The sequence below is a fragment of the Falco cherrug genome, chromosome 1 (assembly GCF_023634085.1).
Source record: "Falco cherrug isolate bFalChe1 chromosome 1, bFalChe1.pri, whole genome shotgun sequence".
Lineage (NCBI taxonomy): Eukaryota > Metazoa > Chordata > Aves > Falconiformes > Falconidae > Falco > Falco cherrug.
In genome coordinates, this window is record NC_073697.1 from 124,030,250 (window position 1) to 124,606,965 (window position 576,716).

The window sequence follows — 576,716 nt, forward strand, 5'->3', positions numbered from 1 at the left end:
AGTGTTTGAAGAAACATTTCATGTTTTCAAAGGTCGTGATTGACTTTGGGTACTTCAGTTTCCAACACAGCTGAAGAAGTGTAATTTTTGAAGATGGGTTACATGGGATCTTTGCAAGCAGGAAACCAAATAATCTGATACCCTTAGGAATCTGGGTAAAGTAAGTTCCTGCAAGTCCTCTGTGGAAGAAAAACAGTCTGATTAACACTGTAAGTGGAGGCAGAGGTGGTTTGAACACATTAACATAGCTGCACAAGAGAGTGAGCAAGGGGTGAGCTTAACTCAGCTTCCAGAGATGCAAAGCCTGGCTGAACAGTCGTGACCATGCTACATGTTAACCGATGAAACACAGTTGGCAAAACATATTAGCATCTTCCGCTCTGATAATTAGTTTAGTGAAAAATTATTGCATTATCTGTTTGGTTTCACTAGCGACCAATTGCAGTCTTAAAAAAAAAAGGGCTCACACTAGATGCTTTTAATAAGACAATAAACTCTACAGTGTTTCCAAACAAGATTTGAAACCCATTCAGCACATGAGTAATTAGCACAGGTCAGGTTGGAGGCCAAATGCATTATTTAGTAATGGAAATAAATTTGCTTAGAAAAAAAGAAGCCCTTTACAATCCACAGAAATGCCTAAGTGTCAAGGCAGTGTATTTAAAACATACTGCAACAGAACTGCTAACCCTGCGCTGGGGTGTGGTATATTTTCGCAAATATACACCCAACCTTGTGGTCAACGATGGAGATTTTACTCCAGCTATACAGGGAGAAATAACCCTGGCAGAGCCATATTGCACAGCAGGTGTTCGTCTTGCAGATGGGTTGAAATCAATTAACAACACTGACTGCCATGCCATTGGGCAAGAAGTCGGAGATCCTCCAAATTACCCTCAGATTGTCCATATTTGCATCCCAAAGAGACACTGGAGATGGTTTTTCTGGTACAGAAAGCCCTTTCCCTAAAAGAACAACCTGTCTTTTCTGCAAAGAATGTGACAAAGCTGTATTTTTTTTTTAATGATGTGGCATGGGCAAATGTACTTATCAGTACAAAGGATTCAGAAAAAATAGACTATGCTTAGCAACCTCCAGCAAAACGAGCAGAATGCGCTCAACAGAACTTGTGCTCTATAATGAAATTCCTATGAAGGCATTCAGCTCTTAAAAAAAACTAGGACAAATTATGCTGTAAGGAGTAGAATATGTAAACGTGGCAAGGAGCTTCATTTTATATTCTGGCTTCAGAGGGGTTACTTCCAGTTGACAGCAGCATAAAGGAGACAAGGATAAGACCCATACCAGCAGAAAGACAAAGCTGTCTTTGTATAAGAGAAATACAGGAACATCCCTCAACCAGGTCCGTGTGCAGGGTATTCTGAGAAAGCAGGTGGAGCGTTTGCCCCTGCCATGAGTACATTCAGACCCTCTCTTACACAGCAGCTTAAGAACTGACAATCTGAGCCAAACTACCAGCTCAAACACACCAGTGCCTGGCCAGCTCATCCCTGTGGTAACTGTGCAAGCCCAGCGGTGCGTGCACCCTGCATCCGCAGTACTAACAGGATGGGATAATTTCCATAATAGTCAGCCAGCAGTGACAAATAGAAAAGAAAAAAAAAAAAGAAAAAAGGCAAAAAAATACAGCAGCCCACTTGAACCAGAGACTGGTGGCTCTGGGAAGGCAAAGGGATGGCTGCTGGTCTCTGGTGTAAGTGCATGAGGTTTTCAAGTCCCCCTGCAGACCCCTTGGCTGTGGGGCTTCTCCCGTAAGCATGCCTGGCTGTGTGTGCCTTTGAGGCTCCTGTGTTCCTTTGCAAATCAGCAGCAGACCTGGGAGGGAGACGAGGTGCCTGGCTCCCCAACAGGACTCACAGATAAGCACTTGCTGCAGAGTCATTTACATTTCCAGGATTTGGACATATTCCTGCCTCCCTGGGGCAGCTGTTTACTTTCAGAGCCAATTTCCCTGATGGAGCAGGGATATCCACATCTTGCTTTTCTTTCCTTTTTCTTCCCGTCCCCGCACAGGGAGCCAGGGAAGGGCCTGTGTGTTACCTAGAGAAGAGCAGCTCTCCCCCAGCCACACGCCTGGGTTCCAGAAGGGTCGCTGCCCTCACAGAACGCAGAACGACTCTGGGCTGATAGAAAATTCAAGCAAACCAAACAGCTCAGACTGCTGGCATCTTTATTTGCCGCCTACAGTCAAACTTACTTACTTCTCCTTCAATGATGCCAATGATAATGCAGCGCTGGCTGGGATGCACCCCACCCCCCACCCCCGCAAGCCCCGGCCAGACAAACCCACAGGCTGCAGAAAAGGGCTTGGGTCCGCATTGCCCACCCAGCCCTAACAGCCTCTGCTCCAAGTTCACAGCAACACACCCGGACACAGGCACCCCTCGCTGCAAGGTCTGAACAAAGCTGAAGCACAAACCAGCCTGACAGTCCTGAAAGAAGTCAGTGATCTAAGGAAAATGGGTTTGTAGGTGATGCAAAGCTCTCACAGATTCACTCTGAAGCTGATGAGCCTCTTAATGTCTTCAAAACCTATTTTCTCCTCTGGGGTCACAAAGGAGGCTGCGTTTCCTGGAAGGCAGCTTTGAGGCTCTAGGAAAGCCACGACATTAGCAAATGTCCTGCCACAACCACTTGTAAAACCAGGAGACCCAGCTCTCCGTAGTGCATTCATCCTCCTTTCAGACACTTGCCCTCATTTCTGAGCTGCCACTGCAGTGAGGAACCATCCCACCAGTGATACTGAACTCCACAGGCAGCTTTATGCTCCATTTTTTCCATCTTGGCCCTTCAGGCAAGTTCTCCAAAGGCAACATCCTTGCAGGGGCCTTCTCCTAACAGTGTCAAGCTGGCAGCAGCTGGACTAGGCAATGCATGGTGAGATGGGGAAGTAGCACATCCCCCCAGCATCCCTTCGGCACGTCAGGTCAGGGTCTCGTCTCCCTTCCAGTGCCCAGCTCCCTGCTGGTCCTGGGAAAAGCTCAGAGATCAGCCCAAGCTGGGGTGGCAAAACCTCAAGCTTTGGGCTAAAAGTTATCATGGCCATAAAAGCGTCTCACCAACTGCAGAGTCAGTCCAGTTTTTCCAGCAGCTAACCTATTTAATGAGGGCCTTGGAAACGTGACCAGAGGTGAGAGCATGGCCTGAAGAGCAGTTTTGCATGAAGCGCCATCAGCTCACACACCAGCAAGAGCCCCTTCCCCAGCCATTTCTGTAATGAGTTCAGCTGCTGCATAGCTAATGACTGTCACACACCAAAACCCAACCAGGACACTTGGCTGGGGACAAAATCAGACATTTCCATCATCACTGTTACTAAAACAGAGATCTGTGAAGGATTACTTGCATATTATGGCAAACTTTGGTTGAAATGGACCATTACTTACCTTGTTAATATTTCAGGTGTGCTTGAATGCACTATGGCAAACACGTATTACTCTGAAACAAATTCAGGTAGAAGGAAAAAACCTCCACAAAACAAGTGTCATTAAATAATGAACGTGCGCTACACTAAGCCATCCTGAGATTCAGCCCAAGAGCATCAAAGACAAAAAAATCCTGGTGTTCTACTTATTTATAAAGCAAAATTATCTACTCAATTAGGAAAAAGTAATCATGCTCAGTTAGACACACCAGGCAAGCATGCGAAAAGAAAAATGGCTTTGAAGCTGCTCCTGGTAGCAAGCCTAGACAGCTCAAAAAGAAAACTCTGCAATCCAGGCTTTTTTAAATTATTTTTCAAAGTATACATTAGAAAGTCTATTAATAAAGTGGCATGAATGGACAATTTTTTGTTGCATAACATTTTCAAATCTTTAAGAGAACACCAATGCAATGCAGTTCCTTTTTCCAGTACCCACGCACTCCAGCTGAAAACAATTCCCAGCTGAAGGTGTTCTTTATAAATTGGATATTAGCAGGGAACCAAATAGAAGATACACCCCTACTGCTGTCCTCTGTCTCTAGATGGAGCACGGCTTATCAATTTTCCAGAGATACAGCATATGAAAATTACCTTTCGTTTTAAAGTTTTGAACTACCATGAATTAGCCTAACTTCAGTAGGGAAGGCTCGTTACTTACCTCTATTTGTTCATATGTCAATGGGTATTGCTAAGATCAAGCATTGAAGAAATGAGGGGTTTGGTCAAAAATTTCCACTGGGGATCTCAAAGGATCCTGCTCTCTGCTAGGCTCGAGGGTCTCCATCTGAATTTGCACAAAGCCATAGATAAACAAGAGAAAAAATAAAAGTATCTTGGTACGGAGAGAAAGCACAGCCAGAGTTTTCCATCATCACTTGGAAGCATGATTATTCCTTGTTCTGGGAGACGGCAGCTGGAGCCAAACCTCCCCGAAAATTGGATTTGCCCCCAGATATGATTTTGCAGTGAATGACTGACAGTTCAGTCCCACCACACAGAGGTAAAGAAGCAGCTCCCTCCACACATGAGGCCTGAAGAGACTTCTCTGAAGCTAAGAAATCAGTTTCTTGGGATGTTGATGTTATTTTTTTTTTTTTACCATCTTTCCTTGTTAAAGGAAATTAATGGGAGATGAGCAACATCAAGCTGCACCCTGATGATTCCGTGGGAACAGAAAGTCCCAACTGCAACATGGGCTTTGCCACAGTGGCTAGAGGAACTGGTGGCCTGGTTTACCCACTCAGGAGTTCACCACCTGATTACAGTATTCTCTGGTTGAGAGTTGGAGGAACTCATGAGTATTTTTTAATCAAAGTATTCTTCACCGAGACCATAATTATTTCCTCTGGCCCATCTCCCCCAGCCTGCTCCTGCTTAGGGAGCAACATCTCTCCTTTTAATCCACACATGGTCCATACACACGCCAGGAGAGCTTTGCTGTTGTTGCAAAGACAGGAACTTAAAAGCTGTATCTTTATAAGCAAACAGACAGCAGCTTTCACATCACTTGAAGCCCTTCACATCAACAAACCCTCTTCCTTCCCATTGTGCCCATGACACAGCCCAGCACAGGGGGACCCCAGGGAAGCCTGGACCTCACCACAGCTGAGACCCCAAGACACAGGGTCTGCAACCCCAGTTTGCCTGATCTTTCCCTAGGCAAGCAGCTCTTCGAGGAGGCTCAAACTGCAGCCCCAGCAGGTTCTCCAGCACCCCTGGGCATAGCAAGAGCCCTCTGCTGATGCCTGCAGAGGCTCCTGAGATAAACTTCAGTCAAAAAGCAGCAATGCTAGAGCAGGGAGGAGGACCCTTACCTGAGCTACTGCCCTCAGCCAGCCAGGCTGCTGCAACTCTACCAGCCAGAGCAGAACCTCCTCACAGGGAGCACTGCAGACCCTTTATAGCCCCACTGCTTCCCACCTGCCAGCAATCATTAAAGGGGCCAGAACCCTCTGGAGCCTGAAAGCAAATCCAGCTGCCCATGGTGGGCAGGCAGCAGCCCAGGGGGGCCCAGGAGGGGAGGCTGCCAGCCCCCCATGTGGAGGAGCTTTGAAGGGGGCTGGGGGGGTCGCGGCAGACTGACGCACCCGCCTCGCGCCTTTGCTTTGCCCTTTCTCACTAATGAGACCCACTGGGGTGCCAGCCCTCGGCACATGGAGCAAAGCCAGCCACAGGCAAGTGGTGTCTTCTCTTTTTCTGCACCGGGCAAGATTACTGTCCTGCACAGACGCATTGCAAACAAGAGGAAAAAAAATGCAGCAGTTTCCTTCTGCTGCACTGGATGCATTGGGGTACTGCCTCTTGCGTGGACCATGTCAGGGTTAGCTCCATCACTCCGTTCTCAGATGTGTGTTAGGTGCTGGCTACATGAGCACCTTACAAAAAAAAAAGCAATTACTGAGAAAAATGTCTTAAACTGAAAGGCTTTATGATGTCCCAGTTTTCCCAGTTTATTGCTCTGCCTGTAGTTTAAACACTAAAAGCTAACAAATAGCAGGTATCTTGATTTTACAATAGAAACCCTCTGAGCTGAGCAATCCCGGGCCCGTTTCCAAGGTTAGCACCCTGGCGGGTAGGGTGTTTCGCCAGCAGTGCCGTAACAGAGGCTGTGCCAAGCACCCGTACACCCGAGAGCTCGTCACCCGCTGCCGTGGGTGCATGCTGTGCACCCAGAAATTAAGTGCTTTAAAACTTAGTAATATCACAGCTACTTCTGCCAGGCACTCGGAGCAAACTCGTCTGCCACCTTCTGTTCCTGGAAGGATATAACGTCCATGGAAGAGCATTTTCCCGTTTTTCTTTGGGCGGGGCTGGTAGGCAGGGACAAGGGAGAGGAGTTTTTGGAGTTAGGGGCTGATGGCTGGCTCCTGCACCCCTGTGCCGGAGCCTGGGGCACAGCCACAGCACACAAACATGGTAAGCAGCAAAAGCACTTGCATTTCAAGGCTAATTTACAAACAGAAGGAGACAGATAAATGATGGGTGCCAGGGCCTTGGCTTCCAGCACACGTGCTGAGAGGCATTTCCCCCAGGTACATTTGATGGTGATAGGAATTTCCTTCCAGGGAAAGCACAGGCTGGTTTTGCATTGCAGCAATGCAAAATGACAGCTGCACATGGCCATATGGCTGAAAACTCAGTTGCCTTTAGCCATATTGATGAATCACTGTGTTTGCTTTGTGATGGACTTGCTTAACCAGGCAGGAATAACCTTGGGTACCCAGGAATGCCGCGTCACCTTTGCTGATGGGATGCGAGCTGCAGCCCAGAAAGCGTCTCGGCACAGCTCTGTGTGGCTCCTGGGAAGGCACAGGAAGAAAAAAACCACCAAAGTGGCATTTTCTCTGTCCCCAGACTTGTGACTGAATGGATAATTGAGAAAAATAATCAAGAACAATGACTGCTCGACAATGGCGGCAAATTGGGTTGATACTCTCAGTAGTCCTCAATTACTCTGTACAAATGCTAATTGGAATAGTTCCTTTCTGTGGTGCAGTCAGCACAAATCTCCAAACCCGAGATAGTTTTTCTTTTTCTGCAAGCCATCTGTCACGCTAATGTATCTTGTTGCTGGGAGTTGGTGCTTGGTTTTTTCCTTTAGCACCGTTCCGAAGCGAGAGCCCAGCCCCAGCCCCGCGCTCCTCCATGGCTGATTGTTTCTGTACGGAAACCCGCTAAGGGCTGCGTGGGGAGATTCATATCCAGGGAGCCCGGTGCCCTCTGGCACACCTTGGCATTGCTCTGGAGGGGAGTTGCAAATATGACCCTCAGCTGATGCTTCTCTTTCCTGGGGATTGATTTATCCTGATAGCTATGACTGCATCTCAAGGTGCATTTAATGATTCATTCTTTTTAATAATGCAAACAGATATTGAGGAGGTCTTCAGTTTCCCGAGATGGGCTCTTTTAATAATAATAATAATAAAAATTTTTTCATTCGTTCTCAAAATAATAACAGGAAAGCTCAGGGGAGTTCTTGGTCTTGGCACATCCTTAGTTTATAAGGAATTTTTTGAGCTCTCTCCTCCTGCCATGCTCTTGTCCTCAGCGAGCTGCTATTGGATGTGGGGGGATGCACTGATCTGTCCTTGCACAATGATGGACATTTTCTGTTCCATCTCCCCTCCTCCAGCCTTTGTCAGGTAAGGTGGTCGGGTCATTTCCCTTGATCCCCCTGCCCCAGTCTGTCCGTGTTTAAGCGGGAGCAGCCCACCTTTAGCTGCCCAGTGTTGCAGCCTGGCTGATGCAAGGCAGCTTTTATTAGGGCAGTATTTACCAAGGTCAAGTCTGTCCACACTGAGGCATTCAATTCTTATCAGCAAAAATCCATGCGTTATGTGTAGCTGTATCCCCGAGGTAGTTGCAGAGGCCATGCAAATCAAAGTCCAGCTGCCAGAAATTGCACCAAAGAGGCGTTTATTGACAGATCTCTTTTGCCAGAATAAAAACTGTTCCATTATTATATGATAAAGCTCCTGTCCTGGAGCTATGGACCCAGAGAACGGCAGGATATTCCCCATGGCAGGCTCGCTCTCCTCTGGGGTATTTGTTCCCATTATGCTTTCCCCTATCTAACAGTGTAAACATTGAGTACCCTGAATGTCTAAGCAAAGGCAGGACTGTGCTAGCTTTTTCTTGAATGTCATAAAAGCAGCATCCCTACAGAGCAGAAAGTCCAGGTACACCAAAGCCTTCAGTAATCGCATGTGACAGCATCTGGCAACTGGAGCCTGACACCTGCAGTCGGCGCGTCACCCAGGGTTTCCTGCCAGAGCCCGTACTCAGAGCCACTGACAAGTGAAAAATACAGAACAAAATCAATTATTCAGCTCCAAGATGCCCTCCCCGGTGCGTGGGGCAGGAGGGGTGGGAAGACATGCTGAAGTTGGTGGGACCACCCATGCAGCGGGTTCTCAGGCTTGCAGGAAAACTTTAACCTGGTTGTTTGCTGCTGTGTTTTTGCTGCTGTTTTGCAGAAAGTTCTCGATTCCTCCTTTCTACCACCACCAGCACAGGAGTGGGTGCTGCCCCCATTCCCTCCTGCTGCTCCATGCCGGTTTAAGTGTCTCCTTTGCTTTTGCACTTTCTGCTTCCTTTTTCCAAGCCCACACTCTTATTTGGTTTTGTCTGCTTGAACGTAGTGTATTTTCCCATCATAGTACTACTTAAGTGGCACTTTAGAGATCCTTCATTCTGCCCCAAAGCCCTTTCATATTGTATTTCTGTTCACAGCGTTTCCCTTGTCTGCTAAGAATTCATAAGAACTTGAGCCGCCTTTTTTTTTTTTTTTTTTTTTAAACCCTTCCTTCCTAAGAGAACGTGGTTTGTGTGATCAGTCCGCAATGCTGGCCCTCGGCTTTTGAATATCTGTAACTTCGCATAACTGTTGACCTGTCAGTCTCTCTCCACACCTTTTGAACCTTTGAGCTGTTTCAGCGTGATGTAGGATACAAGCTGGAACACCATCAGAGTGCTACAAGTCACTGCAAATAGCTGGATGAAAGAAGATGAGGATGCTGATGCATCCCTACCAGACATCAGAGAATCTGCCCACAGGTTCATCAGCATCCAGGCTCTGGTCATTATTTTGCTGCTTGCAAAAGTGTTAATTTCCCTAAAAAATAAAATTCACATCCCTCCAGCGCCCCAGGTTTTCTGCTGATTCAGCAATGTGGCTAGTGTAGCTCAGAGCAAGCACATCTGCGAGAGCTTGCACCACGGCTGGGCCAGAGCACTGCAAGGGGATGGTGATGGTGTCACTGCCTCTTTGGTCACTGCTCGGTCCCAAAGCAACACTTTTTGTCACCGGCCAAAGGACTTTACACGTCTTTGCCTGTATTAATTGCTCCAGCCGCACAGTGTGCCACTATGGCAGCAGGTATCAAGTGGGTGATGTTCATATCATAGATATATATTTTTTAGCTGAGCCTAACCCAGTCCTTGGGTTTTTTTTAAAAAAATGTTTTGCCTCTGGCAAAATCCTGATAGTCTACCGGGGTTACATCTCTGAGGAGTCTGGGCTGTACTTTTACTATTAGAAAAAAACATTTTCTGCAGGCGAAACATAATTTCTGAAGGCAGCAGCACCCCTGCCTCCCCAGGAGCTCCAGCCGCTTGCTCAGCAGCCTGCGCTCCCAGGCATTAACCGGGGGGCTCGGTGGCACTGGGAGCCTTTGCTGGATCCCTGGAGATGGGACAAGCGGTTCCTGGGATACGGTCCCAGCCTGCCCGGGCTGCAGTTCCCCGCAGGAGCAGGAGGGGGCGCTGCGGGGCTGCGGCTGCTGCCGCTGGAGGCGGGGGGGCGCGGGGGTACCACCTCTGCTGTCACACAGCCCGTCAAGTGTCCCAACGATGGGCAGCTCAGGGTGGAAACTGCTCATTCCGTAAAAATTTTAACTAAAAAAAGAAAAAAAAAAGGTTCATAAACCCACAGTTTAAATCTAGTTCTCAGGTTTTCTGTCTCTGGGATTAATGATTAATTTTGCAATCTGTTGTGACTCTCATGAAGGAGGAACGGGTGAGGATTCTCCTGTGGCTGTTATTTATTTATATATATATAAAAATATATTTTTATATATAATATATTTTATATATAAACACAGAGAGAGAGAGAGAGAGATAAAAATTATTAACCCATGCCTGGAATAAGTGCAAACTCTGGGAGTGGCAAAAGTTACTCACACGGGTGCCAGGCCAGCAGCAGCGCCCGGTCAGGCTGGGGCTGTGCCCTGGGATGTGACTTTCCCATCTCATCCCACCAGTGATGCTGCGTTGGGCACTTGGCATCCAGGTACCCTGGTGCAGTTTGCAAAGGAAAAACAAATGTCAGGAATTTTCAGTGCTGAAAACCAGCACAACCTGGGCAGGGAGTGCAGGGATCACGCTGAGACCCTGCTTTATCCACGGAGCCCGTGGCAGTGGGATGCACCGGGCAGGGGCAGGCAGGGAGCCTGTGCCCTGGAACCGCAGGAGAAATGGGTTTCATTTTTTTTTTTTTCCAGCTTTTTTTTTTTCTCAGCTCCAGCTATTTTTTTTTTTAATTTCAGCTATTATTATATTATATTCAGATAAATAAATATTTATCTATTTATTTCAGCTACTTTCACTGTAGCTCCTTGCACAGAACCTATCCGGAGCAAGAAATCCCTGGGGGTGTTAGGGGAGGGAGGCCCCAGTGGGAGCAGTCTGGGGGTGCTGGGTGCTGTCACGCAGCCCCAGCTGATGCCCACACAGCAAAGGATCCACCAAGTGCTGCCCGTCACCATTCGGAGCTGCTGAGCTGCTCTTGGGAGGCTGGTGGCTGCAAGCGCGTATGGAGCTGCTGCAGAGCTGCCAGCGCAGGGCTGGTCTCCTCGGGGTAGTTACAAGGGAACGGTCCTGGCTGCTCTTAAATATTTCAATCTGTGGGGCTCCCCCCAGCCTCGATAGCGAAGGTCCCTCCAGTCCCTTCCCAACAGGCGCTTGCCCAGGTCTGACGCTGGCTGTCAGGGGTGCAGCCTGCCGGCGAGGTGGGCTGCCGGAGCTTTCTTCATCCATTTGGATCATGAATATTGGATGCGGTGAGTGCTCCAGCTGGGCTGCCACAGAAGCCACTGGTTTTCCCAAGCCTGCTGCTGAGCCTCGCTGCGTGCCCAGGACGTGGTGAGCAGCCCAAGCCTCAACGCTGGCACTGCTGCAGGGCCGGAGCTGGGAGCGGGAGCTTCTCTGTAATGGCTGCAAGTTTTGGTTGAATTTTGTCCCATTCCAGCCTCCTCCAGCCCAGCAGTGTCTTTTTCCAGTAGACTGAAGGGTCCTCTTGTAGCCAACGTCTTCTGTGCTGTGACCCATGGTCTCCCCAGCTTCTCTCTGATGTTTTAAATAGCTGCTGCTTTGCCTCAGTTTCCTTGTAAATTGTGAAAATCTTTAACTCCGTCACTGAGGGAGTATGAAATAGGGACCATACTTCGGGGTTTCTTACCCTTCCACTCTTCCCATGGGTTAGCCCACTGATGGGAAGTCATCGCCCCCAGGGCGGGATGCGCGGATGCCTTCCACACGCAAGCGCTATCAGCAGAGAGACGCGCCTGCTCCTTCGCATTTCTAGGGATGAGGTTGGAGATGCAGAATGAAATTGCTTTAAATGAGACAGGCTGGAGTAGCTGGTGATGGAGAAAAGCTCCCCAGGGAGAAGCCCACAATGTTGCAGGTTAGGGATCAGCCGGAAGGTCATGAAGGACAGTTAGAGCTGGCCGATGCAAACATGTTGGATTAATGGCCTCACCTTCAAACGTCCCGGTCTGAAGGGCTCCCAGCCAGACTAGGACAGTGAAATACAAAGGTACACATCATTATGTGCCAATCTTTTAATTGTTTTGCCTAAATGGGCCCTGACCATTCCAAGTTTTAATTGTTACTCTGAGCTAAATGAAACCTAATTTATTTTCAAGCATCTTTCCTGACATCTTGAAAAACCCAGCCGAACAAAAACCCAAAGACCCTCCAGCAAACAGGGCAGGTTGACAGATCTTTTTTCCCCACGGTACTTTAAACTGCAGTTTAATCTTCCTGACCTCTTGTTTCTTGTTCCAGCATGGAGCAGGAGGAGCATCCCTCGCTGGCTGGGAAAGGGTGCTGTGCGTGGGGAGGACAAGTCTACCCCTAACACAACAAGGAGACATAACCAACCAAAGGAAAACCCCAGCTGAATGGCACCACCGGGAACAAGGACAGGCCTGTCAAAGAGGGGAGAGGAAGAGTTTCTTCCCCCTGTCCCTGACCCATGATGCCTGCAGCATTGGTGCTGCCCGAGGTTTGCCTTGGTGCAGCTTGGGCTGGGGTTGGCGCTGTGAAACCCTCCTTGCACACCCCTCTGGGGAGCTTCAGGGCATCACCGTCTCCCCTTCCTTCTCAAATAAAGGCCACCTGGACCTAAACCCATTTTTTTTTTTTTTTTCTCTCATTACAAATAAAGTACCAGAAAAATAGGAAAATATGGTAGAAACCCCCATTCTTTCTAGCTCTTTTTCTCCTCTTGTCTCTGGTTTAGGCTCCTCATTTTTTTGGAGGTGCAGGTCCCTAGGACAGCCCTGACATCCCTCGTATGACAGCTTCTATAAGCAGCTCCAGTTGCTGTTGCAGTGGTAAAACGAAGCCCCACATCGGGCAGGGAGCATCTTGCAAAAGAGGAGCTCAGTGCTAATCACCATCCAGTGCAAACAAAGCATTAAACCCCCACAAACCCCCATTACTAATTAACCGTATGCATACTAAGGGCAACAAATTTCATCCAAGGTTCCTAAAGTACCAAGATGTCAATCAAGAATATAGTTTCTGTTTTATAAGTAGGGAAACTGAGACAGCCAAGCCACAGTTTACCGCAGAGGTGTTTTTCCCCGTGGGCTGCAGCCCCACGCACGCTGTGGGTCATTGCACAGGGTGCTACCTGTGGGTACCCATCAGAAGCAGCTCTGATTTGCCCCAAAGTATTTTACGGGACCAGATGAAAACATGGATATTGCTGCTGAACACACTCTCGGTACACACCAGGAGAGGGGCTAATGGCATTGCTGTTGCACTTCTCCCCGCGTGCCAAGCAATTCCCAGCTTGCTCAAGAGCCTTTGGAGAACGGTAACAGGCTTGAAAAAAATGCAAATATACCAGAGCTGAAAGAGGGGAGGGGAAAGCAAAGAAAAAGCCCCCAGCAGTGCGGAGGTGGCAGTGTTATAATCTCAGGCTGTCATCGGTTTAACATTATTAAACAACTTCTTAAAATAGCAGACATAATTATTCCTATATGAAGCTCAATCTGGAGAGCTTTAAGGGCTTTCGCTGCTCTCCAGCTTTGCTGCTCCCGCACGGTGGGCTGGGACCCTTGCCCAGCCTGTCCGGCAGCGAGGCTGTATCCCGAGGAAGCCTGGGCATCAGCCCTAACCCAGTTTCATGGGCTCAGCTCTGCTGACAGGAGCATAGTTTTTTGTTGCATTTTTAATTGTAAAAAAAAGTATACATGAATAAAATACAGCTCATTTGGGGATATGACCTACTTCTTATGGGAAGATAAAACAACCACAGGTTTGTTTTTTTATTTAATTTATTTCAGCTGTTCTAAGTCAGATTGAAGCAGATCAATAGGAAATCCATAACTACTAGGATGCTTTTTTCTGTAAATAATCACTATCTGATTGAAATGATAGGGCGCTGTTACATTTCCATGATGAAGCCTTTAAACTTCAGATCAGTAGAGCAGTTTTGACAGTGCATAATTTATATGGAAATAAATAATTTGATGGGGATTTTATATGTACGTGTTCTGCACTGCTAGAGAGTCCTTCTCTGTTTACCTAAATTATGAATAATAACACTAAATAATGTATAATCCTATCGTCCTGGACAAACACAGGTCATTCTGAAGTTCGTTAAGCACAGCAGGAGCTGCGGATGCTCTCTCAAGAAGCAGACCCTGTAATTCCTGCTAAAATAAAGCACAATTTGCTTTTCAAGAGTAAATAAGAGCTTTCACTCAGATATTTGAACTTGTCTAACACTGAAGCAAGGCAGCTTTAACAGCCGCATTATTTCAGTGTAAGATGTTGGCTGGGCACTACGCAGCCTCGGGAAGTGTTGCTTGCCCCCTCACTGCAGCAGCCTCTGGTGAGCTGAGCTGGAGATGTTAAACCAGCATCGAGGTGCACACAGCCCTCAGTTATGCTAAATCTAAATACCATAGATTTACTTATTAAATATGAAGAAATGAGCAGGATCTGGCCCGCGCTGACATGACAGCATGCTGAGACTTCAGACGCTGCTGCTCCTTGCTTGTGAGCATGACACCAATAGTGTCCCTTGCCTTCAGAAATGTCCCATTTCTCCATGGAGGTGAAATCACCAAGCTCACCTCCGGAGAAGCTGAGTGACATTTCGGTACTTATTCAAATTAGCTGTTATTAATTAAATAACACCTTTCAGCTTTCTCTGCAGATTTTCTCCCTGAAGTTGCAGTGGGAAGCTGGCGTGTGTCAAGATGCCAGGAAGATGCAAGAACCTCAGGGTTATATTTTCATGAACACGCACCTCATTAAAGATGTTATCACTGTAGGAAAAAGAGAAATGTATAGTCATGCCTCTTTACCATCTCCTCTTTTGTGCTTTCCATCTCCTCTAGCCCAGAAGCCCACCACCATATGCTTTTAAACACGCCTAGAAAGGCAGGTCTTGTTCAGCAGCACTTCGCTTGGGCTTTGTTTTGGCTCTGATGTGAGTCCTGGGGTCCGAGGGGTGTCAACATGTGTCGATACACTTTGTGATCAGCAACGGAGAGCTGCATCTCAGGTCTGGGGCTTTGTTTATGTGCAGATTTACAGGTGCTTGATGGTATCTGGGACTGGCTGGGGTAACAGGGGCTTTGTTCCAAAGCCAGCGTTGGCTCACGCAGCCCTTGGAGCAGATGGAGCCGCATCAGCCCCAGCTCAAGCAGCCGCCAGCCTGAATGGGCCCAAGGCATCAAACACCTCCGCACCCCAGCCACACGTGGCTTGCCTCTTAGAAAAATGAATTCCTGCTGCCCTAACATTAAAGATTAAAAGCAGCTGCATCTCATCACAGCCAGAAGATCTATCTGGAGACGATGACAAAAATGACTTATTGGGGAATAACCTTGAATGCTGGTGCTGCGTATTCTCAGGGCATATTAATCACAATTAGTGCGTGAATACTTCTCCTTTAACTGGACATGGAGAGAAGGGTGAGGCCTTGGGGATTTCGGAGATGGTTTGATTAAAAATGTTGGACAGAGCCTGCAGAACACCATGGTACAGACTGCTTGGGGCTTGAAAACATCCAGTTAGAGCCAACGGATTCCTCAAATACAGCCCTTGGGATAGGAGTCGGGCAACACAGCGGAGCGGGCTAACCTTTCGGTTGATATACTGCTTTCCTGTGTTGCAAGTTGTAGTAATAATAAAAAATAATCTTTTCCCTATAAAGTATACTGGAAGACTGAATTGGCCAGAGACTTGAAGATGAAGCAGTGTAAAAACAAGAAGGATGCTGGCACAGTGACGCCACATCCTGACTGCAGCTGCTGCGGTGATGGGCACCAGGCTAAGGACAGCAATGCTGACGGTGTCACCTCCTCTTCATCCATCTCTCTTTCCACTGGAATTGTTTGTGGCACAAGCCAGTGTGACTGACTGGCTAAAGGCCCTTCAATACATCACCCGTAGGGACACCGGGGTAAAACTGATCAGGGTACACAGCACCGCAGTGCCCGTCACTGAAATCAATGTGACCTGACACTTATTTTGCTAATGGCACCTATTTTGCTAATGGCACGTTCTGCAGCCGTGGGGAGGGCCAGGCGAGGGGCAGGCCCACGCCATCCACAGCCACCTCTCCTTTCCTTTCAAGGCTCACATCTGAGTGGCTGGTTTGCGATTAAATGTACATGGGGTAATCGCTGCAGCCGTCACCTACCCATTATAACCACTGCCCGCTGAGGTCACCTTAATCCAGAAAACTAAGGTATATAAAACCTTACATGAAGATAAAGCAAAGAGGCAGCTCTTCCCTTTCTATAACGTCCTGTATCCATGGGAACAGGTTGCAATCAGATATCTACACAACAGCGATAGGCAGAAACCCTGCGGTGCACGGAGGAAAGGTCAGCCTGGCACCCTGGCTGCCGTGGGGCACTTGGGGGCACCCACCGAGCAGCCGGGATGCTGGGGACACCCTGCTCCCTGCCATGCGAGGCACAGGTTTAACACGTACAGCACGGCTGTGGGGCAGCCAGTTTGCAGAAAGAAAAGCTGAAGTGCCGATGTGGTTGTTCTCAGGGAGGGAGAGCTGGTGGGGCAAGCAAGGGATGCTGCCGCTGAGTGAAGGAGACCCCACCAGAAGACCCTAAAACTGGGTGAGAAAAAGCAAGGAGGGAAAATGCTATTTTTTCTAGTTATATTTAAACACCAACCTTTTGTGGTTGGAAAAAAAAATAGAAGTAAATAGATAAATCTCAGAAGGAAGGAAGAAGAAGAGAATAAATATCTCTCAGCTACTTCTCATTAGTGGAGGAGTATTAACTTGGGTGAGTATTTTGCCTGTTGACACAGCATCCCCACCACAGACGCACTGGTTCTGCACAGCTAACAAGCTACCAGCAGGGAGGAATAAGACTATTTAATTTCTTAGCACACCTTGAACAGCCCATGGGGCTAGCTCACATTTGGGAAAATGAACACACAGCCCTGACAAATAGCATTAATAATGCAACACAAGGACTTGTGAGCAGACCACCGTGTGCTAGAAACCCCCAAACCACATACACGGCACCTGAGTCAGCTCTTTACCCTGCCACAGCCACGTGTGGCTGAAACCCACCCTCATAAAATACCTTTGAGTCTTGTCTCCTTGAAACTGGTGAAAGGTCTTCAGTCCTATGTCCAGAGGAGGTAACAGTGAGGTTCACATGCAGGGATTTGCAAGAGCTCCACGCCGTCCTCCTGGGCAAAAGCAGGACAAGGATGCCCCAAAACACTTGCCCAAACCTCACGTCACCACAGCAGCAGCTTCCCCAGCAGCCTGAACAGCTCAGCAGTGCTCTTGGTGCCCATCCCTGCAGGATCGGGCCGTTGCCTAGCAGGGGCTCTTGCCTTACCTTGACCTTCCCAGTGGATCCTCACCTCTACTAGCAACACAAGTGTAAGAGGAGCAGCACTGGAGAGCATTTCAGCTATACCTAAATGTATATTTATAGGTATAATGATATTTTTTTTCCACTGGGTAAAAAAGGTCTCTAGAGCCACAAGCTGCTCCAGCAGCAATTAAAGGAGAACATGACCCATCACAGCCTTATTATTCCTGGCTACTTGATTACTGCTCATGATTGGTCTCTAATGAACCTCTTGCACCCACACCTCATGATTCAATAAGTGTTTTCAGGACACTCCTAACTAACGGGCAAATGGAGCTGGTTCCCACCGGGCCCCCACCACACCTGGGGCCATAGGAATGACGTGCTACAAGGGTGCAGTGAAGGCAGCATGTCCTAGGGGTGGGAGGAGATGCTGCCAGAGAGGGTCTTTCATGTCCTGGGAGATACAGGCCAAAAAATGCCTTCCTGAGCTTACAGAAAGGGGATTGGATTTAACCCCCCCCTAACACACAGTTGGAGGGTGGCCCCCAGGAGCTCGCTGAGGTCTCAGAGTGCCCATCTTCCTGGCCAGCCTCCCCCGAGCTGCGCGGGCTGGGGGCTCGCTTGCCTCCCACGTGGAGTTTCTTGGGTTGCATCCCTCGCTCCCGGTGCTGTGCACTCCATATGGCACCCCGGCTGCGGGATGATGTGTGTGCTGTGGGGGAGGCTGATGGCAGGGACAGAAGCAGCTCCAGCCCGCTGCAGTCCCGAGCAGCTCCAGGGGAGCAGTGAACTGCCCGGGCATCAGGCAGCGCCGGGTTTTTATTTAACCCTTCATCCCAGTAATTTGCTCTGATGCTATAGTTCAAGCAGACACAGCTGCACGCACGAGAAGTCTGACACCAATTAGTTGTTCATGCAAAACAAGATATTTTTTTTGCTTCTAAGTGCAAACAATTTTCTGCCAAGTGTCAGATGAGCAATTACCTTCCTATGGGCCCAGAGGCGGCTTGACTCGTCCCATCAGGCAAATTTAAGGACCTCAATCTCCTAGGGGTTAAACCTCTAATTTAATTGCTAGTTCATCCTTAAACTTCACTTTTTATTTATTGCAATCCAAGCAACAGCCACAGAAAAACACAACGGGAGGCCAGCATGGAAAGAGAGGTGGAAGGGAGACCAAAGGAGGCAACTGAACCGTGGTATTCAAGGAGGGGCGTGGTTTTAACGGGGATTAAGGTGTGGTGAAACCATGCCAGATGACTAGAAGTGTTTAAATGACAAGTAGGTATTACATTTATTTACTCAGTATTTATTGCTGTGGAGAACATCAGCCCTGGGGTGATGCTCAGCGGAGAAGGACCTCGCAGGGTGGCTGGGTGAGGTGCCGTCCATGCTTCGGAGGCTCAGGAGAGGTTTCTCCACAGCCAGCAAAGGTGTGACACTCACGCTTCGTGGCCCACAACCATCCAGGCCAAGAGCTGCTGCTGTGCAAGGTACAGTAACACCACCCGGCGGCACAACCGCCGCTGCTGGCGCTTCACCGCACACCACAATCCTGCCCCGAACCGGCGTTTGCTGAAAAAACAGCAAACAATTAATGTGACAGATTTTGTTCGTCAGTCCTGTGATTACAAGGGCTTGTGCTCACTGGGTGAATGTGCGAACTCCCGGGCTCATAAATGCAGCCACATGATGACAATCTCTCCAATGAATTAAAATAATTACTTTTCTAATTCGCCTCTGGACTCTGCTAAACCTTTTGGGGCCTTGAAGAAGGCATGAAGGTTTTTTTCCACATCTTCTGCTTATGTAGGCAGACGTTTTAATTTATAAAATGAATAATTCTGTATTTAATCAGTACAAAGGAAAATTCCACTTGGGGACAGGGATGTCTCATGATGCTGCAGAGGATTAACCACACTAAATGACTCCCCAGTGTGGAGGAATGTGGCCGTGTGGGACAGCCCTCGCTCCTCTGAGCACCAGCGATTTTGGTGATCCTGGAGGTCTCCCTTCCAAGAAGGACTGAGAATATAAAGAATCCATCAAGGGGGAGACACAGAGGTAACTTTGAGTTGTGTCTTTGAGCCACCAGAAGCCACTTACACTAAGCCTAGAAAACTAGACCTGGCTCTGGGAAAGGCAAGGTCATCATCACTTGTGAACTCCAGCACTTTCTTGGAGCCTAATTCACATCAAACATAGAGATCCCAGTGGAAAACTGATGGTTTATCTGGCTGGGGCAAACAGATGAGGACCAGCAAACTTTGTCGCTGGATGGTGGGGCTGGGCTGGGCTTTAACGCTTGAACCTTCCCAGCAGCGAACCCATCATGTAGCATGCACAAACTGGGTTATAAAATGAGAACAGAGATGCTTGAGGGTAATAGAAAAACTAAAGGTAAATCAAACTGTGTCTACCAAAAGATGCCCTGGTTTTACAACTTAGCAAATCAGGAGTCAGTGACACTAGATAGATACTAGATATATGTTACCTGCTTATCCAAAGGAACTGGAGAGGAAATAATTGTTCAAGAGGTGGCTGGATGTGTGCCTGCGCTGAGGTCCCACGGGATGGGCATCACAGTCGATGCAAATAGTGGTGCTGCACCACAATTTGGACCTTACTTTGGAGTAATTTATACATATTTAATAATAAATAATAAATATTAACTAATAAATATTAAATTACAACAAAGAGGTGAACCATTCATTACACAGTATGCTACAAATGAGTTTAAAAGTGCTTATATTGGATTTCTTTTAATTACAGTAAGACAAAACAAGCTAAACTATACCAAGGATCCCTACAGGGTTTTGTTTTGCAGAAAGGTAGTCTTCAGAAAGGTGTAAAATAACAAGAATAGAAATAAAGTTTGGACAAAGCTCTTCCTCCTGCGAGGTGACAAGCTGGTGGCTTGCACAGGGGTGCACGAGGGAGCACTGCCTTTTCCTTCCCTGCCCTCCGTTGTCAATCAGAGTGATGCTTTCACCCCAGCATCTGTCTAAGACCAAAATGCCAAGGCATCATATGAAATTTCAAAACTTAAAAATCTCAAAATAAGATTTATACATGCACAGAAAAAGCAGCTAAAATAGCATTTTCTTGCCAAAATGAAATGTAAGCCAACGACTTTGCTACAGTGGACTCGCTACAGTGCTACATCGCTTTACATCGGTTTGGGATCTTGCCTTTCACTGAAATAACTTGCAATTCCGGCTATAATTTCCCCTAAATCCTGCACCTAATGTTTCCTATGGGAAGGTTTTAGGTAGTTTTCCACTCAACGCTGCACTGAAATTCTCCCAGTTGCTCCTCAGACCTCCAGTCTATGGGGTGACGGAGGAAAAGGAGGTGCCTGAGCCCCCTCAAGAGCCCGTACACCCCAGGGCTGTAGCACCTCCATCCTACCGCGGGATGTTTAACAACAGTTCGCCAGTGGCCATAGGGAGACCGGCTGAGGTACAGTTGAGAAAGATGGCTATTTCCCATTACAGCCTGGTTAAAAGTGAAATCCAGCAGTGAGAGATATCAATCACCAAATACTGAATCAAGAAAAAATTTATGTTTTTCTAATGATGGTTATTTCTTGGAAATCTTCTATGCCTGCTTGCGCTGAGGCCAGTGAATCTGCCAGTAAATCTATAATGAAATGACCGTCAAATGCACAAACTTTTGCAGCCTACCTAAACCAAAAAGTAAACTTTTTTTTTTTCCTTAGTTCTACTCTATTTTCTTTTTTCTGCTGTCGAGTCCAGCCCTGGATTTATCCCCCAGGCGGAACTGCTGCTTGCTCAGCGGGATGAGCTGAAATAAGAGGACTTTGGAGAGATTTTTAGTTATGCAGGGAAGAATAAAAAAAACAACCCTAAAACCAAGAAAGGAAAATATCCCAATTCTTTAGGTTACATTACTGGTTATATAACCAATTTCTCTGGTTATTTTTATGTCCTATTGCCCTGAAAGAGTGGCCTAAAAAAAAAAACCAAAACCAAAAAAACCCCCTACAAACGTAGTGAGGATGTGGCCACCCTGGGCACGGGGGTGGCGGGGCTCAACAGGGGGACGAGGACATCTGGTCGTAGTCGGGGCACTTGAGCAGGGCCGGGTAGTTACTGTTCATCTGCAGGGACGCCTCGCTGGAGATATCCGAAGGGCTGCGTCCCCGCGCCCACGCGTCCGGGTGCAGGAACTGCCCCGAGTAGTCCGAGCAGTTGCTCAGACGGGGCCGGTAGAAGCCGGGGTGAGGTCGGTAGATGTCCTCGGCCGTGTACCGCTTCATGAACAGGTAAACAGACATCACCCCGGCGCTCTGCAGGGGAGAGAGACACGGCCTGACACTCACCCTGCTAGTGGCTGCCTTCTCCGCCAACAGCAAAAGAGAAAAAAGATTTAATGTGCTTTTTTTGTGCTGTGCTGACGATACACAAGAGCTTCTCAGGGCAGCCCCTTCCCTGCCCTGTGCCTTGGATCTGTGCAATAAATAACATGGCGCAACCACGTCTCCTCCTGTCACACTTGGCATCAAATTATGATCAAACGCCCCATCAGAGTTCCAGGCCTGGGGTCTGTCCCCACTGTATGTCTCCCACCATACTATCCATTACCCACCTGCCCTCATAGCCTGCCCTTAAACCCCGTCTGCGTCCTTTTCTTCCTACCAGCCCCAATGCCCCCCGCCCCAGGAGCATGAGATGTGAGAGCTACTGGTACCTCCGTCAGAAGGAACGAGATGGCAGAGAAGGCAAATGACCATCCGTATTTGTAATTGAAGAACGTTTCCGAGTCCTTGGTCCTGTTCAGCATCTCATCGTTAATGCTGGATATGTAGAGCACCAGCCCCACCACCAAGGACAGACCTGGAGAGAAACCAAGGAAAAGGACAGTAGGAAACGCTTCAGGGATGAAGCCGCTGAAGAAGCACCTTCCTTTAAGACCTGGCTTGGGGGTGAAAGGGTGAAACTGTGGAAATGTGCTTGAAATCCCTGGGGAAAGGAGCTGCTTTCCTGCCGGGCTAACCCAGGGCACTCCTCATTTCAGCCAAACTGATACCTGCTCAAGCAGGTCCATGTGCACTGGGTAGGAGCTGGCTCCAAAGCTCGGCCACCACTGCTGTTTCTTTAACACCAGCACAACACCATGAATAAAACGTGCACTTGTCTCATGTAGAAGCCTCCCAGCTGAGCAGTTCAAAGTTTCAGGTCTCTCCTGTGACGGAGGTGCTGTGAGAGATGTCCTCTCCCCCGGCACCTGCTCCTGCAGGGCTGGTGTGCGCTTGGCCCTGCATCTCCATCTCCCTGCCACCGCCAGCGGCGAGTGCTGCTCTGGGTGATTTTCCATCCTGCAAAGCCCGAGCAGGCTGCGGGGCTGAGCCGGGAGCCCCTGTGGGTGATGATCCCCCAAGGAGCCACCCCAGCGGCTTAGGAGAGCTCCAGCAGCTGCAAAAGCAAAAGTGTTCCACCCTCAAGGATTTCCAGGAGAAAATCTGGCTAGCAAAACTCACCTGACAGGATGAAGAATATCCCCGAGACGAAGGCGAGGATGGTCCTGTGAGGCCGAATGTGGCCAATGTTGCTCAGGATGAAGCCGATGAACATGAAGAAAAGGCTGACCAGAGGGAAGGGGGTGGCAGAGCGGATCATCTCTGGTGGGAGAGGAGCAGAGGAGAGTGAGAACGGGTCAGCCCTCCCCCCACAGCACAAGAGGTGGGCTTGGTGGGGTGAGATGGCTCCAGCCCTTCTGCTCTCTGACCACCCTGTGTCCTCCCTCGCTCCTGGTTAGTGTGGGTGCCTCTGCGATGCTCCCCAGCCCCTGCCAGGGGTTCCCCTCTTTGCTAAGGAGCTGAGTAGGGATGTGACTCGGCTGTGGGAATGCCTGCCAAGGACTGACTGCATTTCTGAGAGTTTCTGTGGGAAGCGTTACATAGGAAAAAAACATTGGAACATGCGCTTTTCTCTGGCTTCACTGCAAAACTGTTTGTGGAACACTTATTTATTAAACCAGAAAGGGCTGCAGAATTCATCGTGTGAGCTGCGGCGCTCCATCCTTCATTCATCCCACTGTGTAATGTGTACAATTGACTGCTACAGAATAAATACAGCTGCAAATTATGGAGAGGACACTATAAAGCCAAACACTTCCATAAACATAGACTCATAGAATCAGAGAATATCTCAAGTTGAAAGGGACCCATAAGGATCACTGACTCCAACCCCCTGCTCCTCACAGAAGCCTTACCGAAACCCAAATTACAGTCTTTACAACCATGGTAAAAAGTCTAAAACCATAAGTGAAGAGCACCATGAAGGTTCAAAACCAAATGCCACATAAAAGAAACAAAGAATGCCTGTAGTTTTTAACCCAGTATTTTTTCAGTCAACTTTATAATCAGTGCTGCATAGGCAGTGACGAGAAATGGTACAGCTCAGAGCCTCTGTGAGCATCCTGCCGTCAGAAAGGGATGTCCCCAAATGGTTAGGAGTGCACTAGGTAACTCTCACAGTAAAAGATGTAGTTGCACCCTTGCACGGTAGCACTGTCGAGGAACTAGGAGCTTCTTCAGCAAGGACACAAAGAGCATTTCTTGGGGAGATCCCGTGACCCCTCGGTGCTCTGCAGGATGCAGAGGGTAAGACCCCACCGAACCACTTACTGAGGACATTGACTGTGGATTCAGACGTCAGCTGGATGTTCATGGGCATGACGTATTCGATAGTGAAGCACCGGCCACGCTCTTCACCTGCAGCAGACACAGACCGAGTCGCACCCGCAGTGTGTTCATCTGATTGTTTTTGGTGGGGGAGAGGATGGCTTTAAAATTAATTTTGGTGCATGCATAGAAACAGTCCTGCTTTTTAATGCTGCTTCCATCTCGGCTGTCGGTGTTTGGGACTGAAGAAAGGCATCTCTTAACTACCATCTCTTGCGCACAAGGATTCCCTTGTATACAAAACCATGAACCCTGTGGCCAGAGAGTTTAAGGTCACCCCAGGGGCGGTATGAGAGCTCCTCAGTCCCCTGACTTTTTCAAAGCGGTGGTTGAAACTTGATGACATTTCAGATTAGTCACTTTGAGATTCCCATTCCCTTGGGTTTTATTCAACTCCGTCCCTGCAGCCAAGTTGCTTCATCAAACTTGGCGCAGAGGGAGGGAACGGTCCAGCTGACATGAATCTAAATTTTTCAGGGACAAAAAGGAATGTTTTGAGCTGCTGCCCAAGGCATAGGAGTGGGATGGGAGGCAGCAGGGTCTGGCACGGCAGCAGCAAACTCACCCAAAGCCTGCAAGCAAAGGCACATTTACCCATCTGGCTATTAAAGCCAGTCGTGGGGTGATAGTGTTACTTGCCAAAGGTTGTGCCTGAGTTTGGAAGCAAAGATGGGCAGAACCTTTAAAACTCCTATTTTCCCCATCCCTTTCCCACAATACGATGCTGCCACGCAGTGAGCATCACCTGAGCAGGGGGTGTTTTTGGGAGGGAGGCCGTACCTGCCAGAAAGCAGACCCTCCAGAGCCCCGAGTGCAGCGACAGTTTGATCTCCGCCGTCTGGTTCTGGGGCTGGACGATGCCCTCCTCCAGGTAGAGCCAGTAGTCGGTGCTGACGGAGATGCCCAAGAGGCCGAGGCCGCAGACGGCGAACACGCTGCTGAGCAGGGTCAGCGCCCTCCTGCCGCAGGCGCTCATTCCCGGCAGCGCGGGGGGCCGAGGCGGGGGGCACGGCTGCCAGCGGAGGGGATGCGGCCGTCGGCACGTCTACCGCTTCACAGGGGAATGGATGTGTCAAAGCTTTGCCCTCTGCCCTTAATTGCTTCTATACGTCGAGCTGAAATAAGCCATTAAAACAATCACAGCCAGCCCTGACAGATGGAGAGTTTGAACCAAATCCCACCCGACTGCTGCCCCGCGCCGGCCCAGGGCTCGGGAACGGGCTGGAGCCCCGCTCCTGGGGCAGCAGCGGCACGGGGTGGGCTGGCCAGGAGCAGCTCATCCGCTCCCGGTTTATTTGCTGCAGGTGAATTCCTGCTGCTCCAGCCAAACCTGGCGCTTGTCACCCCAAGGACGTAGCCAAACCGCAGCACAGGAGCCTGCTGAGGCTCATGGAGACCACATCAGCAGATCAGCAAGGATACTTTTAGCTGCCGGACCAAAACCCACTCCCAAGCAGCTCCGGCCATCACCCCGCCCCCCAGTACTGCCATTTTTCCTCTTCCCGGGTGTAGATTTACTCATTGGGGGATCAAGATCCCAATTTTGCAAAAATCACGCTACACTTCTGCACGCTGAATGGCATCACCAAACGCCTCCAAGCAGAGCAGCACGATGCAATAGTTTGCCTTTTTTTTGCTTGTTATTGCACTTGCTGGGTCAGAGCTGGTGGTGCCGGTATCGGCCGAACGCACAGACTGAACCGCTCCAAACCCAGCTTGTTCCAGGTGGGGGCAGGGAGCTGCGGTCAGGCCCTGGGCAAACATGAGAGGAGGAGGCAAAAAATCTTCCCTTGTCCCCATGTCGCTTATGGATAGAATATTTTTTCCCCTTTCCTTCTCTTCTTTTTTTGCTAATTTGTGGAATTTAGCAGTTCTCATGGTGCCCTGCAGAGTGATAAAATGTCACCAGAAAGAAGAGTTCTTGGCGCAGCGGAGAAAAAGTGCAATTAATATGAGGAGGAAAAAAGCCACAGAAATGAAAGATTAGAGGAATAAGAGCAAGAAGGAAAAGATACACACAAGAGACAGTCTTCTGGGGAGTGGGAACAAGGCAGATAGCACTATTGACTGCTTTCATAAAGGCAGTATGAATCACGGATAAGTGCCATGTCATGTATATTTTCCAAGGCACAATTTGCTGTTGTTAGCAGTGCAAACAATAAGGTAAAAAAGACTAAATCCAGCTAGACAACAAAAGCTACCAAATTTAACACAGTAGCAGCAGGATGCATCTTCCTCGGGCTGTCTTCAAAATGACACGGGCCCCATTCACACTGCGGGAAGGTTCGAGGGGCGACAAACGGAAGAGGGCTGGGGGCAGAGCAAGCTCGGGAAGGAGGGCAGAATCCTCCCAGCCACACGCTGCACTTGGAACACCAGTTCCCAAAATAACAGTGGGTAGGCAATGGCGCCGGGGCAGGTGCGTCGTGCATCTCCCCAGGTGCCAGCTTTGGAAGAGCCCCACCACGCCTGCACTCACGGCCGGCATGTGCTGTCATGGCAGGTGGCAGAGACGTCTCCTTGCTGTATCCCTGCAGCGAAGGTGGTGGGTTTTAGCGACTGGATCTGGAGATGTGGCTCCTGCCTGGGCCGGGAGACCAAGCCTGGCTGTTCCCACACATCTGGGTGGGTGAGCAGCCTCGCGGGGGGGCTTCATTCCTTGCACCTCTGATGCAAATATATTAATGCTTGCTTGCTTGCAGTGACTCTCAGAGATGCCAAAAGTCCTCACAGCTTGCACTTTTACACTGGAAAGCCTCCGAAGATAACGCTCTGCCATAGTTCCCTCATGATTAATAGGTGCAGACGATGCTGATCGTTATGTCCTGCTGCCGAGCTCCCAGGGAACTCCGTGCTCTTGCAGTGTCCGTCCCTGGCACATCCATGGCAAACGCACGGCACCAAGCTCCCTGGCAGCCCGGCCCTGGGCTGATCCTGCAGCAAATTTCATACCAGACTGATGTGAAGGAAACTTGCGGTTACTGTGGAGTCCAAATAACTGCATTTACTGCACAGAGGCAACACCCAAGGCCTGCCTGTACCTCCAGCTCGCTGCTCTGGGCAGCAGTAAGAGAGAAAAGCAGGGAATGCTGCTGCAGGAGTTTCAGTGAAAGAGAGAAAGGGAGAGAGAGACTTTTATTACCATGTCCCACCCTGAGTCCAAAGCAGACAAGTACATCTTGGTAGGAAGCAGATGTACTTGCACCCTCACACTGCAACAGCTCTGACAATTCTCTTCCACATGAAGTTAAGGATTTGGCTCTTCCTATGTTCACACCGAGACATTTCCCAGAAGGTACCAACCTACGGGGCGTGCTGTTGCTTACAGACAGCCCAAGCAAATGCTCCAGCTCATGCTACTGCAAGCTTTCCACCTTTGGCTCTGCTAACGAGCCTCATTTTTAATGCCCTTATTTAATGTTTCCCTCAGCTCAAGAAAATCGGGACATTTCCCAGGAGGAAAACCTCCCTGCCAGGGGTCCGAGGAGCAAGATGCGCAGAGGAGATGCTCAGCTTTGCTTTTTCCTGTGGAATTAGGAGGCAGCAGCTAAAGAAGAAACTGGTAGCTATGGGGCAGAGAAGCACGTCCTGCAGAGGTAGCCCTGCACCTTGGTGGCCTGAGGACAACCTTCCTGTCAACAGGAGCGACCGGCACAGAGCTGTAGATGTTAGGACACCGCTTTACCCCTTCACTGGATGGGAATACACCATTTCCCATCTCGTTACAGGTCCCATTTGATCCAACAATATGACCAGGCAAAGCACAGATCCTCTGGCTCATCCATTCTTCTCCCTAACTCAGTCAGAGCCCTATTTTCTAGTTGCTGCCACAAAATGAGCAGTGTTTACTACAGGGTGTCTCATCCCTCTTGGCATTTTGGTGCCAAAATGGTACGAGGAGCTGGAATCTATTCTTGGCTCATGTATCATCAACAACCATCCTCCCTGCATATTTTTCGCTAATAAGGAGCCAAAAATCAAAGTAGGGAGTACGTGAAGGTCCAGATAAAGCCACTCAGGGGGAAATCGCCGAGTATTTCCTGTGATTTGTTGTCCATCAATACCAGGCACTGGAAAATATACCTATTTGGCATCATTTATATTGGTCATTGGGGTGATGCTAGCAGCAGGGAGAGGGGTCAGGCGTCAGTCATGCCTCTCAATTGCCTCATTTCTTTTCTCTCTCACACTTCAATTTCCATGTAATCACGGATGCAATAGACAGTGATACCTATTACTGCCTTGCTGGCACATAAAATCGAGCCCGATGTGATGGGGAACAGGAGGCAGGGATGGTGCGGAGCAGCCACTCAGAACAGACCTTCCCCCATGTCCAATGCCTGGACAATTAGCCGGGCTCCCAAAAGAAAGATTTTTCAAGGACACAAACAGGAGCTGGCTTGATTTTCAGCAAGGCTTTAGTCCCCAGTAACCTTTACCGATTGTGTTATGCTTCTTACAGCTGAAAAGGTGATGCTGTTTGGTTTCCAACAGTAGCTGTATTTTAAATTAAATGAATCTAGCCCCAAAGATTTCCAAGAAATAGGACCTTAGAACTGTTCCGGCTCCTTCAATCACACTGTGCCTTCTGGTAGTAGTCCAGGGAATAATAAAGGCAGTCTGCAATGTAATCTGCAGTCCTCATAATGAATTTCTTTTTGTCTTGGAGCCATAGCTTCTGATAGAAACAGCACATGGCCCTTGCTGGGACTGACCCCTTCAGAACATGAGATGAATATTGGCGTTGTTCCTAATGCAGTTCACCCAGGTCTAGGTGTGAGAGAAGTCCTTACCTATTGCTCCATGGTCACAAAAACAAAATATTATCCTGGTCCAGATTTCTGAGCCCACCTCTCCGTGACCTAACCCCCAGCACAAGCCACCACTCTGGGCTACATGGATGGGCTAAGAAAAATAAATATATTGCTGGTCAGCTGCCCAGACAGGATGGGTCACGTCAATAAATCACGGCTCCGAGTTCAGCAGAAAACAAAGCTCCCTCCTGCCCTGGGTAAAGGTGGAAAGAGCAGGGCCAAGCCAGGCCAAGGAGGCAGCTATTGATTTTTATGTGGCTAGAGCATCATTTCCAATTTCCTGACATTTGTGAGGAGGGGAAGCACTGCCAAAGCTATTGGAGCAGACGGGAGGGAAGATTTTGTTTGTGGAGGGATGCTGGGATCCAGGACAAGCCTGGCGACCTGCCTCTGTGCTTGTGAAAGCATGGTCCCTGCTGCAAGCCAAGGGCAGGGGGAAAGCAGAGGTTAAGCTGTGGACCTGGGGCAGTGGGAGAGGCTGGGCAGAACGTAAAGAAAGAACAATGCCTGGTGGAAGGGGGGTGGGGAACCCACTGAGTGAGCGATCCATACAAAGAGCATCAGGGAATTGGGTAAGTCGGCAAACGCAGGAGAGAGTGAGCTGTGATGGAGCTGAGCTGAAAGGACCAGCTCCCACTAAGCTGAGACAAGAAAATTGGGCTGGCTAAAAATAAAGGGCCTCCAGGCAGCAGAGTCTCTTCCTCCGGACACAATGCAGGCCACAAATGTGGGCAAAATAAATAGGTCAAGGAGAGTGGCTCTTTCAGAGCTAAACTTCTCAGCACTGGCATCACTCGGGCAGGCAGGACCACGCCGGGGGAGCTGGACGAGGCCACCGCCGCATCATCACCCTCCTTCAGACAGTGCAACAGCACCTTGGCTCCCTCCTGGGCAAACCCAGAAAAGCCGAATCTGGCCTTTAATAACCCCAATGGAACGGAAAGGTGGTGGCAAAATGGCATAGCGGTTCCCACCGAGCGTACGGGTGCAAATGCTCTGGTCCTAGAACAGCGAGTGCAAGGTGCAGCTGCATCCAGCTGCCTCGAACCGATGCTCTGTCGGTTTGCAGGGAGGGTTCTACCAGTGGGAGGTGGCTTTAGTCACAGCTGGGCGTATGCAGCTCAGCAGAGAGGAAGAGGAGGTGGTTTGGGCAGAGCCTGCTGCTCCATCTGGGGACGCAGGAGAAGCAGATCCACAAACCTGACCTGGAAAACTGGGCGACTGGGAAAGATAGTTTTGGGTTTGGAATTACCTCTTGGGAAGCAACAGTCCCTCCTGAAGCCTGGAAAAGGTGTACCGCAGGCAGAAGAGAAACACCAGACGGCTCTGCTTCCATGTAACAGCCAAAGGGGAGCAGGGATGGCTCCAGGGAAAAGCAGCATCTCCTGCTGGGTACACTGGGAAGGAAATGGTCCAAGGGGATGTGGGCTGGACTGGTCTGTAGGATTCCCAGGAGCCCTCTCCTGGGCTGCTGGCACCCGCCACCTCCCGTGGTACACGGGAAGACAGAAATATATATGGCAGCTTTACAGAGCTGCATTAGTGCCATATAGAAATGTCAGCTAGATTTCTGGGAGAGAAATTATGTATTGGAAAAATTAAGTACAGAAATAAATCTTTTTGATGCGGAGGAGGTTAAGGCTGATATTAAGAAATGAAGCAGTCCATCTCATGGCAGTTTGAACAAGCACTAGTAACTGCCACTACGAGCAGCCATAAACTTCAAAAGGATCAATACTGGACTTGAAAGCTTCCCCTCGGCTGCTAACAGCGTGCTGCACGGCCAGCCCCGCGCGCAGCACTGCCATTACAGCCCGATAGACACAGCAGCATCGACTCAGTCAAGCACACTGGGCTCACAGGCTCTCCAGAGAGGTGGTTTCTTATTAAAAAAAAATTAAATAATTAAAAAGGCTGGTTATGAGTTATTTAAACCTACATTGAGCCACAGCAATCATAAACCTATTAATTTTTTGCTTGTCATCAGACACAAGGAGCAGCTGAAAAATAATCAGAAGAAACAATGTGTGACTGCCACACACTGTAATGCTCACCACTGATTTTACGAGTGGGATTACTTGGGGTTTTTCTCTTAAACTTGACTTCCATCATTTTTCTGAGATATTTCCCTTTTCCCTAGCACTTCCCATGTTGCATTTCTTATCCAAGTTCTTTTTAAGCTTGATCAAAAATCCTTTCACGGCAGCATAAGAGTGAAGGAAATGCTGCATAGGCAGTGCCGTATTTTCCTGCCGAACCCACAGCCTGCCCAGCGAACCCCCCAGGCTGACCCCCAGCTTCCCTCTCCTTCTTCACCACGCACCAGCCTTTTTGCTCCAGGCTGCTCAAAATCTGCCCTTTTTGCCTGTGCTGGGTTTGCAAGGATGGTTGTTACCGATTGAGCTGGAACCTTCCGCTCCAGCACCAAAGACCAGGAGATCAGATGATATTCCCAAGGTCAAAGGAGCAGCAACTGAGATTTATTTCCCCATCCCAGCCCTCTAAGCAGACACTTCCCTGCATGGACTGCCCCTGCCGTGCCCACACCGCTGTGCTGGCCAGGGTGATGGCTCTGCTCCAGCTCACTCCCACTAATGGCTTCGGGTGATGCCAGCAACTTTCAACAAATAAAATCATCTACCGAACAGCCCCCCTAGTCCCGGCTCACACGCTGCTGGCGCGGCGTACAGCTGTGTGCGCACTGCTAGTGTTCGCTCACATGGTCTTTCTGGATCCACAAATATTCCCCCCCCAAACCTCTCAGAGAGCACATCCCACCCACGTGCCTCCTTTCTCCTTGGCCTTTAAGGCTCTTACCTCTTTTAACCCCAGCTGAGGCGATGCTTTGGCAAGTGGAAAGCCTGCGATGTTGGCTGTGAAGGTGGGAAGCTCAGGTTCTGGCAGCCCGACTGTGAAGCACGTGGCACAGCGAGGAGGGTCCTGGATGGGTGCTTGGGCTACTGGGCAGCACTGGGAGGAGCTGGGAGTGGGGTGGCTTTGGCAGCGGGCGGGGGAGACCTCCCGGGCTGTAGGAGAGGGCACTGCCTCAACTCTCCACCTCCAGCCGTCTCACATGAGGGATGCACGACGCTGGGACACGGGGACAGGTGGGTGGCAGGCAGGTCTCTGTATCCACGTGCCAGCAGCTCCTACCCTGTGGTTTTGTAGGAAAGCGTTACTCCAAGTGCATTCCTCACGAGGGAAGGAGGAGCTAAAGCTCTGGGCTTGCAATATCGCCTATATGCACCCAGGTCCAGTTCTCCAGGTCTGAACTATGTATATACACACTCAAAGTTTCCATCACTAACAATAGCTGAGCCCTTTCCTTTGCAGAGCCCTTCCCAGCGCCCTCTCACCCTCTGCATATCAAAGCTGACATACAACGTTCACCTACTTGCAGCGTGTCAGAGTGCTCGCAGTCAGCTGCTGGTTTCCATACCCTACAAAGAGCTACAAAAGCAGAATAAAAGGGGGACTGCCTGGTGCTGCAAAGCAAACCAGCTGGGGATTTCGCTGTAAGAGCTGCAGAAATCTCGTCGCTGTGTGCAGTGCAGAGCAGTGCTTGCCCACTGACCTCTGCATGCTGCGTGTTACAGGTTGTACTTTATATCCTAAATACATAAACTCCAGTAACCCGATGATCTAGTGACCCTCTTTTGGCTTCGGTGTAGTGCTTCCCTCTGCTCCAGCCAAGGTGAGCGGAGGGAGCCCCAGCACAGCCAGCAGCAGGGATAAGTAAAGGCAATGTAACCTCCAACAATGGCTGGAGGAGAGCAGCTGGCTCAGGTGCAAGCAGCCACTTCACACCAGGATCAAGGCTGGGCTGATCTAGTGGAGCTGTAAATCTTTAACAGCTGGTTCTTGTTCACTTCGATGTGTCATTTAAGCTGGCAAGAAATCCTGCAATGGCTTTGTATATTAAAGAGAGGCGAATAAGCCTTTTCCTTGCACAAGCTCTCTGTGTCCTTCCAGGAGCAAGGCAGGTCACAGCGTGGTTGAAGATCTCGGGCACCTTTTCCATAAGGTATTTATGTTGTTTTAAACTGAAGTGGGTATGAAGAGAACGCACAAATGCACCATAAGCCCTGCAAGAACCATGTATTACGAACGCCAGCACATTAAATTTCTCTGGGCTATAAGCTTTTCCTGCTACAGAGGTCTAAGAAAAGACTCTGTTACCAGCCCAGGTTGCAGGAGATGAGGCTGCTCCCACCAGGCTGCTCAGCAGAGAGGGGCCAACACCCTCCTTTCCTTCTTTTCCCCTTAACGCTCAGTGAATGACAGCTTGAGCTAAATTAAGCAGTGCTGGGGGGGTTAAAAATAGCATCAAGAGCTAATTAAAACTCTCCCACCTCCCCCGTGCCAGCGCTGGGGTGAGGCGAGCCCCGGGTACCTGTGCCGTGGAGGCAGGGCAGCCCGCCACAGCTCTTCCCCTGCCGCTGCAGCTCTTCTCACCAGCGCTGGCAGCTGGAGTGCTTTTATGAACACTTTCAGTGTGATAAATGAAGAAAGCAAGAATTCCCCCGAGTGCCATTGGCATCTCTGAACGCTGAAGGCTGCAGACAAGCGGCACGTTGGGCAGGCTGCATGCAGCGGTCACAGCCACCCAGACCTCCGTCGCCTCGGTGGGATTAAACACAATTGCCAGCGTAAAGCAGATGCCTTGTTATCCAGGAGATTGCCTTCCCCCTTCCTTCCCCTTTCCTCGCTTAGAAATCCACTTTACCACAGAGCCTCCGAGTACTGAAACAATGGCATAAAGGAAGCAGACAAAGGCTGTACCGTCCGCACCTCAGGCAAACAGCTCAATAACCCAAGTGCCATTTGGGGCTGCCATTCAACCCGGTTCCCAAACACAACGGCTGCTCCATCCCTTTGCTTAAGCGGTTTGGGACGCAGCTGCTCAGATGCCGGTGGTGGTGTCGTCGTGCACGAGCTCTCCAGGTTTGATGCTGAGCAGCCTCAGAAGTTTCATCCCATCCTCACATGGAGATGGTCTTTGCTTTGTGCAGCTTGTTGGGTTTAATAGTCAGGAATATTAAAGTACATAATAAGCGTTTCTACAGCACTGGAGATACTAAACTTAGTACCACCCAGATTTTAGCAAGATTCATTGCCAGTTCCAGGAGTTAATGGTAAAATGTCCCGGCAGACAGGGTAAGACAAATGAGGCAGGACATGGAGCAGCCTGAGACCACCACAGGCAGTGTGACCCAGCCAGAGGAGCTCTGCTCGGTACCAAGCCCAGCATGGCCCCAGGAGGACATCAGCCTGCCCTGCTCAGCATGGGAAGCACTGCCACGTCCTGGGAACGGGCGGGGAACAGGCTTGGTCTCGCCCTTTCTCCATCCTTCCCCCAGGCCAGCACCTATTACCAGGTGAAACGCTCCGGCTGCGTGTATCTGGTCCTTACCTACACCCCACCCCTACTCCCACTGTCCCTTTGCATCGCCATGTGCTCATTCCTGCGCACCCACCCAGCAGTGCCCCTCCGGCCACCCATACAATGACCTCCTATTTTCTTCTCCGTGCAGTCTGTAAGATATTTTACCGTAAGAACTGTCAAACAGTTGACACACAACACTGACATTGCTTTCCTCTTCAGCTCTCCCCGCTTTCCTTCTGTCACTGTACAGAAAAGGGCAGTTTTGTCCCAGTTTCTTTCCTGCCTGTAGCCCACCTCTGTGCTTTGGGAGGGATGTGCAGCTTCCCAAGCAGCAACTCCAGCATCAGAAGGGTTTAACACAACTTTCCAAACCACCCGGATTTCTAGGTGGGGTTTGCTGTGTTGCTTCTGGCTGTCTGCAGCTTCCAGGCTCTCCCAAAGGCATCCAGGAGGGGATTATTTTCTATCGAATACAAAGTCAGTGCACTCTGAGCATCCCCCCAAGAGCCCCCAGGAGCCACCACCGCTCAGCCACCATGGTGGCAGGAACTGGGGAAAATCTGGCACAAGGGAAGCTGGGGTTGGCAAGAAATAAAAGCAGAGCCCCAGCTTGGGTCAGGTATTTTGGCAATGCCAAAGGCAAAGCTTTCTGTTCCTGTAGGAAGCGATGGCACCCACCCTTGCTCAGGTAAAAGGCACGGCCGCAGGAGGCGAAGGCAGAGCAGTCACCAGTCCCACCACAGCTTCACCCAGACCCTGTTGCGGTTCTGGGAAGTGCTGTCTGATAACTGGCTTTGAGTCGCACCTTCAGCTGGGAGACCAGCAGGATGTTACGGTCCATCCCTCCGTGAGAGTGGATAGAGAATGCTCCAGGATTTGCCATCCCACCTTGTGCCAGCACCGGCCATGAGCCCTCACATCGGTGCCTCTCACCTGGCTTTGGTACAGTCTGTGGTGTCTGACCTGAGCATCCCCTCGGTATTTCCCAAAGAGTTAAAAAATTTTCTCCTGTGATGTACTGTGTCTCAGTCCCTGAAGTACTAACTCTTACAGCCAGCCAGCTCAGCTTTTCCTTGCGATGTGGTACCCAGGGAGCAACTCTGTCTTGAGAAAGGGAGGACTGGAAAACTCTTCCTACCTGGACATGTCTAAGCAATGGTTGGAACATCTCACCTAGGCTTGGCATTACGGTATCCACCTCTGCTGCTGAATTTTTAACAACCAAACCCACACAGAGACTCTCCTCCTACCTACACCCAACTTTCCGACTGCTGCAGAAGGGGAGGTTTCCACCCGCCATGCCCGCAGCCCTGCTCTCCTGTGGGCTGGAGAAGGTGGTGGGACACGGATGCCTGGCTGGGACCCTGCTCCCATCCCACCTCTGCCAAACATAACCCACCACACCTCTCTGAGCAAGCAGAGAGAGTCCCAGGCAAAGCTGCCACAGGGAGAAGGGACATCTATTTGTAGCCGAGGGTTTGATGCCTCCCGAGGAGAAGCCAGAGCTGCGGGGTGCCCACCTGAAGGGCTTTGAGGGTGCACAAGGTCCTGCCCTGGCAGCCCTGAGCCTCTGCTCCCTGCAGGTGGGGATGTCGCCCAGCAGCACTGACGGGCAGCGAGTGGGAAAATGAATTATCTGCAAGTTGTCTTGGGTCAGTGGATGCCATCTGCCACGCTGCTCAGCTAATCCCCCCTCAGCGCAGCCGTGAGAATCACTCTAACGAGGTTTTTTCACTAATGAGCAATGATACCCTCCTCATAATAAAGGAAAAGCTGTAAGTCCCGTCTTCCACAGGGACCAGACACAAACTCCACTCAACGCTAACAGCCCATTTTCTCAGCCTCATGGTGCAGCAGTGTCATCCTTTGACAAGTTCTTTTCCCAGTAAATATTTTACTATAAACATCAGAAACTTGTGGCTATACAGCAATAAAATCTGTGTGACTGACTCCAAATCCTCTTTCTAGAACACACCTAGAACCCAAACGCCCTTTAATTTCAGTGAGATTAAGACTCCCAGACAACTTTTGACCTAGCCCCCATCACCTAGTTATTTTAAAAATGCCACCTTAAAACCAGGGCTTTAAATCTTCCCCGGCTGACTTAGGAAAAGCTCCCAGTGCTCGCTCCAGCCGTACACTTGCACAGCTCACAGCTTGCCGGTACTGTTGAAGCCTCTGCAGGCTTGTGCATTATTTCCCTTTTGCATTTTATATTCCCTTCCCTCTCCATAAAGGAAGCTGAAGCTGCAAATGCTGCGGTATGGATGCTGCCAGGTGGGGATTCATTCAGCTCAATGAATATATTCAACAGCCACAATAACGCAGCGAGGGACTGGAGAAATAAACACACAGAAGCATTTCTGTCCCCGGGATGCCACGTGGGGCAGCCACAGGGGAGCCGTGATGGCAGCAGGACGGGCTGCTGAGAGCTGCTCTCCTGCCCTTTGGCTTTTTACACAGGTCACGATGTGACAGACTGAAGTGGTGCCCCCAAAATTCAGCAGCAGATGAGCCTCTGAAGGGAGCCCGGACACGTGGCACTTGTGAAACCAAAGGGCAGCCGTGATGGAAACGTGGGAACGCTCCTCCAGCAAAGCTGCCTGCCCGGATCACGCCACTGGCACCCTGCTACTGCACAACACTCCGCGGGAAGATCCTTTTTAGCCGGAATACTGCTCTCGGCTGCTCCTGCTGAAGCAGGGCTATTTTCAGCGAACGCGACGCCCTTGCTGCCCCTCCCAAAGACTCACCTGCACCATGCGGCCACCTACCAGCTCCGGCGAGGCCCCCTCTTTGCTGCCCTCTCCCCTGCGGGGGGTCGTGGGGTGTGAGGGACACGGTGGGGACAGTGGTGGGGACAGTGGCAGGGACACTGGTGCTGCAGGTTAGACCTGCTCCGTGGACACCACCCAGGAGCCTCCTGCTGCTTCGTGCCTGGAAGACCCAACCCTAAAAGCTGCAAAAAGCATCTCGCGTCAGGGGCTGATGAAGTTGTACAAAATGCCGAGCAATTAATCAGCGGCCCAGGGCTGCGCCAGCCCCCTGCCCTGGCCGCGGGAGCGCCCGCCTCTCACCCCCTCTGGCAGGGTCGCAGTCAGGAGCATGTGGAGAAGCGAAGGCAGGTGCCATGTCCCCCCACCCGCCTGCTCGTTTCCCACCCCCACGTTACTTCACTTAACCGGGTCAGGTTTTTCGCAGCTGGCCTCACCTGAATCCGCCACCCCCTCACGCCCCGGAGCGCCTCCAGCCCCTGCCGCCCGCAGGTCTCCGGCCCCGGGCGCACACACGCCCCGAGGTCGGGGGGCGCAGGCGGGGATGCGCCCAGGGACCGCCCGGGACCCCCGGTGCCTGCGCAGCCGGGCGGGGGCAGCCCCGGGAGCGGGAGCGCTGGGCGCTGCGGGGACCCGCGCCCTCCGGCCGGGCAGGATGCGCCCCCCGCGCCCGCTTCGGCTGCGGGGCTGGGGGGGGTGCGGAGCTGGGGGGGCTGCGGGGCAAGGACAGGGCTGAGGCTGCGGAGCAGGGACGGGCTGAGGGGCTGTGGCGGCTGCGGGGCCGGGGCAGCTGCGGAGCACGGGGTGGGGGGCTCGGGGCCGCGCTGGGGCTGCGGAGCCGCGGTTTCGGAGCCGGGGCTGCGGGGCCGGGCTGGAGACGCTGCCCGCACCGCTGCCCTCCCGGAGCTACCGAGGGCACGGCCGGCTCCGACCCCGACCCCGAGGGGGGCCGGGAGAGCACAGGAACACGCGCCCCAAACGCTGCCCCTCCGCGCGCGGGCGGCACCTCCCGGCTCGCCCCCCGCCCCGGCTTTAAACTTTGAGGGTGTCACACCCGGTTCGCCCCCCCGGCACCCCCCGCAGGACGGTGCCCCCTGCCCCGCCCGCACACCGAGGGTGGCCGGCCCCCCCGCCGCCCCCCGCGCTCACCGGCCCCGCGGGCGCTGCTCCGGCGGCGGGACGCGCCCGTCGGCCCCGGGGATGCTCCGCGCCGCGCCGGGGAGGGCCGGGGAGCCCGGGGAGGAGAGGGCATCACATGGCGCCGGCGGGGACAGCCCACCGCTCCCTCCCTCCGTGCCCCCTTTCCCTCCCTCCTTCATCCCTCCTTCCCTTCATCCGTCCTTCCCTTTCTCCATCCTCCCCTTCTTCCCTCCCTCTTCCCTCCCTCCCTCTCTCTCCAGCCACCCCTACTCCCTCCCTCCCCCGCCCCCCTTACTTCCCTCTGTCCCTCCTTTCTCCATACCTCCCTCCCCTTTCACCCTTTCCCTTTATTCCCCCACTTTCCCTCTGCTTCCCCCTTTTTTCCTCTGGTCCCCTCCCTTCCCTTCTCCCTGCTTCCCAGTCCCTCAGCTGTGGCTGGTGGCTCCAGTTTAACACCAGGGCAGGGGTGGGAGCCAGCACTGCCCCTCTTGTGCATCCTCCCCTCCACGCACCCCCAGCTCCTCTGAACCCCCCACCTGTAAAATCACAGCCCCCTCTGCAGTGGGACTGGTCGGGGGAGTTGCGCTCCTGGGTCATGACTCTTTTGAGATCTGGGGAAGGGAAAACTGGCTCTGGCCACCAGTGTCAAACGAATCCCCAGCTAAGGACACAGCAGACACCGGGGAGGATTGGAGGGCAGCGAGCCAGAGTGCTGGAGAGAGCCAGCTTGGCAGAGCTGGGACCAGGGCAGGGAGAAAGCCAGGGCTAAAGGAGAGAGGGACACAGGGGCAGATGCTCTGGGCTCTGGAAACCACCGCCAGACGGAGTGATTCAGCCAAGACACATAGAAAATTAGCAGCAGAGCCAAGAATAAGGACACAGCTCCATCAGAGCGTCCAGCAATGGGACACTTCCTTGGATACAGCGGGAAGGACAAGAAAAGGGTCACACAGCACGCAGGCGACTCCTGCTTCATGAGCTGCCAGCCCAGGCAGCAGGGCCGAGGGCAGCTCACGGCCACCACCGCAGCTCGCTGCCACCATCGCTGCTCACTGCTGCTCGCCGCCACCACCACCGCTGCTCGCCACCACCGCAGTGCCTGAAGCTCGGGCTTGCACAGCAGTTTCTGCAGCAAGAGCTTATTCTGTGCAAGGGCTTTGCATGTGCCATGGTCACTCCTCCAGCCGGGTCCCTGCAGCCAGGAGCAGGGCAGCAGCAGCAGCAGCAGTGCAGGACAGCAGGGTGGCTCCAAGGGAAGACACAGCAGGAGAACAACAGAAGCAATTTATTAATTACAAGCCTAATAAATTCAGTCTCTAATAAGTACTGGGTCACCAATTCCCAGTGCTCTGGCTAAAACGTGCCGCATGTCTGCCCGAGGCGCCCTCAGTTAGCCAAGCTAAATGGAGTAATTCAAAGTAAAGTGAAATATGAGATGTGGAGGAGGTGTCTGTTGGATGGCTTGTTTCAAGTCAGCGGAGCCATGTGCTCCAGCTTGTTGAGCTCTATTTTGATTTATAGAAATAACAGAAGCTGATGCAGATGTGTAAGTTTTCATTTCTCCACCGAGAACACGGTGGAGTCTAATATAGCGAAGCCTCAGTGAGATCCAGGCTGGTGAAAACCTGCCTCCCAGAAGGACCCCAGCTGGCAGCCAGAGCATACTGGTTATTTGTCTTTGAGGGACTGCACCTCTGCACATGTTCTTTTGCACAAAATTACAGCGATATTTAAATTATAGCGAGTTCAGCATGTTTTCCTGGGCTCATCTCTCAGCCCCCTAAGGAAAAACTGGCTGGCGTTGCAAGGATGCGCCTTTCAGTGTACCCTTCCTTGCAGCTGGAGCTCTCGGAACAACCCCCAAAGGTATTTAGTACCTCTCGTTCGCATTCAAGCAAGAACCAAAGGCAGCAAATCCATCGGGGGATGGACAGTAAGGAGAGAACAGGGATGCGGTCAGCAGAATGGATTCTGCAGTAGAAAAAGGTGGTCGAAAGGCGATGCCCTCTGGGACCCCCGGCCCCACGCAACCCCAGGGAGGAGGAGGCTTCCCTGGGGTGGAGCTAATCAGCAGGGAATCAGCAATAAAGTCAAAAAGCTACAAGAGGCAGGTTAGACCTGGACGTTCATCATGTTCTGTCAGCGTACATTATTTTAATACAGTAATTGGCTGTTCATCATTTTTCTTCTCTCGATATTGTTAAAAAAAACCCAAACAAAGCAGGCCTTCATTTTTCTCCAGGCAGGCAATCTGCTGTATTAGCCGCCTGGGCACTGTGCAGGATTATTTGAATACAGCACGTATAAAGGCTGCAGCGCGTACTGCCAGTGACATAATTAACCATTACAGTGTAAGAGGCCCCCAGCAGCCATGCGTATAATCAATTAGAAATACACATTTTGGCCTTCAGTCTCTCCCCCTCCCCCCTTGCTTCTATGCAAATGTACTTAGGCTAAAACACTCGGATGGATTTTCCGTTGCTGCTTGTCTCGTACAGCAACTTCTGCTGAGGCGGTGAAGTGCGTGCACCGGGAGCATTTCCCACCGGCATGCCCAGGCCAGGCTGCCAGAGGGTACCAGTGATGCCTCCCCAAACCCAGGAGCACAGCTAAGCTCTCCTACCTCATTAGCAGCTATCCATAATTCCTTCCCATCACACCCATCTCCTTGCTGACGGCAAAAGATGGTGAAGACGAAGCAGAACCCCCTTCTCCAGGCCAGGGGCTCAGCGTGGCTGTCCCAGGCAGGACAATTAGCACTTTGCATCTTCTCAGCATTTTCTAAAACTGGGGGCAGGGCTTTGCCAAATCCTGCAACAGCTGCTTTGGGTTAGTTGTTTGATGCAACCCCAGCTGGTGCCATCCCAGGCCCTTCCAGAGTTGCTTCCCTTTGACATCCCCACTCTTCACTGCCTCCTGCTGAGCTCTCCCCTCCCCGAGAGGGAGGATCCTCCACACAGCCACATGTGGGGTGAGTGAAGCCGGGTGGGATCTTGCACATCACAGGACGCCCTGCAGCTGTGCCAGCCCTGGTGGGGCTGGAGCCCACCCCAGCCGGAGCAGCTCTGCCAAGCCCCGTGCTGCTGCAGCCGCCTGTCACACCACGCTCACACCCGCCATGGAAGCATGCAGCATCACGGGCACTGGAGCAGGCAGCTTTTGGGATGCACCCAAAGTCAGATCTTATTAGTGAGGAGGGACTGAAGCTTTAAGAATGGCTCAGGCCAGAAGCAATTCCTTACAGCAGCATCCCTGGGCTGCCAGTGGTGCAGAGGGGTGCTGAGGGCCTGTCTCCTTGCAGCTGCAAGTGTTTAATTCCTGCAGGTGACATATACAGGGAACCTTTTCCCTGGTCTTTTCCCTTCCAGCAGAAGCCACCTTGAAGGCACTCAGGACACCATACAAGAAAAGGCCTGGTCCTGTCAACCTGGGCCATGAACCGACAGCAAACCTCAGGTTTGCCTCCCCTCCCATCCCCCTCTAATTTGCTCTATGCCTGATTACTCAGACAGCAAATCTGCCCAGCAAACAGGCTGGGATGAGCCGCCCCACGGGCAGCCACCCCTCGAGCCCACGTGTGGCTCTGGTCTGGTGTCGGACAACGGGCATCTTTAATTTTTCAATTGTATCTGGGGCTGAAAGAGGCGTTCTGGGCTGGGCGCAGGAAGGGAAGGTCTGCACCAGCCAGAAATTGCAGCGTTCGCCTGAGGAAAGAGGAGAGAGAGCAGGTAGATGCAACAAACCGGCGACGCGGTGCCGAAGCTGCTGTGACTTGTGTGGGAGGTGACGGATGCTCCATGCCAGCTGCCTCGGCACTTGCTATTTTTTGTCGTTTTGTGGGCAGCGCAGCCGGGGAGAGGCTCGGGGAGATGCCGGAGCACGGCAGAGATGCGCAGCAGCCCCGGCACAACGCTTGGGGGAACCCGCTGCTGCCCCACTGCCATCCCCGTGTGGCTTCCAAATGCTGAGAGCCACTTGCTAGAGAGACTATGGAGATTTTCTCTTTCCATGAGAGGGTGTTTGCGGGACAGGTTTTGCACCGGGTGGCAAAACTGGCATCAGCGGCCTGGGTTTGGGATCCACAGCCACAGCGCTCCTGTGCTGGCAGGATGCCACCTTGGGATGGGCTGCTCCAGCCGGGTCCTGTTACGTGGCAGCAGTCAGTGCACGCTCGTATGATGTCTGCTCCTTATTCCAGCAGCAACATTATTATTTTTTTTAGCTTTCCAACACTGAAAGTAGGAAAAGAGGGAAAACTCATGGCACCAAAGAACACCAGCCGCTCTCTCCTCTCTGGGGAGGGTTTTCATCTCCTGCTTGCACCGTGACTAAATCAGAGGCATTAACTCCTGTGGGCTGTTGGAGCTGAAGCTCCGTTCGCTGTTTCTCCTGCACATCCCTCCGCCTGGAGTTGCTGCTCAGGAGGAAGCGCAAAGAGAGGTGCAACATTATTTTTATCTCTGCACCCACATGCTGTGCGAAAGCTTGAAAAAAAAGTGCAGCGCCTTTCGCAGCCAGCCTCCCCGAGAGGCTCTGACTCACAGAACAACAAAGGCGCACGTGTGAACGGAAGTTGGATCCTTTATTTGAAATAAAATACCCTCTGTAACCATATGGGACTAAATGAAATGAATAAAAGCTGAGGATGCAGCCACTCGGCCGGTTGCATCCCTTAGCCCCACAGTGGTCCGGGGCCAGCAGGCACCACTGCCTGGCTCGTGCAGCCCCACACCGGAGGGAAGGGGGTTTGAAAGGGCATGGAGTGCCCACGTCCCACCGCTTCACTGGGACAAGCTTGCAGAGGTGCTGCAGTCAGTTTTCTCTCACTGCTGGTGTTTTCTGTCAACCCTCTGCGAAAGGAGCAGAGGTACCAGCAGCACCACCCCTCTCACGCCTGGTGCCTGGGATGGGACCTGTCTGGGTCCCCATCGCTGGCCACCCAGCCTGGCTGGCAAACAGGCTGCTTGCAGGATGAGGGATGGCTCCTGCCAGAGCAATCAGATTTCAAAGGTCATGTTTTGGAAAACAGTTTAGATGACATTAATTATTAAAGCCTCATAATGCTTGTATTAAGGGAGTTTTCCATGTGATTTATACAGCACTGAAATTCATTACCAATCTTTTAATGATGTTAGGGTCAAGCAGGCACAGGAGTGCTAAATGACTTATCCCAAATGGACCGGGAACTGATCCAAGGAGTTTTGGGATGCTGTCTTTGCTGGCCTGTGCTCTTTCCCTCCTTGTGCCCTTGCGCTCATTGCTGGTTGCTTTTATAACCACTTCTGATGAATTTTTCATGAAATCACCCCTAATCAGTGTCTTGGGCATGGTTACACTTGTAGGAGAAGCAAATGAATCCTGTTAGAAAAGAGTGTTTCTGGAGGTGTCTCTGAAAACGTTGAAGCTTTGATGAAGTTTTATGGACATTGTTGTGGAGTGTTTTATATGGATTAGGAAACCTCCCTGTTGGGGGCACTGGGTTTTATTAAGCGCTTTGAGTAGAGGAGCAAGGTAAGGGCTGATGGATCAAGGCCTGAAGGTTAAATGAAAAGCAGCGCAGATGTGAGCCGGACAGTGGCTGGCAACCTGGGCAACATCTGGGGTGGGTGCAGGCTGCCCGGGTGCCCGCGCCTCCTGGCGCCACAGGCAGCGGCAAGTAGGAAATAAGCACAGGTTTGCTGCAAGGCTGATCCCTGAAAACCGGGCGCCACTGGGCAAACCCAGCAGCTGAAACGCTGCTGCAAACATCCGAGCGTCCTGATCCCCCAGGCATCCCTGCCCAGCTGGGTGCCGGTGGACACATGTACAGCCGGAGCTCGCAGGAGCGGGGGTGGGGACGGGGCACAGCTAACACGAGGGAGGTCAAACCAGCGGTTTTGTAGGAACGAGGATTGCCGCAGACCCCCCTGGGTATTGCCAGCCCCTACGAGCGCTGTGAGCCCCTCTGAGCAGCTCCGGCTCACCCTCGCTGCGCGGCGACGGAGGGGAATTTGTCTTCATTAAACTAACGCAGGGAACATCAGGATGTATTGCAGCCTCCCATAGCGCAGCTCTTTTAAAAAATAGTTTTACCAGGAAATTTGCAGTAACCCAAACACTCAGCAGTAACTACAGCACGTGCATCTCATGCTCCCAAGAGGCAGAGTCAGGCCCTTACTCCATCTGCCACAGCATCCAGCCACAGGGACCAAATGCTTTATGTGACAATAAAATCTCCATCACCAGGTCAGCCGGCGGCCGCGGTGCCGCCGCCTTCGGGGAGCCGTGCATGTTTGCTCCCAGCTGAGCCCTGGTGCTGTGGGGAGGGGTCTGAGCCCTCCGAGGAGAGGAAAATTCATTCTCGGCATGGGAGTCCCTGGTTCCGTGGCAGAGAAAGAGATGGGTGAATTTTGCCAGCCTTGCTGGGCAAGAGTAAGATCTAAACCACTCCTAAGCACACTTGCGTTGCGGGTTCCCCCCCTCCCTCGCTCAGGTGTTGTGCTTTAAATTGGTTTTGGAATTTCTTTTTCTCCTCCTTCATCAGACAGTCCTACAACATCTCCTGAGGCAGGACGCTGGGTGCTGACTCAGAGACCAGTAATGAACACTGGAAGTGGCAGCTGGTGTCTGACACCGTCACCCTGGCAGCGAATGCAGCAAGTCCCTTGAGAAGGAGACAGTGTTGACTCATTTCCCATGAGACCCGCCTCATGTCATTCTCCTCCTTTGGGAAAAGCAGGAAAAAAACAAAACCACCTGAAAAGAAACCCTTGCCGGTAACTCCATGGGTCCAGACTTGCCACCAACTGTTCTCCTGGTCAGATCCCTGCTTCTATGGGTTTACCATCACTTTGGGAAGGTGACAAGTGACAGATGCAGCTGGGGAAAGCATCTCTTTGAGGACAAACCATCCACACATGGCAAAAGCTTTCCTGATTTGCGCCCCTCGTTGTTTTGTCTTTGCTTTACCATCGCTCTCCAGGCTTCCTTGGGGCTTTTTTTGGCCAAGCAGCAAGAATTGCCTTTGCCGAAGCAGGTGGGATTGTAATTACCTTGTGGTAATTAAAGCAGTCATCATTTTAGCTACCCTAGCAGTTCTCAGAGGAGACGGTTATATTTGCAGCTCATGTACCAACGCTGTAAAAATATTCTGCGATTTCTAAGTCAAATACCCAAATCTCTAAAGAGAAATTGGGGCTGGAGGAGGCTGCCACGACTAATTGCTGTGATTTATCGAGCGCTGGGTGCTGCAAGTGTTTTCTCGTGCACGGGCTGTGGCGGGCACAGAGAGATTCAGCCTCTCCTGCAGAAACCTTTAACTCTTTGTTTTTCCCAGAACCACCAGCCTGGTCATGCCTGCTTAGAAAAAGTCAACACCACCCCCCGCCCCCCCCCCCCCCCCCCCCCCCCCCGCACAGTTTGTGCGCATCCCCTCTGCTGCCCACTCATCCCGGTGGGAGCCATGTGACTGTCCTGCTCGTGAGACCACTGGCATGGGAAGGTGCAGAGTGTGCCCGGGGGGTGGCCGGGGGCTCTACCACCCCCAGGGATCCTGGCCAGGGCAGCAGGTGCCTGCAGCCGCCTGCAGCTCCTCAGATGCCTGTTACTGATACCCGGGTCAGGCTGCAGTAATTTCCACGCACGCCTCCGCCAGACTTGCCTTGCCCCAGGGACAAGTCTGGGGGGTGTTTAGAGGCTTTCACCTAATGAGCTGTCACCCAAAAAGCCACCGACCCCATGAGGGGCTGCTGTGCTGCCCGTGCTTTGGTTAAGCCGCAGCTGGAGAGGGCGACATGTGTGCGCCCACCGCCTGGGTGCTTCGCTGGCAAGGGGAGCAGAAATGAGCTACAAACGTTAGTTTTTTTGGTTTTGTTTTTCTTTTTCCTTTTTTTTTTCCTTTTTTCTCCTTAATAGCCTGATATTGAGACTGCAAATAGCCTTTTTGCATTTGGTACAATATTTCTGAGAGGTTGTAAGGCTGCGTTGAGTGTATTGGTCAGCAATGCTCATTTAGAGCATTAGGAGCCTTGACACATCCAAACATCCCAATGTTGTGTTTCTGGGGAGCTGAGAGCTCCCCTTGCAGCGAGGCCAGCTCCTGAGTCCACCCTGGAGGTCACAGCTAGGGATGAAATCCCACCCAGCCCCTGTCTAAACAGCCAAGGTGATGGGAGATGCCGGTCTGGCAGCACGGAGCTCTGAGGACCCCTTTCCTCTCGCCCTGGAGGCACCGACGCCACGTGTGCACCAGCTCCGGGCAACACTGTTTCCTCAAACACCCTCTTCTGCTCTGCAGAAAGCTTGCAAGGGCTGAAAAGAGACGTGTTCATGGGCTTCAGGAGAAGCCCAGCACGGTAGGTGAAGGCTGAGCAGCACGTAGCAGCCTGCAGACTCTGTGCCTGTGAAAAAAAATAATGAATTTCCACCATTCCTTTGGGCAAACTCTGCCAGAATTTCCTGCAAATTAAACTAACCCAATTATTGAATTAGCACGAGATTTGATACATTTGAGAGCAAGCAAGGAAGTTCTCTGTCAAGTTGTCACAATATTTGTACCTTGCTTTCAAATTTTGAAAATAAAATGATGGCACCTAAACAAGGCAAGTGCCTGGAGCCAGGATGGGTACGGCTGGTGGCACTCGGAGGTCGTAGCCTCTCCGGGAGCATTGAAACAAGTATTTCATGGCAAAGGTGGGCCCCTGAGTGTCATCAACCACCATGAGACAAACCCTCTTCCCGGGAAGAAGTGGCAGAGGGTGGAATGAACCTGCTGGGGCTCATGCATAGAGTGATGTGAGAAAGTGCAGTTTGACTTTTCTTGGGGTCTAACTGCTAAGAAGGAGGGTGCATCCCTCCCCCACCAAGTCTCACAACAAGCTTTGAACCAGACCCTCCGACCTGAGGCCTCGCTTGGCTCCTGGGGCCGTTTTTCCCTGTGGTACCCATGCCTGAAGGGGCTCAGAGATGCCAAGCCCAAGCAGGTCAGCCAGGGACCTGCTGGCTCAGCCACCAGCTCACCTCTCAGCATGCAGAAATAATTCTACATACCCTTTCCCCAGTTAAACCTCTTTTTCTCTTGATTTATTAACAGGAATTTTAAAAGAGTCCAAGTTAAAATTTTGAGTATGAATGGAGAATCAAGGTCTGGACCTGGGCAGCCTCTGTGGTCGCTCGTGCCATCATCTTTGCAGTCTCTGGACTTTGTGGAGTCAATTTTGAAATGCAATTTCATAAAGGCAGGCCAAAGTCCCACAAAAATAATGATCAGTATTTTTATTCATACACCTTGGTTTGAAACTACAATTAATATTTAACAAAAGCATTTCATGCAAACAAAGATTGAAGATATTGTGGATTAAGAAAAAAAACCTGCTGTAATTTATACTTCAGTCTTGCCCACTATACTTCTGATGATTTTTTAAAATTATTTTTTGAAAAATGGATGGCTTCTTCAAATTTTCTGGTAGCATCTTGCAGATAAATGATAAGAAAATAAATAATGTTCTCCTCTTCATAAATACAAAATTTGGGTCTTAAAATAATATTAAAAAATATGAATGAATTCAAGTCGGGATTACTCCTTCTTTAAAAAACGATAAAGTAATATACAATCATTTTGGAAGTTTCCAGTGTGGTCTGTATTGTTGCGCAAAACCATACCTGCGTTGGGAAATGCACGTTTTTAGAAGAGACAATGAGCTTCAGTTCGTTGAAATTATTTTCCTTACAATCATTTTCACAGCACATGAGCGAATACATGAAAGGCTTCACGGGGAACAAGCCCCCAATTAAATCTGTGTTATCACTGCAAGAATGTTTTTTTTGCACGGCCTCAGAGGAGTGACTTCTGCGGGAGGTGCCGCGCTGCCAAGGGTGAGCCCGAGCTCCACCGAGCAATGCCGGGTGCCCGCACGTGCTCGGGGTTTTGCTGCGTTGGGGCTTACAGGCTTTGTGCTGCCCGGTGCTGGTGCCGTGGCAAAGCACGTGGCGCACGCGAGCTCCGAGCACGTCGGTTCCGCTGGGCGCCTTGGAAAACTGGGACAGGAGCATGTGGACCTCTGGAAGGATGGAGCCATGGGCAGTATCGCCTCTCAGGGCTCCAACAGAAGGGAAATCAATACAGTTCAAATAGCTCTTAGGAAAAAGTTTATCAAGATCAGACACATAATTTTCCTTTCTATCAGAATGTTCCTGTCATCAATTTATGGTTACAAAACTAAAAGCGGTAGACTTCCCAATGTATCCCATTCCATGGAAGCAGGCTGGGGCTGGTTATCAGTGCTGTTGCTACTCTTCCTGCATGTCACTGTTTAAATTATTCATAGATTCCTGATTTTTTTTTTTTTTTTCAGTCAGCCAGCATCAATGGAAGAAACCCCATAGCTTCTAGGGTGGTTTTCTTTCAAATTTGAACTACAGTGTCACACACAAGGAAAAGAAAAGCATGGAGACATATGACACAGGAATACATTAAAATATCAACGGAATAAACCTGTCGTGGCTGGAGCAGCTGCGTAAAGAACATCGCTTCTCCTTCAACAGGAGTCAGCATAAACATTACTAGAAAACAGCTGTGCTGAGGTTATCTATCCATAGGGAATCTCACCCTTCAGTAACCAGTTCTGCTAAGACTTCCATTTACATGGAATCCTTAAATTGCACATAGAAATCTCTGTAAGTGGAGAAGAGGTAAGAGCAGCTGAGCTACACGACCAGCGAGCATCGCTCCCCACTGCACCCTGGCTCCACTTAACAAAAGCTGGACTCCAGATTCTGTAAGAAATGTATCAGATCTGATTTTATTTCTCTTCAAACGGTTTCAGCAGAATTACTAAAAATTCTATTAAAAAAGTAGAAATAGCATGGTATATCCAGCCATACCACGTGAATCGAGTAAGCTGATTTAATATTAAAAACGATAATAATACTTACACAACTCTTTTCAGGTTAAAAGTGTATTAGAAACGTTACTCAAGAAGTCCTCACACCTGCCGGTGAGGTAAGTAAGTATTATTACTCCCATTTTACAATGGGGCAACTGAGGCAGAGAGGTTAACAACTGCCCCGCTCTCTCTCAAGGTTGTCCTAGGAACAGGAGGGCTGTAGCGCACTATGATTATTCATTATAAGGCTATTTAATTACCAGTCAGTACTGGCTGATGGGAACCCACAGCCGTTTATGGAATCAATTCTTATTTAATTCTTCCACTGAACTCCTTCAGATTGCATCTAAGAGTGTGGAGCCACGGAAAAAAGTGCTTTTAGCTTGCCTATTTTTTTTTCCGACTGGGCAGCGCCGTGCCTACCCGCCCAGCAGCGCCCAGCACCACCATGCGTGGCTGCCAAGGGACAAAACCTACGTACCATAATTTATGTTAGTGACCAAAAGAACCAAAATGCACATTAAACGCTTCCAGGAGTTTTGTGGCAGGTCCGAAAGCCCACTGTAAACTTGATACTGTAAATATGGCTTCTCCTCAGAGCAAAGCTTCATTATTGGATGATTGTTATTGTTATCTCCAGTGATGCATTTTGCTTCGTGAGGAGGATCTTCCCCCTCTGCTAAATGCACGTGTCTCCCACGGCGTTTATCAGGGATTGCATCCAGACGCACTGGCTGATAAAACAGACTGTGCAAGTGGTCCCACTCAATCCCGGCCCTTGGCTGGGTCATCTGTCCAGCCAGAAGACAAGTTCCTCTCTCACTTGACCGTATTAATTTTACAGGAGCCCAGCATTATTCAATTGCATTCACCCCAAAAGACAGGATGGATTTCAAAGGCCACCAGCATTTTGGTATGATGAGTTTCTTTTAAACTAAGAGCTGATTGCCAGAAGAACTTTCTTCAGTTTGTAAAAGGAAATTCAATTGTATTTCTGGAAAGAATGAAGGCTCAGAAAGCTAAATTGCATTTCTCCTCTAGATTGGATTAAGAGGGGAGTATTTTATTATGGGAATGTGCTCTCGCCTTCTCACATATGTGCAACCCTTGCTAAGAGCACTGAGACTGGCCAGCGGGCAAAGCGGCTGTCCGGGAAACCCACCGCCCTGCTGGAGTGACTCGAAGGTGGATAAAAACAGCCAGATGCCTGAGTAACAAAAAAAATGTGCCTAGAAGCCAGCAAAGTCCCATTTCACCCCTGAAAACAGCTTGGAAGTTTTGTGTGGCAGATCTGTGCCCCTCCTGGCAGGAACGGGGTTGCTCCGGAGCCCCTCGGGACTGGAGCACACGTGGGATGGAAACGGCTCCTCCAACTCCCACCCCAGCTTCAGCGTATTGTGATTTGCAATTTGACTTTTAGAAATCTTTGTGATAACGTGGGCGTTCAGATTAGAGTTGCTGTTGAACACAAATGAAAGAAAAGCAGTTCTAATGCCTTTCCCTCTGTTGATACATGTTCTCTAGAAAACAAAATTTGTGAAAAATATTATATAGATAACATCTGTATTTCAAAATCTATGAAAATGCTTGCTGGTTACTCAAGTTTTTACTCTCCATTAGAAATTTCAATTTATATTGATAATAATAATATAATTTTAATTATATTGGATAATAAGCAAGCCACTCGGAGTTCTCGTTAAAGGGCTGGTCCAAGCGTGAGTGCTCACACATGAGTGCATTGGGCAGAGCAGCGAGGGGTCACCCAAACATTGAATCCCTGCTCAACATGACCGCCTTGTTCCTTTTTGTAGGTGTTCCAGACACCTACCGAAGGTGACACGAGCTGTCGCAAGCTCAGGGACTTGAGGTAACCAGGTTCAAGAGGAACTTCTGCGTCTACAGCAGAAAAACTGGGGGACAAACGGCAGTGCCCAAGCAACGGGTGATGAGAAGCAGACAGAAAACGAGCAGCTCTCTGAAGGTGTTGGACCAGCTCTTTAACACCGCGTTCTGGTGTGAACAGCCCTGACCGTCACAGCTGCGCCAGCAACGGGACCTCCCGGTACAATTCACATTTTACCAAGGAAACCAGAAATGCTGGGGAGCATCAACCCACGGGACCCTCCTGCCTGTTTCTGGCTCGGCTCAGCCCTGCCCCCGTACCGCTCCTCTTCCTTCCCAAACCTGTGCGCTTGTATTTCTCCCAGTATTTTCCTTTTTCACAAGCCTCCATTTCGCTTCACATTCTTAAAACACCTGTAACGCTGCTCTCGGCAGACTGACTTACTGGAGAGTCCCTTCAAAATTCAAAATCTGAGCCTCAGTCATCTGTTGAATTTATTATCTTCTACAGCACGATACTCGAGTCTCCTAACCTATGGCAGGCTAATAATATTCAGAAAGACATAAATAGTCATGGTTACTGCACTAGTCCACATGCTCTACAGTGAATACCATAATTTTTGAAGTATATAATATACAAAGAAGAAAATGAACTCCCGGACATGGTTGATAACATATTTGACACAGAACGGTTTCAAAATTTTACTCCTAAAATGTTTTAAAAATTTTGAGTTCTGTTTATTTAGGCAACAATCTGAGTTCTTGTTGGTGGGTCAATGCCCCTCGTTAGCCGTGGGATTCCCCGTGCCTCAGAATTGTTTGGGTCGCCCACGAAAGCCTGCTCACTTCTCCCCGGGGAGATGCTCCTTGCTGGGAGCTGGGGCTGCAAAAGGACCACGACTGGGCAAAAGCCAAACCTTCCGCAGCGCTGCTGGCACTGGCGCGTCCTAGGCACCAAAGGGATGGCTGAGGGCACCGCGGGGCACCCACGGCTGCCGTTCATCACCCAGCCGTGTTTGACTCCCAAACCGTCCCACTCCACCACAGGTCACCCCCGTCAGTCAGACCCATCCACTTGGCTACCAATTTGCAGGACTGGATCTTTCTACCAATCTTTGGCACAGGTTCCATGGTTTATTGTCATAAAAGATGACTAAAAGCAGATTGCCCACCTCCCCCCCACCCCCCACCCCCGCCAGTTACAGATTCTAGTATAAATGTAAGTCTTTTATGGCAAATATCTTACTTTTTGAATATGTTTACATGCTGGAAAAATTGTAATCAGTCTGCATGCAGCAACAGAGACATCATGCTTCTGCTATCGTCATGCACATCTGACAGACAAAAAGTGCCTATGGCTGCTAACAGTAACAAGGCAGAAGGAAAAAAGAAAAGGAAAAAGCACTGAGTACTATTTTACATGCTGTAACAAAAGCAAAATATGCACAAAAAATATTTACTGATATTTGGATTAATATCTTCTGGTAAGTTGTAAGAGGAAATATCAAAATTTTTTTTTATCTAAGTGATAGGAGAGGAGAAGATTGCATTAATTACAGTGTTCATCATTGCAAATAAAGTCTATTTCCTTCTCTGTAAGTAATAAGCAGACGTGAAATGAAAGCCTAATTGAACCTCGTATAAAACCTGCAGGTAGTAATTATTGTTTAAAAGTATATCTACTTTTAAAAAAAGAGATTATACCCTAAGCCATTAACAATATCCAAAACCTAAAGTAAAAATCAAAACAACAGCAATAAAACATTTAGCTAAATCTAAATGATGTCATTCAGAACAAGAACTTTCACAAATAAAGCACAATTTGTTTTATAAAATTTTTATAATACTCCTTATGCTTGATATGATTATGTCGATAATATAGATCTGCTTATTATTAACCCTTATTATTAAGAGTTATTACTAAACATGCAAAATTCATTGCATGAAGCGTATGTAAAATGTATTAAATTCCATTCTATCAATAAAACAATTTTTAGGTGCTGCTTCTTTCAGGCTTGATTATTCTACAGCCCAAAGTTTTCTGAATTAAACCTGATTATTTTAAGACTAAATCTCACTTGATTTTCATGAGTTATTCTGGAGAAATCAGGAAGTCACTCGGGGCTGCATTTTTTGTTAATTTAGTATACATAATGCTTTCTTCAGTTTCCTGCCCTATACCGCGGACCATAAATAAACACATGTAAATAACATTTAAAGGATTACAGTTTGTCTGACATTCCAGGTTAACAAATTTCATAGTAAAATACTGGTATTAGAACTGGTTAAGAGTAAACTTGAGAAGCGGTGTAAATTAAATTAACTGAACAAACAATGGCACCCTGGATCACAGAATAATCTCATGGAGATTAAAATTCACAAAAATATTATTAAAATTATTACTATTATTATTACTATTATTATTATTATTATTAAAGACAACATTTCACCCTTGAGTTTATCACATGCTACTCAGCAAAGATCCTAAAGATCTGGCCACTGCTGAAGTGTGTTTAAACTTGGTGCTGATACAGGATCGCCTGACGAAGCCTCAGGGTCTAATTTGATTTCATCCCCCCCTCCCACCATGTTTCTGCCACATTTGCAAAGCAACTACTTTCCACATTTTTTTTGCAATGCCTCTCCTGCCCGGTGCCGCCGCCGTTCCAGTCTCTTTGCGCTGGTCTCCCTGAAGTCACCCACCGGGAAGGGCAGGGAGCAGCGGTCCCTCGAGGCCGAGTGCTCCATCTCCCAGCATCCACACGGACGGGCCAAACATCTGAGCCGGTTCTGTTTTCAGACCATGTGTCAGACTATTTCTAACCCAGCAGAGCGGAAAAGGGAGCACAAGGACAGTGGGAAGTTAAAAAAATATATAACGTACCAAACCTGGGGAAGTTTAGACAAGTCAGGGGTGACTTCTAGAGGAATAAGTGGGCACTGGACATTAATTTATCTCCCATTAAGACAACATCGCTGTTGCAAAGCCAAAACCCTGACTAAGTGGCCCTTCCCCATCTTACACTTTCTAACCCTACAGTTTCCAGGCCCAAATGGAATCAACAAGGCAAAAGCCTAAAAATTGTAGGGTTAAAGGACAGTTCCCCACTGCAGGATTTGTTCCTGTTCTGCTTTTTCATGCTACATTTTGTAAAAGGGGGTGTACGAACTGGGGGTTGACGTAAGAGAACCCTTCAAAATCTGTTTGGTCTATGTTAGCAATGACCAGCTGATCCGGAGGTGTTAAGACCGGCTGTCCTCGTGTAAAGAATTTATCGAAGTTTTCGGCACCCTTGCCACACTGCAAGAAAAAAAAAGGAAAAACAGAAAAAAGGCTGAAAAAAGTCAGCAAGACATCAGCAGTTCTAGCTTTTTGCAGATTTTTCAGGACACATGCAAGACTTTCCCTAATTTCTTATGAGTAGTTAAGAAAAAATTTCCTTTTTAGCTATTTTAAGAGAAAATCTCAAGCAAACAGAGGATTTTTAATAGATGAATTCTGAGGAAAAACAGTCAGAAGAGTTTCCATCCATCAGCATAAGGTGATGAGGTAGAGAGGCCTAAGTATTTAGACTTACTGGGACACAGAAGGAAAATTAAAGTATTTTTACGGACATGTACTGGCAAGAGATACTTTAGCTGTCGTCATTTCATTCTTCCCAAAACCTTTACGATGTAAATTAAATTTTCGTGTTAAGTCTGTTTCCTTCACAATCTGCAGAAAGCTTAACGTAATTCATTTAGATGATTTGATTCTTCATTGCAGAGCCTATAAACTCTCGTAGATTCATAAATGACAGCGGAGCTTTAGTCCTGGGGACTGCACGAGGGAGCTGGGGCAGGGGGTGCAGCCTGGGAACAGGTCCTCATCACAAAACACGTTATCACAGGTTTCCTTTTTTTTTTTTTTTTTTTTTTTTTACCTAAGAGGAGAGCCACGTGCTCTCACAAAGCCCAGCCGAGGCGGGGGTTATATGTAGCTACACGCTGAACACAACTCATTCAGAATGGAAAACAAAAGAAAGCAGGTTTGCAGAAAGGATAGTTTTGAGTAATGCAGAAAACACTTGAAAGGCAGGGAAGTATGATTAGAGGCAAGTTAAAAAGGTGGAAGGTGGGACCAGAACAAAATTAGCTTGGGCACAAGAAAAAATGCAATCTGAAGAAAACTAGGCATTGAAGATTGTGGAGAGGTCTAAAGGAAACTGGTAAATCTGCTTATCCCCAAACTATCCACTATAACAGATCTTCGAACAACGTGGCTGTATAACAAAGGCGCTGACTGTTTCTTCTCGTTGTCCCTGATCCTGTGCTCTGTCCGTCCCTACAATGCAGCTACACGTGGATTACATCACACTAGTATCTTCAGACTTAGAGGATAACTTGGAAAGGGTGTAATATGGCACGTACGATAGACCAATATTAAACATCGATTTTCCTGAACTAACACAACACGAAGCAAGCTGTGCGTTTATAGGAAAAACCAGCTGAAGAGGGACCCGTTAAGGGAACCCGCGGGTGAGATATTTGGCTGCCTCGAAAACAGCTCAGTCACCGTTTCCAATCTTCTTGCAAAGCACCTGGCACGTCCTGGACTGGGACACACCATCCAATCTGAGCTGCAAAGGACTTTTGCTGCCTTGGGCACACGTTGGTTTATATTTCAGATGAAAAATGCACGCTCAGGTACTGGACCGCACTGGACACTTGTTCAGCCTTGGGAGAACACAAGCAGAGGAACACTGCAACGGGTTAAGGGCTAAGGCAGTCTGCTTTTCCACCTGGGGTTCTGCACTCACCGAATACCGTGGTGCCCGGTGAAGCCAATGCATTTTGGTACAGAATCTTTGGAGAACAAGAATGGATAGAGCTGAACTTTGACAAGGGGGAAACTCTGCATCATTGGGATGAAAGTCGATGTGTCTCCAAATTAACAGTCAAATTTATTTAGAGGCAGTACAGTCAACTCAGAGCAGCAACAAAAGGGCTATTTATACAGAAAGATCTTACTAAAAAGATGTTCTATAGATATGCATCATCCTTCCACAAAACTATGCTCTTTTTTCTTTTTTCTTTTTTCCCCTCTTCTTTTTCAGCAAATGGAAGATATTCAAATAAGCTGTACATTGAAGCCAAAGTCCCTGACTCCATTAGGTCTCTCGCTATTGTTTGTACTAGTAGAGGTCAAGAAATAACTCATGCAAAATTCTGGTATTTTTTGTGTGCGAATATAATCATTTATCAATAAATTTGCATCTACAGTTATGTATTTATCTTCGCATGAAAGAGCAGAATTGCTATTGTGAGTGTTAATGCAGTATTAAAGCAGAACTGAAAATACAGGACTCCCAGAACTCCTAAACTTACAAATAGGAATAAACCATCCTTCTTGCCAAATAATCAATTTATGCCTATAGACTGTGAAATGTTGGTCTGGAAGGGAACACATTCCTTAAACTGACCAGCTGCTGACCCAAAATCTGCAGCTCCATGTTCAAGTGAGAACCATGCCTGTGTGCAAAAGCAGCAGGATTATTCCTGCAGCACTGCATTTTCTAGGGAAGATGCACCTACAAATGTTTTCTGAAAAAAACCCACTCCAAACAAAGCCTATAAATACATCCATATCTTCAAACAGATTAAAGGTTGTGTGTTTTTTCTTTTTTAGAATCAATACCCATCCCTGGAGGTGTTTAAAAGATGTGTAGATGTGGTGCCTGGGGACACGGCTCAGTAGTGGACTTGGCAGTGCTGGGTTAACGGTTGGACTTGATGATCTTAAAGGTCTTTTCCAACCTAAACGATTCTATGATTCTAATATAAATAGAATCAGAAATCAAAATAAATGAGTTATACTGAGGGTATGTAAATATCAGGCTTGGATTTTAAATTATTTTTGTCTGGGAAAGTTATGCTCCATGTGAATAAAACTTGGTGTATTTTAATAGCAGCCTATATAAACAAAACAGGTCATGATAACCATGGAGATAGAGCACAGCTGCTCTAAACCGGAGCCAGGATCTGCCGTGAAACGTGCTGGGATGGAACCAGACCGTATTTTAGTACCTTCATTTTGGTGTTACTTTTAACTTCAAGGAGAGACTAAGCAATCGGTTTCTGAGCTAATAAAACTCCCAGATGTGAAGGCAGACTTGCTTTATGATCAGCTTTAAATTTGCCTCAAGGAGCATGCAATGCAAACCTCCCACAAGATGTGCTTTAACAAGGTGCAGGGCGCCGTCGGCCGGACCGCTCCGGGGTCAGCAGCACCAGGCATGTCTCTTCCTTACTTACACCCTTCCCTGCGTGCAAAATCCGCGCCATATGGACAGGGTATCTTCCCTAGCATCCTTTCAGCCTGCAGCTCTCCTCCCGATGATGCGAAAGAGTCATTTGTATGCAAAAAGAGAGGAATATACACTGCCACTGGATAGTGGCCTCCCTCTGTTCATTCGTCTGTGATACCACGCTAGCGTGCCTGTATTGGTAAATAAATCAGTGTACAGACCAAGGACCCAATACCCGCAGTGCTACAGCCAGCTCACACCTCAGCTGAAACAAGGAAAGTGTTAGAGAAGAAAGATTCAACGTTAGGACATAACAATTTACAGCTGTTCCTGAAAACGTGTATTCTGGTGTGCAAACATCTTTCTTTGCCTGTCAATCAAGCAAAGCACATGCTGAAAGAAATTCTGTATCAACAAATGCGGCTCTTCAAATTCTATGATGCACACGATTCTCACGGTAAGGACATCTTTCAGTTGTTCAGATTTCTGAAATATTCCTACAGATACATGTGTGCAAACCATAACAAACATCAAAAATCAACCAGGGATTATTCTTGCAAACTCAGCAGTTGTCACTCTAGGATGGGGAATACAAGCCCCCTGTGCTGTGTAGCCCACTGTGGAGCAAATATTAATACCAGTAATTCAGATACCTTTAATCATGGATTTTAGATGTTGTTCGGAGGAGACAGTTGGGAACTGCATTTATTACAGGTCTCAAGTGGCCGATGTGATTATGGCAATTTTCCCTGTTCTCAACTTCTCACGCAGTGCATGACCATCCAGTCAGGACTCCAAGCACTGAGCGACTTTTTTTGCAAGGAACAAAGTACACTGAGTTATGCCACAAGGTGCCAAAACATTAGCAGAGTTAGAGACTGCTCTGCCATCATCAAATTGCCTTATTTTAGAAGTGTCCCAGATTTGCAGCACCATCAAGCCAGCATTAATCTCACCCCACAAGCAGGCATGCCTGCCGACACATTTAGCGAGGGAAGTACTTGGCATCGCACTCACCACTTTAGGTTTGAAAGGTGGCTGAATCTCTCTGTTTTCCAGTTTTTCCCAGTCAATTCTCCTGAAGAAAGCGTGCTCCCTGATGTCTCTCTCACCTTCAAGGCCACAGCCAAGGCGTTTTGCGGGATGTTTAGTCATTAGCTATTAGGAAGAGAACAACAAATGGTTAAATTTAACACTGGAATGAAAGCAAGACAGACTTTCCCCAGATTGCAATGCTCTGGCTCCTCTCCTGAAGACGCAAGTTGCTAATAAAATTGCTCTGAAAAGCTAAGATTCATTTTTTGAAGATTAGTTTTCTTGTTTGGTCACTGGAGATGGCATGTCAGCAGCAAAACTAAGGGTTGCACTTGAGAACGTTTTCCCATTCGGCAGAGGTGGCCGCTGGAGGTGGGGGGGCAGGCGAGGCCCAGGGCACGCTGCCATCCTATTCGTTCACAACTCCTGAGTTTTGCCTTTGGTCTTTCAGTTCAGTCTTATAAATCTCCAGAACAGCTTCTGCCCTATCTCAACGATCAATGAAATTTAATAAATTCCAATATACTAAAGCTGTACAAAGTACACACACCACCCCCCCCCCCCCCCCCCCCCATTTTTCTGGACTTGTTTAAGACATCTCATTACAGACCCTACAATTTCTTGGCACCCAGCTGAAAATATCTAATCTGTGTTTCCTCCCTTGCATCCTTAATGACATCTTGGTCAATACCATACCCAGTTGCATAGATTAAGCACACTTGGGGATAAAAAACCCACCCCAAACCCACCAGCATCACACACTTGGAAACAGTAACATGCTCCCTAATTAACAAGTTCCTCAAAATGTTTTCAATTGATATGTACGTAAGGAATTGAGCAATGTAGCCTTTAACCCTCAGTTCCAGTATTGTGCGGACTTTTTAAAGCTCTTTTACAAATGATATATGATTAATGTACTGCTGGGAGTGATACCTCAACGCAGCTTTTTAAAACCTCAGCTGTACCACTTTAGTCTCCCTCCAAATGTTGAGTTGATCAGATTCCAAATTCGAACCTAAAATAAAAGCGGCTCTAAGCAGGCTCTGGGAAGTCAGCTGTGCACCGGCCTAGAACCACATTCTTCAAGCTTGACAGCGGCTTTCTCATTTTTGTTACCTTCTCTAAACCCCTTGCTTTACCAGCAGGTGAGATAAGAAAAGGGCAATAATGATTCCAGCAGTTTTAATTCTTTCCAAAGCTACCGCATTTAACAAACCCAACCGACTCTGCATCCGTGGGAGACATCAAGCAGCCAACTCCATTGCAAGAGCACGGTGAGCACGTATGTTCACCTTGCCCAATGGATCCCAAGGTCCAGAGGCTCTCTCATACTGACTTCTTAGCTCAGGTGTTTAATTCCTTAGTTTAATAGAGGAATGAACATGTTATTATCACAGAGATGTGACCTTCAACCTAGCGGTGCAGTGCAGTTTTAGCTTTCTGACCTCCCTTTGCATAAGCACCTAGCAGAAGAGCAGCAAGCAGGAGAGCTGAAAACAGGATAATTAAATCAAGTTCAAACTGTGCTGTTTGAATGTATGTTTCTCACGACAAGGCATCAATCTGCATGTACTTTACAAGAATATATCCTGTTCAGTTGCTGTTGGCCAGCACATCTACACTGGGACAGGCTCCAAAACTAGTGGTCTTTCCTTTTACCTTGTTGTTCTAAATGGCTTTTCTTTTCCTTGCTGATTTTTCCTTAAGGGATTAATATCCAGCTCATGTACAATCCTTCATAAATGGTTGAAAAGGAAAGGAAGAAAGTAAATACCAAATTAACTGACACTAAGTGCAGCGATATTTTATCAGTGTAAGTAAGACATCAAATAACGCTTTATAGACGGCGGTTTGGAAAATCTGCAGACTGACAGTGCTCTAGGGAATCACACGGAGTCGAAGTAAAGTCAAATGAATTCTCTTTTCCTGAGATAATGCCCTGAAGTCAAATCTATTCTTTTCTTAAAAAAAAAAAAAAAACAAAACCAAAACCAACCCAAAAAAACCAACTTAGACTCTCAGATCAATTTTAGGCCAGACAGGTTACCACAGGGTCAGGATTTCCCCGCGGTTTCCTTGCATTTTCGCTGAAGATTTTCACATAAGCTCATCTTTACCTACATTTAAAAATGATTCTTTTTAACTCTTTTGCTCTGCTGCTGTCATGAAGCATACTGGGCTGAGGATTTGCTGGAGTATCTGGTATCCATCCAAGCTGAGAAATCTCCTCACCCTGCAAAATTGGGACTCTGCTGCCAAGGGCTGAGAGGCAAGGCGGGTAGAGGTATTGCACACCATTACCCTGTTTATAAATCCTGCTTTGGATTTGGCAGCTACTGATTCTGACATTTGTTCTTACCAGAAAACAAGCTGCCCCAGTGGGAAAAGTTGAATACTTACCAGTGACACCAAGTGAGGAGCACTTCGTGACAACACAGCTTAGCACTGCCTGACACAAGTCGCACTTCAAAATACTACAGTGCCACATCAAAGCCAGACAAATGTAGTTATTCACCAGGATTGCCAAAAAGGAACTTAATGATAAAGAAGCATCTATCTCACCCCCTTGCAGATGGAGACAGCTTCTTTGGACAGTGATTTTGGATAGGAAACATTATGCTCCATTATGGACTGGAAAAGTTCATCTTCATCTTCTCCATCAAACGGAGGCTGTTGAAAATAAATCACAGGTAAGTTACTTATTGTTTTGGTTTGGTTTTAAAAATTCTCTGGTTTTTATGAAATGGCATGACAATATTATGGCCACACTGGGTCAGGGAAAGGTGGATCCAGCCCAGCAACCTGCCTGCAATCACTCATAGATGTCCAAAGGGATTGGTACACAGCAGCAGCCCTTGCCCAGGAACACAGCAGCCTCCCAGGCACCTCAGCCTGGGGATCTTCTGACCCAGAAGTTTAGCGTTTAACAGTCTCAGGTAGAAATCGAGGATAAATGTTCATTTCTGCCCTCAGCATGGCAGCCAGGTTAATGAAATAAATGCAGGATTATCTTTTGATCATCTTTAATCAGCTTTTAAAGCCAGCGTATACCAGACAGACAAAATACTTTCAAGGGTGAAGTCTGGAGACTGTAACTTTCAATTACCGTGTGCTAAGGTATATCCATTCCTCACTTAATTCCAGTTAAACTCCAGTTTGTTTTATAAAACATGGCTGTACGCTCTGCTTCTGTAAAGGGGAGACAATCACAAAAAACGGCTGCATTTTATTTTTAAATGTACGTGATGGAAAAGTGCCTGTGGGTGAGTCCCCAGGACACGGGCACTGTGCAAGGCTCAGCTAATGGTAAATCTCATTTTCGCAAAGGCATTCAGATGCCTAATATTTGCAATGCAGACTGCAAATGTTAACAACTGCAAGTGCTACACTTTAAAAACTTTTAAAACGTCACCTGGAATTTAGTAGAGAAACTATTTAAGGCATTTGTTAAAAATGTATCTTTTAAGCTTAGGAAATGTATGCCTTTCAGCCAACGTTCATTGGAAGCCGACTGCAGAATTCTTTTCCAACACAAGACTAATAGAATTCCTTACAGGTGGTAGTTATCTGCCATTTACTGCAGAACAGGGTTGCTTTTCTACTTGAGTGACTTAGAGAGCAGCATCTCATTAGCTGTGCAGAATAAGGGGTCTGTAACGGAGCATATTTCAAGTGGCAAGCCCTGTACTTTACCCCCTAGGACAAACCACACAAAAACTGTATTCTTGTGACTTAACTGCAATGCGGGGCATATACACACTCTTATTATGTTTCCCTCCGGTTTCAAACTACTAAATGGTATTTCTGCCATTTGACATGCATTTTCTGGCTCAAGTGTCTCCCATTCAATTTTGAGGTGGCTGTTTATAACATTATTACAGTACAAAGAAGCCATATTCAAAGGCAGTGCTTGATTATGTGGGCGCAATATAAAGACCTTCAAGCCTAAATACATTCTCAGTCGAGTCACTCAAGTGTACAAGGAGATAATAGCAGTACGAAAGGCCCCACTCTTGTCTTCTAATGGCCTAACCCTTCAGGAAGCCTTGAAACAGAGCGTTGTGTGGCGAGGCGGGAGGAGGTCACAGCGCACACGGGAGGGTGGCTCTTACCTGGCCAGCTAACATCTCATAGAGCAGCACTCCGTACGCCCACCAATCCACAGACTTCCCGTAGGGCTGGTAAGCAATAATCTGTACAATCACGAAAAAAAACAAACAAAAAAACCCACCCCTATGTTAACTGACACCTGGTGACATATTAGATAAATAGCGATATACAGAGATGAACTTATTTCCTTGAAAAAGCCCAGAAAGCCAATCCCGTAATCCTCACTCCCGTTAATCACTGGTTTTAGCGGGAGTTGTGTTGTTTTGCAAATGTTAGTCTAAATCTGCCTGCATCTTTTGGTGCTCTGATATCTTGGGAAATGCGGCTCTTAGGAGACCTTGGGATGCACGTTTGAAGGCAAAGGAGGAGGTACTGCAGCACAGTGTAGGAGACAAGGCAAAAATGTTATCCCTCCATTCCTGTCGAAGCTTGAAATCATGACACTCACTTAACTTACAGACTATCAATAATTAAGCTTTTCATTTCAATATTTATATTTTTGTTCCACTGTAAAAGGAATGAAAATTTAAGAAAAGGGCAAACCGCTGAAAAGCTCGGTTCTGTTTTTCTAAGTTGCATGATGAAGATACTCCATATGAAGCTAGATACCAGTGACACCAAAAAGAAAGGGGTTTCTGCTGCTCATCCCAGTGGAAATGTCAAGTAGTTTGCATCCTCTGGGTTGGCATCTGACTCACATAGAAACACAAATTGAGGGCTGACACAACGGAAGGCTGCAAGTGCCAACAGCACACAGGTCCCCTCGTGCGTCATTTTCTTTAATTGAGGCCTCTTCAGAGATCAGTGTTAATTTATTTAAGAGATGCATTTGGGCATGCTATAGAGGAGTTCTGAAGTGCAGACGTTCTCCTCTCGGATCTCTCGCTAAAGAGCTGGGAAGGGATGTTCTGAGGCGTGAGGGGATGCAGGTGGTCCCAGCCACTGCCCATCTACCTTGGGGACGGCAGTGTCAGAGCCTCCAGCCCCAGCGCCACCGCTCCACTGAACAAGCAGAGAACCGAGGCAGGCATTACTCGAGATGGGCTTGCAATTCTTTTCTTCTCTGCATGTGTTTTTATTCTTTGTGAAACACATTGCTAAGACAAGTACACATCACATATCCTAGATTTTTTAGTTGCCTGAAAGAGAAGTTCAGCAGTTTCTCAGAAAAACTGTGAGTCACCACTCAATAAAGCAGGACAGCCTGGCTACTAAACAAAATTATCGTCTCTGTGTGAATATATGTTCTTCCCTGGGATAACAGCAGCGCATGAATTAAAAATTACTGCAATGTTTCTATGCAACGGATTTCAAAATCAATCCCACTTTGAAATACATTGCCCAACCAGAGGTAATAAGATTCTCAGCTGGAAGGTCCTGCATAAAGGCAATCTTTATGTGTTGCCTTTTAGTAGCAATATGGGCTTTAAAAGACGTATTTGGGACATTCGTTTCATATTATAGTAGTTGATGTATTTGGTTACTTCCTCTCTAATTTCTACCACCAGTAAGTTCCCAGAGGGCCACTGGAATTGATGTTGCTTCTTGGAAGACCAAACACTTCCAAAATTTTATCCAGAAAAAATACCGGTGTTTACACACAGAAAATGATAAAACCTCACCATCCTCAACCCTGCCCTGACAATCTCTCCTTGCCTTATAGAAAAAAGTATTTTTTTTAAATCAATAAAAAGGGGTACTTTTCAGCTCACTAATATATAAGGGCAGAACGTTTTGTACAGTAACTGCGCTTCATGTAGGTGATTTTGGTAGGAACAGTTTATTTCAATTAGCAAATGAGAAAACGATGGATCTGTAGCAGTGGGAGAGAAAATGCTGCTGTGTTGTCATGGTTCTCAGCCTGGCAGTCAGGTCTGTCCAGGAGGCCACAGGCTGCTCCTTTTCCTACTGTGAAAGCCTTTGATGGGATTATTGAGGAGAGGAAATCTTTGAAATATGGCGAGGCAATGTCATCAAATGAAAGATGTAACGAAGCACGGACTCAATGACGCTGTTTGTTTATCCAGCAAGAGGTGAGTCAAGATTTGGTTGTTCTCTAAATAGCATTCTCATCAGCAAATGTAATCTGCCGCAATTAAATCTGCCTTTGTGAGAGAATATCAGGCAGAATCATCAAGAGAGACAGAATTAACATGAAAAAAGCTCCTGCATTTAATCTAACATATGGTCAAAGTCACTAAAATTTTTGTCCTATTTGATGCCACATGTCAACATCAGCAGAAGCACCCGATGAACAGGCCAGTGCCCCCTCTGAGCTGGCACACACCTCCCTTGCCCGAACCGGTTACATGATGAAAGAGAGGGACTCGAGAAATAAATACAGACATCAAGACTGGAAAGGTCCCACGGCAGAAAAATCCCACTGAAAATGCAATGAAAACACTTGTTTCCTTGAACCTACCACAAAGTAGGAAAAGGTGGCACTGGTCTGCTGCTGGACACTGGAAGGTTTTTTTCATTTAATCTTAATTAAATGCACCCAATTTGAATCACCAGCTTAATCCTGATAAGGATATGATACAAATGAAACACAAAAAAAGCAATATGTCATGTTCTTTCACCAACTGCATGTCATGTACGGAAACTGGTGGTTATACTCATCATATTGGGAGCTATTCAAGGCATTAATTGGACAATGTAAACGAGAGGAAAGATGGCTCACTTCAAGGAAGGAATTACACGTGGGAGGAAGCAGATGAGTTTTCAATATACAGTCAAACATGCATTGGTACAAAGTCAGCAAGTTCTCAATGCTGTATTTTCAGTAGCTCCCTCCTCCTCCTCATGTATTACCTACAGCTGCTGTGCTCAAAGCCATCCCTGGCTGTCTCACAGCAGCTGCCAAAATAATCCCATCCACACGTACATATTCTGGTACCTTTTAGAACAAAGAGGGCTGTATTCACCGGCCCTCCTGCTTCCCCGCAGTGTGCACAGCAGATCCACAGAGCGGCGAGGGAGCTCATGTGCCTGGAAATGAAGACCTGGACCTCCTCCAGCTACGATCTCTGCTTCCTACTGGCCAGGGAGGAGCGGAAAGTTGCTAGGACCCTTCCCTTCCCCTCAATTCCCCATCATTAATTTAAATGATTGCCTTTTTAATCTCCTTTTGCATTTCAAACGTCTCATTTTACCTATCTATTACTCTATTTTAAGAGCTCTGCATTTTCAGCTCTGCCTTTTCAGGTTCTGTGGATTTGAGAGCTCAGGAAGAACTTCTCTCACCAAGCCAAATTGGCAGAGGAATGCTGATTACTGCTTTTTCCCTTCCTTTCTTCTCCAACCCACCCACCCCCACCCCACTCCACCTCCCCCCCACCTTTTGCCTTCAAGGAAGGCACAGTTAAGACCAGGACACTGAGATTAATACCAGCAATTTGTAGGAATGTTTAGATCATTGCAGCTGGTAGCCAGTTGGGATGCAAAGATTATATCCCAGGGGCAAGAGAAAGTTTTTCGTGAGCGTATCTTATGTCTACTGGAAAAGTTAAAACTCAGTTATTAAAAGAAATAAATATTACTATCACAGGAAACAGTCAAATACACACTTTCCAAACCTTTGTAATACCTATTAGCCTCCATAACCTTGGCCAGCGCAAGGTTGGAACTTAAGGTTTTGAGGCTATTAGATGGAGGAGAAGGGAAATGGAGTTTCTAATTTAAATTCTTCTCAAAATGAACATCGGTGCTCTAGCTGCTGCAGGGATGCTGATGGTGGGGTTCAGGACCGCACCAGGGGCAGCTGTGCTGGCAGAATCCCTCCCTGCTAATCCTCTTGACATCCATCTCCTCCTGTCTCTCTTGACTGGTCAAGGAAATACAAAGTATTAATTGATTTCACAGCTATTTTAACACTCTGACCATAAATATTTAAGTTCAGCACATCAATAAAAATTCTTTACCGGATAACCACTTCCTGCCTGACAGAAGTGATCAGACCTGGGATTCTACCAGTTTAACCTCTGTGCATTTCTCAGATTGCACAGGATAAGAATATTAATTTCAGTGCATTATACACCTAAGTAAAAACAAATGCTTAAAATAATAAAAAAGCATTATTTTATAGTACACCAAAGTGTGCAGGTCTGCTTTGCTGAATGCAGCACCACATTCCCCTGCTTTTCTGCCTGGAGACCATACGTGTGAAGCCAGTCGAGATGCCCCTGTTCGGTCCTTCCAGCCGTGTTCTCTCTGCCTGTGGGTCGCTCGTGTCGAGGCACCGTGGGCTCCTGCACTACAGTCACGACGTTATTTTCCCAGAAGTGATGAAAAGAGCTCGTTTTCTGTCTGAGCACAGCACACTCGCAGGACTGCTCTACCCTAGGTACCTTCCACAGTTTATTTAGATTTAGCTCATTTATCGCCACCCAGCAGGGAATGGTACTGTGTACATGCATCCTCATTATAATCTATTATAAATTTATAAATTTTAGCCCACGGAAACGTGCTGAAATGCTCTTGCAAGGAAATCATGAACCTAACTTTGAAGTTTACCACAGACACAGTTAGCAATTTGTCAGTCACAATAAAGAGAACATCAGCCAACTAAAATAAATAAATAAATATCTGTTTGTGAGATAATAGAAAGACTAATTTCCTCCCAGTTACTGAATGTTTTGGTAAAAGGTTTATTTCTTTATATGAGATTTCCAAATAAAGTGAAATAAATCATGCCAGCACTGACCCATATTGAGCATTTTGGCACTGAAATCACATTCTTTGGTATTAACTGGCACAAGACTATTGCCACAGAAAGGACACTTTTTAATTTGTAATATTGGCTTCACTTATGTTTTGACAGAAGAAAATGAAATACTGCTCTGGTTGTTCCGATACCCTGCTGCAAGCAACAGCAATTTGTGGAAAAACAAGCTTTCATAATACACAATATTTCAATCTGAAAAGCACGAATTAGGAACTGGGAAAAAAAAACAAACTACTTTTCATTCCAATTTCACAGAGACGACAAAATTCACCTTAGACACTAATTTACTTGTCCATGTATAAATCACCCATATTCCAACAAACATTCAATTACAGCCAGAAACGTTCCAGCCAGAGCTGCCTCTTGCCCAGCACTCAGCGAAAAGCAGAGTGAAAAATCTTGGATCAGGATACAGCCTCTTGTACTGAATTTGCAGCCAAACAAATCAAGACTCCTGAAAGCTCAGTATGCACAAATACCAGATTTCAATACTCATATATTTGAATCAACTCCAAATCACCACATGTGCTCTTTTTTAGTGTTTTATACCTAAACTATTGAAATATAAATCATATCCAGACTAAAAATCTTAACTCTAAGCTTGCATTTATCACAGTGCTTTAAAGTAGAACAGTGTTTCTCATGATCAGATTTCCATTTTAGACCCTCTGCAGTTAGATTCATGTTTGTGTGTGATTTTCAGTGGCTCGGACGCAGCATAGGTGTCACCAGGTCACAGCAAAGCCTAGGCAAATTATGGATTTATGATGTCAGCTCCATTCAAGCCCTGATCTTACAGCTTTGTTCAGGCTTTCAATGACTGGAGCTTTCCTGAGATGAAGAACTCCCGACACCTGTGTACCATTTGTAGGACATGGCTTGGAAAAGACTACAATAGTTTTGCAGGGAGGTCAGCGAAAAGCTTCAAGACCTTGTGAGTCCCTTCCCAAAAATCAATGAGGGATCTGTGATTTCCTGAAAATGCCAAACAATCCTTTAAATCTATATATTTTGGCAGCTGTGTGAACCTAGGAAGAAATACATTAATGAAGCTATGTTTGCTCCCAATAAAATGTTTGCTGACCTCATTGACAACCTCAGCAACACCCATGAACTCTCTATGGCTTCACAAATTGAAGCACAAAGTTTAGCATAGTAACATTTCCAGGCTACAAATTTAAAACCATAAGGTGGTGATCCTGCTTTTCAGTCTTTTGCTAGTATGATCGAAATCGGAAGCAGAGATGACTTGAAAAGTTAGGTTTTCTATCAACTAGATATTTTGTCAAATAGTGAAGCCTTACTGATAATACCGTATGGATTCACCAAGTTATTCAAAATACCTGCAGGAGTATAAATGGTACCATCCACCGAGTATCCAGAGTTACAGCCATCCAGATCGGTGGTGTGAAATTTGTGTAGGGACAATTTTCATCTGAGAGACCGAAAGGTTCATGAAACGGTAGGGAGTTACCTCTGGTGCAATGTAGTCTGGAGTGCCACAGAAGGTCCTGGTTGTTACTCCATCTAACATGTGTTCTTTGCACATTCCAAAATCAGCAATTTTAATGTGTCCTTCTGAATCCAACATCACGTTATCTAATTTCAGATCTCTATGAAGAATCACAGTAATTTAATGTTAATGTTTAGGATCAACTAGGGCCAACTTAGCTACTTGTGAGGTCAGGTGAGGAATATCTGCAGCTGGGGGCGGAGGGGACAGGGGTGCACAGGGACAGCAGTCCACAGCCTGCAGGGAGCTGGGCACCTCACTGTGGACACGTAAGAATGACCACAAGTCCTGAAATGGGACAATTAATGGAGAAATAGTTGTACATGACCATGAACACACTCACACCGAGACTTCAGAACGTATACAAGTATTAAGCATCCCACAGGAATGCACAAGATAATGTTTTACATCGTCAAGAGTTTTCATTTGAGTTGGGCAGAGCACAGAAGTCGGGAAAGCTCACAACAAAAAGAACGCTACAGTGACTGCTTTTTAGAAAATGTTTTAAAAATGCCCTGAAACATTAAAGAAACCGATCCTTCTGGGATTTCAAAAACAGTTCAGAAATTACTTATGTCAGATTATACTCACCTATAAATAATCCCTCTGTTATGGAGAAAGAATAACCCAACTGAGATCTCAGCTGCATAGAACCTGTATGAAAAAAAAACCCAACAGATTTCTTACTGCCTCATGATTTCCTTCAGACAAAATATTTTGGAAATGCATCATGGTGAGGAATGATTGTATAATAGCATATTAAGTATATAATATATAGTGTGTGTATATGTATATTAAAGTATAAGAATATATATTACAGGCAGATTACATAAGACACCTTATGTCAACCGGACTTTAACATACACATTTTGAGTATTTGATGATAAAATAATGCAGAATTAAAAAAAAAAATAAATTGAAAATGTCTCCCTAGACCACAAAAAAATGGTGCAGCTGGGGCACAGCATTTTGCTGCACTGATCTAACTGCCGGCAAAGGTCATTATCTCTATTCACATATCAATGCTGAGTTCAGGATGCTGCTCAATTTACACTGCAATTCGCATGGTATGAAATAATTTGTAGAAATAGTATTCCTTTATACAGGCTGTTAATGGATGCATTACATACAGCTAATTAAAATTATTACCATATAAAATATAATTGCCGAATGTAGTTAAAAGATACATAATATCGATGGATGGTTGAATCCAGGTGCTGTGGAACTGTGCAAAATATAGGCAAGAGGATTATTTAAAGATGAGGTTAATTTTTTAGGCCAGCACAAGGGAGAGGAAGGCTCAGCTCTGACACTTGATCAGAGGTGTTTGGGAACGTGTGTGCTGGAAGATGCTCTACAGGCGTAAGCTGTCATAAAGCACCATAGTTTTCAATGGGTGTTGGCAAGTTACATTAGCTGGGAGTCAGGGATGATCTGCCACCATCTAGTTTATATTCAGCGAGTTGTTGAAATCTTGTTTTATATCTCAAATGCTTCTATTTAGAAAGCCTCTTATTCAAACAAGCCCTGATTACTTAAAACGAAATGAGAAATTATTTCAGCTGAATTCTTAGAACAGTTGGTCACACTTGATTTTAAAGTTTCGTTGGTAAATGATTTATGAAACACTAATAAATGATGACGAGATGTTATAAGCATGACTAAAATGTTACTGATGGATCTAGTCACATTTGAAGATGCTACAGTTCATTATCAGCTGCTCACTGATATGTCAGATGTACAATTACCTGAAAGGGACCATGTATATCAGCAACTTCTAATAATTTATTAACTCGTCACAAATAAAACTTCTATAAAAAACTAGGATCACAGAAATTCTTATAAGCTATGCACTGAATTTATCTCGTATAAACTGTAATTTATATTGCAATGCTGACCCTATTTGTATTGCCTTTCCCTGTAACATTAATTCAGACTGAAATGTTCTAACCACTTTTTTTTTTTTTATATTCAGTGCTAAAAACACCAGAATACCAAGTAACATCTTTAATTTCCTGTTGCCTTGTTTAAATTCTTGTCACTTTTAAAGCAGACATTGCATGCCTTTGTTTGTGCTGTGTTTTTGAACAAAAAGGCACAGCTACCTTTGGTCTATGTGTGCCACCAACATATTTGACATAAACTTCAGGTTTTGGGGGCCTTAGAAAAACACACTCAAAACCCACCAGCCTGGACTTCATACTGAACCTGGGAAGAAGACAGTAAAATTCAGATGATGACATGATTTAAATACATAAACACGAACACTCACACTGCTTGTGGCTCCTTAAATTTTCCTACTTGCTGAATGTGATACATGAGATCACCACCATTCACATACTCCATAACGAAATACAGGCGGTCCTAGGGTAAAGTATTAAAAATGCACATAAATACATTAGAGAAAATATTAGATATGCATTGATCAGCAAAAAAGTCACGAATATGTTATTATAAAGCTTTTAAGATTATTAGGACTGGTTGTACATTCTGGCAAAATTTATAGATCAGGAAATGGAAGTGGAATGTTTTGTAAAACGGGCAAGAGTAAATGACTGATGAGATCTGCCTACGTTTACTAATTTTAGTGATGTTATTTCATATATTATTTGTCTACAATGGTTCCCACAATTGTCCACATATAGTTCTGTCTGAAAAATCTATTTCTCTAAAAAAAAAAAAATTCTAAAAAGAAAATTGGAGATGGTTGAAAATTCTTGTTTTGAGACCATTTCTAATCCTCCCTAATAAATTTTCCTTTGGAAGATGGCAGGTATTAAATAAATATATTTTTTTATTATTATTAAAAGAAGGCAAGAAGAAAAACAATTGTAGGGTTTACAAAAGTATCTGGAACCTTTACATGTGACACTAAATTAACTTCTTGTAGGCACACATTTCAGCTAGCGGGAGATGGCAATACTGTTTTGGAGGGAGAGTTTTCCTGCACAGTGAGGGTATTTAAAGGCCAGATCCAGCTGTCTCAAAGCAAACGTGACCGTAACATATTTGAGTGCACTCAAAAGTAGTATTTTCCCACTCAGTGACCTTCAGACAATAAGACTTAAAAGAGTGGGTCTGTCTCCCAGTTTTTAGAGGACTAAGACTGGGCTTTTCCAAGTGACTTCAGTAAGAATACGTTGATTACACTCTACAGACACCTTTGACTTAGGGTGGAAGATTTTGACCACCTAACATTAACAATTCTGGTGGACAATATCATGGCAAGCTTACTACCTGCCATTACAACATGACCCAGACAGTGTACAAGATGCATTAAAAGTCTTCCTCCCCGTTATGGAAGAAATATTTTTGGCTTCCTCTGATTTTCCTTTAGATATTTTGGACAGAAACATTATCCTGAAGTATCTGTACAAAAGTTCCTACCCAATACTCTGATGAGAAAGAGACTCGTTACTAAGATGCTCTGGTTCAGTCTCTTTCCTTCAGCACTGATTGAAAGTCTCCAATCATCCAATAACTAAGATTTCAAACATTAACATACCTTTAAAATCTGTGATTTCCTAAGCTGGGCTCAACAGACCAGCCATGGGCAAAATGCTTAATTAGCCAGAACGGATTTATAAAATTTAGATTTTTATATGAATTGTCTTTATTGTAAAATCCATGGCAATAGCAGCCTGCATCTAAAAGCACTAACCAAAATTTAGTAATTTTTCCTATGGTCATACAGTCTATGCCTTTTCTTCTCTTTATACAATTTCTCATTTTTGTAGCTAATATTAATCCCACAGAATATTTCATAGCACCAAGCACAAACTACTCAATGCTTTGGAAAACATTAAGTAGATTAGGCAAAGGCAAAGCTGTTAATGATTTATCTGGGCCTTTATGCAGCTCCACTGCTTTTGTACATGATTAAAAAAATAAAAAGTTAATGTAAATACTAAAAACCCTCAATTTTTTTCTTTCATTCCCCTTAACTAGAAAATACTAGACATTTGTACTTTTAAGATTTTACATTTAAAACGTACTTGCTCAAAAGATAAGATTAAACAAAGTGTTTTTTTCATTTACTGATGAGACTAAGCTTTTTGGCTACTAATGAAGTTATCTAAAGATAAAGAATGAAAGGGAGCTAGAATACTATTTCTACTAGGACATCTCTTACCTTATTACAACCATCTTCATATTATAAGTAGAGGTAGGAAATACATTTTAGAAAGCAAAAATTACCAAATGTAATAGTTCCCAGATTCACATTTTCTTGTGATTAATTATGTCTGCAGATCTGTTGCATTCAGTCCATTTTCTGTCAGAGACTGGCAGACGTTAATTGGAGTTTGAAAATGCCTCTAACACCACAGGGAATGATGCTGTGAGATGCTAGAAGGGTGACGTGGCTTGTTTGTGGAATGTTGCGATGTTATTACTGCAAACTACCGGCTGCTTGGTTGTTCACTTCTTTTTAGATTAAAACCCATCAACAGTGTAAGAGGTAAAAGATATAGAATAGTCGAGTGGAAAACCAAGGTATGTCCTTTCATCGCTGCGTTAGGTAACAATCCAGCCCTGGGGCACAGTTCAAGGCCTTAGCTGTAAGACGGCTACCAGGCGAGGCAGGAAGGGCCTCAGTTTCTTGTGAATAAATACCTGTAGCCAGCTCGGGACACCTGGAGCCAGGCCGCTAGCCCCAGGGTGTATCCATGGCCGCTCGAAACCCAGGCCAGCTGCCTGCCACGCAGCTTTCCAGGCCATCCAAGCGACCGGCACGGTGCTGCCATCCCACAGGCTGTCCCTGGGAAAGGTTTTGCAACGTGATGGGGAAACGCCGCTTCACGTATTTATAAGAATTAAAAAAAACCCCTCAACGCTTTCCTCTGTGCCAAGGGGTGCCAGAAAACTAAATTAAGTTCATCAACATTGATTGAGGACTAATCACCTCACGATACAGTAACAGCCACTGAGACTTTTCATGTACTATCCTCAGATCCTTAAAAGCATTTAGGAATGTTTGGGGATCTGGGCTTAAGGCTCTGACGCAGCAAAGCACACGTTATTAAATTTATGAATTGTCACACTGCTCTGCTTGAATTAGTGTATGAAGAAAAATCTTTAAACCTAGGTTTTATATTAAAAATACTAGCGGTAATTACATGCGGTATCTCCTTCTTTACCATCTCCTATGCACAGAAGCTATGATATATACGTTGCATGATAATACATATCATGGAATGGATAAAATCCATGACCATATGGAAAACATCCAGGTGACAAGAAAGACAGAGCTCACGTACAACTGTTTGGAAACAAGAGTGAAGCTGTGTCAGGAATGGTGGTTTATCTTGCAATGCCAGGACTCGTTTTTCAACCATTGTACATTCAACATCATCATCCTGAATCACCACATCTTTTTTCAGTATTTTTATTGCATAGAGCTCCTCTGTCCCCTTCCTGTCTGCCAGCATCACCTGCGCAAAGAGAAACAACAGGGTGAAAATATTCCTAGCTGCCAAGGAGGGAAGGTGACTCATACGCCCGAAGATTTGTATAGATGGCAATCCAGCTTTTTTTTTTTTTTTATTGGTATAGACTAACTTGATCAAAACTCCAAAAATATCGTCATTACTCACCCACTGCAACGAGCTGTACCAGTCATTGCAGACAAAGCCTGTGCCAAACCCCTCTGGTTAATCACAGGCACGCTGCCAAAGGGTTGCTCAAATGTTAAGTCCTGGGGGACACTTCAGTAAAGGGTACTTGAGCACGTAAGTGGTTGTTCAAACAGACAGAAAAATAGCAACCCCTTCTTTCGACTAAGAGGTTTCAAATATACATATATATATGCTACTCCTAGTTTTTCCCTATATATTCAGCCCTACTGATGCTGGTGACTTCCAGAACTGGCAGAATGACCTAGGTAGTAAAGCCAGAAAAGTAGATTTCACTTCCTTGAAACTGCCGGGAAGTGAGGATCTAAAAGTCACCAACTGTTTCTTACATCCTGACCAACAGTCTGAGGGCTTTTAAAATTTTTTTTCAAGAAAAACTGCCAAATGTGACTGAAGCCTGCTAGTCCTTAGGGAATCACCCTACTCCATGTTGAGAAATCCTCCCTCCAAAATGCACAGCCTTTTGGCTCTGGAATTGGCTTCTTGGAGAATTAGTCATGCATTCTTCCTCAAGAAAAATAAAAGAAAAAAAAGAAAAAAAAAACCCAAACAAAAAAAAAACCAACGCGAGTGGAATAGTTATCAAGAATTCTTACCTTCCCAAAGCTCCCCTTTCCAAGAACCATGAGAAAGTTGAAATCTGTCAGCTTCACCCTGTCCAGATTGTTGGACGGCACACTTGAGTTCTTGTCTTCTGTTGGAGTAATGACTTTGTTACCAGCTGGCCCAAGTTTGGCTTTCTGAAGAACATACACACACGTACACACACAGAAATAGGAAAGTAAGAAGAGCAGCCTGTTTCCTTGCCAGAAGGGATCACTGGGTGGAGGTCACAATTGGAGATGACCCTATCTGAGGTGGCATTCCCAGGAGAAAGGCTGCACAGCAACATTTGCGCAGACACAACTTGGAAGACTCATTCCAACGATACTTTGACACTACTGAATTAAAGTGGAAAACTGTGTTCATGTATAACCAGATAAAAGCAGCTACACTTATCTGGTTAGAAGAGCAAAACCAAAGCAAAAATCAAAGCCAAAGGAAAAAAAAAATCACTTATTTTCATGCCAAAAGCAGGCTTATCTGGTGCTTTTGTTTTGAAATACAAAAAATGCTTTCCAAAAATACCATGCTAGATTCTACATAAGGTATTTTAGGACATAAACAGTCTCTTCAGTACATTCTCTTTTAAAATGTAATTTTTAAGTCACTGCATAGCAAGAGTTAGGAGATTTTTGACATGCATTAAGAAAAATAACCTACATTAAAAAAACCCAACAACACACCACATGAGAATTAATGCAGATGAACATGGCCACTTTCAAACTAGCAATACAATCAACTTTGATTTTCAATCAAGTGTTGATCTGGAAAAGGAAGGAAGGGAAATATTTCATACAAAAGCTCTGCCTTGGCAAGACAGTCTGGTTTGCAGAAGGTTGCAACAAAGTCTCAGTATTTCATATGAGACACCATGTAATTGCTCAAGTAAGTTGCACTTCAAATCTCAAAGTTAACAAGAGAGAAAAAAGTAAGACTCACCGAAAGATAATGCGGGCTACAACATAATATCCCTCTTTTTCTCAAAATAATCCCATATACCAGCAGAAGCAAAACCAAGAAGGTTTAATAATACTTTAGGATAGAACTGCTTTCCCCCCATCTATCCAGTGTCTTGGTCTCGTAAATAACCTCTAATATGGTTAATTTACTTTGTGCCATTGACATATGGTTGACATTTAAGGATAAATACTTTTCTCACTGCACCGCAAAAGGACAATGTTTGCGTATTAGAGCAGCCTGCCAGTACCTAAAGGGGCTGATGAGAAAGGGGCATGCAGCAACAGGACAAGGGGGAATGGTTTTAAGCTGAAAGAGGGGACATTTAGGTGAGATATTAGGAAGAAATTCTCCCCTGTGAGGGTGGCAGGACACCGGCACGGGGTGCCCAGAGCAGCTGTGGGTGCCCCATCCCTGGCAGTGTCCCAGGCCAGGCTGGACGGGGCTGGGGGTAACCTGGGCTGGTGGGAGGGGTCCCTGCCCAGGGCAGGGGGGTGGAACCAGATGATCTTTAAGGTCCCTTCCAACTCAAACCGTTCTGTGTTTCTACGGCATTATCACTGTTTTGCAGATAAAGAAAATTATAGAAGTTAAAGTTTATTCAAAGTCACACAATAAATCACCTCCAAAGCCTGGTCCCGCATACACCTTTGGCAGCTCATTGCAAACTGGAAGATAAAAACTTTCCCCTCCCCAGACAAGTTTAAAACTTGATGATTGAAAGGGGTGACTCAATTCATAGACTCCAGCCTTCTGCTACTGCAGGCAGTAATGTCAAGTAATCATCTGATAAAATAACCACACATCACTTGAAAAGCACATTCAGATTGGATGACTCTTCCTGCAACTTTAGAAATGCAGGAAGCCTCATACCTGCCACAGGGATATGAATTTGGGGAGTTTAGATATATTTTTTTTTGTGTGTGTATGTTTGGTTTGGATTGTAATACAGATTAAAACGTGGAATTTCTGCTATCGCTAATATTACTTCCTGGCATGAAAGCAGCACTTGGAGATGCTAAGCATGATCATGTGCTGTGCAAATGTTTAGGAAGAGCCAGTCCTGGGAGTCAGCCTAAAGTCCCTGATCCTGCAAGGGATGGTCCTGCAGCAGATCCGGCTGCTGGCACAAATCCAGGGTCTGCAATGGCCCTCTTTGTCGGGACAAAGCTCCTTTCAAGGCCACAATACAAGACTGAGCCATAAGCAGAACAAGTTAAAAAAGAAAAATCCTAATATCCTTTATTTGTAGGGGGTGAGTGGTTTAAAGGAGCAGCTTTGCTGGCCAGGTCTTTGTGATGCTCTCACATATGGGGTCTCAGATAACAGAACCTGCTTTTCTGATACAAGAAGGAATTTCAGTATCTGCCTTTTCACCCAGTAATGGAGATCGAAATCAGGCACTGAGTGGAAAACACTGGCTTTATTTCTTACACTTAAAACCCCCTGGGTAGGTTGTTGGCAGCCTGTTTGAAAAATGTATCACTCGAAACAACAAACTGCATTTTGTTCCAAGGCAGATTGTGTCTCTGGGTACAAACCTGCCGCTCGGGCAGGGGGTGCTTTCTGCCACCCCAGGCTCGGGGCTATCAGCAGATTTTCCACAAGAGAAGAGTGGCAGATCCGTCAGCAGGCTCCTGTGCCCTCTGCCGGCTCCCGGAGCCGAAAGCACCGCGCTCGCTGCGATCAAACACACGCGAGACAAAATTGTCAGCATCTGACGGCGGCGCCTTGAAATAATATCAGAGAACCAAGCCAAGGCCTCCCTGTGCCCTCCAAGAAAACCCTTGGATTCAAAGAGCAACAGAGACATGCTCCTTTTACTTCCATTTTCTATCTTTTTTGAATTAGATGTCACTCTCAGTTTGGTAATTTCTTTTTTCATACAGTAAATTTTTAAGGAGAACATCAGGCGCCTGCTGTTTGGTCAGGTGGGCTTCTGTGCCATCTGCTGCGGGTGGATGGCTAAGGCAGGCGGGAGCTTATCTGCCTGCCCTTATCCTGACGGGAAGCCGCCGATCCTGGTTATCACCTCGCTGGTGCTGAGCTAGCTCCGTGCGTTAGCCCCGGCGGTGGTAGGTGTAAAGAGAGAACACTGCTGCAAACCGTCTATAAGGAAATACAGGAATGTGGCATCCATGAAATGCTCAACAGCGACCAGGCTGACTCAATGAAAGCACACGGACCCAAAGGGGAACGGCCTAATGACCTGATTAAATTGTCACCACCTTATCAGAGGTCCCCATTTCCCTTCAACAGGGCCACCAACCCTTGTTGGTGTTGTTCATGAGCACGCCAATAAAAGTTTTTCACATTTAGCATGTGAATTCCTTTTACTGCTTTTTGGCTTCAGGACCTACTGAAAGTATAGTCGGAATTTCAACACTGGCAAACATATACTGGGAGGCAAAAAAAAAAAAAAAAAAAGAAACAGTAATAATCCAAAACAAAACATTTCACAGATGATCCATTAAGATCTTCCCAAAATACTACCGCAACATGTTTTGATTATGACTTAGCCTCAGGCATATCACTTTGTTGTCTTAGTACTACTTAAAAAAACTTTCCAGAGCTATTGGAACAGAATTAGGCTATGGGCATGGAAATAAAATTAGGTAAACATGGTCAAGCCATTACAGATGTTACATGTGCCATCAAGATTTTGATGGGACGGTAAGACATCTTTATGAAATAAATCCTGAAAGATCTAGTACTTAATACCCATCTTCGAGAATTAGCTGCTGTGTATATTCCGTGTTTTTCAATTCATCCTGAAGTACAAACCCAAACCAAAACATCACTTACACGCTGCATGGAAGTTTCTACACTCAGCAGAAATGTCACAAATCGTCACTAACAATTGATGTTGATGGATTTAAGGAAAGGCTTTAACCTTACCCCTTTACCGCAGAGCCTAACCCAGAATATGGGGCAAGACAGAAGTATTTCAGAAACTCAACTGACGATTTATAGTTATGATTAAAAGATTAGGAAATGTCGTCAAGTATCAACATTGCTTTACATTAAACTACAGAAAATCTACAGTGGACGAATGTTGTGCCTTATTGCAAGCAATGGGTGAAGATACAGGGAAACAAGCATTTGCTTACCAGATTTAGCAAAGGTTTGGAGCAAACACATCCGAAATGTGCTGAGCTCAGTGTGCGTGTGGAGCAGACCCCATCCACCCACATGCTGTGGCCACTTCGCAGGTTTCCTGTCACCTGCGTGAGCCTTCCCCTCACCCGCTGGGTGAATATTTAGTTGGCTGTGCCCACTGGAGCTGTTTAATGACATTCTATACAATGTGATGACTTGCAAACTTTCCTCACACACAGCAATGTTAATTTCTTACTATGTCCCACATGGGAAATAACTTGCTAAACATATTTTGCTAGAAAACCGCTTTTCCTCTGTTTTTTTAATACCTCAACATGTGGGACGTTGTTTTTTCACATAAAGTACAATTTATATATTTTAGATACTTCAGATGGGGAAGTACAAAATAAAACTACTGTTAAAATGCAGTCAAGGAGAGGAGCACAATAAAAATAAATATACTAGAGAAAACATTACATTACTGGTGCATTTTAATTTGAAAAAATGAAATGTAAAACCACACAGCATCACTTTCACGTCACCTCTGCATCCAGGATTGCCCACGATGAATAGCTTTACTGTTTATTAGAAGGGAAGAGAATCTGTTTGAGGCTTGTGCTCTGTTAAGACCAACTTAAGAACTAAAAATAGGACAGATATTGGATAGAAGTGATTTCCAGAGCTCCTGGGGATGCTGTTTCAACTAACCACAGAGGAATGAAGAGACGCGGGGCTCTGCTGGCTAGAGAAACTGCGTGTAAGGACAGCAGTTTGTGATGGAGAGCTTCACACACACAAAACTGAAGAGCAGGGCATTGGAACTGGGACATACACAGGTCAGGGCACCTGATGTGACACCACAGGCAGATGTCTTGTGCCCTAAAGCTGTTAAATGGTGTCCAGATCTTTCTCGATCTTGCACAGAGCCATCATTCTCTCTTCAAGCTCTAGCCTTATAAACAGCCCCAAAAATGTATTTTCTCAGGTATTTATCTAAACAAACTTTGAAGAGGATCAGGTTTTCTTACGGTTGGATATAGCTAGAAAAAAGGAGGAATATGGAAAACACCTGGACCAGGCAGAGAGGTGGGTCTGAAAGGAGGAAGAGCTCACCAGAACCACAGCCTACTGCTTGCTGGCTTAGAGGAAAGCATATTTCATAAAAAGCAGATTTACTTAAAATATTCCGTATTATTTTGGGACCTACTCGTTCTTACATCATTACAAATATCACAGTTCATTTAACTGATTTTATATATTAGGGTGTTTTATGCTTGTTTTCTTTTTTTACAATAGCAGGAATGCCTCAGCTTGCTTTAAATTCTCCACAAACTCTTTTACAACAAAGAACTACTTTTATTCAGATTAGTCTAACGTAGCGTCCAGTGACTGTAATACTTACAAATCTTCTTTTAGCAGCTGTAGAGGCAGAGCGCAAAAATGGGAATTCTAATTTCTGTGTGCCCACAGCCAGCTGCAGCGTATGTTAGTGTACTCTCATGAGCTCAAGAACATAAAACATTTTAACGTGCTCTTACTGAGCTCTGCCATAAGTTTTACATCTGATATGCCATGAACACTGCAGAGAGAAAATGCCATGCAACCAACACACTCTTCCAGATTCCTGACGCAAAACCAGTTTTGCAGCTACAGAAGGGACATAAATTCAAATGATTCATAAAAGCTTATTAGAAAAGAGCAATGATATTTTGCTTCTTCCTACCATGACTAAAGTTGAAAATGGCAGAATTCTACTTGAATTCACCTTTATTTTTTTATAGATATTCTAACTTGCTGAAGTTGAAGATGGCATTTCAGGCCTTGGATTAATTTTCAATTTACAATCCGACTGCTTGGCTTAATATCTTCAATAAAAACACAGTATTGTTACAACGAAGCCAGCTTGCAGCAAACAAACCAGGAAAACAGTTCGTTAAAGGTAAATTAGTCTGCACTGGTAGCAGAAGAGTTAATCCAAAGAGAAAACAAGACATGCACATCATCTTACTTCCTTTGGGTTGGACGCACCTTATCTCGGCCCGTTCTTTTACCCTGAAACCACAGGTGAGACACACTTTATATATTCAGCCCCGATTTGCTTCTCCATGGAGTGTTACAGAAGTTACAGTGTGTTACATGGGAGACGCTCTTGGAATTTGGTGTGCGCTTTCTGGAAAAGCTATCTCAGGTTTTGCTGTAAAAATAATTCCTTTTTTTTTTTTTTTTTAATCTAAGTGTAACAATTGTTCTTTTAATTAGATATGGGGGGGGGGGGGGGGGGGGGGGGGGGAAGACTTCCAAAACCTAATCAGAAGTGTGATGCAAAGATCAGAAGTGTGATGCAAAGAAGAAAAAGAAATGATTTAGGGAATAGTAATCATTATTGCACTCAATTTTCCACTGCAGTAAAGTTCTCATCGAGTCTTTTCAAAACTTTCTTTCTGATTTTTTACTGTGAAGACAACCTAATAGGACAAAACAACAAATTGGAACATATCTGAACATTGGCTCTTCTGCCCTCCAGTTATTACCTACGGAGCAAAAAGATGAAACTGGTAATTTTTCCCATTAGCCAATAAATAAATAAAACTTGTAAGAAATTAAACCTCCAAAAAATCTACCCAATTCACTTTCCCACCCTCAGTCTCTTTAGGGGAACCAGCTGCATATCACGATGTTAGTGCTTTAACACCTTGTAATGCTCACCTTCATTATTCCTCCCCTGTTGCTGTTTGCAACATTCAGCTTTGTTCCCATACAGAAAAAGAAGCGCTGGATTCCCAAACTGCCCAAACTTGCGGCCACCCCCTGCCACCCCCAAGCACAGCTTCAGAAGGGAGAAACCCACATCAATTCCCGCGGAAAAATATTCCAGCCAACAAAAGGCCTGGCGACTGCAGTCACTAGAGGATGCACTTTTCGGTTGCCAAGGCAACTCGCTCTTAGCAAGTTCACAGATGCCCAGCATGGATATCTATTGGTAACAAATTTTCAAGAGGAGAAAGTGATAAACGAAAAAAATATTTAACAACAACACTGAATCCCCATCACGTGTGTGGAGGTATAGACACAGACAGCACACGCAACCGCGGTTTGGAAGCAGCGGGTTTATCGCCACATTTCATCTGTTACTTATTGGCTCCGCTGACACCTGCCGGGAAAAGAAATGAAAGGGAGAGCTTTGTTCCCGGCAGCCGAGCCTCCTCCAGACTCACAGCGCTGCCGCACATCACACACCAGCATCCTCTCCCCTCCTCTACGGCAGGTTCCTCCCAGCACCCACCGCTTTGCCCATACAGTCGCACTCAGCTGTAAATAGCACACGAAGGGTGGAACGACAGAGAGCAGCACTGGCTCCAGTCGCCGCTGCAAAAACCCACGATGGTGACAGCACGAGGGTCAGAAATCTAAGGGCTGACTAAGCAGGCTTTATTTTGGCTCCCGAGACTTTCTTGGGATCCGTGGAGCAGGAATGTCCTCTGGCCACAATTCAACCCCTCTGCAAAACTCTACAAAAGTCCTGCCTCTCATGCTGCAACAAGTTCTCACCAGGTCTTTGCTAGGGCCCAACACACTCTTCAAATGTCACTGGTGATGGAACCAGCCATCTCATGCTAGTCTGCCTTGCTCCCAATGTTTCTGCTCCTAATTCTTAAATTAACCCAAAGCCATAGCAGAGCTGCATGTAACACTCTGCATAACACATAAAAAAAAAAAAAAAAAAAAAAAAAAAAGCAAGCAAAAGGCGTGGTGAGAAGTGAGGAAAGGAACAGTCTGAACAGTAACATTCCAGTTTCGCTATTACAGCCCAGGAGGCTTCGGCTGCAAGTGTGAAATTAATGCTCAGTTCTGTCTGTCGCTACCTGGATGCTCCGCAAGAAGCATCAGAGCAGCTCAGATCTGAGACAAACCATAGAAAATGTCACTGACAGAACTGGCAAAACTCATCCTAAGGATGTGAGAAGGAGAAACTGAAATAATTTAGCCAAGTCTCAAGGAAGGAGAAAAAAAAGCCCTATTCAGGTTTCCAGTCATGAAAGCTCAGTGGGGATTTTGATCAACAAGTTGAGCCATTAGCAAGCCTTTAATAAAGTAAATAAATCCAATAAATTTCAAGTCAAAATCTGGAGGAAAAACCCTCCCATTCACTGAAAAGTTCTCCATCATTGTGGCAGCTTGTTTCTTACATTATTGCATTTCCAATTCCATGTAATTATAGATGCTATAAAGGACTATCAATTTCCTGGTTTATACAACTCAATTATCAGGATGCTGAGAATTTGAAATGAGAAGAGCCCATTTCTGAGCCCCAGCAAGACCTAATTCTTCACCAGGCTGAGTTTTAAGCTTAATACCATAACCTAATGCAAGCTTATAATTCATTAGCGGGGAGTTCTGTAGTCATGGAAACAACAGAGGAAAGAGAAAGTTCGAGCCTAAGCTGTGGATGGTTTAGCAGCTCTGAGCGCAGAGGGGGTGGCACCAGTGTCACATCTTGGTCCAGTCCCAGCTCATGTCTCTGCTGTTGCAGGTCACCAGAGGGAAGGAACTTCCTTGGCCATTTTACCTGTTTCCCTACAAAACCTGTGCTGAGCAATCTGGGGAGATGCTTTGGCATTAGATTACCCAAGAAACGTAACAGAAGAGACCGTTTCTGTTCTTTCCTTGGCTTAAATGCTTCTGAAGAAGGTGGCAACACATGGCTTTTCCTCATCTTACTGCGCATTCTCCCTGATTCCTATTTGTTTCTTTCAAGGGCAAACGAACTAATGAACTAAATTACGGAACTGCATTGCACTAACGCCTGTATAGACACATATTCACCCATATAGAAAGCAGCACTCTGGGATTAGCCTGCAGCAGACTGACGATGCCTACGCAAGACACTGCAATACAGCAAGACCCACCGTACCAGGGGATGCACCATGCCACGGCCATTATCCAGGCTTCGTGAGGTTTACACAGACTGTTTTTCAGCTGTGCATTCCCCTGGTGAAATTATATTCTAGCAAGACTTCTTTGCAGCAAGGAGAACACTGAAAAGATGCAAATAAGCAGAAAGCTGTTCATGTGCACTCAGGTTTCTTTTCACGACGGCAATATCACTGTGGTGAACTATGATGTAATTCACAAAAAAAGGCAGTATCTAAAAATGAAAGTGCATTTTTACTTCAATAGCTAAAATAGTTATTGAAAAAATAGCTAGGAAAAAAACTTCCCATCGTGCCCATTGCTAATAAAAAGGCATGAAGGCAAACAGGATGTTTCATACAAATGCAGACGGGGAGGGTGATAAAACTGTACCTGGCAGTTAAATATGGACTATTTTATGTCTTTAATTTACCTTTCCCCTCATCATTTCCTCTCCTCCTCCCCTTAAACCTGTGTCATATTTACCTTTTTGGTTAGTAATAGCAAATTTATTTAAAGGATCTGCCTATAAAAACGTTTGTGCCATATGTGAAAAGGATTAAAAATGCCTTTTTGCAGAAAACATGTCCTAGGACACAGGACCCCCTTCCTGAAGCCCACGCACGTGCTGTACTGCTTTGCTCATCACGTAGGAACGCTGACATCGAGTGTCCACGAGCTAACCTGGGTTACAAATAGCATTGCGTCCCACAATGAATTCTGGATGATTAGTAAGACTGAGTTACTTTGTCTAATCCTACCAGGAGCTGTGTGTTTGGAACCCATGCCTCTTCTAACACCTTGCAGGCTCACAAAATTCATGAGATAATTCCACTTAGTGCCTGGGAGATTGCTGCAGAGGTCCGTTTCTCTCGCCTAGCACATAAAGCTGGGCACAACGGAGGCAGAAAGGCAGGTAATTACAGAATTCATGAGGCACCCAATGGCAGAGATAAACTGAGCAACACAGAGGTGAGCAGAGGCAGCACTCACTTTTACAGCTGCAAATTATGAAATAATTCGATCAGAGCAAAAATTAGCATCAGTGCCAGATAAAAGCCTTAAATGAAGGGCTGTATGAAAAGCAGCATACTGAATATTATCAAAAGAGCGGTTTCATCTAACAGGTTTGTATCTTTCTACGTATATACAAACAAACGATTTGCATTATTTCATTTCTTTCAGGACTTTGCCAGAGCTTGCTTGCAGCTTTGGGAGCTATTCTGTGTTCTTTACTGACCCCTCGTGGATTCTCCTCCGAGGAGAAATGATTTTCTCAAGCTCAACATTATGTTAAATGGATGTTTACTTGGGATAAAGGCAATAAGAGAATCCTAAAGGACAATACAACAGTTTAATATACCATACAGCATCTCAATGGAGCTGCTTATTTGGGGGGTTTATAATCACATTCCCTATTCAATATTTTTTTTAAATATTTTTTTTCTGTGTTGCTGCATAGAAGTCAAAACTGTGTCAAGTACATAAATACATGATTTCTAAAAAACTTCCCAGATTTTCCAGGCACACGACTGAGGTAACCATGAGCCCTAGAAAATGCAGACAATGAAGTCAAATGACTATGAACGATACTAATTTGAAAAGGGATGTGTGTATCCTACAAACAGCAGTTCCAGGGGATATTGCCCTGGACAACGGATATCTGGCTGTAAGCAGTGAAATCTGGAGAGGGAAGAGTTTCCAGTTACCCATTTGGCACTGTCAATATGTTTAATCTGTTTAATAATCCTGTGGCCACCTGAGTCTACTTTGTTTTCTGCCTTTATTGCCAAACATGCTACCCCCTGCAACAGAGCAGTGTCTAACTAGATGAAATGTAATTAAAGAGGCTGCCTAGGAATAATATTCAAAAATTCTTGCAGAAATATCCTGTGGTAGTGGTAAAAAAAACCCCAAACGTGATACTAGAACTGCAAATCCCTAAGTGTCAAAAAAAAGGATTGCTTTTATATATGCTCCTTTATTTTTTAATTATGCAAATGGATGCTAACTTTCAGTAATAAAAAACCCTAGCATGTAAAATTGCTTTTGAGGATAACGCTCATTGCAATATGGACAAAAGAATAATAAAATTCTGCTCTAAATTCATATTTAAGGACTTCAGTTCTACTTGATCTCAGCACAAATCCCTGCAATCAACCACCACAGCCATGAAAAGCTGCAGACCAGGACTGATCTTAAAACCTTGGGATTCTGTATCCAAGTCTTAACGTGCTATGGAATTACTTAACGCACACAAGCACACACACAAAGATGAAAGTGTTTTCTGCATGACGTTGTGAAAATAATCTATTTAAACATACTCTTTGCTGGCAAAAAAAAAAAAGCAGCATAAATGCAGGATCCTTCTCAGTATCTGATAATTTCATAAACAAGTATTTATACTGTTTGACCTTGTTCACAGCATTCTCAAATTTGCCACGATAAAATAATTTTTGTACATTTTGACTGGTTTCTAGCTCAGAAGTGTCACATTATCCTCAGGAACACAGCCTGCCTTCTTCCTCTGCTCCTGCTGTTTCCTTTCAATTCCAATCTTGTAAACTTGGGAACACAACCTCCCCAGCAGTCCCACATAAACTGATTACTTACAAAATTATTTCCAAAGACATGCTAACGTCAGTGGCGATTAGCATGCAGAATGCAGCATGCAGTGACGCTTCTGAGCTTAGGTTAGTGATGCTAAGTCACTGTCAGCAGCAAGCAGAATGGGCATTTGTTATCATTCAGAGAGAAAAGACAGACAATAAACGAGGAAGCATTTTTTTTTCCCATCAGAAAAAGAGAAGTCTTGAGTCTCCTCTTCACATCAGAACAGAGTGCAACTTACTTTGTTGGAATTCATGTTTATAATTCACAAGGCCTAAGTACGAATTTTGCCCATGGAGCAGCAGCTGTAGGAAACTGTTCAGCTCTTTTTTTAGGTGCACTCCTATGGTGAGAACACGAATTGACCACAGACTTTGGTCAGTTTATATCAGCGCACTTCAGGGTCTGGGTTTTACAATGAAGTGACAACACGGTGTTAGATGTAACTTTGTATTTACCCCAGATGCATTTTTTCAGGGTAGCTTTTGCTCTGGTTTAAAATACATTTAAACAGAGAAACTTGCAACTTCCCTGCATTAAACAAGTTTCATCAATGAAACCACTGTGTGGTTTTACTTTCAAATAAGCAGAGGTGTAAAGGATTGAGGAAGGGCAGTCCTCTTCTGTACAGGCTTTTCTGAGATAAAGATACCAGATAAAGAATCAAGGTTAAGAAAAAATAAGTTACTGATTGCATGACAAATGATTACTGTGTTAGGAAATATTTGGCAATTGACAAATAGTCTTATTCTTTGTTTTTATCATTCACTATTAAATCGTTTGGTAAAATCATGCATTATAATATAAACAACTCTTCAAAAATGAAATCTGATTTTTAAATTCTAAGAATTCTAAGCTCTGAGCTATAACATGTAAACTGCTCTAGATCAACTTACAGTGTAAAAATACTATTTGAAGATGATAACGGCTTCAATAACCTTAGATTCTTAAAACAGTTTACAGCACAGGGCCTTCAAGTTACAATCTAAATTAAAATTTAATGAATGTGTGAAACTGAAAGTGTGATTTGTGTCAGTAACCTTTGCCCTAATAAAGCAAGACAATTTGTTAGAGATACATGCAAATAAAAAGTCCATACATGTACGTTTGCAATGCTGATATATATCTTTTATGGCAGTAATTATGTGATGTGGTGGTTAGTGAAAGAAGTAAAATGGGAATTAAACAGGTGAAGTGGTATGTCATGTATCAGAGCATCTGTGCATATGGGTAATACCTCTTATGATATAGTATACTCCAACTAACATATAGCAATATATGGTGTATATTATATCATAAACCATGCATGCTATATTATGTAAATTTATATATATATAAATATACAGTGAACATGAGCATTATTTGATCTGTGGAAGTGATTTAAAGTTCCATGAGTATCTTTCCAATTAAAGATGCACCATTTTCCATTTGCCATGAGAAGGCAGCATTCATTTCACTAACTCTTTCCAAAGGAAAGGCACACTGTATCAGCTGAGGTTCCATGACTCCTTTTTTGTAAGTAAACTTCTAATCTGGGGAGCACTTTGTGACAAATTATGGAAGATTAATACTTCAATTATTTTTTTTTTAATCCATTAGAAAAACTTAAACTGGGGAAAAAACAAGTGCATCCTTAAAACATGGTGAGAATGAAACTGAATTTAATATACTTCAAACATTGGTAAAGAGGGTTGTGTGAAGAGAAAGGTGCAGAAGAACACCAAGGAGAAAACTACCTTGAAGAAGCGGCTATTTACATGACAGTCCTGGAAGAGACAGGAAAGGGAGAAACACTGCTTGGTTAGTGACGGGCTTGCGAAGCAAAGCAACAACAATTAGTAGCAGAAGTAAACAAAGACACAGCAGCGAGAATACAGAAATGGACACATCTGTTATGCACAGAAAAATCATGAAAAAGAAACCGTGGTGTTAATCACCCTAAGAGTAAGGAGCACAGTGCAGCACAGCACGGTGAAGTACAGATCTTCACGTAACTGCGCGGCAGCGTTACCTTAGCCTTGTACATACATCTGCTTCATGCATAACACATTCCTCATGTTAAACCACAGCAATGCAGAAAGCTACATGTATGTACAGATGTGTGGAGTCTGGGCTCTTAACAATCAAGGAGCACTGTAAAGGGGTGACAGTACAGAAGTTCGGGGTTTTTTTTTGCCTTGAGCCACACATTTAACCTTTATAGCAGGGATACAGAAACCCCTGCTATCACTACAGTTTTCTACGTACATTCTTCACCTTAAATCGTAACACACAGACTGAGAAGAGCCTTACAGAATTCACAAGCTGATAGGAACTGAGACCAGAGATGTACGTCATCTGGTTAGGAAATTTCAAGTTCTCTAGTTTCAGATACGGTGAGTAGATGAGAAACCTCCAGATAACTGCATATGGGAATTCCCCACACCAAACTATAGTATGGAACAGATGGAGTCATCTAACAGCAACTCTATAATGCTGCAAACTATTCTCTAATGATTAAATATGCACAATTTAAAAATAGGAATGAGTGCCATGGCCAAAAAAAGCAGCTCTTCTTTTTATATCACTGTATACATAATGAGTGTGGATTGATGTGCCAGTGATATTTTGGCTGGTCATGATTTCAGTGTAGCTTAGTGTCTTTCCTGAAAATTAAATTTAGTCTATTCATTTACGATTTGAAGTGTCAGCAACGTTATTTCTCTTTTCCATGTCACCTTTACTGAACTGTCTGAAGTTACAGTTATTGCTTCAAAGTGGGAATGCATATTGGCTAGATATAGAGATCATATATTTTATTTATTAACATACATACACAAAAAAACCCCCAGTGAAGTAGCTCTGGGGCAAAAATGTCACCATCCTTCAAAGACTTCAAATAAATATCTCCTTCCCAGCCCTTGCAAGACTTTAACCAGAGACCTGAAGAACTTAACTCACAAAACAACAAAATCACAAGCTCCTGTAGTTGTGGGTCTTTTTGAATGAAAATATCATACTTAATTAGAAAACTCATTGGATTCTTAAGAAGCTACTGAAACAGTTACTGGAGCCTTCTGCTAAGGGCCTCCTGGCTGTGCAACTGCAGCATCTTTATCCAGCCTCCAGCTCAAAATTAAAACTGCTCGAGGATGTCCTGGCCGTTGATTAAAGAAAAGAAAGAAAATGTATTTTTGACTTAAAACTGTTGTGAATATAGAAAAATGCCAGATTAATGCAGAAAGTGCTGGCCTTCTCCTTTCTCATAAAGCAGCCAGAAACTGCTTAAAAAAAACCCCAATCTAAAGCGAGTGTTAAAGATCTAAGAAATACAGTACTGGCAGTGAATGACCAGAAATGATGTACTGACATTCCGAAAGGGAATGAGACAGGTTTCTTTAGCATTAGACTATAGCAACATCGAAACTCATCAGAGAGCTTTAATTGTGCCCTGAAATCTCTGGACATTTCCAAACACAATTTAACTCCAGCTGTACTGCCACAAAGCCAGGCCCGATGGTGTAAATCAGTGTTAGCTCTGTATGCAACAGGTATATACATACAGACTGAGATACGCTACTTGTTTGTAAATCCACATCTGCACAAGGATTAACACACAAGTTTGGTCAAGCAAAAGGCTGCCTTGCATCCTGGAGGAGTTCAGTAGCACATCAGACGCAGAAGCTCCTGCGTCACTGGAGAGGTTCTAGGTATTTATAACCAAGCCTGATGGCCAAGCACCACATTGTCCCCGTTCTCATCTTTAAAATGGTAAGGCATTTAAAAAGATGTTTTCTTTAGGACGATAATAATAGTTATGTTTAGAAGCACTGAGATGTCACCAAAATGTCATGACAACTGTACGCTTCCAGTTTGCAGATACAGCACCTACCCTGCCCCCTCCCTCCTTCTGCTTCGATCTGTTTAGCCTGCGATAGGAAACTACGGGTCTCACTGCTGCACAGCCTTCATCAGCGATCCCACTGGCACAAAGCCGCTCAAGACGTGAAGTCAGGTAATGGAAACCCGACAGCAGCCAAAGCAACAGCACGGGGGGTCCAGCCCCACCAGCTACAGCCCTGGGGAACCGCTGCCCAGCTGGGCACGTCACCTCTCGGCGGCAAAACCAGCCCATCAGGCAAGTGGGCAAGAAGCAGTGCAGAGCTGCTCCTGGATGGGTGAGCTCGTCCCTGGGTCAGCCCCAGGAAGGGGAGGTGGGGCATACAGCACACCACCGGCACGGCCACTTTCCCTGGATACCTGGTGCCTTCCCACCACACGTGCCTTGGGTGGGTCTGCCCCACAACGTTGACTAAGGCATAATCCAGCACCTGCTTTTACTAACTGGGAATTATTTTGCAGAAAACGTACTTATCAGCATAATGTCGTCTTATTGTGGAGTGATTTTATTGTTATTCACTTAATTAAAGGGAATGATACAAAACTAACAGCCATGAAAAGCCACTCGCACCTGATGTCTCAGATGTCTCGACCACAAAACCAGCTGGAAGCCAGCAGCCGTGGTGTGGATGTATGTCCTCAAGGAAGCACCTCCCCTGGTCCACCAGAATGGCCCCGCAGGGATCCCCACAGTGGGGACACTAGTCTGAGCTCTCTCAGAAACCAAGGGAACAATTTTGTCCTACTGAAACCCACACAGAGCACTATGCTAAAGAAAATAATTAGAAAAAAAGAAAAAGCCTGACATCTTCAGAGCGCGTACCAGGAAGGCCGTTACATACCTTCCCCACAGACGCCTTAAAGTGAAGATTCTATGAGCCGTAACCTATTCCCGCGTAACAACTCGCTTGGATCACTTCAATTACCAAAGCTGGCTGTAGTGACTCACATTGCTCCCATCACGTAACGTATCTTGTACTTGGTAAATGTAGCCACATGTAAGGATTATAGCTACTCTGTTCTTTTTTTAATTAAAAAAATCATTGATATGGACCATAACAGCCGCTTTATTTTTAATAATGTTTGTCGTGATGATGATGTGGAAAGAAGGGGACAGACAGAGTAATTAACCAGCCTACTTTTAAACCAGCATTATCCTATTGTTATTCTAAGGTGATATTTAAATATCAAGAAGTGCTTTACTAAGCAGCAAATTACAGGAAACAGGGCTTGACAAAACTGAAATAACTTCCCACAACAGAAGTTTTAGAATTTTCACATTTCTTTTCCCCAAATAAAAAACCAGAACAAAGCCCTGAAAAGCAGAAATATAGCGCTGCTCGCATCATTGCCAGGTATGAAAAACACAGTACGGTCGCATTATTTCAATATTCTGCTTTTTTCTTTGAGTAGCCAAATACTGTAAGAGGAAAACAAGTATATAACAAATAGTAGACACTGCAGCTAAAAGACTTGCTCGTTTGGGTCCATGGAGCCACCTGGGACTGTTGGGAGTTCCCATGGCAACCTCAGCATGGACAATTATGGAGCAGCTCCAATTATTCACAATATGCCTGCTGAGAACGGAGTTTCATTTTGAGCTGGCCACAAATAATGCCATTCTGGAGAGAAAATTCACAACCAAAGGTTAAAACGAAATGAAAAACAGTGACAGATTTTATCCTGCCTCCACTTCCTACAGGAGTGTATTTTTATCTCTAAATATTAATGATGATGTATCATCTATAAATCACTGAAGACAGATTTGGTCATACTGCTAAATGAGCAGATAATTGATTCGTAAGCTTTAGTGATAGGTGAGATCCAGAAAATATATAGATTGATTAAAATTTGTTGTATTGAAAATACTGCACCATACCTGTGGCATAATATACCTCAGTTTCTATATACTGGACAACCTCATATAGATAATACATAGACAGTACATAACCCAAAAATTCCTTGCAATAAAATCTAAAAATACTTAGTGAGGTCGCTGCGTGGTTCCATTAATAAAACCACCATCCTTCTCAACTCTTCTCTTGCCTTTCCAAATGTGGTCCCGTTGGTCGGATCGGATCTATAACCTCTGGGCACAAGTGAGGTGTTAATTTTTCAACCGGTTTAGATCTGGCAGAATGGGTCACGAGGAAGCTTTGTCTTGTGACTAATAGCTTTTACTGTTCAATTACAAATGTAAGTGAAGAGAATGTTTGAATATATCATTTATTTACTTATTTATAATCTCTACCGCTATTTTATGGTAGATTTACATTGAATAAATGACTTAAAGAATCTGTGCCAGAAGGTCCAGTAAGTAAAGCAGCACATCAATGAGATTTGTGTGACTAATAACCACATTTAAGTAAGAAATCTGGGCTGTTAAAGTGGAGCTAGAAGGACGTGATAGGGTTGTGTAAACAGTTTAAAATCAATGAGAGCCTGAGGCCAAACCTTAAAAGATGTCTGTTGAACTATAGGCACAGGCAGATACTTTAAAAATTCTCACTGATTTAAACGGGAGGTAGAATCTTGGAGATTCTACTAAGCACATTTCTGAACTGTAGTCAAAAGGGCAAACTCAGTTTTAAGAATGACTTAGGCTTTTTTTTTTTTTTTTTTAATTTTTAAGACCAGAAACTGGTTTCAGAAATTTCACATCTACCAGTTTTCTGTTCTTTTAACCTGAAAATATTCTTTCTCATTCTGAAGTTTTTCTGTTCTTATATATAGCTTAGGTTTGTGTACAGCCCTTTACTCTGAAGACCACCATTACTCATTTTAAGTATTTGATATTAGTAATGCAATACTTTTGTAGCAATTGTTGTAATTTTGTACTAAAAATCAAATCAATGTAGCCTGGATATCAATCACACTGTCATATATCGAAAAGTAGACCAAGCACCACAAATACAGACTTGATTAACAAGCACTCTGAAGTTACTCTTTCCTATAAACTGATAAATGAGAAGATAGCCCAGTATGACCTCTTGGTCTATGTATATTCTTAATCTTCCTGACAAGTACACTCCCCTAATGAAATGGCAGCCAAGACCTGCAACCTTTCGGTAAGGTTTCAAAGCTGATTTCAGCTCAGTGGAAATAATTATTTAGATGATGTCATTGGAGCGCTGCAACAGTTGGCTATAAACTTCCAGAAGGGACAGGCGCAGGAGGAGAGGTGGGGGTAGCCCTATGTTAGGGAGTGCTTTGATTGTCTAGAGCTTAATGATGGTGACGATCACGTAGAGTGTTTATGGGTATGAACCAGGGGAAAGGGCAACAAGGCAGATGCCGTGGTGGGAGTCTGTTATAGACCACCCGACCGGGTGAAGAGGCAGATGAAATATTCTATAAGCAGCTGAGAGAAGTCTCACAGTCGCTAGCCCTTGTTCTAGTGGGAGACTTCAACTTACCAGATGTCTGCTGGAAATACAGAACAGCAGAGAGGAAAATCTAGGATGTTCCTGGAGTGTGTGGAAAAGACCTTCCCGACAGCTGGTGAGGGAGCCAGCTATGGAAGGCGCCCACTGGACCTGCTGTTTGTGAACAGAGAAGGACTTGTGGGTGATGTGGTAGCTGGAGGATGTCTTGGGCACAGCGATCATGAAAGACAGAGGTTTTGATTCTTGGAGAAGTAAGGAGGGGGTCAGCAGAGCTGCCACTTGGACTCCCTGAGGGCTGCCTTTGCTCTGTTTAGGAGCCTGGTTGACAAGTCCCCTGGGAGGCAGCCCTGAGGGGCCAAGGTCTCCAGGAAGGCTGGACATTCTTCAGAAAAGGAAATCTTAAAAGGTGCAGGATCAGGCCGTCCTCATGCTGAAAGACAAGCTGGTGGGGAAGAAGACCAGTCTGGCTGAACAGAGAGCTTTGGCTGGAACTCAGGAAAAAAACCAAGAGAATTTATGGCCTTTAGGCGAAGGGACAGGCAACTCAGGAGGACTACAAGGATGTCGTGAGGTTACACAGGGTGAAAATTAGAAGGGCCAAAGCCCAGCTGGAACTTAACCCGGATACTGCTGTAAAAGACAGTAACAAATGTTTCAATAACTACATCAGCAACAAAAGGAGGGCTAAGAAGGCCCAGAAGGAGTATCTGTGGAACTACAGGCCTGTCAGCCTGACCTTGGTGCCAGGGAAGGTTATGGAGCAGATCATCTTAAGTGCCATCACACAGCACATCCAAGGCCCAGTCAGCATGGGTGCTGAAAGGCAGGTCCTGCTTGCCTAACCTGATCTCCTCCTGTGACAAGGCAACCCACTTAGTCATGCTGTCTACCTCAGCTTCAGTAAAGCTTTTGACACTGCTTCCCACAGCATTCTCCTGGAGAAACTGGCTGCTCGTGGCTTGGACGGGGCTACTGTTAGCTGGGTAAAAAACTGGCTGGATGGCAGAGCCCCGAGTTATGGTGAATGGAGTGACATCCAGCTGGTGGCCAGTCACACGTGGGCTGGGGCCAGCTCTGTGCAATACCTTTATCAACGATCTGGAGGAGGGGATCGAGTGCACCCTCAGTCAGTTTGCAGATGACGCCGAGTTGGGCAGGACTGTTGATCTGCTGGAGGGCAGGAAGGCTCTGCAGGGAGGTCTGGGCAGGCTGGACTGATGGGCCGAGGCCAGTTGTATGAGGCTGAACAAGGAGAAGTGCTGGGTCCTGCCCATGGGTCACTGCAGCCCCACGCAGCGCTGCAGGCTGGGGCAGAGCAGCTGGGAAGCTGCCCAGTGGGAAAGGACCTGGGGTGCTGGTTGACAGTCCGCTGAACATGGGCCAGCAGTGTGCCCAGGTGGGCAAGAAGGCCAACAGCATCCTGGCTTGTAGCGTGGCCAGCAGGACCAGGGCCGTGAACGTCCCCCTGTGCTCAGCACTGGTGAGGTCGCACCTCAAATCCTGGGTTCAGCTTTGGGCCCCTCACTCCAAGGGGGACGCAGAGGGGCTGGAGCGTGTCCAGAGACAGGCAGTGGGGCTGGGCCATGAGTCTGATGGGGAGCAGCTGGGGGAACTGGGGTGGTTTAGCCTGGAGAGGAGGGGGCTCGGGGGGACCTTATCGCTCCCTACAGCTGCCTGACAGGGGCTGTAGGTGGAGGGGTCAGTCTCTTCCCCAGGTAACAAGCGACAGGACAAGAGGCAACAGCCCCAAGGTGCGCCAGGAGACGCTTAGATTGGAGAGCAGGAAACATTCCTTCACCAAAAGGGTTGTCCAGCACTGGAACAGGCTGCCCAGGGAGGTGGTGGACTCACCACCCCTGGAGGCTTTTAAAAGCCCTGTAGATGTGGCACTTAGGGACATGGGTCAGCGGTGGCCTTGGCAGTGCTGGGTTCGCGGTTGGACTTGATGATCTTAAAGGTCTTTTCCAACCTAAACGTTTTTATGATTAAATCACAAATAGCAGCATATTTCTCAGTGGTATTTACTTGTTCCTTAGTATAGAGTACCTAAAATAAAATAACTGTGTAAAGCAAGATATAAATGATAAGAAAAATAGCGTAAAAGATGATCAGAGTCAGCACCACTTCTGTGCCATACCAGAATAGCTGATTAGTTAAATACCACCATCCAGACATCTGTGCTGTTAATTTTTGTAAGCCATCACATTAATTCCCCTTGAAACCAAGTAAGAACATTACTTGGAGAGAGCTGATTCCCTCTGTTCCTTCTCACAGCGGTAAACTTTGAGAGAGAGTAAGAGGCTGAACCTAAATCCTTTTACCACGTAGTACTGCATTATACGAGCCTTGGTCTAGTTACAATTACATGTTTTGTTTGGCTACCAATATTCCCACGTATCGTCACCAAGTTTCAAAACTGTCCATTACGCAACTCTCTAAATACTCCTGGAGACACGCGTGCTCAGGGAAAACCTATTCCCTTTCTTTGATTAATTCAGACCACTAAAATAGCATCAACCAGGCTACTTCCAGAACTGGGAAAGCCTCAAATACACACTGCTGAAGCTGAATTAATTAGACTTTGAGACAGACTAATTATTTCTGAGGCAGAGGTGACCCTATGTGAAGCTGCCATTTCTGGGACTCAATCCAGGAGCTGCACACGATGCAACCTCTCAGGATTTCTGCTCCACTCCAGTGCAGGACACAGATAAATCCTGACTATTCATTCTGCAACCAATGTATTTACAGTAGGCTTAAGAAAAAAAACCCTAAGAGACTGTAAATTCAATATGCAAACATATTGCATATAATAACTGACACTTTTAAATAGACAGTTTTAGTGATTTGTCTCTGTCCTGAGAAAAAACAGGTAGATTTCTATACCTATATCAACAGCATATACATATCCACCTAATTTCAGACTCTGTACATTGCACAGAGACGCGTAGGGGGTGCAAAGAACTACTTTTGAAGCTCTTCTTTCTAGAGAGGATAAAAAGTAAATATGATCTTGAAGAGAAAATGACCTAGTGCAGCAAAATAAAATCACACTGGTCAGATCACAATTGTAAAGAAAGGAAAATGGAATGGAGATTCAAATACTTCTCAAATGTGTAACAAAAATCATAGTTCATGCTGCAGACAAAAGTATGGTAGCTGATCCAAATGCGTTCAGAAGAAATTGATGCACCTTTTCTTTTTCTTTCTTGAAAGTTGAACATGTGCCGTTTTTCCTCACTTTCTTGGGTTAACCCATCTTTTATAATAACAATGTAGAATTCTGCCTGATGGTGAACATAAAAAATTGCTATTTCAGGTTGAAAGGAACAGGCGTAAGTGTTTATGCACAACAGGTATATTAATTACTTTTTGGATTAACAGCTAAAGTTGTAAATGTTCAACCAGAAAAAAGAAAACAATACTGTGGCCTGTGATATTTCAAATTCAAAACTGAGTGCGCAGCTGGAAAGAGTAGTCAAGTCAGATGAGCTGAATCCAGTACAGCCATTAGCAAAACACTTCCCAAACCATCTCTCTCCCTCTTGCTGGGTTTAATGGCCAGCGAGTATTTTGCTGTAATACCAGCTGTAGCAGTCAGAAGAGGGAGAGTTGCTGGCTGAGTCTCTTCATTAAGAAACGATTCCTTTGCAGGGCACGGTGAGACCATGCTTGTGACCACTAACCACTCCAATTTGCACCACAGAAAGCAGGATGACTGTGGGAAGTATTGCTTTTCTTCAGCATCTCTTTTCTGTACAAAACCAGCAATACCTCTTATCCTTAAAAACATCCACACCCTCATTTAAGGTATCAGAATTTCAGATGACAACCTTCTACAAAGATTCTGAGGCTCCAAATAATCAGCAATTAACACTGTCAATATTTTCTTTAAAAAAAAAAAAGAAAAAGCATTTAGTGTGAAACATTCTAAGTATTAAAATATTGTTTTGGAGAATTTCATTTGTCAAATAACATAGATACTAGTGATGACTAGCAGATTTTGCAACAAGTATTAAAAGACACTGAAATTATTACATATACTTGACGTACAATGTTTTAAAATACCAACTCCACAAGTGTCATAGCAGAGAAGCTGAACTCTCAGAAAAATGCTACCACTACTGAATTAATCTATTTGGTCCAATCTTCAGGAAACCCAAAGGCACATACTGCTGTCACAGGCAACAGAAACATAGATAAAAATAAAGATAGCACTCTAATATAGATCTTTTAATGAACTTTTTTTTTTCTTGGTGCAATAAAGTGAAAAAATGTATGCAATATATAGTTGCACCCATCTGTATCTAATCCTCACCTCAAACTTCTGCCGGAGCTCTGCATTTCCATCTTCATCGGCATCTGGAATCGGAACATTATAATATTCACCTTCTTCTTGATTCAGCAGCTTGTACCTGTGGAACATTTGGGGAAAAAAATGGTGACTTAACAGTTTTTTTCCTGTTAGATTTAAAATCTGATTTAGTTGTTTGTGTGTGGTTTGTATCAATGTCACAGGTATGTAAAGAACTGCTTTCAAAGATGTAAAGCAAACCCAGAAACTGAATATATTTAACCTAAAATTAGATCTTTAATCCCAAACTATCTACCAAGGCAGTTTAATGGACAAGGAAATTCTTCCCACTCATCCTGTAATACGATGGGAGACATCAACCCTGAAGAACCTTTCCCTCCAGTGCACCTGTCGCCCTAAACAATTATTTTTGACGAAAGGTACTTTTTGAGAAGATGTGATGAGCTCTACCCCTAGCTTGGTAAGTAATGAGATGGCATTTTATAAAATCAGTTCCCATGTACTTTGAATTTGCAGAGCTATATATAACATGATGTTATAACATAACTTAGTAATGAATATATCGTATTTGAGATAAAAATAAAATTCATATCACAAGGCGATGTACACAGAATTGAGTTTGCAGCAGCTCTTGGCTCCAGCAGAAGTTTCATGAACACCAGTTCCTTTTGTTATCATCCTTTTTTATATATAGACTGTGTTTCCTAGGTTTAGTTGCATATTCAGTGAATTTATAGTCTGAGATACAGTGAAAAGCTCCCAAAAATGTAGATTATATTGAAGAAAAATATTGGGTTTAAACTTTTTCCACTCTCTTTTCAGAAACTCTTACCATCCACTGGCTGGCATCTTCATAAGCTCTGACACCCCGAATGAAAGAGATCCCATGAAATCATTTCTGGTTGTTCGATCCCAGTCCCAGACCTCTACAGATAACCGTCGATCTTTGTCTGTAGGTTTTAATTTACTAAAAAGGAGAGAAATAGAGGAGTTTTCAATGCCACACTGAAATGGATTCAATACATACAAATATACTTCATTACAAGGCATTAAAACTTACAATGTGAATGACTCATTCCAGTCTGGATTCAGAGTAGAACGGATGGTTTTTGTTTTTTGTTTACTTTCATTCTTAGGATCTGGGATGAGCTTCAGTTTAACGTAAGGATCGGAAAGTCCATTTGGATCCATGGGAATTAGGTTTTTCGCTTCTCGCACTGTCAATATAAAACACCGCTAATTTGTATAGGATTACAAATCAACATTAAGCAAGCAGTGACGTGTCAAATCAGAGTTAGTGAAACGTGTTGAAAATAAAACAAGTCGTGAAACCTGCTTGTCAGACTCGGCATGGAAGGAACTACTCTTTGTAAAGTAAAGCTGTGCTCAGTGATATTTATCAGAACAGTAGAGAGAAATGACAGGAGAGAAGAGCAATTGGCAAATGACATGAGCTTCCAGGCAACTCTTTTCCCTGCAATGGAATGATTAAATGTCCAAATCCATCAATATAAATTTTTAAGCAGGTAGCAATTCTTTGTGCATTTATTTCTTCTTAGGTTATATAACTACAGGACTATCAGCCAAATACTTTAAGGGCACTAGCCAGATCACAATAGATGTCAGGAAGATGGGTTATTTTATATTATTTGATACAATCCCTCATTGGAAGGTATCTAACACTAAACTTCCGTCAGATCCATGGTTTGTTAGTTGTCAGATGGGATCGCTGTAAGCATTATGTCACGACAGCAAGCAAAGTTAACAGCGCAGAGAAGACAAGTTTAACTTCAGCTTCACAAAAATGTTAATGCAGCTTCTATTTTTACAATGTCAAAAGAAGGCATAAAGCGAGTTAATATATCTCATGTTGCTACCAATCCTCAAAGAGAGAGAGACAAGAATAGGCAGCAATGCGCACGGGGTGCTGTTCCCGCAGGGCTACATCCCGATGTGGAACCAGGCAGGCAGGCAATGGTGGGTTACAAAGGCATCCACCGGGGGCTTGGCAGCTTTCGGGGGTTCAGCCCGGCTGGAGTTACTGCAGCAGCTGCCAGGTTCGTTAGGCAGCTCACACGTCACCGCAGGGCAGTGGAGTATTGCAGCGGACGAGCAAAGGCAGCACCCCTCTCCCTCTTGCAGAGGACCAGTAACGCCCACGTAACCTACATACAGCACGTAGGGTTTCATTCTGTGTTAACAGCATTCAGCCATCAGCTTCTGCTGCACCTCAGAAGAAGAGGTGGATTTTCCTCATACCGAAACCCCGTCCCACCCAAACTGGTCACGCTGTGATGAGCTGTGGTGATTGAGTTGGGATGGGGAATTCAGACCTCACAACTGGGCATCTCAAAACCTACTGGGAGCAGCAGTAACCCTCTGGGCTCAGTTTGGACAGAAAAGAGCTTTGCTCATTTGGAAATTCTTTTGTGAGATTCATAGTTGTAGATTAGACTTGTTTCTGGAAGGAAAATCACAAGAAGCTTTGAGGGTGACGGTTCCTAGGGTATGAAGGCAGGCCAGCATTTAAGGGTCACCAAAGAGATTATTCCGGATCAACAGTGGCCTCAGCTACTGCTTTCTCAGTGTCAGCATCAGGAGGGCTTTTTTGATTTATCTATGTGACTGAAGAAATCAGAAAGAAAATTTAGGAAGGGTCAACCCTTAAGTCACCTAATATTTCTTGGTGGAAAGCATTTCCTTAAAAATTCGAACTTTAGAGTCACTTAACTCAATCAGAGCTAACATGAAAAACAACAATAAAAAAAAAATGCTGCCAGGATCTTCAGCAACAGATAGTTTCCGTTTGCTGAAGGCTCCCTGCTCCATTCCCCCCAGATTAAAATGGCATTTTCATATAACAAACAGAAATTGTAGACTTTCCCAGGATTTCAACCTGTTATTTCCCAGCACGGAGGTTGAAAGGCATCCAAGCAATACAGATACTTTATAATCTGTTGTTTACTCTCATTATTTATAAAATAAGAAGGGGACGGTTTTCAGGCAACAGTCTAATGACGTAAACCAGCTAAGTACCTCTTTTCAAAATGTCTTTTTGTTCTCCCTTTAGAAACAAAGGCAGGACCGTGGTGGATGAGAACTGTGCACTAATGCTTCCGTCAGAAGGAGAAGGGCAATGAATTAAAGCGCAGGACATATTATTGTGCTTTACTTAAGGACAGTGAAATGAAAGACTGTGGTGTTGACAACACCCCCGCTAGAACGTAGCACTGAATTTACTAAGCCGTGTAACGGTTCTGTTCCATTTCCTAGACACCAGGTGTATTGACAAGTTGATGTAATTAGCTCTAGGCTGATATTTTATTTGTACAGGATGGAAAGAGTGTTTGAGTGTTCATAATGATTATGCTCCTTCAAAGGACATAACCGCTTGTCCTGGTTTCAGCTGGAATAGGGTTAATTTTCTAAGTAGAGCACTTTAGTGCAAATCTACTGTGGTAGACGGAAAACCGGGGGGGTGGGGGTGGGAGGAGAGAGTGCCCACTGCAATAGAAAACAATTTCAAAATGTTTTTGACCTGCTCTTTTTATTTATTATTTATTTACTTATTATTTATGCATTTATTTATTTATTTAATGAGAGTACTAGATGAGGGAGAACAAGTTGGAAGAAAGAAATACCAGATACAACTGGTACCTTATAGCCAAAATAGCTGTTGAAAAAAAGGTAGCGTACAGGAATGCAAGCTACTTATTTGGAACACACTGGTTTGTCAAGACAATTCTCATGCAGAACAGATATCCTGATGTAAATCAATTATTGAAATTAGATCACGGCTGGCAGGGAATCACATCAACTTGAACAAACAGTTGATACCGATCAAGTTATGTTTCTTAAATTTGTGTTTACAAAACGAGAGACAGAAAATGCTCATGGGCTAAAATTTTAAAATAAAATGTAATTCTATTCACTAACTATATTACTTAAGTAATTCTACCAGAAAAAATACACTGTGTTCTAAATGAACAGAACAGAAACAAGCATCTTTCTTGCAGAGCATCTCATCTGTAGTTTTTCACAACCCCGTATAAAGCTGACCGGGCTTTGAAACTGGAGAAATGACAGCTGTCCGTGCAGGGAAACTGCCTCCACTCTCAGCTACTCCGAGTTTTCCTCCACACCCAGCGGTCAGCTGGAAAACCATTTCTGTTTTCAACCCACGAAAAAAATACCCCACCCAATATTAACATTTAGCCCACTGAAAACGGTCTTCAAATACTTCTGAGGAATAACATCAAGATTAAATAACTTATTTTAAATATTACCATCCCAAAGGGACTAAGAGCCATAAAGTGAGTGAAGGATGAAGTGACAATACAAATTGCTCTTTCCCTCATCCTATATTTGGTTTTATTTTTGTTTCGGGGGTTTTTTTGGTCTTCTTGTACATGGCACTTCTGATTGCACTGCCAGGTTTGGCACATCAACTATTACTTCAAAATCCACTTTCTGATTTTTATTTCTGTACTGTAGTTTGGTGTAAGTGAGGAGCAGAACTCTCAACATTTCACAGCTTTCCAGAGATATACATTAGTAAGTTTTTCATTAAAATTCCTTGAACAAAACTGCTCTAATTTTAACATGGCCTCTTCACAGGGATCCTTTATGCTTAATTTTTACCTGGATGCTCAGTGTGAAACCAGGCAGAATTTTGAGAAATTGGCTGGGTGGATGCAGAGCCATTCTCCGCGGCTCTGCTACAGAGAGGTCCCTGGAGAAAGCCAGCACTGATTAGCCTTGATACCTGCTGCTGAGCCTAGAAAACACCACCGACAGCAGGAGGGCATGGCAGCCTGGGCAAGGCTACTTTTCTTTTGCAGCAAACACAGAAAAAGAAAAAAAGCCCTCTAAATACAAGAAAAAAAGAGAGGCTCAGAGATGAATTGGGATGGAAAGATGCAACATATACTAAATACAGGCTGCCAAAGAAGTCATTATCTCACTCCTTGTTTTAAGATATCTGGCCTATTTGTACTTTTGTCTGCATAATTAGTACCTCTAGACATCTTTTTTCAACTGACTTAGCACTTGTTTTATGGAGGAAACAGAATGATGATACTTGTGCTAAAGAGTGCTTATAAAGAATTAGCATCTAAGTGGTCCACCTCTTTAAGAGCACCCTATTTTTAACAGCCTGGGTCAGGTTTCTGTAAGAGGACCCGCAAGAAGAAGAGATTTCCCCTTCCCACCAAAGGCATTCCCTTCTTGTGTGTGGTTGAAACAGAAAAACTTAAATAAACAACTCCAAGAAAATATATCAACTCGGACTGGCTGAGTTCTGCTATAGCTGTAATGATAGCAAGCACTCTCATACTGCTTTAGAATTATTAGTTGATTAAACTCAACACTGTCATAGAGATGCTACTCTGATTATTAGATGGTTGAAGTGAGATACAGTTCAGCATCACTTACAGCATAACTTGGACAGAAACCTAAAATACTACTTGCCAGTTTTCTGTCGCAACTATTAAGCATGATAATGACCTCTGTACTGAGAAAAGTAGCTGGTACTAGTTAAAATTCCTAACATTTTGTCCAGATTAGACTCTTCAAGGGGACTGAGAAAGCACACAGATGAAAAGACAGTGAAGACGAGTATATATTGAAGTTTCTAGCAAATCCAACCTTGCCCAGGTTTTCCTTCTAAAAACCAGAAATAGATGTCAACTTGCCATAAAAAAAAAAAAAGGTGCCATTTTCCAACTCATTGTTAATGAAGAAGAGATCATAAATGTTTATTCAACAGAAGATGCAGACTATTTGATGACTGTCCTATGGCTGTTCTGTTATGTGCTGCTTATAATCCAGCAGTATCCATCCAGAAGCCCCGTCTAAAACTGGGACGTCCACCTTTCCAGGAATAGTATAAAGACATAAGCAAATACAGAGCTCATTCTTAGGTATTCATACTTTAAATAAATATCTAAATAAGACAGAGTGGGCTGGCAGAGAATAACTGTCATTTTATGTAAAGAGAAGAAATTCAGGCAGAATGTTGAGAAATTCAGAGCAAATAACAAAAACGGAATTTTTTCCATGAGATTGTATAGGTCAAATGTTGCAATCCATATGCACTTACGGATTTATAACTTCTTGTGCTACCAACAAATAAATTTAGTCATGGGAATGAGTACATAAATGTTTCTGTCCCTACAACAAAGCTGAATTATTAGCAGCATGAGTTTACTCAGTTCCTTCTCCAGTGAGTCACAGCTACCTTTTTCCTGAATTCCCAAATGTTGACAACAAAACAGTTTACTAATCACAGCAACCATTTCTGGCCAATCTTTGACTCCCTACAGGCAACTCAGATGAACAGAAATCTCTCAGCTGCACAGGAATAGCTGTTTTTAGAAGATGCTTCAAGTCTCAAATGGTGTCGTCTGGCAAGCTATCCAGCGAAAAGGAAGAGAAGGGAGAGCGCTGTTAGCGCCAACACAGTGTAAAGTTTCTGTCTGCCCACAATGAAGCACTAGTAAATTATTCTGTAATTCTCATTATTTCCTGAAGAAGACTCTGGTAGAGATTCCAGTGATCTGCCCAGTTTACAGATGACTTAGGTGAGCGACAGAGGATCTTGTACTCCCAGCCACGGAACTTTCTTCCAGCACCTTAACGCACGCTTCATCACAGTTTGAAAGTTTCACCTGGTACTGAAAAGTCTTTCTCACAATTTGTGTGCATGTCCTCTCTGTATGCCAAGTCCAAAGCTGCCTCCAAAACTGCTCAGCTTTCATTAAAGATTTATGATTTCACTAAAACTACCTCTGAATGCTTGCTTTCTGGAGCTGGTTGTGACTCACAACTGGTTCCAAAACAAATCCTACTTTTCAGGCAATTTCCAATTCTATACAGTTTTCATCACTAAAAGGGCTTTCAAGAGTGACACTTTTCACTATTCCATAACTACTCACCTGCCCAGCCAAAATTTCTTTTAATACTCCTTCCGAGACCAGCGCCTACTCATTACACCCCATTTCCTGAGTACTGAGAGATGGCAAGGTAATGAGTGTACTATTGGAGCACCTGCACTTCACAGGTGATTTACACACAAGAAACAGATTATTAACTTCCTAACCTAGAACAAGATGAAAAATAAACCAATGTTGCATGATACTTTATTCCTTTGCATTTCTTAAGATACTCTCTCCTACCAACAAAAAATGTACCACCATCTCTGACGCAACTTAATGTCTTGTGCCTGCAATAGGTTTAATTTCAACTAGAAATCTCATAGGAGCAACTGTATTTTATTTTTAACATAAGGTTACCTTTATGAAAATTATAATTGAAAAAAAAAGTGTACTACTGGGTAGGACAGCTACTTAATAAAACATAAGTTAACACAGGATGTATCAAGCCATCTGAAAAGGGATCCAGACTGTTCTTGTCTATTCATATACTTAGATAAATACGTAGCATTTTAGTTATATTTTATGGACACTTATGAAAAAAAAAATGTTTATTTTAAATACTATGCATTGCCTATTTCTTCATGGTGAAGTAAATTTAATGAATGAAATGGGAAGCATCCAGTTGCTACCGGGGTTGGCACTTGTTAGAGGCACAGCTCTTTCTGTAATGAATGCAGCAACCCTGCAGATTCTGGGAATGCCAGAAAAGAGATAAAATATTAGTGAGGTAAAACATGAGATCTGCATTTTTTGGAGCCATCAAAAATGCTTCCCATGTGCAAGTAATTATTTGGGATCACTTTATAGGTACTTGGTACTAAAAGCTGGTCAAATAGCTAGAATATTCAAGTATGTTCCCTTTTAAAATCATTTGCAGGTATTATGAAATTAATGCTAACAATGGCAGACACTAATACTAACCTAGACAATCACAAATAAAATTATTTGAGTGTGTATATGTGTGGTGGGGTCTTTTAAGAGAATCTAGAAATGTGCCAAAATTCTCCAGTTCATCTCTCGGGCTGCTCGGGCAGAGGCTCTTAACCCAGCTGTCCACAGCAAGCCGTGTGACAAGACGTCAATATGCAGTGCCATAGGGTGGCTCAGCATTCGTACATGCATAAATCATTTGAAAAATGTACGGTGGGGAGCAGAGAACTCCTAGGAAGATTATTGTTGGAGAGCCTGTTACATGCTCCCAACCTCTGCAGAGATGACTGCTAGGTTTCCTCTTTTAATAACAGAAGCATCACTGAGGAATAAAAGCAGATTTTCTGTATTCTTTCAGCTAAGAAAAACACACTTAGAAACCCTGAAAACGCTGGGTTGTGTGTATATATAGATATATTTTAATAATGTTTATGTAACAGTAGGGTGCATTAGCTGACAGCGAGTCACTAACACCCTGCCTCTAAATCGGTGCCTGTGTCGGGAGGGCAGTTCTGCAGCGGCAGCTGCTGTCAAATCCAACTCCCAGCAACTCACAGGTCACAGTTGAGGATCCCAATAATGTGGCAGATTTGCATGTCAGTGCACCAGATGGGGTTATTTTCTCACAAAGGTTATTATTTACTCACTCTAAATATAATTCAAAAATCAAATAAAAAATGAAACCTGTGATTCAACCACCTACAAAGCTGCTCAGAAGGGCCCCAAATTATAAGATGGGCCAAGAAGTAAATGTAAGAGTGACAAAACTTTTAATGCACATCAGGAGGAAGAAAATTCAGTGCAAAAAGCATAGATTAAGAATAGCTAAAACTGCTTCACTATGTCTAAAAGAAAAAACCCCAAGTCAGTTCAACGTATGAAAGGGTCACAAATTCAGTGATTTCAGGAAAAAGCAATGCAGGAGCGTTCCTATAAAAAGAAAACTACCATGTTGATTTACTGCAAGTGCAATGAATTATTAATATCCAATGCAACTCTCAAGCTAGCAGCTATAAAATAACCCACTGATATTTAAGAACTGCAACACAAATAAGCACCGAATGTGGCATATTGACTAGCCCGGGGAAGACGGTGAGGTTTTGGCCAAGTATACCAATAGAAAATTCCTACTCGGTTGTGAAAAAGTGTTGCAGAGTCTCTAACATTCACACAGAAAAGACTGTATGTCTGCCTTCAAGCACCCAGACTGAAAATCCGACCTAGCAAACTGGAATTAAGTTTGTTTACATATAGGACTCAATCATTCCCACTGTTAGTTCAATTCAAAACCTGCCAAAGTACTTAGATATAACCTGACCGAAGCACTGGCCAACTCCATGTGGCAGCACTCTGCCTTGCCTCCTTCCCAGTAATCACTGGGAAAACCCCCAGTCCTACTTACCTATTTTATCAGGAACACACTTAGTAAGTGTGCGTACTGTGGCCTTTTTTGGAAACAAAAGCCATCACAAAATCCTCAAGGCAATTATGTAGCAGACAAACTGCCACGTACTAAACAGTGTCCCCTAAACAACTACCTCTTGCAGCCGCCATCAAGCACGCTGCATCCTCGACGGGCTGTCCTGGCTGCAACCGGGATGGTTGAGTTGCCTATCAAAATTATTTGCAAGATGCCAACCAGAGTGGCACGTCTCCATTTAGCAGCACAAATGTTTTGCATGCAATCAAGGCTGGCTGTGAAAGAATCAGCAGGAGCTAATTAACAACCAAAACAGGACGCAGAGCAGAGATATTAAGGAATTCAGCTAAAGGAGTTCAACACCTATAAAGTATTTCCTTTGAAAAAGGTTCAAACCAAAAAGGCAGTAATTGATTATTTTTCCTGATATTCCTAAGCCTCCTGGGCATTTAATTCACCTCCTTTCCTGAAGCTGAAGGCAGAGGTATCATCCTTGGCAGCTCTGGGAACCGTATATTCTAACAAAGGTTTTGTTAATAAATATTTTAGAAGCAATGCCATGCTGAGAGAGAAAAGGAGTTCAACACTTTTGCATAGCAGTATATCCATAAGCTAACAGACAACTGATAATTTCATTTTCAGTTAAACATGCAGAAAAGGTGTCTGAAACTTGACCCAGCCTGGGCTTAGTCTGTATATATCTTTTATTTAAAAAGCTAAAAAAGCTTACTTTCAGGGCAACTGCCCTTTTTATTTAAAGAAATATTCTGGAAGCTTGGAAATGCTGACAAGCCTCACTCAAAACAACCTACCAGTTTTATGTATCATTATTATATACAGAACATCATTATTATATACATAACAAAGTTAAAGTAAACATTTTTCGTGTGGACCAGAAAGCTATTTAATTGTGGGGTGGAAATGTTTCATTTATAAACACAGAAGTAACAGCATTTGCCAAGTGCACTCACACCAAAAAGGGCTCATGAGGAAAACCTAGAAAATACCCGTAACAGCATCACCATACCCATGTCTCAGACAAGACCTTTACAAATAAAATTGTGACCTCAAAGAGCACCCACTTGTGTAATTGGTTTATAGTGCTTTAGTACCATGAAGACTTGTGACAAACATTTTTGTCCCTAAAAGGATTATAAACGTGCTGAATCATCAGAAAATAAGTACATGTTATTTGTCAAATTCCGTGCGTTATGGCAGGAAGTTTAAGCCGTATTTAAGAACCTTGCTGCCAAGTGGCCTAGAATAATGCAAATATTAAATTTTGTCACTTGGATGATTTTCAGATTAGTTCTCTCTCGTGGTACAATTACTTTCAGCACCTGCATCAGCATCTTTGAAACGCCTCACTACTTAGCAAAACCACCTTTCTGTTAACGACAGGAGCTTGGACAAATTTACCCCTCCTACGTTGACAGGAAGCTATTTGAAAAGTTAAGCTACAATTAAGTACCGCTTGGGATCCGTTCTCATCCTTTCTAACTAAATTTTATCATCCTTCTCCAGTTCATTTTACAAGGTTTGACAGGAGAATATGGAGGTATTTGGATTCAGAGAGAACAAAGCCATGAATGAATACAGTGCCAGGAGGGAAGTTCGCTCGTTCTGCAAGTGAAAATTCAGTGTGATGGTCTGAGTTCCTTTATGTTGCCTGCAAGAGGCTATGGTTAACAGTTGGACTAGATGATCTCAAAGGTCTTTTCCAACCTAAATGATTCAATGGTCTCTGTTGAGACTCATTCCCCGAAGAGAAGGGCAGAGGCAGAAGGAACAGCCTTTTGCCATATAACAGGCTCTAGCCTTCCAACGGAGCAGTGCTGAGCAACACAACATCCCCAGCTTGCCAACAACTACATGAAGAAACAAAGTCAGAAGCCGAGACCGTCCAGGAAACCTCCCGCTTTGTCGTGCTCTAACTTTGCCCTTGGATTTAATTCCATTTTCCAACACCCAAGGGGCAGACACAAGCACTGTAGCCTGTTCTTTCATAGTGTGCACACTGATTTCAGTTTCTTGCTGTACTACTCTTAAAGATGTGTCAGTGTGCATCTATTGTCATGTATTAAGATTTGTTGCCTTCAAGTTTTCTTCACTGAAGAAGCAGTTTTGGTCACCTGTGATGACACACTAACCAACCCACTCTCCTGAGGTCAAAGCTTTTGACAATTTGTGTTTTACGAGTGTCTCCTACTGCACCTCCTACATTATATTATATTTATTTTGGTTCTAGTTACTATGGCACATATTTGAAATTTCCTTAAAGTTTTGAGCCATAAAAAATTGGGACTTTCTTTCAGAATTTAATTTGTTTTGCAGACTTGCAGACCTATTAAAAAAAAACATGAACAAAATTTTCTGTTATTCCTTCCCTTATTTTATTTCTGTCCACCCTAATTCTTGTCCTGTGCTCTCCCTTTGAGTAAATACACTACAATCTGATTGGCAAAGAACGTTTTTTGCATATTTGTGTCCAACAGAATGGAAAAATCAACAATAAAGTTCACTACCAACTTCACATTTCGGATATCAGATACACTAATTATCGGTCGATCCCAGCTAAAACAGAAAGCATACACAGAACAAATATAATAGGCTGTAAACACAAATTCTTATGTAAATTCTGAGCAATAAACTCCAATCTTGATACCGCACAAGGAAGTTCTGCTGGAGGTAAACAACCTATTACATGTCTATTTAGGAGGACAAATAGTCCTTTCCTTCAACTTGTAAAATACATTTTCCACAATTTTTTCTGCAACTTCAGACTCGGAGTGGGTCGGGGTGTGTGTGTGGGTGTGCGTGTGTGCACACAACCGACGCTTACTCATAAATCCTGGGACAAACGCTTCCAAGGAAATGAACTGCCACCCTCTCCTTCCTTCCTCTCCCTCCCTCCTCCCCATTTTGGTAACCTTAACCTTACAGAATGTGATAATTTATTTTTTTTTATTTTAAAACTCACTGGGAGTAATATTTGGGATTGAATCCAAGTTGCTTTTATTTATCAAATACTCTGAAATGCAGGAAACAACTCCTCAGCTGATGAAAGCTCAGAGTATTTCTTATGTTCTGAAGATGATGGCCAACTTCCTGAACAGCTAGCTATCCCACTGGGCTGCTTTCTACACAAAAAACTGACATTACAGTGATCTTTCTAATTAATAGTCCTGAGTTTTTAACACTATTATTACAGCTTTCATTTTTCTATTCATTTTTATGAACACCAGTTCGTAGAGTTTCTCGATTCAAGGACATGTTGAACGAAATCCTCACACTTGTGAAGGGAAATACTCTTGTCACTGGCTTTAATGCAGAAAGATCTGACCAAGTTACATAAACCCACAGTGTATATTACACATTTATATAACCCTCAAAGTCCCCAAACGAGTTGTTTACCTGTTACTTCCAGTTTGTCACCAGTGACTTCAGCTTTCAGGTAAATCCTTCCTCTTTTCTCTGTGTGATCCATGCCGCAGAGGCTTGGGACGTTAATTACACATTGCTTATGAACGTTCATATCACAGGCTGTGGATATAAAAATGATGCAGACAGCTATGAGAAGATAATAATTTGATTAAACTGCAAACACTGAGCAAAGTGAAAGTTAAGATTACAACGCAGAACTGTTGGCAAGACTTCTGGATACAGCTGCACGGTTTTCAACTGAATGGCAGGACTAGTTTCCATCTTACAACACACTTAATAGACAGTGAATGAAACGGAGAATAAAATAATCTAATACAGAAACCTAAAGAGAGCATTAATGAAGTGCAAGGAAATAAAAGTGAAAATGGAATACAGACTTGCTGGGAACATGACGAAGAAAAAACAGTGCATTCATGCCAGTGTTAGCAATGAAGGGAGTTAGGTTTAAATTGATTATTAGGTTTTTCTAGCAGGAGACTTCCAAGACAAATGAAATACAAGGAAATGGACCTTGGCTACCAGTTGAAGTGACATTTCAGTTTTCAACAGTGCGTTCAGCAGAGCAGTCCCAAAAAAGGCCTTTGCAAAACCGCCATGGCAAGGGCTCTTCAGCCACATCAAGCCGAATACACCACGTTCTCAGCAACAGAAGTGATTCTCATTAGTGTATTATTATAGTACAGAAATATCCACTTGAAATATAACAGTACTATAAATAGCTGACATTTGAAATGGTATTTTCCGCAGAAAAGAAGTAAGAAGCTGCTACTCAGTGTTTCCACTGACTTTCTAAAATATCCTTTTGGTAACATAGAAAGATTTCACTTACTGTCACATTTCATCCCTTGGTGCAGAAGCCCATAAAGCAGTGACCCACAATGGTCACAAAAGGTTGGGCTCCCATACGTGTGGATCTTAAATTTGTGCTTGCTTCTGGGATCCTGAAGGATAAAAAAACCAAAACAAAACAAAACAGAAAGTGATTCTCAAGTCATAAAAAAAAATAATGAAAAAATTATTAGTCCAAATAGCAAAAAAATTCTGGCTCTGCAACTTATGCTACAGAAAAATATATCTCAGCATGTGGCTTAATCACAACCTACATCGGTGCAGGTACCTTGGTTCCTAATTTTCCTTTGCTTCGGTGGTGTTAAGAAAGAGCGTGTCAGCTCAGAGAACACAGGCTTGTTCCTGTGATTCACCTGCACAAAAACTTCCATTTACCGACTGTACATAGACGTAAAGTATAATGACATATGTATATATGACATATGTACATGAAGTATAATGACAGCATTCAACCTGTAGCTAAAGTGTCGTATAGTTTTTGACACTTCTTTTAATACTTTTTAATACTTTTTTTTTTTTTTAAATACTTTTGGGTGTTATCATCACCATTCTGAAACAATGTCTCCAAATACAGCAGGAGAGGAGGGAAGTAACGGATAATGGGCTGATCTGAAATACAGTCAAATGGCTGTGAATATGGCATCATCTTGAAATGTCGCGAATTTGTTATCTATATTGCAAATGAAAGTGAACATATTCTAACTTGGCATGTAGTAAATATTTTACAGAGACAGCTACTCCCATCTGCTTTTCGAACAGAGAAACTTATAGCGAGGACATTTTAAGGCCAGCAGCGGAGTGGAAATGGTTTCTAATTTAGGACCAGTGAAAGGAAATACACCCAAATCACTTAAATGTATGACACTTCCAAATACATTTGCTGTTTCTCTAGGCATAGAGGTCCCGTTTGAAAACCCAAGAACATCGATATGAAAAAAAGGAATCACATCTTCAATATGTCAGGCTCATTGCACATAGACACAGCCCCAGAACTCCGTGCAGCAGGCTCACGCAGCTCCCACCGCGTGGGGATATGCACTGCCAAAATAAACAGTGTGAAAGCCCTAGACTTCTACGCACAGCGTCTACATTTTGGTATTCTTCATGACCACTTCCAGCCCCAACTGTATTTTAATCAAAACTACAACTGCGCAATCTTGATCAGAAATTGAGAATAGCAGTAATTCTTCTTCATGAAAAAAAAAAAATACACTGGGGTTTGAAATCAATTCTTGCTAACGTTCTTTGAGGAAGGATCATGGAAATTATGAAATGCCAGGTCTTTCGTGCATTACCACATCCTCAACAAAAACACAACTGCCAAATGAGACATCAAAACATTCTTCTTCTGTTTACATTTTATATTAATATACCTTTATATTAGGTAAGATTTATTAAATTGTCTTAAAGCATAAACTATTTTTTCAATTTGCATCTGCCAATAAAAGCTTTCCAAGAAATCAAAAGCAAAGCACAGCATGTTATACAAAATGGAAAACCTGCCAAATCCTTCTTCAAAAATAAAAGATTCCTCCAGTTTAAATGCTTTCTCAAGAAATTCAAGCAATTTGGGGACTTCTAACTGTAATTATCATAAAAATGTGACTATGAGAAGGCAAAATCTTGCCTTCAAAATTTAATATTTTACCATACTATACTTTGTGAAGGTTGGTGGTTTTTTGTTTTTGTTGTGGTAAGCATTCTCTGTGTGAATTTATTTGGTACCAATTCTAAGTTTTATGATAAATCTATAATCACTACTTTTACTGCACAGATAGAAATTATATAGCATCAAGGATAACAAGTAAAAACTTTACAGGAAGAATTGGAATTGAGACTATTTCAATAGTTGTGTTTAACAAATAGCCCGAGATATGAAATGCAAACTGCTACCAACCATATTTATTTTGTAAACAGAGTTAACCTAAATGGAATGACATTCAAGGCTCCAGAGAACATCTGTTTCGTTATTTATTAAAGATATAGCCAACGGGTCTTGTGCTGCAGGGTCATGGGAACGTTGCTTTACTGAAGGGTTATCTGATGGATCGACTCTAACTATATGCCTTCCAAAAAATTTAAAATGCATTTTCAAAGCTAATTCTTTCTTAAATTGTTTTGTTAGAGGACATAAGGGGACTTGTTGCCTTATGAATATATACACTTAAACATCAGTCTGGTAAGCGCATCTGTCGCTGAGAAGGACAAAACCCACACCTTCTAAGAATGACACTGAATAAACAGATTTTTAAAGTTGTATTTAACATCTGACATAAGTGGTATTTATGAGCATGAAGTTTACGATATAGAGGGGAAAGGACTATGGGAAATTATTATAGTGAATGTCTACTAAATACATTGAACTTGTATATTATACTGAAATTATATAACAAACACTACCAAATAATTCCATTCCAATCAATGGAATATATATGTAATTAAGTTAAGCAGGGGTATGTGGCTTTAAAAGGTTGTGACATGTGACAACTACACTGCACTCACTACAAAGCAGCACCATATGAGCAAAGGCTCGTGCACTCCTGCACCTAGTTGTAACTGCAACATACCAGCAAAAGCATTCTTATAAACCAAAGAAATAAAACCAGTCCCGTGAATAAATACATATAGTTGGATCAAACTTCGAAGCTGACCCTGCATGAATCCGTGTACATAATGTTAATCATCATGTGCTTTCTGTAATAAATGTTAGTTTTCTATCATCATGTGAAATGCCTACTGTATGATGTTTAAAATGAACGATTCCATACATACATTTATTTTTTAAAGAGTAGCAATTATGTTCTGGCTATTAGTAGTTATTATTCCATATGCACACGCGAAGTTCCTTATTCCAGACAGAGCATAAGAGATGAGGACAAAGGAAAACGGTACCAAAACTGCTCCTGAACGAAAACTTTGCATGTCAGAAATCTCTTTTAAAATCCCTTTAATAGAACTAAACAGAAGAACCTAAAAAAATATTTTAAAGCTAACAAATAAGAGAGTGTAGTCTCCATCAATATTTAATCCTATTTTCTGTGTCAATCCTATGCATTTTTTTATTTTTGGTCAACTGAAGTATACAAAACCTTGTTATTTTGCAACATATAGAGAGCACCAAGAGATCGCTCTACACACATCATAGACGTTTAAACCTTTTAATTTTTTTCCCTATATTAACACAGGCTTCTCATGCACTTATACTGTAAAGTATACATTCAAGGGTAGTTCTAAGTCACCATATTAATAATAATTACTATATTGCCTGTACTAATTACTAAGTATCATTAACAGCAATTAACTTACTGGTTGTTAATACAGTTTAATACTTCCCAGCGTTAAACATGCTTTAAGTGACATACGAATTATTGAGGAAATAGCATTGTCTGTAGTATTTTTCAGCTAGAGGTAAACTACTGAGTTCGAGGTAAGCTCGTGCAAATTTTCTTCAAATATCCCCTTTTAATCAATGTAAACTTTCAATAATTCCCGAAGCAGAGCTGGCAGTCATATTTCATAGTAAACACAGGGAGCCAAGCCAGGATATGACAGATGAACTGCCAAATAATGGCTGCTATTTGCAAGAGAATTGAACTTTGCACTAAACTTGGCATAGATTAATTGTGAAACTCTAAAGGGAAAACCCACTTCTGTTTCCAAAATCCATCAAAATTATGAAGGGGGAAAGTGGCAATGGGAAAGCACTTGTTAAGCAGTGATGAATGATACGCTTTATTAAAATTCATGTTATTTTCATGCTAAAAAGTGAATTCTTTGCTATTATTAAAACAATCCCCCATTTTTGTAAGTACAACGGAACGCAATATAGTATAATTAAATGGGAAAGGAAGTCCAGGGCAATCGATATCACAGACATTTAAATATTTGTCTTCGAAAAACCTTTTAAATCGGCAGAAATTTAGCCAGTGCTCTGCAACTTGACTGCAATACAATGGGCTGGAGCTTCAGAGCCTGTACTGCCATGTAGGGGTGCAGCATCCCTGTCAAGATGAAGAGCAACTGGGCATCTGCTCCCCATACAGCTCTGAAAAAATCAAAATATTATTCATTAGCCTCAAAGCTGAGACTTATACCGAGACAGAGGGCCATAGAATCGCCCTGACTGGGAGATCTGTGCTGCACTCAGACTCGCACTATGTGGACCTACTGAAAGAAAACCAAAACCGGAGCAGAAACCTTTGAAAAATAAATAGCTGAGTTTACAGAAGTGACTCGCCCAGGCAGCCAGCTCTGGATCGGCTACAAGGGGTTCAGATCTGCTCTGACGCCTGGGAGCTGGGCACGCATCCTGCTGCGCCCCAGCAGAGGGAAGCAGAACACAGAGGCATCTCACCAAAACCCACCGTTTTTCAGTCCATGCGCTGCCATTGAACTGCATTTTGCCCCCCCTGCAGCAGCACTGCCAGCATCCCTGCCTTTTTTCTTTGTTTTGCACAAATGAATCCATTTCCTTTATTGAACAGTAATGGAAAGCACCCCCCTGCGAGAAATCATTCCGTAATTTTTCTGGCTCAAAGAAGGGGGTGTGCAATAATTGAAAGCGCATGGTTAACCAGCAGCGCATGTCAAACTGGGCTTTAACACATTACAAAACAGTTTATGAGCATTATATTTCTGAATTCTTTCTAAAAGCTCCCTTTTGATTAGAATTTTATTCCCCTTGATAACAACATTGAACTGACTATAATTTTGCAGGCATTAAACCATCACATTTTTAAGTGTAAAATATATAAGAAACACTTTGTGTGAGGTTGCAGCGGAGATTTTACATACAAAGCAGCATCGCATTATTCCTTGTTGAAGTCCTTTCATAGTACAGAACTCGATAGCATCAATAACTGTCACTGTAACCAGGTACCTAAGACCAAAACCTCTGAAACTATACCTGGTTTGTCTTTAATTTGGCACCTTCTAGGTAACATTGCTCGAATTAGTGAGATTTTTGGAAGGAATTTAAATCAACACCGCCAGCAGATCTGTCTGTGCCAGATCCTGTGGTAGTGATCAAGGTGGGGAGAAAATGACTGTCTTCAGTCGTTAATACCAACACACACAGAGCAACAAGGTGTTAGGCAGGATACAATATTGGTATTTTTTCTAAACCGCCTAGGCTTTGTAAAAGGTGTTTTTTTTTCCACATATGAACTTATATTTTTGTGATTGTTAAGAAGCAGAAAATGCAAAAATGCAAATGTAAAAGTATTTTTTGAGAAACAGAAAACTGTATTTTCTTTTACAAAAATAACTTAAAGGAGGTCTGCAGTGGATGACCCGTAAGGTCCTAAGGTTGTATCAGGGCCCCCAACAACAAAGAGCAATTCTGTGTCAATAAATGCAAATGTACCGTTTTCCACTTCCTACCTCCATGACAGAACCACAGAATTGTTCTTCATCTCTAACCAAACACTTACAAATATATCTATTTGCTAATTTAAAAGGTGTAAAGGAAAAGTAAGCTTAGAACATCCCAAATTACTTCACTTAGACAAAAGAAAAAATAATTCCATAACCTCAGTGGCACAAATTGCGGTACTGAATTTTGTATTTCTATTGAAAACAGGAGGGGAGACAATACGTTAAATATATGCAAAACCATATACAAATCGTTATAAGAAGTAAGAGATCACCGTTCCTCTTTACAAACAGAAAAGCCCCAGAAGACTGGCAGGTCTGTTTTCCTCATATTAATACACAACCTTTAAACGTTTCTTGCAGTGACAGAAACACGAATCCTACATCCTTCTTTGTCCGCCCCCAAATCTCTTTAGAGCATGGAAGGCGAGGAACACTGCTCTGTAGAGCAATGAAACCACGCCGTTTGTACTGCATACATTTGACTTAAACTAGATTTAACTTCCCAAGCAAATACCAAGTTAAAAAAACATTTTTAAGAAGAACCTAGTGTGTTTTTCTCTGCATGGAGCCAAATCCCATCCTCACCCCATGCTGTCCACAGGCAATCTCCCATTTATGAAAGTCATCTGACTCCAGCTTTTCCAAACACCTTCCAACCAGTGACTGCAACATCTAAGACCCCAGTCTTTGAAGAATCAAACAGACACCATGTCTGTTTGAGTGACTTATTTGTTTGCTCTTTATTTTCCTGTTGAGATAACAAAACTATCAGTTGGTAATTTGCATGGCATCTTAATTTGGGAAAGCAGCTTCAACCTCAACGAGCTGCGAGAGCCAAGGAGCCAGATGCTTCTACTGGAAATAACTTCCAGGGCTTAAAATATGGCTTCTACCATCAGTGCTCAGAAGAAAGAAACAGCAAAAACCTATTGTTTGACTCATCATAAAGTTCTTCTCCGACTGAATGAGGTACGTGGGAAAGGGATAGCAAGGAGAGTCTCCTGGGACGGAGTAAGATCATATCAATTTGTATTACAAAACGTAGAAGTGCTTGAAGCTCGTTTGATACTTCCTCACTCAGAGCTGCAATGCAGAAAAGTTTTGTTGCTTTTGGTAAAATACAATAAAAGATAAAGCTTCCACTGCCTGAAGAATCAAAAATGTCACAGAAGGGCTGAGGCTGGCAGGGACCTCTGGAGTCCAGCGACCCCAACCCCTGGCTCAGAGCAGGGCCAGCTGCTTGGTGGGGTTTGGCAGTGGTTCCCAGCGTCACTCCTTCTCAGCTGCAGGACTCCATAAAGCTCCAAATCTACCTGCCCAGCACCCCCCCAAAAACGTCTACAGGTTGACATATAGCTACTGAGTGCCTTCCTGCAGCGGAGGAGGAAAGCAATGGCATGACCATGACCGTCCACCCCACTGACATCTGCAGGATGGGAAACCACGCTTCAGAGCGTTCAGAGCATAAGCAGGGTTGCATTCAACTCTGTGATAACAAAGGTAGTGGTGAGATAAGAAAACAAAGACTAAGCAAAAATACAAGCAATAAACCCAATGCAAATTAGTCTTTAAGACTGTACAACAGGGATGCACTGGAGAAGAGGCAGGCTCTTCTCATGATGTATTTCAGAGAGAACTGAGGTAAGGAAAGCCCTGCGCTTATGCATACACACAGCAGGGCGCTGTGCAAACACCGCTGTGCCGCTTCCAGACCCACGCGAGCACATCTGAAAGCAGCTGCAGGACAGGGAGTTCAAAATACAGCCCATTCATCCCTGGGCTCAAGGATGCAGTTACATTTGGAAACGAAGACGGATTCTCAAGTTCTGCAGAAGAAAAGCCTTTCGTCATCGTCAGTGACGCCCCAGCCAAAAATGAAAACAAAAATCTCTTTTCCCATCACTGTTCCTAAGGCCATTTCTATTCTTTATTACTCTGAAGAGAGTTACTAAAGTACACAAAAAGAAAAAAAATGTATTTCATTAATATCGACAATTCTCAATCAACTGTTTCCTTCTCTACACTTCTATAGAAGAGGACACTGACCACAGTTCACAAATGATTCAAAGGCAGATTTTTCAGTCCTCTCCTGGAATTCACACTGAATTATTATTTTCAATTAAAAGAAACAGGTGGTCATTGAATCAACTGATTTGGAGCGCTGCCTTTTGTTTGTGTTCTTCTTGTATAGAATAGGACTGATTGAACTGGCAAACGGAGGAAGAATTGCTGCAGGACTGTACTCACAGGGATTTGTAATTTCCTAATTACTATAAAGACAGTTAAATTCAGAAAGGACTCGGTGTTTACTGGCTACTTTTCCTTCATTCTTTTTTAATGAAGAAACTGCAGCATAATTACAGAAAGTGCATAAACAAAAAATCAAGTCAGAAACTGATTCACGACTAGGAAGAAAGGGAGCAAGATTTTGTTTCAGGTATAACTCAACGTCATGTTATGATGCATAAATCAATAAAGATTGAATCCAGGGCACTGGATTCAAAAGGAGTACTAGAAAAACAGAGGCATGTCTGTATATGCCTTGCCTAAAAAAACCTGATTTGTTTTATTTATTATTTATTAATTTATCTCTCGAACATACACAATTTTCAACACAGAGTATCCTTTACACCTTGAATACATGTTACAATATATAGTTTAACATTATCAGACTGAAGTAATTTAAACAAAATCCTGCTGTATAAAAGAATATTGCTTCTTCTTGATAAGTACCATACGTTGAATTGTTTAATACCACAAGTTACAATGCAAGTTACTATGTTGTTTCTATGCTTTCCAATGGAGTTGAAAGGTGGCAAGGTGCAGAGCATCATTAATGTCATAAAGGACTTAGCAGCAATAGGTAATGTTGTTATTGCACTGTGACATCAATTATTTTGCACTAATATATCAGTGTACAATAGCTTCTGATCAGTTTTTTAAAATATCATTGGGTGCCAACTTGCTTATGCTGGAAATGACATGACTTAATTTTTTCCCCCTGTTCTCAGCTGGAGCCCATACTACCCTTCCTTCCTTCATTTACACAGAGGTGAAATGAGATGAAGGTTGAAACCCACCCTCATCTGCAGTGCTGTGGTTTCTCTGTAGAAGCAGTGACCCTGAGCGCAGGGTACAGGGTCAAACCACAACACCTGCCCCAGCGCCGACGCTGTTCACCCAGGAAAGCGGGACGCGTTTATCCATCCATCCATCCAGAGGGACATGGGAATGGCTCCCAGCTCCCCTTCAGAAGCCATCGCAGCCACAGACCGAGTTCATTGCCAGCGTGTTAAGCCTTAAGAACGTAATTGGTGACCCCAAACTTCCTGACTGCAGCAAAAATGAAACAAACTTAAGATTTCATTTGTAAAGCCAAACCTGCTCCCTCAGTTAGTTCTGTCTAATGTGGTTTGAACGAGGGTCTTTACAACTATTAAGTGACGGATCTGAGCACATAAAGATGAGTTCATTTGCCAAAGAATCTCAGCGTGAAGCAGCAGCGGCGCTATGAGCACAGCTAACGCATGCAGCTTGCTAAGCGATGCTTCTTGCCTCCGAGCTACTTCAGTATGCAAGACCCTGAGTAATAACTGGTTTACATTTCCCACTCCTCCTCACATCGCAGGCAGAACTCTGCTCTCCCCGCTAAAACGGTGAGTGCCACCAGAAAAGCCCACTGATTTCTAAAGGCACACCTTCCGTGTTCTCACTCAACCCTTACCCACTTATTTACATCGCGCCCTGGCTCCTTCCCACCTCCCACGGCAGCATCTGCACGCTTCAGAATACTTCCAAGGAAAGACATTTATACGTCTGGATGTATTGCTACCCAACAGGAAAATGTAATATCCATATACATCAACATATGGTTCAAAATCTAAAGCCAACCCCGCTAACTTCTGTACAGATTTGTTTGTGGAAACGGAGTAGTGCAGGAAGGTGTTTCCTAACAGTGGGAAGAGCAGCGTGTGTGTCCCATGGTATGACACCCCCTGGAGATCCTCTCCCTCTTACCTTTACTTCAGGTTAAGTATTGGCACATACAACTCTTTTTTTTTTTTTTTTTTTGACAAACTTCACTGAAATCTTGCATTGATGTTTCAACGGCAGAGTTTTTAAAAACTGTACATTGATCTTCCCAAAAGAAGAGAGGACTCTTGTCTTCCTGGAGAAAGGGTTCTAGGAGGAACTGTTCAGGAAAATCAGACTACACGGGGAGCGATTACAACCACCTGAAGTTTTTTAGAGATGACAGTTATGTGTCATTTTAAAAGGTTTCTCCTCTAAATACTTTGTCCTTACTTTTAATACTAAATAGCTTTAAGAGGGCTGTTTTGCGTGTCAGGGAGGGCATCCACACCACTAACTTGAGGCATCTTTGCAGTAAAAGATTCCTCTCTCATGGGCTCTCACTTGTCCTTTGGAAATGTTCTCAACTGCGTTTACAAGGTAACTTCAACGTGCCCCTCTCATCACAGAGCCCCAGATCACAGACACCAAAACCAGTTCCCACACAAAATACTACAATCCAGGACTTGATCTACGGAATAGCACTCCAGAAAGGAAGGTAGGGTACAGCTCAACAGCTGTGGAAAGGCACATAGTAACAGTAAAATCAGAGCTGCAAAGAAGTCTTGCAGCCATGACAAATGCCACAGTGCAAGAACTTTATATTTGTCATCACTTTATCCAGTTCCTTATGTCACAGCTCAGCAGCTCACTTAAATGCAAGGCCAACAGTATACTTGCATTTTTGTAATTTGTAAAGAAAGACCTTATATTCCTTTTTCTAACACCTACATTTAACAAAAACCACATACGTGCTAATAAACAAATTTTAAACATTTCTCGTCCATTACAAAATTACCCATGTGTTTATTCTGGTATAATGGCAAAACTGCGCTAATCATGCACAAAATCAGAAACAGTGATTTCTGAAAAGTCAGAAAAGTTTTTGGTCCAAAATCAGTCAGATTTTCATGACTCAGCAGCGTCCTCATACGAGAACTTGTGGGGTGCTCTACTGCTCCTCAATTGACAAGTTTTATTAGAGACATACATGAATTTGAAACACCCGAGAATTTTCTTCAAAGTTACTCACTGAATAATTCATTTTTGCCTGGTTAATCACACACACACAGAGGGGGGGCGGGGGGGAAGGCAGGAAGGAGGGTAAAATACGCATAAATTAAACATCCCATTTCATTTTTGTTCTTCATCTCAGCCCTGTCTTTTCAGGAGTATGGCATTTAGTACCTAAAAACTCGGCAGACATTTCATAACATTGGCAGAATTTTGTTCTCCAGAGATAAAAATCCCACGGAACAATTGTATATACAAATTCTATCAATGATTGAAGGATTTGATTCAAACATGTTTATCTCAAAATCTACAGTTCAATGTGAAAGATGCTGCTTTCCAGAAATCATAGCCAGAATCATGCCATGGTAGCTACTAAGGCACAGAGTCCTTGAATGGTCTTTTACATTGTATAACCACAGAAAAACTATTTATTTATGTCTTGAACAGATGTTTTTCCATATGTCTAAATAACCCTTCTTCAGAAAAGTAATTCAAGCACGTTAAATTCTGCAGACCAAGGAATATGGAGACATGAGACTCGTTAGTATTTATACAGCATTTGGTATCTTTTCTATAGCGAAGTCAGTATCTTCTTTTTTGAAAATGTCACTAATCCTACTCCTCTGAGTAAAATAAAAACCCCTATAAATAGGCAGCTAAGACTGACTGTGCGAGATGCTCTGACAATAGCTTTTGTACTCAAATCCTGACCTTACAACAGAGATCACAGCCAAGCTGTCTGATCCATAGCATTTTTCCATAGCAGTGTAGCAGTTGCTATTTATTAGCTCATTACAAATTCAGAAAACAAGACTGAAACTCGAAGGCGAAGTTAACAGTGCACAATAATCCCCTGGAAGAATGACAGGCTTTTAGCGCAGCCTCTTGATTCTCCAACATTTGGCAGCGCTGTTTGTGATTTAAAACCCAAACTCAGCGCTACTATTTGAGGAGAAAAGAGCTTCATTGTGACCACAGTGGCGAGCACGCTTAAGATTAAAAATAAGAACTGACACATATCTTCTCTCCCTTGGGCAGAATTTGACCATTTTGAGGTTTGCTAATCAAAAATCTGAACACAATAAGGACTGCTGTAACCACATTAGAAGAAGGGTGAGCCCCAGTGCTCGAAGCCCTGCAAGGAGGGTTTCCTGGGGGCTGCCACCTCCGCTTGCTCCTAAGGCTGAATGAGCCCCAGCTGCTTTACAGCAACAGGAAAAGTCCTTACAGCATTCAGCAATTAATAATAAAATCTATAAATATTTAATACCTGTCAATTAACTCTGTGCTGTTCAAAGCAAAAAACCCCACCAACCCATCCAAACCCCAGCCCCCCCAAACCTCACCAAACCCTTCAGCGGCACTGCAACATCATCTCCTAGCTAGGTGTTTTGAGTATGTGCATCCTGACACCATTCCATGGACACAAGTTTCGGTAATAAGCATTTTTCCTTCTCCTTCTTTAATGAGGGTGTTTTTCTCAAGGCTGTTGATGGCAAAAGAGCTTCCCAGATTACACTGAAGGCTTTTCATTTGGAAGAAAGCCTGCACAGAAGCGTTTTGCTGGCAGAGTACTTCCAACGAAGGGAAGACGAGTTTAGACTCCTGCTTTTTATTTCTCAGAAATCACTTGTGGGTAAGAATATTACCTAGTGAAGCCCACAACTAGGAAGATTTTGTAGCTGTAGAAAGCGCTGCAGTGTATGCCCTACACCAGGCACTGTGAACCTCTATAAATATTATGTCCTCCTTGTAACTGGAAACATAAACCAACAAACCAAGGCCAAACTTTCAAAGAAGCCTCGTCTATGACATGTAACATCTCTTGTGTTTACAGGTCAAGTAAGACTCTTCTGCATACAATTCTCTTTCCTCCTCCTCTTTGGCATGAAAGCTCCCAGCCACTGCAGATGAATGGTGCCCTCAACGATGCTGTGCACGTCATCCATCATTGTTACAGTTCCTCCTCTTGAGTGCTACTAGTTCCATTTTATACAGAAAACGTATATCCAAGAGCAATGGACAAAAACGCAGTGTGAAAAATTAATAGCTTTTTTTTAAAAAAAAAAAAATCCTAACAAAGGAGAAAAAGTACCATTTTAGCTCTAGCCTGGTTTTACAAAATTCAGTCAGAAAACATGTACTGGGAGTCCCTGCAATGACTACAATTGTAATTAATCTGCCAATATGAGGCAAGCCAGGCTGGACACTTGTCTGCTCATTGCATCATGTACCACTTAGATACCGTCTTTAGCTAGGAGCTCTGCAGACTGATATTACTACGGAGGCAATAAAAAAATCGAAAAGATCTGAAGTTGTATTCATAAAAGGTATTACAGTGCAGTACTAAGTCAGGCATTACAACGCTTGCATGTACCGCTGCAGAATAAATGCATTTTCCCTCATCTGCAAGTAATGCAATGTTTAAAAAGAAGAAGAAAAGAAACTGGTCTTCCTCTATAATCCCAGTATGTGGATCAATACAGACTGTTTCTAGCGCTGCTGGCTAAGCCTTTGTAAGGCTGCATCAAAAACAATTATTGAAATTAATCCCAGGTACAAATGGCATTGCACAATATTAATCCTGCTGAAAGAAAAATCTGATGTGATAAACATGTAGAAGACTGACATGAGGAGCAAAGAAAGGGGGAAAAAAATCTCTGAAACACAGTTTTATTAGCACTGGTCAAGTGATGGATAGAATCACATGAAAGTGAAGATAGAATCACAACGTAAGATGTACATCTGTCCTTCTGTAGTGACCATCTTAGCAAGAAATTCGGCATTCATAGTCTATCAAGAAGCAGCTGGAGGAAATTCAAGGTGTTTTTTTTTTTTTTGTTGAAGATAAAACAAAACACAAAAACTGGGGAGAAAAATCCTTCCATAATAGACTACCCCAAGTGCAAAACATAAAAAAAACTTAAATGCAAAGCAAATATTCATACACTGGCAGCCAGAAATTAGGTCTCCAAGAGTCCTTAGGAAAACTCACTTCACTGGAAACCTCTCTTGTGACCCAAGGAGACAATAACAGATCTCCTCCAGATGAACTTTCAAATTTAAAAGAAAACAAATGCTTTCAGATAACACTTTTACAACATGCATAATCTAAGTTATTAGATGGCAATATAATGCAATCAGCCGGACATTGCTTACTACTAACATAAATGCTTCTGTTAGAGTTTACATTGAAAACACGTTTCATACATTGCTCTTCACTGGGCCTTTGATTTTTTGATACCGATAAATGAATTGATGAATTTTAGCTTTATACTAAATGCTTTATGGGTTAAAAAAAATAAAGATGTACTGCATCATCAAGCAGAGGTAGTATTTTTCTGCATCTTATTCAATGCACTGTACATGGATTGCATGCTTTGCACAAGGCAGCTACAATTAGGGTACAAAATGTCTTGTAGTCCCTCTGATCCAAGACTAACATTAAGCATCACTTCATAGAAGAGGCACGCAGAAAATGTGTAAACTTCATGAAGTGGAGGGGACAGAAGGTATAAAGATGTATGACTAAGCCTCATGTGGCTGCTACAATCCTAATCAGATTTATGGCATGTCCATCAAATTCTTGGAGGAGCTGTGCAAATAAAAAACAATTTATGACACCAGAAAACCCCCATCTTTTTTTCAGAAATAATCAACATCTTAACCTCTATCTCATACTCTGGGCATTCGTGCTCAGTCAAGATCATGCCTGAATGATAATGCCACTTAGATTTCAGTTAGAACACTTTACATTGCCCTTTTATGAGCTTTACAGCCAGCTACAACGCCTAGTAACAGTCAGCCACAACGGAAAATGACAAAGCACTTGTTTGCTAGAGCAGACGCAGCCTTTGCAGGTGCTTTTGTCATCTGACGTGTTTTTAAAGCCAAAACTGATGGTCGCCTTTGCATTTACCACCCTTCAAATTAATTCCAGAGAAACAAATCGTGCGGGATATAACCTATAGAAGGGCAAACCTCAGTTCAACCGTCAGACAGAAAGCAGTACATTATAGAGACGGCTGTTCTGCCCCACGAACGACGCTCGAGCCCAGCTGCACTGCAGTGCTGAAGCTACTGAGAACAAACTGTTTAAGCATTTTCTGCAAATCAGTCGGTGAGAACTGCAAGGCGGCTCTTTGGAGATCTGATTCAAAGAAGTTATCGGACAATTTGTAACATCCTTTCGTTACAAGAAAATTATAAGACAGACAATTCGCAAAGGAGATGAGGTGTATAAAATAAAAAGTCCTTTCTAATTTATCTGGTGCCAGAAATACAGGCAACAACCACTGCTATGTATTTCATCATTTCTGCTGTCACCAAGACCAGCCATCAGTTCCACCTACGTGTGCATCAGGGGCAAGGGAAAAGAGCCTGACCCGCTTTAACGTCAACCTTTTCTGACCTGCTATCAAAGCAAAATCAGATTCAATTCCCAAACGAGGAAGAGTTTTTCTGCACCTATGACAATTACTTTATTGCCATGCCTTAAGACTCTCCCCCCAGCTGACACGCAGCATTGCAACAGGCTTCAATTCAACATTAAACAACCTGCCCCTAGGTTACTATGAGCAAGGTGAAAAAAATCCAAACCACAAAAAAACCCCGGGGCTGATCATGACTGACTGAATCTGGCACAGAAATCTATCAAAATACATTATTTAAGAAAATATGAATTGAAAATCTGAAATAATATTAGTTCAAGTTCAAACAAAACTATAGTTTCAAAATAAATGTCGGTTAGAAAAAGGCAAATTAGACTTGCAATAAAATAACACGTGGCTACAAGATGAAAAAACATAACGTGTTAAATAGTTAAAAAATTGTATTATCTTCCCTAAAGTAAACATGTTTTTAAAAGTGGTTAAAACAAATGTGTGCCTATTAACCACTGTTACTGCTAGTTCCAAATTCACCCAACTGCTTTAAATTCATTCGTTGCCTTGTATCCTTGCCCACAGTTTCTGCCATTACCTGTGTGCCTGGCTCGTCAATCACAGCATTAAAGATTGGCACCTCTCTACTTACATTCATCACTTTTCCATTTTCCTTCAGCACTTAGCATCATTAATTTATCAAGTCTCATTCCATTCAACTCCCACGGCTACTTTAAGCATGACAGAGCAAGGTCTTGTTTTATTATTTTTACTTTTTACATATTTCACGTCAGGCACAACAAAGGAGGCTACTCTGCAACAGCATTACAACATTAAAAGAAAAGCTTTTATCACAGCTTAATCAAAGTTCAAGTGCACAAAGCACAAACACAGCTCTACACTGCATTTATACAGCATTTTTATTTATAACGAAGCAACACCTGAGACAACTGGACCATTTTCCAAGTACTGAGGCAGGCACATTCCCACCCTTGTATTATACAACCTATTTGATTTGCAAAGCATTTAGAGATGTCTTATTATCACAGTCATAACATTTTTGTCAAAAAGTTCTTTGGAAATAGAGGAAATTAACAGGCTGCCCAGGGAGGTGGTGGAACCACCATCCCTGAGCTGTTCAAACACGGTGTAGCCGTGGTGCTTGGGGATGTGGGTCAGCGCTGGCCTTGGCAGTCCTGGGGTAACGGTAGGACTCGATGACCTTAAAGGTCTTTTCCAACATAAATGAGTCTATGATTCTATGAAATTTTGAGCCTGTCTGCCAGCTGATACTCCAAAATATATTATCCTACAAAACAGCACAATTCAGTTAACTTATTAAGTAACGCCAGACACCGTGGAAGCCTTTCTTAAAGAGTCATCTGGGCAGTTTCAAAGGTCACAGCAAACCTGTTTTTTGACATGCCATGTCAGATTCTCTAAGCAGAAGCTCTACCTACATAGCCAGGACTGCTGAATTTTTTGTCATTTTGGTTTGGTTTTTAAGATTTTTCAAGTAACTGCTGTTCTAGAACCCGAAAAATAAACTAAAAAACAAACAACAACAAAAAAAGTCAAAACAGAGGTCTCCTGCCTTCCTTTTATAATCAATAACAAAACAATTCTGTTTGGAAGGCATTGCACTGTTGTCCAGAGATTTTACATTATGCAGCTGGCAGTCCTGTCTATCAGCAAACTAGTACATATGTACAACTAAGAGAAGAGAAAGAATCACAACAGGTTTGATCAAGTATGGCATTTATCTTTGCAACTAAGACCACCGAGCCACTTATTTCACAGACTAAACACAGACATCATTACTCAGATTTTCTCTTCTCTCATTATTACTTTTTGTATTATACTGTGTTCCATGTAACAAAGAAAAAACAATTGAAGCCTTGCCCAACAAAATCACTGCACGAGCAGCAATTCTCAAATGCTCCAAAAGTAATATTCAAGCAGTATGCACGATTGAGAGATATTAAAGTCCAACAGCTGTGCACTTGTTTTTTCATATTTTATATGACATGGTTACATTACTGCACTTCATCTTCTGGCCAGTGCTTCAGATGTATCGTATTCATCTGTGCTCATGATCTATGGATGGCGACAGAGGCTAATAAAGTATAGATTTAAAATTGCATGACTGACTTTATCCTATCATTTTTCCTTTTACTACCAGCTACTCTGTCAATATACCTACCGCTTATGTATGACTTCTGTTCTAGACGCAGTTCAACCTTCTTATTGACCTGAACATTTATACTTTTTCTGTTTAGTCTGCCAACAAATCACAGGTTTCAGACCCAACACTCACTACCAGTACAGATAGGTTCTAGTGTCTTCTAAAATATATAACTTCTTTTTGTTTTAAACAACGTCAGGACCCTATATAACATATTTGATGGCCTAAATTGGGAAGAGTTTAGAAAGCAGGTTACCTGCTGCGCCAGTAACGTATGCAAAGCTTTGATTTTACAGGACAGCGGACAAGTAATCCTCTTGCTGTGAAATTATTAGGCCCCAAAAGCACAGAGCCAAACACATAAAATAAAGTCGATATACTGTGCCTTTAACGAGACATATACTTGTGCTCTACCTACATCCTTTAGGACCCGTAGCGCTGATTCCTCAGAAAAAGCTTCTTTCCCCAAAATAAGCGGTAGGTAAAACTGACATGTCCTCGGGTCCCCTTGGGATTAAAACCCATCTGAGCTGTGCTCAGGGTACAGTAGCAGCTTGTACCCCCGCGGATGACAGCGGGAGCCCCCATGTGCCCCACACCGCACCGCCCAGCCCTGCCCCAGCCCCCGGGGAGGGGACGGGCAGCCCTGCCCGGGGGTGTCCGCTGGCATCGTCCCCCGGCCAGGTGACAGGGCTCTCTGCAGGTAGCAAAGAAATCTGAACCTGAAGATCAAGCAAGACTGCTTTATACCGAACTACTTGCTTTTGAGAGCCACTCAAGTCTTCCCCTGAAAAAAATTACTTTCCATTAATTTAACGCAATTAAATGGTAGTTTATTTTCAGTCTGCCTCAAGACTATACCAAGTAACTATATTAAAAACAACAGGATAGCAATCTCATGTCTGTCTAATCAAAGATGCTGTGAATCAGGTAGGTATTGTTTAAATCAAAGCTTTTGCTGTTAAGGAAAGAAATGTTGACTACACAGACCAAAATAATGCCCGAAATATGAATTCTGAATGTTTCTTAGCTAAGATTACATGCATAAATCCCTCCCCTCCAGAAAATATCACGCACAATTACAACTGTCTTTACATAAACTGCAGGTTAAAGAAAGAACAGTGACAAAAGCCATGGATGAAAACCACTACAGGAAAGTATTAATTGCTCTAGTGTTAACGGAAAAAAACCCCTTCATGTTAAATCTTTACCCTAAAGCTTTCTATAACGCTCCTTAATTAAACATCTATTTGTGTTCCAGTATTACCAGTTCACTTATCATGCCCACAGCACCATGAAAATAACAGTTTAGAATAAGCAGTCAATACAATAAAATGGTAATTTATTTTTGTAATGGCAGGTTAAAACGGCAAGATCTATTTAAAAACGTAAACTCCTCTGTTTGCAGAGGGGCATATCTGTACAGAGTCACTGAACGTGCTAGAATTGTTAAGAGAAAAAAAAGTAATGACAAAGGAATAAAGAACAGAAACACGAGACAGTAAAATGAAAGGTGGCAAATTGGAGATGCCACGCTAAGGGAACAGGGCGAGGGGTGGTGTGGGCACAGCAGCTCCCAAGCTCCTTACGCCAGGCTGTCGCGTGTGGATGTACCGGGCTGGGGTCAGGCACCGACACCATATGAGGCCACCCTCATGTCAGTGTACACCAGGCCAACCACGGAGGAATGCATGCTCAGCCTGCACGGGGACGTTTCATGGATCTGGCGTGACCCCAGGCAGGTGGCACCTCCAGCATCCCCATGGGACAGGCAGTGCTGGTGGGCTGTGGCAAGACAGACCTCAACATTATTCCCACTGGTTTTTTTTTTAATGTTTGGAAATAATCTTTTGGTACTAAGGTTGAGGTGCCTATTATATACCTGAGGATGCCGGCTCAGACTGGAGCAGTGATTATCCCGAGTTAAAAAAAAAACCAAACCACAACACCTCCAAATCCCCAGTCTATAAAAACGATGCTTTAACCAGTGGAAAAAGGAACTTTTCTGCGAATAAATGGGTGCCACATGAATATGAAATCAGTATGCTGACAATGAGATATTCCCCTTCCTGGGGCCTTATGAATCCTGAGGCACAGACGTCTGCTTCCAGATCTCTGGGGTTTTGAATTATTTTTAAACTCTGAACAAAGAACACTTAGTACCAAATACTTCCAGTTTCACAGCTGGGTTATTTTAAGTAGGCAAAAAACTCATTGGAATATAACTTTTTTATTTTGAAATATTTTAGCTTGAAGTTATTAATCTGTCCCTTGAGAATTCAGAACATCTCAGAACACTCAGTTTGAATATTCAGTATCTTTCAAAGATACAACCTTCTCACATGGCCTTAAAATAAATGCCTGAAACACCACACTATAATAACCCAAATGGAGCCTTTGTTAAGGAAGGAATTCATTTTTTTCTTGATTAGAAAACTTATTCTCCCAATCTTCAATTCCCTCTCCTCTAAAAGGAAAAATGCTATTCCCATAAAGATTTCCTGAAGATGAGATGCAAATACCACTTATTTTGACAGTGCTTTGCAAAGGCAAAGAGAGCCCCAGACAGGCATGCTCTGCAACGCGGTGGGGGCAGAACAAATTTGAGGTCAGGAGAATGGGAACTGCGTCCAGTTCCCTGTAGGATCCAGGCAGGACTCATTTTCTCGGCGTCTAATTACCAATTTGCAAAGTACCTGCGTTAAGAGTTCCTTATCCTGCAGGGACATAGAGAGGTGTGATGATGGCGGAGTGACTCGAAGGCTTGTGAGAGGTGCTGTGAGAATGCCAAGTGCCCAGCTAACACCTTCTGCTCGCCGAGAGCAGGCGCAGGGCTGGAGAGCACCGGGAATCCCTCAGCGCAACATCAGACACCTGAGTGTCTAACCGGTGGGGAAACAGTCAGGAGAAAGAAGCCATCACGTTAATTAATTAGTGTAACGTGACAGACAAGCGTCCTCACAAGCCGCATGGAGTTTCCTTGCAAAATCAGCCTAAAACCTGGGAAAAATACAGGTAGCGGTAAGAAGCGTGCAGCCAGCTCCACAAAATCTGTGCTAATATTAAAAGCCTGCTTTCGCGTTTGCTACTGTTTCATTACTGACTTGATGAGTGTTCCTAGGTTCTTAATGAATTCAAACTCAATTTACTCACAGTAACATCTAGCTTTAGTAAATTTTCATCTTATGCGTTGACAATGAAATTAAATTTTCCTCTTTATTGCAGGATGACAAATTTTGTAGCTAAATCTCGAACTCCAAAGTCCTTAACACATACCCCATCAGCCTTCACCGAATCACCCAAACAGCCAGCAAAAATTAATGTTTGTCTTCTCTGTTGTTCTGTAACAGACAAAAAGCATTTCCCACCCCCCCTGCAGACTAATTAAGTGTCTTTTAAAATATCATTAAATGTGTTCTAAAGAAAATTGTGGAATACTATTGTACAGTCACAGCACCTCGGGATGTAATCACGGAGGATATTCTGGATGCCGCAGGTTTATGCAAGGTCGGGGAGGTGAAATATCCCACAGGCAAACCCAGCACAGTTCACAAACTGCTTTTGCTTCAACCACGCTGTTACAGAACTGTTTGCTTAAGACAGAGTTTGAAGCCTGCTGGACAGTTATTTATAACAAATTAATCTGGAGGACAAAACCCGGTTGGTATATTTCACTGTCATTTCCAATTTTTTTTTAACTCAACTCTCCTGCATGAACTACGAACAACATAACTAGCAGAACCTCCAAAACTTCATTCTCATTGACAAGACCTGTAGCATGCTGCTACGTTCGCCAGTTCTCACACTTCCAAGGATGGCTAAAACGGCAAACTGAAGGCCACTAACAATTCTAAAAGATTTGCCAAAATGATTTTATCATCCAAAGGGAAGGTGGTCAATCCCTCAAAACTTCCGCCAGCTAGTTAATAAAGACACTTTGGCAGGTCTTCTGCAGAGCCTACTTCCAGCAAGAACTGAAACGCCATCTGCGTGCATAGAGAGGGGAAAAACAGTGGCTTTGTATTAAAGATGAATTCCTGATCAGATGTCCAACATGAGGGGAGAGTTAGGGCTCAAGAGAGTAATAAAAGGCTAAATACTTGTGTTAAAAACATAACTAAGTAATTAAAGATCTTAAACAAACACTGAAGTAAACTTAAGGAAAATATCATTATCGATGTCCAGTCAAGTCAAGTCCATTTAATAATAGCAGCAGAATCAAAAATCATTGTTTACCTTGCTATAGAGAAGAAAAGAACTGTTAGACCTGCCTCCACTGACACGGACAGGTAATAACTTAAAAGCCTACCAGTAGTCCATACGCTTTACCAATTTTATCTTTTGCTAGCTGTTCAAGAGACGCTCAGAAATCTCTGAAATAGGGTTAAAACTTAAGACACTACCTAAAGCACAGATGTAGTGGAATAATTCAATGCTATTAATTATCATTAGAAAAGTCACATAGAAAACACAAAACTACTTAAAGATTTTTCATGTCTCCTGATTTTAAGTTTTGACTAGGGAACATTTGTCAAGTCATGATACACGAAGCATCGTATCTGTTTATCTGTTAGCGAAGCACAATGCTGTATCTGTACCGAGAGCACCCTCGCTTATTTGTTTGGAGACGGCTGGTCCTTTCATACTCAGTACAAGAGACACCTGCTTCATCAAAGAGCTCTGAAGACAATCTTCTGAGCATCAGAAAAACACAACCAGCAGAGAAGACTACAATGCAAGAAGACATCATTAACGCAGTGCAAACCATGCCAAAATGCCGGCGCCCACAGTGACACCCACGGATGGGAAAAGGGTCAGGGCAGGAACTCTGGGGGAGCCCCACAGGGAGGGGGGAAGGGGAAGCACCGCTATGGAACAAGAAAAGGAACCCTAGTTAGGAAAAAACCAAAACAAAACGCCAAAACAAAGACCAAAAATAATCAAAGCTGAGGAAGAATGCGTATTAAAGAAGTGTGTCAAAGACAGCTTAGTAGCCCAAGACAACAAATCCTGAACCACAGACCTCGTTAGAAACTTTTATTAGATTTTGCAGAGAAACAAACATGCAGAATCCCAGACTGAAAGTACCTTTGAACATGACACGAGGAAGCTGCTAAACCGAAGCTGTAATGAAGCTGGAGGCACAGGAGGAAAAGGAGTTGTGCAGACAGGCTGGTAGAAGCTGAAACCACAGTACGATCTTGGGGCAGCGCACACAAATACGAAATGAAACGCTGCCCACGGTAACCTGGACACCTGCCACAGCGCTGGGTCAGAAATTTCAGTCCCCGTGCCTGGGGGGGGACCTCACCCCTGAGAGGTGACTGCGCACCCACTCGCCTGCCCGGCTGCCGGCAGCCCCGGGGCTCCCACGGGATGCGGGATTGGGGAGCATCCCTCCTCCACTCCCTGCCACGCGTGAGGATGCCAGCCTTCCTCCCGCATGGCTGAGCTCCACCGCCACCAGCCCAGCTCCATCTCTTACCAGCAGACACTGCATGTGTGTTGTAACCTGGTGGTATTCCTACTTGCACCTGATGCCACTTCACAGGGGTTTACTGTTTTGTTAACTGTTTCCTTAAGTTTCTGTTATAAACAGAGAGATACTTTTTTTTTTTTTTTTTTTTCATTTTAGTTACTCAGATTGGCATTTTTTGTAACTTTTTTCAAACAGACTGTAAGTATTGTCTCAAGAGATGACAAGTTCGCTTGAAGGGACTATACAGACTAGTAACATGCTTTGAAGAGTATTAAGGAGGTCAATCTGTCCAATTCATTTTAATTGAACTAGACACAGATGGTATATGATTTAGTTTAATTAGGCTGTAGATAAAGAACATCTCAACATAAGGCATGCCAGTCAAGGATAAATCATTAAATAGCAGCGTATACTTGAAAATACATACGGCTTAAAAACTTGCCACATAACTGAGAACATTGGTGCAACATTCCTTTCCATCAAAGGACCAAAAGATCAGTCCCATTAGAAAGAATACGGAAAAAATTCAAAAGTTGATATATAAATGTCTAGTAAACTGAGAAGAAGAGAGCATTTTGAGAAAAATGCATTTATTACAAAAGTAATGCCGGTTCTTTCATTATAGAGACATAATACAATAAGGCATAGTACTCTGCCAGAAACTATAGTTACAATTAAATAGATTATTCTACCCATCCATTAAGGAGATCTAATTATGGAATATCATTAGCGAGGACTTAATTCAATTCTTTTCTTTGTTTTTTGATTAGTACGTATTAGTTTTCTCCCTTTATTGACAGACTTCACTTTGAAGTTGTTATCTTTTAAGTTAGAAGAGCATTAACAGTCTTCTAAAAGCTGGCTGTACTTGGATAATTTTGCACAAGGCTGGGGACATTGGAGAAATCTAGTTAAAACATTTTTTCCTAGTCTATGCTTTTATATTACTATTACAGCAAGTTTTTGGAACCAACTGCTTCCTGCCACTGGTCTTATTTACACCTCCACCTCTTTTTCATCACAATGAATAAAATGCATATAAAAGCTGCAAAGCTTATATAAAAAGGAAGGGGGTGACTGTGTAACACTGTATTTTAGGCAAAATACACGGTGCTCATCAGCACATTTACTTCAACAAACTGTGCAGCAAATGTACAGCTTATCATCATGACCCCAGGCAGGTAGTCACCCACAGTGGTGGAGACATCCTCCTGCAGGAGGAATTTCTCCCTGCTGTGGTTAGCTGAGCCTCCTAAGACAGAAGAACAGCAGGAGTACGCCATATACCTACGTTATCATTTCATATTCCATTTCCTACTAAATGAACTATGAATTTTTTATCTGATTTTATAGGCATCACTCACCATCATTACCACCGCAGCAGAGTGCGTTCACTCCGTCCCCACCAAAGCCAAAGGTGCTTCTGCCTGGCAGCTTGTAGGAGACACGCTGAGCACTTCTACATAATCAACATTTTCCTCAGCTCTCTGAACCGAAGAGAAGCAACTAGTATATTTGGCATCTTTTTAGTTTTTATTACAGTTGTAATCGTACATACTCTTTAGCTTTATTTGTGTGTTAAAGAAACAGTTTAAATACCGAGTTTGTAAATCAAGCACAGTTCATTAAGCACTGAAAAGGCTCCCACTGACTCAGATGCAAATTTTGAACTAATGTTAGAAATGCCTAGAAACCCACTGTTTCTGAGACCTTTTCTGAAATTTGTCTTTACCACCAAGATTTCCAAAGCACCATTTTGCATTCAGTACATTTTACAACACCCAACCATTAGCCCGCTCAATTCAGAGCAGCTCTCATTTGTATAGAGAGAACTTTCCCTTGAAAAATTAGTGATTTCTTAAAATCGGTATGCTAAGCCATATTACTTCCAGTACTGTTTTTTTTCCATCCAGATATTAGTTTAATGCTTTTTAAATATATTGGTACCATAAATACTTTATGATATATTGTGATAATTTTTATGCACAAATAGCCGTGCAACTGCATAAGAAAAAGGCAGTGCAAAGCATACAACACACTCCCACACTCCCAGATTAGATGTTTATGATTTATTTGCCTAATATGCAAATGCGCCAAGTGCCTACCTGCAGCTCCTGTTGACCTTGCTGATGAACACAAACACTAACGAGCACGTGAAATGCACACGATCTGTACGTATGCGTCAGACGTGTGCATGGATCAGGATTTTCATATCCTCTTTTGAGTAGGGCAATTTTGCCTTAATTTAAAAAAGAATTTAAAAAATAATTTTAAAAATTATATAAATTTCACATTAAAACATCCTCATTTGTGACACTCTCAAAGACAAAAAAAAAATAAAAATCTCCTACATTTTAAGGAGGAATTTGATTTTTAAATGTGATCATTTTGAACGGCAACTTCAGGAAACGTTTAATTTTTGGAAGCCTGTATCGATTAAGAAGCATTGGTCTTATTGTAATGACTAGTAATCCAAATTCTTGGAGCACATCCCAACAGTATTGGCAAAACCAGCAGTAACAAACCTGAGCGAATGGACTGCTGTGACAGGAGTAGATAGGTTAGAAAAATAAAATGCAGTACAATGACAGCTAATGTGAAAAAAATTAAAATGGCAGTTTTTTTCCTCATTCATTTTAGAACTACTTGAAAAGACACTGTAATTGTTAAGAGTAGCCATTTCTGGACTATTATGTCACTAAAGTGATGTAACTTACATATACAACGTATCTCGTCTATAGGGTGCCTGGAGTAGTTGAGGTGTATGTTCTGGTGCAAAAGCCATCTCCTCATTTGACCCAAGGGCTTGATCGTTGCCAAAACCAAAGCACTAGGAAACACTTTGATTTTATTTGACCTTTAAGATCAGTAAACAGCTGTACCTTCTCACAGAAGAGCAAAGGATTAATCTGGAATGGTAGAACAGAACATTTTCTACCCCTCTCATTCCATAATGCGTTTTCAGCAAATAACAAAAAAAATAATGGATGTGTATTTCTATTTCTCTTAATTTTACCTCTGTGTGGTATGTTTCTAAATTAAGCACGTTAAACATAAAACCATTTGTGTTTGACTGAAGCCTTCCATATTATTTATCACAAATCCCCTTTGCAGGAATACTGAACAAAGTCTGTTGATTGCGCAGTTTTTTTGATTTTCATGAATGGTCCAATCACACTCTTGGCACATGAAGTTACAAAACAGATGTTAAAACTCTGAGGGATTATACATTTCTCCTAAAAGTTACAGGACTGCTTTCATTTCTACTGTTTGGGTTTTTTTTTCACTGTGCTCCTATCATTTTTTTTTTTTTTTTGCTCCTGTTTCCTTTCTCTTGCACCCTTGAGAGGCCAGAGCATTTGAGAGATGCCAGCAGCGTATGTTCCACTCTCTTATTCTAATTGCCAATATTTAATCAGGGTACTGACTTCACTAAGTCTCAAGACTGAGAACGATATTTCACTGGGTGGAGCAAGGTCAACACCTCGAAGTTGTTTGTTTGTTTGTTGTTTTTTAACAACCACATAAATTAAGGTCTCTGGTTATTAAAATTCTTATTTGTTTTGATTAAGTGAAATAAAAAAGAAAAAAAGAAATGGTAAAAAAAAGGATCGTCACTAATTGTGTGTAGAGGAATGGGATTTTAGACTTCAGGTTTAACAATACATCACTACTCATTTACTCATAAGTAGGTCAATCTGTAGGTACTAATGTAGATCTTGAAAAATAAAAGTGGATTTTGTCTAAGGAAGGATTTCATAAAGTTATTTATAAGAAGAGACAGCCAGTCTTCTTCCTTGTTGCATCCTAGGATTGTAGGGCTCAAGTTATCTTTAATTAAATGCAAAGAATATCCTCATAAAGAAAACAGTGATTTGGGATAATCCCAGATTTCAAGTGATTCTAGGAAAAAAACATTCCAGAAAATTATTCTAGAAAAAAAATAATCTGTGACAATGCAACTAAGAATCTTCCTTGTAAACACAACAAGTATAGAGGTTTGTCCTATATAATATAGGGTTTATATATATTATTCCTGACTGTTGCCAGCTCCTCATCACTGCAGTCAAGTCGCTTTTTAGCCTACTTTTTTAGACAAGGTATACAAGAATTTTTATATATCCCTACTTACATAAACACTCTGAAAGTAACCCTTCACTCATGCAGTCCCTACCCAGTCAAACAAACATGTTTTACTCTTCACTTCAGCAATCAGACTGTGCAGCTGCAGCTGCTCGCTACTTCCAAGTCAACGGATTAGGAATGGCCACTCGAAATCGTGTGATCGTGGCTGGGTTTGGTGGTGTGGTTTTTTTGAAACATTCCATAAAGACATTACGAGAAATAAGAACCATAAAAAACTGGTATCACATTTCTATAAGGGAATGACATAGTAATTTCTTCCAATAATACGGCAAGTGTTTTGCTGTGTTATTTATGCACATTAAGAATCCAAGTAAATTAAACAGCAACACATTGCAAAGCACCTGTAAGGACCTTGTATAAGAAATACCTGAAGTACAAAACCTAGAGTTAGATTATTGACAATAGGTTTCTTCCTCTCTAAATAAAGATCGTAGTTTTCTACAATACAAGTAAACCAGATAAATATGCACCCCATTTTTTACATAGATTTTTTTTTCCTTTGAAACTGTAAAACAATGAGGGAACCATTAAAAAAGAAGGCTTACCTAAAAATAGAGATCAGGAGATTTCATTTTCAAGAAGTATCAGAGTACTAACATCAAGTTCAGATGTATATTGCACTAATTACACACTTTCTTCATTAGTGTTTGGGATGGCCCCTTTCTACTCGAATGACAATCGTTAAACATTTGAAAGATGGAGGAGAAGGCATTTAATTCTTCTTTTTCACATGGTCTTACCCCATCTCCGGCAACGCAAGGACAAAGAGAAGAACACTGACTGCGTGGACTGCCAGTATCTGATTTACAATTCTCATACTTGCAATAAGACACCAGAAAGAAAAAATTAATTATAATAAAGCAACTAGTTGGATAGGAGAAAAGGCTATTTCTAGACCAATGATCTACCATTTCCCATCTCGTTATAACGTCAAAAAAGAATGAAGACTCTAAGATTCAGAAATATTTTTTTTAAAAGGGGTTCCATAAAATCACTTTAAGAATTATATTGTTTCTAGTAAATTTAGATTTGAGATTTAATTGTTTTATAAACTCTTCTTCATTATGTCCAAAATTAATCATTTTCTATTATTCTACTAGTGCTCCAGTGCCAATAGGGTCTAACCTAAATAACTACTATAACAGACAGGTTTCAAAAAACCCCAGGTTCTGGGCTTTACCCTTGGGGAAAAAAAAAAAAAAAAAAGAAAAAAAAAAGAAAGGAAAAAAAAGAAAAAAAAGTAGCCAAAGCTATGCATATGCTTTTTATAACTATCTTTATAGAGGCTTTTATCTCCTTTCTCGTCCATTCTTTGCTGGTCTGATGCTCTTGTTGCCATAGAAACAGACCTGAAGGTAGCTTTGTTACAGATTACAACGGTTTTCCCAACAGAGAAATTTCTTTTATGCCTTAGTTCAGCAGGTACCCTTCTCATGGGGACAAAACGAAAAAAAAAAAAAAAAAAAAATCACTCTCTGATTCATATCTATTAAGTTCTCATTACCAGATTTTATTCTATGCTTTTCCTTTTAGTTATGAGCTCAGCCTATGATCACTGGTACTGTAAGGATTAAGTTCCATTAATTACATGGGCCACGCTAGTTTGTTTATTTGCAAGGGAATAGCGGAAATCAAATTACGAAAGGAATCATGACTGGCACAACGTTACTTCAACAGAAGCATCAGGATTTTGTTTTGCAGCAGAGGTAGCGTGCAGTTCGTTTAAAAAACCTGTTTGTATCAGGTTTCAGTAGATTATTATAAAAATCTGACCGGTTATAAAAATCCAACTAAAACCAAACCCACGATAATATTTTGTGACAATGAATATCATCTAATGCGTGCTCCCGGAGGTCACTAGCTATTTCAAGACGAATCCAATCTTTTCTAAACTGAAGAAAAACCTGTGAAGTATTTGGATCTCTGAAGAATATTACCCCAGTAATGGACAGCGAAAATTAGAAGGAAATGAACAAAATAACAAAAGCATGCGCAAGAATGGAACTAAACAATTCTGGCTCACGCAGAGCTACCCAAATGCTTTACCAGGACCAGTCAGAGAATCAGAGCTGGAATGGAAAAGGATGGCAGCTGCTCCCGAGCCAGGCAGGGGGTCTCTGCCTCTCCCCTCTGCACTTTTCTCTCTTTCATCTTTCTATTCCAGGGTCAAAACACCTTGCTAAAAGAAACTTGCCCTCTCCTACAGAGTACAAGTTCTTCTTTTTCTCCCCAAGCCCACAGGTGATTTATATTAAGAAACTGAGGCGATACCAGCTGAACTCAGCAGCAATTAGCAAATTTCTCCCAGCACCCCAAGGAAATCGTTACCAATAATCTACCAAGCTAGGTATGCTCCCTGGTGACACATTCTAGAATTATTTGTAGCATATGGGACCTACAGCGCTTTTCAAAATTAGCCCACTCATTTTATTCCAAACTAAGATTTCATCTAATTTTGGTGTAAGAACTGCCACCTCAAAAAACAGACAGTGCTAAAAACGTTTGGCATTCTGCAAGGTTTCCTCAGTGGTCTGTGGCTGTGTATGTTCCTCCTAGCTAATAAGTTCAGTGTGTCATAATCAGACTTTAAAAAAACCCAAAAACCACCATGATTGTGGGGTTGGAACCTGATAGAAATGTCTATGGTACATTTGGCACATGACATCCTACGTAAAAAATATTCGATTATTAGTAAGTCTTAAGCATTCTTCTCTCCTTAACCCCAATATCACGTCGCCATATTTACATAGTTTGACACAACTTTTGCAAAGGGTAAGATGAAAAATAAAATGAAAAGGAAATACTTAAATTCAATTTGAATTGCACAACTAAATATACTTTAACAATTGGAAAATAGGGCTGTTGGAATGTCAACTTCAATTTGAGGAATTAGAAGAAGCTTTGATTGTGAAATTAGCACCCAGCAGATTGCTTAATCAGTTGTAGTTACTGCCACTAAGATTACAACCCTATTGACAAGATTTCGTTTTACTGTTGGGAATAACTTTGCTGACAGTTCTTCTTTTATAATATCACCACTAATCGTTCTCCAATGCTAACTTATGAAAATCGCTGATATTTTTAGATTCATCATATATATAAATTTCCTCTCTTAGCAGTACTGTCTCTGTTTAACTCTTAACTCTTACAAGGATCATCTATGTTACACTGTATATTGCACAGCAAAAGCCTAGAAAATAAAAATAAAAATTCTAATTTTTCATGACACAGTTATTCAGACTTTGAATTGTTCTGGATTAGGAAAAAAAAAATATTCTTCCTACACAAAAAGCTTTCAAAAGCTATGAGCCTGCAAAGCTCAGAGACTATAACAGAAAACGAGTTCAACGACGTGCCCAGTGTCCCAGCTGCAGGCTCCGTGAACTGGAGGACTACAAAAAAGACAGACTCCTGAAAGGGTGCAATGGGAGACGTAAGCAAACGTGCCTTTGGAGTTACACACCTTGTGTAGGCAGTCACCCACCACGCAGTTCCTATAATCCAGGTGTGTACAAGGAGAGGATTCATACAGCTCTTTCCAACACCGCAATAAATTTTTTTCCATGCATCTTCTGCAGACCGACAACTAAGAGAGTCAATTCTGGGATTGCGTGGCAAGGCACAGGGAAGGGGTGGGAATTAGTAGTAGTTATAGAAGTTCATGAACCTTTTTAGAGCCTTTGTAATTTAATTCTATTTTCTTGAGGATCGTTCACTCTAGCTTAAAAGCTATTTTAGTTGCAATAAAAGGAGCCTGCATTTTAATTTAGGAATAGAAGGTACAAATGCCTTCTCAGTAGATGATAAATGCAAACATGTTCCATTACATGAAATGCCTTCAAGTAACCTGTGAAGCTGCTTCCAAGCACTTAATCGAAGGCATTCCGGCGAGCAGCGCCATGAACACCTCCGTGCAGCCAGCTAACAGCAATTAAAACCCATCTCTGAAGCAGCACTGAACCGGTTGATCAGCAAACAAGCTGCACACGGGCACCGAGCAGTGGCAAACCACCCACCGGCAGGTGAGGAGCAAATTTCTGAGCACAGGCAGTTCCTGCCAGCCGGGGATGAACATAAGGTGGAGAGGGTGACATATGGCTGGAATTTATTTATTGAGATGGGTGGGAAAACAGCACTGGGATTCTGAAGTATCCAGTAAGGGGAGAGGAATGTCATGGGACATTGTGCTGTCCCGGGGACAAATGCTGCCTCCATCAAGAGCGCTTGATGGAGGAAACTGAGGCCAGTCCTCCCCTGGTATATGTATAACATACATCAGCCTCCCTCAGATGCCGGCTGAGTATGAGCAGAATAGATACTCAATATATACAGAGCCCTGTGTAGTAGATTTCTTTCTTTAATTCCTATTCCATTAAAAGGAGTCTTACCTTCAGACTGATTCTGTTCAAATTGAAATTTCATTGTCCATATACTCCAATACCCACATGCCCTAATGAGCCGTTATAGCTGTGCAAGGTACCATTTAAAACCAATAATAATAATAAAAAAAAGGAGAAAAGTTATATAAACAAGTTTTTCCTACGGTTAATTTTTAGGGCTTTAAGGTTGAAACCATAAGCATGAAACCTTTATTTCTCCACGAACTACTTCAGATCCTCTGCAGAGATTCAAAGTCAGGGTAATCACAAAAAATAAAATACTTATTTTTGTAATAAAAATATTCATGCTGTCCTGTAAAAGTTGTTTTAAAGTACTTACTGCACTGACCGTGATCATCTTTATTTTGGAAACCTATGACCAGCTTTTTGGGAAAGGGGAGTAGTACTATAGTAAGGACTATCGTATTTTGACAAAAGTATGTTTGCCTTGTAATTGTTTTATAGTAAGAATGTGACCTACTGTTCCCATCTAATAATGCCTATTGTAAACAAAGTCATCATGATTAATAATTTTCATAATAAGAAAAAATAGGCATACACACACATTGAGTGTTATCTCAATTTGTAAATAGAGGGGGAGTTACAACTTCTTGTTTTAGGGTATACAATGAAAAATCAATAAATTTATTGCATCATAGCAGTTTAAGAATCACTTCAAAAAATTCATACAGGCTTGTCTTTAGAAGAGCATTTTTGTTAATCTGGCAAGTGGTAAACTGTAACTTGCCAGATCTTCCTGCCTTTGTGTGTCTTTTGCAACAGAGTGAGATTATTTTCATTAAAAAAGGAAATATTTCTAGGACAAGACTGCCTATTATCCAAAATCCAGATGAGCAATTTAAAAATCAACCTTGGTGGCTTATGTTTGGACTGGATCTTATAGGTAATTTCCAACCTAAATGATTCTATGATTCCATAATAGTTATCAGTGATGCTTGCTGCTCAGGTCACTCATGACGTCTAACATCGGTAAGAGTTGCTTTTCATTGTAAACCAAATGGTTAAAAGCAAAACAGACATGCCCTGCTGCTGCATTTCATTATCCCTGGAAGAAGACTACAAAGCTTTCTGATTAAAATCCCTTTTTAACTAGTTCTAAAGCAAGTCTTAATACTTTGCTTCCAGTTACTGTCTTTTCTTGAGTTTTTTGTTTTGTTTTGTTTTGTTTCGGTGGTGTGTGTGTGGGGGGTATTTTTGGTGGTGGTGGTTTTGGGTTTGGTTTTGTTGTTGTTATTGGGGGGTGTGTTTAATTCCCAAGATCAGTAAAGCGACTATTTTTTTTCACTCTGAAACCAGCCTCCTACATGTTAACAGTCTGGAAGCGTAATTAAAGGCCAGCGAGCAAACAAGAACTAAAAAAATTATTTTTTTTTTTTTTTTTTTCCAGAATTTCAGCATTACCTGGAACTGAACAGAAAAATCAATCTGGTCAAAACAACTAAACCCCCCAGGAGAACCCAATTATATTAATTTATTCCTGCTTTGCATAGAGGTGTGACACAAGGAAAAAGATCCCTCATATCATTTGCGTCACATCCAGAACTATCAAACCGAACAGCCTAATCCTGCTGTAAATGTGGACATCAGCATTGCTCCACACCTAAGCCAAACTCAAGCCCACTGCTGTCATACTGTCAGTTATCATTTACAGATGGTGGTTTCCCACTGGTCCCCCAGCATATGAATTTTTGAGGGTCAATCTTTCTCCTTCCAACTCAAAAATCATAGAACTCATAAAATGACAAGCATGATGGAGCCTTACAGGACTCACCTCACCCCTCCCCTAGGTCCGATGAGGGCACAGATAATATCTGCAGCACTGTTTAGAGCAGTAAACCCCAAAAGAAAAAATTAATTTCTTCATTTGGTCACCCACTGCAGCAGTTACCCATCATTATACCTAAAATCTTCAGCGTTATGTAGGTAACGCAGGCAGCTTGGGGCAAGGGGGTATGGGACCTGGTTGCAACTTAAGAGACATGGAAAATATTCAAAGGTCATGATTTAAAGACCTTTAAAATTTTACTTCTTTTCTAAAATCCTCTCCTGAAGAGCTGCATAATTCTACATAAAACATCTCACTAAAAATGGAATATTCGCTTCAAACGTACTCCTGAGGAAATTCATTGCCTTTGTATCAGAGGTGCACTGCCGGCACCGAGTTTATGACCTACTGTAAGAGCTGCTTCATTTTCTTCTACACTGGTCCCTTCACAATACTTTCATGTTGATTTTTTTTTCTTCCCCTCTCAATTGTGGTTTTTTTCCCCACTTGTTTTATGAAACTGTATCTTAATATATGAAAAAAAAAATCTGAACTTAAATATTGTCCTCTAGAGTTCTCAGAAGCCTCCCTACTGTCAACTGCCTTTGTGTAGCTATACATTATTCCAACATCCAAACCACCGACGAAAATATTCAGCTCCTGCATCATCTCACAGAACCTCACAGTTGTTCAAATTTAGACTGATTTTTCAAACATGCTTAAGATAATAAAGCTCCTGAACAATTTCAGTATCAAGGGGCTTATTAACTTTAAAGTCCTTTGCGTATATGTCATCTTCAACATCCACGAGGTCAGCTGCCCTGCCAAATGGGATGAGATGGCTTTGCCTTTTCATTTTGCATCAACCCACATCTGTATCTCATCAATTCATTCACTTCTAGGTGCTTAAATACTAAGAACTCACTGCGATTCTGAGAAGTCAGATTTAATCTCCCTTGCCTGTACAGTCACTTGCCCTCATTTAGATTTTTTCCACTTTTTAAGTTCTATTTATTTTGCTCGTAAGCCTCCTGTGGATCCTATAGTATTATAATAACTGAAAGGAAAATAGTGCAGATCCAGAGGTGGGGATGTCCAAGTTCTTGTGCACTCTATATTAAGTTTTATAAACTTGTACTAAAAATAAAAGAATACAGTCAAACACCATTTTAAATCACTAGTGGCTTGTTGTTTGGTTGGGGTTTTTTATTATTAATTTATGCGCATTGGAACTGGGAACACTGTAATACATCACATGCAGTTTGAAAACACTTTTTGTCATTATGATCCACTAACAAGGGGAAAAAAGATTTAACTCTCAATTTCAAAGTATCCTTTTTGAAAAAAAACTTGACGAGATTCCTCAACATGAAACACAACAAAGCTGCTTACAGCAGCAGTCAGTTTTTGAGGCTGCTCTTACATTTTTTACAGTAATTTACTCAAATTCTAAAGCATTTCAGCAATGGCTTTAAATAGTTTTTATGAACACCGAGCAATCTTCCAAAAACAAGCATCTGAATTGGAGACAGTGTTTCATGTAACTTTAGAGTACAATAGCAGCAGGAGCTGTTAAATTGTACTCAATAGCATCACCATAAGAGAGTTGGCCAAGAAGAGAAGATGAATAATTTCTATTCAAACTACAGAGAGCCCTTAGATAGCAGCAAAATAACTTCCTGAGTCGGTATTTTGCTGAGACACCAGAGCTTACACCCTGCCAAGTATGAAGGAAACGTAGAATTTTTTGATTGTATGAATTCTTATTTCATCTGAAACAGGATATTGTTCCCCAGACACCATCATTTCAGTACTAGTCAAGGACGACCACTTTATTCCCAAGTATTATTTTCCTTTTGGCACAAACACAGACCTTTCAACCAACCATTTCAGCTCGTCTGAGTAACGCAAAAAGAGGGTGATTACAAGCTTTTGTCTCTCTTACACTGCCTTTATTAAGGCATTTAATTTTAAAGTAATAAAAATAATTTATTCCCTCTTTCACAGCGATAGAATGCCATAGCAAATAAAAATGTTACATGAGGAGACAATATTTGTACACCACTATTTTTAGCATGGTACAGAACACAGGACTTTTATACAGCTGAGCAGTCAGTTTATTAAATACCTGGCATGTAAGAAAGGCTAGGAAATAAGAAGAGGTCTGTGGATGGCATAGTCTGAAATACCTTTTGTTTCCCAAATGACTGCATTTAAGTATCCAGCAATAAAAAAAATAACTCTAATTGCAACTGTAAATATATTTGAAGAATTTAGTGAAACTCAGTGGAGCTCTCCCTTCCGCAGGGGATTGCTGCAGCCAAAACGTGCTACAAAGTCTGGAAAACAACTACGCGGCAGAAATCAAGCAGGAAGAAATAATAATAAAAATATTTTTAAAGTTCAACTCTCTCTTTCAAAGGAGCATTATTTTACGGTATAATTTGACCTCACGCTTCAGCCACATATACGCATTCAGCTTTCATGGAAGCCAGAAGGAAGTTTCTAAAAATTACGGGGTTTCTCCCCTTTGGAGTCTATCTAACCAGCTAATAACCCTGCTGCTCCGAAACTCTCCGTATCCCTGGAGGCATGGAGCGTGCATGCCATCCTATCTTGCCTCAAGACAAATCTATAAATAAGCCCTCGCTGCCGTGTCCTAGATAGCTCAGGCCGCAGCAGGCAGGTCGGTGAACGCTCACCTGCAGGAGCTGCCTGCAAGAAACGCCCCTCTGCCTGCCAACGGCCTTCTGCGTCCGGCTGGGGCAGGCTTCTGCACTGGCATTCTAACGTGCACAATCATCTAAAAATTACAAGATGCAATAAATATCACACCATATATTTATTATAATTTGTACTTATTACTCTGGAAAAAAAATGTTTTATTAATTACAATATTACTCTTACAATTAATGGAAAGGTTACATCACGCAAAAACACTGGAGAATTTGAGTATGTAAATTAATTGTGCACCTGCATGACATAATTTAGAAAAGGACTATTTAGTATTTAAAACTCTGCCAATTATTATGATAAGCTTTATAGCACGCTACATTTCAGAACAAAGCTTGTGCTAACTCAGGAATAAGTTACTGAATTGTAAAAGGGTAGACATTATAGTCAAACATTTCAGTAAATTAAAAGTGTAAGATTCTACAATCCTCTTTGTGTAATAGGACCCACTAATGTATCACAATTTTAATAAAACATTTATTTTCTGTTTGCTTTTAATCTTCAAATTGTTTTTGTCATATCACTTCCGTGTAAGTATTGAAAATGGTCATTTGGTAACCCCATTTCTAAAATAAAGCATTAGGCTGATTTATTTAATCACCGAGGCCAAAAACCAAAAGTCACAAAAGGCAGTCAGCAATATTAAATATTATTAACAACCTGCCACACAACAGATTCTACCACCATGAAGAGATTCTCGATAAAATTAAATGGCCTCACACAAATGTGTGTTCTCATTTATGAACTTCAGGAGAAAAAACCCTGAAGTTTCAAAACAATTAATCAAGAACACTCTCAAGACTCAAACCATACATTATAAACACAGAAGACCTGCTTGTGAGCGTCACCACTAAAATTTTCAATCACCCATAACTTCCATTAACATCTTACATCACAATTGAGCACCAGTTGTAAAAACTAGGCTGTTGGGGTTTTTGGTTTTGTTTTGGTTTTATTTTTTTTATTGTGCTACTTGTGTTTTAGGACCGACTGAAGCAAATCAACAGTGTATTGCTTATGTTAATGAGTAATCAAACAGATATTCTGTAATTGTCCAGACTGCTGATGAAGTTCTGGCTCTTCGATGCCCAGCGGGTATTTTGCCACCGACACTTCTCCTCGCCTGGGTGCTGCTAAAGCAGTGACAGGCAGACGCATCGGGATGAACCTGGCACGTTGCCTCCCTTGGTCCGCAGCTGGTACTGGTGACCTTTACTCAGTTTGGTAATAGCAGCCACTCACCCGATACACAAATTTTGCCTAATAAACTGGAGGTAAGAGTTTCTAGGAAAGCAGGTCCCGTAGCAGATAGCTCCGTGCAATGCGGGTACTGGCACTGCCCACGTACACAATATATAAGGTGTATGGAGCATTACAGAGCTCCGAGCATCACCCAAATGCCATCCAGTGGGATGGAAATGGTTCAACTATACCTGAAGGCATCTGGACCGCAACAAAAAGTGGTGGCTATGGCTACTTTCTTTTAGAAGCAGGACATGGGGAGAGAGTAGGTGTTGCCACCTGCATTCTGCATGACAGTTCAGTGATGGGGACACTCACCCGGACAGGGGGAGACCTGGATTTCAGCTTTTCTGTATCTCTAGGCACTTCTAATGTACAATTTCCAATTCCAAAAGACTGCTTTAACTGTTACACTTAATAGACAGAGCTAATCTCCACACTTCACTTCAAAACTTTAAAAATTCAAGAACTTTCAGAAAAAGAAAGGTATGAAGAATAATTTGGGTTTCTTGTTCCTGCCTTCATGATTGCTTTAATAGTAGCCTCCTTTGACAGAATAATGCACTAAGGAACACGGAGCAAGGCCAGCCTGAGGACTGGCTGCCTTCCCGCTCGGTGAATGCCTTATGCCCCTGCCCTGGCTTCCACGCGAGTGCTCTGCCTACCTCGTTATTGTCAAAAGTCTCTTCCTTTGACTTTCGCCATAACCATTGACCTCAGCTCAGTCAAGTGACTTCAAGAAAGCTGTGCCCTATGCTAAGTGGAAAGAGATGCTTTATGTAGAGCCTGGAATAACTCCTGAGGGATGCATCGTGGCTGCACTGGCACTTCTGATGCCCTGGTCCCATTCGACATGCTTAACGAACCTTTGGCAGTATCCACATTCTTTGCACAGGTAATCAACGTAATTGCTCCGTGTTTGAATCTTGACTTTTGGAATCTTACTCCCTGACGTGATTTGTGGATGTCCATAACTTCTGGTGACTGCATCCATACGTAGCAGGGCCCTTAGCTTAGATATGCCGAATCTCACTGTTGGAGCAATGTTTTTGGGGTTGTCACGGCTCTTAAATGGCAACAAGCAACCAGGGCTGCAGCAGGAGCAGCTGATGAAAGATGAAGGAAGTTTGAGATGAGGAGCTGAGCGCAGAAAAGTGAATAGGAAAAGAAAGGTGGCTGGAGATACAGAGAGCGATGAAATAACAGCGCATTTCATGAATTATCAGAACTGAATATGGAAAAAGATGGAAAGGTGAAAAGAAAGGCTTCTGTTACAATTACGTTTTTAACATCATTCTGTTGATTTTAGCAATATTTTGAGTACTGTGAAACTTCTTCCATTGTAAACAGTCACCAAAGTAGCAGTAATTGAAGCCAGGTGATCCCTGGGGAAAGGTACTGTTCAGGAGCAGACCCAGGAGATGTTCACCTCTCCATAACGGGGGGCTGGGCAAGGGGAAAGTTTGGAAGAGATGAGATGGATGTCGAGGACAGCAGTGTCTCTGTCATCACCTTCAGTGTGCTGCCACAGGACTGTCAGATCTGCCCCCACTAACTCTCCCTGCGACCAGTGGAGAAGCACCAACCTGGTTTGCTCTCTGGAGGTGACTATCAGCTGAACAGGGAAAACCGAGTAGGGTAACTACACTCCTAACATAAGCACTTTTCTTATGTACCTAAATTTAGATTATGTTAAATGTTTAAAAACCAAACCACTTCAAAAATTCTTCGCAGTTCTTCGCCATTTCCCTGTATTTAAACCTAAAAATAAGAAAACTTTTAACATCTCACATTTTCCAAATACCCTTGTGGCTTCTGCCCATACATTGTTCATTGATCTCATGGCTAGCACATTAAAACAATTCATGAGAAGCTCATTAAAAATGAGCAAGAGAAGTCTTCTGGTGCATTTCATCAGAGGAGATAATAGCCTGCAATCTAGAGCATGAATATGTTGTAAGAAACAAAACAGGGCCGGCCAGACAAAGAACACTTGGAATGTATTGTTCCCATAAGCAGATGTTAAATTACTTCACTGTAAAGTATTATTTATAAAACCCAAAGAAACTTTATTTTTATGTGAACAAACACGTTTAGTTTATTATTTCAGCAGGGTGATACAAAATTCTTGTACATGTGTCTCACCGTGTAAGCCGATGTGTTGAAAGTGAAAACTCGTTGACCAAAAATGCTACATGTATATAGAAATATTGACGGAGCAGGACAGAACGGGTGTATCCCGACTGGTACACCAGCTCGAGAATGAACATAATTGTTTCAATAACCTGCCTCAGATAAGCCAGCTGGCTCAAGATTAAACTGTCATCTGACTGCAGCTATAGATCCTCGTGTGCAGAGAGGACAAGGGCCAGAGTTAGTTCTGAAGATACACCTTGAGATAAGATAAGATACAAAGAAAGCTCAGAAAAAGCCTCAGCCTTTCCTGGAAATTGTTAATATCAAATGCAACCAACAAAGTAAAACGCTGGCTTCACACTTGGATAAACACCTAAGGATTGTCACATTCTGAAGGATATTGTTCTTAGTCACGCGTTCATTGCCACTTTTCTTACCAAAAATAGACCTTACTGTCCATAAATATACACTTCAGAACTGTTAAAAACCCCTCAGACTAATATTATCTATCATAAAGAGCCTATTGATGTTGTTTGTAATTCATTCTCACCGGTGAAACAGCAGCAAACTCCGTGTAAAAGCAGCGTATGAAATGTCGATGTACTTACATCAGTGTCGGGTCCCTTGTCAGCCCCCGGGCAAGAGAAGGTAACAAACTCATGGCACCTCTTATGAACCACAAAACAGCAAACTAGTGAGAGAAGGGAAACCAACAGTTAGAATGGCATCATTTAAATTACTATTTTTTTTCTGTTGTAACCAATTACAGAGGAAATGAAACTTACAATCCAATATTTCATCTGCAAGTCAATGAAAGAAAGCAGAGCCTAATGTTAAATAAAGACGCACGAGGAAGGCAGACATCAAGTAAACAATATAATTAAAGAGAAGATAAACATGTGCATTTAAAAATCAAGACTCTACCAAATGATAAATTTTTACTGTTTAAGACAGCACACAGTGTTAAAGCATAGCGTGGGATGGACAATTCTAAGAAGCCACATTTCCTAAATCTGAATCCCTCTCTGTAACGGGAACTGTCACTGGAGCAAAACCCATCCTTGGGTACGGGATGTGTCCACCTGCATGCCTGGGTGAACATGTCTACGAAGATCCAGTGATTTTACTAGTTAATTACTTCTGTGAGAAACTAAAGCTCTGAGTGAAGACTGTTGTAGAGAACAAAGTGTTCCCGTATCACAGAATGGCAGGAGATAATGGGAAAAGAAAATTAGCTCCTGATTACAATATGACTGCCATTTAAAATTTATGAATGACCTGAAAGAACTTTTTCTTTCTGGAAATAAGGAAAGCTTCTTTTAATTTAATTATGTCAGGTGACCAAGGCTACAGGCTGTGTCACAGCATAGGTTGTGCATGTCCCCCCAAACCACGTAGAAAGAACAATTTGCTTGAGTGTGCTTACTTTGAGAAGCAGGTATTTTACTTTTTACCCTCACTACAGGTTCTTTCTTAACGTTAAGCTTAGTTCAGATATTTCAAAATTGGTCCGCATTCCAACAAAACAGAACAATCCAGATTTCAGATTGTGAAGCATACCGTCAAGCAATGAGTTGGGAGATTATAATGAACGATCCATAAGTAACTCACAATTTCTTTACAGATAACATTCCCTGACCACTTCAAATTTTCATTTCCAATACGTAAAAGTACACTATTTCAAGGGACACTTCTAAATAACAAAACAGAGTTCAGTTGATTGTGATTGCATGAGCTTCCTCAACTTCAGTGATAACGAAATCAAATTATGTCAGTACTTCTAAGCAGCTCATTTCATGCGGCACCTTTAACAGTTCTCTTCCCCGTTTAAAAGGTGTATTAATTTCTTTCACCTAATGAAGACAGCTGAGGAAGATGTTACCAAGTGCACCTTATGTCACTGCAGCACACATCCATGAGGCCACCATCGTGCCAGGCTGGCCTCACCTCCATCCTTCAGTCAGCCGCTGACTTTAACCAAGTCTGATCACCCTCACATGTTTCTCCAGCTATCTTTCATCAGCATCCCAGGCAGCAATTGTTTCCCACTGTTCTATTTCTGACATGGCATATGTTTATTCTTTGGGCAAATGGAATAAAACGGGCTTTGCTCCACCGATTGCAGATAAGCTATGCCGACTTCACATGAGCCAGAGCTCTGGCTCGATGCACGCTGCCCACTTGGTTGTCTGGTTTGTTAATCAACCTAAACCCCAATGAATCCTACAATTATCATTTTGATGGTTTGTTTCTACCAACTGAAAGATCACTTAGTGGCAATTACTATTAATATTACTTGCAGCTGGAAAAATGCTTCACTTCCAAACTGTATTTTTGGTTTCAAACCTTCCCCTCTTGAAGACAATAGCCTGATTTATGTTTGCAGGGGTAAGTCACATGCAAAAATATAATCTCATTACATCCTTCAGGAAACAAAGAAGTTAATAATTACTTTGTACACAGTGATCATACAGTTAGAAAACGCAACACAATCATCAATGCAAAAGATCTGAGAAATATCTCTGGAAAGGCTGAAGAACAGAACTCCTTTACCGATGTCTGTTTTTCAAATTAGGATCTTAGGCTATTCCAACACTGCCTTTGCCCAGCAGGAGGGCGTGTTGCAAAAATTGCACATCTGGGGATCTATTTTGGGGCAATATTTATAAAATACTGTAGTCACTTCCTAGGTCTGAGTTGACAGCCTCTCGTAGTGTGCTACATTCATTCAACTAGAGACAACGTTGACCTTATTTTTAATATGATAGATCATAAGTGTCAAGATAGGTAGAAAAACCAGCACCACTCATTGCTACAGCCTTGGTCTGTGGTTATGAACTTCAGCTGCTAACTTCCGTGACAACAATGCTAATCACGCTACAATGGAAACTCCAATTCAGCTGCCAAAGTAAGCAAACCAGACAGCACGTGTCCTTTTGAACTTTCAGCTACACTTCAAAAAAAAAGGGACTTTATTAAGGCTTTGATTACCGATGTTGGCTACTCAACTTTTAAAAACGTTTCTGCCCAGTCTACTAATAGACTGCTGTGTGCACCTCAACATGGAGAGTCTTCTCAACTCTTTCTCCTTTATTTCCCAATTGTACTTATGATGGGTTGCCTACCTGCAAAGAAGCTGGTCCCTTAGTAGGCAATTTGAAAGCATCAGACCTGTCTCACCTTTTGAGAATACTCAGATGGGAACCAAATAGTCTGACAAAAAAATAAACAAAGGAATAGGCAGCTCTCATGGAATCATAAATCTAAAGGGAACTGAGGGTCAGCTAACATCCTTTGTTAGCAGCCATCATTTCCATACATAACATTGAACATCCACATTTTCATTTTGAAATCCAGCCGTTAAGAGTGTATTTCAGCATTAGTTTTTAAAGTTTTCTTAATTTTATAAAGCATTACAGAGCTAGAGAATTCATGTAAAGATTTAATTAGTTCAGGTAAGTGCAAGCAAAATGTTGCCTGCTTAAAATAACACGCCGTTATTTTAGGAATAGAGATGAAAAATAACCTCTCACTTGTTACTTGTTTTGAAAAGAAGTTAATAGCCTCACATCGCTTACTGCAGCTGTTAAGAAGTCACATTATGTTCACCACCTTCTTGTAACGAAAGTTATATTACACTACTTTGAGGGGACTGCCAGAAAATTTGTTGCTTTACATTTTAAGACGAGTATAAGTAGAAGGGAGCTGGCACACATTATGCATAGTAGCTTGAGAGCAAGTAGTATCTTGAGGCTGACAGTTAAAATGAAAAAGAAAATTATTGAGGCATTTTCCTGTTTTGACAGCCTGATTTTGATCTGTGGTGTATATAATACGGCTGTGAGCTTCCATCCTTCCTAGCTCAGGGCTTGCAGGAGACAAACACCCTCTGAGAAGCCCGGGGGGGCGGGGGGGGCACAGGGAGGAAAGGAGAGAACAAAACAGGCCTTGTGTGGCAAAACCAGAGGGACTGCTAGTTCTCCACTGGCATGCTGCATCTACCAGGCTGATCCCTCGCCCTCCGTCCTCCCAGCAATGCTGCGGAGAGCAGAAAATGCTAAATGGCTATCAAGAAAAAAAGGAAGAATGTGGTGAGAAGCACTCAGTGCGTTCTCAAAGCAAACAAGCAGAAGATGCACTACATGATTGTGGGATTTATGATACATAATGGAGGGTAATTTATTCTATCCAACACTTTTCTGTTGGTGCACAATACCATGAAAAATATGTTGTTATTAATAATATATATAGTCATCAGTCACTTAGAGTTACAAGGCACTGCTGCAATTTTCAAACTGTTTTTCTGAATTATGTGATAAGTGAAGGTTATCATGATATATTGTCAGGTGAGAGTTATCTGCTAAAGAAAAATACGTTTCTAGTAGCTTTGACACAGACTGATGAGACAGAAATGAAATACTACAATAACAAATAACAGATGCAATCTTCTCTATTACATGATTTGTAAAGGAGAAAAGCCATTGTTGAGATCCAGTCACCCATGTACCTGAAGCGCTCTACAACCCACAAAGAACCGGGATCAAAAATGTCAAAAGTCCTATACTTTACCATTTGGAATAAGAAAAGTCCAACCGATATTAAAAAATGAAAATTACTTTCATACTCCCACTTTTGGAGGAAAACCAACAGGTTAGATGAGCCTTTCCAACAAACACCACACACCACAGTATTTCTTTATTCAGTAAAACAAATTAAGCGGCAAACTTAAAAGGGGGAGACAGTATATTTCTAAGACAATCTAACTGAACTGCCAGTTATTATTATTGCCTGTAATCAGCGAGGTTTCTTCAAGTCATCTTTGACTCATTTTTGTGATGCTCAAGACTATTCTCCCAACTGAAATGTTAGCTTTAGAAAATCCCAACCACCATAAAAATCATGTATTATCTTCCCATCTAAATAAACTTTAATGCCATGGCCAAACTGTTAAGATGTAATTAGTTGACCACCACCACCACATATACATATTCTTGCCTGCGTAATTTGCGTCCAGGTTTCAAGCATCGATTCTTGCAAAGGAAGCGCTAGAAGGGGTCTGATGGGCAGCAATGGGGAAATAGCTCCATGTGCACCCAGTATTTGTGGTTGGGTTTCTGCTTTGGGGTTTTGTTGTTGGGTTCTGAACAAAAATTTGTTCTGAATTGGAGTAAGGAGTTACAACAGAAATAAACCAAGCATGAAATCACTCTCTGCATTACTCTCAGAGGATACTAGAGAAATTTAAGGGCTTCTCCAGTAGCTTGGAGCACTGCGTAATTTTTATGTTCCTGTTTCACATGCTTTGCATATTCGGTGAGGCCACAGAATTTTCCCAAGGGGCCCATATTACTGGCTGGCTTGTATTTTCTGCACGACACCAAGCAGTGAATGAATTTGTCACATGGCATGCATTAGTTCATTCTAAGATTAAATATAGCTATTACATTAAATGGAAATAGGGTACTACCTCAAAACAGACAAATAGTTTAAATACCAAATACATTTGTTATTTAAATAAGCAGTACTGTTTTAATCTAGTCCTAGTAAATTAATTTAACTCGGGAACAGAAGCTATTTCCAGAGCAAGAAGAGTAACAATTAAATAGGATTTAGCTAGGATTTAGCAATACTTGTCTTTCTCCTTCTCTGAATCTGTTATAAATTGTGAAAAAAAAAATGAAAATCATTTTATATTGAATATAAACAAGGCCATAGATTACAAACAGACACAAGTCAGAAGCAGCGCTAGCTCTGAATGTTATTAGCGTTACTGAATCCACAGGGAATTTTGGAAAATTACATTACCCTAACTTTTTCAACATATATAATTTATAACAAATCTGCGAGTTTTTCTGCCAGTGTTTCATCCCATCTAGAAGAGAGTGCTATCTCAAGAGAGTACCGAGGCTAACACTTACAACTGCTGTACGCAATCTTTCCACTTGGCATTTACAACACTTGTCTCACTAAAACAGCCTACAGCCCAGCAAGATACAGCCTCTTCCAGGATAACATAGTCAATAAGAAAAACACCACCTCTCCACATTCACCTTAACCTGCTACTAAGCTTCTTAAAGCTCTTTTGTAACACCATGAGGTCACGCAGCACCTTTACAGCACTAATCTGCATAGTACTACAGATTCCTTGCTTCATGGATTATCTTTATTGCAGGTTCTGCAAAACTCAAACTACCTTCTCAAAGAGGCATCGAAACTCCACCCTGAAGTACAGAGACTACACGAGATCAATATCGATAAATTAGGGCCGATTCCTACTTCTAAGCTACAACTCTACCAGTCAATAACTGGTTTGTGTATTCTCACGTTCGTACATCTGACCTTGCTGCACAGATTTTCTTTTTCAATTCTGTCAAGTTCAGTTAAGCTAAGGCAGTCAAGGGGAGGACAGAAATGAGATCTCTACTACCTATTTTTAAAAATTAAAGAGAAAGTAATGTTTAACTGAAACAATATCTTATTTGTGTGAAAGGATTATACAGATCGTCCGGATAGTCTTAACTACTCAGGTCATTAACTCCTTTACGCTGAGTATAAAACAGATGGATGTCGCTGGTAAGCTGGCTTTGCAAGATCTACAACAGTGTGCAAATAGTCTGTAGGTCTGGCAGAGAATGCACATACATTTTCATTTACCCAAACAACTTCAATGGAGCTGGTAGTACTGTAGGATAAAATTATGAGTATATACCTGCAGCTATATTTTAAGGTGTTTATAAAACAGTTTGGATTTAGCAAAATACCTCACATAACATATTCAGGCACATACTATAGATTTGTCATTTCTGCCTTCCATGACAGGGAAAAGAAGGTAAATGATAAAGGTTTTTTTCCCCTAAAACTATAGCACAATGTTTGCAAAACTGACAGTTTCAAAATATTAAAGTATTTAACGTAATATGAACTATTCAACACACTTTCAATCTACTTGTTAATGATGTACTTTTAAAAAGACAGATATCATCATTTCTATGTAAAGTCCTTGCTAAAGTTTCACAAAGCTATTAATCTCTCTCCTTTGAGGCGTCCCATTTTATAAAAGAATAATAACCCAGAAGTCATTTATCAAAAATGGTGCTGGAATAGCTATTTCAAGAACTTGTAACAGCAAAAAAGATGACCCAGTATCACAGACTTTTTATATCGCTTCTGTAGTCTGAATTCACTTTAGTTTAAAAATCTGCTGATCTTAACATGTTGTATGCCAGCAACAAAGACACTCCGGGTGGCTGCTGTAATCTGCTTTGTAGCTGTGTACAGGCACATCAGCAAGGAACAGCACGGCTCTTTCAATTAAAGAACTCAACAACATAAAAGCCCGTAAATGTTTCTTGTTGAACGCCGAACATTCATTCTTCAGATTTTTCAACGCAACTAATTCAGCAGTGACCCTAATCGCAGAAACAGGATGTCTTAAATAAAGCAGCTGCCTTCGGTCTGATGCATTACCTAAAGCAAAAATAAAGGGCCGAGAAAGTGAGCAGCATGAAGCAGCACAGGCTGCACATGTTTTAAGACTGTAGGAAACAACGGGATGCAAGATGAAACCGATCCCCACAATGCAGCTGTTGGATTTTATTTTGTTTTGTAATACAGCTGGAATCCTGGACGGCAGCAGAAAGCAAAGTGCTTTTGGAAAATCATGGTAGCTGCCCTCTGCAGGGCACAGCCTCACTGAATCCGGTCGTGTTACCTAGCACGAGAAAAGAATGAGGTCCTCGGTGAGTAAACCTTCTCTAAACCCAAGAGCAATCACAATGACTTTGCTCTTAGAAGCCCAGTGGCCACCGCACCCCACGTCCTTCCAGTGGTGCCTCCATCCACCCAGCCCAGGACCAGCCCAGCAGAGCCCCAGCTCCAGAAGCCAGCGTGGGCAGAGCTGCTCCTCCCGCCAGCCAAGCTGAAAACTTCATTGTTCGCTCATGAGAAGCCTGATGCACTGAAGACAAACATCTGAACGACTCAGGCGATTTCTTAATCTTTCATCTCATATTAAATCACCCACATGGTCAGTTTAACACAGCCCGCGCCACGCTTCACAGCAACGTCTGAATCCATTCACAGCTCGAAGCATGGAAAACTGAGGAAATACAGAAAGCATGCTAGCACAGCTGTAAGGTATTACTGTGAGGTTTTTAGAAAGAAGTTAGAATGCTTTAGTACCATTGTTACAGCTTGTTTTTTCTCAGCACTTCATAATTTAATGATATCAAGCTACTGGTGGCTGTAAACCAAAACATTTCCTTCTTTGAGTATGATTTGTATGGACACAAATACAACAAGTGAAATGCCAGATCTGAACGCCAAAAGCTGAACGCTAAGTATTTTAGTATATTTTGAATTTAAGTCTGGGCTTTCAGTTGTGTTTGAGAAACCTTGTAACGTACTGAACAACATTAACGAACCTCGCTTGCCAGTAGACACAATCCATACAGTAATTCCGTTATTGCCAAAAGATGGTATTTATTCTTCTTCAGGATAGGAAGAAGTGAAGCCAGGATAACAGCAAACAAGCTGTTTGAAACATGAACAGAGCCATATCCCAAGTACTACACTAAAAGAAATAAACTTCCCGTGATACCTGTTTGGACATAATCCTGATAAAAGAATTACTTCAGAACTGCTCATACAACAAGGATAATGACATAATTCTACATTTACTTACATATGCAGAAGTCACCAAAAAGATGATAGAACCCTCTGACATTTGCTTTCACATAATCATAATTCCAAAATAGCGCAATGGGACTTCAAATGTATTAGAGCAAAAAACTCATGCCTTGCTTATTTACTTATTTATTTTTAAAAGACACCAGTTCTTTCTAAAGGATCAAAGATCTAATTTCACAAAACAAGTGTTATAATAGCATGTAGGTGCCATTTAACGTTTATGCCTGGTATAGAATCATATAAATTTAAATATGGAGAAAATCATGATACTGATCCACAGAAACATCAGCCCAGCCACCCCTTGTTCTCTTCAGCCAATCTCATTTGCTCTTTCCAGTTCCTTTCAGCATGGGGAAGGTATAAATTAAAAGATAATTATAAAAACTTCTTGAATCTTGTCACAAAAACCCCACCTGGTATTGTTTAATGACAATGATTATCGCCATAAGAGTTAAACTTGCTATCTAAATGCACTTTAAACTGCAACAATTAGCTCATTTTTGTTTGCCCAATTAATGAATTCTGTAGACCGCTCTATGGTATATTCTGTGCTAAAGTGACTGCATTAAAAATGAAAGATATTCACACTGTGCCCCAAAGTCACAAAAAAACCCTTGCAAAGGCACTATCTAGTCTCTTGCTGACACCACACCAAATCCTTTGGATATAATGAAATTGCCGGTATTCATTGTATGATGGTATTTTCAGTGCTCCATATAGTGTCTTTAGTTAGAAGATACAGATACATTCCCATTTGGTACAGGATTGTAATTACTATTAAGATTCAGATCCGGTAATTTATTCTACGTTAGCTCCAATGTCCTGAACACAAAAAAGGTATTAATACATACGTTACAATTCTGTTAATTTATAACTTATATGAAAATAATAGTCCAATCCACTAACGAAGGGAAGCAATTAAAGACAGGTGAACAGCACCAACGGGCACCAGGGGCAGCAGCAGGTGGCTGCAGCAGCAGGTGGCTGCAGCAGCATGGCCCTCGGTCCCGGTGTCATACTACGCGAAGCAATTGCTTAATGCAGAATTCTGAAGTGAATGGTTATTATAATTGAAAGACAGATGATTACCAGATTACTTCTTATATACCTTGGCAGCGACCCGCTAGAACAGGCCAAGAGTAGAAGCAGGGGATGGGATGGATGTCACAAGTGTCACACAGCAGCAGCTTGCATTGGTCTGCACTAACGTGCCTCTTGCCTCCTGTTCTCTCCAGGATTTTTGGACAACTAGGACTTCACTGTCAACGCCGCTCACCATTCCTGCCCTCCAGAAGTTCCATTTTTATCCAACACAGATATTTTTTATTTTTTTTTTATGGCAATAACTATACTCTGCCTCTCTCAACCTATCAAGAGTGTGGCTCGAATAGCAAAAAAAAACATTTTAAAATAAAGAGGTGCAAAAGATGTGGCTGAAATTTTCAAAGGATCCAGCGGAAAAAGAGAACATTCACCTCCTTTTGGACGTGAGGGATACTAATAAAACCAACTGACAATCACTTTAGACACTTCCCTCAAAGGGCTGAAGCTGGGGTTTTTTACCTGACCTACCCATTATGTCTCAGCAGTAGCAGTATATCAGGATATTGAAGAGGTTTTGTTTAAGGTTTTTCCTGTTGCTGTTTCTTTTAATTATTTTTATGTTACCCAACAGATGCTCAATATTTGTTGCAAGTCTTACCCAGTTGCATACATCTTATTAAAGGGTCATTGCTAGAAATTTCAGTATCACTTTCCTACTCTCATCAGTCACTGAAAACATTGTTTCATCATAAAGTAACTGCAAGCTCTCAGGAAGAAAAACACACACACCAAAAACCCCAACAACTCTGCATTAGACTAATTTCAGTCTGAAATTTATTGCCAGTGTAAGACAACAAACACACAAAGAAACCCATTACAGAATTAAGGAAAATCACCGTCGGCCAATAGGTGGAAGATTTTTTCCCTAGTATGTTTGAAGGGTACATTACTCATAACAAGCCGATTAATTTCTTTGGTTTAGTAGTTATCAAAATTTACATGGTGGAGTGAATGACGTAAGTTTCAGTAATTCATTCAAAATAGCATAAGTGGTATTTATAGGAAATACCTGTAGACTCAGAGGTAGGTAGCACATACATAACGAAATATGAAACCGTGGAAACTTGTCATTTAATTATGAATGAATTATTTACATTTGCATTGTAAAACATTTACAGGGGAAAAAAATTCTAAACAAAGAAGTAGTTCAGCTGGGAGATTTGCAGCAAAAAAACCAGCACAGCAACCGTCAGTGGAATCTGTCACCATATAGTCACTGGAACTTTTGAAGTGAAAGGTATATTTTGAGCATGAATTCAGGAAAATTGAATTAATTGTACCCATCAATCTATTAATTCAGCACTAGGCTCTCATGTAAAGCCCGTCTTAGTTTACGCATCTTGGTTCCCAGTGCTTTGCCAGCACAAACGTTTGCACTCCCAGGGAAACACAACATCAGCACGCAGAGCCGGCATAGTGATGATTTCTTAAGTCATGGTTAAGTGACCACTTAAATTTGACGTATGGCACATTGCTATCAAAACCAGTGGCCCTGTCTTCTTGCTTCTGTGTTTTAACATTTATGCAGTCAATTTTTTTTGGCAGGGTTAGGTTTTAGCTGGACCAGTTCCCTGAGCTAGCTCAATACACAGAACATCAAAGTTCACGTAGCACAAAAATAGAACTACAAAACCACCAAAGCAGCCTCAATTTGTGCTAGATTTATACTAGATAAAGCACCCATGTAATAACAACCTATATGAATATTAAAACTCAATCCATCCTGCATGATTAAGTAGAAGAACTGAGGGAATGTCTCCGGTCTGTCTACATGGTTGACAAAGATTTCGAAACGTTTTTCAAGTTCCTAGAAATTGATCTTTATCTCAAAATGCTCCTGCAAATTTAGCCTATGTTTCAGTTCATAGTTCTTAGAAAGAAAAATGGCTATTCTTGTTGCCTTGACTATGAAAATGGTATACAAGCATTTTCCACCATATGGTTATAATTGGGCAGTTTTTTCTTGCTCACTGACGCAGCAATATAAACAGTATTTCTTAGTATATGTCAGATTGAATGAGTAGTCTTCCCATGATATGGAAAGGTAAACATTATTTCCTATCCCATGTATTTACCAAAAGCAATATCTTAGCTTAAGTAAAAAACGAGGCATGAATGTCAGTGACATGTTAGCTGATGTTCATCTGAGAATACCGTTTACAACAAGCCAAGAATTTTCAAGCGGTAGTAAGGGACTGGAATTCATTAAGCCATGACGCAACACCCCTCACCCGCCCCCCCCCCCCCCCCCAAACAAAACAAAACACCAAAAAACCCCAAAACCGAGATTGCAACTCATTCCTGCTCACCATGGAACATGCATAAAGGGTCTACAGTCCAAAAGCAAAGCAAATCCATTTCTGTCATTGCTGTCTTTTCAGACTGCTTTTATTCAAGGTTTTACTGTATGACATATTGGCACTTTAGAAGAGATCATAAAGGCAACTGAAAAAATTAAGGCATTCCATAATTGCCCAACAAATCTATAACTTAAGGAAAACAACAGTGACAATTTGAGCTTTCAGTTGACAGTTCTTAAAATCACAAATTACTAACAGGCAAAATAAGAAATCTCTATTTTTCACGTGTTTAAAAATGTTAACAAACTTTATGAAAGTTTCTTGAAAAACTGATGAAATCACTTTCTTTCGAACTTTAAAGCTTTTCTGACATAAAATATTATTTATTTCCTCACTAACTTAACTATCCCCCTTCTTATATACAGTGCAGCAAAGCAATTCAGCCTTTCAATAATACACATTTAACATGGTTATAAACTAGTCTTTTACAAAGACTCCACAATGCACTTATCAATAACCTGGGATGCTGTGTTGTTCCAAAACTAAGGGAAGTACTTCTGGCTCTACTCATTCTAAAAGATAAAATATTGCTAGAGGCACAGTATACATCACCCCATTAGGTATCTGGACAAGTTAAAATGGACCTATTTTATTTTTACCCAGGAAGAATTAAGTATAGGTCGGAAATGTAAGCATCATTAGACTCCCTGCTTAACTGTAGCGCTTTCCTAGCACTCCAGTGAGTTGAGGGGGGGAACAGACACTCAGTCTGGCATCCAGCCCCAAAATGACATCTGGGAGCAGTTAGTCACTAGACACACAATGCATGAAATGCGGATCTGCTTTCTACCGGGCAGCACAGCACAGCGCAGCAGTTGGTTGCAATCAGGTCCCACATTTCCAAACCACACTGGTGTAAGAACGGAACTGCATGCACCCACAGATGCAAGCGCACAAACACGAGTGCGAGAAAATCCATACAATCACGGCAGAGGATCACACGCAGACAGTACTGTCGATTAGCTTCCATGAGCCCACACAGAGGAAGGCCAGGGATACCAAAATTAAAGCATTTCAACATCAGATTTCTTTGCCGTGCAACAAAGCCCATACTGTGGTGGTGGGAAGAGGTGAAAACTGGGAACAGATGACAAAACCTCAAGGTTGATCCGGAAAGCCTGGGGCAAGTCACCTCTCCAACAGTTTTCCCAGCGCTACAATCTATATTTACGCATCTCTTCCTTCCCAGGTTGTATAATTCAGACATGCAATGTTGCCCATTGAATGTCTCAGTTCCAATAGATCAACGTTTGTACTTGGCCATGTTGCTCCTTAGGTCGCAGTTTAGTAACAGAGATTATTCCATATCTAGTTTGGAGCAAGATAAAAACCCCACTTTTTCCCATGCAAGATTTATATTTAAGTCTTTATAATCAACAGCCTGAATAATGCCCTTTTATGCAATGCAGCTCATTCATTACATCTCACCCACACTTCTTAAATGCTGTTTAATAATTCTGATTATGAATATTCCATTATTTCAGCCAAAACCAGTTTTTATTTTCAATCACTTTATGCCTTTTAATGCTCCAGACTGCAGGGTACTTAAACCCTTCAAAAGTTGAATAAAATAATGCAGTAAAACTGTATGAAAGCAAGTGATTTATGTAAAACTGCATGTTCTCTCTGTAAACAATGTGAAACTGTTACACAAGTGGATGGAAAATAACAGATTCCAGTAGATTCCAACAGGCATGCAAACAGATGAATTCTACATGAATTATGTTGAAGTGGTATAATAAATGTAGAACTAATTTCAGACTCCAGCATTTGAAAAAGTGCATCCCACATACAGAACAGTATCATACATCAACAAACTACTGCGTAAGAAATCAAGCTGCCATTAATACCTGGATGCAAGGTGAATTTTCAGTGCGGCAGGAACTTTGCTTTGAAGCTCTCATGATTAAATTGTGAATATGTCATTCATATATTCATTGCAGAACGTTAAAATGTGAGTAAACTGTGTCTTAGGGAAATGGCCAGGAGAAGAGGAGGGAATGTGAAGAGCTGACAAGACTCCAGATAGAGTCTTTCCATAGAAGGTTCTCTGCGAAGTTAGTTTCTTCACTAGTCTGGGTAAAAACACCCCTCCAAACTGGAGGGCAAAGCTACAACTAAAGTCTAGTTCCAGTGCAGGAAGGGCTCCCGGTGGCACAGGCTGCCTGTGCGAGATGGGCAGAAGCCATCAAGCCTGTCAAATTCTCTACCGCAGGAAGGACCACTGGTCTGTAGTTTCCCACCTGCTTCACGCCGGCACAAACCAGCATCGCTGCTTGATGAAGCGGTGCCGGTACGTGCCCCCCTCCCCAGCTGCCGACTCCTGCCCTGGAGCAGCCCCTTTCCTGGTGGGACCTGCGCAAGGATTCCCCCTTGGCACGTTACTGGTACTTACATGCTAAAACCCAAGTTACTGCACAGGAAAGGACTGGTGTGCAGACATTAGTCAGGCAACTGCGTGAACCGCAGCTCCGGGGCAGGACCGCGATACTTCCAGCTTGGAGCAGTTTACGTGGGCTGTGGAACAGCACCAGAGTCTTCCCCAAGAAAGGCTCAGCATCTTCACAGGAAAAGTTGTTTCAGGTTTTGTCCCGTTTCCCCAGCTATCTGCTTCTCCTTCATTTTAAAATGATATACCTCTAAAGACAAAGAATGCGCTTTGAAATATTCTTAATTTCTAGGAAAAAAATATATTAAATGTGATCGGTGAGGATTTCTACACCTGAAAAAATCAGTGGATGTATTTGTTCTGAAGCTCGCTGACTGGGTAAAACTAGTTACAAACAGATTTATGAGTGTGACTCAGAATCTGGAACAAACTGAAGATGAGCAACCAAAAAAAAACGAACAGAAAAAATGTGTTCTATCATTTTAAAAACGTGTAGTGCCTACAACTTGCATTGAAGCTGCTGACGATAGAGCCCAGTTTCTTTATTGCAATGCCTTTGTATTTGTTTCCTTCTCTGTACTGCCTTACAGTACAACTGCACAATTAAGAGGGTTTTTTACATCTTTTTGCTCAGACATACTTCTGCTAAGCAACAGCTCACACTACTAATAGCAGCAATACCAGGTACTACTGTAATTGGGAATTCATAATTCATTGCCCTGCTGCATAATGGAATCTCATTCTTACCACAGAACTTTCATATTTTTGAATAACATATTTTTTAAAAGATACTATTTCAATTGCTTTAAGCTTTCGTAGAAAAGCCAGAAAAAAAAGTAACGTTTTCTTTTAAACTACTGCTACATAGCATAAAGTGGTATTCCATGCATTTGAGGGAAAAAAGATCATATTTATGTCTTAAAAGTACACAAAGGCTTTTTTTTGTTGTTTGGATTTTACATCCATTCACAGACATATTAACACAGTAAGTCTATTAACAAATGCAAGGGATTTTACAAATTCAATTGTGGTAATTTGTCATATTTCAGCTTTATAGGACTCTCTGCTCTAAAGAAAAAGATTATGGCTTTTCTTCTTGCTCTATTACCCAATTGGCATTTAAGTCGATCTGCTAAAAGTGTATCTGCTTCAATGGAAGCTCAAAATAACCCATTAAAGGAATATGCAGAGCTATGAGAATTTTATTTATTTTTTTAATACTTCAATAAGAACATACGACATTACTAAGAAGTCCTGGCTGAATGTTATTCAGCTCTCCTTCAGTTTTTCCAAAATTCCACTTTTTCCTGTCATGCATACGACAAAAAAAAAAAAACCCAACATGCAAACAAACAAACAAACCAACCAAATTCAAGTTCTTATATAGGTTGCAGAAAACAACTCCTCGTCCCAACGTACATACGAAGTGTTCAGCATTGTAAGGAAAGCCTTTCCACAATACACAGCACGTACTCAGCCGTTTATTTCAACGCAGATGAGAACACGGCTGCTAACCGAAAAACCATCACCGCACGGACTTGAGAGTTGCTCCCTATACTAAAACGCTACATCAGAAAGTTGCTATTCCCAAAATCCTAACAGCAAAGATGGATTGCCTTTCAGCTATAACACTAGACACAGCTGCATTGTGAAATCCGTTTAGTGATGCTATTAACAAATTTGATAAGTACAAACCATGTTGTACAGAAGGAATATGGAAGAATATTGATTAGACTAACGGTCGTCTGAAATAAGACATTGCCTGCCGTGGTTTTGCTGCCTTCAAAAGAGACAGTGAATTACTGAACCTTGCAGAGAGGCAAGAAAGGAGGCTGGTATCTATTGATTAGTGACAAATAGGTACTGTGAATTCACCAGAAGGGTTACTAAAAGAAAAGAATGCTTTTCATTAAAAGGGTAGGACCTACACCTTCAAAAAAACCTATGTGGATCAAAATACTGACTCTTTAGACTTAACAGCATTTGTAATTCAGTCATTTAATGTAAGCCAAATAGAAATAACAAAAAAACAACCGTTTAACTTTGTAACAGTCTCTGTTTTGCATTAACTGGCTCAAATTTTTGGAGTAAGATGCAAACAAAACCTTACAAAATTTCATTATATTTGTGGTGTTCTGACAGTAACTGGCACATGCTGCTCTGGTTCACGGTGACACACATTTAGCTCGTTTTCAGAAACTTTTGTACAATACAAATTGGCCTGCCATGCTTTATGTTGGCATCTTCATTTCAGGATCTTACATGTGAGGCTTTGTTAAATGGTTTTAAAAGCGGCCTATGGTAAAAGAAGAAAAAAAATGTCATTTTTTAAATGGGTAAATTATTCCTACTTGAGGGTAGTTATTCAATTTGATACAAGAATTATTAAAACTTCAGCATACTCAAAAGGCTTTCTGCCTTTTCAGTGAATGATTCCCCTCGCAGCCATACGTTGTCCACTTAAATTCTACTTCCGGTAATGCTGTACACATCCATCATTCTGTTCGCAAGGACTTTACAAGTCTTACTTGCTTTAAGAAGAAAAAGCATTTACATTCACAGGATGGCTTCAATTGCATAGCGCTTACGTTCGTGTTAATACATCCATGTTAATGCCCTCCTGGCTTCCTCCAAACAGGAAGCCAGCAGGGCTTTCCTACCTGTTAGACACTATTGTTAAAACATAAATCCAGGTCTTTACTTTTACTTTTGGCTTCTCTCCTTGTTTACAGTTGACTTTTCTTTGTAAATAAAAATGTTATCCTTCTTCCTGCCTGAAGCGTTATGATTCATCAAGTTACAGTAGAGGCGGGGATTGGCTTGGGTTTCCCAGTTATTAGATTTATAAATGAACACCAGGGGGATTTCTCTTATCTACATGTTTGGACGCTTAAAGAGACCATACCTGTTTGAGCTCATTACTTAATAATCAATGGAGGGAAGCAGACATTTCGTCTAGAAGTGCTATGTCACATCCTGATGTAAATTGCCTGCATCACGTGGAAAGGTCCCCCATTAGAGAAGATGGATACTCACTCTTTACAATAGGCTTTAGGATGAGATTAATCACATCTGAGGAGAGTCCATTTCTCTCCAGAAGCTACGAAGGGATCCAAGACATCTCTCAAGTGTTTAAAATTTACAACGTTGGCATTTAAATCTGAATGGATTAATCTCATCCTATATGCTGGCTAAACTAAAATAAGGTTTAAATTAACAGGGTACTAATCTGTGTATACATCGGGCTTGGAGCCAGCTGCTGCTGATGCGCCTGGCTCACTTGCCCGAGCACAAGGCATCACAACACGAGAATTCCCTGCGCCGGGGTGACCAAACGAGAACTAATGCATTGCCTCCTGCCTTCTGGTTTCCATTAGTAGGACACTTACTGAAGATTTCCTTCCTAGGGATTTCACGTAAAAACCTGATTTATCTTTGTTCTGGTGCCTAAGTGCAGCCCTCCTCCTACATAGTGAGTGCTTCAGTATTTGATCATGTCAACTTTTATGTCTGTCTCCATATACTGAAGATGCAGCACAAAGCTCGTTTAGGACCAAGCAGCATGTGTGTAAGGGCAGCCAAACCAGGGTCCCCGATAAATAGAGCGCACTGACTTTCATCATTTTCAGTTCATTCCTTCCCTTTTTGGACCAATTTCTGGACATATTATGCAAGCTGGAAGAATGGATGCAAATTCCCTACTGACTATTAGTGTGTCTAGACACATTCATTGACCTAGATGATGTCTTAATTGCCTCTTTTCTATCTGATGAGGAAAATATACTCTAACTTTCCCTGGCTGCAACCTTTGTCATTAAGTTTTCTAACTGAAATCACTGAATTTAACGAAAAGCTGCTATACCGCATGCTCTCCGAGACTGATTTATGAGGAGCACTTATCACAGGCTTAATATGATCCACAGTAAACCTGTCCATTTAAATCTTTGTTTGCAGGACTTCAGATTTTCTGGCTTTTGGCTACTAGGCAAGGTAGTAGTTGCTACCTATGAATCCTACTACCTTTTACAACATACTAGCTTAGATTAGGATAAGAAGTTCAATTTACATATGTGTTTTTATCATCATTTAACATTTTTGTGTTATGGAAAAGTTTAACCATTTTCAGATGCATCCAACTTTACAAGTTGCCTGTAAAATTATGAGTTTACAAACCAGGATGTATTCTCACACCATGCTCTGCACAGAAAAAACAAGATGAAAATAAAATGGAGCCAGAGGTGGTGGTGTAACTTCTGCTATTATTGCTTTTCAAGTGGAGAATTAACGTGTTTTCTCTTTGCATGGCTTGCCAAATGCTAGTGTAGCCAGCCACTACACAGATTAGCGATGCAATTTTTAGATTAATTGGTAAAGAATTCAAACCTCAAGATGAAAAATCTGTGTTCATGTGATAGATGTTCATTTGTAGCAAGGAGCCTGTCCCTCAGATGAAGCAACATGTTGGGTAGATGCATCATTTTATGATTTTAAGATTAAAAGAGCCTAAGAAGCTTTTGGACTGCATGCTGCATCAAATTTACACTGCTGCGTCAGTGAGCACTAAAAGCCAAAAAGTATTAGTAGATTTAGCAGATTTAAGTAAGGATGCATTTCACTGATTACTTCCTGCTAATGAAATTTTGTTTTAATCATTTAAACTATTAATGTATCATTTGTATCAAGAATGCAATAAAGAGGTATATTGTACACTGTACATCATGGGTCGCTTACAGGATATTTTTCTCTCTATGGAATTTCCAGTTTGAATAATAGGTTTTTATACAAAAGCAATCAGTTTGTAATGTTAACCTCTTTTATTCCAATCCTTCTCTGTGCAATGCCCAATAGAAACAGTAATTGAAAACTGCTTTTGAAAAGTCTCCCAGATTTCCAAAGTAAAAGGAAGCACAAGGACTAGACCATTGCAAAGTCTGGGCAACACAGGGAAGAAGTACCCTGTGTCATCCAGGATGGATATAGATAGCTCACCTCAATTTAAGGTGCAGAAATCCACCGCAGGAATTATTCTTCGTCTGTGCTTTCTTTGTGGGAGCAGAGTGACTTTGCTGCCAAAATATTCAGACCTTTGATCCTGTGATGGCATTTTAGGACTTTACAGGCCCATTCTAGCATATACACAAGCACAGAAAAGGCAACAAAACACTATCCCAAAGCTTATTATAATGTAAACTTGAAATAAACCACATTTTGTAAAATGAGATTGTTGTTCCTTTACTTAATACACTTAATACTCTTTTCCGTTTATTCAACTACTATTTTTATTCTGTTCAAAACATGACTGTCTTCAGGGACAACGTGTTCATTGACAGTATGAATGTTTCATTCATGGCCATTGACAGCCTGAAAAAGAATTTTACTGCAGAATATATAGTCGTATATTTTCCTTCACCCAAGTCCCATAATGAATAATACTCTTTCACAGTAGTTTAAGTAATTTCCTGGAAAAATATGAGGACTACAGTCCTTTGGCTCTTCATGTTTGTGTTTTTTCCCTTAACACATTCTAAAAAACATATTCACTACTAAGGCAGCAAATCCTTTCTTGGTGTGGCTGATCACAGCTCCTCTCAGATCTACAAAAGGATTATACCAGAGAAGGTTCTAGATCTAAGATTATATCTGTATTGTTTGAGTAATTTGCCTATCTGCTGAACAGCATCGAGCTTCCAAAACTGAATCCTGAAACCGTTAGGATGAACTCTGAGCTTAATTTTCTGCTGTAATAATTCAGTCTTAAGAACGATCCAGGGAAAACAGAAACAAACTGGAAGTCTGTAACTGAAACACAAGACTTCCTCGCGGTTTCTGAAGGAGTTGACACTTATTTTAATGTGTCAGTCTACATCTTGTCATGCCATACAACGCGATGACGACTTCTGCTGACAGCTGTATCCTGCTACAGATCTATCTGGATGCAAAATTTCCATCCACTTCAGTTAAATGTCAGGCAGCAGGAATTTTGTAAGCAGCGATGTTACAGCCAGGTTCAAGGTGCTACAGAGTAAGAAAGTTTTCAAGGGATTCTTGGTTTAGGTCTAACAAAATTATATCCTAAAATACTTCTTTTACAGCATTTTAACAGGACTATTATCACCGTAAGCATTGTGAAGAAGTGCATGCAAAACAAAAGAATTATTTTTTTTTAATATGGTTATATAGAGACTAATTTTGCCTCCTTTTTAACGGGTTCCAATTTCCACTATAGATTGCCAAATGAACACTTCATATTACCATAAGCATGGTACTGTATTTTTTCCCAGTAATAACGGTGTTCTAAACATCATTCTAAAGAAGTTGTATCACAAATATGAGATCTTTTGCATGTTTTAATAGTTCAATAAGGCAGACCCACAAAGAGATCAAAACAACTCAAGGATTTTTATGGTGTGGTATCATTCAGTACTGGGGAGACCAGGCTGAAATCACTCCTGAGATTTGTCCCCTTTCAGTAACACGTAAAACACTTCAGTGATTCATTACGAGTTTTACTGAGGGACACTCTTAAGCATTTTCTTACTTCTGGCCACAAAATCATCACTTTACAGAGGAAGTTAACTAAGTATTTCTAAAATTTAAGTGAATTTTGTTAGGTAAGGGAATGAAACTACTGTTACCTCTCCAAATTGTGGTGTGTTGTAGCATTGGCAGTAGGGGAAAAACCACTATCGTTTAACACTTATTCCAGTGCAGAAGACTATGCACATGGCTTTAATTTTAAAACAAAGAAGCATTTGAAGCAATGGGCATTTCTGCTGAGTTGAGCAGACAGATTCCAGCGGTATGCCATTTTCATTATTAGTTCAGTACAATATGCCAAGTTGCTGTGACAGGTACAACCATAAAAGACAAATAAAAGCTTCTTGCACTGAAAGCCCCTTATATGACAAATGCCTTGACACAAACTGGAGGAGTTAAATAAAGTTTTGTCTTGTTTTCTTTAGCAATTCAGAGAAGGTAACAAACACCCTTTTCTATTATGCATATTGTAACATTTTAAAGAGGTAACATTCACATCTTCTGAAATATGGGCAAATGGACACAGTTACCATGCTTTAAAAAATAATTATTGACAATACCGTCCAAGTGATGACCATGACTGTCTTTTAAAATGAACTAATATTGGTGGAATGCAGCATGTGACAGTTCCAAGATAGATCCTACGTAACATAATAGTTCTTACATACTCTCATTTACTTTTGACAGCCTGTGCCCTTTCCTTCCTCTTCATATATTTTTCTAAATATACGTTTGGGTCTGCTAAAATCAACTTGAAGTACATTTTGTCATCTGTTGAATTATAGCGCTTCACTGTGTGTGGCAAGAAGGAAAATCTCTTTCTGACAGTTGCAGAAGAGCTTATTTGGGTATGAAGATGTAGTTGTTAAAGTTGGAATCAAACTAATGCAAGTGTTTATGCAACGTACAAGACAGTAGAAATTTAAATTCTTGCTGGAAACTTTTTTCTGTCTTGGACTTAGGAAGTTTAAACATGCATTTTGGTATCAGATTATCTCAATTCAGGAAAAACGTGGACATATGGAGAGATGTAATACTAAAACATCTGCATGTTTCCCAAACTACCTTCGGTAGCATGCTAACTTGTGAATGGCTTTAAGAAAAATTAAAATCTTAAAATTTTTGGTCCCTACTGGAAATGTATATTTAACAATTAAAGTATAATTCTAATGGGTTCTTGCTGAGTAGTAGCAGCTAACTTCAAGACTCACAGTTTTTCAGTTCAGCTTTTCTGGGACCCTTGTTTTCTTACTGGTTTTGCATTTAGAGATTAACGTTTGAATCGCAGGCCCTTAGAAGTTGCTAGGTGACCGAACTGAAAAAGTCTAACCAAATAAGAGAAGCCCTTCTTGAAGATGAACTGAAAAGGGAAGCAAACACTATTTGTTCACCTCATTGCTGCCTCAGCATGAATAAAAAGACCTTCAAACTAAACCAGAAGTGTTTATTTGAAAAATAAATACCTTCTTTCCTTTTTGGCATAGCCTTTGAACGACCTAACTAAACAGCAAAACATAGCATTAATGAATTTGAGAGCTTACACCTATGTAAGTTAGCTTCCTATAAAAAATAAATGTTTTAAATTACATTGTTCTGAAAAACTTTTGTTACCCTTCTACAGATCACCCAGTTTGAATATGAGCTTAAGCATACCATTTTTGCCACGTTTTGATATTTGCCTTTAATATCCTTATCCTGGCTAAACTGGGTTATTAGGGAAATCAAGACACAGAGACAACTGCAGAACAGAGATCTGAACAACAAAATAGGGAGCAGTACAAGTAAAAAAGAAAATAATCACGCTTAGAAGAATATGAATGGTGTTGCTCATGGGCAGAGTAGTATCATATGGGTTGCTGCCCCCATTAGAAGACCCATCAGGACACAGAGGAAGAATCAGAAGGGTTGAGAAGATTTGCAGAACCCTTTCATGAAATATGAGCTGTGTTTTACACTCATTGTTCTACCATGCTGACCTACAGAGCACTGCAGAGGTAAAAAAAAAAACCCTGTAGCAACTTAGCTAAGAGCATTGCTGTACGTGCAAAACCAGCTTTTTAGGGTCCCTACCTTTATGGGTCCATCCATACAAGAAACACTCTTGCCATGTTTTCAGGAAGCTTTTGAGAAAAATTTCTCAAAAAACCTTGAACAGCTCAGACTAAAAATTATTTTTAGCTGCGGACTGACCTCAGACATTTTTTCTTTTGTTCTTAAGAATTTAACATTTAGAAAGAGTTGATACATTGAGATGACGTTTTTGTATTTTTCAGTTATCAGTCTCGATTTCAATCAAAGATGCAGTTAAAGCAGACAGACAATTCCTACTACGTATGCTAAAACTTGAAACTCCATTCTGAAATAATAAGTTTCCCCACAAGAACACGTTTCAAATGTTTGTGAGGTTTAACCTTTCTTCCTGATTGCTTTTGTTGTCATGCCATCCTTTGTTTCCAAGGTAGCAGGAGCAAACAGGAATGAGTACTGAGCCAATCTTGTGTATTTTGTATGGACTCACGTTATTCCTCTAACTCCAATCTGTTCTTTTGTGCAAAAATACCAGCACTGAGTTCATATAAAATTAGGATACAACAGTGTCTTCAAATGGTAAGGGAATTTATTTCAATCATTCCTAGATGATAGCTAAAAATCAAAGTCAATGAATTGGAGAACTAAAACTGAAATAGAAAGAGCCACAGAGCCAATGGCTCAAAATTCACACAGAGTAATATTGTGAGAAGTTCCATATGGGAAAATACATTCTCCAGTGTTCAGGTACTGTTCAGGAGACAGCCTTATAAATGCAATTCACTGCATGAATCCCACTGCTTCCCCCAATATTCTAAGACATCTATTGCATCTAAATTCTCCTTACTGGCAGAATATCTACTGATTCCTGCCAGCTTTGAACAACCAACCCACTATCTCTACATATGACAAAGAAAACTGGGGCAAACATTCAAATTTGACAGCTTGTTGGAGAAGGATAGAGGAAATCAATTAAAAAAAGATAGGCAAATATCTTCTCCTCCTCCTCTCGTATCATTCAGAAGAGCCATGCCACGCTGTACATTATGGCAACAGCCATGTTTAGTCATCTGGCACCAAAAAGCAAGGCTGAAAGTTTATTGCAAATAACACTCCTGACCCTGCCTGGATAGATTACTTTAAATAAAAACAAAATGTTAATACAGCACTAATTTGTCTGCCAACAGTGTTCAGTTCTTTTGAGACTGGAACTTAGAAAAAGAAAACCTTCTGTAGAGAAGCAAACAAGTGACTGGATTGCAAGTACACAGTACTTGGGTTTGCTCTGAGTTCATTTTAGAAGTTTAAATTTTAATTTGTCTTGTAAAAAGCCTTTAAAAAACTCTGCAGCAAGCTAAAGAACATGGAGATTGCACCAAGTATTTTATATTTTTGCCTTTGCACAGGCTGGAAACAATGCAAATCAAACCCTTCATTTAGCTTATCAAGCCTGAGACTAAACAGAAAAGGCATGGTCAGGAAAAGGAGGGAGGGGAAAAGAAGGAGAAGAATTTGCTGATTTCTGTACACTACACAGATGAGAAAAGAGTTTCCAGATTCTGGCCTCCATAAAGAACTGCATACATGGTACCCGATACTGTGTAGGAAGTGTTTTCAGTTTCACTTGTTTAACAAATATAATAGTATTTATTCCAAACACTCATATCTGGTACAATACAATATGATCAGTTTCTGAAATAAAATTCTTCAGAAGAGCAAGCTTATGAGCAGTTGAACGTCTTCTCCATTCCCAGATCCAATTACTAAGCTGCCCTTCATTACTTTTATTATTCCTTTTCCCTATTTATCCAACTGCATTTTCGTTCTTTCCTTTTACACATGTCTTATATGACCGTCTTCATCTTTCCCACAACACACTCACTGTTGGGAAATAACTGTCTTTCCTAAATTTCCATAGTAAACTGTCTCATGTTCACTTTACTTTCAAAAAAAGAATTTCAAACACTTCTGTAATCTCCTTTCCCCCCCTCTCCTTAATCAATTTTGTAACTACGTATTTTCATTCATAATTTTCTTCTTGTATTTTCTTTTCCTATATTTAACTATGAAAACAACTTGATGTACAGCTAGAAAGACACCATGTAAGATGAAGTCATTCTAATGATGTAATGCCTTAGAATTTCATCACATAGAAATGTTATGAAAAATAACCAAGTTTTCCACGTATGTTTAGTATTTGCCTAATTTCATTTTGGATGTGGTTTTGAAATATTGCACAGACTGAAATGATAGCCCCAATAGCCCACTTAGTTTGTGCTGCCTCAAGAAACAGAATCGCAGCCAACACCAGATAAAGCCAATTCAACAGGGAGCTGAATACTGACTTTGGTTTTTTCACATTAGTATGGACAATCCCAACCGTACTCTCTTTACTTAATACTAAATAGAAAACATTATGTAAGTCTGTTTAAAATATTCAAATGAAGTTTTCTTACATTTTTAGAGCTAGAACATATGACCAGCTTAGCATCACCAAACTACCTAATTAGCCATCTGCTTCTTGAAATCGTGTTAAATATGTATTATATACTTCTAACAAAAGAGTATTTTATCAATCCATGTAGTCTTCTTTAATTATATTAAAGCGCATGACTGGTGAAGTCATGTCTGTACACAGACATGGGAAACCAGCCATCTCAAATAATTTGCAACAACTTCTTGAAAGGCAGGAGAAAAATTAAACAAAACAACCACCCACCCAAACTCAACCCATAGCTCAATAAAAGAAGTTCATACACCACGACCTACTGCCTTCATTTAGTCCTTCACTCCACTATGACACTGCTCTTCCATTATTTCTTTTGATTCTTCTCTCAAGACATGAGGGCTTAGAGCACTTGGAACACACAATTATGCAAAATTTGTTATTTCCAGAAATTGTTAGAAGTGTGAAAGAGCAATAAGAACTTAACTTGCCCGCTTCCCAAGGGCTTGTAACTAACTGAGAGAGCTCTTTTTTTATAGCTGCAGGACCAAGACTGCAAATAGAACCAAAAAAAAAAAAAAATTCTGTGCTGGCACTATTCTCTGTGCCAAGCCACAGGGCTGACCAGAAACGGAAACACGTACAGTTGTTGAACCGGTTCAAAAGGAATACATTGACTAAAGGTAGACAAACAATATAGTTAATTTATTAAGCATTTTCTCCAAAAGTGCCCCTCCTTTGCTTCTAAGAGCAGCAGTTTTCTGGGGAGCAAAGCCTCTTCTCTGAAATTTGAAGTTTCGCTTTCCATTTTGCTGCTTTACTGATCTCTTAACCAGCAAAGGACCATTAGAGCTCAGCTAAACCAGCACAACAATCCTAATGCTATTAAGCAGACAATCCAATTAAGCCATTTCCAAGTAGTGTTTGTCATTAAAGAGAGCTGTAAGTGAACAGCAAGCATGTCCATATCTGAAAATCAGTAATGTTAATTTTCTAGAGATAGTTCTGTCAAGGCTTTTGGCTCAATTTAATAAGAACCATGAGGATATAGTTTCAGAATATTCATATTTTTAACATTTGGAAGTATTTGTGCTCCATGATAAATAGCCTTTTTGTGATTTATACAACGCAGTTTGGTCACAAGCAACATGCAGTAAAAATGTGCTGACAAACACGCAGAAAACTTACTTTGCCAAAATTCTACTGATACGGTTGATGCCAAAGAATATTATCCTCTAATATGCCTAATTCCAATACTAAGTTCAACAACCTTTCCAGCAGTCATTACTTCTGTAATGTAGATCATTACAGGATCTACGCTGCTTCTTAAGAATATTGTTTTTCGCCGCTTTATATTTGCAAAAATGAAACCAAAAGAAGTTAAATAATCTGATGGTGGGCTGGCAGGTTATCACTGCAGAAAACAGCAGAAGCCACAGCACCATGTATTCTTAAATAATAACAATAAAAAAGCATACTTTATATCTAGAGTTGCTTATACGTAATAACATGGAGAGGGCGGAACCAGGAGAGGAGACATGCATACATGTGCAAAGTCATCTGCTAAGCAAGGGGACAACCTTTTCACTACCATTTAATCCTACAAAGGTCACTTTGAATCTACTAAAGGAGAGATCAAGCAGCAGCCAGTTTAAGTGTTGGCAGATTGATTGTAGGATAGCTAATACAGTATCGCTAGCTTAATTATTATGAAATTCAATTAAAATATAAATACATTAATGAATAATTATAATAGCATCCTTATGAAATATTTAATATGCAAGTGGATTAATAAACCACATTTTCCTGAACTATAATACACAAACTCCTACTGGACACAAAATGGAAATAATCCTGCCCAAAGGAGGGAAGCAAACAATTGGTACCCGCCTATAACAAATACAAAAGAAAGAAAAAAAACTGTGAATGAAAAATAATATGTCTCTGTCTTAAAAATAACACTAGGACTTTAGCTGCAGATACTGACACCTAAGCATTGCATACCACGTAAGACAATAAGGAAGCCCATTTCAGGCTGTCTTGATTTTAAGTCAGCTCAATACTTCAGGGTAATTTGGGCAGCATACAAACATTTCTTGCCAAGTAAACTTCAGAGAGCTGGGGAAGACAGGAGAGAAGACTTTCTCTTAAGGAAAGTTTCGTGTGTATTTTTAGTTTAAAAAATAAACTTCTAATCATAGATTTTTAACCATCAATACCTAAGAAAATATAAATTGCCTTAAGTACCTCCTACCTGGAAAACGTGAACAACAGTTTCGTTGCTTATCATTTCTATTAAATTCAGCTTCAATGTATTGCTTCAAGTTTGTGTTCACGAGATGGAAGGAATGTGCATCTAATCTCATTGAAGAAATAGTTTTGCAAATGCAGTCTCTATTGATTGTTTAGGACATCAAAAATCCCAACTGACATTGTGCAACATGAAAGCCAGAGGCGAGTGGTAGCAATGAAGCTATTTATAAAAATACAGGAGAGAGGGAAGAACAAGTGAATTTATTGAAATCTTGATACATTTCCAAGAAACAAACACAAACAAAAATCTGATCTTGTGCTCAAATTGCATCAGAAAATTCTGCCATTTCTTGAAGCAAAAAAGATGACTGAAGAAAGTTTTGATTATATTTTGTATTTTTAACAGACCCACCAAAGACAGTGTTTCTTCTAAGAATTTTGAACCCAAACACTGAGCCATGAGTCATCTAGCTCCATTGTCTTCCATAGCTCATGCATTGTAAAAGAGAAATTGCAATGTTTAATGCAAGGACTTTTGCACTCTGAAATTTAGTACACGAGTAAACAGCTAAGAGGGAATGTTTTCATAGCACACTATGAGAAACACTGCATATAAAAGCAGTTTGGAGAAATGTGAGTGCGGCTGCAAAAGCAGCTTACAGAGCTTAGACAGTATTTTTAATGAAACAGCAACCCAAATCTCCAGCCTAGCTCAATATACCTGTTACAATATTTTTTTTGTTCAACTTAATAGAAAACAATGATAGCTAATGTGAAAAGTAACACTACCAACACACTTCAGGGATATAATACAGCAAGACCACAGATGTATGAAATCTTTTGTCTAAATTTTTTGGATAAGGAAATTCTCAAGATAAACCAGGAGTTTGGCAGCTTTATAGAAGTTCTGACAATTTTTAACAGTTTGCTTACACTATCTCCTAGACAATTCTTTCTCTCATATGAAAAACAGATTTCTCATTAAGACCCCACTGCTTAATTTCTATTAGAAACAAGTGACCAAAGGATCTCATGGTCTTCTCAACAACTCAGTAAAATTCAATCACTAAGCCAACATCAAAAAAAACCCACCGACTCCAAATTTTCCTTGAGAGTGAAAATCCAGCAGAAGGTGGGGTGGCAATGGGGAGAGGAACGCGTGGGGCACGTACCCCGGAATAGCCTGTCATAGCCCCATGTAAGCTACAGGAAAGTCACAGCTCAGAGCGCATACATGACATGGGTAGAAGCCGAAAGAGTTTACAAAAACCCCTATTTAAGCAGCAAGACCATTCCTGATCCCTGCAATTAGAAAGTCACAGAGCGCTACAGAAAAAAAAAAAAAAAAATCGTCATTTAGCACAAGAGAGAGCAACAATATAAAAATAATGCTTTTGTAAGTAAAAAATAAATAAAAAGCAGGTAAAGAAAACAGAAAGGACAGAAGGAATTCAAATGAATTTTTAAATTTGTTCCTGTAGAAACATGATTAGGACTAACATGTATTTCCCAAGTTTTTATTTTTTCCCAGGCGCATCATCCTGGAAATAATATTGGTTATTTGCTTAATTACACTGCCTCTGCAGAGCTGGATAGAAAGATCCCAGCCACGCACCCTGGACACCTCCTCATGCAAACGATTTCCTCAAGACACAGCCTGTATTTTTGCATACACCCAAGGACACGAGCAAGGCATGGCATTGAAATAAACCGACTTTTTCCATGTTACGAAACAGCAGCACTGCATCATTTCCAGAACTAACCTCTCCAGCTCAGCCCCTGGTGCCACCCATAACCACACCAAAAGCCCCGTTTGAATGAAAAGCAGGAGGATTAATTGGGCCAGTGTCTTGCAGCCAAGCAAGCAGGGCAGCCTCAGGTGTGCAGAAGTTGCAATAAGGGAAATTCCAGCCAGACGTGAGGAAAAATATTTTCATGACCAAGGTGGCCCAACACTGCAACAGTGATGCTCTGTTGCCCAGAACGGCTGAGAAATCTCTGTCCTTGGGGATATTCCAACTCCAACCCGACACAGCCTTGAGCAAACCGACAGAACTTCAAAGCTGATCCAAGTTTGAGGTTAGCCCTGCTTTGGGCAGGGGACCAGACCAAATGACTTCCAGAGGTCCCTTCCACCTCCATTTATTCTGTATGTCTGCTGCATGTCACAGTTTCATGGAAAAGTAAAAGGTGGGGGTGGGAGGGAGCAGCTTACTCTCAAAATACCCTGCAGCTTTAAAGCAGAGTGATTCAAAAGGTCATTATTAGTTGGGGAAAGGAAAGAAATGTCATGTTCTACTTTCATTACCGCCCACTGCAACTTTACAGTTGACTGATATTCACAAAGAATATGAAGAGTTAGATAAAAGTTTAATCCTGAGTTTCTGCTGACAGTGTTGCCTGTGCTATTTGCTTATCTATTAATTAGAGAAGACTGTAACTGCACAATAATACAGCTCAATTGTGATCTTAGATCATTCACCATCTCCCTATTTTTATGTACGCACTATTAAATGTATGACAAGTGTGTATTAGCATTGCCAACATTAGCATCATAAAATGCCTTAAAATGTCAAAGAAGGATTAGTGACCGGGTACAGTGAAGAGTTCATATTGCCACAGCTTATTTTAATACAGTATCACAGAAAGGCGATGGTGTGTTATCTTCACAGCTATCTGGGCTAAGCAAGAAGCTGACAGACCTCTGAGACCACCAGCAGGAGCCTGCCTGGCTTTTGGGCAGCACCGCTTATCAACTGACATGAGAACACTGCACGCTGTCCTCGTTATCGGCCTCAGTTCTAACTTTTTAATTTCTGTCGTTAGTGAAAAGTAGGGTAGCATGTCACCCATAAGCCACAAGCTTAAGCTGCCATAAACCCCTAAGCTGCTATAAACAGTCACACACTCAGCACTTAGAAGAACTGCTAAAACTTAAAGGTAAAAATATCCCCGTAGCACAATCACTCCATTTCCATCAGCTTGAAAGGGCAATTTCCTTTGTGAACATTGACAAAAACTCAGCTACAGAAGGACAAGGCCATGACACTGCAACATCAACTGTATGGCAACAGCCAACTGAAGGATTTATTCCTGTTCCACATAGATTTCTGTACATTGCAACTTCCATCCGTAACAGCCGTCATTACATGCTACTTGCCATATCGCTGACACTCCAGCCAAGTATGGCATGGCCTGATGTAGTTTTCAAAGGCTGCAAGCAACATAATCGCTTTGTTTGCTTTTGTCTCTGCTTCACATTACCTTCACCACAACATTTACATTTAAGAGATATTACGAGATGCAAATATGTACAGTTGTAATTGAAGCAAAACAAACTAAAAACATTCATAAGACAGTAAGACTGCTTGATACACCCATAAGGGGATACACTAACTACATAAAAAAACCCAGCAATTATTTTAAAACAAATGCAAAACCTGCTTGCAATTTAAAAAAAAAAAGTACACAAGAGCATCCTCCTGTTTCCAGTTTCCCATATTATTAAAACCGTATCGGTGAAAATTAATACATGAAGAGTGTACATGCTCCCATAACTGACTGAGATAACTCTGCACAAAGGAACCTGAGCAAAATACACCTTAGGACATATTTAAATGACTGCAGCTCGCTCAGCAATACCAAATCCACCTTTAAACTAGTATGCTCAGGCAGCAGCATGTTTCCGCAGAAGAGGGTAACAAGTCAAAGTTGTAAAACCTACTGGAGAGGCTGAATAACTACTTGGCTTACTAGCCCTACGTCACCATGACTTCGCTGATAGCAGTAGTTTAAACCCTGGGTACTTCTACTATTTGGAGTCACTGCAACACATCTCCTAAAGCTCAGTGAAGACTGCATGCAATTACTTCCACATGTTCCGAATTTTCAGCATTCAAGAATTTTGACTGAAGAAATAAGAGGGGGATTTTTTCATAAACCTGCTGTTAGGCACATACCAAATCAATTTGCTATACCACAGGCACAATGTTCAGTACCTTGCAGATTTGAGTTCAGTACCAGGAATTCAGCAACTCGTGAAAACCTGTGTAATTTGAATGAAACAAAACCCAGATGTTCTCGAAGTCAACAAGAAGTGAGCTAATTTAAAGAGACGTAGGAGGGTGTCCCCTGAAAGATTTCTCTCAAGGAAAAAGAAGTGATACATAATGGAAAACCGGGTATCGGTTACATGATCAATGCACCCTGATGGTAACTTGCCTACTGAAATGCACTTGATGTCATTAAGACTGCTCCCATTTTAAGTACTTTTGCTAGGCCAAAAGCATTTGGATTCAAATATTTTGGATTCTGTCTAAGATCTGTTCCACAGTTACATCAGAGAAAATGCTTTCATTTTAGCTCTACAGCTTGAAAAGCCAATGCTATACTTTTCAAATTAAACAAGTATGGCAGTAATAAAAAAAAAAAAATGCTGAGTCCAAAGATATGTTAATATTGCTCAGAAAAGTCAGAAGAGAAATCTACACAAAGGTTGCACATAATGCTGATTTTAAATAGGCAACACAATCTTAAACAATTAGAGAATACTCCAATTAGTCAAAGAACAAATGATTGCAGAACACCAAAAACTTTTAAGAACTGTTTCTGATCACTTAAAGTTTTCTGACTAGTTGATGATTAGTAATTATTTCAGGCTCTAAATGCAACTATGATTATGCAACTACGTGAATAGCTCGAACAATGAAATGAATCCAGACTCCCGACCTCCCCTATCTCATGTTGCAGTGCTTATCTACAGCACATTTTTTTTTATTTTAAAGTCAGCCTACTCATTTTTGGCAGTTCATTTTTCAACAGCTAAAGAAATAATGAAAAAATGAAAAAAGATCAATCAACTTGTTTGTATTCTATTACACTGACTTTGAGGTTTGAAACCCAAATGGTTCAAAATGTATCAGTTCTTATTTTCTGTTTAACAAATAATGATTTCTCTCTGTTTCACTAATGGACCCTGAAATTAAAATGGATTTTCAGTTGAGCTCCTGTTCATACACTGGTGTCATCATCAATATCAGCCTCGCTCTAGGAACAAGATTTATCTCAGCTATCCATTACACACACGGAGGCAAGCTGCTTATAAAAAGCACCAGGCATATTCCCAGGAGTTCCGCAAACAGAAACAAACATCAGGGTTACATAAAGTTTAAGATTCTCTAGGAGTTCACTCACTGGGCTTATAAACCTAAAATTAGGTCAACTTGGAAATCAAACTACCTCAGTGACTGAAAGCAATGGCTTAACAATGTCATTGGGGTCAAACCCTCACATAGGTTGAGCTTCTCTAAAATACCTTAAGCACACCGTAGGCATTCAAAGCCATTTGTACAACAGGGAAGCTGAGCATCTTTATCACAATACAAGTGATGCTGTAGTTCTACTAAAAATTACGGCCACATTTGGCATTATTTTCAGACACCTTTAGTGCAGGTAAGCTAACTGCACAACGTATACAATTTAAAAACTTGGTCTAGGAAAACAGTCTGTATCAAGGAAGTTCAGTCACCACCTCCTGAGACCTTGCTTTCAGTGCAGGAAAAGATATGGGGCAACTCTTTTTCAATTCTGAGCATTTTAAAAACAACACAGGGTTTTGTTATTGCATCTCTAACGTATCCAGTGGACGGGAGTGTCTGCATCTCTCTAAATGCAGAACTCTTAATAAAATATGTATATATTCCTTTAAACAAATTACAGAGGAAATAAGACTGGAGGGGAAAAAAAGCTCTAGCAAACTGTTCAAATCCTGCCTGTTTTTTGCACAAATAAAGAGAGTCTTTAAGACAAACACTTTTCTCCCTCCCCCCACCATCTATCATTTAGGGATGACAGTCCTCCCTTCTTTATACCCAGGGGACGGTCAATTTAGGTCTATTTGGCATAAGAAAATGAAAGGACTGAAAAAAATTCAGCACGAAAACATCAAAGCCAAATTAAGGAGCACGCTGTATTCTAATGAATGTAAAGTAACTTCAAATACGGACTTTCAACACCTTCTGCACATGGTTCTTACAAGCTCATGATACACATTTATGCCCATAATTGTCCTTGTACAAGTTAAGGAAGGTACTTATTTTGCAAAGGAGACCTGAAAAAAAATCAGTAAAGAGACGAATATAGGCAGCTTTTTTCTGCCTACAAGACTGTTAAATTCTCTTAATAACCAGTGCAATTGTTCCAGAAAATGTCTACACAGCAAGATAACAACAACAACAAAAAAAGATAGAATTACATAAATAAGAAAGCTTTCTCAAAAAACGGAACAGAAACATGCATTAAAAAAAAAAAGGGGTAAACATTCTAAAATCATGCAGATTGTCTGGTATTGTTCCTAATGGCCTGATTTTAAGGATTTAAGCCAGGACATACCTCCTTTCTCAAAAAGGGGTTGATTAGGTTAATGCAAGGACAGCTATACAGCTGTTAAGAGTATCCTTTGAAAGCATGTTATAAAATGAAACTGATTTCACAGGGGCCAACTATTTTACCAATAGTGTCTAACATTCTCCATCAAACTAAGCAGTTTATCATAGGATTACAAGAAGATTACTGAAATGCATCATATAAAAACCCCCTCCAAAACAGATTTTGACACAGTGACAGCCTGTAAAGAGGAAAAATATACAAAATCTGGTAAAAACCTTAGAGCTTTTTACTCATGCTTGAGTCCTCATATCATCATATCTTTATACTTCCACTAATATAGCAGCTTCTATAGAGTATAATAGGATTTTCATTTCAATTAATTTTTCTATCTCATATTATCAGCACTTACTAGCTCAATAAAAACTTATTAGCTGAATATAGCAAAATCCTGCTTAATTAGGAACAGAGGACTGAAAAGACCCTCCAAGGGTAATTGAATCCAGCTCCTTGCTCCTACTGGCAACGATGACATAATTCTTTTTGGAAGGTCATATTAAAATCACTTGGTTTCTTGGCCTGTTAACTTCTTCGGAAAGCTATTCCAGGACAACTGTCCTCCAATAGACCTGCAATTTTCATCCTAAATTTGTTAACAAATACATACTTATTTGTCCTTGGGTTAACGCACAATCACTGTCACAAATGATACAAGTACTTCTGAGAGAAAAATGTCACTAGCAGCCTTGGAAGTTCGAAAGAAAAAAGTACTTGGTAGAAATAAAAAGCAGATCAGTGCTAAAATAACAGACTGTATTTTAAATGCACAACAGTAGTCTTCAAGTAGTCAATGAAGAAGTACCTTCAGTATCTGTCAAGCAATTCCAACAGTTACACAGCACAACAACAACAAAAGCAGTAAACAAGCAGTACAGCATAAAAGCAAGTGGTACCACCACCAGAAAGGTAATTTATAATTCTAAAATTGTTGCTGAAGAGAAAGAACAAACCTGTTAGGTTTTACGTTTAAAATAACCACAGGCTAATAAGCTCTCCATTAACAATATTTTGCTTCCTTTTTTAGGATGGCAGAATATGGTGAAAAATCTAGAGCACACCATCCAAGAGACTTAAGGTTTTGCAACACTGTCAAGGAGACACGCAGCCCAGAATAACCAGTTACAGGAACCTCTATACGACGTATACAGAGAGCACTATATAGAGTATTTGGTTGGAAACCTATTTATGGTGTTTAGTTAATGAACATTTGTTGCCTGAAGTAACTATTACTTTGACCATGTAAGCTCCTACATAAATTACCAGACACTGCAAAATATGCAGTGAAAGCGGTCAGAAACACAGACACCTTCCCCTCATTTACATTCACGGGTTTTTAAATACCAAAAATGCCGTCACATACTTCAGTTTCACATATTCCAGCTTCTCCCGTTTAAAACTTCCTGTATTAAATACTGGTATGGGTTTCTACTCACATTTAACAGTGAAAACTACGAAGACAATAATTAAGTCTTCCAATTTAACAGTCTTCTTACATCATATATTTAAAGATATTATTAGAGGCCCTAAAAATAAGCATCATACCGAACAGCCAGGAGAGATACCTAATACTCAACAAAATGCAGTCAAGGGGATGAGCACCACTGCTATTTTTAGCAAGAATATGATTTTCTTTTATATAGGAGCTTAAAGACTAATTAATTTTGTGGGAAAAAGAAAAGGTTGAAAACAAAGTACATCAAACGTGTTACAACTGGCTGGCATCTGGGTGTATGCCTCACCTCCCTGGCACATGGCATTCAAGTAGGAAGAACACTATTTTTGGCACCACTCATTTCAAAATTTTACTACATTTAAATTGTGAAACGTATCATTTCTAGGCCACTGAGTAAGAGCAACAAGAAGGAGGAGAAATTACAGTTAAAACTGAAAAAAAAAATTTATACATAAACATAAATGTATCTGTAATCAAACATTATATAAATATAAATGATGTATCAATGTTCCACAAGGTCCAAAACAGTGGCTCATCACCAAAATCAAACACAAAGGAAATCTTCACTTATAAACATTTTTAAGGCTTTGATGTTATTTAAAAGTAAAACTAAGAATCAAGACATTGATGCATTTCCAAATATTAAAAGCTACAATATTTGGGGGGAAACGTAGACATTTCTTCTAGATGTCATCAAGCTTGAGTCACACATGATTTCATGTTAATGTTATTTCAGTCCTAAACGCTATAGTTACACAATAATTCAAATAGAAATAAGCTCTGAAAGGTTAAAAAAAAAAGACGAGAGATGTCAGCACTCGGTTCAACCAATTCGACTTTAAAAGACAACTGCTGAGTTTATTCCCTAGGTTTGAGCACAGAATAAAAACTTCAAGTGTGGAATATTATGCCTAAATATAGGTTATCATTGAGTATAAATGAGTATTCTGTAGCAAATTTCTGAAACATTTTGAAGACTAAGTGTGTTTCAACAATACTTAGTTATGAATTTACCTACCTTGCACCTAAGATTAATGTAAATGACTAGGAAAACAGAAAAATAAATCACAGCAGGAACAGACCTTGAGAACTTTTCCACAGAGTGATAACAATACAGAAATAAAAATCAATTTGCTTCATTCACACCAGTGTGTAAGCACTGCATTTCATTCAGTTTCTTAAAATTATTCTTTTGGGATTGTTTTTGGTAAGTAAAATTCTTTTCCCTAAACATTCTACATATTGTCAACACGAAGCAAGCTTCAGCGTATAGCTTTTGTTACCATCACTATTAAACCTAGGGTAAGAAATCTTTAATTTTCATAACATTCTTGAAGTAACCTACTTACAGGATAAATGACAAAATGGAAAGGAAAACATTTACATGAGAAGAAAATCAAGCAGTAGTATTCAAACAATGTATCATAGAGAACATATAGTCCGATCAAATATTTAATGATTCCCAACAATCAACACCTCAGAGCATTAATAGGAGTGAAACAAGGTGTTTTAAATCATCTTTTAAAATTCCTTTTACAGTTTCATAAATGGAACACACAACCCTGTAAAATAATCCACTGAAATTTTTAAGGAGGAGGAAGTACGAGATGACACACCGTTAATGCCCATTCAGAACTATCTGCACAGAAACAAACATTCCGAGTCCCAAGGAAAGCTTATCTGGTACCGAGATGAGGCTGGCAGTATCAATAGTCCTTAGTTAATTATTTCTAAAGAGTAATAATTAATGCCTGGGGGAAGTGGAGTGGTTTGCTCCAGATCTTCTATGCCAGATACTCAAAGTCTTACCACTTAAAACATGAAGTATGTTTCCCTTGGCAGAGGTGCTCTACACGGAAAATTGAGAAATTCTCCTTACAAGCTAAAAACGGCATGGCTCTGAAGTGTCGGTTCTCAAATGTTTTAAGTATTTTATTTAAGTATGAGAAGCAAAACACATTGTAAGTATAATAGTAATTTTTATCCATTCTCAAAGGAATCCAAGCAAGGCGTCCGAGGGCTGTGGGCAACGATGCTCAAACTGCCATAAGCCGTGCTAAGGCTGATGCTTCCTGACCCTGATAGACCCCAGGCACGTGCAGGTACCCCTGGCAGGGCAGCCCACAGAGCCAGGGCCAGCGTAGGCTGACAGCCAGACACTTACTCAGCTTCTCAGGCCGGTTCTACAGCTTGTGTCAAATGCTGCTCTGCCAAGGCCATGCTGATACCGATACCTGTACTACCTGATAAGGTCAAACTGCATCTACACAAGCTGCAATCCCCGCAGGAAACGCAGCGCTTACACACGGGTGCCTCTCCCAGCCTGCAAAACAGGAAACAACACAATAGCATTTCATCTGTGGGGCTTGAAAGGAGTCGCAAATTTGGGGGTTCTTCCATATCAACATTAACCTTCCGTTACTACCAGGTATTTCAGATATATTAGCACATACAGCAACTAAACTGTCCTTCCTACACAGCACCGGGGTGCTCACAGAGTCCCTTACTCTGATAAACAGCGTAATACACGGCGCTGTTTTGGCACTTAAATCATGTTCCAATACATTAAATGCCCCACGAAGAGTGCCAGAGTTTTCCTACATTGCACTTCATAAAAGTTACTCTTCCTTGGAATATATCCATAAATAAAAGGCTGTAACGTCACAATGTACAGTACAGGGGTTCCTAGGTTATTTTTAGCCAATACCAGCTGACTGTTGTAGTTTGCTGTGTGATTTGCTAAGCGTAATAAAAGAAAAATCAATCAGACAGTAAATCAAGGGAAAAGATGCAGGTCGCATGGAATTTCATTATAAATTGATTTCTAATTATAATATTAAATTACTACACTTAACATTTAAAGAATCAAAAATTGTTTCAGAATACATTTCTAAAATATTTTTTGTTTATGTGAAAATAACTGCTAGTGGCAAGGAAAAATAGAAGCCGAAGACCCTGCCATTTACCAACTGCATTTGTCATGGAACTACTATCATACAAGGCTTTAATGAGATTAAATAGCATAAACTACATTTCACTTATTGCTCATAATAAAATATGAGTAACTGGAAAATATAAAAAAGATCTTCCTAAAGACTCAACAAGAACTAGAAGGAAATGCTTCATTTCAAATGAAATCTAAATAGTGAAAAAGTGAAATATAAAACTGGTATTTTTTCAATACATGCAAAACAACATCCTGTGGAAGTTTTAGTTTCTTGGAATACATCGAATGTCAACCTTTGAGCAGCAAGGTGTTCAAAAACCACAGATGACCTGTACCAAAGTGCAAACCCAGCTGTCCGTATGCTCCAGGAACCACTGCCTGCTATCCTGGGAGAAGATGCCCAGGCAGGTTTCCAGCTCCACCATTCATGGCACTCGCCCCCCCACCAAAGCTCCTCCTGTTCCCTCTTCTCTGCTTCCTGCTTCCCATTTCCTTCTACCTTTTCACAGGAAAAACTATCACGACAGCATAAACTCAGGGTAGGTAAACTCTTGCCAGGCACAGACCCTTTCAGAGTGGGAGAGAAGAGAATGAGCCCACACAGGTTTCACCCAGAAGCTGGAGCTCTCTGGGCTCCGGAGGCAGGACAGGACAAGCCACGGCGTTCCATGCTAAACTCTTCTGCCCCACCGCTCCAGGCTCCACACACCCCCGCAAGGAAGCAGGCAGGCATGCAAGCATTTTCCAGCTCCGAGATCAGTTACTTACTCTCCCTCCACCTTGAGAGCTGCTAAACTAGAGAAAATCTGACTCAAATTGAGGTCAAAGGAGGAGCTGAAGATGAAATAGGTGTTCCAAGATGAAAGAAGTGGTGTCAATAAGTGCAAACACTTCTGGAACTGCGAGGGTTTCTAGCTATGTTATACCCTGTATTTTTAATACATCTTTATTTCATTCCACCAGCTTCAAATAAGGAAACATCCCAAGGATGGTGACAGCATGCTGAATTTGTAGCTATCTGCAGAAATTAGTTACTATAAATAGTTTACCCAGGCTTTTTAAGACACAGCTGTACCAAGTTTCCACCAGAATCAAAATTGCTAAGACATCAATTTACTGCATTATTGTCTGTTCCACAAAGGTTGTGACAGTATCCCACCACCATCCCATTTTTTTTTTCTGGATACCCTCATCACACATTTTAATCTTATTATCTTTAAAGACGGAACACCATCTGCAACAAGCTTTTAAAAGATTCTTCTGTAGAAACAGAATCCAGCGATGATAACAAGATTCTGTGGGTATGACTGGGTATAATTTTACTGTGTTAATCGTGACCCAAAAACAGTGCCGTGGTCTAGAAAGATGATTCTAAATTTCAGAAATATAGTACAAATCACACTCTAAACCTTAACATACATCCACCTCTTCAGCCCTTACACATAACCTTTCAGCTGCAGCGATTTAACAAAGCCAGGGTAGTAGACACCATCAGTATCCATAACAATTTGCAAAAATTCTCAGACCCACAGGGGTTTCATAAGTTAAATCTTGTAATGGGCTAAAACAGAGGGAGCGGTGGCACTCACTTTCCAACCTAAATACATAAAATCTTTTAACTATGGAATCAGAACTTAAATTCACACCTGTCAAGCAAGTGATAAAGTTACAATACTGCAGCAACAACAAGCTTGGGTCTGGCAGAGGCAGGGTTGTTACAGTTTACAGTAACTCATCACACAGCTAAATTAACACCAGTTACAGGGGTGATCTTAGGAACAGATTACTGGGGAGCAAGTAACTATTAAGAAAGGTATGCATTATAGAATTGTTCTCATTTAAACAACCCTTGAGTCATGTAGCATCCTACAGAAGCAAAAGGTTTAGAAGAGAATACAATTCGCTGTTAGAAAACTAAATGGAAGAGTAAGATAACATAAGTAATTATTCAGGTATAGCAAGTTATTAAAATAATACCTCAGTGAAAGCCAAAACTAACTGAATCTACTTCTAGACAATGACCTCGTCTATAATATTCTGCTTGAAAAACTGCAAGTTCCACCAGCTGAAGAACACACACCTTACTCAGCAAACCCAGGAGAGGCTCTCAGCAAGCAACGCTGTACGGACTACTGGATCACTGCTCGGAATTGCACTGTTCTGCTCTTACACTGACTCATCCCTTCAATATTCAAACTCCTTAGGACAAGGATTCTTGTAAAGCATAAATACATCTTTGCACAAGAGTCTGTGCTACAGTGATTCAAAAAAAAAAAAAAACCAACACCACCCTGTCTTGCATATTTATCTCATGTCCTTGATTCTGATACAATCTGTGTAACCTAAGCACGGCTAAACACCAGTTTTACGGGTGGAGCAGTATTAGTTTAACATACAAATGAGACTCAATGCAATTACATTTTTAGTGTTTTGGAGACCCTTAAATCAATGACAGAAAGGCAGAGTGTTACTGTCTACAGATAACATTTAGAAAAACCAGAGACCTTTTAAATCCAGAGTTCCATAAGCATGTTATAATCTGCAAGTCCACATGTGAAGAGAAAGCCTAAGGGTATGCATACACAGGTTAACAAGCAAAACTAGAACATCTGGATCTCTGATAAATTTCTGCCTTTTAAACATATCAGTAATCTGTAAGTAAAAGTTGTGTTACCAGAGATCTCTGTATTTTCTCAGGAGACAGCATGCAGATTTTTTTAACCCTGAAATAAAACAACATCTTCACAAACGGCTCTTTTCAAAACTGATCTGGAGACACAGACACAATTTTTAAAAATTCACACTGATTTAGTGAATTCTTCTAAAGAAAGCTTGGAGTTTCCCATCAACAGAAAAGGCATTTTGGACACAACTGCTTTGAAGCCAAGCAGGCTTTGACATTTTAAATTGTTCAATAGAGTTTTTGTGTAAACTGGTCTCACAAGATGACTTAACAAATAAGATATACAAAGAGAGGTTTCCATGTCCCAATTTGACTTGAAAGCAATCCATATTTTAAAGCCAGCACTGACTAATTTTAAAACTATTATGCAGAAACTACACATGTTAAATAATAACTAGCGTTCTACCTCTCCTAAAGCCAAAGTCCAAACTACGCATTAGCAAAAAGATATTTTTTTTTCCATTTTCAGTCTGAAATTTTTGAAGGATTCATTACCAAGAGTGCTGAAAGAAACTGATGTTTTATGCTGTGTTAACAAGTAATACAGAACCCGTTATCTTCCTTCAGGGCTCCCACTTCAATGCCACATCAATGCTTTGCAAAGCCCCGGTGCTGTAATTGCTGCTACGTTTTTAAGAACAGGTGAGCGAGGCTTGTGGCACTGGTGCAGAGAGTGTGAGATGGTGAGGAAGGGAAAAAGCTGGGAGCACTTACTTGCTTCAGGGCTTTGTGATAAGCAACTTTAGAATTAGGACATGCTGTTATAAAACACAGCAGGACATCAATTTCTAAGAGCAGACATGTGGCCTTGAAAAGCATCCTCATGGCAACATGGATTATGCCATTAAAACAAATTAATAAAATATCAAAGTTGAGAGCTAAGCAAATGTTAAGGGGTTGATTCATAGTCTTAATGTTTCCCTTTTGAATGCAGAAATTAATACAGTATTCCTTCAAAAACAAGAAGGTAACATACCTAGTGAAGTCAAAACTAAATCTGGAATTATAAGCAACTAAAAGCTGCAAGGTTTAACTGTTGGAAAGCCACAGATGCATTTCGGCTACCACCCACCAACTTGCACACAGGCAAATTTCAGGCTGACAGAAAACCCCGAACAAACTACAGAAAACCCTTATGCAATAGTCTGAGAAACAAAACAGTTGGAGAGAAGCCACACGAACCCAACTCCGGCTAGGTCTGCTCAGATTTCTGAAAAGAGCTCATTCACATGGTCCACACTTTGTTGTTTAGCACAGCTGTTTCTAAAGCTACTCCCCATTCTAGTAATGTTTTTCCCTTCCTATTTCACAAAAGACTTCAACATATTTCCAACAGATGCGTTTTGTACTCCAGTAATTTAGTGATATTTCCTGATGACTGGTTAACACAAAAGCTGTAGCTGGTTGATCCAAAGATTGCATCTGTCACCCTGCATCTCACCATCAGGTCAGAATGAATTTCTAACTGCAGAAAGAGATACCACAGAAGAATAAATTACTCTGGTTTTAAGCCTCAGCCTAGGGATAAATAATTTGTCCATCCAACAACAGCTAGAATTAAGGGTTCGGCTTTTTTCAAAATATGCTGTAACAGGGTAAAATAAAACAAAAGCAAAAAAAAAGCCCAAAAATTCAACCAAACCCAAGGTAAACATTTTCTTATCATTACAGATAGCACAACAGAAAATACTTCTTGATCATTTTCTCATGCAAGATCATCCTCTTTCCCATCACCCATGTGATTTCTGTCATCCTCTTAATTAACTGCATACAGCAAAATAACCTGAATGGATGACCTCACTCACCCTGAAACCCAAGAGTAACTACAGACAGAACTTGGTTCAAGGAGCAAGTTTCTCCTACCACAGCACACACATCCAGATATCCCCCCGAGCTTTCCTTGCACACAACAGCACAACAGGAAAGATATTTAATAAGTGACAAGGACTTATCTGCCGAGAATGAGTTTCAAGTGTATCAGGTTCTGCTCCATTGATAACTATATTCTAAAATGTATGTGTGTGTGTAATGACAACAAAGAATCCTCTCCATATCATTAAACCTGGCAGAACTCTATTTGCTGAGGAAGAGCACTGTAGGCTTTTCCTAACAGGATGAACACTGCGTAGCATGGTAAAATCATCCAAATTACCTCACACAGTGTATTTATGTATTATACATGCACAGGGGATCAAGCCGTTCCCCGAGTTACCTAGGAAGTAAGGGCTGCATCTTCTCACTACAGCTTTGTAATTACTGTTACAAGAGATGTGTGTATAATGAGAATTATTTTTTTTTTTGCATGGTCCATAAGTCAGCCACTTTCTCCTGATGAGGTATATATTATATCCAAGAAACGTTTCAGCTGGCATTTATAGCTCTGTCCTTAAATACAGCCACAACAAGCATAATCTAAACGCTATCAACTATTTATCTGACAATACTTTATGTAAAATTTTAAGAGCTACTATCACATTGTTAAATTGAAATTTCAATACTGAGCTCAAGCGACTAGTTTCCACTTCAAAAAAAATATATACAGAAAGTGACAGGATAGTAAGCGCACATATCAGCACACCGAGTGTCTCTCTAGGTTACTAAACCTTCTGTATCAAGGGCATCTCACGAAATATTAATGCAGAATATGAGGTTTCAGTTTTTCAGAGGATCCCTGCACCGCAAATAAGAATAAGTATTAAAGTCTATACTATTAACTACAGATTAAGGTCAGAGCCCAACGGTTGTTCCATATAAAACAACGTAACAGATAGATGTTCATTGACGGTGATACTGATCCATTCATACAAAGCAGCTTGCAAGATCCAGGCTTTAAAATATTAAGAACATTTATTAGCTCAACATTAATACAATCCTACACTCTTATAAAGAGTGCCCCTGACTGCAGAGCTGCTATGAACTGTATGAAGTGTATTTTGAAGTTCTGGAAATATATCAGTTATGCTACCTGACGGCCAGCCCAGTTTCCATGCTCTACACCTCACATTTGATGGTTCTAAAATTAACTCTACTGATTTTATCACCGATTTCTTCTTCACTTTGCCACATGAAATGTCAAATGATCCCTATGTCTGACACTGCCCTTTTAATTATGACAACAAAAGCTTAAAGATGATACCACACCCACCCCCCTGCCCCTTCAAAGCAAGGCTCAATAAAACATAAGCAACGGTAGGAATTTAAAGGTCAATATTTGCATAAGTTGAGTAAAAGCCAAGAAAGAGCAAGATTTATTAAAAATGTAATTCTATAGTAAGTCCTACAGTTAGTACTCTTTCTAATGTATTGATTTAAATCACAAACTAAGCTCCACAGATAGCGTTTAAGACTTCATTAAAATTTACTGAGCATATTTATCAATGCTTTTTGCAGAAAGCTTGTTATAAAAACCTGCATAAACCCAAACAGACCCCTCCAATACATTAATGATATATGATGAAGTCTTTTATTCCCTTCATCAATCTTCAGCTACACATTTACTTGAATAATCAATACTCCACAATTACGATGTGTCCATAAATTCATTGCCCTACATCAATACTTCAGTTTATTCAGTATCTTCTAAGATGAAGTCTCAGTCACTGTCAGTCTCATTAACCTAACCATCCACATTTTATTGTTCTGTTATCAGGATTCAAAAGCACTTAAGATGACAGTAGCAGTAAAAAGCCCTGGGACTTTATATGCCCATTATGGTGACTGGGTTGTTTAAAAACTGGAGCTGTAGTTGCCAAGTATGATTCCAAATATAAACACTACCACCACCAGTCCAGAGAGAAGCTTAAGGCACAGGCAGGAAACAAGAGAATCTGAAGTCAAAGACCTTCCACAGAAACCAGGAAAGGGATGCAATTGTGACAAAAGTTTGTCCTCCCTCTTTGCAACATTGAAACGGCTCTATTAGCAAGTATTTCACAGTGTTCTTACCACATTTTCTATTCTATATATTAAAAAAAGGAAAGAAGAAACCTGTATTAGGACAAGGCATACGAAGCAAAAATTCAGGCATACCTGCTCCGTTGTAGCTGTCCCAGATACTAAAGCACTCCCAGGCTTCCAGGGATACCCTGTTAGATGGGCCTTCAGGCACAGCCCTGAAAATAAGGGACCTTGTCTTCAGGTTACTTATCGTCAAGTATCCAAACCCATAGAAACTACATAAAACATTTGCTGCCATGAAATGATGATGCAGCGTATACCAAATTATGAATAAAATACAAGCCTTAAATACCTGTAATATAATGTATTTATAATCTAAAACAAAAGCGACACCTAGTCTTGTACCAGGTTTAATAATATACAACATAATGCTGGTTTTGCAAAGTGTTCAAAGAAAAGCAAGCTCAAGCTTAATTAAATGAACAGAACTTTATACAAAGCCGACAGCTACGCTGCTCCTCATTATACAGCTTCAGGAAGCTGACACAAGACTCCAGTTCTGCAGAAATCTTAGAAACAAGCTTAGCTCACTTCTACACACACGTCAACAAGGGCAGGCATCAGTTTTACAGCCTATGAGATTTATCAGGCACACCTGGATATTCAAGGCAGAACAAAACACTTAGAAATAGCATTCAGTGAAACAATCGGCAATAGCATACAGAACAGCAGAGCATAAAAGCACTAATGCAATCGTATGCTGCGCGTTTGGCATGACCACTGCACGATCTATTAGGAAACAATGCCACTTCTAAGAAAAATGTATAAAACACATCCCTCTTCATCAGCCTCTTCGGCAACTATGCAGTTTTTCAATGCTCCTTTTCAGAGGTAAATCGGGGTTCTTACTGCATAGGCAATTCAGAACCTAACACTAAAGAACCTACACTAATTGTACCAACATATAGGTCAGATTTACACAAGCAAGTAGCAACACAAAGAAATAAATTGCCATGAAAAAACGCTAGCTTTTTGCCCACTGATCTATTGGGATAAGAATGGAATTTCAGGAAGTTTTCATGTTTAACAAAATGCACTTTTATTCTCCAGGGTCTTCAGATGGTTGCAACAGTTGCGTTCACTTGTCATGGACATACAACGCAACGGAGGCACGACAAGAAATAGTTTAACTAAGCTGCACAACTAGACTTATGGAGCTTTTACTGTGTTGTAAAGGCTCACACCTGAGGATCTCTGAAGAGTGTCAAAAGGAATTTCAAGCAATATCTAGGCATCAAAACATCTGAAAGAGTATAAAGAAAACATTTTTTTTTCTCCCTTTTTTCTGTAATCTTGCAACATTTGTCTCAATGGGCCCATACACGTACACAAAAACTGAAAAATATCCATCCCAGGAGCGTACCTATTGCTTTCTACCGTGTCCGTACCCACTTATATTAACAGAGAAGCTCCATTTTATAAAAATATATCCAACAGATGTAATTTGTAAGAGCCGATGACAAGAAAGGAAGATACAAAAGTGACATACTTGGAATGCTCTCAAATTTAATTCACTTAAAGTAAAAGTTAGCAAACAAGGTAAGAGCAATCCAAAATCTGACTAATTTAAGGCACAACAGAAATTTCATCAGCTAACTTGTTGTGATGGAAAAACTTGAAAAAAATTAGTCATATCCTTACAATAAATTCTGTTGCATTAGTCTATTTCTATATTTGTTTTAACATGATTATTTTTTAATATTTCCTCTGAGTCAAACAAGTTTAGGGAATTGTTAGGTCAAAATCTATTCGTTTTATAAAATTCTGGAATGGATGAAAATAGAGATGCCCAGAACCTGTCAGCACCTGCAGGATATCATCTTCAGACACACAAAATTTCTCTGTGGATCACAGCTTGTATGCCAAAAACGGTAAACTAGTTTAGGTAACAGGTACTAGAGAACAGCATTAGGTAACACTTCTTTGCCCAGAGAACCAGAGGATGCCACGGAAATGCACGCAGTGTGATACAGAAGCAGAAAGAACGACGCTGCAGACATACTTTAGCAAGCAAAAGCAATTATGAGGGGGGGTGGGGGGGTTGCACTTCCCAAAAGTTTATTTCTGCTTATCTGCAGAGGAAAGCGATAAGAATGCAGATCATGATTACTAACAGTAACATCTTAGGAAACAAAAAAAAATTTTAACATCAACCCACTAAAATACTAACATACACAATAGCTTTCCGTAAGATAAGGCTTATTTCTGCACTCTTTGTCAGAACAGGAAGATTCACATTATTTTTTTAATATTAATGATCAAGCTATTTGAGAACAAGAATACTTTGAAGTTGATTCTGGATGATGTTCTGGTGACTAAAAAACAAAGTAAAAATTCAACACAGACTAGAAGTTGAAAGAAGAAAATAAACTATTCTTCCAACTCATCCTTGTACATGAATAATGTTTTGTTTACTGAGGAACTAAAATAACACATTTAGCACACATTCCAGAGAAGTTAAAAGTGCTATTAATTTTAAATGAAAATGCAGAGTGCAATATCTGTGCTTTGGAAAGAGAATTACACTGGGAATAAAGTTCAGCACTCTTCAAAATGAGAATTTCCATCTTCAGTCCGTACCTTATATTATGTACTTTCTCATATTTAACAGTAAAATAAGGAAGGACAGTTTCTGATCCACTTTTTTGCGTCACTAATCTTTTTTTAACATATATTAATTAGGCACACTCATGTACATTATTAGTGACTTTGAAACCCAAGCATATACAACCCCAATCTCTAAACATATGGTTCTTGTAGATTTAAAATTTCAAAACGGTTAATAAAATTGGTACCAACATTCATTACACTATCATTTTAAGGACCATTTGGAGGGGGAAAAAAACATCTAATTTTCAGAAACTGTCTTCATAAAGTTTGCTCCAGAACAAAAACTGCAACTTTCAAATGCAACTACAAGTTTAATTTATATATATGCAAATACTTGCAATGTATACAATATTAATAGTTTTAGATAATGCTTTTGGATTTAAACTAAAGAATAAAAAGGGTCAATGGCTGCAGCCCTAGTTAAAATTTTTTTGTCATCTGAATATGGGCTATTTTCTCAGCAAAAAAAATAAAAAAGGCAACAACTTGACAGTTATTACATAAGGTAAACAAAGCCTTAAATATGCTGTACAAACTATTGGTGTTGATCATTGTCCATTCATGGACACTTCCGACAACATCAAAACCTATATGAATGTGACTAAACGAAGAACAAATGTTCTTCTACATCTTGACTGACCATCATATAAAGACCAGTATCAATTAGAATTTTGCAGCTTCACTTTAAAAACTAAACAGTAGCAAATTAAGACACTAATAATAACCGGTGTTTCTGGACAAACTTGCATTTTCAGTTCAAAAAAAGTGTTTCTGTATGGGTGTAAACAAATTATTAAGTAAGACACTTTGTAAACAATAGGGGACAGACAAAAATAATAATTCCAGTAAGTTTCTACATTTATAGTGACATATTCCAAACATCTAATAAAGCTTGTTTGATGAAAATATTTTAATTAATAAAAACAGCACTGTGGTTTCAAAATCTACATTAAATCACAAGAAGACATTCTGAAAAAAGGTCTACGTGCCTGCAGTTCCATACAGTCTAAGTTATATAACTGCAGAAATTAACCAGGAAACTTCACGTAAATCGAATTATAATGAAGAGATCAGAGTAAGTGACAGTGAAATCCACATTAAGATACATATGCACGTGTTCTGTTGCCTGACAAGGTAACAGTTATGAATCACATCTGCGGAAGGCAATACTCATAAATTGCTGCCATTGAAAAATTAACAGCTGATGACCGACTCCCGAGCACTCCCAGCCCCTACAAGTCTTCAACAAGCACTGCTGAAATCAGTTAGCATTATAATATTCAGTATCTACAAGAATTTAGAAACACTTGAAGGGTAGTTCCTGTTAGTAATTATACACAAGAGTCCTTCACTCTTAGACTTCCATGCTTTCTACTGCAGATGTCAAAGCTGAGGAACTGAACCTAAAGTACTTATTTAATAACACATAATTTTTACCTTTTGCCCTAAAAAGAAACAACCCACAGAAACAAACATAAAAAATAATTATCACTGCATCCCAACACGGAAATCTGGTTTCTTCATCTTTCTGCAACTTTCTTTCCAACATTTCATTAAATTCTACTCATGCCATAAGTCACATCCACAGAAATCTTGTATAAAATTAACACCATATGTGGCTGCATATAAACAGTTGATATGCAGTATTGCACTAAAGCAGAGGGAAAAATAAAGAATACGCCAAACTTTATCTTGCCCAGGACTCAAACTGGTTTATCTGTCAACTCTGAATGAGCTATCACTCCCACGTGTTTAATTAGAAGCTGAAAAGCTTCATAAAATTACATCCAGGGCACTGGAACAGTCAGTTTCTTTTGACTGTAACACACTGCTGGGATATCTAACTAATTCAAGTAAACAAAACAAAACTTAGTATTTTAGAAGTGTGGGAAGGGTGAAGACTGTTTTAGCCTTCAAATGTAATAAAAGAAAAAAAACCTTTTGCTGCAAGATAAGATTTAATTATGTTCCAGTTTTGATGAGCACAATATCACCAAGGAAACTTTTAAGAAGACAGAAGTGCAATGGCGTATTTCTCTTATTTTACTGTCATGTTTTATGTTGAGTGAATTGTATATTTAATGAATTGTGCATTGGGTATAGAATCATTTAGGTTGGAAAAGACCTTTAAAATAGAGTCCAACCATTAACTTAGCACTGCCAAGTCTACCACTAAATCACATCCCTAAGTGCCGCATCTACACGTCTTGAAGATACCTCCAAGGATGGAGACTCATCCGTATCTATTTGATTTTTATTTTTTTTTTTGCGATACACATAATTGTAGTAACAGAGAATCCTCACCAACATGAATACATGTATCTTCCCTCTTCTGACAAAGATGTCCTATTGTCCTTTCTATAGAGCAATGGTGCTCAGAGACAACATATCCCCTTTCCCCCTCCCAGAAGACAACTGCTGAAAGCATAAACCTGTATGTCTACATTATCAAGTAACGCTCCAACGGGAAAAGTTCTGTAGAAAAAAACAGTACCAAGACCTAGACGCCCATACAGCCCCCATTTCAGTTCAGAGGGTTTACATTTGATGAGCTGCAGTGTGATCCACGAGCCCAACATCCTTTAGTACCTGGAGGACATCAAATGTGCTGCGGTACTGCAGCTCTCTGTGCAGTATCACGCAATGGAAATCCACCCTGCGTGCTCCAAGACCACCCAGCAAAGCAAACCAAAGCATTGTGAAAGCAGGGATGACTGGGATATGCATTTCCAAAGGGCTTCCCTAATCCAAACCAACACTAATGTATTCGCACTCATTAAGACTCAGGAGTTTCATCTGCATGTCAGTGCCGTTCTCAGTAAAAGCCTGGAACGTGGCTAATTTTTCAGAATTCAGCTGCAGGGATAGGAACAGAATCTCAACTTACACTAATATCAGGCAATTAATAGGACCGCATTTCTTCATAATATGGGACATATGTTGCAAAGGGAAGGAAAGGGACACTGAAGGAGGGGAAGAACAAATAAATAAAAGCTGACAAGAAAAATGTACAATAAGCATCTTATCTGCATGCTTATAATCTGTATTTCAGATTATCTGGAGATCATTAAAATTACTATCCTTTGAGGAGGAGTCCACAGGTACACAGTCCACAGATCAGGCTGAGGGTAAAAGGCCAACAGAAAGGGGCAGAGCTGGCGACAGGAATCATTGCAACTGTCTGTGTGCTGATAGAATTTATGCTCCCAAGTGGTGTTGCTGGGTTTGGGTTTTTTTCTTTGATTTTTTTTTTTTTTGGGGGGGGGGGGGGGGGGGGTATTGGGGGTAAGGTGTATGTGGTTGGTTTTTGCTCTGGAGGTTCTATTTTTGAACAGATATCTCCAAGTTATACACAAGAAAATATACTAATTAGCTGCTTTAAATATATTTAAGTTCCTGTTTCAGAAAATGTCATGCTGACCATTAAGTGACATAGAAAGCATCAGTCACAAACTCTTAGTGACTTCCATGGAATTCATTTCTAAATCTCAGGCTTATAGAAACATTAATGTAAACTGTATCACGTGACTAATAAGTAATATAAAGAACACAAAGAAAAACACATTGCCCAACTGTGGTCTGTAATACCTGATCCCACCACAAAAATGATAAAGGTACAAGAGAAGAGATTCTGGTATACAGAGGAGAACTTACTTTGTATCTTATCCACCCTCCGGCAATAACATTTCCAAGTAAGGAAGACAGAAAATATTTTTATGAGAAGCAACACAGCAATGTAATACACTTTTCTTTATTAGGTTGGGGTTTTTTGTTACAAAGAAAAATGAAGATAGTAAAACAGACAAGAAACTCTTGATAGGGGAAACAGAGCTAATGGGATGGAAATCCAAGAACTATGCCTTGATCCATACACAAGAAAGAATGAATTGTGCTGCTTCCTCTATAAACATGTTATAAGAGAACTGAGGACTAATAAAAACTGTACAGGTCACCCAGGTCACAGCTGTTCAGAGGTTTCATTGGTTCAAATCTTCAGAACATAGATATAGCATTAAAAATCCCTCAACCACTTCTTTACAGAGACCTTTAATACAACATTTTTAATGAAAAAACGTGGTTTAAAGAGGAGGCAGCATCAGTGGGTTCTTTTGTCTTTTCACTGTAGAAGAGAGGTCAAGAACTAGCGGACAAAAAAACAACGCAGAGGAAATGGAAGTGCTGGTTTAATGTGCCAATATTATGATATTTGCAAGGACAGTGAAAAAATAAAATCCAACCATTTCTATTTTTAGTGAAGGAGCTACTGCAGATGTCTAACTAGCCCAGAACCAGCAGCATTAAGCAGCATACCTAGCATGACACAAGCTATTCCAAAAAGTTTACCATATCGACTTCAGATAAAATTCAACATTCAGAAAAAGTCTGAAAATAAATTGAAGGAAGGTGGGGGGAAAAAAGGTGGAAAGAGCAATAGTTGCACAGATTAGCTAAGCATAATGATCTGTTTTAATTGATTTCTCTAATATTTATGTGAACTAGAAAACAAACGTGATACTCTTCCTTAGCTAATTATCCTTAAGCCAAATTTATTTCAAAGCTGAAATGTAGCAGAATATGGCACTTCCTTAGATCCTGCAGAAATAGTGTAAAAGAAGGAAAACTTGCAGTTAATAACTATAAATTTTGACCATTTGGAAGAGAATTAACAACAGGCCCTTAATCAGGAACATGACTTGATCGTGTTTATATTACTGTAACTAAAAATATTTTCACCTTGAGGAACTCACTGAGCCTTCAGTGCTGAACTTAAAACCACCGTCTAAACATATATAAACACACGTTCTTCAATGAACACTCTTCACATCTTAGTGAATTGCTATTTCTTGTGCTCTGTTCACCAGAAAAACTTTCTTTACAAACCAAACACAAAGAAACAAATACAGGTTATACTCAGAGTATAACAGTATCAAAGAGTGAAGAAGCCGAAATTTAACTTAAAAGCTTGCTTAATTTGAGCTCTGCTTTCTTAAAAGAGGAACTTTCATGCGATGGCAGATTGAAAAACACTTTACTCCATTTTTCACATTCCTCTTGCAGTATTTCCAGGTGCATATCACAGTAAAGCTTTCAGCTTTACAGACAGCTTGCTGCCCTGCTTGACAACGTAAGAACGCAAAACAAAGCCACAACTCCCTTAAACAATCTCATTATCATGTTTTCACTACCACAAAGAAAATCAAACAGCAAAACCAAAACAGGAGAATAAGAACCCCTGTTTCAAAAGCACAATATTTTAAAATAGTTCATGTTTGTAGAAATCAACAATAAAACACAAACAGCAAACCGCTTCCTACTAACAGCAGGCAGTAACAATATATTCCTTAGGAGAAAATTAATCCAGCTGAACTCTTTCACATTCACACATTACCAGTGACAGGCCCAGACTGTTCCCACTGCTACTTTTTGACCCCAAACCTTCTCTCTGAAAAACTAATTTCTGATAATGCAGCAGAAATCTGCAGCCTTTCCATGAAATAACGTATCACAACTCATAGTTGCAAACCTAACTAGCCATTCTGAGTATCTATTTGCTAGTATATACAGCAGCTAGCCACACCAGAATATACACATGAAGATACAAACTACTTAGGATGCAGACAGTCTCTTGCTAAGCATTTGTGTGGTAATAATGCAATTGCACCCTGAACCTCTGGCACATTAAGGGCATTAGAAGCCATACTAAATTGAATTTATTGTCTTTTGAAAATTCATAGGGATAGCATAAAAATAAGGAGGGGAGGAAAAAAAAAACCACACAAAGAATTTGGCAAGGTTTTTTTAAAAGAAAATAAATGCGAATCCTTCAATCCCAAAGAAGTCACCGAAATGTTTTTACGTAATGCTGAAGCTGAACACTACAGCAGAAACATAGGCATTGAAATCATAAAAATAATTACATGCATTTGAAAACATGTTCCAAGGCTCAAAGCCAGCCTGATGAAAAAAGGTATTAATGGTCCAAAAAAAGATCATCGCAGTATAGCATTAAGTTTTAATTTAAATAAACTTAAACATAAAAATACTTTCTTTTGAGGACATCTCTTAAAAATAAAACTAGAACTGTATTGTGTGTGACACTTTTCTAAAAGAAGCTTTAAAAACATATAAAAGCATACTGTGTTAGCTGCAATGCTTAATACTACATAAACACTAAGTAGGGACTTTTCACAGAACGGGTGGGGTTGGAAGGGACCTCTGGAGATCATCTAGCCCCAGGTTCATCTACAGCAGGTTGCTCAGGATCACATCCAGGTGGGTTTTGTACGTCTCCAGAGAAGGAGGCTCCGCAGCCTCTCTGGGCAGCCTGTTCCAGTGCTCTGTCACCCTCAAGGTAAGGAAGTTCTTCCCCATATCCAGAAGGAACTTCTTGGGTTGCAGTTTGTGCCCGTTGCCCCTTGTCCTGTCGCTGGGCACCACTGAAAAGAGCCTGGCCCCGTCCTCTTGGCACGTGCCCCTAAGGTATTTGTGTGCATGGGTAAGATCCCCTCGGTCTTCTCCAGGCTACGCAGGCCCAGCTCTCCCAGCCTTTCCTCCTAAAGGAGATGCTCCTTGCCCCTCACCAGCTTTGCAGCCTCTGCTGGACCCTCTCCAGCAGTTCCCTGTCTCTCTTGAGCTGGGGAGCCCAGAACTGAACACAGTACTCCAGATTTTTTAAGTAAAGAATTATTAACACAAATATTCATAGAATAAATGCAGTTTCTTGGAGCAGAAGCATCATTTGAGTTTGATACATTACTCTTGTGGACTTTTCCCCTTCCCTTTGGTAACAAAGGCCAGAGAAATTTAAAACAACTTTGGAAATAATAAAACCACCTAACTCTGAAACCTGCCCGACATCAAGTTTCTGTCTGCCAGGAGATTTTACAACACTCCTGAAAACAGCTAAAAAAGTTTCTTATAATGGAAACTCTGACGGACCAAGAACTACAGTTATACTAGGAGCTGTCACTGTAATATTCTTTCCTTTCTTTCATGTCATACTGAAATCTCCATTTTCTTTTTAATTTGTCACTCTTTTCTGTAAAGGTAGCTTATCTAAAGCTTAATTAAAGAAACTAGGGGGTTTTTTGCAACCAACCTTCTAGTTTCACATGTTTTTTTAAAAAAAAAAATCATTCTTCTCACTAATTTTGATCATTAATTTGTCTTCCCAGGTTTAGATGATGATTTTTTAGATAGAAGCTTCAGAAAGTTGAACTGAAAAAACACCGATTCACCTGCTTAACTTTATCATAGAAGTTTTATTTTTCAAGAGTATTATCCGAAGAGTATGAACTTGATTTTCATCAGTCAAATTTAATGAATGATGGCAAAAAAACCCACTACTTAAACTTATTAGCGCACCAACAATAACTTGCTACAAGCTACCTAAAATTTGAATATTTTTTAGAGATTTTGACTGTGTAAGAATACAGACAAGAATGATGAATACAAGTCTTCAAAGGGACACTGCAGAACCTTACTCCAATGCAGACAAAAGTCCAGTTTGAACATATTTAGGTCCCTAAAAAGTATCACTTCCAAAGCATTTAAAAATAAATAAGGCTGCTCTACTGCTTTTACTCTTGGTTGTATTCAGGCATGGAGTTTGGAGGGAAAATGCAACTGAATTCAAGTTTTTAGCTAGCTTTAGCAAGATTAGTCCTCATCAGACAAAACTACTTCTAGCTAACCAGAATTCCAATGGTAAAAGGAATTCTGGGCTCAGAATCCAAAATGCTGGAAATGAACTGCCATAGCAAATTTGATCTGTGGCTCAGATGAGTGGATCATGTCCAATTTGATCCACTACCTGACTGACTGGAAGACAGGAGAAAGTCAACATTGTGCAAACTGCAAAACTTAAGATACATAACAGTATAATTTAAATGCAGCCCAAATTATTTTCTCTATACCAATGGAAAACTGTACTGATCACCTAAGTAATTCCTTAACTATCTGAGCTATGCTGAACGGGATTCAGGAAATGCCATTCCATTTCCGACTGGGGACTACAGACTGACGTATAGCACTACTCTGGGTGCTATGACTAGCAAAAAACTGGAGGATATCTACAAAACTTAGTATTAACATCTTGGGACACAGAGGAAGTTACATACGAGATTCATAGTAAAATCATGGTTGCATGCTTACCTCAATAAGGCATGCAATGTTCTCACAACACGTGTGTGCCTGCAAGTTTCTACTTGCAGAAAGAAAAAATATTTATTGAGACATCTTTAAAAGGCATCATTCTTTTGCATTCAGTTTCTCAGAGGTTTAATTTCAGGAATATCAACTAACATCAACTTTCACAGAAATACCACAGAATCCATAATTTCACTAACTACTAAGTAAAAGCAACATTCAGGATAGTCAAATATGCTCTAAAGCATTAGCAAATAACCATTTAAAAAAATATAATGAAAGAAACAACCAAAAGGCTAGCTAATGAGTACACAATGTACATCTGCAGGTGAAATGATAGGGAAGAAGGTGGGGGAAGAGAAAGAGACAACAAAAAGCCTCATCCTAATTAGGTAAACATATGACAGAGAGAAAAAAACCCAAACAATAGTGGGGTGCGGTTATGTTATGATTAAATGCTAAATAATGATAAGAATTTGGCAAAAATACAGAATATGTGAGAATACAGCATATAATGCTCTGGCTTTCATGTGTGTAGTTATGTTCCACTACAGTACCTTTCAATTTCTCAAGGTTAGTAGAATTTATTATATCAGTGATTTTGTAGCGGTGGATTTTTTTGTAATTGTATATTACATAAGACAGAAAAATGCTGCTTGTCCTAAAATGTAGTTCAAACCAAAGGTCCTCCTAAACATACAGCGCATGAAAATTAAAAACAGGGAGCTTGGGTTATGAAAAGAAGCCATATGACTAAAAAGTGAATCCATTTTCCAAAACGCCCACACAGACAAGAGCTTCTGATGTGAAAAACGGTCTCTGCAAAAGCTAAATTGCACAGATTATTTTCCTGAAAAGTTAGAATCTGCACTACATGCAGATTATGTATTTCCTGTGACGCGATTAAAAAAACCCACAATTTTTTATGTTATTACAGTATGAACAATTAATTGACTGTTCAATGTATATGATAGAAATACCAATACTTATTTAATTGAATAATTGTCTTCCTTTAGAATTTACATAGGCAGAAATGCTTGCTTAGTTTTCCCAGGCTTGTCTCCCTCTTGCTGCAGGCAAGTTTTGGTTAGCTTCAGAATGAGGTGCAACGAGGCATGCCAGCCAACATAGCATTTGTGGCTTACCTTGACACTGAAATCCTTGTTTCCCAAATCCCCTGCATAAAAAAGAAAAAAACAAAAAACAAAAAACTGTCTTAGCATAGTTTAGTTATGATTTCTTCTCAGTGATCTGTAACAACATAAAAATAGCTACATATTAAATTACTCAGATTTTGCTAAGACAGCAACAGATTTTAAAATATACAACACAGAACAGCCCACCCATTTCAAAGCAGAGAACAATACCTGTCACCAGCTATGTAATTTCAGCTTCTGGCAACAATTTTTTTATTATTATTATTTTACAAGCTATTTTGGATCTACAATTATCATCAGCTGTGATTACCGCATAATATTTCAACGCATTTAATGCGACATGTACACTTCACAGCAACGTAAAGTATTCCAAAGTTCTAGCAACGGTGTATAAAACAAATCAGACTTAGGTTTTCATCCAAATTTTAGGATTGCATGCAGACATTGTTATGTGCCTCAGAGATACCAGTGGCTTGTTGTATGGAAAGGAGGCAGGTTAAAGGTTTTGCTTGTTTCAATATAAATGAGAAGACAGGCCCACTGGCTTCATACCCATTATTCTTCCAGCTTCCTTGCTTTATTTCTGTAACAAAATACAAATGTGCGTGTAATACTTTACCAATGAATACAGGGACACACAAGCATGGTGGCACAGGGTATCCGGAGTCCCAGTGTACATTAGACCTCTGGTAAATTGCACTGTTGTTGGTTTTATTTATTTGTTTGTCTTTAAACATTCAATATGCTCTTTCCACAAAAATATATATTTTGAGTATCCTCCCTATAAACATTTCTCTGCATTTTCCCTCTTTGCAGAACATTTTTCATCTGGAGACCTGGAGCTGCTTACACTCAAAGACAAATGAACAAAACCCGTGAACTGTAGAAGTTAGCCAGTATGCTGTATCCAATTAACAACAGAAAGTATGGCCATCGACTTTGAGGAAACGTGTTTGTTTTTTTAAATAATATCAACAATTTCCCCACTTCACTTTTTATTTATTTATTTAAAAGAGAAGAGACAAAAAACATTTAGTATTACTTCAGGTGGAAACTGACATTACACAGCTTCGAGCCTTTCCATAGATTTCTCAAAAGGCTCTACCTGTTATGTTATACATGGGCCTAAACTAAGAAAACCAGAAGAAACATAGAAACGTTTGTTTACTTGGCAGCATGCATGACTACACTATACTGTCATTCTGCTGCTGTTTCCTCTTGTTTTCACAAAAGCAAAAAGCATGTACTGAATGTGTCCAAATGCAATGGCAAGAAAGCTGACAGCAGGACTAAGAACATGAAACAGACTGTAGATAATTTTTCACCCTTTTAAGCAGACTTTTTTGTTAAGAACATTCCTGTATTAGCTACTCTAAAAGCACAGCAGTTCTGCAGTGTTTGAGCTGAATTCATAGGCCAACCAGCTGCAGTCCCTTGACTCCCTGCTCAGTTACAATGTATTTTAAGTAAGAGTTTTTTTAAAAAAACCCAACACTTCAGAAACAAAGCACAGATCAAAGCTGTTTAAGAAGACAAGGAGGCACTGAACAGTTTTAGTAAGTGTTACCTGGTCAAAATAACCTAAGAAAAAAAAAACCCCACCTGTTTGCATAGTTCATGGAAAGGTTGTATTTACTATTCTTTATATCTTAAAACCTATATTAGTTGCCACACTTTATTTTGGAAATAGATAAAGTACTTTTTATGGTGTATGATGCTTATTGAAGAGCTGCCCATCTTCAAATGGGGAAATGAAATAAGAGTTTGAGTTGTCAGGTGCTCATCTGATGAATCTTAAGAGCTTCCTTAGACTCACTAGCAGGACAAGGCAAAAGAGCACAGCTACTCTTGCCACTCTTGTCAGCTACAAGAATACCCTTTTACATTCAAATCCATCCTAGCATTTCATGACAGTATTCCACTTTTGTTTTTTAATTGTGCTACTTATGTGCACACACACAGTCCAACAATAACACTGCAGCATTTTTTCACGCTTCCCAATTAATTCTGTTTTAGATTAACTTCGATGCAGTTTCTGAAGGTCTCTCACTTCTACCATACAAACTTTGAAATTTTTTTTCACATAAGAAAAAAAAAACCCCATGCTCAAAAAGTTGGCTTGTTTCTTCTGCAATCTACCATCCTCAGTTTGCCTTCCTTTCCTGCCTTACTCTGCTAATATATTTCAATTATTTCTGAAGTCTTTCTTCAACACAAGCCGAAGAAAACTCAAGCAGGCAAAGGTCTGCGTCCAGGTGCATAAACATGCAAAAAAGAGCAAGGCACCTGCCACAGACACGGAGCCAGCTGGATACAGCCGCCTCCAGGTGTTTTACAACTTTGCCTAAAATAAATCACAGCTCCCATGCCCAGCGAGGCAGCCTGCGCCTCGCCCTGCGCGGCCGCACGCCAGCGGGGGGGGGAGCAATGCGCACCCGCGGAGTTGCAGCGCTCGCCAGGCGCCCCCGCGGAGGGCAGGCGCGGAGCCCACCGGCCCAACCGGGACCCGTAGGGGTATTTCTCTCCCCCCTCCCCCAACAGCTCAGCAGCGAGGGGGTCGGTAGGAAGTTTTCCTCCCTAGCAAAAGCCCTTCTTTTCCAGACCTCCCTCCCCTTCCTAAACGCGTAACGTAGCGGCGGTGCCTGCGCGCTCCTCGGCTCCCTGCCCTCCCTCTGCCGCAGGAGCAAATAAAGCAGGCACGGCTCGCAAAGTTAAGGCAGGGCTGCAGAACTTGTGCCACACAGCAACACCCACAGCATGAAACAGAAAACCCTCCGCTCCCACCGCGGCAGCTGCAGCGCGGCGGGGCTCCCCGCGGCGGGGCGGGCACGGAGACGGGGCTCCGCGGGTGCGCTCCGCCGAGCCGAGCAACGCCCGGGGGGCGACGGAGGAACGCGAACCCGGCTGATTTGGGAAGCCATCACCCCCACCGATCCAGGCGCCGCCGATCTCTGCGGCACGGGCCGGCGCTGCCCGCCGAGCGCCGGCGAGTTCAGGGGCTGCCCCCGGCCGGGGCGCGGGGCGCGCCGGGCTCAGGCAGGGCGCTGGGGCGCCGGTGGCCGCAGGCAGCCCGCCGGGAGCGCGGCTCCCGCACCGCGGCTCACCTGACCGGCGCCGGGGGCAGCGAGCGGCGGCACCGGCGGCCGGGAGGGGAGGCACGGCCGGGGCTGCCCCGGAGCGGGGAGTCCCCCGGGGTGGGCGGGCCCGGACGGGTGCGGGGGGGGCAGGGCGCTCCCGGGGTCGCTCACCAGATGAAGTCGGTGCAGTGGCTGCAGAACGTGGGCTGCTTGAAGAAGCGCGCGATGAATTTGTGCTCCTTCACCTCGTGCACGTTCTTCTGCCTCAGGGCCCCCTTGCGAGCGAAGCGCCGCGCCGCGTCCGGGGCCGCGCCGGGCTCGGAGCCCGGGAACACGTCGGCCATAGCGCCCTCCTCTCCACCCCCTCGCCGGGAGCCGGGCCGCGCCGCGAGTCGCCGCCCCGACGTCCACCCCGTCCGGCGGCCGCCGAGTCTCTGGCAACGGCGGCGCTGGGCACTGCCTCCCGCTCCCGCGCCTGACGTCGGAGCGGCGCGTAGGGAGCGGGAGGAGGATCCCGGCCCCGGGCCCGCTGCTCCGCCCGCGGGGTGAGCGAGCCCCCGGCCGCCGGCGGGGCGGGGCGGAGCGGGGCGGGGCGGGGCAGGCCCGGCGCGGGGCCGCCCCCGCCGGGGGCAGCGCGTGCGCCGCGGGGGGGGCGCTCCGCAGGGGCGGGGGGTGTCAGCACCTGCCGCCTCCCGTCAGCGGCCCCCGCCCCGCGCACCCGCGCACAGGCACCGGCTCCTCTCACACTCGCACCGGCTCCTCACACCCCCCCACACACACCCCCACACATACACGGCTCCTCACACTCACACACTCGCACACACACACACACCCACACACCCACACACACCGGCTCCTCACACACACACCCACACCCCCCCCCACACACACTCACACACCCACCCCCCCCCCCCACACACACACTCCCACACCCCCACACACACTCACACCCCCACACACACACTCACACACTCACACCCCCCCACACACACACTCACACACTCGCACACACACACACACCCACACCCCCCCACACACCGGCTCCTCACACACACACCCACACCCCCCTCCACACACACTCACACCCCCCCACACACACACTCACACACTCGCACACACACACCCCCCCACACACACCGGCTGCTCACTACCACACCCACACACCCCCACACACACACTCACACACTCGCACACACACACACCCCCCCCCACACACACACTCGCACACACCCACACACACACCCCCACACACACACTCACACACTCGCACACACCCACACACCCACACACACCGGCTCCTCACACCCACACCCCCCCACACACACACTCGCACACACACACTCGCACACCCACACACACCCACACACCCACACACACCGGCTCCTCACACACACACCCACACCCCCACACACACACACTCACACACACTCACACACCCCCTGGCTCCTCACACTCGCACACTCACACACTCACACACACACTCTCTCTCTCACTCACTCACTCTCTCTCTCACACACACTCTCTCTCACTCACTCTCTCTCACACTCCCACACACACACTCTCTCTCTCTCACTCACTCTCTCTCTCACACACACTCTCTCTCTCTCTCACTCACTCACACACACACACACACACACACAGAGGCACCGGTTCCTCTCACGCTCACATCCACACACACCCCCACACACAGGCACCGGTTCCTGTCACACTCACAGACACAGAGACACCGGCTCCTCACACTCACACACACTCACACACACACGCACACACAGAGGCACCGGTTCCTCTCACACTCACATCCACACACACACATCCCCCCCCCGCCGCACCCCCCACCCCCCCCTCCCACCCCCACCCCCTCCACCCGGTTCCTGTCACACACACACAGACACTGGCTCCTCACAGTCACACTCACACACACACACACACACACACACAGGGGCACTGGTTCCTCTCACACACACACGCAGGCACCGGCTCCTCACACTCACACACAGAGGCACAGGCTCCTCTCACACTCTCACACACACAGAGACACACACAGGCACCGGCTCCTCATGCTCACAGGCACAGGCACTGGCTTCTCTCACAGTCACACACACAACACAGAGACACCGGCTCCTCTCGCACTCACACACACACGCAGGCACAGAGGCACCGGCTCCTCACACACACACACACAAGACAGTGGCTCCCCTCACACTTACACACAGACACATACAGACAGCGGCTCCTCTCTCACACACACTCCCCAGCTCTCCCCTGTATGTACAGGGGCTCCTCACACACACACGCACCAGCCCTCCCCCAGAACACACACCGGTTCCTGTCACACACACAGGTTCCTCTGTCTTTCTCACCCATCCACCCACACAGGCTTCCCTCACACATGCAGTGAGGCTCCCCTCACACACAGACACCCACAGAGAAGCTACACACACACACGCATGCGCACACACACACACGCGCGCGTGCGCACACACACACTCCCCGCACACATACACACACACAGAAGCTCCCCTCACACACACACACACACTCCCCGCGCGCCACACACACGCACACACACACGCTCCCCGCACGCACACACACACACACACACACACACGCTCCCCTCACACACACACATACCCCTTGGCTCCCCTCACACACGCACCCACCCACACAGAGGGCGTCCAGCCCCCTTCTCTGCCTCCCACGCAGAGCTGCCTCCCTTCGCACACGCGGAGGGCAGCTCACACACGGACACGGAGTTCCCGCAGTGTCGGCCATGGGAGCTGACACCTTCCTTCCAGGCTGGGCCCAGCACCAAGCGGAGCTGCTGCCCTCAGCAGCCCCAGGGCCTGGGCAGGACTGGCAGCCACGGCACGGGTGACCCTCCGGCACCACTGCCTCCCTCTTCCCTTCACTCAGCACACAGCCTCTACGCCGTGCCACAAGCCCAACCACCGCCATCGCAAAGAGCACGGCTAACTTATACCCAGCTGCTCTCTGCCGCCTTCGCAGCGCGCGCTTCCTGTGCCTGCCGTGAGAGATGTCATTCCACCACCACAACAAACAAAGGTGTAGCCAGACGCTCTCCTTCGCAAACCTCTCCCCTTCCTGCAACTCAGGAACCCGACAGCATACATGTAAACGCCGGGGCCAGACTGTACATCATGCGGAACCCACCGGACCTACAACACATGACAAAAGAGCAGGTGCACTGTCTTGCCCCACTGCAGCATGTCACAGATCTATAATTTACCACACAATACAAATATCCTCAACAAAAAATGCAGGAAACAAGCAGTAAATCTTTTTCACTAACTAATGCATCCAGCACGTACACAAAAGACTTTGACTGTGTTTTTATGCAGTGTGTCAACAATGTAATAAAATGTTCCATAAACTAATAGATCTGTTCATTTATTCCCATTACAAGCAAAATATTCAGAAGTCCCCGGACACAGGAACATCTACCTATGGCAAATGTGCATCCTGTCACATAGCAATTCATACAGTAACTCCATACATTCAGAAAAAACACCACATAAACTATGACTATCTTAACATAAAAACACAATATCTGCATTAAACAAGGAAAACAAGTGCTAATCATATTTTTTTTAATAAGTGCTATTCCCATGGCTACAAATTTTCACATATGGGAAAGAGATGCTTATTAAAAGTTCCTCTACCCCAATATATCTACATACTCATTAAGTCTGTCTGTGTAAGCATGTGTAATATGTTTTATTTCACAAGAATGAAAGCAAGCTAATTTATGGAAATTAAGTCTTATTTGCTGATTGGAGAAGTGCACACGGACATTTACCACAGAACTTGTTGCACGGTATCTCATACTTAATTTTAAACCCTAGGTTTCTGGGCGCAGCCTGGCTGAACTGGTACTGTAGCATTTCATCAACCACCTGATGACGGTGATAGCCCCGTTTTTTCTCTAAGCTTATAGAATCAAGCCAGATGCCCTAGAATCTGTTTCCATATGCCCTTGCTTCATGCACTTTTATTTTGCAAGCAACTACTTTCAAATCTGATCTGAAATTCAATAAAATGTAAAGATTTTTGATTTGGTTTCTACCTATTCTACACATCTTCAAACCTCTTATTCCTCTTCAGAGGGAATAGATATTTCTTGCCTTAATTAACTTATGCCAAAGCATGAGAAGCACTAAGAAACATTTTGTACTCTCATTAAGTGTTCTATCAAGAAATATGGAACGTATTTATTTCTATTCTTTCACTGCGGTATTACAAACATGGCTACTGAAATTGGAGAATATGACTGAATCAGATGCAACTTGCATTACATCTGATTTGGGGCAATCTGTATGTTTAGTAGTTCCTTAAAACCTGCTGAATCATTTTGGATTCCATTTCCTTTCCTGACAGTGACTCTGGTCAAGATTCGTTCACTGAAACATCAGCGAGTGCCCCGGGCTCTTAGTTCCAGCACCTGCTGATTGCCTTGTTAGGCCCCAGAGAAGAGCCAAATGACACCAGTCATGGCACTGCCTGATCATGTTTGGATTGCTTTGTCTCTGTAAAGCAACCATTTTACCTCAAACCTAATAATTATTTTTACGTTGTGATTACACACATTAGGGAAGAGAAAAAAATCTATTATGTGTGCATAGCAATCCTCAGACAACTAAGTAAACCATTACAACACAACCTTCCCTTACTGTATATAACATACAACTCCTCCTACTGCTGTATTTTGGATACACACCACCTACACAATGCTTTTTTTGTATATGTACATATATTTATATATTCACCTTCAATCGTCAAGATTTGTCACTATGACCAGGATACTCTGGCAGCGATACTCCGAGGGGATACTACGTTCCGTTCACCAGACACTTTTGATACATGCTGTTGTAATGTCAGCACCCTCTTGCTGGGAGGCTTTTAATTGCTTGGACACAGGTTTTTCCTACTCTGCACTCAGGTCCTGCGGGTGATACATGAACTCATCCTTCCTCTGCAAATTACTGGAGGAAAGCTGTCTGCCACCTCTTCCTAAGCGCGCACATTCCCACCAGCAGCCCATGACTTGCTCTTCTGCCTAGGGTGGTGTTTGCAATTTGTTTCTGATTCAGGCCATCTGGACAAGGAGTCCGTGTTATCGATGTATGTGTTCAGGCATATACATGGTCATTAAATCAGAGTGCTGGCTTTTCCAATCTCCTGGCAAGCAGCTTCAGAATTCCGACCCCAAAGTGCCATTTACAGGGTCTCCTGGTAACAAATTTACTCCTGTATGAATATTTGGATAATATCCTAAAGAGTTGATCCCTGATAGAAATTCCCATTGGACAGTTTATGAGTTTTTCTCTGAAGAATTTGATTATTGGTGTAACAAACACAACTCCTCAAGTCCTTTGTATATTTGCATCAATATCACCCTTGGTCTGTAAGTGCAAGCATCTGTGTTCATTTTGAAACAGGTTTCTCAGAGTCATTCTGCTGCCTACAAAGCGCCTTCTCCTTTTACTCATCTGGCGGATCAGCATGCTACTGCCTGCACCATTTTTGGATCAAAAAGCAATTGAAACAAGGTCTCCTTCCTAAAGGAAAAGTGTCTGGACTGTTCTGTCCCTATTTACATGTGCTGTGCTGCATCAGATCAACTCAAAGACAAAGCCAAGAACGCCTTCATCGACTTCGGCAATTGTGGCTCTCTATTTTATTATTTCCTGCTTGTCAGACATGTTAAACAAACAGGAATCACTTCCTGCTTGAGACCCATAAGGAAGTTCACAACCTAATTTCTCCTCACATTTGAAAACAAATTACAAACACTTCCTTTTCCAGATACTCATGAGAACAAGTACCTATTTTCCAAACCCCTTCTAGGAAGGATGACTTGATCATTGCAAACTTACTGGTTTCTACCATTTTTACCAGCAACTACTGAGGAATTAATTGCCATAATTAAGTCAAACTAATACATGGACTTTAGAGTAAAATTTCAGAAGCCAGTTTTTCCTAATTTCTTTTTCCACTTCTTCATACTTTGTTACTCTTTTTTGTTTGAAATCACCTCCCGTTCCTAAGTTAGTTTGTCATGTTTTGACCAGGAGCTATTAATTACGAGATAATGTCCACTACTCCTATGTTTTTTCCAGATCCTATTACACATTCACCAACAAAATTGTTTATTGCTCTAACCCAGGTGCTTTGGAAACAATGCACCCTAAATGTTTCAAAAAATCAGAAAAATAAATAAATACACTTGTGTGAGTTTTGTGTGTGGGTTAGCTGGGTGGTGAGAAGGAGGAAGAAATCTTTTGTCTCTCTATATAACAACACTGCTTTCTGCATCTTTCTGTGCCTTTCTGCCTCTGTGTGTTTCCAGTCTGCACAACCCTGCCTGTGCCTCTGTATTTACATTGATTCTCTTCTCTGCCCGTTTCCCCTCAAAGTTACTCTGATTGCAGGTTGGGAAATACTGGGTCATTAGACAGATTTTATTATTGTGACAGACAGCTTGTTTACACATGCTAGTACTAACATGAAAGTTTGAATGTATGTATTAAAACACAGTCAAAAAGAAGGTGAAGTACAGGAAAAAAAAGTCCTATTAGAGATGGGATATCACAGAAAAAATATTTCTGAAAAATCCTGAGGAAAAAAAATGGCATATCATACTAATTAATCATTTGCCAGGGATGAAACTGCAGTTCATTGATATGTCCTAATCAGCAAAATCCTACTCCCCTTTGTGACATGTAAACGATTCCATTATTTCAACTTTAGTTTCCTTGAAAGTGGTGCAAAAACCATTCCTCATGCAGATAGCTTGTAGCTGCCTGTGAATTATCCTCACAGCAGCTCTCCATGGATTTGGAAATAAATGGCAGATGATGTTCAGAATGTTGAGTGTAAAATACGTTTTTTTATATCACTGTTCTCATCAGAATTCTGAGTGACAACCTAGTGCTTTCTTTTCTCACATCTCAGGTGTATGAGGAACATGGTAAAATACCTCCTAGTTATAGAGCTGAATCAGAGCTTGATGCTGTTATACACTGAGATGTGACGGGGGTCCTTTGGGATGTTTCATGGGTTTTGTGTCTTTTTAGATTGTATAAATAAAAATTTCTGCCTCTGCTGGAGTATTTGCCATCGCTGTTTTGCAGATTTTGCCCTTCCCAATAGCAATCACTGTGGAAAACTTTTAATATCTCTTCCAAAAAGTCATTCACATTCTTTTGAGTGCATCAGAACAATTGTCTTGTGTAGGCAAATTTTCAGTCTTCAACTGTACACACAAAAAGGCAGAAAGACACAGACTGAAATACAAACAAAGCACTCAAACCATGTGGAAAAAAGAACAAGCCTCCCTTGTACCAACTAAACAAGACAGCCTCTATTATTTGTGTAGAGAAACATGGCGCACAGGTTTGTTAGAAACAAAGTAGGTGGGTTTTGCAAGGGACAGCTGACCCCTGGAATTCCTTGCCCAGAAGAACCAAACGCAAGAAAGCAGCGCTGGTCAGGACGCTTACGTGGGCTCAGGGGAGCACGGTGGCCTGGGAGAGACAAGCGTTGGGTGTTACAAAATCACAGACCGCAGCTGGCTCAGAAAATTCCCAAAATGGCAAACAATCCAAAAGGGAGATTCTTAGGAGGAAGTATCATATCTGCTTGCCCTTCTCTCACTTCTTCTGAGGTGTGCGCCAGTGGTCACTGTTACTCTAGAGACAGAATTACTAGAGACAAATTAGATGGGTTAGGTGGGCCCTGCCTGAACGAGTACCACCACTTCTGTGGCCTTCGTTTTCTTCCTAACTAAACAAAAAACATTTACGATATACTTAGTGCCAGTGACAAGAAGTTACCCTCAAAATCTTTTTCCAGTCTTCTTGCATGAAAAGCATACTCCATACATGCAGAGTTTAAGTTTGCAGGTAGAGGGAACTCTGTAGGTATGTCTGTATGCAATTCCTCGAAGAGTAAAATATGTCCATCAAAACCAGGTTAGGAAAGCAGAGCCACTATATGCTGTCCTAAAGCCTCTTCCCGATAGTGTGTTTGAATCTCATGTGCTTTTCTGGCACTGAACTGGTACAAAGTAAATTACTTTATACTGTTGATTGCTGGAAAACATCCCTTTCGCCATATCAGTATGTCTAATATCAGATAGATCCGGGTATGGCAGGGCGGTACTTTGAGTTTCTTTATGCTAGTGATGGGCCACATGATGTCATCTCATCGACACTGATGTCAAAGTGAAATGTCCCACCATGTCGATGTGAACAGAAAGGTGTGCTGTATTTTATTTACCATATTCACACAACTCTTCTATTGAAAGGGATTATAATTTTGCAAAAGTAAGCCAAGTAGAATTTTGCCACATGAAGTTAAGGTGTAAATAGACATTATATATATCGTACTTCAAATTATTATTTTTGACAGCTGAATATCATTTATCACAGATACAGGAAATAGTAACCTTCATGTTGCATTTGGTTTATTCTAGACAATAAATGCGATAGGAAAACAAAACCATATCAGCTGGAATATATAGGATATTCACTTCTTTTTCTGTGCCACTGTTACATTGTGGCACGTGGATGTAGAGAAAGCAGAATACCATTTTCAGTGGTTGATTTCCAATTATACCATGTCCGGCTGTGCTCTACACCAGTGTTTACACTTACAGAAACACTAATAATTGAAACGACGAAAGCCTGGCTGGACAAACACAGCTTTAAAATATTTGTTTAATTTAGAAGAACTGAAAAGAGAAAACACTGACGCACAAAACAAGCTGACATTGACTAATTTTATTTTTCTTCCCAAAAACCTAAAGTGACAGTTAACTGAAAAACAAAGTGTGGAAAACCCCTCTGCCACAGAGATGCAACATGAGGAAGGATTCTGTTTGTTAGCATTCAACATCATTCAGCTTCCCACTGGAATTTTCATTTTCCAAAAAATCCCCAGAAATTGTCCTTTAATGACAGCAGAGACTATTTTTTGTCTTTTAATACAGTATTGTGGATTAAAGACTGAAAAGATTAGCAGACTGATACATACCATAACAAGGGAACATCTCCTTTGGTTGTGCTAAGTCTCATGTTACCATTCAGTTTCACAAGGTCCTGTGACCTTAATAGGCCAAAATTGCTATTTATATATAAACAAAACGTGACAGACACTCTTTCAACATGATTTATACTTTAAAATCGTTTTGCTCCAGAGGCATAATTTTAAAAATCGGACATCTCACCCACAATGTTACTAAGGAAAAAAGACCCGGAGCATCCCATATGCAAATGCCAGTGGGTTTTGTTCCAGCTGCGTTATGTCATGTCTGTGAGACAAGAGCTAGGCAGCTTGCTTTCAGAAGGTTTGGAACAGCGGTTAAGCCAACTTGTACAGCAAACTAATATTATTTAACTTGACTATACTCTGATATCCATAGAAAAGCAATGACTCGCTTGTTGATGACCACATAATTAGGTGCCATGAGGGAGAAAAATGAGATTTTTTTACCCCTAGAAATAAAACAAAAAACAAAAGAAACAAAACGTGTCACGAACATACACACATGTGCTTTCTGCATGATTTCAACTTCTATCCTAAATATATTGCCCTTTGTAGAGCGCTCATGATCTGTTCTTTCCAAAACATCTGGACATCTTCTCTTTCAAAACTTAGATTTACGAGAATGTCATGGATATCAGTTCTGGCAATGTTGGAACAGTTGCAATTGTATTTCATTCTGTTGCCAAACAGCATCTTTGTGTCTCCCTGTGCAATGAAAAATCTCTGTGTGCCATGAATAAAGGAAAATCAACCTCTGATATTTATTTTTGTTACTGTAACATAAAATTACAAAACACATGCAAAGCTCCAAGAAAAACCTGGCTAGATGATGATGCAGATTACAACACTAGCATCAAAATCTTTAAAGATATACACACATGTGGAGATCTTCAAAACAGCTGAGTGGCCTTCTGGAAACCAAAAGAGATAGCTACATTTTCCAAAGAACACAATACACCAAAAGTTTACTTTAATAAAGTGAGCACTTTTAAGAGCATGGCCTTCATTTAGTAGTCTAAATACAATTTGAGCCCTTCTGAAAATCTGATTCCAGTTATTGATACTGGCCCCTTCAAAATCTGCTTCCTCTTAGGAAGGCTTCACCCTGGATTTATTGCTGGAGGTTAGAGGCTGTCACAATGTGAAATTAGTTTATTGATATCTTCCTACTGTAATGGTCCACACTATAAAAATACCATGCTTTGTGCTACAATACGAGTCTGTTAACAGGATCCAGACGCAGAATAATGCGATGTCATGAGCATCAGACATAGGCCACATCAACAGAGGTGCATAAGGAAGCTTCAACAGCGGCATGATTTTTCTAGCAAAATGACTAGCTCAAGACAAACTAACCTCTCCTATTGCATTAGCCCTAAACTCATCCACTGATGTTTAAACATTCAAGAACATTTACAAATCAGCTTTTAAAAGTCAATGGCCTTCCCTCTGGATCCAACATTTTGTGAAATTTTCTGTTCTGAGACTACATTTTTAGCTTTTTCAGACTTGTCAGTCAACAGTGAAATGAGGAATTCCCCCTTTTGGAGTTAATTTGCTAAGAATACCAGATTAAAATATATATGAGGAAAAATTATAGTCAGCTATTTGTGTTGACTTGGGAAAGATTTGGGGAAACCTCCTAATTTTGTTAATTGTATATAAATTGATTCAAACCACGTATAAAAACATTGATAACACCCTATTAAGAAAAGCCTCAAATGAGCCCATGACAAGACTTGGGCTGGCTGGTGAAGGTTTTGCTTTAGGCCATAAGGGAGATCAGTATCCACTGTTTGATTACACAGTGCAGGAGATGAATCCCAGGGAAGGTACATTTATTCATCTGGAACACTCTGGACTTCTGCCCAGAAAAAATTTAACGGATGATATCCATGGGTTAATAGAGATCATAGGATCTATCTAGATTGAAGATGTCTATTTATTAGGTGGTACCAATAGATGCCTCTGACACAGCCAAAAAGCATCAATCTTAGGCTGCTTTTAGACATGCATGCTTTCCAATGAAGATTTTAATGTGGATGAATATACCAAGCTGCTTCTTGATTTGTTGATCCTCTTATCTGTCATTTGGGAGAACCAAAGAATGGCAATAAATAAATCTGGTGGTAGCTGAGCTTTCTGATACTATCATGGCAATGTGCCAAGGGAGGCACAGGGTATTTAAGACCGCTCTTGTTTACCCAGACATCCCTTATCGCAAGGGATGGAGTCTTCCTAGCATGAAAACTAGCAAGGATTGCTCAGCTGGATCACAAAGTGGTAAAATACTGACAACAATTTTGAGGTACCAAAAATGTAAAGTGTGTTCTTGTAGCACTGTATTTTCCTTGGAGAACTTGCATCAGATCCTGACCAGATCTGCACTCTCTCCGGCTTGTAAACAAGGTGACAACCAGAGGCAATACATATATATATGAAAAAAAAAAAAAAATTAAAACCAAGGTCAGATGCTGCTCCTGCAGAAATCTGTGGCATCTGGCTTAATAGAAATCAGAAGAATAATGATGAAGTGAACCTTGAAAACTTTGTTTCAAACTTGATGGGAGAAGAGAAACGGTTTGGCCTGAGCTGGGGGAGCACTGGTCTTTTCTGACCTCTCCATTAGGCTGGCTGGCTTCTCCCTTGAATGCAGTTGTGTACCTCTACATCTGCGCTGAGGGAGAAACAGAAAGATGAAGCGAGGCAGAAAAGGGTGAGAAGGTCTGTGGCTCCATACTGTGCTCTTATGTTGAATTCTGAGAAGCTGTCCCTTGCAGAACTGTCACTGCAGATCCAAACTCTCATAAAGAATAATTTGCCCCCAAGGCTTCCTAATTTAACATTCCCGATTGAGAAATTTAACACAGAATATTTCAGACAGCGTTTTGATGAATTTATCAGAGGAACAGATTGTTTCACGACATTTGAGTTGCAGTAGAACTGTGAGAGAGATTCTCCGGATTTTCTGTGCAGAAAATGAGAAGGTGGAGAGGAGGAAGTAGCTGTAAAATCCTCTTGGGTTTTGTACACTGTGAGTTTAATGTATGTGAAAACTAGAACACCTTCATGCCACTGCAAGAGAAGATAGGCCTACAATCACCTAGAAAATTTGTTACTGCCAGCCCTCCACATCTCAGATTAATCCAGGATTAGGTATTTTAATACTACATTTCCAGTGAACTGGTGGGTGCTTGTAACGATTTAAGGTCTAGGACTAAAAAGACAATTATTTCACTAACTTCAGAAAAACCTTTCTGAAACATCAGCGATAACTAGGACTGCAGTCTACTGCTAAAATACACTGCTAAGTGAAAATAATCTTTTTAAGATATACATAGACATTGCTTACTTCTTATTTCACTGAGACATTCTTTCAGGTCAATATTTGTTACTGCGTGTTTACTTCCAACATCTCCAAACACATGAAATGTAAACTTTCACTGGAAAATAACACACTGCAAACAGATCTTGGGCTTCTGGCTGGCTGAATATTTTGCTAATAATGAATGTACATATCCAAATTATCCATACATTAAATAGTAAACACAACTGATATACAGGAAGTTGTAAAAGTCTCAATGTGTCCAGAAAGTAGTTGGGGTTTTTTAAGGCTCAAAATGACTCAGTTTACCTTCTTAATTTCTATTTCTTAACTTTTCAGTGCAACAGAGCATTCACTTCAATATTGGATGTATTGAGTAGAGGTGATAAAAATGTTTGTGCGGTGCATAAATGAACTTTGAACAAATGTTAATAGAACTATCTTGGCAACACGAAGGGCAGTGATTGGACCTGTGACTTAACACCTGCTCCCGCAGAGGAACAGGGATACATCCCTCAGCCATCTGACCATCACCTCTTCACACTCCAGAGGGAGGAAAGGGCGCACACAGGAAAGCTCAGCGACTTTCATGTGAAACAAAAGGAACAGTGTGAAGGAACCTGGAATCTGGATATCCTACCCTTGCAGGAAAAGGATGAGATTGTCTGTCCAAGTACAGTCCCAAGGCCAGCTTTCATGCCAGAAAGAGCGCCTCAGCAAGCAGGTGCTGGCACATAAGGGAGGACTGCATCCAGGCCTCTCTTTATTATTCTGCCTCAGTGTCCCTAATCAATATGTTCCTGTTGATTTGAGAAACCTCTGCATTTTGAACTGACTATGTTGTGCATTTTCTGGTTGAGGGACAGTCATTAAATCTTGAGAACGGTGGGTGATGCAGACCCAACACTCACTGCCCGAATGGACAGACTGCCAGGAAGACTGTGGCAGGATCAGAGGTGTGACATATCCTACAGTATCAGGAAAATTACAGCATCAACTAGAGAAGCAGAAAAACAGAGTAGAGGAAGGACATAAGGTCTGGCTCATTAGCTGGGGAACCTTACCTCGCACTGACCTTCAGACTGTTTAGTTCTTCCAAACTTTCTGCATAATATCTGTAGGAGAGACCAACTCCTGTCTGAAAGTCTTTGTCTACCTTCTTATTATCTTGTACCCTGATTATTACAACGTCTTTTCCCATTGCCATGACAGCTGCAGTTGACCTCTGGTGTCAATGAAGAATGCTGCTGCATAGACTGTTTTTCATTATCATTTTTCTTTCAGCATCCTTCTACTATTTTTTCCCCTCCTTCTCTTCCATATGACAGTTTTACCTTCACTTTTAAAGCCTTTGCTGGCTTATCTTCTTCCTCACTGAAACCACTCTGATCAGCCCAGTGATGCCAGTCTCCATCATTTAATTGCTATCTTTTCAAACATGCACTCTGATCTCTGCTGTGGTGCCCTTCATATTTTTGGCTGGGCAACACCGCTTCCACAAAGCCCGTTTGTTCACATCCCTCCTGCAATCTTTTAGGTTATGCTAGCACAAAACTGGGTAATAATTAGACTGCTGTGATACCAATACCCCACATACAATGCTAGCTGATACCATGTCAGGACATTCTTGAACTACTTTCTCAGCTTACATTTATAATTTCTTTCCTTAGAATATAATATTTTTTGTGGTAGAGACCATCAGTTTGCTCTGTATTTATGTGGTCACTAATGAAACAAAAGTCTGCTTCATGATTTGCTTTATAGGAGCTGTAAAAATAAATAGCAGACATGCTAAAGGAGCAAGCTGGATTACATGGAACATTAGATGATATATATATAATTGTATACTATAACCAAATACAAAAGAACTAGGTTGGTTTGATCACGCTCTGCCAAGGTAAATCCATACAATAATAACCGCATCTTCTCCAGTTACTGGAAAAGACACAGCTATTTGTCACAAACATTCTAAAGTTTCTTATTGCAGAGAAATAAGTTTTCAAAAAGAATCACAACATTGGCAGTTATTATGCAGTTGTGTGAAATGCATACTTAAATATTCATTCCTTAGTTTCAATTTTCAGAGCAGTTATCACACACAAAATCTATGGCAAAATTAAGGTGCGTATAATTTAACATACACACACCCCTTTTTTTTTTTTTTTCCTTCTTCCTCTCTTCCTAAAGTAGTATAGAAAACTTTCCAGTTCAAGTTTCTACCTGTAGGGTATATGGTAGAGTACATTCTGCCATCTGCTGAGCACAGGGAGAAATGCTCGTATGGTCAGCATCGAAACGGATAACACTGTGCCCATCTATTCCTGTGCTATTTTAAACACAGGAAAGAATGTAATCAAAACAGCAGGCGGATCTAAGGAAGGATTTAAACCAGAGGCAAGAAAGTTCATTACAGCATTGCAGTGTGTTAGGAAGGGAAAAGATACTTGTGAAATTTTGTAGAGAAAGAAGAGGAAGAAACAGGCTGTGACAAATGGAAAAATACTCAGATGTAAATACAGAAAATTAAGTCAATTTTTCCTGTTGATTTAGCAGCGGTACTTTGCCCTTAGGCACTGTGCATTTGGTAAATATTTCAAGCAGGACAGTCAGAGCATTTTCTTTCTGAGAAGAATAGCGTGTTCCTAACTGTTCAACGCTGTGGCTAAAATTTGTATTTTAAAAGCAAACAGAGAAACTTTAAAAAACAAAAATAAACAAACTAGAGATCACAGCAGTAAGAGTTTGACACAGCCTAGCTTCTCGTTAGAGCTTCAAATGTCCCTCACTCCCCCTCACAGGCTGTGAGTCAGCAGGGGAGGAGGATACTTAGATTAGAAACACCAAACTGTGGAACAATGATTACACAAATGTTATTTTGGTTGCACTTCAGATGCTCCTGCAGTTAAGATCTGCTAAATTCAGATAACTGCAGTGATCAGAACTTCAGCAGATATCTGTGGAGTTTTGACTTGAGGACCCCAAATCGCTGTGCTAAAACAAATTTTTACACCACCCAAAAATATGGTTTAAGTTTGACCCCCTTGTCACAAACAAGCACAGTCCAGAATCGTTATTTCACTTTTTCTGCAGTGGTGGCATTGTGAGCACTGTCTCTGTTGCTTTTAGTTATCTGTTAATTGAAGGATGCTTATTGACAACATGAATCTGATCAAACAGGCCCCTGAAGCCTGACATTTCAGGCCAAATCATCATCTAGTGTAGACTGGCACCAAATTGGTATTATCGCTAGAGGTGTATGAAAACACCAATTTCACTCCATACTAGAAATTTTGCCTTAAAAAACATTTTGTTATAACTCTCAGGAACCTTTGGTACATTGAAATATACACGCGCAAGTGATAGGTAAACAAGAGCTTCTTAGTGACAGTTCTATTATTTGATCTAATAGCATATTCCAAATATCCTCATCCTCTAAAGAAGCTGAGAAGATAACACTGTTTTTTTAAAAAACATTGGTCCCAACAGGAGATGCTCCACAGAAGCAACCAGAGAGGAGAGGTTTTCAGTGGAAACCGCTATTTCAATTCCTGCATTATGTACGAATGCAACATGTGATGGTTGTTTCATCCTTTATTACAAGCAACACAAGGAATCTTTTATCTTCTGTTTACAAGGATGGGAATAAATACAAAGAGTTAATATGTAACTATCTCTTTGTGGATGCCTTTATTTTTAAGAGAAGAAACACAGGACCGAGGGTCATTTGGGAAGCTTGTGGACTGGCAGCAATGTACTCCCTGGCACTGGTTGCGTGTGTAGTTGCTGTGAGCCACTGTGCTCTTGCAGGGAAAGGTAAGTGTCTTCCACTTTCTAAGGGCAATACTACCCTGAAGTGCAAATGAGGGAAGCTGGAGAAAGCAACAGCATTTTAAAGCCTTTAGAAATTCTGGTCAAGCTTTTTGAACAGGAATTTTCTCTGAAAGCTGTTTCTCTTTTTTCCCCCTTCCATTCCTTCCTCTGTCTCTTCCTATGGTGAGGTGAGTTGTTATATACAAAAGTATAAAATGGAGCCAAACAGAAGAAATATTGACAGAAGTTGTGGAAACCAGGTTGCCTGCATGCTGAGGCACATTGCGTGTGCCAGGACTTAACCTCGCTCTGTCCCTCTGCCCAGCTCCCTGCTCGCCTCGCTCTCCCCTCCGCTGCAGGGGCTGCCTGGCACAGCTCCTGCCTTGCTTTTCTCCTCCTTTCCCCCATTCCAAGAGCTCCTGGCACTGTTCCGTGTACTCTCCCCCTCTGTTTGCCATTCATTTCTACCACATGAGCTCTGTGTCCCCCTGTTCTCCCCCCCCCAAATCTCAGCAGGAACCTCTCTCCGCGTCCTTTGCAGGAGCACAGTCTGCACCCTCTGTTCCTCTCGCTGCTCCCCTCCTGTTCTCGCTCTCTGGGTGATGAGTTGTTCACACTGTCAACACATTAAAGCTGTTCTGGAATCAGAATTGTCTAACGTAAGAGTGTTTGCCCCACTGAACAGAAAAATTGGGGACAGCAGAGAAAAATAAATTTAATAATAATAAAAAAATCATCTCATTTCTGACCCCACCAAACTAGTTTAGATTAAAAATGAAATGCATTTGTTTGCTTCTAAGTCCCTCTCAACCTCTTTTGTCCACAATAATTCACCACACTTGACTCACTTTGCAGAATACCTTCATAAATCTATTCTGAAGCAAAAGTAAATTTTAGTTAAAAAAAAAGTGACAGAAAAATCTAACTGAAGCCATTGATAGAGCTGCTGAGGAGAAGGGTAAGAACGCATTTTTTTCTGGCTAATACTTGGAGCAGCCATCAGCTGCCTCGGTAAGTTACATAGCTATAGATTACAGGGGGACCGGTTAGCTCAGTGCAGGAACATTTTCTGGCTGATGATAATACAGAAACCTGTGCTTCCATTTGAGAAAACTCCCATTTTCTGCCCGATTTCTTGTAAAGCGTCTCCTTTCCTCCAGTCTGTCCCAGGCCACCAGAAGTGCTATTTGCCACAATTGATGTAAACAAAAACGTGTATGAAGTGGGTGAGGAAATAGAATATACCTGTAGGCCCGGGTTCGTCCCCAATAACGGCCAAAGGAAGTACACCTGCCTGCCAACTGGCAAGTGGCCTCTCAATACGCTGCTCTGCCTACGTAAGTAAAACAAAGTAAATCCTACTCCTAGATTTTATGCCATGCACTGATCTGAAAAGGATATTTTACAGTCCACGTGAGGAATCTGATGTATTTAAACTGATATACTCCTGTTCTCCAGTTGTTCTTCCCTTACTTGCTGGGAGACAACTGGGTGTGGGGTCGAAGAGGGGCAAGTGGCGGGGGAAGGATCTTCCCATACATATCCTACACTTCCCTTAAGCTGCTGCTCCCAGGTGGTGATGGACATAGGACCCAGACAAGGTAAATCTTAATTTGACTCAGACCAGCAGTGCTTATACTCTAATGACGTACACTGCTACATAACACCTGCATTTACTGTATCCTTCATTGTTCATTTTTATCATGCCATTGCATAGAAGTTATTTTCCTCAGAAAATCGAATGTTAAAAATTATTTAATCACGAAAACTCTGAAACCACTATGTTTTAAGAGAAATGCAGAATAGCTAATTTATGAAGCATGGTACATGACAGTGGAGAAATGTGAAAGACACCAGGACTCCTTTATGATCAACTTGTTTCCATTATCCTAGCTTCATGCCTTATGAAATAATACTAGTTTTTAAAATCTTAATTAACAGCAAAGAGATGTCCCAGTCCTGGACCCTTGCAGCACGGAAAAATGGATTTTCTAGACCTCCGCTATCAGAGTTCTATAAGTTTTTCATGTGACCCAGGGTAAGTGTTCCCTTCCTCATGCTGTTTAATAAAAAGCCTAAATCACGTATTACATTCCACTATCTCCTGCTGCAGTATAGCAAGCCACAAAACTGAGAAAACTGCACATAAAAACCCACTTCCACTTCAGAATCTTAAAACCAAAAAAACCACACACACACCCCCCTCCCGAATATCTGATGATCCTCCTCTTTTCAGGCTTGGCTATGACATCCTGGAGCTTTGCTGCTCCAAAGCAATGTCTTACAGATGTGGAAACTGTCAAAATATCAGAGATTTTATTCAAAGATTTATTCTGGACTGCTTTCCCCAGCTTTTTAAATCCTCTTATTACATCACAAGATGAAATCCTACAGCAGAGAGAAGATAATCTCTATCTAAGTTGTTATGCTGTTCGGCACTAGAGACTAAAAATTTTGTTTCTATGCCTCTCCAAGCTCAATAAATGAAAACACGACATAAATCCTAATTTGGCCCCAGGAGCAAATGCACTTTTACTCAAGGTTGCTTGCTAGCTTTAGATAGAGATAAGGATGCACTTAAAGAAAAATAGTTATGGCAAATGCAGGGAAATATTTGATAGTAGCATGCAGTTAATTTTACTTGGGTAATTAATGAATAAACAGCGCTTAGCTGGGAAGATCACAGACAGAGCCTAGAGTTTACTGAGAAGTGTCAACAACCTCAACTTCCTCCTCCTCCTGCTCCTGCAAAACAGAAGCAAGATAAGGAATAAATAAATTCAACTGTGACATCAAATGTAGCAATGGGACTTGATTTAATTTTGCTAATTGTAGCTTACTGTTTTTCAGCTGAGTGATAGGGAAATGATAGATATTTGATAAATATTTTTTTAAAACTCAGACTAAGTACTAATAATATAAGTATGGAGGATAGGAGAGAAGCATTTAGAGTGCATATGGAAATTAAATTGGGCTATCTGGCATGAAAATAAAATAATGCATCTCAGTGACTTTAGTTCTTAAGTGCTGAGCTCTTTGCAATTGTTTGATCCCAATTGTCATAATTAGCTAGGAGCTCCTCCCAAGAAACCATAACATTTACATTGGCAAGCACAGATCAGTGTTCACTACTTACATATATTCACAGTATTAATCAGTTGTAAAAATTAATATGCAAGCTAGAATATATAGTTGAAACAGCAAAACATATTGTATCAAGCCTTTTGTCTGGATACTTGGAACACTCAAAGACTAACATTTTTCGTATTTGAACCTAAACTTCCTTTGAGGTCAGTAAGTGCTAGAACTAGAGAATGATTTCAGAACTGGACTCTTAAGTGCGTTTATGAGAAATGATAATCTTTCTTGCAAAGAAAATTGGATTCTTCTCCATGTTCATTAAGCTTTCACATAAGCAGGTGTTTTTGTTTTCAGTTACAACCTTGTTGGGACAAGAACGAGCCAATGCATGGCAGATGGAAAGTGGAGTGGAACTTTTCCACAGTGTGAACGTACGTGTTTGAATACTAAAGAAACAGTCTATCCTTACTCTTATAAAGAAAGATTCCTTTACATTGCTCAGAATTACATGTATTCTTATTCAGAGGCTTCCTATAGTGCCGTGCAAAAAATGATTAGGAGAAATCAAGAAGAACCCTCTAGGTTTTGTTTTAGATGTATGGATTCTAGTTTCAGAAAAACACAGTTTAAAGGTCTGTACAAAAGGCCAGGATCAGGGATGCTATTTACAGCTGAAGGTAAGGTGCTTATCCACTCACATTCATTCTCCCTGTGTACAAAAAGAGGATATTGTTGTGCCTTTGCAACTGTGTTACATGTTTTTGCTATAACCTGTCCTGCATAAACACTACTGAAAAAACAATATACTGCATAATATTGTCTGCAAAATATAGCAAAAATAATGAATTACATACTCTAAGGCTCCTGATACTTTTAATTTGAAATTTTTGGTTTGTTAGCTACACTTCCATAACGGGTGGTGTGGATTAATTTGGTTATAAGCATGTTGCTCCCGTGATTCTAGTAGCAATTTGATATTTAAGCTTTAATTTCTACAAATGCTATGCTTTTCTAGCGGTGACTTGTGCACCTCCCTCGCTTCCTGAATTTGGAGTCCTTTCTTACCGTCGCTTAAAACCTGGAAATATTTCACATTTCCTGGACACAATTATTTTTGAATGTGTACCTCCTCTTGCACTTATTGGGAATGAGACAGCTACTTGCATGGCCAATGGCAACTGGAGCAGCATTCCAGAATGCAAGGGTAAGTTACTTACTTTTATAAACACCTAAAAATATTCCCTAGAATTATATATATTAAACTATATGCACAACCTTAATAATATATATATATATTTTTACAATTGTTACTGCAAGCATACAGTAGAATTATTCTGAAAGTCAGACTCGTGCATGCAAGGTGATTGCTAAGAAGATTGCACTCAACATGGGATTGACGAAATATTTGCTGCAGGTATAAAGGTTATATAAACAAAACCTGCTAAATGTAGCTCACAGCGGGGAATCATAGCCTGGCCTCCAGAGCGCAGCAAGTATTTTATTCTGCTAAGTGCTAGGATTAATCTAAGAAGTAGAAAACTTTACCTTTAGTCCTAAGAACTTCACTGGTTTCACTGAAACGATGCCAGATTTAAGTAGGTTTTGGATATGACCACGGACTGCAATAGATATGTATTTAAAAACAAATAATGTTTATTTATTGTGGTGTTTTAAACTGTCTTTCTTCTGGCTGTGTTTCCCTGTGCCCAAGGCTCAAATGAACCACCACAGAAGTTTCACATATTTTTTGAAGTATACAGCGTGTCTTTTAGAACCACAACATTGCTAAAGCTTTGGTTGTTGTTTTTTTTATTTTTTTTTGTACCACAGTTGTCACATGCCCCACTCCAACAGGAATAGAAAATGGATTCATAGAGTTTGCTGTTCGTAGAACATACCACTATAATGAAAGTGTCAGCTTTGGCTGCCAGTCCAGCTATGTGCTGGATGGACCTAAGCATTCCCGCTGTGAAAAGGATGGAAACTGGTCCACAAAGCCAACCTGTAAAGGTATACACACACTGTCGGTTAGAAACCACGTATCAAACTGACTTTTCCTAAAACACCACTGCTCTGATTTTAGTGAGCTGTTACTTCTTTGTGCAAGAGCTGTCCTCAAAAGAAAACCAAAATAGCAATTTCAAGGCCCTGATAATCTAAGACCACTCCCAACACTGTACGTTGTATGATGTATCTGAATTGACTTCAGTAATCAGCCATGTAAATTTGTCTATCTCCTCTCCTCTTCTTATTTAATAATAATCAGAAATTTTACTAAGGCTGGATTTTCACCGGAAACTTTAGACCCTATACTTAGGGGTCTGAAATTCTTCAGCATTGTAACACCAGCAGAAGTACTATGTATGTGTGGGACACATTATTTTTCATTCCCAAATGTCACTTGTACAGATTTCTGACAGGCTCCAATCTACCCACTTATCAAAATAGAGTCCTAATTATCCTTACATGTTGCTTATAACTGGATTTTTTATAGGACCATGTAAAATACCAGTTAAGAAAGCTGTAGTATTATACAACGGCGAGAAGAAAAGAGTTCAGAATGATCTTAAGGAAGGCATTCAGCATGGTGAAACTATATCCTTCTTCTGCAAGAATAAAGAAAAATCCTGTGCCTATACTGTAGCTGTTCCATGTGTGGATGGCAACCTTACTCTCCCTGCCTGTTTCAAAGGTACAAGCTAGGCTAATCAGAAAACAGCTTGTGTGAGTGGAATGACAAGTACTTTAGTGTGAGAGGAAAAGTCATAATTGATCTTCAAGTACTATTTGACTGGCCAATTCATCTGCCTTGTACTAAAGTTACTGGGTATTAAGGAAGAAATGGCCTGAGAGAAGGAGAGAATGTACCCCAAGACTTTTAGATACATCAGAGCCCTACTTTAATTCCTGTTCTGTTCTTAGAAGGTGTTATTTAGAGGTCTAGCCCCCCCCAAAAAAGGCCATATGTAAAGTATTCTGGAATTTCATGAATCCTTGGGTCAACATCTTCTCTATAGAAGGTATAGAGCCTGAATGCTGCTGCAGCCTTCAGAACCTGATGTATTCACTTCTATTCTGGTGAATTATTCCCGCATTATGCTGATAGGTGACACACTGGTCTGACTTTAGAGAGTTAACAAGCAGCTGATAGCTATAGTGAGGAATTGGTGCTGGACGAACTGGTTCACAGGCACACAGGATATCAGAATAAATACTAAAGTTGGTTAGCAAGAGGAAATGCTTTGCATTTATCATATTATTCTCATTTGTAAGTGATGGAAAAAACACAGCCTATGCATGATGAAAACATCTTCGTATTTGGCTTGGCTTCTGTGTTTATAGCTTAGCTTTCATTAAAATAGGGTATTTCTTCTAGTGGTTTTACTATGATGTGAAGAGTGAGTGCTCACCTAACAGGGTCCATGAGACATACTGTTTTAGCTATCACATTTCAAGAATTTAACCCAAGTTCTTGTTTTCAACAGAACGTGGCTTTTTCTCATCTCTTGTGAAGAAGGACCCATCAGACATGAAACCATGTGAAGACCAAGAATGAATCAGAGAAATAATTCAGTACAAAATTTCTGCCTTACTGAAGCAAAACGTTACATATAAGAGAGGAAAATTGTGAGTGTAAATTTCCAGGTGAACTCTGGACTCTGGGAATGCAGTCTCAGCTGTTTTCCCTACTGCCATCCCTACCAGGCTGTTTCACAAGCTATGACACATTATTTCAGCCATTAACTTACATCCTTTTTTGTCTGCTTTCTTCAAAATCCCTGCAATACAGCTTCTCTTTCCATATTTCCGACATCTATGCAACTACAAATGACTTTCTCAATAGCAGTCCCTTTACAATAAAGTAATTTTCAGCCAACAGCGTGCTCTTATTTAATATTACCTAATCATCAATCAGATCCTTCAGCTCTTAAGTGATTTACACAGAAAGGCCTTAGTCATTGGTAATTAGCTGGGTTCTGATTCCATTACTGCTCCCCTGCGACAGGGGGTAGACCTTTAATTGTAGAGAGACAGAGGGTCATCAGCCTGGGATTTTCCCAGATTCATGTAAGTAGGAAGATCAAGGTTTCCAAGTGAGTTTAGAAGCCAAGTGTCCAACCATGGTTTAAATATCAATAGCACCAGATAAAGGGTTCTTTTTGCACTTTTTAAAAAAAAATTGCTCAAGTTAGTAAGACTGTTTATGTTTTTGAGACTCTAACTTCACCTGAAACTGTTGCTTTAAACAACTGTTAATTTTTACCACTGTTTCAATATTACACAATGTAACTGACTCCTTTTTCTTTTTAATTGCACATCACTGGGCAATAGTAATCATTACGTAGCTTTGAAGAAAACTGTATTTTTAATTTGATTTATGATACACATAGTTCACTGATATGATCCAGTCTGGCAAGTTTTGTGCTTACATCTGTATGCTATTCAGGAAAAATAATTATAACTTCAACATACTAGAAAGTGAGACAGAAATATTTGTTGTACACTTACAGTAAATTGTCATGAGTCATATGCGGCTCCCCCTGAAGTATAAAAGCCTTCTCTCTGATTAACAGCAGAAGCTACACAGTAAGCAAGCTACTGTAGACCTTTTTAAAAGAACCATTTAACATTAAGATCAAACTACTTACACGATGCTACAGCCACCATTAAAAAACACTCAACATATTCTAATTATCTTTTTTTTTGAAGGCTGCACATTAATATTTTAATAGTATGACTGATATAATTTGTTCTTATATTTCCTCTTTTTAAGGAGAGATTGAGGCAGCCATTATTAAGTATTTAATACTTTGTACTCATCAGCAATTTAATTCTCTAATGTAGAGAGAGACCAATTCACGGTAGCAGCTGAAAAGAGTATTTTGTTGGTACAACGTGTACGGTGTTTTGGTTCCTAACATGTTTAAGTGGGATCCTTGAATGACGTTGACTTACAGGCCAAGATATGTGTAACTAGTCTAGATCAGCTGGCAGGAACCTATCTGTTTGGAAATCTAGTCTAAATGTTGTGTGGATACATGTCTGGGATCAGGATGTTCAGGATGGTAGCTGAGATACCACACACAGTTTAATATTAACTTGTCTTTCACAGCAAAACACTGTGAAGTTGGTGTAAGTAAAGTTAGCACTCACTGCCAAAGAAATGCTGCTTCTCCCTGAAATGATTTGTATTTTGCACAAAAACAGCTGCCCCAGGAACATTAGATTTTTCTAAGCAAATTTTCCCAGTTCTAATTACCCATGCAGCAGGATAACAACTGATCGTGTCAGCTGGCCCTGCTTCCTAGCTGGGTATGCGGTATTTGAATACTTGAAAGAACCACCCTTAGGAGCCAATGTTCATACGTGGAATATATTATCTAGTCTCCTGAAGCAGTAAGAGAGAGAAAAAAATCTGTGACCTGATGAGTCTTTGAAGTAGTGAGGTGTTTGTGAATCACAACTTTTCAGACATGAAAGGTTTGCTTAGAAGGTCTGAAAAATGTATTGCAACTAGAGGTATTCCAAATGCTGCTGTGAGGGAGTGAAACCTGCTTTTTTTTTTACATTTTTTTAAGATGTTTGAAATAATGCCTTAAGCTGTGCTCATGTTACTTGTGGCAAACTGCTGAGACAGTTGCAGAGATAAGAGAACATGGTAAAACGAGATGAAGAAAAAAAGTACTGAATGTGTTTTACTTAAATGAACATATTTTTACAATTCAAACTGTGAATTTCTTCTGTATTCTGGTTGGGATACCTGTGTGCTCTCTAACGGTGTATCTATAGTGATTTCCTCAGGAGGGCCAGCGCACATCAGTACTCATCATGTCCAGGCTGCAGCTTTGGCTGGAGACAAGACCTCAGTCATTTCTTGAATCTTTAGTTTCTCTTCCTTTTTTGGATAGAAGTTGTGCAACTGCCAAATCAATGCAGGTAGGCCTCAACCCCTCTGGCCAGCCTGCTCTGCATTGGTAAGCAGACCCAGAAACTGGATCTATTCCCTCAGGGAATTTCTCCTGGAGTACTGGTTCCAGTTTCACTGGTTCCGCTCTGATTCATGTTCTTTTTCACCATATACCAGAAAATCCAGTTTTTTGAAGTATTTTGTGATGAGCATTGCAGAGATACATTCAAAACTGAAGGCAATGTGCAGATACGAATCAATGAACAACGACATACAAAAAAGTTGGCTTAGAAATTGCAACTCTTTTCAGATGTCAAAAAGGAGATTTGCAAAGCTGGACAGAAATGCAAACCTCCCATTGCATCACCGGTCCAATAGGCTGATGTGTTCCTCTTGAAAAACCTGCCTGGAAGGAGTCACGTTGTTAAACCTGTTCAGCCTTCGATATTCTACTAAAAAACTCTTGTCTGTCTCCTGTGATTTGGACAATCTTGGACACATTGATTTCATAATGATTACAAAATTCCCATGACACATCTGCGTAACTGAAGTGGTGATTCAGAGGTGAAAAGTTCAGCACATTCAGTTGTTTGAGCAAGTCAGCCACCCAGTAGTCTTGCTGTGCTGCAAGAACGTACCACTCTTTTAAAACAGATTAAAAGTAGGCATATATTAAAAAAAATAAATAATGAAATGACAGTTGTTTTAAATTTGAAATTTAAAGATAATAAATAAACTTTGTAATCTACTCATGAGGTTCTACCATGGATTAAATACTCCACCACTGATTTCTGCTCTGCTTCTAAGCAACCAGTGTAGCTGTCATAGCCATCACTGAATGAGCCCTAACGCAGAATCATTCCTGCTGAAGATGAGCTAAGAAATCAAAGAAATCAAAGAAAACAGCCAATTTTCTACCATAAATTTAAGAAATTGTTTGATGTATATGTGCATGTGAATCAAGCTTAGAAGAGCTGAAGAGTTTAATCCTTTGAGATAAAAGCATTTTAGATGCTATATACACAGGCTGACGACAGATTTTCGGGAAATAAATGAATCAGAGGTCAGATGTTTTATTTGGGATCACACATACACACAAACATTTCATTAACTGAGGAAGAGACTGAAGAGCTGAAAGGACTAGGAGATTTCTCCAATTATTTTAGATTAATTGATGGTTTTCCTGACATGGCCACAAAACAAGTGTAACCTATGTCTTTTGTGTAGAAACGTCAGGCATGGACTTTCAAATTTTTCTATTCCCCAACACCCTCTCATATGCTCCATCCTTGGGATAGGAGACAAACCATCAATGAAACATGGGCAATATTGAGCATATCAAATGTTTTAATGTGAACTCAAAATCACTGTTTTATCTACAAGGATATACTAGAATAAGTTTTACCTAGAAATAACCAGAAACTGTGGATAACATTTGCTGTGATTATTCAGCCTGTACCCACAATTTCAGTAGATAAAATTTCATTTTATCCGCTCATGTTTCTGGCACCCACTCTGGAGCTACAAAAACATTGCCCAGACTCAAAAGCTGCTTCTGATTTACTAACCTTTAATTTTGGACTGGCAAATATTTTTCACCAAGCTTTGAGTGGAAGCACTTTTATCCCCAGATATTGATCATAATGGAGATATAACAATAGATACAGCTGATCTCCAATTAGCAGCAATTAAACCAAAGAAACACATCCCAAACAACCCGGAGTCATCTCCCACTGCTGCTGCACCCTCATGCTTCCAGCCCAGGCCCTATCCCCACGTAACGCCAACCAGAACCAATATTATATTTGTGGCATCCCCCATTTCTCCCTTGGTGCCCCCTCAGGCTCTGCTGGGCCCTCCCGAGGTTTGTAATGCCTATGTGTGACTGAGTGTATAAATAAACATTTATCTATGTGCATGTATGTATTTTGGAAGGGAAGAGCGTTGGGTGTAGCGGTGATTGTGCTGTTTGGTGCGGTGGGCCCAGCTGGGACAGCTGCTGCTGACCGTGCACCAGGTGACATTAATCACTTTGGTAATTAATAATAGCAGGCGGCGACCGCGTCTCTGCGGTGTCACAGAACCATCCCCAATGCACCGTTTTACTCTCTCAAGCCCACGAGTTTTTTCAGTACTGGCTGACGGGCACACGCCGCTCAAGCTCTGCCGGCCCTGCCTCAGGGCTCTCCTCAGCGGCAGCGCCAGGGTGGGCGGCCACGTCAAGCCTCCCGCCGCCTCAGGGTGGGCGGCCGCCACAGTCAGGCCTCCGGCCGCCTCAGGCCTCCCGCCGCCGGGCTGTGGCCGGCCGCGTCGCCTGGCAACCGGCGGGCGGCCCGCGGAAACGGAAACGCGCGGGGCCGGCCGCCGGCGGGGGCCGCCGGGAGCGGGGGTGGGGTCGGTTTAAACGGTTTGGCCGCTCGGCCGGGCCGGCGGGTTGGAGCCCCCCCTCAGCGGGGAATAGGCCGGCCCGGCCGTCTTTACCACGTGGAGCCAGGCCTGGGCGCTGCGGAGAGCGAGGTAACGGCGGCGGCGTGTCCCGGCGGAGCGGGGCCGGGGGAGTCTCGCCCAGGGGTGCCCGGCGGGGGCTTGGGGGCGGCTTGTGGCATGGCGGGGGCCGGGTGTTTCGCTGAGCGCGGCCCCAGCAAGCGGCCTGGTCGGGCAGCTGAGGGAAGGGAAGCAGGAAAACGCTTGTTCCGGCCCGGCGGCGGGGCTGGAGGTGTTGCGGGGCCAGGCCCGGCGCTGCGGCAGCCCCCCCGCCGTGTGCGGCTGCAGGTGGCCGAGAGACGCTGGTGGCGAGCTGGGGTACAGGGAAGGTGCGGGGCCCAGCTGGGAACCTACTGACAGGTGACCTCGGGTAAGGGGCTCTTGTTGGGCTGTCTTTGCAGTACTCCTTCGTTAAAACCCAATTCTGACAACGTTTGCTTGCTCTATTTCTTTTAACTTACTTATTTGCTTATGTTTATGTGTATTTAACAGGTTTATTTGCTGTTCTCCATCCTTTTTTCCCCTCCTAAAAGATAAGATACTAAGTCTAAGGGAAAAAAACTTAGAATGCAGCTATGACGCAAATGCCTTTAGGTGGTTTATACAAATTGTGTGTAATTGAACACTTGTGTGGTTGACTTTTCATTTTCAAATCTCAGCAAACCCATTTTTGAAATAAGCTGAACATCTGTTGTTTGTGAAGAATCATCTTATGGTGTTTATTTAAACATAATAAAGTACTTAGTTTTATTTTCCATATAGTTCCAAAGTATGTCTTTGCATGGCATAAGATGAACAGAGACTAATGTATAGAATCATAGAATCATTTAGGTTGGAAAAGACCTTTAAGACCATCAAGTCCAACCATTAACCCAGCACTGCCAAGCCCACCGCTGACCCATGTCCCCAAGCACCACATCCAGGTGTTTTTTTAAATACCGCCAGGGATGGTGGTTCCACCACCTCCCTGGGCAGATGTTCCAATGCCTCACCACCCTTTTTGTGAATAAATTTTTCCTCATATCCAATCTAAACCTCCCCTGGTGCAACTTGGGGCTGTTTGCTCTTGTCCTGTCACTTCTTACTTGAGAGATTGCCCCTCACCTTGCTGCAACCTCTTTTCAGGTAGTTGTGGAGAGATAAGGTTTCCCCCCTGAGCGGCCTCCTCTCCAGACTAAACCCATGCCCCCCCCGGTTCCCTCAGCTGCTCCTCACCAGACTTGTGCTCCAGCCCCTTCAGCAGCTGTGTTTCCCTTCTCTGGACATGCTCCAGCACCTCAATGCCCTTGAAGTGAGGGGCCTGAAACTGACCGTAGTGTTTGAGGTGCAGCCTCACCGGTGCTGAGTACCAGGGGATGATCATTGCCCTGGTCCTGCTGACAACACTGTTTTGGACAGAAGCCAGGATGCTGCTGGCCTTCTTGGCTACCTGGGCAAGCTGCTGACCCGTGTTCAGCCGGGTGACATCCAGCACCCCCAGGTCCTTTTTGGCCGGCCAGCTTTCTAGCTGTTGTTCCCCGAGCCTGTGGGGTTGCTGGGACCCAAGGGCAGGACCTAAGCACTGAGCCTTGTTCAAGCTCATACAACTGGCTTTGGCAGTAGTATAGTGGTGTTTGATCTTTTGTACTTAAATGTGAATAATTTTGCAGGTTACCTTGTGTTCTTTCAAAATGAATGGTGAAGAGGAAGTCTGGGAAAAACTAGATGCAGAATTTGATCACTGTGTTGTGGATATAAAGCCTCATGTTCTAAAACTACAGTGTAGGTCAGGTAAATATGTTAACGTGCATGTAAAGAAACACTAATAACAAAATCTACTGATAATTATCATGTGTATTTATATCACTTTATTTAACCATACACTTAATTTTACAAGGCACTGTTTTGATGGGGAGTTTGTACAACATCTGAAGGTGGATTTTTTTTATGTAGCTACTGCTATTGTTTGAGCTTATCTGTCTTACCTTCGTGATGTAAATGTACTTTTGCATAAATACATTAATGTCTTTTTTTTACAAAAACAAATCCAGTAGAAGCTAAAAGCTTTTAAAGGACATTGTTTTTGAGACTGCATTTACAAAATTGCAAATTTTTTCAGAGATAAAGTTTTTAAAATTTGGCTTAGGAATGCATAATAATAGAAACATCAATTGATGATGTTTTGTAAATCTAATGATTAGAACAAACTGGTTATTATTAAGGACATGAACTCTGCAAATTAAGACCTTGTTTTAGAAATATTCAATCAAATGAGTAATTTTATCATGTGGTAGAAAAGCTTGTGTATATAGTGTTTTTTTAAATGAATGAAGATTTATTGTGTGTTTAAAACATTAATGCTCATGCAAGCTTTACGTTATAGTCAGTGGCAGCTCTTGCAGTGAGTTTAGAATTCCTGGTGTTGTATGAGTTCTGTACTTACTAGAGATTGATTCCAAAACATGCTGTTCCTAGAAGACATGTAAACTTCTGGAAAACAGGAATTTATGGAAAATACTTCTGGATGATGTAAATATGAACTATTATTAAAGACTTATTTTTGATCTAGGTGTTCAACCATTTTTGCCCTTTGGTTCATACATTTGGGTTTTTTGTTTTGCTTTAAACTTTTGGATGGAAGGGAAACATCTACAAGATCAGTGACCAGTAATGGCTTCTGTTATCTGTGTGTTGATTTGCTCTGAAAATGTATAGTGATTATATATATCTATATTTTTAGAACGACAAAGGTGTGCACTGTGGATTAAAAAGCTATGCGAACCCTCAGGAGCAGGCACAGGAGCGGCGGGAAGGAAGAATAGAAACCTATATGCAAAACTTTTGCTCCACATGCTAAAGCGAGGTGTGCTGGAAGGTCCTTTTACACATAAACCAGAACCAGGGATACTGAAGACTTTACCTTCATACATGGTGGGTGTAACTTCTTTATAAGACAGACTTGCAGTAAAAGACTCTAGAGGATGTACTTTGTCTTAATCAGCAGATAGTTCTTGTGAAAGAAAAAACCCACTTAAATGAGGTGGTTTTGTAGCCTGAGGTGACTATTGCAGTCTACCTTTCTATGAGAGAAAAGATATTGATATTTCACACAGATATTGTTAAGCTTGTAGTTTGTTTTCTGAAGATGTGATTATACTGTGGCAGTCATTGGCATCAGCTTTAGTGAGGTAACAGTCCTAATTTATGCTAAAATTACCCATACTCAAACAAGTAGAGTACTGGAAAACACTTAGACCATTGCCTGTTGTAGTAGTTTCCATGGGTTGGGAAGGTAATATTTGCATATCTCACTGACTTAATTGGAAAAGGAATTTTTATACTGCAAATATTCCTGCAAGAAATTACGTAACAGTGTAAAGAATATGTTTGTGTAACTATAGTGTTGATTTTACATTTTTTAAATTATAGTCAATTTATTGTGATGAAGCAAATACAAGAGTTCGGAGTAGTAGCCCAGACTGCTTACCTGACTGGGTAGTGGGAGAACTAAGAAACAGTGAATCTAAGCAGGAAGAATCATGGAAGGTATCATCTAAAGAGGAATTACCTTTAGCAACGCCACTTACATATGGGTAAGATTCCTGCATTTGCTTTAATCAATATTTATTCATATTTAATAGATGTTTGATATGATAAGCTCTGTCTGTTTCAATTTGTATGTATGAATTTGTCACGCTGCCTCTGGGACTCAGCTTAAATATGGTGTTTGTACTTTATATACAGAGACTCTGATAATAGCTTCTAATTTATGATAACTTTTATGCTTTTCTGTTATTACGTTCCTCTGTTATGTCTTCTTCTCTGGCTTCTGTAAGTCTTCTTCTGTGTCCCATAGCTCTATCCTCTTTCCCTTCATCTTGTTCTTCCCCTTTCAGTTACAGACACTTAGCATGGAGGATCAAAAAGGCCTAATAGTTTGAGAAATTTAGCAGCCGCTGAAGAGAGGGCTTTACAGTGATTTGGGCTGATGGTTACCATGGGGTACATGTGACTTGCACAAACAGCCTTTCTACAGATGTAGGAATAGTCAAAGTCCACTTTTTTTGCACCACTAGTTGTCTTCATGCTCTGTGTAGACTTCAAATGTAGATAATAGCTATCGTTCTAATATTCTAAATATCTATCAAATAAGCTGGTACTCTGGTTATGTTTTTGAGACCTCAGATACTATGGTGGAAAAGCACAGTGGTCTCAAGGCAAGAGACAGAATTCATACAGAATTATCTAACTGGGAGTGGGAAGCCCAGACAAATGTGGACAGGCAGTAAGGAAGAAATGTGGTAAAAGACTGCAGAGATGCAGAAGACTCTCAGGCCAGATTTTTCTTAAATTAGATAAAAATAGTTGCTGTCCCCTTGGAGTTCTTGTACATTCCTGTTTTCTGCATGTTGATGTATGAAAACTGGAAAGTGGTATTAACTAATGAAGCTGAGGTGGATTAATCTTCACTATTTCTGTACAGTTCAAAATATAAGGAATGTACAGTAAGCAAGTGACAAAAAATGTGGGGAGCATAGATTTATAATATTAAATTTAAAAGTTATAAGGTCCTAATGGTAAAAGGAGCTTTTATATAAAATAGTTTTAAATTATTTTTTCTGTGGAGGATAGAAATATAAGCAGGCATACAGATGGTAGATTTCAAGGATGTTCTATCGTTGTTGCTCACAGCTCTTTTAGAGGAAACAGAATAGGGGCTCCCTGCAGATAGGCAAGTTTTGCTGTTCTGTGACAAAGGAAGAAAAATTAGATGCATACAAAGAAAGAGGAATTTGATCCATCTTTTTGTGAGCATGTTACTTCTTATTAAACACTTACCTGTTTGTCTTACGGCTTTATGAAATAGCAAGATTTCTTCGTATTTCCTTTGAATCTTGGATTACAGAAGGTCAGACTGGACCAGATATACTTGTGAGAGCTGCAGCCTGTGGGTTACTCTGCTGTTTTGTTTTGTTCTCTTGTGTGGGGAAGATTGTTTGCAATGACTCCATCCTTGTTTGAACAATCTCTGAGTTTGATTTAAAATCTTTTGATTTATATCATGCTGTCCACTACAGACATGCTTTGTTGGTGACTAGCACCCCCTATGCCTAGATCGGGTGTTTGTCATTTGGGTAACGCAAAATTTTCAGTATTCCTCATTTGCAGCTGTACAGCAGAATCCTGAATATCTGCAGCTGCACCTTGTTAAGGCAATCCATCAGACAGTCTCTTTTGGTAGGTTTGCAGGAGCCAGTAAACTTAAGCTGCATCGTTGGTTCCAATCCATTGGGTATATAGAGCTGTTTACAGAGCAGGTAGGGGAATGAAATGTATCAGATTAAGGCTTGTTTTCCTCTTGGCTTAGAAAAATGTTGCTGCATTATTGATAGTGTGCCAAGCTGGTTGGTTGGACACTGTTGAAAATCACAAGCTTTTTTTCCTGTCCTGTTTTGTGGGAATCTTGGGTAAATTTCAGTTCAGTTTACATTCTGAAGTATTTTCTTTCTTGTTTTTCTTATACAGTGCAATTTTGTGCTGATTATCAATATCTGTGTTATTTTTTTTAATGTGGCTCTGCATTAAAGAATTCATGGATGGAATTACCTCTTGTTTGCTTGTTTTAAGGTTTAGTTAATGTTTAAACTCTCTGAAATCTTTGGTGAAAAAAGCAGTCTTAGAGGTAGAGTGTGAATATTATTCAAAAATCAGTAGGTGCTGTACAAGAGGAAGTGTGTGTTTGCTCTACTTCTATATGAAACTTCTGGTTTAGTTTCATTCCATTATAAATATGCTCACAGGTTTTGTTTCAGAAGTCTAATGCTCTTCTTATGTGTTTGCTTATATTTTTCATAAATTGTTATCATTAGCTGTTTTTTTTATATATTTTATTTTTAGGTACACTGATGTTTATGCTATATATCACAGTGCAGAGTCCCACATTTTTTAACTTCTCAGTGATTTGAATAGATGACAGATAGGCACTCTTGCAAGTTACATCACATTGATATCGAGTATCATGAAACTTTTCCTCTGTGTAATTCTAACAGTCATTTGAAAAGTTGCTCTTGGGACTCTTGCATCTCCTCTTTCTGAGTACTGCAGTGTTAATGCTAAGGGGTCTTCTGGTTGCTTGAACTCAGATGCTCTGTGGTTTTGATAACAGACTTGTGGTTTAAGAAACAAAAGTGGGGAAGGGAGAAATTGCCAGCTTTGTTACCATTAGTGCTTTAGTCTTGCTGATACAAAGAACTGTTGGGAAGAGCTGTTCAGATGCCCTCAATAAAAAGAATGAAGTTTGATCTTATGAAAATAAGGAATGTGTTATGCTTTAGAAATGCTGTCGTGCCGTGTCAAGATACCTGGCATATATCTGATCAGATTGTCTTGGTTGCTGGGAGTGGTGCCATCATGAGAAAGGATCACTCTGGGTGTTCAAAGTAATTAAGCAATACCAACACAACTGGGCCCTATTAGGCCTAATCTAGCATGTTGGTATCTCTACAAGGCCACATCTGCAGCATAAAAATGCACCTAATTTCTTCAAGTTCCTTACCTGTGCTGTCAGCTGCAGTGTTATTTGAGTGGGATGAGGCAGCATACTTTGGATCCAACTGGGGCTTGTCACCATTTGAGGAAGGCTGAGTACAGTTCCATCTACTCAGTCTCTTGATTCTCTGTGATGTTTTTCCTCTCTTTGGTACTTGGTTTATAGTAGAATATTGGAGATCTGACCCCTTTTCCCATTCACTATCTGAAGCTAAGATTCAGCTTGGTCTGGCAAAGTTCTCAAAGTCGTAGGTGGGCTATTGAGACTTTATTTCATTTACTTTGTCCTGTGGGACTGTAGCAATACCTGACATTGGTGATCAACAGATGGTTCCCAACGCTCTGAGTTTTCTGGAGACCCTTACTGCATATGCATTTCATACCAGCAGAAGCACGTAAATGGTATGGCATAAATTGCTGGTTTAAAGAAATCTGAAAGTGAAATTTAGCTGTATAGGTATGGCTGTGCTAGTGGGTACTCATACTGAGAATGGAGCTGTGTCTAAGGAAATTTGAATTTTGTTGGCAATTAGAAATTTTGATAGCTCTGTAGATTACATACATTAATCTTCATAGAAATGAAAAACTTGTTACATGTATGAGTTATGCAGGAAGAAATAGTGAAGGTAAATGTTTCAGCTGTTACATTTTGTAGAAATAGCTTTTTAAAAACTTATTTACAAGTGTCTATATTAAGATGTTGCTATACTCAACATATAGATCCTGTCTGTCTTTGTATTTACAGTTTTGAATGAGCTGTCAGTTTAAGATGTAAAATATTAATTTCAGGAATCTGCAGTTTGTAGAGAGAGTCAGCAGATGGTGATCTTGTTACATTAGACTTGTCTCTTTACTCAGAATGTGCATCAGGAAAATTGTATCAACAGGCATGTAATATATGTGGTTGGGTGAAAATTTTGCCTTCCAACCATGACTCAGTTCTTACAGATAGACTACAACGTTTTCTCAGGGTAAAATAGATAATGTCAGTGAGAAATGTTTGAGTAATTTTTTTGATGTTGTTTATCTCAAGATTCCCTCCTTTTAAAAAAAGCAAACAAATTGAGAAGTTCTTTTAGAAGTTATTTTTATCTTTCAGTACACAAACAACTTTACATAGAAAAGCCAAAATACTCATACAGAGAAGTATATCTGGCTAAATAAGAAGTAGATAGACAAACCTTACTTGCAAAAACTAGGACGTAAGTGAGTAAGACCAAGCCAGCTGGTGCCAGAAAGGTGCATCTTTATTTTGAAACATGAGAGAATTTGTTTTAGGAATGTGTAGTTTGGTTTGAACAGAAACCTGGTCTTTCTGACCCCATAGGAAAATTCTACTGTATGTTTATAGATAATGCCTGAAGAATATTGTTAAAGGTCAGTGTGTAGCTGTTTTGTACCAGGAGGAACCATTGAGTTTCCCTTACTTTGTTCCTAGTAGGAAATTATTTACTGATTTTTTATTAGCAGCAAATTGCTTCCTTCTTCCAGGCTAGCTCACTGTTTTGGCTGAAGCAGGGCTGTTGTCAAGACTCTGGTGGTTCCCCACTCACCTGTTGTGGGAGGAAAGAAAAAAACTTTGTAATTTCTGGAGCCTGACTTTGTATCAGCAGAAGGCTGGGAAAGGGAGTGAGTGGATAGTATATTCTTGATATGAGCAAAATTGTGGTCCATCCTTAATGGTTTTTCAAATTCTGTTTATAGAATAAAGCAAAGCAATTTCCTTTTCAGTTCCTCTTCAAAATAGCAAATACAGAACTAAGAATGTATCTAGACTTTCCCCTCATTTTGTTAATTTAGAAATATTGCAAGTAACTTGGGTTGGTTTGAATATTTATTGATATTCCTTAATCTCTTAATGATAGGGGCGTGGATTCTGTTTTCTTCCATTTTAAACAATTGAAACTTTATTGAATTTTTAGGTCATCTGAGTATTGTTCAGGAGAGTTGGCTGATGAAAGTGCAGATTTACTGACAGGCATTTGTCTCCTTTTAATGAAAGATAATTTTGTGTCAAATGAACACTTGGTAAGAAATGCATTATTTGGAATGCTAGAGATAGTCATTGCATTATATTTCTTTTGATCTTTTTTACTTCTGAGACTTTGCTTATCTGAAGTATTTACTGCTCTGTAACTGTTATTTTGCGTCCAGGTATGTTGTTGGTATTTGCTGGTGCTGGAAGGGAAGGTATGCTCCCAGTTGTTATATTTCACTGTTCCCTGCTGTTTTGATGAAAGCTGGGGCAGTGTGCTTCATGAACAGTTTGTGTTTGTCTTCCTAGAAGTGACTAGTTTGTATTGTACATCCAACAGTTGTCTTTCTGTTCATAAACACTTAATCCGTCTCTGTCTTTTTGGCATAACTTACTAATTTGCAGCCAGATGGAAGGAAAGAAAGGTATTTTAATGGTCTGATTTGATTTTAATACAATATAGCTAGTCATAGGAAGGTGAATGGATTAAGAGGATTTTTTTAATTACTTTGTGTGGATTTGACAGCGGAGTGTATGCCGAAGGGTGTTTTGCTACTGCTTTGGATCTTTTGCTATATCAACCTATTTAATAACCTTATTTTTATTTTATTTTGTTCCAGGCTGTTCTTTCCTTTCACTGTTCTGTAGTTGAGAAGTGTCTGTTGACCAGGTGCATCAGTGAAGGTTATCTTCACCTGTCTGCTATTCTTAATTTCCTTTTGTTCAAGTGTTTTATTTATGACAAAAGCTTTTCCAGAAAATCCCTGTTCTCTATTTTTCTCTATTGGACAGAGTACTTGTTCATGCTGTACTTGTATCCTGAGTTGTGGGCCTTTCTTTACCATCCCCCCGTACATACCACTGTAGTCCGTAAAATAGAGCTGAAATAAAATGCAACTAATGCAATCTTTATGACTTGTATCTTTGACATTTTACTCTGGCCTTTCAAGTCATCACTTTTCTATTGAGCTGTATGTGTAGTTCTTGTCCTTATCTTTGGGTTTGTATGTTATATGATATACCTTGATCTAACCTATTTTTTTGGTCTTCAGAGTCTTCTCCTCTATGATGTGGCCAAGCATCACCTGAATTCTTTTTTGTTCTCTGACTTGCTGGATTTTATCCTATGCTGTCTCATATGCTTAGCAATTTTGTTTCAAAAATATTCTCCTAGATCAGCCTTGTTGGCCAGCTTAGATGTATTCTAAAATTTGTTGGGAGATGTTGGATCATGTAGTAATAGAAATGCAGAAAATGCCTTTTAATATACTGTGATACACACAATATTGCTGGTGGTTTTGTTGGTGTGGGGTTTTTTGGGTATTGGTTTTTTTAATGGGATGCTTAACGCTTTTGTTTGCCTTTAACAATAATTTTTTCTTCTACTGTTTTTGATCTTTACATCTTGACAGTTATTCTCTTGTATATTTTCAAAGATTTTATTTTAAGATTAACATCCTTTGTGTGGCACAAGTTGTTGAAAATGATTTCTCTTTCTGCTTGCTTTTTTTTTTAATAACAGGGAAAGATTCAAGTACGATGGGAAGTCAGCATTAAGATCACATTCTATGAGTCCTCCTCGCCAGACAGATAGAGATAACCTAGCCACACCACTGTCTGTAAGATGCTTCTCCTTTTTGCCATAAAACTTGTTCTAGTTTCAATTAATTGTTTGTGTATATCCCTGTGAAGCTGTTACATCTAATTGCATGAGTCATGATCCCTGTGTACAAGTGCAGACATTTGGGAAGGAGATTTAGGAAGGACTAAAGCTCATCAAAATCTGCCCTCTGCCAGTGCAGGGGAAAAGAATTTCTTGTAGGATGCTCTCAATTCATCCTAATGGTTGACCTCTGTTTAGTGTAGTGTGTTTAATGTCTGCTGCATTGTTTTCCCTTAGGCTTGGCAAAACTGACTGTATTGACATCATCTTGTATTTTGCAATAGTAGATTAAAGAAAGCTGCATAGATGTCTTTGGCTCTGTTTAGTGATGGTTGACCTCTGAAAGAGTGAATTTTGGACAGTTCGTTTTATCAAACTTTCCACAACTAGCATTATGGCTGATGGAAGGACACTAAACAGACTTTATGTAAAACCCTTTTAGTCCAAAATATTTAATAACATTGTATGTGTAATTGCAGGCATTTAAACTGAAATTTACTCCTGACAAATATGTTATCAACTAGTATGCTGTTTTCCTTCACAAATGTGTACTGTAGCCTTGTAGTGTCTAGTCTTTATTATTGGAGAGGTCTGTCTCGTACGATTCTTTTACCACAACCAGTGCATCTGTAACAGCTCTCATTCCTCCCTGAAACACTGAATTTGCTGTATGTCTGTTGTAGGTCTGCCCACACTTATTTTTTGATTGTATCAGAGGAAGTTTAGAAATATTGCAGCTGGAAGTGGGCTGTTGACACCTGAGCAATTCATATAGATTATTCTTACCCTTCTTTACTGAGCACAATCAAGAATTTATGAGGACATGAAGTGCAAGTGGGTTAAACTGGAAGCTTGGTTGTGAGGTCTGTCTTTCAGAGGAAATTTGTGTTCTGCTATGCATTTGGAATAGAGAACTAGCAAGGGGATGCTTTGTTGTGGCAGGCTGCAAATGGTCTGTGGGCAAAAATCGAATGTCTCTGCTCTAGGCTCTGGTTGGTATGAATGTACTTGTGTGTCTTGGTTGTATATATACAAATGTAATTTTAAAAAGAAATGCCATCATGAAAAATAAAAAATAAAACAGATGCTGGATTTACTAAATTTCTCCTTATTGGTTTCCTGTTTGTTTTACTTAAAGAAATATTTTTTATGGAATGGTTATCGTAAAGAAAAGGATTTCCTTCATCTGAAACCTGGATTTGGGGCTTTAAAGTTTTTTTGGGTTTTTTTTGTTGGCGTGGTTTGTTGTTGGTGGCTTATTTTTTTTTTGTTGTTGTTGTTTTGCTTCGTTTTTGTTCCTGGCTCTGCCACAGGCTTCCAGGGCAGTATTAGACAAATCACTGCACTTCATTGTTCTTCAGCTCCATATACTGGATTCTGCTGGGATTACAGCTTTAAAAGGGCCTTTAAGTGAAATAATCCTCTCTAGCTTTGCCAAACAGTTTGATGGAAGTTTGGCTGGCTGGAACAAATAATATCTTGTTCTGTTGTCAGTGACGCACAGATGTTCTGGCATAATTCAGGCCCAGGTAAAGGAACAGGGAGTCTTTTAAGAAACATTAAGAACTGCTTCAACCAAGTGTTGATTAACTGAAGTCAAAGCTCCATTCACTATATGTTCATAACGAATGAGCAGTTTTAAAAAAGAGGTGCTTGCATGCCAATACACAAACCTCTTGCTGACAAAACTTGGTGAGACGAAGTAATTCATGCTTCATTGTTCTGTTTTTTTAAATAGCCTTATATCTCAGTTAAGGAAAACTTTCTATACCAGCTCCCCTACTTAATACATTAAATACAACCAGTAGTTACTGTTATCGTAGAGGAAAAACTTTCTTCTGAAAGACATAGCCTGGCGCAACAGTAACGACAGTCGTTACAGAATGTTGGAAATTCTTTCTGCAAAGAGGACCCCAGGCTTGAGCTGGGCAGGAGTTAGGCAGTCCTCCGCCTTGGCAGTACTAGCCACTGTAACTATCGCTGCCTTGCTGTGTTTTTTTGTTTTTGTTTTGGTTTTTTTTAAATTTATTTGAAGGCTGATCTCTGAATTCTGGATTAGCCCCACAAAGACACTGTTGAGATGGATCATTTCTAGAAAAAGTATGTTGCCTGAAGAACAAAGTATTTTGATTTTTGTGTAGTAAACTCACTCTTTGTAAAGGAGGCTGTTGCTTTGGAAATAAATAAAATAAAGAACAAAATTAAAGTGAGGAGGCAGGCTAATTTATCATCTGAATTCCTTTCTTAGCACAGTATCCTACTGGTAACTGAGCCATTTAGATTAAAGCTGTCAGAGGTATCGTGACACTACTAAGAAGTGCAGCATAGGCACGGCCAAGTCAATGAGAAGCTTTTTTTTTTTTTTTAGACTATATATCTGCCAACTCTTCTAATATTTTCTTTGACTTTTTTATGTTCCAGGACCATCGTCATAAAAAAACCAGTTCTTTGGATGACAGTGACCTTGAAGCACGTCTCAATAGTTGGAATCTTGGGGTAAAATAAACAGAGTACTTATTTATTGACCTGAAATGACAACTCCTCAATAATGTAGCCTGCATCTGAATTTAGTCAACAAAACTTTATGTAGGAATCCATCTTCTAGAAATGAATTGGTAAAGCTTGGAAAAATTAATGATGAATGCATGTCACTTTGAGAAGAAAATGTTAAAAATGCCTCATTTGTAAACAATAATAATCCTATTGTATTCAATATAGCTACTGATAGATCAAGCAAAATAACAATACCTGCTGGTCAAAACCAAGTGTCTTACTCTGGTAGAAATTCAGACTGTTTCGTGGTAACTCAACAACATAATTTTGTATTTATGCTTGTATAAGAGAAAGAAAAGCTTGCCTTTCTGTATTTTATTTTTTTTTTTTAAGGAATACATAATTTGCAAGCTATTAATACAACTTAACAGGTCTTTTTGTCAGAGTTTGGCTCCATTTGGAATTGTTCAAGAAGTCTTTCAGTGTGTTCACCCCTTTCCTTTTAATAATTAGAATCTTTAGACCAGCTTTGTGGCTTTTTCTCATGGAAAGAATAACATGTCTTTGCAAATGTTTTGCTGAGGAAAGAATCTACCTTTGTGGAAGCTTCTGCAGCACTTTGGCCCATGTTCTTGTTTGGCCTTGACTTTAGAATTTTTTTGTGAATATGGTACTTTTGCTACAATGCTGAGATTTTTTCCTGACTTTGATGCATCAAAACTAAAGTATCTGAAAGAGAATCTGCTGTGGATAGGATAAGGAGGAGTTCTTTCTTGGACATCTCAACAGCTTCAGAACTAGTGTTTATTGGATCTCAGCAAAAACTTAGAAGATACTTTCCCAAAGCTTTCCAAGTTTATATCTCGGAGGAATTTAATCTGTATTAAAATTTTTTAGGCTCTAAACCACTTTTGTAAAACACTGCTGTAAAATCAAATCTATTCTCAAGCTTTCATCTTTTCTTAGGATTTGAACACATCCTCTATATTTTTGGGCTGGTGAAACTCAAGAGGTAAATACAGTGAGGCAGTAAATACATTTTTAAAGGAGAGATGAAGAAATTGCTAGCTATGATTGATGCAAACCTGTGTTAATTTTCTTTGATGTTTGTACAAATTTAATACACGGGGCTTGATCTATGTGGTGTTTCTGAACAGCTAAATATTTTGGACCTAGACATATTAGATGACTTCAAATTTTATTTTAAGTCTACTATCCCCTTGGTTGTATTTTCTGTGGTATTGGTCCACAACAATATTAAGGTCACAGTGAAGTTCCATCTCTCTGTAGCTGTATTCTGCTGTATTTTTTCTGTCATGATGTTTTGTCTTTTTTTTAACCCTTTTGCTTGTACCACCAAATCTTTAACCTGTTTGATTAGGATTAATATCCTCTTAACAATTTAATTTTATGAAGATCACTTATTTTAATAAAGATTGTTCTTTCTTTTCTTTCTCATTTTCTGCTTACTCTCACAGGTTGAAAGCTCACTCAGTTGTGTTTGGGAGAGAGGGCAGCTGAAGTTAGGAGGGATGAGAGCTTGTTTCTAATGAAATACTTCAGCTTTGTTTTTTTAAACATAGTCATGTATTTTCATGTTGTCATTTTAATCAGTTACCAAATAATCTTCCTTCTTTCTACACTATTTCAGCCCAGAGGGATATGACAGCATTTGAAAATCTTGCCTATTACACCCAATGTTTTGCATTGATGGCTAACTTCTCTTCAGTAAAAACATAAATGTTAACTGTTTTGTGTCCTTGGTGTTTCTCGTGCCATTTTGGTGCCTCTTTGCATTCTAAATGCAAATTGCTTGCTTGCTTTGCTTCTGAGAGAGAAGGAAGTCTTGACCTTGAGACAATCCAGGAACTGCCTGACTGCTTTCTCCAAATTGAAGGTGGAGTTTAGTGAAAATGCTGGTCTGGGTGCATGGTATTGCTCTTTGGAACTCCGTGTCTTTTACAGGGTAATACAGGAACCACTTCTAGCGCTTCCAGAGTTAAACAAATGTGTGTTTTTAGGAACTGCAGTTTTGTAAGGTGGGGAGACTGGATCTTCAGAAAGCTTTTTGATAGCAGTCAACTCCAATTTGCAAAAGCACTGTGCAGGTGTCTTTCAGACAATGTGCAAGCAGTCACTTGCAGTTTCTATATGTTTGGGCTGCATAAATACCTGGATTATAAGTGCAGATAATTTTAATACTTTGAGCTCTTAAAGCTTAAGGGGGAAACTTGCTCATGGCCATTTTACAAATTGTTCCAATTGATGCTGACAAAGAATCTTTTTATATCCAACGTTCTTATATCAGTGTTGATCTGCCTACTTGCTTATCTCTTTAATTTTATTTGTTTTTTATTTCTTTTTCTAATTGAAATTCCAGTTTTCAATCACATTGTGTTGATAATGGATGGTTATTAAACTATGATGATCCTCCACTGATATGGGAGCTCTCTTGGATAACAAATTGGCTACCGTGACACATAAATCAGTTTTTCAAGTCTCCTCTCCAGGGATGGTAATTAAACAAGTCGCTAGTGAGAGACTTTGATTGCCTGATAAGACTTGTTGGGAGTTACTTGACAAAGAGGATTTGAGGTTGTAAAAGAGCGGTCTGTCAGCAGTTGCTGTTGAGCAGTGTTTCCTTGCTATGGATCACGGCCCCCAGTGGGTTCTCAAACGGTCATGAAGTGTTAAGTAGAGTTGCATGCTTACAGAAGAATATATAATTAAAAAAAAGAGCTTACTAAATGGTGGCAGCACGTCATAATCTGGAAGGTTTGAGTGTAAGATGTGACTATTATTTTAAGCATTTACATTGCTGTAGGAGCATCTCACTATCTTTTAATTGCTAGCCACATTTGCAGACCATTTTGAGAAACTTAAGTGATCCCACCTCAGATACAGAAGACCCTTGACCCAAAAGAATATTTCAGGAATGGGGAAAAGTTAGGAAATGCAGAACAGCTTTCACTTTCAACTGCCTACTCTAAAGAACAGTTGTTTTTAAAACGCTTTTCAAAATTTCTTTGGTGGTGGATTTTTTTATTTTTAGTTTTTCTTGTGTGTCAAGGAATAAATGTTGAATCGAGGTTGCTAGTCTGGCAGAGAATGTGTGCTTCCATACATTTTCTTTGCAGTGATGGTGACAGCTAATCCTAGGAATTTCAGACAAGTCCTTATACAAGGATTTTTGTCGGTAGCAATCCTTGAAATTTTAGGAAGCTATTTTTGTTTCAAGCAAATATATGTGGAGAATATGCTTTTATTCAAGAATCGGCAAGTATCTAGATAGGTGCTCTGCGTAAAGGTGAAAAAAGTTAACATCTTCCAGCTTGAGTTGTTGCTACACCTTCACTGTTCCAGTATAGTTTGTCTGGATTATAATGACCGTTATAAACTGCTTATCTTTTGGGCTTCTACTTTGATGTATTGTAAACTTCATTGTCTTCAAAGGTTGTGTATTTTTAAGGTCACAGACTGAATGTGTTTTCACTTTTTATTATATGCTTACATCAGTGGCTGAGATACTTTTATAATTAAAAGTATTGTAGAAAGTTTTGGGAAATAATTTTTATTATTTCTCTATTAAGCAGAGACGTCAAATCTTAGGAGACTGTAATATGGAGGCTTCAGATATCTGTTATTAGTAGTAATAACATTTTTTATGCAGGAAGTAAGACTGCTGCCTTACTTTGCAAATATTGTTGCTTCCCGTGAGTAATAAAATATTTTTTTCCATTTGCCTCGCAGCATTCCTGATTATCTCTATCAAACATTTTATTGTTCAAGTTCTTTAGATTCTAGTCATGCATGAATAAATGTTGGTTTCTTTTTTTTAAGTTGAGGTTTGATTGTGATAAATTTGCTTTTCATACATAGAATACTAATATAAGTAATTTAAAATACATTATAAAATGTGTGTTTCTTAGCTTTTATTGACTCTTATCTAAACTGATGTGGGCACTATCCTTTATTAAGTGTTCATTCCTTGAAGTTGCGTTTGCATTGTAGAAAATAAGAAATCCTATTGTGTTGCCATTCAAAGGGAAAAGTTTCAGAGCCAGGAGTTGAGCAGACAAATGCAAGTAATCTTTGGTTGTGTTGCCGCTTTGAACTTTCTTTGTCATTCCTTAGCTGTTTAGGGACAGCCTCAACTTCACATTAGTTATATCTCAAAAATAATAGAAATATTGTGAAATATATTTAATATCGGGAAAAGAAGCTTGCTGGATCGTGGAATTAAACTCGCTACACCCCTACTCCCCAACACCCTTCTTATTTTTTCCTCTTGTAGTTAAGCTTTTTAAACTGTAGACAAACATAATGTTTGGATAGAAAATTTTGTGTAAAGGAACAGCAATGAATTGAACCCCTGCATATTCTTACCTGACCTGCCTATATATATGTTTCATGATGCTTCTGATCCAGCTTTGTTTGTCATTGTAGCCAATTTTAGGTGTGACAAAGTAACTCTTTTAAACATCCCAGGAAATTCAGCACTTCCGTTTTAGGTAAAAAACATACAAAGAGATTGTACCCTCGCAAAGGGGGTTTTAATCAGGGAAAATGTAATTTTTCATCACCGGAATTCAGCCAGGACAAGAATTAACTGTTTAGCTTTTTCCAGCAGTGGTGTGGGGTCTTCATCCCTGGACCCTCAGGACTTGCCCAGAAGAATTTATCATGGGAAACGTTATTGCTTAGTAAAGGTTTAAGAGGACTTAGACCAAAGAAATTCTGTGGTCAGTGGCTGGCATTACATTCTCCTTTCTTGCAGAAATTACATATAACGCAGGGTTAAAGCAGACGCAAGCACAGAGAGTTCTTGGGTGGCTGCAGCAGCAGTGTATGGTATGCCTGTTTTGTGTACTTGGCTCACATCTGCCTGTGTCTTTCCAGTCTAGTTAAGCTCAACCATTTCTGTACAAACCATTTGATTATCTTTTGTTTGGTTTCTTAGTCTGTCTGCTTACTATAAACATACCTACTGTATATGTTGTGGTGTTGGAGGGCAGCAACACTGTAAAAACTTTCCCACAGTGAACTCCAAGTGATGTTGTGACTTCAAAAAATAAATTCAACTTCTATGCTGACAAACAATCTTCATGTGCTTTAATGTCCTTCCACTAAGACTGCAGAAGCAGCATTAAAGTGAACTTCCCTACAAATTATGATGTTAGATAAGAATGTCCTTACTCAAATTTCCTGAAGCTACTCAGCAGTTATTTCTGTAGGGAACATGCTAGCTGGGTTTGTTAGATTAAAGTAAGAATTTAGGGCAAGGTTCAGTTTAGTTGTTTACCATTTCAAAATCTTAAGTGTTCTTAACTCTTTCATGTGTGTGTTTTCCATCCTTGTTTTGAAAACAATCACATTCTCTCTTTGAAGAAGCTTAAGGGGGAATGTGCAACAAGTCTGCTGTTCCAAATGTGGTTTTTTTTCCCTGAATCTTAATACATACAACATACCTTCTGACTCTGTTACCGAACTGTAATAAGCTACAGTCATGCATTACTGAAGATAAGTGTACCTTGATAAACATCTTCCAAAGAACGAAATGCGACTTTGGAAGGGGTAGAATGGAAGCATAACATTAACGTTGTCATTGTGGTGGTATTTACTGTGTCAAAAGAGCAGAAGCTTTGGTATACATGACAGATACAAAGTTTTTGCACTATTTTCAGCCTGAGGGATGAAATGTAGTTGATGTCTGAGGATGAGTCTGGTGCAGGTACTTAGTGCTCAAAATTGTAAATTGTGCTTTTTCTGCACTGTTCTTGATTTTGGGGGAAACCATTTCAGCTCAGTTTACTTTTATCACTGCCTCACTCATTGCTTGCAGTGGTAGCTTATGAATTGTATACTGCAAAAATGTTTCATTTTGACTGCTGTAGGTGGTATTAAATAGAAACTGAAAATACTAAAGTTAAAAATTGCAGCTAATTTGCCTCCAATTCAGTTTTGGAATCTGTGTTTTTATGCAGACTTCTGCCATACCTCTTTCAATTTAGGAGGATAACTATATTTTCATGAAGTAGATAACTCCTCTTAAGTAATAGGGATCTCTTAGTGGGGATCTGATCACCCAAAGCCTTCCCAACTCTGGTTTATGAGGACTCAAGTACTAGAAGGTGACCATGCTAGTCCTCACAAATTGAAACATGGTTTGTTGTCGGTTTGACGGCATAATAGAACAGGAGAATCCAGAATCTTTTCTACAAAGAAATTCAAAATGCCATTTTTGTTAAGAAGTGGTATTTAGAAGTTAGAGTTCAATTCTAGTTCAAATAAAGATGTCTTTCATGATGACATTTATTTGGTTCATAGTCTTAAAAAAGCATGTGATTTACTGTTCTTCTCATGGCCGTCCTTCAGTTTCATACATATGTATTTTGGTTTGTCTTTGACCTTTTGCTTGTTATTTTTAAATTTGCATGTTTCTCATAAATACAAGCTTTTTTCTTTTTTGGGCATTCTTTATTGTGATATTCCCTCTTTAATGTGGTATAATTTTGAGAACAAGAAGTTTTGCAGAAGACCAGCATGAAAAGAATGAATGTTGAGGCATTAAATGTTTACAGATCAGTTTAAGTGGATATAATCCACAACAAGTAACAAAGTGGGAACATTTAACTTCAAAGCACATATGGCTGCTGTTACAAAATCAAAAAATGCAAGACTAAAGCCATACAAAGTATTAGAGACACATTTTCCTTCTTTCTCATAAACAAGTAAGATATACCTTAGCTTTTTACATTGGGTTTGAAATGAAGACTGTAAACATTTCACGGTCAGATAAAGTATTTGAATTAATTGCAAATATTTACAATGATCTTTAGCTTTAAAAAAGCAAAAGTAAAGGGTGACTGCATTCATTCTGCATAAGAGAGGGGGCTTTTGGAAAATAGTTATGCCTTTGAAATGTGGTTCTGCAGCCTTACCTGCTGGAATTCTGCGAAAGCTATTGGTGAAGGCTTTCCGAGTTACCTGCTGCTCTGTTTTCTGGGGAGCCAGATCAGGCGTCTGCCTTGAGCGTTTGGCAAGTTGCCTTTAGTGCTGGGCTATCTGTGCAGGTGGTGGTGAGGTGTGTGGGGGGCATGGGCAAGTAGGTGAAATGACCTAGAAGGAAGAGTAAAACCAGAGAATTATAGACAGAAAATACTCTTGCAGGTACGCATGTCGGACAAAGAAAATCCTCCTAATTTTTTCTGGTTTAGAATGTCTGTACTTTTGACTTCCTCCCTCTCTTGATTATTTATTTATCCCCCTCCACTGTTATCTATCTTCTGTGGTTAATGTCCTGTGATGTTCTCACTCCTGTATTCCTCTCCTCACCATTCTCCTCTTCTGTGTCCAAAATTATATTTTTTTTCTTTTTGCAGTAGGTTCATGCAGGATTCCTTTATTCACTCATGTCCACTCATGTTTTTTGTATGCCAGTCATTGTGGCGTAGTCAAAAAAAGACACCAAAACCCACTGAAATAAAAACAATCTAGGATGTTTTATATGAAAGGAAGTTTAATGCATGTGTTTTAGTGAAGTCATTGACAATAAAGAGGAATAGGTTATTTGTTAGATGACTGGTGTTCTTATACTTTCAGCTACAGTATTAAAATATTAGATAATACTATTCATTGAAATTGAATGTATATGTTAAATGTGAATACCTACAACTACTTTTGGGTGAAATATGACAACTCTTGCACAGCATATAGAAATCCTACATAACCTTTTAGGACAGGAAATGAATAATACTGTATCAAATTGAAATTTCAGAGGGATTAAGCCTCTTTTTCACTGATAAATTCAACACAAATTTATTTCATAGTACTGGGGAAGGTGCAAGCATTTGATAGATTGGCCTGCCTCATAGATCAATTTAATCTTAAAAAAAAAAAAGTAGACTAAATGTTGTAAGAAGTGAATTAGTCACATTCATATTCCAAATCTCACTGCCACATTTTACAAGATTATACCCTTGGAAGCTTTTCTTGGGTGTTACGCATTCTCTGTGATGTGATGTTTGAGCCTCATCGTCTGAGAAAATTAAAAAGATATAGCTGTCTGATAGAGGAAGTGGGTTGTGAACAATGTTTTGTATTCAGTTCTTAAAAATAGTGATTAAAAGAGCTGCTTTAATTATACAGTAGTGTTAATGAATTATTTCCGTATGTTTTGCCTCTATGACTTACATGTGTGGATATAGTTTCAATGCAGTCAAACTGTAGTTTTTCAAAAAGACTAGATGAAAATCACTGTAATCTGTAAATTTATTCTAGCTTTACACTGATTTAAATGAAAAATTATACAATAAAGCTGGAAATCTTTTGCATAAACTATCTATTTCACTGCCAAATTCTTTTAAAACATGCATTGATGGCATTTTTACAACCACTGAAGGGTTGTTTTTTTTTTGGGGGGGGGGGGGGGAAGGTGCGATTTTTGATCCATTTGCATTAGGAAACACTAAAATTTTAAAACTTGCTGAGTAGGTAATGTCCAACAGAATGATCTCTTACAAGGATTTTCTATTTCCATAACTTGTAAAAGGTGGCAGTATGTTATTGGACCTTTGCATTCTGCTGAGTGCTTTTCTTAAGGATTGCTGAAATGTTCTAAAGGAGAAAGAATTACGCCCTGGAAAATTGTGTGTTACTTGTAGGTTACAGACATGTATCTAGGGACAGTGCTATTTTGATTATTTGCAGATTAACTGTGTTTTAATAGATAAAACCTGCTTTCCACTAGAAAATTTGATTGAGCTGGTGTGTATGTCTGAAGGCATGCTTAAATCCCTTCTACTGTTGTTCTTTTGAGTTACGGTGTTATATATAAATATAGTTACTGTGTTAAGTGCATCCTTGCTGATACAGATTACCTCTCAAAGGATGCAACCAAAGTTGTCATTGCAAACTTTTATTAATACTTGGAGATATTTCTTAGTGTTGTAAGAAAAAATAAGGCATAACCGACCTGATTACTTTCTCTCTAACTTGTTTTTCAGTTAGAAAATCCAAGATACTTGCGAGAAAAACCGATGCCAATGTCTTTGGTAGGTGTTTATATTCCCTTGATATTTTATAAGAGTGAGAAAACATGCCTAATAATTTTCATTTCTGGTTGGGATTGATTTTACTTGGAGTTACTGCTTTGAACTTAATCAGTTGTTTTCAACTTGTTCTCATTCAATAGATGACACCCAAATTTGGCCTAGGAAAAAGTAGCACTTTCCGTGATGAACAGACACTATTTCGAATGCATGAAAAAGAGGTAAGATTCTTTTTGGTCTTTTTAGAAAAAGAAAATTACACCCAAATTAGTATTAGGGCATTTTCTTTGGAAATTAAGTATTCACAAAGCGGTTTGTTATAGCAGAAAATCTCATGTAAGAGAATTTTTGCTGAAGTGACAGGGCTTTTCATTAAATACTTAATGTATTTCCCAATTAGGGAATAAGACAGCCTTTCTGAACACATTTACTGTTCCTTTAAAGGAAATTTTAGTGTAGAAGAGTTTAAATTCTGGGAATTTTCCCAACTACCTTTAAACAGAAGCAATGAAACCCTTGATTTAGTGAGGATTTTTGTTTGCTTTCTATATACCATTAAAAATCTGCAGATCTAGACCTTGTTTCTATTAAGACCTATGTTATTTCTACATTTGCCTCATTTAGCTCCATTTCATTTTTATTCATATAGGGTTTTGTATTATTTCTTTTGAGTGTTGTTAATTGGTGAGATTACTGCCAAAGCGTGCCTAATCTGATTCTCTTATACTGTGTAATTTTGTTTTGAACATGTACAAAAGTAAAGTTTTGTGGTCATTTTCACCTTTGCCACAGCTTAAGGAAGTTGTATGCCTATGATACTTTTGTCGTAAACTACTCAGTTTCTCTAAAACATCAGTCATGAGATACAACTCAAACGCGCTATGTTTAGCACATAGATATTTCAGATTATTCTGAAACCATGTGAGCATTACTTTTGTGTGTGTGTGTACAATCAGTTAATCAATACTCTGGTAGACCAAGCTTCAGGAAAGGAAATTCAGTTATGTATTAGGAAAATGAATCAACCCCCCCACCAACCACCAAACAAAAAACCAAATCAAAGCAAAAAAGCCCCAACAAACCAAATCCCACCCCTTCTCTCTTTGCCCTTCAAATTTCTGTTTTCATCCGTAAGCTCTTGGAAAATCGAGGCATATGTAAACGGTTCCCAAGCTATGGACATGGACTTCGACCTACACAGGGCTCCAAATACGTACGAGTGGGAAAGGAGGGGGCATCATCTACAAGCCATGAAACTGTCTCTCCTTTTACTTGGGTGGTTGTAAGAACAGTTATGAGTTAGAACTGTCCTGAAGTTATTTTCAAGACACTTCAGAAGAAGTCTTTAACTGAGATACAGGGGAGGGTAAATTGTTCTGCAGATACTTCCATTGTCAATGAAGTAATGTATATGACAGTCTGCTTTATGTTGCTAGCTGGCGGCCTGGTTTGGTGTTTAAACAAGCAGCCTGATACGGCAGTTGCACAATACATGTGCCTTTCACTCTCTCTGCTCTGCTCTAATATTGACTGTTCTTTTGTATTGACAATATTCAAACCACCATTGCCTCAGGATGATGCAAGGTTTCATAAGATGTGAAAATAGACCAAAAAATAAATAAATTGAAAGCACAATGTTGTCATTTAAATAATATTTTCAAATTAAATAAACAGGAATGCATGCCAAGTAGCCACAGAAACTACTCAACGAATACTTTGCTAGTTCAGTGGAAAATCCTCTAAACCACATAGTAAAAATCCAGTACTCTTTGCTAATGGTACTCAACTGTGGGCTGGTTTAAACTGGAAAGGTTATAGACAGTATTTCACAATCACCATGTGTGTGCTATTAAGTAGAGAACTTAAATGTGTTTTCATCTTATTCTGTTTGTGAAGCTCAATTAAGAGTAAAGCCTTTTCATTTATAGAATGTAAATGTATTAGCAGAAAAATAGTGCTGTACAAAAGAGTTTTGGTAAACCCTTAACTGTTTTCAACCGCTTTGTAGTAGAATGGGAGAACATAAAATAGGATAACTGTGGGTTTCTGCTTTTAACCTTTAGACCTTTGTTCATAAACCATTCCTGCACCTGTTTTGATTCTGTAATGCTAAACACATGGCTCTTTTCAATGATAACCACATCACAGATTTATGAAAATGTGAATATCATCAGGCATTGGTTTTTAGTCGGATTTTCCCTGAATACTTCTGACATGGATTAAACCGTTTGGGAAACTGTCATTACTGAAATACAAGTTCAGACCAGGAAGATGCAACAAAACAGGGATGTATCAGTTTTCAGCAGTACAGCAAAACAGAACAGATGGCATGACTGGCTTATCTTGATAAATAGGAAAAAGTGTCCCTTTGAACTTCACCTTTGGTCATCCTGAATGCCACCCAATACTCCATGGAGCATAGGAGGGGGGAAAGAAATAGTTCTTATTTGTGATTTTTCAGAAAAACAGAACCAATGCATTTTCATGGATTGAGTACCAGAAGTAAGATGAAAGAAGTGATTTTTTTTAATGTATTCCCAAATGCTGTCTTTTAAGATGCAGCCTTTTTAAAAAACTATTTAGAACCTTTATCATCTTAATCTTTATTTATGTTTTTCTCCTTTTTTTTGTGAACACTCTCATTTGCTGCGTGACATAAATTTTGTTTATAAAGACTATCAAGCTGTGTATGTAGTTTTACTACACCAGAAGTGTTGGGATCTAGTGATATATTAATGTTAAGATAAAATCAGCATGCTAAAGTGATGATGTTATAGTTAAGTCTTGGTCTGGCTAGAAGTGTTCTGAATTTAAGGTGTTGAAAGCAGCAGATTTACTGTGCTTCTCACTTATCTGGCAAGAGATAGTAACTTGAAATGGAGAGAATTGCATAAGGGCTGTGATTCAGATTTTCCCCAAAAGGGACCATACGTAAAATGTAGAGGAAAGAATGCAGGGGGGAAAAGTAAGTTGTGGAACTTGGGACGGAGAGTGAATAACATTTGCTGGAAAAGAGGTGGGATTTTAGGGGAAGAAAAAACCCAAATACTTGAACATAAAAATATGTGTCCCGGCAGTTAGGAGGAGAATGGTGATCAGTGAGCATTGCCCTTTTGGATTTGATTTCTTCCTCTTAATTGCTCTCTTCTATAACAAAGTATTTAAATGCATAAATGTTTCATGCATGCCAAATTAAAAGCAATAAATAAAACTAATATGGAGACAGTATCCTAAAAGTAGGACTACTGTAATTAAAGTTAAAATTAATTTTTACCAGTGTTAAAACTAACATTGTGCTTTTAGCTACATCATGGATTTGATATTTTTCCTCACTGAAAACAGCTATTTTGTTCACATCTTCCAAGAACATTAACAAAATATATCAATATTATTCTCTTCTGTATTGTAATAGAAGAAAAGTGTTTGTGTGCTAATGTGTATGTATGTCTCTAGAGTTTAAATCTGCTTGCTAGATGGATATAGATACATATGTGCATCGAACTAGGAAAGCTGAATATAGCTAAAGGAACATACTTAGGCATGTAATGGGGCTGGTGGTCCTGTTTATGCCTTTTAAACTCCAAGGTATTTACTAATAATGAAAGTGTTTTTGATGGACTTTCTGGAAGCATTTGAGTTCCAAAGGTATCTGTAGGTGGGCCCAAAACTTGACTCTTAAAATAACTGGACCTGTGTGTGTTGGAATTTTTTTTTTCATCCGATCCCTCTGTTCTTCACTTCCACTTCTCTTCCTTTACTGTTCCCCTTCTTTTGTCATCCTGTTAATCCAGAACTGTTCCTGTCATACTTCTGCTCAGAAATGTCTTGCTGTTTTCCAAGGAGTAAGAATTGTTAAGTTTTTTAATTCTGGTGAATATTCTTGTTAAAATGTAGGAATGTATGTTGACTCCTGTTCACACAGGTGTGTCCCGTGGGAAGGGACAAGAAAATGCAAAAAGGCAGATATGACATTATTACTTTCATCTTGATTTTTCACTTTTCCGTAACTTTTTTTCTTATGACAACTTGGTTCTGAAAATACTGGTTTTATTCCCTTAAAAATATTCCAAGCCGTGTGTGTTGTGAACTTGACTATTATCTGGTTCATTTGAATTTTCTCCTTTTATCCACAAATCCGATGTCTAGTTTGAATGTGGTGTCTGATTTATATTGAGAATTCAGTTGTAAACTGATTCTCACCACCGAGTAATTGTTCTGAATAGGAATCTGTTAGTTCATGTTTTAAAAACTCAGCAATCTTGACTTCTGTTAGCATGATTCTTGGCTGATTAATGTCCTGTTCCTAAGAACATATGCAAGTTGTCCATTGTCTTCCGTGTGAGGAAATTGCATCCTGTCTTGCTTTGATAACTCTTCAGAATGTAACGTAATAAACCCCAAACTTTATTTTATTGCTAGACTGGTGTGAGACATACAGTCTGTGTCAGGATGAGACATGTTTTCATAAACTGGCTTGTGATTTATAATTCCCAATACTAATTGGTCTGGTCGTGGAGATAGATATGTACATGTACAGTTATTTTTTTTTGCAATATTTTGTGAACTATGTCTTTAATTATTGCACATATGTGCTAGAGACATTGAGAAAGATCAAAGAGGTAGGTTAGCAATTCAAACTAGTGTTTTAACCAGTTGACTGTCCAGATGGTTGCCAAGCAGCTGGGAATTAATCTTTTGCTGCATGATTAATCTCTACCTCAAAGTGTCTGTCTGTCTCTCAAAAAAAAGAAATTTTTTTGTGTGGTTTTTTGGGTTTGTTTGTGGTTTTTTTTAAACCATGTATAGATCCTGGTTTTTAAGGGAGAAAAGGTATTGACTAGGAAAAGTAGGTACTATCCACTGTTATTGCTGCATGTTGCACTTGTGAAATAAAGGTAGGAGTACAGTTTTAATGTCTGTTTCAGGAGATCCTGAAATGAGTGTAAAAAGTTCAGTAGCTGCTGAAATAAAACATATTAAAAAAAGAATAACACTGGGGAGAGAAAGTAGGTGTTTTTGACTGTATACAGACTCATTTACTTCACTGGACTTGCACTGTATGTAGTAATACAAAGTTTTCAAGTAGTGTCTACTCTTCTGTTATACTCGGGTTTTACTAACTGCCTTTGAAATCTGTATGATTTCTGCACGTTTGCAAGGTTTATCTGGGTTCAGTTTTCAGTGCTGGCAATTGAAGAGATGTTTTGTTGCGTTTTTGAGCAGTCTTTTGAGAAATTGCATCTAATAAGTTATTACCACATGTAAGCTTTCACAATTTCTAAACATATTTTGAACTTATTTTGGTACTTACTGGTGTCAGTCTCTGCTACTAGTGGCAGACATGTTTGTTATGTACGGAAGTGGGGCACTTGCCACTCCAAATAAAGCTGTTTTGTAATATATTGTGCTGTGGTGCTAATATGCATGCTATGTTTACTAGCTATATAAAATATCCTTTAGAGTGAAAATACCATTTCAAGCTATTGCAGTTGTTGGGATACAAACTGTATGTTATTCTCCCTATTCCCACTACCCCCAACTTGGAAATCTGTGAAAAATACCTTGTTGTCTCTTGAAAGAGACTAATGACATTTACATATGAATGAGAACAATTGTCCATTCAATTATTTTTCTGTATACAACAAATGTCTATTAATGTTCTGTGTCATTTGAAAAGTCAGACTTTTTCTTGATGGGGGAAGTCTGGTATGATTTGATTTAGGACAAAGCCTTTCATTTTTAGTGGCTATAAAAATGGGGCAATATCATATTAATTTTTTACTTAAGTGAATATCTAGTTTCACTTCAAAGAGTACTCTGTAAAAATGTTGTAACTGGAAGTAGCAGTTGTAGTGTTTTTAAAGAGCAAAGATACAAAGAAGGTTAGATCTGTGGAGAGAAGTATAAATGTTTGTTAGGTCAAATAATATAGTCCAGATCATAAACATAGACTTTTGTGGAAGGACCTTTGAATCTGGGCAAAATGCCATGTTTATAAAAGGTCTTTTTACATTCTAATTTCTGGCTTGCACGTTTCACTTGTTTGATACTGCTTTTCTTTCAGTCAATCTCTGGTTTGTCTGGACTGTAAGCTCTTTGCAACAGAGACTTTACCAGATATTTATTTCACTTTAGGCATTGCGTTGAATAAAAATGTTGATGATATTCAATGCAGAATTTGGAGCAGTTATTGATTACTGTTTCAAAATGTAGTTAGAAATATTTTTTTTTATTTCTGCGTTACACTCGGAGGGATGAGTACAAAACATCAGGCAAAAAACCCCCGATGTTAATGTGAATTCCAGATGGAAGACCTGCTTTTATTGTGTGTAATGTTCCACTAGGAAAAATATTATTTATGACTTCCTTTAATTTATAGGATGTGTTCTTGAAGTCCAATAGAACCTTGGAAATTTCAATCATGTGAAACCAGCTAGGTGGCAAAATTATACACCGCCATCCCCACCCCACCCTCTCTGGACATTTTTGGGAAATGTCTGCATCCAAAACAGTGAGAAATAATGATCTTTGATACTTAAAAGAATCTCCTTTGCATATCATAAAAATCCTTCATGTCAAAAACTCAAAAGAATAGTTCTTTATTGTATAGACCCCCATTTATGAAGGGGACCAAGCTGAAGCTCAGGGAGATGCAGCAGGTACCCCTTTGGGACCTGCAGCTCCTCTTGAAATCTTAACCTGTGAAGAAAAGCAATCTTCTCAATGATGTATTTTATTTTGTTCTCAACAAGATGTTCATCCTTATACCTTGCTTGTTTGTAAGGAGTTTTGGTAGGTCTGCAAGACTGTCTGTAGAGCTACGTTGCTTTACCTTGGCACAGCTTACATCTTTGGGTTTTAGCCTTCCTGGAATTTAGTGAAGTGTTACACACAAGGTCATCCACATCATGTCTGTCTTGTGCTTTGTTCAAGTCTTGAGACTTTTTCACCTGGTATCCCTCAGGAGGGTTTATTCTAAGTGGTTTAAGTGAACAACACAGGCTTGATGGTCTTAATTCTTCTCGAAAGTAATTTTGCCTCTTACCTGTCTTTTAGACTTCGAGTAAAGCTGGCTAAACTCTCCTGCACCGTGTGCTCCTGGAACAGGCTGCACTTGCAGGGAAATCAAACCTGCTCGTGCTTTTAAGACCTGTGGTCACATTTGATACTTTTGTCATGATACACACATTTCATTGTGCTATAGGCCCAGAACATCAATAAGTCTTCTCTCCTAATGTACTTTGCCTGTTTTAATTGTGAAGATTTTCCAGCTCTTGGAAGTCGTGAGAAGGGAAGATGATCACCACATTCATCCATGTGTGAAAGATGAAGTGTATTTCTGAATGAGTCTTACATGGTTTACCCTTTTTGCTTTCTTTTCATATTATAATGCATTTCTCTCTTCAGTTAAAAACACTTCAGGGGTAGATGCTGATCTTTAGAATTGTTTGAGTAAGTATGTAGAAGCTGCTCATTAAATATGAGATGTGTTGTTAAGTTCTGTATTGCGTGACAGACATCTGAATGCAATGAAGCTGGAAGCGAACAGTGTTTTTTCCACATACTGTAAACTAAGCGCAAGTTTTTCAGCAGTTCAGTTTGAAAATGGAAGATTAGTTCCAATGTGATTCAATTTTATACTTAATGTAGAGACTTCTGTTCTAATAAATTGTTATAAAATATGTTTCCTTTTTTTCATGCCATTGAGTTTATGATATTTTGGTGGTTATTCTGACTCTTAAATTGTTCTGAATGTTAGAAGTATGACTATACCTCAAAACTAATCTTAAAAACTTTTGAGGATACAGTCTAAGATACAGAAATAACACAGTGAAAAAAGATAGCTTGTTAATTATGATGTGAGATAGACTATTCCAGATTATTTTGTCTGAAGTCAGCATGTCTTTATGTATAATAAATCTTGAATGTTTCTCAAGTACAGTATCTCCTGCCTTGGCTTGCCTGTATTGTTTAAAACACTATTGTTTATTGTTTATAAATTAGTGATATTTATTTTTTTTAACCCTGGATGCGAAAGTTGAGTAAACATGATGGGTAGAAAGTTCTACTTGTTTGTTGTTTTTGTGGGGGGTTTATTTGGGTTTTTTGTTTGGTTGTTTTTTTAAGAAACCTTTTTCTTTTAAGAAAATATCAAAGCTTTGTATTGTGCACTGATTTCTTTTAGCAGCTGCATAACACCAAGACAAATAAGTTTTGTTATATATTGTAAGATGTACGAGTCATTGTTCTACATTGTTAGTTTGACTTTGAAGTTCTCGTTTATGGTTTACATCCTTCTCCCCCTTCCTCGCTTCCTCCCTCCCTCCCCCGTATATTCATAGACTTGGAAAAAAATCTGGCAAGCAACAAGTACTGTTTTGTCGAATATCCAAAAAAACTCTCTGATGGATGTTAAACCTTCAAGATGCCACCTCTGGCCTAAGGGTGATCCCTGTAATGAAGACAAGTGAATAGGGATCAGTAGTTCAAAGCTATCTCCAATTAATATTGTTAGTCTCCTTATTGATTTACTTTTAAATCAGGTATTTAAATATTTCTACAAATTTTTTGTAAGTGGTGACAAGATGAATGCTTGTCTTGTCATGAAAACCTGAAGTATCACTCCCCCCCCCCGCCCCCCAAAGATTTATGACACTTACAGGTTAGATTTTGACAGTTATGATTTAAAGTTTTGTAGCACTTAACCTGTGCTATTAAAATATAGGACAGTGATAGAAGGAAACCTCATTTTCAGGTAACTATTTGCTGGTTTTGGTGGTGTGGGGTTTTTTTTGAAATTCGGAAGAAAGTGTGACTAGGCACATAAAAGCAGTTCTGTTGATACCACCCTCCATGGCTTTAAATAACAGGGACAGCACAGATGTTTGACATCAGTATTGTTTACATGGCCTTAGGGTTTAATTGCCTCATACTCTTTGTAAGGAGAATAAACAATGACAGAAATCCAAAGGAATGATGCTCAGGCAACAGCAATGGCTGCGTTTCATACCTAGTTGCAGACTGCTCAACTACAGCTAAAATTGCTAAATTGCTATACTTTTTTTTTTTGTCTGAATGGTCATGTGCCATAAATTTCATGTTTTCTGCTACCTTTTAACTGGTAATAAATTGTATTAAAACTGATGAGCATGAGTGCAGTTAATTGCTTCTAACAAGGTGAATGACTTTATGAAGTTGTTTTCATCTATTTTCTCTAAAACTTACAAAGGTCTTTGATACTGTTGTAGCAGATTTTGTTTGTCAATATGTGTTTAATAAATAAAGTAAAGCCGAAGTGCAAAGGGCTCTTCGTAGAAGAGTAGCGCACAAGGTTACAAAACAGGAAATAGAGACTAACTTAGCAAATGAGGTTTGACATTTGGTAACTACAGATATGCAGTTGACACAGTTTGGTATGGTTTTAATTTGAAAGATACTCCTTTATTGAAATTAGTACTTAATAATGTGTTTAAACTTTGAAGGGGAAGGGGAGAAGTTTCACTCCCAGTTGTGAAGGGATGAGCCCATTTGCTTCATCCCCAGCCTTAATGATATCACTTTAAAAAATGTGTTTACATGACTCAGTTTTTTTTATCTACTTATGCGGTGAGATTGGAAGTCTGCCTTACACAAAGGGTCGGTCAAAAAGCAGATTTATAAATGAAACCAGTGCTCCAAGCTTTGCAGTAGGACTTTGGTTGTCCTTGTGCTTTCTGGCTTTTCCAGCAGTTTCTCACAGAAGAAATTCTAAGTGTAAGATTTTTAAACCAATATGTCTTTATTTTTACAGCAAATGCTCAAGTTAACACTTCCAGAAGTTGTGATGAAAGATACCTGTGTGTCTTGGAACTGTGTACCATTATAAAATTAAAATGCTGTTGGAGATTTTTTTGTTTTATTGTATTTTTTACCAGTTACTCATTATAAATACAGCTTTCTTTGTAAGACTAGCTGAAAACTCCACATGCGCATCAACTATTGAATTTCAAACACTTGAATTCAGGATTTCAGAAAGTTTATAGAAGTTGAGGACCTTGAATGCTTCTCAAGGTATCACCTTTTCAGCCCTCAACTGAGGAGGAATTGGTCTTTGTGATTTTCCAAATAAGAGAGAGTTTTCTTTTTGGTCTTAGTTTTAATATTCAAAGTAATCTATTTTGTTATTAGTGTTTGCTGTCATTAAGAGCTGTCTTTTGTGTCTTGGACATGTTTTTCACATTTGTTGTTGTGTTGCAGCTAGCTCTCCTTTTTGGAAATTAGTCTAAATTCTGTGAAATTGTGACACCTGTTCTACTGGAAGTAATGCAATGCATTCATGAACTAGAATTGATGAAAACTGGTGCAAATGCAAGAATGGTGTTAAGTGGGAGATTAATGACGAGAAGTGGGAGCCAACTTTCAAGTACAGGGATTTCCACTGTCAACCTGTGGGAAAACAGCCACGTGCCAGAGAACAATCACTCTCACTAGAAAATATATGTCTGTATTTAATGCAAGACAAATTTTAGATTTTGATTTATTTTTACGTTCTTTCAACGTACAGATTAATGACATGTAGACCAGATCTCAGCTGATGCAAACTGCCAAGGATTAATTTACATCAGCTGAGACATTCTCACTTTATTAATGAGTTTTAAATGCAATATGTTTGTGTGGATCAAATGGCTATGTGATTGCAATAGCTATACATCAGTAATTCATAAGTTTTAATGTAATTCCAGTCGATTGGAGTCTCTTTCATGTTTAGTTTCTGGTATTTGTGTTTTGACAAACCCTTCATATTTATTTATGGAATGCTCACACACTGTCTATCTGGAAGTGGATTACTGCGCACTTTTTTTTTTAAATCAACACATTTATCACCTGGTACTAAGATTTCATTCTGTAACGTCACTTTGTTGGAAGGATTTATGTATGGTTTTTCTTTTTTTTTTAATATATACTATGTGTATATTTCATGAGTAGAACGTGCTTTTGTATCATGAGGCTTATTTTTGGATGGTAGACGGCTGACAGCTGAGAACACTATTTATTTTCTTTGGATTAATTGTAAGTCTTAACCTTTTTTTTTCCCTGGTAATTTGCATAAGTCTACCTATTTAGGCTATGGGGAAATAGCCTGTTGTATGTGGTGTAATAAGCAGGTGGGTACTTTGGATATCAGTGATCTGGAAACTGGAAGAATTTGCTGCTGCTTTTTTCAGTTCTTGGGGAGTCTTCCGTATTTACTGCACAGCATTTTGCATTTTCGAGTTGATTTGGATTTTTGTAGCTCACATTTTCAAGTCACAGTAAACAAATATGTAAGACAAAGTAATCACATAAAAGAAATCAATGATTTGCATGTGTTTATTGTTTGTGTATGTTAGATAAAGAATCATGCTTGAATGACTGCTTTAGGTAAGTCAAAGGAATTAAAGGCAGAATGAATGGTGCTTGTTGGCTGCTTTAGAATGTGTTGGTATTTGAGGGAATTAAAAGGCAGCTTCTTACTGAGCTAAACAGAACGGGAGAACTGGAGGTAGCTGGATGGTGACGGGAGGCCAGTGTCCAGCTCCAAGGGGACTCACCTCAGCACCGTGAGCTCTTAGAAAAAAAATTTCTGTTGACAGCAGACCACAAGTCATCTTCTGGTGAGGTCTTGGTGGTCCCACGTCAGTGATTCTGGTCTGCCCTTTATAGGGTGAAGGGGGGTCGTGGGGCTGCTTGGCTGTGCGCTTTGGCTCTGAGCAGCAGGAGCATCATGTGTGGATGTGGAATAGCCTGAGCCTGAACTCGAGGTGTCACTTCTGTCATTTACAAGACTGAGAAACACGAAATACCTATCGCATTTGCAGAGTCCTGAGGACAGTCTCCAATGGCGTAGTGAAAATATGCAAGGGATGTAAAGATACTTTAAAGGTGAAAATGTAGACTCTAAATAAGAATTGGCAATGTGTGAGCGTGTCACAGGGGTTCAAGTATGCTACTTGGAACAAACAAAAGCAGAAGTAGGAAATGTATTTTAGCAATCCAATTCAGCAGTATATCCTTAATCCCATTATAAGTAACCTTTCAAAGGAAATGTGTTTATAATGTGAACTCTATGAATAATAGAAAACAAACAAAAATAAACATGCATCTGGGCTAACGGACATTCTTTGTATAAATGTAACACCTGCCTAAAGAATAAAAACAAGTTTACCATACTTGGTATATTAACAGAAATGTTAAAAGTTTTGTTCTTAAGTGTTTATTTAAATAAAGGATGATAGCTTTTCCTGGGCAATAGCAGTTGTTTTTATTGCCAACTAAAACATCTTAAAAATTCATTTTTTAAATAAGTAGGTTTAGATCTTTTGTGTTTTATCAAATAAATATGAAAATACTGGGAAACTGAATATAGATTTTTTCATAGCAGTTATTTGTTAGTGACTTCCCATTGCCTTCTTAAAGACATACATGAATAATTCAAAAGTTTTATGCGAAGGTCATTAGTGCAATGTATTCTTTATTTTAAATAAATTATCTGTCTTCTCTATCTTTCTTTTAAAGCTGGACATAAAAATGAAAATAGCGGAAGGTAAATTTCATGAAGAAAAACTTAAATTACAGCAGAAGCATGATACTGATATTCAAAAGGTAAGAAGTGTTTGTATTTTTTCCCCGAAAACAGTATAATTAAACAAAATAGAGAATCTGATTATAATAATTAGCAGTTTTACTTTAGCTTCTTCACCATTGCAATTAATGTTCCTTTAAAGTAAGATTGTAGATAACAGTTTGCATAAGCTGATAAGAATGCAGAATATTCTACGATAACACAAACTTAGGAAGGGAAAAATGCTTGCAGAAAGCATGTGAAAATACAAGGTGATTTGGTTGTTTGAACAAGACAACCTATCTTACCAGCCTAACAGCTTCTGTAGCTTCATATGCTGATGAAATCATAAACCTGCGATTTTTTGTTTAGAGAGAAAGCACTTGTATTATAGAAAAGTGTGAACAAAACCACTTAATTATTTTTTTACGGACAAAATACAAAGAGTAACAGTAGGAAAATCCACAAGTATATCACATGTGTTCCTGCTAATACCGTAATAGTGCTTGTTCTCATGTCTCCATTTTGACACTATCTTAAAGTGTGGGCTGGTCAATAAACAGTTTGTTATTTATGTTATTGCATTGTTAAAGCTATATTGGCTTTTAACTCTTCACAGCAATAAAATGACACCAGATATACTTCCTTTGGATTAAGTTGGATTTGTCTTTATTGTGTTGGGTAACACCACTCTTGGGGAGATTACAGAAAGACTATCAAAGGGCATACTGTTACTTTTAATACCATGTTTTAAACATGTGGGGTAAAGTTCTGCGAGGTCTTAAGTGCCTTCTGAGTCCCTCCTATCCCGGGAATGTAATGTGAGTTAAATGCTCAGCATCAGGATCACGACAACTTATCCTACTGTAAGCTTTGTGTTACTGAGTACCTCTGTTTTGTTTCTTAAGACTGAGTCACAGCCTTGGAGGAAGTCAGTTGACACAACACTATGACACATCAAAGCCTCCTGAAAGGATGTTAATATTTGGTCAGGTGCATATTTGGCTCATCTGTTCCAAAGTCTGTAAGCAGAACTAGCTAGCAAAGCTGAGAGTCTAAAGGAAACAGCTTTGTGAGAATAAGAAATAGTTTAAATGCTTTCTCATCCCTTGAGTTGTCATCCTTTTCTAACTGATGTTAGAATTCAGTCTTTTGAAGTTGTTTAATAACGTTGGATATTTTAGAAAAGGTTAAATAGTGTCGTATTAATCTTTAAAGACACAAAACATTTAATGCAGATGGAGTAATATTGTTTTAAGATGAAAGCTGCTGTTTGATGAGAGATTTGGGGCACTGTTATAAAATGTGTGTGACTTTAATGTTTATCTTACATGCAAAGTTTGAATTAAAATACTGTCTCAAAGTGTGCAAACATTGGAGCATTTTTTTCCCCCCAAATCAGCGTGTACAGAAATAAGAATGTAGTTGCACCTCAGATACTTGCTCTATTCCAACCCATTGTTTCTTGGAGTACATGCAAAGGATTGCAGCTGGTGAAGTACAGAAGAGTGCAATTCACCACTTATTTAAGTATTTCTAAAACCTGATGAGAATTTTAGATGCTTTTAAATAGTATCAGGCAACATAAATATGAAAAGAGAAACAAATCCTTTCTATTTGCAGTAGTAGCACTGTGAAACTTCCAAACTCAACATAAGCAACATTGGATTTGCCCAAGTTTAAAAGAAAATAAAAAGACCATCCTAAAACGTGAAATTCCTTTTTAATCTACTACCTATATTTATCTAAATCTACCCTTTGTTTATGCCTTGGAAGTCTTAGTTGTGAAAATTACTTAGATTTAATCACTTAGTCCTGCACAACCTAAGTGCTTCTTGAAGGCTGCTCCTTTGACCGAGGTCATCGTATATTATTTTGTGCTCTGGTTGTAGTTTTCGGTTTTCGGACTTTTGTTGAAGAATTGTGATTTTTTTCCTACAGATTTTGGATAGAAAGAATGATGAAATAGAGGCATTGAAGTCCCTCTACAAAAACAAACAAAACGAAGCTGAAGAGACGATCAGAAAACTGGAGAAAAAAGGTGATTTTTATCTTCATGACTGTTGTTTTTTGTGTGGTGGGATTGTACTGTACCCTTCTTGTGGCTGTGGGCTTAAAAGTTCCTTCTAGGTGCACATGTCCCTTCCCTCTTCATTTGCCAGTCTTGACCTAATATTTTCCTTTAGATTTTGAGAGGCTTGTCCGGTTGTCTTTGCTGTCCAGTTTCCAAACCGATTTTTCCAAGAGGCAGTATGATCTTGTTCCATCTAATACTTGCAGGTTTTATGAGTATCACCAAAAAAAGTTTCTTTGATGGTACCGAAGTATTTTGACCACTTATTTCAAAATTTTTGGAATCTCTGGCTTAAGGTTAATTTATTTATACGTTCATTACATTTTAATCAAACCACAATGTTTTATTTATTTAGGACTATTGCGGCAAGAGATTTAAAATGTGAGTTGTAGTCTTGAATATGCCATAAGTATGAAACTTGGCCTGTGTGTGGCTTGTCAGCAGTTTTTGAATGTTAGTTTCTTTTAGAATTCCTTGGAGTCCATTTACACTATGGACTAAACCACAACGTAAAATAATACACAAGTTTGGCAATCTTTGTTCGAAAAGGGAAAGTCCCATGTACATTGGTTCCTGCTCCTTGGCAAAGTATAAAGTGTCCAGCAAGGGATCTGGTGCTTCTCTTGGTGGCCTGGTGGTCGCGGTCCTCTGTCACGGGTTGTGTTTGAGTCACCTATGCTCATGCCAGCTAGTGAAAATCATCAGTCACTCCTGAAAAGTGAGTAGGTACCTGCTTTATTTTCCAGAAAAATTGTTAGACTGTGAATTCCTGATGCAATCACTTGCAATTTAAGTTGGGGAACTTAATTTCCTTGTATATCTTGGGTATTCAACCTTTACAAGAACTCTTTCTCTTAAGGATGCACATAAAATCAGGTGAAAAATACCTGTTTTCTTTAAGTCATACAGAATTCTGTTGATGTATATTTACTGCTTCAGTCAGGAGAAGTCACTATGAAATATTTTGTAAATAAAGTAGAGAACACCTTGTAATATTTTAGTGACACAGAATCTTAAGCACTAAATTTTACAGAAGCACATGCATTAAGTACTTTTAAGAGCCAAAAATCCACCAGAAAGTCAGGTCAATTGGAAAACTGATGTAATCTGCATCTGTTGACAACACTGAAAAATCCCCAAGGTATCTCTTGAATGGTTGTTTATTTTCCCATTTTTGACAGTGCAGACCCTTGTTCGTGAATCACAAGTCGTCAGAGAAGCAAAAGAGAAGCAGATTATGGAGCTGAAGAAGATGTGTGAGCAAAGCAGTGATTCTTTGAAAAATGAGTGGGAGAAAAGGGTAATGAATAATACTTGCTTTCTTTCAAAGACTCCTACATTGTGTATGTGGGGTAATACATTCTGTCACTTAGACAAAATTAATATAAGGAGTGTGTTACTTCTAGCAATATTTTCTGATGCTGATTTATTTTTTTTCGGGAGTAATCTTGCAAGACTTCTTTTGCTGATGCTTGTACCCCCACCCCTGGCCAGCTCGTCACTGTTCCTGGGGTTCATCTGCCCCTCTTGGCAACTCTGGGTGCATTAGGGAAATGTTTATTTCTGGTTGACCTGACGTGGAATTTTAATCTCTGTAAACCTGCTGCTACCTGCTGCCACAGTGATGCCTTTGAACTATGATTTTTGCATTGGGTCATGAATTCTTCAATGTATTTTTATTTATTATTAGACTCAAGACAGCAGCAAAGCAGAGAGAAAAAGCATGTTTATTGAGAGACAGCTTCACCTTTGTCCAGTTATTGTCAGTATTTGTCTTGCTTACGCCTCTCAGGAGAGGGAGGGTCACAAGAAGGGCAAACCCACCTCCCATCACAGATGAAGTATGCTGTTTAATTTTTTTGCAGCCCTGCATCTGGAGGTGATGTTGATTTTAATTCTTGTCTTGTAAGAGATAATTTGTAAATCTTGTCCTTTGTGCTTAAGACCTTGAGGCTTTGGTGTTAGGTGGTTGGTTGGTTTTTGTTTTTGTTTTTTTTTTTTTAGAGGAGCATTATTTTTATTCAGAGGTCATCCCACTTTTTTCACTTACCTAGCAAGTGCTGTTCCTACACCTGTAATTGTTGTCAGTGATGCCAGTGTGCAAAACAAGAAGGCAAATTAAAATGCTAATATTAATTTTAACTTAATGAATTCGTAGAAGTGGAATTGGAGCATGTGTTATTATGGAAAAACATGGTTTTTTTCCTTTGAGGTTATTTAAATAGATGTTGCTGACTATAATGCAAATAGTACTGTATTGTGTTGTACAGGAGGAAGAGACATTCCCAGCAATTTTGGTTTTATTTCTATCTTACGCACCTGGAGATTAAATATTTACTTATTTATTTTCCCAAATTATTTTTAAAATGATCTTAAATTCAGTCAATCTTCTGAACACCACACTGTATATATGATACTTATAATTTATTAGCATTCTTTAATTTTGGATGAAGACTTTTATGTTAAGCTACTGCACGCTGTTGAAGTCTGTTAAATAATGGTCCAGATTTACTAACACCACCATAGTTTTGCTTGATAAAAATTCTTTGCTCTGTTGGTAGGCATGGTAACAAATAACTTTCTACTTCTCTACTTGTTGGAGAGAAAAACCCTATATTTGTGCAAATTAACCTGATTTTAGCAATGTGTTTAGAAAGATGCTTTTATATTCCGTATTGCAGCTTTTTCCTTCAGCTGTGAAATAATTGGTTAGAAACTTGAGAAATAATTACTAGCTGTTATACAACTGATACTAGCTGTTATACAACCGATACACTGTACAAGTTTTGTGTGCTAATTTGATGTGACATTATTCTTTACTATTGTATAGATGGAAAATTGCAAGTTGAGGCTGCTTAACTAGAGAGGCCACTGGTTTTCAGAATATAAATCAAGGGTTAGTAATGACACAAATAATCCTTTTGTTAGACAAGTAGATAGTCAAGGCTCTGCAGCTTCTTACAAACTGAGAGGCAGCTAAACTGGCAGTGCAAGTGTCTGGAGAGAGTATTAGTGTTTCTGTGATAGAAATTAATTAATTTTATGCAACAATTATTGGTGTTCAGCGTGAATCTGTAAAGAAATGGAATATCAAAGTGTGTCAAAAATACGTATGTGTTTTAGCATTCTTTATGGATTAAGTTATGCCCTCTACATTTTTAATTTACTTATACCTCTAAATTAATGCTTTGTAGAGTCATAGTAGACCTATTTAGCGAGACAACGATCCCGTTCTTTTATAGAGGACAGAAACGTGGCCTGTGCTTTTTCAGTTATTCTGTTTATATGCTGTAATAATATAATACTTATAAATGCTAGTTTTATATGTCATTTATTATTTTGTAATGTTTTATGATGCAGCTTCACAATGCTGTGGCTGAAATGGAAAAGGAGAAGTTTAATATTCAGAAGAAGCACACAGAAGATATACAGGAACTGGTTGAGGACACCAATGCTTGTCTTAGCAAAATGGGGGAAGATTATATGGAACAGATAAAGTCAACTGTAAGTTTTTTGTAAATACATAACGATAACAAGTGTCTCTTGCAATATTCAAATCTCATGCGTTTGTGCAAAAGCATACGTAAATTCAGTTGGGCTGAGAAATGTTTTTGATGGTGCAATGCAGTGGTTGTGTCTTGGGAGAGGACAGTGTCCTGGCAGCCTGTCCAGCCAAGGATTTTTCCACCAGATAAAATTCAAAGTGCAGCCCTTCAGCGAATATTGCACAGACATATATTTGTATTAAGGACTGCTCCTAGCATTTCTCACTGTTTTTCATTCAAGTTAGCAGAACTCTTGTCTCTGTAGGTTTCTAGACTATACAAAAGGTTTTATATAGTACATGTATTTATTTATATTATTTATAATTATTTATTTATAGTATTTATATGTACATTATATAGTACATTTTTGTAGATACATGTGACTTCTTACCCACCTCCTCTTCAGAAGATCAAATGCTTCTGTTAGATTAAAGATCAGATGAAAAGGATTTTAAAAATAATTATTGTATTAATCTCATTTATTGCATTTTTACTAATTAGAAGCGTATAAGCAGGTGTAATCTGAATTTTGTGCCCACTATATAAATGATGCAAAAAGCTAAAAATTAGCAAGCATCCTCAAGAAAGATGTACTTTTTATCAGGATGAGGTATGAAGAAAATCAAATGAGTGAAAAGACAATGTCAAACAATTTATTCCTTTATTAACGAATGTTGAATTTAAAAATTAGCATTCAGATCATGTCATAGGTAACAGTAAATACAGAGAAAAATGGACACAGTCTGTCAGCAAGATTGAATTTAAGAACCATCAAAACCAGACAGATCTTGCTGAGCAGCTTCTGATTTAATAATTAAACAAGGTAGAGTTCAAGGCACGGCTTAAGATGAAAGACTAGACTGTCACTGGAAATTAGTTTTCTTCTTTTCTCTCTCTTTCTTTCTCTCTTCTGATTTTTGTTGGCTTTTTTTGTTGGCATTTCAGAGTTTCCTTGTTCAGAGTTTCACGTTGTCAAGAATGCCATTGCTGTTAGCAAGTGAAATTAGCTGAACAATTTAACTAATACCATAGAACTGATAAGTAGGGTTTTGTGGATTGAACAATTATTAACTTCCTTGAGGGGTGGAGGGCCAGGGGGGAATTACATATGTGGTGATACGTTAGGTATGTAGGGTTGGGGTTTTTTTTGTTTTTCCTGTGTTTCTTTTTTTTCTTAAAAAAAACCCAACACACACACCCCAAACCTAAAAACACCCCCCAAAACACCCCTGTTCTGTGCAGCTGGCTTTGCAGTGATGGAAGAGTTTGGTGTACTATGTTCATGAAATATCTTAAGCCAGTTGACAAAGTTCAGGTGACCGTTCTGGCTCTGTGAGCTTCTTGCATTAGTCCAGGCTCATTTAATAATCCTGTGACAGTTGGGGCGCTGACTTATGATGGCAGATGTTTTGAGTTTTTATTTTACTTTAACAGAGGGTGAAAATACTGTTCCACTTCCCTCATCTTGGGAGCTTTGTTCATCCAAAAATAACTATGATACATACATCCTGGAAGGACAGCTGTGTTTTATTTTTTGACTCCAGCCTCCTGAGGAGTTCTGTCATTTCCATGCATATTAACATAAATTTAGGGAAGAATGGGAAGTAGTAGAGTAGTCGCATGCTACCTGCTTGTTCTCATTCTGCTCATTTTCAGAATTGTTTATGTTAGGAGATGAAGTTCTAGGAAAAAGATACAACTTTTGATAGCTGTTTGTAATTTGTTGAAAGGAAATCACGGTAACTAAAAAAATTATATGGGGAAGTGCGTTAAGGAAACGTATACCAGCAGAAACCTGAGGAATGTGCTCTGAGTCCTGATACGGGTTTGCTATATTCCTGTGCACAGCACTTTCCCTTTCTGTGTGTCTCCATTTTCCAGTAATTAATTACCTTAGAAGGTTATTGGTGAATTATTTAGTTAATATTTGCTAATTGATTTGAAACACAACTAGACAGCATTTACACTGTTACTGTAGCGTTTGTGTAATAACATTCTTCTTACACCCTCCAAATCCATAGCAGTCATTACTGTGCCTTACTGTTTACATGCTTGGATGTCGTTTTGCCAAAGTGTGCACATAAAAGGCAATTGTGTAGAATCTATAATTCTTTAGCAACCCAAGTTCATTGGTCTTTGTTTTAGATTAGGAATTTGATAAATATTTTTGTGTCTGTAAACACTGATGGTTGTAAAAGTACTCAGAAGAGTGTTTTAGCATGGAAGAGCTACGGACTTCACTGGAGGCTATACAGTTTAATGTTTTCTGGCTGACTTTTATGGCTGCTCATGACCATAATGATCAGTAGAACCTTTATATATATGAAGTTTTTTCCTCAAATACTCTCTCACCTGCAGGTTGTATATATTGCTAGCGATAACATGTTTCTTGGTTAATGGAAGTTTTAAAAATGCTTCACTTGTATTAACATCCCTTACAGTTTTCCATAGAAATATCTTTTCTCTCCCATTTTAAAAGTTTCATAATTCAGAAATTTGTTGCATATATTTTTTTGCTTAAGGGAGAAGACATGTTACTTTGGGGATGTGGAAATAGACATCCATATTTTTAAGATTCTATTTTTTTTATACAACATAGAAGTTACTGTCATGATTGATGACAGCTTTGCTATGGTAACTGTTGTGGTTCTGGGCCACCAAAGAATCTTGGTGCTCTGGGCTACTGAATAACAACAGGGGTATACCCTAGTTTATTCTGGTGTTTTCTCAATGATGACCTATACTTTTAGAACCAGACAGTCAAAAAACTAGAGGCTCGTGTCCAGCAGTTGACTGTTGAAGCTGAAAATAGTAATTTACAGCGTGAAAAATTATCTCAAGAAAAAACTGATGCAGAACAACGTTACCAGGCAGTACGCTCGGAACTTCAAGAAATGAAAGCAAGGTAATTAAATAGCGGTTACTGTTTTTAACACTGACGAATATGGAATTTCTGAAAGCAAACAATGTTAATTTTATTTCAAGAGCTTAATGAGTGATGATTGGCATTAGAAAATTTGTCATGAAAATGTATTAATTGTTGTAAAACTCATTGTGGAACTGACCCAAATGACCATCGTTAGGAGTATGTCACCTTTCCATTATTTATGAGCGTTTCATTCTGTTACAGTGAGCACGTGGTACAGGCAGGCTTGCATGCTCTGTAGAATTGATACTGAGCAGGTAAGATGCCAAAATTTGAAAGCAATTTCCATATTCTGTTTGCTTACTACTTGTAGGCACAGCTCACTTCAGAAAGACAAGGACCGTATTATACAAGAATATGAGGAGAACATTCAGCAACTACAAAGTAAATACGATGTTGATATAAATTTTATGAAGCAGGAACATGCGCTCTCTGCAGCTAAGGTATGCTTCCACATATCATAGGCATTAAAGTGTGTGTTTTTAAAGTGGCCTCATCAATATAAATCTAATGCTTATGGATAAGTCCAAGGAGATGTTTTGTTCCCAAGTTACTCATGCATACATTTTTTTAAAAAAAATTGTGATTTAATTGCTCATTTCCAAATTTAACTGAAAAATCACCCGAAGTTGCCTGGTTATTCTGGCGGGTGTGTGTGTACATAAAAGTGGTATTTCCATAGCTGATTCAGATAAGGTGTAATTGATACTCTGATTTTGTTTATGCTTCTGTAAAAATTCTGGATACCAGAGGACCTTAAAGACTTACTGTTTTTGAAAGGCCTCTTTAATGAGGGGAAAATATTTTTTCCAGAAACAAACTGTCTTGCAGGCCTCTTAGTATGGAATATTATGTTAAATATTTGTGTGTTTATGAGATTATTTAAAAATTCCACCCAAAATGTAATAATTTTGGTTTCTTTCTGTAAAAATATCTTATCAGGTTGATACCTACATTGATGCATAGGTAGATATATAGTACATATTTAATTTCAAGTTAAATAATTGTATAAAAGGCTCATGTTTTAAATACCATCTGCTAATCCTCTAGAGGGATAGGACAAACTGGGGCTTTTGAGTTGATTTACTGGAATTCCGGGAGCTTTGATGATACTCCATTTAATTTACAACGTAGTTTTCTTTCTTTCAGTGGGTAGTGCCGAGGTTCTTTTTATTATTAATTTTTTGGTGGTTTTGTTCACATTTCTAAGTTCACCAGATAGAAGTGACATATCCAGAGTTGTAAACTCACACAAGTTTTTTCTCCACGTTGATAATTTTTCTGATTTCCAGGCACCTTTGAGAAATAAATTTAAGTACACAAAAGATGTATCTGTAGAGCTAATGAAGAATGCAACACAAAAATTCCTTTTCCTGTTAAATCCCTACAGGCATCTGATGCAACTGAAGAATTACAGCATAGTCTGTCTCAATTAAAGCAACAGTTACAAGATTTAGAACATCAAAGACAGCAACAGCTGAAGGTGAGCCCTGAATTTCTTAGTCAAGAATGACCAGCCCTTTTTACTGCTTCTGGTGCCCTGAATGTTTAGATCGCCATACTAAAATACACACATGGAAAACATGCATCTTTATATGCATTTTATTCATAGAAATATGTAAAGTGTCACCCTATGCTTAAAGGTTGATTTAAAAAGGATGACTAAAAGTGATCACTTCATGGATAAGAGCAGAATTTTCACAGGAACATTTTGATCATTTGTTGTAATTCACATGTTAAAACAGTATAAACGTGTACCAGTGGATTTAGAGAAGCATGTCAAAGATTTATAAGTATCTTTTTCTTTTCCTAAACCATAAACAATTCTTAAGTATGTTTCAAAATGGTTTTTATTTCTGTTGCTACTTAACAGTTCGGGTCAATATTCCATCTTTAGGCATTTAAATCAATCCTTCTATCTCAGGGTAATGAGTTCCACATCTGTATCATGTATCAATCCTGTCTGAGTTTTGGCATCTACTTTTCCTCCTCATGTCTTTCATTTCACAGCTGATGTAGTACAGAATGGCATTTTAATAGCTCAGGAGAACAAGTTGCTTTTTCTCTTTAGAAAACATGAATCCTGACTTTTGCGATAGTTTTCTTTATATGTAGATATTTTTTCCTTTGGTTGAATTTTTTTGTATGTCAGAGAATTCCTCAACGATGATATAAAGTGGATTTTTAATTTTTATCGACCACTCTGTATAATAGCACGTGTGTGTGTTTAATGACTACTTTGAAATGAAAGAAGAATGGAATTTGTTTATTTAGAATACAAGTCTCTTTGCAGGATCAAGAATACAAGCTTCAACAGGAAAAACTTCATTTGGAGCATGTATATGAAAAACAGGTAATGTTTTCAGGAAAATATACCATCTTATGCACATTTCCAATTTTATTGTATACATAAAATCATAGAATCATTTAGGTTGGAAAAGACCTTTGAGATCATCAAGTCCAACCTAAAAGTTGGTTAACCCAGGACTGCCAAGACCATCGCTAAACCATGTCACTAAGCATACAGAAGGTGTAAGTTTAAATTCTGAAATCCCCAAAGAAATAGATTTTGGAATCAAAGCATTTCACAGAAGTTGGAAAAATAATTGGACAAATTCAGGCAAGATTTTAAGTACAGATATTTAGGTACACAGATGTTGCTTCTGATTCTAGGAATCTGTTGCCAAATGATGGAGGCTGGGAGAGCACTGTAAGCCTGCCCTGTTTGCATACCTTTCTTTTGTTGGCATCTGATGTTAAGTGCTATTAAAGGAAAAAGATAATGAACTAAACTGAGCTTAGCCTGACCTGTTGTCAGTGTTCATATGTTCTTCCATACTTCTTTTTTCCCCCGTGTGTCTTTATTCTTTACTTCTTCACGATTTGGATATGTTCTCTATATGTTGTCAACATGCACTGTTTTTACATTAGAAGCTTAAATTAATAAAATGTAATTTTCATCAAAACCACTTCATCTTAAAGCACTGTGCAAATACTGTCTACACTTTTAGACTTTAAACATCAATCGATTTCAAATTAAACTTCCATTTTAGTGATGTTATATGTTCAACTCATGCAGTGTTTGGTAAGAGGGTGCGTTAGATGCCTATTTAATTGAAAGGATGTGTTACTCAAACATGTCATTTCCAAATGTGGCAAATTTGTAACATAAAATAATGAAATGTGATCACAGCTACTTGTCACTTGGTAATAGCATTTGCAACATGAATTGTAGTGAGTTTTTGGTTTGAGTTAGTGCCTTCTGCTGACTTGAAGTCAAATACTTTTTTATTCAAAGAGATGTTTTGGTCTAATCCTAGCCTACATTTGTCTTTTTAGACAAGTCATGTATTTTATGAATGTTGGCCTCAAGAAAAGCCTAGGACTGGAATAGTGTTGCAGGTCAAAAGAAAAATATATTGGCATAGTTCGGATATCTTTTAGCTCTTGAAGTATAGTGGGCATTGGTTTATGGCAATACATCCCTTCCCCTGCAGATGAGTCCAGATTAGATGTGGCTGGCAGTGTTTCCAGGCACCAGGTCCAAATGCCATCACATGGCTCCCATCTACACTATTAGACTACAATCCCTGTCGGTGAGGTGGATGCATCTGTATTACCTTTCTGCTGTGGTGCCTGTCCTGTGTGAATCTTGCGTGAGGTTTGAGGATCGTATGGGAGAATGCTACTTAGCATGGACCAAGAGCATGCCAGCAATCACGCTGCACCAGTAAGCACAGATAGTGAAGTTGTAACTCTTTCAGTAAACAAGAAAGTAGACCCCTTATTTTTAATAGGTAACTTTACAGCAATTTTCCTATTCATAAATTTTGTTGTAACTTGGTTTTTGAAATCAAATCTTTGAGAAAGTGGGAGGAAAAAAACCTACACGTGAACAATCTATGGATATAAATCCATAAAATAGCATAGATTGGCCCATAAAGTACTAAAAAAAGCTTGCTTTAAAGTAGAGGAATTGTGAAGTCTGGTACAATCTGTTCGCCTAAGAACCTGCCCATTATCTGATAATCTTTATTAGTCTACAGTGGCTATTGCCTCCTAGGATATTTAAACATCAAACAAATAATAGGTAGTAACCCTAAATGTCGCTGTTTGATTAAATGTGCTTATCTGCTGAATCAGGAACCAGTTAGGCTAAATGGTTTTACAAGCAAAGGAAACACCTGCTTTTTATACATAATCTACCGCTTGTTTTCCAAACATTCAGCAAAGCCTAAGAACAGTGACAGATTATTCCTGAGAGCCATTCTGAAGCCAGCTGTTAAATATATGTAATTTTACCAGGTTTGGCAATACCTTCTTTACCTTCTGATAGACGGCCCATCGGTTTGGAGGCTCCTTCAAACCTACTAAGTATTCAGACTTCCATGTAATATACACCTACATGGAACTGCTTACAGTAGAGAATCCCTAAATTTGTTTTTTCGTGGGTGTATACTCTTATGCTTCTGACGATACACTCATTAAAACATGTTTTTTCTTTATTGTAGTGACTTAATAGCATGTAACGCTGCAAATTATTATAGGTGAATGAAGGATTTCCTGTGCTCCCCATCTGGTAAAGAGAAGCATGCTCAGTACGTCACATTGCCACACTTACATGAGCAACCCTAAAAGCAAAACAAACTCTTGTACCTATTCTGCCTTTGGCAAAACCTGTTGTGAAGACCCGTGGTTTGGACCGTGTGTGGGAAGCTGCCAAATTTCCTTTCTTGATCCAGAAGTACTAGAGAAAAGAATTCTTCATAAAAATGTCTTACTCCTGGTTAGTGAATTTAGGAAGTGGGAGTCAGATTTTGTTCAGCGTTTTTTGTGAGTGTATGGCTTTATAGGGAGACAAGCAATTTCTCAGATTCCTAGAATATGATCCTTCAAAGCTGCTATTTTCATTCTGCATTGATTGAATACTAATGGGATTTAAAATAGTATTTCAAATCTAAATAACTAAAATATACTGTGAAAACCCCCAAACATTTAGAGGGTAATTAAAGGGACTCAAAGTTTTTTTGCAGCTGAATATTTTTAGGAGATTTATGTAAGAAGTCTGTCCCACTTCTGTGTGCAAATGTCTTAAAATATACGTGTATAGGTATTGCCTGGTGTGATGGCAGTTGCACGGAGGAGATGACTTGGAAATGTACAGTTTGCTTGGGGCGATGGAAAGGACGAGCGATGAGCAGTGCGGTGGAGTGGAGGAGAATGGGGAGGTGTGAGGCCCCGTGATGCTGGCAGTAGTGATCCTGCGCGGCGCACTGAGGGCACGTTTCGTGGTGCAGACTGGTTTTATACTGCAAGGTTATTCAAAGTGAGCACATAGACTGATGCTGATCTGGGGAACAGATGAGAAGGAGATGGGGGCAGCTTTTTTCTGTAGGCTTTCGGGTTGCCCTGGGACTGAGTTCTTGCCACGTCCATTGGAGTGACAGATGAATCTTCTGGATTTACTCTGTGTTTTAACCGCATAGGGTCACAGTTTACTATGGAATAATAATGGTTAGCGAAGATGCTCTATCATTTTAGATGTGTCTGTGGGCTTTTTGTGGGTTTGTAAGTTGTGCGCTTACAGAAGAGTGCCATACCCCCACATTTCCAAATGGCACTTTTAATGTCTGGATGCAAAATAGAGGAATGAAAAGTTTTATATAATGATTGAAGCACTCTGGTTTGATTTCGTTGGGTCAGGAATTCGTTAGTAGTAAACTACTTTTCCTCAAATTTTTACTTTTCTTAGGAGCATCTACCCTCAGCTAGTTAATGCTTGAGTATGTATTATTCTGAAGTAATATTATTTACTATCATTTTGTTTAATTTTTTTTTATTTTTGTAATAATTGATAAGTAGTTCACTTTGGGTATTCACAAATTGCTAAGTAGGAACTGTGCACCACAGAGAATACATGTCATTATTTTAGGCAGATTTCTATACGATTTCTGTGTTTATCTAAGGAAAATCAAGTTCCTTTTAATGTAATTACTAATATTTCTTAATTATAGAGAATAGTGTTCATTTTGAGAAGAAAAATAGCTCTATTGACTATTCTCATACTTCATCTCTCTGTTAATTGTTGTTTTTGCATTTCATGTGATTTTAGAAATATATTGATTATCTACATCAGTGCGAAAAATGCAAAATCAATAGTTTTTACAATTTAAAATAACATACTTTTTTTAAAAAAAAAATCAGACTTTGTTTTAGCTGAAATGTGGTATTCTTTCCTTCAAATGGTAGATTCAAGACATCCAGAATGATCTTGATAAAGAAAGAGGAGATGCTCAAAAGAAAATTCGCAGACTGGAAGAAGCTTTGAAGTAAGTGAGTATGGAATATTTGTTGAATCATCCCCAATTTTTTAGTCAAATTTATTAGATAAACTTCTGCTTTGTCTCATCTGACTGCCTTCCTATAATTTGTCTGGGTTGTCTTCCCATTGTAAAGCTGCATCTTCAGGGTTCTAGTCAGCCATAAAAACTAAAAAAGTAAAGCAAGAACCAAGCCACCCAAATCTGTTGACTTTCAAGTGTCAGGAATAAACCAGAATCAGTGATGTCAGCTGGCCTTGCCGGTCAAATAAATCAAACTGGCTTCAAGTTTGAATGGATACATAGTAGGGAAACAACCCAAACTAAAGACTGATTGCTTTGGACTATTCTAAAATTTGAAAGATGTATTTATTTAAATGGTATTTTAATTTGATTTAGTATATGATATTTGTGATTATTTTAATGTCCATACATTACGACTTTAATGTGGATTTTTCCTCTTTGATACCACCCTATTTTGTGTGAATAGTTGTTTTTCAAATGTAGCTAAGGCTCGGAGAAATGGTCTGCAGCATTAACTGACTTGGAACAGCTTTTTTGCTGACGTTGTATATTTAAAAACTGATCAGGATGCAACAAGTTTGATGTTTTCTGAGTAGGGGAGTGGTTTACATAAGTAGATGCACATGTGACAAGATTGACTCTTCTGATGCTGCTTCCATTTTTGATTATGTAAAATATTATTTTCATATGTTTATCCAGATTAAATTAGGGATTCAATTAGGGATTAAATTAAAAATTAGGGAAGTACTATCTAGGGAAAACAGATTATTCTGAAACAAACCAGAAGTTATTTGCTAAAGCTACTCAGTTAAATATCTTACCTAGGCTGACAGAGGCATTGTGAACTTACTTCAATAAAAGTCACAGGGCTGAAGTCTGTATTCCTTTATTTCTGTAATCTGAGGTATTTGGCAAAAATGGGGCTATCTTAGATCACTAGAGACATTAATAAAAATTCTAGCTTTTAATCCTTCAATTCTTTGCACTGAATTTTATAATTCTAGGGAGATTGAATTGATATCAGGTAAACTTAATCTTTTAGTATTTTGAAGTCTGATTCATTGATAATGTGGTTGCATTAATTATCTTCCATGTCTTTCAAATAACTTGTCAGTTTGTGCTAAATTATGTTAATAAAACAAGTCTGACTTTACAGTCCGCTGGCTGCTCAGAATTTATTCCCCATGCAGATGCTCCCAATGCAGAGTAAACACGGTGCTGCTCCACTTGAGGCAGGTGTTTGTAAAGCGGGTTAGTGTGCCGTGGGTTTTGAACTTCCTTTGAATGAGCAGCACCGTGCTGAGAAGCTCTTGTAGATAGTTGAGGAGGTCCTTGTTTATTTTGGGTATTCCCTAGCTATATTTAAGCTTAGGTTTAACATTTGGGTTAGAGTAAGGGTTTGAAAAACCAAAGTTTCAAGAGCCCAGTTTACTGGTGGGTGCATCGGTGCCCACAAATAAAGATGATGCTGGAAGAGGCCAGTCCCAACCTTGTGCTTTGTGAGAGTGGGTCCTTTGGCCAAAACTGCGGATGGGTCAGCCTCTGAGATCAAAGGACCCCTGGAGACTGCATGACAGGTTAAAAGCACGTCTAGGCTATTTCCCCTACAGTGGGCGATTACTATCCCCGGTTTTCAAAGTGTCTTCTAAGCTACTTCCACTCATATTGTGGAGTACTTTTCCCAGGTTCAGTTCCATATGGCACTCTGCTTCTGTTATGCTTTTATTTTGCTTTTTTTATTTTTTTATTATTATGCTTTTGTTTTATTTTATTGCTTTGATTCAGAGTGTTTAAAATGTTGTGATGTCTCACATGAAATGATATATCACTCTCCTAATTTAAAACAGGGAATGTTTTGATTTTGGATATAGGTTACTCTTTAATAATGAATCTATGCTGCTATTCTTTTGGTTGTTTCATAGCAATGATTTGGGGTTAATGTTAAGATTTTGTAATGGAATTAGTAATGCTAGTAAGTAATTATTTTGTAATTGAATACGAAAAAAAATTAGGTTTCATCCATGTTTTTTGTCTGGATGGGGTCAGAGGTTAGCAGAGTCATCAGGGTGCATTTGTGCTCCTAAAGGTTAAAAATACTGTATTTACAGAAATGTAGTGCCCTAGCCTAAGCCCAGCATATATTCTGCTGGCCAGTTCTTTCAGATTTCAACTGTGGTGCAAAACCTCAGTCTTGCATCTGTACGTCTCTGATCACAGATGTGTCGGTGCACGTGACTGCTAAGAACAGGCTCGCGTGCCCATTATAGAAGGACTGCTAATCCTGCAAGGCTGACTTTCTGCAAACCAAGCCATTAATTTAGTACCAACGTTTCTGGAAATTATTAAGATTTTTAGATGTATATGCTTATATACGTAAGTAATACATAACAAGCAGTCACATTTTTTGTGTCAGAAATGGATGGCTTCCTTATGTTGGTTTTTTCCCCCCATTGCTGCAAAAATTAGTCCTTTTAACAATCTCTTGCTAATAATATGAATTCATAAGATCCAATGTCTTATGTGAAAATATTTCATTTTGCTGTATTTCTTTGACTATTTGTGGAATCAGATTAAGTAATTGCGAGCTAAGGCACACACAGTAAACCTTTAGAAAACAACCTTATCTTCCTTGAGATGGGTGAAAATACAGTTCACAGTCTTCAATAGAAACGACTGGTGGAAGTGCAGCTCAGAATCTAGTGGGTGAATCAGTGATTTCTCATAAAGTACTTTGATCTGAAGGCACTTTGATACCGAAATGGCCACCGGATTATATCCTGAGTAGCTAGTCAGCTGCAGACACATAGTAAGGGAAGTGGCAGGCATTTTAGTGGGTGGTTTTATTATTATTATTCTTTTTTCAGTGGTGTGACAGCAAACAGCGCTATGGCAGTTTCAAACATATCCACACAGATGCATAATGAAAGTGGTTTGAGGCATTGCGTGGAATAGTAAAATCCACATTACTAGAAGTACCTTTCACTTCAAAAAACATAGTGTTGCCAGAGTTTTAATACTGAATAGGGGTTTAGATAGTTTATGGAAGGTGTTTTTTTTTTTTTTACTTCCACCATAAATTTCAGAAGAATCTGTCAAAAACAAATTTTTGCAAAAGAATTGAATAGCTCTGATACTCATGACTATTGGTGCTGGCTTGTAGATATCAGTTTTATGTTTAGTTTAGCAATGCATGTCATAGGCATTACCTGATAGTGAAAGTCACTATATAGGAAGTGCGCCAACGATTTTTCTAGAATGTCATTTAAACTGCATTTGTATAATGACAAAGTATTCTTAAAAAGCTTCTGTGTAATTACTTAGGGGGAAAGGTTGTTTCTCTAATCCCTTCAGTTTGGTTGCATAAAATGTGTCATGGGAGTGGGTTGCAAATAGGCTAAATCTCTGCGGTTCTTATTTCTTACTTTAAGTAAAGGAATAGGAAATAAAGAGGTGTAGTTATATTACAATTTGTCACACTACAGACTGAGTTGAATACAACAGAAAAAAAAAACCCAGGAAAAAAAATCTGCATCTATTTGTTCCTGAAGAAGTTACATGGAAGAGAAAGAAAAGGTCATGATGGCTTTACACAGCACTTTTACCAGGAGTAGATCTCAACAGGATCTCTTGTGTCTTGCTTTGTGAAATTTGGATGCCTATTTCTTAAAAATACTTTTTGCCTCCGCTAGTATTTTAATATCCAATTCTTTCATAATTTTAATGTAGTAGGCTGTAGGGAAATATTTCCCATTTTATTGAAGAATTGAAATGCAGAAGCTTAGAGACTTGTGGACATTTAGGGAACTGGAAACTGTCACGGCCTTGATGTGGTTTATAAATGAAGCTAGGACATGTATGTTAAAGGCTTTTTGTCTGTTTTTACTCATATTTCCATTTCTGTGATCATCTTTGAATCTACTTTAATTACCGGATCATCACTTGAGTAATGTTCCCAACAGTTGTATTGCAGGTGGAGGATTTCTGCACTTTTCCTAAAGACCTGACAAATGGCTCTTTTCCACAATAAATAATTGTGTTAAAAAAGAAAGAAAGGAAAAAAAAGTACCTGATCATTATGGTAGAAATGATCAGGATAGACTGTAGTATTTATCACTTACTGTTAATTTTATTGAGTTTAAAATGTTTCTGTGATTAAGCTCCCTTCAGTTTGGACCTGCTTTGCACAGTCTCTTGCTGTGTCTATAAGTAGCAGTTTTTAGTAAATATCTGTCTTAATTACTAAACAAAAGTAGCATTGACCTTGTTTTCATAAAAAGGTGCAAACATTCTGAGCTGTTAATGCTTTAGTTTGATGTGTCAATCACAAACATGAAGTTGCATCTCTTTTCAATAAACGGTGCACTAAATACTGACCTCTGTTCATGTTAGCCCTCAAAATAAAGATGATGAACTCCAGCCCTCTGATTGTAGAATTGTTTGAAGGCATACTGAAGGTTCTGTTTTCTTAAAAATAATACCTTTCCTTTTTTTTATTGTTTCTTTTGGTTCCAAAATAGTAATGTCAACTGCAGACGACCGTCTTCCTAGTCATTGTGAAATTTTCACAAATAATTACAGTAGTAATTTAGTGAAACACCAGTGAGAGTGCATGTTCAATAAGGACTTTGGAGATGATAAGTATATATTATGTTCAGGATTTAAATACTCAGAATTTACCATTAGCATAGTGGTCACAGCAGTAATCCCAAAGGCTTCCAGTGGAAGGATCACAGCCCTGTGCGAGGCAGTATTTGCAGCCAGCCGGAGTGCCTATACTTTAAGGCTGGCCCCATTTATTTCTGATAAACAAAGAAACTTAGAACATTGTTGCTTAAGATTAGCGGTAAAAATCTCTTTTACGGTCCAAACAGTGAGCTGAATGGCCACGTGCGTTATTAGTATTTATATACTCCATCAGTGTTCAAGGTATAGTTGCCAGCTTGACCTACATCAAGGAGGATACCAGGTGTACAGGGGGGAATGATTATTTTGCAGCATTTAGTTTGAAGTCCATGTATATGTTGTTAGTAGTAATATATAAAAAACTAAAGATGAAACAGTAAAGAAGGGAGGTTTTGATTGTAAAAGTAAATAGTTATAGTTACAGGGGTTTATGGAACGTGAATACAGCGTATGTTTAGACCATCTCAGTTGTAACGTGGTTGGGGTTTGCCACGTCCATTCTGGAGTCCATAATACCTTTGTGACTGCGTAGACATAAAGTTGGTCCATCTTGAGATGGAGATGTTGACTAAATTTTGAACATAGGTAAGAGCTGAGGTTGTTTTGTCACCTGCAGGAAGTGCAGACCACCTTGCTGCTGCTGGCTTCTCAGGGTAACGATTGTGATGGTTCTCGCATATCGGAAATAATTATGAAATCTGATTTAATGCTTTTGGGTTTGCATGTCTCATACACAAACTCGTATTTCTTATGCTTCTGAAGTACAGCTTTCCTGATTTCTTACTCTCCTGTTCTGTGGTGTGACTGAAGGAAACAATTTTTAAAAAGTCATGTTAGGAGAACCGAAATGAAACGCTACTTCTCCAGGTGCTGCATTGTAGTTTAACACTGAAGTGTCAAGCAGCACATGCGCACTATTTACAGTTCAGTGCTTCAAAACAGTCTGCCTCTCAATCTTGGCTTTTTTTTTTTCGAAACCTGCCTATGGAGAGCCAAATCTCAGCACTTTGCAAGTGGTGATGATACAGAGCAAATGTTTAGCAGCTGGTTTATTGAAAGTCACTTAATAAAATTGTTTGTTTACATAAGAAACTAGCAACACCTCTTTTTTTCCATTGCTCCTCTACCCCCTCATCTGAACTTGTTTAAAACTCTTCTGGGGAAGAAAGAGAGGCTAAATTTCCCAGAAACCAGCAAAGCCGCTCCTATCTATTAGCAGATTTGTATTTTTACAACAGTTTCTAAAGCACGTACGTACAGTTTTCACAGTATTTTGTGATTTGTTTTGGATGGCAGACCAAAACGTTTCAAAGGCCTTTCAAGCAGAGGTGTGGTATGAAGGGTGGTGCATGTACGTGTTCAATAAAATACAGAAATGAAAATTATTTACTTTTCTTTTCACATCTATACTTGTGTACGTGCACATGTTTTCTCTGGAAATCCTTGACATGAAAGTCAAGGAAAAGAAGTTGATTTGTCTTTGGGGATTGGTGCTGTGGAGTTTCCTCACTGTAGACTTGAAAAGACTCCTTTTGTTGCTTTGCATCGTTCCTAGTATGATAGCTGCATCAGTTCTCTAAACCTCCAGATGCTGATGCTAGACTGCTATTTTAAAGGACTTTGCCAAGTGTGCTTCAGTGATACTAATCTATATTTTAAATTCCAATATTTGTGTATAGTACAGTTGTTACTGCTACAAGGTGTTGTCTCATAGAAGTATCTGATAAAACTGCATTTGTGCTTGTATTTACTAAAACAAGTTGGAAAAATGCTGTTTTGGGAAAGAAATTTTTTTTTTGTACCAGTTACTCTTTTTGAAACCTTGGTCATTTCTCTGTTCAAAGAATAAAGAAATAAGTTGCTTCTACTTCTCATCTCTTAGTACGATTTGCCAGTCATTTGGTTGTTCTGAGTCGTTTAGTCCCTACCTGGCATCGTCACAAGGTAGATGCAGCAATGGAGCTGGAGCTCGTCAGGCTTGTCCTGCGGTTTTAAACTCCATACTGATACTTGTAAAGCCTGAGGAGAATGGCTCTGACATCGCGCTTACTGAAAAGCAGCAGGTAGTGTCAGTACGTTCTGCAAGAAGAAATCTGATTATAATTGTGCTGCAGCCTCAGGCTGAAGCCCTGACAAAAGGGATGCTGGATTGCAGCTCCGCAGACGTTCCGTACGTTCCCATCTCTGCTCAGTTTTACTTCCATGGGGCTTCCATCTGGTTTGGACTCTGGTGCAGTGGAATGATTTGAGTTTCCCTGATCCTGTTATCATGCTGCCCTGAGTATTTTATTTGATTTTTTAATTCTAAGGCTACTTGTCTGCCTCTGGCAGGTGCTTTGCCAGGTGTTTTCCACAGTTCACCTGTGTCGGTGAGATGAGGACAAGACAAAAATGGCAACAGGGCAAGATGGTCCTTCACAGAATCTTTGTTCTACTTTTTCCTACAGCTGTAGCTGTGTAATGACTCATTTTTCATTGTATAGTTTTCTTTGATATACAAAAAGAAGGCCTGGGTTTGTTTGGTCTGAAAGGCTCTTTTTGCTTTGTTCAGAATACATAAAAATGCATCAAAGTTTAGGACCAAAAGTTTTATGTAAGGGCCTTCTAGTCTTTGAGATTAGTAATGTCTTGCAGAATTCCCATGGTGTTTGTATAATTTTTCTTTTCTCTCTGTAATATCATAAAAGGGACAATGTAAAAAAATGAAGGTACCTAAATTTGAGAGAAATGGTGCACATAGTGCTTCTGAGCAAAGAGGGAAACAGATGAAGGCAAGGATAAATAAAAATGTGAAGATAGATGGCAGAAGGAGGTAGAATAAATAGCAGAAAATATAATTTTGTTTTGCAGTTAACAGTTGCATAATTGTTGGATCCCAACATTTTTAAAAATTAAATTTGGACTTTTCAAAATATTCAGAAATTGTATTTTTAAAACCCTGTGATTTACAATGAATCTTGAGGATTTGATTATGCCTAACCCTTTGAGAACTTCATTTTTAAACAGCTGCTTCTTCAGAATATTATTATATGGTTTGTATTGTATGGACTTCTTGTAGTGATACAGGTCCTAAATGCTGTTGCACACAGAGAAATACAGCTGCATGATAATCATCAATAAAATGATAAACAAATGGAGTGATGGCTTTAACAACAAGTTAATTTTTTTGCTTATTTCTTTTTTCCTTTCTTGCTCCTCTAAGTTGAGTCCAGTTTCTGAATAATTGCTTGTTGTTAATAATTTTTAAGTGTAGCTGTTTTCCTGTAGTTAATTCCATTTTTCCTTGAAAATGATGTATTTGTGTGTAGAGGAATTCTTGTAGGAATGGAAAAGCTATTACTATTTAAAGCCGGAAATAATTAAAGAAATATGAGAAGGCATTGTCTTTAATTCCAAATGTTGCAATAAAGAGCAGTTAAGAGTTTATACTTGTTTGTTGTGTTCATCATTTTCTTTTGTTTAGTGTTGTCTTGTTACAGCAGCTGTAATATGATGAAAAAAGCAAACAGTGATTTAAAAATAGTGGTAATGTTAAGTGGCTGAGGAGTTTGGATATAGTTTTACTCTTTCAAACAGGGCTGTGTGTTTTTGGTAGGTTTTTTTTTTTCTCCTCTAATAATCAGTGGAAAAACAGCCAGCTGTTCTCCACTTGGTGCTCTGTTTGAGCATCTGAAACCTTTTAGAGCAAAAACCAGTCAAAGTTTCCAGCATATTGTAAACATTCCTTTAGCCCTAGTGAACATGCTGACATAACCCTCGCTTTAGGGGGCACAATGTAAAGTATGAACAGGGGACAAAAAAATGTGGTAGCTTTATTTAATAGTCTCACTTAAAAGAAAAAATAAAGTGTTCTATTAACTATTTACAGCCTTTCATTTTCTTTCACCAGTTTCTCTGGAGACCTACTGGCAATAATGAAATATGTATTTAAAGGAAAGCTCCAGTTGTACAAAAAAAAAGTTACAGTTGATTTTTAATCCTTGTCTATGGGACTGTTATGTCCCTCAAGATGGTTATAGAGGTGTCATGTGACATCTTATTAATGGTACCAACTACGAAAATGTTTCGATGCAATATACAGCTGTATGAAATAAAAAGTATTGCCTTGTGAGATGAAGCGTACCATGCTATAACACTTAGGTTAGCTGCTGTAAATTGCTATTCTAGTAATTAATGTAATTAAAGGCTGTAGCTTTTGACTTCACTAAATGAATATGCAACTAATTAACGTAAATGTCAGAATTGTTCCCTTAGTATTCTGAAAGGCTTCCCTTTCACATTAGTGTATCTTTTAGATTCAGTGCAGCGTATTTCAAGACTACATAATGCCCATAACACTGATGAAATGAGAAGAGCTAAAGAAAGTCTGACAGCTGATTGAATTCAGTTGCTGATTTTCAATGAGCATAAAATGTTTCAGGCTGTCACCTTGTTTGGGTCACTTAAAAACTATCTACAAAAATAGTACGAGGAATAACTTTGTTCCTTTAGTTGCTGTTGCTAGATGATTGCGATTGCTAGACTTCAATTACACTTGCTAATCTTAAGTTTACTTTTTACATAGTTTGTACAGCTTTCCTCCAGCTTCTTCAAGAACACAACGAGCCTTCACTGAGGAACTGATCTTTCAAACAGTACTTTTACTGGAAAAAATAGTGTGAAAATCCATGTCCACCATACCAGCCCCTTAGAAACTGATGAGCTGAGTAGATACTCATTGTTACTCTGTTGTCCATTACAGCATGCATATTATTATTCTGACTCCTAACCTATAATGGTACAATTATTTTAGCCATAAAAATGGTTACTTTAAATATGTAGAATGACAGAATGAAGACTGTATCCTTGTACCTCCTTGTACAGGCATGCGGCGTGTTTGCTTTTTCGCTTCAAAAACCATTCAAAACTGGTGTGTGCTGGGGTAGCCATCGTTGTCTGAGGGTAGAAGAGAAACGGGATTGTTGGGAAAATATTTTCTTAAAGGCTTTTTGACCCAGGATGTTTTTAGCAGCTGCTCTTTGAACTAATAAACCCGGTGTATTTTTAAGCTGAAGTAATTAGATGTTTCATTTAGAATTCTGTATTGGAAAAACTGGAGGTAGTCTTAATGCTGTTATTTCATCCTTGTCGTCTTTGACTTGCCAGCCACTGTTGGCCCTGCCACTCATAACACATCTTGGGCTGGTCTTTGTTAGTGTTTAGTGATTCTTCTTGCCTGGCTCTCCTCCCCTGCCTGGTGATCGCTCCCATAGTTTGCCCTTTGGGTGGTTTATTTTCTTCGCTCTCCACCTTCCTGTGCCGCAGCACTGTGCTCTGATCCCTATCTTTTCGTCCTTTGCCCCTGTTCTCTGGGTATCTCGTGAATCTATTTATTATCTGTGCAGCTGACTTCTGGTCCACCTTTTAATTACAGTCTTGTCTCCTTTTTTCTGAGCCATTATCTGCCCCCGTCTCTCTAATTCTCCCCTCCATGTTCTCCTTGTTGAGGTTTAGCTGTCATCTCAGCATGTAAAAGCCATGACTATTAATCTCTGTGCTAATCCTCCTCTCTTGATAACTGAGCCTCTGTGGCCTTTCATATATGTGCTGTATCTAAATCTTGGAGACTGTTTCTGCAGTGTTGAGTGAAATTATAACGTTTTCCTTTCCAGCCACATTTACACCACTTGCCCAGCCTTTTAACCCACATCTCATTCATCATTTTGCAGTTCGTTTTTATTCTGTTTGCACAGCACCTAGCACAACAGTACCTTGTCATTATTATAATGAGAAATAGTTATAATAATTATTAGTGTGTTTAACCAATGTCTAGTTAATTTGTGAGCCACTAATTTTGAGTGTAATGCATTATTCTTCTTATTTCACAGAAGTGTGATACTCCACACGTGGAATATTATTTACTCTAAATTAACAGCTTTAAGTAGTGGTTTAATATGTTAATGTTATCTCTTGATTCATTTAAAATGTAAGTATATAGTTTAAAATAATAATTGAATTGTAAATATCATTCAATGTTATAGCTTACTTGAAGGCATGCAGACCAGCTTTTTGACGTTAACATCTCAAATTATGCAAGCTGTAAACAATTTATAAGTGGATTTGTGCTTTTTCTCATAAAGACGAGTTCATCTTATACTTAAAATCAGGGAATGAAAGATGAAATTGTTCTCTAGTTTATATTTTTGGTGTTATTTCTTTGAAATGATGAAACAAGTTAGAATGCTTTCTAACAACTTCGAAATACTAAAGTGCCCAGGGACAGGATAGGGATGATGTTTTGAAGGCAATAAATATTTCAGCTTCACATTTCAGTCTTTCTTCTTTGTTCCTTTGATCTGCCTTTGGTTTAGTTATCATTCCGCTTGAATGACTTCACACTGTCTTTTTTCCTCTCCACACCAGAGAAGTGTTCCGCACATATTCCATATGTTTGGGTGCCCGTGTTGTAGGAGCGCCCTCGCTGCTGCTCGTTGTTTGCGGGTGATAACTGTCCCTACAAGCCAGATGCTCTAACCACAGCTGCGATGGGTGCGTTGGGGCCCACTATGGAATGGGTACAAAAAGCCGTTACTTCTCTATCACGGTTGGTTAAAAATAGTAGAGCAGGAAAAGTAACATCGGGGTTTGTGTATTTCAAAGAATCGCTATTACTACTGAAGCATTTTCCTGTAACAATAAACTAAACCAGTAAGCCCATCTTTCTACAAACATGGTACTTCAGGCCTTAATACATTATTTGTGTAGTTGAAATAGTCTGCATTCTGGAAATTAAATTAAAGGAGCTGCTGCGTGGAGTGTTTTTTAGTGGTTGTCGCACTCAGCTAACACGTGGTGTCGTGGATCTTGCATTTGGCTGAAAACTGATGAACTGCTGCGTTCGCGTGGAGTCCTGCCAGCATCGGGGCACCTCCGTGTGAGAGCCTCTGAGATCGGGGCAGGATCATGGCTTCACATATTTCTGTACACAAAATCTTACATATGCGTCCGCATACTGGATGGATACTCGTGTTTTCTGTAGCTTTTAGACAAGAGATGCTAAAGTAAATTTTCTGAATTTTGCTTTTGCAGGGGAAGATTGTGTATGTTTTGATGGAGGTTATGTTTTTAGCTACTTGATAATCTGTGCATTATGTTGTCTAGCAAGTTGTGTTCTCCTTTGGGAACATGTGCTTATATAGTTTTTGTTAAAATCTAAATGGACTATACAAATCGCGATAACTGATTTTGTTTCAACACAGCTTAGTAAAAGAGTCACATTTCTTATGTCAAGAAATAAAAAGGAAAGCTGTTTGGAAACAAACCCAGCAATATTCTTCCTCAGCTGCCTTCCAGTGCGTGAGTAGTTTGCAGTTTGGGTGGCGAAACTGGTTTCCCTCAGAGGTGTTAGTATTTGGGGAGGAGAGGAAGGAGTGGGCAAAGACTTGTGTAAGTGCAGCAAATCCAAATAGGTAGGATCAGCGTATATATGTAATGCAGCGTCACTGGGGCAATCCGCAGGAGAACCTGGCCTTTCCGAGCAGGTCACCAATGGAAGATCTCGGCTTCATCACCGGGGCTGAAGGCTCAGCCCTTTCTCTGCTTTTCCTGTAACTCAGCCTCATAGCGCAAGATTTGTTTTGCTCTACAAACATAAACCCAGAGTCGTACTGACCTGTGGTAGACTTAGACAAGAGATAAAGCCTTCCCCTCTTGCGGAATCCATCAGAATCTAAGCTTCAGAAGCTTATTCAGTGGCAAAATGTATCCTTAGCATAGAAATTCCTTGCTCTGCTCCAGCAGTCGGGACACAATGGTGCGTTTGGACACGAGCAGCTTTTTGCTGCTGCCAGCAGTATTTGAAAACCTGGCAAAGAATTTGCATAATCACAAATTAAAGCCTGGTATAATTTTTACAAGAACACATCAGGAGTTTCACCATCTAGTTATTTTTCACGTCACTGACAAGCTGTCTAAACTACACACAGGGAGCTTGTGTGCAGATTTGCTGATGGGATGTGAAACTCGCTGTCCATGAGTTGTCCACAGGTAGCTTGTGGAGGTACTCATTTTGTACGCGTGTGTGCTTACATGCCATCTGAAATGTTTTAATTTGTTGAAGAGGTTGAGACCAAGACAGGTGCACCTCCTGCTGTTGTTTGCTGTTGGTGAGCCCTTGCTTTCCTATGGCGAGAACCCTGTGAGTAACCGTGCCAGTTCGTACTACATTTGCTGGGATGTCTTGAGTTGAACCTCTCCTGTAAGTCAAGGGATTGCCCTGTGTTTCAGGAACTTGACTTGCAATGTTGTGATGCCTTACTGTGTTTCGTTGTTACCTCTTGGAAGACATTTTACGAAGCAAGGAAAATATTGATGATAAAGCATGAAGAGGAAGTGTGTAAGATGTTTGTATTCGCTATTTATCAGTACACTTCAGAGTGCTGCTTTCTGAAATTGCAATTTTGGACTTCACAGTCAACTTTCACTGAGATGTTTGTGCTGTCTAAGATTGCTAATTCTGTTGCCGTATCCTTTATACACTGAAACAAAAGGAATTTGCTGCTTTTTAAATTGGGGCCAAAGAGTAAATTCACCCTATTTTTATATTCAAGCCGGCTCAGCTTTAGGGGATTTAAGTGATGTAATTGTATTGTATTCAGCCCCACAACTAGTCCAACTGAAAAAAATAATCTTCAAAGTGAATATTTTAGTGCTTCATGCAAGGCACATTGCTCAGTGTCTTGGGAAAAAAAAAAAAAAGTAAAGCTTTTCTTATATTTGTGAACTGTGGCCCATTGTTGTACATGTTTTCTAAGCTTCTGTACAAATCTTAACTGCACAAAAAGTAGAGAGAGCTAGCTCACACTTCGTTAAAAATGAAGTTTTATTCCTGGTTATAGTGAGACGTTGCGTTTATTCATGGGATTAAGGCCTTAAAAGAAAGGAAGGTACATAAAACTAGATTCCTAAAAGTTTACATCATAATATTTCAAAATAAAAATACATTCCGAAGGAAGAAGATGCATACATTTGGAGGCTTACTATGAGCGCAGGGACCAACATCTTGTCCTTTTATATTTGGATTTGTTGCATTTCCATTTGACTGGACCAGAAATGTTGTTCCAATGTCTCTTGACGTCAGCAGTGTGGATATGCTTGAATACGCTTTGGGTTTTGGTTTTGTTTCCAGTGTGGAGTGCAAGTCTTAGATGTATTTTGCAGGGAGGGAGATTTGCTACCCAGTGCCTATAACTGGATGAAGGTTCTTTGGGAGGAGTAGTTGAGGTTTTCCCCTCTCGGTGTTTCCTCCGAGGTGGAGCAGGTGGGTAGTGCTCTGCTGTGAACTGTGCTGCTGCCCGTCCCATCTTCCCTTCCAGGATGCTGAGCCCTACGTCGGTCTCGGAAGATAGCTCAGCCTCTTATGTATTCTTTACTGTGAACTGCTGGTAGACTTTGTTCTGGGAGACAGGAGCGACGTGCTCACCATCATTCAGTATCAAAAAGCTATTAACACAAAAATTTCTATATTTATCAGCTCTGCAGTAGGTGGGTTTTGGGGGGATAACTGAGCCAAATGCCTTTTGCAGTAGCATTGATGCAGAACGAGCTCGCTAGACAGTTCAGATCATTTTTAGCTCTGGAAGCATCGTTGGTGTGCCCATTCTGAGAAATGTCTGAGGGGTTTTGTGCTTTCAATTTTGATCTTTTGGATCCTTGGTAGTAGAAATTTAAATCCCACACATGCTTTTTACCAGTTGAATTTAGATGGCGGGAGGGGGGCGTGTTGCTTTTGGTGGTCTTGGTTTTTTGCTGTGTGATTTTTATTGTCTCGTAAATGAATGGAGAATATAGTAGCTTAGATGAATATGCTCCCTCATCAAAGGAGTTTAGAAAATGGAATTGCTGAGGCAGTAGAAATAAAGCATATCTGTGTAGGGGTGATGGATGCTCTTTGGCAAATATGAATAAATAAATTTGCACAGTTTTCTATGAACACAAAACCAACCCCCCTAAAGAATTATCACCAAAAATGTGACACAGGATTTTGTTCTGGTTTGCTCCAGTTTCTGCTAGGTAAGGGAAGGTATTTTCCTTTTTCTGTCTCCTTAGGTCTCAATTATTTTGTCAGCTGTGAGTAAGGTACCAAAATCAAATTTAAAAAAAAAAAATATGCATAATGAAAAAACTAGGAAAGTAGACAGTAATACACTTAGGGCTTGTGGCATTTCTTTGATCTCTTTGCTAATAGAATTACCCTGCCCTCCTACACTGCAAACAGATGCTTTGTGAAGATGCAGGATTATGTTCTTTGTCCCATTGTCAGTCTGGTATGGAAACCACAGAAGAGGATGTGAATACTGTAACTTTGGGCCTGGCAGCTTCCTGACCTTTATAAAAGGCTTGCTCAGGGCTGTAATAGCTAGTTAAGTGCTGGCAAGGTGACAGACTAGATGCATTAGCTGGTCTTTTCCGTCTCTTATGTGTCAGGTTCTTTGTTTTATATGGAAATAATTTCTGTCAAAATGGGAAATTTGTCATGAGGTACTTCCTCTGCCTGTAAAATGAAAATGTCAACCACAGGTCTGTCTGAATGTGTCTTCTGTTACAAACCACTGGTGGAGCCAGCTTTGTCCATTGATACCACTGTCACGTTCCCCGGTGTTTTAACGCAAAGTCAGGCTTCTCCACTGACCTGCAGTAATAGAAACATGTAACAGAGAGTTAATAACGCTGCCTGATTGTTTCCTATGGGAGGAATCACATCAAATTTTCCTAAATGTTTACAATTTATCAGAATTCTGGTTTGCGATGTGTCAATATGGTGGATGTCTATTTATTAGGTATGTGTATATATATGTGCATGTACATAAAATGTTATACACGCATTCCTATTGTTATGCTATGATGTCTGGAGAAACCCAACCTGATTTCTATATATGTATTGACTTTAATATGTCAGATAGTATAGGCTGTTAATATGAAATATCTTTGCATAACGATTTCACATCTGTCATTACTTTAAAGGCTGAAGAGATATTACAGCATTACGGGTTTCTAATAGATTAAGAAGGCACCATATGTCACACGTTGCCCTGCTTTGCATTTTGATGTGTGTCAAGCAGTGAATAATCCTGCATCTTGTCTGAAGAAAGATGGCACTGGGATAATCTTTTTGTTTGTTTCTTCTAATGGGAGAAGATGATGCTACTAAAAGGAATTCATTGCAATATGGGGGGGCGGGGGGCCGATATACTTTTAAAGGTGAGATTAAAGACAGGGGCTGATGCAGCGGGTAGTAAACCATTCGAGTCGGCGCAGACTTTGAAGATGGAGGTGTTCTTGTCAGCTGTGAACGCCGTGTTTAGGCGTGCAAAATTCAGTAAGAGAAAGCGAAAATAACTCCAGCCTTCTAGTCCTTTCTTCAAAGTATTGCGAAGGGAAGTTTGGCAGGAGCTGGGACAGGAAATTGAAATCTGAATACTATTTTATACTGATAGGGTTAAAGGCCTCTCTTTTACACTGGCACACTTGTTCTTTTATTTGATACTTGAACTCTGAAAATTTTCTGTGACTTTCTAGGGAGAAGGAGGAGCAGCTGACTCGGGTGACAGAGGTACAGAGGCTGCAGGCCCAGCAGGCAGATGCTGCCCTGGAGGAGTTTAAGCGGCAGGTGGAGCTGAACTCAGAAAAAGTCTATGCTGAAATGAAACAGCAGGTGAGAAGGTCACAATGCCAGCCTTTCTGAAACTCTGTCTCAGTAGGATAGCATATTCTGATCTTATAATGCCAGAAACATGCTTCACTTGAGAGTGCTACATCAAAATCTTTCACAATGTAGTGTCTTTGCTAGCAAGTCAAAAAGGGATGTTAGCAGTTGTTTCATCTGTTTAACAAAGGCAGAATTGTCATTGTTATAAAGGTATCTGCGGTTATGATACTGATTAGGGATTTTTCAGGAGTGAGAGTATAAAGTGTTAGTTTATACACCCCCATGGAGCAACGTTTGTAATTTTCCACTTAAATGTCTGTCTCTTCCTACTCTTTTTGGAACGACTCTGTCTTCCCTTAATGAGGTCTTGTAATCAGTTTGAGCCTAAACAGGGGCAGAGCTGTTTTGGCTGCTGGCAGGCCTGTGCGGAGGACAGAAAAATCCCTTTTTCTGTCCCTGAAAACTAGTAGCAGGCCCTTATGTAAAGAGATTTTAGCGTCTTAAATTCCTTATGGAGCAGACAATAGTTAAACCATTGTCCTGGGGGTTTTACAAATGCAGCACAGTAAAGGAAATAAAGAACAAGCGACAGGTGATGAAAAAGAAGGAGAGCGGGGGGAGTTTTTCCTTTGCTTGCTCATGCGGTCAAAATCGCAATACGTGACTCAGGTTCTAGTTCTACCTGACCATATACTCAGTTTGCCAACCTCACCCATCATAACCAAACTCGCTGCTGACAGTAGGATGCTGCAATCAGACTCTAATGGATTTCTAAAGATGCTGCCTTATAACTAAACAAATTCTCTTTTTGTTGTTCTTGTGAAGTTTTCCTTCTGAAAATCTTAAACAAAAGCGAGAAATTAACTAAGGCATTACTGATAGTTTTAAGACCTACGCAAACAGCAAATAATGTAATTTGAAAATTAAAAAAAGCAAGAACAAACATAAAGGCAAGATTTGTTCTGCAAACTAGACCCATAAGGGCAATACAACAAATCCTACAAATTTTAATCACATTTTCTGTGCTGCGAGACTCTCCTCCAACTTCTTCACGATGACTTAAAGTAATGTCTTATTTCTGCTCCAAAAAGGATATGGTCTAATTCTATAAAGACTAATAATAGTTTCATTCACTTAAAAAAGAAAAAATCCAAACTAAAAGAAATATGCAAAATTATTTGGAAAACTTAAAGTAACTTGTCATTTTAAAAAAGACTGCAGGTTTCATTTAGAATATTGCTGTGTTTTGAAAAAATTTGAAAACACATTTTGCTGGACTCCCAAGAATCAGCCACGGGCTTATTTTTTCCCTACTTGCATGCTAAAATATAGAAATAGTAAATTGTATTGTACGATTGAGCAGTACTGTTCTACAGGAACCGAGGTTCAAGGAAATACATCAAAGAAACACTACTGAGGCTGTCTTCATAGCTTTGTCCTTTCTCATTCTTCTGCATGCACATACTCTTTAGATAAATCACCTGTTAGACTGTAACATATTGGAAAATTCTGGTTTTTGTGGTTAGGTGGAATGTATTACAAAACCTGTAGTAGCTATAGCAACACTGGACTTTTAACTACGCTAGAAATACTGGGCTTCTAAAACCGTGTTTTGGTGTGTGGTAAAGTTAATTATGAAAATAAGCAGGATGGGGTCCGGCATTTTCAGTTCTTGTAATCAATATTTGATTCGTTAGTTTGGCTCTGTCGGTTTTTTGCCATCTGCTTCCTATTTTGTCAAGCTTGTGATTATTCAGAGTCACCTGATGCCTGTGATGGGCAAGTGGTACATTTTAAACTGTAAGATCTGCATTTTTTTCCTAATAGAAACTAGCAAAAGGACAAACAATGCATAGGTTATGTCACGGTACTTTAGATTTAGTGTTTCCTGGGTTTGGCAAATAATGATCAAGAGACCTCGCTGTGCTTGTAGGAAATATATGAATGTGACCTAATGAATAAAGCACAAAAGCCCATAGATTTAAAGCATCTTTGCACATGTTTTGACTATTTCGCTTTTTAGAATATTTTCATTCTCTTAAAAAAAAAAAAAACCAACCCAACCAAAACCCAAAATAAAAATGCTTAAATAAAGTAACAAGATCTTTTATTTTTCTGGGTTTTGAGCTGAATAAAATGTGGCTATGGACATGTAATTTGACTAAGTTTGGAGGTGGAAGAAATTATCTGTAAAAATATTCATTGAAGTCCCATTTTCTTAAGTAGCAGATAGTAGCGGTGAGGTTCAGAAGCTACTGCAAGGATAACCTGTTCCTTTCTATTCTGTTTTTCCACTTTTGCTCTGGCCAACTATTCCTAGTCCCGTATCTTCCTTTCTTGCTGCAGTATTTTCCAATGAAATGCTCTTCCCACTCCGAGTAATGACTTTTCTCCTCTTTCCCTGGCTTAGAAGTGATGTCCAGGCCGACTGGCAAAGACATCTGTTGAAGACAGAACATTCCCTCAGGCCAAACAGGATTTTGGCTTGTGGTTCAGGAATTCATGCGTTTCTTCTTTTGGTGCAGCAGATGGACTTGCAGCGGCGCTGGTCCTCCTGACAGCTACACCCTTTCCCTCTCTGCTTTAGGGAGACGCTTTATTTGCTGCTCGTGCTGGGACCCAGATCTAAAAGTAATTGATGAGTATGCACCACAGCATAGTACTATATATATGTTCCCCTGGAAACACGCCTGATGCACAGCTAACAGTTGTGCTTTTGATACAAAAGCCTTTGTTAATTGAGTTATGAAACCGCTTCCTTGATGCTGGGTGCTGGAATCTGTGGGACTCATTATTCACAGGCGATGACTATCTTCAGAGAGCTTCACTTGCAGCCAAATAATTCTCTTTTAAGTTATTTTACTGATTTAATGTAAACTTACTTTATATGTGTAGTTTGTGCACTGACTCACACATGATTTCCCTTGAATTTCCACCGGCAATATATTTTTGAGTGAATATATTTGAGTCTTAAATAGATCTAGAAAAAAGTATTCACTTAATTTTGATGGGGTGTTCGCTACTGTTAAGTGAAAAACTGAGCCAATATTTTGTCGTCAGGGAGTGACATGGTATAGGTGATCACTATATCCTGAAGTAACTAATAATCCCGTAGCGATTGAATATTCATTTTCACTGCATACAAATAGTGTTGTTATCATTCTCAGCAAGTTATGCTCACCTCTCTGATGGTTTGCAAACAACTGCAGAAACATCAAAACGTTTCAAGCTATGCCTTTAAAAAAAAATTAAATATTCCCTTTCTTTTACCATGTAGATGGAAAAGGTTGAAGCAGATCTAAGCAGATCAAAATCTCTCCGTGAAAAGCAATCCAAAGAATTCTCCTGGCAATTGGAAGAGCTCAAGCAAAGATACGAGCAACAGGTTGGTCAGTTTGCTCCTTCAGGTGGAGGGGAGGAGGGACGTCTTTCCATGCAGCTGTAGGTTGGTTCCTGTGGCAGGCTTAATCCTGTCCTCGTTGAGCCCTGCTATTCTTTGTATAAAGGCAAAATTTATAGGTGTGCAGAACTTATGTACTGGGGGATGGAGGGGGAAGAGTCTACACACAAAATATTTTTGTTTCCTCATTGCAATCCTGTGTACCTCCGACTCTTTCAGATTGTTTCCCAGGCTTACAGGTGGCAACACCTATTTTCATAATGGCCAGATGAAATTTTTTTAATGCGTTATCTGTTTTTCTTCTTGTCAAGAAACAGCGTTTTATTCTTTTTATCATTTTTAACATGGGGAGTGTTCATATGAATGCTTGTTTTGGCCGGCTGATAACGTTTTTCTTTATTGTAATATAATTTTAGGGTTGGGAAATATTCAGGAAACGTTTGGGTGGAGACAAGAGAGTTGACTTCAGTAATGCTATGCCAGTGTAAAGGGGAAAAAACAGAAATAGAAGTGGACAATTTATTGCATGAAATAGGCTTGAGAGCTACACCACTGAAACAGCCCATCTAACGCTTGGGTAAGGTGGTACTTGGAAACTAAAGTGGTGTCAGTTTGGTAGCACCTGTTAAAGGAGGGAAATATTATTTTTTTTTTTTTACTTTATAGCAATGATATGGTTAGTCCGTAAGTTTAAAGGTCTCTCTTATCAATGTTTTTGCGTGGGTATGACTTTACGTTTCCACCAGGGAAATGTAGTTTCATTTCTGTTTTATCTTCTGTGCTGGTCAGAGGATGAAATACTGCAGTTGGCTTGTGGTGTGAGACCTGCTCTGGTCTGGAAGAGGCTTTTTCAAGTGACTAAGGGACAGGATCCCTTGGGCAGGTGTTGAGAGAGACCTTCGCCTGTGCGTGGGAGAAACCACGGTGTGCTTTGTGCCTGGCTGTCTGAATAGAAGAGAGTCTGTTGGTTCAGATCAAAGTATTTTCCTTATCCCCACTCAGAATTCTCAACGTTACTAATTGGGTTCCCACCTGACAAAGGGTGAGAAGCTGTCCTGTGTAATAGTGAGGTATGTCGATGCGGGTGTTGTGTTTAGCTGGGAGATGCTATTTCTGATTCTTGCATTTAATGAGTCGGGAGCAGTCTGGGTCACGGAGGTATTGGGGTTTTGTTCCGTGCTCACATCAAAGGTGAGGAAGTTTGTTGTGTCAGTTAGAGGACGTACTGAAGGGAGGACAATGGGAAGTGTTGGGGTTAGTTGGGCGTCCGCCTCGAGGTGGAATTTTTTTATGGAATCTTTATGTTCACATCATTTTAGTGGGACAGTTGGTTCACTTTCTTTTTTTACAGTCCTCATAATTTGTGGTGCGTCCTTAAAGTCCAAAGTAAGCATTTATTTGAAGATTTTGTTCCCAGGTATAGGAACATGATCTATAGAGATAAATACTAATCTACAGTTTCTCAGATGTCATGACGTTCCTGTTCCTACCTGCAAAGGGTTGTTTATTCTTTCAGTATACATGGTAAGAGCTACCAAGCCACAGAAGCAACCTTCTTCTGCCAAATGCTCAGCTGGTTTTGCACACTAAAGGCAAACGACAGTGCCTGGTAGTGTAACAGTTTGGGGTTTATTCGTTTTCTTGTATCGTCATGCCTATTATATTCAGACCTTCTGGAGAATGGATCAAAAAAAACCCAAACCAAGAAATGAATGTGATAGTTACAACTTTTTTGGTGAATCTTTTTACATTGGTATTCTGTAACAATGTTGATATTGTGGGAACCATTAGTGAAAGTGTTTGCCACTAAGAGGTGGTGTTTACTGTTTCACTTTTATTTCATTTAGGGTAGCTACTTTTTACTGTAAGAAAGAACAGCTACACTTGATGAAACATCACTGAAACCCAAGGAAAGGGTTTCAGCACTAAACAACTAAACAATGAGAGCCTCAGAAGAATGTTCAGAGGAATCCTGTTTATGCCCTCTCTTAAAATTTATTTCTTTTCGTACTTCATTTGGAATGTTCTTTGAAAGCTTGTAAACATGAAAACTATGTGACCCTTCCTGTGGATAGCAGTGGGTTATCGTTGGAAGCGGCGTTCTTTTTGTATTGTCATTTCTGCAGCACAAAGCTCCTCCAGCCACAGAGCAGTATGAGCTCAGTTCTTCCACTCTTAACATTTCCTTTCAGAAGTTCCAGCTTGTGTTTCTCTGTATCACACTCTATTTACGCTTCAGAACTTCTAAACCATTTTTGAAGGAGATTTTTCCTTGCCTTGTTTTACTCCATATTTCTTTGGTTCCCCCTTGGGGAGGAATAGACTGATTGAAAGTGTTTAAATCGAGCAGGGAATTGGAATTGGTGCTGCGTTTCAGCAGCGCTCTTGGAGACTTTCAGGCAAGAAACAGACACCCAGCCCCAAACCCGAATACCTTGGCTACCTGAGAGAAGCAGTAATTGCTTTGAGATGTTCTGCTGCAAGTGTCAGAATCTGTCAAATGGAATTTATACACAAAGGGAAAGAAAATTGACCTTCAGATACATTTTGCATAGGTTGGCATGACGAGTAGCAGAGGTAGCTCTGACAGCATACTGGGCAATTCGGTTGCCCGTAAATTTAATCGAGTTGGTAATGAAGAATCAAATTAACTGATGTGTTATCCAGTTCTCCAATCTGAGAAACAGTTTGGAAGGATAGGAACTTCAGTGCTGTGGTTTTCCCTCTCCACATCATATGAACGGTTGCCTGTGCTTCACGGGGCTCTCCTTGAATATTGATCTCGGATTACTGGGGTGAACGTGGACTGTTGGTTGTGGGGCTGAAAGGTTGCTCTGCCTGTAGATCAGACATGCTGATGTATTGTCTATTGATATTTATCTGATATTTATGTTAATAAATAACCTGATACATATTGAGATATATTTTTTTTATTTTCCTTGAAAAAGAATTAGGAAAAAAACATACAAAACCATGGCAGTTACTATTTTGTTAACTTTTTGAATGCTTTGGAATCCATTAGTAAAGTGAAGAAGAAGTTTGGGATCTTGCAGTATTTGGTTTCAGCTGTCACGTGTCGCTCCTGGTTCCAGCTTCATCTGATTCAGTGCCACGTTCTTTTGAAGTATCCACTGAGAACACTCTTGGAGAGAAACTGGTGGCTTTTTTTTTTTTTTCTTTAAATATACTTTAGCTCAACTTTGTTCTACTTGCAGCTGTTAGATTTGAAAGTATATTTTGAAGAAAAAAAATAACTCCAGCAGCACCACAGTTCCTATCTGCTGGGAGCAGCTGCTTTCGGCACTTCAAAGCCAGTGGACACCACAGCGAAGGCCTCAGCCTTTCCTGCCTTTGAAATGGTTGCAGTATCTATAGTCGGGCTTTATGGCACCGTCAGCACAGGAAAAAAGGTTGTTTGGTTTTTTGCATCCCCTCCCTTTTTTTCCTTTTTTTTTTTTCCTACTTTCTAATTACATCCTCAGTTTAGCTCAAAATATCTGGGAAGTGTTTCTGCTGAAATCGTTTTCCACAAGCCCAAATGTTTGAGAGAGCGTGTGCCCAAACTTACCACTAGTGGGGTTTAGGCAGGAAAATTTGACAAACAAGCTAATGAGTTTGCTTTTTTTCCCCCCTCCACATCATGTCACTGGGCACTTTCGGAGGGCACGTCTCTCGGGGCAAGCTGCGGTGCCACGGCAGGGTGCTCGTGGCGGAACAGGGCTTCACCCAGGGGCGTTTTGCAGCAGTCAAGTACGTACTCACCTTCATTTCAAGCAGATTTTCATAAATTGCCACAAATGGCATGCTTTCAGTGAACTTCTGGAGGTTGTACTATGTAAATGTCATTAGCTCATCCTTCTTTTTTGAAAGAAATACAGTAATAGATCACTATGAACACTGTTACACCCATTTTTTTTTTGCTATAAATAGTTGCTGAAGTGCTGTGACTGCCTAAGTGTGGAAAAAATGGAGATGAAAGATAAGCAAGAGAGCCCAAGTCTATGAAATTTCATTCTCCTAGCAGGTAGAACGCACCATGAAACAGCTGATGGATGACTGGTCGCAGGAGGGTGTTCCTTGCTAGGTTACGGACATACTTCGTGAGATTAGATGCCAACCTGAATGTATAAATAAGCCTTTTGTTTTGGTTCATCTTTTTTTTAACTTGTTTATTCCATTTAAACATAATAATTATTCATGCTTCCATAGCAAAGTGGAAGGCTGTGATGCGATAGCTGAAGAATCTCTCCATATCTCAGGAAATCCTTTCTTGTGACATGTATTGTTGAGTTCTGACTTCTGTAAAACTTGTGAGGGAATAATTAGAGTTTCCGTCTTGTCCTATTTAGGCAAATAGGAAAGAAACAGGACACCTTCAGAAACGTTTTACTGGGTATTTAACAAAATCACTTTGAAATCATGTTAAAGATGAGAAAATAGCCTACCCTTTTAAGTTGGGAGCAAGACGAAGGTGTGGTTGAACTTAAATATGCCTTTTATATGAAAGAAAGAGAGTTAAAAAGTGCAGAATCAGCTGGTTAAAAATGAAAAAAGCATGTCTGTAATCTTACCTGCCAGCAGCAAGGACGAGTATTTGAGGTAGAGTTGGGAAATAGTTCTCCTTTGAGCAGAGGAACGTACTATTAAGAGGAGAGGAAGAATATTCTTTAGATCTTTCTGTATGTTTTCTTTTATAACTTTCTAGTGAGGTTAATTTAAAGAAAAGAATGAAGTTCTCTCAGGTAAAATACGGATTTTGTAATCACAACCATTGCTTTTATACATAAGTGTATATATTTAAAAACAAATACCTTATTCAGTGCTAGCAGCACCATTTAATATTAAGGTTCCAAGCACAATCTCATGCTCGGTTGCTTAAAAATATTCTGAAATGTTGTTTAGATTAACATTTAATGGTTGGGCATCCCCCTTGCCAACTTTTAGCTGTTTAACTTTGTGCCAAGAGATTTCACCGATGTTCGGATGATCAAGGCTGTGATGACACAGTTTTGCTTTTGCTTAGAACTGTAGCCATAGTTCCTTGAAACGCAGGAGATAGGGTGGGTTTGACCTGGGTGTGGTTTTATATTTTTCTCTTAAAGATCTACTCAAGCGTATTTAGGTAATAAACATAGTTTAATTCAGATGTTCAAGGGTTCAGCAGCTAAATGTTCTGAAGAGTCTCGCTGAGAATTTCCAGGTGCTCTCTGGGAAATGGAGCCAGAACAGTCTGTGTGTGAGAGAGTGGTGAAGGGCTGTGACCTTGGGAGAGGCGAAAACACAGCATAGGTGAGGAACAGAGTAAAAGGTGGGGATTAAACATTAAACCACAAAACTGCTGTGACTTAGGGATGGGGCTTGGAGAGGAAGCCCCTCAAGGACAGTAAGTTCTGTCTGTGGAAAGATTTTGTGAGTGGCTCTGAAAGGCAGTGCAGCAGAGTCTAGAGCTGTATTAGTGTCATTTAGTCCCGTGGATCAGGAGCACTGGAGAGGCAGGTCCTGCAGATGGGGTCAGTCGGAGGGCTGGTGTGGACCGAGGGGTGCGTTGAGCATCAGCTGGCTCTTCGAGAGGCACCGTTCCTTATTATCTCCTGCTTTAACTCTGGCCGCTCTGCCTTTCTGCGGTAGGCAGTGGGGAGGATGACTTCTGCATTGCATCAACTGCTTCTGCATTGGATGTGTTGAGTTTACAGTCCTATTGCGTTTATTTGGCATATCGCTTTTAGTTCAATTCATACTCCAGCTGCTGGTCTTCAGAACTGCTACAGACATCATCAGTCTTATCAGAAGAGACAGTCACCAGAGGTGCACCTTAAACTCTGACTCCAGTGCCATGCTCAAGCCTTCAGAGATATTTAGCTGGACACACCAACAGAGATAACAAGCTTAACATTGAGCTCACTCTGTCCCCTTACTTTTTCCCAGTTAAGAGTTCCTGCCACTCCACTTCCATCCTAGCTTTTCTTCTGGCCTTATTCTTCCTTTTCTGTTTCTTCTAACTTCTTTTTGACCAATCCATTACGCACTCGAGTGAAGAAAATGTTTGCAAAGATCTGCTTGAAATACGGTATTCCTCCGACAGACTGATGTTCCTGGCATTTCCTAGCTGTACTTTAAACAGTCCAGTTTTAATCAGAGATTCACGATCCATTTTTAGTGTGCTGGTTTAGGTACAAGGAGAGTCTTTGTAAAAAGCTTTGTTCCTCTCCTCTTTGTCTATAGTCTAAGATAATTGAATTACAGTCCGTTCTTGCGTGGAGGCCAAATGAGCACATTAGCAGAGGCTCTAAATTTTTCATGTCATCAGCAACAAGCTGCATAAATTTCATTTAATAAATTAATCAATCTAGGATGCATAAATGTTTCCTTTGAACCATCCCAATGCGCAGATGAATGCCATTTGCGCAGAGTATCTGAGGAATAGTTTCTTCAATCATCAGCATCAACTTTTCACTTTATGGTATAGCTAAAACTCACAGAAGGGAAAACAATATGAGTTTAACCTCCAAGCAAAGAGCGGCTGGAAATCTTCTCACTGTACCATTGCTGTTTGCAGAATTGTTAAGCAGGCAGATGGGTATTTACACTGTCTCCTTCAGGCATCTAACTTGTGTGTGATTCAGAGTCAAAAGCCTGAGCTCCCTGTATAGTCAATAGAATCAGCTTTGTGGGGAGGAGGGAGAGGGGAGGCGATCGCAGGAACATAAATTGGTGCCTGCAGTAAATAGCAAGTCAGGCTGCCAATGCCTGTGAAGTCAGTTCTGTGTTCAAAGAAGGTCCTTGGATAAACTCTGAATCCCTAAACAAAGGCTATGTACAGTAAATTCTGTACCAGAGCCTGCTACAAACGGGCGTTTGCAGTGACTCGAGGTATATCGGTTTTGAAAGAAGTATTTCTGTTTGCAAACCGCGTTGGCTTTGCCGGAGCAGGTGGGCTGGGGAGTGGGACCTCCTGGCATTTGTCGTGGGCTGAGTGTGATTTAATCATAGGGATGCAACTTCATTTCTAATATGTTGATGCTTTAAAAACAAATTTACTCATGGCAGGAAGACTGGAAAGATTGAGGTGAGGTTTGTGCTGCCCATACTTTAAAAACATTAACGTTCTGAAGGGCCTTTGTAAGTAAAAATGTACAGGTCGGGTATATCATTTTCTATACATGGTGAGACCACTTGGGTATATGGTTGCAGCAGGGAGGATAAATCAATCTGCAGTTTGGCTAAAGGCCAGCTTGTCTCCTTTAGAGAATTTCTTGCAGTTCTTAGTTTGCAATTGAAATAGAGTTATTAGTGGTTGATTATAAGGTGAAGTATAACAGGAAACACAGTCATGCCAATTAAATTATTGCAGTCTGCAATGAAATAGAAAAGAAAATGCATTCGCTGTGCATGTATATTACCCTATATGTATTTGCTGCTTCAGTGGTAATATGTGGTTCCGCACTGATATATTTTTTCACTGTCCCGTTTGCCCTTGGCTCATTACAGCCCTTATATCTTGGGAATATTTTGTGTTCCAAATTATAGCAAAATCTTGAAAAAAAAAATGTGTACCTTTTAAAATCCATTTAATTTATCTGCTACAAAGTAGTTCTGGTATGCTCCCTTGCCTTGCAGTGAAGATTCCTCTTTTCTGTCCAAAGTTATTCTAAGCCAAGCCCAGCATAATTAATACTCGATCCTCCAGCCTGTTATATCAGATTACTTTTAGCAGCAGTCTATTTGTGGAGATGGGTAATCCCCATATCCTCGTGAAACACGCACATTTATTTGTAGGCTTAGGAGGCAGAAAACACTAGATTTTACCAGAGTTGTTAGTTGGGGATAGATTGCATGTGGTACGCTGCGCTGGGCAGAGGTTAGGGCTGGTTTTGAGCAGAGCAATGATAATGAAGACACCTGATTTACACTCTTAAATGCTTATAAAATACAATGGCTGAAAAATAGACGTGCTGCATGTATGCTGTACGAGTGAGTTTTGTTCGGTTCTTTGGCATGGCATGTGTAACTTATTGGTGGCTTCTCCAGCCCTCAGAAGTTCAGTCACACCAAAACAGCACTAATAAAATCATCCTGCCATGCAAGACCATGTTCTGTATAGGTGTTACTTACAACATTTCTGGGATTGTGGACATAAATTTACATGAATTTTCATACTCTCGTGTCAAATATTTAATGTAGCAGTTACATTTTTCAAAGAGGTAGTGAGCTAACTGATTTCCTTTCCCTCCTTTGGGGACTATAAAAAGAATTTCAAAGGCATACTTGTTCTTGAGAACAAGCCGAAATTGTTCTAAAATTGAAAAGCCTAAACTTAGTGAGTGATGGAAAAGCAAAAACTGGATAGTAGAAGGTCTCGTCTATATTAGGGACTTTAAAAAGGTATTTGCTGACGTTGATTATGTTACAAGTATTTGGCTTCTGAAAATATCTTCTGCAATCACAGGCTGTTTACTGATCTTTGTTCTTCAGATGTGCAAAGGGAACCAGTGGAGCAGCAGCGTGATTTCGCTGGAGGTCTGTCTTAGCTTGGCTCCCGTTTTAGCAGGTTGCTCTAAAGCACCTCCCCATTCTGGTGCAGTTACATCTGCCTGCATTAAAGGCCATCGTTCCTCATCATTCCCCAGTCCCTGCGTAGGATGGGCACAAACCACACTGCCAGGTTCGTTTGGCAGTTTGTGTGTATTTATGTGGGTGAATACCAAAAAGCAGCCACAGTTCTCAGATTTGTCTTTTTTAGCTCTTTGTGGAGAATTTTTTCATCTTTTAAAAATTGTTTTCTCTGCAAGAGTAAGGAAATGCTGTTAGATTTCAGTTAAAAGCAGAAACTTAAAAATAAATGCTGTCATTTTGGTGATGGCTTAGTAAATCGGCCCTTGGCTGTTGCGTTGAACATGGTTCTATCACACTGGTTTGGAAGCAGGGTTTTAATTAAAAATTTGTGTAAGAGGTGATCATAATTTTAAAAATAGTTGTCTTGGTAATAGCAGTGTTTCACAGTAAGAACAGCTATATGGGTCGGGCTGTCCCGCTTGGCGTAGTGTCCGGGCCACGGCTGGAGATGGGAGCAGATGTGCAGAGAAGAGAATAAGAGATTTTCATCTTTGGGAGGGCAAGATGAGGAAACATCTAAGCCACAATGAATACAATCTGATTATGGTAATAGGGTGCACACTATTATTTAGTGAATGTTTCTTTTCAGCGTTGCCTCTAATTCCCGTTGTGAATATCATGTTGCTTGTCTGTCTGAAATGTATGGCACCTAAACCTGTCTGTCTTCTGGGCACTTACATACTGGATTTGAGCAGACGTTTTAATGTAATCTGATGAAGTGCTGAGCATCTAGGGGTAGATGAAGAAAGATCTCCACACGATACAGTTTTTAAAGGGGGAGGTTTCGTTATATCATTCATAAAAGGCACTCTTTACCTCAAAGAGGAGACAGAATCCATACTGATTTGTGAAGAAATAATACAATTTTCACGCAGCTCCCTGTGATGAAGAAGCCCTGTTGTTGCTGAGAAACAGCACGGGGTTTTTTTTCTGTTTGTTGGTATACATAATTTTTTTTTCCTTTTAAAAATACCCAATAACGATACAAGAATGAGAGAGGCAGGAGTGGCAGAGAAGCCGTAGCGCTTGGCAGCCGTTGTGGGGAGAACAGGGGGCTCGGGGAGCTTCACCAGTGCTGTCAGATGGCTGCTCCGTGACTTCACGTTGTTCGACAGGAGAGCATGTTTTGTTGGTTACGAAGGTGGAGTGCTCGTTAGCATTCATCAGCAAAGGTGGGCCTTCTAGGCCTTTGAACTTGAGGGAAGAAAATGCAGGGGTCCCCATCCTTTCTCTCCTCTCCTGGCTCTTCACCTCTGCTCCCTGCCAGAAACCTCTAAAAAGCAAAACTGAACCGTTGTGGGGAATACTTTGCTTTAAGTGGTGAGGGTTTTTTTGTCCTTCAGTGAATTTGGCTTTTATAAAACACCTCCCCTCACGCTGCCGTCCTTTCTCTCCCCAGGTAGCGGTCTGAGGGGGCACCCCTCCTGCGTACAGACCCCTCCCTTTCAGCTCTTTCCACCTCTTACATTCAAAAAAGTTGTTTCTATCACATAAACGTTGTGAGTGAAGAGATTACTAAATGAAGCTGTCACTGCTTTGGTTGGGTGAGCTGGTGGCGTGGATGTGTATGTGTAACTGGCTGCTGAAGCAGGATCTGTCCCGTGCCCCCTGCCTTGGCTGCAGTCAAGGAAATGAAAACCTGAAGAACTGCAGATCCCCACCACAAACCGTGTTACCCCAGATCTTACCTGGCACAACCAGCTGAAAATCCAGTAACCGGGAAAAGAAAACGTTTGAGTAAAAAGACCTCTCTTGTTGAGATTTCTTTTTAATCAGGTCTGATTGATGAAAAACTGCTCAACATGTTTTCCCATAACTCAGGGAAAGCCTTTACAGTTATTTTGGGGAGCAAGAATTCCTTCAGTTAGGCACACTGAGGGCACTGCCTTGTACGCAAACCATGGGCAGAACCCTGACTCGGAGAACTTTGCGTGAGGATCCCAGGCCCAGTAGAGATAATGTCTGCCTCCTGGGGGGTAACGCCTTCTGGGATGTCAGATGTCTGCTAATGAGCTCTTTAGTATTATTAAATAATGTAGATACGTTAAACCGTAGAATATTGCATCTGTTCTACTTGTTCCGTTTTCGGAAGGATGCTCCTGGCTGCAGTGCATGTTTGCTAGTCAACTCGGAATACACTGATCTGTAGTTTGAGAAAACGCCTTTTTTTTTTTTTTTTTCCTTCCTTCCTTATATTTTTGGTTTTTTTTTCTTTTCTTGAACTTTGCTTTAAATTTTAAGCCCCAAAGCCACACGAACAGCTAATATCATTCCAGAATAGACTGCTACAGCTTTAAGATAAGGTGCCGGGTGCTCTCAGCGCACACACAGCCGGCTCCTCCCGTTGGCTTTTTTTTTTCTCATGCTGAAAATTACCCACCATATTCATAAGAGCATTTTTTTCCCTTCTTCTTCTTCTCCTTCCCCCCCTCCCCTCCTTCTCCGAAATCCACCAAAACTGAAGAAAAATCCAAGTGACTGTTCTTAGCAGCTGTGTGGCCCGGAGTTCAGTGGGGAAGCGGCTTCCTGCCGTCCCTATTCATCACCTGCTTCAAAGGCAGCCTGGCTGCTCCAGTGTGCAGGCCAGGTAGGGTGCCATTGTGCGCAGGCGGGGAGGATTAGTATCAAAGCTGCGGCAACCAGGCCCTCGGTCTCAGGCTGCCATTCAGGCTAGCGGGGAGAGGCTAAGACTGGCCAAGGTCACAGCATCCAGTGTGGTGCAGACTGGGAAAGGATCCTGAGAATAGAGGGCTTCTTATGAAATCATGGTGCAAGCTTGCAGCACAGCAGGTGCCCTTCTGGAACACATACATCTGTTTATGTTGGGGTAGCGTAGCTGACAACGGGATAATGGAGCTTTGTTTTTTATAATTTTCTTTCTTTTTTTATTAACAAAAAAAAAAGACAACTGTATGTAAGGCAGCGTTGAAGAATATCGAAGGAAGAGCGTTCGCTTCGGAAATCATAAAGAAATCTTTAAAAGACTTAATTGCTAGGGTGGGGGGGTCGTGTGTGTGTACTTACGAAGGGGAGAGCAGGCTGCCTATTAACCATTTAGCATCCTCAGCCCTGCTGGTGAGGAGCAGCAGGGTACGGGGGGACCGTACACAGGATGCGACAATGCAAATTTATTTTTTTTTTTTTGTACGCTCCGACATTTGTACCAACAAATTGGTTAAGGATGCGCTGGATTTGCTCAGTTGTCTCCATTGTTGGAATTGTCTGGAGGAATTCTGTCACACTAGCGGTGGCTTTTTAAAAGGTGAGGTAATAGTGACGTAAAAATAAAATTGCCAACTTGATGAAATTAAGGGGAAAATTAAGCTGTAGACGAGTTGTCATGACGACAAGGATGTTCTATTGATGAACTGTACTCCTCACTGTCCAATCAGATAGTGGAGCTGAAGCTGGAGCATGAACAGGAGAAGACGCACCTATTCCAGCAGCACAACGCAGAGAAGGACTGCCTGGTCCGAGACCATGGACGGGAAATCGAGAAACTGGAAAAACAGCTTTGCGCTGCCATGGCAGAGCATGAGAGTAAAACTCAAGAATGCAGGAAACGAGACACACAGGTAATGATCAATAATGTTTGAAAGGCGTATGCTTATTAGAAAATGCTAGTAATTAGTGTTTCCTGTTTGCCAGCATTGTTGGTGATGCACGCTGTGTGAGCATTTGCGAAACTGGCACATAAACGTGATTTCGTTTTTCTTTTTTCTTTTTTTTTTTCCGCTTTCCCCCCTCCCTTCCCACTGCTGAATAGGGCTTTAACTGCAAAAACCACAGGTAGCCAGATTAAAAATTCCATGGTGCGCTATAACTCGGCCTATTTATAATCTTGTCTCATTTTCTTTCATGATGGATTTGTTTAAGAAAAAAAGGTATCTGTTCTTCTCCCCCCCCCAGCCCTCACACTCACCCCTCCTTTTCTCCTTCCTGGGCAAATCCATATGAATTATATCTGCTTCATTCGTATGCTCTTTTTTGTTTCAAATCCCTGCAGGTAACTCACAAATGGCTTTATTTCATTTTGTTCATGTCTTTTTGTTTCAGTTTTGTATTCTAGATTTGCATTGTGTGTCTGGCAACGTATGTCAGATATTTGATAAGATGATGTGGGTTTGGGGTTGCTTACCATCATGTTTTATTTTCCTACACACACCCCTCCCATCCTCCATCTCTGTGGTCACTGTTGGAAGCCATTTGGCAGAATAACCCCCAGCTGGGGTAGCATTTGACTCTTCAAACTTCTGGATGAAATGCACACTGTCAGCATGGAAAACGATCTTTATGAGTTTTCAGTTCAAAAAACATCTTATTGCATTTTTTTCAATGTATTTTGTGAGGATGGCATGGTATATTTTCCTAAGAGCCTATATTAAAAAGGCCTGCAATGGCAATGTTTAAAAAAATTAAGGTGCTTTTGTGGTTTAAAGAGTATTCAGAAAATAATCTTTACTAATCAGCATTAGAATTGCTTATCATGCATGGATTATTTTATACCAAAACTGGACATTTTGGTAAGGCATCTTTAATGACATGTTTTCCGCGCACCACCGCCTTCCCTATGAGGTGTAAGACTGAGGCATTTTCACTTTACTTTCGTGTAGACTAGTAGGCTGTGTCTTTTACTGGCAGCTTTAATGTAGCTAAGTCAAACTGAATATTTAGGGGTTTGTTTATTTATTTATTTATTTTACACAACTCGGACTCAGTCGAAATCTGGCTTAAGTAATTCCGTTGGAAAACAAATGGCTTGTTGGGGGAGGATGAGGGATGTATTGCAGAGCCAGGACTTATTTCTCCATTCCCACCATTATGGTTTTCCAAGGAAAATGAGAGATACTTTTGTGAGAACGCTTGGGAAGAGGATATTCAGGTGGCTTCTGAAAAATTAAACCTTGCCCTTGATTTCCACTTTATTGTAAAAGTGAACAAAGACTGAAATTGTTAAAGGGATTGGGGTTTATCTTTTTTTCTTTGGCCCAAGACAGATGCATCTTAACTTCATAGCACTTTGCGAGTGCCTTTTTCAAAGTTGGATCGTCCTCTCACCTGCATTCCTGGTGGTGTGTTTGTGTACAAAGGCAGAGCTGGAGCACTCAGGTTAAAAAAAGAGGTTTAGAATTAAACAGAATTACTCTGTCCACCCGCCAGCATTCATTGCAGTTAGTGTATTGCTCTGTGTGACGCTGAATGCAAAGGTAGAGGGGCACCATCCTAAGCAAATTCAGAGAACCTGGAGATGTCTTTTAAGTATCTCTCGCTCTTTCGTTCTGTTGTGGGTCGTTTCTGGGGAAGATTGGAGCCCAAAGCTTTGGTTGTGCTTTCTGTTTACAATAGGATATATAATGCTACTACAGGTGCTATGTAGAAAGCTGGAAATTATCGCAGCTACTAGGAAAATCTGAACAGCCTGAATAGCAAAAACTTTGGCCTTTTTACAGAGCTTTTCTTTGTAGTTTGGATATCCCTGTACAGTCATTTGAGCATTGCTGCCATGAGAATGACATGTAAATCAGGGAAGAAAATGCAGTTGCCTTTGACTAGAAGAGCCGTTGTTTATTTAAATTCTAATAAGAATCTATCAGCTTTCAAGGACGCATATTTTTTCCATCTTTTGAAAATAAATTGTTTTTCTGTCCTTCCTCTGGTCTTTGTGTTAGAATTCACTTTTGTCTTTGCAGTGAGCTCAACAGACAATACAGGTGTTTCTTATGGAATTATGGCACATATTTTTAATACATTTTTTAATTTTTGCATATGTTTACGAAAATGCGTGTTTTGGACATCTAACGTGACTAATGGCTGATGTGCTTTATGAAACATTTGGCAGTCTCTTAACAAAGATACCACAGTGATTTAATGAGTTTATGTAGACATAGCTTTTTAAGAATCTGTTAAAATTGAACCACGTTTGTCAGTAATTTTTAGGACTGCTTTATATTACAGTGAAGGTGCGATGAAACAGGAGAAGAGGCCATTTTGCTTCGCTAAATGAAATGTAGATTTTCTGGCTATTTCAAAAAAATTTAAATAATAATTATTATTAATCACCTACAAGTAGCTTGGTTTGAAGGACCTGTCTGTTCAGTGTTTGGTGAATGATGTAAAAGCACCGTTATTAAAGGTATTGACTGTTTTTCTTTCTTAAATCCTTTTCCATATGAAAGAGTAACAAATGTTTATCCATATTTCTTACTGTATTGCTAAAGACGGCTGTGACTTGAGTACTGCAGAACAATTTCTTATACTGTTATTGAAAAGATTAATTTTTTATTGCATAGCCAAGGTCTCTACTTTCACGTAGGTCTTCAGCTACTGTGAAAGATAGTATACAAAACGGTTAGATTTTATTCAGGTAGGAATAAATTTATTAATGCTTTAATCGGAACTAAAGTATACAAATTAAGATTTCAGTGCATTGCCAGATTTTAATCAAATATAAAACAATGTTACTGCTTCCTTGAAATAAAAGCTTAATATATTTTAAGGGAAGGAACTTGAATTAAGTGGATCACCTTTTCTATTGCTGATGAATTTCTGGATAACAATTGCATTCCACTTTAGTTCTTGGATTTATCCATTTCTAGGAGGCTTGCTTTGATTTTTTCACCTAGGGTTGTAATGCTTGGGGAGGAGTAAATTGACATGTAGGTCAATAAAAGTCAAAGCAGTACAAAGGCTTTTATACCATGCTGTGTTCTTGTAGTCTCTTATATCCTATAGGTTTTCTATGAACTGCCATAATATTGTTATTCTTTAAAAAGTAGCTAATAATACAGGATATTTTCCTAAAAGGGTAGTTTTGAATCGCTATTTCTATTTAATTTAGGGTTTTTTATGTTATCTGGATTTTCTTTAGGAGCATTTTTAAGCTACATTTTGGTTGGTTATTTGTTCCCCGCTGTCCTAAATCATTTTGGTTTATACAGTAGTTCCCAAAACAGGGAACTTCTGGGCTGATAGAGGTCTTCCTTTTGTTTTAATAAAAGCAGCCTTGCTACTGAATCGGCGGTTTTTCTAAAGCAGGACTTCTGATCACAGAGAATAATACATCTAGTTTGCTTCTGTGAAATAAGATAGCAAGGGTAGGAATAACTGGTGCCAGATGGGCTGCGGTGCCAGTTGTGCCCTTATATTTTCCCTTTATCTTGTGAATGTCATTCTCTCCCCAGCATCTGACACGTGCCCTCAACCAGCTCAAAGATGATCGTGTTCCAGCTGCTGTACAGAGCTGGATCATTTTCGTGCTTGTTCTTTGACCATTGACCTTTGGGCAAGAAGAAATAAAAATCGTACCCCTGTAACTTCAAATATAGCGCTTTGCACTAAAGCGGGGGGGGGGGGGGGAGTTTCCGTGAGGAAACTGAATTCCATTTCCAGGTTCTGTTGGGAGGTAATTGGCAAGTCCACTGTTTTCATCCATTCATAATTGGGTCAAGAGTAGCTTGGACGCTGAAGCACGTTTTGCCAGGATGTGTCACGGAAGTCACGGTGTTTAATTTTAAAATATTATGTTTATGCTCTCAGAAATGAGGCTGCTTTGAGAGAAGATCACTGGTGTTTGGGGTGCCTTAGGGCTCTCGATAAACCGTTATTGGTTGGTAAAGGAAAACCTCCAGCAGTTCTGCAGGCATGCAGATGCACACACTAATAGAGGTTGTTAGGGGAAAAAAAAGAAAAAAAAAGAAAAAGAGAAAAAAGCAGGCTGGAGATGGTGAGAAAAGTTAACAAGGTATTTTTCTGTGGCTGAAGTATCCATTTCGTTTTTCCCATCTTGCTTTTTGTATTTTCCGTAACCCACTTAGCCTTTACCATCCCAGTTTGCTTTACCTTCTCAGAAACCAGTGGCTCCTTCCTTGGTGCCCAATGCATGGAGCATCCTTTCACTTCTTTCAGTCTTCCCCTTTTGGAAAACGTCCTTTGCACTTGTAAACAGTGATGTTTCTGCAGCTGTTGCTTTGCACCTGGTTTTGACAGAATTAATTCTGAACTGGTCAAGCCTGTTAACGATAAAGAAAAAAAACACCAAAAAAACCAAGCCAAACCAGTAACGATTGTTATTTTCATTCCAGCGAGTCCTTGGTATATGTTTATGGTTCTGTATAGATAACTACTGTACCAACAAAGCAGGTGGACAGAAGAGATTTATCTTGCCTCCCTATACATAGTCAGGCTGAAGTGGTACTGTGCTGATGTGTTTGTCTGACAGAGAGCTTTACCAACTGTTGACAAGAGAAAATACAGAAAAAATTAATAGAAATACTATATACTTCTTTGATGATGACTGAGCACCCCAACGCACGCACAATTTCTGTCCGTGTGTAAATATTGCTGGAGCAGTAACTTTTTAGTACCATACTATACAGAAGGATTTCAGGAGCATTTGTTTCACAATAGGAGACTTTCTTAAATTTTGATCTGAAAGAGCCTGTTGTTACCGTACAGATCAATCACTGATCAACTCTTCTGTTTCATTTAATTGTTCTAATATTTCCAAATGCTAGCTTCCACAGGGTTATTCTTCCAGTATGAGTGGAAGCAATTGTGTCTGAAGGGTACAGATAGGTGTAGCCCGTGAAACGTTCAGATGTTGATGGTGCTACTGAAATTGCTTTCGAATTCAATTTTGAGTTAATAAATTCTACGACTCGTTTTTTTTTCTTTGACTTTTTTTTTCTTTTCTTAATAGAAGATGTCTTTGGCAGGAGAGGAAATGCATTGTTTGCTATGCAGGCTTTCTCTGCAGACAATCTAAATCATGGAGTTGCAATCTAAATATGTTTGTTACATTTTACTTGGAGAGCAGCTGTTGGCCTGACAGTCAAGCTTCTGTAGACAGCCAGCCGTTCCCTTTTAGCCTTTCCTAAACAAAAGCTTTTGGCTATATTGCAGTGTCTTTAATTTACCACCAATCAACCCAGGATAATGAACATGACTGTTGATGTGAAATATTTAAAGTACCAAATATTTGTTGCAGCACTTGTGTGGTTTTCCTTGGTGGTTATTCATAGTCTGCTGACTCAGGGGTGGCGTGGATCCCATTGATGGGGAATATCTACTAAAATCCAGGATCTGATGATGGGTCCTAAAGAGCCATTCACGCTGGGCTCTAACTAGTAGTATTGCTGCGAAGCTGAGAGTTCCATGAAATGGGCAAAGGCACCAGTTTCCCGGGGAAATACTCAAATACTGTCCCAAACTGGGCTTGGGTAATCAACACCGCTCTTTTCCGCTGTACTTGAGTCAGTGTAGAGGGGCTGCGGGAAGAATTTGGGCTGCAGCGTACACGTAATCGTCGAGATTAGAGGAAGCAATGAGCCTTTGCTCTAAAACTGAAGCACGCAGCTCAGGCTCAGGGTTCCCCCCATCAGGGCGAGGGTCTGGGCCCCCCGTGCACCTTCCCCGTCCCTGCTCGGATGAAGCCACCTTGCCACGTTAGTTGTTTTGTGTCAAGCTCTCTGCTTCTGCTTCCCACTTCTAAGCTGCTGCTTCTGTTTGAGATGCCTTTCAAAAGGCTGTTGAACACGCTATAAACATCTGCCACTTCCTCGCTTAATGGAACCATCAAAGTGTTCTCGTGCTGTAGTGGGTGATCATCTATGATCTCTTCCATATTTTTCCTTGACTCTGGCTTTTTACGATAGGACTGAAATTAGATGGAGAGGAATTTATTGCAGAAGATGCGACTGTACTTGCTACTCTGTCCTTTTATACTTCAGGCTCTTTAGCATCTGAAATACTTACTAAAGATGTTTTTGGAAGCCACACATATTGGTGCATAAATTGTCATTTTCTGATTAAAAATGTTAAGTTAGCTTAGGAGAAAACTGACATTTTGTGCTGTCTACAGTGTATGTAAAGGAGAAAGTAGTTGCCATAGAAACTAGCCCATCATATAATATGAACTCTGATTCTGAGATGGAGTTCTTCTCAGCAAAATGGACTTTCTGTTTAGATAATATGAAATTGAGTATGCATGGTAGTTATCATTACCTTGTAATCATTATTTTATATTCTTTTTAGTTTTAATTTTAAATATTGGCAGCTGAAAATGTGGAGTATGTAATTTCACTTGTGTAAGGGCAGGATGTATATCTTATGGCAGTAATTTTTATTTTATACCCATGCTCCTTGTTTAGGAAAAAGTGATTATTTCCTGTATAGACGTTAATAATTATAGAATAATTGCTCTGACAAAAGATGAGATCAGTCTTGCTCATCAGCAGAACAGAAGGTCTTTATGCCAGTTTTTAACACACAAACTAGGTGTGGCTTTGCATACAGGGTTTGTGTGTGATGGTTGCAAGGAATGATTAACACTAAGAGACAATAATCTATACATGGTGTGGAATTATATTTAAAATTAAAGTTATGTAAAGAAATACTGAAGTCAGAAATTATCAAGTACATGATTAAACACAAAGCAGGTGATAGAAACTGCAGCATTTGAGATGGTGTAATGTAATTTCTAAGCAGAGAGGAGAAAATACTGTGCAGAAGTTGAGACCTCCTGACTCTGCAGAAATGGTCGACTTAACAATGTAAGCTCTTGATTTTGAACAGAAAGGAGCATGCGCCTTCTGTGTGAAGCTCAGTGTATGGCAAGGCCAGACTCTGAAGTTGCTTATTGAAATGACTTTCAGTTGTAAGAATCTAAATCTTCTCTTCTGAATGTAGTTTCTGTGATATTAGATTGTTTTGAATATTAAAACTAATCTGGTTTGGTAAATATCTGCTGTACTGAGAAGAGGATGCTTACTCACAAAGTTCTTTATTAATGTTTTTTTAGCTCTTTTAAAAGTGTTTTTTTAGTGTTATCTTATAATTTGCTTGCGAGAGCTGTTGGATAGAAGGAAGCGAACTTCTCTTAGTCCATGGAATGAGTACAGCAATTTGGAAAACGGCAGTGATGCCTACTTCAAACATTCCACTGAATGGCTGAAGGAACATCCTCTGATGGGAGATCAGGATTCATATTGAAGTGTTTTCACAGCATCATAGAATAATGTGGATTGGAAGGACCTCTGGAGGTCATTGTGTCCAACCTCTTGCTCAAAGCAGGTCTAACTTCAAAATTACACCATGTTCAGGGCCAAGTCCAACTGAGTTTTGAAAGTCTGCACTGATGGGGATTTCACAACCTCCCTGAGCAATCTCTTCCAGCGCTTTCCTAATCCATTGTGAAATTTCCTTTCCTTTATATCCAGTTGGAATATCCAGTGTTAAAATTTGGATCTGTAGCTTCTTATCCTTTCACTGCCACCTTCAAGAAGAGTCTGCCTCTGCCTTCTCTACAATTCCTTACACTCAGTTGAAGACAGCAATTAGATTTCTCCTTAGCCTGCCGTTCTCCAGGCTGAATAAACTCATTTGGTGAACTTCCCGAAGGTCCCAGCGGCCCATTCCTCCTGCTTGCAGAGTTTGAGGTCCCTGTGAAACGCAACCCTGCTCTCCAGCACACTGACAGCTTTCCCCAAAAGATGCCATCCACAGTATTGCATGGGCTTCTTTGTGTTCTGTCATCCAGGTCGTCAGTGAAGATGTTAAGCTGTATCAGCCCTACTTGAACTTTGAGAAATGCCACTTGTAGCTGATCGCCTGTGGACTCCTACTCTTCAAACCCCATGAGTGCTCCACTCACGCTGCAGTACACCCAGCCGGTCTGCGTCTCCTGGGTTTGACTGTTACCGATGCCATAAAAGCCTGTACGAAAAGCCTTGCTGAAGTCAAGATAAAAGACATTGACGGTTCTGCCCTTTCCAGAGTTGGTCATTTCACTGTAGAAGATGATTGGTTTGGTCAGGTGTGATTTGCCCTTGGTATATCCAGGTTGGCTGTTCCCAGTGACTTTTTTATTCCTCATGTGTCAGGAAATTAGTTTCATGGAGTTTCACTCCATCGTTTTTCCTGCAATGGCGTTTAGGGTCTATCCTGTCTGTGACTACCTTCTCAGGTGCTATGCATTGCAAGTGAAGTAGTTAAAATTTTTTAGTGTGCTTTTCTCTCGTCCCTTTTCTAGAGAAAGATTATCCAAAATCAATTTAGTCTTTCTTCCTTAGGTCAGCAGATGTTAATTCCATTCACTCACTGCCACCATAAATCAAGTTTTGAACAGTAGTCTAGCTGTTAAATGATTTATCTGATAGGAGAGATTTTATGATCCATTCAGTTCCTCAATTCAAAGGTATTATAAATACCAAATGAAAGAATGAAACACTAGATGAGAAACTATGACAATCTGCAGTTTGGAATGTTAACACCACTTGTTTTGGCAGCATTACTGGTCTTAAAACAATAAGATCCATATGGATGCTAATTTTCTCAATTTTGAGTAATAAATACAACCTCTTTATGGTTTAAGTAATGATATTACTCAATACCACTGCAGGGTCCAGTAGACGGTTTCATGATGAGGTAATAAATAGCAATTTTGGAGAGCTGATTTATTTGTATTTTTCTTTTATGTGGTTTATGACGGGGGAAGAAGAAATCACAAAGCCAGTGAAAAGCCTTGCCCTCTCCTGTAGCTGACATACTTTGGCTGAAGATATGTCAGTTGAGAAATATGAGATGATCCATAAAGCTCCACACGCTCCCACATTAAAGTCTTATAGAGAAACCTTCAAGTGGAAAACCAGTAACAAATTGCAGCTGAGATGCTTCTGGCATGCTGCACTGTCCTGGGTGCCCTGCCACCCATCTGCTGATTCCTCCGTTATTGCTTTAGTCGGGAAGCGAAGGGGAAGGCTTCCCTGCTTCCCTTCTATTTCATGGACAGGAGCTATGAGGGGGGCAAAAAAGCCCCAAACCCCCATGATGGGTTACCTGCGGGTCTGAAGATGATGTTACTGGCACAGACGCCAGGCTGGCTACTGTTAAACATCTCTGCAGCTGTTTGCCCGCTGGCCCGAGCCTGGTGTCTGTAGCAACTCTTCGAAGTCTCCTTTTCTGCCTCAGCTGTTAGGAATTTGCTAACCCATCAGCTGGGGCAGCCAAGCACTCTGCACACTCTCAGCACCACTCCTCACGCTGGGGCCGCGCTCGGCGTGTGCTCCCAACCCCCTCCCCTTGTTTCAGCTCCAGGAGGCAGTTTCACATCCACTCCTTCCAATCTGCTCAACCCCCTTTCCTACCAAAGCACCGACGCTCGGCGCACCCTGCCATGCGTGCTGCAGGCTGGGGCTTCATCTTCTGCCGGTTCTGAGCAGGAACAAACACGTGCCGCCGGCGGGGTCCTGCCCGGGCTCTGCCAACCGAAGAAACGGGGCAGCTCGGCGCAGGGCGAGCAATCCTCTTGGAGCCGGGTGGTGGAACCTGTTGGTCACTGCTCGTCTGCTCCGCTCAGCCCCGCTGTGACCTAGCTCCTCCCGGGAGGCAGCTCAGGAGGGACCACCGCTGCCCATCCAGAATGGTGCTCAGCCCCAGCTGCCCTGGCAGAGCCTTGGAGGGCCCCAGTAGTTGCTGGGGTTGCTCCACGCTTCCCATCCTGGTGTGCCATCTCCCAGGCTGTTCTCCTGCCGTCCGCGTAAGGGCAGGGATTTTAGGTTCTGCCTTTGGGGAAATTCCAGGCAGAGAAAGTGTCCTGTGTCCTCAGCTATAGGCTTTGGACCTGTGCTAGCCTTGTGTGTTCAGTCTTACAGAAGTGTATGTGCTTTCTTTTTGCAATTTTTCTTCTTGGAAACCTTTTGTTGTTGTTGGGTTTTGTTTGTTTATTTCAGGAACAAATTAGAAAATACATTATTTTAAAATGTGGTGAATATTTTCAATATGAAGTCAGACAGCAGAGCTGTTCTTTGGTCCAGTCACCTTTGAAGAAATGACTGTCATATTACTTTAACAAATACTGTTTCTTCATTTCGAAGGAGTGGCACAGACTCTTGACAGTGATTTAAGCTCTTTAGTGTTGATTTCATGCGAGAAAATATTTTTCACAGTATGACTTTAAAGTAGACTTTTTTCCCCCCAATTACTCTACATGTTGGCAGCAGATTAGCTTTGAGGGAATATTGTGCACATCATAGTTCCCTGTTGATGTATCGGGGAGTCATTTTTGGATCTTTTAGCTCAGTCAGACCAATGACTGATGTTGTTCACGTCTTCTGTTTCTGTAGATTTGAAAGACTTCCTTTTGACAGGGAAGGCGACGTGGAGAAAAAGAAGCCAAAGTACAAGAAATGATTGGCAAAGTGATGATATCATCAAATGTTCAAAGACTTTGCAAATTGAAGCTTATTAGGCTGACATTTTGTCTTCTATTCAGCACTAATTGGAATCATGCCTGGGTGCATGATGTGGAAGGTACTTAATACCTGAGTGTTTATCATGACAAAATGACAGGTATCGATGTCAAGAATGCTGTAGATTTCTGTTTAATGGAGAAAACAATATATTTCAAACTGTAATTACATATCTCATAGTAATTTGTATTCACATTTATGGAAGTCTTCCTGAAATATTGCAAGTAAGAAAAGTTTGTTTGGCCACTAAAATATTGTCCTGATGGTGAATATTCCATTTTCAGGGTTTAAAGTTGTTCTTCAGAGTTCATAAAAACAACACTGATGTACTTTAAAAAAAAAGACAAAAACCCCTTACACAGTGTTTTTACTTGAAACAGATCTGAAAATCCCATGAAGAGTGAACTCGGTCTTTTGCACAGGTGATACAATTCTTCTAAAGTTGTCTCTGACAGCTTGGATTCTTTTGTAGTCTGTGCTTTCTGCTGTATTGGCATCTGTAAAATGAATTGAGAAAAGAGAAATAGAGAGGAAAGTGATTTTTGGAAAGACAGCCAGTGCAAACACAGAGTATGCTGGAATATTTGAAACTAGCTGCATGCTCTGCTGCTGCACTTGGTGTCATTAGGGATTTCTGAGTTCGAGGTGCCTGCCCCTCTCAAGGGCTCATGTGTGCTGTCTGGGGTGGTACACGTGACCAGAGCGTAATTCTACGTCTTAGACCTTGTAAGTTTGAAGTCAGATCTTCAATTAAACCTCTAGTATAATATAAAAGCAATATTTATTCAAAAGCCATTGGAAACAACTAGCTGTTAGTTCAGAAATCATTACCTGAATTACTGTTTCCAATGAAATACAAATTGATCATTACAAAAAGAAAAAAAAAAAACACCAAAACCCAACAAAACAAAAAAAACCAAGAAAAAAACACCCCACCCCCCCCTCCCAAACCAAACAAAAAACAAAACCAAAAAAACCCAAACACAAATCAGTGTAGTCTGGATGCTCATAGGAGATACTGGTCATTATGTGACTGATAGAGCTGCCTGTGTGTTACTGTAAACTCCAGCAATTCTGTAACTAATAAGATGTTGACAAGCAGTAGTTTAGGGGCTGATGGTAATTAATTGTATTGCTGGAATCCTCTCAGGGGTCTGAGTCTACTTTGTGTTAGTGAAAATAGATAATAACAGACAGTTCCTGTCCCAGTAAGCTGGTAACATAAATGTGCTCATAGGATGTGAGAAGTGGGTGCAGCCAGCAGAAGGGTGAGGACCCGTGATAAACAGTGAAGTTTATCAGTAGGTTGCCATGGTTTGAGCAGGAAAGCAGGAGACACAGCACGTGAGCTGCTCCCCTCAAGTGGCTCTGCTAATGGCACCATAAAAATGCCTTTGCGTGATCTGTCTGTAGCATTAAGAGACACCTAAAGTATATTGGATACTTGCCATGGCCGCAGCGGCCGCCGTTATCGCAGGTTTCTTGTGTGACTGAACAGAAAAGTGTTTGACTTTAGGTGGGAGATGACGTAAAGAACGTTTTTTGTCTGTTCAAAGCAAGAGAACCTTCCTAACTATTTACATTTGCTTGTAGAAACGCTAGTTGTTCAATCTACTCAAGCTACGTTTAACAACAACTAACTGCAAACCTGAAACGATGTATTGTATTGAATTCCTTGCAGGAAAGCAAATTTAAAGAATAATTTGTTGTAACTTTTGATCTGTTGGATCCGGTTGTTGGGGGGCTCAGGGGGAGGGAATGGAGCAGGACCCAAGCTGTCAATATACCGCTGGTAATATTAGAGAGAAAATGCTAGTTTTCCAGCTAAAGTCCTCTTGGGGGGTGGGGTGGGCGTGCGGGAGCGTGTGTGTTTGGATGTGCAGATGTGTGTGCGGGTGTATGTGTTATTGCCCTCTAATGGATAGAATCCGAACGGCTCAGCTCTGCAGGCTCGTATGGCTTGCTGTAGCCAAACGTTATTTTCCGAGTGTCTGATATTTCACATTTTAGAAGAATCTTGTAGTGTTTATTTGTAAGTCTGAGACATCTTTTGTGGGTAACATTCCTTTGTTTGTGAAATTAATTTGAAATTCAGTAGGAAGTCCCATTGCTTAGAGAAGCGCCTTTTCTTTGTTCTCTGAAGTTTTATTTCAGCTAAATTATAACCACTTAAAATTGGCCATTTTATTTTCCTATTTTTACCATCGTGCTAAAACAATAACTCTTTATGAACAGAGAGTACTGTGTCTCTGTACAATGGCAACGTCAACAGCCATTGAGGGGAGCAGATGAGCAGAGCTCACCCCTTCTCCCCCCACCCCCCCCCCGCTTAATTACATGCCACGAGTGTCCCTGTCTCAACGCTCCTGACCGGAGCCCCACGTAACCGGCATCTGCTGAGCTCCTGCGGTGTGGTGGGAGAGGGAGGGAGCTCTTCATCTCGCTTCTCTGGCCCACACCTTGGCTGTAGGGGTCGTCCCCTGTGGCCACTTGCGCCCCATCCTGCCAAGCAGCTTCCCAGCTGCTTGTACCTGCCGTTTGCTTTCTAGGAAAAGCGGGGAAAAGCGTGTAACGTAACATTCAGAGAATGAAGTTTCAAGTCTCTGTGAGATTCATGATAAAGTCAAGTATTCTAGTGATGCAGGGTCAGTTAGGCTTTGTGTTCTTAAATAAAACTATCCTTGAAGGTAACTAGAATAACCTGAGAAGGAAGGCTGCAGGCTAGCTGGAAACTGGGTTTACAGTTGTTTGTGCTGACAGTTGTCCACTTCTACATGTTCTTTATAGTGGAATCCTAACATAGGCGTGTTTTTCCCTAGCAGGGCTCTGTTTTCATTCAGTAAATACTTTTGGGAGAACTATATTTCAGAACTACACTTCTCTCTGCAGCCATAGACTTTTCAAAATTTCCAGCGCTTGCTTTTGCGGTTGGATAACCATACAGTGTTTTGGAAACATAGCAGGACACTTGTTGCTCACCACTTTCTTCATCTCCAACTGTAGATGCATCACAGAGCAGCAGTGAATATCCAAGAGTTACCTTCCTCCCCTCGAGGAGGTTCGTGATGGTGGTGGTAGGCAGCACGGTTATTACAGAGAGGTTCCTGACAGATATGGATTGCAACAAGGCAGATATTCATACTTATGAAATCACGTAAATGTGCTGGGGAGACCAGCAACTGATTTCACGAAGCTCTGCTAAGGTACCTCCAATCTCTCTGGATGTTAAGTTTTAGCCGAGCCCCCACCAGATTTCAATTTATGGTCCGATTAACAAGCTGAATCTAATTTGGAAGAGCAGAAAGAACAGTTCGTTAATCAGATTCCCTTATAATGACTGTGTTGTCATGTGAATGACTTCTCTCAGGTGTGACAGAGGGCCAGGCATGCAGTACCGGCTGTTCCTGTCCCTCCCCAGGGCTGGGTGCTGCCTGCGCTCGACCCGCTCAGCTTGGCGGGCACGCTTTCACAAGGGACGATCCAGTGATCGAGAGCTTGCTCCTGGGAGCAAAAGAAGTTGTCCCTGGGGTTTGAGCTACTACAGTTTCCATTCATTGTGAAAACAGGAAAAAATTGCATATGTTAAGAGAGGCACAAAGGATATTGCAGGAGCATCTTCTCAGCCCAAGGTGGGGACTTCATCTGCATTTATAAATATTAGTGTTTTTCTTCTGAAAATGATGTTTCCTAGCACTACGGAGTGTTTTTTCTGAGAAAAGTTATTTTTCCGTTTACAATACATTGGCAGCCATTGTTTGTATTGTTTAGGATCACTTGAGGAATTTTTCTAAATGTTATTTTGATTTGATGACTTTGTTCATCAGTGAGTTTTGAAAGCTGTGATTGTTTAGGGCACTAGAAGGGTACAATACGTTACTGGGTCACATGCTGGCTTAATGCATGCCCATTGTGATGGCAGTAGTAATAGCACCGTTAAAGAACAAAAGGTAGCAACACATAGTAGCTCTGTATCTGGCCAATCCCCTCGAATTACCATAAATATTTGAGCAATCTGAATAGTTTTGGACTCTGTAGTAAAGCTTTCCTGTTCTTATCTGGCACTGAAGGAATGTGGAATAAAGTATTCATTTAACAAAGTATAAAAATATGTATGCTATGCAGTTATAATCATGTGTCATTAATCAGAAAATACTGCAGAAACTCTGACAAATTAAAAACACAAGGATGTGTCTGCAAGGGCTTTTTCAGTCATTAAAAAGCTGCTTCACCTCTCAGGCAAACTATTTAATGGCAACTTCTTGCTCAGTGTACTGACATCTTCAAAGGCTCTGACATCTGTCGGCCTTTGAACTACCATTAAAAAATATTATCCCATTTCCATTCTTTTATGCCCATTTTTTTAATTATAGCCCTTCTTTCAAGTTAGGAACATGGTTGGTTTAAATGATGCTGTCCTTTCGTTTTCAGCCACCCAGCTGCGGTTTGAATAAATTGATGTAGAATCAAAGGCGGGACTTTAAAGGGAAAAGGTTTGATGGACTTGGACTCCGAACCAGATGAGGTTTTATGATGAAAAGGGTTTAATCCCAGCACAGGCATCGCTTCTATCAGTTGAGCAGTACAAAGCGATTCATATATATAGGTTCACGAGAAATGATCTATTTTTTTTTTTAAACAGCACAGATCTCTTCAGGACTTGCAAATGTGGCATTAGCTAATATTCAGAGAGCTGATTTCCTTTCATCCACCAGAAGCTTATGATTATAGTACAGTTCTCGAATTGGAAATGAGAGCTGCAACACAGATTTAAAGCTATGCTGTCTGATTTGTATTCAATATACATGTCACTGCGGGACAAGCTGGTCTAGGCCGAGCTGGTTCAATAAAGGGAAAAACAGTTTCAGCATCTGAAATTCTGGGGGGTGGTGTGGGGGGGGTGGGAAGATACCAATTAATTCTTACCTGCTCTACCTGAGTGTTGTGTTGGATGCTTAGTAGATTACTATCATTTCTGAAGCTGTGCAAACAAACCCTTGTGATAATGTTTCTTTGGCATCTTTGGCATCTTTTGCATCAGAGGCTGCGAGCGAGTACGCAGCATTAATCAGTAATGGCTTCTAATGGAGTCATTTACATGGAAGGCAATGTTGGTTTTTCTGTGCCTGAGTTTCGGGGAGGTTTAGCAGCGACAGCCTTCCTATTCCTTTACAGTAATAGCCTTCATTAACGTGGTAGTTAGGCATGCACGGAGCAAACTGAAATATCTGACTTAATAAATGCATCATTTGTCAAAAATACCGCCTAGTGGTATTCAAGAAAAAAATCTTTTTATTAGTTTCCTCATCTTTGTGTTCATGTTAGTCAAAATGTGGTACACAAGCATGATTTCTTTTACATAATAAGTAATGCATAATAAGACTATGTCCTTCAGAACAGTGATGCTTTCCAGAAAAGTAAAGTAAAATTAAAAAAAAAAAAAGTAAAAGCAGTAATTTCAAAAGTCTGCAAATTATGTCCTCTTAAAAAGACTGTGCTTCATTGTTGTACAGAAAGGAGCCTGCTCCATTTGGTCCTCTGCCTCCAGTCAACAGTTTTTCCTTCGAGCCCTTCCCACAACTGTTGTTCCCTGCCAAAGTATTCAGTTTAGGAGTAGTGCATTGTTCCTCATCTCTTAATGCAATTTTGAGGTTGGATTTATTTTATTTTTATGGCAGGATGTGTAGTAAACATAAACATGGACCTGTATGAATGGATTTATTTGATGGGTTATTTTATTTTGCTGGTATTTCATAGAGTTTGTGTGTTTACATTTAAACTATATATTAATATTTATTCAAAGTACAGTAGATTCAAAACAGTTGCATAAATAAATCTGAAGAAATTCCTGTCCCAGGATGCAGTGGCCTGTTTGTCATTCAGAAAACGAAGTGGCATCAACTGAATTCAAGGACAAACTGAGAAGGATGAAAAGGATAGAGATCAATGTAAAGGTGCCAGAGGAAGATACTGAGCCAAACATACTCTCGATTGCAAGAAAAGGAATGTTATGCACAGTTTTCATTTATTTTGTACACAACATCCTGTGATTGATCTTGTTTTTCTGAACTGGTAGCTGTGGAGCATGATGCGTCCAAAAGGTCTCTGAGCTCAGAAGAGCCACTGTCGAGATGATGGGATTAGTGCAACCAGCACTTGAGGATGAAGGTGCAGAGAGAGGGACTAGAAATGGTGTCAGCTATTGTGTGTGACAGCAGGTACCGTCATCGGATGCCCGTGACTCTGACCTGATGCCTAGGTTAGACTAAAGACTTCCTTCTCGAAGATTTTCATCCGCAGATGGAGGTGACAAATTTATCCACCAGATATAAGGATTGATGCTAAAGATAGTCAACTAGAATATGCTTCTTCCAATTAGAAGTTGATTTCAGAAGGGAGAAAGTCAAAAAGTTGCACATGTCTGTAATTTTGCATCTTATTTGTGTAAGCAGCTAACGTACTGATAAGAATGTCCCACAACTTATTGATTAACAGCAATACCGCAACCACTGTTACTGCCTTACAGAAATGAAGGCTCTTTGTAAAGGTAGAAACTTTAAACCTCTAAGTGACACAATTTTTATTTCTGAAGCTGCTGGATTTCAGGATTTCTGCCCACATGTACCGCCATTCATGAGACCTAGAATGAGGACTTCATGCTTGCTTTGAGACTGTCACCTTCAATACAGCAGATGACATCAGTAATGAGAGGTTCCCGCTGTATGAGGTTCTTCAGCGGAGCAGAACAGTACACACAGGCTAGTGCATTTCAGTCCTCTTCAGGCATCGGCCCAGAGAATAACAGCATTCAGTTCCTTAGTTGCCTTTGTGTGATTACGCTGGAGTCTTGAAAAAATTTATCTTTATCACCTTGATTAACTGTTAGGGCAGAGCTTGGACAGCAACGGGAACCACGAGTCTTCCTCAGGTCCCTCAGCCGCCTGTTGGGGGGCGTCACGGCAGGTCACCTGGACAGGAGTTAGTATCCAACGTTTGCGTTTCTACAAGTAGTAACTTCAGAAGTTGAAGATGGGAGGTATCTTATGTGTGAAGAGCTTATTACTTAGGCTTTTATCTGCATCTTGTCTTACGTCTGTCCTGTCAAGTTCTGCAGCCAATGCCATTTCCATTACAGTCACCATACATAAACCCCTTATGGGACGCGTGGGGTGAAACTTCTGGAATATTCAAAAGATGCACTTGCTTCGAGCAGTAATTTAAACAAATGCATCCAAAAGAGAAGTGTGTGATGCTTTTCTGAGTGGGTTTTTCTGGGGGGTTGGGTTTGTTGTAGCTTTTTTACTTCCAGTGAAGGCTTTTCGTTAGTTGACAGGGAAGAGACATTTCTCATAGACAATACAGCCTGCACCTCTTCTGGGGACAAATTAGGAATGATAATGCGTTTAATTTTGCTGCCTCATAGAGATGAATGTCTGTAGTAATCCTTAAATCTGTAATACATCGTGTCTGCATTTAAATCAGAATTACATGTTGTCCAGGAAATGTTAATGCTTTTAAATTTAATACATGCAAAATTTAAATGCAAATGTTTTTTAAAGCTTTGACTTAGGGGATGCTGGACACAGAAATACTCTCAGGCTGCTGGGTAGCTCTTCCCAGTCCACTGCAGAGATCCTCAGCCTCCATTGCTGTGTTCCGCAGCAGGAAAGTCTTCATCCAAAAGGAACACTTTCCTTTCACATCTTGAAATACCGAAAATAAAGCTTTAGATTTTTTCATAAAGGAAAACAGGGAAAACTAAACACGTGTCTGGTGTAATTTTCATCAATCGTCATTTAGGGATAGGTTGTTATGGTTTGTATGATGCAGCAAACCTGGTATTAGATAGAGATTTTTATTTTTTTAGCCACTCTATTTCATCTATATTCTGCTTTTACAAGCTATTTTAGGGGTTCACTGTGTTAAGCAGGTATTTATGACTGGTTGATTATTATTTTTCTTAATCTCCATCATGCGTAAGTTCCATTAGTGCAGTTAGGTAGATTGTTAGGTGCTCAGCTGAGTATCTCCGTTAAAGTTCTTAGCAGAAAGACAGAAGGAAAAGAGTCCTCCGCCTGATCCTTTCTGGGTAGGACTCTCAGTAGTCTTATTCAAATAATTTTGTTTATATGACGAAAAATACAAATGTAAACATTTCTTTCATCAGATAAAAAGAGAGGCGAAGGCTGGATGTTTTAATTTTTGACTCACTAATGTATTTTAAAGAAAATGCCATAAATCAGGTGATACGAAACTGTTCTGGATCTGTCTTCCAGGAAAAAGGGCCAAGTCTTTTACCAGCCTTACAACTGTTAAATGGAAAATGTGTTTACTTTTATCTCAATTTCAACTTGGGAAGTAATCCTTTTACTCACCAGCGCACTGTATTGTTTAGTTACACGTGTAGGGGTTTGACTAAAAATCACTTTATTAGGAAGGCAGTGACAATAACCAACCTATATGAAGTTCTGCTTTCTAGCTGCTGTTAACTAAATTGGAATCAAATGCACTTATGTAAATTAAGAAATCAAAGTAAGCGCCGTTAATTTTAAGCTCTTTGTGGAGCTGTTCAACTGGATGTCTCATTTTCTTTCTTCCTCACTGTCGTTGTCCGCCCCCCCCTTTTTTTTTTTTTAAAAAAAAAAAAAAAAAAAAGCCCAGTTTGTAGCTTAAGTGCCATTTACATTAACCGGGATTTAGGCAACTAACTGGCTTCTTTAAAAGTCCAGATCTGTTTCAGCGCGCTCCTTTTTGGGGAAAAAATCATAAAAATTTGTGTTTTGCTTAATACCGCGTCACAGCAGGTCTCGAAAATTTGCTGCCCCTTTTTCACATGTAGTCATAGATGTAGAAACAAAAATGATGCCAGTATTTTCAGTGTCACTGTTCCTACTGGCGTTTTGATACCCATCTATTACATATTTCTTTTCAGCCTTCAGAAATACCTGGCAGAGTTAGTGAACAGTTTGGGGTTTAGATTACCTATGGAAAGGAAAAGTTGCCTAAGCATGTTTCTCTATAGGAATTGCAGGGATACACTCTTCATTTTCAATAACATTAATGAAAAAGAGCTAAGCAGAAGGTAACTAACTTCTCTTTATTGTTCTTCATGAGTCAACACTTCCGTGGTGGTTCAGGAAAATGCTGAAGTTGTAGAACAAGAGTAGACAAGATACAGCAAGCGTGTTACTAAGAAGTAAAATGTAGTCTTAAAGGGTGCTGGACTTTTCTTGGGACTCTGTTATGTGCAGGAGTTTGGGGTGGAGGGCGGGAGGTGACCGTGGTTTGAATGTGAAGAACAGGGTGATGTTTAGCCTCCAGCAGCACTGTACAGGTAGGGTGGTGTTAAACCTGCCCCCAGCCCTAACTAACACCCTAGTAGGTACAAAATAAGCAAGGTTGGTAGGAATATACTTTTATCAGATGCCTAAATGTTAGAGGTATTTTTCAGAGCATACACGATGTTGAAAAAATCCAAGTAAAGAATCTTACCAAGGAGGTTTGACGCTTAAAAGCAGCTTAATGCTGTTAAAATTAATAGAATAAATATGTAAGTTAGCAGCTCAGCACCTCACTTTACAAGTCCTAGTGGATATTTTCAAAAGAGATGTCAGAGGTGCATTTGCAAAGGTGAGAAGCTGGGATTGTGTTGAGATGGAGTTGATACACCTTTGCATAAGCCCTATAATACGGGAATTCAGATTTTACATTGGTGAACAGCAAACATTTTACTGTTAGTACTGTTTGCCATCTGCGCTGCTGTTACCTAAGTTTTTTTTTTTGATACTGAACATTCATCTGAGTCTAGAGAGCTGCCACTCTTTGTATGCTGTGCGAGTTAGGGAGTACCACTTTGGTTTGTGTAACGGCTTCCCTACAAGAGAATACCTAAACGTCATATTATACAGCCTGATTTATAAACTGCCAACGTTTGATTTAGGAATGCATTAATAACTTCACCCCATCACTGCAGTGTAGGCACATATAGGATGAAGATGCCTTCTAGTCAGGAAGTTGTGCAACGACACCAGTGTTACGGACGGAGTTTTTTCCCCTCGAGAATGAGAACATTGAAGTATGCACAAAATACTGTATAAGCATAGAGTAAAATGCATCTCTTTGAGTACTGAAGTTTTAGCTTTGCTGATCTTTAATGTTTCCAGGAAGTACTAAACTACTGATAGACTACTTACAATGATGGTGGTGCTACCAGGGCTCCTGTGCTTCCATGATTTCAAGAGCTTGCACAGCCCCATGCTTTTTGGAAGATTCCTTCAGTGCTCCTAGGAGGTGAGACCAACCTGTTGGTCATTGAACTGTTGCTCGTTTTCACTTCACTTCACACCATTTCATTTATCTGCTCCCTTAATTACCATATTTATGGGCCTGTGTGTTCTTACCCAAAAGGCATTTAAACTTGACAGTGTAATAGATTGTGCTGTGAAAGCTAAATAGCTGTTTATTACTTATCCTTGTTAATTTGTGCTTGGCCACATCATTACCCATGTGATAATGTGCGTGACATTTGCAGTAGTTTTCTTTGCAAATCAAATCTATCTTTTTAAGCATTCATAATATTGACAAGTTGCTGATTTTACCAGTCACAAGAGAAACTGAACAATAAATTCTTAACATATATTAATTGAAATTGCTGTAATATAAAAAATATTTTCAATATAGTTGGTTAAAATGGACATAATCGAGTTAATTACAAAACTTTAGATGGGGGTAGTTGCCTAAAACGAGAATGGAATCAAGTGTAAGACCTATTACTGTGACTTGGTGAAACTGCAATCGTAAGACTGATTAATATAAACCAATTTTGTTTTAAACACAAATGAACATTACACATCTTTGAAGGTCTTACAGCTGTACTTTTTTTCTAAGCTTAGGGCTACAAACAAATAACGTGTTTACTTTTTTGCCATTCTTTTATGTTAGATGCATTGCTTATTTTTATGATGTCGGAGAAACTTGTATTATCTGTTTCTCAGGGCTTTCTAAAGCTTTGGTGGTTTAAACTACTTTAGCTTTCATATTAATAATCCCTCCTAAGGTATTTTACAATAAGTATGCCACCAGTTGCTGTGTGTCTGGGATGGTATGCCTCATCCACCTCTTCTGGGACGTTGTACCGATCGTGGGTAAAAAGGGAGTCATTGTCACCACTGAATCACTGGGAGTTTCTACTTTGTTCCTTATTTTCCTTTTAATTCTTCATCATCAAAGTGAGATTTGTTTTTACTACAGACTTCCTTTCCCTTGACTGGCCTGATCTCCTTTCAAAAATAATCTGCTACCCAATAACCAGCGTTACGTATACCTCATCCATCTCTGTCACATCACGCCAGTGTAACAAGACACAAACAAATCTCCCTTTCAGAGGGTTCAGCTGACGGTCCCGCATCGCGCACTGTTCGCGTGCAGGCGCTGATTTTAATATTCTTCCAGTGGAGAAAATGCTGAGACAGTGCTGGCACGTGGAGGCAGAAGGTGGTTCTAACAGGGCTGTTACGGGCTGATATTTTCCGTTATTATCCTAGAAAGGATCATTGTGATCATCTAACCTGACAGTTCATGTCTGAGCTAAGTCCGTGGAACTGCTCAGAGGTTTTGGGGGGTGGTGTTCATTTTTTTAAAATGTTACGTGCAAGCCAAATTCAACACGGCACATTGAGACCTACGCAGTCATCTTCTGCTGAAGCCAAGTTAGCCCAACGCAGAAGAATTTTGGAACTCCCATTTGAAGGGTTGTCCTGATCCACTTGAGAACTGCAGTGGCCTTTGTAAGCGATGCGCTATTTCAGCAGCCGGAGTACGCTCAGCAGCGGAGAGTGGTGAAGGGTTATTGCAGCCTCATCTGCTGGGAGATGTTAGTCACTTACTGTACAAGCTGCTGAAGCAACACCTAAATGACTCTAGATCTGAGCCTCAGGGAATAAGTGCAGAGTGGATTTGATCTTTGCTCTGCACTGCCTTGTTGATGTGACTTTAAAGTGCCTTTGACACTCTTTGGAGCTGAACGTGGCGATGGGGTGGATGTGGTTTGGTGTGTAAGACATTGAGAGGGAGACAGTGGAGTCCGTGTATTCCGTCGCTGTGAGTATAAAAGATGCAGTCATGCTTCAGCCTCTTCCTTAGAAAGTGATCCAAGTAAATGCTTCATGGGGTTGAAGTAGTTGCTCCTGAAAAATAAAGGGAATATTATTTTTATTTTTTTTTAATTAGAATGTAGTCATTTGGTCCATTGCTCATCTCTGTTGCATGTAACTGTTGCAGAGTTTCAGACATCAGCAACAGATTTTAATTTAAACGTTTTGCCAACTTTGTATTTTCTTATGCAATTTACTTTTTAAAATTAAGAGCACATGTTTTCCTTCCAAATAACTTGCAGTACATTTATTGGCATTTTAAATAGGCTAAAGTGAGTGAGCAACCTTCTTTTTTTCTTTCAAGTCTATTTTTTCCCTACAGGCAAATTGCTGTGGGCTTATGACCCACCCTTTTTATGACACTATTTCAGCACAGATATTCTTGGTTAGAATTCTAAGTTATTCCTTTGAAACAGAAATAGAAGTCACCATCTCAGCTAGCAGTTTCTTCAGCTATGGGATTGTCATATAAGGGTGCCATATAAATTCATATAATCTCTAAACCCATGCAGTTTGCATATTTGTATTTTTGTTCCATTTGGGATACTCTGTAAGCTAGCGTTTTCTTTCTATTTGTTTTCCTGTGTGTGGATTAATACTCATTTTGCAAAATGCTTTTGTTTGGGGCACGCTGCTATGGCATGGCCATCCTGTGGAAACACTGCGAGCTTCTGCTTTCCTTGTAAAAAAGATACAGATCTCTTTTGTTTTATTTGCTCATACCTATACAAATGAAATAAAGACCATAACGTTTTGATCCATAAAGGCAGCAAGCAGCAATAAAACTTCGGACCTGTTGTATAGTTTGAAGTCTTTATTTCTTAAGTTTAAGCCTTGTGTTTAGCACAAGAATGATTTGCCCTGGTGGAGTGTTTAAGGTGTATTTCTCACAGCAGCTCTTGTACCCAGGTTGTTGTTTGGACCATGCAAACAATTTGATAGGCATGGCTCACAAATGTGGATTTGAGCAGCCAGGAAAAGAATTTAAGAAACCAATACTGAGCAAGAGGGTTCAATTTTACAAAGAAACCGTGCGTTCCGATCTCAAGCATGAGAAGTGAGCTTTTGTAATTGCATCTTTTGTTTTTCCCCAGAACTGTTAACAGAAGACGGTTACTCTAAAGTTTTATATTTCATGGATTTTTCACAACTGAGAATTATGTCATCTTGGGCTTTTTTTCCTAGTAGTACTAATGTGCCTACATTTAAGTCTAATTATAGTTGTTTAAACCTGGCATGTGGAATAGCAGGATCTTAGTGGTGGGAAGTTTGGGATACATTTCCTTTAGCAGTTTGAAGACATCCGTGTCGCACCAAGTTGTCTTATGCAGCAAGTTGTTCGGTTGTAAGCTGCTTCTGCCAGTGACTTTGTTTATGGGGAAAAAATAATCTGGCTGTGAGAACTAGACTTACTTTAAGTAATTGACAAGAACTGTGTCTGTGATCCCCAATATAAGCTTTTCCCAGTCACTTTGGAGAGATTAGATGTCTCTTAACATCATCTTACTAGCAGTGAAGTTGCTCCAAAAGGACTCATTTAATCATATTAGTTTCGCTGCCATCACCCCGTCTTCAGATTCTTTCTTCTTTCCTAATAGAACCAAATCTGCTTTTGCCATCTATTAGGTCCAACATTAATGCGCCTTTGCATATTAATTACTGTTACTTTACCTATAACATTCAGCCCACTATCTTTTGGCTCCCCACTTTTGCCTCGGAAGGCTTGGAGCTGTTACTACTTCCACGTGGCAGTAGAAAACACTGTATTGTGCTATTCAATTTTCTAAAGGTTTTGTATGAGAATTATTGAATATAGGATGAAGTAAAGTGGAGAGACCTAACAGTTGAGTTGGGAATTCACCCAATCTCTATTTGGGCTTGTAATATGATTTATGAATGAATTTTCCCTATATTATAAGAAGTTAGCCTTAGCTCCTTATCCTAGAGATTTTATCAAACTTTTCAGGAAACTTCTGAGCAATGTAATATCTTAGTTTCACTTATACGGGGGGGGGGGGGGGGGGGGGGGAAGAGTTTAAGGATTTTTTTTTTATTTAAAAAAAAAGGAGGAAAAAGCAAGTGGTAGTGGGAGGGGGGATGAGCTCTCAAAAAGAACACTCACAGATTAAAAGGTAATTGTTACTGTTCCAGGCAGGACTTGCAGTGGAGTGGCTATTAAAAACCCAAATGCTACATATGTCAGTTTAGAACTCAGCGAGTATCATCCTGTAGAAATTGTAGCTGTTATCTTCATTGACCTAGTATTTCTTTGGTTAAGTAGAAGCCAGTTAGGCTATCGGGTTTTTTAAATGCTCTTGAGGTGAAATTATTTTCCAAAAGATTTATAAAAGTATATTGTAGATTGTCATTATAGACTAAAAAGTACTTTACATTTTTCATCTGTGTACAGATTTAATTAAAAATTAAACATGTGTAGAGGAAAAGATCAGGAAAGGAAGGAAAGGATCCAGTGCAGATTATACTATATGAAACATATGTATGAGATGATGCTGATATAGCTGAAGTATGTGACCCGTGTTATACTGCTGTACACAAATTATGTGCTCATTCCATCTCTACGCACACACACACAGAATTTTACCTTTGACGTAGTAGGGAATAATGCCAATGAGTAATTAAGAAAGCATGGAAGCAAAAGTCAGTCCTGTGATAAGTTTCCAAGATGGTTAATATTATTTAATACATGTTACAGCTGTGATAGCTGAAGGACACAACTGAAGGTTTGAGGGGAGACATGTATTTTATTATACCATATAGTTCAATTAGTTTGAAAAAAATAGGCAAACTTTCAAGCCTCAATGTGTTTTTTTTTTATTTTTTTCTTTCTTTCTCTCAGATCACAGTGTTTGTAACTGTCTGTCTTGGGATGTTGATGTACAAGGCAATATATCTGATAGTAACTCATTTCCCAACTTTGGTCAGAAATGAATGTTTCTTTTTGAAAGGTTTGTAGTAATGTGGTTCTCGGGGACTGCAAATAGATGGTTTAGCTGAACACAGACAGTACATTAAAAATGTCTAAAGAAGAAAAACAGTAGTTGGAGAGAGAAATCAGTTCAGAGCTCTAAAATCAATAACTGGCATTCCAGGGCAATGGGATCTGTAAATATACAATCAATTTTCATCGGATTTTCTTGTGAAACTTTAAATAAGCTTGAGCCAAGTCACCTACATCTGTTTGGTAGAACATCAGTTTCTTGTCTCAGTATTGTCACATTTCTATGACACAATTCCAGGGAGCTGTGAAGTTACTTGTAAAGCAGGGAGGAGGAAGGGGGAAATACTGTGTGAGTTTTTTCATGAAAATGCTCATTTTCAGAATTATATTTATGAATGGAAACACATATGTGCTTGCAACACCATAAATGAGAGTTAGCTGTAAGGACAACTGGTTTGCGTCCCAGGTGTGATGCTGCTATACTTCATTTAAGAAGCTACAGAAGAAATGCATTAGAAGAGTAACTAGTAAGAGTTATGTGCAAGTGTAATTCCAAAGTAATAAATGCGTACTCTACTGCTGCTACTGTAACATAGCATTGTGTATTCTGTATGCTGTAGGAGTAACACCACATATAACTGCTGCTGTGTTGCACGATGTGTTTTGCCTCCCAAGGACCGAAGGATAATCTGTGATCACACAAAAGAGAGTTGTGGATTCTGAAGTTTGTCTCTTGCATTTTAAAGGTTGTGTATCTTATCTGTGCTGTGTTTGCAGAGTCATAAGGGTTCTCTGCATTGCCCCGTATCATCCTCTCTCGGCGTGCTCCAGTTCCCTCACCCGGAGGAGGGTGTTCTTTGATACGTTCCTGGTGCGCATTAGCACGTTACGATGAAATACGGTCTATAATCTGTAGCAGCGATTGAGAAATGATTGATGATACACTGATATCTCATTAGAAGGTGGCAGGTCGTTTCTTAAGGGAAAAAAAAAAAAAAAAGAAGACATGGGCATCTCATGTAGTGATTACAGGCCAAAATAAATTTCTTCACCTTTGGGGTACCCTCTTCAAAAAGGTAAATCTAGCTCCATCCATGATTTGGGCAGGGGGAGCTGTATTCATCTGCACGTGTGAAGAGAAAGGGAAGAGCAATAAGAGAATCATTTAAGTCTGCTTCCTACCCCAGCTTAGCAGCCTGTCAGAGAAAATCAAGTGGGTTTTGGTTTGTGGGTGTATTTATTTATCATTTTTTTTTACTTTGTTCTTGGTTTCAGGTTATCTGTGATATGGAGAACCAAATCCACAAGCTGAGGGAAGAGCTTGTCCAGGTGAACGCTCAGTGGAAGAATCAGCTGCTGGAGCTGAGCCATCAGTGGGAAGAGGAGAAGCAGAGGGCAGCTCGAGACCATGAGACAGCAGTGAATAAGCTGAAAGTGGAGGCAGAAAAAATGACATTAGACCTGAAAAAATTTCATGTGTCAGAAACAGAGGTGGCCTTGGACAAGGTAAGAGGCTCACACAGGGCTGCTGCTTGTGGCATGGCAAAGCGGCAGCCATCACCCCAAAAGTCAGATAAGCAAAGTTTTACTGAGGAGAAATATTTAGGGGTCACTTGGGCTGAAAAATGAGATGTATACTGTAGATCTGACATGGGATGCCGCGATCACAACGTGAGTTTTGTGGTTCTACAACGATGGACCTGGAGCACGCAGTGGCAGCGGCTGCTGCTGGGGCCGTTTTCCCTGGGAGCGGTGCCAGGGCAGCACCTTCCAGCCGCGGTGAGTGCGGAACGGGGATGACCATGTGGTCCTCGGGAGCTGGCGGGACTTCAAAAATCCAAAGGATTTCAAAAGCAAAGCCAGCCAAAGACTAGGCTAATCACTTTTCCTTTGCTGGAATAGGTAGAGTAGAAAGGGCAGCTCTGTCTAACCAAGCTTTTTCTCTGTTAAAAAGTGGGGAAGTTCTGAAGGAGGAATAGGTTCAGGCTAAAACTGCAAGGAAATTGGTCTAGTTGGTCACAGTGGCTGGTCTGCTTTTGGCTGCATGCACCGGGTGAGCAAGGGCTCTGTGAAAGGCTTGAAAATACAAATTAACATTTTAGAGGCATCAAGACTCCCCTGCCCCGTGCTGTTCGGTGGGGTCACAGGCTGCGCATCAGTGCTTGCTGAGCATCCCCTGGTACCAGTGTCTGAATTCAAGTATTTCACCACATTACGGATGATATCAGCTAAAACTTGGGAGTTTTATTTCATAAGCTAAACTAAAAAAAAAACCCTACTTAGTATTTGTGGTAGATGCTGTGTATGTAAGCAGATAGTTGTTGAAGTATCTTTTATATGCATTCATGTAATACATCATACGTTTTATTGCAAAGTGATGTTGAGTGGCACAAATTAACGATCTGCATATGCTGTTTGAACAGCCTTTGTGAAAGTGACATTTCATTTACCTGCGTCAGGTTCTTGGTCTGTAATTTTAAACAGCATTTGGAGGATTATGTTGGAAATCAGCCAGTCTGAAGCCATTAAAATGGCTGTGATCAACAATTCAGAATCTTTTCTGAATGTAAGGAAAGCTCCGCTTGGCATAATTATTTAAAGCCAAGGTCACAGAAAGTATTTAAACCTTTGAAATTCATCATTAAAGGATTAATTTTAACTCAGGAAGACATTGTCATTTTTGCTTAAAAATGGAATTTGAATCTCAATTCTTTTCTTTCTTTGATCTTTTTTTACATGTGTAGTATAGCAAAAGAAAAGTTAACTTCTTTACATCCTCAAATTAAAGTTACAAATAATCCTTCATAGGGCAATATCTTTAATACTCTTGAATTGTCATTTCTGTCAGAAATAGTATTTTTTTAATTTGTTGGATTTTTTTCTATTTTTCAAAAAAACCCCTTTAATTTTAAGCTATATTAACTGCTATTGAAATTGTTTTTATTTAACCTACTTCCCCATTTTTACCTCTAATTAGATGAGCACATGTTGAGTAGAAGATAGGAGGGGGGAAAAAAAAGTATCTCTGTTGGAAAGTCTTTCACAGACATGTGAAAATACCTTGCATTACCTTCAAAAAAACCCAAACCATTTAACATTCTGCTTCGTCTCTGTCTTCCAAATGTAGAGCTGTGGAAATTGGCCACAAAGTCCAAAAGTTAAAGTAGCTTAGAGGGCAAACTCCATTTAAAGCTCACAAGTTACAGTTTCGGCTAACTTGGTTCGAATCTTGATCCTATTAAATGCTGCAGAACTTTGATGAAGGAGATTTTATCCAAGTGGGGGGTTAGCAAAAAGCATCTTAATTGCAGCATGAGTTTTGAAACTTGGTTTTAAAGGTCTTTTTATTTTTCTAGCAAATCTTGTTACCTTGAAATTTAGGACAATATGGGAGCAAAATTTGTCCTCTAATTTGATATTTTTTTTCTGCCAAGTCTGTAAAGATTGCTTAAAAATCCAAAGGGAAGCTGAATGTCACTGTTCAGGCATGGAACATCTGACTGTCCAGATTTTCAGGAGGTTGGTCCATTCCCAAGTGAAGGATCTCATTCCTCTGTGGTCTGTGTTGTGAGTAATACTGATTTCTGCGTGGCTTGCTCAGTGTAATTGTGGACTGTCGTTCACGTGAACATGATGAAATACAAAAGAAATGACAAACACTTAAGTGAAAAGAAAAATTGAAGTAAACATGGGGTAGAAGGAGATACAGGATTCATATGGCATTGCCCTCCCCGTAGCCCTGCCACAGTGTGGATGGCAAGGAGGAGAGCAGGGGGCAGAGGAACAGTTTTCATTGCCAGCATGCTGGACATTTAAATATTTGTTGGTATTCGTAGACAGCTTTTCAATATTTAGGGCCACATAATTTACCAAGGTCTTTCATTTTTTGTTGCTTAAAAATCTCAACTTTAAAGATGGTACGTTGTTTATTGCAATATTTCATTCATTTTGTTAGTGATTACAGCGTGCAATGCTAGGAAGTTGCTCAATGAGCATAGTACGAGAATGTTTTTGAACCTGTGATTCTAAAAGCAAATATCTTTTGACAGATATTGCATCTCCCGGTTGCTAGGGAATGATAAGTGGGAAAATATTTAACAGGTTGCCAAATGGCACCACGTAACCTGCACTATAGAAAAATAAACACGGCATCTGCTGTTGTGGAAATAATAACAAAGGTGCGTTGGGTTTGCATGGCAAGGTTTTCATAGGGGGGTCTGCAGGGGTGGCTTCTGTGAGGAGCTGCCAGAAGTTTCCCCTGTGCCTGCTGGCTCCAAGAGGGACCCGGTGCTGGCCACAGCCAAGCCCATCGGCCACGGGGGTGACAGGTTCACAGGGGGTGGGTGGGACAGTGGGGCAAGGGCAACTTCAGCCAAGGAGAGGAGTGAGTCCGTGAGAGCAGCAGCCCTGCAGGCACCGGGGCAGGGCAGGGCGGGCTCCAGGCACCAGGGCCGACAGTCCCCAGCAGCCCGTGATGAAGCCCATGGTGGGGCAGGGGGATGCCCGAAGGAGGTGGTGACCCCGTGGGCAGCTCGCGCTGGAGCAGGTTTGCTGGCAGGGCTGGTGCCCCTGTGGGGACCCTGCTGGCGCAGGCTGCTCCTGAAGGGCTGCAGCCCATGGAAGGACTGGAGAGAAGTTCATGGAGGACTGTCTCCCATGGGAGGGACCCCAGGCTGGCTCAGGAGCCCTGTCCCTGCGGAGGAGGGAGCAGCAGGGGCAACGTGTGATGAGCTGACCACAGCCCCATGCCCGTCCCCTGTGCTGCTGGCAGGGCGGAGGGAGAGAAATCAGGAGCAAAGTTAAGGCGGTGAGTAAGGGAGAAGTGGGAGGATGGTGTTTTTAAGATTTGGGTTTATTTCTCATTCTCCTGGTAATAAATTAAACTAATTTCCCCGAGTCAGGTCAGTTTTGCCTGTGACATTAATTGGTGAGTGGTCTCCCTGTCCTTATCTCAGCCCTCTATAACTTATCTCATTCTGTTTTCTCTCCCCTGTCCAGCTGAGCAGAGGAGTGATAGAGCAGCTTTGGTGGGAACCTGGCCTCCAGCCAGGGTAAAACCACCACAAAATCAAAAAAGTCTGTAATTTTTCAGTGACCCTCCCTGTTGCAGGTATTATTTTCAGTTAAACCCCACTTTCTTTGGCGTTTAACTGAAGTCTCACTTCAGTACTTTCATAATATCTGTTATCTGTCCCTAACACACAAATGACTTGAGAATATCTCCAGTTTATTTCTTGTCTATTTGTTGAGGAATCTCATATATTGTTTCAGAAGAACACTTGTATTCAATCGTAATCATTTTGATTTACTTCTAAAGTTTAAATCTAATTTGCTTGCATTTCATTATATGGAGTGGTTTATAGCATTTTCTGATGAGACGGTGGTTTTATTTGGCTTTATTTGAAGTCATACCTCATTATGATGAAATATAAACTGTTTAAGAAATAAACATACTAGAGAATACCTAGTACTGTGGTTAGGCTCCACTAATGACTAATTTCAGCAGGGAGACAGGTGGGTTATAGGTTGCAGCAGCAGCACTTAGGGCACGAACGCTAATCAGCCAGGTGTAATGGACTCTACAAAGCTTATAGGCATTTTCAGGTTTGCCAGAAATCGCTAAAAGCGAGAGATGAACTGCATTTCTAAGTGCGTGCAGATGTGAAGCTTGGCTAACGCAACTGTTTGTAATGTTCATCTGTGGTATTTTCTTGGCAAAGCAAATGAGCGTTCGGAAAGCATGACCCGAGCAGATCAGCAGACATGCTAACAATGCTCAAAGGAAGCAGCTTTGGAACACTACAAATATCTCATAAAAATGCTCTCTTTGAGCAGCACACATGAGTAAATTGGAGTGGGAGAAAAAAGTGGGTTTTCTTCCCCTCCCCCCCCCCCCCCAAATATTTTTCAACATTTAGGGTTTTATTGACTACTTTTCTATATTTAAATAGGTATTTTGACTCATCCTGTTAAATCTTTGTGCAGATTCCAGGAACATCTAATTCTTTTTCACTGTTGCTTTTCTTGTGGAGAAGTAATTTACATTTTTGTGTATTGACTGTGCTGAACACACGTGATATTTGATTACAGGGTGAAGCTGTAGTCAAAAAAAAAAAAAAAGCGTCAAACACTTTAGTTTCTGGAATACAATTCTTCTGATTTCAGTATTTCTGAAATGCTTTGCTCTGAGAGACAGACTCCAAGATGACATGCAACCTGGCCAGCGCCATGCAAATCATGCTTGGTAGATTTTAATTATGTAGCAGTTAGTTGTACTCTGAGATTTCAGTTATTTTAAATAAATTTTGACATTTTCAATGTTTTCTAGTCTATACCTCTTACAGTCACTCCACCCACATCTGGTGGGAAGTCCACATGAAACTGAAATGCCTGGGGAATTAGAAGTTAAGGTCACTGTGTGAGTACCGCTTCCCTAATTAAGAATAACTGTTTGACAGTTGTGTTGTAATACCATGTTTTTGTAACAGACCCTTTTTCGATAATCTGCAGACAATGTCCTACAATTAGATGCTTAATTTTTGAGCAACTCCTACTTGCATTCAGTTGCAACTAAAGTACTGATGATGTGCCCCAGTGAACATTTCAGTCCTTCCTTTAGCATCAAGCTTTGTGATGCTGGATTAATTAACTCGCAAGTACAGCCCTAGGATGCAGTCCAGTTGGAGATGCTCGTTGGGCATATTTTCACACGGCAGATGTAGGAATCTCTTTGATTCACAATATCTGTTTTGGCGCTATTGTCAGTACTTATACAGATGATGTCATGCTGTTCACCACTGGCAAAGAAATAGAAGATGAAGGGAAAGAATATGACATCTTCAGAGATTAAAGAGATAATCCAAGAGATACTCTATTAAAAGTATTGAGTTTCCCCTAAGCAGTTACTGCTCATAAAGAACAAGCGCTGCATGCTTTCCATTAGCTTACGTTGTTGGATACCGGCGCTCCAGCCCTTGCTCTTCTCTGCCAACTCTACGTTTCATTAACTACCAAAAATGGTTCCATCTTTGTATCTGACACCTTCTGGGAACTGGACCATCTCTGCAGCAGTTCTGTGGGTACCTGCTTAGACTTCTTAGCATAATGAAGTCTTTGCTCTGAGTGACACCTTTCACTTCATTAACTGGAACACTGATAGCCATAGTACGGGGAGCTTTGTTTATGTGAGCATCCACATGAACTATTTTCACACTCGTTGCAGCGATACCCTGGTTATTTACATGGGGGCAAATAATTCAGCCATAAAATGTGGACATGTATTCTTCCCAAGTATAATGATATCATTAAATTGGTATCTAATTATAATGTAGACCTATGTTTTTCTCCTTGCTGAATGCATTCAGTTGTTGTATATGTGGTATTTTTTCAGACTAAAATTTTTAAATGTTTGCTTGAGTCTATTACGTAGATTCTTTTCCCTAGGCCTTAGCTGTGAATAATCTGAAATCTCTAATTCTTACCCAGAAGAGTTGGATGTTTCCTGCATCTCTGAATCTTTGTCATTATAATCTGAGAACTGTTGTCTATGATGCTATCTCTCTGTTCCAGAGTAGCAATATTTTTGGTTTTGTTTCATAAACTCTGTGTACATTTACGTAGATTTGGTTCTTGAACATTCTGACACAGTGTTAGTGATTCACCAACTAATATTAATCAAAATGAACACAGTATGTTGGCTTTGTTGGGGAAAGTCTGCCAAAAGCCTAGAAGATCAAGAAAAAAGAAAAGTTTTTCAAAAAAGATAAAAATTTCTATAGCAAAGTTGGTGTATGTTAGCACAAGGAGTGCAGATTATTTAATCTGCCTTTAATAGTACCTTCACAGCAAATCTTGCAACAAGATTTTGCTCACAGATGAGGGGAGGGAAACCCCTCTCCTCTCTCGTGTGTCCCTTTTGCACTGCTTCTTATTCCTCCAAAGGAAAAGAAAGATGATAGTGGACCAGGAATGTGGTCACAGGAATTGCATCATCCCTTAGGGGAGCCATTTGGAAGAGTCTTCAACCAACAGAGCCAAACATGAACAAAAATATGGCAGAATAATCTCAGGGATATTTCAATCGGATGAGACTAAACGGCATTTATGGCACTCTCCTTGCTGGAGATGTTTCAAAGCAATGGTCTCAGTTATTCACACAAAATTACTCTGCTTCTACCTCCTTTGAAAGAAAACAAACAAACCAAAAAACCCTCAGAAAAACAAAGCAGAAGACAACAGGTATGATTTCTGCCCATCAGTTGTATTTATTAATCTGGCTCCAGAGGTAACCAAGAAGAGTTGGTGTAACTGTCGCTGTGGAAATAAAATAGGTGCCCGTGAGCGTGAGGTTTACTTTTTACCACCTTCATAAATGTTTGGAGAAGAGATCGAGCACCGTGTTATCTGGATTCACAAATAACACCGTAGGGTTAAAAAGTAAAATGACTGATGCAATACTGTTAAGAAATGAGAACCAGACAAGAAGCATTATTTAGCTAGATGCTAAATTATGACAAAATGTGGAATTAAAAAGATACTTTTCAGCAGGGCAAGGACTGATATAATTAAAATTAGAGCTGTGTCACGTGGCCTGTCTTTCAGCACGCTTTATTCACTCATTGTATCAATTATAGTTGGTTAGTAGTTTGAGAACTTTGGTGGGGTTTTTTGGTGTTTTGGAGGTTTTTTTAATTAACTGACATTAATCTAAGGTATCTGTCTAAGAAGTATTTGCAGGTGGGTTTTTTTGTCTTCTCTGTCTCCCGTTTCTTTCTTGAGTCGGTGTCAGACCCCTGCTCCCGCCCCGCCACACCAGGGCACTTCAGATGCTCTGTGGCTTGCAGGCTGTAGGCTTTGGGGCAGCTTCAGAAGGTCAAGACTCACAGAGCCGTGGAGGTGGTGGGTAAGGGGAACGTGGAGTCGTTACTCACCACCCAAGAACTTGGGCGTAGTTGCTGGCAACAAATAAGAGATTGATTGAAGGCTGGTGGAGGAAGGGTTTTCTCTGACCGACAGACGGTGAGCTCCTCCGAGGGATTTCCGTGGTGTTGTGACGGCAGGTATCATCAACAGGGTCAGAAAAGGATTGAACAGCTTTATGAGCAGCATGATGGTAACCAGTCACCGATGGGGATACACAGGGATTTAACCTCTGACTTCCCTGAGGCGCAGCCTGGTGCGGCGGCAATGCGGGGGGCAGGTTTATGCGGTCCCTGCCGTGGCGGCTGGAGAGGACAGTGGGCTCGGTGGCCCAGGAGCCTGCCTAGGGGTGGCGTACCTGGTGGGTTTGGTACCACTGATGGTTCAGTCTTACTTTTCCTGGGAATAAAGCGCAGGAGGCTTTTCCAGTGGCAGAACAACAGTTCTAACTATTTTTTCAGTGGTTTCCTGAGCTACTCTGTCTACTGTACTGTCCAAACAAACTGTAACACACCAACTTTATCTTGTAATACACAATTGCTTATTTTAACTTTATTTAATATTTTCAAAAGCCAAATTGAATCATTACCTCGTTCTGTCTTTTTTTTTCCTTCACAATACTACCTGTCTTGGTGGAGGCTGGTTGCATGTACATACTTCTCCAATTTACCAGTTTCACTTATCTTTACATCCCAGGGTACACTGTAACATTAGGAATAACATTGGCTATTTTCCAGTACGGTGGCTGATTGTAATGTGAGATTTTTTATTTATTTTTTTTTAAACAACTCTGCCAATTCATTCTTAGATTCTTTCAGAATTATTGAATGAATACCATCTGGTCTGGGTGCCTAGCCAGGAGTGAGAGGACAGATCTGACAACCGATGCCCCGTTACTGGATCCCAGTACCTGTGGTGGTCGCTGCTGATTTCACTGGGTCTCGTTCATGGTGGTGTTTATACAAACAACAGTAACTGGTGTTTGTTACCTGGAATTAGTAAGTACTAAATGGAAATTTCTTCTGCATCCCATGCCATGAGCTCCATGTTCTTACTTTTCTTGAAAGTTCCTGGGGGTAGTGCATCCCTTACTCTCAAGTCCCCCAAACCCAAGAGACAGCACAAGCCAAAGCAAAAGCTGCCCCATGGAACATGTCCATCACGTCCCCACTTAGGTCAGTATTTGGATGTTGCAGTTTTTTAATGTAGCTTTCTTTAGAAAAAATGCTCAGTTATCAAGACAAAACTAATATAAACCATCTTTATTGCATATTTAAATTCTGGCACAATTTGAAGACGTTGTTTACACTTACTTGCTCTTTCTTCATATCTTTATAATAGAGAAAAGCTGCAGGTGGCTTTTTTTTTTCCTTCTGCTTTTTGGAGGGGAAAAGGAGTGTTTGGGAAATAGGGAAGGGGCAAAACGGTGTTGTTAGTCCTTCAGAGTCTTTAATGTGAAGAAACAAAAGTGTTCCAAAACGACTTGCTTACAGCTGCAGAACATGTCACGGAGTAAAACCCACCTTCATTAAATGAGTGAGAAAGAATTCTAATTGTTTTGAAGTTCTTATGATCAGTCTGCATATGCTTCATTGTAATGTGATACTAAAGTGCCTCAATTATGATTTGTATATTTTGGTGCCAGAAGGTTTTTTTCTTATGCTAAATTATTAAGTTCTGTCAGCTGCTGGGCTGTCATATAGAGATACAGTAAATCACATTATATTTTGTCATGGATTACACAGAGCAATAAATTTGGGAACAGAGATCAAAGTAGTTTCACAATCACATCTGAGTGTAGGAGGGGTGTTTAACTTGTAGAAAATCTGATTTAGGTGAAACTGTTGCAGTTCTTGTGTGAATTTGAAATGAATTTGAGTGTTTGCTCGAAAATGAATAAGGTACAAATCCCCAAAAGAGTTCTCCTGTATTTTATTTCAGAGGAGTTAATTCTGACCTACAGCTGCAGGATGGAGAATGGATAAATAATTAAACATTGGGAATGTTAAGAGTCTTGCAATGTCTTATTTATGTTTTTAATTGCTTTCATGATTGAGCAATATATTCCATTCTCTTTTTAATTGGGACTTTGCTGGACTTGCGCACAGTTACTCATCGGTACAGTAATGCTTTCTGGCTCCGTGAAGTCGTCGTCCTTTTGGGGAAGCTTTGTTGTATTTAAAACTACGAACAGTAATCCAGCATAATCTTGCTAAGGAACAGTGATTGCTTCAGATCATAGATTTGTTAGGGGATTTTGTTGTATTTTCAGTGTTTGTCTTTCCAACTGGAGAAGCTTAACTTTTGTTGGGCTCTCATCGAATGATGTAAGTTAGTAATACAAGTTAACTGAGTAATACCGAGCCTGTCCTTTTGTTTCCAGTTTTCCTTCTATTTAACAAAAAGAGGTTGTATCTCAAAATGATACATATGTAGCATTTTTTTCTAGTCATCATCTTCCTAACACTTGCTTGTTATTGCCGCAAAATTCAACTTAAAACAGCAATCGAGAATCTAAAAAATACAAATGGCATTTTCATCCTTTTGTAGTCCTTTCAAGAGCCTTATAGCCTCTCCTTGGCAAAAATCGAGGCGTGTAAACTCAGCTGATATATAATGATGAAGGGCATAGATCTCAGAAATCTCCCGTTTCATGTTAAGTAGTCTTTAACTGAGTCAAATCACGGATCAGCGTCACATCTCGGTACTGTTGCCTTCTGTTTGCGGAGGAAACTTTAGCTTTGACTTGCATCTTCAAAGATGTTTAGCAGCCTATCCTTCCGTGACTTTACTGGGTGTTTAGCTGTTTGGGTACCAGAAACATCTGGGCCTGAGTGATACAAGCAGTTCTGTAAACTCCTTTATCTTGGAGTGGGAGAGAGAGACGGAGTGCACATGAGCAAGCGAGGTGCCTGTGCAGCAGAGGTGCCCGGTATTTCTGATGAATAAAGGCAGCTTGTAAAAGCTCAAACAGTTCCCGTTGGGTGCATGTTGTATTTGTTAAGGCTCTGCAAAAGAAAACACCGCCCCTTTTGATAGAACGTCTTAAACCCACTGTAAATAACAGTCTTAATTTAGTTGGACAGAACAGAATAAAACCAGGAAATATTGACGATGGTAATCCAGACATGTATTTGTGCCGTACCAGATTTAGGCATGGAGCCGCGGGAAAACTAGGCTTCAGTACCCAAAAATGGGGAGTGTCGCAGTCTCAACATCTTCACTGGGTTTACTCGGTTCATCTTATTTGAGTGTTGAGCAAAAGAAGGAATCGTGCTATAATGTGAAAGCCACCTGCCTCCGCACTGTTTTGGCAAAATGTCGTAGTCCATCCTCACATTAAACTGTAATTCACTGTCGGTGCTTTAAATGCCTGATGCATGCGTCGGTACTACCTTGTATAAAGTATAGTTAATGTATCAAACGACCTCACGTGGCAAACTTAGACTATTCATCTAGTTTTAAAACCTTGTCTTGTATCCAGGGCTTGTATTTTAGGCCAAATCATGCAGTTTGTTTTAAATAAGGGCCTGGCTCGCTGCAATGTTGAATAGAAATCTGTATTGGTGATGCTGGGAAATATTTAGATGCTTGATAAATCCCTTTAGGTGAAGCTAGTAATTGCATACTGGTGTAAGGACGGTATAACTTTGGTATCAGACACCGTGAAGTTGGAGTCCGGTAGAAGAATTTTTGGAAGAGTCAAATTTTGGTACTTAATTTCTCTACATCATTTCAGAATGATTAGAAACGCACCGTCGATTTAAATGAAAAGACTGGAAGTCGGAATTTTCCTAAGGCACAAATTGCACGAGCAGTTTTTCAGTGAGCCCCCATTAGCACAGAACTGCAGTGGCCTGCAGAAGAGGAATTCTCCATACAGGTGGAGTGTCAAATTCATTTCTATTCATTCTTGGTTTTTTTCCCCAATGAAAAGTACTTAGCACATGAATGAGAGGGTTCTAAAGATATATTTTTTAAAAAATTTTAAAAAAGAAAAAGATTTATAGACCTACAAAAGTGTAATATAAAACAGAATACTAATAGGATTTGGGGATTTCTATCATTCATTTTCAAAGCCCTTGAAGTCATTTGGTACTTGACTAATTATTCTGTTAACATCATTTTGGATATTCAACTATTTTTAATAGTTTTTGGGTGGCTCAAATGACATGCTTGAGCTGGTTTGCTATTTTCACTGTTAGGCAGAGGTTCAGCTTTCCATTTGGTGGCTGGCTGGCAGGGAGAGCAGTACAAAGAAGAGTAGTGGTGTAGGAAGTCACCCACTGGTGGTATAAGAGGCACATAAGGAAAACCCACATTTCAGGCTTTGAGGTGGAAATGAAATTTTTATGTACAATCAGATGAACTTAAAAGGTGATCTGGTAATCTCTGAAGTTTAAACAGATACTGTACAGAGTGGTTTAACATACTTGGTAACAAAAATTGCTACAGTTAGCCATTCTGAAGGTCATTTTCTTTTGACATCTGTCAAATTACACAATCTTGAATTTTCGTACAAAGCATAATGCTGTCAAACTTAAATAGAAATATTCCAGAATGTGGTGTGGTGTGTTGTTTTTTAAGGTAAATGGGCCCCATTTACATTAGTTCTTTGATGTTAAATTCTTTGCTGCACATCAGAGAACAGTTGCTTCTTCCCTGGAGCAAGTTTTCTTTCTTCTCCTTCCCCCACCCTTTGATTTTTTCCCTTTTTTTTTTTCCTCTTTTTTTTTTTACTTTGCTTACACTTTTATCTAACTAATTATGGAGGATCAACTTATGTATGGCCATCATTTAGCTAGTTGCAGGCATTTTGAAAATGATTCTTTCATAGCTAGTGCCCTAAACAAGTTTCTTTAAATCTGCTTTTCTATTAGAGAATATGGGTGGAGAGAGAGATAACCTGGTGGTTTGAGATTTATGTTTGTGACGTTTTTTTTATTTATGTGTTGGGGAGATTGAAATCAAATTGAAACACTGTGGAATCTGTCACAAAACTGTAATTCATATAGAGATGAACAGCATTTCACAATGATCCTTAACTCTTACAGATCTATCCGCATTTGGGTTGCAGGAATTCATTTTCCCATTAGTTTTGTAGCATTAATTGAAGTCTCACTTACCATCCCAAAATCACCCTTCCAAAACTGGAAGATAGCAAATCATTTAGGTTGGGAAAAGTTAAGATCAAGTCCAACTGTAAACCTAACATCGCCAATCCACCGCTAAACCATGTCCCTGTGGACAAATCCATACTGTTCCAGAAAATTCTTAACAGCTGCATTTTTGATAAACATTCAAGACATCCTAAACACCTTCATGGATGTTGATGGGGGATGAAGTTGTCCCTGTGCCTGCCAACTCCATCGTGCAGCTGGAGCTACTCGTGACACCAAGATGTGGTCGTAGCGGTGAGAGCCCCCAGGGCTGTTCAGGGCATGCGTTCCATCAACTGGACCTAGAAGTCCCCTCTAATACATCTTACACCTTAAAAAGTCTTTTTTTAAGTTTATTTAAAAATTTAATTAGTAAAAAAAAAAAGTAATGACTTTATAAATAGGGTAGGATGTGGTATGCTTTTGCGTTGTGGTCCCATCATAGATCCTTGGCTCTTCTATTCTTAGTAATGCTGTTCCATTTCATGAAAGGAAAAAATGAAAATCAAGTGGTGTTAGAATAGCATCTATTAATTCAGATCCCACATCTGCAGTGCTAATACCATTTTTAATTTTTATGTGAAATGTTTTGTTTAAGTCATTGCCATTTTACTCAGCAACCACAATATGATGCTTTAAGGCTTGTAGAATTATAGTTGGTTTTTAAAGCCAATTAACTGTAACAAGGACGTAATCTTTTTAATGCAAAAGTCCTCATGCAATATAAAATAACTGCACGTAAAATTGTCATAATCAGATAATTTTAGCTAAAATATGTATTAACTGTGTGAAACTAAACAGAAGTTAATTTTTGAATCAGTGGAATTCCTCTATGGCTTACCCAATTTAAACCTTTTCATTATAAAAATGGATATTACAATTGATATTTCTGACAAGCTTTTGCTAAGTGTGAATTTCACCAGCTACCTCTCACACACGGAAAACTAGTTTAAGACCATTAACTATATTTGCAGCGCTGCCCATTGCTATAAAAAAAGAGTTAGACTTTAATGAATACTGGCTGACCCTCCGAGCATTCACCTTCCAGTTAGTTTCTTATTCATTATGTTTCTGAAAGAGCATGTAACCTGAAAGGGAGGGAATGCCCTTAAAATAATACAGAAGCGGCTTTGGCTTTGTACAATGTGTGAGACGAGCAGCCTCTTAGAAAAGAAGGAGCCCAGGCAGCTGCTTGTGAGCACCGTGCCGGTGTGAGCCTTCTCCTTGGTGAAGAGAGGTGTCATAGAGACTCGCTGCGATGCTCGCTGTACACAGCTACGCGTATTTACTTTGCTGTAAGTTGTTCCTTAAAAATAAAAAAGTAAAAAGGTATTTTTTTGTGTGCCACGATGCTGTATGTGCCCCTGGGAGGCAGGTTTCTCCTCCCTAGGCTGCACAGCGACAGTCTCTAGTTCAGAGGTATTACGTTAGTTTAGTTGTAGGTTTTCAAAAGGGAGAAATTTTCTATTTCTGCAGTAAAAGGCAACAACGGAAAAGAGTGTTGCCACACATCACCATGAATTAGACCTTTTTCAGATCTTTCCAGTGTGCTATAACATGTAGAAGCTGCCTTCTGCAGAGCTCCACTGGTGCTACGTGCGCAGCCGTGACGATGCCAGACCTGCGAGGTGTTACAGACCTGGAGAGAAAAGCTTGAAATCAGCGGGTGACTGTAGCTTTTAGTGCCACAAGGTCGAGATCACCACTTTTGGACAGCTAGAGCCGGCCTAAATGTGTGTTTGCCACCTCCAGTGGAAGTTTTGGTAGCTCAGTACTTCCAAAAATCAGACCTCTCAGTTGAGGGTGTTTGGGACGGCAAGGAAATGTGAGAATTTGTGGTTCGTCGATGACTGGGAGACGACTTGTAAACATTTTGCTAATGGGAATTTTTTAAAGCCATTTATAAAATAAGATTTTATAATTGCCTTTAAATAAACCGGTAGGATATACTTTTTCTGCCTTCAGTTAGGAATGAAATGCTGAAATTCAGCATATCTTTCTTTTGGATCGCCTCTGTCACATCTATCAGAGGTCATCCTGGTCCTACTCAGTGTGAATAAACAAGTTCTAATTTGTTTATGGAAGTTATGAGTGGTTTTTTTATTATTTATTGGGATTTATTCTATGGGTTCAGGAGGTTATAAAGCTGCTTCTATGAAAGATGAAGACTTTTACCCCAGGCAAGTTGAGTGAGAGCAGCTGTAATGTGATCTTCTTTGCAGTGCCTTGCTGGCTAGTATCGCTCCCTTTCTGGGAGTAACAGTAATTTATACTATTACTGTAATTTATTTTTCACTTTTTTTCCCCTAAAGATAAACTGGCAGCTTCAGTCACTTTATGATATGCAGGGGTGGTAAAACGTAATCTGAAACTAGACGACAGTACAGTGGAAAGAGTGTTAACATGGGTCAGCCTGAGTACAAAGAGCAATGCAGCATGCCTGGCACCGCTGCTGCTGTGTTACTGCCCGCTTTGTATTTACGCAGCCCCACGGTATGCCCTTGTGGTGTATGTGGCACAATTCAAATGATCAATGTAGAAGAGGAATTTTAATTTGTCTGCTGCTCTAGCATTCTTGGATGTGCCAGTATGTAGCGCCATTATTTATAAGAAAAAATGACCAAAACATGTGTTCTCACAAAGTATGCACAAACTTGATAATTGGTTTCAATTAATGTTTTTGGTACGTTTCTTAGTACTAACGAACAGATGAAATAGACACCTCTGTATGTTTCATAATCTTGGAATTTTAAAATTTAATTTTTTATTAAAATTAAAATTTAATATTTAAAATTCATAATCTTGGAAGGTTTTCAAGATCTTAAATTGCAGTATCGTGTAAACGTCAAGATTATTTTTAACTGGCTGTAATATACTTATATTAAGCTGCACTGTGCGTAACTGCCTGGCTTGTATAAGGCGATCGGAGCCCTCGCGCTCGGTGGTGATTCACAAGCACTCTCTGCAACTTGAAGCTCCTAAATTTAGAGTCCAGTAAAATCAATGAGACTGTTTGCTTGACTGAAATCCCTGGTGTGTGCAGAAATGGAGTTTCAGTCTTGCAGCTGGATCCAAGCAGGGTCTGGAGGCTCCTGTGGTCCCCCAAAACGCCCGCTGGCACACAGGCAGCTGAAGGAGCGCGCGTGTGCTGGGTGCTGTGCCGTAAAACCAAGGGCGACAGATCAAAGATTTGAACACGAGGTCAGATAGGTTTTGAAAATTTAATCAGCTTAAATTTGCTTCAGGACCCGGTTTCATAATATTCTGTCCCCCTAAGAAAATATTTTTCTTAGACACCTGTCCTCAAATTTTAGAGCCAAGAACGCGCGAGCGCTTAGCAGTTCATCTGAGGACAGCGTTTTGCAGCTGGGCTATCAGTACAATACTGTGGCACTTTGCAAGAAATGCAAAGAAATCGCAGTTGTGTCCTGAAGTTAAATTGAATCTACTTTTTTATTATTACTATTATGGTTACTGAATTATTTATTATTTGTGGAAAAAACCTTAAGAGCTCTTTTACCCCAGCGGTATAGAAATATGTGCTTATTGAATTCCAATATGACAAAGCAGCCTTGTTTTCCCTTTATTTTATTCTTTATCTTTGAGTTGTGGAAAAAAAAAAAAACCAAACAACAAAAAACACGAGGAGGAGGAGAGGGCTGTATGTTCCAAGAGCCCCTGGTGGGTTCATCTGCACCTTGGGTGGATTTTCAGTGTGGTCACCACCTTTAGCTGGGAAGGGACGTGCACTGGGACAAAAGGCAGTTGCAGACACCAAGCTGAGAGGTGGCATTGTGTCCTCTGTGTCACGTTGCACCCCGGCAGCCTGTGTCTGGGGCTTTCTCCTTGCCTTTTCCCTCTGTTCAGAAACAAAATCACCCTGGAAAACTCGTGTGTGTGCATTGCCTCCTTCCCCTGCCACACACACACACTCACTCACTCTCTTTTTTTTTTATTATTTTTTTTTTAATCCGCAGAGGTCTTTATGTTTTTCTAATAATTGGCAGCAGAGGTACAATTTCTCCCCTCTTTTAAGTGATGAATAGTTGGCTGGAGATCAAAGGCAAGCCCTTGCGGTTTTTTGGCTGCCACAAAAGGGCGTTGGGGCTGGCGCGGGTCCCAGCCGCTCGGCGATAGGCATGTGGATGAGGTGCCAAGCGGAGGGGTCGGTGGCAAAGTGTCTGTACACGTTCTTCAGCTGAGCTAATCTGGTCGCCTTTTGTGTGTGTTTCAGGCAAACAGCCGGCTGAAGCAGACTGAGAAGGAGTACAGTCAGAAGCTGGCTAAATCCTCGCAGGTAGGTAGCGAGAAGAGAGGAACCTCAGGTGAATCCATTTGATTTGGAAACTTGATGAAAAGTGTAATTATTTCTGCTTTTAAGTGTGGGTCTTGATGATAAGAGAAGTCATAACCACGTCCCAAATCAAACATCTAGTGTCTGTCTTGGAGGTTTTTAACTTCTCAAAAAACACAGAGCACTGAGCTGTCTAGAAGCAATGGGTGGGGTTTTTTGGAGTTCCAAGTTTAATCTTTTTCATCTACTTTTTAATCTCCTGAGCAGCCAGGAGGACTGAATCCGCCCTCTGTCAGCGGAGGGGAAGGTGAGGTGCCCCGTCAGCCAGCACGGCTCATAAAATCAGGAGCAGTTGCACCACCAGGGCTTGCGTTCCGTGTTGGGATGGTGTTTGCCCGCCTGCTGATGGCAGGACAGCCGTCCCCACGCTGCCTGCGGCATGTTGTCGCTCCTAGCCAGTTCAGCATCTCTGCCCAAAATAACACTTTGAAGAATGTCAGTGTCCTGAAAGCAAACTGGTTTCGACTTGAGTTTTTGTTCTTTGGAGTGGTCTTTTGAACATGGAAGAGGAAAGTGTGTCTTAAATTCACATGTATGCTTTAAAATGATAAGACGGGATGATTTTTACATATTTCAGCCTTCAGTTTGAGTGACAGGTAGTACTGAAGTGTGAAAAACGATGGAGATGCAACCAGAAGTTAAGCTTTTAATAATAAGAAAATTGCCACGAGGATTTACGTGGAGGTATCATTCTTCTCATTCCTCCCAACCGCAGCAGAACGCCTGCCTTTCGCTCGCAAAGTGCGTTTTCAGCAATAGTAGCGATAGTCTAATAATACTCTTTTAAAATCAATGAAAACACTACGAAGAATGGTTTGGAAGCCTCTAAGCTAGGCGGGAGCCATCAGTGAGACAGTAACAAGAAACTGCAAACTTTACTGTTTTACCAACACTTTAAAATATTTTAAAACTCTAGATTTCAGCTTTTCAGCTACCTTTTGGGCCCCACTCTCTGTAACAGTTGTCCAAAATTGTGACTTCAGTTGTGCCAGTGAAATTTATTGGACTATAGCTTTTACACACTACATTTTTGGGAGGCTGCATTTATCAGAATCGTTGCTAAATACGTTTTTACGTTATATTTCTAAAACCTAATGTGCTTTTTGCACATTTATTTGCATACAGAGAGGTTGTGGGGTCTCCATCCTTAGAGATATGTAAAACCTGACTGGAAAGGACCCTGAGCAACCAGCTCTGGGTGACCCTGCATGGAGCTGGTCCCTTCCAACCTCCCCCATTCCATGGTTCAGTGGGAGGCCAGAGCAAACGCTCTCCTAAATGCCCTTTTAGTCATTTGGTGAGAGCCTTATTTAGCAAGAAAGAAAGAACTACCACCACCAAACCCTACTTTTTTTTTTTTTTTTTTTTGTCTTGCCCTGTGAACCGGCATAGCAGAATATCGATAAAGCCCAAGCAGGAAGGTTTAATGCATGCCAGGTCTTGAGGAGGAGACCCTGTCATTGCTGACAGGTTTGCCTTTTGTCACTGTCGTTTCTGTTCCTGTCGTGCCTGGTGAGTGCAATCAGACGTCAGCCTCTCGGTGCCAGCCATAGCGTACTGCCAGTACAGAAACGGGTCTTGGTCCCTTGGTTAAAGACAGATGGAATAGTTTAAGCATTTCTGAATTTTTAAACAAGGGATAAGGGAAATTGCTTTAATTGTTACAGTGGGAACACCTAGGTAGTGTAGTACAATGTAATAACCTTGTAACCTAAACGTCATAATAAATTTTGTCAGACTGAAATTTATTGGCTTGTAGAATGGAAACATTTTTAGACTTTTTTTTTTTTTTTTTTTTTTTTTTTTTTTTTTTTTTTTTTAAGCTAGGCATTGCTGCAGCTAATGTGCTGTTCTCTTTACTGGGGAGAGCTGGACCCAGTGACCAGGACTGGCACGGCTCCGCGCTTTCTGTGGCAGGCACAACACAGACATCATATGTCAGGGCTATTTGGCACAATACAGCAGTTTCGCCCTAATGTCTGAATTTCTTTACTTTTGTGGGTTTGAATCAAATCCCTAAAGTTACTTGAACATAGCTTTTTGTTGGTGGTTGTTTTTTGGTTGGTGGGTTTATTTTTTTTTCTTTTTTCTTTTTTCTTTTTTTTTTTTTTTTTGTAGTTCAGTATTAATAATAGGTCAATTGCAACTTTTCTTGTGGTCATGTTGCTGACAACATCTGTCTAATCTTACTCTCTGTGGCCTCTTGGAACATTCGCTTTTAACACCCACACAGAGAAGATATTTCAAGAAATTTCCTCTGAAGTTTATGCAAAGTAAACAGATTATTTTTTTTCCCTGAAAAGTACTGCACAAAGCAGATCTTTCTCCATCAATTCATGCTGAAATTTCCTTGCATGCATTTCAAACTCCTATGCTAGTCCAGGGTCTTAACCCAGTGAAAGCTTTAAATCTCATTTTTGTGGTACCTTAAATAGTTTGTTACTTTGTTTTCTTTTTAAAAAGGGTCAAAATGAAACATACACGAAGTGGTATAGGTTGGCACGGCTTCAAGATGCTAGCTCAACAGTTTGATCCGTTGCTTTCTCCTGCTTTCTCGCTGCAGGTGTTACACACCTAGCAAAGCTGAATTTGTGTGAATTGCGTCATCTAAATGATGACCTAAATTGCTAAGCCAGTGATATTGCTTAATTCTGCCTCAAGAGTCGCACCTATCCAGATAATCTCTAAACTTTGGCCCATTGATCTCATTAAGAGCAAACTGCCTCCCTCTTGATTGGCGGTGTTATCTTTTTTAGTATTTATTTGTTTTTAGAATAGAAATACAGAAATATCTGTCTAGGTGTTACTCATCATCTGTGTTACTTTCTGGGGTTTTCAGGGTGTAAATCAGAGCAGTAAATTTACAGTAGAGTTTTAATCTTCTTTACCCCTTCCCCCATGATTCTAGTACCTTCACTTGAGCACATTCCTTACTACGTAGTTACTCCTGTCCTGTTAGTAGTTGTTTCAAAATGTTTTTTTCCTAAAGAACTGTGGCCTGAGTATAGTTGCGTGTCTGTGGCAATGAGGAGGCCTTGCAAACACCCAAGGCTGAGCACTCTGGTCGTCCCTCCCTGAGCTGCCTATGTGCTAAAGTGTTTTTAGAATTAGGTTGTATTATGCTGCTGCAGCAGCTTAACCTTAAGCTTGAATATATACATTAAAGTCAGCGACTCTCCCATATGTTTAAGAGCTTTGGTAGGTGATGACATGTCGGCATAAAATTCTGTAAATATGCCTAAAGGATCAGGTTTAATTATGACTTTCCACAGTGATAAAAAAGGTGAAACAAGTCCATTTCAACAAATCAGGAGTGAATGGTTTAAGGGTCCTGGGCACTGAATGAGGCCCCCGCTGTCCTGCTGAGGAGAATGTGCTCCTTTCAGCAGCTCAGAAACTTCACCGTCAAGTTTAAATTTCAGCCCAGTATGTAAATTTGGGTGTTTTCTTCTCTGCAGTATCAAGCTATAAAGTGTCCTTCTAGAAAACACACACCACCATCATCACGCTGTATATTTGCACTACTGGTTTCGGTGCAGTGAGAGACTGGGAACGTGCTTGATTTTGAAGATCACAGATGTGCTTTGTTCTCATGAGTAAATATTTTGGAATGTCATTGCAGAGAACCCTTCCAAATATTTTGTGTTCAGCAATTTTTGTCATTCGCAGCCTTACTCTCTTCCTTTTTGTCGCGTGGAATTTCATGCTTGCTAGCATGTAATATTTTAATTTTAAAATATTCAGCTTGCCCAGCAGAGTTTGCCAATGCCATGCCTTGTACCGCACGTAAAAACATGCAACACACATGCCTTTTACTGAAGAGAGACTGAGCGTGCTGTTTTCTTTGCAGATCATAGCTGAGCTTAAGACAACGGTTGCGTCCCTGGCGGAGGAGAGCAGCCGGCAGCAGCTCACCGCCCAGCAGCAGCTGCAGGAAGTTGTACAGAAGTTTGAAGATACGAAGCAGCAGCTGATAACGGATAATGACCGAGCGATCAAGGTAATCTGGGGAGTGTAGTCACCCGTGCTGCTGGCTGTTGGAGTGTAATTAAAAGTTCTGCAGTAGGCAGATGAATGCAGTTATCATTCCTGTTCGCACAGTGCTCGCTGGTTCCGTTCGCTGGACCTTTGACTTTGACGTATCTGATGACTCAGGCGCTCTCCTCTGGCTGATCAGGCGTCTGCGTTACACGTTGGCTTTTGGCGAGTCTAATCCATCCACTTCAGTCAAATACTTAAAACTTTCCTGTTTTCTTTCTTTTACTGGTGACTTAGATATTTTAACATATTTTCAGCACCTTTATACAGTGCTTTCAGTACTTGGGGTAAAAAAAAAAAAAAAAGCTGAGAAGTAGGAGAGCTGAGCTGCACCACCTGAGAGCCAGCGGCACAGGACAGCACGGGCTTTAGCCTGGTTTTCACAAAACACTCAACTTGCATGTTTAAGGATGCAATGAAGGAAAGTATGTTCTTAGGTTCCATTGCAAACTAGATGCAAAATCTGTGCTGAATACAAATGGGATAAAGTATTTATTATTCGTAACTTTTTTTGTTGGATTAGATTTCCATACATTTTGCATCAGAGTTGCGTTCTCTGGCCTTTTTCAAAGCAGCTTTGATTGATTATGGGTTCTGGCCATTTGGACTCTGCTCCTTGCTGCTTTGACACCTTGATTCAAAGTGGCTGCAGAGAATCCCACCTGCAGAAGCAAGCAGAATTATTTTCCAAACATTTTTCCTTTCAGAGTAGTAAAGAGCAATGGAAAATTTTTCAAACTATATAATCTGCTAGGGTTGACAACGAAAACACTTCATTAAAAGTTGTATAGAAGAAGGAAATTCCTTTTTTTTTTTTTCTTCTTCATAAAGCCCTCTACTAGTACCAAACAAAGAATTACATTGTTAAATCTAGAAACTCATGAAAAACATGAACTCCTACGGTTTGTCTAACTTGTGCTGTAAAGAAACCATGGGAGCTTTTACATGTTAGAACTATCTGATGTTCAATTACGGTACAGTTAATGTTGTGCTCTATATTGAATGATTTGCATAATGAAATTAGGTTGACATTACTATCTTATCATCTGTGGAGTGTTCTTTTTCCTTTCTTTCGTAAATTGTTTAATGATTTTTTTTTTTCTTAAGGAAAATATCTGCCTTTATTTCTGTGTGTGTTGAGGAGCAGAAATTTCTTTCTGATCATTCCGTAGTCTCTTCTGTCAAAGCTATAACTGTTATCATGTCGGCTATAATCTGCTATCCAAACAGAATCACCAGAGGGAGTTTGCGTTATCACTAGGCTCTACAAACAGAATTCAAAAAATCACATTCCTGAGGGGTATAGGTGGATTTTGCCACTTTAGGAAAATGTCCTGTTTGTAGTTCTCCGCTTTTGCAGTGGCCACCTAGATACAGAGACCTGGAGACAGTGGGACAGTCTTCCGTGTAGTCAGATACATGCTGTAATTCCAGTTATCATGCTTACTTTTTTGAGTTATATGTTTGAAAAACATGTTTTAGACAGTTTACCAGGGTTTTTTTCTGAGCACCTGGGTGCAAATACTACCGTTGCATTTGTAGCTTCACTTAAACTCAGTTACTTTCAGTGGAAATAGTTCAGCTGTTGGTATGGTTCGGTGTTGAACACTAATGGTTATAGGTTGTATGAAATCCTTCTCCATGTAAATCTGTGTTCAGCTATTATAAACTTAATTTTTATGTTATTACCTCACAATGTAATGGAATACATAAAACCCACAGAGGGATTCTGCACGGGGTTTCTGAGCAGGTGTCCCAGAGAGCTTTTTGTACGGGTACTGTGAGCATGTGTTCTGTAAGATTTGGTCAACTTGGGGAAGAAATTGCAGGAGCTGTTCCTCATGGAGTTCTTGAACTTTGTTTAATATCATTAATATTGTACTACTTAAAAAAATCTTCCTTTGAAACCACTGATTTAATGGAAACTTGCTGAAAGCCAGATACCCAAACAGTTCTTAGGAAGGTAAACTGCTGTGTATACTTCTGGAAACAGAAAGAGCTGGGTTTAGTATTTGATCACTTGGTATTTTGAAGGATCACACAAACTTCTAGATGAGCATATGCAGAAATACTTTGCTTTTTATTAGCCCGGGGCAAAAAAAAATTGGTTTGGGTGAAAGTGGAATCATAGGTGCTCTGGAGATGGGGAACAACATCTGACCTAGGGCAAGCTGAAGACCTTGAGAGATGATGAAGAAACATTCTAAAAACAAAGCAATTCCTAGTATAGCATAGGCCTTTGGGAAGACTTAATATAGTATAAGCTATTAAAAAGACTATCGTTAAAAAGTGGGCATTTGCTAAATATAATGTTGGTTTAAACGAACGTTGAGGAACAGATTGCAATTTCCTTTCTATGCTCTCGGGTGACTTCCTGTAAGACCTTCCAATTATTATTTCCTTTCAAAGGGAGAAATGCATTTTTACAGAAACCAACTGGCTCTCAGAGAACTTTTGGATTTAGTCAGTAAAGTGATATCCAGATGTGGATGCCATAATACCTGATTTTGATGTTAATTCAAATTCCTGACTCTCTTTGCTAGGTAAAGATTTCTAAATTGTCATTTTTTCATGATTGCATCCATTTCCTTAATCTTGATTAGGTGTTTTAAATAATATCTTAAACATTAGTATAAAAGAGTAAATGAAACTTCTAAGAACATTTCGCTTCTTTTGACAGCCCAAAATCCCAATCTGAGCAACCCTTTTTGGCTTCAGGTGGCCTCTGGTTGGGTCAGTTTGAGGCAAAGGCTTCAGAGACTTGGCGTTTCATGTTACACCGTGATTTGTCTGGCCTAAGGGCAAGTCAAACTTTGTGCTGGCAGAATCGTAAAATCGGGATAAAATTGTGGCTCATCGCATTCCTTTCTTGTGGCTTGTAAGGCAACCAGTCGGGATGCCGTGGAATCGCGACGTCGAACAGCCAAGCGCGATGGAGCAGGGGTCTGGCAACCGAGCGACTCCTGCGCTGCCTTTTCGCTGCTGTTGGGTTCGAGCCTGCTGGGATTACGACAGCGCTGGCGCGGAGAGCGATCCCCAAAGCCTGTCAGTGCCGCGGAGATATCTTTGCTTTGAACTTCACAGGATTTGCGTTCTTTGGAGCAGAGTGCAAGGACGCTGGGCTGGCCTGGCACGGGGAAAACCCAGCACAGCTCACCTGGCCTCTGTGCCATGCCTCTCCCATGCTGTGCTTACACTTCAAAGATCAGGAATCATTGGTTTAGACCATAGGATTAGTGGAGAGCACAATTATATGAATGCCCTGCAGATGCTTGGAAAAGCTGCTGAAATTGCCATGTCTGTTAACCCAGTTGTGATGCTTTAGACTGGGATTTCAGAAGGCACCTTCCAGTAAGGGTCTGGGTGCCGAGCTCCTGAGAATGCCTGTGCAGGAGCTACCTTGGTCATTGAAGTGTTGTGTAAACTTATAAAGGCTAAATTTAAACTAGCTTTCTTGCATCCCTAGCAATTCATTTTGAACTAGCATTCGTTGCTAGATAGCAATCTAGCCGCAACAACCCGGAGCTCAGTACAGTCAAACGGTCAGAGGATTTACCGACCTGGTGGCTGGTGGGGCTTGGCACTGGCATGAAGCTGATTGCATTGTAGAGATACCTGGAGGTTATTTATGAAACCCCAGCCTTAGGTGCTTTTTTTTCCCTTTTTTTCTTTTTTCTTTTTTTTTTTTTTTTTTTTTTTTTTTATTTTAAATGAAATCCTTTTGGATTCTGCAATTGAAAGTTCAAAACAGTTTCTGGGTTTGGAACTGCAAAACATGTTCAGAGCGTTTTAATGTAGAAGCTCATGGCCAAGTGGGGACTCCACATCAAAAAGTAGATTCTGGAAAGAAATGGATGATGGAGAGCATGCAGTGACAAACCACAACAGAAAAGGGAGAAAATTATGCTTTTTTGCCAGAGGAACCACATTTGTTCTTTGGCTCATATTACAGATTCTAGGATTCTGTTCTATCCCCTGAATTAACACCAAAATTTCATTAGCAAAACAGGGTTTGAAGATGACATATTTCAACACTTTGTGTGTCAGCCAGCTTATGATCAGATTAATTCTGTTAATAAATAAGACTTAAAGGATTTCTAGGAAAGAATGTCATATAATAATGTTCCTCTTCATATGAAAAATTTTGAAGCAGTTGTTTTCTTTGTTAGGTTTAAAAACGTTGAGAGGGAAAAAAAGTCAAAATTGTATTTTATGGTCACAGCAGAACAAAGGGCAAAACTTCTGGTTCTAAATTATCTGGCACTGTGTGGGCCCTGGGTGTTCTCAGCATCGTCATGTATTTGTTAGATGCCGTTGTATCTTGGAGCACAAGATAATTTTCTCTAATCAAAGGTTGGACTGAGGGTTTTCTCAACACAGTGAAATTTCTCAATGCAATTATAACAAATCATTCTAATGAATCATTCTAATTTGTTGATGTAGGGGTCTAAGCAGAGCTAACTGTCAGTGGTTTAGATGTCCTTGTTAGTGCTTATCAAGGGAGGAGAGGTGTCGGAGAGCACACAGCCTGCACTGACCTGACCGAGGGTTCAGCGAAGCAGCATTTTTGGTCTTGTCTTACAAATGAGACGCTGGAGGGTAAAGTCTTGACTTTGTCCGTTTGTGGCAAAGATGGAGATGAACCCTGGGCTCCTAAGCTCCGGGTCCACACCTCTGTTGGGGCATCAGCCCTTTGGCGAGAAGAGTTTCAGGATCCAGCCAGCAACAGGACCGTGCAGCGCTGTGTGGTTGCAGGGATACTGGAAGTGCTGAGCCCCCATCTAACCGGTACGCTCGGGGTCTCATCAGACCCTTTTCGGAAAGCTGGGCCAGTTCCGTTCGTCACCTTTTTGTTAAGGCTGCTGACAAGTCTCCAAGCCTTGGCGAATAAAGCGGGAACAATTTACATGTTCGGCATTTTCTTTGTTTTTACAGCAGAAAGACTGTAATGACTGCTTGTTCAGAAAGGCTATGGCCATGTGTCACTGATAGCAGAGGACATTAATTAGGAAACAAAAGCCTCAAAAGCTTTTAATACAGTGAAAGAAAAATGAAAATCTAAAACTTAAAGTGAAGACACTTTATTTCAAGGACTTTTTGCTGAGTCCTGGCTTGCTCTCTTCTCCGCCATACATTGGTGCAGTAGGGTTAGCTGTTGCAGTCTAGACTGCTGTTGAATAGCTGCATAATGAACTTTTGTCAAGAAGACCTACATTTTTAATAAGCTTTTTAAAGTATTTTATTTTTTGTGTGAACTTGACAGAAGGTGTAGGGGGTTTGTTTGGTTGTTTTGGATTTTTTTCAGCTAACAGTGCCCGTAAAAAGGAGGTCAGCATTTCGCTGTTGAAGCTGACGTTGACTCATGTCTTACAAGACATCTGGTCAGAACATGCATTACTGTGTGCGATGGTTCGATGGCCACAGACGTGCCAGATTCTGTCAGTCACTGAAGATCTTCAGAGATGTCTGTGTCACAGAGTTCTCCAGAGGGATCTCAAATCCATCTGATTGCTTTTGTGGCTAAACATTACCACGATAGACCAGTTGGCATGGAGCGATAAACAGTTTTAAGGGACCAGCTTGATGTTAAATACGTGGAGTCATTTTTCATGGGTTTCTCTCTCTTTGTCGATGACTTTAGTCTGTAATAAGATAATAACTCTGCAGTGTCTTTTATTAGCAGGGAATTACAAGGCACCAATGTTTGTACCTTAGCACTGTAAAGCAGCCCTGGAAATTTGCCAGGCAAATAACATTATCTTGCTCATAATTTCCTATATTCTGTTTGATCAGCAAAGGAAGTCATGTCTTCCAAAAGGATGGGTAAATGAAATCGGCAGGTCTTTTACGGTTTTCCTTCTTCTTTTACATGAGGTCCAAACTCTGAGGCACCTGTTTTTCCACACTCTTTGTTTATATGAATATTAGCTTCACCCTGGTTCTGCCTGTTAATGAAACGAGGGTTTAGCCCCGAGTTGTGCAACTGTGGCTCATGCTCTGCCTCTTGGTTCCATTCCACGGTTGTCTTGAAAAGGCTGTATGGACACATTCATTAGAAATGGTAATACCAACAGGCTGACTTTTGTGTAAAGGTTAGGTAGGTATTGATCGCAACTGAAACTCGGGTTTCAGAAAGTCCTCTCCCCTTTGCAAAATCATCTCTTTTTCTGTGGCCACAGAAATGATTTCATTGTCTGAAGCGTAGTACCTTCTCGTCAGAGCTACAGGGTTTCAGATGTTTGGCCAATGAGGCGATGCAAGTGGCTGAGCATCTGTAAGTACTTTATAATATCTTTGACATGCTTTGTAAGACAAAGAATTGAGTCATCTTTTTCTTTTTTTTTTCTTTTTTTTCTTTTTTTTTCTTCTTTTTTTTTTTTTTTTTCCTGCAGCAAACTCTGCACTCTGGCATTTTTCTTGACTTTTCATGTCTCAACACATTGAAGAACTTACCGTGGCCAGCAGCAAAATCATACTTACAAGTTTTATAAAAGACTAGAACTAGTGCTTGTCTAGTCCTCTGAACTGCAGGCCAGTTTTATCCGGCAGGTTTAAAAGTTTGGTTCTTTACTTTTTCCTACATTCTCATTGTTGTCCTTGGTGTCTTGCTTTCCCTCCAGAAGACACTTTGCTGCATGAAGTCTTTTTTATTCTTCTTTTAGCCCTAGAAGGGATGCCACCTTACATCTCCCAGTCTCCAAATTACAGAATTAAAGACTCCATAAATGCATAATCATAATAAATATAAAGTCTTATATAGCTATGCTATCAGTTTCCGTTAATGAGGTGGACTATGCTAATTTTGCACTGGAAAAACAGCAAAAAAGAATTAAAGCAAGCCGTAAAATTCACTACTTTAACTGAAGAGGCAGGAGTAATAACACTGAGTGGGGTCTTAGGCAATTAGAAAGGTACAGGGGAAACACTCTTAGTAGTAAGTGTTAAGTAACACTGACATAAGCCTACACAGCTAATAAGATAGGGCAGACAATGTGTATAACTATGATATGAGAAAATGAAAATTAGCTTTTTTAAGGCTGCTGTGATGGTTACAGTTTGCTGTTGCATTTCAAAGATGTTTTACTCTCCAAAGAGCACAGGGGCTTTTATGTGGAGGAGAAAGTAGCGCTTAGAAAGGCAGGGCTGGGGAGATACCCAGAAGTTACGAGGCAGACCGCCTGGGAGGAAGAGCCTGTGCTCAAAAGTCTGGGGCTCTACTGGAGAGAAGAAAAGAAAAAAAAAGAAGATAAAGATAAAAACAAGTGTCTAACGTCCTCCAAACACAGGGCATCTGTAAAACAGTCTGTGCATAGGACTGTGTAGACTTTCCAAGGGTTGTTCTTTGTTCCAGTTCCAGTGAGTTCCTGGAACGCAGCCGCCTTCCCTGCTCCTGGAACGGCCTTGACTGCAGGGCTTCTCCAGCCGTGTAGGTGGAAACACAATATGTGTGAACCGTGTATTCAACCAACAAAAGACTGCTGGAGAAAATGACATCTTCAAAGCAAACCTTCCATAGTCCACAAACATTTATTACTCTGTAGTAAAGATTTTTAAAGCCTGGCACGGTAACACAAGTTAGAGGGTTTGGCAAATAGAGATGTGGGGATGTGGACCTGGTCTACTTATCAACAGATATTTCTCTTAGATATCTTTCTTATGGCATGGCTCATCCCGGGAGCAGGCTGAAATAGCACCAGACTGCACTGGCTGATTCCAGCCTGCCTACACAATTTCCACTATTTGTGTAAACATTTTTTTGCAAAACTGTACGTTCTTCTATAGGTTGCTGTTGGTTTTGTACTAATCGTGGTGCTGGCTGCTCCAGGGATATCAGCAGGAGAGAGTCACTGAGGATTTCAGCTTTATGCATTAAAATGCTCTTGCCAAAGTGAGTGTTGACTTTAGAAATCTTCAGATTCCATTTAGAATTTTCTGCTGGCTCTCTGGCTTTATGTGTAACTGAAACTCAAGCAGATCAAATATCAGAGCATTTTTTAAAAAACGACTGGCTAACACTTGAATGGCAGATCACAGTGAAATAGAAATATCTTTGTTAAACTTACCATTTTCATAATAGTTGGACTTTCGTAAGCGTAACAAGAGAAACCTGGTGAATCTGATACCTGCACGGGGTTAACTATTTACCAATATTTAAAGGCAGGGTAGCAGTAGAATCAAGTGGTCAGTAGCATTTGCAGCTCTTGGAGGGCATTGCCCTTATTTTCTGTAACTAGAGTAGTTTTTTCCATACAAATGAAAATACATATTGTTGCCTTAGCATTAAAAGATTAGTTACAAAAAGCTAGTAAAGGAAAGCAGCCAAAGCTGCCATATTTCTGCCACTTTCTTGCATCAGTGGAGTTGAGAATAAAGGAACTTTCCAAGTTACAGTACTGTACTTGAAAAGGAAAAAAGTATGCGGTGACTTTTATCTGTGTATTCAGTAGATCAGATGGCAAACTCACCCAGACAGCCTAGCAGGGGAGCAGCTTCTGCTTCTCTCAGTAAGCCCCGAGTGGTGTGAAGCAGCACCAAGTACAACATCAAAAGATACAAATATGCATCGAGTGTGAAGTTTGGAGGTTTTAAGCACATCTGATTAGCACAACTTGTATATCTGTGAGTTCTAGCTCTGACTTTCTCACAGATTAATGTTCAGCAGAAGTGGCTTTTTCATCTCACAAATTTATGTGAGAGGTTAAACCTATAAATACTGTCACCAGACCTGACCCTTCAGATCCTTGATATAAACCTATCCTGTTTCCTTCTAGCATCAATCGCCCCATTGTGCCCAGCTAGAAAATGTGAGAGGTAGCTGTCAGCCAAATTTTTTTCTAGAAGAACGGGATTGTTTTAATTGAATGTTATTATCAGCCAGTTCTTGTGGTTTGACATGGATTCAGAATGAAGCAGTTCATCTGCTTAAAGAATGCGTAGGCACTAATGTAATAACCTCAGTAAGTTTTCGGATGCCTCCATCCTAAGGGAAATTGGTTTGACTTGCCCTTCAGTGGAAATTTTGTGTACTGTTGGCATCCAAAATAGCACTAGAGTCCAGAAACAGGAGAAATTATTTTCCTGTGTATCGTACTTTGCTCCTTTTCCCATTAAAATCTGTATTGTAAACATTTTCAGTCGGGCTGGGTACACCTTGTTGCCTTGCAGTTCAGGGAAACCGTCTCTACATGTTCATGTAGTACATGTGTCTATAAGAAAGTGAAAGTAGGTTAGTTTTATCAAAAATGCACTTTATTCCTTGAGCCTTTTGCACATGGATTGTGCATACTCCATCTTGCATGGGGTTTGGGATGCTTCCCCAGGAGTGGTTTATTGCAGCCGATTCATGCACAGCCTGTGCTGCGTTGATTCTCATCATTGATGGACGGGATTTGATACAGTCAATGTTTTATTTGTTGACCCTTGAACACGTTCATGAAGAAGACTGAGGACTTGAGGCTGAAGCTGATGGGGGAGACTGGGAACCTCGAGGCTGAAGCTTTTTCTTAAGCTCGCCTGTGCAGTCATCAACAGTTTTATATCTTTGGCCTCTTCAGGAAGCCTGAGGTCTGTCTGCTGGTGAGGAGATCATTTTGTGGAGCAAAAAGAGTTCACCTGTTTTCTTCTTCAGGGGGCTGTCTATGAAAGTTATTCTCAGGAAACTGAAACAAGCGTTGCCTACGGGATAAAATTTAGGACTCTAAATGAGCTTCTTGGCAATATCCCCTTCAAAACTGCCAGATAACAGAGGACTGGAAGAGCGGTAAAGCAGAGATTCGTCAAGCACAAGAACTTACTCCTCTGACACAGCCACTTTTTGACTTCTACTGTTACTAAAACTGTCTCTATTTATTTTTAGTTCAAGCTTTCATGGCACTGAAGTCAGTAACTTCAATTAAGTCAATATGTTAATAAATACAAGACCAAATCCTTCAGGACTGCTGCATGTTCCTATAGGAATCTGATCCCTGATAAAACACAAGCAGTTACCTGCAGTACTGGTGAAGGTACCTGTTGGAACTGCCTTCACCAGCCTGGTCAACCAAGAGACCCAGAATTTATACTTTTAGAGTTGACTGTCTCCTGCATTTGGCACCTCAAGACAAATATATCCTCAGTGAAAATCCCAGATTGCCAATTATGAAGAATTCATTAAGATCTGCTGAAGTTCAAAGCAGAAAGGCCAGTTCCTCGCAGGTCAGGGCAGCTCTTTTCACGGTTCCTGCTTTGCCTCCAGGAGCAGCTCATCTCCAGAACCTGTTTATTTTTCTGCCAGGACTGTTGGCAGGTGAATAGAGTCACATCAGATCACCTCATGAGTATTTTTATGCTGGAAACCTATGCCCTGAACATGCCATTTTCCTGGCCCAGCACGACATGAGATGATGGGTTCAAACCTGTCTGTGTTGGCCGTAGAAGACAAAACACATGATGCACCATTCCATTCCCTCTCGCAGATCTGCCGTAGAGTCACAGCTCGGGTTGGCGCTGGGGTTTGCTCTCCTGCACGTCAGACCACGGCGAAGGAATAATGCTTCTGCCTGGGGAGGAAGGAGAGCATCGCTTCGTCGCGTCCTGAAAACAAATCAGATCGTTTGTGAAACAAAAATGAGCGAATGCAAGTTCTTCTAGAACCAGACGAGGAGAAAACAAAACGGTCCCTTTTCCTGAGAAGGAGTTAGTTAGGACATGTCAAGGCTGCATGCAGCTGTGCCATGGCTTAGGACAGCGCAGCACTCGTGCAGTTGCCAGATGGGCAGCGGTGCTAGCCCAGGGTTCACCCAGGCTGCTGCCAGCTGCTGTCTTGGGTGCAACACTTTAGTTTCAGTAGAAGGTTGTACTACCCCTCTGTGTTAGAACTGTGGGAAAGACATTTAAATCCTGAAGTGCTGGAACGTTTCCCTTTGCATTTTCTGCTCAGGGACTGCCATGGGCGAGCTTGGCCTTTTTATTCCAGTTGCCAGCGTGACTCCCGTCTCACCTAGTGTCCACCCTTCCACCCCCAGGATCCAGCCTGGAGGAGGCACGGGATGAGGATGTGCTTACTCGGGGAGGGACGATGCCCCCGCGCCAGGACCCTCGGGCACTCTCTGTGCCGCCGCTCTCTGCCAAGCGTGTTACATAAAAGGGTGAAAGTACAAACGGGAGAAAACTAAAACATGAAAAGTGAGTCGGTTTGCTTACTGAGAAGCTTGGGAGAGGCAGAATGAAACTGTATAAAGAAAAATTCCGGCTACCAAATATCAGATACCCGCAGGGACACCTGCACAATTGGACCAAGCCAGAACTCTGCGGGCAGTGCAAAGGAGAAATCTAAGACGTGCATTGGCTCTCTCTGGCTTCAGAAAAAAACATTGCTTTTCTTGATAGGGCTATGTTTAAATTCCTTGGGGTTTTTATTCCTATTGTTAATATCGTTCATATCCTTTACAGCTTTGCACTTGTAACTCAGCAAGGCAAGCGAGTGATTACCAAAGGCTATGTAGCAACTTGAATCCCATCAGGGGATGGTCACGTCCCGCATACCTGGAAACACCTTTGACCACAGCTGTGCTCTGAGCTCCAAGGAGGAACTCATACCTGATGTCCTGTTTTCTTCCTCCTACCGGAATAACACATCACTTCTGCTGACATTGGTGTAAATCCAAAAAGCAAGGAGGGCACAGGACACCGTGAAGTACCTGTGTTGTGGTGTAACCCCAGCTGGCAGCTGAGCCCCCGCGGCCGCTCGCTCTCTGCGCCCCGCTGGGATGGGGGACGGAGTCGGATGGGTGAAGGGAGAGCGCTCGTGCCTTGGGGTAAAGGCAGTTTAATAGGTGAGGCGAAACCCGCGCTCGCGAGCCCAGCAAGACAAGGAATGCGTCACCACTCCGTGGGCAGGCGGGTGCTCAGCCGCGGCCGGGACAGCCGGGCTCCAGGCGCGTCACTGCTACTGGGAGGACAAACGCCATCACTCCGAGTGTCCTCCCTTCTCCTTCCCCCAGCTGTATGCCGTATGTGACGCCGTATGGTCTGGGCTCTCCCTCGGGACAGCTGTCCCGGCTGTGTCCCCCCACCTCCTTGTGCCCCCGCCTGCTGGCTGCTGGGGGGGCTGAGGGGCAGGGACGACCTGGACTCTGTGCACACGCTGCTCAGCAATAATAAAACCATCTCCATCGTATCAACACCGTTTTCAGCACAAATCCAAAACATCGCCTGTACCAGCTACTGTGAAGAAGATTTAACTCTATCGCAGCCAACCCCAGCACAGACTGATGGGCAAAGGATGCAGCGAGGTCTTTGTTGTCGCTGTTAACATTTACCCTTACCTTAACTGTTTACATACTGATTTTTCCTTTCTGCTGTCCTCTACCAGGTCTCCCCTCCATCATGAACCATATGGAAATGTACATTTGCAAGTAGAGTTTGGCATTGCTGTGGGCTCTGTTGCTAGCACCTGTCTCTAATAACCCAGCCGTGGTGGTGCACGTGGGAAGGCTGGTGTCCCTTCTCCCCCCCTGCCTTGCCATTTGCAAAACCTCCCTCTGCAGAGGACAAGCTTATTGTGCTTCCTTACCAGATCCTGAAACTAGATCAAGATTTTTGCAACTTTAACAATGCTGGAATTCCTAGTTCTTTCACACTGCACCATATATTGGTTTTCCTGCAGTTTATGTCCATTGGTGATAAGTTTTGAGTGTGGAAAGCTCTGCTCTTTGTGCTGCGCAGGTCTAACAAGAGATGTTAGTATGTAGCTGCACAAATGAGAAACCGGTGGTGCTTTAGAACTTGATCTGTTTTCTGTTATTTTTAATGCTTTTGCATTTTAAAAATGTCATCCATATAAGAATATTTGGAACTACTTACATAACAAAAAAAAAAAAAAGAGAGAAAATGAAAAGAGCCTGCCTTCCTTTTAGATGTGCCAAACAGGTTTGGCATGATCGAGCATTCCTCAGCCAGTCGAACTCTTGTAGCATTTTCTACCTGCACAGAAACATCCTCGCCAAGTCTTTCAGAAACCCGAAGACACCAGTTGGGTTCTTTTTCTTGCTCAGAGCATTTTGGACGATGACTGAAGCGTATTGTGGCTATGCAGATTTGACCCTTGTCATTCAAAAGCTGCAAGTCCTGTAGAAGAAACTGCAAAGATTGTTTTGGCTCAAGGAGAATGGAAGTGGCTGTGCTGGGTCAAACTGGGGTCCATCTGTCTGTCTTCTGGGATGTGGTATCCAACAACAGGTGTCCAGGAAGGAGTAGGAGAGCAGGCTGAAGGTTTAGGGACATTTCCTCAATATACTTTTCGATTCTCCAGCAAGATAACGGTTAAGGGAGTTGCTGTCTGTATGTAATAGCCTTTGATGGCTGTTTGTTCTGTGGATCTGCACAGCTGCTCCTTGAGTCCTTGTGTCCATAGCACTCACAATGGTCTGAGGCAAAATATTCCCTACTGTACGATTTCTGGGCTCGGTGTACCTTTTGCAAGTATGACTGCCTTGTTGTGACCCTGTGGGAGTTCCTTAGGAGGAAAAGCAGAGGGATATCTTGGGGATGCTCGTTAGGCTCACAGGTAACTCAATGAAAACTTTAGGTCCTCTCCTGTCTGCATTTCCACGTAACACTTTTCTGCCGCAGCAGAAAGATCTGCCAACTGAACTAGCACAGTCTTTCAGCCATCAGCTCAAAACTGGGTCGAAAAAGACTTAACAAAAAAAAAAAAAAAAAAAAAAAAATCAAAACTCCATTGAAATCAGATCTGCTTTGTCACAACTGTGATAAGAGCTCTTGACATTCCATGAAAACTATATCTAAGACACAGCAATAGCTTTGGCAAGTGTTTTCCCCCCTCTCGTCCTCTTCCTAGTTTGCCTGTGTATAAATTACACCTAATTTATTACCTGTATTGGTGAAATTATCAGGGGCAGAAGATCAGCTGTAGGGTGTTTGTTTCCAGTGCAGCCGGGCGGTTGCCTGTTGCAGTGATGCTTGTAACAGCAGGGACTCCTGTCTGACCTTCCCAGGGCTGGCTTGGAGGGCACAGACCTGCTGGAAGGTTGCAGATCAAAATTGTCCACTATGCATCGGTCCTCAGAGGCGCAGCAAGAGTCACTTGAGTGGTTTAAATGATTGCTTTTAAGGGAAGTGCAAGCAATAAACTTAAACTAGGCAAATTCTTAAGTTTTTTATTGATGATGCCAGTTCAACAAAAAAGATTATGCTAGAGCTGAAGAAATAAGGTGGTGAGTCCTCCCAGAAATGAGTTATGCAGCAATTAGAGTAAAATGTTTTGAAGAAAAATCTAGCAGAAATATTTAAATAGGTTATGGGGCCTGGTACTGGTCTTTGCTACATGGGTATTTGTCTACCTAAAATATTCTGTACTATTATTCTAGAGCTCTAAAACGGAAGGAAAGACTTCTGAAGAAGCTGAAATAGATCTTACCCATGTCTAATTTTGGAAAAAAATCTGAACTTAAAGGATTTTAGAAATGTTTAGAACCATTGGCATTATGACAACAAGTATCTCTGTCATAACATCATATGATTAACTAGATCAGAAACATTCTGGGATGTTCTGATCAGTTATGTTAATGCGTCTTTTAAAAAGTATAAATCTAATGCTCTATAAAATAGATACTTGAAAAACAGTTTTCGTTTTCCTCAGGCTAGTGAGATTAGAGTTTCATAATCTGTTTGACCAGCTGCAGAGGACGTTATTTTTCATTTTTTCTTTTTAAGTAAATGAGCTTCATCTCAACATGATTAAAAAAAAAAAATCAAGCTTCAAAAACGCACAATTTTTGCACATACTGTTAAATAGCAGTGATTGTGTTGTCATGTCTTGTTGCAAATGTAATTGGGTTGGAGGTCATTAAAGGCTCTGAATAAAAGTATTTCCAAGTTTCTGAGTGTGCATCCTCCCCTGTCAAGAATCTTCCCATTTTTGGCTTGCAGACATAATTTTTGAAGATACTACTTTGCTGCCTCTCACATCTTACATGTATCGAGTGTGCAGGCACTGTTGAGTCAAGCTCACTCTTGTTTGGTTCAAAAAGCAGGGGCTTGCTATGCAAGTTAATATTGTTGATTAAGGATACTTTGAAAGGTGTAAAGCCATGATTAGATTCCTTTGTGTGTGTGTGTGTAAGAGAATATGTGTTATGTCATGGGAGAATTCCAGCAATACTGGGCAGTCTGCTAGTTCACTGCACAAAGTAGTTTTTCTTTTGTTCTTACTGGGAATCAGATTAGCCTGTTGATTAGAAATACCTTTCATATTTACTTTTTAAAAGAGCATAGCTAAATAAGATGCTTCGTAAAGGCTGTTAAAAATGTTTCTATTTGCAGGTCTTCATGCATCTGTGGCTAGGAGTGCATTTTAAGGAGGTGTTTGTAGAGAATAGGGGTCTATTGGAACCTCTGCTCTGTCTCCAGGTGTAAAGTTTCCGAACACCCACTTAAAGTGGCAGTTTGGTGATAAACTTAGCTGGGAATGAAGCCCCCGGTAGTGAGAAGGTTGCCTTGTTCAGCAAGTGATTGATAAATATGCTTTATCATGAGTCAGGCGTTCTCTACGTTATTGCAGGAAATTCTGCTCGAGCCCCTGATGTTTGTGTTTTGCAGAGCTGTTGGTAAGAATACAGCAAGCAGCAGAACCAGATGTTTTACCAGGTAATTTGTATTCACAATAGCAGTTTTTCACTAGCACAGCGTATCCATTGATGTGACGTTTTGGAGATTCTTATGACATAGCATCAAAAATTCAAGAAGTTGTCTGAAAACATTGAAGCCAACATCAGGTCTTCACAGGAAACCTGCTCCAAGGATGGCAGACTCCTTGCCATTCCCTTTGATTGCAAAGTGTTTAATAAAAAGCAAATTAGGAAATGAAAATTGTCTCATGGATCAATCAGGCGCAGCAGTTACGCCTGTTCAGCATTATCTGTCAGACATTAACCTGATTGGGAGTGTTTTATTTTCTGAAATAGTCTCAAAATCAGACTGAAAGGTTGACTTAAAAAATACCTGATGGATTTTGCGTGTGCTCTGAGGCTGATAACAAACTCTGCAGTTCAAGTTTTAATAACTAGAGGGGAGCTAAGAAACTTCAAAAGGTTTGTGATAAATGTTTTTGACAATGCGTCAGCTGAACATTAGGCAGAATCTTGGTAAATCCTCTCATAAGTGGTTTAAAATGGAGTTCTGAACTTTTCCTTCCTAAGTGTATGCTTAAGATGTCATGGTATCTTCAGGTTTAAAAGATTCGTTTTATCTGGTGTATGTGAACTGCTGGTGTTCCTGTCTACACCTCTGAGAGCGAAAGGGGGAAAGAGTTCAGCCGTTTTCTCCTTTCGGCAACCTCTGCCCCTGCTCTTGACCATGAAACTGGTGGAGGCTGGGAAAAAAAAAATAAGCTGGTTTTAAAGCATACTAACAAAATACTCCAGGTAAACATTATAGTAAATCTCCCGAGCTGACAAGCTTTCCGAATGGCTTCGTCACGACAACCCTAAAATGTCCTGGTAATAGAGAAGGCGACGACGGCGCATGGGGGTTTGGGGTTCCTTGAGGAAAGCAGGTGAGGGCAGGTTTATGGCTGCTCTTGGGACCTTGCCTCCCCCGCCCTCTCCTATCACCCCAGCCGCTAAAAACAAAGCAAAACCGACTCATTCCTTGGCTCCCCCTGAAAAAGATGCCTAACTTTACGATGTACGCTGCTGTTTTCTTTCCATTTTTATCTTTGCAGGATTTGCTCTGCCTTGTGACGTCCTTTGCATTTCAAAAGAATTGAGTTTATAGTGCCATGCGGTGCAGCCCTGACTCAGCAAAACGCTTAGGCTCCAGCCTAATTTTAAGCCTTTGAATAGCTCTGCTGTTCCTATCAAGGTGTTTTAGGGATATATGGCTAAAGACTTTGCAGAAAAATGGCCCTAAGACTTTGGTCAGCTCAACTAGATATTTACAGAAAACACTGAAAGCACACCAGTATTTTTTGTAGGAACAAATCGGGAGAAAATACGTGTGTTGACAATCCTAACAGCGCTCGGGGGAGCTCCCAAAGACACCGATCCAGATGATGTCTGATGTGAAAGTGTTAGACTGCTCAGGGACTAATGCGGGTGATCCACTCGGGAGCCAAAGTGTGTAACACACTGCTCATCAGTGTCTTGCCTGTACATTGCGAAAAATGAAAATAGCATATCATTAGAGCCTTCCACCTGGAAAAGTGTTTGCCTATATGTTTCTTTTACATTAAGTGACCTACTTTAAGAATTTTTCACTACTACTAGAAAGACTTGATTCTGTTCTTTGAGTCAAATTATTCCCTTGCCTTCCTGAACCCCTTGCTTTCTTCCTTTGGGTGAAGAAATTGTTATACTTCACAACGGCATCTCCTACTGGCAAATCTCAGAAGCAGTATGGACTGGTGCAAAAAGGAGCTGCTTGACTTGAGTGAATGCGCAAAGCCCACGGCTTGGGGGGTTGCAAGATCTCTGCTCCCATTTTGACATGTCAGCAAAGTGGGCCAGACTTTCAAATGTGCCCAGTATAGGAGTTCAGATTATTCCAAGTGGGAGCTGATGAATTCTATGCCTTTGAAAATTGCCCCCATCTAATTCATGACCAAAGAAACGGGGGGGGGGGGGGGGGGGGGGGGGGCTCATAATGATAGCAGAAAATGGGCAACCATCTCTTTTAGGGTCACATTTAAAAAGGTCTTACCATTTGCATTTTCATTCCATGTTGTAATTCATGTTCACTCTTCATGAAATAATGTTTAGTGGTTAAAATTATATATTAGGCACAAAGATTCCCAGATCTGCCCTTCTGTCATTGCCTAGTAGGACACCGTGCAGGCTGGTCTTTGCAGGACTTCTCCTCCCCACCCACCCCACCCCCCTACATCGTTGTTAGCAACTGCACCCAGGTAATGGGATTGAACTGGTGGTGAAAGGCTAGGAGGTCAATGAATGGAAGGAAAGTGGTAGAGGGATGTAAAATATCGCTTGAGGTGTTTTAATTTCTGTTCCTGAGAAGCAATAATGCATACATTTTCTGTACAGTCATAATAGTAATTGTAATGTTACCTATAGGATGGAAGAATAATTTGTGTTATTAAACACCGTGACTGTTTTCAGTATAAAATAATAGATTTTCTTTTCTGTTGCAGTAATGTTGGCCCCTGCATATAGGTTGTGGAAAACTTTGTTTGCAAAAACAAAGCTATTGTTTTAACAAAAACCACAGAAATTTTGCCTTTCATATTGAATCAGTAGCATAATGAGTAGTGGAGCAATAGTTCAACATCAAAGGAGACTTCTTGGATATATAGTGTGTTGCAACAACAGCGAAAAAGTTCCCACCAGAAAGGAATTTGCCATATGTGAACAGCAAACATATGTATTAGGTTAAAACCATAAGATTTCCTTTGCTTTGCACCGAAAACAAGAGAGAACTTAAGTCCAGAGGTTTTCAAACAGTTGTGTGCTGGAATGCAGCACGGAGAGCGAGCAGTGTCCGACGTTCAGAGCGATGTCAGTGGACAAAAGCTCTGTGAACACCCAAAAACCATTGAGGAAACACCAACAGTTTGGCTCCAACATCAGCAAAATGCACTTGTTTTGCTCTGACTCATGGCATTACACCAGAGATCTTCATAGATCTATTTGCCCAATTTATTTATAGTAGTAATAAACCCAAAGTTACTTATCTCCATAAAATGTTATAGCAAAAATAATGATTACTTTAAAAAATTGTGAGGTTAATTTTGATGGGGTACTTGGCCCGCTCTCTTTGAATGGAGTTGCATTTGACTCTGAATTGTGAGACCGCCTAGTACAGAGGAGAAGGTTTTGTCCAGATGGCCCATACTTCCAGCTTCATGGAGAGGTAAAGCTACTCAGGATGGAGCGTTTTAATGACAAAATGTTAAAGCATCTCCTTATATATTTCTGGAAGAAAATTTGCTTTCGTTTTTGTAAAGATTCGCATGGCTTTTTGTTAAGGTTCCAGAGCTAGGTTTTCTTCTTGTGAATGGGGAGGGAAAACACAGCAGTGGATGTAATTTGAATTTAGAAGGCACTTGAAGAGGGGCCTGTATTCAGAATTATTGTTGGCACACGTGTTAAGGATGTAAAGTGGGAAGCCTTCTTCTGTGGACATTAGTAAGGAGATAATTAAAACTACAGTAGGTAATTATGGTAGCTTTTATTACTGCATCTTTCATTAACTAATTATATTAATTTGGTAATGTTTGAAAAATTCTTTGAAGATGAAAAGTGCTAACTATTACTACCTCTGGTTGTAGTATTACTCTGCGCTGGTCATAAATATCGAGGTCTTTTCTTGATACAGATGCACATCCACGTGTGCAGAGCTGCTGGCACCGCTGAGAAGAATTGCATATGTGTATCAACAAAAGACTCTGCCATGATCTGGCATAATCTGCTCAGGATCAGCAGTGGCTTTCCTGCTGACGCTTTTTGTTTCAAAGTGAAAATATAATGGTATTTAACCTTTTTTAGAAGATTTTCCTTTCCTTATAAGTGTCACTTATTTATTCAAGCCTCGGTGCCAGAGAGGCAATTCATGGTGATCCCAGACCTGCCGCTGATGTGATGGGAGCAGGGTTCAAGCCCCATCTACTCTCACGAACACACCAAAAGTAGGGAATTATTTCGGGGTGAAGAAGCAAAACATCACACCTTTGTAAGTTCAGTATCTGCACAGTAACACTCAATACCAAGTAATTGAAAATAATAATTATTTCTGTCTATGTAATTCTTCCAGAACTGAATTTTCTTTCAGGGAATCCAACACTTCTTTTTTTAAAACATCCTGTGGTTAAAGGATAATCAAATCAGTTTTCATATATTAAAGACTAAATCCTTCATATATTCCCGTTCCATACTTGTTCATGTGATTCTTAGAACTCTTTCTCTTCCCAGCTTTTAGTTGATTTAGGTTAAGCCCTGTAACTAATGCCAAAAATGTATTCCTGCCCTGAAAAGGGATTTTGTAACACTGGCATCATACCTTTTTGTCTCTCTATGGCACCTTGTCAAAACTATCTGCTTTACAAGCTGGGTTGGTTTTTTTTTTTAAAAAAAGGAAAACTTTTTTGCAGCCTGAGCCTGGCACCCAGAAGCCAGGCTGGATTCCTCCAGTCTCGTGCATCATCCCAGCATCTCCGTGAGCCACGCAAGCCAAACTTGGCACTAATTCCATCTGGGCTACTCTGTCATCTCAAAAATGCTCCAGGAGCAGAGCTGGGTTCAAAATGAACTTTGTTAAACATTTTGCTGGTGATAATTGAGCCACAATAGAATAACAGGAGAAAAACCCTGCGCCTACCCAGAGATGCAGCTCAGATGTTCCCTTCTCCTCTCGTACCAGCCGGTGCCCAAAGGTTTTGTGTGTCACAGGGGCAGCACCGACTCGCCCACCAGCTCCCCTTCAGGTTCCAAAATCTGACCGTAATATTTCACTGGCATGTTCTCAAAGCCATTGCTTTTCTCTTCCATCCTTCTTGTGTCTCTCAATCTTCTATGCGACCAAAACATTTCCAATATGATTTAGGATCCTTTCCATTTTTATAAGTAAATCAAATGAATGTTCCTTTTATACAGCTGTAATTCACCCACATTGTTGCAGTAGAGCTTATTATCTCATTTACATTTTTAAGACCCTTTCAAAGTGTAGGATATCTGGGCTGGAAAGCAAAACGTTTCATTTCTTTGTTCTCAGGCCAACACAAAGCACTTCCAAGGTCAGGTATGGTGTAGACGTTCAACAGCAAACATGTTTACATGGCATTTGAAAGCCGGTTTAACAGATAAAAAACAAAACCAACCTGTCTTTGTAACAGTGATGCAAGTCAACTTAGCAAAGCTGAGGGATAGGGATTAATTCTGTACCTGGAAAAAATTAACTAAATAAGTTAGGTTTTGTTTTCCATTTAGGGAAAAAAGGCTCTGCACTTAAAAATTGGTCTGTTTATATATATATATAATCCCTTTTTATTCATCTCAGCAGTTATTAAACATAAGCTCTATTACTCTTTGGGCAAAATCTGACACTTTGAAGGTGTAGAATAAAACCTGCATTTCTAAACAAAACCAAACAAAACCCCATTGTTTTAATTTTACAAAAGAGGTGCTCTGTGGTGTACCTGGGGTAAATCCTCTGCTGTTTTTTAAAGAGTATTCCATGTGATAAAAGCTTCTCTGTCAGATACAGAAAAAGATTTTTGGGACCTGGGTAGCTTCAGAAGCAGCTATCAGCACGCAGGCTCTGGCCACCGCGTGTGAAGCTTTTTGACAATAGAGAGAATTTTCAGTGTGATCTTCAAAAGGGTGCATTATTCATGACATCCATCATGATTCCGTCTAGAAAATTAAAATCATAGGCAACAAACTTGCTTACATCTAATTATTATTTTCAGAGCTAATCATATGCAGGAATCTACAGCAACCATGAGATTTTGATGGGGGTTTTTTGGTTGGATTTTTTTTTTTTGGCATGGCTTTGATCAAATACTGATCTTTTGGTTTTACTTTTTTTGTCCTTATGCTGATAGGAAAGCTGAAATCCCCAAATGAACATTAATTACTCATGGATCATCCTTTATACACAAAACTAGATTCTACAAAGGGACTGCTATGCAACACAGCAATAGTCCAGGAGTGGTGAGGTTAGAGGTGTGCACGACTGAGCAGAGTTAAGTCTTTTTTTCTGCCATCCCAATGCAAAACAGCCAGTTCTGATGTGATTGGCAACGTCTGTAAACTCATACAGTATGTTCTGGTTTGGGCAATCGGGGAATGGATAATTATAAAACTTGAAAGTTTGCTACACTTGTATGCTGTCGTAAAAATACCTGATTTCTAAATTGTACTCGTTAAAGATATTGCTCTCATAATGGAACAAAATACATGCGCTCCATGCTGGCAAGCACTGTCTAGAGTAGGTGGACCTAACGAAGACTGTGTTACCTGAATTTCCCATGTTAAATTACTTTAGGACGCATTGCAAACTCTCAGGTTTAAAGAAACCTCTCATTTTATGCTCTGCAAAATACGTTTGTCTGTTGTAAGAAAAGTAAAAACAGAGATTTTAAGGAAGGGGACAGGAGCGCACAATTCCCTGCCTTGCCGGTGTGTGTTGTCCTCTTCACCAGGAACAATTTGAGGTCCTGGTTTGTATTCATTACTTGCAGGTTGGTGTGATGGAGTGTGATATAAATCTGCTCTCGGGGACATATATATCTACATATTCATTTGTACATACACGTTATCTCTTGACCGACCATCTTCAGAGTCCTGTGAAAGAGCCAGACGTGCTCTGGAGCACCAGCAGGGAGTGCGGGTCGGACAGCTGATGAGCAGCGAGCTCCCTCCCGACGGAGTTTTCACCGTGCCAAGCTGTTTGGGCTGTGTGAGCTGGTCATGTGGGAACAGCAGGAGAAGACAGGTCATATTTAGTAGTTTATCCAGTTCTGTGCCCTGTGCATGGTCCTGAGAGTCATCCTGTACCAGTTCTGTCTGGACTCCTTGGAGTTACGGCAGGACTTAAGTCAAATTCACTGGGGCTTTGGTGATCCATGGAAGGGCCCTGCTCCTTACGGCATTCCTACATGGCATGTCTGATCCTTTCAGCTGTTAAATCAAGCTGTGCTTGTTTGTGTTTTACCTTACAAAACTAGATGTACAAAAAGAAAACAAAAAGCCTCCAATTCACACATATATTTCATTATATTAATGCAAATTCCTGGCGCTGCAAGACTTGTTGAGTATTGAAAACCGGTTCTACACTCAAAGCCTGGATTTCAACATTTCTCAGAAGCAGTGATAGCATAAAAGTCCCTGGGCAGATCTGAAGTTCATGCTTGGGTCTGGTAACATTTTTTGGCATCAGAACATGTAATAGTTTTATAGCTATAAGACTTGAAAGTTAATGCCTGGCATCACTTCAAAACAACATGCAAGATCTATCATAAGTAGTCCTCTTATCTTATCTCAATAGCAATTTTATCCCGTAAATTATTTGAGTACAGTATTTCAGTGCTGTGGAAAAGAGCAAGGGGGTTTTCTTCTGTTAAATCTTTGCACTGCAAGTACTTTTAATGGTCCTGGTTTATACAGGGGTGTCCTACTAGGAGGAAGCCAATGTTAACCATGTTGCACGTTCTGCGAAGTGCACTAAGAGGCAGTGGACTCGCCGGTCCCTCCTTCCAAGGGCGCTCTGCAGAAGGTCTCGGAGCAGCTCAGCTTTTTAAAAAGCAACACTGGAGGCACCTTCTGTGCCATTTATAGCGTATCTCCAGCGTGAGTCCCTCCCCGGGTCCACTCCTGACTCTACACCGTGCTTTTCAGCTGGTGGGGAGCAGTGCCCTGGTTTCCTGGCATACAAAAGATAACTCAAAATATTCCCTTTCTGCTTCCACAGCCGCCTCTGTGTTGATGTCAATCTAACATCCACATTGTGCACTTTGCTTCAAGTCAGCACTTGCAGTTAACAATGCCTTTATTCAAGCTGACAACGTAACTAAGCTTTTAGTAAATGTGTAAGTAAATGTTAAGTGTGTATTCAAACATTCAACAATGACTAGGAAACTTTAAAAAAAATAATCTTTGAAACTCTGTATTGTTTGTTTGGTGTGTATCTGTTAGAAATAACATAGACTATCAGTTCCTTGGGGCATGACTGTTCTTTTGTTAAGCGTATAACAAAAAGATCAAGGCTCTGAGGGACTGCCATAATAAAAATAAATATATAAGAAGAACAATGATGACAAAATAAATTTGTCAATGCGTTTTTACGAGCTTGGTTTAGAAGTGATTATTTCTGAACTAAATAAAGACTGGATAGTTGTGGTAAAGTGACATGATCATAATATTCCTTTTATTTATTGCCATTTATACTTCATTTGTAGATCACATGCTAGACTTTGCTGCAGGGCAGGAGGGGAGCCCCTCGTCTCAGCGAGCATCCCGTTTCAATAATATGGAATACATTTTCACTGCAAATTCCAGACAAGGTTTTCCAGTGAGAGGATTATTCCTCTGGCTTAAAGGAAAAGTTATTGGTACACTGCAGAAGCGTTCCTAGGAAGCACAAATAAGATGATAACAAAAACCTGAGGCATTTGCAATTGCAAATGCAAATGCAGTTGTTGCAATTGCAACATTTCCATTTCCCTTCCAACCTTTGAGGGTATTTGCTGCATTTTTTGTATGAATACTTGGAGCCTGAGATAAGATAGAACTCCTAAGATCTAACTACTCCTGTTCAAGCAATGGTCTTACCCGTGCAGAATAACTTTCCTCCATAAAGGTGGCCGAACTGGGTCTTAGCAGCTATCACGTGTGGCTGGAAGCATCTGCAGCTGAAGAGCTGGGCTGATACTGCACTGTTTTCTTAATCAGCTCATTGAAAGACATGACCTGTAAGTTTTTCTGCCATCCTGTGTTTCTCACCTGTGTTTTGCATCCCTTGGTATTGTTTCAGGTCTTACAAGATGAAGTGGAGAGTTACCGCCTTCAGGCACGGGCTGCAGAGAAGAAGCTGCAGCGCAGGGAGCTGGAGACCCACGAGCAGGTACCGGGCACCGTCCCCCCTCTCCTCTCCCCTTGGGCGAGGAGGTTCGAGGTTTAAAAATAATACCTTGCTTGAAAGCAAAAGCACATATTTCCCTGAAAATTTTTCAGCTAGCTTTCTTTTCTCTTTTTTGGGGTAATAAAAGAGAATTAAACTGTCTGAACCCTACAGGCAAATACTTATCTCATGCTCTCTATTTCAAGTTGGTATTTTAACTATTCTAGCTGTTAAATGATGCATTTATTTTGAACTGGCTGTACTGTTTAATAGAGATTTCTGAGACTATTCTAACCTGTTGTTTAATGGCTTGTACAAGGAGATTTATAATGGGACACTAACTGAGCTAAAAATAATCTTTCTTCCTGATCTTATGCATTTATTGTCCTAGCATGTTGTCTGTAAACAGTTCCATATGATTAATAGCGCTAAAATTATTCTGGACACTTTCAGTGAAATCAGAGTTCCAGTGTGCTTCAGGCAACATGGTGTGTGTAGTTTACAGGCTGGTGTTGAAATGGAAAGTCAATGATCTGCGATCAACCCTGATTAAATTGAAGTAGTCAGGAAAATGTACAGGTGGTGGATATCTGAATTGCACACAAGTTCACAGATTTCTAATACAAATCAGTTTTTGCAGCATTTGAGAACTTTATTTCGTGCAGAGTAAGAAGTATCTATAACATATATCCTATATAAAGCCTTTATAAATCTATAACTGCAGGAATAGTAAGTTGGGGTGGTTTCAGGAGAATAATCATCATGAATTTTAAATATTTTTTCCCCAGTTTTTGTCATCCTTCTTGCACACGGGAACCCTCGTTTGCCCTTGGTGTTTACGTTCCCGTATTTTCCCTCGGGAGAGACGGTGCTCAGCTCTCCTCCCCCTCTGCCTCCCAAATCCAGGTGCCGGGCCAGGGTCACCCTTAGCTGCAGTGCTTGCAGCGTCGGAGGAATTTGGTGCAATGAGCGAGTTGGCTACAAGCCTTGCATTTTGGCTTCAAAGGGTCTCCTGGGGAAGAAGAAGGAAAATCAGCTCTTTGGCGCATGGTTGTCCCTCCCAGGGAACAGCACTGCCCTGCACGCTGTGAGATCCTCTTCCAAATCTCTTTTCTTTAATCTCTGCCATGGCCATTTTGCTTTTTTTCTGACCCATTTTAAGAGAGGATCCAGGAAAAGAAACAAAAAATGACTTGTGAAATGCTTCATTGGAGGGCTAGACATGCAGATGCCAGGGGATGGTCCCCTCTTTCTGCCTTCCAGGTTTTCTCTTAGATGAGCGCCGGGTCCAAACCAACCCACAGGGCTTCCCTGATTAATCCATTAAATTAAAGGAGGACTAGCTCAGCTGGGAATGGCCCGTTGCCCGGTATAAATAGAACAGAAATGTTATTTAAATGACATTGCACCATCCAGCTTAGAGCTTTTCCTACAAAGCAGGAATATGTTACAGACTTAGGGAGGGCTCATGTCGGAGTGCATCGGTGGGCTTCTTTCTGCCGTTCATCCGCTGGGACTCTGAAGAAGCTGGAGCTGTGGAAGATCTTTGCCTTTAGGTGGCTTTGGTCTATTTTGCAGACAAACATGTTGAAGGTTGTTAGTGTGTCTTCTCTGTGACTGGTTACTTCATTAGTTACACTTATCTCTCCAGAAGAAAAATGCAAAAGTGACAGCTCTGACATATTTCCAGTTCTTTTCTCTTGGCCAGGCTACCTGTAAGCATGTTCATCAAGCATTAGCAGTAGCTAACAACTCGTCAGTCGATCAGAGAGTTGAAATATTTAAGGCAATAGCTTAGAACTTGCTTTCTCCTTTCACCAAATATTGTCTGAATTGGAATTGCACAAAACACCAAGATTTGCACTGGCGCTGTTACAAAGGCCACTTTTCTGCGCTCTTGCATGTCTATAAATAAGGAAGAGAGAGGGTTAAACAGCTTCTGTTTTTCATTAAGAGGAAAAATCTTGTGTTTTGATTCTATAACAACAACAAACAAACGAATGAGACATGAAAAAACATTTTGTTGTGCTTTTAATTAAAAATAAAAAGCTGTTTCTCGTTATGGCTTGTTGGGTGGTATCTTAGTGCTCCATGTTTGTCTTTTTTTTCAGTGCAAAGTCCTTACAGCTCTTGAGTCTGTAAGTGACTGACAGATCCATGAAGCTTAACTCTTTGTTACAATAACCCTGTGGTGATCGCACAGACTTAACCTTTTTTTATTCTAATTATCCAGAAAGACAAACTATCCTATAAATAAGGGGGGAAGATAGACTGGCAGGACGCTGGGGGCAAGCCCTGAGCTGTCGAGAGGCGAGCATGGCACTGCGCTTGAAGATGAGCTGTTGTTTTTGCGGAGCTTTTTCATGCCAATACTTCATGTTCCTGTATGAACAGGTGTTTACTCCTGTTTACTTGTTCAGTCCTCTTTACAGGGGAAGTAGATACAATCACGTAGTACCTGTGGTGCTCCATCAGTGGTGCAGTAAGGCAGCGTTCTCTGAATGATGAATTCCAATGTCAAAAGTGCCTGGGAGCTGTTCCCACTTGGGCTAACCTAAATGGTTTTAGCTTTTCCATAAAGGTTGTCCTGTCTCTCCAAAGCATGGTTTGCTAGGACAACAGTCCATGTGTTCAGCAATGCTGCACTTCGCGTCTCAGAACTGTTATCAGCTTTCTTCATCTCAAAATGCTGGATGTTTCCTTCAGAAATTAGGTGGCCACCTTCTTAAGACGTATGTAATTGTATTCATGGGAAGTGGCAAACTAGCATTAAATAAAATGATGCATAATATGTATTTATTTTATATATATTATACAACTAAATATTTATATGTGTGTATATATATATATTTATATTTTATATATATATATTTATGCGGTTTTGCTATATAGTCCCAAGGCAATTAAAGCAGGCTGGGAAGGTTGCTAGGACAGTGGGATGTGTCCAAACCTTTTCCTTGCAAAGCAGTGCTGACGTTTCCTACATCTGGGTACTATGTAATTCCAGGAGCTGGCCTCCTGTCACCTAATCCCATTTAACTGATGTTCCTGTATCACATACTCTTGTAGTGTATCGCTTGGCTGTCTCTGACACGTGCCTGGATCTAATGGAAGACAAGATTTCTGATAGAACGATCTTTCATTCTACTAAAAATGTTTCTCTTTCTTGAGTCATATGGCTTTGTGCAGTTGTCAGTCATAGTTAAAAAAATCTAAATCTAAATACAACAGACTTTACGTCCTGTGAATGTGTAATTGAAAATGACGCATAGCACTGAGGGCTTGAGCATGTGCCTTAATGTATCCAGGAATTTCGGCATGTGCAACAAATTTTGCTGAATTGGGGCTTGTATAAAAATTAATGGTAGTGATCTTCTTGCTTTATTACCAAGATTTCTTTAGAATACCTCCTTTCATTTCAAATTCCTCTTTTAAGGTTGATCACCCCAACTCGGTATACCAAAAAGCTCCAAGAATCTGTCAAGAATTGCATGCAAGAATTTTTTCATTAAAAAAAAAAAAAAACAACTGTTCTTTTCATTCCATGTTCTAATGTTTTTAACTGTAGGGGTAGATTGAGTATGATGTAAAATTTCTGACTGGGAGTAATAGAGGGAAAATGTTCCTCATGTTTGCAAGCAACTGAAGTAGCAACACTGTAGATACTGAAACCTCAGGAATAGTCCTCCAGCAGTCAAGTCACAAATAGAGTCTTAAAAGAGAGAGATCTCTGAAGACGGAAAATCAATTATATTCAATCCATGTATATTACTGAGGAAATGAAGGCGAATACCAATGTAGATTTCCAGCCCTTTAATTTCTTTTTTCTCAAATAGATTATAAAAAAGGGAGAGAAGAGTTATCTGAATAAGGATGTTGTAGAAGTATTTGGAATAAAATGGAATGGCTTAGTTTAAGTGGATTTCACTCATGTTCAAATGAAAACAGGAGTGATAATTGTAAAAGAGCTGTGATTCAAAAGTATTCAGCCCGTTTTCATTGGTAATGTGTATTATTCTGACTCGCTTGGTTTTTCAAGGCTGCTAGATATTTACCCCGTTCAGCTTAACTTACTGTTTCCATGCCAACTAAATATATTTGTTCTCAGATGAATGCCGTGATGCATCGTTCTGCAATTTTAGTTGCTGTGTAGCACAGAGAACTTCTAACACTTGCCACCCCTTCTGCTTGATGGGAACAGGGCTGCTGCCTGCGGAGCTGCGAGCAAAGGACCTGGGTCCAGGGTAGGGGTCCCGGGTGGTTCTTAACATAGGGATGGCTGGAAGATTTGAGGCACGTTGTCCCTTTAGCTTAGGGGGTTTGGTCCGTATTTCTTTTCAGATTCCTTTTTAAAGGTATCACGGAGTTTTAAATGCAATCGGATAAATTCACAGCAAGTCTCTGCCCTCACCTCCATCGTCCTGCCCTGCTGTATGTGCTCAGGAGAAATCACGTGGAGGCAGTGGAGCTGCCTCCATCTGGAGGTGGGTGGACCACTGCAGGTGGTTTGGTGCGAGCCCCGGCGCTCCCCGTGGCAGGGCTGCTAGCCCAGGCACCTCAGCTGACTGCAGAAGCTGCTGGGGCCCCTGCCTTGAATTCCCACACGTTCTCAAAGGGTTGTCTTTCTCAGAACATGGTAGAGTCATCTAAAATCAGTCTAATAAGCTCTACCTTCTGCATTGAAAAATAAAAGGTAGCTCCGTGGCCAGCTGATGATTTAGGCAGCGTGTGCTTTGCAGAGCCGACGAGCACTTTGGAAACTGAGAAACAAACAGCACGCACTGGAGGCAGTGATGAAATTCTGCCATTTGCTCTGGTTGCTTCAACCCACGTCACTGAAACACTTCCAGAATTTTCCTCCAGAGACCCATTTCTGCTCCCACAGAAATGGCAAGCTTCGTCCAGATTGGAATGATCTGAACCGCAGGAGGGATTCGGGGAGCAGGCGATGGAGCCGGGCTCAGCAGCCTCTGCGGCCACGCAGAAGAGAGTGAGGGGCTGAAAGAAGTTTCCACTGTGACTTTCAAGAACAGCGACACTAGATATCGTCACGTTAAAGGAGTTCCTGCCATTTCTGTACGCGGCCAGCACGGAGCAGGAGGGGTTGTATTTGGAGAGCGAGTGTTCTGCAGCTCGGCGTGGCCGAGGAGGGTCCTTCTGCCCACCCTGTGCTCTGCCAGCGCCCCGTGCCCTGGGGGTCAGGAGGGTTCTGCGTCCTTCAGCTGTTTTCCTCCCATAAAACATTCCCTGTTTGTCTGTATATTGTGAAAAACGTAGGGGACAAACAGGCAGAGAGGGGTCGCTCCCCGCAGGCTGCCACCTGCAAAGCTGCCGGCACAGTGTCTGCAGGCAGCACCACGGAAGATTTCTTTCCTCACTAATTACGGTAAACAAGTCTGAAGTTTAAAACGTTTTTATTGATGTTGGAGAGCCACATCCAAGCAGTGGAGGATCTGGTGTGAGCGGGAGCGCGCTGGCCAGGCTGTTCGGCATGCGCAGACCAGAACATCCATTTCTTAGTTGCTCGTTTTTCAGACGCCCCGATGGAGGCTGATGGGGAAGAATCGGACTGATTCCCACTATATCCCTGTAAGGGACCTTTCATGGATACGGGTGCCCCTACAGGTGTGTGGCCATGTTGGCTTAGGTACCGTAAGATGAGTACTGACGTGATTTGGAGCCCAATTCTACCACTTCTACGTTAGCTCGTGTCTACCAGACATGCAGTTCCATTGCTATATTAATTGATCACTTTGATACAAAAGCACCCCCCAATTTTTAATGAAGACTGAGATTGCTAGAACAAGTCATGCTTTTGCATTTGACTTATTTTACATTTTGTATAGCATTTTCTTGGGAGGCCTGCCATGAAAGGAATGCAGAATTAAACTGAATATGGTAAATGATACTGTATAGCACGGAGTTTCAGATTAGCAGGAGATAGAAGCTGAGATTCAAGCACAGAAAAACAGATTTGCAGGTGGGATTTGAAAGGAGCTGGAAATCAATGGAGTTGAAAGTTCCTAGGAGCTCCATATGGCAGGAACTGCGGGAGAGAAGGCTCTCACCAACTGTGCAACTGTCAAAGGGAAAAGAGGTAGATGATGATGATGTACGTGTGGAAGTCAACGATCAAGTGTTAGCTGTGGTAATCAGACACAACCGGAAAACACACAAATGTATACCCACTTTATAGAAGGGAATGAATTATTGGAACGAAGTGGCCAGCTGGAGAAAGACTTTAAAACAGAAACAACTACAGAACAAATAGTTAAAAGGAAAAAGAGTGGTTTTTACCAAAAAGGAATAGAAGCATATGCTGGCATGCAGGAATTAGAGAGTGTTTTAAAATGTCAGTTTTCTAGCGCTTCTGTTAAGACAATAGGAGTGACTGAGAAAAAGAACTTTCTTTTAGGAGAGCAGTACATCATTTTAGAGCATCTGTGGTTTGCTTGCATATTACCAATTAAGCGAATTTTGTTCTTTCAGAAGGGTTTAAAGTGGGACTACAAAGGGCAACAATGCTGGTATTTAATGCAGGGAATTAAAAAAAAAAAAAAATGGCAGAAGAGCACAGGCACCTCACCTCCGGTGTGGGCTCAATTAGTGAGCTGTCCCATTCATTTTTTTCTAGGTGACGAGGTGCCTGGCCGGGGCTAAAAAGGACTGGAAAAGACCAACTTTATGCTGATCTTGAATATCATTTAAATTCTAAAGTATTATTTTGTTTGCCATTTAATCAGTGCCCAATGCCCCCCATCAGAAGCCCATGTGGGGTGCGCAGCCGTGGCAGCCTGCGCTGCCCACCCCCACCCATGCCCAAGAGCAGACTTTTACCCCACCCTGATGCTTCCAAAACCTAACGGCGGCTTTTCCAGTTGAGATGCTGATTAGATTTTTCTTCTTGAAAAAGAAGGAAATGGTGATAGCTAAAGTAGTTTCTGATGATTATCTACAAAGGTTTGCTTGTTCGCACAGCCAGTGTGAAGATAGGGAGCCGCATCCTGCACACTGCTGAGTGTTGGCAGCTCTGGCTGTCGTTCGTGGGCGCTCAGCACCTCCGTGCATCAGGCGCTGAAACCTTGACTTGCTGAACCGCCCCAAGATGGAAAGGATTATATGGAAGGTAACACATGCCGGAATGGAAAACTGAAATACATAAATACCTTCCGGTGGTGGTGTCAAAAATGCTTATAGCTTTATTTCAGCCTTAATTATCTTGCTGGCGTATTGGGAATTGGCGGAGCCGGCAATGAGCACCCTGTGTCCCAGCTTTGGCCCCTGGTGCCTGGGCTGGTTCAGGTTTTGTTGCTGCTGCTTAGGGTGGTGACCCGTATCCCCGAGCCCCCGGCGCCCGGCGGAGGGCAGGACCCTCCTGGTGCAGCCTGGCCACTCCGGCCGATGAAAGGACAGCGTTGACAAGAGCTGGAGGAAATAGTGCTCAGGGACAAAGATGGCATCTGTGATGAGTCATGTGGAAGGAGGGGGAAAGAAGTCGGGGATCCTCCAAATCCCAGCTGGAACAATAGCAGAGCCCTGGGGAGGGGGAGGCTGAGAGAACAGCGCGGATTTTCTAGCCACAACATTCCTGGTTGTTGTATGGTGTTGACAGTGAAAGCTTTTATTCCTCTCCAGCTCGCGTAATCCCAAGAATGCTGCTCTTGCCATATGTAGCCCACTGGTGTTTTTTTTTTTTTAAAAAAAAAAAAAAAGCTTTGCCTCCCTTCCCTTCCTCTGCAGCTATGAATTATATAGACTCACATTGCTGAACTACAGAGGATTTTCCAGGTGGGAGATCTTGGTTAAGAAAAAGATATCAAAATACAAGCCACTGTAATAAGTAATAAGGCTTCTTGGATGCAGGTTGGAAAATAAAAAAAAAAAAGAGCAGAAAGCTCAGTGCTCGGCGAGCAGCTCAGCATAACTGGAGGTCCCTGGGGGTTAGTAAAACAACAAGGCAAAAATGTTTTGGACGCTGCGATGGTTTACTAGCTAAAGACAGGAAAACAAGGAGGACGGCTATGCCACCAATTTATGTTTTATTGAAACTGTCAGAACAGAGGAGGTTCTCCAGCAGGATTTTCTCAGTGGAGAAAAACATGGTGTACACTTGACAAAATAACTTGCTCAGCTGATCTTGCTTGGTGACTGTTTTCCACTGAGCCAAATTCATGCGATTTATAGCGTTCATTATTTTTTTCTAAAGAGCATGAGAACATTTGTATCAAATTGCATTCTGTTTCTCTAAATCTGGAAGAACCGTATTTCAACGTACATTGCACAGTAAGAATAGAAATTCCCACTGCCTCGAATAAGAGAGGATGTGGACTAAAAAGCAGTGGATATCGTTCTTCACTGGAAAGATGGATACATCGTTTGATTCTTCATCTCAAAATGGTTTGAGATGCTTTGAAGCTCCAGTTAAATATTCTCTTACAACAGAAACCTGAGACATCTGAAATTTAAGGAAATTGCAGATTTTGGTAGATGTGGCTCCTCGGTCACAGCCGATGAAGGAGGGGGCCGCAGGGGCTCGTAGTAGCACTTTTGCAGGAGTAGGAGTTCAGGAGCTCTGAGAAGCAAAGGTGGAGTCACTGCAGTTAGGGAGGACACAAGCAAGCAGTGATTATTCATTACTTTGACATTTTTGGGTTGTTTGCTTTTTTGTTGATTGGGTTGGTTTTTTTAATTGGGATGGCATTGCAGTAATTTGTCCCTCGCTTGCCCCTTTGAAAGTGCTTTCAGAAAATTACTTCAGCAATCTTCACATCACCTGAATGAAGTTGACCTGTGCATCATCATCATCATCATCATTATCATCATCATCATTATTATTATTATTATTATTATTATTATTATCCTCATTTAGAAGGATGATACTTTAGTCTGAAATTATTTGCCTAAGGCTGAAGGAGTTATTTTTACCTTTTTTACCCTAACCTGTCTTCAGGTTTATTGCAGCAGATCTTTCACATCTTCCTTCAGAGAAGTGTACTAGAGAATAGATGCATAATCTTTTTAAAGAGATTTCTCTTTTAAATGGCATTATAACATACCATTGTTTAAATAATGCAGGAAAGGATTTGAGAGATGCAGAAAATTACTTTTCTCATCTTATTCCCCCTGAAACGTGGAGAAAATTTGATAATAATTAAAATGATCCTAATTATGCCTTTTGGTCACTATCCTAGTATTTCCTGGCACACATGGAATTATTACCCTTCTTAACTATTATAAACAGGCAGAAATTAAGATACTAAAAAAACCCACAACACCTTCATTGAGTGAACTGCCTTTTGATTCTTATCTGACATAAACAAAATGTTAACTTCATGCCCCTCAAGGCAAGATTTATTATTTTTAAAGGAACTTGAACAAGTTATTCTGTGGTCCCTTCATTTGCTTTGGCAATGTCTACTTCAGAGTTTCTTTTGCATTTTCTGTATGTTCCTCTGGTACAAATAAAGTCATCTACAGTTGGGAGATGTGGAGATGATTGCATTTGGGGGCAGGGTGTGTGTGTGTGTAATTTTTTAATTTTTTTATGAGGTGGGGATTTTGCACAAGGGCCAGTATATTCAGGATGATAAACTTGGCATCACAGACCTCCTGGAAGTAAGAAGGGGGGAGCTGGCTGTTGGGAACCTGGAGAAGTCATGGCGTGGTTGTGGCTGTATAGCAAAGCACAGAAGGAAGCAGAAGTTCTTCTGCTTTGCTGGCTGTTCTTAGCGCACAGACTACAATGCTTCTGGTCATCTTGAAGATACCGTATTTCTCCTGGATTTTTATTTTAAACAGGCAGGAGAGTGACTAGGGTGCAGCTGGGTGCCAATGGGACCTGTCCCTGGTGGGTCCTGTGCTCCCCCCCAGCCCCACAAACATCCTTCTGAAGCCTTTAGAAACAATAAGTAGCTGCAAAACTGAACTGTGCCACCTGAAGAATCCTTGAAGTAGTAAAATAGAAACTCATCTGACGTTACTGAAAAGCGTTGGGCCAGGCCTGACGGCTTGGTTTGGGAAGCTCAGATTTGGAGGTTTATCTTCTGGGCATCAAACCCAGCTTTTATCTCTTCTGAGAATGGTTAATGCCCAGCTATGACCAGATCTCGTTGTAGTCTGTGAAATTACCAATTCCCAGCATTTTGCATCACTTTGTGTAATTGTGTGGATATTTATCTCTCTTTTTTCTGATTTATCTCATGACTAAGCATGCGTGAGCTATGTGTGGCAACTTCAGCTTTCAGTTGTTTCTGCTGACACCAAAGATGATTGATGGTAAAACTTTCAACCTCATATGTTAGCCACCAACCTGAATAAACAAAGACCAGTGTGGCAGCTTAATATTAAAAGCTATAAAACCTTCCTGGGGGTTCGTGGATTAAATCAACTCACCAAAATGAATTTTTAGAAAAAGCTTTCTCAGGACTGAAGAAAAACGAACACAACAGTAAATGAAATAGAGCTATCCACATCCAACGGACTAAAGCCCTCCTGAGGGCTGAAGTATTGCAATTTTAAACATCTCTCAAGAGTGCAAGAGGAGACACAGTATTTGTGGATCCTAGGGAGGCAGCTTAAGGCTGTAAAAGCCTTTAAGGTACAGACGCACACGCAAAACATTCCTGCAGACATAGCTTCCATTGGTCAGAAATAAGTGTTAAAAAAAAAAAACAACCTTTCCCCCATTACAATTAATACGCCTTAGCCCACTGTATGTTATTTTTCATTTCTAAGAAGTGATTTTGATTTTTGCCATCCACTATTTTACTCTCTTGGGTCAATAAACCTTGATAGTCACTTCAGCCAAAAATACCAGCATGTTTTTTATCGTGATGTGACAGGAAACAGCTGGGATCTTATTTTTATCTTATTATGATGCAATTGTTAGCGAGCGCAGTTGAAAGTAACACGTTTTGTCTTAGCAAACAAACCAATTGCAGTTCTAACCCAAAAAACAGCTTTCACTGACAAAAAAAAGTGCGAGTCTTCTCTCTGAAATAGAGTAAGAAATCAGCCCCGAGCAATACTTCAGCTACCAGGGCTTGTTTCTCATTTTCTTTCTCCATTTTCAGCTGACCCAGTAATAGCTACCCAGACTTTAAAGCACAGTACGTATTTCTTCCTGACTTTCCAAGAAACACCTTTGTCAGAAGGGAACCATCCCCTTGCTGCTTTGCAGAGTTAACAGCAGACCTTAACAGCGGTGTGAAAGTAGGTATTTAGAGGACACGTGCAGATTAAACTATTAAAACCAGTGACCTGGTTGAAAGCAAACTGTCGCACAATTAGATCATTATTTTACTCACAGAGCTGTATTACAATTTGTGTTGCAGCTACTTAAGACGAAACTTTCTTGACTTTCCTCTAGAAAAAATGGTACTAAGGGGCTCTCGCTGTGTGCCTGGCACTGGAGGAAGCTGGTGTGAGTCCTGGGGGCTCGGGGGGCACGGCTAGATCACGGTGTGGTGAGTTGTATCGGAGTCTGGGCTCAGCTCCCGAAATCGGCATCGCCTGGAAGCACGGAGCCTGGGTGCGAGTCAGGCCCCTGCCGTGGGGTTTCTGGGCTGGCTGGGTCACCCCAACGTGTTGGCAAGGCGATCGTCCAGACCCTCTCACTCGTGAAACAGATCTTATTCTTCAAAAGTTAGGAAATAAAAGCCTTTTGCTGTCCTAGCTGCCTGTTTCTGCTCCCGTCTCACCAAGAACAAATGTGATGTGTTGAATTAACTGAAATATATGCTGCTGCTCTATCAAGGTCCCCACCCAAACTGGCTGTTGGCTCAGAAAATATTTATCCTGGCAAAGCACCTATGCATAACTTTGAAAGCCTTTATAGAAATAGTAGCATAAATTTATTGGAGTAACTTTCAGAAACATAAATTCATGGCTTATATACAAGCAGAGTTCAAACAAGGTTTCCTGTCTCACCATTTATTTTTTTCCTTCAGATTTGCATAGTGGCATCACTTGCAGTTCACAGGGAAAGCCTCTAATTGCTTTTTTGCATAGAGATCTGGAGATTTCTTCTGCATGGCGGAATGACTCAGAGAGAGATTTTTTTTTTTTCCCCTAAAGTTTCATCAGATGGTTTTAATCCTTTTGTATTGATAATTATATTATGCCTAATGCATATTTTGGCACGGCTTGCTTTTACGGTGAGATGGTAATTGGCACATCTTGCAGTGAACTCTGTTGGGTTCTCACGTGTGTACGCGTGTGCGTGCCGGGAGCTGGAAGGTGAAACTCGTGGCTTCTTCAGATGTGAGGCTGAGGTTTTGATTTGTGGTCGCAACAGTAGGTTGAAGCAATTTGGTAACTAAAACAAAATTAGCACAAAATGTCGTTGGGGTGTAAATCATTGGGGAAAAAGATTCAATTTGAAAGTTTTAAGATATTTTATAAGTTAATCTGATCTTGAATCCCTTTCATCCTTTATTTACATATTCAGCTGCTAATCCAGAAAAGCACCTAAGTACTTGCTTAGTTTGAATTAAGCGGTTAATTCTATCGGAGGTTAAGTACAGGTGGGAGGCCCTGATTCAGCCAAGGAATAATGTGTGCGAGCAGTCCTGTGCGGCTCGATGGATGGAGCTGAACCAGGCTCTCCCTGCTTTCCCTGGGTCAAAATTCGGCAAATACAGCCACGCCGGGCAGAAGCACAGTCCTTCCAGCTGGTCTGTCTTCATATCACACGGCTTTGGAACTGTACTGTTTACTCAGCATCTGTTGGGTAAGGTTACGGACCAAACCGTCCTCCTCTAGGTGGGATGGTGTTGGTGTGAACATCTGACCTGGTAACACGCCTGAGGTGCTCAGACCGGGGGGCTGGAAGTCCCATAGCCTCAGTGAAGTTGAGGAAGACACAAAGTCCGATGAAAAATAGTTGCATGATGAATTTTGAAAAGTCAAAAAAAGTTAAAAGCACCTAGAAGTTGAGAAATTTACCAGACAAAACCTTGGGAAACAGTGATTCACCTTGTCTAAGGGAGTAAGGGGCTGATATTGCTCTGCTGACCTGGTTCAGGTCCCACCAAAGACACAACAGAACTTCTGACTATGCAAAGTGTATGTCTGTATAAATGCTCTATTGAGATGGATTTAGGAATGATTATTGCTTCTTCAGACCATGTCCCAGCAAATGCCTTACTGTTTCCTTTTCATTATTTTTCCCCTCCTCTCCATATATTCTTTGTTCTTACGTTTTCTTTCTCCTTTCTTCCTCTTTTTTACCTCTTTTTGAGGTTTACAGGTCTTTGCCGATCTTCTCTCTCCATCCCTTTCCTTGATATCACGATTCCGGTTTACTTGGACTCCAATTTAGGCAAAAGAAGCAAAACAGTTACTCTCTGGCTTCCAAGAGTAGCCACCTGAATATAAACTTATTTTTGTTCTGTTACAGATGACCCACATACGACAAGAATATGAAACCACACTCAAAGGACTGATGCCAGCATCTTTGAGACAGGAACTTGAAGACACCATTGCATCTTTAAAATCTCAGGTAAATTCTTATTCATCTCTGACTTTTTAGACTGGGTGAAAAACATCTCTTCTAGACAAGAAATATGACTGTCTACAATGTGGCCAAAAATGCTGAGTAAGTCTCAACACCAAATTATGGCAGCACGCAGGTGCTTCTCACTCAGTCATCTTCCACAAGGCTTCTCTCCTCCAGTTTCCTCACCTTAAGAACTACCATATTGTACCTTTGGATCCCAGATTTTGCTTCAGTTGGCAGCCGAAAGTAGAAATTACGCTGTGTTCAGTATTAGGGTTTTTTTCTCAACCTTTCAAATATAGCACACAGTTCTCTCTCATCTTCCTTACCTTGTTTCTCCTAAAGGAATTGTTTAAAGGTTGCATGTGAAGGGTGCAGAAGAGAATTAGAAATAATTTTGTTTTCAATCCAGCCTGTGTACAGCAAATGGGAGATTTCTTTTAAGATATTAGTCCAAATGATAATTGTGTTATTTCTGGTTTCCTATATAAAGAGGCTCTAACAGACTTTTGTAATGCTTTGTCTTTAATATTGCAAAACACTAGCTCATCTAGAGTCACATAGAATCAATATTGTTTATATGAAATAGACTATTAAATTCGCCAATGGAAATATCAAAATGCCATTGTAAATCGGGAACTGCTAATGAATTGGGCATGTTTCTCATACACGGCTCCTGCAGAAGTTATTTCGGGCTTTCCTATTCAGTATATTCGAGGTGGAAAGAAACAAAACGTCATCGTTGCCTGAACTCACAGGAGGAAGGGTAAATAGCAGTGAAGGGGGGTGATCATAGATGTGGGATAATGGCAATCCGAAGAAAACGCTGTCAGTGCTCACATGTGGCCCAGTGCAGGATTGTGCCTTTAAACGTGTTGGGGAGGACTGGGATCTGCCCGGGCTGAAGGGAAGAAAGGAAAGGCAGGGCGATGCTGGTGACTGTGAGCTCTGGGGAGAGCAGGAGCCCTGGGGACACGGTGGACAAGTTTAGGCTTGAGACCAGCACACGCCTTACACCAATTCTCAGGGCTGTTTTCCAAGAAATGATGGATCTACAAACTCTCCGTTTCTTTTTCTCATGCCATCTCTCTCTATGGAAGGTGGCTGGTAATGTAATGGAGCTGGGATTTTCTCCCCCTTTCTTTTTCTCTCTTTACAATGCATTAAGTTTATTCCATCACATCTTTTGCTACGCATGAGGCAATTCTCCAGGCAAAATGCACCTTTAATAGAAGTAGGAAATTTTCATTGGGGAAGCTTTCCTATTCCCATGTGCTGGTAGCGACACAGCTTCAACACTGCAGTTGTAAACACTTTTCATACGTATCAAGGGGTACCTAATGGAAGTGATGGTCTTTCCCATTTAAATAGTTGTGGGAAATAGAGAGTTAAGGATCTACTGGAGAAATCTACTTCCAGTTGATAGTAAAAAGCTGTTTTTAAAGCATCATTGCCTATTAGCACTGTCTGGTAGGAAGCGTTACTCTGGAGCTAATATAAGAATACCACACCTTTTAATGAGTTAAAAAAAAAAGTAGACTCTGATATCCACCTGCAGGGCTTCTGTAAGCAGCAGCAGCATTTCAAAAGAGTAAAAGTAACTACAGACATTAAAACCTGGGTGCTATCCCAGAAATACATAGCTGCTGGCTGTATTTCCAGCGGTACACTGTCGTCGCAGACCACTCAGTCAGTAGGACTCTTCTGAAGCACAGGTGTCCTGGTTTTTGAAAATTTTTGACATTCCTGTTTGAAAACATCAGACAAGAAGGGCAGTGGAATCTCTGCACCTGTCAGGAATTATTTATTGTCAAAGGAGGATGGAGAGGATAGGCTGGGTAAAAGCACCAAGCAGTGATAAAAATAAACAACAACAAAAAAAGAGAAAATACTTGAGGCTTGGGCAAAGTTTTCTAAAAACCTTGCTCAATATAAAGTACGCTGTCCAATTGTCTGCTCTTGGTGAGTCATCCTGAAGTGGCCACAGTGTATTAATAAACATTAATTTTCATACAGTTGAAGAACAGGTGAGTGCCTTCATCACAAGAGCACAAGCGCAGGGATCAGAGCAGAGGCATCATGTCAGAGCTCAGAGTAGGGTTGGAGCTCCCAAACCCTCGTGTAAACCATTCGATACCACCAGCTGAGTTTAAAAACTGGTTTGACTCTGTTCCTAAAGGAGCCAACAGTGTGCATCTGGAGCGGGGCCAGGGAGGCCATGCTAACCATCGTCTGTCAAGTATTAGTGCTGGTATGGAGCTGAAGTGTTACTGCATTTTATTTAGGCAGGATAGAGCAGAAAAAAGAAAGAGCTCCTTTCCTTTATGAAAGGAGCACAAATTTATTAATAAGAATTTTGTACACCGTTTTCACGTGGGATATATTTTACAGGTAAATATGCTGCACAAAAGAGTCGCTGTCCTTCAGGAAGAGCTGAATGCCTGCCACGCCAGAAGGTACGTGATTATCTTTGATCAATTTGTACCATTTCACACCTGTGGATCCCAGCTATTGAAGTTTTACGGCTTAATTAAAACACTCAAATATGGTTGCAGTTTTAAAAGATCCTTATTTTCAGTAAACAAGCGTCTGAGAATTTTCCCAGTGCTTAGTCAGTACTATTAGAGCAAGATTAGAGAACTTGCAGGTGCATTGCAAGTCTGGGCTTTGCCTGGATATTCATGATGAGACAGTGGCCCAGTGCACAGCTGCAGCTCTGCGGTGATGCCACCTCCTTTTAAGATAGAAAACAATGATGCAATGTGTAATATTACAGATCACATCTTCAAAGTACCGGATCTTCATGAGCCTGAGCTTTTTTTTCAGACGCTTACACCCTCCAATATAAATTATGGCAAGTGGCGCAGCAATAAAAAGCCTTGCTGTGCCTTTAGAGTAAGTGACTCACATGGAGAGGTGAGTAAAAGGAAACTTCCTAGGAAAGCCACTCCATCTTTTTTATATTTATAGACTTTGACGGTACTTTCATATCTCACATGAGGCTTTCTGCAAGTAAGAATGAGTGCTCGTAAAAGTAGTGTACAAATTTGTAAGATATTTAAACGTTTGTAAAGATGTTAGCAGTGTGAAAGTTGTCTGAAAATAGTAATCCTAAACTATTTGTTAACGAGAATTAGCTGAAGCTAATTGGGAACTGAAAATGTCATAGATTCTTGGTAATATGTCCAGCGTGGGTAACTTTGTTAGATAAATATAAAGGTGTAAGGCAGCCTGTAGACTGTCTGCAGCAGCAGCAGCAGCAGCGGCAGCATTACCAAAGGCTGCATTTTGGCTCAAGCTTTTTCTGAACTGGTGTCTTCACAGCCAGGGAAACAGCTGTTTCCAAAGATGAAGAATCACCGGCCTTTAGGTCAGGCCAGGCCACAAGGGACTGAAACACCGGGGCTGGAAGGAGCCCCAGCCACGTCCTGACGGAGAGGAGGGGCAGGGACGGATCCGGCACAGCATGTAGCAGCTCCTCTCCCAGTGGGGCTTGTAGACTTGGAGAAACTTCTGTGCTGCTTCTGCTCAGGGGAATTATCTTCCTTTTTTTCCAAGAGCACATTCACACTGTATTTTGTGTTACCGTTTACCTGGCCCTCATTCACTGAAATACTGCTTTTTGCTGCTTTAACGTACACGGATGCTGGCACGAGGCAGCTCCCCGGTGGCACGGTCCCCGGCGCAGCAGCAGGCACAGCCGTCTCCAGACCCGCTGCCGACTGGACCCAACCCCCGTTTCAACCTGTTGTGGTTTTATAGTAAGAATAACAAGATGCAGCTAATGAGAATGTCTTCATTTGCAGGTGGCTGCCGGAGCTGTCGGACTCGTGCGATTGCCAAACGGACTGCTTTGAATAGGTTTGAAGATTTGGCTCTTGTAAATTAAAATGCAAAGATCAGTGGCTCTTTTGTTAGCACATGAAGTGTAATGAAGTTCATGAAAACACATTCATTGCTTGTGCCAGCGTGTTTTTAGTTGTATCTTCCATGATTTTTTTTATCATTCTCTTACTACAGACTTAACGCTTTCAATATACTGTGTGTTTGACGCCGTGCTGAGCTTGCTTACCGAGCGAGTAGAGTTTCCTCTACTAATATTTTTATTATTACTTCCCAGTACCATTCTTTTCACTTTTATACATGAAGGAAACTCAGTTTTCTATTATTATTGTCCGAGATATTTTAACATATTTTGACATTGTTTTGTGTCCATGTGTTTACATAATATTAAAATATTATTATTTTGTACTATTCTGTTTTGACATTATTGTCCTGCTGGGGCATCTCACTCACCTAAGTAGCCACAGTGCATAGGAGAGGTTTTTATGGTTTTGTTAACCGGGAAAATATTTTCGTGCTGTGTTTCAAGGAAAAGTCTCGGAGGAGAATGAAAACACCGTGATGACAAATGCAGCCACGGCTGCCCGTTGTATCTGGCGCTGAGGTTGCGTACGCCGGTCACAGGGCAGTCTGCTGTCAGTTACTGATAACACAGTTGTGGGGCGTTATTGAAGAAGAGTCATAACCGATACGGCCTTGATTGCATGGATGTGTGCAGGCTCTCTTGGATGACCCTGGTAAATCTAAGCAGATTCCCGAGAGTTTGCAGGTTTGGGGTTTGAGCAGCAGTGGGAAGCTGAAGGACCCAGACAGGGAGTCATCCTCGTAGCTGGCTCTGCCTCCCAGGCACAGGAAGGCTTCCTTGTCTCCTGGCCACCCGTGAGCCGGGGTGTACATTAGTACATTTGTCACCTGTACGTTTAGATACGCTGAATACAAGAATAGCTGGTTTTTTTCCTAGGCACCATCCTGCCAGCAGCGTTCCTGTCAAGGCACAGTTAATGGTCGGAGTGCTTGAGAGGGGGCCAGAAATTCCTGTCTTCTGGGTCCAGCTGTGGTACTGGCAGCAGCAGTGAGACCCTCCGCATCACTGCTGCCGTGATGGCCACCTCTCCTCCCTCACCCCGGTGGCACTGGCGCTCAGGCACCGCAGTCCGGGCAGGATTTGGAGGGTCCTGACCGCTTGGGTGCCCAAATCCCAGCTGGCCAGCTGTGCTTATCTCTGCCTGGCACAGAGATCCCTGGAGATCCGGGGGAGCGGAGGCTCTGGCAGGCTGGGCTCCAGAGATCCATGGAGATCCAGGAGCGGAGGCTCCGGCAGGCTGGGCTCCAGCCGCCCCCATCCCGGCAGCCCTGGCAGGGAGCTCCTTGCCAAAAACCCGCTCCAGCTTTGCTGGGTGCTTTGCTGATCGTCAGCCTGGTGGGAGCCTGGGCAGGTTTTCCAGCTTCCTTGAATCAACAAGTGATTCTTCTAATTACAGATAAGGGGTTGTCAAGGTTCTGATAAGCCAGGAGGTGCTGCGGCAGGTGCCACAAAGCCTCGCCGGGGGCAACGGTGAGTTTTAGGAGGAGGAATTTGTTAGGATGCGTTTAGTTAATTGTGAGCAGTAAAATGAAATGTCTTTACTCCAGGAGGTGCAGGGCAGGGATGGTTGGGCTGGTCGGGAGAAGCCCCGGGAGCTCACAGAGCTGCGGGCTGTGTGCGCTGGGATTTACCCACTGGAAGCTGCTCTGTGTCCGACATGGCAATGGGGGAATCTCTTCTTGTGCGTGAAGGGAACGAGCCGTTTCTGATCTTGCTGTTCTGCTTGAGGTTTTGCATGCTGCCCGCCTGGCTGTAGTGCCTTCGGAAGCGGTAAGGGGGCTACATCCGTAAAGAAACATGGAGCCTCTTCTGGCTGGTTGAATTCAGGCCTGAATGTCCTTATTTTTGATGGGATCGGGTTGCTGATGTCAGTGATGATCAAAAAGCAGCTTGAAAGAAGTAGATCTTGGTCAAGCAGGGAGTTGTAAAACTCTGAGAAACTCTCTCCAACATCAAATACAGTGCAAGGGCTGTTTTGAAGGCACTTATAAACCTGATCAGAAATTAAATTCAGGCTTGGTTGGAGTTCTCTTGTAGTTAACATTTCTTTGATCATTTTTTTGACAAGAGATAGAGTCCAAACTGCAGGATTAGAAATACTTTTGTACCTATTACTCGCTCTCTGCCTCTCCTTCCACCCGCTAGGTGAGGAATTGCCAGCGGCCAGTAGTTGGCTTCATCATCCATAAAACAAGCTCTGGCAAAACTGGCTCAAGTATGTTTACACCTTCACTTGTACTTTTTATTTATTTATTTCACTGATTTCACTCCTTGAAAGAAGGTTGTTTCTATAAAACCCCACCAGAAACAGGCACCATAACATTTCTCGCCTGTATCAAGGGAGGTGACCCTTATCAAGGTGACACTTTATTTTGGTGCCACTCACCGTTCTTGTGTTACACGTAACAAATATGCTCATTTCTGGCGCAGCCGGAAGGGATACAACCTCTCTCCTCTCCCAGCCCTCTGCTTTCCTCTGCAACAGTGCTTGGATTGTGCCGGGGACAGCAGACACTCCTGCTGCTCGCCCAAATCTCTGCTGACTGTGGTTGCAAACGGAGAAATGATTGTGCTGCACAGAAGATTTTGTTGTGACAAGAAGAAAATATTTGCAATCACTAGAATGTCTTACAGTAGTTTATTGCATTTTCTGAAAAAAACATGCACAGCTTTGATTCTAGTGACCAGCAGTCTTGATAGAGTGTATATGGGATCTGATTTTTTTTTTTTATTTTCTTAATATGCTGCAAGTCCTCCCCAAATCGCAAAAGATACCGGAGGCACCACACCACTAAATTATACTTGGTCGCATTCTGAGCGTACAAAGGAAAAGTAAAACGTCAGATATTATATGAAAAAGTTTCAGAACACCAAGTCATTTTAATTCAGACTTTTATTTTTTTCAAGGAACTATCTTTTCTAAGCTTTGATATTTTGTTCAGAAAGGTCATTTCTTTTAAGCCTTTGTCATTAAAGAAGACTTGTTCTTTAAAGTGCGCTATCAAAGGGTGCAGAAATTGCAAGTTACTGAAACTAAAATGCATGATCAGTTTTAAGTCTGCCAGCTAAAGCCCACTTAAAATTAGATGTGCTGTGGTACTGGTGGCTTCTTTGATAAAGCCAGTGGAAGACATGCAGTTGGTCAATTCAAAAAAAAAAAAAAAGAAGATAATGAAATAAAACTTTTCCTCCCTAAATCAGAAATCATTTTTTCTGAAAAAGCATGGAAAGAACTGAATAAGGATCTGATCCTACGAAAATGTGTCTTGTGTGAGAGAAAGAGAGTGCGCTGCGTTTGGGAGCCATTTGTAACACTTTTACGTGGCAATTATGCAGCTCTTTCGTGTTATCTGGCATTTGTAGTAATGCAAATAAGTCAAGCCCCTGGACAATATATCATAAATCATTTATTTACTGTTGGCTACGACAAGATGATATCTCCTTCACCGACAGACAGACATGGCAGCAGAAAAGGGTGAAGCCCTTGTGCCATGCCCTCGCCTCGCAGTGCCCGATCCTGCTCCCTGCTGATGCAGCTTTGTCCCCTGAAGCTGAGCGGTGCTGTGCTGGCTTCAAGGCGTCCTCAGGAGAAGAGATGTTTTCTTTCCTGAATGGTTCTTCTAACGCTGATGCTAGCAACAGGGAACTTGAAGTCTTGTTTTAACCCAGATATGTCCAATATTCCAAGTAGTCTTCTCAGAAGAGCCTTGGGAAGCTGGGCTGCAGCTTAGCTCCACACAAGGAGGGTGTAGAGCTGCAGCCTCCTTTGAGCAGCTCTTAAAGAATTTTGTCTGCAGAGTTGGGTCCCAAGAGCCTGTTCCATTTCGCGTGCTCCATAAACATATAGCTTAGAGGAAACGGAGATTTGCTTTATATATGTCAGCACAAGTATCAGGCTTAGTCTCTGTACTTAGGACTGAAAACAAGGAAATGCGTGTTTGTGGAACAAGCAAAGTAATACCTTTGTCTCAGCTGAGCAGTTAAGTTACAACATAATGCATCCAGCTTCATGACATCTATTCACCAGATTTATCCTTTAGGAATCTTGTTGTTCTCCCATTTGAAACCCGGTATCAGTGCTTAGTAACAGATGGTGGATCTGGCCATCATTTCAGGACAAGGCTGTGGGTCCTAATTCTGCCATTGTTCTTATTCAAGCCAAACTAATGCTGAAGTTGACTTTGTCCAGCTTTGCCCAAAGAAGGGCTTCAAGGGACTTATTAAAATTCTAGGAAACCCGTAAGAAACCTCTTGGTCAAAGTGATCCTGAGCTGAAATCAAGGACTCTGTAATACTGCCCTTGTCTCCTCCCCGATGACCAGGGCAGTAGCGCCTGGAGGGTGCAGGACATGTTTAAGGAGATTGACGTGACAATCTGTGTCACCTGGGAGGTAGCCCCTGCCCCGTAACACGCAGTACTGGGCCAGCTGTTGACCGGCTGGTTTCCTTCTCCCCGAACTCCAGCATCAGCTGTAACGTGGGCTCAGCCCCTGGCACGGCACGGAGGGTGCGGATGGGGGGTCAGGGGGGGTTGGCTGCGACGGCCTGGGGGGTCACAGCTGGCCACGCTGCTTCCAGAGCAAGCATTTTTAGGAGGAGGTTCCTCAGAAATGGCACTTGCTCTTTAAAGGAAAAGCCCGCTGAAACCTCAGTAAGGTTTTTATCCAGTCGCGCTGTCATTCTAAGGGTGGTGGAAAAACAGACCTAAGAAGGCTGATGACTCCAGATGGATTTCATGAGCAGCCAGAGCCTGGGTGTTTGTAAGGCTGTGTTTAATTGTGCTCAGGAATGATGTTACATCTTCAGAGACTTATCGACACTTGCTTGTCATCTTCTTGTTTGCTCATCATTGTTGGATGAGATCATCGGCTAGCTATTTTCAGTGTAGATTTGAATCTATAATGAAAACTCTGATTTTAATCAGCTCTTCCTCCCCTCTCCCTCATCTTCCCTGGGCTGTAGTAGATGAAATGTTGCTTGTCCCACGTTCCTGCTGGAGGAGAGCGAGGAGGGGCAGCGAAGGGATGGGGAATTGGCCCTGGGAGAGAGGAGCAGCTCCCGGCCGTGCTGCACACCAGTGCCATGGCAGGGTGCATCACGCAGCCCACTCACAGGAGGTGCTCACAGCCTCTGCTCTGAAGAGGTGTTGAATTCGTGTGTGTAAAGCTTGGCTGGATGAAACCTCAAAGTGCTAACTCAGCTGCGTATGTAATTGATGCTCACAGACCATAAAGGATATCTCGAATGCTTTATTTAGCATTTCCATTTGACCTCACCAGCAGCCTGATTGCACCTCCAGCCCACGGAGCCCACATTCTCCCCCGCTGGTTGCACCTCCAGGAAGGCGCAGGTGCACCACAGCACTGGCAGTGAGCGTGGACGGCACTGGGGTGCCAGCGAGCCCCCCACCAAAACCACCCAACCCATGGCTCTGGCTGCCTCAGCGAGCTCAGCACCCAGTCCCTATCAGCAGTAAATGTATTTGCATCAAACCGCTGTGCAGAAGTTTGCAGGCGGTGGAGGAGAAGGCGCTCGCCCCCGTCCTTTTCCCCGTTGGCTTTCTCCAAGAGAAACTCGGAGCTCGAATAGCAGAGCAGAACAGCGGCTGCATCTGTCTGACGAGAGTTGGGCAAGATGGAGGGAGGAAACTTGAGCTGCGTTTCTTCAGTCCTCTGCTTAATGCAGATTTTTAGCCTGCTTGAGTGAGATTTATGTGTCCGTCAGGGTGCCTGCCTTGGACCAGGGAAGCGGGTGCAGCTGGTGGCCTGCCACAGGTCTGGTATCGCTGGGTACAACATAAAGCCCCCCAGGCATTCAGGTACCCAAAGCATATTGTAAATTCCAGGCTAGTGTAGTATGAAACTTGAATACCTCTCCAACATCTGTAGCTGCGTATTTCAGCAAAGCGCCTACTTTAGGGTGCTCAGAGCACCACAAAGGGTGAGTCTCCCGAGCGCTTATTTACAGAGCCCACGGGGCGGTTACAGCACCAGGAACCCGTTTAGCAGATGATTTAGCCATTGGGCATCCAGGCCTCATCCAGACGCAGATCCGGAGCGCAGCAATCACTCAGCAACTCCATCTACCATTAGTTACTGCTTCTAGTAGAGCTGAATATTACAGCTGAAACTGTCAGTGACCTCTGCGGAAGAGATCATGTTTTGCTGGCTCTCCCCCTCTGACAGAGCGCTGGGCTGTCCAGTTAAAGGTGCTTATGGACACATTTCTGGAAGTCCTAAAATCAGGTTGCGTGAATCCATCCGCACTCATATTTATTTGAAATGTAACTGGAAATAACACAAAATCAGGTGCTTTGCACTTGAAATAATTGGAGAAACATCTTCCATTCTATTAGATGTTAGGTCAGTAGAGGCAGTTTGCTCTGAACTGAGCAAAATCTCTCACCGGGCCCTGTAACTCCTCATAAGGCAGGAGGGTAGAAAAGCTGCCACCCTTGAGGAGGCAGAAAGTCCTAATGGTTTAGTGGGAAGCCGGAGCTGCCAAAATATAAAATTAAAAGCCCCGTGTAGGTTTCAGTGTAATGAGGCGATAAAACCGTCAGTAAGGGGGATTCAGCTCCCAACAAGAGGTGCTGGCTCCTCCTCAGGCAATTCCCTTCCCTCCTGCAAAGGCTGTTTTATCAAAGTGATGGTGCTGGGGGGTCTCCACCGCGGAGCTGCTGCAAGAGGGAAGGGGGCCTGGCTCTGCTGCCAGAAGTCTACTGAACCTCCCACAAATCATTCTGAAATGTCAGCCTTTCCTCATTGTAGCACAACACTTGGAGAAACCAACTGAATCAACCATTTTTTCAAGGTAACCCGTGGGACAGGTAACAATTCACAGAGAGAAGGAACGCAGAGGTGTTTGCAACGCAGGCGTCTCGGAGCCAAAGTGACGGAGGAGCTGCAGAGCAGGCAGGGGTAGGAGGCGGCGACAGGCAGGTGGCAGGGGGTAACCATGGTCCTACCACCTACTTTGCCCCTTTCTGAAGGATATGCAGGTGGTTTGGAGTAACACGCCATAAGCAACAGTCTCCATTTTCTCCCCAGCTTCATAACGGAGACCCAGTTTTGTTGCAGTATTTGCTATCCTCATGTTTAAAGCTTTCCTGCCTTTACAACCATGGAGCTGGGCCTAATCCAAACCCTTTAAACTCAAAGAGAAACTTTCAGGAGACGGCAGCTGGCTGCAGACCAAGCCCTGTAGGCTCACTTCAGAGGACCACCTATGTTACCGACATCTGCGGAGGGTACGGCAAGCGGGGCAGCTCCGCACAGGAGACCCTGGGAGCGGCAGGATCGGGCCGGTGTGGCTTTGGAGCCTTGGAGTTGCTCCCTTGGCTTCTCCTCTCTTGGCACATGAGCATCGAGGGGGTTTGTAAGATGTGGCTGCCACGTATGTGAGGTGGACACGTGCCTGTGCTGGAGGCAGGCGCAGAAATGCACATACCTATCTTGCTGCCCCAGACATGGCAAAGATAACCCATTTGGGGCTGCACCTGAACAAGTGCAGAGCAACAAGGACCCACCATGAAACAGTAAACGAGGGGCTCTCTGGGCTGTCCCCTGGCTGGCTGGTCCAACTCCCAGGGCTCGTGTCACACAACCGACCCAAGCTCACCTTGCTGTTGCTGCAGCTTTTGGCATAGAGAGAGGGGATGCGAACCTCCCACGGGCACAGAGATCCATTTGAACCTCCCACAGGGCTCACATCACCCCCAGCTTGCTCCTGAGTAAGGAACAGCAGGACCCACAGCTCCCCACCTAGAGCAGACTTCGATCTCCTGAAAGTTTACAGGGTTTGGACGAGGCCCAGCTTCCTCACTGTAAAGGCAGGAGAAGTTTAAACAAGGGGAGAGCAAACACGGATCCCCCGGTTCCGCAGCACAGAGCGGCCACCCGGAGGAGCATCCGCGGCGCCTCGGTCTTTTTTTCCAGAGCTCTGACGTGGTTCTTCCTCCGGCTCCACAGGTGCCGTAAACCACCAGGCTGCAACGCTACAGTTTAAAATATAAATACTGGGGGTAGTAAAAGCCAAGCACCTGCAGCTGGGCTCTGGTTACAGCAAGGGGGTCCCACTGCCACCCCACACCCTGCCCCAGCAGCAGGGCCCCAGCGCCTGCAGGTCCTGGACAAAAGGCAGCAGGAGAAACCAGCTGGTTCCTGGTGGGGCTCTTCCCACCTGAACCTTCGGCCCTGATTCAATCAAGCACATGTGCAAACACTTAACCTTAAGCCTGCACTTAAGTCCCGGCCCATCCCTGTGCTTGGATGTGCTGTAACCTTCTGGGGGCTTCAGACCTACAGCCAGGTTGGGTGGTTGGCTCCTGCTTTCAGTGCAGGTTATACCTGAGGTTACACCTTCCTCAGGACTGAGACAGTCCCCTGAACAGTAGTATTGTATGTATAGAATCATTTAGGTTGGAAAAGACCTTTAAGATCACCAAATCCATCCTTCTTCCTGCCTGAAAAATCCTTCAGCATGCTACAAGCTGTGCTTGCAGCCCTCTGCATCAGCAGCTCTAGCTTTGCTGCTGCCCAACTGGAGATCAGCTGATGGAACCATCTCCTCGGCAAAGGACGGCTACAGGTCCCACCCCACAGCACGTTGTGGGAGCTTCACAGGGTAGAAGCAGCTTTCTAAGGGAGCGGGTTTCTGTTTTGGTACTATATTGGTTGGTATGTTGGTGGAATCAAGTTATTTAACCTTCCTGATGGCTCTAGTAAGGGATGTAGACTGTTTTCCTTCACATGTTTTTGGTGGGGGTTGATTCTTTCTCTCCAGGTGACACTAAACTGTATTTTAGAGTAGATGCAAGAGCTTTGCTCCTAGGAGCGAGCCCACGCCGTTGTGGCAAACAGGACTAAGTTGGCCTGCGATGCTGAGCCTCGCACAGGACCCAGCCAGCTCGTGACTTGGCATGATGCCATCTCAGCAGATAGGTGTGAGCATCTAGAGACGCATGTGAGTGCTGGGGGCTGGACCGCCCCGGGTGCCCCTGCAGGGAATGCCCCTCCTGACCCCTGAGAGCGGGTGGCCCTCCCTGCCTGCCTCCCTCCCTCCCTCCCTAATTCGCAACTCTACCTCGCTTTTATCTCTGCAGAGGAAGACGAGTCGTTTGCTCGGGTTGAGCCTCTGCAATGTTGTGGTATTTTTTGAAAACTGTGTCTGCTGTTATATTGAACCTATAGAAGAATGGGATGGGAAGTGCTTGGAGGAAGAGGGACTGATGGTCCTGCACCTCCAGGTGCAGGTTATTACAGAAAGTGCTGGAGTTTGGCCAGTAGCCATTGTAAGGAAGCAGGTGAGAAATGCCAAGCTTAAACTGAAATTATATTTTTAAATTCATGCAACTACTAGAAGCTTTCTAATTGATATGTGCAGGTCTCTCTGGATCTGCAGACCTTTCTTTCTCTTTTTTTCATATGGCAGCCAAGTAAATGTACACATACCTATATGAGTGCTAAGCTGTGAAATAGCCACCTGGGTGCTTAGAAACTTGTATTTAGAGATCTAAAAACCAAAAAGACTTGGGAACGGCCTAGGGACACCATTCCTACAACTTCCCTGAATTAGTTTTGCGCTTTAAATCCAGCGGGTTTGGCTGAAATTGGCCATCTCTATTAGAAAAATAACTATGATCCAAATATTATCAAAAACCTATTCTGCATTCTTACTGACTGTGAACGGATCCCCTCTGATTAAACCTTTCTAAGCAGAACAGAGCAAGTTCCCTCAACCTTACAACAGGCTGTAACTTCCTGCTTTGTCATCATCATGTTTTTTCTCTAAAATTCCATGAAAAATAATACCCAGTTAATTCAATAGGACATTATTGAATAGACTGGCATTAATTATAGTGCATTCCTTTAAATCTTTGTTTATTGAGCATCAGTCTCTTATCCTATTTGGAATTAAACTCGGGGCTTAGGTTAATAATAATGAGGACCATCCCCTATGTCTTTAAATACAGGCAGAACAGAGCTGCCCTCCATGCTCCCCCAGATTTTCCCTCTGAGCAGGACATTTTGCAGAGCGTGGCAGTGCCCTGCCAGGCTGCTGGGGCAGCTTCTGGAAAAACCTTCTGGAAAAGTTTTAGGCAGCTTTGCTGTTACGTTTTCCTGTAAGATGTATAATATATTCCTATGTTATCTTTTGCAACAGAAAGGTTTTGTCTCCATCCTAGTAGCTTACCTGGCTTTTTCCCAAGTACAAGTCACTCTTGACTTTTCACCCTTAGTCTATCATTTTGATCTAGTAGCAGACAAATACGCAAATCTTCTTTCATTGCAACATTTTCTTAAAATGAACTGTCTTCAGTTCTGCCCATTAAAGATTTTAGCACGTCCTTTCGCTTGATTTGTAATTTCTCCCCCCAGTTTGGTGTATATTCATTACCTTCTCTTCTTAATTTGTGTTTATTTTTTTATTTTACACTCTGCTGCTTTCACTCCCTCTGCACGCTTACAGGTTCCGTCATTATAAAAACAATTATCTATGATACATTGGTTTGGTCTAGCTAAAAATATTTTCAGGGGTTGCAATTATCAGTCACACTTTTTTTTTTTTTTTTTTTTTTTGTCAAAAAGTTTCTTCCTCTGTTGGCTTCTCTTCTCATTGTTTCCAGGCTGGTGAAAAGCAACGCTGTGAAACGCATCTCTCACAGGCACAGCCTCAGAGCTGCCCTGCATGGGCACAAAAGGTTGGGCTTGGGAGAACAAGGGGGAAAGTGCAGTGGAGGAGGCATCTCCCTGGCTTACTTGTGGCGTGATGGCCAGTTCCAGTGTTTGGGTGAAGGCTGTGCATGGAATCACCTTCCATGGAGTCCTGGGGAGTCCCTGGAGGCTCCCGCAGACATTTGTACCCCCGAGGTCGCAGCTTGCCCCCGTGCACAGCTGGCTCTGTAGCCAGGAGCCCTTCCAGGGCGTGTGTTTTGCTGGGCAGGCAGGTTAAAAGCCGTTCCCTGCAGCGTGCATGTGAAGCTGTGTTTTCAAAACAGCTATGGGTTTTGATGCTTGCCCTGATTTGAATGCCCTAAGGGCTCTTTGATTGAGACTCTTTGCAACCTAATGTTCTGCAAGAAACCCAAACACCCTCAGTAATTAACAATGTGCAATTATGGATGGTTTTATTTGTACCTCGACCTGTCATCTGGGCTGCGTTTCTGGTGTTGGAAGACTAGAGAGGAGATTGGGCTGGGGGTGGGATTGGATCCCCCTCCAGGGATGGGTCTTTTGCGGGGGGGGGGGGGGGTGTCAGGCCGTGGCTGAGCTTCAGGAGGCGATGGAGCAGCGGGAGAAGGTGTCTCACCCCAGCCAAATGCACATCTTGCATCTGCAGTCACCTTTGGCTTTAACCTTTTCTTGCCTGTGGAGAGATGAAGGCTGCATTGGGGGGGGTCTCTCTGTAAGCACTTGGCATCTCCCATTTTTCCTCCCCAGGCGGAGAGGTATCAGGGTTACAGAGAGCAGCCGTAGCTCTGGGGGAAGTTCTGTCCAGAGGCAGAGCATTACAGGGTGGGCGTCACGGCTGGTGTATTTACAGTGATGCTGCTTCTTCCGTGTTCCCAAGACGCAGGCGAAAGTAGAACTGGCAGCAGCTCCCCGCGATGCAGAAGGCGCGGAGGTACGCCGTGGTTAGCCGTGGTTACGCGAGGCACCGCTGCCAAACCATGTTTTCCTCCGTATGTGGCTTGACAGAACATTGTGTTTAACCTCAGACTAGATGGGATAAAACAGGGTTTGCTGTTCAGGGCTAGAAACTCATGTTTCCATCTGCACCTGAAGTCTATCTTCTGCTCCTAGCTCCTAGTTTCCATCGGGTAGACGGATGGAATATTTTCATGGGGACGTAGGAGGTTAAAGTCTTGATCCTTTTAATCTGAATTAGGTTCCTAAATTCAAAGCTGCCATTGACTTATGCACCTAAACCATTTAAACACCTAGAAAAATGCCTTCGGTCCCTAAAGGAGAGCCCGTGCAGTGCTTTGCTCGCCAGCCCGGCCCACATCTGCTCACAGCCAGATGTTGCCTTGCTAAAAGCAGACTGTTTACTACCAAGCGTTACATATGTGTTCAGAACGTTTCGTCGAGCCCTGAACGGGGTTAATGTATAACAGGGCTCTCAGCTCGGCATCTCTGAAAGGTGTCCAAGGCAAGCCTGTCCCCAGCGTGTGGCTCTCCCGTATGGAGAAGGAGAACGGGGACCCAGCTCCATCCCGTGCGGTCCATGTATGGAAAAGCTCGCACGCTGAGGTTCTGCAGCGCAGCTCCCCAATATAACGGTGTAATAATTAACAACAGCCTCTGTGGTTATATGGCACCTTCCATCCGAGAGTCTCGCAGCACTTTACAGGCCCGTTTCCCTCAACACGCGATGCTGGGTCCAAGAGCCCCATCTTGATAGATGATCTCCTTGGGGTGGATTTGGGGCATGGAAGATTTGTTGCTTGTGCTTTGGCATGTCTGTTTGAGAAATGGGATCAGCATTTCCGCTAGGTGCCAAGGGGCAGGAGCTGCTGGGAGGGCTGCTGCATGGGCCAAGGCTTGAGCAACGCTTCAGTGGCGTCTCTTTATTGCTGACCCCAAACCCGGCCCCGCTCAGCCACTGCAGGAGAGAGCCCATGATGGGCAACACGAGCGATCTGCTCTCAGCCTGATGATTAATTAGCCATTCGTATATGGAGCCGAGCATGATGCCTTCTTCTGGGGGTGGCTTGGTTTCAGGGCTCCTCTAGGACAGTGCAGAGCAGCCCCTGAGTGCCCTAATGAGCCCCCTAATGAGCTTTGTTCGGGGGCTGCAGGCACAGCTGCCGTGGGGACAGCTGGGAGATACACGGAGCTCCTGGGCCCTCCATATGGATGCTCTTGACCTCTGAGGCCTCCGAAACTCCATGTGGCTGCTGAGGACACTGGAAAGGGTCAACCCCGTCTCTTCATCCCCAACAAAAGGAGGGGTTTGGTAGACACGGTCAGGACAGAGCGGTGGAGGGGTCTTGGATGGAGGTGGGTGGGGGGAGGCACTCGTTTCCATGGGCCGTGGATTTGCAGCACAGCAAAAGTCACTTGTAAACACAGGTTGGAAAAAGCAGCTACTGCAGCCACAGCCCTCGCCGGGTGCCCGGTAAACGGGGCCAGACGGGTCGGACCCAGCCACCGCTGTCCCAGCAAAAGGCTCTTGCAGCTCACCCGGGGGGCGCGGGGAGACTTTGAGCCCCCTCCCCATCCCCAGCAGCTTTGTTATCGATGCTATTATGGGGCTGGCGGAGCCAATCCCCGCCAGCCCCGATTCAAAGTCCAGGTGCCAACCAACTTGAACTCTCCAGCATCCCTGCCGTGAAGCAATTATTCCCTCAGACACATTCATTGTTCTCATTACACCGTAAATTGTAAATGAATTAAACATGCACTTACCACCATGCACTACAGCTGTCAAGGAAAATAACACACAAATATCACACAGGGCTGGATCCTGCTCCCAGTCCTCTCCTAGGAAGGTTTGCTGCTCGCAGGGAAGGAGGCGGCAGCCAAGCTGGCTGGAGCTGGTATTTTCTTTATGGCGAGGCCAAATCTCTGTTCTCACTTACAGCAGCGCAGGGCAGGGCTATCTCCATTGGATTTGATGTTTTAATTGTGGGGATTTGTGGGGTTTTGGCCATATTTATATCACTGTTGCGCAGAGGGAAGACTGGCTGCTGAGCTTCCTGAGATCCCAGTTTGACCGTGCCTTCCTTGGGGCACAAAATCCTGCTGTGGCTGTAAGAGGACAAATGTGGTGTCGCTTTGAGCTGGTAGGGCTAAAACCATCCCAAGCCCCTGTGCCACCAGCAGCACGGTGCCTGGCGTGGAGCCCCCCCAGCTCTGGCACAGGGATGCTGGGCTCGCCGCTACAAGCATCCCAGCCCGTGCTGGGGGATTTCGCTATATGTGGCTGACAGCTGGTGAGGGAAGCTGTAACAGAAAGGTAATTCAGAGTGCCTGACCACTTCTTACAGTGCCATATACTTATATGTATATATACTTTCCCAACAAGAAGCATGGGCATTATTTATTTTCTAATCTCAGTTGCATGTCCATGGAGCTTAGAGAGTGGGGACCAGTCTTCTAGCGTGTCAGCAGATAAATTCCCCGATTGTCGCTGCTGCAAAGAGGGGACCTGGAACTTGCGGCTACCTTGGGGTACGATGTCAGGATTCACCAGACAGGATTACAGAGGGGGCTTTTCTTCTGAGTGCGGGAGCTGGAAGTTTGTCTGCATTTCTCTTCTTGCACTGCATCTCCAAGGAGGTTTTCACTTTCTAAGAAGGATGTTACCCACTGAGCTATTCATAGTAGTTAAATGAGAAAAGGGGTTAATAAAATACATGCTAGAAAAAAGAAAATAAGATTAGAAGGACTGATGTTTTGGCTGTGAGGCCTTCTGTGGGCTGCGGAGAGAGGGGGGAAAAAAGGAACAAGATTATTATTTTCTTTTCTCTGGCTCAAAGAACTTCATGGCCAGAATGGCACCACTAATCCAATTTTCTTTCTAACAAGTATTTTATCAACACCTCTTTCTTTTCCCCCCTCCTCTGTTCTCCTTTCCCCAGTCTCTACGCAGACATACGATGAGTTGTATTGCAATTAAAGTTTCCACTACACGATGTCTGTGCTCTGCACAAACAGTAGTGGGGCTCGTGGGAGCCGGGGACCCCCGAGACTCTGTGCCCCTCTTCCCCCACATGCACATGTCCATGCACATGCAGTCATTGCACTTTTGGGCACCTGGTTTTCTCTCACCGACCACAGAAAAGTATCTTTTACAGCCGTTCAGCGCTGCTTGGCAGAGGATCAGATAGCAGCTCCACTGAAAGCAAACAGCCGCCTTTCCGAGGGAGTAAATATTTCGCAATGTGTTACTTCAGTGTTATTTATTATGAACATATTTTCCCTTTTATCCGGGGATTTGCCAACTCTTCAGAGTCACAAAACCTCACCGTGGCCTCGCAGAGGGCGGCTGCGCTTCTCCTTCCCCTCTGCCATTTTTGGGGGGACCCGGCAAGGTTTCATCCCTCCAGGAGAGGAGGATGTTTTGCAGGATCCTGGGATCGCTGCCTGCCCCCTGCAAGGGGCACCTGAGACAGGAGCTCTGGTTTAAGCGGTGGCATGGGTCATGTAATCAGAGTAATGAGTTGCAATGGGACCAGTCTGCCCCAGTACACACAGGGCACAATGTCCCAGGGGAGCTTTTGGGGCAATACACTAAAAGAATGGGTAAAACACGGGAGGGGAGCTGCGCTCGCTGGTTATCTGTCTTCTCTTAAACCCGGTGGAGGCGGGGAAAGGGAAGATCTCGGGTAGTGGAGGGTGCTGGAGGAGCCGGTGAGGTTGAGGGAACCGTTAAGACCAGACTCAGAAGAGGACCATTATATCTTGAGCGGGAGAGAAAAAGAATTAAAGCCTTAAAAGAACCTGATTGATGTTCATTAGCCCATGATTCCTGTCTGGCTGTGGGAAACTGCTGCTACGCTGAGCCCCCCCTTCGTGGAGGTGTGATGGGGCTGGGATGGTGAGAGGTCCTGCCGCTCCAGGCACTTCTCTGGATACGTGGTCTTTTGCTGGCATGGGTTTTTCCCTCTCTCAAGGACTAAGGAGGCTGGTCCCCTCCCTGCCAGGTTGGCTGGGGTCTGGGGGAGGACATGATGTAGGGTTAGTCCACCAGTGAGTGCAGCAGCAGCTCTCGGGGTGCAAGCACCGGTGCAGCCTTGGCCCAGGTCAGTCCCAGCCCCCTGCATTCCTCGGGGGCGCGGTGCAGGGAGCAGAGCGGTGCAGCGGTGTGTGCTCGGCTGCCTCCGCTGCTTTGCAGAGAGATCGGGACCTTTCAGAGCAAAGCAACCTTGTATACGGTATTTCATTCCGTTCAATATAACTAGCTGAGGGAAAAAAAATTAAGTAATAAACATAGTGCAAGAGGGTACATTGCTGCAGCCAGCCCCATCCTATGGGATGGGGCCCAGTCCTCCATGGGATGAGCCCGTGCTCCCCGCAACACAGCCAGCTGGGATTTCCAGTGGCAAGGAGGCTTCCCAGGCAGGCTGGGGCAGGCTGTCTAGCAGAAGCGTTATTACAGAAGCAACAAGAACTTGGAAGTGTTTCTTTCTTCCTTCATTACCTTCTTACATTACCTCCCTGTTGCCTGAGTATCCAGGTGCTGGTAATTGGCCAAACATCAGAGCAGCTGGAGCAGGAGCAAGTGGCTCAGCCCCGGCCTCGCTGCTGCGATTTGGGATTTCTGCTTAGGCAGGAGTTAGCTGGGATGGGGAGTCCTGGTCCTCCTGGGCTCACGCAGGAGAGGCGCTGGAGGTAGAGAAGCAATGACCCGCAGTGGCTCGCTGCATGAGGAAGCCATCTCGGGGTGTTCCCATTTGTTTCTAATCCTTCTTGGCACTTGTCTTCACTAGAAAATTAGACCGTGTTGGAACATGACTTTGCTTCAGCATATTAATTACTAGGATGATTAAGATAGGCCAGCGGTTAAGTGCAGACAGGCACAGTCATGCTCAACATAATGTCAAGTGATGGGAGTTAATCCTGCGATTCCAGTAAGATTCACTCAGGACCAGGTGGTGTAATTATGACCAACTGAAATTTTTTAGTCAAATTTGGATTTTGATGGGAAACCAAATTTTCTACAGAGAGGAGTTTCTAACTCATGCTCCTTTTCCCTTCTGTGGCAATGCTGAAACTCCAGGGCTGGTTTCAGCCAAAAGCCAGAATGTGTACATGCTGAAATGCAGCGGCGATCCGTGGTGGGTGGCATGGGGGTGAGGTGCCTTGACACTGCCATTTCCCAGTATATAGGCGGTAAATATGGGGTTTACCAGGATTTTTTTAAAAGTCAGCTCAGTTTTCTTTGGAAAACCCTTCCTACCAGTGTTTTTTCAACGGGCTCGATGCACAAAGACCAGCAGGAGCCCATTTAACCAGGAAAAAACACCCAGTCCGGGCAGCAGCACGAGCATCCTCTCGGGGTGCATCAGCTGTGCCCTCCCTCCCTCCGCGGGGCTCAGCGATCCATGTCTCGCTGTGCTGCTCTCGGGGGTTTCCTCATCCCAGATGTGGTATTCGATGTCCCCAGCTGGTGTCACCTCTTCCACCAAACCTCCTGGTCTGGACCCGCAGTGCCATGAGCCCACTCCGCAGCCACCCCTCGCAGGGCAAGGCTCCCGCGGGCGCGCTCCTTTGCATCCCGTGGAGGCTGTCATTAGTGTTTCTCAATCAACGCTTTCTGGTTAGTGACTGGGGCCAGTGGGAGCTTTGAATGAAGGTGGGGCCAAGCCCGAAAAAGATCCTCTCCTGAAAAATTATAATGAAAGCAATAATGGTTGGGTCCTTGAGCAATGCCTGAGTATGACAATTGTTGTCTGGAGGCTACCTTAATTACGAAACAGTGTTCTCAGCCTCAGGCTTCACAGTCTCAGTGCCTTTACTCTCTCTTGAGCAATATTTTATTGCTATTGTCCTCAACCTGTTTCATATTAAGTTCAGGGTATCTGAAAGTTATATGAAATACATGTTTGTTTTCTATTCTATTTGCACAAATTTCTTGTATTGTGGGGGGGGCGTTTTTTTTTAATCAGTATCTGAAAGCCTAAAGCCGGGATTATCTAAAGGATTATAGGAGAATTAGGCACCGAAAGCCAATTGATTTTTCACTGTGAATTAGCCAAGTGCATTTGGAGGGCTGGAGACTTTGGTCTGCGCGTGGTTTCAGGTCCAGCTCATGTCTTCTGGGTAAAGAGACCTCAGCGCCTCTCAGATGGCCTTAAAGAGGTGCCAAAGCAGGAGCAGCCAGTAAGAAACTGCAGGTACAAGGAGGCAGACGTGGCCCTGAGATATTAAACTACCTTTGAAAATCTCATTCTGACTCCCTTAGGCTCTTTTGTAAACGCCACTCTAAGTTACCATCAATTTCGACAATTAAGCACTGATTTAATTTTAGAGTAACAATAATTGTCAACATTTTCCAACCCAACCACCTTAAATTAGACACACAGATCCAAGTGTTGGCACTGGATCAAAGCGGAGCGATTTTGGGAGATGCTGAGCGCACGCAGCTCTCGCTCGACCGTGTTGCAGGTTGCGCTCAGGACTTCAGAACACGGAGCCATTTGGGCCCCATCCCCTGCCAGACGCCGGGTGCTCAACATGCGTTTCAACACCTTGCTTTAGGCACCTCGGATTAAAAAAAAAAAGTTATTGGCCAGGAGTATTGCACTGATTTTCCCCTGGCAGAGTGGGAGTGGAGGTTGCTGCCTCTCCGCGGGGAAGGCGCTGGGTCGCACACCGGTGTCCTCGTGGGATGTGACAAGGGATGTCACCAGCATCCTTGCTGATGGTGAGCGGGCAAGGCGGAGATGGCAGGCAGGGTAATCCTCTGAGCCCCCCTCCCTGGGCCTGACGTCCTTCAAGGAGGGACCCCTGTGTCCCCCAGTGGGTTCTGGGGTGGCTGAGGACCTTCTGGGGGCCCATGGGGTGCAGGTGGCAGAGGTGCTGCTGCTCCTGGGCCCGGGCAGGGACCCCTTTGCTGGGCAACCTATGCCCGCTGGGACGGATCCCTCCGTGTCCCACCATACATCTCCTGGGGAGCACTGGCTTTGGGTGGGGGGTCATTGCTGGGGCCGGGGAGGGCAGCGGGACCCCGGTGCAGGTCCCTGCTGGGCTCGGTGCCACGGTGGACATCAAAGCTGTGATTAAGCCAATACTTTAATCGTATCTCCGCGCCTTTGATGAGGGCTTCACCTCGCCGTGCTCTCCCCACACCCAGCCCCACCCTGAATTAGGGCTTTTGCTTTATTTTTAGCAGTGATTTGGAAATTGCTGGGGCTCCTTTTTTCCTTTCTTTCGTTCCCCCTTTTTCACCCCTCTTTCTTTCCTCTTTTTTTTTTTTTTGTTTTTTATAAGGATCATGTCAGAGCTCAGTGTCCCCCGGACCCCCAGCCAGCCGTTCAGGGAACATTCACACCTATTTTCCTTGCCTTGTCTCCCCTTTATTCTTATGAAGCTCTCATTGATTATTGCCCTTAAATTCCTCAGTCCGGTCATAGATAAAAGGATAACCACTTCAAAGCAAAGTGTTAAGAGTTTAACCTCGAGCTAAAAGAGTGGACAACAAGGTAATTGAGGGTAATAACTGATCACAGACCTACTTTCAAAGGCACATGCAAGCCTCACTTTCAGATGGCTTTAATTTTATTAACATTTGTAGCAGCTCTAGATGCTTTTGAATCATTACAAACTTCAAAGCTTGAGGTAACACTCCAAATGGAGAACCTGACACCAGGTTTTTTGTTCAGACCCACATCATATTGATAGTCTCTGTTGCAAGCATGTAACATCTCTTCTCAAACTATAAAAACCTAGATGAAAAAAAATATTGCCAATGGAGAAGATCAAAGCCTGAACCTCACTTTGAGTGATCCCAAAGAAGTCAAAACAGAAAGCAACATGGAAAAAAATAAAGTATCTATATTATCCCAACTATCTTTATCCATATTTTAAACTTGTCTGCTTGAGGCGGAGGAGTATGGATAATTCTCCCTGCGTTTTATCAAACTGTTTGGCTGATCATCTGTTCCTCTTTGGGCATTTGGACTTGGCCCTTTTGCTGTCCATGTATGAGGCATTTAAACCCAAGAATTTGGAAAAGGCACATGAAGGAACAGCCCTGACTCAGCTGGGAGGAGAGCCACGTGAGGCAAACGTAAAAATTACATTTATAAACTGAAAACACATGGACTGAAATCAAAATTATGAAAACACCCAGAGTACTCCCATCTCCAGCCCCTGGTAGTTATGGGAGAAAAAGTCATCTCTCCACGGCAAGCTGTTCACCAGCTAAATGGGTGCCATCCCCCAGCGTCGGGATGTGCCCGTGGTCACCCTGGCTGGGTTTGCTGGGGCTGGTGCAGCTGTGCCCTGCCCGAGCCCAATCGTTCCTGGGGCCGCACGGTGAATCAGCTGGAGGAATTGATCCAGGGTATAAATAGCCTTTTTCTTTGTCTATTTTTTGTGCGGGGGAGGGTTATTTTTAGCTGGGTGAGTTCCCTGAGCTCATGCACGAAGCATTTGCGATGAAGGGGGTGGCCCAAGGAAGCAGGCTGTCCCTGTTGCCAAAAATTACACCCCAGCTCCCCTCTGCAGAAAGGTTGCTGCCACCTCAGGCTGGTGTCAAGGCTCCATGCAACTTCAAGTAGTCAGGGAGAACCTCCCCAGCTGCTTCAGCCTCTGTAAAGTCATCAAGAGAAGAAAAATTACTTAGATTTTTTTTTTTTCTCACTGGTTTATAGTGGTGTCCGGCAGGTTTTAGGCTGGTGTAATCCTTTCCTCCTGATTTGCATTGGTGTAACAGCAGAGAGAAGCATCAGGCAGAGTATTTTTTTAGTGCACGCCAGGACGAAGGGCTGGGTGTGAGCTCAGGGCATTTAACAGTGTCTCAGCTGCTGAAGGGGCTGGTCCAGTGGTGTGTCCCCCCGACAGCCCACCCCTGCCCAAAACCCTCTGCCTGCTCCGGCTTGGCGATGCAGAGCCAAACCGTCAGCAGCTCCCAAGCACGGTGGCTTGTGAGAACTCCTGAAGGCGAGGGCTCGATGCCGATTAACCCCGGGTACCTGGCCCGCAGGTTTTTTGTCATTTTTTGCTTGCAGCCAGCATGACAGAGCAACATTGCCAGTGTTGTCTGGTGTCAGGTGTATCACATAAGAGTCTCATTATCTGTGTACGCTTCAAGAGCAGATGTGAACGTGCATAAGCTTGTGGAAACCGCATACTTTTACATGGATTAAATAACTTCGGGTTTAGCCTGCACTGATATAACATTCTTTATGAACTGAAATCAATGTAATATAAGCTGTTCTCTCTGTGCTCATGTTAGGTGCGTGCCTGTGGGATGAAAGGACAATGGTATATTGATTAAATCTATGGAATTTATGTTATTGTCTGAAGTTATGGCTAGAATAATAAGCAGTTATTTCAGCATTTCTGTTGTGCTTTTAATGAGTCTATTATCAGTTGCACAGACAGGGCAGATAAATGGGACCCAGCGCTAAAACATATGTTACAACTGCCCAAGGCAAGCCCTGGCTTGCAGATCTGGATCTATACAAAACATGCTCAGAAATCGCCGCCTCTGTGGCCAGTTTGTTTCTTCTGCTGTTGCTCACTGGAGCTGCCACCCACGCCACACCAGCCCGGGGATGGGCATCCCACCAGGACGTGCCACACACCTGGCAGGAGCGTGGAGCAGGAGCTGCCCCATTTTCCAGAGGGCTCACCATCATCCCCAGCTCACTTCAGTGGGACTGCCGTATTATGGCAGCGCTCGCGTTTCATTTAATCAACCAGTCAAGCAAATGGGGATCATAGTCATCTCTACTGTTGCAAAGCTCTATTTCCATAATGCCATTTCCAAGCAAAACCCTTCATGTGTGATTAAGACGACAGGAGTGCTCTCCTTTCAGCTTGCAAGGGGCTTGTGTGGAAGCTCTCATTTGCGTTAACGGGAGTCACGTGCACAGAGGTAAACAGACCCACAAATATATTGTTAACAAAATCCCCAGAACTGGTATTTTTTATGGATTTGAAACACTGTAGTGGCATGGTTGTCCTGTAGCCCTCACAACCTGTCTCTGCGCTAGCCACAGGAGGCTTGCAGCTTTTACTGCCTTCTAGGAGTTTTTAGAGCTTCCTCCAGGTGGAAATATTCCTGTTACAAACCGAACTCATCTCAGGAAGAAGCAGCTGGGACTAAGGAGGTGACAGCAAGGTCCTGCTCCCCTCGGTGCTTCCTGCCATGGCCATCATCCCTGTCAGGGGCTTCTGCTGCGTCATCACTAATAAGCTCATCTGCATGGTCCATTAGAAGACCTTGGAGGGGATATGGGACACGTGGGAGGGAACGTGATGGGCATTCCCAGTGCAATAATAGCAAGCTAGGAACTGCTTCGATCCTCGGTGGAGCCTTGTGGGGATGAGTTGTGTCTTGTACAACCCCATGGGCTGGAAGGGCTCTTGGAGGAACCAGAGGACCACAGGGAACGGTCATCCTGCCAAATGCAAATGCTATGAAGAAGGAAGGGGGGGAGCTGTCATTGGTGATGTGAAAGGGTCAGGAATATGCTCTCGAGATAACAGGAGACTCAAGTTAGATTGGTTTTCAAAGGGAAAAAAAAAAAAAGGGGGAAAAAACAAAAGGTGTCTTAATTTGAGTTGTGTGAGGAAGAGAAAAAGAAGCCCAGAACCTGGTTTTAGTGACTATAGTGGAGGATTGCAGAAGTGGGGAAGCGGTCTAACAGTTTCTCCCATTTTTCAATGATATGAGGTTCCCAGTCCCCCCAGCTTCTTATGGGGAGAAAGGATGCTGGGCAAGTGATTTCCAGGCTTCTCCAAAAGGGTTAGAGAACATAACTAGCAAAAGGAGAAAAGACTAAAATAATATTTTGATGCTCCCACAGCATGGTGATTTCTACTAAAAAGAAAAAATCATTAATGACTCTTCACGAAACATATGTGCAAGCAGCTGCTTTTTTGGGTCTAGTCTGGAGAAAGCCTGACCTCACACTAGCTGAGCTTCCCCAGCATTTAATGAAAAGGGGAAACAAAGACGCCAATATTAGCCAATATTAATTGTTTAAGCGCTCTTGAAAGGATCACAGTGGAGGTTCCCACAGTGGAGGAAAACACCTTTTCATACAATCGATAGGGCTTTGGCAGAGGAAGATACGATTGACTAAAAAAAAATAATCAGATAAATGGGGAGAAGGGTGACCCATGCAATCTGATACTGGATGGGAATTTGCACTTTGTGCTCCTTGGGCAGAAGGCACCCGGCAGCGCCAGTGCCACGACACCCAGGCAAAATTTTCCCGAGCACCATCCAGGTATTTGCTTGCGAGCAGGATGGCCCCATGGTAATAAATATGTTTCTGGAGTTGCTGCACCTCTAGAGGACAAGGGCTGGCAGCTGGGTGTATGCTGTGCCCCAAAACCACAGTGAGGTTCTTCTGGTTTGAGGAAATTATGTCAGGAATTGCATCAATGAGCCTGATGTGGAGGATCAGGCCCTACAGCACAAATCCTGCCACCCACTCAGTGGATGCTTTGAACAAGGGGGTACGTGAGAGGCAACCTTGAGGGCTTTTCCTTCGGTCCAAGGCAATGAGGTAGAGCTTAGTACTCAGTCCATCTCCATCAACCTACCAGTGGTGGCTTTTGTGAAGGAGAAATCCAAGCAAAGGGCATTTGTTGTCTTCTGAGGGACTGTGCTGCTTTTTCCTACATGGTGGGAAGTCCCATGCCAGGTGTAGGGGTTGTTTTGTTTGGTTTTAGAATTAGCTATCCACTGTTTCCTCTTTTAGCTAAAAACATCTGTCTCCTGGTTCCTCTCTATTGTCCCCTCTGTCAGATAGATACTGCGATACTCTTCTCAGTGCTCTTCCCAGCATCGAAAGGGCTCAGATACAGGACTTGATTGTGCAACTCTTTGTATATGGGGTACTCCAGTGACTTTGAGGGCCCAGTTGGCATCTGAGGACCCAGTGGGTGATGTGGAGATTAGACTTTCTCCATGCAAAGTCTCCTCTCTCCAGTCTGTATTTCACACCTGGAAATATAGTCATCCTTAAAAAAAAATGTTTCTTTTGGGGCCTCAGTAGTGGTCCAGCTTGTGAGAGGCAGGGTGGAGGCATCATCCAGCTCCTGACACCACCGCAAGGGCTGGAATATCATGCCCTTCGCTATCCTCCTTGATACTGAAAATTGAATCGACAGGCAGAAACAAACCAAAACAGGTATAATTTTAGGGTACTCAACTTGGAGAGTGCACCTAAAAATAACTGTGCATAAAGGGTTTGGGTTGGTTTTTTTTTTTCCCCTGGAAGTGAAAAGTTTTATTTGACTTTGTGATTGAAAAGTTTTCCACTAGCCCGGAAAGCCTATTCACTCATAGCCGTTGTCTCTCCTCCTGCTTTTTCCATCATCATCATCCTTTAAGGGCTGTGTGAATCGGGATATTCAGGGTCCTGCTCGATGTGTGGGATGCCCAGTAGCAGGCAGGGGTCAAAGCGCGCTGTGCCAGCCCAGCAAGCACCCTGCTGCGTAGGAAGGGTTAAATTTCATGCTGCAGCTGCAAAGCCCAATTTCTTTATTTCCTGTTAATGACATTATTGCCTACATAAAACCATTGAAACATGTTTCTTTCATTTGTTTAATTTCAAATTCTGAGCACACTAGCTGGAAACTATGTTTAATAGTTAAACTCAAAACATTTGGATTTCCTTTCCTCGCTGAGATTTGCAGTGAGTACACTTCATACTTAGTTGAGTTTTTAAGTAACCATTTTTACACAGCTATAGAAGCCAGCCAGAAAACAAAAAGGATTATATTGCAGAATCAAATCACATCAGTTCAGGCTAGTAACACATCATATATTTCACTTCCTCCACAGTCGTGCCAAGATACCATCAGAGCCAACACCTTACCAAGCTGGCCATGTTCACTTCCAGGAGCGTCCAGCCCCTGCAGAACGAGAGCCAGCACACCCCACTTGCTCTGTGCATGCAGAAGGACTTCCCTGAGCATGCATGGAAAAAATGTTCCTGTTTCCATGAAAAAATAGGATGGAATCTAATTCAGGCCTTGCTAGCGCTGATGATCCCATCACCTCCCCATGTTTCTCCTACATCCTCCTGTTGAATCTCACATGCCAAGTTCTTGCTCCCAAGCGCTCTCTGGGCAAGGGCAAAGTGGGAGCACAGAGTAGGCAGGATGAGTGCACATGTAGGTAGATCTGAACCATCACAAATTTGAAGGGAAATCCTTGAATCTGAACTCGTTTAGCAAGTAAAGATCCAAAGACAAAGACGCATTATCTGTTGATGCTTTTAGCAAACTGCCACACACTCTGCAAGGAGCAGGGGGATTTAGCCCTGTCAGGGTGATGGACACCTACAAGCAGTTGTTGTGTAAAGCTTCACTGCTTGTGTGCTGGAGTGTCTAAAAGTCACTTCCACAAACGCTCACGAGATTAGTGTGTGGAGTACTGCAAAGAAAACTGGGCTTTAAACCACATTAGATTCAGATTCCCCTTGGCACGTGTATACGAAGGAAGCCCAGAATCAATATTAGGCCTAGCAGAAGCAGTGAGCAGAGATGCAGCAAGGAGGAACGTGGCCCTCAACGGGACTTTCTAAGGAGTTATCACCTGATCCTGACAAGAGGGCCACACTCAGTGCCTCTGCTGTGGCATCACAGATGCATCCCCAGCAGCCACAGCAGTGCTCAATTTTCTGTCAAAAAATCCGTATTTGACTAAAAAAAATCAGTAGGGCTTAAATGTTACCTTCAAGGGTGATGTGTGGGCTCCATGTTGCCTGTGAAGAGCTCAGCTGCTTGGGCTAGAGAGGCTGCATACCCTTGCCGTGGTGTTTGCATCCCAGTGGCACACACCCAGGCAAGCCATTGTCCACCAGAGGTCTTGTAGACCTGGTGTCCTACTAGTTACTTAATCAAGAAGCTAGCAGAGAAAGTGATGGCTCGTTCGTGCATGGGGAGGAAGGGATTGTGGAAAAAGTAAGTCGTGGGAAGTTGTTCATAAATATCCTCGTTTTCCTCTTTTGCCCCCACCCTCTTTTCAATCTCTATTCCGTGCAGGTGAAGGCAGCAGTTCAGAAATGTTAATAGATAGCAAAGTGCTTATGTGTGTTTTATCAGCTCTCATAGAACGGTTAGCGCTGATACGGTGCCCCTTTTAAGTCTAAAAATTCTGGCCAAGCATGTGCAGATAGCAGGGAGTGCGCTGAACAAAACATCAAGGAATAAAGTCTGTAGGGGGGAATGGAAATGTTAAAAGGATTATAGGACGAGAAAATGTATCGGACTTATCTGGCAATACTTGGTAACAAAAGTATGTCGGTTTGTGAAATGGACTTCAAATCCCATAAAACTAATTGTGTGTTTTCTTGTCTTATTTTTGAGTATCTCTGGCAGTACTTTTTTCCCCCACTGCAAAAGCGTGTCTGCATGTGGATAATACTCTGTGCTTGCAGTATGGAGCAAGATTATACAGCCAATTGGTTTTATACCTCTTAAACTAATGATGTTAAAGTAGTTTATTAAAAAAAAAAAAAGGAAAAAAAGGAAGACTAACTTCAAAGGTTTACATGTGGGTTGCAAACCTCTCATGTCTTCTGTATACAGGACCTTCCTCTTATTTTGATCAAGACTGTTCCCAGCACTTCTGTTGAAATACTTGCAAGCCTTTGATCTTGTTATCAACATGACCACCAGTGAGAGCACCCCCGCTTGCTGAGCGTGTGACAGGGCAGGTGACGTCAGTCACCGTCTCTGACTAACACCGCTTTTGGGTTGAGCTCGTACTGCTGCGCCGGTCCTCCTTGGGCTGCGCTTATCGCAGAGGAGTCTTCCTGCCAGGAAAATGATTTAGACCCCGAGACGTCAGCCCGCCATGGCTATGCGTTCCACCAAGGTCACAAGAGTAAATAGCACTGCTCGCCCTCCCCTTGCTGGGCCAGGGAAGGGGAGGCAAAGAGATGGCATGAGGAGCAGGGCGGGGAGAGGTTGGAAGGGTCTTGGGGGGGACTTGGCCCCAAGTGGGCCATGGAGAGCAGGGAGTTCAGCATGGTCCTTTCATCTTTCCACTGAATTTTCCATCAACGTCCTTGTGATCTTACTGTAGTTTTAGCCAAGGAATCACTTTTGAGGTGCATCAGTAAGCCCAGTGTCGGGCAGCGGCAGCATCCCAGCGGGGGCTGGCTGGGCTTTGGGCACCATCCCTCACCTTCCTCACTGTTTTGGTGTTGCCCGTAAGGACGGCGCTTCTCTGGCCCTCGGTGTCTCCCTGTGCACGGTGAAGGACACCGCCTTTGACCTCTGTTCTAGGACTTGTGGTTCATGAAATGTGCAATGTGAAATGTAGGCATCACTGTTACTTGCTGCTGCTGTTCGATTCGGCTGCGCTCCTCGCACTGCTGTCATCCTCGCGCGGCCACACACAGGGACAAACAGAACAGCCCTGGCATAGTCCTGAGCCTTAACATTCCCGGTGTTTGACCTAGTTTTCTGCAGGAAGCCAACAACCTGGAGACAGCTCTTTTGGAGCAAGACACCAGCAAAATACCTGCCTTGCGGGCAGAGAAGGCAGCGATGGAGCCAGCTTAGTTGGGTACAGTTAGGACAAGACGGGGTGTTGCATTATGAGCCCAGGGAGTGTGGACTGGCACATCTGTCAGTGCTGCCCCGAGAGCGATGCTCTTAGACCAGCACTCAAGTCCTTAATGGCTCCCACCGCTTTTTTCTTTCCCACTTTTTTTTTTTTTTTACTACCTGCTCTAAAAATCTCTTACACACACACACACACACAAAAATCTCCTTATTATGTAGCTTCACTGTGAATTGACTCTTTTCATCTAAAATTATTCTTTTTTGGTGCCACAATCAGACTTCAAGCTTCTTTGCACTGCCTGTGAACGTGATACATCGCCGCAGCCAGCAAGGAGGACACGGCTGGCCTTTGCAGCGGCACCACCAGGGCATGAGCACGGCCGGGTGGTGCCACTTTATACAGCTTTTTGCAGTCATTTTCTCTACACATGGGCTGAATTTTTATCTAAAATGCAGAAAGGCTAACAAATAAAATATAAATAGTTAATTTTCCTTCTGTTCCGCCTGGGAATTCAGATTCAAGTTTAGACTGGAAAATCAGAAGGAAATTCAAAGATACTCTGCTTTCTTGATGACTGCAGCTGCTACCTGAACACAGAGATTCCCTGTAGATCTACGAACAAGGACTTCCAGAAACTGATAAAGATGAAGAAAACTCTGGAAGACCTTCTTGTACCTGCCACCGCCTGCCTAGTTCATCGGATTACTTTTAAACCTCAGGCACTACGTGACTCTTCCCTGTCAGCAGAAGGAGAAAATAGACTCCCTGAGTGGACGTGCAGAAAATGAAGGGGCCACCGCAGCTTTGGGAGGGCAAACTGCTCCACGGGCACTTCCACACAAAGCCCCGTCCCCAGGGGCTTGCCCTCCTCTCATTTTGTCCCCAAAGTGCCCCTTTTTGGTGACTGGCATAGAGAGGGTGGTGGGCTAGACGGGTCTTTGGGTGGGCTGCTCTTCTGCATGTGCGATCCCAAATAACACAGTCAATGAAGTACCTGGTTGAGTGACTTGGTTGCTTGGTGTGCTCCCAGGGCACCGGTGCAGGGCAGTACTATTGCCCAACGCAACTTGGAGAAAGCCGGTTGGCTAAGTGACATTTTTATGAAATATAATGAATGATACTTAATGAGATTTTCATCCAAAGTGGAAAAGTCCAAGGTTTTCAGCCTCCATTATAATCGCTTCATTTTCTGTGCTATAGTAGCAAATGGGATTCAGGGAGTTTTTTATGCCACCATCACTTCAAAGCAAGTTCGAGTTCAAGATGTAAGTAGCAGGAGGTGATCAATCGACCTCTGGTGGCTGGAGGTCGTGGGCTGGAGGTGTCACTGTCACCATCGCAGGGGGCCCAGGGGACACAGGCTGTTCATTCTCCCCGGAAAGGATCATTTTGTGTGGCTCAGTAGCATCTGACATAGTGGCGTGTCGATACTTGGCATCATCATCAGCAAAAATATTAGTATGTCTAATGATTCGTAACTGCTTGTTGTGCCTAGAAATGGCTTTTACTGCTCGGCTCGTGGGTTTGGCAGAAAGTTTGCTTTCCATGCCCAATGGTAGCCATTCCCAGGCCTGAAAAAAAGTGTAATTGGGCAGCAACAACAAATTCACCCACATGTTATTTCATATTATTAGCCCAGATTGTCCAGTCCAGGCACCTAGTAACACACATGGCTCGCTCCTCGCTGCTCTGCATGGCTCTCAGATGGGCTGAGCCAGCCCAGAGCTGATGAAATTGCAGCTTCAAAGGATGCCACGTCCAGGGCCACCGCGACACGGCCTCTTTGGTGTTTTGCTTCTCATCTTGGTGGAGACGGTGGTTTGAGCAGGGCCTGGAGGAGAGGGAGAAACAGGGAGCTCTTCGGCACAGGGCAAAGCCAAGCGCCGTGTTCAGCGACGGTGCAAACTAGTTGCTGTTTCTCAACAGCACGTATAGCAAAGCGGCTTGGGCGGGAAGGGACAGGCACGGGTTTATGGACACGACTCTGGTTTCTGTCTTCCCATTTAGGATCAGGGTAAGCCCCTGGGACTGGAGCCGGGGTTTCCCCGGTGTGCCCGCTTCTGGGGTCCCATGCGTGTCATTCCCTGGGGGTTTTGCTGCAGGGCCGCAGAGGGTGGCAGGGCAGGAGGGAGCTGGGTGAGGCTGGCAGGGGTAGACCTCGGTGGCAGGAGCAGGTTTCGTCTCAGCTCCGTTTCTTGGGGTGCAGGTGTTCTTGTTGGCTGGCACAGGCGGCTCGGGTCTCTGTGCCAGAGGTGGGCTGGGGGGATAGGGCAGCATGTGTGCCCCCACGGGCTGTGGGCATGGGGAGAAGGGCTGGCTTGATGGTGGGCTACGCTTTGCTGTTTCATTTCCCAGGAGATGCCATAAACCATGTTTAGGAAAGCCAGAAATGGAAGGTGCCGTTTATTTCGGCAGAGGTATTGCCACGTGCGCTGCCTGCACTGCCCAGCTGCCTGGCCCTTCCTGGCCCCACACGCCAGCACGCGGCAGGCCTGGCAATGGGGGCAAAGCATTTTGCAAAGCTTTTTCCTAGGAAAAGGGGGATCATGGGTTGCTGAGGACCCCCGCAAGCCTGGGTGCAGGGAGATATGGGTCTCCTTAGGTGATGATGCCCGCTGCAGTCCCTGCCTGGGGGCTTCGGGGTGGGGGGACTGGCACGTGGGGTCTTCTGCTTACGTGATGTGCTTTTCAGAGTGGGGCCTGATCCCAGGCTTTGCTCAGGGCTATGGTAGAGAGAATCCGCCTGGGGCCTCTGGAAGGACTTGCAAGCTATGAATTAATGACAAAAATAAAGCAGAACTTGACTTCAAAAGCTCCCACTACGGTGGCGTTATCCTCACGCCCCTCTGCCAGCCGGGTCTGAGCCCCCTGTGCATGGAGCTGGGGCAGGTTCACGGGGTGCAGGGCAGAGCCAGGACCAGCGGTGGGCTGGGGGAGACCAACCCGAGCCCCCATGTCCAGCCTAGGAGCAGGACAGGGAGGAGGGCAGGAGGCGCCTTGTATCTGGAGGACAGGTTTGGGGGCCAACCCCTAATTAAAACCTTTTGTATGGAGTTTAAAAAACTCCATTCGTGTCTGTTTAATATTTAACAGATGGGGGGGAGATGTGAACACAACTGCAGACAGAGTTTGGCTATTTGTGCCACTTATATTGCAATCAGATACTGTTTAATTAGCATGCAGAGCGAAAACATGTCTTCGAATTATTTATTAAAAAAAAAAAAAAAGTATGAAGACCCGCCCTATTTTCTCCCTGAGATGAAAAACTTTCCGCGAAGTTTTTATGCCGGGGAGTAAGCTCCGGCCCTGCAGTGCTGCGACCAGCCGGGGGAAGAGGCAGGAGGCTAGGCAGGAGGCTGCGCGGAGGGCTGCGCGGGAGGGCGCGCAAGGCGGCGCCTGCGCCTTTAAGGCGGCGCCGCGCGGGGGGCGGCGGAGCGGCGGCTGCCGATCGCTTCCCTTTGATAAGGTCCTGGCAACTCCGTAGCCGCTCCGGGATGCCGCGAGAAGGGAGCAAAAATAAAATAAATCTTCCCCTGAAAATATAATTATTTTATTTTATTACGAATGGGGCCCCTCCCCCCCCTCCCCGGGCAGAAGCTTCCCCCTGCTCACGCCTAGCAGCGGGGATGCCCGGAGGCGGGAGCACCGGGCGGCGAATGGGGTGCCCCCCCGTTTCTTCTTCTTGATTTTTTTAATTCTTAAAATTTTTAGGAGCTGTTTTTCCCCTTTTTTGTGCGTGTGCGAGCGTGGCGGGCGGCGCGGAGCCGTGCTACCGCCCTTGCAGGACCGCTCCGCCGGCCTCCGCTTTGATGCGCGCAGCGCTGGCGGGGAGAGCCCGGGGCGCGGGGGGGCGGGGAGGGGCGGGGGAGCAGGGGGAGGAGGCGGGGGAGGGACCAGTGCTTTTGTATTTAAAATAAATAAAATAAATAACCAGGGGAGGGAGAGGAGGGAGGCGCGGATCGCAGTGGGCTCCTTCCCTCGCAGCCCCCCCCTCGCCCCCCCCCCCTCTCCCCCCCCCCCCCCCCCCCCTTCCCGATGCTCTCCGATGCGGTTGCACCGCCGGGGAGGAGAGGAGGAGGAGGAGGAGGAGGAGGAAGAAGAAGGACAGCGAGGGGCGCGGGGGGAGCGGGGCCAGCCTGCGCGCTGCCGGCGGCGGAGAGCGGCAGGGCCGCGGGCGCGCAGCGAGCTCCGGCTTCGCGGTGAGTGGCAACTTCGGGGGCAGCGGGCCGCGCTCCCGGCAGGGCTTATTTTTTTTTTTTAATAGGGGTATTTTTCTTTTTTTTATATTTTTTTTTTTTTTTTAATTTTTGTGTGTGTGTGCGCGCCTTGCGGTGCCGCGCTGCGCGGGCGCGCTGCCTCTCTCCGCGGCCAGGCTGGGGCCGGCTGTTGCACAGGGCTCGGAGGATCCAAGTCGCTCCGGACTTTCCCCCCCCCCCCCCCTCCTTCCCCCCCCACCCCAGCTCCGGCTCCGACCTCTCTCCTCCCAGCCCGTCGCCATTTCTGGAGCAGGTTTTTATTATTATTTTTATTATTATTACTATTATTATTTATTTAGCGCGCCGCTGCAGCGCCGGGCAGCCCGGCCGGCCGGGGTCGGCGCTTTCCGAGGCTGCCCCCTTCCCCCCCCCTTCCCCGTGTTTCTTTCTATTTATTTCGCTCTCCCCGGCGCGGTTCGGGGGCTCCCGGCCGGGGGGGCGCGGGGCCAGGATGCCCCGCAGCACCCAGGTACCGCGGCCGCGCCTCGCGCCCCCGCCCCGCAGAAGGGGGGGTCCATATTTTTTATTTTTTTTTTTTTGGCGGGGGGGACCTGCTCCAGCATCTGGTTTCTGCAGGGAAGCCGCCCCAAAAGCCCGGGGTGGGGGGACACGGTCCCCGGTTGCGCGGTGTTGCTGGAGCGCGCAGCGTGCGCGCTGGAGGAGGGCGAGGGGGGTGGGGGGTGCAAAATGGGAACCAGATGCCGGGGCAGGGGCACCCCGTGCTGCCGTGAGCTGGGGGGGGGGCAGCACACACAGGCACCCCGGCCCGGCCCCGCTAAAGTGCGCCGGGAGTTCAGCGGAGCGGATCTGATAGTCGCGATCGGGCTGGCGATAGAGCCGCGCTCCCGCTGCCCTGCCTTTCTCTCTCTTCCCCCCCCTTCTTTTTTTTTTTTTTTTTTCTCCCGAATGTGAAGAGTTGAAAAGCCTGTTTACTTTTTGCCTTTGATGTTGGGAGGATCTGGTTTTGATTAGATCAATACTCCTTTTTTCTCCCCACCCCCCCACCCCCCTTTTTTTTTCCCCTCCCTCTGCAGAGAGGAGGCTCAGAGGATCCCCTGCTGACTCCAGGCAGAGGAAGGCAGAGGCGCAGGCAGCTCCTGGAGCAACTGGGAGCCCCTCTCCCCACCGGGCTGCGGAGCCATGAGCAGCGCTGTGGTCCTCGCCCACCTCCCAGACCCCAGCAGCAGCTTCAGGGAAGACGCCCCCCGACCCCCTGTCCCGGGGGAGGAAGGAGAAGCACCATGCCCGCAACTCGCCAGCTCGTTTCTCCCCAAAAGCCAAAGCTTCAAGGCCATGCCGGTGCCTCCTGCCCCGCGGAGGAATGAGAACGGACTCGGGGAGCCGGAAGGCAGCGCATCGCCAGACTCCCCTCTGGCCAGATGGACCAAATCCTTGCATTCCTTGTTGGGAGATCAAGATGGTGCCTATCTTTTTCGGACCTTCCTGGAAAGGGAAAAATGTGTGGATACCTTAGACTTCTGGTTTGCCTGCAATGGCTTCAGGCAGATGGACCTTAAGGATACCAAAACTTTAAGAGTAGCCAAAGCTATATACAAAAGGTACATTGAGAACAACAGCATCGTCTCCAAGCAGCTCAAGCCTGCTACCAAGACCTACATAAGGGATAGCATCAAGAAGCAGCAGATAGATTCTATCATGTTTGATCAGGCACAGACTGAGATTCAGACTGTGATGGAGGAAAATGCTTACCAGATGTTTTTAACTTCTGATATATACCTCGAATATGTAAGGAGTGGAGGAGAGAATCCTGCTTACATGAACAGCAATGGACTGGGGAGCTTAAAAGTTGTCTGTGGCTATCTCCCGACCTTGAATGAAGAAGAAGAATGGAGCTGTGCAGACTTTAAAAACAAAATCTTGCCTTCGGTAGTTGGACTATCCAGCAAGACGTTGAGGGTTACAGCAAATGTCAGAGCTACGGAGACGATGGAGAACGGATACAGGTAAGGGAGCCCCTGGAAGTTGTGCTTTGTTTTAACTTCAAGGACTTTGAGAGCCCTGTTGGGGTCGTGTGCCGGGGAGCTAGCAGGGGGTTGAGGGGCAGCAGGGCTTCCCGTGGGGCTGGGAGCACAGGTACTCCTCCATGCCTCCCAACACTGGAATTCTGGGGGTGTTGGCTGCATTAGGGGCTTTTCCCCCCCTTCTGTGCAGAAGAAGGCAAGATCCTGTGCTCTTAAGCCCTATTGGCTCCTTCAGATCTCTTATAGATCAAAAACTTCATAGCAACTATGTCCTCCGGACATGCGTTAATTATTGGTTCAACTTTCAAACCTATTAAGAGCAGTAGTAGAGTGGATCATATAGACGCATGAATAATGTAACCTACTCGTTCCCCAACTCCACCATCAACCAGTGTTTAACTACGTTGGTTATGTGGGAAGCAATTGTGCGGTCATGGAGGAGGAAATGTATGCACTTACTACATCAAACTCTGCAACTTGCACAAAATCTGCTTTTATTTTGACGGTGCATGTGTGATGTGCGGCCTCTCCCATCGCGTTGGGTGTTGGTATCTGTCAAAGCCATTTAGGGTGGCTCCGAGCCAATGCATACAGGAGGATACTTAAGATTGAGTACTTAAGGTAATAGAGACATGCCAGGTACAGAGTAATAGCAGATCCTTGGTGCTCTCCTGTAGGTCTTTGGTTGGCTGTGCGCTCCAAGTTGAACTCATTAAAACGTGGTTGTGTCTGATGGCAGCGCGGAGGGATGCGGGGAGCGTGGCGTGGCGGTGGGGTCGCCTCGTGCCCTTGTCGTGGGGTGCATCTGCGTGGCGGACCCCTTCTCTTTTGTTGGGAGTGTGGATGGCACAGCGGTGCGAGGGTGAGGAAAGTAAGAGCCAACGCGAAGTGAAGGGGGGGATGGGAAAGGGAGACTCTGATGAGCAAATGATGAGTTGTATAATCCTCTGAAAATGTATTCTTTCCTCTCCCCACCCTTGCCATAAATGTGGATTGTTGAATCAGGGCTGAGAGGAGAGGGCTCTGCTGGCAGATGTGCGCTCTCCTCCGCTGGCCCAGGAGGTTGGGGTTTGGTGTGGTGAGTGTTTGACATCTCCTTTACAGGAATTTTGAGAGTGTGTCTGTGATTCACAGACATCAAAGGGAGTCAGGGCTTCTCCTGGGGAGGCTTTGCTGGAGCTCGCCCTCCTCTCCTGCCCCGCGAGCGCTTCCAGCTGTGCCGGGCTGCCCGGTGCCCGGCTGCCGGGGGAGCCCCCTGGCCCGGGAGGCTGCCGTGGAGCCAGAGGCCTCTGCTGCCGTCCCTCCTGGTGGCCCTGTGGCCGAGGGGCGATGGAGGGGTGCTGGCCGCGGGTGCCGGCCGTTGGGATGCGCTCTGTCCTGGCGTGGCCCCTGGACCTCTCCTGCTGGGGGCTGCACGGGGGGGCTCTCGCTGGCAGCTGCTCGGTGGAGGGCTTGGGGTTTGGGATCCTCATCTCGTGCCTGAATGTTACTGTCTGAGCATCTGCTGTTCTCCAGAACTTGGTTTGAACTGCTGCCCTTCGCTTGCTTTCCAGGAGGGGGGCGTTTGATGCTTTTATCTCTCAGCCTTTGTTGGTATTCAGTGCTGGAAGGGCTTGGCTGTAATGTTCTACCAGAGCTGCAGGCCCTGCTAAAAACCTACATGTGCCTTGTCCAGGAGAGCTCTCGCAGAGCAGTGGCTGCTTGCCTGATTAGTGCTGGGTTTTTTCCTTTTGTTTTTTTTCTTTCTTTTTTCTTCCTTTTTTTTTTTTTTTTTTGTCCAGGGATTAATCCAGCTTGCTCCTCACATGTCAGATCTACCCTCCTAGGACATTAGGTACTGCATTTTGCTTTGATCACCCTCTGTTGAATTTCCAGGAGCTTTGGCTCTCCATGGGGCCAACAGATCTCAATGCAAAGAGAGGGAGGTCAAGCTGAGATGCTTCTCAGTTCCTCCCTGAGCTACCCATTCGTGAAGCCACTTGTGCTAGAAGCTGATGAGCGTATGGATGGGTTATCTCTCATCACTCAGCATTTAGGATTGTCTTTAGGATTGGAGCTGAAGCTTGCACAAAGTCTTTCCTGGTGAGTGGCCAAACCACACCTCCCTCCTCGTGCGTGTGTGATGGAGTTAAAGAATTTCTGCTCGGCGCGTTATGGTTTTTTGAAGCACTGTCCAGGCTCTTGCCATTCGCCTCGGTGGGTTTCAATGTGATTAGACCAGGGAAAGCCGGGAGTGCTGGGCTGAGCACACCTGATGGTCGGAGCAGGGCAACCTCAGGCCAGCCCCGTATTTGGGTGGGAAACCACCTGGAAATCCCAGGGCATGGAGTCACGGCCAAAACCAGGGCAAACGGGAGATGGCAGAAACCATACAAGTTGAAAGACTTCGTTTGGCCCCAGCATCAGTGATGGACAGGAACAGGAGAAGTCAAGTGCAAACACAGCGTTTGCACCTGGCTGCAAAGCAGGCGTATGCATGCAGACTGTTGGTTGTATATTTGGAGCCCTAATACAGGGAATATTTTGAATGCAGGACTTCCCTCTTGTCCTTCAAAGCGACTCCCCTCCCCTGTAGGTTGTGGTGTGGTTAAAAGTGGCCTCCCCACGCTGCGCTGGACCTGGCCCCATGCTCCAGGAATTCCAGCTATTATTTATACACGCTTCTAAATTTACCACGCGCGACTTTGTGTACACAGAGAGTGCTTCTTCCTTTGCAGTGCCGCTGTGTAGCATGGTTTTGTGCAGGCCAAGGTGGACTCATCTGCCTCCCATTAAGCTCTTAACATCAGTGGGACTGGCCTTGCTTTGAGAAGGCTGGAGCTTGCAGATGGCCTTCTGCCGGCTCCCAGTGCTTCCTGGCCTTTGAAAGGACCCGCCAGTGGAGCTCCTTGTGTGTGAAGTTATTGGAACCAAGTTTGGCTTCAATTATCAAAGTAAATGATGCCATTGTAAAGCTATGCTCGAAGCAGTGTTCTACAATTAGAGCATGGAAGCTGTGATTAACATATTTTAACAAAACTATACTCTCCCCCCCCCCCCCCCCCCCCCCAGGTTTGTGCATGCATGTGTTTTTCCTTTTTTGTTTTCAAACCCACGATTGCCCAGTGATGTTTGTCCCAAGAAAATACTTAATGAGATTCAATTTTACCTCAAAATGCTCCTTGTAGATTTTCTTATCTTACTGTATAAATCTGTGGTTTGAACTGTCAGAGCGCTTTTATTTCTAAGAAGCAGAGGTTGACAATAAAAAGAAAACAAACAATGTCCACACTCTGAAACTGTACCCTCAGAACAGGGGGTACAACCAAGAGCCCCTGAAATTTTCATGGCATTATAATACCTCTGATATGCCCATTGCCTAACATAGCATGTAGGGAGTTACATGCTGTGTGTCATCGCATAAAGATAAGAATAGGCTGAGAAACATCAGACATTCTCCTTGAAGCTCCAGAGCAACTGCTACCTGACAGCTGAAAACACTTTGCATATTGCGTTTGGAGCTGGGGTGTGTGTTTGTGTGTGTAGCATCTGTGGCAGGAGACCACCGCTTTCTGCTGGAATTTAAAACCCTCGCAGGCAACTTGATGCATCTGGGTGCAATTACTGTAGTAAGGTGGTTAAATTAAAAAAAAATTAAACATAGCAAAACGGCCCTCACTGGTTTGCTTAAAGGATGGGGCGATTTCTGTGGGGCGGTGTGTTGGGGGTGGAATGTGGGAGCTTACTTTAAAAATGTCAGCTGTAGGGGTTCTTTGTTTTTGGTCCATGAGGTGTTGGGAGGTGAATGGGAGCTGCAGTTCAGTACTGATGGGAAGATGAGTTAGTTGTGGCCACTTTCTCTAATTATATCTTTCAAATGCTGTATTTGGACACACCTCTCCCTGTGCCGTATTCATACAGACCCGCTGCCTCCGCCCCCACGCCAGCCTCTCCAGCAACCCGTCTGCTGGAAGAACGTGGCAAATCAGCCCTCCTGGATGTAACCAGGAGTGACACAGCCACCTCCCAGCAAGGTGGTGGTCCTGTGCTGGGGAGCATCCGGCACCCCTGCACCTCGTAGAGCATCCTGCACCCCTGAGCCTCATGGACCTCAGATGGGCTCTCAAGACCTGAGATGGTTTCAATTCAAATAGTTTTAAGAGCTGCATCCTCTTGCACAGTTGACCCGAAAGCCCCCCAAGGACCTAGGAAGGGGCGCTTGGACTGCACAACCCCCTGAATCAGAGCAGAAGACTACATGTTTTTTTAGAGGAACTTTTTTTGTAGTAGTAGTAGGATAACTTAGCTTTCACCCACATGTGGAATTAATTTATCTTTGACGATTTTACTTCTTTCCTGTGGCATTCCTTACTATCTCATATTTTTTTTTGTCTTCTTCTTCTTCCCAGATAGATATTTTTTAACATCTTGATCTCTCCCCATCAGAAATGCCTTGGCCTCCTTCAGAAAGGAATGCAGCCCCGGCTAGGCTGAATACCTGCCTGCAGCCAGCCCCAAGCCTCTCATACCAGAGAGGCCCATCTTCCCCACCATGCTTCCCCTTTCCCTTTTTTTTTTTTTTTTTTTTCTTTTTTTAAACTTAAGCCTTTGTGGGGGCTCCTGTTTTTGGTGCTGGCGGTGCAGGAATGTGGGGCAGCGGGGGCATGGGGTGCCTGGCTGGTTGTGAGGGATGGAGAGCAGGGCGGTGGGAGGACATTGCTGCTCACTTAAACCCAGCTGCTCCCCTCCAACCCCCCGGGGGGGGGGCAGGGAGGTGGAAAGCCCATTAAAAAAAAACCTGCCAAGCCTGCTGGCACATTCCTTAGGCCCCCAAGTCCTGGGTAAGTGGCCCTAATTATTAAAATCAGCAGTCCTTATCAGATGACAAGGCCTTTTGCTTTGATATACAAAGGCAGAAGCTTAACAACCCCATCTTTCCCTGGAAGAGGAACAAAATGTGCACCTTAACATGCTGCTTTCAAACCTCCCTGCATAATCCCCTTATCACCTGCTGAAGATATGTATATTGATCCTGGCTGGGAAGTTGGAGTAATGGGAGGCAGCAGGGGCGCCAGGGTCTCCCCCTTCCCTGCGATGACCTCGCCACCTCTATCACAGCCCATGTCACTGCCCATGAATTTTTCACTCGACCGCTCTTGGGTACTCAAACAGCCAGGCTGGGCTTTGGGTTTGCTTCTCCAAGTGAAGCCAAAGGTGTTGGCATCAGTAACCGCCATGCTCATTAATACAACCTGCTGCTCCTGTCCTCGCATCCCCCATCCTCCTCTTCCCTGCACAAAACCACAAGTTGAACAAGTAGTAGGTTTTCCTAAGAACTGGGCCTTTTTATTGCCTGCTTTTATAACGCTGGGAAGATGGCACCCATCTCTGGGGGGCCAAGCCTGAGCAGCAGGTTTCAGCCCTGTCCGTGGTGGTCCTGCTCCAGTAGTTTCGGGCAGTTCTCTTGTTTCAGGCAACGCTGGTACTGTAACTTGTATTCCCAAAGGGGCCCTAACTCCTGTTTCAGAGCAGACGTAAGCATTTATTAGCTGATGCCTCAATGGCTTTCAGTGGGACTTGAGCTATGAACTTCTTGATCTTTTGCCTGCCGATGCCAACGGCAAAACTCCTGCTAACCTCAGCAGTGCAGCGTCAAGCTTGAAGGACCGAGTTTTTGAAGGTATCAAAGTATGTAGAGGTGCTTCCAGGGATTTTCTAAAGCATGCTTCCAGTGCTAAAAGCGACACCTTTCAAGCTGGACTTTGAGTGTGTTTAGACAGAGCGTGTCCTGGTTGCCGCTGGTCTGAGCGGTGGATGGTTGGTTGCTTCTCAAGAGGTTGTGCAGCCAGTGTGCGTGTCCCGTAAGGACAGTGCTACCATGAACCCTGTGTGCTTCTCGCTAGCCTGACTGACTGGTAACCATTCCTCTTTTGCTTGTCCCTAGGTCCTTCAAGAGGAACGATCCCATTAACCCATACCATGTGAATTCTGGCTATCTTTTTGCTCCAGCAACCAGCGCGAATGATAGCGAAATATCTAGTGATGCCCTGACGGACGACTCCATGTCGATGACGGACAGCAGCGTGTAAGTATCTAGTGTGGGCTGGGGCCCTTTGGGATGCACCAGCTGTGGATCTGCTGTGCCGATGCACCATGGGGGCTTACGGGAGCGATGGGTCCAGGGGCATCACCCTGCTTCTGCTCGCTGTTGAGTAGGGGCTGCCGAAACGGAGGTGTGCACCTAAACCGAGAGGTGTAGCAGGGCATGGCAGCCTTGCTCTTCATGTGGTCGTCGGAGGTATCGGATGGAGTAAAATAATGAATCCCTCTATTGCCATTTTGCAACTGCAGCTGAGCAAACATGTTTTCCCCTATGCTAATGGGGCTGCCTGACTAACCCAAGGAGTGTATCTCCCTGAGCCTTTGTCTTAAGGCCAGGCTTCCTTAACTAGTTATCAGTCATCAAAGAGGAGGAGATTACTTCCTATAGGAAGTGCTTTCTGTAATTAACGTTCATCATTAATGTCAGAATGTACATTAATAGGGCCAGTGACCTGAAGGGGCAAATAGCTGCTCATCTAATATGGCTGGGGCAGTCTTCAAAGAGCCATTTGAATGGAGCTGCATGGATCAGGTCTGGGTGCCTCAGGAGTGTAGGGAAGAGAGATGATGCTGTGGCTGAGCCTGGGAGTTGCAGGATCTGTCTTTTCCTCCTGACTGCTGAGAAGTGGGCAACTGGGAGCAAGTCATTTGACTGTTCTTCCTCGGTTTGCTTTCCCCAGCAGGAGAGAAATGGTGCTTTTGTGTCTTTAGAGGAGACAGTAAGACTCACTTAGTGTTCTTAAGGACCATTTTCTTCAACTGGACAGAAGGCAGATGTTGTCATTTGTGTTTTGTGTGCTTCATTTAAGTACAAGTGCTCTAGAAAAGCCCACCTGCAAACAGTGCTGCATTCCTGGTCTTCATCTCATAGGTGAAACTTCCCCAGTGTCCCTGTCAGACATGTCCTGTGGTTGCTGTGTGTTCCTCCAGGCTGGGTTTTTAAAGTCAGTGTGCGTGATGATGCACAACGGAAAGGAGGATTTACCAAAAATCCTTGATGCATAAACAAACTTTTTTTTTTTTAATGCACATGTGTGTTTTGAACTGATATTATGGAAAAAAATAGTTTGTTGTCCCACCAGATTCCCTTATTGAACAATATTGGCATTAAATAAAAGAGCTGAATCATAGGGTGACTTCTTTATTTCTTCTTACTGGCTCTGGTTGTATGTGATCATGTGTCAACAGAGCATTCATTGGGTTAGTCATTTCTGGACCAGTGTAGGGTCACTTGGGATTCACAGGGCTAGGATTATACCCTCTCTTCACAGCAATGCCAATTGTAGGCCTTATACAGATGAGAGCACTGAGTGAGAAATAAAGTGCATGGTGGATGAAAGGCTTAACTGAATCGCTTTCAGCCCATTGTTAGTCCAGGGGAGCTTAGCGGGGATGAGAGGGCAGCAGCCCGCTTTGAAATTTGCTTGAACAAGTGAATAGGAGCTCCCCATAAAGCAGCGCGTGAAAGGAGCCTGCCTGTTTTTTCCTGCCGTAACAATAGCCGGCGCAGGCTGTGAGAGTTTGGGGAAGCTTGGCTGATTAAACTGCCCGCAGCTCCAGGTTGGGGGGCGGCGGGGAGGGCTGGGGCCGGCGAGCGGGATGGTGGAGGTTGCAAAAAGGAATATTTCCTGCTGCAGAACCGGTCCCCCGGGCATCCCTGCAGCCACGCTCCATCCGTGGGGTCGGGAGCCAGGCAGGCATGCCGGGATGGTGGGTGTTTTTGGAAGCGGGAGAGGTAAAGTGGCAGTTTTGGAAGCTGGGCTTAAAGTTAAGGCTGATGTAAAACTTCCTTTGCAGAGGCGAAGGGCTGCTGCCAAGATTGCAGTAAAGCATTTGGGATTCACAGCCCCTCCTGGCACCTGGCTCTGCTGGTTGCTGAAGATGCTGTGGACGTGTTTGGGGCACAAACCCGCTGTGCTCTCAGGCTGAGCCCGGGTGCTCCCCTGCCTGCGAGGTTTTACCCCCCTTTAAGAGAGGACCTGGGTTTATTCTGTTTCGTCAGTGTGAATGCAAATTAGTTCTTTTGGCTTATATTGGTATCAACTGAAGAGGAAAAACTCGTTCTGGAAAAGTCTGTCAGACATAGCAGTAAAGTGAGGGGTTTTTTAAATAACTCTAAATCCAAACTGTACTGGAATTAGGAGAGTCTCCAAATAATGCACAGTCTGCCTTTTTATTTTATTATAGATGCCAGGGATCAGTCTGTCCGTATATATTCTGTAATAGCCACAAAGCATCATGCAAATTTGTATTTCCATTTCTTGATTGGGGGGGGGGGGGGGGGGAAGGAAAGGGGATTTTTTTTTTTTTTATTTGCTTATATCTTATTTATGGATTTACTTTGGACACAGGGGAATGCTGCTGAGCAAACTTCAAATATTACCTTATCTTACAAACCAGGCTTTTGATGTTGGCAAGATCAGAGGCTTGTTTCAGAGCCGTTGCCAAATGAAGATGGGAGTGAATGCATATGCGCATGAGTCTGATATTTCAAAGCAGCAGTAAAACTACATTCAGGTTAGGTCAGGCACATCTGAGTCAAAAGGCTAAGATAATTGGCTCAGCTTAAATGGCAGCTGACTGGGTAGAAGACTTCAAACTAGTGTTTCCCCCAGAAACAGATTGGCTTAGCCCCAGCCTGGTTAGCTGAAATGTTTATAATTACACTCTACTATTTAGTGCCTAAACTCTAGCTCTTCAGCCCGCAGCTTTTAGTAGCCAAGAAAGTGAGTGCAAATGTTTGCTGCTGGAGCAAGGGGAGAGCTGGCACCTGGAGAGCTGGGGTTAACCCCTGTCCTGCTCCAAAACCTCTGGCCAAGCTCAGCCTTTTCATTTCAAAGGTACTTTTTCCTGGTCTGGGGGGTCTGCTGCAGCATCAGGGTTCCCCCTGCCCCCTGCATCTCTTGCTGTACTGAGCCTGGCTCCAGCTCTATCCATCTGTCCCCCCTGCAGTTGGGGATCAGCCGTTGGTCACCCCTTCAGCCCTGGCATTGTCTCTTTTCCCCCCTTTCATGTGGAAGGGCTAGGTTTAGACAGCGCTCGTCAAAGTGGCTGTAAAAGTCCCTCCCCGTTCCTCAGGCTGTCTTTCCCAAGCTGCTCTGCAGCCTTCCCAACCCAGTGAAATCCCTCTTTTTTTTTTTTTTTTTGTAAAAACCTTTTCTTAATTCTGCACATTGTTACAGGTTGTAAAACTCTTCTGACAGGCAGAGCTGTAGAAGCAGGGAGCAGGTTTGATGTGGGGCTTGTTGGTGCAACTGGAGGAGTTTTAGGGGGAAGGAGCTACTTCTGCGCTGACCTGAATGAGGGCAGGTCTTAAATGTAAGTGAGGAACTGTGCTGTTGGGTCGGTGTCACTTTTCCTCCTCCTCTTCAAGCCAGCCTGCCTGGAAATGGCACATGTCCCTGCTCCTGCTCCATAGCCTGTCCCAGGACTGTCCATTTGTGCAGAGATGGTCCCCCCGGAGCTGGGATTTCAGGGATGCATTGCAAGGAGATGTGCTCCCAGCTTGGTGGCCGCAGCAGAGGGCTTGGGGACAGCGTCTTGTGCTTGCAGACCTGGAGGGAGGTGGAGAGCACAGGAGGGCTGCAGGGCTCCCCATTGTCCTTTGGTTGTGTCCTTGGGTGCCTTGTGTTGAACGCACAGACCTTCAGCTGCTTCCCTGCTCTTCTTCATCTGGCCTCTTGGACTGCCTTTTGTAGAGGACACCTCCTCTTCTTTTGTTGAGTATGTTAATGGGATTAGTCCCATGTGTATGTGTACATGTGACATGCTCATGCTGGCATTTTTACTGACCTTTAAAATGCCTGTTTTACTGGTCATTCCCTATATTGAAGGTCTTCCCTAAGAGACCCTGATCTCGGGAAGCCCTCGTTATCGAATGCTTCTCTGAAGGTACAGGTGATTTGGTTTTCACCTTAGATTTGCTTTTTTGCCCATCCTCCCCCAAAGCTAAGGTGTGTCATGTGTCCCAAGCCCTGTTGCCCCATGGGTTCTTGGAGCAGAAATGCTTGGCGGCCACCAGCAGCTGCAGTTGGTGGCCATGGCCAGCTGCGTTGGCCAGTGCATGCTGGGCTGCTTCCCTGGCAGGTGCTCCAGAGCCCTGTGTTGTGCGGTGGGGACATTAGGACAATTCGCTGCTTTCACTTGTAATGTAACGTGTGTTCATGGACTGTGTCTGAAAGAGGCCAGCATTCATCTTGTGGCGTCAAGGACTTTCTCTTTTGTTATAAAGATTTTCCCAAGTTTATTAAGATGAAATTGTTCTGATCTTTCACTCCAGACTTTGCAGCTTAATCTGGCTTATTTATTTAACGGCAACTCAACGCTTTGGCCAAGGTCTTCACAAAGGCCTGTGATAGCATGCTTCAACCCTTGAGCGTGGAGCGATGGCACCTGATCGCTCTCCTCAAGAGAAGGGACATGGTGTCCCTGGGAAGGTGTTTCCTCACACCTTGTCTCCTGCTGCGTGTCCAGAACGGGTCGGTGTGTGGCCAGCACCACCGTGGCCATGGGGGGCAGCACTCAGGGACGCCATGACACGTGGGGACGCCATGGCACGTGGGGCCACCATGCCACGTTGGCTCCTCCAGCAGTGGCACGGGGCCACCGCTGCCTGCTCAGCTGCCGCTCCTCCTGGGCAGGAGCCATTCTCTCCGCTCAGGAGATGAGTCAGGTGTGGGGGCAGGTGGATGAAAGGGCTGGGGCCGGAGATCAAGGTTATTCAGGCAGTCTGAGGAAAGGGGTAGGATTAGACATTCGGGATCTCCAGGCGTGCTCTTCGGGCTGTCCCCGCTGTCTGTAGGAGGCCCTTTGATCCGAACGGAGGCGATCCCGCGTGCGGCCGCGTGCCAGCGTGCCCGGGGCGGGCTGTGCTGCGTGGGGGCCGTTCCCAACAGCGCTTTCACTGGGTCTCCCCTCATGGCTTCTGGGCGAGGGGAGCAGTGCCGTCCCCCGAGGGTATGGCCTGGCTTTGCTCGTCCTTGCAGTGGCCCACCCGTGCCGGCCAGCCTCGGGGCAGGGGGACGTGGCACCTCTTGGGTAGGGCTAGGGATGGGGAGCAGCCTTTGGGTTGCTGTCCGTCTTCAGCCTCTTCCTTCTTGTTCTCGTTTTTGCTCCGTGGGGTGTTGCAAAGCTTGAGGAAAGTTGTGGCCTTAGAGAGCGTGGTTCGGTGGTGAAACAGCAACAAAAATAAAAGGGCAGAAGCAGCAGCCAAGCATTGGAAGGGCCTTGCTGTAAGCTGCCTCAGCAGAGAAGCTGATGGGACCTGCGGGCGTCTTCCCGCACAGAGCTGCCTTCAGCTTGCTTTTCAGCTCTTGCTTAATTACCACATATCCCTGTACATGGTGGCACAGGCGATTCCCGAGCTGCCAGATGTTTAAGGCTTCAGGTGACAGCCAGAGGGCTTAGCACCCCTGGGAGCGTGGGCCTGTAGTGTGCCTGGGTGGGTGGTTTCAGAGGTGATGGAGAAGCATCACCTTGGTTAGAGCGTGGGGAGAGCCCCAGCTGATGATGGTCACCTCTCTTCTGCATGCAGAGATGGGATCCCCCCGTACAGAATTGGGAGCAAGAAGCAGCTCCAGCGGGAAATGCATCGGAGCGTCAAGGCCAATGGTCAAGTTTCTCTACCTCATTTTCCGGTAAGTTCAGGTGGGAGCTCCTGGGTGTGGGTTGGCCGTGGGATGTGCTGGGGCTGGGCATGAGCACGCGTGGAGGGAAGGGAGCAGGGGAGGAGAGCGTTGCCATCCCTGCGGGTGGATGCCAGAGAAGAGCTGCTGCTTGGTGTCGGGCAGGAGCCATGTGCTCTCGGCATCCTTGCAAAAACCTCCTTGTGTACAGCCCCATTTTGGTCCTTCCCTGAAAACCAGGTGCTGATGAGGGCTTTGCAGTGGCACTGAATTTGTCCTGCTGGTCTAAAGCCAAGCAGAGGTGCCCCGGCTGGGTCTGGTGAGAGCCTTGGCTCTGGCCACCACCCTGACACCTCCGCCGGCGCCGAGCAGACCGGGGCTTGGCCTGCTGCGCATCACTGGCGGCCTCCGAGAGCACACCGGCTGTAGGCTGGCGGTGAGCAGGATCTCCCAGAAGAGAGGCGTTTGCAGCAGATACATGCCTTGCTTTGAGGGGATCCAATGCGCGGCACTGCCGTGCTTTCGAAAATTAACTCACTGATTTGCTAATTCAGTTGACTTGCAGACTCCTGATTCCTGCACTGAATAAACTGTTTACACAGACAAGTATAAACTTATCTTGTCTTGAGATTAATATGCTAAAATTCCTCTTTCTGCTGTCTTAAGCAGCAAGAAATCATAGGTGATATTTCTGGTGGAGGGAGGGGGTGGTTTATGTGGGCTTTCTTTTTGGTATTTTTTTTCCCCTTCCTCCCTAAAGAAAGTTCTATAGCCTGAGCTTGTAAATTAGATTATTTTGTCCCAGGGCGTGCAAATCGACTTTCTCTGTAAGGCAGTGCTTTGATCAGGGACTGAATAGAGCCAGCTTGTGTAAGAGTGACAATTTCCAGCAGAGTGGCCTTTTTCTACCCTCACATCATTTCTGGAGCTAAGTGGTTGCCGGAGAGAGGCCCCACCTCATCTGGTGGGTAGTATGTGAAAGAGTTGGCAGTTCAGCTTTCTGCTTTTGGGGGGGGGGGGGGGAGAGGGAGAGAGAGGGAGAGTGGAGGCGAGGAGTGGGGTGCATGGGGGTAGCAGGAGGGAGGGCAGAGTCGGGTGGGTGGTTTCTTTTTCCTTTTTTTTTTTTTTTTTTTTTTTTTTTTTTTCCCTCCCCTTTTCCTGCCATGTTTGCTTCTTTTGGCAGAAATTCACGTTTTGCCTTTTTATATTCTGCACTTGATTTGGAGATGTTCCCTTTTTCCCTTGATAGATCTGCTTGAGGCAGCCAAGCTCAGCAGTGTAGCACCGCTAGCCTGCAGCAGCTTTCTTCATTTTCTGTACAAAGAGATGGAGGGGGGGGAAGAGATCTAGGACACTGTTGAGACAACACTACCTCAAAGGTGCCCAGTGTGTAGCCAGGAAATAAATTACCAGCACTTCTCTGATCTGCAACCGTTTGACTTCTTTTTTTTTTTTTTTCTTCTTTTTTTTTTTTCCTTTCCCTTTTTCTCCCCCATCTTATTTTTTTTAATTTCCAACTCCTTTCTGTTTATACTCACTTTATTCCTTGAGTTAAAGTCTCTCCCTCCCACCTCAGAGGTTTTTTTTTTTTTTTTTTTTTTTTTTGATGTTTGACAACAGTCTTTGAAGATTTTCTACTTCAGAGTAGCTACTGATGGGCTGGTTGTACTACAGAGAGAACAAGCGGGGTTCCTCAGAGTGCGACCAACTGCTCCTGCCGAAGGCAAACGCTGGTGGGGAGGATGTCACTCCATGAGGCCACAGCACTAGCTCATAAAAATCCAGAGCAGACCATGCCTAGTTGCGGTCGTCTTTTCATCCAAACATGGAGACACAACAAGCGTAGCGGGGCTGGCGATGCTGCTCCGGCTAAGCGCCCGCGCCCCGCGCTGCCCACTAAACATGCCTTGTGCCTTCTGTCCCCGCTCCTTGTAGAGGACCCACCGTCTTCCCAGGGAGATGACCCCGGTGGAGCCAGCTGCCTTCGCTGCGGAGCTCATTTCCCGGCTAGAGAAGCTGAAGCAGGAGCAGGAAACCATGGACAGTCTGGAGGAGAGGCTGCAGCAAATCAAGGAGGTAGGAGGATTAACCCTCCCGGGGCTGGGCAGAGCTCGCCGCATGCCACCCGGCTTGGGAGGGCGTGGGAAGGGGCTGTATCCTGCCCACGGGGAGAAACGCGTTTCAATTGCACTGCAGTTCACGAGCCCATGGGGGGGACACTCAGGCGCACGCCTCGCCGCCTCCCCGTCCTCTTGCATTTATTCCTTGCCATCGCTTGGCCGGCAGGATGAGGAGAAGGAGGGCTCAGAGCTTCCCGCCAGCCTGCAGAGCAGTAGGGAGATGGTGAACCCCCAGCATCCGCAGCACCCGCTCTCGCTCCTGCCCTCCGGCAGCTACGAGGAGGACCCCCAGGCCATCCTGGACGAGCATCTCTCCCGTGTGCTGAAGACCCCCGGCTGCCAGTCGCCTGGCATGGGCCGGCACAGCCCTCGTGCCCGCTCCCCTGACCGCCTGCCGATGGGCAAGCTGCAGCCCGGCGCGGCCTCGCTGGCGTCGTGCGCCTTGGTGGGTAAGGGATTCATCACCAGGCAGACCACCAAGCACGTCCACCACCACTACATCCACCACCACACCGTGCCCAAGACAAAGGAGCAGATCGAAGCAGAGGCGGCTCAGCGGGTGCAGTGCTGCTGCCCAGCGGGCAGCGAATACTACTGCTACCCCAAGTGCAAGGGGCACACGAAAAGCACAGACCCCCCTCTCCCTCCGCCGGAGCCCTTCGGGTAAGTCACGAGCATCTCTCTCCATCACATCCACCCCAAACCATCACCCCGTCATCGGGACAGCCCCGCAGCAGCGCAGGGGACTAACAGCGGGCTTCTGTCCCCTTCTTGCCATCAGCAGGGCGGGGACGCTGCCGAAGAGGCCGGGCAGAGGAGCTGAGAGCGTCGCCTTGCCGGCCGGGGACGGGGGGCTGCCCGGCCCCGGTGGGGTGCAGCTACCAGGGGGCGAGGCGGACCGGGCGCAGAACGTCTGGCAGTGGATGCTGGAGAGTGAGAGACAAAATAAGCACAAGCCCCATAGGTAAATACGCAGCTGTCTACAGCAATATCGCTCCCAGTAAATATTTATATATTACATGGGCTGTCTATTTTTACAATCGCTAAAAACAAATGAGACTCTTTGCTCCTCCGGTTTAATATAAAAGCTGTTCCGCAGAACCAGAAAAACCACAAAAATGTCATGTTTTTGGCAATAAACCTCCTTTCATGTTATGACAGACTTTTGAGAGGGAGCGAGCAGAATAGGAGCTGCTATTAAAGTCATATTTTCCAGCTTTTCTAACCCGACTTCTTCCCCTCCCCAAGCACACAAAGCACAAAGAAGGCCTACAGCTCCGACTTCACCAAGGGGGCCCCTGGCCGCCACCACCCGTGGGGCACCGGCAGCCACCCGCGCGGGGCGCAGCCCGCCCACCCCTTCGTCCAGGACCCCGCCATGCCCCCGCTCACCCCACCCAACACCCTGGCGCAGCTGGAGGAAGCGTGCCGCCGGCTCGCTGAGGTCTCCAAGCCGCAGAAGCAACGGTAATGGCCACGGGAGGGACGGTCCTGGTCCTGCGGTGGGGTCCGGGGAACGGCGGGGGTAGGAGAGGTTTGCTGGGCGGTGGGCGTGCTTGTCTTCAGCCAACGCGCAGGCTGATGGCGGGCAAGGCGGCGGACGTGGATGGTGTCCTCCCTGTCTAGGTAGAGGGTCAGCCATGGGGCCAGACCATGGGGACATGTGACGGCACGGCTTGGCCGAGCCCCAAGGATGAGCCTCCTTATTACAACCCCACCCTACCCCGGCGCAAATAGTTTGAATCCTAGACTATTACTTCCACTCTTTTGATGGCTGTAATTTGCCCATTTTTCCTCTGGGACGGACTCCAGCTACATACCAAGTGAAGAATTGGACTGGTTCCTTTGATTGTTTACAACATGCGAGGGTTGATACAAAGAGCGAACTTAATGACCCACAGGAGACTTCAATTAAGAAGATTGTATTTCAACAATTTTTTTTTAAAGTGTGTTGTTTTGTTTTGTTTTTTTTTTCTCTTCTTCCCCACTTGCCCTCCCCCTCTCCACTTCAGATGTTCAACCTCAAATCAGCAGAGGGATCGAAACCACTCCGCTGCCGTTCAGGGGGGAAACACCCCTTTCTGCAATGCAAGTCTAACGACAGAAGAGTGAGTACTGCACATGCAGAAAAGGATTGAGAAATATATATATATATATATATATATATCATGATTATATTTTCATTAAATGGATTGCACTTCGAAAAGAGAGGAAGTTCTTATATCCAAAATTTCGTCTTTCAAACATTCTTCTTAAAGAAAGAACAAAACATTTTCAAGTCTTGTCTCTGGCTCTTTTTAACTTGCATTCCTGTAAAGTGGACAAAGATTGGATTAGTCTAATTACAGGATGGTTCTTTTAACAAGAAAACTGCTACAGAGAGGTCTAAAATGGCCTAAATAATTAAAGTTTTCTTTCTTACCCTCTTCATCTTAAGCAATGAGTAATGTTTGAAGTCCAGACTGAGCCACCTGACTAGAGCCTTTCATTTTTAATTGGTTGACCTTAAGTCCACCAGCTGTCTTTGCTAGCAGCTTTTTTTCTGAAGCCACTCTACAAAGACTTAGAACAAATTAGGAAGACTAAATTACTGCGGACTAACACTTTGTGACCTTTTGACATGCCAAGTGTACATTGCCTCAGAAGCAGTTGTAGGTTTGGCTGCATGGTATTCACTACAGTGTTGCCATTTTGCTGGGTAATATTGTTTTAATTATTCTTTAAGAAGGGTTTCTTAGTGCAGATGACAAGATCCAGTTAATTGTGTCCTCACCGAGGAAAAATAAGATTACCTGTGTACCCCAGGTGAAGAATGTGGCGGTGGTTTTGCTTTGTTAGCTGTTGGTTGTTGCAGGTGGTTTTGTGCGTGCAGAAAAGCTGGGCAGATGCTTTGTATGAAGGCAGATGAAATGAGCCTTTTAAAATAGAGGTGTACAGTACCGGGGCTCGCTCGCCTGGCCTGCCATCCTGCTCTGATGCTTCCATCAAGCATCTAACCTCCATCCCTTAGTTCTCCCATCCATAAAATGGAACGAGATCTCTGCTGCCCGTGGCTGCGTGCTCTGCAATGCCACGATTCCCACCATCACAGCGAGCAGGAGCTGTTGTGGGAGCCCAGCAAAGGGCTGTGCAAGTGCAGCATGACAAATTCACGGCGAGTACAGGAATATCTGACTTCTCGGGTCACACCCAGGGTATTTCCGACCAGCGTTACGTGTGGCAGAAACACTGCTGGCTTGCGTGCGGTGAAACGGTCTGTTCTCAAATGGGAAAATAGACGGGTTTGTGTTTTCTGTTTTTCAGTCACAAAGAGCCAAAGAAACTGCCAGTTGTTCACACCTCTCAGTCTAGTGAGTTGGTTGTCACCTATTTTTTTTGCGGAGAAGAAATTCCCTACAGGAGGATGTTAAAGGCCCAGAGCCTGACACTTGGGCACTTTAAAGAACAGCTGAGCAAAAAGGGAAATTACAGGTAAGAATCTGTGATCTGTTTGTTCTTTAGTATATTCTAATAAGTCAAAAGTATCAGCAGATATTTTGCAGGTCTACCTGCAATGGCACATTTACCTCGCTTTTGGATGCTGTAGATCTTCTTATTCTCTTCCCACGCAAACCAAGAGCAAGTTGGAGATGGAAAAGGGGGCCCTGAGCTGCAGTCTGGCTGCGGGGCCACCTCCTCTCCATCTCTCTCCTCAGCCTCCTCCCCCAGTTGCCTAAGGATGCAGGCTGGCAGGCTTCGTGGTACACCCTTTGTCCAAAAAGCTTGAATACCAGGAGAAGCTGGGATGGTCTTGCGGCAAAGGCACGGAGGAGTGGGGCTTGGTTTCCAAACTGGGGTCAGCATTCATCTTGGTGCTGGCCTCCTGCATTGCATACTAATTTAATTTTTCCATTTTTAATTATTTTTTTCTTTGCGTGTGTGCAATGGTGTGGCTGTAAATGGGATCGGTGAAAGGTTGGGATGTTGCATCTGGATGGACATGTAGCTGAGATGCAGCGAACGAGCTTTTCTCTTCACTGGGGGAAAAACCACCTCTGCCCTGCAGGGAAAGCTCCATCAGCTGTACCGAGTTCCTCCTCAGAAATGCCAAAAAACCCTGCCTGGCTGGTTTCCAGGGCCCAGCTCCCAGTTTAACCAGTTTGCTGCTTCCCCTGCTCTTCTAGTTCCCATGGTACTAGCTTCATGTTGGCTGTTTTCGCTGTATTTTCCCAGTGGATCTGGCCACTGGTGGGATCCTCTGTTGGCCACTTCTCCTGCAGGGTGAGCACGAGAGGGAAGTTCCAGCTTTAAGTTTTGATTCTGTACTGAATTTGGTGGTGCTTCAAAGAGCCGGGAGGCTTGCCCTGTAACTGGCAGCCTCTGGTTTACCCTCCAGAAGGTCATTTGGGTTTGGTCTGAGGACTTCCCATCTGGTGCTCCATCACTGGCCTGTCTCTAGCTTTACAAAGTCCACCTGTGCAGATCAGCCGTGGGTCACGCAAGGGTGCTCTCAGGCGGGGGGATGCAGAGCTGGGGTCTGGCTATGGCTGATGCACGGGGGGGGGGGGTGGGGGGGGGTGGGGGGCTGGGGCTGAAATCCTGCCAGTCCTTCCCCAAACCCATCTCTGCAGCCCGCCCAGCTGCCATCAGATGGCAGCAACCTGCAAGTACACCCAGCCTGGACAACCTGCAGGAGAGGGCCCTGGGCTTCTTGCACCCTTGCACCATTTGCCAGCCCCTCAAGCCTCCCTGGTGCACCATGCTCCTCCTCCGGCTGCTGCAGCCTCGCTCCCCAGTTGCAGACCAGTTTCTCTGGCTTCACCACCGGTCTGCTGCTGCTCCAGTGGCTGTGTAGTCCCCCACCCCTCCCCAAAATAGATCCTTTTGTTTGTTTGTTTGTTTGTTTTTTGGTGACATTTTTTGGGTGATGCCCAAGCGCAGGAATAGGCTACTAAAACCTCTGTGGCCCAAAAGCCCCTCCAGGTGCAATTATTTGTGCCTTGTCAGACTGTAATTACTTTAGAAAATGTTTTTAAGTGACTGACAAGGATGAAACAACGTTTTGCTTAGATCTCACCCCTTTACACCTGGGTAAAGACAATACAGAAATTTATAAAAGGAACTTGGGTACATGCCCAGTATTTTATCTTGCACAGACACAAGGTGAAACTAATTACACAAATGTGTGTACCTCCAGGGAATCATTTTGATCTAAGCTTTGACTTTTGGCTGGACTTTGAGTGAAACTGCGGGTGACCTTCAGGGAAGAGGTCCGCAGTGCCCGGAGTAGCGTGTGTGTTAATGGGGAGGCACTAACTAGGCTGCTTTGGTCACATCTGGCATTGATTTCTTTTTAAGGCACATTTAATAAGCATGTCTTTGAAGCCGTTGCCTTTCATTTAATGCACAAAGACATGCAGAAATGCTCCGCTCTCCAAATTCTTTATTGATTGGATCAGTTTGCAAGGCGGGTACCTCGGGCTCCCGCGATGCCAGAGCCGCATGGCCAGCCCTGCCGTGGGGCAGCCGCCGGGAAATCGCTGCTTTGCTTTCCTTCCCACCCCCCCAAAAAAAAGGAGGAATTAAGCAGTGATTTAATACTGATGGCGTTAACAAAAAACAAACATACACGCACAAAAAACTGGGTGGTGTCGGGTAATCTGAAGATGGCAGCGGTTCAAAACAGAGCTGTAACGCCAGGCCTGCTCGCCGCGATTGGTGCCAGATGTCCCAAAAAATAAAATAAAAAAAAAATTTAAAAAAAAAAAAAAAAGGAAAGCTTGCCACATAAAATATGTTTCAATGGAAAGCCCGTTTCTGAGCAAATAAGAGCAGAGTGACTTGTTTGAAGATGTTGTGGGGGAGGATTTTTCTGCTTTGCCTCCTCTTTCTTTTTTTTCCCCCTTTTCTCTGTGAAATAAGGTTGTAATTATGTAAAAGGTCATAGCATGTTTTCTCAAATAAAAATTTTGTAAACACAGCCAGGGCCTGGGCTTGTGGAGGAAGCTATTGGGAAGAGTGGCTGTTATCTGGAGAGGGGCGGAGAAGGGGAAAGGGAAGAGAAAGTTCTTTGTAATTCATTCAAACTTTCCTTGGGTTTTTTTGGTTTTGTTTCAAGGCTGCTGGCCTGGGGAATTGTGGCCTTGACCTGCAGCATGAAAGTTGGTGGGAGCTGGGCCATTGACTTCAATGAGTGCAGGCTCTGAAGGACTTAAATAAGATGTTTTTCCTTGCTGAGCCATTAAAGACGCAACATGTGTCAATTCAGCCTGGAATGACTTTACAAAAATAAATCCTAACCATACCTTGACTAAATGGAGCTGGCTTCATTTCTTTAACTAAAATGCCAGCTTTTATCCCCCTACCAAAATAATTTTAACATACCCTAAAAATAAAGAAGATTTGCCAGGCGGCTGTTACTGAGCATTTTAAAAATGCGTAATAGAACAGTCACAAAAAATATAAACAAATAAATTCTAAAACCCTGCTGTGGCTTTTTCAGTTTTAATAGTAAGTGAGCTTAATCTGATCTCCTTTTCCATCCTAAAAAAATTAATAATTGCAAAACCCTTTCCCCTAACAAACATCTGCCAACCCCAGTTGTCTGGAAACTACAGGGGAGGGGTGTGGGAGGGGTTAATTTTTTTATATTTTTCTTTGTAATCCATCTGATGAAGGTTTTTCCATCCCTGGCGATCAGATGGCAAAGCACTTTTCCAAGGGAGCAGGCATGTCCGAGGAGGTGTGCGGCGGCAGACGGACAGGCTCCCTAAATGCTACCCCTCTGAATGGAAGCCCTTCATTTGTGCATATGCAATTAAGCAGCCTTAGAAGGAAGAAAGCTCCAAACGGGATAAAAGGAACCTTTAATCAAGAAGCTGAACGGTCTAATTCAGGATAATAGAGGGGTCCTTACTGTTTGACACAGGAGGGGTGGGGGTGCTTTTTGTCTCTGGGAGCGTTGGCTTCATGATCTAAGGACCCGGAGCAAAAGAGCAGGAATGCAGGACACTGCTACTTGACCTCCCCGTGTCACGTCCCAAAGGCTGGACCAGGGCTGCTCTGCGCCTCGGACTGCTAGGAAGCATCAGGAAACAAATACAGGAGTTTCTGTCACTTAAAATGGATATGTGAATTAGGCATTCGGGTGTTTCGAATGTGAGGCTCCCGGGTTGTTTTTTTTTCAGTGGGAGTACCACAGAGTTTCAGCTTTTGCGTTGCAGGAAGCTGGGACGGTTTTCTTTTAATCCATCCGTATGCCTAAAAAGCCTCTCCTTTTAATAACAGTTGCTAATTTTAATGTTGGGCTTCAGCTTTGAAACAAGAAAACACATGAAAAAAAGAAGGTGGGGAGAGAGGGGAACCTTAAGAAAGCCTTGCTTTGAAATTCTATTTATTTATTTTTTAAATAAGATATTTGACCAGAAATCACCATGCTTTCTAATTTTCTTTACGGCTGAGGATATCCACTACCAACACGTATAATTTACTCACTGTAGAAGACTGTTGTCACCGCTGAGTAGTGTGCACAGCCCTGCTCCTCTGTCCCATCGCCATCCCTGCAGCCCTGGGGATGCTTTCGTGTTCTTGGACCTGAGCAGCCTTGAGGTTTTCCTGGCCAAGCTGGGCACTGGAGGAGCATCCTAGGAGAGAGAGATTGGAAATGTTGTGGTTAAAAGAACTGCCAAAGCATCCTTTGCTTTACCTTTTGATTTTTAAATGTGTTTTAATTCTCCTTACCACAGATACTACTTCAAAAAAGCAAGCGACGAGTTTGACTGCGGTGCAGTGTTTGAAGAGATTTGGGAAGACGAAACCATCCTGCCGATGTACGAAGGAAGGATTCTCGGGAAAGTAGAAAGGATCGATTGATGGCATCCGTGTTTAAGAAAAGTTAAGCTAGAAAAGTCTTTGGACACACAACAGTAGTGATGACAAGGAAAGTTGAAAAAAAAAAAAAACTCTGAAGGAAAGTTTTGAACCAATGAAGAAAAAAAGTGAAGTCTATGAAGACTTTACTGAATTAGCCTTAGAGGAAAAAAATGGCATTTATTATTCATGAGTTGGGTACTGAGATGATAAAAACCCTGAACTATTTATTAAAAACATGACCACTGTTGGCTATTGGAGATGCAGACTGTGTTTGAGAGACTTCCATACATAATATATGATTTCCTGGGGATCCGAAATCTATGGACTAAGAGAAACTGTGTATAGCTTACCTTAACAGTAATCCTTATTGATATTTATTGAACAGTCTGTTTTCCCTTAAGTCCAGTTTTTGGATATGCTGCTTTAAAAATGGAGAAGAGAGGGGCTGGGAAGTGGGGTGAGGGGAGGAAGGATTATTTTATTTTTTTATATTGTTCCCACTATCTAAAATTTAGGAGTTTGGCTATGAGCGCATTTGTGATTTTGTTTTTTGAAGGGGGAGGAGGGAAGGAGTGACGTCGTGCCCAGTATTTCTCTCAGTGAAGATAAAACTTTTCTAAAGAAACAATAGAATTAATAAAAGCCGAAATAAAAATACTGTCCTACCATTCATCTAGAGACCGGTGCATTTTAATCTATGCTGCTCTAATTTGAAATAAAGGTCTTAAGCGTTAAATATGTTAGATGCAATATAATAACAGCAACTTGTTATTTTGTCCATGGATTTCTGTGGTGTGAGGTTTTCGCTTTGCTGCTGGCAGGGGTGAGGGTACCAGGTGGTGTCCAGTGCCTCTCTGGGTTCAGGCAAGGCAGAGCAAAACCCCGAGCCTGGGAGAGCTGTAGAAGCAGCCAGCCAGTTCGCGTCTCCATACCTAGCACACCAAAAGGACATGTTGCAAAAGCCAGGTTAAAAATCCCGTATGTATTCCACATAGCTAGCTAATGGTTGGGTTTTTTTAGCCATTCTGCGTCAATGTTAGCACAACTTGTATTTCAGCGACATGGAACTACGATGGGGCGTATTTTCCGATCGGTGTGGAGCGCGTGATTTGTTGTGTGGTGTTTTTTGGTTGGGGTTTGTTGTTGGGTTTTTTTTTTGCCTTACCCTCACAACACCCACGTGAGCCTGTGGGAGATGTGGGCAAAGGCTCTCCGCAAGCCTTGGCAGTAGCTTCGTGTGTGCGTGTGCGTGGGTGTCGGGACAGAGCGACCCTTTCCCGAGAAAGACCTTGCATTTCTACAGTTGGGTTTTGTGTTGATTAAGTTAATCTGTGCGTTCTGTTTGCCATTGCTACTTTGTATAAGTCTGTATATATTGTAGAAAATGTATGGTGAAAATATTAATACACTATCTCTAGTGTTTTTAAAATTTAATCAGTACAGTACCTGTGCCTGCATGGTGTTACGAGACCATGCGTCGCCCTATATTCAGGGTTCAAGCTTTCCCTTGTTTGTTTAAGGGGTTTATGTATAAATATATTTTATGCCTTTTATTACAAGTCCTGTACTCATGACTTTTGCCATGGCATTTTGTTCTACTTATACTGTAAATTATGCATTATAAAGAGTTTCATTTAAAAAAAAAATTACTTGGTACAATAATTATTGTAATTAAGAGATGTAGCCTTTATTAAAATTTTATATTTTTCAAATTAATATTGTCTGACCTTTTTTTTTTTCCCCCACCCTTAATGCCTTAAAAGGTTTCTTCTCATGTATGGTGGTGGCTGGAAAGGGCCGCTGAGCTCTGCCCTGCCCTGCCTTGGCAGGGGCTGCTCCTGCTGGGAAGCGGTTGCAACTCAAGCGGACCAGGCAAAGGCTGGGACTGCACTGCCATGCAATAATTAAACCTTTTACAGCTCCCTCAGCTAATCAGGCTGTAAATTTAGCATAGCCTTACTGCCCAGGTTGCACCGCCAAGCCTACCTGATGGGAAGAGACCAGGCTGGTAGAGGAGTGGGACTTGCTCTTGCCCTGGAAGCGGGCTGGTGAGGCCAGGGTGCGATGTTCGGGGGGACGGGGTGGTCCTGCTGCTGGAGCAATCCTGCAGGGCCATGGCACATCAGTTAGGTGATGGAGGGTTGGTCACAGCCTTACCCAGGTGCAATTGAGCTGGGACTTTTCACCTGCATCGCCTGTCGGAGCAAAAACCAGCTTTGTGAAGCCCTGGCTAGTGTGGCCGAGCTGGGGAGAGGGTCGATGGCAGCGGCTGAGCAGGACAAACGCTGGGGAGCTCGTACCCGTGCGCCTTCCCTCTTGCCAGGATTTATGGTACAGAACCTATTTTATAGCTGAGCAGGCTTAATTTGTTCCTGAGGGAAGCTGCCCATACCAGGGATGGATTTGTCTCCCAGCTGTCGCCCAGACCTTCCCCGGCTCAAGCGAGTAACCCTGGGAAAGCAATTGTGGAAATGCTTTTGGTCTGTCCTGTTGGTAACCAAAGCCAGCCTCTTTTCTTTTGCTAGACCAATGGCACCGACTAGGGGTTTCCCCCCCCCCCCCCCCCCCTTCTCTCTCCACCTTATTTTTTCTATGAGGTTTTTAAATTATCTGGGTTATTTTGTGTGTATGAGAAGACTTCATTTAAAACATCAGTAAAACTTCCATCAAAGGGCTCAACTTCACACCGAGTACACAGAGCTCAGGACTGAATCCTGCAGTTCAAGGGAGCTGCAGGCAGTTTTACACATTTAAATGGATGGTGCCTTGTTTTAAAAAAAACCATCTGAAGTTCATGGGGTTCATCTTAATTGATAAGCTGGACATAACGGATGGGTGTAGGGAGACTTCAACAACATAAGGGAAGAAAGATACGGGTTTTTTTCCTCTCTCTTTTTTTAGTCTACCATCAAAGGTTGGGAACTTAGCACTACATCGTAGTATTATTTTTCTTCTGCTATTAAAATGAATCACACTGTGCCTAATTCTTCTTGGGAAGATGAATGTGTTTGAGGCAGCTTGAAGCCATTCAGTGCCTCACAAGCCTTTGCATCTTTCTATCAATGTTCCAAAATACTCACCTCTGTTTTTTTGGATGTCTGTAGAAACAAAATATAAAATGGCTTCAAATACATGGCAGGCTGTTTAGCGGAGATGAAAGGGTATTTGAATAGTCTTTTTAAAATGAATGAAAAGTGAATACTCTCTTCTGTTTCAATTATAAGTGGGACATGGAGATCGTTAGACACCACCTTAATATGTGACACTCTGAAAATGTTCACCTACCTTCAGCATTTCAGAAACATTTTGTTTTTTAGCTTGTCTCGAGATAAAGATCGTGATTACAGGTCTGGCTTGTCAGCTGCTAAATGGAGAGGCAGCGTGGGAAAGTTCTACTGTTACAGCTTAAAAAGTGTAACATCCAACCAAGTTTTTTTAAATGGTACGGAAGATGGGGAGGGAGCAAGAACCTTATTTTGACCCAGGTGGGTTTTTTGGTTGTTTTTTCAGTTTAGCTTCAGTTTATCAGGTTTAACAAAAACTATGTAAACTCAAGCTGAAAAAAAAAAAAAAAAAAGCCATTTACAGGGTTATGGTACCTGCCAAAATGTCGTGGGTTGGTCCCTTCCAGCGGAGGGACTCCAACAGCCAGAGCCCTGCTCTGCAAAAGCAAACCCAAGCAGGGCTGGAGCATGGCAGGAGCGAGACCTAACCGCTCCACACGCTTAAATCACACTAATACCTAACACTTAGAGCATTTCTCGTCTTCAAAGCATGCTGGAAACGTTCATTAAGCCCCACAACACCCACGGAGGTGGGTAAACCTGCCTGTGTTAGACGGTAGCGCGGTGGATAATTGGCGGCGTGGCCGGGGCCAGCGGCAGCTGGGCGAGCTTCAAAGCCACGTGTCTGCTCTGCAGGCTGGGTCACGGTCCAACACAAACACCGGCCCTGCTTACTGCACAATTAAAACACGTTGATGGACCTTTAACGGTTCTCGGGAGCATTTGGGCCTCAGAGCCCAGAGGGAGCAGCGGGCTGGGAATCATGGGCATGCATCACCTAGAGGCTTTTTGGGGGGGAAATAAACCACTTTCTCAAGTGTTTCACAGCTGGGATTTGTTGGGGGCATGTGGCAATGAGCGATGGTCTTGCTTGGTCCCAAATAAAGGGTTGAAGTGGTGGGGAGTGGGGCTGGGGAGCCGCGGTGTCAGTTCTCCTCTTGGAGATGAGCTGGGACAAGGACACTGGAAATGTGTATTTTGCTTCCCCCAGCAAAAAAATAGGCTGCATTTGGATGCAAAAAGCATCCCAGGCCTCTCCACTGGCCCCATGCTGGCTGGTAGGTCACGGCAGATACAAGTGACATATTTTGTTCTCTCTCTGCCCTGAATGTTTGGCATTGCCGGCCTCAAAAGGTGGAAAACATCCGAGTCAGCATTCAAAAAATGCACAAGGTTGCTCCCAAAATCACGAGCGTAGAATAAAATAATATGACCAACCCTCTCAAGTCATGATTTCCAGCTGATTTTTCAGATCCCAGCGTTTGGTATGAGAGCGGGAGGGAATTAAGGTGTCGGTGCTGGGGACAGAGGGCACAGACTCGCGCGTGCCGGCACATCCCCGTGGGGCAGTCGGGAGAGGTTTGTGCCTTGGCAAGAGGTGCCCCAGCAGCAGGATGGACACACCTCCCTGATACATAAGCCTACATCCAACGGCGGTCTCAGGTGGTGAAACCAACTCAAACCTCCAAAATTCCCAGCAGTCCCCCTGGAAGCGAGCGCTGGAGGAGGAGGGATGCTGCCTGCCTCCCGCAGCACTGAGGACCGGCAGCCTCATACACAGATGGCAGATACAGGGGCCAGGCAGCAAGAATTTGGGGATCCTTTCTCCAGGAAACCCACGCACAGACTAAGTGACCCACCAGCATCCCGCAGCCCCTCTGCACCATCAGAGGGGACAGGAGGCTCCCGTCCTTCACAACACAGCACTTACAGCATCCCAAGGCGCATCAGCTCTGTCCATACCCTTCCAGTGCTCTTCTGCAAACCCGTTTCTCAGACGGTAAAACAAAGACCCCAGAACAGTGACAAAATCCCCCCTCCCTTCACAGACATAGACTAAATACTATTTTTAACGGTGCCAGTACTGGGGAGGATGCTTTGTGCTGGCAAAGTCCTGTAAAAACCTTCTCCTTTCCCAGGTGCTGGGATCAGCAGCGCTGCCGGTTGCCCCCCGCCTTTCCAAGGCTCCCTGGGGCACTTTCCCCCCTCCGCTTAGGGAGTTTATTCCCTCTAAACCCCGTGAGTCAGTCGTGCACCAGCTGGGCTGGAGCATCTGCTGGTTCACACTCTGCTTGGCTCATATTGGCAATTTTCTTCCTCTTTCACCTTCCATTAACCTCATGTTCCTCAAACACCTTCATCCAACTACTCCGCTCCAGTAGCAACCTCAGATTAATTAAAAAGGAAAAAAGAAAGGAGCACTCGGTCTTTAAACGAGGTTCCTATCCCATTGCTTTCAAATGCTCTCTCTTAATCACAGAGCCCAGAAAACACCCACACAGAGGAGGCTGGAGAATTATTTAAGGCAAATCATTTTCCTTCCCACTCTGAAAAAAGATCAGACTGGTTCTGGATGGTGAAAGCAGCTCTGGTTCAGGCCCTTTCCATTCTTCCCAGCAACGTCCCCGATTCCTGCCTGCAGCCGTGCCCAGCCTCCTCGCGCAGCCCTGCACACACCCTCCTTTCACCCTTGCCTTCATTAGCATATTACTAATCATAATGAAGAGTCCCAAGATGAATTTTTCTAACATTTAAACCATGGCATGCCATATGTTTTAGCCTCTCTTTTAAATTAAATGAGTGTTGTGATGCGTTTAATCTTCAGGGAGCGCTGAACCCACATAGCGAGAGAGGAGGCTAATTTTGGACACCAGATCTAGGTGATAGCATAATTTCAGACAATTTTGGCTGACCTCCCTGGGCAATGCCCTTCATCTCTTTCATGAGAAGATCTATTTTTAGGGAAGAAAGCCCATGAAGTCTTGCCTTCCCTAATTCAGCACTTCACTTGATAAGATGTGACAGGTAGACCTTTTTTTTTTATATTATTATTATTTTTAAAAAAGAAAACAGAAAGACCCTCTGGGAATTCTGGCTTTCAACATTTGTCTTGGGCCCTGCAGGAGTCTGGAACATCTCTGAACCCTACAGTTCGTCCTGCTTTGAAACAACCGCCTTGTCATTCCTAATGCACGTCGCCAGCGCTGCCTCCTCATCTGCAGTCGCAGCACTCCCGGCTCCCTGCACCCGCTCCCACCAGCGTGGCAGCTCCCCTCGCCTTCCCCTCCTTCTCTCTTTCTGCTGTGCTGGCTCAAAGCGAGCTCTCGTTCCCCCCAAATCCTTCAACAGTCAAAGGATAAACGGGATGCATGGTCAGGGTGCTCCTACCTTGCCTCTTCCCTTTCCCCTGCTTGCAGAGCTGCGGGCTCAGCATCGTCCCTGCCAGGGAGCCCAACTGACCCTTCAAGGTCTCATCCAGCCCTAAAATACCAACAGCGAGGAGTCCAGCACAAACTCCATCCCTTCAAAGGATTTGCAGGTGGCTGCGGCAGCCTGGCAGAGCTGGGAACAAAAGGTTTGTGCCTTTTCCAAAGCTCTTGTTTCCTAAAATCCTTACAGCTCTGAAGGTTTCTGGTAGAATCCTACAAACACAACGTCCTCTCCAAACGTTTCACAGCAAGTTGCTGCCCAAAGCGTCTCCTCTGCAGGTACAAACATTAAAGGGTGTTAAGGCAGGTGAGGGGTCTTTGCTTTCAGAGACCAACCGACCCCCCCCCACCCCCCCCCCTCCAGCAGGACGCAGTGCAGGGTAGGGACCAGGGACCGGGCATCCCTCCCGGGACAGATGCTGTAAAACCAGCTGGTATCCAAAGGCGATTCGGGAATAACGAGGGGGCAGCGGGAGGCACGGGCGGGTGGGGAGCCCGCTCCAGCCAGAGCAGCCGGGGAGGGGTTAATCCCTGCCCCAGTAGCTGCCATGCAAAAACCAGGCAAAGCACCAGAGTTTTGCATTGAGATTCAAATGCCCAGATCAAAGCAGAGCTCCAGGAAGGAAGGGCCAATTTAGGTTGGAACCAGAGAAAACTTTCTCAGCTAACTTCTGGGAAGCGAAACAACCAGGTTTCAGAAAGCTTCCATCAAAAGTGTACCTTGAAGGGAGACGAGTTTCCGCAGGAGTGGAGGAGGTGGCCCTCTCCCTCTCCTCCCAGCCAGGGAATTATTACTGGCCACCGGCTCGCCACACACCCCATCGCAATATCCACCCCGCTCCTTGGAAACTGTCACCAAATTCCCTTGTTCTTCCACAGCCTTCCAGAAAAGGACGCGGTTGAGCAAGCCCTGCCAAACACAGCTGGGACCTGGTGTCCCTGTGCCACCCGGCGCTGGTGTCCCCGTGCCACCTGGCGCAGCAGCACCCACGCCCCAGCGCTCCCAAGAGCCACATGCTGCACGGAGCCAAACGGCCAAAGCCTGCAGAGACAGCTCGTGTCCAAACCGGGCTTCATGGCCTTTGGGGATGGCTGTCGGCCCGTAATTCAACATTTGATGAAGTAGCCAAAATACCATTTCCAACTTTTTCTTCCTTACTGTTTATTCCAAAGCAAACAAACAAATGCAAAAAAAAAAAAAAAAAAAAAAAAAAAGTTTGAGAGTTTAGCTTTGCTAATTTATGACTCTCTGCTCTGTCCTTTCTCCTTTGGGGTTCGCTGCTCTGCCCTTGGTTAAGCCGGGAAGAGGACGGCAAGCTCTTACCTTGCCTGTGTGACAGGTTGCCAAAGTAGGGAGAAAGTGTCTACTCACTTGTTCTAGTAGCATGTAGTGCTTTTGTGTTTCAAGTCTTTGTAGATTTGCAATGCCTTTAAAAACCCTTGCAACTGTCCAACATGGGGTGTTTAATTACCAGGTAAAAGAATTTTTTTTAGACTCCATTTAATTATTTGATTGCACAGTAACCAAAGAGTGTAAGAGGGCTGTAGCCAGAAGGCACTTCAAAGCAATGCCTTGATGTTTCTTAGTGGGCATTAATGGTTTCTGAAGGCAGGAGATTGTTTAAAAAAAAATATTAAAACCCTCCTCATGATCCCGCCAGCAATCTCAAAAAAATGCATAAACACTGGAATCCTCTGCCAGGGAGGAAAAAAAAGAGTTCAAAGGGATCTGAGAGTTTTCATGTAAAGTTTAGAGTTTAAGGCGTGACTGTTGGCTACGGAGCCCCACTGTTTGAACTCTTGTTTATTAAAAACAGTTTCCCAGCATTTCACAGGGTTCAGAAAGACAACAGTAAAGTGCAGCCTTTTTCACAGCACAGTGTTTAAAGGCTCCATTGATTTCTACCTATATGTTTTATCTTTCTTTTTTTTTTTTTTTTTTTTTTTGATCAAATGCTGAAGTTTAGCACAATATCCAAGAGAAGGCTGAGCTGGGTCTGTGGAGAACCGCTCTGGAATAAGGGTTTGACTTGATTTTTTTTAACATGCTTTTTAACAGTTCTCTCCAGACTCTTCAGTGCCCCAGAAGGCTGGATGACAACAGCAGCAGTATTAGGAAATGACAACTTGGCTGGCCCCAGACTCCGACTGCCTTTTTGATATTATCGCCAACCCTCCAGCCTTTATCTGAGGCTGAGCTCTCCATCAGCGTCCAGCCAAACAATCGGCCACCGGGAAAAAGAAAAGTCATTTCTTTTTCTCAGGGTGGGAGATAATCTTTCACCTGTCTTGTCCGGGCATGCATCTTATTTTTGAGGAGCCCACCACCACACCAAGAGCGCTCTCTTTCTTTTCTGTGCTTATACATCTCTCTCTCCTGTGGCTTTAGCCAGCCACATTTGCTTCAAAAAACTGAGATTTTAAAGTCAAGGGGTTTTACCCAGGGATCTGCAGCACGTTACAGCTCGGTGCTGTTAGCCATGGCTGGGCTTTGAAGGGGGCAGCAGCTGTGCCCACCGCAGGCTCACAGTGAGATGCAATGACTCCTGCAAGGGCCAGGAGAGGAGCACAGAGACTCACAGGAGCACTGGGAAAATCCTGTGCTGTCCTGGGGAAAAAAAAAAAAAAAAAAAAAAAGCTTACAGCTGAGTGTTTTAGCAAGTTCTTAAGTCTAACCGGAGAGATCTGAAGATAACGCTGCTCAGAGCCGCCCAGGCTTTGCCTTTAACAACAGAGGCGATCATCCATCCAGCACAGGTCTAGAAGTATTGCCAGAAGACATTATAAAAGGCACATTAGGAGCAGAATTAAAGTAAACGTAAAACAAAACAAACAGAAACATCTGCTGAGCAGGTAGCCTGAGAATAAACCCCTTATTAAAGCTGTTCTCCAGGCTGAATCCTCAGCTGCAAGTCACCCGGGTGCTGCCAGGTGACACCGGCTGAGTTTCTGACGCAGGAGGGAAGGAGCTAATAATAGTGTCGTATCACAGCCCAGCTTCGCCCTGCCCAAACACAGCAGAGGGAAGGGAAAAGAGGATGTGCAGGAAACAAACAGGGTTTTGTTTGAGTCTCAGGGCTTGGTCCTGCCAGACCGCTCTGCAAATGTGGCTGGGAGCTGAGAGACCGTGGATGCTCCAGAGAACATCCCTGCGCTCGGAGGGATGCAGGCTGGAATGGGGTGCGGGAGGATGGAGAGAGGATTTCTACAACTCCCTGGAGGGAAATGGGTGTGTGTGATGGTGTAAGACAGGTTGAGGCGAGATCAGACCCTGGGCATTTAAGTCACACTCAAGATTTTGCTCCAGAGGAGTCGCATTCAAACCTGAGGACAAGAAACACTGACCACTCGAACAAGGAGATGGCCGCCTTGAGGCTCATGTGCTTTATAGTTACGGAGATAAAGTCAGGTTTTAAATGCAGCTGGGTGAGAAACTGAAGAAAAAAAAAACCAACAAAAAGATCTGAAAAGGACGGAGCACCAAATCCTTGCTCTAAGCAGCTGATGGCAGAGTGCTGCTCCCAAGGTGCTCCTGCCTTGCTGTGACAACCCCCCGCACAGTGACAGCAGCCAGCCGAGGCTGTTCTCCTGCCATCCCCACTCCCAATAAAAATCTCCTCCTTCCCAGCTCCAGGGACTGATGGAAAATATGAACTTAATTTTGGGTTCTGTTTTGCTTAAATCGGCGCGGTTCCAGTAAAATCAGATTAAAATACCTCCAGTTCCTGATGTTTGGGGATATTTAAAGTCAGATCAAAGCACTTTTAACCAGTCCTTTTGGTAGCACATTTGATGAGAAACACAGGTGCACTAATACACGAAGCTAGCAGCCAGGCTGATTTAAATGCTGCCTTGCAATTCTGCTTCTGATCACCTTAAATATCAGCTGGGGGCGGGGGGAAGGAAAGCATGGATGATGTTTTAATAGGAGTTTTTTTTGGTTTTTTTTTCCTGGTTGCAATTTGAGCTGCTTCACTTTCTGCATGAAAACTTTGTTTGTTTTTGTTTTGGTTTTTTTTCTTTTTTTTTTTCCCCCCCTTTAATAGTTACAAGGGGAAAGAGACTGTCAGACAAGGGAGAGCTACAGAAAGGTGGAGGGTGAGGTGATTTACGGGCCATAATCTTTCAAGCAGAAGACGTTGGCCTGCACTTGTGCTCACAAGGAACCAAGCACAGACTCCACGCCTCATGCACAGAGCCGAAGCACAGAGACCTGCAGGTCTAACCCTGACATGCAGATGGATTTTTTGTTGTTTTCGTGCACACACGCAGAGGTAGCTGGCTCTGCCGGCACTGCGGGTTTGCATCCTTCTGCATGGCTCCGGGCAGGTGAGGACCTGGGAGCAGGGTGTGCTCAGCACCCTGGCCCTGCTCCCCCATCGTATGGGGAATTCTCTCCAAACCCCACACAGCTTCGCAGGGGAGATTTGCAGGGATTTCCCTGGAGGCATTTAGCTGAGAATTTGGGGGTTTGGAGATTAGAGAACAAAAGCAAACCCAACTGTACTTGGGGAACATGAAGGGGTTTTAGATAATTCTCTGCAGAGTTCGCCCAAACCCAAGCAGTGCCAGTGGGGTGGGGGAGGATGTCGAGCAGGGCTGTTGCACGGGCACAGATCCTACCCCTGGTATTTTGGGTACCGGTGCTTGTCAAGGATTTCGAGGTAACACATTTCACCCAAGGAGGCTTGGTGCTCTCGGGTCTCTCTTGTCCTGCCTCTAAACAATACCCTCTCCATTCAAAACACACCCTCTTTTGCCCCAAAATGTAGACGGGTTAGATTTAGCCATTTGACAACACCAATTAGAAGTTATTACTGTTATACTTCAGGAAAATCAGTGTCTGTCTTACAAAGGGTTCAGCCCTCTTTGTTGACAAATGATGTGACCCCAGCAATTCATCCCCCGTGGGACAGGATGGGAAGTAACCATAGGATTTTCTCTGCTGGGAGCTTTCAAGTTTTATTGTGTGCAATTAAAATGCAGATGAAAAACATAGTAAAATAATAAAATGCTCCTCATAAAAGTGCCCCAGTGAAACAAAACTGTCAAAACACAAGAGGAAAAAAAACCCAACAAAAGAGCAAACATTGCTTCCTCTCAAAAATCATGAAAGTTTAAACAAACTCCTTGCTATCGGGACTAGCAGAGGCAGTGGGTCACTTACAGCTTCCCACCTGCTCATCCACGGCCCCTCAAGAAGGAGGCTGGGGCTCAGCTGGTGCGTGCCCCACAGCCCTGCACAGGGTGGGCTGCCAGGCAGGCCCCCAGCCCCACGCTGCCCCCGGGACACCTCAGCCTCATCACCACCCCGGCCACACACACCGTCCCACCTTGCCGCCCAGGGCACTGCCTCGCGCAGAGAGCTGCGCAGGGACACCATCCTGCCCCAAGCCAAGGGCCTGCACGGGCTCACGGCTTTTGCAAAGTATGCAATTACAAACAGCCCCTGAGATTTGGATTTGTGAACTTTCTGCATTTTTCATGTGATTTTGCTGCCAAAGGGACAACCGAAACCTTGCTGGCGCTGCGTGGTTAGGGAATTGCTGCATTTGTGTAAGATATGTTGTTTTAGCCAAGCTACTGTCAAGTTATTTAGTAAAAGGGATAAAAAAGCGCCAGGTTTAGACTGTCAGGTCAAGTGCTGGGACATTAGAAGATGCCAGATTTGTGATTCCCATTTAAGCTGAACGTGCACAGAGAGGAGAATAAAGTCAGGACACTGGCTGGACGGTGCAATGCCCAGCACAGGCTGGGGACACGCTCCCACCAGCATCACTGCTCAGCCCCGGGCAAATCCTCTCCTGCACATCCAGCCGTCACCCCCCAGACTCCACCCGGACTTGTACATGAACAGGTATCACCCTGTGGTTTAAAGCACAGTAAAACCCTAATAATAATAATAATAATAAAACCAAAACAAACAAAAAACCCACACATACAATGTTTCTCTTGCGATAAATTACGGGGCTGAACAGAAAACAAGGGCAATAACAGAGAAGAAAAATAAGTGAGACACACAGCCTGGACATCAGGAAGGAGATCTGGTATGAAAGGTGAGTGGCAGCAGCTGCTATGCAATGTTCTTCTGGCGGCTTTGAGACTTACAGCTGAGTGCCGCTCCAGGAGAGCCAGGCAAACCAAGGGGCAACTTGGATGACATCCCTGCACTTTGCATTTCAGGTAGCTGATCCAGCAGCGAAGGAAAGAAAACCCTGAACTGAGAGCACCTGAACGGGACACGTTGCTGGGAGGTAGGAGTTTACTCCAGGCTGTTTGCACTCCCTCGGTAGATGTTATGGCATATTTCGGGTGGGTATGGGAGATGAGATGATTGTCACCACTAGCCTTGCATTAGCTTCATTCTCAGGGCTCGGAGCTCCCCTGGTGCAGTTTATCAGAGCAGGTCCCAATTCTGCACATAATTAAGCATTAATGCCGAGACCCATGCAGCGATCAGCAGGGCCACAGCCTTGCACCAAACCCTAGGGCAGGTGATTGCTCCTCTGCCTCACACAGCATTAAGGGAGCTGGAAACTGAACTCCAAGCAGTGGCACGGACACAATCTGTGGCTGAGTCAGGAGCACCAAGACACCCCATAACATCCCCAAGGGCAGCAAGACACCCCACAGGGTCCTTTAGCCAATGCAGCCCATCTGCAACCCTATTCCCCCTTTAAGTCCCCTGTCACATCACCCACTGGCACCTGAAGCTCCAAAACCCCAGAAGCAGCTCTCCAGATTTACACCACTTGAGGATTTGTCCATGTGGAGCATATCAGAGCGGCTCCCGTCTCCCTCGGTGGCTCCTGCACTTACACTAGTGATTTTTCTCCTCTTTCATACGGTCGTTGAACTCCTGTTATCTCTCTGAATTAATATTAATGGCTTCCTTTAAGCTTCTCCTTTAGCTCTCACTCCTTCCAACAACTTTTTGATGATGTTGATTCCCCCAGACTTCTTTCTTCTCCCATCCTCACACTGCTCATCTGCCTCTAATCCGCAGCGTTTCACAGAGCACGGCACGTTTGGGTGATGCCCTCAGGACTGCAGGTGGGATGAGGGGTTGGGAGCGATGCAGGGACAACGCTGGGGCCATGTCAGGGTATCCACTGAAGATGCAAGGAGCAGCTCTGAAGCTAGCTTGGCCAAGTTGTGTCTGCTCGGGCTTTGGTCCTGCACAGCTAAATAGAGGGAATTTAAATTGCTTGACAGATAACCAGGCTCTCTCTGGGCTTGTTTTTAATGTGGAAGATGTGGTGCTTCACTTTAAAGTTAGGAGGGGAGGAGGAAAAAGTCTTTTATCTGCATTTCTTAATAGGCAAGACAAGTATGAAAAGCCGAACGCAGCTCATCCCACACAGTGCCAGCCGTTGGGACATCGGAGTTTGAAACTGAACATCAGACAAGAGAAAGGGCAGGAGGAACCGCTGGGAGCCCAGCTTTCCCCTGAGACCCTCCCTACTGCCACAGCCCGTCACGGTCCTCCCACAATCTCTGGGTCCAAGGCTGGGAAGACCACTCACAGACACCTTTTTATGGCACCTTTTCTAGACTTTTTGTAAGTGAAGGTAAATCCAAGTGCTTGTTTCTTGGGGGTTGCAATGAAACTGCAAAGCCTTTGCACAGCATAGGGGTCAGGAGCTGCTGCCACCGAAGGAGAAACCAAGTGATGTAAGCTTTTACCTTTCCCTCCATCCTTCCCAGTTAGTGCAAAAATATTTTGATCAGATGGGGAAATCGTCTTGAGCCGGTTGTTCTGCCCCATCACAGAGTCTGTAGAGGCTTTTCCAGTCACCCGGGGTTCTCCGGTGCACTGACCCTGCCTGCGCTTCTCAGCAGCCCCAGAGGTACACAGAGACAGATGCTGTGGTGGGGCCTGACCTGCTCATGCAGCCCTTACCATCTCCCCCAAAATGTGCTCATCCCATGGACCACTTAACACAGCATCACACAGAGAGCAGCTGGTAACCAAATCCCACTGGGGATGCCTGTGGGCTCCCTCGCTGCTGGAAAGGCAGCTCATGTTAGGCATTGCCGAGCTCTCGGCTGACCAAGCTGGTTCTGAATTTTGTCCAAGATGACACAGAAACAGATTTTTTTTTCCTTTCTTTTCTTTTTCTCCCCCCCCCCCCCCCCCTTTTTCTTTTTTGAACACATTGAGCAACACCCAAGCATGTGCAGACTGGGACTTTTGCAAAACGCTGCCTCGTGCCAGCTTTCTGGGATGGAAATCGAGGATGCTGACATGTTTGGTCCCAATTTACTAGGCTTAGCAATGCTTTTAACCCCTGCCCTGGCCTGAGCTGCAGCCTGCTCAGCCTTTCACCCTGCCTCCCTCTGAGGGCTCTCTAGAGATGCTGCTGCACAAAACCACCGAAACAGGGGCCACTTGAACCGGCTGCGGGGAGTTTTTTCTCCTTGCACAGCCCAAGAGGAACGAGGCAATGCCCATCCAGGTTACTGCATTAGTCTAAATCCATCCTTTCACCGCTCTAAAGTGTTTGCTTAAGGCAGAGCCTTCTCTGGGGTCCAGGATCTCTTTCTTGCATTTTATGAGTTTTTTTCCTAATTATGGAATCTCTTTCAATCTAGACCTCCTTTGATCATGGCTGGCCCCAGAGAGAAGTCGTCTTGTCTGGACCGACTGAGAAAAGAAAGAGATGATAGGCAGAAGTGACCTGCCTGGGATGACTAGGAAAATATGCGGCAAAGCAAAAATTTGAACACAAACCTTGCACAGCCACAGCTTTAGTGAAACCGTGGGACTAACCTTCCTCCTAGCTTGTGATCAATCACCACATCCTTCCAAGTAAACCACATTTAAAATGGGAGTTAGAGGTGAGCAATCAGTTAGCACTTTCTGTGGCTATTTTCCTCCCCTGGTACAGGCGGGATGAGAAAGGACCATTTCTGGTGCAATCTGAGCATCCAAAGGGAATTTCTGAGCCAGGATGTGTTACTGGTGCAGGAGAAAGGCATCCCAGCTCACCCGTGCAGAGGAGACCCCGCTCCGATTCAGCTGACGGATCACAAAGGGCTTCCTATAAAACCTGGTTAAATGAGATTTCTTCAGAAAAAGGCTATTTTCAGTGCCACTCTGATTATTTGCCCTCTGTTGTCTTCCATAAAGGATACTGTGAAGTTAATGATCCAGCCGTGGAATTTTAAATAGCTGCTTCATGACTAACAACATGTGCTCCGGATCAGCTTGAGCCTGTATTTACATATTTCTCATGATAAGTCAACATATGGTTCTTGTTTGTAATGTAGAGTTGCTCTCTTCATATTATTACCATTTTTTTTAACTTCTTTTCACAATTACCGGTGAAAAACCTTTTCTTACAATTATTGTTAGAAAAAGCACTGTACAGATAAGAAGCTATTAGGGTAACTAGAAGCCTGGTAATTGCTTTATTTTGATTCCCACTCGATGCTGAGCTGGTTTGTCACGCAGGGGCTCGGGGCTGCGTTCACGAGCACCGTTAGATGCACGAGGTCAGCTCTCCCCCCATCACCCCAGCAGGACAGGGTTTCACAACCCGTCTTGACAGCTTGGCAGTGGCACCCTTCGGGGAGCTTGCACTAACAGTTGCATTTCTTCCCTTTTGAATTGGCAGTTTTAAGTACGTAGATAATTTGTACATCTATTGCTGGGTATTTTTTTTTTTCCTCTCCTCCCCCTCCGTTCCCCTCCCCACATCAAAGCATCAGTTAATGGCTGGATATAAACATCCTAACTGCTCTCATGGCACGGCTGGAATTGCAGGAATTGGCGTTTTCCAAACTCCTGTGTAATTTTCCCCGGTGCTCCGCTCCCCTGACTCCCCTCTAACGATTCAAGTCCTGAGGCTTCACCTATTTCCTTTGGGAGATTATTCCACATGGAAATGGGCTCTAACCATGAAGAATTTTTTCCTTCAACCCAGTCACAAAGATTATTTCCTTTATTTAATCTTATTACTCCCACTTGAACTAGGCTAAATAATTCCCATCCTCCCTGGGTATTTACAACCCCTCTCACACTTGCAGACAGATACCGTATCCCACCCTTAGTCATCATTTTGCCAAGCTAAACATATGTAACACTTTTAATCCTTCCTCATAAATCAGTCCAGCTCTTTCATCGTTTTTATTACTCTTCTCTGAATCCCATCCAATTTGTTGACATTGTTCTGCTCTTTTGGTGCTCAGAGGCTGGATATTCCAGGTGAAATTTCACTGGTCACACGTTACAAGGTTAATTAACACAGCCTTCCACTCTGATTACCTGCGCACAGTTCACAGGACTGTGGCTTGATGCTGTAACTTCTACTGATAGGAAAAAAGGGACCCACTGATATCACTTGGGCTAATGAGCAAGCAATCCTGGGATTAAGCCCTCGTAAACCTGAGTTACAACCTGTTTGAGGAGGTTTGGTGCTCTTTACATCCCACAGAGTCACACATGTGACACGACCATTGGAGGGTGATCTTGCAGACGGGGCTGCATTAGGGGATGGATTTTGCTCAGCAATATTCGATGCTCCAGAGAGGCCACACGAGAATATGGACCCCCCTTTGGAAGCCCACCTAAACCCTACTGGGGCAGTTCTGGGCAGTGCAAGTGTGTGCAGGGTCAGCCCCATCGCAGCGCAAGCCCCACACAACTGACACAACGGTGCTGCCACGGAGCCGGCAAGTGCAAATGTGCAACCCGCGTTATGGCTTACAGCTGCGAGCAGAGCACCGAGGGAAAAACACTATTCCCATAAAAAACGCGCCGTAAACTCGGTGCAACAAAGCAAAGCACACACTCGTGCCTGTGCAGCATACGGGAGCCGAGGGGCCCATCTGCCTACTCCAGGGAGCGACAGCAGCATCGGGGGGGCTGAATGAAAGGAGTGATGAGCTCTGCGTGGCTGCAGCATGGAACAGGGGAGATGTTGGGCTGATTCATGGGTCACTCTGGATTCACACTGGTTTAACTGGCACTTGGTCTGTTCAAAGCACGAGTCTCCTCTAGAATGAGCTACTAGCATAGCTTGGACCCCTCTGAGATCCGTAGGGTGTTTAATGTTATTTATAGATTATTTGTATCGCGTTAACTGTGACCCTGGGTTTGGGATGGGGGCATCGCCTGTGGGGCGGAGGCTTCCCTTGGGCGAGGGGAGGCAGCCCGAGAGCCTCTGCTTTCTTCCTCTTCCCCAGCCATGCAGCCGGCATCCCAGCTCTCCTCTCCTGCTGCTCCCTGGCTGAGGTGAGGCTGGCTGGGGATGGCTTTGTCCCTTGTCCCCCCCGCAGACCTCGCCGGCGCAGGGTGGCGGGTACCTGCTCCTCAGACAAGATCGCCCCACTCCCAGTCTCAAGCACCCAACACCTTTGGGGCATTTTGTGCCTCTTTCCCCCCAGAAATGCTGCATGGGATAGGAAAGGGCTTGTGCAGAGGGGGGACAAATCACTCTCCACACCCCACCTTCTCAGGCAGACCTTGGCTCCGTGCTCAGCCCCCAACGGTCAGCGCATCCGAAGTTGAATGCAGCCAACGCTCCTTTTACTGCAGGCTGGGGACATGCTGCAAGGAGGTGGTGCCTCTGTGTGAAACCAGGGGATAGGGGAAAATCAGTGCACAGCTGGTGGCTCAGAGACACTGTTTTTTCAAAAGAGTCCATGCTGGGTTTGGCACCAAACCCTAATTTGCTGATCAGAGCTTTGCTCGAGGCTCAAGCAGAGGCGCATCCTTGGGGAGCCCTGTCCCACCGACACACCATCAAGGGGCACAATCCTGCCTGCTCTGTGGTCCTGCTGCCTTTCACCTTCTGATGAGGGCCCACACCCAAGGCCCTTCATGATACAAAGCCCCAGAAATTTCTGCGGTAAAGCTAGCTGCCTTCAGTACAAAGTTAATTCTCCTTGCTTCTCAGTGATGCCACCATTCATAACAAATAGTCCATGATAATAAATACCTTGGTGAGATCAAAAGATCCTTAAACAGCCTTAATAAAATTAAAAAAAAAAAAAATCAGGGAAGTGCAATTTGGTTTTGTTCTTCACCACTTTTCTTCTCTCCTTTTTGCAGAAGGTGACGGCCATGTAACTTTTACATTTCAAAGATCCACATCTCATTGTATGTAGGAGGCAGGCTGAGTCCTTTGTGTTTTCCTTAGTTTTGTCCAGTGGTTGTCCCACTAACCAGCCTCCTGCCAAGGGAAAGGGATTTCTCCCTTCGCCTGCTGACAGCATTTTTGCTTTGAAAGCGAGAGTTGACTGCTTCTTAATTAGTGCTGTCATGAGCTGGTCACTAAGGGTTGGGAGTCTCGCGAAGGAGCTCAGCTATTCACTCCTGCTGGCGGCTGGCGCGTCCTGGGGATGCGAATCCAGCCCAGCCTCAGCTGCTGCTGCCGGGAGCTCCTGGGGATCCTCCTAATGGCCCGATTTAAACCATGAAACACGTCTCAGAAGCCTTGCAAATAAACGCGGTGCACTTTATAAAAAGTGCAGAGATTGATACGTTACAAAGAGAGTTTCCTTTCAGACCCCAGGTATCCCGAGGTGCTTTACAAAATAACGTCAGGGGCCTGCCAGCTCGGGTTTTGCCATTGCGATTCTGCTGGCAAAGCCACTCCCCCAGACACTGCTCAACCACACACACACACAATCATTACACTCTGAGGAACGCGTATCACCTATTTGCAAAGGAACACGTGAAATTACTAGTATCAGTAGTGTTTATTGCCAAGGCACCTACAGAGCCCCAGGCCAGGTGGGGCAGCGGTGTGTGCTACACAAACCAGAGCAAATGATGGGACCGTAAAATGACAGCAGCGTCACCTCCAGCCCCGTGCTCCATCACTGTCCTCTCTCACCCATAAAGCACAACAAAAGCAATCCCACCAGCCAGCTCACCCCTTTCACAACCAGGAAAGTAAATGCGCCTAATGCTTCATCAAATTCCCAGATTGTTTAAGTAAAAAAACAACAACCACCAAACAATATTTTATCTTGAAAGTATTAGCAGCAAATAAAGATGCAGACTTTTTGAGCAGAGTACATTGCAGTCAGCATCTCTCCATCTCCCACAGTGCAGATTCCCATCCAAGTGCCGGCCTTACAAACATGTGTGTTTCCCTTTGTGTGTTGATTTGAATCCACACAAAATACAGGATAAATTTCCTTTGAAGAAAGTGGGAAAGCGGTATGGCAACAAGCCTAGGTAGGTATTGGGTTACTTTCTGTAATTCATATTTTCTCTAATGAGAGGCTTGCAAGAAAGATATTCCTCTGGTCGCCCTTCAAGTCAGACAGGTATAACAACAAGTACACCAGACAGGTCCATGTAATCTAGAGATGGCTTTGAACCAGCTCCCAGGATACGAGCACTCCTGAACTTTAAAGGTATTTAGATCCAAACCTGGATCTGTGCTTTGTGGTTGACCATTTATCCCACTCCCCCACCACATTACGTGTGTGTGTGTGTGTGTATATATATATATATATGATTTTTATTTCCAACAACGACCCAGATCAAAACATGAGATGTTAACAACTTTTGACTTCAAGGCAACTGTTGGCACCTCAGTTTTCTGACTTATATCTGTAAAAATGAGAAGACTTACACAAATGTGCCTAGCATATGACTTGTAGCATCATCCTGAAAATATTACTCCATTTTGCAGATTAGCCCAGCTCAAAACAGTTGGAAAATAAAATAAAATACAGGAATACAGTAGGAACACATGTAGCTTGTGTGATTCCTGTGCCAGAGCACTTTATCAAATCCTTTTCTTTTTTTTTTTCTTTTTTCCCCTGTTTGGATCAGCACAGAAACTTCCTAGCACTTGTGACAACCTCCAGTATGAGACTAGAGATGAGACAAGGATCCTGAACAAATGCACGATTCCCTGACACTAGCTTGATACCTTCCTTGGAAAAACCAGAATTTCCATGAATTATCAAGAGGTTTTCAGGCCAAGAGGGAGGGTAATAAAGATACAGGGTTCAGTCCAAAGCAGCTCCCTGAATGCAGTCCAATAACCTGCAGATCTCAGATGAAGACAATTCTTTTCTTCTTTGAACAGCATTTCAAATTTGTTACTCTGTGGAGTGATTGCAGATACTTTGGGTTCTGCCTGCACAGCTCTACCTGCCTGTGCCAGCCACGTCACGGGTTTCTGTTCCTTGGCTGAATAAGCCTGCAAATATCCCGCCCTGAACATTTTTATGAATTAGAACAATTAGTTCCCATGGATTCATCGTGGGTGCAACTCTGAAGTTTTCCTTTTGTGAGCATCGGGGTCATTAAGAGTCATTCGTCGCAGGGACTGCAGGAAAGGAGTTGGGATTCGGAGGGGTAAGGACAGCCGAGGAGTCAAGGTGTAATTAGTAAGCCTGATAATCAGCTCAGAAGAAAGTGTCCCACAGGATTCTGTGGCATCACTTGTGATGTTTTCCCAGTGGGTATGTGTTACAAGAGTGGACAATGGGGTGTCTAAAATCTTTCAGGTCTTTTATCTCTACAATTACATTTTCCACAGGCTTTAAAAATAGGAGACCTTTCATTAATTTTCTCTCTCAATGGGAGAAGCGCCCATGAAACTACAAGCTGAATTTCGCCCTCAAGCTAAATTTGGTGGCTCTCACAACCTGGAAAGCCTAGCCTGTGCTAACAGGGGGGAAAAAAAATCTTGGAAGAGGAACTTTTCCTTCTTTTGAAGTCAGAATGGATTTGCAAGGGTCTTATGTGATGAGGGGACAGTTTTAAGTAGAGGGGATATGTGTATAATTTTAACCATGTAAATAGTCCTTTGCAGCCTGGGAATCTTCAGACTTTTCAAGGCTTTAAGGAGTTGGCATTGCATACTTGTTAAAATCAGTTTAACCACTTGCCAAGAGGTTTAAAGAAAGATAACACCTATTTTGCATGAATAGTAATATTACTCTGATGAATTTAGTTATACTAATGGGAGAGCTTAAAGAATATGCTCCTGCCCATGATGGATTTTTTAAGGCAAATAATAAGGTTCTGGAGGGTGTAACCTAAAATAGACATTTCATAAAAGATTCATCCTTGAACAAAAATGTCATGAAAGCATGAAATGAAAAATAGACGACAATCAGAATTCCTCTTGAAGTGCTTTGTAGTAATTATTTTAAAAAATCCTCACAAAAGGCTCTTTTCAATTGCGGAATAGCAAGTGAGGTCTGTATGGTTCAAGGCCAAATAATTTCTGCAGTGGAAAAAACAGCTTCAGTTCTTCAGTTCTGATGTAAGGTACTTTAAATGGGCACGAGCTTCAATTATTGCTTTCTTTTCCCCAGCTTCTGTGGGACATGAATTGCCCACAGATAAACCCCCTGCTCTGCACAGTGATGACCAACATCATTTGCAGCTCTAACGCTGCTGATTCCACAGTGACACTGAGTATCACAGCCTTCGGTAAGGATCGGGGGCTTGTGGCACCACATGTGGGGCTGGAGACCCCTTCTTGCCAGTCCCCAGTTGGTCTGGTCATGCGGGTGGGGGGACCCTGCTCCTGGGTGAATTAAAGTAGACCAGGTTGGGAAGGTTGGACCCTTTCCTCTCTCCTGCTTCTGTTGTGTCCGGCTTGCAGCCCACAGACCCCACAACCAGCTTTTTGCTTTCCCAGAACTTTGCTGGAGGGCAAGAGGTGGCCACGGAGCAGGGGGAACGCTACTCGTCCAGCCCTTGTCCTCCTCACTGCTAGAAGGAGGGGGCCAGGAAAGCAGCATCTCCTCAGCTCTGGAGAAGGATGTAATGGAAAAAAAGATGGGACCAGCACTGGTGCTTAAGAGCCAAGCATGGATGGCTGGACACCATGGGAGCATCTCACAGTTGTGATCAGCTGAGCATCTAATGACTATCTTTAGATATCACCTTAAATTACTACCATGGTGGAAGCATACCCCCACCATTGTGGTGACAGATCACATTTCCCTGTGACAGATTTGCGCTTTAAGTCATCCAAATTGTAAATATGGTCTGGATGGTGTCAGCAATAGGAGAATCATCCAGGATTTGTCCCGTATCAAAGACATACTGCTGATCCATCTGATCCACACCATGAGGCAGGTACACACCACTTTCCTACCTCGGGTCTTAGTGGTGGCCCAAGTGGAAGCTGGCAGGAGCGACACATGTACGAGATAACCCTCCAGGAGCTCCAGAAGCCCAAGTGCCAGCTGAGCCTACTGTGATTCCCCTCAGAAACAGGCCCGTTCCTGCCTGTCTGGGGGTTTTTGTGGTGATGCCCAAGCAGCACCAATGGGTGAGAACCAGCCAGCAGCCTGCTGGCACCAGCGCACTCACCAGTGCCCCGACACGCATGGTCCTGCTCAGTGGGGAAGGGCGGCGAAGGGCGGAGCAAGCCAGGCTGGCTGCTGGCATCTCCCACCCACCCTCCCCACCACCCAGGGCTATTTCACACTGCCTGAGCTCACCACAATTTCGTCTCTTTATTTTCCCTTCCAGTGTCTCGTGCAGGAAAAGGTTTTTCCTCAGTTGCCAAAACCCAGCCTTGCTCTGCCGGCAGGTGCAGGGTGAGCACCGCGGGGAGCAAGCGCAGACCTTGGGGTGCCGCTGCGATTTCCCGGCTGCTCGGCAGGGAAGAGCTGCTTGTGCATCCCCAGCATGAGGGGTTCCCCCCCTGCAGCCTGCCCGTGCCGCCGAGACACGCCGGCCATCAGCAAGCGGCCGTTCCCCTCCATCTGGGGGGTCTCTCAGCGGTGCAGGATTGGTGCCCAGGGAGAAGAGGAGCAGGCAGAGCAAGACAAAGGGTTGACATTGCTTATTGTGTGTACAAATGTTGGTGCTTTTTAATGTATGCAGCTTCACTCCAAGGCTACGCTGCGCCTGCCTTGCCCAAAGGAGCCAGACTTACTCCCCAGCATCCCCGAAACGCGGGTGACAGAGGTGTCATTCTTCACTCTAACAATAGCGACTTGTTCACAGCTCGATACCAGGCTGGTAAAACTCTGAATTTTCAAGTGTGTTTGAGTTGGGGCTTAGCTAAACAAAACTCGTTTTTTAAGGCAGGCCAAGGGATTCTCACCAGCTGTACGCCTCTACGGCCCCAGCTCAGACCTGCTCCCCGCCTTCCTCTCCCCCAGCATCTTTTCCCCTCTCTCTTCTTGTTTATGCTGTTCGCCCATTTGGCAATTCTAATTTTGCACTGAAAATCCTCCTGGTCCTTCTTAAACCTAGGGCTGACCCGTGTTTAAGACCACAGTGTTTGAAGTAGAAGCTATTCCTCACCAGAAGATTTTAATTTTAAGCTAAGTGCCGCGCTTCATTTCCAAATGCTTTATTTAAAATTGCTTCAATGTGTAGCTTTGCGAAAAATTATTTTCCCTTTTCTTAGGCTTTTCTGGCTTTGGATTTTCCCTCTTGATTTTTAGGACTTCTCTTTCCCAAGGAAATACTACACCCCGAACCAGATCTCCTGCAAACTGCCTCTGGACCTTCCCGCAGATGTGTAACCTCTCTGTGCCTCAAGTTTACATGGGTGTAAAAACCGAGGGAACATCATTTCCCTGCCTCAAAGAAGTACGGTGAAACTTAATTAAACTAACTAATGTCTACAAAGGGATCCCGTATCCTCAGGTGGACAATCTATATGGAAAACGCACTTCTAAGAGAGTGCTATAAGCGCTTCAAGATGAAGATATAACAACAGGAGATCACAGGGACTTGGCTGTGCTCTTCCTCCTCCAGCAACAGCACGGGCTGTGCATCTGTTTCCCCTGAGGGACTTGCTCAGACCCTGTGGAGGGAGAGCACCGAGGGGAGCCAGGCACCCGCTCCCACCCCCCAGGATGCTCTCTGGCAGGGGACATGGGACCAAGCAACGGTGGCAGCGCCTGTATGCCAGGTTTGCGTTCAACTTTGGTGGAGCTCCTGGGCTGGTGGCTGGAGGGCACGAACAACTTGTGCAGCAGGTGCTGGTTTCCCCTTCCTCCCAAACCCCTTCAAAGACCCTGGAGATGAATTAAATGTGGCGCTCCTGTGATGTGACAGCAAGAGGAGAAGTGCCTACGATCAAGGAGGAGCAAGAGCCGGTGAAAGCAGCAAGGTGCTCAGCCTGGGTTTAACGCTGCGCCTGTCCCGAGGCGGCTAGGGAAGCTGTGAGATGGTGCAAGTCCTGGAGAGGGACTGGGGGACTGTGCTGGAGGCTGAACCTCACAAGCCTCCAGGGAAGAAGAGGTGACCCAACCTGCCACTGCCAGAGGTACAAGCCTCGCCCGGGGGGCTGAGCTGCACCTGAGCACCCCTGGGAGCCCCCGCGCCACCGCCGGGCCTCGGAGCAGCTGCGCTGTCACTGGGGTCCCTGTCTGCCCTGAGCACTGCGCTGGGGGGGGATGGGCTGACACAGAGCGTGCTGGCGTGCGATGTGGGGCTGTGCACACGTGTGATGGTCAGGGGGGGTTGTGGGTTTGCTCTTCCCATGCGATGGGTGTTTTGGAGAAGCCTGCTGTGCCTCGCTTTGTGGCACCCCGACCTGCTGGGTACCACCGCCCTCCTGCTCCTGACACATCAGGGAACTCTTCCCAGGGGAAGTTAACTATTTTAATATGTATGAACACAGCCTAAAACCAAAAAAAAAAAAAAAAAAAAAAAGACTTACATTTTCTGAGACACAACATAACTGCCACCCACTCTAAGCAAACCTATGCTGCCTACGTAATAAACACAAACCCGTGACGCCCTGCAAGTACAAGGAAATGCGTATTTCATTAAAACGACATTCCAGCCACCTACGACAAAAATAATGAATGACTGCTTAATGTTCCCAACGTTCTGGGGTTTTTTTTGTAAGTGCATGAATAGATTAAACTTTAATCTCAGTGAAAAGGAAGACCTATAGATCATTTTTGAGCTGGAACAAATAGATATTACATTATGCACTGTTACGTGTTTATCCAAGTCAGTAATTTCTGAATGACTAGAGTAACATTAACAAGTGCCGTATTTTTTCCTCTGTGTTTCCAGAAAATGCTGTTCTACATTCTTCAGACAGAAGAAAACCCTATTTTTTGGTTTAAAACAGTTTCACGAGATGCCAGTGGAAGAAGAAACTAAAACAAGCCAGGTGAGAGGAGCTGCCTGTGGCCATCACCATGTACCAGCACCCATCAGTACCTGCAGTAACCCCATCCCCGAACAACTGGATCCGTGGCAAGAGTGGTTGGGGTGCCACGGGGTGAAAAATGTTATTGTAGATGCAAAACGCTGTATTTACGGTTAGATGGGAATATTGCACGTGCTGCACGTAGTATTGCGTTTCTCTCTCAAAGGACAGCAAGCAGTGCATTTTTCTGGCACCGTTAAGCCACCAGTGGTGCATCCCACCTTTGGCCAAAGCTCAGCTGTCTGCCCAGTGCAAGCCCAGGACACCACTGAGAAGCACATCCCAGCTGGCTGCACATCCTGAGCCATCTGCTTGCAAACTCACACAGCTTCGATGCTGCTGGGCTCAGCCCCATCAGAGGGACTCGCTCCCTGCTCCCCGGCAAGCATCGCGCCGCCCGTCCGCAGGGCCAGGGCCAGCGTCAGCAGCGTAGGCACAGAGGAGCTTCCTGCTCCTTGCCAATTCAGTGCTGCCTACAACTAGGATCAGAGATAAAACCACAAACCCTGCACAGGCAGCTAGAGACTGGCCAAAATGAGCGCAGGAATGGGAGCAGCCCTGTGTCCAGGCACCCCTCGTGCTTTCCTCCCTCTCCAAACCCAGTGCCCACCATGAACTAGTAAGGAGGTTACACAGCAAAGCCAAACTGCACGAGCTGTTGAAGGAGGAGCCGCAAGACCACTGCCACATCGAAGCACTCGGGAAATCATTGCCACACAAAAAGGCTTGTTCTGTAAAAAGGCTGAAGGAGTTCAGTTGGTTTCCTGGGTTCAGAAACCTCATGTTTCCCATGCTGGAGCTTTACTCTGCCGTAGCACCCTCCATTCAACTCTCCCCACTGTCCTTAATGACAGCAAAACCCTAAAAGCCTTCCTCGCTGGCTTTTTAGGAGAAGCATCACCAAGAGTTTTCCCACGTCCCTTGGACACATGTTTTCTTTCTTAATTTCTCAGTCCACCTCATGTGATTTAAGCAAGATCTGGGCCAGCTGCACGGAAGAGTTCAGGAAATCCCTGCATCTCTGTGCCAGGCGAGCATGTCCCTGGTGATTGGGGATCACAGATAATTAGAAATGTCTGAGGTGCACTAGTTATTGTTACATGCCCACAGGTTTATTGCCAAGCATTGCTACAATACTTATGAAGTGGGTTTGCATTCCTGTATTAGACTGACACATTTTGAGAAGTCATAAACAAACCATCTTTTCAAGTGGAATTTAAAGGTGTTTTGGCAGCGTTGTGCTCTCTAACAGCCCCATCGCTTTTAAGGCAGAAACGTTCGAAGTTCAAGTCCTGCAAGTGCATTTACTACTCCATTACTACCATTAGCAGCAGTGTTACTCAGCTAGAGAACAAGCCTAGGGTCCCATCTCCCCACCAGTACAGCATCCATCCAGCCCTTTCACAAGCTCTGGTTTTAAAGTAGGCTGTATTTCTCCAGACGGTCTCGATTTAGGAAGGCGTTTTCAGGACATTACTTCCCTGAAGGCTACAAACACATTCTACATTTCACCCTACATTTGCAAAGCGAATTTGTGCACTTTCCCTACTGATTCCTGGAACGTTTCATGGCAAAGACAGCCAGTGCACGAGTGCCTGGGATGAGCTGCGCTCTCTGAGCACTTCCTCACCTCTCCCTGGCGATCTTCACACTGCCTGCTCTTTCAGTGTGCGTTTTCTTCAATTTACTGCTCTGCCCCCAGTGCCACTCTTCCCTTCAGCTCCTACTGAGCAGAATGAGGACCTGGTGACGCTTTGATAATTTTCAGCTAGCTCCAAGATTGGCCATAAGAACCACACGTATGGGTTTCAAGCAACACTGAGCAACCTCAGCTCTTAGCTCCAAATACAAGATGAGTCTCACTGGAAAGTTAAAGCTAGCAAGAAGCTCTTCAAATGTATTTAAAAAGTAAACTACAGACTTCAAACAGTCACCACGGGGATAAAATTTTCAAGTCACAATTTAAACGGCCAAACGTTAACCTGTGGTACTATTTATTGCCTTCCATTGGCTACCTTCAGCACATCACCCATCACACTAATGGCCATCCTGTTATTAACCATGGATTTCATGGTCATTAACTTGAGTTCAGCAAGTCACAGATGACTTTATTAGGCATGACTTTGATAATCACCATTTTAATTGCACAAGCTGTCCTCTGTGCCCACCCTGAACACAAGCTATTTTTTAAGTGGAAGCAACATTATCATTTCTATCGGGCAGCCCAGCGTGCCACCGCACAGGGCACTTTGCCAGCAAAGGAAACTAAATAAAACAATTCAGGGTAAGAGCTTACCCATTTCTGTGCTGCTTTGAGGTGCAAGCCACATCTGATAAGGCAGAAATGACACCACAAGAACCTCATTCTGCTCAAGGTTTTTAATAAAAAGACTAACAGAGGAAGGAGGGAAGATGGGGCTCAGTCGATGGACTGGAGGAGGCTCATGGCCACCAAGTCCAGCAGCCAGCCAACAACACAGAACAAACCTGTCTGCTTCAAAAAAACACAGGAAAAAAAAAAAAGCCTTTTATAAGCAATCGTGTAGCCAGTGGCTGTGCCTACCCTACTGAGGTAGCACAAGTAGGTTGCCAGCAGGAGCAAACACCTCGTTGACATGCTAGGACATAAACTGTCCAGCTGTAAATTCCTCCCTCCTTACACCCTTACAGACCCCCAAGCCTTTGTGTCCAAGATGGGCGAATCAACCCTCTTGGCTGGGTCTGACAAGAGAGAAGCAATCCTCCCTCTCAAAGAGAACGTGGTTTAGAGCTAAAACGGCAGTGAGAGCTCTGCTGGTCACGCACTTGGCCATCAGCTTTAGAGCTGTCCTGTGCCTCAAGTGCAAAGCATCACCTCCCTGCGTGCTGTCATCATTAGAAGAGCACAACTGCTCTTATCGCCCAGCATCTTGGGGCAAAAGGTTTCCTCGCCACTGCCTGATCAGCTCTCTGGATACCAGCCCTTACAGACCTGGAACAGGGGACCTGTAGTGAAAGACACCTCCCAGCACCCTGCCCTCATTCTTTGTCTGCACTGGAGATAGCACGGCTTCCTTCAGATAACCCCAAAACCCCACCCCCAGCACCAAAATTAAAAAAAAAAAAACACCAAAAAATCCACCCCCAAACAACACAGTAAAAAACAGTTCTGAAAGTTCATGTTTTCCCCTACTACACCGTGACCAATGCGGAATATGATTTTTGTGAAACTTCAAATCTGGAAGTGTAAGAAAAAGTGGATAAATATCCACCAAACTGGATTCCATACCAAGCTAGGCTGTATGACTGGCACGGACAAATTCATTTCTGCATGAACTGCATTAAAGCACATTCACATCCCCAGGGTATGCAAATGTGAGGTTGCCATGCTGCAGCTGACACAAGCCCCGATATAATCCTCAGCTCTCTCTCTCTCAAAAAAAAAAAAAAAAACAACCCCCAAAAAAACCAAAACAAAACATTTCAAACAACTAAAGCACAGCCTTCCCAGGTCAACAGATCTTTCCACAGGCACAGGAAGTCTTCGTGGATATACTACAGCACCGCAGCCTTAGATCTCCTGTTCAATCACAGATGCATCACTTCTGCATTTTATAGACCCTTCCTGATAACTTTTATTGCATCATTTAAAAACATAACATAGCACGTGATAAATAATTGTCTTAGCTCCGCATACATGAATGGCTTTAACTTGCAGCTTATACTTAGTAATGAATGTCAGAGTATGTGTTAATAAAAAATTAAATCACCATAGCGTGGTGTCGGGATACATACTTTTGTAACCTAATGCTGTTAAGTTTTCATGTCATGTGAACTGTAATATACAGTAGCAAGAAACAGGCATTCCTATTCCCTTTGGGTTGTACAGATGTTTTGTGCTCCCAAAGAATATTCTAAAGAGACATACGCCCTTAGTATGTATCCATTATAACATTATTAGCTGCACTTCTAATTAATCTGTAGGAATTCCAGACATTTCTCATTTCATTCTTAGCAAAGGGGGGGGGGGGGGCGGGGGGGGAAGGTGCCTTAACAACTATTTGCGTCGCAGAGTTCATAAATGAGCCCATCACCCTATACCAGAACTGCTATAATTTTATCGGAATGAAAACCATTCTCTTTGATCTCCTCCAGTTCTTAAATCCAGCAGTTGTGTATTCAAACATCAATGGAAATGTGGTTTCAAGCTTCCTCTTTCATTATCTTTCCCAAAGATAAAAAAGAGCAAAAAGAAAAAAAGTTCTGAGCTTTAGAGATGAGGCAATATTTTTACAGTAATTTCTTTATCTGATTTCATCCTGTTTACAGAAGCTGCTGTTTGGAAGATTCCCCTGCACACACACACATACCCCCCTTCCCCCCCATTTCTGGGATGGCTTTTCTTTAAATAAACGTATATTAAAAAATAAAGAGACAACAGAGTCAGCTTCCTGCTTGCTCTTTATTGCAAAGGAGATAAGGTTGCTAAATGCTGCTCTATCTGACTTTGGTTCGGTGCGTGACCTACATGGATCAAGATGGAGATTTAATGATTAAACTTAACTCCTTTATCTTCAGCAAAGGGGGAGGGGGGAGGAGGAAAGAGTACCCAAACAAACTACTTCTGTTCTGGCATGATAGAATTACAGTTCAACGCAATAATTAACTCTCTGACACATTCCTAAGAGGCTGCAAATGTCATTGGTGGCTCCAAAATGCCCCTTTCTGTTGTCGTAACCCAGAGCGCTTCTCAGCAGCCAAAACAAGCACGTACTCGGGAGAGGAGCAGGGCTGGCAAAAGGCATCTCATCCCCTCTCAGCTGATTCACGCAGACCGCAGGTGTGTTTCGTGGTTCATAGACCGCCGATAGACAAATTTCAGAGCAAATTCAATTAAAACAAAACAGGTCCTTCATCTAGCAAACCACAAAAGCGTTTTAATCTCTTCCGTCCAAGGCTCTGGACTTTTCCTGCTAGCTCCTTTACAGCTCTCGAAACGCATCTTGACATCGCACCCCTCCTGGAGCACACAGCCCTCTAGATGGTTCCCAGGCTGCTCCTCCCGCACCCTATCCAGCCCACTGCAAGTAGATCCTAAAAATCTTGAATTAATCTGGTACAACACAAACTTCAAAAGGTCTGGCGCTTCAGTTTTGATGGGTTGTAAAAACTACACATACTTATGCATGCAACCCTTGTGGGAAAAAAAAAATAAAAAAAAGCTGGCAATACATCCCAAAAAACCAAGCAAACTCAAAGTCCCACCTGGGTTCATCACAGGGCCTCCTGAGCTTTGTAAGCACACAGATCAAACTGTGGACACTAGCAGTGGTTTTTTATTTTTGCATGAAAGCCACATGACATGCAGCAAGTTTAATGAAGTTTGTTCTTAGCATTATTTCAAACCTCCAGGGCTGCTGTCACCCACGTGGATCAAAACAGCAGGATTTGTTTGCATCAACTCCCACTGGAAACAAAAAGCAGCAGCCATCAACCTCAAGCCCTGCAACATCCAGAAAAGCAACAAGCTCCCTGTACCTCCAGTACCAAAAAGATGAGGACTACCCCAAGAGCAGAACTCACCCTCCACCTTGGAAAACCAAAGTTCATTAAAGGAAAGAACAAATTTAGGCTCTTACCTTCCAAAAAAACCCTGCAGAGCTGCAAGACAAGCTGTTTCAGGTGCCAGAGGAGTTTCCCTGCCAGGAGTCCCAGGGCAGTCCCAGGGCAGCCCCAGCAGCACTCCCTACCTGCCCAGCTGGGAGCATTTACCTTAATTAATGAACCTGTATGGAGCTGAGAGAAGCATTTCTGCCCCCTCCTCCTCCCAAAGCGTTTGCATAAAACCCTGGCTGCCCCTAGTCAGAAGGGGTTGATCAGTGTTAAGAGGAAAACTGGTTTTGTGCTGCTACCTCCTCTTGTGCTGGAGTGGGGTGGGAAGAGTGGTTATCCTTGTCCTCTGCTGCTGGGTGGTTCTTCCATTTTCTGATAAGCAGCTTGGATAAAGGCAAAGTAATTTATCGCTTCCCAGAGCCCTTTTCTTCCCATCCTTAATGGTCTTCCTGTATTCCCCACCTCCCTTTGACCATGGAACAGTGTAACAGCCCAAGAGTTTGACTTAATATGTATAGCTTAATCCTATAGACCGTTCCTGGCTGAAAGTGCTGGAAGGAAGCAGCCTGCAAAGGCAACACTTGCCCCTCATCAGGGGAGAGGAATTTCATCCTGGAATGCCACAGATGCTGTCGCAGCCAGAAACCGAGCTGCTTCCAGAAGATGCTCTGTAGTACGAGGGGGGGATGCTACGGCAGCGGCTTTCAGGCAGCTCTTCAGTTGTGTTATATTGGCCTCTGCTTTGCCTGGTATTAGATCACTGCCTTGGTAGCACTGGGAAGTTTGTAGCTTTAAATTCCTATGGACAACCATCGCAGCGTGATATTTTAGTGCTAAGGAATCAATTATTGATGGGAAAACATGTTTTGGCATAAAAAAAAGGAGGGGGGAGGGGACGGACACTACACTCACTGATTATCCCTATTGCTCCCACATCTTTCTAAAGAACTGTGGGAAGAAGAACGGATTTAGAAGGATAGCCTGGATGGAGAGATGTTGTAATGAGCTAAAGCTGTCTTGGACTGAGGGGTAGGAGGTTAAGAGAATGCCCAAGTCAAACTTCAGGGACTAGTTTCAGAGTCATACAGTGAACATGAACTACTCTGCTATTTGGGGACATCTGGTCTTGAAGCTGGATTCAGTTTCTAAACTTTGTTATAAGGCTTCTGAAAACTGAAGCATGAGGCGTTTGGCGGGGGAGAGCCAGAAGATGGTAGATTTTTCCAGCCTTGTGGAAAGAAAATCAGAAATATTTCCATGCTGCCCCATGAACCGCATTGCTTGTCACACTGATAGCTTGGGGACGTTGCACGAAATAAAATAGAAAACAATTAAACGGCACGTGACTGCGAGAGGGGGTAGGTTTACTTTGCGGGATTTGCATCAACATTTTCTTTGGCTTCGATCCAGGTGGCTCAGCACCCCTTTGAGTCACTTAAACAAACCCGACTTTGAAAGCAAAACTCTGTCAGAACTTGTGAGTCTCACTTCGCTTCACGTTCACACCAGGGGAATGGCAAATCGCGCACGAGGTGGTTGCAAGGGCCACAAATCTCTGAAGGTCTCTGCTCTTTTCACACACACACACACACACACAAAAAATTGTAGCAGTCTTCATGTGGTTTTCAAGTCTTGTGATGAAGATTCAACACAGCCCCGAACAGTCTAATGCCAAGCTTTCTGGATGGGGTTGTAATGGAGCAATAAAGCTCAGCTCCACCTTCAGCTCTTCGCTGAGTTTAAAGAACGCAGCCGGATCGGGGATTTCATTCAGCACACGCTAGAAGGAGGGTGTAGGAGGATCTAATGTTGGCTCCAGATGTGCCCCCCTTTCCCTGATGCTGAGCAGTCGATGGATGATCTGGGGCTTGCCTTCAGACTCGCCAGTGACAGACGTTTTGGTGCACGGATAATAAGCAACCTGGTGCATATTAAAAATCAGCTATAGGTTTGTTCCAGCAGATAGTTATGATTTGTCTATTTTATGGCCAGGTTTGCAAGTGTAGAGCAAACTTTTGGTTCTGTAAAGTTCGGAGCAAGCTCCTGGCTCGTGCTAATAACAATGTTTGGGGCCTTGAGATTATTTTATTTAGAAGTTTTCTGCAATTAACCTTGGCCCTAAAAGTCTTTCTGTTCTGATGAGGTTATTTTCATATGGTGCAAGTTGAAATGGGTCTGAGACACCTACTCATATGTATTATAATCATATTTGAGCCATTTTTGTTCTTCATCTGTTTAATGTCATCTGCGCTGCCAAAATACCTAAGTTGCTTCAGGGCAAAACGGCGTAATGGGAAGTGACTTTCCTGATTTACTGTCTGTGTATGCGGCGCTGTAAGTGAGGCATGAGGCATGGCTGGACGGGGCCGAGCTCTTCTGCCCCTCTTACTCCGTTGCCGTTACTTTTATAACTGAATGTCAGCCTTAGGGTAACCATCGGCTGTTGTCAGTTGTTGCACATATACAACAGTCCCTGCTGCCCTTTAGAAGGAACTAAATGGGAATTTGGTTCCAGGCTTGGATTTACTCAGCACTTTGGAAGAGCTGCAAGGCCACGAGCACAAGGTTTAATTGGTAGATAATTGGGGTGAGGCGGAGTTTGCACAGAGGCAGGTCCTTCCTCGCTGTTGGACTCAGACCCTTTCCTGGGACACCGAGGCAGACACCGCTCTCAAGCCGCTGCTGCTGCTCCAACCTGAAGTTTTCAAGTCTGGATCCCTTTCGCACATATGTGATCAAGCTGTGAACGCGGTGTTAGCTCCAGCCTCCTGGAAAAGATGTGTGGAGGGGGACACATGTGCATCATGTGTTCTGCTTTAGACTTTTTCACTTGTCAATTAATAAACAAATGTAAAAATTTGCCTCCAGAAATGCCTACTCCCCAGAGTCACAAGTGATGGACAACAAGAGGCTGGGGTTATGGGATGCCGGTGCCCTGAGACACGGGTCTCTTCTTGCTGCCCTGCTTCATGAAGCCATCCAGAAATTTGCTTCATCCTGAAGCTGCTGAGGGGAAAAATTCCTGGAGTGGGAGAGGGAAAAGTTTAATTTTGCCCCCTGATCTGTGTGAAAGAGCTGAGTTCGCCCCCCCCCCCCCCCCCCCCCCCCCCCCAGCACTGCAGCTCCTTTCTCCTTACTTCTGCATTCCCCTCTGCTCCTTTGCTGCTAAGGGAGCGCTGAAAAAATGCTGTCATGCTTCAGAAACATGTCACAAGAATCATTTCTTAGGTCCTTCTCATTTTCCTTCATGTTCCCTGAGTACATACAGGCGTTTAACAACCTAGAACTATAATTGAAGCAATTACTTTAACACAGAGGCAAACACAGGTTCTAGCACCCTCCCAGAGAGGCTCTTAGTGCATTTGCTTAACGCTTTTAATTACAGTTGTTAATATGACAGATTGATAAGATGCTTGACAGCTTCTGTTTAGGTTGGGATGTTCTGGTATTCAGCAAATGCTCTAGAGATGCTTGGAAGACGCAGCCTGCACAGGAAGCAGTGTTACTGAGTCAAAACCGTATCCCGGGGCATTGTATCAAATTAATAAGATTTTTTTTCTCTCTTTTCAATAGGGAGTTTTTCCTCCTTCACCTCCCAGTGTGAATGTGGATGTATGAGCAATGAAGAGCAATGGGAAAGGAAATGCAGAGAAACCACACAACGATTTACTGGGGCTTTAGCAAAATATTATCATTCTTAATGTTTGTCGGCATGTGGCAATTTTCTTTGAACCAGGGATAGTTCAAATTCCTTTTTGCTTTGAAGACTTAATTTTCTCCCATAAAGATTATGGAGACTGTCTTGGATAATTTTAGGACTTAGGCACACTATTTGCTGAGCTCAGGCGTGTTTTGCACCATGTGTATTTTATTTACCACCTGCCAGCTAGTGTCCACATTTTCCCAAAGTCTAGAGGTCACGGACAAATCCCGAGCAAAGCCATTTGCTATGGCCCACACCCTGCGTTGGACGTGCACGGCCTGAGCGCTCAGCACGCAGGCAGGCACAGCTCAGCACCACTTGGTAACGAACATTTGTAGGCACAGTGAAGGTCCCAGCCTTACACAGTGACACCTGTGAGTAACTTCGCAGCAGACCACGTGCAGACACATGCACGCATGGCAGGGTTTTGCTGCTGATGCAGAACCCCTCCAAGCTCAGTGAGTCAGGGTTTGTAGGCAAGCGAGGTATAAGCCTAAAGAAATGTCTCAGAATACTCTGAATACACCTGGGCCAGGACTTTGCCCACTATTGGTTTGGCCAGTGCAGAATGGACAAGAACCATCTGGAGGCGACATGACAAATTGCCATGTCCCGGCCTTGGGGACTGTTATTAAGTAGAAGATGGGGATGAGGCATGAAGAAAGCACGCAGTGTAAAATATACAGCTCTTTGGTTAGGAGGGGAACGCACTGAAAAGGACTAATAGATGAAACCCAAGGCAGACAAATTCAAAATAAAGCCTGTAGACATAGCAGTCATTGTAGAGTATTTCTGAATGACTATTGTGCCTGTGTTTGTGTCTGCAGACGGTTAAGTAGAAAGAAGTTGCTGTCTTCACTTGCATACATTCCCTTGCCCTGAGTTAACTTCCTTGGGCAGAAGAGTGCCCAGAAATAAACTGTCATAACCACTGAGCTAAACTGCCAAGGGGTGGTGAAGTGTCCAGCTCCAATGTCTTCAATCAAGACAGGTTTCCTTCTTTGAAGATACGCTTTTGCCAAGCACAAGTTGTACCTCAGTCAGACACTAGTTATTGCACTTGATACGGATGAAATCTAATGGCCCATGAAATAAAGGTCAGCAGAAAAAAGCTTATTGAATGGTTTCTTCTGGCTTCAAGTATATGAATCTGCAAAAGGTTGGCCACTCGTACCCACCGTCATGGTGTTTTTCATGGTAGCCTTTGATAATGGGATTAGGAGGTACCAATATTAGTTCAAAAAAAGCTACTGAAAAGTCCCTGACATTTGGTCATTACCAGCCTTCAGTCACTATCGATCGGTGTCTGCGCTGCAGCCGGTAATCCAGCACGGGGAGGGAGCCACGGCACCCGCGGGTGCCTTGGAGATCGATGTGGAGGCTGGCCGAAAGGATGCTGCTTGTTGGCACTGCTCTCCCCAGTGCTCGTGATGGGAGCTGAACTCTTGCTGTGGGAATTTTAATAACCTGGTCCTGTTTTTTGAGGGTTTTAGCAAGTTGTTCTGCCAAGCAGTTTGGCAGCATTCTCATTTCTTAAAACAGAGGAATCACCATTTTGCTTCTCCTGAAGTGTTTGCTATTGGAAGCAACTGCCCTGCATGGAACAGCGTTCCTGAAGCATGAATATTTCATGGGACTGGTTTTAGGGAGATTACTTATAGTTGAGTTTTCGTGGCCAATAACTAGTTTTTTTGACTATCAGCACTTCTTTGGTAATTTAAAATTTACTTGAAAAGAAAAAGAAGCAAACCCAGGCTGTATGGGTACAACCAAGGTCTTGCACTCTTACAAATACCACGATAAAAGTATATTGGTTCATAAGAATACTTTGAAATATTTAAGAGAGCATCAGCAGGAAATATATACACATGTATATGTATAAAACTAGCATTTCGTGAAGTGTGTGGGAAGGAGAACATTTGGGAGTCAGCACATTTCTTACCAACTGTATTAAGTGCACCCAAGGGTGAATTTTTTATTTATTTGGATTTTCCTTTAGGTCTACCCCCTACGGTGCTTTGGATTTCTAGACATGAAAAATAACAACGAGATTTACAAACATACAAGTCATAAAACCACCGTCCCCGGGAAGAAGGTGCTGAGCCTTGCCCAGCCCCTGCTTGAGCAGCGGCTGCTGCCCTGGAGCCCCTTCCCCAGGACCCAGCTGGGGGAAGGATGCTCCCAGAGAGCCAGGATATCTCCTCGAAACAGTCAGACCTTCCTGGACCTGATGGCTGGGATGGTTGGAGGCTTTTTCTGCTGCTTCCATGAGCTGTCCCACCGTACCTCTCCTATGGTCCACCCCAGCAAGAGATATTTACATCTGAATTTTTAAGGCAAGGGTTCATATTTAATGGGAAGCATCTTCCTTGTGTGAAAATCAGTTTGAAACATCCCTGGGCTCGAATGGTGCAGAAAGCTTTGACAGAATATTTGAACTATGTTTGGTTCCTTGGATATATCCATCTCACCAGAAACATAACAATTTTGATAAGCTCTCATTTGGAGACATTTCTCAGCTCCCTCTTTGCTCCCCAAACAGAATAATTAATAACCCAGGAATAGGGAAGGCTACGCTGGCATCCCACACCAGTGCTCTCCCTTGCTACGGGAGGGTAGCTTCTCCCATCAGGATTACTCTGCTGTCAGAAATCATCAAACAGTCATATTTTCAGGAACTTGAACCAGATCTGGCCTGAAAGTTCAATCTAGGGATCCACCCCAAAACAAGGGGGAAAAGATCTGCCAGTTTGGTCCTAGGGCAGGACAGTCAAATTGCAATTTTCTCTCTCCCGGTGGCGTACGGATGGTGCCGGTGGAGCTACTCCTGGTGGCCGAGGCTGAGAAGTGTCACAAAACCAGCTGGTCTGGCTTCTGCTTCACCTCGGCGACAAGCCAAGATCAAGCGACTATTTTTTTCCCCTCTTGTCTCTCACTTCCAGGGTATTTTGCCTTCACATTTACTAGTCAATGGCCCAGTCCGATCTTGGCCAGGTTCTTCTCCCCTCCTCGCATCCATTTGGGATGGGAGTCCCTGCCTGGGCATGACGGTCTGGTGAGAGCTGGCGGAGGTGACCCCGAGATCTTCCTGACCCTCGCTGCCTTTGCTCATTTCCTTCTCAGCCCTCTTTCTATTGCTTTTCAAATTAAGGTGCACAGGAAACCAGAGCAGTTTCTGATCTCTCCTCCACCTAAAAAATTAGAACATCAAAACCAGTTTTACCAGCAATAAACGAAGCTACTTTGAAAAGTGAGGCAAAGGGATCTATCTGGAGTCAGTAAGACATTGTTAGGATCTCTTTGATCGGGAGCCTTAAATGAAAATTATCAAATGGCGCTTTAAAACATACACCCTTTTGTTTGATTAGCCTGCTGCAGATAACCTTTATTAAACCTGATCTAAAATTACAGCCATGCACTGGTGGCTCTTTGATGCCTTGGCTGTTTCATTTCCTGTTTATACTATGATACACGTTGCACTAGGAGATAAAGCACTTCTGAAGGATATTAAGACATGAAAGTCCCTTGGCTATTTGCTGGCACTGTTTTGATGTTTTCTTGCTCTCTAGAAATTAGCATATCCTTTTCAAAGACTGCCTCTGATGAGAGTAATCCTTTGCCATGATGTATTTGCTAAAAGTCATAAATGATAGTATATTGTGTAAAGAAATGACACATAAAAGGGACGATGCTAGATTATTGATAATGAGGCAACTTGTGCAACTCTGCTTTTGGCTTTTATAAAACACATTTTTGACACCATAAATACATTGAGCTTATATTAATGAGGATTTAATACTTCTGAGATTTTAGAAACTTGCTTAGAACAACTTTTCAAAAGACAGTTTTTTTGGGAAGTTTAATGTTTTCACTAATTTTGATAAGATAGTCTGTTAAGCACGTTTTGCTGCCTTCATAATGAGGAATGATGGAAAGGTTTTTAGGATGGCTTTGCCAGAATTAAACGGTGCTGGAATATTTATTTTATTAATTTGTATAGTGTCTATTGCCATAGAAACGAGGTGGCTTAATTATAGAAATTTGCAACAAAACGTTACCTTTCAGAAAAAAAGAACTTTGACGCACATAAAAGCAAAAGGATCTGATATCTGAAGGTGTAAATAAGTATTGCTCCATTGAAGCTTTGAAGTGACATTGATTTACATCACCGAAAGATCTGTCTCCTGTTGTCACTAACAAATGACCTGAGCATTTTCACAGAAGAGAACACCATGCCTGGATGACCTAGAAAATAAGATCCAGGGTGTTGGGATGATAGCAGGATGAAGAAAAGCAAAAAGGGCTCAGAGATCTTACCAGCCTCTTTTCAAAGGCAGTTTGCCAGAACTTTTCAAAGTGCTTTGGATGATGCGGTCTAAGTTAGACGACAAAATTTTTGTAACTGTATGAAAATCATCCTCATATTTACTGAGTTTGGTTTGCACAAACACTCTTCCATCACTCTCACTAGCTGGGCGCGTGGTAGCACAAGAAGGTCTGGACTCGGATGAAGCGACGTGGGTCAGGCACAGTGGCATCGCTGGCTCCCCGCAGTGCAAGGATTTTGGTGATAAAGCTTTAGATTTTGCTTTATGTGATGTGCTCTCTGTAGACAGACACGGAGAGCTGAATTTTGTATTTTTTAAACCGGTGACCTGAGTTATGCACCTGAGGCCGCGTGTAGCACACCCGAGGATGAGGATTTTGGCACCTAAATGAGGAAACGGAATGTGCAGTGACTGAATACCTGGACTCACCCCTCTGAAAATCCAGGCTCTTATCTACACACCTTTATGTGGAGCTGAGCCCTCACCTTAGATATCCCAGGTTGATAATCCTGCCCTCAGGAACAGAAGATCTCATCTGATATCCACTGAAATCAATGGAACAATTGACCGTGGGTGGCTGCTCCAGGGAGCCCTGAGGGGAATAAAGGTCCCAGCCAGCCCCGCTAGGCACAAGGCGGAGGGACAGCTCTGCTGTCACCAGTGCCAGTCCAGCAGGCACTAGCACAGACCGTTTAGAGTTGCAACCACGCTAAACAGCATGGGGCACCCTTCTTCGTCTCTGAGCATCTCGCTAGCTTGGGGCAGGAGCTGGAATTTTATTAGTTCAGGTAGACTGCAGCGGGAGATGAGAGGAAAGGAGGAAAGAGCAATTGGAAAGGCAGAGACAAATTATACCTCCAGTGATGAAAGCCACCACGACTGCAGCGAGGCTAAGACATTGCCAAGATGATTGCCAGTTAAACATGTATTAGGCAAATATCTCTCCGTCCTTCCAGCTAGGCCTCCAGTGGAATTGCCTTCAACAATTTACTAGATTGAAAGTGCACAGAGTGACAAAATTACTTTTTTTTAACGGCTGTAAAAAAAATCACAAACAGTTGACAATTCAAGAGAAAAAGACTTTTAAAAAATTGATGGTGTTTTTTCTGTATTCTTGTCAGAAAGTCTTTCAACTTCCCTCTTGGAAAGCAAAGACACGAGAAGGTGCTGGGAAAAGGATTTCTGCATAGGCACCTGCTGTTAGTACTGCAAGCATGACAGGGAGCAAAGGCATTTAGTCTCTAAGAAATGGCGATTATCAAGGCTTCCTTCTGCAGGACCTTTGCTCACTGGCCTATGTGCCACCTGGTAACAGGATTTGCACGACTCCTGCCAGCTGCTTGAAGAATGTGCCCCATTCTAGTGCTTTACCACATGCCATACAGTATACATGGCATGAGCACGGCTCATAAGATCAGCTTGCACCTATATAAGGTTTTCTGTAAATTTGGGGTGATTTAACCGTCAGCAATACATGCAAGGCTCATGCTGAACTCATACTCTAACCAAAATTAAAAAGGGTGAAAAATAGCACCAAGCAGAAAGCATGCAACGTCCTCTAAACCAGAGGACTTGGTCTCTCTTGGATGTCCGTGACACTCCTGCCACTGTCCTCCGAACCATCCACAGGTGTCCAGGGGTCCAAGCCAGAGGAACCAGGCTCTGCCCTGGATTCCACCCCTGCCCGGCTCAGCCGGCCCGAAAGGCAGCAGTGAGCGAGGCTGGACACTCCCGGCAGTAACGGCTCCTTCCCGGAGCCTCCAGCCCCGGCAGCGCGCGAGGCGGCCAAGTGCTCTCGCCTGCCAGGTTGTCACAAGACCGGTGAGTCACGGGAGGATCACAAAGTGTTGTTCTCATAATGGAGCTTAATAACAGCCAGTGTCAAGGTAAAAGCACCTGCAAATGAGACGGTACATAACTTTACAGCCTTGCAATAACACTGCTGGGCAACCCAAGCTCGCAGGTCGCTTCATCCGTGTTCGGTCTTGTTCTCTGCAGCGGCTTTGGGGCTGATGTGTCATTGCCACAAGCACGGGTCGTCTGTAGGACACAGCGTTGCTCAGAATTTGATAGCCAGGTAGATAACATGCTCCCTCCTCTCCTTGCAGTGCAAGCTGTGAGCCCGGTGCATGACAGCAGCGTTGCCGGTGAGGGAGCACAGCTTTTCTGCCCAGACCACAGCAAAACCACTGCACACTGCATGGCTGCAGGGCCGTGTGGCCACAGGGTCTGTCCGGCACAGCGGTGACCTGTCTGAAATTCGTCCTCCAAACGGAGGCAGGCTATGTGCTGGGGCACAGCTGGCAGCTCTGCACAGGGACTGCTCAGCCCTGATGGCCAGGCAGGGAGGAGACCTTGGTGCACGCCGGCAGGCGGTGCTTTGGGGGGTGAGGAAGAGGATGCAGCCTGTGCTGCAGCCACTGATGGTCCCCTCTTGGCTTGCCAGCCACTAAGCTGCAAAAGATCGCATCCCGCAGCCTCAGAGTCCGTGGGCTTTCCTAGGTCTCCAGCACTTTTATAGCTACTCTCCCAGGCTGCTGCTTTCACTCCAGACCCTGTTTGGGGTGTCCCCTGCTCAGCTGCGTAACTCCTCCTTCCTTCCACCAGCAAATCCCTCTGTCCTCCCATCCTACCTTTTTACAGCTTCAGGGAATTTCTGCTTCTCTTTCCTGACATACAAATAACTCGCTCAAGCACTGCCACTTTCACCGCAACCCCTCCAGCCAGGCAGGAGGCCCATGAACAGCAACAAGAGCTCACCAAGCAACAGAGTCTCCAAAACTGCCCATCCAAGTGCCCAGGGGAGGACATCTGCTCACCTGCAGATTTTCCTACCCCTTTGCTGCAGCTGAGGACGCCCTTCACTCCTCCCAAGCATGGTCAAGGCTGCATCCCAGGCATCCAGACACTGTCCACTAGATTTGGTCCAAAAGGTGACCTTTCCTTTCGGGGTTCCTCCAAAAACACACCCAGTGTACACCGTCTCCCTTTGTTTGTCTCCTGAGCATCGTTACCAGTCAATAATGATCTCAGAGGTGCTAAGCTGATAATCATCTACCTCATCTACTCCGCAAACTTTGTCAGGCACTGTTGGTAATGAAAACATAAAGTGTAAAGATATCTCCTTCCCAAGGTAATGGAAAACCTGAGTGGAGATTGACATTAGAAACAAGATAGGCGGACAGAGAAGCCAAGGAAAAAGGAGTAACATCTGGTTCCGTTTTTCTTTGTGAAATTATCTCACACTGACCAAGCAGTACCTTCTCTGAAGTATATAAACGTTGAAGACACACACACATGGTTGTTATCAAATGGTATTGTGCAAAATTAAATTGGCTACTTTATGGTGAAATGGAGAAGGAAAGCAGGCATTTCAAACACATGCGTGTCTCTCAGCGACGTCTGGAAGCGATCACGATGCAAGGATGGCTACTTTAAAATATCTACAAATAGTTAGGGCCATTCTGCGAGATGAATAAGCTGGGGCTGAATTTAATAAAGTTATCAAGGCCATAATAACACAGGGGCCAGTGCCTGAAACTAATAAGCGGTTTGGTGAGCATGAGATAGTTCATATGTGCAAAACATTCCTCCAGCGCGGAGTTGCAAAGGTAGAACACCATGCCAGATTCCTCTAACTTCACCAAGATGTGCGGAACATCTGCACCTTGGCCGGGCTTGGCCAGCCGGACCGGGGGTGACATAGAGCGCGGTTTTGTCTAAGGGGCAATGACAAGCCTGGCAGGTCCTTGGCTGTATATAGCTGGTAGGTCCCTTAGAGCAGGCACGTGTTTGTCCTTAGCACATGTGCTGTCCATACCAGTCAGCAGCATGTTTGTGGTTTAAAGAGGAGAATCAAAAAAATCTTCACCAGAAATTATCTGTTACGTCAAATTTTTATCTAATGTTTTTCATCACTACCTTCAGAGCAGGGTTCTCAGGGGTCCAGCCCCACCACCCATCCCCAGCCAGAGCCATGGGACCTTGCTGGTCCCTGGAGCTGGGCAGGACATGGGGATGCTGTGCTGGCAGCTGAACGAGGGTGTGGAGGAATGTTCTCCTTTGCGTTCTCCAAAAATGAAATTTTCCTTTTGTGGAAAATTCCACATCTCTGATTTTTTTTTTTTTTTTTTCTAATTTAGAGAATATTTTAGATATGAGAAATTTTCTGTGGACTGGAAATTCCCGTTACCGCACATGTCGAGAGGAAAGAGTTCAGTTTTTCCAGCAGACTGGTGGCAGAGCAGGAAAGTGGGCTTGATTTTCCTGAATTCCACTCCAGAGCTCTGTTCATCGAGCCACACAGCCACTGCAAGTTTTTTGTTTGGATAAACCTACCTTTCCCACAGAGCTGCGAACCTGGGCAAAGCATGAAGTAACAACCCTACCTATTTTATTATTTTTTTTTTTAATTTCAGCTTCAGAAGCAGAGACCCAAGAGCAGCGTTGAGGCTGGCTTCGGGGAATGCAATTCTCATTCCTTTGAAAATTCTCGTTTGGCCGGTTGGGAGTTTTGTTCAGCATTTCCCTTCCCAGTTGGTATTGTGGGGCTGAACTTTCTCAAGGTGTTGACTGTGCGGAAAGAAGAAAAAAGAAGGGCCGATTTCATCTAGCTTGGATTTACCTGGGGAGTGAGTTTCTTCCAGAGATCTTAATCTGAAACCACTTCTTCCCACTCCCCCCTGTAGTAGTTTACAATTTCTGACGTAGGCAGGGACGGACTGTCAATCTGTTAGCACCAGTGGGGCTGGCCAAGTACTGGGGGAAGAGACAGATTGGCATTTTGGCTCAGGATATTAAGAATCACGTTTATTACAGCCCTGGCTACACCTCAGCGCTGTGCCGGGCATTGCACCCTCCCCTGCAAATCACAGCACTTGTGTAAAAACCAGTTGGGCAGAATTCGCTCATTTATCACCAGTTTTGCCAGGGTAGAGGGCTCTAGCTGAGCTTCTGGACATCTGCTGGAGCTGCTTCTGTTGCTATGAGCTTTACAGCTCTCCACTATAACTCCCTCAAAAGGTAGGCGAGAGGCAGCTGCAGACACGTCCTTTGGAGGGAACGGTTACTGGGAAGACTTTTAAATTGCCTTGGGAAACATAACTTTGAGCCCCAAGTTTCAATGGAAATGCAGCAAAGAAAACCTCAAAAAGCAAACTACAAGCTCTTCTCCCAGATTTCCTTTTCCTTTCATGGTGCAAATTAAAGAATACAAACTTAGTGGAATTGCAAGCATCTAAGAATAGCTTTGATTTTCCTAAACATTTACAATTCTGTTTTATGTACATCGTCAGAAAAAGGGCAAGGAAATACAAAATGTAAATCTTTAAATGAACCTGAATACCAAGGAGACTTTACATATCTGCTTGTAACAAATGGGATGTTGCAGCTAAATCTCAAACAGGGGAATCAGAGAGTTTCAATAGCCGTGGATGCATGGAGTATAATCAGACACGGGATGTCTTGTGTAGGGTCCTTCTTTCCCCCCCTCCCCTCCCTTGCAGGTTACGAAAACTATTGTGACTTGCTATAGATTTTGCCGCCTGCCATTCAGTTTGGTTTCACGGCTCCCAGAGCCAGAATCCAATCTCCATTTCAGACAGCAGCAACAACGTGCTAAGCTGGATGCCAAAACCCTCCCTGGCAGAGGGGCCGAGGGGTGGCCCTGGCCGCTCTGGGATGCGCAATGGAGAGCGTCTCCATCAAGCCAGTAGCGCTGAAGGTCTAACGGACCCAGAAGCTGCGGATCTGAAGCCATCTCCAGACACACCAGAGTTGCAGGAATTCTGGAGAGCCTGTTGGGCACCTTTGATGAAAAGTCACATTTACAACAGGGATATTGTCCTCGGTTCGGTGTTGAGAGAGAAGTTGAATTTGGGAGAAGATATTAGCCCTTTCCTCAGCAGGACAGCCCTGATAGAGCAGAAAGCATTAAGAAAGCAATTTAAAAAACATAATGCTCAGGAAGCACCTAATTTTACTGCCAGCTGGGTGTTAAATTAATTGTGTGCAAGCCGAATATGGCATGAGATGGAAAAGTCAAGCTTTAAACTGCGTGTGCTTTTCTAAGAGCAATTTTGTTTCTTGGTTGAAAGCAAGAGTGTATCTCATGGAAAGCATCAGGTGATCAGCAGAATGATATCATGATGGATTAGCCCAGCACATACTTGCCTGGAAATGCTCAGAGGTCAGAGGCAGGTTATAACTCTCTCCAACACTGAGTTACGAGCATGTGTTACCCTCGGTCTGTAAGGAGAGGTTGCCTTTTGGAGCGGGACGGGGGCTGCCTCCTGCAGATGGGCAGAGCGATGATTCACTTGTCTCAGCAAACTGCGGAAACAACGCAGGACACCGCAGAGGCTGATACGTGTTACCACTCCCTTTTTTCTCACTAGGTAAACTGAGGTCAGAGATGCTTTTTTTGACTTGCCCAAGGTCATGCGTAAATTAGTGGTAGAGCCAGAAACAAGACCTAAAAGACCCCGCTTCCTTTCATTGCCACAGTGCTTTCAATTGCAGATGCAGAAATGTTGCAGGACTGTTGTTCAAAAAGAACCCATTACCCGTCTGCAGGACTTGTATCAACCTCAAGAGAGATCAAATAGCCCCGTGGTGAAAAGGCATCCAAGAACAGCTGCCTGCCTGCTAACTGTTTTTTAGGCTGTGATTTCTTCAGTAGCATCATTCCTGGTTCCCACTGAACACTCTTAATTTAGATTGATGGAGCCATTCTGCAAAACAAAAAACTTTCACTTCCATATATGCAGCTTCTATACTTGTTCAAAACAGCCAGAAACGCTATTTATACCAAATTTACAGCTCAAAGCTAACAGCTGTTAAAACCCCTCCTTGCCGGCTCTTTCCATCTTTTTTTTTTTCTTTTTCTTTTTTTTTTTTTTTTCTAGTCAGGATCTTGTTTTGGAAATACCCCAGATTGTAATAGTTTTACTTGTACTGTATTACTTGGCTTTGTTCATCTACTGATGAAGTGCCAGCCCTGAAGTACTGCCAGATGAAAGTAGGCATCTTCTAGTACTGAAGGGAACTTTCCTGAGCTTATTTATGAGTTGAGTCACCATGCAAGTGCTCTGAGCAAACGGCAGGTCTCTGCCCAGACGAGCGTGCAGCGGGGAAGCCGCAGGTCTGATGCGTGGCATCCATCGCAGCACAGGGAGGAGGCTGCAGCCTCGGCTGGACCTGCTCGGCTCCGGCCGCCTGGCTGAGTGAATGGGCAGCAGCAAAATTTCAGGGAAACCCAACCCTGAAAGTCCACAAGGCTTACACTGGGGGGATTTGGGTTCTCAAGCAAGTCTGTCCACCACGTGAAGGGGCAACGCAGCCCGGGAACGGGGCAAACCCAGCCACCATCTACTCAGCACTTCATCCCCCTCCAGCCAACACTTGCCTCCTGGCTGATGTGAAGTCCAAATTAGCGTTAGTTCAGTTCTCAGGCAATTCACTACAAAGATCTGAGTCTTGATGAGCCTTGATGAACATTTTAACTAACTTGGCCCAAATTCCACCTTCATAACAGAACACAGATCCAGGCGCTTTGATGTGGCCTGAGGTTTTGTACAGAAAGGTTTATTTGGCTCTCCGGTTGGCTTTGGGTTTGGCTGCCTCTCCCGGGTCACTGCAGCCTGCAAGGGCTGATGTGGGCTGGGACAGCTGGGGAGGGACCAGCCTTTGCCACTGCACATTGCAGAGAAGCAAGAAAACAGGGGACTACTGACATGATTAACCCTTTGCAGGCCGCACAGTGATCTGCTACATGTCCTTGCAGAAATTCAATCCTATGATGGCCTTCTACAAACAAAACACACCTCTACAACAACAGAACTTAAACCAGCAGGTCACCTCGCATGCTTTTCTCTGTTTCAAGTCCTCTTAACAGTTTAACTTGCGTCTTGGTAAGACCACGATCTACCGAATTATTACTTCAAAAATCTAAATGCCGCTTTTTTCTCTCTGTGTTATTTTCCCTTGCACAGATTTCAAAGTGTAGGTGCAATATCTTAGCAAAGAAGAAGGAATTTATTTTTTTCCTGGGTAAACGTGATGGACAGCAAGTGAAAGTGAGCTCCTGGCGAGGGAAGTCCTTTGGGTACTTGTGCATGTCACCGTAGTGGCATGCCAGCTTGCTGACCAGTAATTAGCTTGGTTGAAGTCTGGCTCAGCAGATCAAACTACAAAGGCATGCATTTTTGAGGGACTTCTTTCTTGCTGGAATATATAAGAAGCCTTTCTAGGAGTGACTGCTTAAGTCCCTCCTGTGATCTCACATAGTAGACCTAAAAAGTAGATTAAAAAAAGTAATAAGCTAAAGGAAAAAAACACAGCACTTTGCTCATTTATTTTCTGTATTAAGGGGAACACTGACCTTTGAGATCTCCTTTTTTCCCTAGTATTTGTGGTGATGAATAGAATGTATTCTGACTTTAAATGAAACAGAGTGCTTTGAAAAGACAGAAAATTAGCAACATATGGACCAAAGGACCCAAAGAGATGAGAAAAAAGGAGGGGGAAGAAAATGACTGAAAGTTTCAGATGTCGCTGTGATCCCACAGCAGAATATTTTAATGTTGCTACTATTAGGGGAGGTCAGGCCCCCTCTGGACATCCCCCTTGCATCACCCATGACGAGGCCTTTCTGTGCACAATGCGAAGCAGAAATTCCCCTTCCTTCGCTGCAAACGCTCCTTGCCAAACCAGACGAGCAGATGCCATGGGGAAAAAGGACAGCAGGATCTTACAGACAAGGTTATTTTTCTCTTCCCTATCCCCTTGTTGCTGCGAACCAGAGATGCTCTATAGCGTAAGATACGATCTTCCCTGCCAGACTCCCAGGCAGCCTCGGAGTCCTTTGATTTCAGTCCTTGGTGCTCGCCCTCAGGTCACCTCGTCCCTGCCCGGGGAGGACCCAGACGGGAGGCAGAACGCCTGCTGCGCTGCCCTGGGTGGCCCTGGACCTCTGCACGCTGCAGAACAGCCACCAGGTCACCACAAGCTTCCCCAGCCACCAGCTGTACTGGATCCTACCCCAGAAGCACAACAAGTGCCCTGCTAGCTGTCCCCGGCGTCGGGCACGGCTGCTTTTCCACAGCCAAACACCTCCCCAGGCGCTTCACCTGCCCACAACGCCCCTGCAACCGGCGCTGGAGACGCGGCTGGCTTCCAGCTCACCATTGCCCTGGCACAAGAAAGTTCTGGTTTTTACGAAATAAAATCAGTAACAACCACAAAAAATCATATTGCCATTTATATTCCTACCATAACTTTTCCATGGGTTTTTTGGGTTAGTTGTTTTGGGTTTGTTTGGGGGTTTTTTGGGTTTTTTTTTTTGGGGGGGGCGGTCCTTTAAAGGGGATTCTCTAAAGTATATCTGAAATGTTCCCTTTCTAAAGGAGGAGGGAGTGCACTGAGTAAGGGATGGGTGGTTAAAAATAGTTTAAGCCACAGACAACCACTAATTATGTGAGCCTTTTTGATGGCTGGGAGTCTTCATCGAATCAGGCATTAGCTATAGCAGGAGTCGGAGTATCAAACTGTTCCCAGCTAACTTTGTGTAATCATTTAAGTGTCTTATTAATTGACTCAATACTCTTAATTAAATTCTCAAATTCTCCCATTTTAATTAAGGTCTGATGCAAGCCAAGCAGAGCAAGGAAACTCGGAGTTAAGGCTCCCATCTTCCCCCCTCGCTCGATGGCAGCGTATGTGTTTAGAGGGGCCACGTGCTGGTATGAAATACCTCCAGCCGAGGGGTAATTAGAGCAGACGAAGGTGACCTGGCCGTGCCTGTCAGCTCTGTGGTGCCATGGGGAAGCGCCCCATTTACACATTATGCAGACAGCTCCGAGAGACAAAGTGTTGGGTTTTTCCCCAAGTGAAACCAAATCTGGGTAAAATTAACATTCTATCCTGCTCGTACATTTAGTCCAGATCCAAGTCTGCTTATTTTTTTCCATTCTGTCTCTGTCATTTTAGCTCATTCGTCTCTGAGCTGAAAAAAGAAGCGAAAAAGAAGTGTTCTGCTGTTGCACAAGCATGAAAATTGTTCTGCGCTCTCCACAATACCTGTAAGCCTGTGTATCCTCTGCACACCCTGTAATATATATTGCATGACTATGCTTAGCTGTTTCCACAGACCTGCTATCACTTTGCCTTTTCCCCCTATATTTTGGAGTGTCTAGTTAAAAATTACTTTGGGGCTTTGCTTCTCTTGGCCATTGATAGGCTTTGCTTTTGCATAGGATGCACAAATATTTCTCAAAAAGCTTTTTTTGCAAATGCTGCTGCTTCCTTCCAGAGCAGCATGTGCTTAAATCAGCGGAGTGTTAAAAGCAATGAAGGAGATGGGAAGCTTGTGACCAAAATACTCTATCCTACAGCTCTTGCAGTAATAGCGTAAACTCCTTTTGGCATTAGCCATGGGCCGCTTTGGGGAGGCACAGGAGAGAAATTAAGTCCCTGTGGGCTTTGACTTCTCGGCTAGGTCTGCTTGCTAAGGTGCCACTGTGTGTGACGTTGTTAATGGCTCATGGATTATAGAAATCCTTTAGTAAATGGTTTCTCTGGGCACCCCCACGTCTCTGGTGTTTTTCAAAGAGGAAATCGAAGTCCTCGGATGGGGGTTGAAATGATAGGTGCCAGCGCCAGTCAAACACAAACTTCTCCAGACATCGGTGGGACACATCATGATTTGAACATCGCTGGCTCTTATGGAACTAAAACATGTTTCTCAGTGTTTCACCTGGTCAAAACTACCATCAGCTCCACCTGCCTCCTGGTGCATGGAAAGCAAGCCCACCCCAACTTCTGACCCAAACTCTCCCCGATGTGCAAGCCTGGCGAAGGAAACAGCACCCAGAGGTCACGTTTTGCCCTCAGACCAGTATGGTCCAGGACAAAGGCTTGGTGCTCCCAATCCCAGCTGCTCTCAATGCAGCCTGAGGACATCAGGCCACAAACCTGACCACAAAAGGGCACCCTGAGCCCCGTGCTGTCCCCTCCGCCAGCCTCGGCAGCGGCACCCTGCCAGCCTCCCCCAGGCTGCCGTTAGACGACTCATTTGCAGGCAGCCTGAGACCTTAATGAGCTGGCATCTCTTCCCACAGTCTGCCTCACGCAACCTCCCACAGCAGATCTGCGGGTGACGGCCACGGTCTCCCTCTCAAGCTCATACATATAACCAGGGCGCTGTTACTCGCACTCTACGTGTTCTTCACCAGTTTCTCCTCTGGGTGTTAGGTCTTGCCTTGAGGGCCAGGAGGACTTCAGGAGAGCTAGCGCCCAAGCCCGATGGTGCCCTCGTCTGGCAGAGGCTCCCAGGCCATGAACATCCACTATGGATGTTCATCCTCATCTTCATCTCCACACCAGGCAATACCAGGAATAATGGATACAAAACGCAGCTGGCCTGGGATGTGGTTATGCATCACGTCTGAGCTGGGCTGGCCCAACAGGAGCCTTTTTCCACCCGTGCTGCTGGCTGCTTTCCCGGCTCCCCCCTCCAGCCTCTCCACTCCACGCTGTGCAGCACATGGAGCATGTAGCCCTAAGAGCAAAGTCCTCAGGTAATGATTTTTAGGGTCAGATAAACCCTGCCCTTTGCTTCCCCAGTGGGCATTAAGAGGAGCCCCACTGCCGGGAGCGGGGCCGACGGGCAGCGCGTGCCAGCCAGCATATGCCAGCCGCCCATTTGAAGTGACATCATGAGTTTGTGGTTTTGGTTTTTGGTTTTGGTTTTTTTTCCAAATGGTTCTTTCAAAATTTGTTCTTGTGGTTCCTTCCACTGATTTTGCTTGAAAAGATAAGGCTGGCTTCTGGCGGGCGGCCAGCTCCACTGTTGACGGAGCCATACAGTTCAGCTCCAAGCTGCAGGACTCTTCCTCCAGAATAAAGAGTCCTTTTCAGTTTATAGACACAAATACGTGAATAAAGGCATATTTCATGCGTGATGTCTAAGTATATCAATCAGATAACTGGAACTGGTGTGCGTGTGGAGAAATCTCTGACGTAATATAACTTGTACAAAGAAGAAAGGCGCTTTCATTAATCCGGAGCTTGGAATGTCACTTGTACACCAACAAGTGATTCAGTAAGAACTTGGAAAAACAAATGAAGCCATAGTTTTCAAATATGCAGGAGCCTCCCAAATTACAAGGGCAAGCAGGCGTACAGGATTCACAAATAAAAAGAGACTCCCAGATCCCAGAAAGGTCTAGAGAAACAACTGGAAACGCAGAGGAGGTATGCATGAATTATGCTGCTCTGTCCAACAGAAAATAAAATCAGTTCACTTTGTTGGCTTTTTTAGCGGGGGAAGAGGAAGTAACTGCAAAAAAATAAGATCCTGAGGACTGGAGTTTGCGATAACCCTCATGCAAATTGTCTTCTGTATTGTGAGCACAGAAGGGACGTGCTGACTCCTCTAAAATTAAGTCTCCTACTTTCAGATCCTATGTCCTGTCAAGACTTCTAGCTCATCCATAACAAAGACTAACTCTTCCATCATGTCCTTGCAGCCCCGAGAACATGCAGTAATCAAAAGGCATTGTGACAAACTCACACAAACACCAGCGGCGGATTCACACTGCAAAATTGAGTTCTGGATGTAGGTTTAAATGCCCCGAAGTCTGGTAAGTTTGGATTTACTAAAAAGAGCTACATTAAAATTAAATGAAAGATTTTTATTTGAACCAAAGAAAGGAAATTAAATTTAGGCGGAAATTCCATCATCAAAAATTCCTGCACCGTGTTTCAGCGCTTTGGCACCTACAGAATGGTAAATATAGTTCTGTACTCCTTGGACACCTCCACTGCATCTTAAGTGCCTTTTGTGTAGGCACAAGATGATGGGTTAATAATATTTCATCTTTAACTGAGAAGATTTTCTTGTCTTTGAAAATGAAAGACAGACTCTTAACACTACTTTCATGTCAATTTTTGTTATTTATCACAGGTATTTATAAGGTGCCTATCACATGGGTGTCCAAGTGCCAGGTTTTTTTCTTGTGGTAAATTCTTTGATTTTTTTTTTTTTAAAAAGGTAATTTCATACCAAGAAAATGAAGTTTTCATTTTAAAAAGTATTGAAAGAATTGTTATAAAAAAGGAGGAAACGTCTCTCCAGGGATAATATGAAAACTGTATCTGCTTTACAGCTGTTATAGCCCATTCCAGCAGTTCCCTAAGTGTGGTCTTGCACCATTGATGGTCCATGGCATATTTGCTGGAGCTCCACAGAGATCTTGGCACTCTTCCTCATTTTCAGCTCCTAAACTATATAAAGAGACAGCTTAAAAATACACATTCTTTCCTAAAACAGCTTTTCCACTCCAGCAGCTACCGTGCTTGACAGAAGGCAGTCTGTTGGTGCTGGTGGGGCAGGAAGGCAGTCTGTACAGCTGCCAAAAAGTATGGGCAGGGCAAGAGAAGTAGAAACATGTATCTAAAGAGATAACTGGGAGTAATGGAAGATCCCCCAAGGACAGGCTGCTGTCCACATTTGCAGTTGTCCCATCGTTGGAGTCTGGTGGTACCATCAGCTCTTGCCCGGGATCATGCCAGCCTGGCGAAGGGGACACAACAGGCACATCCCAGATGAGCTAAGTGTCCTGTTGAAAGGTGGCATTTGCACACAAACTGCAGAAGAAACGTTCGAGTTCCTCGCCCATCTTGAAAAGTAGGTTCAGTAAAAGTAGCTCCAGCCACCAAAAACACCCTTGATGCTCTTAGTGATCCTTGATGCTCCTAGTGCTGAATCATGTTTGCAATGAAATACGCAGTAGCAGCAACGGATCCAAGTAAGCATCAAGATAGAAGAGGGCAGCTAGTGAAGGGTTACTTTCCCAAACACCAGCATAAAAGATAATGGCACCGTGTTAATGACAGCTCTATGGTAGCAACCAATAACAGTGGTAGTAGCGATCAAAAAAACGTGCCGGTGCTCGGGGGTGAATAAACTGACTAGCAACTGCATCTGACATGTTGACAATGTTTCGGTGACTTTTATGCCATTGAGAGGGGAGCTGAGGAGTTTGCATCCTTACTGCAGCCTTTCTGCGGGGAAGGTGGGGATCCCAGCCTGGCCGTGGCTGGACCCGGAGCTCACTGACACCAGCCACTGGTGCCTGCGGGCAGGAGTTTGGGTGGTGATGGAGGAGCAGCTCTGGGGCCATCCAACCTCACCTCTCCCTCTGTCTCTGGTTTTGATAAACTCCGCCGTAAAGAACGGTGTTTCCAGCCAAGCTCCTCATATATAAAGATTTAGCTCAAAGCCTGTATGGGATTTATAAACATCTTAAAGCATGCAATTCTGGAAGCAGGCTCTCCACCAGCAATACGGTGACTGTCCTCTGATGGCCAGGAGTCACGGTGCTGCTGTCACTTGGGTCACCTCCATCTAGGAGGGGATGTTTTCTGGCTGCCGTTGGGGGTCTGCACCGGCGCTGGCTGCACAGGCTGCGAGTGAGTGCACAGACATCGCAGAGTGCCCGAGGACCAGCCCAGCATCCCACACGTAGGCGTTATCCTGGTCATGCATTTCATCTGCTTCTGCAGAGCAGACCAGCACCATCAAAAAGGACTCTGCCCACTTCAAAGGGAAAGGCTAGCAATTATGCCGAGCTAATTGTATCCCGATAAGAATACCAACTTCATTATTCCATCCTGGTTCACATTTTCCTATCTAAGTTCTGTTTATTTAAAGTAAACACCCTCAAATTATACTTTCTTAAAAATACAAGATACTAGCAATTTTATTTCCAGGGATACGTGTTCATTAGAGATAAGGTGATTTAAAAAATCATTTTATACTGTTAATTGTAAAGAGAAAACAATAAGCTCCCCATGAAAAAAAGCACAAATAATGCACCACACAGGTCTGCAAAGCTAGAAGTTCAATAATTGCTTTTTTGATAAATTGTTTTCAACTTAATATTATTTTTGTAGCTAGAAATCTAGCTTTCAGACAATGGGCTGGGAGCCCGCATTCCCTGCATGGTTTAGACAAATAACGCACCCTCAATCGAAAGTAATGGAAGAATTGCTCCTGCCTTGTGGTTATTCTATTTTTTAATCTACCAATAAGTTTGGTTTTTCTTTCATTTTTTTAGTTTTACATAAAGTAATTCCAAACTGTAAGCCACGACTGACCTAACTACTTATTAAAAATGCTAATATGCTTTTGTGCTTTGATGTCTGGTGAACAATAAAAGGGAGAGTTACTCTGGGACACTGTAATCCTTTATTTGTCACTAAGTTATGACACCCAGCAGAGCTGTGTGACAGTCCAAATCAATCATCCTCCGTGCACTGCAGGCCTTCTCTGCCTCCTGCAGAGTCTATGCAGTTTAATTAGCTTTTTTTCACACTAGCATAATGTACATCTGCAGCTTCAGCAAGAAAAAGAAATGGAGGATAGTTCACTGGGATACGGTGCCTTAAAAAAAAGTTCATATAAAAAAAAAAAAAGTCTGAAAGAAGAAACATCACAATCCTTTGTAGTTTACTTCAGAGGAGTTTGCGCTAGAAATCTACAGGACTGGGTACTCTATATTGTTAAATGTAGATATTTTTTTTTTTAGCCTAATAAAGGCCTTTTCAGCTAAAATCTCAGATGGCATTTAAAGCCTTGTTCTTTTCTAATGGTCTATATCTTTTATACCTTCTTCTTGCGGTTGATCATGCAGTAGCTCATTATCTATCTGCTCCTCTTCCCCTCCCCACAGTGGGTTGGTACAATGGAGTCTTCAAACCGATATTTGCTGGTTAGAAATCGCTGCCCCCCGTCCCCAGTGGCTGCCCTGGGTTGAAGGAGGAAAAGCCATGCTCCCTCGTGCCGGCACCGAGCCCATGGCTGGGGCGTGCTTGAGCCTGTGGGTCCGTGGCAAATAAATATTCCCTACAGCTAGCCAAGCGCCAGCCCGCCGGAGCGCGGGCTGGGAGGAGTGGGCATGGCTTGAGCCTGCCCGGCACATCCCCTCGGCTGCCAAGCAAATGCACAGGACAGAAGGTCTTCAGATAAATGGGATTGTGTCATCCCAGGAAAACATCCCCGGCCTTATCAGGCTGGCGGTTGGATCTGATGATATAGTCAGGCAAATCAAAATGACTCAGGTGCTGCCTCATTTCCGAAAGGGCAGTATCCCTTTCCAGCCATTTCAGCTGATGCGATAGAGCTTGTTAACTTGATGGTGCAAGCTAACGCTGCTTGGCTTTTATTTATCTTTTCTACCCTTTGTGTACCACGATGAAGTTTAAAGGCATGCGCAATCATTCCTTACGCTATTCCTCCAAGCGTGACCACAAAGGAGTCACCTGCAGAACACAGCAGTTGCTCTATTCAAATGATAGATTACATTACTAGAGGCTTGTCACTCTTAATAACCTTCCAACAGAGAAATGCATCTAAGGAGATGACGGGTTGGGTTCAAATGGGAACATTCAGCAAGAGCAAGCACTTCCCGCTCCCCAGTTCAGAGGAGACGTGTCGCAGTGGAAGCGCCTTACAAGGATGGACGAGGTCCAGCAGGTCACACGGTGGAGACCTCACAAAGGCTGGGAAGCGGGCAAAGACATTTCTCAGCCCCTCAATTTTTAAGCAGAACTCTGCCTTCAAATAACACAGCAATTTGCTTAAGATCTGCTAGGACTACTTACATTCCCCTCCATCCCCTTTGCTTGCAAAATGCAGGCGTAATCCACCGATTCTGGGCACCAACGAAAGCACCAGAGCAGCGGCCAGAGCTACTACTGTCAAAGACCCTTTTAGAGCTAGTACCTTAAATTGTCTTTTAAACAGCACCTCTCTAATCCTTCAGTGCAAAAATACTTTATCCTCTTGTGGGAATTATACATATTTCGCAGTTCAAAGAGGTATAAAATATGAATGTACTTCTGTACAATTCAACATTAATAAGAGTAAATAGTGTACAGTGCCTTTTCATCTTTAGATTTCAAGTTGCTTAAGCATTTAGAGACTACAGTTGGCATTTCTCGCTGTGCTTCTTCTTGGTCTAATGCTATTATTGAAAATACTTTTATCCTGGGCCTTGGCTGGGGTAATTCCTTTGCAAAATCTTATTCCGCACTTACGCCAGCAATTCTTCACTGTTTTCCCCTTTTAAAACAGATAATTCATTAAGACCATAATATGCAGTGTTAACATACTTCTAGTTCCATGTTTAATGGAGAGTTCCAGTTTGGGGACTAGTGGACATAAGCACTGGATTTCTTGTTCAGAAGTGAAACATCTTGAAATTATAGAATTAATCCAGTTGAGCAAGCGCAGGGCTGAGCATCCCTCTGTGAAGAGCGGCGAGCTGCCACGCTCCACACGAGACACCCTGAGAGGGACCCCCCTCTCACACGGGAGCCCTCTCCTGGGAATTTCAATGCAAGCATCCATTCCCTCCCAAAGCACCCCAAGGCTAGGAAGACTAGATCTTCAAGGACCTGGAGGAAGACAAGCAGAGGAGCAACATCTCTCTTATCAGCTATGTTCTCAGGAGCACAGACCATGTTGGTCTCCTAAGGAACGCAACCAGAAAGTGATGGACAGACTCCTCCTGCCCTTTACCCACCAAATTACCACACACCAAATGACTTGCAGGGACACTTCGTCAGCCAACACCTTTCTCCTGGCCTGTGTGTCCAAACCATTGCACTCCCAGTTCCTCTTCCCCAGGAGACCTTGAGGGGTTTTCTTTTCATTTCCACCCCCTTCCTTCCTGGCCAGAGGACAACCCTCTCCCAAAACAGGCTGCCAGACAGGTATTGCAGGACACCGAGGAGTGTCACCTGATTACAGGAAAGGGTGAGAAGTGAGATGAAGCCTCACTCCTTCCTTTTTCTTATGCCCTGTTAGTGGAAATCTTTTGGGGATGAGGGAAAATGAGAGCTTTAATACTCCTATATAAGAAAGAGAATTTAGATCAGAAAATAATTTTTCCTTGTAATTCAGCAGGTCATATTTTAAAGTAAAAGGCTGCCCAATCAAATAATAATAAAATAATTCATGATCCATCTAATACCCTGCCTGGTGCAGGGAAAGCATCGTTCAGGTGAAGAACAGCCTGAGGAAGAGGAGGAGAGGCTGGTTCTGGGAGAAGGTGAAGTGACTGATCCTCTTTTTGAGAAAGTCATGGGAGGAGGTGGTTGAAAGCGCTGTACTTCCACTGGAAGATGCCACAATGATACAGTGAAGACCTGTCATAGCATTTACCCTCATCTGCCACACCGTCCTCTCCCTTGGGGAGATCCAAAAAGGAGAATTTTGCACGTTAGGGCTCCAGCAGGTGAGATCTGCAAAAGCTTTTGGTGCTGTGTCCTGCTCCTGCAGGAGGCTTTTGGAACAGGGAGTCAAAGAGTCTGGGAGAAACCCCTCCCTTCCTCGCCTGCCTCGGCGAAGCCGCTGGGTTTCCCCTCGAGTGCTTATGGTGCCGGCACAGCTTCCCTCTGCCAGCCCGGCGAGGGAGTGGCGGGCAGGGGGTAGGACAGATCGAAGGGGAAGTGGAGGTGCGATAGCATCTCCAACCACCCCAGCAAGATTTGCTAGAATTCACCTGCCAGACCCCCTTAGTCAGACAGAAAAAGGTCAGCCCGCTCCATCTGCGTGGTTGTGGCAGCCTCCAGCAAACGCAAGACCTGCTGTTCCAGTGAGGGTGCATCAGAGGGATCCCACCCCTCTCCTGATTTTGTAGCTTCCAGTTTGCTGACACTGGAAAGGCATCAGAGAAGATAGGATGATACTTATGCAAAGACTTCTATCAATGGGGAGGCCCATCTTCAAAGCTTTGATTTTACCAAGTGCTGGCATCCCTTCTGAGAGCTGTTCTTGCTTGGGGGGATTCCATCTCAAAGTCTTCACATCACAGGAAGGGGAGCCCTGCTTTGAAGAGTCTCACCAGCAATGGGCCAAACCTCCTATTTGCATTTCATTTTTGGCTGCATGAAGCTTGCTCATTGGCACCAAACGAGCATTTTGCAATCTTTTTAAAGCAACAGGGCGCAGCGTTTGCTGACACAGCTCAACACTGGGACGTGTACATGTGCATCCAACTAAGAAAGTCACCAGCAGTTTAGGCAGGTGTGGATGAGTGAATTAGAGTTAGAACAAAGTAGTGGTGCATTTGGAGTATGCCTATCAAGTTGCAACAAGCAAACGTTAATGTTAAATTAAGGGATCTACTTCCAGTGTTTGCACTTGGCAGCTGGTTTGATTCCTAAAGTGAAACCACAAAGAGAATTTAAGGTTGAATTTATTTTAAGGCTACCTTGTTTGAGTTGCTTTGCTGACAGTCCTGGGAATCTGTGTCACGTTGGACTCCAGCAGAATTTCTGCTCGATCCTCACCACTGCCAACAGGGCCTGCCTGGTCAGGGAGCAGCATCTTGCAATATTTCAGAAGTACAAAAGGCATCGCCAAAGGCCACTCAATCTTCTGTTTAACTTCAGCTTTGTCCAACTCAGAGTTTCTTTAATTTCCTAAAGGTTCTTAGAATATAGGGCAGTGCTGAGATAATCAAAGCAGCCAAGTCTCCTGGCTCAGACACTGTCTTTGACCTTTCAGTGGTTCGTTTTCCCTCTGTTACTTGCTTTTCAGTGGAATTGCAGAGTTTCACCCTCTAGTGTCCAAGGAGGAGTTTGGAAGGCATTTAAGAAATGAAGGTCATTAGACGTTACCTTTCCTGTTGCAAGCCCTTGCATGATGCACAGAGGATTATTATGACATTGCCCTTTGGTGTAAACAAACCTTAGAGATGTTCTTTGCAACGCTTGTAACCAGAACAAAGCCCTTGCGCTGTTAAACCTCTAACATAAGAGACTCAAGGAAAGCCTATTTACCATGCATAACACAAGAAAGGTTCCTGAATAATCCAAGACAAAAGGTCTATGCTGGGAAAGTACAGAGGTGGGACTGCTGGTTTTCCTTTTATAAGGATCCCCAGATCCCCCGGTTCTTCATTTGGCTGGTACGAAGAACCTGGAGCTGCTGGTCCGCCCTGCTCTGCTCTCTGTCCATAGAGGACCTCAAGAAGATGCAGCAAAATTCATGTCAAATTCAGAAATACTTCGTACAGTGGGTGATCTCTGAGTGCCTGGGAACAGGTCAATAGGAAAGGGGGGTCCCAGGGGGGCAGAGCTTTACATTGAACCCTTAACACACAAACCAACCACTTTGAACTGCGTGTGACTTGAGTTCTGCTGCAGAACAGATTTTTTGGGCTGGACTGAGCTTGCAGCCAAGGGCTTGGTTCAGGTCAGCTAACCCGTTGAGGGGGCGAGAGCCAGCTCAGCTCCCCACGGAGCAGTCCGGAGGCCAGCGCCAGAACACAGCTGTTGTGCCAGCAGGATTTTAGGAACTTTCTAGCCCCATCGGGCAGCTCTGCGTCCATCTCACAGCCCCCTGCGCGCACGCTGCAACAGGAATCGCAAGCAGCAAAGAGGTGCAAAACAGAGCCCGTCTCGCCCTGCTTCCCTTTTTCCAATTATCCACCTTGAACCTCCAAGCACAGTTCTGCTGCACGGGGCCGTGCAGGAGCCCGCTCCTGTCCCTGGGCGGCGGGGATGGGACCGGGCTGCGGTGGGCTGCAGCTGGCAGGAGTTTGCAGAGCGCGCTGCTTTCCCCACCGCACGCGTGGCCATCAAAGCCCCACACACAAAGGCCCAGCGCTCGGCTGAGGTTGTACCCGGCGGGTCTGAAAGGGCAGGTCTCCTGCTTCTTTGTTTAAATGCTGGCCCATTTGTTGACTTGGAGGCACCCACTCCTTAGTGGCGGCGGCAGCAGCGAAATCATATATCACTCTAATGAGCGTCCCTTCAATAACCATTGCCCTGATTTTTGATACCTGGAGAGAAGATGCACCAGCTAGGGAAGAATTTATCAAAAACACGCCACTGACTAGACATCAGAGAGAACCTCAAAGGGACAGTGAACTAGAACAAAGAACAAAAACATTTACAGAAGTGCTACGCCGAAAAAAAGGGAAAGGAAAAAACTGTACTAACAACAGTAACAAGGTCAGCTATAAAACCAGAATTAAAAGGCACTGCTGGGGAAAAGACGACGACTCAAAAAAGCACCAAGAACTAAGAACACAGCTTGCCAATCAGATCTACACAGATTCCCCTTGATATCTTCCCACTAACAGGCTTTCCTGCAGGACAAGTAGAAAGTTTAAGCGACTGGCTCTGGGAAGGTGGGCTGGAAGCGGGAGAGCAGCATTCGCAGCTTTTAACACAGATCTTCAGGTTCGGCATCAATGGGATCGCTCAAAGGCACGGGGGCTTGGCGTGCCGCAGCCGGGAGCTGGAGCAGCCCTCCAGCAAGGTGCCCCAGCGAACCCCATCTAGGCCGGTTCTGCAATTACAGTAATTACTAGCGGAGGTCAGCACCAGAATGGACTGGCTGGTGCCCCCAGCACAGGCTGCCTTTGCCACTCCTGTCACTCGCAGCCAGGAGGTGGCACTGGTTTAACCAGTGCAAATATAAAGGTCCAGCCCTGAGCTCTCCTAAGTGCTGTTAAAATTAGGTTTGGTTGAAATCTTGCAGAAAAACATTTCCTGCAGAAATGGAAGTTTTCTACTCCGCAACAAGAGAGGAGTTTACTTTTTTGTTGAAAACTTCAACCAGTTTGTGGGAATAGGAAAGCTTTCAGCATTCCACTAAAATACCCCAAGGGCTTTTCTACACAGAAAGGTCGTTACACGGCAGCCACCTCTGCCTCCGGTGCGTAGGCATCCATTCCACCTTCTGTGCACCCATCCAAAGGGAGAGCATCTTCCTCCCTCCCAGCCTTGGACGTGACACCCCCACAACAGGGAAGCTCTGTTTCCCTATGGTTGTCAAAACCAGGAATGTCCCGTATGAAAAACCGGTGGAAGAAAATCAGCTTGGGATCCAAATACTTAGTTTTCCTGTCCCTTCATTGCTGCAGGCATCAAAGGTGATTTGAAACAAGCACCAAATTGTGAATACTCTGAGCACAGGTGGCAGAGACACTTCCAGAGTCAAGGCACCTTCATAGCTTGGACCTGTACTCTGGGCTTCTAATTTCTGCCTAGTGAAACTTCAAGAAAACTGAGTGAACACCCACCAGAAACAAGAGCTTTTTTATCTTTCAAGTCCTGATGTGACCCCGTCGCATCTGGCCAGCACATCACATCTGGGGCAGAGCTGTGCTTAAGCATGGGTGAGTAGATGAAGGTTTGGGTGCCCTGGGGCACCTCCCCATGCTCCATCAGTGGGCACAAGTCTCCCACCAGCCTGTGCAGACCTCCTGCATGCCCCCAGGAGTCTGAAGTGACAGGAGATGCCTACACTTAGGTCACTGAACTGCTCCTGAGATATCGCAGAGCTTGCAATGTCTTCCAGGTGATATACACTCTGCAGAAGCAAGGGAGCCGTTTACTCCGGTTTATCAGTGGAGACTGACAGGTGCTGTGGAGGAGGAGAGCAGGAGCCAACCCCCACAGCTCTGAGCCGCTCCTCAAGGAGCCCCTCTCTCACCAGGACCAACACAGGGAGCCCTGAACACCGAACCCCAAGCAGCGTGAACACCCCGTAACCATGGGCCTCCCACCACTACTCTCTAAAATCAGGACAACTTCTACGAGCTAATATCGCAGGGCTGGGTACTAATATTTCATTTTTAAAGCCGGTCCTGCTTGCTTTTTTCCCCGTCCCTTCTCTGCGAAGCTGTGCTTGTTAGCGAAAGTGAAGAGACTTTTGATTTCTAAAGCCAATGTTAGAATGAGCATTTCCCCATGAGAGCACCTGGTTCTCGTGTTTAATGAGTAAACACAAGGAAACAGAGGCTTGAAGAATGATTGTTCCCAACATCATTACTTCTGAACCCGACATTAAAGAGAAGTAAAAGACAACAGCACAGCAGTTCTTTGTTTTTCCACCACTCTTCCTAAAAAATATCTTTAATGAGACGTATTTGAAGTCTAACATGGGGCTGTTCTCCTAGATTATAATTGATAAATCTTCCAAAGTGGTATGGGGAAAGGATTGTGTAATAATTACTTGTTTCGTTTGAGGAAATAAATAAAATATGAAAAATGTAATTACTAACCAGCAAAATGCAGCGCGCGGGTTTCCCGCCGCTCTGCCGACCAGAGTGTGCAGCAAGTCGGGATTTCAAAAGTCTCTCTCCGAGTGCAGCATGACATGCAATGATGTTGCTGCTGCTCGTGTTTATTTTCCAAGTGCCAACTTTTCCAGTCGGAGTCACTGGTTTGTTTGAAGTCCTCGCATTTATTCCTGTGCCACAATTAATTTTTCTTAAAAAAGGAACAAATTGCTATTCTTGTCGGCTGGGCGGTGTGGGAGCTGATTGCCTTCAGAGCAAGAGGGAGGGCTTCTCCCAGCAGCTGGGGAGGAGGACGGGACCGGTGTCCCTGGGCAGGTGGGGGTGACGGGGACCTGTCCCCCCAGCGTGTTGGGGGATGTGATAATTACTGCGGGTGCTCAGCAGGTATGTGGTTTTCCCTGCACCCCAGCTCCTCCTTGCTCTGCTCCCTGCACTCCTGCGGGCAGTTATTTCCAAATTTTCTGATAAAACCACGGTGCAGTTTCATGTAGTGCCATCTCCAGCACAGCTCATCCAGGGCAGCTCCCCATCCCACCCTGTGCTGTGGGTTTACAGCACCAATCCTGCCCTGGGAGAACCCTCTCTTGGGCACATGCACCCCAAAAACCCGTAACAGCAGCCGCCAGAAAGTGGTTATTGGGTCCTTCATGTCTGTGCATCTCCATGATGCAGCAGAGTTGCTGGCCTCGCAGCTGGCCGGTTTACTACCTCCCTCTCTTTTTTCTGGAGCTTAATTCTTGCTTTGGCTGGTTTAGAGAGGGGCAAAATTTGCTGTGAAGGTGCCTAAAGACACTTAGACTGAGAAAATTGCAGTTTCTGATGAGAGGCAAAGCTTTTTCCTGAGCTGTCAGCAGCTGGTTCCACAGAGCAACCTTGTCTCTGGGCTGTGTCCAGTAGCTACCAGGAACAAACCTCTTCCCTATGCAGCATGGAAAGTTCATGCTCCACCTTAACCATTAACTGCTCAGAAACTCTCACCCTAACCCAAAGGCAAAACTTTTGTTCAGCCCTAAACTAGTTCAAGTACTAGGTTTCTGATTCTCAGATAAAGCTGTCAAATATATATATTCATGCCTTCTAGACCTTTTCCTTTTCTTGCTTTGTTAACCATTGTTTTGAACAACAACATGCAAATTTAATGGATTTTAAAGACTTCAAGCCAATTCTTCCCTTCCTAATTTTGTAAAACGTTATTATAAATGTTTTATGCTGTTTAAAAAAAACCCAACCTTTCCTTAAAGTAACGATTTAAATTTTTCATGCACAATGAAGACCTTTATCTTATTCACAGTTGTCATTTTCTGTTTAGCATCACAACACAATAATAAAAAAAATGCAATTAGATTGCCTTAAGCAATTTTGCCCAATTTAACGTATGGTACTGCTTTGTTCACGTTATCCCTTTCTGTAGAGCATCCTTAGATCATTGTTCTGCAAGAACATCATTTATTGGTTTTAGAGAGGTCAGGTTACATACAGAGTATGCCTTCCTTCCAAAAAAAGGTTGGCTTTTTGATTCAAGAACTGCACGGTAAATTCTAACAAAGACAACAATTAGCAAATTACAGTAGTTTTCCGAATTATAATAATTCCATTTGGTCCCAACCCTGCAAACTGCAGTCTGATTAATACCTAAGAGCAATTTCCAGCAAAGAGATATAAACTATTTCGCTATGAAACCAAAAGGCACTGCAGTGTTTGCCTGACACGTTGTTGGCAAGGCAAACATTTCTTGGCTGAGGTTCCTCCCTCCTCATCCCTTGGTCAAGAAGAGCATCCATCTAGCAATAAGGTTGAAAAGCCCTGAAAACACTTCCTCTAAACCTGAGCTGCAGGTGGATTAATCTTGGAGCAGCCTGGACATGGGGCAGGACACGCAGGCTGAGCAGCACACCTGGGAATGGTCTCAGTGATGGCAAATCCCCCGGGACAGAGGCTGTTCCCTGCAGTGATGAAGAGGAGACATGGATCTGTTGGGTCTCCCTGCTGAATAGATTCACAGCTTTCCAGGCTCTGGGCTCAAAAGTGCATCTCTTTCAAGTTCCCAGGCAGCAGATTTTCTCTCCATCTTTTGCCTGTGAGAATTCTAGGAGCATCTTCCATTAAATACAAAGATGTTTAGCCTTTTAACCCTCTAAACACGATAACACAGGCTCTAGTGATCTATTGTCAGTTAAATTCACCCTCTACACTCTCTACTACAGCCTCTCTCTTGTATTTTCTTCCCTGCTGTGTGCACTTATCCCTGCACTGAAAACATGCTTTTAAACCAACACGCACACTCTTGGTTATTTTTAGGTATCAAAGACATTTTTCTCAAGATCTTTCTTCATTAATTCACTAATTCACTTTTTTTGTCTTGATCCTATTTGCCCCGTGTTCTTTATTGTCTCTTAACCCCGATGCTCAAAAGGTGTCAGCACAGATTAACAGGGAGTCTGATGGCTTCTGGAGAGCAGCATTTCTTGTTCTCCTGCATCCTTTTAATCAGGTTTAAACTCTTGTGGCCTTCTGTTTAAGTTCAGTTCAAAAAATAGCCAGCAATCCTCAAATGAAAGACCAAATAAAACACATCAGCATACCTTTTTTCTATTTTGGCACACATTCCAAATATGTGGGAATGCAATAGGAGGCAGAAAAGAGAAACATTTTAATGGGAAAGCCTTGCAACCTCTATTAGTTCTGCTAATAATTTTGCTTGAGTTGGTCAATAGGAAGGCAGGAATCATAATGACATGGCCCAGAAAACCCTCCTGTCTCTTCTCCTGTGTGACCAAGTATTGAGAGTGAGAGATAAGTGCTGCAGATGATGTGCCGTAGACCTCTGGAATGGACATCTCTGGAAAGCCACAGTAATAGATCCCAAACCTCAAACTCAAATGCTTCTCTGCCCTGGGATTTTCTGTATTCAATCCTAGCAGTGCCTCTGAATTTGCAGCTTGAGTCCATCTCAAATCACAACCCAGTCCTAAATAATACATTATTGTAAAAACTGTAACTCTATCCCCTATAGACTGCCTGCCCCAGTAATAGCTTCTTATTCCCAATTGCTTTTCCCATGCCAGAATGAGAAAGGCTGAGCTAGCAGCTAAAGCAAGGGATTGTGAGCTGGGGGTCTGGGGTCTAATCCCAGCTCAACTCCTCATATATTTTGGGAAAACACTTCACTCTTCTGACCTGAAAAATAAGGTGGCACTTTTTTATGCTGAGACTTAGTTCATGGAAGTTTGCAAATGTCTTTGAAGTCCCTCACTGAAAAGTACTGTAAAAGGTCAGAGCATAATTACAAAATAGCTAATAACCTCCTCTTATTTCTATTGCTGGGCCTAGCTTAAGAAAAATAAATTAGACTAAAACCTCAGGAATCTTGAAGACTTATGAGAAACCTGAACTGGCACAAGTCTTTCCCATATGGATGTCCCAGTGATTGACTGGGATGGGAGCAGCCCTGAAATTATTATCTCCTTGGAGAGTTTCAGGATGTTTCTCAAGTCAGAGAGACTAAAGAGGCTGAAAGTGGTGCAGAGTCACTTTGCCTTTAGGAGAGCAGCCGGCGATGGCAGAGCTGTACAGCCCTGGGAAGCGGGGACAAATCCAAAGGGTATTTGTGCCGTTAGTTCATGGTTTGAGTGATGCCTTAGCAGTGATGGCAACAGACCTGACTGGAGAGACCGAAACAGCTCGGCACAGAGCAGGAGGGACTGGCGTAAGCCCAGCATCGTGTCCGTTCAGCCGGCACACGGAGCTGCCAAGGACACACCAGTGCTGCAGGGAAAATCTGTCCTCTGAGAGCACTGGGAGCTTTCTCAAGTGGTGCAGACCAGGCGGCTTATTCCCTCCTCAAGCCCAGGGGTGGGCACTTTGGGAAGACCACGCTAACGTGGGGCGAGTGAAGCACCAGACTGCTGCAACCCAAACAGCCTCCACCAAGCTGCTGTTTTCAAGTGCCCACATTACGCTTTCTGTTGGTATCCAAAAAAAGAGAGGAAAAAGTCAGTTTATGCTAAGCAGAACACCCTTGTCACCCCACCTCTGCCAATCACCAGATAAAAGGAGTCATTATTTTAAGACCCCTGCAGATGTCTGTCTGTCTTTTGTAATGAACTCATGAGCAACAGCGATCGTCATGGCACTGCTAATTGGAGCACCCACCGTGTCGGCTTCTGAAAGGCAGTTGTTTGTGTCACACAAGTGATTCCTCTTCCAGCAGGTTTGGTTTACAGACAGACACACACGTCTGCACGTATTTGGATCCAAGTGGCTCCAGAAAGCCAGGCCAGGCTCCTTTGGGAGATCTCTCAGTGCAATGCCTTCCAGAAACCTGCTCCGCGTCTCCTCCCGGGGCTCTGGGGAGGAGGCTGGGCTTGACAAGGTGTCCCATTAGCTTTATGGAAACCAGCACGACTGGCCACCCAAGCACTTGAGCTTCTGACTAGCTTCCACCTGCAGCAATAAGCTCAATCAGGTAATTAATACCAGCCTTTACTACCTGCACTACTAGAACTGCTATGGAGAAGACGGGTTTGTTATTTTTAAAAGAGCTTTCATGTGGTTACTTGGACTTATGAAAAAAAAAAAATCCTCACCCCCCTCTATAGCCGTCTGTACAACTTGCTTTGTATTTTCCTCCTCCCCCTACCCCCTTCCATGACTTTCAGGCTTTCAAGTCATGTAACATTTCGACATGGCACTGGGAGAACAGGGAAAGAACAGAATCATCACAAAGACGTTTGAAAACCCAACAAAACACTTCAGCAGCGGGGCTGGGTTTGTTAGCAGCCTTGTTTAGTTTGATTTCGTCTTGAAATTTATTTACCAGAGAAAACTCAGCTCCAGGATGCCACATCTGGTTTTCCAGTGTGGATGTTCCAGCAATTTTAATTTTTTATTTTTTTTCCAAGAAGCATGGAAAAGTAAAAAGCCTGAACTTGTGGCTCTCCAGAGGTTGCTCAACACAACAGCTGGCCCAAGTGACGTGTCTAGTTGGTGGCTGAGCCCTGAATGAAAAAAATAAAATTTCTTCACCCCACTCCCATCCCCACTTTGCCTCTTCCTTTGGTATCACTAGGCTACCCCCTGCTCTGCTTGGCACACAGCAAGGCCAGAATCCAAAGATTTCATTTCTATTTAAGCCACTTTGTCTACTATTACCTATCAGCCCCTTTGAGACCCTCAGAGGTGTCTAATAGGTAACTGGTAGCTCAGGGACTTGGGTGACCTTCAAAGAGCTAAGCTGGGCTTAAGACTGCCCACACAGAAGATCAGGTCTGAACCAGCACCCTGGAACTTTGAACTTCAACTTAAAGTAACTTTCCCTACAGAAATGCTTAGCCAAATACAGAAATCATGGGGGTACTTATCCTAAGTGATGCCCAAACCCAATAACAATATCAGCTCCATCTTCCAGTTTGATGGATACGTCCTACTGTGGGAAGGAGCAGCTCCTTGCTCTGCTGTGGCATGTGGTTAGGAAGCGATGCTGTCTCCTGGGATGAAGTTTGGAGCTGGGAAAAGGGTGCTGAGGAGAAAGGTTTGACTTCTTGGGGCGTAGAACAAAAGCCTTGGACAGAGGTGGCTGGAAGCCTGGAGAGAATTTGTTGCACATGATCTGTGCACTCCCGCACCGGGACCAGCAAGCTGTGAGCCTCCTTGCAGACGGCAAACATCAGTCCTTGGGCGATGGGTGAGACACCAAGTTTGACTCGTTAGTAGCGGGATCCTAAAGGCAGACAGCGATGTCTAATAAAAGCTGAAGTGCAGGTAACCCGTGCTGTGTTTTGCCATGAATTTCTTGCAATGATTCTTACACTTCACCCAGTAATGTCTTGATTGTCTGGACTCCAACTTTGAGAAATACTCAGTGATTACTTAAAGGCTTTAAGTAATAGAAAATCTACGATACATCTGAAAAGGCTGTTGTGGTGATTAATTATGCTCTGTACAACAAAAGCTTCTCTACTTATTTCTACTTTGACCTTTGGTAGCTCCAGCTTACTGGATCTTGCTATTCTTTTGTCTGCAAGTTTAAAGGACCCTCCAACTAGAATTGATTACTGTGAATAAAGGGACCTTCTGCCATCATTGCTACTTCAAAATGAGAACAAGGTGATTTCTCAGCAGTATAATCAAGAGGAACCAGATGTGACTAGTTGCCATCTTGCAAAAGGAGCACAGCTGGATCCAAGCACACGCACCTGCTGATGCAGCACAGCTTTCACAAGCCTGAGTAGGGGCACGAAAACCATGAACAGAGGAAAGAGGATCTGCATATAGCCGATGTGTTTGGTTCTACTCTATCTGAATTTCATGCAGGTTTGTCAGGTTGCCGATGATTTATTCCCCCTCCAGCTTTCAAGAAAGGAGCAGCATTTCTGGGAGCAGCCCCTCTCCAGGCCTGGGGAGAGATGGCAGGAGTTCAGGAGGAGCAAGGAAAACAGTGCTAAACTCTGAAGTGATCAGACAGCCACAAATTACAAGTCAAGAAAGGATGTCTGGACCCGAGCACACAAGGGGCTTTGTTTGGGTGGTTTTTTTTCTTATTGTTTTGGGCTTTTTACGAGCTAGCACAAAGTTGCCTCCTTTCTGAAACCAGGCTTAGCAGTCAAGGAACGTGATGAAAGCTGGAAGTCAAGGGTGACAGTGCCTTTTCCTAGTGTTTTAGGAACAGAAAAAATATGTAGAGTCTACACATGGAATAAGAGAGTTATTCTAGCCCTGCACATCCCACGGTAAAACTGGACTCAGACCACACTGCCTTCGCCCTTACTGTCAAGGGAAGATACCACAAGGTGGGATGGTGTAGGCAAGGCCTTGGTGGGAAGGAAGAATTGAAAATAGAACCTGAATAAAGTATTTATTTTGAAATAAGTTTGTTATTTCTTGAGGGTCACATTAAGATCAAACATATGAAATGTTCATCAGCAAAATCTGACCTTACTTTGAGAGAACATTCAGACGCACATTCTTCTGAAGTGTTTCGACAAATACATGAGACATCAGATTTCCCAAACGTCTGCCTTATCTAAACTAAATCCCATTTATTTCAGTGGAACCAAAGAATCTTTCTGTAAATCCTGCAAGGTGTCTTCTGATTGTTTAGGCACATAAATACCTTTAAAAATGTGTGCCTGCAGCTAGGTTCCGTTCTGCCACATGCAAGTCAGGCGTACGGTCTATAGCCAGTCAGGCAACTCCTATAATCAGTGGGGAGAGTGGACATCACCACGGGGCATCTCCCTAAACCTCCCTGGGACATCAGTCTAAGGACTGAAATGCTCTCCCTTTGGGGCACTATCTGACTATTCATTGCAGAAGCAACAGAGGTGCCTCATTTCATCTGCTTAAAAGCCAGGTTCTGTCCAAGTTACATGAGACAGGTCCCACCCTCCGCAGCTACATTGCTGAGATGAGTAAGTCATGCTGGAAACGTACTGCAAGGTGGTTTTTTTTCAATTTGTGAATAGGAAAGCGTGATGGCACGCAAGGTGTTTTGGGTTGGTGCATTGCAGGAATGCTCAGATTACCAGCAGGCAGGCTCTCCAGTAATGAAGCTTGACGTTTAAACCCTTAAACATTACCCAACAGCAAATTTCAGATCAAGTATTTTAAGCATTTTGTTAGTCAATCACTTAAGTCATTCAGGAGGAAAGAGAAACGATACCAGACAACAGAGCTAGATTGCCGGCACTGATGGGATGATGAAGTTTAACTCTTTCAGAACGACCAGAAGAAGTAACGTTCAAAGACCTGTGCAAACAGTCTGGAACAATAGAGGTGGTATTCTCTATAACTGACCATCTGGAGCTATGTTGCCTTTGCTGAGTCATTCTGATAAACACTCTGCTTCAAGGAAAAAGTTCAGCTTCTTTTCTTTAGACATCAGCATTGAAAACATCAGCTGCAGCCTCAGAGCAACCAGTTTGACTGGGAAGTGAAAGCAGTGGGGAATTGTGGCTCACTCTGAAGCAATGAAGCATCAGAGGATGACCTCAAGGAACATGCCAGCAAGTTAGCAACACTCCCCAGAAAAGGCCACTCTAACAACACACCACCATCCATCACACCCTCCTGAGGACAGCTTTACAGCCGTTAGGAACCAGACTGGTAATTACAACACAGAAATATAGCACGCAGAGTATTCGGAGACCAAATGGTGTGGGGAGCCAGCAGCCTGCGGGCAGGCATTTGCATTTCCATCTTTGATGCGAGCAGGGGCTGGTTCTGCTCTCGTGCTGGACAAGATCTAGAGTCACTCGGCTGAAGTCAATGCAGTTACACTTAGTACAGGGGGCAAAGGATGGGGGCTCAGAAAGCCTGCACACTGAACGCATCTAAGTCACTTCCCCGTGACATCACGTGCCATATGGAAACAGCTCCCCGAGACCTAGATGGGAGCAATGCATCCCGCTGCGCTGGAGGCAGCTTGGTGGGGTGGGACTGGGGGACCCCTCCTTCGCCCTGCAACACTAAGCAGGCACCAGGCCAGGAAAAATAAACTGAAATGCTCTGCTTTCACCTCTGCTGCTGGCCACGCTTGTTTGCACCCAATGCACTGCTCTGAGCAGTGGCTTTCAGTCCAGCCCTGGCCCCAGGAGGCTGCCCTGGTATCTCTCTCCACGTGCCGGGACCTACAAGAGTCTGGGAAAGCCAATGCCTATGACGGTACATACATCCTGAATTGGAAGATCCCCATTAATGTAGGGAGGTTGTCAATGGGAAAGAATCTCACAGACGCAAGAGCTGTGTCTTACTCTATCCCCTCCCCTTTTATGCTTCAAAGATAGGCCAAATGGTCTGGTAGCACATGAAGCTATCGGCTTCTAGTTACTCCCAAAGCCCTTGGCTCTTTCTGCATGAAGGGCCAGAGTTAAATTCCCTCTGGAAAGGTAACAGAGCATGGATCCCAACATGAAAATAGCCGAGAACACAGGATGTTTGCAATGTGTGAGATGGGCCCGAGACCCTGCCTGTCAATATTTGGAAGTCTGTCCAAAATCCCAAGTTCTCAGCTTAGCTCCAAACATAGCACACGCAGATTTGAATCTGTTTTGTCTCTGGCAAAATACATGTTCTGCAAATTTTATTATTTATCCATCTTATTTGTTTTCTTTGGTCATCTTAGACATAGGAAGAGAATTATTTTCAGATGAGATTCTGGGTAGCTGTCATTAGTCTTTTATCATTACAAGAAAAGTGTGTTCTGCAAATGTAAGATTTGGAAAGATGATACGGAGGCTTTCCAAGGCACCACTGGCATTCAACCCGGTGGGAGCCACCGTAAGCAGCAGCTCCCCAGTGCCAAGGGATGAATCAGCAGTACCTGCCCAGCTCTGCCTCTGCAGCGATTGCTGCCGTGAGAGGGGCTTCACGGAGCCCTCTGGCTCCCGGATCAGGTCCTTCACACCAGCGCACAACACTGCTGCAGACAGATGGATGCCAGACAGTCCGCACACGATACAGCCTACATCTCTAACATGCATTTCTTACGGTAACTGCCAACTTATCTTTGGTTTTCATCAGGACTTCCACGTGTTTGTAACATTAACTGCAGCTTCAGTATTCATGACTTGCCTATTTCGGCAAGATTGTGGTTTATCCCGTGGGCTTGATCACCGCAAGGATCTGCCCGATGTGCTGACGACTTCCAGGGTGGCTGGGAAGCACAGTAAGCCTTCTCTAACACCAGCTAGGGACTTTACTTCTATTCCCGGTTCCCTTCTGTTTTTTCCAGTACCAGAACAAAGAACACTTTTGACTCATCAGAGCAAAGTATAACCTCAACAAAGACCCACAAAGCTTCCCAAAGAGAGGCAGGGCTGCTCGAAAGGCTTGTTGGAGAAGGGGAAAGGACTAGCACTAAGTGCTGGTGGCAGCTTGCCCAGGTCAGTCAGGAGGAGCCCAGGCTGGTCAGATACACGGCGCCGGGGCGTGCTGAGCAGCGACTACACCAGGCAGAACAAAAACTATAGCAGATGAGAAAAAGTAAACTGGGCTCTACCTGGCCAAGAAAACAAGCGGAGATCCCAAGCCACAGTCTTCATGCAGATACTAAAGAAAAGCCCGCATCGTCTCTGCACCTGGCACGACATGAAGAGGCCAGGAGCATTTGCTGCAGCATGGGCTGTGCCGCAGAGCGGCATCTCCCTCTTCCCAAACCCAGCTCCACAGCCAGCCAGCTCTCGCTCTGCTCCCAACAGGAACGCCTGGCAACTTGTCTTTTCCCAGGCCTTTGGTACAAGTGGAACAACCGCTTCATTTTATTTTATTGTTCCCATGATATCACTAGTTAATTGTAACCAGCAAAATTCCTCTCGCTGTGCCTGCAAGGGCCGGAGCTGGCCTGGGGGCAGTGAGCACGCTGGCTCGCTCGTCTCTCTTGGCTCCACATTAGCCAACGCGCCTTTGAAACTATTTGCATTTTAAAACTTCTGCACTCAGGCAAATTGCTTTTTTCTAGCTATGAGATCAGTTGACAGACACCCTGGGTCCAAGGCAGAGAGGGGAAGGAAGCCTTGGCGCAGTCACAAGGAAAAGCCAGAAAGCTGCACCCTGCGTACTCAGAACCACCCAAGCCCAGGCTGGGGAGGGACAGATAAAAGTGTCAACATACATTATGGCAGGCATAAGCTTGCATGCAACATATAAAACTAACGAGATCTCTTCAACAGTTACACATTTGGCATGAAAAAAAGGGATCTTTTGAAGCCAGGGGTTACACCTCTGTCACCCAGGGACCAAAGAAGAGGCGCTGGTTAAAGCAGGTGCCCTGTCCCGTTGGATTGCAAGGAGAGCTCACCCAACCCACGCTTCGGTCATCTCAGCTGGGCAAGGGGGAATGGTGCCAACGGGCAGCAGAACGTTACTGCATTAATATTTGTAATTCCTCTGAGAGCCTCAGATCACAAGCACCACTAGAGGAGGGCAAAGCATTATATTAGCAGAGGCCAGTTGTTCTCTCCCAAGATCTCCCACAGGTGATGTCCTAACACTGCACCACACAGGCTGTGCCTGCAGCTCAATATTTTTTGTTTCTTTTGCATTTACCAGAACTGAAAACTGGAAGGTGGAAATGCCAGGTGCCTGCGTTCGGAGGGATTCACTTTCTTGCTGAGCAGAGGCAGCCTGGATCTGCCCGCAGATCTCCTCGCTGCTCACTTATCAGTGAGCTGAACCTACTTTAATACAGGCACAAGAAAGGGAAGAGGCTTGAGCTGGAACATGGGTTCAGTCCAACACTTAGATCCTGAGAATGGAAAACTCACAGTCCCTGAAGAGGAGGGAGGCTGGATTGTGGTTTCTAGAGGAAGAAATTTAATACGAGCTTGTAGAGTAAATAAACTGCAACCTCATCCCTATGTCTAGCGTGCGAGGCTCCACAGTCCCAGGCAGCAAGGAAGAAATCCTGTCTTCAGCGGGTGCTGGAGCGAGGAGCAAAGCAGAAGCAGATGCAAGGCCAGGCTTAGCCCAGCCAGGCTGGCCGGTGGGCAGGAGCACCAGCCTGCCCTGCGCTCCGCTGGACCCGGCGTGCCGGCGGCGGGGACACACGGGTACCACCGGGAGTGGGGATGCTGCCTCCTGCATCACCCCCCGCCGAGCGGCACCTGGCCCCGCTGCTGGGCCCTGGGGGAGGAGGCAGCTCCCAGGGGCAGGGACAGGAAATTTCCCTAAACCCTCTTTAATCCCCAAGGACACTCATGTGTCACAGAGCGAGGCTCAGCCTGCAGAGCATCGTTGTTAGCTTAAAAAGATACCCACGACAAACTTCCCCTGCTATAAAAAAAACCCCAGGCTGAAAGTATCCCAGAAGACCAGCGCTTGAAGTCCGTGGCCAGCTCGGTAAACTGTTGGTCCTGGGTTTTAATTTCCTGAAGCATCTAATTTCTCTCCCTCGCCAAAGGGAGCTGGAAAAATCCTCTTTCTATCTTTCTTTCTCTCCTTCTCACAGTTGCTCTTTGAGTAAGGCCGTACCTAACAATTATTCAGGGAAACATTATGTTGACATTACTGTTTAGAAAATAAAAAAGGGTTTTTAAAGCTAGAGAGTAACATCATGACCATATAGCACTAGTGAATGATTAAAAATTTAGATGACTGCCTTTGAAACAATAAAAAGCTTTCGAAGCTTCTTAATGAGCAGCTATCAGAAATAAAGCATTTAAAACTTCAGAAAGTGCCTCTGTGGAAATTTCATTGTCTTTGATGCTGTAAAATAACTGCAGGGTGGATTCATTTCAAGTTCTTTTTAGCATACTGGTCGTTTAGAAATATTGGGAGATATCTTTCTTAGCAATATGTGGGGAAAACAATGTCTTGGTCGCTTTCATTTATCTGCAATTTGACAGGAGTGCAGTTTATTAACTTGAAAAGAGACAGATACATTATCTGAAACACAGAGAGTATAGTGGGTATTGCCTCCTTTTTATACCAGTGGGAGTCCATGACACTTTGAACTTGCTCACCATTAAACGCCTTCCTGAGTTGTTGAAGAGGCCTTTAAAAAGGGAGCCTGTGCATTTATGATGTAAATTCGTTATTTTGACAGTCTTTGAAATCTGTCATATTCACGTCCAATTTAATGCACCGCAAAAATTCTTTTCTTTTAAAATACTTTTCTTTTAAGATTTCAAAGCCATTTTCATGTAGAAAACTATTGTTATACCTAATATATCCTGAAAGTGTTTTAGCAAAGGAACTTATATGATTCTGTTTTAAGTCATGTCAGGTTTTAAAACATGTCATTTCTTCAAATAAGCTTTGACCATGCTATCCTTTTTTTTCATTAGTTAAAGTGCACTTGATTTCCATGGATACAATTAGTCAGAATATATGCTATAGTATCATCATCGGATCAAATGGGGTTCTTTCAGGCTGTATTCGGCGGAGCAATTGCCCACATATCTGAGATCAATACAGACCAGCGCACAGGCAGGCAGATGCAGGGAGATGAGGGCTGGTTGGGAATTGTAGTGAAGCACAGCGTTTTTAACGAGAGCCCGGACCAGTGGGAAAATTAAACCGCTCCTTTTAAAAGGATGAGCTCTGAGTGTTTACTCTAAAGGCGGAGTGGGGCGAGGAGGAGCAGGGCAGGAGGGGGGCTGCGCAGCATCCGATGAAATGCAAGTTCAGTTTAATTCTGGTCGAATCCAAGTCTCATACGTTTCAGCTCAATCTTCAATCCAAACAAACCTCCTTAGGCTCACTAATCCTTATTACACAGTGGATTTTAGCTGTACCTGCACTTCTTTATCAGTTTGCAAGATATTTTCAGCCGGTACAGAGGTCTCCATGCAGCTCTGCTTCAAAGTGGTGTACAGAGGAGGTTCTGTACAGAGTTTCAGAGAGTGTTTACAGATGCCTTATCACTTTGGGAGAGGAGGTTGGTGGGCAGGGGGAACACATTTCTCCAAAGCAGCGCAGAATCATCCTAATCTGAGGAAACGATCAAATAAGAGTTTCAAAGATCTCCTACTACAAAGGAAGGCATTAAGCTCACTCCTTGCCTGCCCAGACTCTGGGGCTGTTTTGGAATACATGGAAATATGTCTGTTACACGAAGGAACCTTCCACTGATGGTTTAAGCACCATCTCACATGTCCCCAGCGGCTGGGTTTAAAATGCAGTGTATCACAAGCGAGATAAACCAGGAGAATCATTACTTCAGTGGCATTTAACCCTATAATTGGGTGGTTTTTTCAGCACTGATTCTATAAGGTCACCCTGTTATTTCCTTTGCTGGCTGGCCTGTGATGGTGTTCTCACATGTTATTACTCTCTTCCATCACAAGGAATGATATTTCAGGACTGAAAGGGTGGAAGATTTGTAAGGACCGTCCTTTCCCACACTGTGATTGTCTGAGAGCTTTAAATAGTCAAAGGCTGAGTGTAAATGTGGTTTAGATGGTGTCTCTGGGGCAGAAATCCCACCTGGTCTAGGGGTAGGAAAGAACTATAAGGATCTGATAATTTTATAGTTAGATCGCCTTGTCCCTCTGCAAAGGCAGGATATACTTTCCTGATAGAGCTTGTATCAGATATTAAACCAATACTACACTTGATCTCAGAAAAAAAGGCCATTAAATCTCACAACTTGAAAAAGGCATCCTGATCCTTGAAGCAGGGAATCCTGCAGTGCTTGCTGCCTGCTAACCCGATGGCCTGGCTGTGCTCACTCACAGAATTCATTTCTGCTATCATTTCCCCGAGTTTCAGATTTCGTTGGCACGAGCAAAACCTTGGGCTGCATGAGAAAATACTTTGAAATGGTGCCTAATTGACTTGGGTCTGGTTCAGAATATAGTACGCCACATAAACCACCATAACATCAATCAGGGGGAGCAAGGATGTCCCCATGCTTGGCTTAAACTACAGGGTATTTCCTTTGCCGAAAGCATTTTAATCACACTTAAGTATAGGTTTGCTGCGGCAAAAAAAGACCGACCCATTCCAGTCGTTGATTTTTCCCACAGAAGGGAACTTGTGTCGGGCAGCCCATCCAGCCAAACGGCCCAGGGTTCGTTGCACCAACTGCACTGACTTCACCAGCCTTATCGGATCCCTCCTCTCTTTTGCTCTGCACTCCCACAGTAAAAGGCACATTTCTCTGGTCTGCGAGAGTGTTATTCCCATCCAAGCTGGACAGTATTAAATTTAGTCTCCGGGATCTATGCTCCCCCCGGCTCCTCTTCCTGGGTTTTATGCCCTTTCCCCTCACCTCCCCCTCTCCAATTAGTGCTAGTTAGCTCTGATAGTACCTCCCTGGTAGAGAAGAAACAGGAGCCAGTTGTTACAAAAATAACAAAAAAGTTATTTCAAGGAGACTACTGAAGACAGACAAAACCTGTGGTTCTCTTGGGCATGCCTACCCTGCACGACAGAACCCTTCTGCACCCAGAATTCTGGCATCTTCATGCCTCAGAGATGAGCTAATCACTTATTTAATGACTGTCATTGTCAAACATGACCGTTGGGTTTAAATGTCTGAATTTTTGGTCATGCAAATGTCAGACACCTAACATTTTGAGTAAGTTTTGAGTAACCTCTGTCAAAACCAGGGCCCCAAAAATCTAAGTAGTCAAAAACCGCATTTGGGAATCCCACATAAATATCTACTGTTATAAACTAATTGAGGGCCTGATCCTGCCATCATATCAACAGCTCAGCAACAACACCACCAGGCTGATTCTAAAAAAAGCGAAGCTGTGGACTGGGCTATTAGTGTATATTGCCATAGCTGGAATTACTAAGAAATCAAAGTCACGCCAGGGCATGCAGAGAGCAATCATTAATAGCCGTTTCAGTCGTCGTCTCCATCGCACAGCGCATACAAGAACCTCGTTCGTTTTTATCTTTCGCTTCCCATGAAACAGTAGTGATTTGCTTACTAATATCAGCAAGAGAGAGAGGAGGAGAAAGGGGGGAAGAAGCACATGTTAAGCCACTCTGATTTATCAGACTTACAGCAGGAGAGAAGATGGGAACTGTGAATGAGAATAAAAGCACTATTCTCTAAGAAAGCCATATGAAAACCCAGTCATCTTATGACATGTTATAGATTCATTCTCATGCACTTGTGTGCAGACAGCAGCAAAAAACCCGTCAAGTGACAATCACATCCCAGCTGACACCAGCCTCAACTTCTAACCTCTTGAGATACCACCTCTGGGAATAGTCATGAAATCAGACTTTTATTGCAATGAGGTTTCAGTGATAATTCCAGTTGGACAAAGCTTGTGAGTCACACACATACACGTCAGAAAGGATGACAGAGCCTTCCCTATGCAGCTTCAGCCATCGTTCCTCCTCTGTCTGGCACAAGAAGGGCTGTTAGCTCACGTGTATCGCCTGCTGGCAGCCACCACGTTATCCACAATGACAGGAGCCATTCTGTACGTCCCCAGGTCCACACTGGCTTGGCTGGAGGAGCTAAACCCACCGCCTTCAACCTTACGTGAGAACCGACTGCAAGTGCAGAGCTCTCGCTTGAGAGGAATGGTTGTGGCAAGAGACCCCACTTAACGGGCAGGTCACCGAATCCTGCACTCCCTGTGATTTCTGAATGGCGTCTAGGCACAGCTAATGTCCCATTCAAAAGGGATAAACCAGCTACTTCCAGGGAAAAGCACAAGGAACAAATGTTATTCTGTAGCCCTATGTCCCAGACTTGCCGCCACGTGCCCGGATCCAAAGTCCTGTACTTCACATCGGCACTTCTGGGACTGGAAGGAACAACCACTTGTGCTCGTTTAAGAAAGAACTGTTCATCTTAATGCAAAGATTGCTCAATTATGTGAGAGGGCTCAGCGCCTTGGACACATGGATGCAATTCATGAAAGAATCCAAACAAGGCAAGATCAAGGAATCCTGATCCCTTGTGCAATGTCAGACGAAGAACAAATATAAAGAGTCACTAAGGAACATCATAGCATTGGGAGATACGCCAAGACATCTTGATATAGAAGCTTAACCGTGCCTAAGGGCAGCTGTGAAAGAGGATGTTGTGGCATAGAACCACCCCGTACACTTCTCACAGCTTCGTGCTCCTTTCCCTGCTTATGTCCCCGCTGCCACCTGCACGCAGATGCACATGCCTGGCCCAGCTGCCTGCAGAGATGCTTTCGGTTTGGTCAGGCTCCCCCAACACACATCTTTTGCTAATATTGACTTGGTATTTTTGCTATTTATCATCTGGTTTTTTTTTTCCTGTCCCCTGAAACAGACTGCAAATGCAAATCCTGCTGTTAAGATTGTTGAAAACAATAAAAATTTGAAAGAAAAAGAAAAATCAGAAGGCAAACATAAAACCGAGAGGCAACTAAATATCTCCCAGGCAGAAAGGGAAAAAGTACAACTACAACAGTGGGTTGCAAAAGCAAAATCCATTGAACTTAACAATCCTAGCAACACATCCCTTTGTTTATGAACCATCTGAAGCAAGTTTTACCCTGCAAACTCCATGGGGATCCTTGATTTCTCTAGCCAAATTAACTAAATTTTCCTAACTCACACTAAAATCTGGTCATTTGATCTGTCATTCAAAGTCTGTCTTCCATGTAAATAAAAACACCCCATAGTCTTGGTTCCACAGAAGACCATAAAAAGAATGACAGGATCCTAAGCAAACAGGGCTGTTAAGATGTGCATTCCCCACAAGTGCACCTCCGAGCAGCGCTTTTTATCCAGGAGGAACACTAAGAACTCACCTTTTGCAGGAAAAAAAAAAAAAGTCTTGAAAATGACCGAGGGAAAACCTATTTTTAGATCCGTCATAGATATAGGACAGATTATATTCTTACACAATATAAAATGATTGTCATTAAAAGCCTTAAGTAGGCTGAGAGGGAGACAGTGTGACTTCACAATGCCTTCACCTTGGAACCCCCTCTGCATCCAGGTGCTGTACCCTGTGGCATGCCTTCCCCCTCCCCAGCTACTAAATAACTTCAGCTACAGCTGAAAAAAAAAAAAAAAAATCAGACAGACACCCCATTAACTCAGGCTATGTCAGGGATTTATATGGAGCAAAATCTGGCCATAAATATATTGGAAGGACGCAGTGGTTATGCATCTCTGAGGCAGACTGCTCCGTGCAATCCGCTCTGGCACAAGGACTGCTATGGGAAGGAGAGAACCTCCATCCTTTGCCCCTCTCTGTTCCACAGCATTTTATAGCTGATGCGTTATCTCCCAAATGCCCAGCTTCTGCCCGAGCACCCAGCACGTTTAACTGACCAGGGGTAGGCAAACCCAGGGTGGAAAAACTTGTGCTATTCCTTTCCCATGGATGCAGAGCAGTCCTCAACCAGCTCCTTCAAGGAGAGAGACAGGGGCATTTTGTGCCCCCTCACTCATGAACAGGATCCCATCTGCCCCTTTTAAATTCAGATTTTCAACATATATTTGATCCCCAGTCGGCAGACTTCATCCCATTGCTTTATAAGCAATAAGGGGAAAAAAGCTGGAGAAAGGAGAAATTACGCTTTAAGTGGCTGGATGCAGTAGAATGACTTAGTGACATGGAAATTATGGTCCGATTTGTATTTTATGAGATATAAAATCCAATAGGTTCAGAGCTGCTTTCCCATCTTCACATGAGACCAACAGCTTTGAAGACGCTGCTGGGGCCGTTTCCTTTCTCTAAGAAAGCTTTTGTCCATCAGGACCAGATGGAGATCTCAAACCTCATCTGCAGTGAAGCTAACGTGTAAAGCAGTAACCTAAATGGAAATGCTGATGCTAGCTTAGGCTTTAAATGTTCACAATATCCCTGCTGTCATTTCAGTGTCAAAGATTGTAAGCCCAGATAGACAGATACCTAGTACACAAAGCTGTAAAAGAACCTGGCACTTTTTTTTTTTACTATTTCCATGTTTTTATAATGGTTTTTGATCTGTTTCCCCAGCTACTAAGGTAAGACTAACTACAGAAGAGGCTTGACATAAATAGTGTATCGTATTTGAAATTCATGTCATGTAGGTAAGTGTGACTGGGCACTTCAGTCCAGAGACACGTTCCTGCTGAGCGAGTGACTCAGTCCCAGGCTCTCAGTGTCTGTAGCTGGATGTGATTCTCATCCAGACCTTGCTCCGAACGACCCATTTATTGAGTCGTTCCTGCAAATAGGACCACTACAGTAGTATTCGCAGGAGAAAAGCAAAGGGGAGCAAACAGATAAATTAGAGATGTAAACTGAGAAATGCTCTGTTGCACTCGCCCATCTCTGGGGGCTCAGGACAACACTGTGTCCATGGGACCCTCAACAGCCACGAGCTCAGCCCCTGCCCCCCGTGAGCCATCGCCCATCCTTAGGTCCTCGCACCGCCCAGAGCGACGGGGACTGCACAGCAAGGCCAGGGCAGGTGTCATCTGGTGGTTGCAATCGTGGTGTGGAGACTGAAGTGAGCTCTCGGCTCTGCTGCCATGCTCCTACTGCCAGCTAGGTTTACTCAAAGAAACGCATGCAAGTTCCCAGAGCTTTAAAGAGAGGGACCCGGTGACGTCTCCCCCCTCCAGAATCCCAATGGGAAGCTGCTTAATACATTTTATACCATCGTGATTTTTTAATTATTATTTTATGGGCTTTTAGGTAGTGCTGCTGCTCACCTGTTTGAAAGACTAGCTCACCTCCACCCCTCTCACATACACCAGGTGCACAGACGCACGTTTGGTGGGAGCACAGAGCAGCCACTGAACTGTCATCAACTCAGACATTCCCCCTGCTCGCTTGCTTTGCACCTGTGCCCTCGTGGCATCACAACGTGGAAAATTCCCAAGGCACAAAGCCGGGCTTGTAAGACCTGCTCTGTCTGGTTTCTGCTTGGGGGGCAGGGGGGGCTCTTCTGCAAAAACGCACAAGTTGATTAACAAAGACCATTAAAAAAATAAGAGGAGTTAAACATGCTTGTACATCCACAGCCAAAGAACCTGGGGTATGTAGATGCTGTCCTCTGCATGCATCGTGGCCTGGCAGCGACACGGTAGATGGCTGAGCTGAACAAGCAGAAAGGAGAGGTAGAAGCTGCAAATACATTGCAGTTGTGATGCTTGTTGTCATGAATGTAAATTCTTATTTATACTAAAGCCTCTTTAGGTTGACAAAGTGACAGAAAAGGGTAGCAGTGGAAGTGATAATTATGCTTGTGATGTTTTTGCTGATCAACAAAAGCGATCTCATAGCACGCTTTTTGTCCTCAGGGCTCTGACCCTACAGAGGCTGCTAAAGTAGCACTGTTAAATGCTGGGAACTTCCAACTATTTTTCTGATAACGCTCTCACAGCCATTTTCAAAGATATTGTGCATGTGGCTAATTACTGGGACATCATTCTCCCAGAGCAGCGTTCAAAAGCAATACTCATTTTGCTCTCCTCTAAACCAGAGGAATCTAGCTGTACCTCAGTGATGGATAGGATTTATATTTTCCACTGGTGGATCAATTTTATTTTATTCTATATAAGCATCATTTTTCTCCTTGACTCTCTTGGTGCATCTGTGCTCTATCTCTCTGTACCATATCAGACCTGGCTTTGCTATCTCTTCTCCCTCTGCCTTTTCTCTCTAGTGCTCCCAAGTGCTCCTCTCCCGGGTAACACAGTCAGCCTTTACATGCAAAGGCAAACGTGCTATCCTGGTAATCCAGTACGATAAAACCAGCAAGCTGCTCAAGTGAAAAGCTGAAAAGCCAGCTGGGCTATGGCTTGCATGGAGCAGACACAGCTCCCAGGGTGGCTGCCTGGAATCGCAGCACCGCAGCCAACAGCGCCGAACCAGCACAGCCGCTGCTCCTGGACTGCATCACATCTACAGACAGTTTTCCTGAGGTCTGAAGGTGCTACAAAGCCAGATGGAGCTCCCGAGGGGGGTAGACTTCTGTAAGCAGCATTTCACTGCGTGGGGAGCGCACCATCGTCTGTGTGGTGTGCACAAAAGCGTGGTCAGGGGAAGCTGTGCCCTGTTCCCAGCTCTCCATTAGCTATGCAAGGGGTGCACAGCAAGCACCGAGAGAAACAGGTGATTTTGTGGACTAGAGGATTTTCACTGATGAAAAACGGGTAGCACCAACAAATTTATCCCACCTCATCTTCTGCATCCTTAACATATGCAAAAAAGCATTTTCTCACATTTCCAGCACTGCTCCAATGAGCCCCTCACAGAAGGTCTGTTACCTCCTTCTGTTTGATTTCAGTATCGTGTCCAGATCTACTCCTTATTCCCTCCGAAAAACATTTAGACATACAGTGGTCCAACTTGTCCCTGCAATGCAATGTTACCCACGGACACGCAGCCTCCCGTCACCCTGTTGGTGACCACCGCCGTGCATTTCTCCTTGCTCTGGAGCAAGGACAAGCTGAGCTCTGGCTGCATGGGCATCTCCTCCTGCCCCTTGTGCAGGTGACCTGGCCCCAGCCTGGGAAGCCTGTAGCAGTACAAAGTCCCCATCACTGTCCCTAACTCTCCTTGGGATTGGACACGTGTGTTCCTCCCTCCTATAGGCATGGACTGGGAAGTTTTGCAGCAGCAACAGAGGTAAGCAGCAAAAAAAAAAAACAAAAAAAGGGGGGGGGGATGGGGGGCATGCTGAGCAGATTTCCCTTCGCAAGGTCTCCCTCTTGCCCTGCCTCTGCCAGGAGCAGTGGAAGGAGCTGCCAATATTCAGCCTCTGAGTTTTTCTGGGGGAAGAGTGTGGGGGAGCATTTTGTTTCCCAGTTCCAGATTTTCTCGTGCACTTACATGTTTGTCCATGAGAAAAAAAAAAAAAAGAAAAAAAAAGTCTTCTATTGTAAAACTTGTCAAATGAGACCACCCAAGTGGCTGAAGGGAGGGAATTGGGAAGGAGGAAGAAATGCCTTGAAAACCATTTTCTTTTTGATGGTTTAGAAAGGGAATTGAATGTTATTGTCTCACTTTAAATATGTTCTTTATGAGGGGGTCATGTAGCAGGCACATAATTTTCTAATTACAACTGTGCAGATAACATGGAAACAAAATATATGGAGATTTTCCAAAACAGAGGATGCATTTTCAAACAATATACTGTACAGTTCATCTTCCAAGTCTCAAAATAAAGCAAAGAGCTTCACTCAGAAGGAACTAGATATAGTTGTAAGCTGTTAATCACTTCCTTTTACCCAGTTTTATTGTCAATGGGAAACCTACTCAGTCAGTTACTGGATAATAACTGGAAAATGTTGTCTGGGCTTTGACGGAATTTTCTCAGGACGTGCTGGTGCTGTCCCTGGAAACAGCCTTGCTAAACCCACTTAGAGGAAAGGAGGAATTCAGACCCACTGTAACACCACCAAGATCCAGAGTTTTCCCAGCAAAACATGCTCATTGTAAATTGGGTATGAAGGGAATTGCATGATCAAATCCCATTACATTGACAGGAAATGAGGCTTAAGTGAAAACTAGTGTTCATTTTTAAACATCTCAGCAAGCAGTGTGGAGAAAGGAAGGGACCTGGGCTTTTCTTTCCCACGCAGAGACACGGGGTGAGTGATGGAGCCCTGTGCCCTGTGAGCCCCTCTGATGCTCCGCTGCAATCGCCGGGGCACACACTGCTTCGTGCCAACCCCTTCACGTGAGCTTTGGGACCCTCCCAGTCTCCCTGGGATGCTGTGATTTCCATCCCTAGCTTGGGATGACATGAAACCCAGCATCTTCCCAGCTGGCAGACAAAATGAGGCACAAATAAGGCAGGGAAACCTCCCCTCGTGCAGCTGTGCAACAGGAACAAGGTCAGATGCACTTTCAGGATGGAGGGGATAAAGCAGCAGCCAGGGGTGACTGCTTTTCCACCAGAGCTGGTGGGAATGATTTTCCCCACTGCCCCTCTGGTATTTCAGCTCCCCAACCTGGGTTTATATGATAGGGGTGATGCATCCTGACCATCCACGTTCCCTGGGACACCAGCAGGGTCACAGCCATTAGGTTTGCTGACAGGGTTAGACGTGCTCTGGACAGAACTTGTTAGTGCATGGGCACATCACAATGCCTGTCTCTCCATGGAGATGGAAAGCAGTGGGAAAGAGCTAGGAACATGTTCCCAGGATGCCCTTCTTGGTCCTTCCTACCTGCTGAAGTTGAAGGAGAAGATGAGTTCGGATACAAAAAGGGGTCAGAAATGATGCCTGCTATTTTATTACTCCCCAGATTTGCCTCCACTAGAAAAATCATCCTGTCAGCTGCAATACTGATAATTTTGTGCAAAGCTTCATCTCTGCTGTAAGCCAGAGGCACAACACCAAGGCACACTGGAAGGCCCTGGTGTGCGCAGGATGGAGCAGGACAACTGCCAACCAGTCCAGGATTTCCTCAATAATAAAAAAAAAACACACAACACAATACACACAACTTTTCCATATGAGATAGCATGGTGAGTTTGTGTGTACGTTTGTTCACATGCTCCCCAACATGCGTTTTCCCAGCAGACAGAAACCTTGAAGTGTCACTCTGGCTCCATCCAGCTGGATTTGACCATAATGAGTGATCAGGGTTTTCCAAAGAGGGTAATTTAAATGTGTTTACATTGCCACTAACCCCCCTGCTTTGTTTGTTTAAGATGCTCTGGATAAAGGGATGTGTCTCTGGTCTCTTTGTATCTGAAGTAACACAGTAGCATGTAATTGAGAGTGGATCACTTAAGCTAAACTGTTCTGGTTACAATCCTGTATAATAATAAATTATTGTGGAGCAAAAGGGAAGATGATGGGCTGGATTCTGGGCTCGGCTGCACTGGAGGAAAGCCTGATTTAGGAGAACCCAAAGATGTTCTCAGGCTTCTTTATTCACAGCCCTCCCTGTAAAAAGTAAACCCATCATTCCCCTCCGCCACATCTGTCCCCGATGCTCAGCACTGCAAACCCAATACACGCCATGGACTAAGCAGTTGGGAGCTTCCAACCAAGTACAAAATAACCCTTTATGGCCTGAAGTGACCGATCTACCTGGTGCAACCAATACACCTACTGCTCTTGCTGGTTCCAGTTACAACCTCAAGTAAAGCTCTAGCAACTCGAGTTTCCTTATGGCTTTTCCTTTAGAAATTTAGCCCAGTAATATGATTTCATAGATTTGCGCCAGGATGAAAAAAGGAAGAAAAAGCATTGAATGAAGCAAAAAGGAACCCACACTGATTAAGGAAATACTAAAAGAGCAGCAACGGACAGAAAGGGAAGGCAGGAGCACACCACAGGCAAAGTAAACTGCTCTTTTTGTTTAACTGTTCTGTCCAAGCCTGCCCAGCATGAAAATCCCCCTTTTAAAAGGGACAGAGCTGGAATTCACACCTGTAAGCTGGACCTGCTGCTCCTGGCATCGGGATGGCCACAAAGACCCAAGTCAGCTTGGATCAGTGTCAGTGCAGCGGGGGTATAAAGGGAGCTGAGCCCTTCCCTTTACACTGGATTACTCCAGAAGAAAGCTGCATTTGTTCGAGGTGGGCTGAATAGGCTTTGGGTTTTGGAGGGGAGTGTTGGGGTTTTTTTGTTTGGGGTTTGGGGGTTTTTGTGGGTTGGTGTTTGTTTTGGTTTTTTTTAATGGTTTTGGGGGGTTTTGTTGTGGGTTTGGGGGTTTTTAAGTACTCACTTTGTATCTAGTTCTGTCCTCAGAAGGGAGAGGGGTTCTGCAAGTCCACGTTAAAGCTTCCCTGGGCAGCAGCAAGGAGGCTGTGCTGCCGTGGGTTCAGCCTCTGCACAGCCCAACACGCCACAACAGCCCAGCAAACTGCCCAGCCCCAAGTACCAACTTTAACAGATCACCGTGGATCAATTTCTGACTGATTTGATCCTAAACTCCACTCCCTGATTTCACATAAACACCACCAAATCTGTTCACTAGAAAAAATTTCTAACCTGGAGATGGTACCACGTCTAGTGTTCCAGCAAAGCTGCTGCTTTTCTAGTACTTCACTGCCCTTTTTTGCACTTAATCCTGGTCCCCTTCTCAGCTTGGCAGTGCAAGTTCAGACCCTGGTAGACATCAAAAATGTGTGCAATTAACACCACAGAATAACTGCAGGAAAGAGGAAACCAGTTACGCTTGCAGCGCTGCGCTGCTTTGCTGTACCAGCCCTGTCAGAGCCGAGCTGGCACGTGCAGGAGTCCATAACAGGGCACCGCCATCCCACTTGTCACCTGGGCTCTGGGGACCAGGGTTTCAGCAGCTAGTGTATTTATAAAATCAGCGTTTGGGTACCAATCCCGGCCATCCTCAGAGCCGGGAAGCCATGAGAGCAGTGCTCCACTTGCACAGCCACGCAGCGACCGTTCCAGCCACCGATGCTCACGCTGGGCAGAGGCTTTTCTCCCCCGTGCATCACCCGCCGCGGGAAGAGGGGACAGGAGGCAGATGCTCCCAACACCGCTCCATGGCAGCTTTCAGAGAGGATCCACATCAAAGCTTTCGCTATCTTAGCACTTGCACACCTTTGTGGGTTTTGACTGTCATTGGGCTGCCAGGTACCCACAAGTCTGGAACCCTTCAAGGGCACATCACCCAGCGCACCCCACGCATGCACCCCCATCCCTCCACAGGGTGGGGGCTGGGCTCCCCCTCCACTACCTCAGCCTCCCACCCAAAGCCACGATGCATCTCGGTGCATCGTTCCCTCCTGATGCTTCACAGAAAACAGCCAGGCTCCCCCCAAGCACATTCAAAGGCACTGCGAGTAGAGTCACTTCTCCTCCCAGTCTTATAAACTGCACCAGGAATTAATGAGCAATCAATGCTGCAATTTCTGTCCTTAGCTTGGGACAATTTGAAGCCCAGCATCTTCCTCATTCTGCACATTTCTTTCACCAGGCAATTTTAATGAGGTCAAAATTATTTTCCTTCCTTGGCTCTAATCTCCTCAAAGAACAAAAGGAAGAATGAAAAGAAAACACAATATTTATTGTAAATCAGTGACTTCTGCATTAAAATGATCAAAGTGTGTTTGCTGCACACTTGAAGTTCAGATGCAAAGGGATTTCCAACTTAAATAAATAAAAGATTGTTTTTCTGTAATGCAAATTGAGAGGGAGCAATCCGCACAAAGTAGTCAGACATGCTCTGCAGAAGGACTGTCCCACTCCTACAACACCACGTATTTTGCATGGCTGATGCTCTTAATCTTTTCAAAAGAAGCACCACTCCACCAGGGCATGCTAATGCGTGCCAAGGGGAGGAAGTGGACTCTACTTGATGTATGGTTACAATATGCAGCTTAATAATATAATTTCTCAGTTCAGATATTGATCCTTGGGAGCGAAGCAGTGTTGGGAATAGAGCGAAGCAGGGGGTGGAGAAATATCTGCCGCCTGTTTTCTCATCTAACAACTCCCCAAGGAGACAGAGCCTTACCCATCCCACATACCCAGGCGTGACAAGAGATCAAAACTCACTGGGGACATGCACAGTGCCTTTCAGGTAAGTTATACTATTATTAATGATCATAAAAGAAGCTATCAAGGTATTTTACATTTCTTTCATCTGGCAAGCCTGCGAGCACATTTATTAATCGAGGAAGCCTCACTTTTCTGCAAGATAGATTTTAGTATTTCTCTTCTACAGCCAGGAAGCCGAGGCACTGGGCTGGCACTGCTCACCAGGTACAGCACCAGCTGGCTCCGAGCCCAGGACCATCATGGTGCCTCCTGGAATGGGGAACAGGACAACTGCCCCAACTGCCCCCAGCCTGAGGGCGATGCCCTGCAATCTGCACCCAGAGCTCAGGCAGGAGAGCAGCCTTGATACCAGCCTGCTCAGATGCCAACCTGGGCTGGCGTGAGCACTGCTGAAATTTGGAAATTACTCCATATTTCTGAAAAAACAGGTCTCTTGTTATCCAGCATTGCCTTCCTTCCACCACTACCCTCTTTGCCCTGCTACCGTGCTGCCCGGCGTGGACTGCAGCACAGCAGCGCTGTTCATTTTTCAAGGACGGGCTGCCAAAGCTGGGAAATTCCTCACACATGGCAGTGGCACTTCAGCAGATGTGATGTTTTCTCCCTTTCTACGTTTTCAGAAGTTGTTCCGGTTAACCCCACAACCACCACCGCTACTACTGTCTTGTGTGTCAGGAGCACTCATTCATCTCAAGACAACATATGGAACCTGAAATCACCAGAAAAAATCCCCACTGAAGATTAGGGACATGCTCGTGTGATGTGTCCAGAGGGCAGGAAGGGGATTAGCGCATCAAAGTGACTTGTTAAGGTAGTGGGTTGTTTCTGAAACAAGACCAGCTCCAATTCGAGGGATGTGAAGTGGACGTTGAAACTGAAATATTTGTGGCAGACTCTCGGATCCTGTGAAAACCAGTACAAATGTTTAACTGTGTGTAAGTAAGTGTTCCGTTAAGTGTGTGAAGCAAAACATGTGTTTAAGCATTCGCAGAATTCAGGACTAAATCTAAAACTGATGGGTAATAGGGGGACCAATATTTGATGAGAATAAGCTCACTTGCCCTCCATAGCTTCAAGCAAACTATTTCCCCAGGTCCACTAAGGAAGGGTGTAGTTCAACTACAGCATAGTCCAAGCTCACTTGTACAAGTCCGGACTTTGTAAAAACCTAGTGTGGTCTGGTTTTGTGAAAAAATTGTGAAGGACAAGCCCAGCACGGCTCCAGGCCCTGGCCAAGGGTCATGCTGCAGCGCTCTGATTCTGACCAAAACTCTAAAGTGGAGAACTCATCTGTTCTCCATGGTTTATAGCCTCCAGCTCTACGATGCCCTTGCACAGACCTTGCTCAACCCAAAGACAGTCTGTGACAGCCTCGTGGTAAGTGCACACCCTGGGAGTCACCACCACCGCGAGCTGAGCATCATCATCATCTGCTGTATCCCACCCAGCAGGAGCAGCGATGGACTCTGCAGGATGCTGTTTGTTAAGCTGGAATTTTAGAAGATTTCTTTTATTTATGCATCTGGGTGAATGACTATATTAACATTCTTTTTTTTCAAATAGAATGAAAATACACACTCGTGTACAAATTAAACATCGTTTTATTATGTCATGTACCCCATAATTAGCAGGTAATATTCACTGTTTAAAAAAATTGTTATGCTAAGTAGAAGGATTTTTCCTTAATTACAGGCTAATCCTATTTCCTTAGACATGTGATCTTTTCTTATCTCCCAAAATGGAAAAGGCACATTTGAATGGGAAGTACGTTTGCGTTATCCTATGACGTACAGATTCACAGAAGGATTTTCATTTTCTGTAGAGCTGTTTGCTGGAAAACAGCAAGGCAAACTCTAAAGCACTACAGCCTGGAGGGGCAAAGGCGGCACCTTGGTTTGGCCAGTCCTTGCTGAAGTCTCCTGGGTCTGCCTTACGTCCCCTTCAAGGTGTCCTATGTGACACTAGCCATCAGCAAGCCTGAGGACGATGGCTCCTAAATTAGGTGCTTTGACCATTATCTGAATGGTTGATGCATAGACCCTTCTGCTGCAAACCCCTGCCGCCAAGAAGGCGACAAAAGATTTCAGGAGAAGAAAACAGACTGAGGACCGCGCACTGCTGCAGCAGCAGAGACCAGGTGAGCATCCCTCATCCCGCTGCTCACCGCAGCCTCGCATCAGGTACCCAAGGTCAGCATCCTCAGCGCCACGTCCAGCTGCAGACAGGGAGGTCAGGCAGCCTAGCGGGATTTTTAGACACCTTGATGACATCTTATATCTTGCAGCAAAGCACTGGCTGCATTTGAAGACAGGTGCAGGCACAACTTAACGTCTGTTATTTCTCTAAAGGCCCAAGGAATTGAAAACTAACTAATTTAATCTGACAAAGTCTTTTGGCTGTAAGACTTATCCTGCCAAACGATAGATAAAAGAAACCAAGGTCCAGAGGAGCAAGGCAGCAACCCTCGCGCTGGATCAGCGGCAGGGCTGAAAGCAACACCCAGGCACTGGCTGCCAGCACCTTCCTCTAACCACTGGACTCAGTGGCTTTTGTGTTTCTCCTTTCCATTATGCATACCCTTCCCTTTTCCCTTAATGATTTAGTGATGTTTGTTCCCTCACACTGCGCGCAGACCTTGCAGATCAAAATAGCCAGTCATCTAAAAAAAATTCTTTATCCTTTGTTCTTCAAAGAAACCAAATAATCTCAATCCTTTGAGAAAACTCAAAGGGTGAAGGCAAAGCATCAGGACTGATGAGAACAATAGCGGTGTATCCCCCGATGAACGGGCATCTCTAGTGCTGTGTGGTTATTAAAAAAAATTCCTTGTAGTGAAAATTCTTGGGTCAATTACTTGTTGCCACAGGGAGATTTCCTAGGAGTTTTATTGTTATTATCACTATTCAATGATTATATGTAGCAACACAAAGGTGAATTTTTATGTGAAGAGATGCAATGTTTGGTAAATGTTAAACAACAGAAAGTAGAAGGGGGTGGAGTGATGGGGGATCAAAGTCTCTGTGATTCCCATAACATTTTGGAGCCAAAGCCAGCCATTTACTGCTGCTTTCAGGGGTCTGAAGTATTTTTACTCTTTGGAAGGTTAAGCAATGGGATGATAGCAACCGGTCATATAACCACAATATTTCTGCAGCAAGCAGTGTCCACTTCTGACAGTGCCATGGTCTCGCTGCCCCATCCCTCACTTCTTGAAACTGTGGAGGAAAACCCTTTAGTTCCCAGCTAACAAACAAACAAACAAAAAAAATCAAGCCACAGCTTCCAAAGCCCACACCATATTGTAATTTTGAGGACACAGAGCTCTCTGGACTGAGGACAGTGTCTAACCATCATCACTTGCCTCTCGCTTGGGTTTTTGCCCATTGCATTTTGGAGTGCATCACACTCCAGTAACAGCAGCGGTGGGAGAGGCTGCGTCCACACCTCAGACCCCAAAGCCAGCTCCCAGCCACACCAGTTACACTCCAGTGGACAGGAACAAATGCAAAGTGAAGCTGGACAATGCTCCTGCAGATCAACCCTCTCTCAACATAAAGCACCTTTCGGATCCAAATACAAATCATCTATCATTCCCTTTTTACTACAGGTTTGCACACAGGGGGCAGTTACTTTGCAGCAACTTTCTCCAAGCTGAGGCAGGGGCAAATGCTGGTTTGCCTCCTCTTTCTGACTCAAGACAAAAGGAAGCATCAGAAAGGGACGAGGCTAAAGTGTTTCCACACACACTGGAGACCAGTATCTTCCTTTGACACAATGAGGAGAACACCAGCTCTAGTTGTGTTTTTAAAGATGAAAAATAAGACACACATTTTTTTCACCCTCTGATGTGAATTACTGTGCTTTTCCAGCCAACTACAGCAGAAATGCTTCACTTCACACCTGGAATTCAAAGCTTTGATTCAGAGCACCTACTCCCTCAGACTCCTCCAGCAACCCCACCGAAGGACGTGCCGGTCCCCGCCGCCCTGCCGTGAGGGATGGCCAGGCAGGAGCCCTTTGCCAGGGCAGGCAGCTGCCTCCCCAGCACCACAGCCTGCACACACAGGGATGGGACAGGCAATTTGCGAGGAGTTTACCCCGTCCCATTTCCCACATGGCAGGAGATGCGGATTTTGCTCTGTTCGCACTACTGCGACACGGGAGTAATGCTTTTCCCAGGAACTTGACCCTAACCCCCCACTCTTGCTCAGAACAAAATCTGCACATCTGAATCACGTCCTGGGGGACCCTGGGGTGCCTACAGTTACTCACAGAAGCAGAGGTGCTTGCCATCACAAGCCTGGCAGGAGCAGGGCCAGGAGAAGGAATGGCTCCCGTTTAAGGGGCTGCCTGACGAGAATTAATCCAGTAAACGCATGTTCTGAACGAGATAGGTTTGGATGAGAGGGCTGATACCCAGATGGCATTTTGTATCAAATAGGAAGCTGAAATACGTCTATCAAACCAGTCCTCTTTGATCATCAGAAGTCACTCATCATTTACACATCACAGGAGGATGCTCAACTCCAGAAGGCACAGTCAGCCAAAATGGAAGAAGGATCAGCTGAGTGTTTGTGTCTCAAAGATGCGCAGGCATTAAATACCAAAAATGTAACCCGGTCAACCTCCCAAGGGCAGCAACATCTCACATTCAATTTTTACACAACTACTAACTCTACTGCTCACTAAACATTTAAGAAGTGTTTTCATCCCCAATCTCACAGAGTAATCTCACTTCTGGTTGCTCTTACAAAATCATCCCGCACGATCTCTCCTGCATTATTTACAGCCTCTCAAGAGCAGCACTACAGCTGAACGGCAGGGCCGTGCTGCAGAGGCGCTTTTTGTGTCTCGGGGCCTCATCCTCACCCGTCAGGCCACACTCAAGCAGCACCACTGGCTGCAGCTCATGGGACAGCATCACACTGGTGCCAGGCTGGCACCACAGCACACAGACCAGGCTGGGGGCCGCAAAGGAAAGCTTGCTTGCGCCTCCTCAGCACCAGGAAAACCAAGAAAGAATCTAAAACACAGGCTTGCTCCGTTTACATGATCAAAAGCGAGTGCTGTGAGAGGGATTTTCAGACCACGTGGTTAAAAACACCCCCAGCCCGACAGTTTTTCAGGTTAAATAAAGCAGCAGATGACTCGGAGGAAGACAGAGCCCTCGGCCTGCTCTTGCACAGGTAGCGAGACGCAACACACGGCAGGGGCCAGGCTCTCCCTGCACTCCCAGGGTGGCAAGGGGACACCAGCATGGACACATGCCACTCACCCTTTGTCACCAGCCCTCACACCCCGCCGCACGCACCGCTCACCTGCGCAGCCGCCCTTAGCCTGGTACCAGACACAGATGAGCAGGTCCTGCCGTCCTTTGGCTTCACCCGAGCAGGGACAGCACAGGACTATGCCACCACCGCTGTCGCAGCTGAGCTGCCAGGTAGAAGGCTGTGATATTGGGGTCCTCAGCACCCCACGTCCCAGGGAAGGAGCCAGGTTGTGCTGCAACCGCTCTTAAGAGCGAGGTCCCTGGGAAAGGCTCACAGCCCCATCAAGGCAAAACAAGAGGCACCTGTGCTGCCCTTCCCTCCTCCCTTAACGTGCCCACCTGAGCTCCTTCCCCTCCCGCTCCTCCTCTGCAAAGGGAAGGGCATCCCTGCCCACACCACCCTCCTCGCTCTCCACCGGGCATAAATCAGCACGGAGCTGTGTGAGAAGCACATCTCTGGGAAACGTTTGGCACAAAACCCCACGCTCACTTGGCTTGTTGCACGTTCAGTGCTCGGCTGAGCTTTGCCCAAAGCTTTTTGCTCCAGTTTGCAAACTCCTTGAGCAAACCTGGTCCCAATTTTGAGCTGGTTTGAACACAATTTGAACTGATTTATAGTTTGGCATTAAAAAACAACAACAACCGTTCTTTAAAATGGCAACTTTGACCATAATTTATGTGAGGCCAGATGGAACTTGGTGTTTTCAATTAAGTTTCAGCTGGATTTTGTAATTTTAGTTTTTCGTTCAGAGAGTTAGAGCAAAACACAGAATAAGGAATGGAAAGCAGTAATTAATTCACATAAAACTTAATGGGAGGGTAGATATATAAATGTCTTGCAAGAGCATGGTGTCCTTCCATGTATGTCCAGCTGCAAACGAAAGACAACAGTAGAAGTGTTGCTTTGAGCTTGTCCCGGTACGGCTTGGCCAGGATTTCTTTCCGCACACCAGACCTGACTTTCTAGCCCCCTTGGATCAAGGGTGCCATACCCAACACTGAAGTCCAAGTCACTTTGACACCGTCTTGTAGCTACTTTCCCTGAGACCGCAGTATTTTAATAGCTAGGATTAGATCGCAGTAAAAGCTGAACCTTTGACATTTCTTCCTAGCAAGCAACTCACAAATTGATGTTAATATTTGGCTGTGCTCAGTGGAGACCGAATCAATACAAAATTCACCCCTGCCCGAGGTACTGAGGCAGGGTATTTTGTTTTTACAGGGGAATATCTGGAAGCTTTTAATGGATTAAAAATAAGTTGCAGTTGATCATTTGTTTGCGAGACAGAAAAGGCTTCAAAGATACACAAGCGGATTAAGCAGAAGCGTTCAGATGATTCACAAGCTGATACAGGCCACCAGTCAGGAAGCGTCTCAAATGACTTGTTCTTTTATGCCCGCATCAAAGCGCCACCGGCTGACTGGCAGCCTCCCTTCTGGCCAGCTGCCGGGGGGGACCGAGGTGGCAGCAGTGTCACTGCAAGGAGCGAGGTCTGCGTGGTTTGGGGAGAAAGAAGAGAATTTCCCTCCTTGCTCACCCCAGAGCATTGTATCTGCAGTTTATTGGAGAAGCTTATGCTAAAGTATGTTTTATCGCCATAACCTTCTCCTCCCGTTGTTTTTCTGCCCTGCTTCTTCTTTCTTCATCCTCTCATCCCTGCTTTATCCTTTTTTTTTCGGCTGGGCCAGAGGATACCACGTGAATGCAAAAGCCTGCAGCTCGACCTGTGGTGGCCTCCTTGTCCTTGCCTTATTGCTGGGGCTCCTAAGCCAAGAAATGCCACCCCAGGGGGCACGGCAGGGTGCCTGGCACCGAGGTGAGTGGCAGCTGAGGGTCACCTTTGGGGAGCTGGATTTATGGCCCACTGAAGGCACCACTGAAAAAACTGGATTTTGGATGAAGCCTTGAGCTGACTGATTTGGGAAAACATAAACGAAGGCTTGAAGATGACAATTACCTTAGCTGTAAAAGTGGTGCTGGCAGTTCTGAATCCACAGTTGCTCCCTTTTTCTTGCTTTTGACCCTTATTCATAGAACCACAGAAAGTTTTGGCTTATAAGGGACCTTAAAGATCATCTGGTTCCACCCCCTGCCCTGGGCAGGGACCCCTCCCCACCAGCCCAGGTTGCCCCCAGCCCCATCCAGCCCGGCCTGGGACACTGCCAGGGATGGGGCACCCACAGCTGCTCTGGGCACCCCGTGCCGGTGTCCTGCCACCCTTGTGGTGAAGAATTTCTTCTTTCTCTCCAATCTAAATGCCCCCTCTTTCGGTTCAAAACCATTCCCCCTTGTCCTATCGCTACGTGCCCCTGTAACAAGCCCCCTCCAGCTTTCTTGTCGGCCCCTTTAGGTCCTGGGAGGCTGCTCTAAGGTCTCCCCGGAGCCTTCTCCAGGCTGAGCAACCCCAGCTGTCCCAGCCTGTCCTCTCAGGAGAGGTGCTCCAGCCCTGAGCATCCTCACGGCCCTGCCCTCCTCTGGATTCGCCCCAACAGGTCCATGCCCTTCTGATGCTGGGGACCCCAGAGCTGGACGCAGTGCTGCAGGGTGGGTCTCACAAGAGCTTCTTGGGGGAGAAGGGAGCTTTCTGCAACCTCAGTCCTCCAAACCTGGGCACGGATGAGCAATGGCAAAGGTGTGGGATAACTGGTAATTGCAGCGGCCCAGGAGGAATGCCAGCCTCAAGGCCCCAGCAGGCTGTGGTGCAGGGAGAGGGTCCTAAGCTGGCTGAGGGACACATCCCACTTCATTCGTCTGAGTTTCTAGGAGCTGGCATTTCCCAAACCGAAGGAGGTCAAACTTTTGCTCAAAGACTGCCAAGAAAACGTTGGACCACAGGGTAAGAGGCAGAGAAAGCTCACTAGAGGGGATTTGTGTGGCTCTGGGGCCCAATTCTGGAGGCTAAGGATTAAGCCCATTGATCTTTGCAAAAGGTCTGCAGGAGATGAAGGCTGTCCGCATTAATTCAAGGCAGATACACAAGCAGCAGCCACATGTACCATGTGGCAGCAAGAACCTCCAGAGTTCACAGCAAAGGATGGCGATTTAATGGAGTGTACTGTGAAATTAGCTAGGAAAACTCTACATAAAGGGAGGAGAGATATTGCATATACAGTGTGTGAGATCATTATATTACAGAGACTTTCAACGCCATCTCATAAGGAGACACTGAAAAAGACCTTACAAGAGACTAAAAAAATCCTGCACCTCTTAACATCCTGCACTTTTAACCAAAGGCTTAACTTGCACAGAGAGCAATGCTTTTCATATTTAAATCCCATCAGCACGATGGCAGGCCAGGAGGAAATATATCCAGGCTTTGGAGCCCAGCTATGAAGGGGGAACATATAAAAATGGGGTCAGCTGGGAAAAGAAGCTGACAGAAACCCCAGTGTGGCCACCAGTTCACTTTCTGGTTTTGAAAGTCAGTAAGTTACTCTGTTCTACCCGGACTCCTTCATCCTAATGTGGATCTGGCACCAGCTGCTCTGTGAAAGAGCAGGAGCTGCTCCCCCATTTAGCAGGGGAAACGTACGCCCAAGACCCCTGTGCCTTACGGCGGTTTGCAACAGAACTGAGTGGAGCTGTAGTATCAATGGGAGGTCGTGTGGGCCCATGACTGTCCTCTCCCGTGTCAGCCAAAGTGACTTCTGCACCAGGCAGAGCAAACAATGGTGGCTATGGTCCCCCGTGCTGCTCCTGACCCTCTGTGCCTCTCCCTCCTGGAACCCTGGTGGTGGTCACGGTGCCCATGCAAACTCAGCACAAAAGCCAGCAGGTTCCTTGCTTAGCAATCCCTCTGCCAAGCACCGTAGCCCTTCTTCTTTTGGATTCATGCTCACAATGCTCTCTCCTGTATTTTGGCACTCCAGCATACAGGCAGCTTCCAGCTACTGTAGCTGATACTGCTTTCATTTGCTGCCAGAGAAAACTCGCAGCCTGCAGCCCTGACCAACCATCAGGCTTGCAGCTTCCCAGCTCTTTCAAAGTAACTCTTTTGAGTTTGGTGAAACCAATGGCTTTGCTGAGATCTGCTGCTTCTCTCTGGGTCCAGGGTGTCTCTTTGAATAAGCATGACTCCCTCTGCTCGTGCAGATGGTGCTCACAAACCAGCAAATCCCCCATTAGCTTGCAGGCAGTTGGGAGGAGGCTGTCCTACCTCCCAGCCCTGCCCTTAGGCTCTCCTGGGCACCTTTGTCCTGTGAATCACAGTAAGGATAATGCCCAAGATGAAGATGAACACATATTTAGTCCCCAAGTGGAGTCAAAGCTGGGAATCGGGGCTGGAACTCCACCTCCCTGAAGTTCTGCATCTCCCGGTCCTGGCAGGTTTGGATTGGATGTCAATCAGGGTGTGCAGCAAGCAGCGAGCTCCCAAAGTGCATCAGCAGCAAGGGAGGCAGAAAAGGGGGTCACAAGTGAAATTCCAGTTCATGAAATTATTCCATTTTAGTGTTTCTAAACTAATTTTTATTTGAGCCTTGTGAATAGAGAATATGTGAATAGAGAAATGACTGGGATAGGTACTACCCACCTGTAATCACTCCATGCAGGACAGAATATCCAAGCAGAAAATATTAGCAATGGACATGGGACTGGGGTGACACAGCCTCCTCTAGCTTCAGGAACTAGGGAGCTTGTGAGAGAAACGAGCTTCCATATGTTCCTAAAGATCCATTTTCTCACGGACAGTTTTGTTGTAAATCCCCAATACTGGGCTTTAGGAAGGCCAGCTCCACCACTGACTATCACAGCCCCTACTCCTAAGGAAGACTGATGAACAAGCCCTACAGAAGGGGTGTCCTGGTGAAGTGATCACCCAGGTTACCGTGCAGAACCAGCAGCACTTTGCACCCCACGTACAGGTGGGATTTGGGAACAAAGAGCTTGTTCAGGCGACCAAAACTTTCAGCTGTGGAAAGGAAGCGTGACTGACTGCGCAGAAAAGAGCTGCATGGGCTTTTTCCTTTAGTCCGCCAGCTTCCCTGTGCGAGGTGAATATCGCACACCTTGCTTCGACCCTGCACACACAGAGACTTACAGACATCTTCCCCACGCGCCCTGGGCAGCCGTCCAGCAGGGTGCTGCCAGCTCACCAGAGCACACAGTCAAGGGTCAGGCAGGGAACTTGCCTCTAATATGTCTCAAAAGTTTACCTTTCCTAACGAGGCTAAAAAGACGGCATCTTAATTAGATGGGAAAAGTACATCAAGCTCATTAACTAATTACGAGGGAAAGTCCCTGCAGCAGATGCCTGGATTGCCTAAAGTACTGCTTACTCTTAACTGCTAACTTTGAAAAAGGATTCTGCTATTAAAGCATTATTTGGTTCCAAAAGCACAACAAAGTCATTTATTTTTTATCATGCCTATCCAAACTAACTCCTCACAGCTCTTATAAAGCATGTGCGTGAGAGGCAGGGGGCTAGGGGTGTGGGAAGACATCCTTACAGCTTGCTGGAGCCATTCACAAATGGCACCAGCTGCCTTTCGAGAGGCCATCCAGTACCTGACACACATAGTCCGGGCTTCAGCTGGTGCTTCTACAGCTCTGTCGGGAGCAAAATATTAAATGACCTGAGGGATGAGGGCTGAAGCGTGAAGTTACCAAGCAGCCAAGAATAAACTCAGCTAGTTACCTCCCTATGATCAGCAGAAGACCTTCCCTTCTACTGGGAGCTGATAAAGCAGAAGGAGATGAATATTATGGCTACTCCTCCTTGCACCAGATAAGGACTTGAACTAGAAATATCATTTATATCACTGAGCACCTATCATTGCTTGCGAATCAGTCGGTGACGTGCAGCTATAATATTAGGGCTTGACTGGAGATATATGTCTACAAGGACTGAGGCTTCCAGCTCATTGCAGGTAGCCCACTGACTGGTCATGCCATGGAAACAGCTGTTGATCATCAAGAAACCTCCACCAGGATCAAAACAGTGGCAGAGGGAATAATCCCAGATACCACTGCAGGGAGATATCGGTGCATATTTTAATACTTGGATCCTTTTTTAGAGTACAGGTGTGTCCAGGCAAGTATTGGAAGTTCAGTGGCTAAATCCAAGTTGAGGGAAAGATGTCCAGCCTGGGAAGCCAACAGGACTTTTTCACTGGCCTCATCAGTGTGAAAGTGTTGTGAAACCCACCCTTGCACGGCGGGGTTAAACTGTTCAGCAGTGTGACCTTGCAATGCGCTGACAAACTGAAGTCAGCAGAAACGTCCCGTGCTATGCAGAAATGTTTGCAAGAGGTGGGCATACTTCAGAGATTACTAATTACATTTTCTGTCTTTTACTGATAGTAATTGGCTTGCAATCTGCAAAAACATCCTCTCCGCTGCTTTGCAGGGGTATTTTCATGTTTAGGGAGCTAGTGCAGAAAAGTGGGAAGAAAACTTGGCCAGCAACAAACCAGCATTTTTTACATAATCTTCGGAAAGTTGCACGACTCCTGGTGATGTGCCCATTTCCCACCTCTGTAAGGGGATAGTATGTGAATTTTAGTGGAATTTTTAACAGATTAAAGGTGTGACTCAGAGAGAGGAGAGGTGGTGGAGTCTGGCCAAAGTGTTTAGCTGTAATGGTGATGGATCCATCATGGAGCAGGTCCAGATGTCTCAATCCTGTTTGCCATCCTGTGTTGCACATTGATGTGCAAGAGAAATAACCTTTGCTTTTTGCTTACAGACTCATTTCTTTCTCCCAGTGTGAGGGAACAACTGTGAGGGCTGCAGGGGTGACAAGGAGCAGTAGCACCAGCAGGGAGCACAGCAGAGATGAAGGAGAGGTTGTCTGCTGTGGGATTCCCGGGCACTACAGTCACCCCAATAACACTGCTTCCCCATTAACCCCTAGCAAGAATTGGAGAGGTTTCAGAGCACTGCAAAAAAGGACCCAATTTTGCAACAGCCTGTCCCAACCCAAACTTCCCAAAGCCTGAGGGACCTTGAATTCTCCATCAGGAACAGCAGCTGGAGCTCACCACTGCCTCCCAGTTCCGTCCCTTGAGAAAGAGGCAATGCCCGCTGTGATCACCCCTATGTAGGACGGCTCTTCAGAGGTTTGTTCCCTGAACTACACACAGCAAACCCTAAACATTTTCCCTCCTCCCCTCTTGAGACTGGAGGAATGCCGTGAAACTTTTCTAATCATGTAATCTCAGCTGTCATATGACCTCAGCGAGAGAAAATGGCCAAATTCAGAGGAAACTGTTTGCTTAAACCTATCATTAGCTCAAACCCACCCCCCACCCCCTTTTTAAACAAACAAACAAACAAATGAAAAGCCCCACAGCCCGTAGGGGTGGTGGTGTTGTTTTCCTTTCCCTAGAAAGCCTGAGGAATTGCATGGTCAGGGAACTTGAGCTATTCGAAGATGCCATGAGACCCACACCGCCGGCTAACGATCCATCCCTCTGCTTACGGGAGCATTATCAATAAGGAAAGTCATAAATCGCCCGCTGAACAGGAACTCAAAGACCAAAGTCGTGTAACTCAAACAGGCTCAAAGCAAAAGAGTCCCTTTAGTGTGAGGGTGGTCTGTGTAAAGTTAGGAGACACCTGCTAGCAAGTCCTGAGACACTAGCATCTGTGTAAACTTGCCCCCTCCCTGCGCCCACAGCCCTTATAAGGTGTTGAATGAAGGAGTTTCATGAAAAAAGGCTCTGTTTGGGGCAGTTCGAAGGCTTACATATACCTAAGTAAAACAGAGCCAGTGCTGTGCAGTCCTGGGATGGATTACCAGGGACCACAGGGAGGCCTATTAATTATTGTGACAAGCTGATCTGCTTGCTGACTGGTGGCTTGAGTTGCGTGCGGAGGGGTGGGTGTCCGTGCGATAACAGTCCTCTCTGTGCAAGGGTTTTGGGAGAACACAACAAAGTCAAGAGGATCTGAGGAAACCAGAGCATGAGGGGGGAGCCCAAAGCCAAACGAGCACGTTCACCTGGGGCTGAGAGCTGGGGGGGTCAGCCCCACTCTCAGCTCCAGCCTGCTCTGCATCCCTGGACCAGGAGTGGTACCTCTGGGCCCGCTGCAGCATCACCCAACTGCGGCACCGCAGGCAGCACGGCGCCGAGGCGAGGGAGTGGGCTGGCAGAGCAGGTGGTGGCCATCCAGCCTGGGGTCCTTTACCCTTCAGACCAGCAGAAAGCAGGATTTGAACACTGATTTATGTTTAATTGGAAAGCAAAAGCTAAACAGCAAAACCTCTGCATACAAGGCCATCACACTTTCTTATGAATTAAACAGTAGAAATATTTTAGCACTGGCAAAGCTGAAATCTGGAAATACCAATATTTCACCGAAGCGTTTTTTTAATATGCAGAAGTGTCATACATATTACTCTGAAGTTTCTAGCTGCAGGTGAAATCTTCTCATCATCAACTCTCAATATAATATGCGCTTATCTTAAAGGACATTTACTTTCCTGTGCTTACCGACTGTATTTGAATTGTCAAATGACACTTTGCTGAAATTATTAAAACCTAGAGGTCACAGAGAACCCAACTTGAAAGCAGGAACACACATTCTTTCGTCTGAGCAAAAGTGCATATTTGGAATTTTAAATGCAAATTTTTTTGGAGGAAGAATCGCTTTTCTGGCAGTCAAGTACAGATGGAGCATTTGAAAAAAAAAGGTTCTGCTTTAATTTTTGACAAGTGCTGTGAATAGATACTCTGCTGCGCTGTTAGAGGGAAGGGATGGAGCAGAGCCCCGACTGCAGCGAGACGCGGGGAGGGTGAGCGGGGACCTCACACAACCCTCTCTACTGGTTGTGTTTTACAACAGGCCCTTCCAGCTCCCCCGAGCAGATGGCAGGCAGCCTGGTCCCTCGGGGAGGGCTGCGCTGGGCACTGTCACCCTCCAGCCCTGTGACCTCTGGCTCCTGTCCTAAGTCCCAGCAGAGAGCCAGGCTCTGGCTGCTGCGGTACCCGCACGGCTTGGGCTGAAGAAAGGCAGGCGGTGTCTGGCTTCTATACCCTGACTGCAGGAATGTTTTCTTTCGGAGGGATAAGGCTTATCTGTTCCCCTTATTCAGACTTCCTTTTAGGGTGTTGGAGGAACAGATAGGAAGGGGAAAGCAAAGGTGTTCAGCATCTCTCTCAAAAAAATCCTCCAGTAAAACCACCTCACACGACATTTGCAGATTGTCCATAACCTTCCTGCCCCGCGGTGCCTCTCAGCAGGGCGTGCCACGGAGCATTCCAGGACATGCCTAGCTGTGAGGCCAGACCGTGCCAAAAACGCTCAGGCAAGGAGAAGTGAGCCAGCAAGCTTGAAAGAGGATGAGGAGCATCCTTGCCTGGGTGCCGAGCCAGGTGGGTGCCGCGGATTGCGTGTTAGATCGCACCGCGGGGAGCAAGCCCTGCCCGCGCAGGGCACAGAGTGCGGAACAAAAGCCTCGGGGCTCTCGAGTGCAGAGTTTTCCCAACGCTTCTCAGTTATCCCTGTGCTGGACTGGGTTTTGGTCTGTAGCATATTGCACCAAAGCTTCAGAAGCTGTTTTTATTCTGACGAGGCTCCATTTATTTGAGAGCTGCAGTGAAGAGCAGGGAGAGGTGTGTCGCTGCCTCTCCAGACGCCTCACCGCAGGTCAGTGAGCTCCCGTGCCATGGATGGGGACCCTGAGAGCTGGACTTGGGGCGAGGTTTCAGAGGGGAGTCCAGACGGGGTTTGGACCACGTGCCCCCTCAGCACCTGCGTGCAGCCATGTCCGTAACCACCGAGAGCCACCAGCCCGTTTAAGCTCCCTGGAGTCACAGCAGAGCTGCCAGCCTCTCCTCCCTGCCTGCCTTCTCCCCCATCATACCGCTGGGATGACGGAGCAGAGAGATGCCAGAGCTCAGATGCTCAGTATTTTAGCTGTACATCGCTAAACATGAGACACCTGAGGCAAAAGATGAAGGTTCAGGTTCCTACAGCCTTGAGATGAGTGCCTGGTGACTTCTGCTGCCTCACCTACAGGCTCCATGAGAGGGACTCGGTGTCAAAAAAGCACTGCAGCCCCCACCCCAGTGCTTGAGGCAAGCACCAGCGACACAGAGGTCACTCTAAAGAAGAGGGGATGGAGGAAACCCGCACAATGATAGCAAAGCAGAGCTAGGAAGACATTTCCCACCATGAGAGGCCCTTCCCTTTCCTCCCCTTCCTCTATTACAAATAAAGACGTGGTTTGAGGTGTGTGGGCTCCAGCCCTGCCTTGCTCCAGCCGGTAACAGAGGGCAGTGACATTATCATCGCCACGCTTACCAGTGCACCTGCAAATATACTCCAGCTTCTAGCCCACGCTGAAAGCCGGGTTGTTCACCTCCTCCCAGGTATTTCACCTACTCAACCTGAATTATTTTGCGTAGGTGGGCTCACAATCGCCCCTTCATTTCGCTGTGAATCCAGACCCATCCCCACTAACACAATGCAACCTGGCTCAAAGGTGACACGCTTCATCCAAGTGCCTTCCCTGCCCCGCTGCCTGCCAGCTTCACACCCTCCTTGCAGTCAGCAAAGCCTGCTCCTCAACTTCGTTTTCATGCCTCCTGGAGAGCTCCTCGGTGCTGATCTGAAGGTTGGATGCAGTGTTGTTTTTATATATAAATGACATTATGACAAATGATGAAGGATTAAATTACACTTCAATCAAATCAAGCCAAACCAGTAGGGATTGAGGTCCCAGTGGAAAGTATACATGGAGTTCCTCAGCTTCCTGATTTGAATGACTTTGTTCTTCTTCCAGAGAAGGGCCGGGGGGGTGGGGGGGGGGGGAGGGGCGGGGGGAATGAAGACGAAGGAGAAGAGAGGGGAAAGGGAGAGGAGGGGGGAATTTGGCCTAAAATGAAACATTCTCCTTTTAAGTTGAACATTTGAAAATGGCTGGGAGGAAAGAACTGAAACACTGTAATGGCTGATACTGAAGAACAGCCTGGGACTTTTGCTTTTCGAGAACAGAAGCCAGGGAGAGAGCTGTGGTGTGAAAAAGGCAACGCTGTGTGCCTTGAAGGGGAAGGTGTTTGCAGCAGCCCATCTCCTGCAGACACTGAAAACCCCCTGCAAGGCACTAACCCAATTAGCTTTGCAAAGAGCTGTGCTGTGAAAAGGCAAAGGCACTGACAGTGGTTTTGGTAAAGGCTAAAGACAGCTTCACTCTGCCTTGCACTCCCATCAGAGTCACTTTATTATCTTTGTATTACCAGATCTTGCAAAGCTTGGCTCAAGAATCTTTAGCTCTGCATCTCTGTCCAGCTGGAAAGCCTCTCTTAGCATCGCACTGGGTTGCAGCACTGTTTTGAACAAGGGAGCATTCCTAAATTCTGCAGAAATAGTCATTCCATGAATGTAGAGAGAGAGAGACAGACAGGCAGGCAGATACTGTGCTCTAGAATGTGCATCAGGTACTTTGCTCTAGAGGTTGTATTAAATACTACCCACTGTGTTCTGATTTCTGGGGGCAAATCTTGGGTATTGTGTCCCATAGGTCCCGCCAGTGAAAGTCCAAACAAGTCAAGCAGAACACATCAGGGTCTCCTCTGGCTTGACGGTTGCCTCTGAGAGACAACCCATCAGGCTGACTTAACTGTGACACACTTCACCCTGCCGGGATGGTGGCAGTCGGATGAGCTCAGACAAACTCAAAACCTTCCTGGCAGATGAAGTCAACATTTCAGAAAACACTTCTTAAAACCTTGGCCCTATGTCTGCATGTGAATCACACACTGTCTCAGCCAGAGCAGGCAGAAGACCTTTTCCCACCTCCTCCTTTGATTATTGCTGTCCTAAAGCAACACGCACCACCAGCACGTGGTATCTGCAGGTCACCCATTAATCTGCAGCAGAGATGATGGACAAGTTTCTCTCTGTTTACAGGGCTGTTTACATTATTCTGGTCATAAAATGCATGTCAGCTGTGCGTGTACCTGCTAGAAAACTGTCTTCCATATCAAAGATGAAAATTCTGAACACTTCAGCAGGGCTAGAATATCCCTCTCACTGCATGGTAAAGCCACTTCCACTGGAAAAAGAATGAAGCCTACAAAAGCACACACATGCACACATGTCTACACATGTGCTCAGGCACACGCTCCAGCCTGCAGCTCAACGGGATAAAAAGGACAAGACCATCCTTTCTGAAAGTCTTCTGCTACAAATTTTCTCCCCATAGTAATAGGCTTTGCAAAGTATTTTAAAGAATAACTTAAGCAGTAATTCCCAGGAAACCATTTCTTACCTATGGTTAATGTCCGATCTGTTCACATTACTTCTCAACTTTCTGACACAGAAATCAAGGAGAACATTTGCAGAAATCAAGATCCATATTGGTTCAGCCCCTGAGGATAATAAAGACTTAGAAATATGTACAAATTTAAGTGGTTTTGAATAAGGACAGCATTTCAAAAAGCAGTCGAATTGTTACTTTGAAATAAGCCATTATTTTCTGCTTTTTTAAATTCCAGTCTTTAATAGGGGATGAGATCCAGACTGCCAAGAACCAAGGAGAGTTTTTGATGCAAGTGTAAAGCAGCATTTAAAAAGTGCAAGTATCCCATAATAGAGCCCAGACTGAATTGCCGGCTCCCAGACATGCCTGGAGCATCCAGGGGTCCATCCAGCCCAGGAGGTCAGAGCTGGAGGGTTTAGAGGCCCTGTCCTCTCAAGTGCTGACCTCGGGGTTCACCTTGTTTCTCCTGGTGAGGCCGTGGGGCTCACACCACAGCCCCGTACCAAACATCTCCTGCCCAAGCCCGTGGGAGGTCTGACCTGGGGGCAGCCCAGACGCACGACATGGGCAGATGTTGCCATGGCAGGGAAGGGATGGGAGGACACCTCCTGAAGTCTCTTTGGACTGTTTTTGCTGATCCTATCCCTGCCAAACATCCCAGGAAAAACTCTGTCTTTCAGTGGGATTTATCAAAGAAAGCCTTTCTTTCTCCTGGTGCCATACTTGGAGAAAAAACATCTGGTGTGGAAGCATCGCTGGCATGAACATGCGTGATTCACACACTCTTCGATGAGCTCAGGATCTTCATGCTCAAGACCCTCTGTGGACACCCACTCCTGGCAGCGGCCAGATCTTTGCAAACCTCTGGGTTCTCAGCTGTGGTAGAGCTGAAGGCGGCAGCAGGACGGCAGATCCTCTCGGTCTTCCCCACGCAGAGGGAAGTGGAGCAGCACCGTGCCGTCCTCACTCCCAGCCACGCCAGAGGGTTTGCAGGGACACACGTCTGCTGACCCGGGAGAGCTGAGCCTGCTCCGCTCAGAGCACGGAGGACCTGGAGATGGGATGGCAAGCGGGGGGTGAAGGTGCATCCAGCAGAAGATGGGACTGCCACACACCTAGGCGCCTGCCCCACGGCACGTGTGCAGGAGGGATGTGGGGAGCAGGGAGGAGACCCGCCGCAGTGGAGCACGGCACAGCACACCGGGGGAGTCAGCAGAGCGAAAACGGGAGCTGGCGCTCAACAAAAGGCCCAGTTAGCTGTCCTCCTGCGAACAAACAGCCCCTCGCCCCAACTTTTCCAAAGATTGCTCACGAAATAAAAGGGCCACAGGATTGGAGAGATCAACCTAAGTCATGTACATCTATTTAACAAGAAAACTCATTGATAAGCAAACCACCTGATGCTTGCACAGCAGAAAAGAAAACACCTGGTTCTGCCTGTGGGTTGATAAGCCAGTATCTTTAATCTTTTTTTTTTTTTCTCTTGATGACTGAAGTACACACTCTGTGCGGCCCTATGCTCCAGCCACATTGGTAATAGTAACAAAGCTTTGATGTCCCCCTCATTCAACAGAATGTTGTTTAGTTCAAAGCGAAGAACAGAGGCAATTCTTTGCTTTTAAATTATTAGCTCCCTAAGTCTTCTGTAATGATATAGTTTGACTGAAGTGTGCAGTTTATTAACTACATAAAGACGATATTATTAGAGCGGAGAAAGGCAGCCGAAAGTTTTGCCTTTCAGCTCAGCAGCAGGGGTTTTTGATACTTTGATCTCAATCAATGCTAAATGTCTTTGTGAGATAGAGGGAGCAGCAGAAATTACCTTTGGCACCATGACTACATCAATTATTTAGTTCTTTTTCTTATAAATTAAAGTGTTCTTCAACTTTTACCCCAATTTTTTCTTCTCCCCCCCCCCCTTCAGTTGATTGGGAAAGAAAGAAAAAAAAAAGAAAAAAAAAGCTGACTGGAAGAAGTCTGGCTATGAACATTAATAAAAACCCCACTGACCTTTCGCAGTCCTGGTCGGGAAGGGTCTTCTCTGGGTGAGGAGATGGATTCATATGAAAAACAACAGCAAAAGCGTAGCTTGGGGTAATGTGCTGTTTAACCAAATGACTGTGTAGGTTGTTATTACAAATTTTTTCTATATCTAGCCTGATATCTTTTTTTATTTTTGGTCTATTCCAATCTTGCTAACATGAATGTAGCCAGAAAAATAGGCCACCTGATGGAAACCGAAGGATTGCTCTAAACGGGATTTAAAGTGTTGGTGTTTGTCAATGTTCCCTCCATTGCTTTCTGCACACACAACAGGGGAAAGCTTAGGAGCAAGAACGAGGCAGCTTCATCTTGGGTAACAATGAGAATAAACTCAGGTCTCCTACGGCTTAAAGAAGAGCTTGCAAAGAGCCAGGCCACCCTACCTGGAGTTGCAGCAGGTGCCTGCACACAACACATTGGATGCACTAACTCTCACTAAAGCCACTGGTGTTGGATAACCCCACCATGTATAAGCTGTCATCACATCCTACCCATAGCAAAGTTGCGTCCAGTGCAGAGTTACTCCCCTAGAGCCAACGGAGGGAATAAACCATTTCCAAAGTGAATTCATCCCATCTGAAGAGGGGTGACTAACTCTTTCCCTGGGGACAGAGGGAATCCAGCATGATGGGACTAGAGGTGGGCGAGGATAATAGAGCTCGGTGCTCCTGCTGCATAACAACAAATAGGTAGATATTTCAGGGGAATTTGTGTTCTTTCAGTACTTCAGGGAAGAGACTAGGCTGATGTCCAGAGAGCAGAGCCAAGGGGGGAGGGTATTCCCACAGTCTGGGGGACAGAAGCTGGTGTCTGGGCTTCAGTGCTGTGGTGTACAGAGTGTGTTAGAAACCACTGGAACCAGAACCTCAGCTGGGAACGCGAGCAGCAGGACCATGAAGATGCTGAGGAGCCAGCTTCACACCAAGACTGAGCCTGATGCACCTCAAGGATTTAAAATACTGTCCCTTGGCCAGAGAAATTTTTTGTGAGTGAGAAATAAAAGAGGTCTTTGCAGAGACGTTGAGGCATGAACTATGGGAACTTCGATATATTTATATGTAGAACACGTTGGAGAACAACATAATTTTGTTTTCATGGTGATCAAAGTTTTGCAAGGAGGACTTGAGACAGTGTGCTAAGCTGCTATGGCAACATGAATTTTAAAAAGTAAACTGACTTGCAAGAGCTTATTTTTTCCTGTTTAGCGTGGTGCAGAACAGATCTAGGAACCTCTGCCCTAAAAGAGATCCTGTGAGGTGCTCACCTCTGCTCCTGGGCTAGGTGCGCTGCAAAATGCATAAAACATATCCCTCGTGGCAAGGGGAAAATTACCCCAGTGACTGGCTTTCTTCCTGGATCCCTGAGGCTCCTGCACTCCAAGAAGCCAAGTCACAATGACTCTTTCATAATACATTTATCATAATTCAGACATTCAGATGTCAGGGTGAATGTACCGTGAACCACCTCTGTTCACCTGACATCCTATTCTGGGAGCCCAGTAGGATGTAACGTGGTGCAGCCCCTGCACAGAGGTGAATTCCACCCACGGAGCACCGTTTCCAAGAGCATCATGACGTGGGCTCCGCTTACATCTCCGCTTTCAAGCCACCCTCACAAAATGTGAAGGCAGCGGTGTCGGGAACGTTTCTGACAGCTCCTTTCACAAGGGGATGCTGTGAAGAGCTGTCATGCTCTGAGTCAGCTGTTCTGCCACGGCTGGCATTTCAGGCAGGACGAGGCTGCTCGCAGAGCCATCCCAACCACGCCGCCTGCCAAAACCACGCTGGGAATCTCAGGGGAACAAGCCCTCTCCTGAGCCAGCTGGTACTTCCTGCTCCTGAGGCCTGATCCTGCTGGATGCTGAGCATTCTTTGTTCCATTTTTAAATTAACGAGACTTGAGCAATGCACAGTCCAAGACTTCAGAGGAAGAAAAAGGCTCTCGGTGCTTTTGGCGCCTTGGCCGTATGTCCCAGCCGGAGAGGAGAGACTGAAATGTCAAGCTTGAAGGCAGATTCGAGAGATGCCGACCACCTGGAAAACAGATCTCGAAGCGGGACATTTGAACCGGTTCCCTGAGCCCTGCCAACACCTTCCAGCTGCCCATACCCCAGCCCCGCAGCACCAGCGGTGAGCAGCCCCAGCCGCAGCACCCCAGAGCTGGCAGCCCACCGCAGGATCCACCTCCTGCCCAAAGCTCCAGCAAGAGCCTGAGGTTCACCAGCCTGGGACTCGCTCCCATCCTATCCCAACAGTGTCCCCTTGAGGTTGATGGCTGAGGCAGCCTGGGAAGAGCCCTCACGGAGGTTTGGGGAAACCTCAGAAGCTGCTCTCGCTTTCCAGGCTGGCCCACTGCTGCAGAGCAAGGATGTGAACAAATCCCAGCAGCCGTGAGTCAGCCTGAGCCCCAGCAAAGGATGCTGGAGGACCCCGCGCTAACATGGGGTGTGGGACCTCCCCACGCGGCAGTGAAGCACGCTGGAGGACCACACAGCTAATTAAGCATCTTCCTTCCAAGTTCTCGCAAACAATATCCAAAGTCCGACCATTGTGGCCCCTCCTGCAGCACATCAGCTCAGACCTGGAGCGCGGGGAGCTCTTCCAGCACCGACGAGCCCGAGCGGGGCCATGGCTGCTCCGTGGGTCTGTGCCAGCCGCAAGCCCCCGCAGCGGTGGGGGGCAGGAGAGCAGAGCCGCTGCGGAGAGGGCACGGGGCTTCCTTGCTGCTGCTGGAGTCTCCTTTCTTCTGTCAGCCAAGCAGCAGGGAGTTTTCTGAGAAACTGCCCCCAGGGAGCGATCACTTTTTCCAGTCATTAACCTTACACATCCCTCACATTATCGGAATACCTTGGATGTCTAAGTTGCCGCAGTGAGCTAATTCTTCCAGGTGACTCCAGGCAGCATTAAATGGGCTCCTGCACAGCGAGGGGATTTGAACTGCAAGAGCTGAAAGCGCTCCCGACTCCGGCATGCCAGGCCTCCAGCGGGGGAGAGATCGTCAGATGTCACCGTGCAAGCACAGCGAGGTGACAGGAGGGATCCAGGGCCCCCGGAGCAGCGGTTTTCAACCTGCAGTCAGCAGGCACCTGGGGGGTCTGCAGGTGAAGGGAGGAAGGAAGGAAAGCAAGGCATGGGCTTGAGATGCATGACGCAGGGGTCTGTGCCCCCACAAGGCAAAAAAACTGTAGGAGTCCTCAAGTTGGAAGATAGTGGCGGAAAAAAGCAGTGCCCTGAAGACATAAATGTTGGGAACCCCCAGTGCTGGCCTCTGGGACTTGTATGTACCTGTCTGTCTGGATGCAATTGCATCAGGGTGTCCGAGCCCTGACAGAACAGCCTGTTTTGGACCCTGAAGCCCTTCCTCTGGTTTAGAAGATGAGCATGAGGCCAAGGCACTATTTGATTCCTTGGCGAAGATGGGGAGAACTTCACGCTCCACTCCCTAAGGAGCAGAACGGGTCACCAGCGAGTATGAGCTTTCCATCGCCTGCGCGTGCCCCACGGGAGAGCCAGCACAGCCACAGCCTGCTCCCCACTCGGCAACCACCAAGCTCTGCCTGCAGAGGAAAGGCTGATTGCCTCCACCCCAGGCCACTGAAAATAAACCCGGAGATATTTCTAGAAAACCCTCCACGCTTCTTTGCAGCAAAGGAAGCGGCCACCCCTCAGTGGGGCCAGCATGGGTGAGACCCACCTCTTTGACAAGGGTTTCTTGGCAAGTTCCCTCTCCCCTGTGGCTAGCAAACTGTACACCACTACAAAGAGGTTCTCATGGTAGGTGGGTATTAGTTAGCACTAGTTGTGTTGCTCTTGCTAAGCACATACCAAATAAAGAGTAGTGCCCGAGTTCATCGTGGAGAATGCACGCATTCATCAGCTTGTGAAAGCGGGACAAGGCATGCGTCTTCCGCAGCGAGCCGAGGACACGTGGAGCCACAGCTGTGAGGAAGCCAGCTGGGGAGCTGGTGCTGAGTGCCCACCATGGCTCTGTGCACGCCAGCAGTGCTGAGGAGGAAACCACAGACAACGGGGTTCCACGTGACGCCACGCACTGTCTCCACGGAGCATGACCCACGTCCCAGCCCCAGCCACACACTGCTGATCCGTGGCTGCTGTTGGCCTCTGGAGTAGAAGGCAAGGAGGTGCACAGGAGGAACCCCAAACCAGTGAGACAAATATTAATAGTAGGATAGCTCTTATAATATGTACATAACATTACATATGATATTATTAACTTACACATCACAATGTCTTCCTTTGTGTTGCCTGGATTATACATTACCAGTGTCTCGTCAGGAGCAGCTGAGTAACAATATCAACAAAAACAATCGCAAAAGACACCACACTTGTCT

At 43.2% G+C, this 576,716-nt stretch overlaps 5 protein-coding genes across 13 annotated transcripts; 3 read left to right on the forward strand and 2 right to left on the reverse strand.

Annotated features, from left to right (window-relative positions):
• Nucleotides 1–19,786: 19,786 nt before the first annotated feature.
• On the reverse strand, nt 19,787–38,052 carry CACNG5 (calcium voltage-gated channel auxiliary subunit gamma 5). 6 transcript variants are annotated; one of them, XM_055699579.1, is made up of 8 exons: nt 37,888–38,052; nt 36,739–36,923; nt 31,396–31,732; nt 24,545–24,879; nt 23,708–23,794; nt 22,559–22,699; nt 21,769–21,914; nt 19,787–21,367 (listed from the first exon to the last, which is right to left on the reverse strand). In XM_055699579.1, exons 4-8 carry the CDS (start codon nt 24,738–24,740, stop codon nt 21,110–21,112), a joined length of 828 nt encoding a protein of 275 aa, XP_055555554.1. In that variant the 5' UTR covers nt 24,741–24,879; nt 31,396–31,732; nt 36,739–36,923; nt 37,888–38,052; the 3' UTR covers nt 19,787–21,109. The 6 variants fall into 6 exon arrangements, with proteins under 6 accessions (XP_055555554.1, XP_055555548.1, XP_055555564.1 ...); XM_055699573.1 differs by having other exon boundaries at nt 36,718–36,923; XM_055699589.1 differs by lacking the exon at nt 31,396–31,732 and having other exon boundaries at nt 36,718–36,923.
• Nucleotides 38,053–51,059: 13,007 nt separating this feature from the next.
• On the reverse strand, nt 51,060–211,023 carry PRKCA (protein kinase C alpha). The gene is made up of 17 exons (XM_055727561.1): nt 210,606–211,023; nt 207,346–207,377; nt 150,762–150,844; nt 111,205–111,316; nt 110,346–110,474; nt 98,707–98,863; nt 98,479–98,613; nt 97,650–97,746; nt 74,483–74,626; nt 73,512–73,685; nt 70,526–70,617; nt 68,845–68,907; nt 68,215–68,353; nt 62,017–62,097; nt 60,467–60,574; nt 57,887–58,027; nt 51,060–53,883 (listed from the first exon to the last, which is right to left on the reverse strand). Exons 1-17 carry the CDS (start codon nt 210,776–210,778, stop codon nt 53,719–53,721), a joined length of 2,025 nt encoding a protein of 674 aa, XP_055583536.1. The 5' UTR covers nt 210,779–211,023; the 3' UTR covers nt 51,060–53,718.
• Nucleotides 211,024–226,506: 15,483 nt separating this feature from the next.
• APOH (apolipoprotein H) lies at nt 226,507–233,593 on the forward strand. The gene is made up of 8 exons (XM_005441194.2): nt 226,507–226,638; nt 227,796–227,972; nt 228,577–228,673; nt 230,071–230,147; nt 230,732–230,920; nt 231,547–231,726; nt 232,211–232,408; nt 233,202–233,593. The coding sequence occupies exons 1-8, from the start codon at nt 226,575–226,577 to the stop codon at nt 233,270–233,272; spliced, it is 1,053 nt and encodes a 350-aa protein (XP_005441251.1). The 5' UTR covers nt 226,507–226,574; the 3' UTR covers nt 233,273–233,593.
• Nucleotides 233,594–237,985: 4,392 nt separating this feature from the next.
• Nucleotides 237,986–409,817, forward strand: CEP112 (centrosomal protein 112). 3 transcript variants are annotated; one of them, XM_055727580.1, is made up of 27 exons: nt 237,986–238,141; nt 239,758–239,878; nt 240,828–241,018; nt 241,517–241,680; nt 248,134–248,230; nt 250,696–250,770; nt 259,773–259,820; nt 259,961–260,038; nt 272,352–272,438; nt 274,339–274,438; nt 275,653–275,771; nt 277,832–277,975; nt 280,767–280,921; nt 281,256–281,385; nt 282,333–282,425; nt 283,236–283,295; nt 287,192–287,271; nt 303,526–303,661; nt 306,933–307,040; nt 319,061–319,243; nt 346,298–346,528; nt 363,335–363,397; nt 367,305–367,454; nt 391,979–392,068; nt 405,465–405,566; nt 407,955–408,019; nt 409,370–409,817. In XM_055727580.1, exons 2-27 carry the CDS (start codon nt 239,779–239,781, stop codon nt 409,422–409,424), a joined length of 2,904 nt encoding a protein of 967 aa, XP_055583555.1. In that variant the 5' UTR covers nt 237,986–238,141; nt 239,758–239,778; the 3' UTR covers nt 409,425–409,817. The 3 variants fall into 3 exon arrangements, with proteins under 3 accessions (XP_055583555.1, XP_027663986.2, XP_027663987.2); XM_027808185.2 differs by lacking the exon at nt 237,986–238,141 and having other exon boundaries at nt 239,758–239,873; XM_027808186.2 differs by lacking the exon at nt 237,986–238,141 and having other exon boundaries at nt 239,758–239,869.
• A 30,933-nt stretch (nt 409,818–440,750) lies between these two features.
• Nucleotides 440,751–466,337, forward strand: AXIN2 (axin 2). 2 transcript variants are annotated; one of them, XM_055727622.1, is made up of 11 exons: nt 440,751–440,906; nt 441,998–442,927; nt 448,869–449,009; nt 454,560–454,662; nt 456,586–456,726; nt 456,937–457,433; nt 457,552–457,734; nt 458,019–458,237; nt 458,783–458,878; nt 460,074–460,241; nt 464,495–466,337. In XM_055727622.1, exons 2-11 carry the CDS (start codon nt 442,104–442,106, stop codon nt 464,619–464,621), a joined length of 2,499 nt encoding a protein of 832 aa, XP_055583597.1. In that variant the 5' UTR covers nt 440,751–440,906; nt 441,998–442,103; the 3' UTR covers nt 464,622–466,337. The 2 variants fall into 2 exon arrangements, with proteins under 2 accessions (XP_055583597.1, XP_055583604.1); XM_055727629.1 differs by having other exon boundaries at nt 457,555–457,734.
• The last annotated feature ends 110,379 nt before the right edge of the window (nt 466,338–576,716 follow it).

What these genes read in the sequence shown, in the direction of transcription:
- PRKCA (XM_055727561.1), bottom strand. Translation starts at nt 210,778, where the DNA reads ATGGCCGACGTGTTCCCGGGCTCCGAGCCCGGCGCGGCCCCGGACGCG. An exon ending in TGACAAACTGGAAGTAACAG is followed by an intron (nt 98,864 to 110,345) that starts GTAAACAACTCG and finishes TTATATTGACAG; the next exon opens with TGCGAGAAGCGAAAAACCTA. An exon ending in ACTCTTGTTTCCAAACAGTT is followed by an intron (nt 70,618 to 73,511) that starts GTACGTGAGCTC and finishes ACTTTACCCTAG; the next exon opens with GACCGCCTGTATTTCGTTAT.
- AXIN2 (XM_055727622.1), top strand. Translation starts at nt 442,104, where the DNA reads ATGAGCAGCGCTGTGGTCCTCGCCCACCTCCCAGACCCCAGCAGCAGC. An exon ending in TTTCTCTACCTCATTTTCCG is followed by an intron (nt 454,663 to 456,585) that starts GTAAGTTCAGGT and finishes CGCTCCTTGTAG; the next exon opens with AGGACCCACCGTCTTCCCAG. An exon ending in AGCAAAAAGGGAAATTACAG is followed by an intron (nt 460,242 to 464,494) that starts GTAAGAATCTGT and finishes TCCTTACCACAG; the next exon opens with ATACTACTTCAAAAAAGCAA.
- CEP112 (XM_055727580.1), top strand. Translation starts at nt 239,779, where the DNA reads ATGAATGGTGAAGAGGAAGTCTGGGAAAAACTAGATGCAGAATTTGAT. An exon ending in GCAACGCCACTTACATATGG is followed by an intron (nt 241,681 to 248,133) that starts GTAAGATTCCTG and finishes TTTTAATAACAG; the next exon opens with GGAAAGATTCAAGTACGATG. An exon ending in AGCTGGCTAAATCCTCGCAG is followed by an intron (nt 363,398 to 367,304) that starts GTAGGTAGCGAG and finishes TTTTCTTTGCAG; the next exon opens with ATCATAGCTGAGCTTAAGAC.
- CACNG5 (XM_055699579.1), bottom strand. Translation starts at nt 24,740, where the DNA reads ATGAGCGCCTGCGGCAGGAGGGCGCTGACCCTGCTCAGCAGCGTGTTC. An exon ending in GAGGGTCTGCTTTCTGGCAG is followed by an intron (nt 23,795 to 24,544) that starts GTACGGCCTCCC and finishes TGTCTGCTGCAG; the next exon opens with GTGAAGAGCGTGGCCGGTGC. An exon ending in GATATTCTTCATCCTGTCAG is followed by an intron (nt 21,915 to 22,558) that starts GTGAGTTTTGCT and finishes GTTTCTCTCCAG; the next exon opens with GTCTGTCCTTGGTGGTGGGG.
- APOH (XM_005441194.2), top strand. Translation starts at nt 226,575, where the DNA reads ATGTACTCCCTGGCACTGGTTGCGTGTGTAGTTGCTGTGAGCCACTGT. An exon ending in AGTTTTTCATGTGACCCAGG is followed by an intron (nt 228,674 to 230,070) that starts GTAAGTGTTCCC and finishes TTTTGTTTTCAG; the next exon opens with TTACAACCTTGTTGGGACAA. An exon ending in CAGCATTCCAGAATGCAAGG is followed by an intron (nt 230,921 to 231,546) that starts GTAAGTTACTTA and finishes TTTGTACCACAG; the next exon opens with TTGTCACATGCCCCACTCCA.